This window comes from Ranitomeya variabilis, chromosome 4 (genome assembly GCF_051348905.1).
Source record: "Ranitomeya variabilis isolate aRanVar5 chromosome 4, aRanVar5.hap1, whole genome shotgun sequence".
Taxonomy (NCBI): Eukaryota; Metazoa; Chordata; class Amphibia; order Anura; family Dendrobatidae; genus Ranitomeya; species Ranitomeya variabilis.
Genome location: NC_135235.1, coordinates 527,876,374 through 528,443,724, shown reverse-complemented (window position 1 = coordinate 528,443,724; position 567,351 = coordinate 527,876,374). Strand labels below are relative to the sequence as shown.

Genomic DNA, 567,351 nt, shown 5'->3' with positions numbered 1-567,351 from the left:
AAGATCTCCTTCTCTACTCCCCTCTTATCTCCTCTTCACACAATCGCATACAAGATTTCTCTCGTGCATCCCCCCTACTCTGGAACTCTCTACCACAACATATCAGACTCTCGCCTACCATCGAAACCTTCAAAAAGAACCTGAAGACCCACCTCTTCCGACAAGCCTACAACCTGCAGTAACCACCAATCGACCAAACCGCTGCACGACCAGCTCTATCCTCACCTACTGTATCCTCACCCATCCCTTGTAGATTGTGAGCCCTTGCGGGCAGGGTCCTCTCTCCTCCTGTTCCAGTTGTGACTTGTATTGTTCAAGATTATTGTACTTGTTTTTATTATGTACACCCCTCACATGTAAAGCGCCATGGAAAAAATGGCGCTATAATAATAAATAATAATAATAATAATAAACCAACTATAGTCCACCATATAGTATAATGCAACCCCCATAGGCCTCCATATAGTATAATGCATCTCATAGTCCTCCATATATTATAATGCACCCACATAGTCCTCCATATAGCAGTATAATGCACCCATAGTCCTCCATTTAGTATAATACACCCCCCATAGTTCTCCATATAGTATTATGCATCCAACAGTCATCCATATAGTATAATGAACTTCATGGTCCTCAATATAGTATAATTCACCCCATAGTCTTCCATATAATATAAAGCACCCCATAGTCCTCAATATAATTTATGTACCCTCCATAGTCCACCATATATAATGCACAGCCCATAGTCCTCCATATGGTATAATGTACAGCCCATAGACCTCCATATAATATTATGCACCCCCATGGTCCTCTATACAGTATAATGTATCCCATAGTCCTCCATATTGTATAATGCACCCCATAGTCATCATATAATATAATGCACCCTCCATAGTCCTCCATATATAATGCCCCCCCATAGTCCTCCATATAGTATAATGCACAGCCCATAGTCCTTCATATAGTACAATGCTCCGCATAATCCTCCTTATAATATAATGCACCCCATAGTCCTTCATAAAGTATAATGCATAGTCCATATTCTGCCAAATAGTATAATGCACCTCCATATATAATGCACAGGCCATAGTTCTCCACATTAGTACAATACACAACTCATCGCCTTCATATGATATAATGCACAACCCATAGTCATCCATGTAGTATAATGCACAGCCCATAGTCATCCATGTAGTATAATGCACCACCCATAGTCCTCCATATCGTATAATGTAACCCCCATAGGCCTCCATATAGTATAATGCATACCATAGTCCTCCATATATTATAATGCATCCCATAGTCCTCCAGGCTCGGATGGCCCACAGGGTAACAGGGGAATCCCTCGGTGGGCCCCTGTGTAGATCTGGGCCCCCAACCCCACTGTATGGGCGCTACTTGGCATAAATCACTTGATTCACTCTGTACAGAAAAAAGCAGCATCTCATCATTCATTGACCACGCTACCCAGTTTATTATTATACTAGATGGTGGCCCGATTCTAACGCATAGGGTATTCTAGAATATGCATGTCCACGTAGTATATTGCCCAGTGACGTAGTATATTGCCCAGTGACGTAGTATATTGCCCAGTGACGTAGTATATTGCACAGCCACGTAGTATATTGCCCAGTGACGTAGTATATTGCACAGCCACGTAGTATATTGCCCAGTTACGTAGTATATTGCACAGCCACGTAGTATATTGCCCAGTTACGTAGTATACAGCACAGAGCCACGTAGTATATTGCCCAGTTACGTAGTATACAGCACAGAGCCACGTAGTATATTGCACAGCAACGTAGTATACAGCACAGAGCCACGTAGTATATTGCCCAGTGACGTAGTATATTGCCCAGCCACGTAGTATATTGGCCAGTTACGTAGTATATTGCCCAGTGACGTAGTATATTGGTCAGTGACATAGTATACAGCACAGAGCCACGTAGTATATTGCCCAGCCACGTGTCACAGGTTAAAAAATAAAAAATAAACATATACTCACCTTCCGAGGGGCCCCTTGTAGTTCTGTCGCCTGTGTTTGGTTCAGGCGGCAGCTTCCGGTCCGAGAGTGTGATGATGTCGCGGTCACATGACCGTGACGTCACGGCAGGTCCTTCTCGCGCAGGCGCGCAGGGCCTGCGATGACGTCGCGGTCACATGACTGTGACGTCATGGCAGGTCCTTCTCGCGCAGGACCAGTGATGACGTCGCGGTTACATGACCGTGACGTCATGGCAGGTCCTTGTCGCACACCAACCTTAGCACCGGAACCTGCCGCTTGCATGGACCGGTCACCGGAGCATCGGAAAGGTGGCGGAAGGTGAGTATATAATGATTTGTTATTTTTTTTAAATTATTTTTAACATTAGATGTTTTTACTATTGAGGCTGCATAGGCAGCCTCAATAGTAAAAACTTGGTCACACAGGGTTAATAGCGGCGGTAATGGTGTGAGTTACCCGCGGCATAACGCGGTCCATTACCGCTGGCATTAACCCTGTGTGAGCTGTGACTGCGGGGAGTATGGAGCGAACGCAGGGCACTGACTGCAGGGGAGTAGGGAGGGACTAATCGGACTGTGCCCGTCGCTGATTGGTCGCGGCAGCCATGACAGGCAGCTGGCGAGACCAATCAGCGAATGAATATCCGTGACGGAAGTTGCCGACAGAAAGACGGAAGTACTCCTTAGACAATTATATATATATATATATAGATAGAGATATAGGTAAATTTGTGAATGAAGGTAGTATAATATTTGCATGCAGGTGAAAAGTGGGCCCCGCCAAAGTCACTGTTGTTGGTGGGCCCTTGTCACCCCAGTCCGACCCTGTTAGGGGGGTATGAGTCACGTGGGTTCCACAATCCCCAGAAGTCTCCTCTTTAATTTCCATATGGTCACTTTGCTACTCAGTATTCTGACCATGGCCAAAACATACAGCATGGCCAAGATTATGCACCCACACAGGGTGAAGGACAATTTGGCCAACAAAGCCAGCAAGAGAGAGAGTCTGGACTGCCGCCATCACCTCCACCAAGTTATCAAAATCTTTAATTTTGTTTTTCTATTGGATTTTGCTGTTGCAAAATAAGATGTTTTTCTGCTTGTTATGTTTAAGTACATGTTAAAAATAGGTATGGCCGAATTTCTATGGCCACAAAAGCCATATGAGTTTAATATGGTTTGACTTTCTAAAAATTCTGTTTTGGCCTTATAAAAAATTTTAAAAAGCCAATTTTTGTCTCTTCTTACAACTTACCAAATTTAATAAAAAAAAAACATCTATTAAATAAATAAAATGAACACACACAACAACATAACTGAAAAAAGGATATTTATATACACAAAAAAAATTAATCTTACAACATAGAGACAGCATGCTCTTGCCAAGGAGTAGCACCCTGAGGTGTCACAAAATAATTAGTCAAGATATCACGTACTTTCAGTCCTGAAAGCAGACGACGCTGAGGGATGACATGTGGTCTAGGCCTACCCACATTGCCCAACACACCTTCAGCAACATCAGATGAGGGGTATTCATGAAGTCGGGTGAAGTTATGTAGGACCACACAAGCTTGGATGACCTCATTTATGTTGCCTTCACTCAGCTGAATGGTTGACTGGAGAACCCGCCATTTGGCACAAAGAATGCCAAAGGCGAACTCCACCAGTCGCCGTGCGTGTGATAGACGCAAGTTAAATATCCTACGCCGGTGGTCCAGGTTTTGACGGGGATATGTCCTCATTACATGCCTGGTTAACTGAAAGACCTCATCTGCAACAAGGACATGCGGCACAGATTCTTAATTGGAGCCTGGAAGCTGACGTGGTGGGTGTAGGTCAAACTGGCTACTGCGCAGCCGCCGACCCATAATGGAAGAATTGAAGACTCTAGAGTCTCCAGTTCTCCCATAGGCCCCAATGTCTACAATTATAAACCTGTAGTGACTGTCGACCACAGCCAATAACGCTACCGAAAAATATTGTTTATAATTATAGAATTGGGACCCTGAGTTCGGCGGCTTACGCACACGGATGTGTTTGCCATCAAGGGCTCCAATACAATTTGGAAATTGGCAATGCTCCTCAAATCCACAGGCAATCCTCAACCAGTGTTCCATCTTGGGCACAGGCATGACCAGTTGATGAAGTCTGGACCAGGTAGACCGGACTATGCCTGAGATTGTAGACCTCCTAATCAAAAATTCAAGATGTAGTGCAGCATACGAAAGTACAGTTGTCAGGAAGCTGAAAGCAGAAAAAAACAAAAATTAAAATTTTTGAATGATTTAGAACATTCCTATAGACCACAAGTACTGTGTGGAACTAACAAGCCAGGCTAGCAGTACCTTAAAAAATTAACACTGACTATGTGAATTTAACATTAATAACATATTCTTAGTACTAATTAGTAGAGTTTTGACATATATTAATAATAAATTAACATCAGCTGCTAAGCATAACTAAATAACACATTTATTAGAGACACATCATCAACATAGAGTATGTGAGGAGGAGGAATACATACCGTAAAGTAAGGAGAAGACGCTCCTCTGCAGATATACATTTACGCATCCTGGTGTCCTGAAAGGTTATCCCAGGGCGCACTGTCTCCAACAAAATATCAAAGGTGGCAAGGGTCATGCGACAATATTGGAAAAACTTGTCGGGATGTGTCTGCAGAGATGCATAGAGACGGTGAAAATGGCCTTTAGTGAGGTGTTGCCTCAAAAGCGGATGAACCCACATTCGTCTCCTCCTCCTCGGATCCACTATCACTGGGTATGGCTGGCCAAAGCGGCATGACAAAACCCAGTTGTATAAGACACGCTCAGTTGGGGTGAAATGAAGTAGGTCTGACATGTTGCCAACAAACCACCAATACACCAACACATGCACAGCAACAAAATGGCCAGATTGGAGGCTGCCACCTGTTGTAGAGGCAATAAATAGGGTTGCTGATGATGATTTAAATTAATTTCAGGCCTCAAAACCGTTAAATGTCAATTTTTTAAGGTTGTGAGAAAAAAACGCTATACGGATGCAATACGGATGACATACGGAGGAATACATGCGCTAAATACGCAGCCACTCCTTGCCAATGGATGACTTACGGATCACTGTTCAGGGAACATTTCTGTGTATTATACGAGATTTCACAAAGAAAGTTTTTAGAAAATAGCGGCACTCACCAGTTTGCTGATCCAAAGTGTTTAATCCATGTGCAGATTACCGTATATACTCGAGTATAAGCCGACCCGAGTATAAGCCGACCCCCCTAATTTTGCCACAAAAAACTGGAAAAACTTATTGACTCGAGTATAAGCCTAGGGTGGAAAATGCAGCAGCTACCGGTGAATTTCAAAAATAAAAATAGATGCTCCATACCATTCATTATTGCCCCATAGATGCTCCATATAAAGCTGTGCCATATATAATGCTCCATACCATTGATTATTGCCCCATATATTATCCATATATAGCTGTGCCATATAGAATGCTCTGCACCGTTCATTATGGCCCCATAGATGCTCCATATAAAGCTGTGCCACATATACAATGCTCTGCACCGTTCATTATGGCCCTATAGATGCTCCTTATAAAGCTGTGCCATATATGCTCTGCACCATTCATTATGTCCCCATAGATGCTCCTTATAAAGCTGTGCTATATATGCTCTGCACCTTTCAGTTTGGCCCCATAGATGCTCCTTATATAGCTGTGCCCTATATGCTCTGCACCGTTCAGTTTGGCCCCATAGATGCTCATTATAAATCTGTTCCCTATATGCTCTGCACCGTTCAGTTTGGCCCCATAGATGCTCCTTATATAGCTGTGCCATATATGCTCTGCACCGTTCAGTTTGGCCCCATAGATGCTCATTATAAAGCTGTGCCCTATATGCTCTGCACCGTTCAGTTTGGCCCCATAGATGCTCATTATAAATCTGTTCCCTATATGCTCTGCACCGTTCAGTTTGGCCCCATAGATGCTCCTTATATAGCTGTGCCCTATATGCTCTGCACCGTTCAGTTTGGCCCCATAGATGCTCCTTATATAGCTGTGCCCTATATGCTCTGCACCGTTCAGTTTGGCCCCATAGATGCTCCATATAAAGCTGTGCCCTATATGCTCTGCACCGTTCAGTTTGGCCCCATAGATGCTCCATATAAAGCTGTGCCCTATATGCTCTGCACTGTTCAGTTTGGCCCCATAGATGCTCCTTATATAGCTGTGCCCTATATGCTCTGCAGCGTTCAGTTTGGCCCCATAGATGCTCCTTATATAGCTGTGCCTATATGCTCTGCACCGTTCAGTTTGGCCCCATAGATGCTCATTATAAAGCTGTGCCCTATATGCTCTGCACTGTTCAGTTTGGCCCCATAGATGCTCCTTATATAGCTGTGCCCTATATGCTCTGCAGCGTTCAGTTTGGCCCCATAAATGCTCATTATAAAGCTGTGCCCTATATGCTCTGCATCGTTCAGTTTGGCCCCATAGATGCTCATTATAAAGCTGTGCCCTATATGCTCTGCACCGTTCAGTTTGGCCCCATAGATGCTCATTATAAAGCTGTGCCATATATAACGCTGGTGCTGCTGCTGCAATAAAAAAAAAAAAAAAAAAACACATACTCACCTCTGTTGCTTGCAGCTCCTCAGCGTCCCGTCCCGGCATCTCTCTGCACTGACTGATCAGGCAGAGGGCGGTGCGCACACTATATGTGTCATCGCGCCCTCTGACCTGCACAGTCAGTGCGGAGAGACGCCGGGAAGACAGAGCGGCGCCCGGCGTGTGGAACGTGGACAGGTAAATATGCGATACTTACCTGCTCCCGGCGTCCCGCTCCTTCCCCCGGACAGCTGGTCTCCGGGTGCCGCAGCCTCTTCCTCTATCAGCGGTCACCGGCACCGCTGATTAGAGAAATGACTATGCGGCTCCACCCCTATGGGAGTGGAGTCCATATTCATAAGTTTAATGAGCGGTCCCACGTGACCGCTGTACAGGGGAAGAGCTGCGGCACCCGAAGACAGTGTGATGGGCAGGGGGAGCGTCAGGATCGCCGGGACTAGGTAAGTATGCCTCAGCGCCCTCTCCCCCTCACCCGCCGACCCTGCCACAGACCGTGACTCGAGTATAAGCCGAGAGGGGCACTTTCAGCCCAAAAATTTGGGCTGAAAATCTCGGCTTATACTCGAGTATATACGGTAATACAAACACATACTGGAAAGTAAGGAGGGTGCGGGGAGTGCAGGAGGACGACGGCCAGTGGCGTAACTACAAAGTTATGGGCCCCGGTGCGAACTTCCAAATGGGGCCCCCCCCCCTACCTCCGTGACGCCCCCCCACCCCCTTCCCCTAGATACGCCTCGGACTGTTGCAGGAATCTCCTGCACTGCAACATGGTGTTGGGTGCCAGCACAGCCCGCACAGTGGTATATCCAGCACAGCCCGCACAGTGGTATATCCAGCACAGCCCGCACAGTGGTATATCCAGCACAGCCCGCACAGTGGTATATCCAGCACAGCCCGCACAGTGGTATATCCAGCACAGCCCGCACAGTGGTATATCCAGCACAGCCCGCACAGTGGTATGTACAGCACAGCCCGCACAGGGGTATATACAGCACAGCCCGCACAGGGGTATATACAGCACAGCCCGCACAGGGGTATATAGAGCACAGCCAGCACAGGGGTATATAGAGCACAGCCAGCACAGGGGTATATAGAGCACAGCCAGCACAGGGATATATACAGCACAGCCCGCACAGGGATATATACAGCAGAGCCCGCACAGGGATATATACAGCAGAGCCCGCACAGGGATATATACAGCAGAGCCCGCACAGGGGTATATGCAGCACAGCCAGCACAGGGCTATATAGAGCACAGCCCGCATCTCATCTCCCCCCCCCCCCCCCCCCCGATAATGGCCCCACAGTCCGGTGAAAAAGAAAAAAAAAAACTCTCCTCACCTTTCCTTTTGCCCGCGCTGCTCCTGGTGGCTGCAGTCTGCCCAGGACACTGCAGGTGCGCGATGATATGACGTCATCGCGCACCCGCAGTGTACTGTCAGAGGCAGAGCGGGGAATGATGGGAGAGGGAGCGTCAGGTGACGCTCTCCTCCATCATTGCATTGAACTATACCGGTGTCATAGACGCCGGTATAGTTAAATGCGGCGGCGGCGGCGGCGGCGGCGGGGGGGGAGGAACAGTGCAGCGGCCCACTACTGGCATCGGCTCTTCTGGCATTTGCCAGAAGTGCCCGATGTCCAGCCCGGCCCTGACCTGCCGGCCCGGGGCCCCTGACCTGCGGGGCCCGGTCGCAATGGCGACCGCTGCGACCGCGGTCGTTACGCCCCTGACGACGGCCGTTTCGTGCAATCAGCACTTCTACGGGTCCATGTGTGATAAAATGATGTAATTTCCTTTTATACAGGTTACATCAATGATAGCAAAACAACAAATTACTGACATTTTATGAAATCATATACACAATTCGTGTCAAGAGTATTTTTCACTTATATCAGTAAATATTTTATCATGTGCTTACTGAACAATAACGAAATTTATAAAAATACGGCCATATCCAACTTATCATTTAGGCCTAACGCACCCTGAGCATTGGCATTTATAATCCATTTCCCCTCCTCTCTCAACAGGAGCCTGTTATGGTTACCTCCTTGAGGCGGGAATTTAACTAATTCCAGGCCAGCAAATTGCATTAATTCAGGGTTACTATTATGCTGTTCTTGCATGTGCTTTATAAGTCGCATGCAACCCTTGCGTGTTGTTATTGAATTATAGTGCTCTCTAAATCTGGTGGCCAAAGAACGTATTGTCTTTCCGATATAAAAATAATTACAAGGACAAAAAATCACATAGATCACATATTTACTCTTACATGTAATAAAATCCTGTATTCTATGAGAAATTCCTCCGATTTTTAATGGATTGTCCAATTTGTGCAAGTGGCAGAATCTACAATTTTTACATTTGAAATTGCCTTTTGGTAAATCCTTTGTTAGCCAATTATTTTGTACTGCCAATAACCTATTGTGTACTAATAGATCACCAAGATTTTTAGTGCGTTTATACGCAAATTGTGGGTCAAGTGTTGTGATTTTTGCTAAATCTCTATCATTTTGCAGAATGTGCCAGTTTTTTCTCACTGCTATATGAACCGCTCTGTCCATTGGGCTATGATTGAATGTGAAATTAAACCTACGCAGAGTTTTATCATCCAGCATCCGACTTTTTACTGTTCGTTTTTTAAGTAATTCAGATTGTGACAATTTATCCGCCCGACTCTCTGCTCTATCTAAAATTTCTGCTGGATACCCCCTATTTTTGAACCGTTGTTTAAGTTCAACAATTTGCCCTTTATACCTTTTATCGCTATTATTTAGTTTCCTCAACCTCACCATTTGGCTGTAAGGGATTGCGTTTCTTGTATGGGCCGGGTGAGCACTTTCATAATGCAGCACATTATTTGTCGCAGTGGGCTTTCTAAATACACTAGTCTCAATATCCCCCTCTATCACATCAATTTTCACATCTAGGAATTCCCTTTGATTGAGGAATTCTTGTGTAGAGATTCACCACGTCTATGGAGGCAAGTGAAAAACTGCCGTCGTCCTCCTGCACTCCCCGCACCCTCCTTACTTTCCAGTATGTGTTTGTATTAATCTGCACATGGATTAAACACTTTGGATCAGCAAACTGGTGAGTGCCGCTATTTTCTAAAAACTTTCTTTGTGAAATCTCGTATTGTAACACTTGAGCAAAGCTGAGCACCATAAATCCAGTTGCTCCCTGCTGTCCGCACGTGAATGGAGAGATGTGATTGAAAGTTCTCTTGCTGTGACTCATGCTGAACTAGTGCCATTCCACTCTTGAAGATTAAAACGACGTATTTCTGTGTATTAGGCCCGTAAAAAACGACCATATTTTTATACGTTAGGTCTGACCCCGGCCTAACTATGTAACACGCACCCATTATAGTCTATGGAGCTATTCACCTGTTTGCGGGGGTGTGGTTTTTGTGGACAAAGAGGTCTGCAGCAAAACAGAGACATGTCCCATTTTGATCCGACTCCTGAATCGCCAATGCTAGTCTATGTGTCAGTGAAAAATATTGGACACCACTTAGTTGTCATCCTAAGTGCTACGTGATTTTCATGTTTGTTGACAGGAGAAGTTTGAGAACGTCTCACATGCAAAGAAAATTATGAAATTCTGCCGGTAAAAACTGAAAAGAAAAAATTACCAAAAGTTACCGTATTTTTCGGACTATAGGACGCACCGGACTATAAGGCGCACCCAGGTTTTAGAGGTGGAAAATAGGGAAAAAAATATTTGAAGCAAAAAAAATGTAAAATATTTAATAACATAAATAACATACTATTATATGTGGTGTTATTATATATAATAGTACGTTATTATGTTGGAAGCTGTGGGACCAGTGTGGTGTCTGTGAAGTACTATATGAAGACACTGGAGGGTGAGTATAAGAATGGGGGCACAGGGCTTATATTGAAAGCACCACTCCAGCACTGCAAAATAACACTGGAGTGCTGCTTTAAAATCCCATGGGAGAACTATAACTCCCAGCATGTCCTGCAGATCCTATGACATGCTGGGAGTTATAGTTCACCAAAGGAGTGGCAGAGTGCTTTATTGTGTTTTGTAAAGACTAACCTCTTAATTGTGGCAGCCAGCCTGTGGTGAGGTAAAAGCTGGAGCATCCCATGGCTGCACACACAGAGCCCTCTCTCTTGTTGCCTTTCCACAGCGCACGCGCAGGACATAAGAGGAAGCTGCAGATTCTAGGTGGGAGTCTGAAGGACCTGTGATGATGTCAGAAGAGGGAGGGCTCTGAGCTGCCATGTGATGCTCCAGCCCGCCCACTTCTGACATCACACAGGTCCTCCTTGTGCACCACAGACAGCTCACTGAGCTCAGTGTCCAGCACAGGCAGGTATGCAGCGATCTCCTGGCCCCTGCTGCTGCTGCCTCCTCCCCCGGACACACAGATTCTCCCCAGAATCAGTGCTGGGGAAACTGTGTGTCACTGCTTAAGTGCAGTATTCATTTGCTGCTCCCCGCTCACCTCTCAGCTGATCGGTGGGCGGGGAGCCGCTAATGAATATTCACTGCACTTAATCAGCGGGGCCATGTGGTTTCCCCAGCAGCTGATTCTGGCAGCGGGGACATCCTGAAGTGGGATATCATTGCGATCCCACTCACTGCTGCCCCCCTCCCCACATGCTATATCCGTACTATAAGACGCACCCACACTTTCCTCCCAAATTTGGAGGGAAAAAAGTGCGTCTTATAGTCAGAAAAATACGGTAATTAAAATCGTTCTGTATTTTGTGTCTGAGAAAATTCACGAGTGTCAGATTGAGCCCTAAGGCCAGGTTCATATTGCGTTGGTGCAGTCCGTTCAACGCATACCTTAAACGGACTGCACCAACGCTTGTGCATTTTAAAGATCGCGTTATGCGATCGTGATAGCGCACATGCTCCACCTACACTAGCGGTGACAGACCCGGAAACGCTGCAGACCACGTCCGAGAGTCCATCACAGAATGATGGCACATCACTAACGTATGCCGATTATGACATGCGTTAGCGATGCGCTACATAATGGCAGTCAATGGGTGAGCTAACGCATCCGTTACATAGCGTTAGTGCCGCTGTGTAACAGATGCCATCAGCACATTGCCTTTGACGCAATGTGAACCCTGCCTAACACTGAGAACCCATTGATTTGGATGGGTATAATGTAATTCCTAAATTTTTCCTGTGGTGGCGCTGCATTAGAATGGAACACATACTGCTAAGTTTCTCTTTTGATTATACACTGTGTTCCAAATTATTATTATGCAAATAATATTTCCTCATATTTTCTCTAAATTACCTATCTGAATTGCAGTCATTGTTATTTTCCAGTCATCTACTATTCTAGTATAATTGCAATGTTTTGGAACAAACTGCCTATGAAAACAGTATCTTTTTTAAAAAAAATAAACACTCAAAATGCATGTTCCAAATTATTATGCACAGCAGAGTTTTTTTTTTTATTTTGAACAAAAAAATGGTCAATTGTGAAGTTATAAGCATTATCAGCTTATTACAAAATGAAATCAAACAGTTTTCAAGTGAAAACTTTATTCTAGGTGATGTTACATTTGCACATAGGACCCCTTGTTCGAAAGAAGCTTCTGAACTCTCTCGTCCATTAAATTTGTCAGTTTTTGGATGGTTTCTGCTTCAATTGTTTTGCATGTGGACAGAATCCCCTCCCAGAGCTGTTGCTTAGATGTGAACTGCCTCCCGCCATCATAGACACTCCTTTTGATGATGCTCCAGAGGTTCTCAATGGGGTTGAGGTCAGGGGAAGATGGTGGCCATACCATAAGTTTGTCCTCTTTTATGCCCATAGCAGCCAGAGATGCAGATGTGTTTTTTGCAGCATGAGATGGTGCATTAACATGCATGAAAATGATCTTGCTGCGGAAAGCACGGTTCTTCCTCTTGAACCATGGCAGGAAGTGTTGTTTTAGAAACTCCACATAGATTATGGAGTTCATCTTTACCCCTTCAGGGATCAAAAAGGGGCCGACAATCTCTCTCCCCATGATTCCAGCCCAAAACATTACTCCACCTCCTCCTTGTTGGCGCCTTAGCCGTGTTTTCATGGGGTGTCCATCAACCAGCCATCCTCCACTCCATCCATCTGGACCATTGAGCGTTGCACGGCACTCATCGGTGAACAAAACAGTTTGGAAGTCAGTCTTCATGTATCGTTTGGCCCACTGGAGCCGTTTCTGCTTGTGTGCAGTGGATAGAGGTGGTCGACAGGATGGCTTACCCACAGCTGCAAACCTCTGAAGGACCCTGCATCTTGTTGTTCTGGGGACGTTGGAGGCACCAGCAGCATCAAAAACTTGTCTGCTGCTATGACAAGGCATTTTTGCAGCTGCTCTTTTAACCTTACGCAATTGCCTGTTGGAAAGAGTCCTCAATTTTTCCTTATCAGCACGCACATGTGTGTGCTGGGAATCAGCTACATACTTCTTGATTGTGCGATGATCACGATGAAGTGTCTTGGCAATGTTGATTGTAGTCATGCCTTGACCTAAATACTCCACAATTTGTTGCTTCTCAGACGCCGACACATCCTTTTTCTTTCCCATTTTGGCAAAAAATGTAGGCTGCTTAATAATGTGGAACAGCCTTCTTAGGTAGTCTTGCCTTTATTTGAACACACCTGCCAAACTAATTTGCACAGGTATCTGCAATTGCTTTCAGTGATATAAAGAGCCCTGACACACATCACTATCAATGAGCTTAAATGACAAACAAAAAAATTCTAACCTTATCACTCCTAAACTCTTTGTGCATAATAATTTGGAACACAGTGTATTTTAGTGCTGGAGGTTCCAGCGGGGAACATTACATGTACAGCTTATCCCGGCAGACCTTTCTAACAAATGGGGATTTCTAAAAATGGAAGATAAGAGACATTGGATCCTGTAGGAGATGTTTTGAAAGATTCATATCTTGTCCCTTACTTATAATGTGATGCTATGTCTATGGGTGGCTCATGATAACTGGCCAGGTGCCCGTTATTAGCAGCCTCATTTCGCATGGACAGTTCTGAGTGAATCCCTGGACTATTTTCCCTTGATAATCCTTGTGTAACATATCAGATTCTGAAAAGTCGGTTTTGTTGTTAGTTGCCTTTAAACCATGTTTAGTGTACAGAAATCCTATACAAAAAGCCAAGATGTTAAATCTGGTCTTTCGAGTCCTTGCTATTATAATAAACCTGGTAATTCCTCTAAACAGATGCTTGTCAATTCAGAATAACTTTAGTTGACCAGTTAAAACTGGCACAGGCAAGACGAATTTAGAAAATCCTTTGAGAATTTTTCATATGATCATGTCCTACTTCTGCTTAGCTGGCCTGAAATGGAAATGGGAAGCGCATTGTTGCTATAAAGTGGCAGACCAGGTCTGCTAGCCGAAATCGCATGGACCAGGGATCATCCCTTCCGAACGCCCGCTCTCCCTTTAACGTGGGCATAACGCTACTCAGACAACACAGGGTAAAGGTAAAACAGTGTGGCAATGCTTTGTTCAACCACAAAACAGGCAGCTAACACATAGAACAGTCCCAGCAAAATTCCCCAAGACGGTGCACATTACAGAGTCTCACCCTTCCGCCGACTCGCCGGGATAATAGCAGCTATGACTTCAGATCTTCCAGGGTCGCTACCCCACCTGTGGCACGCACACAAAGACGTAACGACAAGCATAGGAAGATGACAGTCCTTTGAGAGTCACAACCTGGCTTCTCTATATGTCTTCATGGAACGAGGCGACCAGCGGGTCCCAATCCTGGCTTTCTCCAAACATATCCATGGTCCAGCGATGGTCAATGGAGCAGATCTGTAGTCTTCCAACCGGAGCCGAAAACTAGGTTGCTTCCTGTAGATTGATAGATCCGTGTCCCTCATGATGGTGGCATGATGAATTGGCTGCTGTCCTGTCTCTGGTCCTTTGGATCTATATGTCTTGGCAAAATCTCTGGCTGTCTCACAATCTCTCTGTCTCTGAGTCTCTTTATACAGAGGCATGTAACCTATTTTTAGATTAAACCAGTGTCCTACTATTACGACGCACGGTGATACTCACCTAGCTTCCCGAGTCCCTCGCCGCTTTCCTCCTCCTCCTCTTCCGGGTCCTCGGCCGTGCTGGGGATCCCGTTCCAAGAACATGCGCGCTAGGTCGCGTAGGTCTCGGTCTCCCACACTCTCGGCTTCTTTATGATGCCGGGTTGTACTGACCCGGAAGTGCTGTCCTGCTTGGGCAATGGCCTCCGGGTATATCAGGTCGCTTCCTGCTAGAGGAAGCGCCTGATTATTATTGTGCCCTTCCGTGCTTCCAACAGGTCCACTTAGGTTTCAGTACGTCAGTTCCCTGTTCGCTTCCAGTGCGTGCTCTGCTCGGTCCCTGTATGCTTCCAGTGTGTGCGTGCTCTGCTCAGTCCCTGTACGCTTCCAGTGCGTGCTCTGCTCAGTCCCTGTACGCTTCCAGTGTGTGTGCTCTGCTCTGTCCCTGTACGCCTCCAGTGCATGCTCTGCTCCGTCCAGTATCCGATATCCTCTGTGTGAACCCTGCTTTTCTCTGTGGCTGCTCCACCTATCTGGTCCTTGGTGAGTACCCTGATTCTCCTCGTTGTCTTTTAACCACCGCTCTGGCACATGCTATCGCGGTGTGTCTCCCTCCTAAGATTGCCCTAACAGTCCTTGTATAGGGGTCAGTTCCACTTGGTCAGCTCGCCTGGGAACGGTCGTCACCGTGATCCAGTGGGTCCACTCCAGGAATTATAACATAATAATCAGGCCATGGACCCCGCTGGTGCCTCGGCTGCCGCTCAGAAGGGGTTGATGTACTTGCAGGAGAATAAGACTTGTATAATGTCGTTCATGAAGTCCATGGAATCTCGGTTGTCCGCTTTACAGGCCTCTGACCCTGGGAATGCTTCCCAGCTCACCAGTCTCCAACAGGAGCTAGTTCAGTAGCGTGACACCCAGACTCACATATTAAGCTATATGGTTTAAGTGGATGACCGTCTTCTCTTCCTTCAGTCTGCCACTGCAGCCTCTGCCCAAGCTCAGTCTTGTAACCCTGATCCCTCTCCGCCTCCTGCACCCCGTGTTGGTAAACCACTCCAGTATAATGGTGACCCCTAGCTGTGTTGAGGTTTTTTGAATCAATGCTGCCTACATTTTGAATTATTGCTGCACCAATACCCCACCAATCGGGCAAAAGTGGCATTTGTGGTGTCCCATTTGGAGGGCTAGGCTCTGGCCTGGGTAAATCCTTTGTGGGAACGTGATGATCCCATAACCTCTCAATTGTCTACCTTTTTAGAGACCTTTCGCAAAGTGTTCGACGAGCCTGGTCGTGTAGCCTCGGCCACTGAGGCTCTCTTTAATCTCCACCAAGGCTCCCTTACAGTTGGGCAATATGCTATTCGTTTTCATACTCTGTCCTCGGAGTTGGGGTGGAATAATGAGGCTCTGGTCGGAGCATACTGGCATGGGTTGTCGGGTCGAATTAAGGATGAATTGGGTTGGGATACTCCAACCTCCCTAGAGGATTTGATCTCTCTGGCCACACGTATTGATCTACGCTTCCAGGAGCGCTCCCAGGAGTCCGTTCGGGAGAGGAGGTACCATCGTCCGGTTTCCTTCATTAATAGATCTCTCAGCCCGCGATCTGTGGCGTCCTCTTCCGTTTCCGTGCCTGAACCTATGCAGGTGGATTAGGTCAAGATGGCAGATCAGCGTCAGAAAGAGAGAGTTGCACAAGGGCTTTGTTTTTATTCTAGTAGTGCTTCGCATTTACTCCGTTCCTGCCCCGTTCGGCCGGGACACTCCTCCACCTAGTTCAGATAGGAGAGGCCTCCCTTGGTGTGTGTGACTCCTCTCTATTTTTAACTATGTCTGTCCAGATAACTTCTGTGAATGGGCGCTACTCTGTGTTGGCGTATTCGGGTTCGGGCGCGGCAGGCAACTTCATTAGTCTGGAGATCAAGAAGCACCAGATTCCGGTCAGGATCCTAAAGGAGCCACGTCTAATTTCTTCTGTGGATGGAAGGCCTTTACAAGAGACCGTCACGAAGGTTATGGAAGAGGTGGAGTTGCAAGTGGGGGCTCTGCCTCACGAGAGAATCGCATTCTATGTCTTGCCCAATTTATCCCTTGCAATTCTTCTCGGGCTACCTTGGCTGAGGGTGCATGAACCTATCCTGGACTGGCTCTCGGGGAACGTTCTTCGTTGGGGTCCGCACTGCCATGATCAATGCCTGTTATCAGTTCGCCCTGCCTAAATTTCTCATCCCATCTTCACTCCGGCCGGATTACCAGTCGCTTATTGGTCCTTCGCAGATGTCTTTTGCAAGAGGGAGGCAGAGAGTCTTCCCCCGCATCGGCCATATGATTGCCCTATTGAACTCATTCCTGGCTCTATGCCTCCCAGGGGTAGAATCTATCTGCTCTCTCCAGTTGAATCGCAAGCAATGTCGGAGTGTATTAAGGAGAATCTGGCCAAAGGCTTTATCCGAAAGTCTTCTTCTCCCACTGGCGCTGGATTCTACTTTGTCAAGAAGAAAGACGGCTCACTTCGTCCTTGCATTAACTACAGAGGGCTCAATGAAATTACCATTAAGAACGAGTACCCACTGCCGCTTATCCCTGAGCTCTTTGCCTGCAAGGAGCAAGAATTTTTACTAAGCTTGACCTCCATGGGGCCTACAATTTGGTCCGCATCTCCCATGCTGGAGATGAGTGGAAGACCGCATTCAACACCCGGGATGGGCACTACGAATATTTGGTCATGCCCTTCGGTCTCTGCAATGCTTCTGCAGTGTTTCAGGAGTTTATAAATGACGTCTTCCGGGATCTCTTGTATTCCTGCGTTGTGGTGTACCAAGACGACATTCTCATTTTTTCTCCAGATCTGCCTACCCATAGACAGAATGTTAGTCAAGTGTTACTTCATTTGAGAGAGGACCGTCTCTACGCCAAGTACGAAAAGTGTATCTTCGAAAAGACATCCCTGCCTTTTTTGGGGTACATCATCTCTGACTCCGATTTAAAGATGGATCCCGAAAAGATGTTCGCCATCCTCAACTGGCCGTGAATCCTCGGGGTGAAGGCCATCCAAAAATTCCTCAGTTTCATGAACTATTACAGGCAGTTTGTGCCCCACTTCTCCTTGTTGACCATGCACCTCTCGTCACTTATTCACAAGGGAGCTGATCCCAGTGTTTGGTCTTCGGAGGCTGAGGATGCCTTTTTGACTCTGAAGCAAGCCTTCGCACAAGTGCCGGTACTTCATCACCCAGACACTAATAGACCATTCATTCTCGAGGTGGATGCCTCCTCCACAGGGGCCGGGGCTGTGCCCTCCCAGAGGTCTTCAGGTTAATTAAGATACAATGCGGTGTCTCAGTTCTGTTTCTGATGTCCATTTCGCTCATGTGAAGGGTCTATGTGCGAATCCCTACTGTAATGTCCATGTCCCCGATAAAGGCCTATAGAAAGGAGTGTTTAAAAAAAAAAGTCTCAGCATTGGGACAGAATGTGACTGTAGCATCCGCCGGCTCCTTCGCATGGTTCCTCTACTCCCACCATGTGGAGACGCTGGCTTACTCACCGCCGGTAGTGAGCGCACATGGTAAAATGCTCCCAGCTGACAGCTGTTGAGGCATTTAGTTAATATGAACATCTGCTGGATGTCTCCCACCCAATACATGGGAGGCATCTTGTATAAAAGGCACCCTCCCCAATTGAGAGGTAACTGAGCAACCACTATAGTTTAGTGCTAGATGTGTGCAACTTTATGTTGCCAGGTCCTTCATGGTGATATCTGTACTCCATGACCGCATTGGCGGTAGCTGAACTGTTACCGGTGACCTGTGAGTCTGAACCTATCCCAAGTGGCCATCTTGTCTGCAGAGTCTGAACCTGTCTCAAGTGGCCCTCCTGACCTGTTTAGGAATCTGATTTACGGCGTAGACCCTTGATGTCAGCTGCTCCTGCCAGAAGCCGCTCTGTAGTGGTACTTGGCAGCTACCTGTCGCACAAGCCTATCTTTACCACTAGAAGTTCCAGTGAACACCAAGGTAGCTGCTTAGTCACGCCCCTCCAAGGTAGGGTAGATCAGGTCTGCGGCACAGTGGGTCCATGAATCACATGCGTGCGCCACCTGCGTTCGTGACAGTGATCAGCTTTTTTCAACTAATCATTCAAATACTGGCTACCTACATCCACAATTCATAGGCCATGATGTGGCCTTGATGTCTGTACAGGCCATGGATCTTCTGACCCAAACTCAATGGCTTAATAGACATGTATGTGAGTGTTGAATTCGGGTTGGAAGACCCGTAGCTGGTCCGGACATCTTGGTCCATGCAAGGACCATGAGTTGTAGACATGTGATGCCTGGCTTATAAATCAAAATGGACAAACCCTTTAATCAGGATCTTCCATCTATAAAATGCCTAATCATCTTGCCTCTTGTGTGTCCTGAACTCAATGACAATTTAGCATTTAAGCCAAAGACTTTAGTAATTGGAGACAGATGTACTTCCTGAGAACCCCTTGTAATATTAAAGGGGTATTCCCATCTCCAAGATCCTATTCCAATATGTAGTAGGTGCAATAATAATAATAATATTAGCAAATACCTCCAATTAGAAATACAGTATAGTTTTTCTGATTCGCTATGTCTCTTTCCTAATGTGCAGGCATTGCAGGACCTTATGTTTCCATGGTTATGACCACTAACAACTAGTTAACTGTCACTATATTAGGATACTTAAGGTCCTGCTATGCCTGCACGAGGAAAGAGACATGGCAAATCAGAAAAACTATACTACATTTCTAATCAGAGGTATTTGCTAATATTATTATTATTATGTTTAATCTGGTTTTTATTGAAAAGAACTTCAAAACAAACAAGTAACAAAGGATTCAGCAACATAAAAAGTATTGAGTACAAAAAGAAATCTCATTTACAACTGGTGTATATCAAGACCTGTAACCAACAAGTACTGAAATAGTACAACTTTCAGGTCAAAAGTCATTTTCAATCAAGTCCAACAAAATCTGAAAAGAAAAAGAAAAAAAAAAAGAAGATCCATGGCGGATGTAGGTATCCCCTATCCAGGGAGACTGTATGACCTTTGGCGATACATATGAGGTATCCGCTGAAAGAGAGCGACCCAAACAAGAGGAGCTGGGTCACTCCAAGTAATAATGGTATAAACACGAAAGGAAAGAATGAGACTAAGGGCTTCTTTCCATTTGCGAGAAACACGTCCGTGTCTCGCATGTGGAAACCAAGCTGTGGCGCCGGCACTCCAGAGCGGAGCGTGCGGCCGCATAGGAACACATGGAGCTGCACAGCTCCGCTCCAAAGTGCCGGCGCCAGAGCTTGGTTTCCACATGCGAGACACAGACGTGTTTCTTGCAAGTGGAAACAAGCCCTAAGAAGAGGAATAGAGGGGAGGAGAGAGGAAGAAAAAAGGGGGGAGGGGGAGGAACCATGGAGTCTGATGTAGACGGGGGCAACTTGCACCCCTATAATGACGTCCGTCTAACCCGTATTGTTCAATCTATCTTCCTTATGGCTTAGAAAAGAGGGATTGAAAATCCTGAGAGTCCATATACAAAATCCAAGGACTCCAAACCTGCAGGTATTTCTCCATTGAACCATATTATTTTTATTGCATCTATTACATATTGACATAGGATCTTGGAGATGGGAATATCCCTTTAAGTATAGTCACTGGCAATATAATAAGCTTACGGGCTAATCATTACTTGGATCTGACAGCTTCACTAGTTACATGTAGAGGAAAATGTAGATGCTGGAAAAAATGTGTTAAGGGTTAAACCAAGACAAAGAACATAATGTAATAATAAAGAACAAGACAGCCCAAAACAAACACAGGGCAGTAACATTAATGAAAGTGCACAGGGCTTATTGATAGCAACACATGTCACACTTCTGCCCTGTGGCATATAATAGTGGCCAAATTGGATGAGTTCCTACTGTTAAACTCAAATTGCACATCTGGATCTCTTCCAACCTCACTAGGACTTGGTGTAGCCGAAAGTCATTCCCAGCACTCAGTTATGTACATGGGTGATATGTCACAGAATGACCAACGTACCAAAATTGGGGGTCATGAGTGATATCTTGAAATGTAATTTTGTAATAGTGCCGTACCACCATGATCTGCTCCAGGTATACCATCCTTTTCCAGATTAGGTTCACCAACATGGCAGGTATATGCAGCTGTTCCAAAATTGAAGGGTGATATTCACATGCCCTGGGTGTTATGACCCCAATGGCGAGGGTCTCAGAGGAACGTGGAAGTCTGCAGAATACAAAAATCCAGCTCATAGGGCAGTGGTAACTGGGTTGACCATATATCTACTCCTAACGCCAACACTAGAAGTAGCCGGGGATCATTCCTACGTTGATTCTAGATGACACGCGCCAGCCGGAGAATCTAGCTACCCCTAGTAGAGGAAAACAAAGACCTTTCTTGCCTCCAGAGAAGGGGACCCCAAAGCTGGATAGAAGCCCCCCACAAATAATGACGGTGAGGTAAGAGGAAATGACAAACACAGAAATGAACCAGGTTTAGCACAGAGAGGCCCGCTTACTGATAGCAGAATAAAGAAAGGTAACTTATATGGTCAACAAAAACCCTATCAAAATCCACACTGGAAATTCAAGAACCCCCGAACCGTCTAACGGTCCGGGGGGAGAACACCAGTCCCCTAGAGCTTCCAATAAAGGTCAGGATATAGATTTGGAACAAGCTGGACAAAAATACAAAACCAAAACAAATAGCAAAAAGCAAAAGGCAGACTTAGCTGATATAACTGGAACCAGGATCAGTAGACAAGAGCACAGCAGACTAGCTCTGATAACTACGTTGCCAGGCATTGAACTGAAGGTCCAGGGAGCTTATATAGCAACACCCCTAACTAACGACCCAGGTGCGGATAAAAGGAATGACAGAAAAACCAGAGTCAAAAAACTAGTAACCACTAGAGGGAGCAAAAAGCAAATTCACAACAGTACCCCCCCCTTAGTGAGGGGTCACCGAACCCTCACCACGACCACACGATGCTTAGCACCCTCGAGCCAATGACGCCACTCCTCAAATGCTCATTTCATGGCCAACAACTCCCGATTGCCCACATCATAATTTCGCTCGGCAGGCGAAAACTTCCTAGAGAAAAAGGCACAAGGTTTCATAACAGAGCAACCAGGGCCTCTCTGCGACAAAACGGCCCCTGCCCCAATCTCCGAAGCATCCACCTCAACCTGAAAGGGAAGTGAGACGTCAGGCTGGCACAAAACAGGCGCCGAAGTAAACCGGCGTTTCAACTCCTGGAAAGCCTCCACGGCAGCAGGAGCCCAGTTAGCTACATCGGAGCCCTTCTTGGTCATATCCGTCAAAGGTTTCACAATGCTAGAAAAATTAGCGATAAAACGACGGTAGAAGTTAGCGAAGCCCAAGAACTTCTGAAGACTCTTAACTGACGAGGGCTGAGTCCAATCAAGAATAGCTCGGACCTTGACTGGGTCCATCTCCACAGCAGAAGGGGAAAAAATGAACCCCAAAAAGGGAACCTTCTGTACACCAAAGAGACACTTTGAGCCCTTGACAAACAAAGAATTTTCACGCAAAATTTTAAAGACCAACCTGACCTGCTCCACATGCGAATCCCAATTATCAGAAAAAACCAAAATATCATCCAGATAAACAATCAAAAATTTATCCAGATACTTCCGGAAAATGTCATGCATAAAGGACTGAAAAACTGAAGGCGCATTGGAGAGCCCAAAAGGCATCACCAAGTACTCAAAATGACCTTCAGGCGTATTGAATGCGGTTTTCCATTCATCACCTTGCTTAATGCGCACAAGGTTGTACGCACCACGAAGGTCTATCTTGGTGAACCACTTGGCACCCTTAATCCGGCCAAACAAGTCAGACAACAGCGGTAAAGGATACTGAAATTTGACAGTGATCTTATTTAAAAGCCGATAATCAATACAAGGTCTCAAAGATCCGTCCTTTTTTGCCACAAAAAAGAATCCCGCACCAAGAGGGGAAGAAGACGGACGAATATGTCCTTTTTCCAGAGACTCCTTGATATATGAACGCATAGCGGTATGTTCAGGTACCGACAGATTAAACAGTCTTCCCTTAGGAAATTTTTCTGCCTGGGATCAAATCTATAGCACAGTCACAGTCCCTATGAGGAGGCAGTGCACTGGACTCAGACTCACTGAAGACATCCTGATAATCAGACAAATACTCCGGAACTTCCGAAGGCGTAGAAGAAGCAATAGACACAGGCAGGGAATCCTCATGAATACCACGACAGCCCCAACTTGAGACTGACATAGCCTTCCAGTCCAGGACTGGATTATGGGTCTGTAACCATGGCAGCCCCAAAACGACCAAATCATGCATTTTATGTAAAACCAGGAAACGTATCACCTCGCGGTGTTCAGGAGTCATGCACATGGTAACCTGAGTCCAATACTGCGGTTTATTTGCTGCCAATGGTGTAGCATCAATACCCCTAAGAGGAATAGGATTTTCTAATGGTTCAAGAGTAAATCCACAGCGCTTAGCAAATGAGAGATCCATGAGACTCAGGGCAGCACCTGAATCCACAAACGCCATGACAGGATAAGATGACAGTGAGCAAATCAAAGTTACAGACAGAATAAATTTAGGTTGCAAATTACCAACGGTGACAGGACTAACAACCTTAGCTATACGTTTAGAGCATGCTGAGATAACATGTGTAGAATCACCACAGTAGTAGCACAAGCCATTCCGGCGTCTATGAATTTTCCGCTCATTTCTAGTCAGGATTCTATCACATTGCATTAAATCAGGTGTCTGTTCAGACAACACCATGAGGGAATTTGCGGTTTTTCTATCACATTGCACCGAATTAGGTGTCTGTTCAGACAACACCATGAGGGAATTTGCGGTTTTGCGCTCCCGCAACCGCCGGTCAATTTGAATAGCCAGTGCCATAGTATCATTCAGACCTGCGGGAATGGGAAAACCCACCATAACATTCTTAATGGCTTCAGAAAGGCCATTTCTAAAATTAGCGGTCAGTGCACACTCGTTCCAATGTGTCAGCACGGACCATTTCCGAAATTTTTGGCAATACACTTCAGCCTCGTCCTGCCCCTGAGACATAGCCAGCAAGGCCTTTTCTGCCTGAATCTCAAGATTGGGTTCCTCATAAAGTAAACCGAGCGCCAGAAAAAACGCATCAAGATCAGCCAATGCCGGATCTCCTGGCGCCAGCGAAAAAGCCCAATCCTGAGGGTCGCCCCGTAAGAACGAAATAACAATTTTTACTTGCTGAGCAGAATCTCCTGATGAACAGGGTCTCAGGGACAAAAACAATTTACAATTATTCACGAAATTCCTAAACTTAAACCTGTCTCCGGAAAACAGTTCAGGAATCGGTATTTTAGGTTCTGACCTAGGATTTCTGATAACATAGTCTTGTATGCCCTGCACACGAGTAGCCAGCTGGTCCACACTTGTAATCAAGGTCTGGACATTCATGTCTGCAGCAAGCATAGCCACTCTGAGGTAAAGGGGAAGGAGAAAGAAAAAAAAAAAAAAAAAAACTCAGAATCTTCTTTCTTATAATCCCTCTTCTGCAATGCATTAAACATTTAATACTGGCCTGGCAAACTGTTATGACCCCAATGGCGAGGGTCTCAGAGGAACGTGGAAGTCTGCAGAATACAAAAATCCAGCTCATAGGGCAGTGGTAACTGGGTTGACCATATATCTACTCCTAACGCCAACACTAGAAGTAGCCGGGGATCATTCCTACGTTGATTCTAGATGACACGCGCCAGCCGGAGAATCTAGCTACCCCTAGTAGAGGAAAACAAAGACCTTTCTTGCCTCCAGAGAAGGGGACCCCAAAGCTGGATAGAAGCCCCCCACAAATAATGACGGTGAGGTAAGAGGAAATGACAAACACAGAAATGAACCAGGTTTAGCACAGAGAGGCCCGCTTACTGATAGCAGAATAAAGAAAGGTAACTTATATGGTCAACAAAAACCCTATCAAAATCCACACTGGAAATTCAAGAACCCCCGAACCGTCTAACGGTCCGGGGGGAGAACACCAGTCCCCTAGAGCTTCCAATAAAGGTCAGGATATAGATTTGGAACAAGCTGGACAAAAATACAAAACCAAAACAAATAGCAAAAAGCAAAAGGCAGACTTAGCTGATATAACTGGAACCAGGATCAGTAGACAAGAGCACAGCAGACTAGCTCTGATAACTACGTTGCCAGGCATTGAACTGAAGGTCCAGGGAGCTTATATAGCAACACCCCTAACTAACGACCCAGGTGCGGATAAAAGGAATGACAGAAAAACCAGAGTCAAAAAACTAGTAACCACTAGAGGGAGCAAAAAGCAAATTCACAACACTGGGGCAGCTGGTGCCTTCTGATCATTTTTAATATCTGATTCTTGACTATCATCAGATTTCAGTTAGGGGAGAGTTTCTGGAGCTTGTATTGTACAATACCTGGCCATTTATAAATATTCTACTGTGTGGCTAGTATAATTTGATATGTATAATATCTTGTATTCATATCTATAATAGAGCTAGTAGCCCCAGTTACAAAATTGGTCCTGGGCTCTAGTCAAAGGCATCCATAGAAATCATCGGGCCCCATAGCAGAAGTCCTAATTTGTGGCCCCCCCCCCCATAAAAAAAATATTTGACAGGGCCACAGAGGAACATATCTCACAACTTTGCAGCCCTTCCAAAGTAGTTGTCCTACTATTGGGGCCCACGCATTGTTACCCTATTCATGGCCCACATGAAGTGTGATGCTATCAAAAGTGCCCCACCACAGTGATTTCTTTCTCAGTATCCTCCACACGCATAGTATGATGACCCTACATTATCCCCCATCTTGCAAAGTATGATACCCTCACAGTGACCCCAACACAGTATGATGGCCCTGACACAGCCCCCCATACAGTATAATGGACCTTACACTCCTCCACACAGTATGATGGCCCCTCTACATTATATAATGGCCTGCACATAGCCCTGGAAACTGTATAATGGCCCCCACACAGCCCTCAAATTAGTATAATGGACCCTACTTAGCCTCCTCTTTTATGTTTAGTTCACTATACGGTAGATGGCAAGTTTTATGGGTCATCAGAAAAATAACATTTTTCAGCCATTTAACTTATCAGTGATTTTACTAGTGCAGGGCACATATTTTACAGTTTGCACAATGTTTTCTCTGTGGTGGGGTCTGTGAGTGCAATTCAGAGGGGGATGGTGGGGTTGGTGTGCCAAGTCTGTGAGGTGACTGTTTGTGGGTAAACACAAGAAGCTGGTCGGCGTATGTGCTAGTCTCTCCGGCACACGCCACGCCCGCTCCGGTGTGTATAGTGTATACAGCTACACACAGTCTCCATAGCTTACTGTAAACACCAAGGCTGAGAAGCTCATACTGCATAATATGGCTCTTAGGCTGAACGTGATAGAGACACAATCACAGAATTCTTCTCTTGAAGCATTCAAGTTTCCAGGAAAGGGGAAGATTAAGGGGTTATTTCCAACTTTAAAAGTTAACACCTAAATATAAGTGATAACTTGCTGATCAGTGGAGGTCTGACTTCAGGAACCCTGCTAATCCCAAAAATGGAAATGCTAACGCTCTAGTTAGTCAAGAGCAGCGATCTGTTCTCAGGATTGTTGGGGGGCTCTTGCAGTTGGCTCCACATTTGATCTGCAATTTATCACCTATCTAGCAGAATAACACTTTTTTTCAGAATGTTGACATAGTACATGCCTAAGTACTTTACTTGATAAGAACTATGGTAACTTTTTTTTATTTTTCATTTCATTCGCTGGTGTTTTAGGTATCAAATTAATCAATATGGCACGCACAGTTCATGAATTTCAGGCAAAATAAAAATCCTTTTTAACCATTTTTACGTTTTTTGTGCAAAAAAAAAAAATCACCTGTCTTTCTAAAATGTCACAAATTAGTCTTTAACTGCACCAAAATAAATAATTAGCTAGAAACTTTAAACCAGGTTTAGCCCGTAGTGAGATGTGCCAAAAAAAAATGCAACATTTGAAAAAGTCGCCTTTCATGAATTTCTCTAAATATCTGAACATGTATCCAGAAAACTGGAGAAATAGCCGTGATGAATCGGGTCCTATATCTTCATGGGTTCAATACAAGAACATTAAGGCTGGAGTCACACATGGCGTAAGACAATACGCCACGTATTATACGTCCGTACTACAGCCATAATACGGAGAAATGTTCCCAAAATAGTGATCCGTAGTCAGGGTGTGTCAGCGTATTTTGCGCATGGCATCCTCCGTATGTAATCCGTATGGCATCCGTACTGCGAGATTTTCGCGCAGGCTTGCAGAACCGACATCTAATGGATTTATGTGCTCAAATGTTAGGGAAAACATATATACAGTATATATATATATATATGTCATTGAGACACATATATATATGTTCTGTATTTAGATTTCATTCAGCGCGATATCTGTGAACAGCCGGTAATTCAATTGCCGGCTTTTCATTTCTCCTGCACAAACCCGACAGGATATGAGACATGGTTTACATACAGTAAACCATCTCATATCCCCCTTTTTTTTGCATATTCCACACTACTAATGTTAGTAGTGTGTATGTGCAAAATTTCAGCGCTGTAGCTGCTGAAATAAAGGGTTAAATGGCGGAAAAAATTGGCGTGGGCTCCCGCGCAATTTTCTACGCCAGAATGGTAAAGCCAGTGACTGAGGGCAGATATTAATAGCCAGGAGAGGGTCCATGGTTATTGGCCCCCCCATGGCTACAAACATCTGCCCCCAGCCACCCCAGAAAAGGCACATCTGGAAGATGCACCTATTCTGGCACTTGGCGACTCTCTTCCCACTCCCTGTAGCGGTGGGATATGGGGTAATGAAGGGTTAATGCCACCTTACTATTGGAAGGTGACATTAAGCCAGATTAATAATGGAGAGGCGTCAATTATGACACCTATCCATTATTAATCCAATTGTAGGAAAGGGTTAAAAAACACACACACACATGATTTAAAAGTAGTTTAATGAAATAAACACAGCGGTTGTTGTAATAATTTATTGTTCTCTCAATCCATCAGGAACACCCTCGCTTGGAAAAATAATAAACGCACAAGATACATACCCTCTGGTGAACCATCTCGTCCCACGAAGTAATCCATCTGAAGGGGTTAACTAATATTACAGGCACGAGCTGCGATAAACCACTCGCTCGTGCCTGTAATCCCCGGGTGCTGAAAGGAAAGCTGGATCTGTACTTACATTGAGTCGCGGTGAGGCGCCCTCTGGTGGATGTTCTCATGAACTGCAGCCTGGGAACTTTTTCCCACGCTCCAGGTCATATGAGGACATCCACCAGGGGGCGCATCACCGCGACTGAAGGAAATGTAGGTCAATGACCTACATTTCATTCATTCGCCGGGGGATTACAGACACGAGCACACAGCTGCATTAGCAGGGCTCGTGCCTGTAATATTAGTTAACCCCTTCAGATGGATTACATCGTGGGACGTGATCTGACATCAGAAGGTATAGATATTGTGCGTTTATTATTTTGCCAAGCGAGGGTTTGCAAATGGATTGCGAGAACAATAAATTATTACAACAACCGCTGTGTTTATTTCATTAAAATCCTTTTAAATCATGTGTGTGTGTGTTTTTTAACCCTTTCCGACAATTGGATTAATAATGGATATGTGTCATAATTGATGCCTCTCCATTATTAATCTGGCTTAATGTCACCTTCCAATAGCAAGGTGGCATTAACCCTTCATTACCCCATAGCCCACCGCTACAGGGAGTGGGAAGAGAGTGGCCAAGTGCCAGAATAGGCGCATCTTCCAGATGTGCCTTTTCTGGGGTGGCTGGGGGCAGATGTTTTTAGCCACGGGGGGGCCAATAACCATGGACCCTCTCCTGGCTATTAATATCTGCCCTCAGTCACTGGCTTTACCACTCTGGCGGAGAAAATTGCGCGGGAGCCCACGGCAATTTTTTCCGCCATTTAACCCTTTATTTTAGCAGCTACAGTGCACAAATTTTGCACATACACACTACTAACATTAGTAGTGTGGAATATGCAAAAAAAATGGGGATATGAGATGGTTTACTGTATGTAAACCATGTCTCATATCATGTCGGGTTTGTGCAGGAGAAGGAAAAAGCCGGCAATTGAATTACCGACTTTTCACTAACACCGCTGCGTATTTCTCGCAAGTCACACTGCAGGTCCGTGTGGAATCCGTAATTTTTCTCGCCCCCATAGACTTTCATTGGCGTATTTTTTGCGCGATACGCTGACAAACGCAGCATGCTGCGATTTTCTACGCCCGTACAACGCCGTATATTACGGATCCGTAATATACGCCTGATAGGACTAGACCCATTGAGAATCATTGTGCCGTATGTAATGCGTGTTTTACGGACGTAGTTTCTGCGCTCTTACGTCCGTAAAACACGCATGTGTGACCCCAGCCTCAGGCTGTCTCATATCCTGTCGGGTTTGTGCAGGAGAAATGAAAAGCCGGCAATTGAATTACCGGCTGTTCACAGATATCGCGCTGAATGAAATCTAAATACAGAACATATATATATGTGTCTCAATGACATATATATATATACTGTATATATGTTTTCCCTAACATTTGAGCACATAAATCCATTAGATGTCGGTTTTGCAAGCCTGCGCGAAAATCTCGCAGTAAGGATGCCATACGGATTACATACGGAGGATGCCATGCGCAAAATACGCTGACACACCCTGACTACGGATCACTATTTTGGGAACATTTCTCCGTATTACGGCCGTAGTACGGACGTATAATACGTGGCGTATTGTCTTACGCCATGTGTGACTCCAGCCTAAAACTGTATTCTCCAAGTGGACACTAAGTTTATGTGTCCACGGTCAGGAAACGCTGCGTGTTTGACGCTGCGTGGGGCCGCAGCGTCAAACATGCAGCGTCCAAATGTTCCAGCATAGTGGAGGGGATTTTTTGAAATCCCATGTCCACTATGCGTGGAAACACGCACGCGGCGGCCCTGCGACTCCGGACATGCTGCGCGTCTTTTCAGATCGCAGCATGTCTGTGTTCCTTGCGGCGACGCTGCGTCGCCGCAAGGAATAACACAGGGCCCTATGCGAGGGGTGCGATGATCCCGGATGTGTACAATGAACACATCCGGCATCATCGCGTCCCAGAAGGGGGCGGGGCTTAGCACCGAGCAGCTTTGCCGCTCCGACGATACCGCCGGCCATCCTGATCGTGGACACATACCCTTAGGCTTCTTTCACACTTCCGTCGGTACAGGGCCGTCACAAAGCGTCGGCGCGAGGTACCGACGGACGCTGTGAAAATTCGGCACAACGTGGGCAGCGGATGCAGTTTTTCAACGCATCTGCTACCCATTCTAAAGTCCCGGGGAGGAGAGGGCGGAGTTCCGGCCGCGCATGCGCGACGTATGAAAAAAGTTCTCTTGAATGTTTTTTCGTGACGACGGTCCGCCAAAACACGACGCATCCAGTGCACGACGGATGCGACGTATGGCCATACGTCGCGATCCGTCGGCAATACGAGTCTATGGGAAAAAAACGCATCCTGCGGGCACATTTGCATGATGCGTTTTTTCCCAAAACGACGCATTGCGACGGAGGCCAAACGACGCAAGTGTGAAAGTGGCCTAACCTGTTCTGGTTTTCCAGCTTTGAAAAACTAGTACACTGTTGCCGTTTTATAACAATTGGAGATTATTATATACAGTGGGTACAGAAAGTATTCAGACCCCTTTACATTTTTCACTCTTTGTTTCATTGCAGCCATTTGGCAAATTCAAAAAAGTTCATTTTTTTTTCTCATTAATAATGTACACTCGGCACCACATCTTGACTGAAAAAAAAAACAGAAATGTAAAAATGTTTGCATATTTATTAAAAAAGAAAAACTGAAATATCCCATGGTCATAAGTATTCAGACCCTTTGCTCAGACACTCATATTTAAGGCTACTTTCACACTAGCGTCGTACGACACACGTCGAATTACGTCGTTGCGACGTACCGACGCAAGCAGTGAAAGCGCCGCACAACTGGGGCAGCGGATGCTGTTTTTCAACGCATCCGCTGCCCCATTGTGAGGTGCGGGGAGGAGGGGGAGGAGTTTCGGCCGCGCATGCGCGGTCGGAAATGGCTGACATGACGCACCAAAAAATGTTACATGCAACGTTTTTTGGTGGCGACGGTCCGACGCAACACGACGCAACCGTCGTACGACGGTTGCGACGTGTGGCAATGCGTCGCACTGCGTCGCTAATGCAAGTCTATGGAGAAAAAACGCATCCTGCAAGCACTTTTGCAAGATTCGTTTTTTCTACAAAACGACGCATAGCGACGTGCAGTGCACGACGCTAATGTAAAAGTAGCCTACGTCACATGCTGTCCATTTCCTTGTGATCCTCCTTGAGATGGTTGTATTCCTTCATTGGAGTCCAGCTGTGTTTAATTAAACTGATAGGACTTGATATGGAAAGGCACACACCTGTCTATATAAGACCTCACAGCTCACAGAGCATGTCAGACCAAATGAGAATCATTAGGTCAAAGGAACTGTCGAAGGAGCTCAGAGACAGAATTGTGGCAAGGCACAGATATGGCCAAGGTTACAACATAATTTCTGCAGTACTCAAGGTTCCTAAGGGTACTGTCTCACAGTGGCACTTTTGTCGCTACGACGGTACGATCCGTGACGTTCCAGCGATATCCATACGATATCGCTGTGTCTGACACGCAGCAGCGATCAGGGACCCTGCTGAGAATCGTACGTCGTAGCAGATCGTTTGGAACTTTCTTTCGTCGCTGGATCTCCCGCTGTCATCGTTGGATCGGTGTGTGTGACACCGATCCAACGATGCGTTCGCTTGTAACCAGGGTAAACATCGGGTTACTAAGCGCAGGGCCGCGCTTAGTAACCCGATGTTTACCCTGATTACCATCGTAAAAGTTAAAAAAAAAAAAACAGTACATACTCACATTCCGGTGTCCGTCAGGTCCCTCGCAGTCTGCTTCCCGCTCTGACTGACTGCTGGCCGTAAAGTAAGAGCAGAGCACAGCGGTGACGTCACCGGGGCCTTTGGCATCGTTGGTCGCTGGAGAGCTGTCTGTGTGACAGCTCCCCAGCGACCACACAACGACTTTCCAACGATCACGGTCAGGTCGTATCGCTGGTCGTGATCGTTGGAAAGTTGCAGAGTGTGACAGTACCCTTAGAGCACAGTGGCCTCCATAATCCTTAAATGGAAAAAGTTTGGGACCACCAGAAGTCTTCCTAGACCTGGCTGTCCAGCCAAACTGAGCAATCGTGGTAGAGTAGCCTTGGTGAGAGAGGTGAGCTCCAGAGATGCAGTTGGGAGATGGAAAAAAGTTCCACAAAGTCAACTATCACTGCAGCCCTCCACTAGTCAGGTCATTATGGCAGAGTGGCCAGACGGAAGCCTCTACTCCGTTGCAGGATATATGAAAGCCCTTACAGAGTTTGCTAAAAAACACATGAAAGACTCCCAGACTGTGAGAGTCTCTGGTCTGATGCGACGAAGATAGACCTTTTTGGTGATAATTCTAAGCGGTATGTGTGGAGAAAACCAAGCACTGCTCATCACCTGCCCAATACAATTCCAACAGTGAAACATGGTGGTGGCAGCATCATGCTATGGGGGGTGTTTTTCAGCTGCAGGGACAGGACAACTGGTTGCCATTGAAGGAAACATGAATGCGGCCAAGTACAGAGATATCCTGGATGAAAACCTCTTCCAGAGTGCTCTGGACCTCAGACTTTGCCGAAGGTTCACCTTCCAACAAAACAATAATCCTAAGCACACAGTTAAAATAACAAAGGAGTTGCTTCAGAACAACTCTGTGACCATTCTTGACTGGCCCAGCCAGAGCCCTGACCTAAACCCAATTGAGCATCTCTGGAGAGACCTGAAAATGGCTGTCCACCAACATTCATCATCCAACCTGACGGAACTGGAGAGGATCTGCATGGAAGAATGGCAGATGATCCAAAAATCCAGGTGTGAAAAACTTGTTGCATCATTCCCAAGAAGACTCATGGCTGTACTAGCTCAAAAGGGTGCTTCTACTCAATACTGAGCAAAGGGTCTGAACACTTATGACCATGTGATATTTCAGCTTTTCTTTTTTAATAAATTTGCAAAAATTTCTACATTTCTGTTTTTTTCCAATCAAGATGGGGTATACAGTGTACATTAATGAGAAAAAAATAAACTTTTTTGAATTTACCAAATGGCTGCAATGAAACAAAGAGTCAAAAATTTAAAGGGGTCTGAATACTTTCCGTACCCACTGTATATACATGTGTTGTGAACTCTATTTTTGGGCTCCCTCTAGTGGTCACAAGCGGTACTGTGTAGTGTTGTCTTTCTGCAGGTTGGCTGCATCAGCTGGTTCGTTATCCTTGGTTGGTTTCCCATTTAGCTCACCTGGATACTCAGTTCCTTGCCTGCTATCAATGTATTCAGTGCTCTTCAGATTCCTTGTGACTACCTTGCTCCCAGTCTCTCCAAGAGAAGCTAAGTTTTTGTTTGTTCATTTTTTGATTATCAGCATTCATCATGTTTCTTGTCCAGTTTGCTAAAATGTGATTTCCTCGCTTGCTGGTTGCTCTAGGGGACTGAGTTTCTCCCCCCACACCGTTAGTTGGTGCGGGGGTTCTTGAAATCTCAGAGTGGATATTTTGTAAGGGTTTTTTACTGACCGCATAGATTCCCTTTTCTATTTTCTGCTATCTAGTATTAGTGGGCCTCATTTGCTTAATCTGCTTTCACCCCTGTGTATGTGCCTTCCTCTTACCTCACCGTTATTATTTGTTGGGGGCTTCTATATCTTTGGGGATTATTTCTCTGGAGGCAAGAGAGGTCTTTCTTTCTCTCTAGGGGTAGTTAGTTCCTCAGGCTGGCTTGAGACGTCTAGGATTTTTAGGCACGTTCACCGGCTACTTCTAGTGTGTTTGGATAGGTTCAGATTTGCGGTCAGTCCAGTTTGCCACCTCCCTAGAGCTTGTCCTATGTTTGTTACTTAGCTGGAGTAATTTGTGATCCTCAACCACTAAGGATCATAACATACATGTATATGTGTGCATATATACAGAATGTATATAAATAAATATACAAAACCATTAATAGTACCCTTATTCATGTATTGTACAGTATGTTTATTATGCTCCAGTGCCGGCCTGGGACAATAAAGTATTTCTGGCACAAAACCCCCACCAGCCCACTGAAAACCCTCTTTCAGTTACTTAAAAGCATAAACTACCAGAAACACTAGGAAATAATGAGACCTTAAGGCCCCCATACACATTATACTAAATTGTATGGGGGAGCTGGCCAGTTAATGGTAAGGGAAAATGGCGATTGTGCATGTCTGATTTCGGACTGTCGATCACATTGTTCTTTCGGATATAAGCCTCTGGACAACATGTCAACATTCGACTTTCTCATAGAGTATACAGGAGCGCTCGGCCGAACAAGTGATCCTATGTATGGGATAGTCGGGTGAAATTATGTCAGCCGAATAATCAGCCAAAGCATTGTTCAGCCGACAGCCATCTCATGTGTAAGGCCAGCTTTAGAAACACCTAAGCACACAGTCAGGATAAGTGTACGGGAATCACTATACAAACTCAAGAATACCATACACTATTGTTATGCTATTATTATGTTTACTAATGGGCAATAAATATCCATTGAATACAGAAACTATTATAAAGGGCCCAACCGCATTGTCTTACCACTCTACTACAAGGGCTGCAATAATACTTAAAGGAAATAATGCTGTTAAGCTGCAGATATGGGGTTAATCTGCAGGTTAACAGCATTTTGCTGCCTGGCGCCTGCATGCAGCCAAATTCAGCGTGGAGAAAATTGTCTTTATTCTCCCTGCCAACTGTAATAATTATAGGGGATAACTCAGGAGACTCTTTGCGTGGAACAAGACAACTACAGGACACAGTTTTATAGGTGGTAAAGTCTATATTATCACATGGTGATTCAAACAGGTGCAGAGAGAAACTCAAGTCCACAACACTCGGTGCAAATATCAAATGCAGCTCAGCAGTCTATAGGAAACTTCAGAGGAAAATGCAATCACGCAGAAAGTCTATGAAGCACAATTATTCTTGAGGATACTTGACACGAATAAGTCCTTGCTTAGTCCAAAACACAGATAGATATGCTTATAAGGCAGTTCAAATAATATCTTAGCTCAACCAGGGAGGCCTGGTTATTAGTCTCAGGTTTAAGCAGAGCAGCAACAGCTTACATGTCCAGCAAATGCAGATGGAAGTAAACACGAGCAGCAGATGAAGGAGGATTACTGGAACTGGTGTATGCAGCAGGAACTCAGAGCAGAGTAGCAGGATAAACCCACAAGTTCACAGGAGCAGGTATATAGCCAGGGAGTAATCAGAGGTCAGGAGCTGGATGCAAGGCAGAATACTCTAGCACAGACTGAAGGCTGGGGTGGAGTTTTATAGCAGGAAGACCCAGTGCACATGAGACCAAAGACGCCATCTTGGAAAAGGGCAGTAATGCACAAAAGGTAATAAAAAATGCTCAGAGTCCTGACACCAAAATTTGGTATTCAGTCATAGGGGCGGCGCCGGTTCAGTTACTGAATAGTTATATAGAGCAGTCACTGTAACCGCGCCCCCGACCCAGACTGAGAGCCCGCCACAATGTAAAGCCAGTGTCAGTCAGGGTCGGGGGTGCGGTTACAGCGGCTGCCCTGTATACTCAGAGCATGACTTAACCAGCCCCGGCACCGCCCCCCATGGCTGAATGAATAACTAATGTTGGCAGGGAGAATAAAGATCATTTTCTCCCTGCTGCTTTCCAGGATCCAAAAGTAGTCACTACAGGCGCAAGTCCTTTAGGCTGGGGGCACACACAGATGCCAAAATCCTTCAAGGAGAATGGCCTCAAGATCTGAAAGATTCATCATCCAACAGAAAGGAATTAGCAGCCATCAAGCTTGCTCTGCTAGAAATTCTACTATATATAAGAGGTCACCATGTGAAAGTTCTGTCTGACAACAGAACAGCAGTGGCATATGTAAACAAACAAGGAGGCACGAGGTCCAGAAAATTTAAGAGCTCTATCTGCAAGCTACTTAAAAGGGAAAGAAAACTAAGACTCAGATTATTTCAGCCTACACCTAATAGAACAGGACTAATGGTTTTTAAACCCGGGGATATTCCAAAAGATCACTTATTGTTGGGGGAAACTGCAAATAGACTTGTTTACAAACAGACCAAAGAAAAGAGCCCGCAGTTCTTTCTAAATCCAAGGGACCTTCCCTACCAAGTAGATGCCCTCTTCCACAGACTCCCTTCATGTTTGGGCAGAGAGGGCTAACGCCTCTCTAGAGCAAATTTGTAGGGCAGCCACATGCTCTTCACTTTCCAAATTTCGTAAGCACTATAGGTTAAACTTGAGTTCTGAGGATCTTACTTTCAGAGGGTAAGTTTTCCAAGCGATGGTCCCTCCCTAGGGGATTGCTCTGTAATATCTCCATGGTGCTGTTGTGAGGAAGGGAAAAATGATTCTTTACTGGAAATCAGAATTTCCAGAACCCACGACAGCATCCAAAACCACTCTCAAAAAAGCAAGTTAGGACCTTTCTGGGAATCGTCGGGTACTACAGGAGGTTCATTCCATACCCCTGGCCAACCTCCTTAAGGGGATAAAATCTGTCATGGCCAAATGGACGTCAGAGGCAGAGATGGCCTTTCAAGAACTGAAAGTAGCTCTGTGTAAGCAGCCCGTCCTTATTTCCCCCAACTTTTAGAAGGAATTTGTACTCCAAACGGATGCTTCAGAAGTCGGATTAGGAGCGGTCCTTTCTCAGGATTACACAGGGAGAAACATCCTGTTCTGTTCATGAGTCAGAAACTGTCTTCATGTGAGAAAAATTATTCCATTGTAGAAAAGGAATGCTTGGCCATGAAATGGACAGTGGACACATTGCGAATTGCGATACTATCTCTTAGGGCAGACATTTAGATTAGTGTCAGACCATGCTCCACTCAAGTGGATGAGGGCGCAAAAGGGAAAATAATGCCTGTGTTACTCCCTGGTCCCTAGCCCTGCAGGATTTCCATTTCCATGTGAAACATAGCTGGGAGTTACATGGTAAAGGCGATGCCCTCTCGAAAATCCCTTGTCTAGAGGAAGAAGGTGCCAAGCCAACAACTTTCTGCAGATTGGGGAGGTATGCAAGGTGGCTGTTAGACACCAGTGGTTGGGAGATAAACTTGTAGGAATATTTTAGTACATATAGAACTAATAGGGGTTAATCGGCCATGACAGATTGATTGTGAGCAGATGATGAGTTGGGAGAGACTGCTGCTCACCGTATTTGCACCCCTGGGTGTGGGTTACTTTGTAAATTGAAAGCTGCCTCACACATGACTGTGTGTATGGAGGTGTGCAGATCTGCTGGACTGAGTGACTTTGCTAAACAACTAAGAAGCTGGACTCTAAGCCAGATGGGCTAACCAGCACTATTGTTTGGACTTGTTGCTTTATGTTTTAATTTATGCCAAACAAAGGCTCTATTTGAGTTTCCTGTAATGTGGTTTATGAAGACTGGAAAAAAAAACAGCTATGTGCCCTCGTTGCAGAAATGCTGCGGAAATGTCCGCAGCATTTCCGCAACTCCCTGCTGAGGGTAAAATGCATGCGGAATTCGCATGCGTTTTCCCGAAAAACACAAGCGTTTTTGCAAGTGTTTTTAGCTTGCAGAATGCTGCATTTTCCAAACTAGTTGAAGGATCGCTTGGAAAAGTGATTGACAGGTTGGTCACACTTGTCAATTATAGTGACTATGCAGCATCAATAGTAAAAGATAGAATGTTAAAAAAAAATAAAAAATACAGGTATTCTCACCTTCCGACGGCCACCGAACTCCTCAGCGGCACTCCCGGTACGTTCCATTTCCAGGGATGCTTTGCGTGAAGGACCTTTGTGACGTCACGGTCGCATGACTGTGATGTCATCTCAGGTGATTCGCGCAATGCATCTGTAGCACCCCAGGGAACTGGTTGCTACAGTGATGTTGCCTTTCCTTCGGGGAGGGTAATATCATTCTTGGAGGCAATGGACTTCTCTTTCCCAGGTAAGGCACTCACACACCACACATTCCAAATCCAGGCCAGGAGGGGGAGATTAGGACCCAAATTCAGGGGAGCTTCCCTAAGCTATATGTTTCCTGACCTGGAGGAGGAGCTAGTTAGTCTCCAGGAGGGAGAGATAGAAGAAGGAAGTCTGTAACGGAGAGCAGACAGCGAGGCCTAGCAGCCACAAGGGAGCTGCAGCCTCTGGAAGGAGTAAGAGAACCCGAAGGGTTGTATGTGGTGGAGCTACAGAGGGAAGGAGCAAAGGAGAGAAAAAGGGCTCAGAGGGAAACTGCGATCGGACACCCTCAGATCCATAGCGCAGCAGCCAGGTACTGGGAGCCTGAGGCTTTTGTGGGACTCTAAGACACAGAGCAGAACTGGAGGGACAAGAACTGCATGTAATTGTCCCACACCACACCTGAGACGCAGCAACACCTGAAGAGCCCAGGGCATGATAGAATCCCTGTAAAATGGCTCAAGCTGCTCGTCATGCAGGTGCCTGTCCCAGGACAGGGGAAAAGAATGAGGACCTTGTTAGAAAGCTTCAGGCAGCAGGGACCTCATATAACAGCACAAGGAGGAAAGGCTCACGGACCTCAACTGGGAAGGAGATTCCCCCATTGCTTCTGAGCCGGCCGGACCATAAGACACCTGTGAATAGTACCCTGGACTGTGGACTACTACATCTTCAGTAAACCAGGTAAAGACTTTACAACGTGGGTCCTCCACTTATTCGTCGGCATTCACCACCTTGCCATACACCTTGGGAGCCCTGGGGACCCCGCTTCACCTGTGGGAAGCGTTACCATCATTGCTGCAACAACATCCCCCAGAGGACCCCTTTAAAGCAGCGTCGGTCCTCACTGACCGAACACCACAAGTGGCGTCACAACAGACTTATTCACAATTCCCCTTTAAAGACCATTCCCTTTAATTGGGCTCCCAAGAGCACGGACCGGGTCGCAGCCACCGTGACATCCCCTTTAATAGCTACCGGACCCAGTGCCGAGTACCCCACTGCCCTGGCGGGGCGCTCCACATCCCTTGGAACGGAAGCCACAGCGGGCACCGCTGAGAGGCGGGAGGACTCTGGGGGCCGTCAGAAGGTAAGTTTATCCCCATTTTTTATTTTAGTTCTTTTTTTACATGAATATGGATCCCAGGGCCTGAAGGAGAGTCTCCTCTCCTCCAGATCCTGGGTACCATCTGCACATGAAGCGCTCACTTTATGCATGGTGGGCATAGCCACATGCGTAAAGTGAGCATTTCAATGCAATCCTATGGCGGCGGAATCGCCACGATTCCGCAGAAATAATGAACATGCTGCAAATTTTACCGCTATGCGATTCCGCAGCGGGAACATCTACAGCATGGGCACAGCAACTGAGGAATTCCATAGGATTGCATGGGAATGCGCTCCACATCCCTGGGAACGGAAGCCGCCGCGTGCACCGCTGAGAGGCGGGAGGACTCTGGGGGCCGTCAGAAGGTAAGTTTATCCCCATTTTTTATTTTAGTTCTTTTTTTACATGAATATGGATCCCAGGGCCTGAAGGAGAGTCTCCTCTCCTCCAGATCCTGGGTACCATCCGCACATGAAGCGCTCACTTTATGCATGGTGGGCATAGCCACATGCGTAAAGTGAGCATTTCAATGCAATCCTATGGCGGCGGAATCGCCACGATTCCGCAGAAATAATGAACATGCTGCAAATTTTACCGCTATGCGATTCCGCAGCGGGAACATCTACAGCATGGGCACAGCAACTGAGGAATTCCATAGGATTGCATGGGAATGCATTTTTTTAAGAGTTTCCGCTGCAGCAAAAAACGCGGCAGAAACGCATAAAAAATGCAACGTGGGCACACAGCCTGACTTTAAACAGAAACGGTTCCTTTGATACCTGAGATTGCCCAAAGTGAGCAGCATTTCTACAGTATGTATTTGTGTATATGTACATGTCTACGTATCCGGAATTGTATCTATATTTGTAAGATGTGGGTGCAAGTAATAGTGTATTGTGGTGTACGTATGTAAAAACATTTGTAGCACATTTAACCTCTTACCAGCAACGTTCATAAATGACAATGATTTTTGTAGCACTGCTTTGTATAGCACAAGTAATGGGATGATCCCAGGTTCAAGTCTATAAGGGGACTAACAAATACAGTAAAAAGTAAAAAAAAAAGTTTAAAAAATATGAAACAAAATTTATAAATGTTCAAAACAATTTTTAAGAAATAAAAAAAGAGCAAAATACATATTTGATATTGCTGCATATGTAAAAGTCCAATCTATAAAAATACCATATAAAATAGGTTAATTTGAATGGTAAGTGGCATAATGAATAATGATAAAAAAAAATCTAAATGCCAGAATTGCCTTTTTTCAGATGTCTCAACAACTCAAAAAAAATATAATAAGAGGTGATCAATACATCATATATGCCCCCAAATGATATCAATAAAAACATTGTCTCTATCCTAAAAAACAAGCCCACACACAGCTCCATGTCCCGGAAATTGAAAATGTTAAAAATTTACGGCTCTTGGAAAATGACATCACAAGCAGGGCAGTGAAGTCGGTAAGTTAAACCTCCTACTCCAACTCCTCAATTTCCCTGACTCCCGACTCTGATTCCAAGTGCAGCAAAGATTCATCTCAACTGAAAGCCAAGATCCTTCGATCAGGAATAGAACAGACAATTATAGGATATTTCATAACTTTACCAAATAATTATGAGAAATGTTACAGCATATCCTGCACTGTACTACTGTACTGATTTATTGTATATTTTAGGTGTTGGAGTCGGTCCATTTTATACCGACTCCGACATCATCAAAATGGACTCTGACTCCACAGCCTTGCTCAAAGCAGAATTTTTTATTATTTTTGTTTACAAATTTATGAAATTTTTTCCACCACTTAACTAAAACAAAAACTATTCATGTTTAGTATCTCCACCATCATATTGACCTGAAGAATCACATATTGCCAGGTAAATTTTACCATTAAATGAACACTGTAAATAAAAACTCAAAAATCAATTGCGGAACTGCGCTTGTTTGCTATTTTTTCACACTTGGAATTTTTTTTGCCGCTTTCTAGTACATCACATGATAAAATGGTTGGTGTTATTCAAAAGTACAACTCCTCCCTCAGAAAATCAAGCCCTTACATGGTTATGTGGACAGAAATATAATTATGGCTCTTGAAATAAGGCAAGCAAAAATGAAAAGACAAAAAAGGAAAAATCGAGTGTCTAGGAAAATATTTATTTCACTATGTACTGCAATACTGCGGTATTACAGTATATACTAAAACCAGTAATACGATTACAGTTTATTTGTTTTTTTAAGGAAGAAAAGAATGGAATTCCTCAAGGCTGGTCCTCTATCTATGTAGTAAGCTCTGTTCTGTTTCCATATCTATGTAATAAGCTCAGTTCTGTTCCCTTATTGATGCAGCAAACTTGGTTCTGCTCCTGTATCTATGTAGTTTGCTATGTTCTGGTCCCATATTTATGTAGTAAACTCTGCTCCATTCCCTTATTAAGTAGCAAGCTCCATTCTGTTCCTGTATCTATGTATTAAGCTTGTTTCTGTTCTCGTATCTATGTAGTATGCTCTGTTCTGTTCCTATATCTATGTACCATTCCCCATTATTTTCAAACCTGCCATTCCTGCTGCTTTATTGCCGCAGCCAGAGATAAGCAGGCTAAAGATTCGCTGCCACAATGTAATGTCAGTAAATCCTTTTCAGCTGCTTTCATCACTAAATACTAATTAACCAAATGATCCAACAATAATAATGTGCTACCAACAATATATAATTCCATCTGTTACACCATGATAACCTATAGGAGGTGAACAGAAAAAAGCACAATATCCCCAATTAATACTAAAATCATTTTTTATTAGATAATTAAAGATATCAACTAAACTACAATACAAACTGAAAAACCAAAACCTCAGATGTGAGGGACTGTAAGGCTACTGATTTCATTAAACACACCAAATGTTCACAATAGATCCACAGATGGAAACTGATTTCCTTATATATTTGATAGTATCACTGAGACCCATAGATATAATAGTGTCAAGCCACATCAAAATGCAGATTTGACCAGCATATAGTAATTACTTAAATCTATTAGTATAGACTCATTATATAATAGTGCCTAAATCTATGGATATCAATATATCTACCTATTGACGGGAGACAAAAAGTCATAAGTAGCCATCCCAATAAAAGAATAAACAGAAACAATACTTACTATGTGTGAGATGAGTGCCGAGTCCCTCGACCCCGACGCGTGTTTCGTCTACACTTCTTCAAGGGGCATGTTGGGGAAGAGGGAAATCCGGTCTCTTAACCTACACTGTGGCCAATGAGCTGCCCGCGTTCAAAGTCACATGAGTGGAGATTGCCATGGAGACCCGGCGCATCGCATCAGCCCACCGCCACTCGGAAATGACTCGTCCACCACGGCCTGCGAGTCGCAAACAAGCGCGGAGCCATGGTAACGGCTTACGTGCATGTCAGCTGACTCTATTGGCCGGGGAATACAGAGTCGGTGGCTGGGTGGATCTGAATCGGCGCGCACTGCTTTCAGGCGTCTCAGGACTCAGGACCGCTGCTATAAATACGTGTCAATCTGTATAATGTGAATTTGATACATATTTTAACAAATAGATTGTGCTGCATAACAATATAAAAATATGCTATAAAAAATTATTTTGCTAATTACATATGCAGCGCCCCAGAGTCCTGGTCGTTGCAGTACTGACGCTCCGCCGCTAAGGGGAGTGATGGTACGTCTGATGGCACTTAAGGAGTTCACCTGACCAGGTATCACAGACACCAATACACTTCACAGTCTGGCCTCCAGGGGGAACAAAGGGTACTATGTATTAGGTCACTCCTCACAATCTGGTAAAACTGGGGGTTGGATAGGAAGTTAGTCAGAAGCTGACTGGGTTGGAACCAGGCAACATCCTGTGGCAGAGGGTGTTGCAGGGAAAGATTCAGGGGGGTCCCTGTCAGGGGTGGGATCCTGACAGAGGCCTAGCGAACAAGACAGAGCGTTAAGGAACCGCGCCTGCACTACATTGCGGCGGTATCTCAAGAAAGGACAAGAAGCGAAGTTTATTGTGGAGTAGTGAGAAACGAGATCACAGCAAAAAGGAGATAACACCAGTAGGAGTCGTGCCGTAAGATCAAGGCAACATCCTACTGAGGCGCGTAGCCGGTGGCCGGAACGCCGAGGAAGTATTAGGCTCCAAGCATTACTTCAAACCAACGGCAGGACAGTTAATTGTAGGTTGGCTGTCTCACATAAATCACCTAAGCAGACATAGGGGGCAATTGTGGGAGAGGGGCGACACTAGGGTCCCGGAAGAACTCCAGGCCTACCCGTCATACGGGTGCGTCCTAGCCATATCATCTGGGGGTCGGAGAAGAACATCAGAACAGATACAAGTTGTGAGAAAGAACATCAGAAACAGACACAACAGTTGTGAGGACTATCCCGTGGTGCTCAGCAGGGAAGGACTACAACACACAGGCGCTAGAAGGTAGGCACTGATTTCCACCTGCAAAGGGAACTCTGGATGTGCCTTCGGACCGTCCGGTCTCAGACAGCCCTGTTAGCAGTACTCTGGATTGAGGATCCTGAAGCCTTCAGTAAAGAGGTAAAGAGACTGCAACCCTGTGTCCTCGTTATTCATCGCGACCTGCACCACGCACCATCATCTCATCTTTCATTGGACGCCCTTAGCAGGGTCACGGACCGGGTCTAGCCACCGTGACAACCCCAGAACCGAGACAGAGAGGCCCGGTACCGAGTACCCCACGGCCCTGCGTCTGGGGGCGCTCCACATATAAACAATTAAAACCCTAATACTGTGATATAAGTAATCAATTAATATATCTAAAGTGCAAGAGCAGTAATATTAAAGTGATATCGTTATAATGTACCTACAGTTGTGGCCAAAAGTATTGACATCCCTGCAATTCTGTCAGATAATACTCAGTTTCTTCCTGAAAATGATTGCAAACACAAATTCTTTGGTATTATTACCTTCATTTAATTTGTCTTAAATGAAAAAACACAAAAGAGAATGAAGCAAAAAGCAAAACATTGGTCATTTCACACAAAACTTCAAAAATGGGCCAGACAAAAGTATTGGCACCCTCAGCCTAATACTTGGTTGCACAACCTTTAGCCAAAATAACTGCGACCAACCGCTTCCGGTAACCATCAATGAGTTTCTTACAATGCTCTGCTGGAATTTTAGACCATTCTTCTTTGGCAAACTGCTCCAGGTCCCTGATATTTGAAGGGTGCCTTCTCCAAACTGCCATTTTTAGATCTCTCCACAGGTGTTCTATTGGATTCAGGTCTGGACTCATTGCTGGCCACCTTAGAAGTCTCCAGTGCTTTCTCTCAATTCTCTCAAACCATTTTCTAGTGCTTTTTAAGTGTGTTGTGGGTCATTGTCCTGCTGGAAGACCCATGACCTCTGAGGGAGACCCAGCTTTCTCACACTGGGCCCTACATTATGCTGCAAAATTTGTTGGTAGTCTTCAGACTTCATAATGCCATGCACACGGTCAAGCAGTCCAGTGCCAGAGGCAGCAAAGCAACCCCAAAACATCAGGGAACCTCCGCCTTGTTTGACTGTAGGGACCATGTTCTTTTCTTTGAATGCCTCTTTTTTCTCCTGTAAACTCTATGTTGATGCCTTTGCCCAAAAAGCTCTACTTTTGTCTCATCTGACCAGAGAACATTCTTCCAAAACGTTTTAGGCTTTTTCAGGTAAGTTTTGGCAAACTCCAGCCTGGCTTTTTTATGTCTCGGGTAAGAAGTGGGGTCTTCCTGGGTCTCCTACCATACAGTCCCTTTTCATTCAGACGTCGACGGATAGTACGGGTTGACACTGTTGTACCCTCGGACTGCAGGGCAGCTTGAACTTGTTTGGATGTTAGTCGAGGTTCTTTATCCAACATCCGCACAATCTTGCGTTGAAATCTCTTGTCAATTTTTCTTTTCCGTCAACATCTAGGGAGGTTAGCCACAGTGCCATGGGCTTTAAACTTCTTGATGACACTGCGCACGGTAGACACAGGAACATTCAGGTCTTTGGAGATGGACTTGTAGCCTTGAGATTGCTCATGCTTCCTCACAATTTGGTTTCTCAAGTCCTCAGACAGTTCTTTGGTCTTCTTTCTTTCCTCCATGCTCAATGTGGTACACACAAGGACACAGGACAGAGGTTGAGTCAACTTTAATCCATGTCAACTGGCTGCAAGTGTGATTTAGTTATTGCCAACACCTGTTAGGTGCCACAGGTAAATTACAGGTGCTGTTAATTACACAAATTAGAGAAGCATCACATGATTTTTCGAACAGTGCCAATACTTTTGTCCACCCCCTTTTTTATGTTTGGTGTGGAATTATATCCAATTTGGCTTTAGGACAATCCTTTTTGTGTTTTTAAATTTAAGACAAATTAAATGAAGATAATAATACCAAAGAATTTGTGTTTGCAATCATTTTCAGGAAGAAACTGAGTATTATCTGACATAATTGGAGGGGTGTCAATACTTTTGTCCACAACTGTAATATAGTCACATATTAGATAAGAAATTAGTGAATTTACAAAGACATATGATACAATGGAGTCTTTAAAGACAATCACAGTGACGTGCTCTATCAAAGGTGCATAGTGTTGATAGCAGCTTCCGCTTATGCAGTTCAAGGATTTTCTAATAGCAACAGGCAGGGAACAAGGAACATCTATTAAACTACAAAAAACAATGAATTAAAACATCCACTGATGTACAAATATAAATATATTTTTATATTTGTACATCAGCGGATGTTTTAATTCATTGTTTTTTGTAGTTTAATCCCTTTCTGACATCGGACATACTATCCCGTCGAGGTGGGGTGGGCCCGTATGACCACCGACGGGATAGTACGTCCAGCGCGATCGGCCACGCTCACGGGGGGAGCGCGGCCGATCGCGGCCCGGTGTCAGCTGACTATCGCAGCTGACTTCCAGCACTATGTGCCAGGAGCGGTCACGGACCGCCCCCGGCACATTAACCCCCGGCACAATGCGATCAAACATGATTGCAGTGTTCCGGCGGTACAGGGAAGCATCGCGCAGGGAGGGGGCTCCCTGCGTGCTTCCCTGAGACCCTCGGAGCAACGCGATGTGATCGCGTTGCTCAGAGCGTCTCTTACCTCCTATCCCTGCAGGCCCCGTATCCAAAATGGCCACGGGGCTGCATCCGGGTCCTGCAGGGACTACTTCCGAGTCCAGAGCAGGCGCTGGTAAGCCTGCAGCGCTGTCAGCCAGATCGGTGATCTGACAGAGTGCTGTGCAAACTGTCAGATCAGCGATCTGTGATGTCCCCCCCTGGGACAAAGTAAAAAAGTAAAAAAAAAAACAATTCCACATGTGTAAAAAAATAAATAAAAAAAATTCCTAAATAAAAATATATATATATATTATTCCCATAAATACATTTCTTTATCTAAATAAAAAAACAAAAACAATAAAAGTACACATATTTAGTATCGTCGCGTCCGTAACGACCCAACCTATAAAAGTGGCCCACTAGTTAACTCCTTCAGTGAACACCGTAAGAAAAAAAAAACGAGGCAAAAAACAACGCTTTATTATCATACAGCCGAACAAAAAGTGGAATAACACGTGATCAAAAAGACGGATATAACTAACTATGGTACCGCTGAAAACGTCATCTTGTCCTGCAAAAAACGAGCCACCATACAGCATCATAAGCAAAAAAATAAAAAAGTTATAGTCCTCAGAATAAAGTGATGCCAAAATAATTATTTTTTCTATAAAATAGCTTTTATCGTATAAACGTAAACGTAAAAAAAGATATAAATGAGATATCGCTGTAATCGTACTGACCTGAAGAATAAAACTGCTTTATCAATTTTACCAAACGTGGAACGGTATAAACGCCTCCCCCAAAAGAAATTCATGAATAGCTGGTTTTTGGTCATTCTGCCTCACAAAAATCAGAATAAAAAGCGATCAAAAACTGTCACGTGTCCAAAAATGTTACCAATAAAAACGTCAACTCGTCCCACAAAAAACAAGACTTCACATGACTCTGTGGACCAAAATATGTAAAAATTATAGGTCTCAAAATGTGGAGACGCAAAAACTTTTTTGCTATAAAAAGCGTCTTTTAGTGTGACAGCAGCCAATCATAAAAATCCGCTATAAAAAACGCTATAAAAGTAAATCAAACCCCCCTTTATCACCTCCTTAGTTAGGGAAAAATAATAAAATTAAAAAAATGTATTTATTTCCATTTTCCCATTAGGGTTAGGGCTAGGGCTAGGGTTAGGGTTAGGGCTAGGGTTAGGGCAAGGGTTAGGGTTAAGGCTAGGGTTAGGGCTAGGGTTAGGGCTAGGGTTAGGGTTAGGGTTGGGGCTAGGGTTGGAGCTAAAGTTAGGGATAGGGTTGGGGCTAAAGTTAGGGTTAGGGTTGTGGCTAGGGTTGGAGCTAAAGTTAGGGATAGGGTTGGGGCTAAAGTTAGGGTAAGGGTTGGGGCTAAAGTTAGGGTTAGGGTTGGGGCTAAAGTTAGGGTTAGGGTTTGGATTACATTTACGGTTGGGATTAGGGTTGGGATTAGAGTTAGGGGTGTGTCAGGGTTAGGGGTGTGGTTAGGGTTACCGTTGGGATTAGGGTTAGGGGTGTTTTTGGATTAGTGTTTCAGGTAGAATTGGGGAGTTTCCACTGTTCAGGCACATCAAGGGCTCTCCAAACGCGACATGGAGTCCGATCTCAATTCCAGCCAATTCTGCGTTGAAAAAGTAAAACAGTGCTACTTCCCTTCCGAGCTCTCCCGTGCGACCAAACAGGGGTTTACCCCAACATATGGGGCATCAGCGTACTCGGGACAAATTTGACAACAACTTTTGGGGTCCAAGTTCTCTTGTTATCCTTGGGAAAATAAAAATTTGGGGGGCTAAAAATCATTTTTGTGGGAAAAAAAGGATTTTTTATTTTCACGGCTCTGCGTTGTAAACTGTAGTGAAACACTTGGGGGTTCAAAGTTCTCACAACACATCTAGATAAGTTCCTTGGGAGGTCTAGTTTCCAATATGGGGTCACTTGTGGGGGGTTTCTACTGTTTGGGTACATCAGGGGCTCTGCAAATGTAACGTGACGCCTGCAGACCAATCCATCTAAGTCTGCATTCCAAATGGCGCTCCTTCCCTTACGAGCTCTGCCATGCGCCCAAACAGTGGTTCCCCCCACATACGGGGTATCAGCATACTCAGGACAAATTGGACAACAACTTTTGGGGTCCAATTTCTCCTGTTACCCTTGGGAAAATACAAAACTGGGGGCTAAAAAATACATTTTTGTGAAAATAAAAAGAATTTTTATTTTCACGGCTCTGCATTATAAACTGTAGTGAAACACTTGGGGGTTCAAAGTTCTCACAACACATCTAGATACGTTCCTTGTGAGGTCTAGTTTCCCATATGGGGTCACTTGTGGGGGGTTTCTACTGTTTGGGTACATCAGGGGCTCTGCAAATGCAACGTGACACCTGCAGACCAATCCAAATGACGCTCCTTCCCTTCCGAGCTCTGCCATGCGCCTAAACAGTGGTTCCCCCCCACATATGGGGTATCAGCGTACTCAGGACAAATTGGACAACAACTATTGGGGTCCAATTTATCCTGTTACCCTTGTGAAAATACAAAACTGGGGGCTAAAAAAACAATTATGTGAAAAAAAAATTATTATTTTCACGGCTCTGCGTTATAAACTGTAGTGCAACACTTGGGGGTTCAAAGCTCTCAACACACATCTAGATAAGTTCCTTAGGGGGTCTACTTTCCAAATTGGTGTCACTTGTGGGGGGTTTCAATGTTTAGGCACATCAGGGGCTCTCCAAACGCAACATGGCGTCCCATCTTAATTCCAGTCAATTTTGCATTGAAAATTAAAATGGCGCTCCTTCCCTTCAGAGCTCTGCTATGCGCCCAAACAGTGGTTTACCCCCACATATGGGGTATCGTCGTACTCAGGACAAATTGCACAACAACTTTTGTGGTCTAATTTCTTCTCTTACCCTTGAGAAAATAAAAAATTGGGGGCGAAAAGATCATTTTTGTGAAAAAATATGATTTTTTATTTTTACGGCTCTGCATTATAAACTTCTGTGAAGCACTTGTTGGGTCAAAGTGCTCACCACACATCTAGATAAGTTCCTTAAGGGGTCTACTTTCCAAAATGGTGTCACTTGTGGGGGGTTTCAATGTTTACGCACATCAGGGGCTCTCCAAACGCAACATGGCGTCCCATCTCAATTCCAGTCAATTTTGCATTGAAAAGTCAAATGGCGCTCCTTCCCTTCCGAGCTCTGCCCAAACAGTGGTTTACCCCCACATATGGGGTATCAGTGTACTCAGGACAAATTGTACAACAACTTTTGGTGTCCATTTTCTCCTGTTACCCTTGGTAAAATAAAACAAATTGGAGCTGGAATAAAATTTGTGTAAAAAAAAGTTAAATGTTCCTTTTTATTTAAACATTCCAAAAATTCCTGTGAAACACCTGAAGGGTTAATAAACTTCTTGAATGTGGTTTTGAGCACCTTGAGGGGTGCAGTTTTTAGAATGGTGTCACACTTGGGTATTTTCTATCATATAGACCCCTCAAAATGACTTCAAATGAGATGTGGTCCCTAAAAAAAAATTGTGTTGTAAAAATGAGAAATTTCTGGTCAAATTTTAACCCTTATAACTCCCTAACAAAAAAAAATTTTGGTTCCAAAATTGTGCTGATGTAAAGTAGACATGTGGAAAATGTTACTTAAGTATTTTGCGTGACATATCTCTGTGATTTAAGGGCATAAAGATTCAAAGTTGGAAAATTGCGAAATTTTCAAAATTTTCGCCAAATTTCCATTTTTTTTCACAAATAAACGCAGGTAATATCAAATAAATTTTACCACTATCATGAAGTACAATATGTCACCGGGATCCGTTGAAGCGTTCCAGAGTTATAACCTCATAAAGGGACAGTGGTCAGAATTGTAAAAATTGGCCTGGTCATTAATGTGCAAACCACCCTTGCAGGTAAAGGGGTTAATAGAAGATGTTCCTTCTTCCCTGCCTGTTGCTGTTGGAAAATCCTTGAACTGCATAAGCGGAAGCTGCTATCAACACTATGCACCTTTGATGGAGCACGTCACTGTGATGGTCTTTAAAGACTCCATTGTATCATATGTCTTTGTAAATTTACTAATTTCTTATCTAATATGTGACTATATTAGGTACATTATAACGATGTCACTTTAATATTACAGCTCTTGCACTTTAGATATATTAATTGATTACTTATATCACAGTATTAGGGTTTTAATTGTTTATATGTAAATAGCATATCAATTTTTTTTATATCATATTTTTATATTGTTATGCAGCACAATCTATTTGTTAAAATATGTATCAAATTCACATTATACAGATTGACACATATTTATAGCAGCGGTCCTGAGTCCTGAGACGCCTGAAAGCAGTGCGCGCCGATTCAGATCCACCCAGCCACAGACTCTGTATTCCCCGGCCAATAGAGTCAGCTGACATGCACGTAAGCCGTTACCATGGCTCCGCGCTTGTTTGCGACTCGCAGGCTGAGGCGGACGAGTCATTTCCGAGTGGTGGTGGGCAGATGCAATGCACCGGGTCTCCATGGCAATCTCCACTCATGTGACTTTGAACGCGGCAGCTCATTGGCCACAGTGTAGGTTAAGAGACCGGATTTCCCTCTTCCGCGTGTCGGGGTCGAGGGACTCGGCACTCATCTCACACATAGTGAGTATTGTTTCTGTTTATTAATTTATCCGGATGGCCACTTAGGACTTTTTGTCTCCCGTCAATAGGTAGATATATTGATATCCATAGATTTAGGCACTATTATATAATGAGTCTATACTAATAGATTTAAGTGCTTACTATATGCTGTGCAAATCTGCATTTTGATGTGGCTTGACACTATTATATCTATGGGTCTCAGAGATACTATCAATTACAGCTAAGTCCATATATATTAAGACAGAGACAACATTTTTCTAATTCTGCTTATAGACATTACCACAATGAATTTTAAACAAAATAATTCAGATGCAGTTGAAGTTCAGACTTTCAGCTTTCATTTGAGGGTATCCACATTAAAATTGGATGAAGGGTTTAGGAGTTTCAGCTACTTAACATATGCCACCCTGATTTTAAAGGGACCAAAAGTAATTGGACAATTGACTCCAAGGCTATTTCATGGACAGGTATGGGCAATCCGTTTGTTATGTCATTCTCAATTAAGCAGATAAAAGGCCTGGAGTTGATTTGAGGTGTGGTGCTTGCATTTGGATGGTTTTGCTGTGAAGTAAACATGCGGTCAAAGGAGCTCTCCATGCAGGTGAAACAAGCCATCCTTAAGCTGCAAAAACAGAAAAAACCCATCTGAAAAATTGCTACAATATTAGGAGTGACAAAATCTACAGTTTCGTACATCCTGAGAAAGAAAGAAAGCACTGGTGAACTCATCAATGCAAAAAGACCTGGGCGCCCACGGAAGGCAACAGTGGTGGATGATCGCAGAATAATCTCCATGGTGAAGAGAAACCCCTTCATAACGGCCAACCAAGTGAACAACACTCTCCAGGAGGTAGGGGTATCAATATCCAAATCTACCATAAAGAGAAGACTGCATGAAAGTAAATACAGTGGGTTCACTGCATGGTGCAAGCTACTCATAAGCATCAAGAATAAAAAGGCTAGACTGGACTTTGCTAAAAAGCATCTAAAAAAGCCAGCACAGTTCTGGAAGAACATTCTTTGGACAGATGAAACCAAGATCAACCTCTACCAGAATGATGGAAAGAGAAAAGTATGGTGAAGGCGTGGTACAACTCATGGTCCAAAGCATACCACATCATCTGTAAAACCCGACGGAGGCAGTGTGATGGCTTGGGCATGCATGGCTGCCAGTGGCACTGGGTCACTGGTGTTTATTGATGATGTGACACAGGACAGAAGCAGCCGAATGAATTCTGAGGTATTCAGAGCCATACTGTGTGCTCAGATCCAGCCAAATGCAGCCAAACTGATTGGTCGTGGTTTCATACTATAGATGGACAATGACCCAAAACACAAAGCCAAAGCAACCCAGGAGTTTATTGAAGCAAAGAAGTGGAATATTCTTGAATGGCCAAGTCAGTCACCTGATCTCAACCCAACTGAGCATGCATTTCACTTGTTAAAGACTAAACTTCAAACAGAAAGGCTCACAAACAAGCAGCATCTGAAAACCACCGCAGTGAAGGCCTGGCAGAGCATCAAAAAGGAGGAAACACAGCGTCTGGTGATGTCCATGAGTTCAAGACTTCAGGCAGTCATTGCCAACAAAGGGTTTTCAACTAAGTACTAGAAATGAACATTTTATTTAAAATTATTGAATCTGTCCAATTACTTTTGGTCCCTTTAAAAACAGGGTGGCACATGATAAGGAGCTGAAACTCCTAAACCCTTCATCCAATTATAATGTGGATACCCTCAAATGAAAGCTGAAAATCTGAACTTCAACTGCATTTGAATTGTTTTGTTTAAAATTTATTGTGGTAATGTCTATAACAAAAATTAGAAAAATGTTGTCTCTGTCCAAATATATATGGACTTAAGTGTATATAAGGAAATCAGTTTCCATCTGTGGATCTATTGTGAACATTTGGTGTGTTTAATGAGATCAGTAGCCTTACAGTCCCTCACATCTGAGGCTTTGGTTTTTCAGTTTGTATTGTAGTTTAGTTGATATCTTTAATTATCTAATAAAAAATGATTCTATTATTAATTGGGGATATTGTGCTTTTTTCTGTTCACCTCCTATGGGTTATCATGGTGTAACGGACGGAATTATATATTTCATCACTAAAGGTGGGTTTACACTAAGTCAGTGGCTCCTTCGGGGCTTTATGTCCAAACTTCCACAAAACGAGATTCAGGAGCATGCACCGATGGAGCCATTGACTATATTGATGCAGATGGAGTCATTGTGCTCTCTCGTGCATCTTGTGGTTAATACTGTACATTGAACTTTCTGTAACAGATCGCTCAGTGCGCATAGGCTGCTGTTTTTGACAGCATGATTCCTGTCTACACAAGCTAATGTGCTGCCTGGAGCAATCATCCTTTTTTTGTAGCAGAACAATCATTTTATCCAATGAATAATCATTTTGCACGTACTGTACATCTGGTGATTTGCTAATTCACGATAATCTTTCAGTGGAAATGCACCTTTACGGTGCTGTCATATTTAATAGCACCCTCCGCTTGTACTAAGCCTAAATGTTATGTCTAAGTTCCATCCAAAGGAAGTGTGAGCAAAGCACAACATTAGCGGCCTCTGATTGGCAACAATGCTTAAAGGAAACCTGTCACCAGAAACAACGCCATTAACCTACAGATATGGGGTTAATCTGCAGGTTAATGCCGTTGTAATGCTGCCAGGCGCCTGCACTTAACCTAAAGCAACGGGAAGAAAATGAACTTTATTCTCCCGTTTCAGTCATGGGGCAGCGCCGATGCTGGTTCAGTCACGGCTCTGAGAATACAGAGCAATGGCTGTAACTGCGCCCCCCAATTCTGACTGACAACTGAGCCCCAGTGCAGAGGGAGTGTCAGCCAGGGCTTGGGGCGCGTTTACAGCCATTGCTCTATATTCTCAGAGTGGTGACTGAACCCGCGGCATCGCTGCCCCCGTGACTGAAGCCACATCCCCCGCCTTGACTGACACTCTCTTTTCACTGGGGCTCAGTCGTCATTCAGTAATGGGGGCGGCATTGATGTGGGTTCGGTCACCTCTCTGACTCACTCAATGACACTGGTGCGAGAGGTGAGTATAGTTTTTTTAATTTTATTTGGGGGACTACAGGGCTTGTCTGTATTGAAAATCTCTTTAACTTTTAGTGCATTTGCACACACAAATTGTCAAGGAGTTTTTGGAGCAATTTTTTTTTAATCTCAAAACTTCTCAAAATGTTGTTTCCTCTCAGTTTCTGTTCCAAAAACTCAGCAAAAAGACTCCATGTGCACATGGCCTTAGAATTTTTTGAAGTGAGTAATACAAACAAGCAATTATGTCAATGAAAGGAGCACACTTTTTATATGAAAAGAGAAGAAAGGACTAGAATTGGTGGTGCTGTCCGTAACAACACATCAAAATTTAACTTTTATTTTTTAACCTGTGATTTACAAAAAATAAAGGGTAATCTAGTTATTAAAATGAACCACCTATCCATCAGATAACTGACATTAGATCAGGGAGGGTCACTCCCCACTAGCATGTCCGCAGTGAGACATTCATATGATAGAATGGACGCCCCCCTGTCATGATCTCAATGGCAAGAGAACATAGCATAAGCATATATAGGAACTAGCTCTTGGAAGATGGGAACTAAGCTGACCATGAACTAAACCTAACGCACAACTAGCAGTGGCCGAGTAGCATGCCTACGTTGATTCTAGATGCCCAGCCCAGCCGGAGGACTAAATAAAGCTAGCAGAGGAAAATATTAGTCCTAGCTCACCTCTAGAGAAATACCCCGAAAGGAGACAGAGGCCCCCCACATGTATTGGCGGTGAGTAGAGATGAAATAACAAACGTAGTATGAAAATAGGTTTAGCAAATTTGAGGTCCACTTACTACATAGCAGAAGACAGAAAGGACACTTTCATGGTCAGCTGAAAACTCTATCAAAAACACCATCCAGAAATTACTTTAAAACTCTGGCATTAACTCATAACACCAGAGTGGCAATTCCCGTTCACAAGAGCTTTCCAGACACAGTAACGAAACTACAGCTGTGAACTGGAACAAAATGCAAAAACAAACATGGACAAGAGTCCAACTTATCTAGTAGTTGTCTAGGAGCAGGAACAAGCACAGAGAGGCTTCTGATAACATTGTTGACCGGCAAGCAACTAACAGAGCAGCAAGGTTATATAGCGACTCCCACATCTTGATGGGAACAGGTGAACAGAGAAGATGAAGACACCAGTTCAATTCCACCAGTAGCCACCGGGGGAGCCCAGAATCCAAATTCACAACAGTACCCCCCCCTCAAGGAGGGGGCACCGAACCCTCACCAGAACCACCAGGGCGATCAGGATGGGCCCTATAAAAGGCACGAACCAGATCGGAGGCATGAACATCAGATGCATTCACCCAAGAATTATCCTCCTGGCCGTATCCCTTCCACTTGACCAGATACTGGAGTCTCCGTCTGGAAACACGAGAGTCCAAGATTTTCTCCACAACGTACTCCAACTCACCCTCAACCAACACCGGAGCAGGAGGCTCAACGGAAGGCACAACCGGTACCTCATACCTGCGCAATAATGACCGATGAAAAACGTTATGAATAGAAAAGGATGCAGGGAGGTCCAAACGGAAGGAAACAGGGTTAAGAATCTCCAATATCTTATACGGGCCGATAAACCGAGGCTTAAACTTAGGAGAAGAGACCCTCATAGGGACAAAACGAGAAGACAACCACACCAAATCCCCAACAGAAAGCCGAGGACCAACACGACGGTGGCGGTTGGCAAAAAGCTGAGTCTTCTCCTGGGACAACCTCAAATTGTCCACCACCTGCCCCCAGATCTGATGCAATCTCTCCACCACAGCATCCACTCCAGGACAATCCGAAGATTCCACCTGACCAGAGGAAAATCGAGGATGAAACCCCGAATTACAGAAAAACGGGGACACCAAAGTGGCAGAGCTGGCCCGATTATTGAGAGCGAACTCCGCCAATGGCAAAAAAGCAACCCAATCATCCTGGTCAGCAGACACAAAACACCTCAGATATGTCTCCAGGGTCTGATTAATCCGCTCGGTCTGGCCATTCGTCTGAGGATGGAAAGCGGACGAAAAAGATAAATCTATGCCCATCCTAGCACAGAATGCCCGCCAAAATCTAGAGACGAATTGGGTCCCTCTGTCAGAAACGATATTCTCAGGAATACCATGCAAACGAACAACATTTTGAAAAAACAGAGGAACCAACTCGGAAGAAGAAGGTAACTTGGGCAGAGGAACCAAATGGACCATCTTAGAAAAACGGTCACACACCACCCAGATGACAGACATCTTCTGAGAAACAGGCAGATCTGAAATAAAATCCATCGAGATGTGCGTCCAAGGCCTCTTAGGAATAGGCAAGGGCAACAATAATCCACTAGCCCGAGAACAACAAGGCTTGGCCCGAGCACAAACGTCACAAGACTGCACAAAGCCTCGCACATCTCGTGACAGGGAAGGCCACCAGAAGGACCTTGCCACCAAATCCCTGGTACCAAAAATGCCAGGATGACCTGCCAACGCAGAAGAATGAACCTCAGAGATGACTCTACTGGTCCAATCATCAGGAACAAACAGTTTATCAGGTGGGCAACGATCAGGTCTCTCCGCCTGAAACTCCTGCAAGGCCCGCCGCAGGTCTGGAGAAACGGCTGACAATACCACTCCATCCTTAAGGATACCTGTGGGCTCAGAGTTACCAGGCGAGTCAGGCTCAAAACTCCTAGAAAGGGCATCCGCCTTAACATTCTTAGAACCCGGTAGGTATGACACCACAAAATTAAACCGAGAGAAAAATAATGACCAGCGCGCCTGTCTAGGATTCAGGCGCCTGGCGGTCTCAAGATAAATCAAATTTTTGTGGTCAGTCAATACCACCACCTGATGTCTGGCCCCCTCAAGCCAATGGCGCCACTCCTCAAAAGCCCACTTCATGGCCAAAAGCTCCCGATTCCCAACATCATAATTCCGCTCAGCGGGCGAAAATTTACGGGAAAAGAAGGCACAAGGCCTCATCACGGAGCAGTCAGAACTTTTCTGCGACAACACTGCCCCAGCTCCGATCTCAGAAGCGTCGACCTCAACCTGAAAAGGTAGAGCAACATCAGGCTGACGCAACACAGGGGCAGAGGAAAAACGGCGCTTAAGCTCCCGAAAGGCCTCCACAGCATCAGGGGACCAATCAGCAACATCAGCACCCTTCTTAGTCAAATCGGTCAATGGCTTAGCAATATCCGAAAAACCAGCAATAAATCGACGATAAAAGTTAGCAAAGCCCAAAAATTTCTGAAGACTCTTAAGAGAAGAGGGCTGCGTCCAATCACAAATAGCTTGAACCTTGACAGGATCCATTTCAATGGAAGAGGGGGAAAAAATATATCCCAAAAAGGAAATCCTCTGTACCCCAAAAACACACTTAGAACCCTTCACACACAAAGAATTAGACCGCAAAACCTGAAAAACCCTCCTGACTTGCTGGACATGAGAGTCCCAGTCATCCGAAAAAAATCAGAATATCATCCAGATACACAATCATAAATTTATCCAAATAATCGCGAAAAATATCATGCATAAAGGACTGGAAAACTGACGGAGCATTAGAAAGACCAAAAGGCATCACTAAATACTCAAAGTGGCCCTCGGGCGTATTAAATGCGGTTTTCCACTCATCCCCCTGCCTGATTCGCACCAAATTATACGCCCCACGAAGGTCAATCTTAGAGAACCACTTGGCCCCCTTTATGCGAGCAAACAAATCAGTCAGCAACGGCAATGGGTATTGATATTTAACAGTGATTTTATTCAAAAGCCGATAATCAATACATGGTCTCAAAGAGCCGTCTTTTTTTGACACAAAGAAAAAACCGGCTCCTAAGGGAGATGACGATGGACGAATATGTCCCTTTTCCAAGGACTCCTTTATATATTCTCGCATAGCAGCATGTTCAGGCACAGACAGATTAAATAAACGACCCTTTGGGTATTTACTACCCGGGATTAAATCTATGGCACAATCGCACTCTCGGTGCGGAGGTAACGAACCAAGCTTGGATTCTTCAAAGATGTCACGATAGTCAGACAGGAACTCAGGAATTTCAGAGGGAATGGATGATGAAATGGAAACCACAGGTACATCCCCATGAGCCCCCTTACATCCCCAGCTCAACACAGACATAGCTCTCCAGTCGAGGACTGGGTTGTGAGATTGCAGCCAAGGCAATCCTAGCACCAAATCATCATGTAGATTATACAGCACCAGAAAGCGAATAATCTCCTGGTGATCCGGATTAATACGCATAGTTACTTGTGTCCAGTATTGTGGTTTATTATTAGCCAATGGGGTGGAGTCAATCCCCTTCAGAGGAATAGAAGTCTCCAAAGGCTCTAAATCATACCCACAGCGTTTGGCAAAGGACCAATCCATAAGACTCAAAGCGGCGCCAGAGTCGACATAGGCGTCCGTGGTAATAGATGACAAAGAGCAAATCAGGGTCACAGATAGAATAAATTTAGACGGTAAGGTGCAAATGGAAACAGATTTACCAAGCTTTTTAGTGCGCTTAGAGCATGCTGATATAACATGAGTAGAATCACCACAATAGAAACACAACCCATTTTTCCGTCTAAAATTCTGCCGCTCGCTTCGGGACAGAATTCTATCACACTGCATACTCTCTGGCGACTTCTCAGTGGACACCGCCAGATGGTGCACTGGTTTGCGCTCCCGCAAACGCCTATCGATCTGAATAGCCATTGTCATGGACTCATTCAGACCCGCAGGCACAGGGAACCCCACCATAACATCCTTAATGGCATCAGAGAGACCCTCTCTGAAAGTCGCCGCCAGGGCGCACTCATTCCACTGAGTAAGCACAGACCATTTACGGAATCTTTGGCAGTAAATTTCCGCTTCATCTTGCCCCTGAGATAGGGACATCAAAGTTTTTTCTGCCTGAAGCTCCAAATGAGGTTCGTCATAAAGCAACCCCAAGGCCAGAAAAAACGCATCCACATTGAGCAACGCAGGATCCCCTGGTGTCAATGAAAAAGCCCAGTCTTGAGGGTCGCCCCGGAGCAAGGAAATCACAATCCTGACCTGCTGTGCAGGGTCTCCGGCAGAGCGAGATTTCAGAGACAAAAATAATTTGCAATTATTTCGAAAATTCTGAAACCCGGATCTATTCCCCGAGAAAAATTCCGGCAAAGGAATTCTCGGCTCAGATACAGGTGCATGACAAACAAAATCTTGCAAATTTTGTACCTTCGTGGCGAGATTATTCAAACCTGCAGCTACACTCTGAAGATCCATTACAAACAGGTGGACACAGAGCCATTCAAGGGTTAAGAGGAGGTAAGAAGCAGCTAGACAGCAATTAAGGGCTAGGCAGCAAAACTCTGAGGGGAAAAAAAAAAAAAAAAATTTCCCTTCAACACTTCTTTTTCTCCTGCTTCAGCCCAAACAATTAACACTTTGTTGGCCGGTCAAACTGTCATGATCTCAATGGCAAGAGAACATAGCATAAGCATATATAGGAACTAGCTCTTGGAAGATGGGAACTAAGCTGACCATGAACTAAACCTAACGCACAACTAGCAGTGGCCGAGTAGCATGCCTACGTTGATTCTAGATGCCCAGCCCAGCCGGAGGACTAAATAAAGCTAGCAGAGGAAAATATTAGTCCTAGCTCACCTCTAGAGAAATACCCCGAAAGGAGACAGAGGCCCCCCACATGTATTGGCGGTGAGTAGAGATGAAATAACAAACGTAGTATGAAAATAGGTTTAGCAAATTTGAGGTCCACTTACTACATAGCAGAAGACAGAAAGGACACTTTCATGGTCAGCTGAAAACTCTATCAAAAACACCATCCAGAAATTACTTTAAAACTCTGGCATTAACTCATAACACCAGAGTGGCAATTCCCGTTCACAAGAGCTTTCCAGACACAGTAACGAAACTACAGCTGTGAACTGGAACAAAATGCAAAAACAAACATGGACAAGAGTCCAACTTATCTAGTAGTTGTCTAGGAGCAGGAACAAGCACAGAGAGGCTTCTGATAACATTGTTGACCGGCAAGCAACTAACAGAGCAGCAAGGTTATATAGCGACTCCCACATCTTGATGGGAACAGGTGAACAGAGAAGATGAAGACACCAGTTCAATTCCACCAGTAGCCACCGGGGGAGCCCAGAATCCAAATTCACAACACCCCCCCCATTGAGAATACATGGGGGGTCGCATGATAACACGGCCCCTACAGTTATATCATTCCCCCCCCCCATTTTTATGGGGTTTTGATATAAGGTCTGGCATTAGGAACTCTCTGGAACTTATATGTGTTGTTTTTATGTGAAAGGGTTAAATTTCTAAGTAAGCTGTGCTATGCGTGAGCAGGTTCTAACCGGTTTCTTCTAGTTTCATTCCCGCACTTTTTATGAATTTTGATTGGCCTGTGGGAAAAGTGCGGGAAGAATATTTCCTATATAATCAGCTGTTCCATCAGCTGTCGTTCAGTCATCTGATGAAGACAAGAAGACAGCTGATGGATCCCCTCATACAGCAGCTGATCCTAAGAGCGGAGGCGGAGGGCGGAGCTGAATGGCTAAGGAGTTGCTTAGAGTCGAGCCCGGCTATAAAACCTACCTCTGTTATAGAGGTGCCGGCTTCTCCTGCGCCTAGGCTGCCACCCTCTCCTCGTCGGGAAGAAGATACTTCGACCCCGGCGCGGTCAAGCCGAAGCACCGGGAGGAGCCGCAGAGCAAGAGTGGCGTATTCTCCAACGCCACCACCATCTTCTTTGAGGCCGGAAGCCAGCATGTCGGCGCGCAATAGAAGAAGGAAGTCGCCGCGGCGGAAGTCTCGGAGCCCGCCGCGGGATATTCAAGAGAGCCGGATGTCGTCACATCTCCAAGCGCCGGATGCTACAGCGATGCCCGGCGCGTCAAGAGGATGTGAACCGGAAGACCCTGTGATGGCGGCAGATTCAATTGATCCCTCATCTAACCGCTTCGGCCGTACAAGCGCCGCAGCGGTCCAGGGATCTTGGCACAGCGCTGCGCCCTCTGGCAGCAGCGTCCTCCTCTCCAGCTCCTTGGTAGCCACTTCTTCAGCTGCCATATCTTCAGCGGCTACGTCCTGGACATCGCATGCAGAGCCCAGCAGAGAAAGAGTGCGTCCTCCGCGTCAAGCGCATTCGCCTGCAGGAGCGGGCTTGAGTGCTGATACCTTCTGCTCTCAAGATCGGAGGCTTCACGGAAGCGGTGAGAGCCTACATGTGCCCTTGTCTGTGAACCCACTTAATGTAAAGGATTTAGTGAGGGAAGCATTGGAGGAATATCTGGGCAGCAGCAGTAATTCTTTTGCCCCTAGATATTCTTTCAATGATTCTAATTCTATTAACAGTAACCCTGTCTTAAGGCCAGGTCTGCCAGAGATTCTTGTAAAAGAATCTCTTACCTGTGACATTTCACCGCTGGGGTTTCATTTAGCCCCTGCGGTGAAGGAGTTGATTTGGAGCAAGGCATTTGTGGATATATTTTCCCTTTTGCCGTCTGGTAGGGAACAGCAGGGTAGATTTGAGAAGAGGGATGAGTCTGATGAGAAACGAAAATCCATCCCAGTTAAATCCTTTAATAACTGGATTCAAGCCTTCTCAATCTATTCTGCTGTATTAGGTGAAAAATATCCAAACCTGTGCTCTGGGCTGTTCCAACATTTAGATTCTATCTTAGAAGCATACCGTAACTTTGGAGGTATGGCTTGGCTTCTTTATGACGAGGCCTTTAGGCAAAAACTCTCAATGTTCCCTAATTTATCTTGGGGTTCGAAAGACGTGGGGCTGTGGATTAATCTAATGATACCTCAGAGGTTCCCAGCCCATAAACAGAATCCTAACCCCACGGTAAAGAAGGGAGTCTGCTTTGCATTTAATGAATCGTCTTGTAAGTGGGCCCAGAATTGCAGGTTTCGGCATGAATGCTCCTTCTGTGGGGGCATTCATCCGATGTCCAAATGTTATAAAAAGCAGATGCAAGGTAGCCAACACACTGGCAATAGAGAAACCTTTTCTAAAGGCAACGACGCCAGTGAACCTGGAAAACATGGCTCCATGGCTAAAAATATACCCAGATCAGGAGAGTAGTTCTCTTCTTTTTAACGGATTTTTTAAAGGATTTTTTGTACCCCATTTCTCAGGCACAGGTTGCAGGAATGTGGCTAACCTTCCATCTGCGATTGAATTTCCTCATATAGTAGAAGAAAAAATCTTAGCAGAATTAAAAGCGGGTAGGGTGGCCGGTCCGTTTGATACCCCCCCTTTTGAAAATTTTAGGATATCACCGTTAGGCGTAGTCCCTAAAAAAGACAGCGGGTCCTTTAGACTCATTCATCATTTATCGTACCCTAAGGGCGAATCGCTAAATGATGAAGTGGGGGTTTATAACTGTTCAGTTCATTATACATCGTTTGATGTGGCATTAGACTTATTGCGGAGATTTGGTCGCGATGCCCTTATGGCAAAATCGGACATAAAATCTGCTTTTAGGATCCTACCAGTTAATCCGGATGGGTTTAACTCCTTGGGTTTCTGTTTTAAGAATGAATTCTTTTTCGATAAATGTCTCCCGATGGGATTCTCCCTCTCATGTTTCTATTTTGAATCTTTTTCTACGTTTATTCAATGGGTGGTGGAGTTCGATTTTTTAGGAGGAGGTATGTTACACTATCTTGATGATTTTTTGTTTGTTGGTCCGTCGGGGTCCGTTAAATGTCAAGCTATGTTGGATAGGTTTTTAGAGGTTTGTGAACGATTTGGTGTCCCCATCGCTAAGGAGAAAACAGTACATCCTTGTACGTCAATTGAGTTTTTAGGTATTTTAATTGATTCTCACAGTATGTGTTGCTCTTTACCCCCCGAAAAATTGTCTAAGTTACAATCGGCAATTTCCCGCTGTCTGATACTAGAGAAAGTGACGCTGAAAGAATTACAGTCTCTGTTAGGACTTTTAAATTTTGCTTTAAGAATCATCCCTATGGGCAGGGTATTTTCTAGGGGGCTTTATGATGCAACAGCTGGTCATGTTTCCCCTAAGTCCCACATACGCCTGGGGAGGGATTTGAAAGACGATCTTAAAATATGGTTGCAGTTTTTATCTAGTTTCAATGGTAGGACCATGTGGCAGAATTCTTTCGTATCAGCTGAGGATGTCGGTTTACATTTCTATGCTGACAGTGAGTCTGGATTTGTAATATCATTAGCCTCTCGTTGGGCATCGGAGTCATGGCCTTTAATTTGGCGTGAACTCCGGGTTTTGAATAACCAGACAGTCTTGGATTTATTCTCAATATTCCTTTGTTTGGAGCTTTGGGGAGTTTTTCTGAAGGACAATAGAATCTTGTTTTCTTCTAATAACCAAGGTGTAGTTTTTGCTTTAAATACTCTTTCATCTAAGAATAAATGGGCTGCTAGGATTATCAGACGTATTGTTTTTATTTGCTTGGAACTTAATATTTGGATTAAGGCTTCTTTTTCATGTAATGACGAAATTAGTAATAAGGCATCTGTTTGTCACCGCCAGCTGTTTCTTTTCAAGAAGGAATCCCTGAATTTGGAGAACAGAGCTTTCTGCCCGCAATGGATATGGGATGTGGTTCAGGATTAGTTTCTCACTTCATTGCCAAATCATTGGCTGACAGAACATGGGCCGATTATTCGGCAGCATGGAAGCTTTGGATGGTTTTCTGTTCAGCTAGAAATCACCCTCATGATAATTGTAGCGTAAAAATAGCACTTAGTTTTTTAGAACATCTAGCACAGAAAGGTTTATCTTTCTCGGCGTTATCAAAAAATGTCGCAGGAGTCTCGTTTTTTCTCAAAATGTTAGGTGTAAAGCCAATGTCTGACATATTTCATGTTCGGCAATTTTTGAAAGGGTTTAAAAGGACTCATTTTAAACCAGACGTTCGTCGCCCTATTTCCTTCCAATTACTAAGGGACCTTTGCTCATCTCTCCCCTCGGTCTGTATTAATGAATTTGAAGCATGTCTTTTCGCTACAGCATTCTCTCTGTCTTTTTTTTGCGGCCCTTAGGGTGAGTGAAGTGGTATCCCATAAGAAGTCTCTTCCTTCTGGTCTGTTATTTGATGACGTGAAAATATTTCAGTCACACGCCATGTTATTTATTAGAAGATCAAAGACAGACCAGATGGGTAGAGGCTCCTCTATTCGTTTAAATGCTATATCTGACAGGGTCATATGCCCTGTTTCCAACATTAAGAGATGGGTGTTATTACGCCCTAAAGTTAACGGACCATTTTTTATTCACTTCAATGGAGAACCAGCAACTATTTTTCAGTTTAATTTCATCCTCAAAAAATGTTTAAAAGCATTGAATTTATCAGATCAAAAGATTTCTTCTCACTCTTTTCGAATAGGGGCGGCGACGGAAGCCGCCAGGGCTGGTCTTCAGGATAGCAAAATACAGAGTATAGGCAGATGGGAGTCTAATAGGTTTAAGCTATATATTCGCCCTGATTTATATGTTTCTTAATGCTTGGTTCTTTTTCAGGTTTATTATCAGTCTGGATTATCGGACATTCGTATGTTTTTTGGGCGGAAAAGAGGGCGAGTGTAAGATCATATTCCAAAAATCTTTCTTTTAATACTTCTTTCCTTCAAGTGTTCTGGTTTAGCAGGCGTGGAATGCAATGGAGGGAGCTGTTGGTCGAGATGAGAAGATTGAAGAAGATTTGGCCTAATCCTGATTTGATAATTTTTCACTTAAGTGGTAATGATCTGGGTAAAATTAGCACACTGAATTTGATTGCTTCAATGAGGAGGGATATTTCCGTTTTAAAAACTGAATTTTTTAATGCTACACTAGTTTTTTCAGAAATAGTACCGAGATTTTTATGGTTCACTAATAACATGGTTTTTCTTGAGAAAATTCGTAAAAGACTCAATAGAAGCATGGAGAAATTTATGTTATTAACGGACGGTTTTTCTTTAAGGCATGTGGAGCTAGAAGAAGTAGTTCCAGGCATGTACAGAGGGGATATGGTTCATTTGTCAGAAGTGGGATTGGACATTTTAAACTTGGATTTTCAATCTGCGATTGAAAAATGGCTTTGGCGTTTTGGGGGGGCCTCACCTTTTCAAGGAGAGGCGTTTGGGAGAATCGCCCGTTAAATGCGGGTGGATTTGGTTAATAAACTGGAGTAATTTTAATTTATTTATTCAAATTGGTTGATTGTTGGTTATTGGATTAAATTATAATTTTATAAGTAACTCAAAATAAAACGCCACGGCCATTTTCTTCCAACAAATTTTTGGTGTCTTTGTATTTTTTGGGGTTTGAATGGGGTTTGTGTTACCATGGACGCCCCCCCCATTGAGAATACATGGGGGGTCGCATGATAACACGGCCCCTACAGTTATATCATTCCCCCCCCCCCATTTTTATGGGGTTTTGATATAAGGTCTGGCATTTGGAACTCTCTGGAACTTATATGTGTTGTTTTTATGTGAAAGGGTTAAATTTCTAAGTAAGCTGCGCTATGCGTGAGCAGGTTCTAACCGGTTTCTTCTAGTTTCATTCCCGCACTTTTTATGAATTTTGATTGGCCTGTGGGAAAAGTGCGGGAAGAATATTTCCTATATAATCAGCTGTTCCATCAGCTGTCGTTCAGTCATCTGATGAAGACAAGAAGACCCCACCCTCCCTCCCTTAATTTTTTGCTTTATACTATTTATAGACTGTCGTGGCGTTTGTTTGTGGGAGAATCGCCCGTTAAATGCGGGTGGATTTGGTTAATAAACTGGAGTAATTTTAATTTATTTATTCAAATTGGTTGATTGTTGGTTATTGGATTAAATTATAATTTTATAAGTAACTCAAAATAAAACGCCACGGCCATTTTCTTCCAACAAATTTTTGGTGTCTTTGTATTTTTTGGGGTTTGAATGGGGTTTGTGTTACCATGCCAGTGTTCATTTACTGACACTGACATTTTAAGCTTACTGACATGAAGTTTGACAGTGTTTGTTAAAGGGAACCTGTCACCTCCCTCAGGCGTTTATAACTAAAAGACCCACCTTGTGCGGCACTAATGCTGCATTCTGACAAGGTGGCTCTTTTAGTTATGCTCCCTGCACACGCTGAAATAAACGCTTATAAAATGTACCCCCTCATACCGTGAAATCGTCCCGGGGCGGGTCTTTCCCCCCTAATCAGACGCAGCACAGCCGTCACTCCGGGCCTATGCGCACCGGGCGCCGCCTCCTCTTGCCTTCATTAGTGTCCCTGGTGCCTGCACTGTAAGTTTGAAGGGCAGCGCAACTGCGCATGCCCGGAAAAAAATACAGCGCAGGCGCAGGAACGTTAATGAAGCAAAAGGAGGCGGAGCATAACTAAAAGAGCCACCTTGTCAGAATGCAGCATTAGTGCTGCACAAGGTGGCTCTTTTAGTTACAAACGCCTGAGGGGGGTGACAGGTTTCCTTTAACTGTAGTATGTCAGTAAGTTTTGACAGTGTCACTAAATGCAAAATGTCAGTCAGGGTTTGTACCAGTAAGTCACTATATCTTCTCAATGTGTCATAGGCCCCACTATAAACAATGACTGGGGGCCCATTGTTCAGCTTCATGCAAATTGACCAGTGTCGGACTGGAGTGCTAAGGGCCCACCAGTAATATTGACTTTCGGGGGCCCACTTTTCACCTGCATACAATATTACACTACCCTCATTCACCAATTTACCTATATCTCTATATAATAAACTCAGTGGTAGTAGTTTGGTTAATGAATGATGAGATGCTGCTTTTTTCTGTACAGAGTGAATCAAGTGAATTATGCCAAGCACTGCCCATTCCCCTGTTACCCTATGGGCCAGTCCAAGCCTGTGTATGTGTGTGTGTATATATATATAAAATGTCCTCCACCCTATTATATACAGTATATATCCCCCATCCTGGTATATGTCTCTGGGGCGCCCCATCAGGGCAGCGGGGTACTCGGTACCGGGTCCAAGCAAGGGAGTCCGGATCCTCTGGCAGCGGCAGGTCTGGGTCCTCCTCCGTTGGCCTGGGATAGTCCTGGATCCCTTCGTTATCCTTCGGTGTACCCGCTGGTCACCATCTCTTCTCCTGGGTCTGCGGCCGCACACGCACGCTGTTCCTCTGTCTCTTGGGGCGGGGCTTCTTCTCCTTGTTCCTGCCATAGCATATCAGGAGGCGGACCTCTTTGGCAGACGGGCAAGTCCTCGTCGCATAATAATGGCATTCATCACTGTTCGCGCTGCTCCGATAGTCTCCTCCCATGCTGGCACGCCCTTCTTCTCCAGCGCTCCTCCTGGCGCTGTAATGGTGGTGGTTTTGGCAGCAATTTTTGGCAGCAAATCACAGTAAACAGTCTCTTAATATAGCACGGTTCAGGCACAGTCTTTTAGGCACACATGGGTCAGTCTTTCCTGTTCTTGACGCCAAGATGGAGCGCCCCGTCAGAGCAGCGGGGTACTCGGTACCGGGTCCTGAGTTCACAGGGGAATGTCATGGCGGCGACCCGGCCTGTGGCCCTGGAGCGTCCATGTAAAAGGGAAAAATCTTTTACGGGAATAAAGTTTGTGGTCGTGACGCCACCTGTGGTATTTGGTCAGTGGGGACCGACGCTGCTTTAAGGGGTCCTCTGGGGTGATTTTATGGCAGCTAGATGGTATAACTTCCCACAGGTGAAGTGTATCCCCAGGGCTCCCGGTGTGTAGATGGAAGATGGTGAGGAGTGCAGTAAAGAATGAGGACACAAGGTTGCAGACTCTTTACCTTGGTTTACTGAAGACTTCAGCATCCAAAGTCCAGAGCACCAGATCACAAGGCAGGCAGGGTCTGGCCGGCTTGAAGGCAAGTTAGGAGTCCCCTTACCCAGGTGGAAATCAAAAGCCTTCCTCTGGCGCCGTGGTGTTGTAGTCCCTTACGGCTTAAAGCTCCACATAAGGTCCTCACAGATGTTATCTCTCTCTGTCCTCAGGGTAGGATAGGACATAACCCGTATGACTGGTGGCTTGAGGCTGTTTATAGGGACTCTAGCATGCCCTGGAGGGGTGCCACCGTGCCTCCTGGGTGTTAGGTCGGACAGGTAAGGTAAAGTTCAGCTGTCCTGCCGGTCTCTGATGTAAGTCATAGAGTGCCTTACGATTCTCGGTGTTCCGGCTACTGGTCCTGCGCCTCAGAAGGAGGCAGCCTGCTCGGGAATGGTCTCCCTCTGATATCCACTCCTGTGCTTTGTTCTCCTGCACGCTCTCTGCAATGTTTTCGGCTTTCTCAATGTCTCTTTCCAGGAGCTGCTGCACTGGGGCTACACAGCTCCGAAAAACCTTCATCTCCCTCAGATAGCTCCTGTCTGCTTCCTGGCAGGAACCCTCTGGAAAACTGACTCGCTTTCCCTACAGACTACCAGATATATATATATATATATATATATATATATATATATATATAGGCAGTCACCTAGTAAATAGGATCAAAAGCTCCCCCTGGTGGCCTGGAGCGTGAATCTGTTGCATGTTTGTGGTACCTGGTTGCAGTTATCCCTTCTTGCCTTCAAGCGTAACATCACTCTCCCCGTGAGGAAAGCAATGCTACTGTGACGACCAGGACCCTGGGGCGCCACATTCCCCTTATCCTTCCTGGGCCCCATCATGGTATATACCGTATGTCCCTTATCCTGAGCCTAATCTCGTATATATCGATCCTGGGCCCCATCCTGATATTTATCTCCCATCCAGGTATATATATCCCCCATCCTGGTATATGTCCGCCATTTTGCAGCTGTTCTTTTATGCATAGAAATAAATGAAAATATTATATTCGCTTCCCATCCACTCCCTGACTGTGCGGCGCCCTCTTCTGAAGCCAGCAGCTGAGTTCAGCATGCAAGCACATGATATCACTGCCATGTGACCCCATTCATGTGCATGCCGACGTCAACTGCTGGCTTCTGATTGACGAGGATGCACATCAAGTTGAAGTTTCTGCTGTCATCGGCAGACCCTCACCCACACGGTCCGGTCGTGTCCTCTGTGACCGTGGTCGTTACGCCCCTGCCTATGTTTCTGTATAATAGTGCACAGGAAGTTTATTAAATGAATGATGAGATGCTGCCCTTGTCTGTACTTTGTGAATAAAAATCAAGTGTATAGTTCCAACTACTACCTCATGTGTGATGAAGAGGGCCCACCAGGGGATTTACCTGTTCCCCAGAGGGCCAATCCAAGTGCAAACAGGTGCTTGGCATGCAACAGCGCAGAAGATGAGGACACAGCATTAACCTAACCAAAGATTATTTATTACTCTAACACCACAATTTGAATAACTTGGATACAAAATTAAACTGGGTTAGAAGGTAATTAGTGTGCAATAATGTGTTTTACAATTTGAACGCAAGTAACTACTTCGGACTGAAGCAGTGGTAACAGATATAACAATTTAATCCTATCATACAAGACACTAAGCATTTACAATCGATACAAGCATCTCTTTTCTATTACTCTGTCCTAAGGTGTGTCACAGTAATGTACCCGTCACCATCATTGTACTGATGAGGGGCAATACCCAGAAACACTGTGTCTGCAAATTAAGAGTCTGATTTGGCTTTTATCCTAAGTCATATTGCAAGGCTCGTTAAAGGGTGTTAGCACCACGCCGGAGTCCTGCTCTGACAGACCGTGTCTCCAGTGTGTCACTTCACTCACCTTTGCTGTGGTTAGTTATTCCCTTCCCCATGCTCTGCATGTTTCCAGCCGGTCCTCTAGCCATGTTCTTAGGGCACGAGCGCTTGCACTCCCGCCCTCTTTAAGGGTCAGCACATGCACTTGTTATTTCCTCCCCAGCCAATAGCTGTGGAACATTATTTATATATTGCTTCCTCCCCACTGGGGAGGTGTCTGAGCAACCTTCTTGTTTTGCAGTCTAAGTTGTGTAAGGTTGCATACCTGTCGCTGCTGCACTCCGGTGCAAATCCTGCTTGCTGCATTCTGATGCAAATCCTGCCTGCTGCATTCTGGTGCAAATCCTGCCTGCTGCACTCTGATGCAGATACTGCCTGCTTCACTCTGATGCAGATCCTGCCTGCTGCACTCTGATGCAGATCATGCCTGCTGCACTCTGATACAAACACTGCCTGTTGCATTCTGGTGCAAATCTTGCCTGCTGCACTCTGATTCAGATCCTGCCTGCTGCACGCTGATGCAGATCCTGCCTGCTGAACTCTGATACAAACACTGCCTGCTTCACTCTGGTGCAAATCCTGCCTGCTGCACTCTGATGCAGATCCTATTCATTTACAGTCATGCACTTTCATGTGTATACGATTTCCCTGATGCTTTATGGTCTGTATTTGCTTAAACTTTTAGCATGTTATTTAATAAGGTTAGCAGCCCTAATTTCTATTACTTTGCCCCTTATAGCTACAAGCTATTTTACCTGCTGTCTAATTTACCTCTGGGTAGCGCTATCTAGACTTACTGGTCTGATAGCTTGCTCTTGCGGTCAATGTTAACTATTTTCTTGTGCTGACATGCTATGTGACACACGTTTCTTTCTCCGGTGCATTATTGGTCATCTGTTATAATCTAGCACCTAGTAAATATAGAAAAACTGACTGAACAGCCATCTAGTCTGAACTGGTGCATAACCAAAAAGTCTTACATAGCAAATAGATAATGGCTGCACTCAAGTTTATTGTGCTAAAGCAAGGAAATGTGCAATACATGAAATGTGAACAGCATAATGGCTTGTGAAATTTATGAAAAAACACATGAGATTTTTAGCACAAAATTTGGCCAAATATTGTGAGCCCATTCACCAAACATCAAGGTAATCTCAGATCGAATGGGTAACTAACCTGTCTGCCTAGTGTGAACACTTACCTATGGCAGACAGGTTAGTTACCCATTCGATCTGAGATTACCTTGACGTTTGGTGAATGGGCTCACAATATTTGGCCAAATTTTGTGCTAAAAATCTCATGTGTTTTTTCATAAATTTCACAAGCCATTATGCTGTTCACATTTCATGTATTGCACATTTCCTTGCTTTAGCACAATAAACTTGAGTGCAGCCATTATCTATTTGCTATAATCTAGCACCTGGCTTCTTTAGCTGCCATGGTATCTTATCTAAATATCTTTACACTTTTGTCTGTTATTGAATGTGTTCAATAAAATTTATATTTATTTACAAAAAAGACCCCTTATTTTTTGGATCTTGTGAAATAATCCTTTCTATTTTTTAGCATGGTTTAAGGATTGAATTGGGAGTTTCTATATCAGGGATCCTTTTCTTTTTTGTTTTGACTCTGATACAGATCCTGCCTGCTGCACTCTGATACAAACACTGCCTGCTGCACTCTGATGTGAACTCTGTCTGCTGCACTCTGATGCAAACGCTGTCTGCTGCACTCTGATGCAAACTCTGCTGCTTTCTAAATCAAACTGCCAGCAGCCCCCTCCAGTCTGTCCCTTGGGTCCCGCTGCTGTGTGGTCGTTAGTCTGACCTGGAGTGGCACCTAGCGTTCATCGGGAGTCAAGTCTAACCTCACCATCAGAGGCTCTAGTGAACATTCAGGTGTTCGCTTAGTCACGCCCCTCCAGGCTCTCCACAGTCCGTGGCACAATGGTTCCACAAACCATGTCCGTGACAAAGGGTCAATATTGACTTGTAGGATTGCTACTTCCAATGTGTGGCACTAGAACTCAAGTCCTCTTCTTCTTTAAAGAGACAATTTGCACATTTAATTTCCTAGAGGAACATGCAAGGCGTTTAAGTCTCCTCACACTGGCATGTCACTCTCCATAAGGAGAAAACTTACCCATTAAATCCCAGTCTTAGCCTCACTAAGTGGGATGGGGCCAGGGATATTGCCCCCCTCCCAGGCTACCAACATCAGCCCTCAGCCGCTCCTGAAATGGCACATCCATAAGATGCTCCAAATCTGGCGCCTTGCCTCGCTCTTCCCATTTGCCCTGGTGCGGTGGCAAGTGAGGTAATAGGTTTGGGGTTGATGTCAGCTTTGTACTGTCAGCTGACATCAAGCCCACGGGTTAGTAATTGAGAGGCGTCTATAAGACGCGCCCATTACTAACCCCATAGTAAGTTTTCAAATAAACATACAGCAAGAGTAAAATCCTTTATTTAAAATAAATACTCCCTGACCCTCTTTTTTCCATTCGGTACTAAAAAAAATGAAAATAATATAAAACCATATTCCTCATCTCTCTGACGACAAGATAATCTATTTGTCCTACGCCGTAATCCATCTCTGCTACATCTGGATGTCTTGATGAACGGTGGCATGATACGACTGTTCACCCTGACTTCCAAGAGACACTGAGGTGAGCTTGGAGTGCTGCTTCAGTGATGAGCGGTAATGTCATAGAGGTTACCGCCTGTCACTGCCAGCTGTTCCCATGCTCAGTTCACTGTGAGCCGGCCGATGAACTTGGGTAACCTTCATGACGTCACCACTAGCAAATTTCTCACAGTGCTAGAGATGATCTCATTGAGGTCACCGCAGTTCATTTGGGCTGCTCACAGTGATATGCCCATGGGAACGGCAACTTCAGTGACCTGCGGTAACCTCAATGAAGTCACCGCAGGTTGCTGAAGGTCACTGAAGCTGCTCTCTCAGCAGCTCAGTGTCTCCTGGATTTCAGTCTGAATGGTCGCATCATGCCACCATTCAGCTTCAAATCCAGATTCAGAGTTAAACATAGCAGCAATAACACAGGCAGTGAATGTAGTTGCCAGGTAATCGAAAAGGCATTGTTGAATTATTAGAGCATGAATGCACTTTTCAGCCCCTACTGGGCCTTTCAGTAACCAAAAGAAGAAAATACATTTTGGTGCCTACAGTTCCCGTTCCGGTCTGTCTCCATGGTTACAGACTACAAACAAGTTATGAACAATAATTAAGAAAGCCTATAGGGTTATGGCTGCTACTGTGTGGCATTTTTTGCAGGTACTGTGTATGTCAGAAGCTTTTTCCATTGTATACATCAAACAGAGGTAATTAACATGATGTGACAAGGCCCAGATCGCATTGTGACTACTGTCTCTGCACTCGTTTGAAAAGCTGCAGTACAACATGTGACCCCTTGGTGATGATACTGAGCTACGACTTTTCTACCTTTGTTCTGCTGGAGAATTCTCGCTCTCAGACTTTTTATGGTGTGATGAAAATTGTTTAAGGGCAATTTAAACTTAAAATAAAACTGCCATGTATTTTTTTCTATCTGGTAATGTTTTATGTTTACTCTCTCTATCTGACCAGTATTGCGAGTCAGCGTACATTATAAACTTTATTGAATCAGGGCTTGTTTTATGTTATATTTGTATTTGGAAGCTCATACGTGATAGTGTTCCAAAACGGACAATGAAATTTGTCTACTTATTCCACTAGAGTATGTCAATTACCGTTACATATAGTGTATTACCCATGTATCTGTCCAATATTATGGTATAATCTGGCCACAGACATCACAATACATAACTAAGATCTCACTTGTTCCTGTTCTCTAATGTAAAATCTATAACCAGGCCTGCACTTACAATGACTTTTAGAATGCTGCTCTCTTCTTGTGTGGCAGAGAAGAATTTTGGAACACGCAGGCAACAGTGCCCAGGTGCCGCTTCCTCTATCCCAATACTTATAGCTTGTGTGTTATCTCCTATCAACAGAATAGGTGATAATTTGTTGATTGGTGGAAGTCCGATAGCTATGACCCACACTGATTAACAGAATAGGGAACATTTATAGCAGAAAATGGCAGCGGAACTGAAGGAATCTGTCCTCTGCTTCCTGCCTGGCGCTTTCTCTGTCACAGGCATGCTTGGCTTGATGACATCAGCATGCAAAGTGCATCTGTGTTAGGGTACTGTCACACAGTGCAATTTTGATCGCTACGACGGCACGATCCGTGACGTCGCAGCGTCGTATGATTATCGCTCCAGCGTCGTAGACTGCGGTCACACTTTGCAATCACGGCGCTGGAGCGATGCCGAAGTCCCCGGGTAACCAGGGTAAACATCGGGTTACTAAGCGCAGGGCCGCGCTTAGTAACCCGATGTTTACCCTGGTTACCAGCGTAAACGTAAAAAAAACAAACAGTACATACTTACATTCCGGTGTCTGTCCCCCGGCGTTCTGCTTCTCTCCACTGTGTAAGCACCATAGCCGGAAAGCACCACTGAGCACCGCTGTGCTCGCTTTCCGGCCGGCAGGCGCTCACAGTGCAGAGAAGCTGAGACGCCGGAGGACAGACACCGGAATGTGAGTATGTACTGTTTGTTTTTTTTACGTTTACGCTGGTAACCAGGGTAAACATCGGGTTACTAAGCGCGGCCCTGCGCTTAGTTACCCGATGTTTACCCTGGTTACAAGCGAACACATCGCTGGATCGGTGTCACACACAACGATCCAGCGATGTCAGCGGGTGATCAAGCGACGAAAGAAAGTTCCAAACGATCTGCTACGACGTACGATTCTCAGCAGGGTCCCTGATCGCTGCTGCGTGTCAGACACTGCGATATCGTAACGATATCGCTAGAACGTCACGAATCGTACCGTCGTAGCGATCAAAATTGCACTGTGTGACAGTACCCTTAGAGACGATTCTGCAGGGAAACGGATGGAGACATGAGTGTTGTGCTTTTTTTTTTTTTTTTTTTTTACCAATACACTGGGGAGAACAACGATGGGGTGCTGGAGAAGACAATGATGGGGGGTGAGGGAGAGGACAATGACGGAAGTGGGGAGAGGACAATGATGGGGTGGGAAGAGGACAATGATGGGAGTGGGGGAGAGGACAATGGAGTAGGGGAGAGGACAATGATGGGAGTGCGAGAAAAGAAAAATGAGGGATGTGGGGGAGAGGTCAATGATGGAGGTGGGGGAGAGGACAATGATGGAGGTGGAAGCGAGAATAATGATAGGGGTGAGGGAGAGGACAAAGAGGAGGTGTGGGATTGGGATCTGAGTAAATGGGACTAATGAATTTAGATATGGATACAAAATGAATTAGGTGGTGGAGAGGGTGTTAAGTCCCTGATAGCGTCATCCACATCCCACAATTCATTACGACACTATCATGGACTTGACATTTTTTTGGGTAGAGGTGGGGGTAAGGTGCATATGGAACGCCTGCCAGGGCAACGGGGTACTCGGTACTGGGTCCGGTCTTAAAGGGGATGTCACGGTGGCTGCGACCTGGTCCGTGGCCCTGGGCATCCAATTAAAGTGGAAGGTGTTTTAAGGGAATTTGTAATGTCTATCGTTCGTCACCTGTGGTATTCGGTCAGTAGGGACCGACGCTGCTTAAAGGGGTCCTCTGGCGTAATGTTGTTGCAGCAAGATGGTAACTCTTCCCACAGGTGAAGCGGGGTCCCCAGAGCTCCCAAGGTGTGTGTCAAGATGGTGTAAACTGATAAATGAGCTAAGAACGAGGACACAGGTTTGCAAAGTCTTTACCTGGTTTACTGATGGTAGTTGTAGTCCTCAGTACAGGGTACCAAGCGCAGGGCAGCTGTGGTCCGGCCGGCTTGGAGGCAATAGGAGATCCCTCTCCCAGGTGAGGTCCGTAAGCCTTTCCTACTTGCGCTGTTTGGTTGATTAGGTCCCTGCCGCTTGAAGTTCAGTGCAAGTCCCCTCTCTCCTGTCCTAAGACAGATGTCTGCAGGATAGGCAGTTCAAGCCTGTTTATAGGGACTCTATCATGCCTGGGCTCTAAAGTTACTGCTTCACCCCAGACTTGATGCAGGCAACCTCTTGAAGCTCATCAAGAGAATGCCAAGAGTGTGCAAAGCAGTCATCAAAGCAAAAGGTGGCTACTTTGAAGAACCTAGAATATAAGACATATTTTCAGTTGTTTCCACATGTGTTAATTCATAGTTTTGATGCCTTCAGTGTGAATGTACAATTTTCATACTCATGAAAATACAGAAAAATCTTTAACCCCTTCACCCCCGGAGCTTTTTTCGTTTTCGTTTTTCTCTCCCCTACTTCCCAGAGCCATAACTTTTTTATTTTTCCATCAATATGGCCATGTGAGGGCTTATTCTTTGCGGGACAAGATGTACTTTTGAACGATACCATTGGTTTTACCATGCCGTGTAACAGAAAACGGGAAAAAAATTCCAAGTGCGATGAAATTGCAAAAAAAAGTGCAATCTCACACTTGTTTTTTGTTTAACTTTTTTGCTAGGTTCACCAAATGCTAAAACTAACCTGCCACTATGATTTTCCAGGTCATTACGAGTTCATAGACACCAAACATGTCGAGGTTCTCTTTTATCTAAGTGGTAAAAAAAAATCCAAAGTTTGCAAAAAAAAAAAAAATTGCGCCATTTTCCGATACCCGTAGCGTCTCCAATTTTTGTGATCTCAGGTTGGGTGAGGGCTTATTTTTTGCATGCTGAGCCGGCGTTTTTAATTATACCATTTTGGTGCAGATACGTTCTTTTGACCGCCCGTTATTGGATTTTAATGCAATGTTGCGGCGACCAAAAAATTGTAATTTTGGCGTTTTGATTTTTTTTCTCGCTACGCCATTTAGCGATCAGGTTAATCCTTTGTTTTTATTGATAGATCGGGCGATTCTAAATATGTGTAGTGTACATAAAAAAGAGGAAAAAATTTGCAGCACTCACCCCAACTTATTCTTCAGTTCTTTTATTCATACACGAATATCCATAATGGGATGTGGCACGACAATGGCTAGGGCTTGTGAGAGGAGCAGGGGTGTGCAGGGACGAGACGGACATAGGAGGCTAGAAGCAGGCACAGCGCGATCGCCTCTGCTACATAGAGGTGAAGCACAGATCACCTCTATGTAGCAGAAATGCAGGTGTACTTTGAACGCCGACCACAGGGTGGCGCTCAAAGCAATCGGCCATCAACAACCATAGAGGTCTCAAGGAGACATCTGGTTGTTATGGCAATGCACCGATGACCCCCGATCATGTGACGGGGGTCAGCAGTGCGAGCACTTCCGGCCGCGCAGCCGGGAGCGCTAGTTAAATGCCGCTGTCAGCGTTTGACATGTCGCGGCTTTGAGGTGTAGTATAGTGTAGTATATCGTGGCACAGCTGTAGAGGTGCACAAAGAAGGTTCCCAAACCAGTGACCATATATAAAATAAACTTTGGCACTCAACTTATGATGAAAATGAAATTTTAATGGCAGCCACTCGTACAAACGTTTCGGTCAAACATATAGACCTTCTTCAGTGTACTGCAGTGATATTAAAAAGTAAGAAACAATGAATATGTACAATAATACAAGGTAAACAAAAGAAAAAGAATAAACATGAGGAGACTCATATATAATGTGCATCTATGGTGGTGGATGGGAGAGGGAATGGGACTAAGGAAAGGAAAAAAGGGAAAAAAAAGGGAAAAAAAAAGGAAAGAAAATAAAGAAACAAAAAGGAAACATAAAGAGGATGATTATACCTGGTCTCTTAGAGACACTGTTCATGTGTGGCCTGAGATGAGATTGTGGTCCTATATATGGATCCTAAGGCAAAAGTAAATTTTGTTTTAAAACAAGCATGGTCCCCATGAAGATGGCCTAATGTTGGGTACAATACTGACCTATGCATGAGCATAAATGGATGAGCGATGGTACGGACAGTCTGTAAGAATAACACCACTATTTGTCTGGATGGGTCTAATGTAGTGGATAAATAAGATAAATATTAGTGTATACTAGTACGAAATGAAAACTAATTTATCTGGCCTGGGTAATATCAGAAAATAGTAATACTGACCAACAGCATAAATTAGGGTGATCTCCAGGAGTATACTACCGAGGTACATGTGACCACAGGGCAAAGGCTAATGTAGTCTCCAGGAGTGTATGCTGTGGATAAATAAGGACCATATATAAGATAACTGACGGGGTATCCATACTGAGTCAGGTAAATGAAAGAACATACCCTGTATATGGGTCAGCAGCACGGATCCAAAAGAAAGGACTAGAATATGAAGTCCCTTGTCTAAGGAGAGAGGGTATACAGATTACCGTGGAGAAATAGGACAGTGCCCTCAAGAGTGGAGCGCTGGCACAAAAATGGTTTCTTACCAGGAAAGGCAGTGGTGTGCTCATGGAACGCGGTGTCCACCGCTCGTTCTGATATGTGCTGCCATGGTAGGAGACGCCGATATATGGCTGGTGGGCGGGATCGCTGGACAGCGTGAAACCGGAAGTGCGTCACCGGAAATGACGCACTGTATATGCCGGTAACGCTGTGCGTGTCAGCGCTTAGAAATAGCAATGGAGGTGCGTTCCACCTCCATATATGTCACACAGGAACAAGTAAATTGGGTTAATAGAGTATAGGAGGAGCTAAAGGGGCATGCGGAGTGTGAATGTCATAATGGCTCCATGTAATTATGTTCAGTCCTATGTCTAAGATTTGTAATAAGAATGGAGGCATGAAATAAAAGACAAGGGGGAAAGAAAAATAAATGTGATACAGAACAGAGACCATGGAATCGAGGAAGGGATCCAGAGGGAAGGAGGATCGGGATGTGAACATTTTCGTGCCGTCACACTCAATATTGATGACTCTGCAAGATAAAGCCGTATGTTAGTATAATATCTGAGGAAGCTATACATAAACATGTATACAGTAAATAATCCAGTTGAAGTCAACATAGTACATAGCATTCACAATTGATTTTATAAAAATGCCAGGAGATCATAGTCCCTGTTGAGGCCTCTCGGTGTCATAGTGTCCAGTTCGTGTATCCAGAAAGCCTCTCTTCTTTTGAGGGTCTGGATACGATTGCCCCCCCGTCGGGGTACTGGGACATGTTCTATTACCTGGAACTTAAGTTGAGGTATAGAATGTCCCGCGTTGATGAAATGATGGGGTACCGGCAATAATGTATTCTTGCACCTTATTGTGGATTTATGTTTACTAATTCGGTCTCGTATTGGTTGAGAGGTCTCACCAATGTATAAAAGGCCGCAAGGACACTTGATAGAATATACCACAAAGGAGGTATCACAGGTACTATAGTCTTTAATGTGGTATCGTTTGCCTGAATGTGGGTGATGGAAATGATCTCCCTTTAAAACATTTCCGCATTGGTTACAGTGAAGGCATGGATATGTGCCAGTCCTGGGTTGGGAGAGAAATCTCTGGGTGGAAGAGCGTGAGCCTGACCCAATGTCCGCCTTGACCAGTGTGTCCCGGATATTACGTGCTCGTTTGTAGCAGGGTAGAAAATGATTGCGGAACTCTGGTATATCTGGGTATGCCTCTTGTAATAATTTCCAATGTTTCCTGATGCTGTGATGGAGCCCACCTCAAAGCGGGGGTTCTGCCAGCTGACGTACTATTCCATCAGCTGGCAGAAAGGGGTTAAATGAGCAGGTGTGTCCAAACTTTTGCTCTGTACTGTATGTGTGTCGCTATATATCTATAGTTTTATCGCTATAAAAGGAGGGGGGCCCAGACACATTTCTTGCAATGAGGCCCCAAACTGTCAGTGTTCTTCCTGGTGCTCGTGGGCTATGATCATTTTCCTCTGACTGTTCCACTCTTGATTTTGGCCTACAAATACTGATGTAAAATGCCGAACAAATACTGAAAGATTGAACGTGGCCTAAGACTGAAAATTTTGAATGTTCCTGCCTCAGTCTGAAAAATGGCTGCACAATTTGATTTCTCATTTGTGCAGCGACTGGATAGCACAGTGGTGGCATTTTGGACACATACAGCAAAACACAGCATGTGCTATCACCCTGAATACAATTACTGAATTTTAAAGCCCCATTCACCATTCCACAGAAACAGCCAGAGGTGTACTTCACTACTCTAGGAGATCTGGGTGACAATCACTGTGGTTTCTCTACCAGCAGCAATGTTGGCTGTCATCAAGAGTCCCTGAACACAGACATACCAATTTTCTTTTAAAAAAATGGAAGAATCAATGACATTTAAAACGCTCCACTCGCATATATTATGGAACAACAAAAAATCACGTATTTCTCAACAGATCTTATTCAGGCACAAAGGCAATGGGGTGTTTCTTTGCTGAATTTTGCTCACTATTACAGGGCCGTCCAGATGGCCCAACTTGCTGCTGTAAATGCAGAAAACCCCGCACCCCTCTGGTCTCAAATAGAAAGCTCCTATTTAGCACCTTACTCCATAGAGAGTCTGATTTTGGCCACCGGACCTTTACCAAAAGACCTGACTACACACTCGCCATACACATCTCATTCAGTACGTCTATGGAGAGCTAACAGGTTTCAATTTTCCCTACAAGCCCAACCATCACCGCTTTTGGGACTGTTTGATAACCCCATGTTTCCCCCGGGTGTAGCATCCAGGAATCACACCTGGTGAAACAGAATAAGATAACTAGATTACAGAGTTTAACCATTCACATTCACTTTAAATGAATGCCGAAACAAACGTTCATCATGAAATGCCATGTACCAGTGTCCGAAAATTTCAGATTGGAACAAATGTTTCACTTTCAATTAACATACCAAATCCAAAACCAACTAATTACACTGGTCAACGCAATTTTTCTGGCAAAAGGTTTTAAAACATATTTTAAGTCAATTTTGGCTGCTGATTACGAATATGAACTCTGTTTTTGGCTGTCACATCAGGATTTTGAGATACTTTCAATTTTTGATGAAAATTACTCCTATCTATGTTTTATGATAAAAACACATGATTTTCAGTACTACATTTTGTATATTTTTAATCAAGGAATAACAAAGATTACAAAGTCTATGTACAGCAAATCAAATATACTTACAGAATTAAACTACAAAATATAAAAACACTTATATATGGCACACAGATGAATGACAAATGGCAGTTATTTGAACTTTCTTTTCTTGGCTGATCTGTGATGTACAGCTTCTTGGTTGTCTCTCATCAAGCTCCAGCAATAGTCAGCCATCATATGTGAGTCCCACCGGCCTTGATACCATTCTTCCATTGTTTTAATGTCCTGATGAAAACGCTCCCCTTGTTCCTCGCTCACATCCCCAAGGTTCTCTGGAAAAAAGTCCAAATGGCTGTGTAAATAGTGAATCTTGATACTCATTCTACATCCAAGATTTCGCAGACTCATTAGTAGCTCTTTCACAATCTCTTCATAGTTGTCTGCTTTCTTATTCCCTAGAAAATTCTGCACCACATTACAAAATGCATTCCAAGCTCTTTCTTCTGTCTCATTCATTGATGTGATAAAATTTGGGTCTCTCATAAGTGTTCTTATTTGAGGTCCATCAAATATTCCAGCCTTTTTCTTCTGTTCACTAAGACCAGGAAAAGTTGATCATATATAGTTAAAGCATTCTCCACTGTGATTGAGAGCTTTGACGAACTGCTTCATCAATCCAAGTTTTATGTGTAAGGGAGGAAAGACAATATTCTTCCTATCCACTAGAGGATCATGGGTGACATTCTTATCGCCAGATGCCAAACTCTGTCGCTGAGGCCATTCAGTTTTCACCCAATGCTCTGCTGTAGCTCTACTGTCCCAGTAGCACAGAAAACAAGGGTGTTTTGTGTACCCTCCTTGCAGATCCAAAAGAAAATTAACCATTTTCAAATCAACACAAATTAACCACCCATGAACATTATATTGTAACCTCTCTAGAATAATCTTGATGTTTTTATATTCTTCTTTAAGTTTTACAGAATGACCTATTGGTACAGAGCCATACTTATTTCCATTGTGTAACATAACATATTTTAAACTTCTTTTGGAACTATCAATAAAAAGCCTCCAATCCCTTGAATCATATGCTGGAAGTGCCATAAAGAGAAGTAGCCCTTCAACATCAGTACAATAGACAAGCTGGCCATCTGAATGGAAGTACTTACGCAGTTCTTCTTCCCTGTTACGATAAAATGAGACACTTGTACCGGGTTTCAACATTTGATTCTCTTGTAGTCTTGAAGCCAATAGTTCAGCAGACTCTTTTGGTAGATAAAGATCTCTAACCAGATCATTCAATGCAGACTGAGTAAACAGAATTGGTTTGTCACAATCTTCATAACATGGCTGAAAAATATCTGGACTGTCTTCTTCAACAGTATAACAATGTGAGGAGAGTTCTGTGTCAACGTTTTCTGGAAGCGCAGTAAATTTTGGAACAGGTATGTCTTCACTATGGGCAACTGGTCACATAGCTGAAGGGATACTCGGGTATTGCAAATATTGCTTGTTTTTCTTATTGAAACCTTTTGCATCGACAAGGCAGAAATAGCAGTCTTCTAAATGATTGCTTGGTTCTCTCCAAACCATAGGAACTCCAAACTGAAGTTTAGCATTCTTTCCTTGAGACCAAGATCTCAAGCTCTCAATACAGGTTTTGCACACTTTGTGAGGAGCCCAATGCTTGTCTTGGTCTCCAAGTTTTACTTTGAAGTACGCAAAATACACCCTCTTAAAGTCAGTAATGTTGCGCCTCTGAGTCTTCACAGTAAAGTTTCCACAGATGTAACAAAAAATACTTGGATCATTTGAGCACTGTATTCTGCGAGATGTAGAGGCCATTGTTAGATCAGGAAAACATCCTGCAGAGAAATACAAGATAAAAGTTGTTAGCTACCTGAGTTGTTCATTGAATTTCTATCCCCCCCCCCACACACACACACACACCTTAAGGTACCTTCACACGAAACGACTTTGTAACGATATCGCTAGCGATCCGTGACGTTGCAGCGTCCTGGCTAGCGATATCGTTTAGTTTGACACGCAGCAGCGATCAGGATCCTGCTGTGATGTCGCTGGTCGCTGAATAAAGTCCAGAACTTTATTTGGTCGTCCGATCACCGTGTATCGTTGTGTTTGAAAGCAAAAGCAACGATACCAGCGATGTTTTACACTGGTAACCAGGGTAAACATCGGGTTACCAAGCGCAGGGCCGCGCTTAGTAACCCGATGTTTACCCTGGTTACCAGCGTAAAAGTAAAAAAAACAAACAGTACATACTCACCTGCGCGTCCCCCAGCGTCTGCTTCCTGACACTGACTGAGCGCCGGCCCTAAAGTGAAAGTGAAAGCACAGCGGTGACATCACCGCTGTGCTGTTAGGGCCGGAGCTCAGTCAGTGTCAGGAAGCAGACGCTGGGGGACGCGCATGTAAGTATGTACTGTTTGTTTTTTTTACTTTTACGCTGGTAACCAGGGTAAACATCGGGTTACTAAGCGCGGCCCTGCGCTTAGCAACCCGATGTTTACCCTGGTTACCCGGGGACCTCGGCATCGTTGGTCGCTGGAGAGCGGTCTGTGTGACAGCTCCCCAGCGATCAAACAGCGACGCTGCAGCGATCGGCATCGTTGTCGCTATCGCTGCAGCGTCGTTTCGTGTGAAGGTACCTTTAGGTATTGATTCACAAACAAAAAAACAGAAAAACAGCAGGATAAAAACAATAAATATCAAAATTCATTGAAAATTTCAATAAATAAAACAGTACCTGCACACGACTGTTGTGTACGTTGAAAACTGTTTGTTTACTTTCTCATCATAACAAGTGGGAATTATGCATGTTCAAAGAAAACAAAGATATTCTCACATTTATTGGGAGACTAAATGAAAACTAAATTTACCTTAGTGAACCGTATAAACCGGCACTTTTCATACACTACTTATTTAGTTTATCATGGAATTCATGAAAATGAGCTATATACAGTACCTATAGCGCAAAAAGTGATGTGATAGAGAATTTATAAGATCAGATTTGAATTCAGCACCCTCAAACTAGTCTAAAACCGGTCTTAAAGTCCATGCCAGAAATTTGTTTTTTTTTTTGTAGACCAATGTTATGAACTGAAATGTTTATGCGACCCACTGGGTAAGGGCCTCATATCACAATTCTATACTACTCTTAAGCAACCTAAAGACGGCTCGAAATTAAAAATCATGGAGCAATGGGAAAAAAGATCTGCAAATCGTCCTTACACCTCAAAGATGGTACAAATGTTATGAAAACATTTTAAAAGGTAGTAAGCAGATCTCACTCACCGAAACATCCCTCAGGCTATTTCATAGAACTCATTAAGTTCCTAGTTACCTACACAATATCTATCATACAATTCCAGATAAATGTTTCAGGGGATGCGATGATGTGGGAGACACACTTGATGGACATGCCCCATAGTGAAGTCTCTATGGAAGGATCTAGTAAAATTAATTAACATTGTCTTGAAAAAGGAATTACGTTTATCACCGACAGTACTCCTTTTACGTGACAGACCAATCAATGCCAATAATAAAACTTGTAGTCTTATTGATTTTATTACCATGGCAACTAGAAACCACATAGCTGGACAATGGAAAATCAATATATTGTCGATATCTCAGGTAAAAAGATGGATACATTTAATAATGTTATATGAAAAAATTGAAGCCACCAGATCCGATTCTCTTGAAATCTTTTGGTATTTGGATTGTATTACTCCTATTTTGTCTGATATATTTCCCCCTGCGAGGGGATCCTTGTACTTCATGTTCTATGTTGTCTATGTTATTTTGATGCTATCTGCACTAAAAACTGTTGAAACAAAAAAAAATGGAAGAATACAGTTTAAAAAAAATAAAAAAATCAGAGCACTTATATTTATCACTGATTGTCTGATATTTGGAAAATGCTCTTCAGTCCGTATAGCCAGATGATGATAATGATGATTTTAAATATGTGCCATTTTCTCACCCAGGACTCATAAGCTAAGAGGTGCAAATCACAGCCGCTGCACCATCACCACCATCTGCAATGGCCCTTTTATATTCTGATGGCATCTAAATGAAGTGAAAGTCCAAATTGTAACTGATTGTCACCTGAGAGAAAGCCGCACAATCAATGTTCATGTTCCCTCTAGGAAAAGCCCTTGAAAAGCCAAAACTTTGAGGGGTCAGTAGTACAGTGCCATGTATATTAAAAAAAAATATTCTACCTCCAATTTGTGAATTTCAGACAATGAAAATCGAAGTGTGAAGTCATCCGTATGGCAACCCATGTGTAATGGAGTGCAAAATCTGTAAGAAGTTCACACCTACCATGTGTACCGATATGATGCCCGGGTCTTTGGGCCATCTCAGAGGCTAAATGAGACTACTAGCTCTCCCTCACGCATATCTGTGCCTCTGTTTCCTATATCTTTTTCTTTAACATTTCGCTGCAACTTAAAGGGGATCTGTCAGCAGGTTTTTTTTCTACCTCGTCTGAGAGCAGCATGATGTGGGTAACCCCGACTCCAACAACGTATCACTTAGCTTACTGGGTGCAGCAGTTATGACACAACAGAGTTTTATGATGCAGCATGAAGCAGACCTGAGAAAGCTGCCTCAGCCCCCATCAGGCTCTCTACATATGTACTGTACTTTATGGGTGACTCTTAGCTGTGTATTATACTTTATGGGTGACTATGAGGTGCATTATACTTTATGGATGACTATGGGAGGTGCATTATACTTGATGGATGACTATGGGATGTGTATTATACTTTATGGGTGACTATGAGGTGCATTATACTTTATGGATGACTATGGGATGTACATTCTACTTGATGGATGACTATGGGTGCATACTTTATGGATGACTATGCAACGCATTATACTTTATGGATGGCTAGGGGGGTGCATTATACTTTATGGATGACTATGGGATGTGCATTATACTTTATGGATGACTAAGGGTTGCATTTTGCTTTATGGATGACTAGGGGATGTGCATTATACTTTATGGATGACTGTGCGGTGCATTAAACTTTATGGATGACTGGGTGGTGCATTATACTTTATGGATCACTATGCGGTGCATTATACTTTATGGATGACTGGGGGTACATTATACATTATGAGTGACTATGGGGGTTCATTATACTTTATGGATGACTATAGGATGTGCATTATACCTTATGGATGACTATGGGCTGTGCATTATACTACAAGGAGAACTATGGGCTGTGCATTATATTATATGATAGATATGGGCTGTGCATTATACTTTATGGATGACTATGGGATGTTTTTATTATACTTTGTTGATGACTATGGGCTGTGTATTATACTATATGGAGAACTTTGGGCTGTGCATTGTATTATATGATGGATATGGGCTGTACATTAAACTTTATAGTGGACTATGAGCTGTGCATTATACTTCATGGATGACTATGGGCAGCCTGTGCATTATTCTATATGGAGAACTATGGGCTATGCATTATATTATTATGGATTTGGGCTGTGTATTATATTAATATGGATGACTATGGGCTGTGCATAATACTATATATATATATATATATATATATATATATATATATATATACAGTATATAATGTATTCAGGATGGGGGGGCCTGGTCCATATCTTGCACAAGGGCCCACCAGACTTTAGTTACATCGCTAGAATAAGGATCTCTGTCTCTACATTGAAGATGGGTCGTGGTTGTGTCTTCTAGCATGACAATGACCCAAAGCACACAGCCAGGGCAACTTAGTAGTGTCTTTGTAAGAAGCATTTCACGGTCCTGGAGTGGGAATTCAATAGAAAATCTTTGGAGGGAACTGAAACTCAATGTTGCCCAGCAGCAGCCTTGAAACCTGAAAGATCTGGAGATCTGTATGGAGGAGTGGGCCAAAATCCTTGCTGCAGTGTGTGCAAACTTGGTCAAGAACTACAGGAAACATCTGACCTCTGTAATTGCAAACAAAGGGTTATGCACCGAATATCAAGTTCTGTTTTTTTATTGTATCAAATACTTATTTCATGCAATAAAATGCAAATTAATAATGTAAAAATTATACAATGTGATTTTCCGGATTTTTTTAGATTCTGTCTCCAACAATTGTAGTGTAGCTACGATAAAAATTACAGACCTCTCAATTCTTTGTAGGTGAAAAAACTTGCAAAATTGGCACTGTATCAAATACTTATTTTCCTTAATGTATGTCTTCCACAAACAAAAAAATACAAAACAAATAAAAAAAAGTATGTAAAGAACACAGTTAGCAAATAATACCACTTTACAAATATATTGTCACTCACAATATGTGGGAAAGACGAAGTGCAACATGAAGGGATGAGGGGCAGGGAGCCCAACACTAGGGAAGAGGGGAGCGGAGACCCCTAGCAGATCTAAAGTCACCCTGTCTGCCCTAAATGTCCCTATATAGGTTCTGCACCTTTTGCCGAGCAGGAACCTAATCCCTACTTGACCCTGACAATAAGCCCCTACAGGATCCCCCTACAACTAAAGACAGATGGGATAGACAAACGAGGGGAACACTTATCTTCAGTTGACTTAGAGATAAAACACAGACTTCCTCCAACAGCACCAAAGAGGAAGATAGCCGAATGCTATAGCTCCAAGCCTCAAAAGGAGGAAATGGAAATACCACCAGTGATTCCCAGAAGCAGCTAGGAAGTCTATAAACACCCTGGTCCAGGTGTGTCAATTAGAGCTGGGGGATGTTGCCAGTGGGTCCAAGAGTCAGAAGGACTAGGAAGGCGTCTGCAAAGCCAACCGCAGTGACCTTCTGCAGCCAAGTGCTGTGTGACTGTTTGCCGCCTCTGACTTTGCATGACTTTGCAGTAAGAAATAAAAATGCCTGAAAACATTCTCCCTCATCATTCTGGCATTTGGTAAATATTAATAATTATGGTAATCCTAATTGACCTAAAACGGGAAAGGTTTATTCTGATTTCATGTCAGATATTGAGAAAAACATACATACAGTATGTGTCTTTTTATATAGTGTATGTAAACTTCTGGTTTCAATTGTATACTGTTTAGAAAGCAGAAACATTGCTTCCTCCTCTCATCCTAGTGATATAGTGTCATGATCGCTGCGTAAGAGGGATAGCTTATGTTCCCACCAAACAAAAGTGTCAGCTGATGAAATTCTAACATGTTGATTCTTCTCTCACAATGGTGTAACTTTAAGCTTATGGGCTCTAAAGTCTACAAGAGGGCCCCCAGGTATCACAGATCTTGAATAATATAGAACGTAGGCCAAAGGGACCTTCTGTTTTCCCTTAGGATCCAGGGCCCAAGTGTGACTGAAACCCCTCAACCTACTATAGTTACACCCCTGCTCCTGACATCATCTGTTGGGGCACAGTCACGAAGCCCTCTTACACCATTAGCGAATCTCCAATGGCTGCAGGCCGCGTGGCTACTATTGGGCCCGTGAGCCAAAGGGGTTTTGTTGTGAATTCCGTTCTCGGGCTCCCTCCTGTGGTCGTGAATGGTACTTTGGTGAGTTCTGTCCTTGGACACCCTCTGGTGGCTTTGAGTGGAACTGCTGATCTTTGAGGTTGGCTTTCTCAGCTGCCCTCGTTTATTGCTTCTGCTCGCTTCCCTATTTAACTCTGCCCAGGTCGTTAGTCCATGCCAGCTGTCAATGTCTCAGTACTGGTTCAGATCTCTCTTGGAATTCTCAGATGACCTGACTACTCCAGCAGAAGCTAAGTCCTTGCTAGTCATTTGCTGTTCATTGTTTTTTTGAATATATTTTTCAGTACATGCTATGTTTCAGTCCAGCCTGCTATTATGATATTTCCTTGCTAGCTGGAAGCTCTGGGGGTGCAGAGCTGCACCTCCACACCGTGAGTCGGTGTGGAGGTCTTTTTGCACACTCTGCGTGGTTTTTGTAGTTTTTAATACTGACCGCTTAGTTCCCTTTCCTATCCTCTGTCTTCCTAGAGAAGATTCGGCCTCCTTTGCTAAAATCTGTTTCATTCCTGTGTTTGTCACTTCCCTCTTAACTCACAGTTAATATTTGTGGGGGGCTACCTTTACTTTGGGGAATTTCTCTGAGGCAAGGTAGGCTACTATTTCTATCTTTAGGGGTAGTTAGCTCTTAGGCTGTGAAGAGGCGTCTAGGGAGAGTTAGGTACGCTCCACGGCTATTTCTAGTGTGTGTGATAGGATTAGGGATTGCGGTCAGTAGAGTTACCACTTCCTCAGAGCTTGTCCCAGGTTTTCTGTTTTAACCATCAGGTCTCTTCGGGTGCTCCTAACCACTAGGTCATAACAGTACAGCTGGCCCACAAAGTGTTAATGCATCTCAAAAGAGGGATAAGAGAAGTTCTGAGTCAATTTTTTTTTCTTTGCAGCTTGTTTTTTCTTTCTTTTCCCCTTAACCTCTGGGTGGTTCAGGACTCAGGTGTAGATATGGATATTCAAGGTTTGTCCTCTTGTGTGGATCAACTCACTGCTAGGGTACAGAGTATTCAAGATTATGTAGTTCAGAATCCGATGTTAGAGCCTAGAATTCCAATTCCTGATTTGTTTTCTGGGGATAGATCTAAATTTTTGAATTTCAAAAATAATTGCAGACTGTTTCTTGCTCTGAAACCCCGCTCCTCTGGTGATCCCATTCAGCAAGTAAAGATTATTATTTCTTTGTTGCGTGGTGACCCGCAAGACTGGGCATTCTCCCTTGAGCCAGGAAATCCTGCATTGCTTAATGTGGATGCATTTTTTCTAGCGCTTGGATTGCTTTATGACGAACCTAATTCTGTGGATCAGGCAGAAAAGATCTTGCTGACTCTATGTCAGGGTCAGGATGAGGCAGAAGTATATTGCCAGAAGTTTAGAAAGTGGTCTGTGCTTACTCAATGGAATGAGTGTGCCCTGGCAGCAATTTTCAGAAAGGGTCTTTCTGTAGCCCTTAAGGATGTTATGGTGGGGTTCCCCACGCCTGCTGGTCTGAATGAGTCAATGTCTTTGGCCATTCAGGTTGATCGGCGTTTGCGAGAGCGCAAAGTTGTGCACCATTTGGCGGTGTCCTCTGAGCGGAGGCCTGAGCCTATGCAATGTGATAGGACTTTGACCAGAGCTGAACGGCAAGAACACAGACATCAGAATGGGCTGTGTTTTTACTGTGGTGACTCCTCTCATGCTATCTCTGATTGTCCTAAGCGCACTAAGAGGTTCGCTAGGTCTGTCACCATTAGTACTTTGCAGCCTAAATTTCTCTTATCTGTTACCCTGATTTGCTCACTGTCGTCCTACTCTGTTATGGCATTTGTGGATTCAGGCGCTGCCCTGAACTTGATGGACTTGGAGTTTGCCAGGCGCTGTGGTTTTTCCTTGGAGCCTTTGCAGAGTCCTATTCCCTTAAGGGGGATTGATGCTACGCCATTGGCCAAGAATAAACCTCAGTACTGGACTCAGCTGACCATGTACATGGCTCCCGCACATCAGGAAAATATCCGCTTTTTGGTGTTGCATAATTTGCATGATGTTGTCCTGTTGGGTTTGCCATGGTTACAGGTTCATAATCCAGTACTGGATTGGAAATCAATGTCTGTGTCTAGTTGGGGTTGTCAAGGAATACATGGTGATGTTCCTTTGATGTCAATTTCTTCTTCCACTCCTTCTGAAGTCCCTGAGTTTTTGTCGGATTACCAGGATATATTTGATGAGCCCAAGTCCAGTGCCCTACCTCCTCATAGGGACTGTGATTGCGCTATTAATTTGATTCCTGGTAGTAAGTTCCCTAAGGGCCGACTGTTCAATTTATCTGTGCTAGAACATGCCGCTATGCGGAGATATGTAAAGGAGTGCTTGGAGAAAGGGCATATTTGCCCGTCTTCGTCGCCGTTGGGAGCAGGGTTCTTTTTTGTGGCCAAGAAGGATGGCTCTCTGAGACCCTGTATAGATTACCGCCTTCTCAATAAAATCACGGTCAAATTTCAGTACCCTTTGCCTCTGTTGTCTGATTTGTTTGCTCGGATTAAGGGGGCTAGTTGGTTTACCAAGATTGACCTTCGAGGGGCGTATAATCTTGTGCGTATTAAACAGGGCGATGAATGGAAAACAGCATTTAATACGCCCGAGGGCCATTTTGAGTACCTGGTGATGCCATTCGGGCTTTCTAATGCTCCATCTGTGTTTCAGTCCTTTATGCACGACATCTTCCGGAAGTATCTGGATAGGTTCATGATCATATATTTGGATGATATTTTGGTCTTTTCGGATGATTGGGAGTCTCATGTAAGGCAGGTCAGGATGGTGTTCCAGGTCCTTCGTGCTAATGCGTTGTTTGTGAAGGGCTCTAAATGCCTCTTTGGAGTTCAGAAGGTTTCCTTTTTGGGCTTCATTTTTTCCCCTTCTACTATCGAGATGGATCCTGTCAAAGTTCAGGCCATTTATGATTGGACTCAACCTACATCTGTGAAGAGTCTTCAGAAGTTCCTGGGCTTTGCTAATTTTTACCGTCGCTTCATCGCTAATTTTTCTAGTGTGGTTAAGCCTTTGACTGATTTGACGAAGAAAGGCGCTGATGTGGTGAATTGGTCCCCTGCGGCCGTTGAGGCCTTTCAGGAGCTTAAACGTCGTTTCACTTCGGCCCCTGTGTGGCATCAGCCAGATGTTTTGCTCCCTTTTCAGGTCGAGGTTGATGCTTCTGAGATTGGGGCAGGGGCTGTTTTGTCTCAGAGAAGTTCTGATGGCTCCTTGATGAAGCCGTGTGCTTTCTTTTCTAGAAAGTTTTCGCCTGCCGAGCGTAATTATGATGTCGGCAATCAGGAGTTGTTGGCTATGAAGTGGGCATTTGAGGAGTGGCGACATTGGCTTGAGGGAGCCAAACATCGCGTGGTGGTCCTGACTGATCACAAGAATCTGACTTACCTCGAGTCCGCCAAGCGGTTGAACCCTAGACAGGCTCGATGGTCACTGTTTTTCTCCCGTTTCGATTTTGTGGTCTCATACCTTCCGGGATCTAAGAATGTGAAGGCTGATGCCCTTTCTAGGAGTTTTTTGCCTGATTCTCCGGGAGTCCCTGAGCTGGCTGGTATTCTTAAAGAGGGGGTGATTCTGTCTGCCATCTCCCCTGATTTGCGGCGGGTGCTGCAGGAGTTTCAGGCTGATAGACCTGACCGCTGCCCAGTGGAGAAACTGTTTGTCCCTGATAGATGGACTAGTAGGGTTATTTCTGAGGTTCATTGTTCAGTGTTGGCTGGTCATCCTGGGATTTTTGGTACCAGAGATTTGGTTGCCAGGTCCTTTTGGTGGCCTTCCTTGTCACGGGATGTGCGTTCTTTTGTGCAGTCCTGTGGGACTTGTGCTCGGGCCAAACCTTGCTGTTCTCGTGCCAGTGGGTTGCTTTTGCCTTTGCCTGTCCCGAAGAGGCCCTGGACACATATTTCCATGGATTTTATTTCTGATCTTCCTGTCTCTCAAAGGATGTCTGTCATCTGGGTGGTTTGTGATCGGTTTTCTAAGATGGTCCATTTGGTACCCTTGCCTAAATTGCCTTCCTCCTCTGATTTGGTTCCATTATTTTTTCAGCATGTGGTTCGTTTGCATGGCATTCCGGAGAACATTGTGTCGGACAGAGGTTCCCAATTTGTTTCTAGGTTTTGGCGGTCCTTTTGTGCTAAGATGGGCATTGATTTGTCTTTTTCTTCAGCATTCCATCCTCAGACAAATGGCCAAACCGAACAAACCAATCAGACCTTGGAAACCTATCTGAGATGCTTTGTTTCTGCTGATCAGGATGATTGGGTGACCTTCTTGCCATTGGCCTAGTTCGCCCTTAATAATCGGGCTAGTTCTGCTACTTTGGTTTCGCCTTTTTTTTGTAATTCTGGTTTTCATCCTCGTTTTTCTTCAGGGCAGGTTGAGTCTTCTGACTGTCCTGGTGTGGATTCTGTGGTGGACAGGTTGCAACAAATTTGGACTCACGTGGTGGACAATTTGACGTTGTCTCAGGAGAAGGCGCAACGTTTTGCTAACCGCCGTCGCTGTGTTGGTCCCCGACTTCGTGTTGGGGATTTGGTTTGGTTGTCTTCTCGTTATGTTCCTATGAAGGTTTCTTCTCCTAAGTTCAAGCCTCGTTTCATTGGTCCTTATAAGATTTCTGAAATTATCAATCCTGTGTCGTTTCGTTTGGCCCTTCCAGCTTCTTTTGCCATCCATAATGTGTTCCATAGGTCGTTGTTGCGGAGATATGTGGCGCCTATGGTTCCTTCCGTTGATCCTCCTACTCCGGTGTTGGTTGAGGGGGAGTTGGAGTATGTGGTGGAGAAGATTTTGGATTCTCGTATTTCGAGACGGAAGCTGCAGTACCTGGTTAACTGGAAGGGCTATGGTCAGGAGGATAATTCCTGGGTTGTTGCCTCCGATGTCCATGCTGCCAATTTGGTTCGTGCCTTTCATTTGGCTCGTCCTGATCGGCCTGGGGGCTCTGGTGAGGGTTCGGTGACCCCTCCTCAAGGGGGAGGTACTGTTGTGAATTCCGTTCTCGGGCTCCCTCCTGTGGTCGTGAATGGTACTTTGATGAGTTCTGTCCTTGGACACCCTCTGGTGGCTTTGAGTGGAACTGCTGATCTTTGAGGTTGGCTTTCTCAGCTGCCCTCGTTTATTGCTTCTGCTCGCTTCCCTATTTAACTCTGCCCAGGTCGTTAGTCCATGCCAGCTGTCAATGTCTCAGTACTGGTTCAGATCTCTCTTGGAATTCTCAGATGACCTGACTACTCCAGCAGAAGCTAAGTCCTTGCTAGTCATTTGCTGTTCATTGTTTTTTTGAATATATTTTTCAGTACATGCTATGTTTCAGTCCAGCCTGCTATTATGATATTTCCTTGCTAGCTGGAAGCTCTGGGGGTGCAGAGCTGCACCTCCAAACCGTGAATCGGTGTGGAGGTCTTTTTGCACACTCTGCGTGGTTTTTGTCGTTTTTAATACTGACCGCATAGTTACTTTTCCTATCCTCTGTCTTCCTAGAGAAGATTCGGCCTCCTTTGCTAAAATCTGTTTCATTCCTGTGTTTGTCACTTCCCTCTTAACTCACAGTTAATATTTGTGGGGGGCTACCTTTACTTTGGGGAATTTCTCTGAGGCAAGGTAGGCTACTATATCTATCTTTAGGGGTAGTTAGCTCTTAGGCTGTGAAGAGGCGTCTAGGGAGAGTTAGGTACGCTCCACGGCTATTTCTAGTGTGTGTGATAGGATTAGGGATTGCGGTCAGTAGAGTTACCACTTCCTCAGAGCTTGTCCCAGGTTTTCTGTTTTAACCATCAGGTCTCTTCGGGTGCTCCTAACCACCAGGTCATAACAGGGTTTGGTGTCAGCACAGGTGCCGGGCCTTCCGCTACCCCCCATCATCGCACGTTCAACTGTATTAGCATTCTGGATGCCGATACAGTTGAAAATAAAGATAAAAGAGGGAGCGTCAGCTGACGCTTCCTCCTCCATCATTCTTCCTCAGCATCTGATGTCTCAGCACAGCAAGCACAATTACTTCCCTACATGACACCCGTTGTGCTGAGATGTTTCGGTGCTTCAGAGAACAAGCAGGAGAGGTGAGTATTGTACTTTTTTAAGTTTTGGAGGACATAATAGTGTATGGAGAACAATGGGGAGTGCATTATACTGTATGGAGGACTATGGGGAGTGCATTATCCTATATGGAGGACTATGGGGGTATATTATACTATATGAAGGACTATGGGATGCAATATATACTATATGGAGGACTATGGGGTACATTATACTATGTGGAGAACTATGGGGAGTGCAGTACTATAGGGAGGACTATGGATGGTGCATTATACTATATGGATTACTGTGAGAAGTGCATTATACTAAATGCAGGACTATGGGGAGTGCATTATACTATATGGAAAACTATAAAACTGCATTATACTATGTGGAGGATTATGGGAAGTGCATTATACTATATGGAGTATTATGGGGTGCAGTTTACTATATGGAGGACCATGGGGCTCAATATACTATATGGAGGGCTATGTGGGTCAATATTATAATACACTGCTCAAAAAAATAAAGGGAACACTTAAACAACACAATGCAACTCCAAGTCAATCATACTTCTGTGAAATCAACCTGTCCAGTTATGAAGCAACACATGATTGTGAATCAATTTCTCCTGCTGTTGTGCAAATGGGACAGACAACAGGTAGAAATTATAGGCAATTAGCAACACAACTACTATAAAGGAGTGGTTCTGCATGTAGTGACCACATACCATTTCTCTGTTGTCATCCTTTTTTGCTGTTGTTTTGGTCACTTTTGCTTTTTGTCATTGCTCTCACCGCTAGAGATACAGTGGCATGAGGCGATGTCTACAACCCACAGAAGTTGCTCAGGTAGTGCAGCTGATCCAGGATGGCACATCAATGTGAGCTGTGGCAAGAAGGGTAGCTGTGTCTTTCATCAGTGTCCAGAGCATGGATCAGATACCAGGAGACAGGCCAGAACACCAGGAGACGTGGAGGGGATTGTTGGAGAACAACAACCCAGCAGCAGGACTATAACCTCTTCCTTTGTGCATGGAGGAACAGGAGGCGCAGTGCCAGAGCCTTGAAAATGATCTGCAGCAGGCCACTAACATCCAAACTGTCAGAAACAGACTCCATGAGGGTGGTATGAGGGCCCGACATCCACAAGTGCTTACAGCTCAACACTGTGAAGGGTGATTGGCATTTGCCAGAGAACACCAAGATTGGCAGTATAGACACTGGCACTCTATGCTTTTCACAGATGAGAGCAGGTACACAATGAGCACATGTGACAGACGTGACTGAGTCTGGAGATGCTGTGGAGAACATTCTGCTGCCTGCAACATCCTTCAGCACGATCGGTTTGGCAGTGGGTCAGTAATGGTGTGGGGAGGGCTACACAGCCCTACATGTGCTAGCCAGAGGTACCTTGACTGCCATTAAGTACCAAGCTGACATCCTCAGACCCATTGTGAGACCATATGCAGGTGCACTGGGCCCTGGGTTTCTTCTGATGCATGACAATGCTAGGCCTCATGTGGCTGAAGTATGTCAGCAGTTCCAGCATGATGAAGGCATTGATGCAATGAACTGATCTGTCAGTTCTCCAGACCTGAATCCAATCGAGCACATCTGGGACATCATATCTTGTTTCAACCACCAACGCCACATTGCACCACAGACTGTCCAGGACTTGACTGATGCTTTAATCCAGGTCTGAGAGGAGATACCTCAGGAGAACATCTGCTGCCTCATTAGGAGCATGCTCAGGCATTGTAGGGAGGTCATACAGGCACGTGGAGGCCACAAACACTACTGAGCATCATTTCCTTGTTTTGAGGCATATCCACTGAAGTTGGATCAGCCTATAATTTGATTTTCCACTTTGATTTTGAGTATCGTTCCAAATCCAGGCCTCCGTGAGATATTAATTTTGATTTACATTGATCATTTTTAGGTTTCATTGTTCTCAGCGCATTCCACTATGTAATGAATAGAGATTTACAACTGGAATATTTCATTCAGTGATATCTAGGATTTGGTATTTTAGTGTTCGCTTTATTTTTTTGAGTAGTGTATATGTGGGGGCCATTGCAATATTTGAAAGGCTATGTGGAGGCCACTATAATATTTGGAGGGCTATGTGGGAGCTTTTATACTTTATGGAGGGCTAAGTGGGGGCAATTATACTGTAGTCTGCAAGCAATTATACAATGTGAAGGTTTATGTGGAGTCCATCGTACTGTGTGGAGGGCTGTGTGAGAGTCATTATACTGTTTGGAGGTCTAATGGGGGCCATTATACAGTGTGATGAGGGGCCATTATACTGTATGTAGGCCCATTATTGTGCATGGAGGACTGTGTAGTAGTGATGAGCAAATATACTCGTTACTTTTCGATTTCTCGAGCATGCTCGGGGGTCCTCCGAGTATTTTTTAGTGCTCGGAGATTTAGTTTTTCTTGCTGCAGCTGAATGATTTACATCTGTTAGCCAGCATAAGTACATGTGGGAGTTGCCTGGTTGCTAGGGAATCCCCACATGTACTTATGCTGGTTAACAGATGTACCCGTATTTTCCGGCATATAAGACGACCTTTTAACCCCTGAAAATCTTAAACGTCGGGGGTCATCTTATACTTCGGGTGTCGTCTTATAGGGTGGCTGCAGACCAATGTGCATATGGTGGGTTGGGGGGGAGTGGTCCCGATGACAAAGAGAGGGGGCGTCTCACAGGGAGGGAGTAAGTGGAGTATCCCCCTATTACCTCATTGTGGCAGCGATGCTCTCTATGCTGGGGGGCGGCGGCTTTTCTTTGTGCAGCGTGGGGGCTCTGTGCTGGGGGGCGGTGTATCTTTGTGGCAAAAACAGCGTTGGTGCTCCGCCGGCATTTACTCAAAGCCCGGAGGCCCCGGCAGCTCCATTGCTGCGATGCGGTGGCCTCCGGGAAAATGGCCACTGGGGTTGGCGCATGCTGATTCAGATTTCGTCCTGGTCCCGTCCCGGGAGACGAGATCTGAATCTGAGCATGCACCAGCCCCAGCTGCCGGGGCCTCCGGGCTTTGAGGAAATGCCGGCGGAGCACCAACGTTGCACAAAGATGTGCTGCCGGCCCCAGCACAGAGCCCCCACGCTGCACAAAGAGGAGCCGCCGCTGCCCCCAGCACAGAGACACCATGCTGCACAAAGAGGAGCTGCCGCCGCCGCCGCCCCCCAGCAAAGAGAGCATCGCTGCCACAATGAGGTAATAGGGGATACTCCACTTACACCTTCCCTGTGAGACACCCCGTCTCTTCGTCATTGGGACCACTCCACCCCACCATATGCACATTGGTCACCCGCTCTATAAGCCGACACACGGCGTATAAGAAGACCCCCGACTTTTAAGAAGATTATATATTTTAACTAGAAAAGTTGGGGGGTCGTCTTATACGCCTTGTCGTCTTATACGCTGGAAAATATGATAAATCATTCAGCTGCAGCAAGAAAAACTAAATCTCCAAGCACTAAAAAATACTCGGAGGACCCCAGAGCATGTTCGAGAAATCTTGAGTAACGAGTATATTCTCTCATCACTGCTGTGAATGGGTCACAGGTGGGGAGTCATACTGTGCTGGGTTCACCATACTTTGCCAGGGGAGTTGAGATGTGGTACAGTAGAGTCATCATACTGTGTGTGTGGATGATACCGTGGAGGAATTCACTGTGGTGGCATTATAGTGTTTGTGTGGCACTTTTCTTGGCATCATACTTTATGGACAATAAAAGGATTATCTCTAGGGCTTCAGTAGGAGAGAAAATACTTTGTAAAGGCTGCAAAGTTATGAGATATGCTCTTCATTGGCCCTGCCGAATATTCATTTCATTTTTTATTATTGAGGGGGCCTTATTAGAACTTCTGCTATGGAGCCCCATGATTTCTATGTACACATTAGATGGTTTGCGGATCCTGCCAAATATCAGTGGGTTTGTACAACCTGTTGAGACGTTTCTTTAATGTGTTGCATATATATTACATTTAATTGTAACCTATTATCAAACTGTAAAAATCAATGTGTAGTTCCTGTAATAATATGGCAAAGTATATATAGAGTATAAACTAATATAATTCATACTTATTCTATTTCATGGTAAATGGAAGCCATAAGCTCTTCCCATCTCCTAATGCTTTAATGTTTGGCCTATGTGTCAGTCTTCACTGCACTTCTGGTATTCTATTCAAGTTCTGTCTTACTATTTGACATCATATAAGGCAATCCTGCATTCATGCCAGTGACTGTGAGCCTCCTGGGTTAGATCTAGGAGTTGGTGCAATGATTTTGACATTCTGTGGTGGCCTATAGAATGGCTATAATGGGAATAACATTGGCGTTGTGCAGTGCATTTTCTGTAAGAGATGATTTCTCTCTGGAAGGCATCTGGGAGACACGAGCTGACCATGACACAGGTCTGGAGAAGAATAATCCAGTTTTTGGCAGAATGAGCCGGTCTGGCACTGTACCGCAGACTTGTATGTGTAAAACATTATGTATCCTTTACAGTGTGCATTAATGTGTTTACACTTTCACAACAAAGGGTTGTTTGTAGATCAAATAGTGGCAATGAACCCATAACACTTGTAGGTATGTGATGGAGGCAAAGTCTCCGCTCTGTGTGTAATGTCTGTTTATAGCCAGATCCACTAGTGATAAATGAGTCTTCTGCAGGCAGCCACACCTCGAACGTGGGGGAGAAAAAAGGGACCAAAGAAGATTGATGCCTAAAATGCGTATTACTTTGACATAGAAGGTAGTATTTACCCGTACAACAAGCAGATTGCTATTAAAGGGAAAGTTGGGGAAAAAAAAAGTCTTCCCCTGTAATTATTCTCACCCCACCCTTCAGAAGTATTTTTGCATAGACAGTACCTAAAAAAACCATGATAGCTGCCCGATATGAAAGTGTCATCCACTTGTGAGGTGCAATCATAGGGAACCTTCCCTGGCAGCGTAGACCAGTATAGGACCCTGCTCCCTATATCAACAAGAAAAGGAGGGATTCTAATGGGGGCACCAGTTAGGGGAATTAGTATGGTCTCATTATGTTTGATGTAATAGCTAGAAAATACACAAATGTCTAATGAGACCTCATCATTATCACTTTGTCCTTTAAGGACTCTTGCACACGTCCTGATATTTCCGGTACCAGAAAAAACAGTACTAGAGATATCAGTATCCGTGTGTACGTGTATTTCATACTTGTGCCATACATGTGGCAACCATGTGCCGCATCAGTACCACATGTTCCGTCACCTGGGAACCAGCGGTACTGTTCGTGCTGTTCCCCGGTGCCGGGTGCTGAAGACCGCTCTCATCATTCTCCCCTATTCGCTAGCAGGGAATAATTTTGAGAGTTATATTCAGCTGATAACAGTGAGAGCAGGTGGTGGCTGATGAGAGTATTCATCAGCCGCCGCCTGCGCTATAAATAAATAAACGGAGTGGGTTCCCATGTATTTTTGATAACCAGACAGGCAAAACAGACAGCTCTGGGCTCCAACCCTCAGCTGTCAGCTTCAGCAAGGCTGATTATCATGAATAGAGAGGTTAAGTCAGTATAATGCTCATTACATTGAGGCCATGGTCTCCTATAATAAAACAAAAAATACAACAATATCCCTCACCTGTCTGTTATTCTGTCAAACACTGTAATCCATGTCTGGTGGTAAACAGATTTCAATCTGGATGATGCCAAGATGCAACCGGCCAGGCTGAGAACTACTCAAAAAGAAGATGCTGAGAGCGCAGCATCAGTGAGCAGTGGTGACCTCATCGAGGTTACTGCCGGTCAGTGATGCTGCGTTCCCAGCCAGGCTGAAAAGCGGTTACCTCAGCACTGTGAGAAAAAGTTACTGAGTTCACCACAGTTCAGCTCAGTGAGTTCACCGCAGATAAAAGATCAAAGATCTGCGGTGAACTCACTGAGCTGAACTGTGGTGAACTTACTGACTTTTTCTCACAGTCCAGATAAAACAAGAGACATTTCGGTCAATACAAGACCTTTATCAGTCATTTGGATAGTAGGAAACTCTGTGCTGCAACACCGGGAGAGGGTCTGCCACAGCCAGCGCTCAGACTGGAACATCTTTGGACAAACGAACAAGCTGAATCTCTCAGACTCCCAAGATACAATCTTCTGCATTATGTCAGGAGTCAAACCCCATTTAGACACGTCAGTTGCTACCCTATTTTAAAAGAATGGGGCCCAAAGTTAAACTCATCCACCCCATATGCACCTCTTAAAAATCAGGACAAACTGGAAGCGAGACAGCGCCAACCTGTTCTAATGAATTAACAAAGATTCCATGTTGCTCACCCCGTCCTAACCATTAAATAATGCTTCATGGAAGATAACCGGCATTCTTCTAAACTCTCTACTGCTCGCAGCTCAATTATTCAACTATTTGAACTTTATCGCCACAATCCGTCTAAGATTTTCACAATAGTAAACCACACCCATCTTGCCGACCACATCCTTATATTGCAGACCACCGTGACTACATTCGCTATTACTTACACACTCGCCAAATCTGAAAGCCCTGACAAATATTAGGGTAAAAGCCAACTGAAGCAACAAAGTCTCATACCCAGTAAAACAAATCTGTTTCAATACTTGCAAAAGCCTACCTAATAATTCAAAAGAAACCATCAGTCTCCAATTGCCCACTGTCCGCCCTTTCCAATAACCCTTCATCACTTGCCTAACCGTGAAATCTCCTCGTCTGACTGACATACGCCCCCACCACCTTCAGCCGATGCCACAAATTCCATACCGCCGTATACGTTGTCCAGGTACCTAGAGCTGCCAATCCAATACCAGGTTCCATAGTTCATAACCAAAGATCCGCCAACTTGTCCGCTGGAGGGTGGCGCTTCATTAGCACAGTGTCCAACTCGACAGGACTGCAGTTTTTTCTAGGGCTAGTGGAATCCCAAAAATTTGGGTGACTTGTTCCGTTGTCCGTAGTAGAACAGTGCAAATGGGGGACCCAGCTGGTCCAATGCAAAGGAAGTCTTTCAAAATAATGTATAATATGTCTCATCCTGGACAACCAATTTAAGGAAAGAACTAAACTTCTCAAAATATGCACATTAGATTGAGCATGCCATGGGCAAACAAGAGTCCACATAAAAAATCTCTTCCCATTGGCATCCCAAAAGATAAAAGCTGTTCAAATGTACCGGTTGTGATGGTGTGATATGTTATGTGGGTATTATTTTGTGTATATTTATATTTTACTGATTATCATGGTGTAAAGGTACCGTCTCATTAAGTGACGCTGCAGCGATATAGACAACGATGCCGATCGCTGCAGCGTCGCTGTTTCGTCGTTGTGTGGTCGCTGGAGAGCTGGCACACAGACAGCTCTCCAGCGACCAACGATGCCGAAGTCCCCGGGTAACCAGGGTAAACATCGGGTTACTAAGCGCAGGGCCGCGCTTAGTAACCCGATGTTTACCCTGGTTACCAGTGTAAATGTAAAAAAAAACAAACACTACATACTTACATTGCCGTGTCTGTCGCGTCCCTCGCCTTCAGCTTCCCTGCACTGTGTAAGCGCCGGAAGCTCTGAGCAGCAGCGCGGATGCCGGGGGACGTGACAGACATCAGAGGGTGAGTATGTAGTGTTTTTTTTTTAACTTTTACAATGGTAACCAGGGTAAATATCGGGTTACTAAGCGCGGCCCTGCGCTTAGTAACCCGATATTTACCCTGGTTACCATTGTAAAACATTGGTGGCATCGTTGCTTTTGCTGTCAAACACGACGATACATGCCGATCTGACGACCAAATAAAGTTCTGGACTTTCAGTAACGACCAGCGATTTCACAGCGGGATCCAGATTGCTGCTGCGTGTCAAACACAATGATATAGCTATCCAGGACGCTGCAATGTCACGGATCGCTGTCGTTCTCGTTGCAGAGTCATTTAGTGTGAAGGTACCTTTACTGTATCTTGTAGGATGAGTTGTTATTTGCCATCTGATATTCTCACCAAAGTTCTGTATTAATATCTCTCCACAGGGTCAGTGAATAATGTTGTTTGCTAATATGCTAATGACATGTTGACCTAGCTTGTTGAAACAATGACCCCTGAGACCTTCCCCCTCCTGGCCTGTGAATGAGGGGGGAGACTTGTAAATATCAGGGAGGTGAGACACAGAGATCAGTCTGATGTGGAACCATGATGTGAAGAGCATATCAGAGAGAAAGAAGGGGATATGGACTGTTATCCTCTGTGCTGGATTGTTGGACTTTTATTCTGTAACTGAACTGTATTCGTGTTCTGGAATATTTAATCCTTTGTGTGATGGATCGTATTTATGGACCTTTCGTGTTTTGCCTAAATAAAGGTCTTGGAATTGTTCACTATTCTCTTGCTCTGTTGATTGTGTGATACCGGAGAAGGAACCCGTGACAACTGGTGGCAAGCAGTGGGATCAATAGAGCGTAACCTAATGGAGAACCACACACAGAGTGAGTACAGAAATTGGACTGTATCCAGTTTACAGGAGAGAGCCAGAGACCTGGGCCTGAACTACCAGGGACTGACTAAAGAGGCCTTAATCGATCTATTGGTGGGTGCTAGCCAGACCACCTACTCCCATATGTCTGAAGGACGAGCACTGGAGACGAGGACCCCCACCCCAAAAAGCCAGTGGGTAGTGTGGTACGAAGAAGAGATGGCGGTTCTGGGCCAAGGCATCTCTCAGGAGTACAAGGAGGAGGCTGCCCGCCAGGCACAGCGGAGACAAGAAGCAATGGAGCTTGAAAGAGGGAGTAACGCAATGTGGAATGTAAACCCAATGATTCGGGAGCGTGTACGGATCACCCAGACAGAGTTTAAGCCATTTGTTGACGCTTCTGGAGATGTGGAGGGGTTCTTCAAGGACTTTGAGCAGCAGTGTGCTGTAATGGAGGTGCCCCACTCTGGCTGGATGCGTTTGTTAGTGGGACTCCTGAACGGTAGCCTGGCGGAGGCTTACCGAACCATTGACTCACTGCGGAATCGGGATTATAACATAGTAAAGCAGACTATCCTGGATTACCATGCTATCACCCCAGACTCGTATAGGGCCAAGTTCCGAGACCTCCCATGCACTACGGGGGATTGTTTAGGATGTATGCACATAAGATGTCCCATGGATGTCGGAGATGGCTGGAAGCAGAAAATGCCTTTACTGTGGAAGATGTTATACAGCCGTTCCTTATAGAACAATTTCTTGCCAAGTGCCTCTCAGAGGTACGGGAATGGGTCCGGGAGCGCACACTGTGCACCGTGGATAGAGCTGCAGCCCTGGCCGATCAAGCCCTTACTATCCGACCGCAATGGAGGAGGCTTCTGGACAATGAACCACGGCCTTTGACCGCGCCCCGTCCCCCTCCTATTATATCTGCCCCTCCACCCAGCCGCAGGCCGATGACAATCACAGCTCACAATCCTGGGCCCCAACAGTTCCGACCACGACCTGGGGGTATCACAGAGAAGAGATGTTATGGGTGTGGGCAACCTGGACATTTGCAGTCTGGCTGTCCCTCAAGGATTCGAAGGGAGCCCCACACAGCCCCACCTCGCCTCGTCCAGTGCATCTTGTGCACTCCATCCCGCCTGAGGAAGAGCTACCACCACCCCCACCAGAGTGGACCACCGACCACGGCACCATAGATACCCCTCCTGGAGTGTACGGACTCCAGCGTTTGTCCATCAGAAATACACAGCAATGGCATTACCACCTGCAGGATGTCTTAATTGATGGATACAAAGTGTCGGGATTTAGAGACACGGGGGCATTCCTGACTATCGCTGACCCCCATGTGGTTTGACCCGAGGCAATTCACCAGGGTCCGGGAATTCCCATTGTCCTGGCAGGGGGTGTCCGCAAATATATACAGAGAGCTTTGGTACATTTGGATTTCGGTTTTGGAGAAAAACTGTGTTGGATTGGTGTTATGGGAGGACTTCCTGCAGATATTCTCCTTGGAAATGACATTGGGGAGTTGCAAAGTCATTTTGTGGGAGCAGAAGGTCCGTGGGCCTCTCCTTCTGAAAGAACATTCAGAGGTAGATATCGCAGATACCGTAACGCCCATCATTCCCTACGTTCTAGAGTTCAGAGACTGTCTCGCCCAGCTAGCTACCTTGGCTAATGAACATCAGCGAACGGCCCAGTCCAGTCAAATATCCTGGTATGACCATAAAGCCAGGACCCGGGAATTTATGGACAAGTGCTCATGATTATTGCAACCCCTGCCACTGTACAAGGAACTATAAACAGTGGAGCAAAGTGGACTAAAGTGATCAGGCTAGAGGCCTGAGTAGACCTAATGGAGTGCTCACTTATTATGAGGGGGAGAGGTTGTGATGGTGTGATATGTTATGTGGGTATCATTTTGTGCATATTTATATTTTACTGATTATCATGGTGTTACTTTATCTTGCAGGATGAGTTGTTATTTGCCATCTGATATTCTCCCCACAGTTCTGTATTGTTATCTCTCCACAGGGTCAGTGAATAATGTTGTTTGCTAATATGCTAATGACATGTTGACCTAGCTTGTTGAAACAATGAGCCCCTGAGACCTTCCCCCTCCTGGCCTGTGAATGAGGGGGGAGACTTGTAAATATCAGGGAGAGATCAGTCTGATGTGGAACCATGATGTGAAGAGCATATCAGAGAGAAAGAAGGGAATATGGACTGTTATCCTCTGTGCTGGATTGTTGGACTTTTATTCTGTAACTGAACTGTATTCGTGTTCTGGAATATTTAATCCTTTGTGTGATGGATCGTATTTATGGACCTTTCGTGTTTTGCCTAAATAAAGGTCTTGGAATTGTTCACTATTCTCTTGCTCTGTTGATTGTGTGATACCGGAGAAGGAACCCGTGACACCGGTAATAAACGCAAAGCTGCTTCAATGTACGTTTTTGCCAATAAGAACCAATTTCCAAACTACCCAATCCATTCAATCACACTGTCAAATGAAACATAAGACCCTGAAACCAACTCGGGATTGAACCCAACATTTATAGATGACCCTTCTGGGCAAGTGATGAATCAAATGGAACTTGCTAGGCTCCTTCTTGGGAGCTAAACCCAATGAAGAAATCCTTAAATGGATAGTTGGATAGTCCTTGAAAGAACCTGCCACCCTTTCCAACTCAATTTCCTTTGCTAATATTTAGGAAACAACTGTAGGATGAATTGCAGCAGATTTAAAATTCTGGACTAGGGTAGAAACTTGATCCACCACTTAAGGGATTTTGTATCCAAAATGGAATCCATCCCGCAAAAAAGCGTCCATTTCCTTGTCTGGGTATTCATTTAGGTGTGGTTTAATTCGGTCTACTCTCACTGGAGTCATCCCTCTTACTTCCTCAAGTTTACTCGTACAGCACTGTGGCTTTTTGGCGCAAATTTGGGACATTTTATACTTTACAGATTTGTGTCTTTTCTTATTTCCATGTATATTTGCACTCTTTGTCCTCCTGTGGTATCACGGATACCCTGCTTGCCTATGTGCATATGCACCTGCACTCTATTGCCACTTTATGCATTACTTATGTAGGTTACCTGTCCATCATGATTTTTTGAGGCACATGCCATGACTACATTTCATTATGAACATATTTGTTGTACTGACATACATTGATCTTTTCCAGTAATAAGTACTTATTGTTCATGATCTCTGTAGACTACATGTTTTTATCCATTATGGATTAATTACGATACATCTTCTAAGTACTATTGTCAGTCACATCTAGGCTATTTTTCTGGTCTGTTTTTTGCGGCAGATATACACTTCGTGTTGTCATTATCATGGTACTATCCTCTGTTTCCCTGTATCGTTTTAATCAATAAATTATGTTTTTTTGTACTACACACATGTATTGCTTTTCAATCTTGTAAGTATTGGACCTTATAGTTCAGCTTTTTCCTTTTATTGTCTCATTTGATTCTTGCCGAATGGTCTGCCATTCACGCCACTAGCAGGTTTTGGGTTATTTTTGTTGTGTATCACCACTGGACACCTACCATTCCCATACGTGCTGGTTTCTTGCTTAGTGTGTAATTTTTTCATTTTTTTTCTTACTATAATATAATATGTACTGTTTACAGTCGTGGCCAAACATATACATATACAAAATGCCAAATACAGTGGGTACGGAAAGTATTCAGACCCCTTTAAGTTTTTCACTCTTTGTTTCATTGCAGCCATTTGGTAAATTCAAAACAGTTAATTTTTTCTCATTAATGTACACTCTGCACCCCATCTTTACTGAAAAAAACAGAAATGTAGACATTTCTGCAATTTTCTTTTTAAAAAGAAGTACTGAAATATCACATGGTCATAAGAATTCAGACCCTTTGTTCAGTATTGAGTAGAAGCACCCTTTTGAGCTAGTACAGCCATGAGTCTTCTTGGGAATGATGCAACAAGTTTTTCACACCTGGATTTGGGAATCCTCTGCCATTCTTCCTTGCAGAACCTCTCCAGTTCTGTCGGGTTGGATGGTGGACAGCCATTTTCAGGTCTCTCCAGAGATGCCCAATTGGGTTTAGGTCAGGGCTCTGGCTGGGCCAGTCAAGAATGGTCACAGAGTTGTTCTGAAGCCACTCCTTTGTTATTTTAACTGTGTGCTTAGGGTCATTGTCTTGTTAGAAGGTGAACCTTCATACAAGTCTGAGGTCCAGAGCACTCTTGGGGCGGTTTTCATCCAGGATATCTCTGTACTTGGCGGCCACATTCTTGTTTACTTCAATGGCAACCAGTCGTCCTGTCCCTGCAGCTGAAAAACACCCCCATAGCATGATGCTGCCACCACCGTGTTTCACTGTTGGGATTGTATTAGGCAGGTGATGAGCAGTGCCTGGTTTTCTCCACACATACCACTTAGAATTATCACCAAAAAGGTCTATCTTCATCTCATCAGACCAGAGAAGCTTATTTCTCATAGTCTGGGAGTCCTTCATGTTTTTTTTAGCAAGCTCTATGCGGGCTTTCATATGTCTTGCACTGAGGAGAGGCTTCTGTCGGGCCACTCTGCCATAAAGGCCGGACTGGTGGAGGGCTGCAGTGATAGGCTGACTTTGTGGAACTTTCTCCCTTCTCCCACGATTACTCAGTTTGGCTGGATGACCAGATCTAGGAAGACTTCTGGTGGTCCCAAACATCTTCCATTTAAGGATTATGGAGGCCACTGTGCTCTTAGGAACCTTGAGTACTGCATAAATTCTTTTGTAACCTTGGCCAGGTCTCTGTCTTGCCACAATTCTGTCTCTGAGCTCCTTGGCCAGTTCCTTTGACCTTATGATTCTCATTTGGTCTGACATGCACTGTGAGCTGTGAGGTCTTATATAGACAGGTGTGTGCCTTTCCAAATCAAGTCATATCAGTTTAATTAAACACAGCTGGACTCAAATGAAGGAGTAGAACCATCTCAAGGAGGATCACAAGGAAATGGACAGCATGTGACATAAATATGAGTGTCTGAGCAAAGGGTCTGAATACTTATGACCATATAATATTTCAGTTTTTCTTTTTTAATAAATATGCAAAAATGTCTGTTTTTTTCAGTCAAAATGGGGAGCAGAGTGTACATTAATGAGAAAAAAATGAACCTTTTTGAATTGGCCAAATGGCTGCAATTTTAAGGGGTCTGAATACTTTCCGTACCCACCATATGTAACAGACACAATTCATTCAAACATCACATACACATATATGACTGAGCAAAAGGTAAAGTATTTAATGAGTATCTATATATATAAGAGGCATCGTGATTACTCGCTAATCCCGCCCCCTGCACAGTAGCTCCACCCCCCACACATCACCACACATAATCCTGCCCCCACCCCATTACCACACACAATCCCGCCCCCACCACATTACCACACACAATCCCGCCCCCACAACATCACCACACATAATCCCGCCCCCCCACCACATCACCACACATAATCCCGCCCCCACCACATTATTACACACAATCCTGCCCCGCCACCACATTACCACACACAATCCCGCCCCCCACCACATCACCACACATAATCCCGCCCCCCCACCACATCACCACACATAATCCCGCCCCCACATTACAACACAGTCTCGCCCCACCACATTACCACACACAATCCCGCCTCCCCACCACATTACCACACACAATCCCGCCCCCCCACCACATTACCACACACAGTCCCGCCCCCCACCACATCACCACACACAATCCCGCACCCCCACCACATTACCACACACAATCCCGCCCCCCACCACATTACCACACATAATCCCGCCCCCCACCCCATTACCACACACAATCCCGCCCCACCACCACATTACCACACACAATCCCGCCCCCCCACCACATTACCACACACAATCCCGCCCCCCACCACACTACCACACACACAATCTCGCCCCCCCACCCCATTACCACACATAATCCTGCCCCCCACCACATTACCACACATAATCCCCCCCACCACATTACCACACATAATCCTGCCCCCCAACACATCAACACACATAATCCCGCCCCCCACTACATTACCACACACGATCCCCCCCCCACCACATTACCACACACAATCCCGCCCCCCACCACATCACCACACACAATCCCGCCCCCCAGCACATTACCACACACAGTCCCACCCCCACCACATTACCACACACAGTCCCGCCCCCCCACATCACCACACATAATCCCGCCCCCCCACCCCATTACCACACATAATATCGCCCCCCCACCCCATTACCACACATAATCCCGCCCCCCCACCCCATTACCACACATAATCCCGCCACCCACCACACTACCACACATAATCCCGCCCCCCACCACACTACCACACACAATCTTGCCCCCGACCCCATTACCACACATAATCCTGCCCCCCACCACATTACCACACATAATCCCCCCCACCACATTACCACACATAATCCTGCCCCCCAACACATCAACACACATAATCCCGCCCCCCACTACATTACCACACACGATCCCACCCCCCCACCACATTACCACACACAATCCCACCACCCCACCACATTACCACACATAATCCCGCTCCCCAACACATCACCACACACAATCCCACCCCCCCACCACATTACCACACACAGTCCCGCCCCCACCACATTACCACACACAGTCCTGCCCCCCCACATCACCACACACAATCCCGCCCCCCACCACATTACCACACACAATCCCGCCCCCCACCACATTACCACACATAATCCCGCCCCCCCACCCCATTACCACACATAATCCCGCCCCCCCACCCCATTACCACACATAATCCCGCCCCCCAACCCCATTACCACACAAAATCCCGCTCCCCCACCCCATTACCACACATAATCCCACCCCACCACATTACCACACACAATCCTGCCCCCCCACCACATTACCACACACAATCCTGCCCCCCCACCACATTACCACACACAATCCTGCCCCCCCACCACATTACCACACACAATCCTGCCCCCCCACATTACCACACACGATCTCGCCCCCCACCACATTACCACACACAATATCGCCCCCCACCACATTACCACACATAATCCTGCCCCCCCACCACATTACCACACACAGTCCCGCCCCCCACCACATCACCACACACAATCCCGCACCCCACCACATTACCACACACAATCCCGCCCCCCACCACATTACCACACATAATCCCGCCCCCCACCCCATTACCACACACAATCCCGCCCCACCACATTACCACACATAATCCCGCCCCCCCCACCACATTACCACACACAAACCCGCCCCCCCACCACATTACCACACACAATCCCGCCCCCCCACCACATTACCACACACAATCCCGCCCCCCCACCACATTACCACACACAATCCCGCCCCCACCACACTACCACACACAATCTCGCCCCCCTACCCCATTACCACACATAATCCTGCCCCCCACCACATTACCACACATAATCCCCCCCACCACATTACCACACATAATCCTGCCCCCCAACACATCAACACACATAATCCCGCCCCCCATTACATTACCACACACAATCCCACCCCCACCACATTACCACACACAATCCCGCCCCCCACCACATCACCACACACAATCCCGCCCCCCACCACATTACCACACACAGTCCCGCCCCCACCACATTACCACACACAGTCCCGCCCCCCACATCACCACACATAATCCCGCCCCCCCACCCCATTACCACACATAATCCCGCCCCCCCACCCCATTACCACACATAATCCCGCCCCCCCACCCCATTACCACACATAATCCCGCCCCCCCATTACCACACATAATCCCGCCCCCCCACCCCATTACCACACATAATACGCCCCCCCACCCCATTACCACACATAATCCCGCCCCCACCACACTACCACACACAATCTCGCCCCCGACCCCATTACCACACATAATCCTGCCCCCCACCACATTACCACACATAATCCCCCCCACCACATTACCACACATAATCCTGCCCCCCAACACATCAACACACATAATCCCACCCCCCACTACATTACCACACACGATCCCACCCCCCACCACATTACCACACACAATCCCACCACCCCACCACATTACCACACATAATCCCGCTCCCCAACACATCACCACACACAATCCCACCCCCCCACCACATTACCACACACAGTCCTGCCCCCACCACATTACCACACACAGTCCTGCTCCCCCCACATCACCACACACAATCCCGCCCCCCACCACATTACCACACACAATCCCGCCCCCCACCACATTACCACACATAATCCCGCCCCCCACCCCATTACCACACATAATCCCGCCCCCCAGCCCATTACCACACATAATCCCGCCCCCCCACCCCATTACCACACACAATCCCGCCCCCAGACCACATTACCACACACAATCCTGCCCCCCCACCACATTACCACACACAATCCTGCCCCCCACATTACCACACACGATCTCGCCCCCCCACCACATTACCACACACAATACCGCCCCCCACCACATTACCACACATAATCCCGCCCCCCCACCACATTACCACACACAGTCCCGCCTCCACCACTTTACCACACACAATCCCACCCCCCCACACATCAACACACACAATCCCACCACCCCACCACATTACCACACACAATCCCGCCCCCCCACCACATTACCACACACAATCCCGCCCCCCACCACATTAGCACACACAATCCCACCCCCCACCACATTACCACACACAAATTCCACCCCCCCACCACATTACCACACACAATCCTGCCCTCCACCACATTACCACACACAATCCCGCCCTCCACCACATTACCACACACAATCCCGCCCCCCACCACATTACCACACACAATCCCGTCCCCCCACCACATTACCACACACAATCCCGCCCCCCACCACATTACCACACACAATCCTGCCCCCCACCACATTACCACACACAATCCTGCCCCCACCACATTACCACACACAATCCCGCCCCCCCACCACATTACCACACACAATACTGCCCCCCACCACATTTCCACACACAATCCCGCCCCCCCACCCCATACCACACATAATCCCGCCCACCACATTACCACACATTATCCCGCCCCCTCACCACATTACCACACACACAATCCCACCCCCCACCACATACAATCCCGCCCCCACCACATTACCACACACAATCCCGCCCCCCACCACGTTACCACACGCAATCCCCCCACCAGATTACCACACACAATCCCGCCCCCCACTACATTACCACACACAATCCCGCCCCCCACCACATTACCACACGAAGCTCCGTCCCCACACATTACCATACGAGGCTCCGTCCTCACACATTACCACACGAGGCTCCATCCCCACACATTACCACAAAAGGCTCCATCCCCACACATTACCACACGAGGCTGCGTCCCCACACATTACCACACGAGGCTCTGTCCCCACACATTACCACACGAGGCTCCGTCCTCACACATTACCACATGAGGTTGCATCCCCATACATTACCACACGAGGCTCTGTCCCCACACATTACCACACGAATCCAGTTTGCTTTTGATTTTACACTGTGAATAAAATGTATTAGTATTATTCTGATTTTTAATTATTATTATTATTAACTTCATTTTAAGTTAATTTACCACTTGCGTAAGCGCTATTGAATGTTGTCATTATTTACTTTAGTTTAATCACTAGCAGCGTTAATTAGATAGCAATGAGCATGCCGAGCGTTAGCTGGCTGGAAACAGCTAGTTATACATATTTACCCTAAGAATATACAGGAGCCCACCACACCCGATGCACATTTCGCCAAGAAATTTTTCGTCCAGGGGTGGCAGAGCACTGGAAAGGAGGTCGTTTCCTGGACTCACCTGTTTTTTTGTCACGGGTTTTAATTTGTGCTTTATATATATTTCATCTATAATCTAATCTTTCTTTACTATTTTTATACAGCGGGTCAGAAGACACTGAATAGACCGGAGCAGTGGAGACCGGAACAGTGGGGAACAGGAGATGTGAGTATTTGATTTTTATATTTTTATCTATGGAACATTATATGGGGCACATTATACTATATGGAACACTATATGGGGCCATTATACTGTGTGGAACATTATTTGGGGAACATTATATTGTATACTGTATGGAAAAATACATGAGGCCATTATATGCTGTATGGAGCAATATATTGGACCATCATACTGTATGGAGCATTATGAGGGGCCCATTATACTGTATGGAGAATTGTATGAGGCCATTATATACTGTATGGAGCATTATCTGGGGCCCAATATACTAACTTGAGCAATATATGGGGCCCATTATATTGTATGGAGCAATATATTGGACCATTATGTACTGTATGGAGAAATATATGGGGCCCAATATACTGTATGGACCACTATATGGAGCGATTATGTACTGTATGCTGCATTATATGGGGCCATTATACTGTATGGAGCAATATATGGGACCATTATACTGAATGGAGCAATATATGGAGCCCAGTGTACTGTGAGGAGCAATATATGGGGCCCATTATACTGTATGGAGCAACATATGGGACCATCATACTATATGGAGCATTATAAGGGGCCCATTATACTGTATAGAACATTGTATGGGGCCATTATATACTGTATGGAGCATTATAAGGGGCCCTATATAGTAAATCGAGTTATACTGTATATGGGGCCCATTATATTTTATGGAGTAATATATAGGACCATTATGTACTGTATGGAGAAATATATGGGGCCCAATATACTGTATGGAACACTATATGGAGCGATTATATACTGTATGCTGCATTACAGTGGGGAAATTTAGTCATTCAGCAATAGTGCAAGTTCCACCACTTAAAAAGATGAGAGGCGTCTGTAATTTACATCATAGTTAGACCTCAACTATGGGAGACAAACTGAGAAATAAAAATCCAGAAAATCACATTGTCTGTTTTTTTATCATTTTATTTGCATATTATGGTGGAAAATAAGTATTTGGTCAGAAACAAACAATCAAGATTTCTGGCTCTCACAGACCTGTAACTTCTTCTTTAAGAGTCTCCTCTTTCCTCCACTCATTACCTGTAGTAATGGCACCTGTTTAAACTTGTTATCAGTATAAAAAGACACCTGTGCACACCCTCAAACAGTCTGACTCCAAACTCCACTATGGTGAAGACCAAAGAGCTGTCAAAGGACACCAGAAACAAAATTGTAGCCCTGCACCAGGCTGGGAAGACTGAATCTGCAATAGCCAACCAGCTTGGAGTGAAGAAATCAACAGTGGGAGCAATAATTAGAAAATGGAAGACATACAAGACCACTGATAATCTCCCTCGATCTGGGGCTCCACGCAAAATCCCACCCCGTGGGGTCAGAATGATCACAAGAACGGTGAGCAAAAATCCCAGAACCACGCGGGGGGACCTAGTGAATGAACTGCAGAGAGCTGGGACCAATGTAACAAGGCCTACCATAAGTAAAACACTACGCCACCATGGACTCAGATCCTGCAGTGCCAGACGTGTCCCACTGCTTAAGCCAGTACATGTCCGGGCCCGTCTGAAGTTTGCTAGAGAGCATTTGGATGATCCAGAGGAGTTTTGGGAGAATGTCCTATGGTCTGATGAAACCAAACTGGAACTGTTTGGTAGAAACACAACTTGTCGTGTTTGGAGGAAAAAGAATACTGAGTTGCATCCATCAAACACCATACCTACTGTAAAGCATGGTGGTGGAAACATCATGCTTTGGGGCTGTTTCTCTGCAAAGGGGCCAGGACGACTGATCCGGGTACATGAAAGAATGAATGGGGCCATGTATCGTGAGATTTTGAGTGCAAACCTCCTTCCATCAGCAAGGGCATTGAAGATGAAACGTGGCTGGGTCTTTCAACATGACAATGATCCAAAGCACACCGCCAGGGCAACGAAGGAGTGGCTTCGTAAGAAGCATTTCAAGGTCCTGGAGTGGCCTAGCCAGTCTCCAGATCTCAACCCTATAGAAAACCTTTGGAGGGAGTTGAAAGTCCGTGTTGCCAAGCGAAAAGCCAAAAACATCACTGCTCTAGAGGAGATCTGCATGGAGGAATGGGCCAACATACCAACAACAGTGTGTGGCAACCTTGTGAAGACTTACAGAAAACGTTTGACCTCTGTCATTGCCAACAAAGGATATATTACAAAGTATTGAGATGAAATTTTGTTTCTGACCAAATACTTATTTTCCACCATAATATGCAAATAAAATGATAAAAAAACAGACAATGTGATTTTCTGGATTTTTTTTTCTCAGTTTGTCTCCCATAGTTGAGGTCTACCTATGATGTAAATTACAGACGCCTCTCATCTTTTTAAGTGGTGGAACTTGCACTATTGCTGAATGACTAAATACTTTTTTGCCCCACTGTATATGGGGCCATTGTACTGTATGGAGCAATATATGGGGTCATTATACTGAATGGAGCAATATATGGAGCCCAGTGTACTGTGCGGAGCAATATATGAGGCCCATTGTACTGTATGGAGCAATATATGGGACCATACTATATGGAGCATTATAAGGGGCCCATTATACTGTATAGAACATTGTATGAGGCCATTATTTACTGTATGGAGCATTATAAGGGGCCCTATATAGTAAATCGAGTTATATATGGGGCCCATTATATTGTATCGGGCAATATATAGGGCCATTATGTACTGTATGAAGAAATATTTGGGGCCCAATATACTGTATGGAACAACATATAGGGCCATTATATACTGTATGGAGCACTATTAGGAGCCATTATGTACTGTATGTTTAATCATATGGGGCCATTATACTGTATGGAGGAATATATGGGGCCATTGTACTGAATGGAGCAATATATGGAGCCCTTTGTACTGTATGGAGCAATATATGGGGCCCATAATAATGTATAGAGGAATATGCGGTGCCCATAATACTGTATAAAGGATTATACTGTCCTTTCTAAAATGAAAATTCTATAGTCACTCTGACTGCAGACCTTTAAATCCTCCAGCACACAAACTGTGCGTGGCGAGGATTCACCGGTTTCTGAGCTATTGTATAATTTACAATAGATATCACTAATGTAATGTAAGAAGTGAAATCTTTGTCATTATACTATACCTATATTTCTTATCTGTGCATCATAAATCGTGGTATGTGTTAAAGGGGCCACTGAGACTCTTTTGCCTGGAGCACACGAAAACCTGGAGCTGGCCCCGGCAGTGATGTAATGCGTTGCCCATGCCGTAACAACAAAGTCAGCTGTCGGCTCTTGCACTGGCCACAGAAGAAGACGTCGCATGGTGTGGGAACCGGGGAAGGTGAGTAAAGTCAGTTTTTCTTTTTAAAATGTGGTGGAGAAGAACGGAGGGGCCCAATATATATTATACCAGGATGGAAGATATTATGCCAGCATGGGGGCATTATACCAGAATGGAAGAAATTACACCAGAATGGGGTATTATAACAGAATGGGGACCTTATACGAGGATGGGGAACATTATAACTGAATGGGGACATTATACTAGTGAAAGCAGGTAGACGGATGCAGTAACGGTCGGAGGCAGAGCAAGGGTTAACAGCAGAATTTAATCTAACATCGTTACTCCACACAGGGAGGGAATAAATTAAATATGGGGCAGTGCGACTGTATACAATTAACTTAGGAGTAACCGGTATATGATTAGACAGAAAAGAGTTAAAAAGCATAAACTTATCAATCCGGCGTTGTTGAGGGGTAGTCTCTGAGATAGTTGTGGTGGAATTCTGGCATGAATGCTTGGAGAATCCGGTGTCGTCCTGGTTTGGAAAGGGCCTTGAATCCTGGTGTTGCCAATGGTCCTGAAATATGCGGTCGTGGGTTCTGGATCCAGGGGGAAAATTCACTGAAGGAGGAATAGTCCTTTCTCTTAGGTACCGACAGTACGGGAGCGTACAGGAGCGGGTATGTCAGATAGCCGCACACTGTCTGCAGCCTGGTGGTCTCGTCTGGGGGTGCGCCCTCTACGATATGGCTGAGGAGAAGACCCGCTCAAGGTCAGTAGCGCTGCGGGAGTCGGCATGGTCAGAAGTCTCTGGAAGCGTCTGCGCCTGTGATCTGCAGTAAGCTGGCATAGGCCCCTCTGGCTTAGGCCTACATCGTCCTGACTACACTGTGCAGAGACTCGCACTCTGTTCCCACACACTACAGTATAGCTTACCGCCCAATCTGACCTAGTTGCCACGTAATGTCGCCCTTTTATGTCCTCCATGCCCCCTGGTCTTAAGTTCGAAGGTCTGTCCGGGGAACTAAGCTCTCCCCCTGCAACATGGGTGACAGCACCGATGGTTCCGGACTCATTCCAGGAAAGGCACGCCACGGCCGTCTCTCCTCCTTACACTAGGGTGGGTGACATTATACCAGAATGGGGGAAATTATGCCAGGAAGGTGAGAATTATAATAGCATGAGCAACATTATATCAGGATAAGGAACATTATACAAGAATAGGTATAATATACCAGAATGGGGATATTATACTAGGATGGGGACATTATACCAGAATGGGGGACATTATAACAGAATGGGGACATTATACCAGAATGAAGACATTATACCAGAATGGGGACATTATACCAAGATGGATGACATTATAATAGAATGGAGAGTATTCTCAACAGGATGGGGGACATTATATCAGGATGGGTACAATATACCTTAAAAAGGGATTTTATATCAGGATGGGAACATTATTCCAGGATGGGTGAGATTATAACAGAAAGGGTGGAATTATAACAGCATGAGGGACTTTAGACCAGTAAGGGGAGAATTATAACAGCATAGGGGACATTATATCAGGATGAGGAACATTATACCAGAACAGGTACAATATACAAGAATGGGGAGATTATACAAGGATGTTAGACAATATATAAGAACGGGTACAATATACTAGACTGGGGGACATCATACCAGAATGTGGGCATTATGCCAGAATGTGGGACATCTAACATCTAACATCTAACACCTATGAACAGATATTCTAGCCCAAGCTGACTGGACTACATTCCACAGTTCTTTTGCATTCTTAGGTTTTTCATTTTTTTAATGTTGCTCCACAAATTCTCAATCGGATTGAGGTCTGGGGATTGGGCTGGCCACTTCATAATATCAATCTTGCTTGTCTAGAACCAGGATGTTGACCACTTGCTGTTGTGTTTGGGTTTGTTTTCCTGTTGAAACACCCATTTCTAGGTAATTTCTGATTCAGCATAAGACAACATGACCTCTTCCAGTACTTTGATATATTCAAATGGGCCCAACTCCATAGTATGAGAAACATCCCCAAACCATTAGGGTATGTGTCCACAATCAGGATTACATCCGGATTAGCTGAGGATGAATGGTGCGTACAGCCACAGCGTTCAACCCGGAGCATCCAGATGTTACAGCATAGTGGAGGGGATTTTATGAAATCCCTTCTCCATTATGCATGCGAACACGCATCCGGCGGCCCTGCGTTTACAGATATGCGGCGCGTCTTTTTAGTGCGCAGCTTTATGGGTTGTCTCACAAACTGTCTGCGGCCTTTAGACCTAATAAGAAGAATCTTGCTCTCATCTGGCCATAGAATGTTGCACCACTGAATGTTGCACCACATTTTGGCAAACTGTAACCTTCTCAACACATCTTTTTTTTCAGCAATGGCAATTTATGAGGGTTTCTTGCAAATGATGGTTGCAGGTCTGACAGGTACAGTGGGGAAAAAAGTATTTAGTCAGCTACCAATTGTGTAATTTCTCACACTTAAAAAGATGAGAGAGACCTGTAATACTGGTAACAAGTGCAAACAGGTGCCATTACTAGAGGCAATGAGTGGAGGACAGAGGAGCCTCTTAAAGAAGAAGTTACAGGTCTGTGAGAGTCAGAAATCTTGCATGTTTTTAGGTGACCAAATACTTATTTTCCACCATAATTTGCAAAATAAATCTTGCAACATCAGACAAGGTGATTTTCTTGATTTGCTTTCTCATTTTGACTCTCATAGTTGTGGTCTACCTATGATGTCAATTACAGGCCTGTCTCATCTTTTTAAGTGGGAGAACTTGCACAGTTGGTGGCTGACTAAATACTTTTTTCCCCACTGTAACTAATAATCTTCTTTAATCTCCTTGGAGCTAATCATTTTATGCTTCTTTGCCATTCTTGTGATTCAATGATCTATGTGGATAGTAGTATTTAATTTCCTACCATGTGTTTTGTGTTTTGTTTGCTATTTTAAAGCACTGGAAATATTTTTAGCTGAGCTGCCAATCAACTTCTTGATCAAAGGTCTTTCTCCTTCAATACAATGTCTGGAACGACCCATTTTAATCACTAAGCAAGGTCTAAAGCCAGCAGGTACATTTGCTGCCCTCCTTCTTTAAATAAGGGCCATAATTTCACAGAATGAATGACCGCGCTAACTCTGACTTGCTATTAATTAGAACATACTCCTTTCATTAAATGAGTCAATTACACCCAAGTGCCAGGGTGCAGATCATGGCTGTTGATTCTGTTGGTTGCCCATTACTCGCCTACATCTTGCCATGATTTTATTTCCCATGTTGTACGATCTTTTCTGCCCAAAACAGTAATAAAAAACATTAGTTATGTTAGACTATTATTTTGCACATAACTGTTGTGGTAGATCGGCTCACTCGACTGCACACATAGGCAGACACGGGTACACTGTGGCTTTAAGAACTTCCTTTGGTTTATTGTAGGCAGCATAAACCAAGGTGTGGTAAATAAAATACTGCCCTCTGGGCAAAACAGGAAAACAAAACAAAATGGTGGCAGAACAAACACAGTCCTTCTGTAAGCGGGGTTCCTCCCGCTCACGGCTGGCAGAACACACACTGTTCAGCTTCACAAGTCCATGTAACACTTTCCTGGAGTGCTCCTTCCCCAGGCCCATACTAAACACTGAAAGCTCTGACCTTCAGTGATTTAAGCCCAGACCTTGTGACTGCTCCATCGTGTGACTGATCACATGATCTTGATATCACACAGGTCCTGTCTGTACTCTGCATGTGGAGATACGGTGAACCCCCTCCCACCCACTCTATGGAGGTCCAAAAAAGCCAGCCCATAACATAACTCTCATTTCATCCTCTCAACACATGGTAAACTACTCTGGTTTTACGTCACTGACGCCATCATGCGCAGTGCCACGTATCTCCCCTCTATCACTTCACCAGTGACTCTGTCACATTGTATAATAAACACACTGATGTCAAAGTACAGAAATAAAAAAGTGATGTGGGCGATAATAAACACAGTGATGTCACAGCACAGGAATAATGAATGCAGTGATATCATCGTACAGGTGTAATAAAGGCAAATGTATTAATCCTGTCAAATATTTACATTTAAGTATAAACTTAGACTAGACAGTCTGAACATGCACTAAATTGATCACAGTGTTTCATGCTGAATGATAAAAAGGTGAATCAATATAGACTTGTCTCAATTTGCACCAACTCTGTGCACTATCACCTAGCACAGCACAGTACTGGAATTAAATGAGCATCCTGGTAGGAAGAAGTTATTACCTATCCACAAAAGTGCTAACTTCTGGAATGGTTCCCCGTTTGGATAGATTTAGCAAACGCACTGTCATCCTATTCATTCTCTATGGATCTGCCGGAGACAGCTGAGTACCGTGCTTGGCTATGTCTAGAATTCTTATACAGAATGAATAGAATGGCATTGCACATCTAGACGTTATAGATTACAACTTCTTACTACCAGTATATCCCTTCAAGCAATTATGATGGTGCTATAAAGCATAATGCATACATCAAGGGTAACCAAGGTGCTCTGTTCTGTATAGTGAAAGCACATAACAGGACATATGTAGTCTAACTAATGTCTGAGGCACAAGAAGTGACATTGTAGACAGCTGCCTCCTGACCATGTCATGTATCAGAGTCTGTTGTCCTGCTTAATAGAAATCATTGTCCTAAATTGCCTGATAAGTTTCCTGTCATTTCCAATTAAGAGGGAACAGAAGCTAATCAAACTAATAATAGATAAATGCATTGACTCTGTATTTCATGTATTATTCATTGAATGATGCGTTATTATTGTACTGAATGGACATTTTTCAGAAAGAAGATATTTTGAATTGTCGTCTTCTGGGTAATAGAAAGCTCATTGCAAAACCCAGGAGCAGCAGTATCTATGAAATTAAATTAAAAATGCTAATTTTCTTCAATCAGAAATGTAAATGGCTTCTACCATAACAGGAGATCATCAATGTAGTCACCGCAATGTCATCCATCACAAAAAGTCCCAAACTCTACTTAGCCATTAGGATCACATGTATATTAGACTAAAGTCCATTGAATCGACCAATATTGGGCAAATAATGTCAGGTAAGAGAAAGATTCAGTGGAATGGATTTTCTATGACAAATTCACTTGTTCTCTCAGAGAGGAGTCTCACATCAGCTCTCAAAAAGAATCCAGAAATGCTCGGCTGAGCTGATCATTCTTGTGTATGTGAGAGTCGGAAGAGAAAGCTGTTGGCCAAGCAAGTGTTCAGCCGATAGTTGCCTAATGCCTCTGGATCAACATGTTAGGGCATGTTAGGTTAGGCTATGGGATGAACTAGATGGACTTAAAGTCTTCCTTCAACCTTAATAACTATGTAACTATGTAATGTGTATAGGGGCTGTTAGATGTAACAGAAAAGAAGTAAATAGCCAGCTCACCAGTAACCACCGCAGGTGCACGGAACTCTGTTGCAGGAGAACGAGTTGATCATCAAAAGAAAAAAAAAGTTGAGTTCCAGCTCCTTAAAAATAGAAAATTTATTGATTTCCAAAATATTAAAAGCGATACATCCAGGTGGATTGTCTCCCTCCGGTGGGTGCCCCTGAGCATGAGGGACTAATTGCCTATCCTACAGTATATGAGGATAATCAACTATGTGATATATTAAAATCTGGTATCAATGTGGTGTCAAGAAGAGCGCCGACTATAGGTAACCAAATAGCCCCTAGTATGCTTCGATCAAATATAACCAAGAATAAAAAAACATGGTTAAATTATCCTGTTTTTTTTAAATGTGGTACAAATAATTGTAGCACCTGTAAGCTTTAGCAGCTAAAATGTTCCACAATGCGGAGGAAACAATTAAATTTGATATAAAACAATATATTAACTGTAATTCCACCAATATTGTGTACAAAATCAACTGCACAGATTGCAATTTGTCCTACGTGGGTTGTACAATGAGGAAACTTAAGACACGCATCCGGGAGCATTTATACGATATAAATAACCTACAGGGTGGTAACAGAAATATGTCGGCGGCTTCCAGACACTTTGTCACTCACCATGCCCGGAGAACTGTAGGCTTCCAAATCCAGGGAATAGAACAGGTTAATATGCCTCCTCGCGGTGGGGACGCCAGGAGGCGTCTCCTTACGCGAGAGGCATATTGGATATTTCACCTTAACACCTGATCCCCGATGGGACTTAATAAACGCAATGAAACTATTCTGCATTATTGTTGAACAAGAAGTGAATATTTTATTATGTATTGTATATTTTATTATGCATTTATATGTGTTAATGATTTTATACTAGGACCTGAAGAATTGTCATGTGACTTATTCTGGGAATCTGGTTGGGCAAATCTCTCTATTTAGAGCAACACAGCCCGACTAACTTATGGCTTTGACAAAGATCGTTTGATCGAAACGCGTTAAAAGCCAATTAGTCCCTCATGCTCAGTGGCACCCACCGGAGGGAGACAATCCACCTGTATGTATCGCTTTTAATATTTTGGAAATCAATACATTTTCTATTTTTAAGGAGCTGGAACTCAATTTTTTTTTTTTCTTTTGCTGTTAGATGTAACCTATATTGACAATGTATTTACACACATGTATTAATCACTGAATTTAGGTATGCAAATTGCCTCTTCAGAGAAAAAGAGGACTTGAACTCTATAGCGCCACCTATTGGAAGTAGCGATCCTACAAGTCACAATCAACCCTTTAACAAGTCTTGCAATATGACTTAGTATAAAAGTCAAATCAGTATCTCAATTCGGAGACAGTGTTTCGGTCTGTTGGCCCTTGTCAGAGCGAAGCATGAGAACTGATTTGGCTAGGTGAGAGACTCTGGACTGAGGTCTAAGGGGTAAGGTTTCTCCTTGTGGAGAGTGACATACCAGCTCTGGCTTGTCAAGGTATTTTATTCAGTCCGTTGGGCGCAATGTATACAATCCAGCCCCTTGTCTTGCAGTCTGATTTACTAACAGCTGTGAAATAATGGCTTCTTCTAAAGATCTCACTGATTCAGCCATGGTCCTGCAATAAGATGTTACCAGTGTAACAAGTCAGATTGTGAAACTTTTTCACTCTTTGTTCCATGTTTAGGAACCACAGCAACTCTAGCTCAAAATGGAGACCACATAAAGTTGCAGAGCAGGGTCACTGAGTAGCAGTGGAAACATGGTCTGTGGAGTAACAGATCAGGCTTCTCTATCGAGTAGATAGAAAAAGCCAGTAGATAGAAAAATATTTAGAATTGAGAGTCCTCAGTGGTTGATACCTTTTAATGGCTAACTGGAAAGATGATAACAAATTGCAAGCTTTTGAGACTACTCAGGCCTCTTCATCAGTCTGATGAAGAGGCCTGAGTAGTCTCGAAAGCTTGCAATTTGTTATCATCTTTTCAGTTAGCCATTAAAAGGTATCAACCACTGAGGACTCTCAATTCTAAATATTTTTCAGAACTTTTTTTAGACACTATATGGACTTCAGAAGATGATGAAACAATGGTTAAATCGAGCATATATAGGATTAGCATAACATCTGCTGTTGATTTTTCACATGGATTATAATTTGCACCCTCAGAAAATAAGAGTTAGCTGCTGCCAAGTACCTTTTGTCTATGGCAGTGCATACATACTTGGATAATCCAAGTGCGAGGGCTTAGAAATTGGTGTTTATGGATATGAAAGAGTTTTGACAGAACCTATTGACTTAAAGTTAAAGATTACACATTTTCTTTGTGTTTTCGGCACAAAGAGTAATCTTTTACATTTGAAAAATTACAAAAAGGAAAATGGGCCAATGCAAAAATGTGGGCACCCGTCATGGTTAGTACCTAGTAGCACCCCCTTTTGCAAGTATCAAAACTTGTAAATACTTTTTGTAGACTGCCAAGTCTTTGAATTCTTGTTTCAGGGATTTTAATCATTTTTTTCAGTTCTGTTAGACTCCAGGGTTGTCTTCCATGCACTGCTATTTTGAGGTGTAGCCACAGATTTTCAATGATGTTCACATTAGGGGACTGTGAGGGCCAGTGTATTTCAGCTTGTGCCTTTTGAGGTAGTCTATTGTAGATTTTGATGTGTTTAGGATCGTTATCCATTTGTAGAGGCAATCCTCTTTTCAACTTGAGCTTTTTTTTATACATGGTGCTATGTTTGTGTAAGAAGGTGGCGGGGACCCTCACGTGCCTCCTCTCCCCTGGTCACTGTTCACATATTACATGTGGCACCCCGTGGTGTATCAATAAGAAATGTAACATTTATACATGTTTACTGATTTTTGTGTACTGTAATGTGATGCATTTGTTATATACTGTGTGCAAGCCTAGGGACAGTATAGAACAGTAGGGGGATTAGAATAGAAGGGGGCATCATAGAGATAAGATAGTATAGACTAAATAGAAGTGTTAGTAAAGGCCCCGTCTCACATAGCAATTTACCAACGATCACGACCAGCGATACGACCTGGCCGTGATCGTTGGTAAGTCGTTGTGTGGTCGCTGGGGAGCTGTCACACAGACAGCTCTCTCCAGCGACCAACGATCAGGGGAACGACTTCGGCATCGTTGAAACTGTCTTCAACGATGCCGAAGTCCCCCTGCAGCACCCGGGTAACCAGGGTAAACATCGGGTTACTAAGCGCAGGGCCGCGCTTAGTAACCCGATGTTTACCCTGGTTACCAAAAAAAACAAACAGTACATACTCGCCTTTCGGTGTCCCTTGCCGTCTGCTTCCTGCTCTGACTGAGCCGCCGTACAGTGAGAGCAGAGCGCAGCGGTGACGTCACTGCTGTGATCTGCTCTCACTTTCCGGCCGGCAGTCAGTCAGAGCAGGAAGCAGACGGCAAGGGACCTGACGGACATCAGATGGTGAGTATGTACTGTTTTTTTTTTTTTTACATTTACGCTGGTAACCACGGTAAACATCGGGTTACTAAGCGTGGCCCTGCGCTTAGTAACCCGATGTTTACCCTGGTTACCAGTGAAGACATCGCTGGATCGGTGTCACACACACCGATTCAGCGATGTCAGCGGGACCTCAACGACCAAAAAAAGGTCCAGGCCATTCCGACACGACCAGCGATCTCGCAGCAGGGGCCTGATCGCTGGTACGTGTCACACATAGCGAGATCGCTACTGAGGTCGCTGTTGCGTCACAAAACTAGTGACTCAGCAGCGATCTCGCTAGCGATCTCGCTATGTGAGACGGGGCCTTAAGATACAGGCAGAATGGGAGTTGGTTAGTGGGGAGGAGTTAGAGCAGGGCAGAGCCACGGGGATATAGAAGCAGTACTTCCTGGTTAGGGAGAAGAAGCCATGGGCGAGATGTGAGGAATAGTGACAAAGACGTTAGACAGCCATGGGGGATAAAGTTGCGATGGCAGTAAGGGGCCCCCAGGCGGAGAATAGTGTAGTCGGGCACCAGCTTAAGAAGATCTAAGACTGGGGCAGGAGCAGCTGAGATGGCGTTCCTGGCACCTTTCCCTAATGGAACCAAAAGAGGGCTGACAGGCAGCTGGTGACGCTGAAGGTACTGATGGGATATGGACTGTCCAAAGATACGGCAGGGATTGCCAAGAAAAGGGAGACAGAGCTGAAGGAGAGGATAGGAGCTGCCCGGACGGCAGGGAAAGATAAGAAGATTCCTCTGTGTTTAACCTGTGCTGCCTATGTGATGAATGCACTGCTGTCCAGTAAAGTTAATCTGTTGGAAAAAGACCTCGACTCTGAAGTGATTTATGGGGCTCATGGAAGCGGAGCCAGCGTGACAGCAGCCAAAGGAAACCTGATAGTGACTGTGAGTGTTCTGTTGCGCATGCTGCATATGCAGCAAAATGGACACTGTATTTTATCTGTGAGGCACCAGGGTGTGGGAACAGAACAGCCCGTTGCCACGACTACCCCCCTGACCGCCTTACATTTGCATCAAGAATTTGTTGAAATTTAATATATCCATTCTTCCGTCTACCCGTGAAATGTTCACCGTGCTATCGCCTACAACACAACCCTAAAGCATGATTGATCCACCCCCATGGTCATTGGTTGGCATTATGTTCTTTTCCTGAAATTCTGTGCCTTTTTTCTTTGACACATACCTTTGATCATTGTGATCAAACAGTTCTATTTAAACTCATCGGTCCACAGGACTGGTTTCCAAAATGCATCATGCTTGTTTAGATGTTATTTTGCATACGTCTGACTCTGAATTTTATGATGAGGAAGCAGGAGAGGTTTTCTTCTGATGACTCTTCCATGAAGGCCATATTTGTGCAGGTGTCTCTAAACAGTAGAACAATGTGCCACAACTGCAGAGTCTACTAAATCTTTCTGAAGGTTTTTTGCAGACACGCGAGGGTTCTGATTTGCTGCCCTACGAGCAACTCTCACTGAAATTTTTTCTTGGTCTTTCAGACCTTATCTTGAACTCCACTGTTTCTGTTAACTGATATTTCTTAATTATATTTCGAACTGAGGAAAGGGCAGCTTGAAAACATTTTGCTATCTTCCTAGCCTTCTACTGCTTTATGGGCCTCCACCATTTTTTTTCAGAGTACTAGGTAGCTGCTTAGAAGAACCCATGGCTGCTGATTTTTGGAAGAAGGTTAGAGTTGACTTGGTTTTTATAAAGTTTGGAAATTTACATCACCTGGCCTTTCCTAACGATGATAGTGACCAAGCCATAACCCTAGAAGGCTAATTAAGGTCTGAAACCTTAATCATAGTTATCTGAGCACACAAATCTGCAAGAGTGCCCAAATATTTGCATCTGCCCATTTTCCTTTTTATAATTTTTAAAATGTAAAAATTGACAAAAGTGTCATCTTTAACTTTAGGCCTTTTAGAGATCATTTCATCTTCAACTTGCTTAACTGTTCACAATAACAGTAATTTTTAGCAGGGGTGCCCAAACGTTTACATTCCACTGTAGTGTCATCTACCAATTTTTTTCTTATGGTTATGCTATTTTTGACTGCAAAGAAATGTAGCCTGAAAATCTGGTCTTGCCATAACAAACACCAGAACATCACAGCTTCAGATTTAGAAACATTTCTTATTGTCTTTTTTAAGTGCCTTTTTCAAAATACCTGTACTATGAGAATTGAGGGCTTGCTCACGAGTAGCATTTTACAGTAGAATCAAAATGCCTATTCATGATAGTTTTTATTTTCCTTGAGGTACATACATAGTTTTTCTTAAAAACGTAGCATGCCAATTATTTTAGCGATTTTTAAAGATTTTTTTTTCCTATTTTGTCTGATGATTGTACTTTTCCTGTGGAAAAAATGCAGCATAAACATTGCATGTGAATACATCCTAAAATTATTATTATTAATTTATTCGATCCCCCATGACAGCACCATGAGATAGGGGATCCGCCCTTCAAGTACTGGAAAGTCTACAGACATAAAAAGCAGCACCTCTCCCATGCATAGTTGGTTTCTTGTCCTTGACGGGTGAACCTCTACAGACAAACCTGTCGAAGAAGAAGTCTTACCCAGGCCCAGCCAGTCGGTTCAGGCAGCGGGGCTTTCCTGCTTTGGCCAGTGGGGGGTCTCTGGAAGCATCACAGTGGATCCAAGGGGACTTCACGCTAGTGTGAGGAGCAGGAGAGTGGTATCTGGGTAGGATTACTAGCTCAGTCGCGGTCTGCAGCAGACGATGGTGCAGGTAAGTATAATCTGGAGCTCTGCTGGTGTGTCTCTGTGCTGTGGCCATGTGGAGCATGGCCTGGTTATGTGCCCGGGACGGGCCGGGGGCACCACAATGACACAACCAGGATGCACCCAGATGCGAAAAGAGGAAGCGCATCATATGAGCGCGCATTGTGGCTGAAGTGCTGGCCGGGAAACATCTAGGCCAGATCAAAACTTTGCATCATTCCCTGTGAAGGAGAGCACCTTGGCTCAAGGACTTCTTAACTCACTGGCTTCCTATATCCTGGTGGTCCTGTGGACTCAATTTCATGCTAGAGCAACAGCATGAACAATTGGATGTCCTCTTTAATGACTTTTCACTTAGCGGGCTGTTATGATCCCAGTGGCTGGGGATCACAGGAAATACTAGCTAAGTAACTAAACATAGACACGAGCTCTAGGGAGATGGTAACTGGACTGACCGCAAAACCTGATCCTATCCAAACACACTAAAAGTAGCCGGTGAACGTGCCTAAAATCCTGGACATCTCGACACAGCCTGAGAAACTGACTACCCCTAAAGAGAAAGCAAGACCTCACTTGCCTCAAGAGAAATAACCCCAAAGATATAGGAAGCCCCCAACAAATAATAACGGTGAGGTAAGGAGAAAAGACACACGTAGGAATGAAAACAGATTCAGCAAATGAGGCCCGCTAATACTAGATAGCAGAAGACAGATAGCGAACTGTGCGGTCAGCAAAAAACCCTACCAAAATATCCACGCTGAGAATTCAAGAACCCCCACACCAACTAACGGTGTGGGGGGAGAAACTCAGCCCCCTAGAGCTACCAGCAAGCTGGGAAATCACATATTAGCAAGCTGGACAAGAAACAAATAGAACACTGATGATCAAAAAATGAACAAAACGGAAACTTAGCTTCTCTTGAAGAGACTGGGAGCAAGGTAGTCAGAAGGAATCAGAATAGCACTGAATACATTGACAGCAGGCATAGACTGAGAGTCCAAGTGAGCTTAAATAGAAAACCAGCCCACAGATAACGAGACAGCTGATGCCAGTCACAAACCTGCAGAAAGACAGCACTCACACAATACCACTTGTGACCACAAGAGGGAGCCCAGAAATAGAGTTCACAACAGTACCCCCCCCTTGAGGAGGGGTCACCGAACCCTCATCAAGACCCCCAGGGCGATCAGGATGAGCCGCATGGAAGGCACGAACCAAATCGGCCGCATGGACATCAGAGGCGACAACCCAGGAATTATCCTCCTGACCATAGCCCTTCCACTTAACTAAATACTGAAGCCTCCGTCTGGAAATACGAGAATCCAAGATCTTCTCCACCACGTACTCCAATTCGCCCTCAACCAGCACCGGAGCAGGAGGCTCAACAGAAGGAACCACAGGCACCACATACCTCCGCAACAAAGACCTATGGAACACATTATGAATGGCAAACGATGCTGGGAGGTCCAAACGAAAAGACACCAGGTTAAGGATTTCCAAAATCTTATAAGGACCGATGAAGCGAGGCTTGAATTTAGGAGAGGAAACCTTCATAGGAACATACCGAGAAGACAGCCATACCAAATCCCCAACATGAAGTCGGGGACCAACACCGCGACGGCGGTTGGCAAAGCGCTGAGCCTTCTGCTGTGACAACTTCAAATTGTCCACCACATGGTTCCAAATCTGCTGCAACCTATCCACCACAGAATCCACCCCCGGACAGTCAGAAGGCTCAACCTGACCCGAGGAAAAACGAGGATGAAAACCAGAATTGCAGAAAAAAGGCGAAACCAAAGTAGCAGAACTAGCCCGATTATTAAGGGCAAACTCGGCCAATGGAAAAAAAGTCACCCAATCATCCTGATCAGCAGAAACAAAACAACTTAAATAAGTTTCCAACGTCTGATTAGTTCGCTCGGTTTGGCCATTCGTCTGAGGATGGAAGGCCGACGAAAAAGACAAATCAATGCCCATCTTAGCACAAAAAATCCGCCAAAATCTGGACACAAACTGGGATCCTCTGTCAGACACAATATTTTCAGGGATGCCGTGCAAGCGAACCACATTCTGAAAAAAATAAAGGAACCAAATCGGAGGAGGAAGGCAACTTAGGCAAGGGCACCAAATGGACCATTTTGGAAAAACGATCACACACCACCCAGATGACAGACATTCTCTGAGATACTGGAAGATCTGAAATAAAATCCATGGAAATGTGCGTCCAAGGCCTCTTCGGGACAGGCAAAGGCAAAAGCAAACCGCTGGCACGAGAACAGCAAGGCTTAGCCCGAGCACAAATCCCACAGGACTGCACAAAGGAACGCACATCCCGCGACAAGGAAGGCCACCAGAAGGACCTAGCCACCAAATCTCTGGTACCAAAAATCCCAGGATGACCTGCCAACACCGAAGAATGAACCTCGGAAATAACTCTGCTGGTCCATCTATCTGGGACAAACAGTCTCTCTGGTGGGCAACGGTCAGGTCTATCAGCCTGAAATTTCTGCAGCACTCGTCGCAAATCTGGGGAAATGGCAGACAAAATCACTCCCTCTCTGAGGATACCAGCCGGCTCTGAAACTCCCGGAGAGTCAGGCACAAAACTCCTAGAAAGGGCATCAGCCTTCACGTTCTTCGAACCAGGCAGGTACGAGACCACGAAATCGAAACGGGAGAAAAACAACGACCAACCAGCCTGTCTAGGATTCAGGCGCTTGGCAGACTCGAGATAAATCAGATTTTTGTGATCAGTCAAGACCACCACACGATGCCTAGCTCCCTCGAGCCAATGTCGCCACTCCTCAAATGCCCACTTCATAGCCAACAACTCTTGATTACCAACATCATAATTCCGCTCGGCAGGCGAAAACTTTCTTGAAAAGAAGGCACAAGGCTTCATCACAGAGCCATCAGAGCTTCTCTGCGACAAAACAGCCCCTGCTCCAATCTCAGAAGCATCCACCTCGACCTGGAAAGGAAGAGAGACATCAGGCTGACATAAGACTGGAGCTGAAGAAAACCGGCGCTTCAGCTCCCGAAAGGCTTCCACTGCCGCAGGAGACCAATTAGTCACATCAGAACCTTTCTTGGTCAAATCCGTCAAGGGCTTAACCACGCCAGAAAAATTAGCGATGAAGCGAAGGTAAAAATTAGCAAAACCCAAGAACTTCTGAAGACTCTTAACAGATGTAGGCTGAGTCCAGTCATGAATAGCCTGGACCTTGACTGGGTCCATCTCAATAGTAGAAGGAGAAAAAATAAAACCCAAAAAGGAAACCTTCTGTACTCCGAAGAGACATTTTGAGCCCTTCACAAATAAAGCATTGGCACACAGGACCTGAAACACCATCCTGACCTGCTTCACATGGGACTCCCAATCATTAGAAAAGACCAAAATGTCATCCAGATACACAATCATAAATTTATCCAGATATTCTCGGAAAATGTCATGCATAAAGGACTGAAACACAGAAGGAGCATTAGAGTCCAAAAGGCATCACCAAGTACTCAAAATGGCCTTCGGGCGTATTAAATGCTGTTTTCCATTCGTCCCCCTGCTTGATACGCACAAGGTTATACGCACCACGAAGATCTATCTTGGTGAACCAACTGGATCCCTGTTATGACCCCAATGGCAGAGGGTCTCAGAAATAATTACTAAGTCTGCAAACACAAAAAACCAGCTCATAGGGCAGTGGTAACTGAGCTGACCATATATCTAATCCTAGCACCACAAATAGCAGCAGCCGGGGAACGTGCCTACGTTGGTTCTAGACGTCTCGCGCCAGCCGGAGAACTAACTAACCCTAGAAGGGAAAAGAAAGACCTTTCTTGCCTCCAGAGAAAAGACCCCAAAAGTTGGATACAAGCCCCCAACAAATAATAACGGTGAGGTAAGAGGAAAAGTCAAACGTAAGAATGAGCTAGGTATTTAGCAAAGAGAGGCCCACTAGCTAATAGCAGAATAAGTAAGATGACTTATATGGTCAGCAAAAACCCTATCAAAATATCCACGCTGGATATTCAAGAACCCCCGAACCGTCTAACGGCCCGGGGGGAGAACACCAGCCCCCTAGAGCTTCCAGCAAAGTCAGGAATCACATTTAGTACAAGCTGGACAAAAATAAGAGCAAAGCAAATAACCAAAAAACAAAGAAGCAGGACTTAGCTTAATTTAGCACGAACCAAGACCAGCAGACAGGAGCAAACAGAAAGGATCTGATTACAACGATGCCAGGCACTGGACTAAGGATCCAGGAAGCTTATATAGCAACACCCCTGGACTAACGACCCAGGTGGGTGCCAAACTGAGGAAAGACAATCCCAGAGTCATATCACAAGTAACCACAAGAGGGAGCCAAAACGTCTAATTCACAACAGTACCCCCCCTTAAGGAGGGGTCACCGAACCCTCACCAAGACCACCAGGGCGATCAGGATGAGCAGCGTGAAAGGCACGAACTAAATCGGCCACATGCACATCAGAAGCAACCACCCAGGAATTATCCTCCTGACCATAGCCCTTCCACTTGACCAGATACTGAAGCCTCCGTCTGGAGAGACGAGAATCCAAGATCTTCTCCACCACGTACTCCAACTCGCCCTCAACCAACACCGGAGCAGGAGGCTCAACAGAAGGAACCACAGGTACAACGTACCGCCGCAACAAAGACCTATGGAACACGTTGTGAATGGCAAACGACACCGGAAGATCCAAGCGAAAGGACACAGGATTAAGGATTTCCAATATCTTGTAAGGACCAATGAAGCGAGGCTTAAATTTAGGAGAGGAGACCTTCATAGGAACAAATTGAGAAGACAGCCATACCAAATCCCCAACACGAAGTCGGGGACCCACACCGCGGCGGCGGTTGGCAAAACGCTGAGCCTTCTCCTGTGACAACTTTAAGTTGTCCACCACATGATTCCAGATCTGCTGCAACCTATCCACCACAGAATCTACCCCAGGACAGTCAGAAGGCTCCACATGTCCCGAGGAAAAACGAGGATGGAAACCAGAGTTGCAGAAAAATGGCGAAACCAAAGTAGCGGAACTAGCCCGATTATTAAGGGCAAACTCAGCCAACGGCAAGAAGGTCACCCAATCCTCCTGATCTGCCGAAACAAAACACCTCAAATAAGCCTCCAGAGTCTGATTAGTTCGCTCCGTTTGTCCATTAGCCTGAGGATGAAAGGCAGACGAAAACGACAAATCAATGCCCATCCTAGCACAAAAGGATCGCCAGAACCTGGAAACAAACTGGGATTCTCTGTCAGACACAATATTCTCAGGAATGCCGTGTAAACGAACCACATTCTGAAAGAACACAGGAACCAGATCGGAAGAGGAAGGCAGCTTAGGCAAAGGCACCAAATGGACCATTTTAGAAAAGCGATCACATACCACCCAGATGACAGACATGCCCTGAGACACCGGGAGATCTGAAATGAAATCCATGGAAATGTGTGTCCAAGGCCTCTTCGGGACAGGCAAGGGCAAGAGCAACCCACTGGCACGAGAACAGCAAGGCTTAGCTCGAGCACAAGTCCCACAGGACTGCACAAATGACCGCACATCCCGTGACAAGGAAGGCCACCAAAAGGACCTAGCCACCAGATCTCTGGTGCCAAAAATTCCCGGATGCCCTGCCAACACCGAGGAATGAACCTCGGAAATGACTCTGCTGGTCCATTTATCAGGAACAAACAGTCTGTCAGGTGGACAAGAGTCAGGTCTACCAGCCTGAAATCTCTGCAAAACACGTCGCAAATCAGGAGAAATGGCCGACAAGATAACTCCCTCTTTAAGAATACCAACTGGTTCTGCGACTCCAGGAGAGTCAGGCACAAAGCTCCTTGAAAGAGCATCAGCCTTCACATTCTTTGAACCTGGTAAATACGAGACCACAAAGTCAAAACGGGAGAAAAACAATGACCAGTGGGCCTGTCTAGGATTCAGGCGTTTAGCAGACTCGAGATACATCAAATTTTTGTGATCAGTCAAGACCACCACACGATGCTTAGCACCCTCGAGCCAATGACGCCACTCCTCAAATGCCCACTTCATGGCCAGCAACTCCCGATTGCCAACATCATAATTCCGCTCAGCAGGCGAAAACTTCCTAGAGAAGAAAGCACATGGTCTCATTACCGAGCAACCAGGGCGCCTCTGCGACAAAACGGCCCCTGCCCCAATCTCCGAAGCATCCACTTCGACCTGAAAGGGAAGTGAGACATCAGGCTGGCAGAAAACAGGCGCCGAAGTAAACCGGCGCTTCAACTCTTGGAACGCCTCCACGGCTGCAGGAGCCCAGTTAGCAACATCAGAACCTTTCTTGGTCATATCCATCAAAGGTTTAACAACGCTAGAAAAATTAGCGATAAAACGACGGTAGAAGTTAGCAAAACCCAAGAACTTCTGAAGACTCTTAACTGACGTGGGTTGAGTCCAATCATGAATAGCTCGGACCTTGACTGGGTCCATCTCCACAGCAGAAGGGGAAAAAATAAACCCCAAAAAGGGAACCTTCTGTACTCCAAAGAGACACTTTGAGCCCTTAACAAACAAAGCATTCTCACGCAAAACCTGAAACACCATCCTGACCTGCTCCACATGTGAGTCCCAATCTTCAGAGAAAACCAGAATATCATCCAGATAAACAATCATAAATTTATCCAGATACTTCCAGAAAATATCATGCATAAAGGACTGAAACACTGAGGGAGCATTAGAGAGCCCAAAAGGCATCACCAAGTACTCAAAATGACCTTCGGGCGTATTAAATGCTGTCTTCCATTCATCTCCTTGCTTAATGCGCACAAGGTTGTACGCACCACGAAGATCTATCTTGGTGAACCACTTGGCACCTTTAATCCGGGCAAACAAGTCCGACAACAGAGGCAAAGGATACTGAAATTTAACAGTGATTTTATTCAGAAGCCGATAGTCAATACAAGGTCTCAAAGATCCGTCCTTCTTGGCCACAAAAAAGAATCCCGCACCAAGAGGGGAAGAGGATGGACGGATATGCCCCTTCTCCAGAGACTCCTTGATATACGAACGCATTGCGGCATGCTCAGGTACAGACAGATTAAACAGTCTTCCCTTAGGAAATTTACTACCTGGAATCAAATCTATGGCGCAGTCACAGTCCCTATGAGGAGGCAGAGCACTGGACCTGGACTCGCTGAATACATCCTGATAATCAGACAAATACTCAGGAACTTCCGAAGGAGTAGAGGAAGCAATAGACACCGGCGGGGAATTAGCATGAATTCCCTGACAGCCCCAACTTGACACAGACATTGCCTTCCAATCCAAGACTGGATTGTGGGTCTGTAACCATGGCAGACCCAAAACGACCAAATCATGCATTTTATGCAGAACAAGAAAACGAATCACCTCCCGATGTTCAGGAGTCATGCACATGGTTACCTGCATCCAAAACTGCGGTTTATTTTCCGCCAATGGCGTAGCATCAATACCTCTAAGAGGAATAGGATTTACCAACGGTTCAAGAACAAAACCACAGCGCTTGGCAAATGACAGATCCATAAGACTCAGGGCAGCACCTGAATCCACAAACGCCATAACAGGGTAAGAAGACAATGAGCAAATTAAAGTCACAGACAAAATAAATTTAGGTTGCAAATTACCAATGGCGACAGGACTAACAACCCTTGTTAGGCGTTTAGAGCATGCTGATATGACATGTGTAGAATCACCACAGTAAAAACACAACCCATTCTGACGTCTATGATTTTTCCGCTCATTTCTAGTCTGAATTCTATCACATTGCATTAAATCAGGTGTTTGTTCAGACAACACCACCAGAGGATTAGCGGTTTTGCGCTCCCGCAAACGCCGGTCAATTTGAATAGCCAGCGCCATGGAATCATTCAGACTTGTAGGAATGGGGAAACCCACCATCACATTCTTAATGGCTTCCGAAAGGCCATTTCTGAAATTTGCGGCCAGAGCACACTCATTCCACTGAGTAAGCACGGACCATTTCCGAAATTTTTGGCAATACACTTCAGCTTCATCCTGGCCCTGAGAAATAGCCAGCAAGGCTTTTTCTGCCTGAACTTCAAGATTGGGTTCCTCGTAAAGCAATCCGAGCGCCAGAAAAAACGCATCAATATTTGCCAATGCCGGATCTCCTGGCGCTAGCGAGAAAGCCCAATCCTGAGGGTCGCCCCGTAAAAAAGAGATAACAATTTTAACTTGCTGAGCTGAATCTCCAGATGAACGGGGTCTCAGAGATAGAAACAATTTACAATTGTTCCTAAAATTCCTAAACTTAAATCGGTCTCCAGAAAACAGTTCAGGAATAGGTATTTTAGGTTCAGACATTGGACTACTGGTAACAAAATCTTGTATGCCCTGCACACGAGCAGCAAGCTGGTCTACACTTGTAATCAAGGTCTGGACATTCATGTCTGCAGCAAGCTCAAGCCACTCAGAGGTAAAGGGGAGGAAGAGAGGAAAAAAAACAAAAAAAAACCTCAGAATTTCCTTTCTTATTATCCCACTTCTGCAATGCATTAAACATTCAATGTTCGGCCTGGCATACTGTTATGACCCCAATGGCAGAGGGTCTCAGAAATAATTACTAAGTCTGCAAACACAAAAAACCAGCTCATAGGGCAGTGGTAACTGAGCTGACCATATATCTAATCCTAGCACCACAAATAGCAGCAGCCGGGGAACGTGCCTACGTTGGTTCTAGACGTCTCGCGCCAGCCGGAGAACTAACTAACCCTAGAAGGGAAAAGAAAGACCTTTCTTGCCTCCAGAGAAAAGACCCCAAAAGTTGGATACAAGCCCCCAACAAATAATAACGGTGAGGTAAGAGGAAAAGACAAACGTAAGAATGAGCTAGGTATTTAGCAAAGAGAGGCCCACTAGCTAATAGCAGAATAAGTAAGATGACTTATATGGTCAGCAAAAACCCTATCAAAATATCCACGCTGGATATTCAAGAACCCCCGAACCGTCTAACGGCCCGGGGGGAGAACACCAGCCCCCTAGAGCTTCCAGCAAAGTCAGGAATCACATTTAGTACAAGCTGGACAAAAATAAGAGCAAAGCAAATAACCAAAAAACAAAGAAGCAGGACTTAGCTTAATTTAGCACGTACCAAGACCAGCAGACAGGAGCAAACAGAAAGGATCTGATTACAACGATGCCAGGCACTGGACTAAGGATCCAGGAAGCTTATATAGCAACACCCCTGGACTAACGACCCAGGTGGGTGCCAAACTGAGGAAAGACAATCCCAGAGTCATATCACAAGTAACCACAAGAGGGAGCCAAAAAGTCTAATTCACAACAGATCCCTTAATCCGAGAAAACAGATCAGACAATAATGGCAAAGGATACTGAAATTTGACCGTGATTTTATTTAGAAGACGATAATCTATACAAGGTCTCAGAGAACCATCCTTCTTGGCCACAAAAAAGAATCCTGCACCAAGAGGGGAGGAGGATGGGCGAATATGTCCCTTCGCCAAAGACTCCTTTATATAACTCCGCATCGCGGCATGTTCTGGTATAGACAAATTAAAAAGTCGTCCCTTAGGGAACTTACTGCCAGGAATCAAATTTATAGCACAATCACAATCCCTATGAGGAGGCAGGGCACCGGATCTGGGCTCATCAAATACATCCTGGTAGTCCGACAAAAACTCAGGGACCTCAGAAGGAGTGGAAGAAGCAATTGACACCAAAGGGACATCGCCATGAATCCCCTGACAACCCCAACTTGACACAGACATAGCTTTCCAATCCAGAACTGGACTATGGGCCTGCAGCCATGGCAGACCCAAAACTACAACATCATGCAAATTATGCAGTACAAGAAAGCGAATCACCTCCTGATGTACAGGAGTCATGCACATGGTCATTTGCGTCCAATACTGAGGCTTATTCTCAGCCAATGGCGTAGCATCTATTCCCCTCAGTGGAATAGGAAATTCCAAAGGCTCCAGAACAAAACCACAGCGCTTGGCAAACGACAAATCCATAAGATTCAGGGCAGCACCTGAATCCACAAAAGCCATAACCGAGTAGGATGACAAAGAACAGATCAAAGTAACAGACAAAATGAACTTAGGCTGTATAGTACCAATGGTGACAGGTTTAGCGATTTTTTTTTAAGCGCTTAGAGCATGCTGAGATAACATGAGTAGAATCACCACAGTAAAAGCACAACCCATTTTGACGTCTATGACTTTGTCGCTCAATTCTAGTCAGAATTCTGTCACATTGCATTGACTCAGGTCTCTGTTCAGAGAACACCGCCAGAGGATGCGCAGATTTGCGCTCCCGCAAACGCCGATCAATCTGAATGGCCAAAGCCATTGAATCACTCAGACTTGCAGGTGTGGGGAACCCCACCATAACATTCTTAATGGCTTCAGAAAGACCCTCTCTGAAATTTGCAGCCAGGGCACACTCATTCCATTGAGTAAGCACTGACCATTTCCAAAATTTTTGACAGTACACCTCAGCTTCATCCTGACCTTGAGAGATAGCCAGCAAAGCCTTTTCTGCCTGGTTCTCAAGATTAGGTTCCTCATAAAGCAGTCCGAGCGCCAGAAAAAACGCATCCACATTCAGCAATGCAGGATCTCCTGGCGCCAGAGAGAAAGCCCAATCTTGAGGGTCGCCGCGTAACAAGGAGATAACAATTTTAACTTGCTGAGCGGAATCACCAGAGGAACGAGGTCTCAAAGATAGAAACAATTTACAATTATTCCTAAAATTCAGAAACCTAGATCTATCTCCAGAAAACAACTCAGGAATAGGTATCTTTGGCTCAGACATAGGGCTATGAACAACAAAATCCTGAATATTTTGCACCTTTGCAGCAAGATGATCCACACTAGAAGTCAGACTCAGAATATCCATGTCTGCAGCTGAGCTCAAAACCACCCAGAGATTAAGGGGATGAGAGAATCTAGACAGACTGCAGCAAAGGAGGGGAAAAAAAAAAAATTGTACTCAGGACTTCTTTTATCCCACTTCATGCGATGCATTAAACACTTTTGTGGCCTGCTGTACTGTTATGATCCCAGTGGCTGGGGATCACAGGAAATACTAGCTAAGTAACTAAACATAGACACGAGCTCTAGGGAGATGGTAACTGGACTGACCGCAAAACCTGATCCTATCCAAACACACTAAAAGTAGCCGGAGAACGTGCCTAAAATCCTGGACATCTTGACACAGCCTGAGAAACTGACTACCCCTAAAGAGAAAGCAAGACCTCACTTGCCTCAAGAGAAATAACCCCAAAGATATAGGAAGCCCCCAACAAATAATAACGGTGAGGTAAGGAGAAAAGACACACGTAGGAATGAAAACAGATTCAGCAAATGAGGCCCGCTAATACTAGATAGCAGAAGACAGATAGCGAACTGTGCGGTCAGCAAAAAACCCTACCAAAATATCCACGCTGAGAATTCAAGAACCCCCACACCAACTAACGGTGTGGGGGGAGAAACTCAGCCCCCTAGAGCTACCAGCAAGCTGGGAAATCACATATTAGCAAGCTGGACAAGAAACAAATAGAACACTGATGATCAAAAAATGAACAAAACGGAAACTTAGCTTCTCTTGAAGAGACTGGGAGCAAGGTAGTCAGAAGGAATCAGAATAGCACTGAATACATTGACAGCAGGCATAGACTGAGAGTCCAAGTGAGCTTAAATAGAAAACCAGCCCACAGATAACGAGACAGCTGATGCCAGTCACAAACCTGCAGAAAGACAGCACTCACACAATACCACTTGTGACCACAAGAGGGAGCCCAGAAATAGAGTTCACAACAGCGGGCACTTTTTCCCTGAAAACAGCTATTCTTGTAGCATTAACATCTGCCTGAAGGGTTAGTGATATTCAGGCCCTTTCCAGACTTCCACCATACACCCAGTTCCTGGAGGACAGGGTTATCTTGAAGCCAGATCCATCCTTCCTACCAAAGGTAGCTTCTAAATTTCATAGATTACAAAAGATAGTTTTTCCATCCTTCTGTGCTAACCCTAAAAATAGGAAGGAAGAGAAGCTCCATTTACTAGATGTCAGGAGATGCCTATTGGAATACATATCAGTTACGAATCCTTGGAAAAGGGATAATTCTTTATTTGTGTCTTAACAGGGTGGTAGGATGGGACTTACAGTTTCAAGATGCACTTTAGCTAGGTGGATCTTTTCATTAGCTTACACATAAAGTAAGGCAGTGCCAGAAGGTCTGAGGGCTCACTCCACATGGGACGTGGCAGTCTCCTGGGCAGAAAGATCAGAGGTTTCGATCGAGCAGATATGTAAGGCAGCTACATGGTCTTCTCCTTCCTACAGGATGTGGTCGCTCCCTGAATTCTTACCTCTCTGTAATTCTCTCGTGGTGCTGTCATGGGGGATCAAATAAAGTCTTTGTTACATACCGGTAATGGAATTTTTTGGAAGCCATGACAGCACCCCAATATTCCCTCCTTTCACATGTCGGTGAGCACTTCTTTCACTTGTATAAAATCATGTTTGAGAAATTATTTGTTGTTCGGATTAATGTATATTTTTGCAATTAACCATGGAAGGTCCTCTCGTGCTCTGTAATCCAACTGATGTGTGGGAGAGGTGCCGCCCTTTTATGTCTGTAGGTTTCCTGTGCTTAAAAGGTGGATCCCCTCTCTCGTGGTGCTGTCATCGACTCTGAAAAATCCTTTTACCAGTAAGTAACTAAGACTTTTTTCTAGAAACACCTCAAAAGTTTAAAAGGCTTCTGACTGACCAAGAGGTTGAGATCCCTTTTGGCATTTACCACTGACCTAGTGCCCAGTTGGGGAATAGATAGATGGGTGAGTAGACATTAGACACATAGCTTGGAACAAATAAATTAATGCACCGTTACTTGTGCTTCTTTTCCGTAATTAATTAGTTGTTTCCTATAATTAAGATACCACTACATTTTCTAGTTAACAGGCTCTAATTGCCTCATATCATTTTATAGCCTGAGGGATTAAATCGCTTTGTGGATGTATTATTAAAATTTTGCAGTCATGTAATGTGTACAAATCACCAGCAGAGGGAGCACATAGTTTACATACTGTATGTCGGGTAACACTGATTTGGCCCATATGAAAAGACTATTGCTATTAAAGACCTGCAACAGTTGGTGGCGATGCTGGAGATTTTGGGGCCCACAGGTTCAAGTTACACCGCTGTACAAGCATGCACACATGAGTGTACAATCTAGGCGGTGAGCTTCTGAACAGTCAACCACAAATGGGATAAATATATAGTTCTTTAATCCATTCATTTTAAAACATAAAATTAGAACTCCCTGGTTGAAGTGAATCTGTCATCAGATTTTGGCTACCCCATCTGAAAGCAGCATGAGGTAGGGACAGAGACCCTCATTCCAGCAATGTATCACTTAGGTTAGTGTGTCGCATACTTTACTGTGTGACCTGTTTTCTCTGCTGTATATCTAGCAGTGCCCTGAATACTGAGTTCTGTATAACCCCGCTCACCCCATTGAGTAGCAGCTTTCTATGTACACTGTGCATAGGCAGAAAGCTGCCAATCAGTGGTAAGGGCGGGTGTTATACAGAGATCATGACTATGGAAGACTACCTGGAAGCAGAGTTACTAGTCCTCTAGTGATAATCAGGGTCTCTGCCTCTACATTATGCTGCTCTTAGATTAGAGGGCAAAAATCTGGTGACAGATTCCCTTTAACCCCATCACACCATGGCCATTTTCCATTTTTTCCTTTTGTTCCCCCCCCCCCCCCCCTTCTTCTAACAGCCATAATGTTCTATGACTGTCAATATAGCTGTATTAGGGCTTGTTTTATGCAGGACAAGTTGTACTTTTGAACGGTACCATTGATTTTACTATATACAGTTGTGTGAAAAAGTGTTTGCCCCTTCCTGATTTCCTATTCTTTTGCATGATTGTCACACTCGGAAACCCTCCCAATGTGGCTGAATTACATTTCTGTAAAGATGAGTGGGCAAAAATTCCTCCAGAGCGTTGTGAAAGACTCATTGCCAGTTACCACAAACACTTGATTGCTGATGTTGCTAAGGTTGGTGTCACACTTGTGTGTGCAATGCGAGAAACTCGCTCATCAATACCCGGCACTGCTTCCCGGAGTTCGGACCGGAGCTTTCAGCTGCATAGAAATACATGCAGCCGCACGCTCGGGTCCCGAGGGCAGTGCCAGGTATTGATGCGCGAGACTCGTGACCTCCGCCTAAGAGTGGCCCAACCAGTTATTAGGGTTAGGGGGCAATCACTTTTTCACACAGGGTCCTGTAGGTTTGGATTTCTTTTTCTGCTCATAATAAAGACCTTCATTTATAAACTGCATGAGCTGGCATTCACAGGAGTATCATAATAACAGGCACAGGGATCTTCTGCAGACCCCCGACTGTCATGACAACCCATCGGTGCCCCCAATCATGTGACAGGGTGCCGATAGGTGGTATTTGTGAATCAGTTGACAGATGGATTTAACTGGTTAACATCTGTGGGTTGAGCTCCGATCCACCAGCGGTTCTTAAAGGCACATGACAGCTCATTACACCAGCTGTCATGTGCGGGGAACGAAACAGGCTCAGCGCCGGAGCCCGCATCAAAGTCAGAGACACGACATATGACATAGATATACGTGATATGTCATGAACGAGTTAATATTGTGCAGTTGCCCAGTTAGTTTCAAAACATCTCTGACCCCAAGAAGGTCTCCTCTGAATGTGTCCTGTGGTATTTGAAACCAAGATGTTAGGAGAAGATCCTTTAAAGTGTTTTTTCAGGTCTTGACAATCCCTTAATAATAATAATTATTATAATATTATTATAATTAATGGACCCAGATAGGCTAGTAAAAAATTATACTTCCCAGACTGGTACTTATTCTCTGTATTCAGTGCTGTGCTAACTGCTGGTCTGCTATCACCTTCTGATGGAGGTGCCATGGTAGCATTGCAGCCAGTCAATGATTGGCTGTGGTGTTCACTTCTTTTCATCAAAGAACACACTCGTGCGGAATGTGAACACTGCAGCCAATCAGCAACCGCAGAGTGGCTGCAGAGTTCACATGACATCCTCTCTGGATGTTGATGCCACGAGCATGGTTTACAGCTTACAAAAAAAAAGGTAACTTGTAAAACGATGCTAATTACAGTGAAAATAATCTATATAGGTTTCTTCAGCTTTAAAAAAAATCACGGATGACTTATATGTTTTTTTTTTTACAGAGAATGCAAAAAAAAGTCCCTTATTTTTACGGACTGTCCTGGAATTTCTGGACAGTTGGCAACCCTGGTCAGGAGACTGGCAGGGGAAACCAATCTATTTGCTTTTATTTTTCACTTTCAGGAATCCATTTTAAGTTACAGCCCTGTACATTGTGTGGTAGGACTTCCATTGAAGATCCATGGAAAAATTTTGATGGGGTCGGTGTAACATCCCAGGTAACCGATTGTTACAGTGGCATTGCTTACCTCTCGGGGAGGGTGATGTCATGCTTGGAAGCGAGGAAGAATCCCTTTAACAGGTAACCAGTACATGCAACACTGTTCTGACTCCAGGCCAGAAGGGGGAACTCGAGACCCAGATTCAGGGGAACTTCCCTATATATTCTAGCTGGAGGAGGAGTTAGATAGGTAGATTGTGAGAGGAGAGTGAGGAGAGAGGAAGCAGACAGAGAGAGTCTGAGAGAGGAAAGCTGGGGCCGTGCAGACGAGTGGTTCTGCAGCTCCTGGAAGGAGAGAGAAACAGAGCAGTCTGTAGGAGACTGAAAGGGGAAGAGAAGCACAGGAGAAGTAAAGAGCTGGAGGGAAGCTGCGACTGAGCTTCCTCCACACTGAAGCACAGAATACCAGTAGCCGGAAGACCGAGGTTGTGGGGGTAACTCTATGCCCCACAGCAGAAACTGGCGGACAGGAGATTGCAGGTTGCCTGCCCACCTTTAACACCCGAAGGCACTGCAGCACATAGAGCCTGGAGTCGTCCTGAGAGACCCCTGTAAAAAGGCTCGTGCTGCCTGCCATGCGGGTAGTGTCCTACCTTAAGGGACAGAGACAAAGTGAGGACCTTGTGTGAGTCCTAAGGCAGCAAGGGAATACAACACAGCACAGAGAGGAAGTCTTCCAACCCCACCTGGCTAGGGGGATTCCTGAATTGCTTCCAAGCCGGCCGGACCACACCAGCACCTGTGATCCATAACCTGGACTGTGGCTGCCTTACACCAGTAAAAAGGTAAAGAGACAGCAACCTTGTGTCCTCTAGTTCTTTCTGGCTCTACACCATCTTTATCCATACCATCCCTGCTGCCATAACATCACCTCAGTGGACCCCTTTAAGCTGCGTCGGTCTTCACTGACCGAATACCACAGTTGGCGTCACGAACAAACTTTATAAACTTTATTTCCCATTTACTTTAACCCCTTTTATTGGATGCCCAGGGCCACGGACTGGGTCACTGCCACCGTGACACCACATACCTTTAAGAACCAGCCCGGTTCTGAGTTCCCTAAGGCCCTAGTGGGGCGCTCCATTGGCTTTAAGATTTTAACCTGTCTACAGCCGAATACCAGAACTCAAGGTTTCCCAGCAGATCATTGCCCAGAGCATAACACACCATTGACTTGTCTTCTCTCCCTAGTGCCATGGTTCTGATGCCATTACTTCCGCTTTCAAGTGATGGACATGCACCTCGCATTTCATATGATGTAAAAGAAAAAATTTAATTAATCAGAACAGGCCACCTCATTACATTGATTGCTCTATGAAACAGATCTGATGTTCACATACCTATTTTGACGGTGGACTCTGATCCCTCTGTTGTTACTCAGTCGCCTTTTATACAGCAAGCTGCTATGCTGAGTGTCCAGTCTTCTTTCCAACCATAACTTTTTCAGCAATTTGTGCTATAGCAGCAGTTATGAGGGATCAGATAAGAAAGGCCATCCTTTCTCTCCCCCAACAGATCATTGAACCTTTGGTGCCCTTGATGTTGTTGTCACCAGTTTTCTACTTTCTGACCACTTTTGGTGCATACTAACTGCTGCATAGTGGGAACACAACACCTGTGATTTTGGAAACGCTCAGCCCAAATCATCTAGTCATCACAATTTGACTTTTGTCATAGTCACTCAGATCCTTAGCACTCATAAAGACGAGCATATTTTCGATCTGACAAAACATCAGATAGCGCTGAGACCAATGTTATGCTATGGGGCCACGCACACATCTGTTTTTTTTTCATTGGACAGAGTCGGTGCGGAGAAAAAATTGCAGCATGTCTGAGTTTGATCCAATATTCAGATCGTACTCAGCCATGCAAGTCAATAAGCCCGTGGAAATCATTAGACTGCACTCCAATGACTTCTGAGTGCAGTCCGATTTCCATGGACTCAGAGAATGGATAAAGTGGATAATTTTTTCCTCTGTCTTCTCCTAATCCAAGAGAATTGGATCACTCTATGGTCACACTCTGATAAAACTCTGATCAGAGTGTGATTTACATAATCGACCCAATTTTTCCGAATAGGGTCATCTGCACCTGCTCTTACGCTTGGCCCATTTTTCCTGCTTCCAAGACATCAATATAAACTGCCAGGAATTTGTTGCGAAATCTATCTCTTCAAATGTGTTTTCTCTGGATTTTGAAAATGCCAAAATATGTGGAATAACCTGAACGTCTGAACCTATAATGGTATGGCTGATCACTTTAGGTAAACTGATGTTGCACAGGGCGGTACTGTAGAATACACTGGCATTATACTATAAAGGAATAATCTGAAAAAAGATGAATATAATATAATCATGCTCAACAGCAAAGTTGATATTTAGCCAGTATATATGAAATTAAACACTATATGCACATGTCAGCACATATCCAACAAACCTCAATGTAACTGACACATGTGACTGCCTATATAATATAATATGCACCCTTAGGGCAATGGATGCACACAGCTAGCATATAGCAATTTTGTGCAATGACAAGTAGTAATTTCCACATGAGCAGAAAGCTGTAACTGCATAATAAATGTATGTATTTATGTACAGCTGATTGAAAACACCCTTAGGCCTCTTTCACACGTCAGTGTCTCCGGTACGTATAGTGACAGTTTTCTCACGTACCGGAGACACTGACACACGTAGACCCATTTAAATGAATGGGTCTATGCACATGTCTCCGTGTTTTCACGGACCGTATGTCCGTGCTGAAAACACGTAGACATGTCCATTTTTTACCGGCAGCACGGACCACAATACGGACAGCACACGTGCACACGGAGAACAGTGTGCACTCTCCTCCGTGTGCACGTACCGCCCGCAGGAGAGACAGCGCTACAGTAAGCGCTGTCCCCCCCGCATGTGGTGCTGAAGGCAGAATTTATCTCTTCTCCCCCAGCGTTCGTTGGAGAGAAGAGATGAAAGATCGTTTTTTGGGGGGTTTTTTGTGAAAAATAAATTTTGCATGTGCCCCCCGCCTCCCCCCTCAGTGCGCCGCCTGGCCCCTTGCCACAGAAATACTCACCTAGCTCCCGCGATGTCTCCTCTGTCCTCTCTGCGCTGGCAGCTTCTCCTGTGTGAGCGGTCACGTGGGACCGCTCATTACAGTGAGGAATATTCACTGACTGTAATAAGCGGTACCACGTGACCGCTCACACAGGAGAAGCTGCCAGCGCGGAGAGGACAGAGGAGACATTGCGGGAGCTAGGTGAGTATTTCTGTGGCAAGGGGCCAGGCGGCGCACTGAGGGGGGAGGCGGGGGGCACATGCAAAATTTATTTTTCACAAAAAAAAAACAAAAAACGATCTTTCATCTCTTCTCTCCAACGAACGCTGGGGGAGAAGAGATGAATTCTGCCTTCAGCACCACATGCGGGGGGACAGCGCTTAGTGTAGCGCTGTCTCTCCTGCACGTTCCGTGTGGTCCTCAGGCGGCACACGGGCGGCACACGGATGCCGCACGTGTGCCACACTGATGTGCCACTTGAGCACACGGACATACGGCCACGGATATCTCCGGTACCGGTTTTTCCGGTACCGGAAATATCAGGACGTGTGAAAGAGGCCTCATAGAAAGGAAATCAAGTGTTTTTTTTCCAAGGAAATACCCTCCGCATCCCTGAAATTTCCATAGTGGTATTAGTCCTATCGTCTCTGGACACTTGTCTGAATTACTTGGGAACTTACTGATAATAATGTCAAGAACAGGGTTATCAACATGCTTTTTTTTCTGGACTGCTTATCAAAACAAATCAATGACACACAATAATTTTTAAAGAAACATTGGCAAACCATAATAAACCTTTAAGATAATAAGTGATCCATGTCTACAGCCCATGATTGTGATATGAAGACATCAGCTGCATTCACTGTAAACTGTAAAAGGATGATAATTACAGTCATAACAATCTGTAGATGATTCTCCAGGCCCCCAAAATAACAGAAGTGTCACATTTATTTTAAAAGAAAAAAAGGGGTTTGGTACTGTGTTAGCCAGTTGAAAAAAACAATGCTCTCAATGTGAAAAACAAGATAATCTTGTAGTTATGATACCTTTTAATGGCTAACAAAAATAAAATAAATGATGTTACAAAGCAAGCTTTCGGGACTTCTTAGGTCTCTTCCTCAGGCATGGCATGGTTATACCATTAAAAAGGTATTAAAACTACAAGATGATCTTGTTTCCCAATGTCAGCATTCTTTTTTCAACTATCTAACATGGTACCACACTCTTTTTTCTTTTAACTAAATGGAGGATACCAGAATGTACTACACATTTATGGAACACAAATTTTTTTAATGGAACTAAAATATCTTTGTAGACACTACGGAATCACCTTCAGTGTCGTTGTTAGGAGTAGGCAGACTGACAGACAGACTGGCATCTGCCTAGGGCCCCTGCTCCCCGGGGACCCTCAGCCAGTGGCGTGCCGCTAATAGTGGCAATCCAAGCAGCTGCTATGAGGGTCAAAAGCCAAGGAGGCCCCCCCCACCCGCATTCAACTGTATTGGCATTTAACTGTATTGGCATCATAGAGTGTGTGATAATTCCATTTCTTCTCCTATTTTGTTTAACCACATCTCCACTCCCCTGTGTTTACTTCTGTTGTTTATAGGTGTATACTTGTATGATTGGTATTTTCCTTTTTCCCTGTTCGTATTACCTTGTAAGTCCGGTTGGTATATTACGGTACACTACTACTTCCCTCTTCCATGGGTGGTGGAAGGGTAAAGAATGAGGGCAGATTTAGGAGCTAAGGCAAAGTATGTGGCACCAGCGTCTTCACCATCAGAAGTAATCTGGGGAACAGGGAGAGCTAGTGCACCCCTAGCATTAGGGACAGGGAAGGAGCCCCTGGTCCTGGGACACCCAACAACAGAGTCGTGACACCATTCTTGAAGAAGGGACCTAAGAAGCTTTGAATGCTTGCTTTGTAACATCATATATCGTCATTTTGGTTAGCCATTAAAAAGGATCACTGAGAGCACATTTTTTTTTACAATCAATGAAAATGTTCCCAATTTTTACTGACTGTCCAGAAATTTCTGGACAACCCTGGCGTAGAATAGTGATGCACATCTTGAAGGAGTTTTTATATAACAGTCACAAATCTACAGCATACTTTTACAGCTCTCTATCTGGGAGTCTCCAGCGTGTGAAGTGCACTCTTTTTTTTACCTTTAATGGTGAATCCTTTATCAGGTCATACCTCCACCCATTTCCCATTCCCTGATTCATAGTTACCAACATTACTGGGGATGTTAAATCCTTGCTCCTCTTGGAAACACCCCTGATAATCCCAAAATGCTTCCATTTGGGTATGGCTTCCACCAGCCCTGCCTTGCTTCAGTCCTGTAGGATAGGTGGCAACTATGCTGATTGTGCAGTTGACTGCTTGATGTCAGAACTACAAGAAATGGCTTTGAAGAGGCTTCAGTGGCTCTCAGAAAAAAGTCTCCCCTTTTTCCACAAACCTCCTGAAAGAGATATCAAGCATTGTCTACAATTGAAAATTTTGAGAACCCTTAGATTGACTTTAGTGTTGTTCATATGGAAAAGGGTATTTATGAAAAAAGAAAAGGGGTAAAAACCTTTGAAACATTGTGGAAACCGTGGATGGAGAGGGGCTGATCTCAATAGAATGCTGTTTTAATGTATATGTAATGTATATTATTGTCCTGTTGCTGTTCATATATGCCTCGGGGTGATCCTTGACTCTGCCCTCTCTTTCAAGCCACATATCCAAGCCCTTGCCTCCTCCTGCCATCTCAAACTCAAAAATATCTCCCGGATCCGCGCATTCCTTGACCGCGACACCACAAAAACACTAGGTCATGCCCTTATCATCTCCCGCCTTTACTACTGCAACCTTCTACTCTCTGGCCTCCCCTCTAGCACTCTGGCACAACTCCAATACATCCAACACTCTGCTGCCCGACTAATCTACCTGTCTCCCCGCTATTCCCCAGCCTCTCCCCTATGCCAAGCCCTTCACTGGCTTCCTATCACCCAGAGACTCCAGTTCAAAACCCTTACAGTGACATATAAAGCCATCCACAACCTCTCCCCTCCATACATCTGTGACATGGTCTCCCGGTACTTACCTACACGCAACCTCCGATCCTCTCAAGACCTCATTCTCTACTCCTCTCTCATCTCTTCTTCCCACAACCTCATCCAAGACTTCTCCCATGCTTCCTCCATACTCTGGAACTCTCTACCCCAACACATCAGACTCTCGCCTACCATAGAAACCTTCAAAAAGAACCTGAAGACTCACCTCTTCGGACAAGCCTACAGCCTGCAGTGATCCTCAACCTACTGAACTGCAGCACAACCAGCCCTACCCTCTCCAAGTGTATCTTCACCCATCCCCTGCAAACTGTGAGCCCTCGCGGGCAGGGTCCTTCCTCCTTCTGTACCTGTTAGTACCTTGTTTTTTTGCTCATGTTTAGTTGTATTTGTCTATATTTGCCCCCTTTTCACATGTAAAGCACCATGGAATAAATGGCGCTATAAAAATGTACAATAATAATAATAAGTGGGAATGGTTTAGCGGAACCCTGGATCTTTTTGACCTAGGACACGGTGACATGAACCAGCACCAGCAGAAAACATTTTATTTTATATTATTGGGCATATTTCACTCCATTTACAGTGCTTTTTTTGTCAACTCTAGATTATACTTAACCCCTTCATGACCCAGCCTATTTTGGCCTTAATGACCTTGCCGTTTTTTGCAATTCTGACCAGTGTCCCTTTATGAGGTAATAACTCCGGAACGCTTCAACGGATCCTAGCAATTCTGAGACCGTTTTTTCGTGACATATTGGGCTTCATGTTAGTGGTAAATATAGGTCGATAATTTCTGAGTTTATTTGTGAAAAAAATGGAAATTTGGCGAAAATTTTGAAAATTTCACAATTTTCACATTTTTAATTTTTATTCTGTTAAACCAGAGAGTTATGTGACACAAAATAGTTAATAAATAACGTTTCCCACATGTCTACTTTACATCAGCACAATTTTGGAAACAAATTTTTTTTTTGCTAGGAAGTTATAAGGGTTAAAATTTGACCAGTGATTTCTCATTTTTACAACAAAATTTACAAAACCATTTTTTTAGGGACCACCTCACATTTGAAGTCATTTTGAGGGTTCTATATGGCTGAAAATACCCAAAAGTGACACCATTCTAAAAACTGCACCCCTCAAGGTGCTTAAAACCACATTCAAGAAGTTTATTAACCCTTCAGGTGTTTCACAGCAGCAGAAGCAACATGGAAGTAAAAAATGAACATTTAACTTTTTAGTCACAAAAATGATCTTTTAGCAACAATTTTTTTATTTTCCCAAGGGTAAAAGGAGAAACTGGACCACGGACGTTGTTGTCCAATTTGTCCTGAGTACGCTGATACCTCATATGTGGGAGTAAACCACTGTTTGGGCGCACGGCAGGGCTTGGAAGGGAAGGAGCGCCATTTGACTTTTTGAATGAAAAATTGGCTCCAATCTTTAGCGGACACCATGTCGCGTTTGGAGAGCCCCCGTGTGCCTAAACATTGGAGCTCCCCCACAAGTGACCCCATTTTGGAAACTAGACCCCCCAAGGAACTTATCTAGAAGCATAGTGAGCACTTTAAACCCCCAGGTGCTTCACAAATTGATCCGTAAAAATGAAAAAGTACTTTTTTTTCCCAAAAAAATTATTTTAGCCTCAATTTTTTCATTTTCACATGGGCAACAGGATAAAATGGATCCTAAATTTTGTTGGGCAATTTCTCCTGAGTACACCGATACCTCAAATGTGGGGGTAAACCACTGTTTGGGCACATGGTAAGGCTCGGAAGGGAAGGAGCGCCATTTGACTTTTTGAATGAAAAATTATCTCCATCGTTAGCGGACACCATGTCGCTTTTGGAATGCCCCTGTGTGCCTAAACATTGGAGCTCCTCCACAAGTGACCCCATTTTGGAAACTAGACCCCCCAAGGAACTTATCTAGAGGCATAGTGAGCACTTTAAACCCCCAGGTGCTTCACAAATTGATCCGCAAAAATGAAAAAGTACTTTTTTTTCACACAAAATTTCTTTTAGCCTCAATTCTTTCATTTTCACATGGGCAACAGGATAAAATGGATGCTAAAATTTGTTGGGCAATTTCTCCTGAGTACGCCGATACCTCATATGTGGGGGTAAACCACTGTTTGGGTGCACGGCAAGGCTCGGAAGGGGAGGCGTACCATTTGACTTTTTGAATGGAAAATTAGCTCCAATCGTTAGCGGACACCATGTCGCGTTTGGAGAGCCCCTGTGTGCCTAAACATTGGAGATCCCCTACAAGTGACCCCATTTTGGAAACTAGACCCCCCAAGGAACTTATCTAGATGCATAGTGAGCACTTATAACCCCCAGGTGCTTCACAGAAGTTTATAACGCAGAGCCGTGAAAATAAAAAATAATTTTTCTTTTCTCAAAAATGATTTTTAGCCCACAATTTTTTATTTTCCCAAGTGAAACAGGAGAAATTGGACCCCAAAAGTTGTTGTCCAGTTTCTCCTGAGTACGCTGATACCCCATATGTGGGGGTAAACCACTGTTTTGGCACACGTCGGGGTTCGGAAGGGAAGTAGTGACGTTTTGAAATGCAGACTTTGATGGAATGCTCTGCGGGCGTCAGGTTGCTTTTGCAGAGCCCCTGATGTGCCTAAACAGTAGGAACTCCCCACAAGTGACTCCATTTTGGAAACTAGACCCCCAAGGGAACTTATCTAGATGTGTGGTGAGCACTTTGAACCCCCAAGTGCTTCACAGAAGTTTATAACGCAGAGCCGTGAAAATAATAAATGTGTTTCCTTTCCTCAAAAATATTTTTTTAGCCCAGAATTTTTTATTTTTGCAAGAGTAACAGGAGAAATTGAACCCAAAAGTTGTTGTCCAGTTTCTCCTGAGTACACTGATATCCCATATATGGGGGTAAACCACTGTTTGGGCACATGCCGGGGCTCGGAAGGGAAGTAGTGACGTTTTGGAATGCAGACTTTGATGGAATGGTCTGCGGGCATCATGTTACGTTTGCAGAGCCCCTGATATGCCTAAACAGTAGAAACCCCCCACAAGTGACCCCATTTTGGAAACTAGACCCCCCAAGGAACTTATCTAGATGTGTGGTGAGCACGTTCAACCCCCAAGTGCTTCACAGAAGTTTACAACGCAGAGCCGTGAAAATAGAAAATCATTTTTCTTTCCTCAAAAAAGATGTTTTAGCAAGCAATTTTTTATTTTCACAACGGTAACAGGAGAAATTGGGCCCCAATATTTGTTGCCCAGTTTGTTGTGAGTGTGCTGGTACCCCATATGTGGGGGTAAACCACTGTTTGGGCACACGTCAGGGCTCGGAAGGGAAGTAGTGACATTTGAAATGCAGACTTTGATGGAATGGTCTGCGGGCGTCACATTGCATTTGCAGAGCCCCTGATGTGCCTAAACAGTAGAAACACCCCACAAGTGACCCCATTTTGGAAACTAGACCCCCCCAAGCAACTTATCTAGATGTGTGATGAGCACGTTCAACCCCCAAGTGCTTCACAGAAGTTTACAACGCAGAGCCGTGAAAATAAAAAATCATTTTTCTTTCCTCAAAAAAGATGTTTTAGCAAGCAATTTTTTATTTTCACAAGGGTAACAGGAGAAATTGGGCCCCAATATTTGTTGCCCAGTTTGTTGTGAGTGTGCTGATACCCCATATGTGGGGGTAAACCACTGTTTGGGCCCACGTCAGGGCTCGGAAGGAAAGTAGTGACATTTGAAATGCAGACTTTGATGGAATGGTCTGCGGGCATCACGTTGCATTTGCAGAGCCCCTGATGTGCCTAAACAGTAGAAACACCCCACAAGTGACCCCATTTTGGAAACTAGACCCCCGAAGGAACTTATCTAGATGTGTGGTGAGCACTTTCAACCCCCAAGTGCTTCACAGAAGTTTATAACGCAGAGCCGTGAAAATAAAAAATAATTGTTCTTTCCTCAAAAATTATGTTTTAGCAAGTAATTTTTTATTTTTGCAAGGGTAACAGGAGAAATTGGACCCCAACAGTTGTTGCGCAGTTTGTTCTGAGTACGCTGGTACCCCAAATGTGGGGGTAAACCACTGTTTGGGCGCACGTCGGGGCTTGGAAGGGAGGGAGCACCATTTGACTTTTTGAACGCAAGATTGACTGGAATCAATGGTGGCGCCATGTTGCGTTTGGAGACCCCTGATGTGCCTAAACAGTGGAAACCCCTCAATTCTAACTTCAACACTAACCCCAACACACCCCTAATCCTAATCCCAACTGTAGCCATAACCCTAATCACAACCCTAACCCCAACACACCCCTAACCACAACCCTAACCGCAACACACCCGTAACCCTAATTCCAACCCTAATCCTAACCCCAATCCCAACCCTAACCCTAATCCCAACCCTAACCACAACTGTAACCCCAACGCACCCCTAACCCTATCCGTAACCCTAACCACAAGCCTAATCTTAACCCTATTTCCAACCCTAGCCCTAATTCCAACCCTAACCCTAAGGCTATGTGCCCACGTTGCGGATTCGTGTTAGATTTTTCCGCACGATTTTTGAAAAATCTGCAGGTAAAAGGCACTGCGTTTTACCTGCGGATTTACAGCAGATTTCCAGTGTTTTTTTGTGCGGATTTCACCTGCAGATTCCTATTGAGGAACAGGTGTAAAACACTGCGGAATCCGCACAAAGAATTGACATTGTTGTGAATTTACTTTTTGCTCCCTCTAGTGGTTACTAGTTTTTTGACTCTGGTTTTTCTGTCATTCCTTTTATCCGCACCTGGGTCGTTAGTTAAGGGTGTTGCTATTTAAGCTCCCTGGACCTTCAGTTCAATGCCTGGCAACGTAGTTATCAGAGCTAGTCTGCTGTGCTCTTGTCTACTGATCCTGGTTCCAGTTATATCAGCTAAGTCCGCTTTTTGCTTTTTGCTATTTTGTTTTGGTTTTGTATTTTTGTCCAGCTTGTTCCAAATATATATCCTGACCTTTGCTGGAAGCTCTAGGGGGCTGGTGTTCTCCCCCCGGACCGTTAGACGGTTCGGGGGTTCTTGAATTTCCAGTGTGGATTTTGATAGGGTTTTTGTTGACCATATAAGTTACCTTTCTTTATTCTGCTATCAGTAAGCGGGCCTCTCTGTGCTAAACCTGGTTCATTTCTGTGTTTGTCATTTCCTCTTACCTCACTGTTATTATTTGTGGGGGGCTTCTATCCAGCTTTGGGGTCCCCTTCTCTGGAGGCAAGAAAGGTCTTTTGTTTTCCTCTACTAGGGGTAGCTAGATTCTCCGGCTGGAGCGTGTCATCTAGAATCAACGTAGGAATGATCCCCGGCTACTTCTAGTGTTGGCGTTAGGAGTAGATATATGGTCAACCCAGCTACCACTGCCCTATGAGCTGGATTTTTGTATTCTGCAGACTTCCACGTTCCTCTGAGACCCTCGCCATTGGGGTCATAACAGTTTGCCAGGCCAGTATTAAATGTTTAATGCATTGCAGAAGAGGGATTATAAGAAAGAAGATTCTGAGTTTTTTTTTTTTTTTCTTCTTCCCCTTTACCTCAGAGTGGCTATGCTTGCTGCAGACATGAATGTCCAGACCTTGATTACAAGTGTGGACCACCTGGCTACTCGTGTGCAGGGCATACAAGACTATGTTATCAGTAATCCTAGGTCAGAACCTAAAATACCGATTCCTGAACTGTTTTCCGGAGACAGGTTTAAGTTTAGGAATTTTGTGAATAATTGTAAATTGTTTTTGTCCCTGAGACCCTGTTCATCTGGAGACTCTGCTCAGCAAGTAAAAATTGTTATTTCGTTCTTACGGGGCGACCCTCAGGATTGGGCTTTTTCGCTGGCGCCAGGAGATCCGGCATTGGCTGATATTAATGCATTTTCTGGCGCTCGGTTTACTTTATGAGGAACCCAATCTTGAGATTCAGGCAGAAAAGGCCTTGCTGGCTATGTCTCAGGGGCAGGACGAGGCTGAAGTGTACTGCCAAAAATTTCGGAAATGGTCCGTGCTGACACATTGGAACGAGTGTGCACTGGCCGCTAATTTTAGAAATGGCCTTTCTGAAGCCATTAAGAATGTTATGGTGGGTTTTCCCATTCCCACAGGTCTGAATGATACTATGGCACTGGCTATTCAAATTGACCGGCGGTTGCGGGAGCGCAAAACCGCAAATTCCCTCATGGTGTTGTCTGAACAGACACCTAATTCGGTGCAATGTGATAGAAAAATCGCAAATTCCCTCATGGTGTTGTCTGAACAGACACCTGATTTAATGCAATGTGATAGAATCCTGACTAGAAATGAGCGGAAAATTCATAGACGCCGGAATGGCTTGTGCTACTACTGTGGTGATTCTACACATATTATCTCAGCATGCTCTAAACGTATAGCTAAGGTTGTTAGTCCTGTCACCGTTGGTAATTTGCAACCTAAATTTATTCTGTCTGTAACTTTGATTTGCTCACTGTCGTCTTTTCCTGTCATGGCGTTTGTAGATTCAGGTGCTGCCCTGAGTCTTATGGATCTGTCATTTGCTAAGCACTGTGGTTTTACTCTTGAACCATTAGAAAATCCTATTCCTCTTAGGGGTATTGATGCTACGCCATTGGCAGCAAATAAACCGCAGTATTGGACACAGGTTACCATGTGCATGACTCCTGATCACCGCGAGGTGATACGTTTCCTGGTTTTACATAAAATGCATGATTTGGTTGTTTTAGGGCTGCCATGGTTACAGACCCATAATCCAGTCCTGGACTGGAAGGCTATGTCAGTCTCAAGTTGGGGCTGTCGTGGTATTCATGGGGATTCCCTGCCTGTGTCTATTGCTTCTTCTACGCCTTCGGAAGTTCCGGAGTATTTGTCTGATTATCAGGATGTCTTCAGTGAGTCTGAGTCCAGTGCACTGCCTCCTCATAGGGACTGTGACTGTGCTATAGATTTGATCCCAGGCAGTAAATTTCCTAAGGGAAGACTGTTTAATCTGTCGGTACCTGAACATACCGCTATGCGTTCATATATCAAGGAGTCTCTAGAGAAAGGACATATTCGTCCGTCTTCTTCCCCTCTTGGTGCGGGATTCTTTTTTGTGGCAAAAAAGGACGGATCTTTGAGACCTTGTATTGATTATCGGCTTTTAAATAAGATCACTGTCAAATTTCAGTATCCTTTACCGCTGTTGTCTGACTTGTTTGCCCGGATTAAAGGTGCCAAGTGGTTCACCAAGATAGATCTTCGTGGTGCGTACAACCTTGTGCGCATTAAGCAAGGTGATGAATGGAAAACCGCATTCAATACGCCCGAAGGTCATTTTGAGTACTTGGTGATGCCTTTTGGGCTCTCCAATGCGCCTTCAGTTTTTCAGTCCTTTATGCATGACATTTTCCGGAAGTATCTGGATAAATTTTTGATTGTTTATCTGGATGATATTTTGGTTTTTTCTGATAATTGGGATTCGCATGTGGAGCAGGTCAGGTTGGTCTTTAAAATTTTGCGTGAAAATTCTTTGTTTGTCAAGGGCTCAAAGTGTCTCTTTGGTGTACAGAAGGTTCCCTTTTTGGGGTTCATTTTTTCCCCTTCTGCTGTGGAGATGGACCCAGTCAAGGTCCGAGCTATTCTTGATTGGACTCAGCCCTCGTCAGTTAAGAGTCTACAGAAGTTCTTGGGTTTCGCTAACTTCTACCGTCGTTTTATCGCTAATTTTTCTAGCATTGTGAAACCTTTGACGGATATGACCAAGAAGGGCTCCGATGTAGCTAACTGGGCTCCTGCTGCCGTGGAGGCTTTCCAGGAGTTGAAACGCCGGTTTACTTCGGCGCCTGTTTTGTGCCAGCCCGATGTCTCACTTCCCTTTCAGGTTGAGGTGGATGCTTCAGAGATTGGAGCAGGGGCCGTTTTGTCGCAGAGAGGCCCTGGTTGCTCTGTTATGAAACCTTGTGCCTTTTTCTCTAGGAAGTTTTCGCCTGCCGAGCGAAATTATGATGTGGGCAATCGGGAGTTGTTGGCCATGAAATGGGCATTTGAGGAGTGGCGTCATTGGCTCGAGGGTGCTAAGCATCGTGTGGTGGTCTTGACTGATCACAAAAATCTGATGTATCTCGAGTCTGCTAAACGCCTTAATCCGAGACAGGCCCGCTGGTCATTGTTTTTCTCCCGCTTTGATTTTGTTGTCTCGTATTTACCAGGTTCAAAGAATGTGAAGGCCGATGCTCTTTCTAGGAGCTTTGTGCCTGATGCTCCTGGAGTCACTGATCCTGTTGGTATTCTTAAAGATGGAGTTATCTTGTCAGCTATTTCTCCGGATCTGCGACGTGTGTTGCAGAGATTTCAGGCTGATAGGCCTGAGTCTTGTCCACCTGACAGACTGTTTGTCCCGGATAAGTGGACCAGCAGAGTCATTTCCGAGGTTCATTCCTCGGTGTTGGCAGGTCACCCGGGAATTTTTGGCACCAGAGATCTGGTGGCCAGGTCCTTTTGGTGGCCTTCCTTGTCAAGGGATGTGCGGTCATTTGTGCAGTCCTGTGGGACTTGTGCTCGAGCTAAGCCTTGCTGTTCTCGTGCCAGCGGTTTGCTCTTGCCCTTGCCTGTCCCGAAGAGACCTTGGACACATATCTCCATGGATTTCATTTCTGATCTTCCGCTATCCCAGGGCATGTCCGTTATCTGGGTGATATGTGATCGCTTCTCAAAGATGGTCCATTTGGTTCCTTTGCCTAAGCTGCCTTCCTCTTCCGATCTGGTTCCTGTGTTTTTCCAGAACGTGGTTCGTTTGCACGGCATCCCTGAGAATATTGTGTCAGACAGAGGATCCCAGTTCGTTTCCAGATTCTGGCGATCCTTTTGTAGTAGGATGGGCATTGATTTGTCGTTTTCGTCTGCTTTCCATCCTCAGACTAATGGACAGACGGAGCGAACCAATCAGACTTTGGAGGCTTATTTGAGGTGTTTTGTCTCTGCTGATCAGGACGATTGGGTGACATTCTTGCCGTTGGCTGAGTTTGCCCTTAATAATCGGGCTAGTTCCGCCACCTTGGTTTCGCCTTTTTTCTGCAACTCTGGTTTCCATCCTCGCTTTTCTTCGGGTCATGTGGAGCCTTCTGACTGTCCTGGGGTGGATTCTGTGGTGGATAGGTTGCAGCGGATCTGGAATCATGTGGTGGACAACTTGAAGTTGTCACAGGAGAGGGCTCAGCGCTTTGCCAACCGCCGCCGCGGTGTGGGTCCCCGACTACGCGTTGGGGATTTGGTATGGCTTTCTTCCCGCTTTGTTCCTATGAAGGTCTCCTCTCCCAAATTTAAACCTCGTTTTATTGGGCCTTACAAGATATTGGAAATCCTTAATCCTGTATCTTTTCGTCTGGATCTTCCTGTGTCGTTTGCTATTCACAATGTATTTCATAGGTCCTTGTTGCGGCGGTACATTGTGCCTATAGTTCCTTCTGCTGAGCCTCCTGCTCCGGTGTTGGTTGAGGGCGAGTTGGAGTACGTGGTGGAGAAGATCTTGGATTCTCGCCTCTCCAGGCGGAGGCTTCAGTACCTGGTCAAGTGGAAGGGCTATGGTCAGGAGGATAATTCCTGGGTGGTCGCCTCTGATGTTCATGCGGCCGATTTAGTTCGTGCCTTTCATGCCGCTCATCCTGATCGCCCTGGTGGTCGTGGTGAGGGTTCGGTGACCCCTCACTAAGGGGGGGGTACTGTTGTGAATTTACTTTTTGCTCCCTCTAGTGGTTACTAGTTTTTTGACTCTGGTTTTTCTGTCATTCCTTTTATCCGCACCTGGGTCGTTAGTTAAGGGTGTTGCTATTTAAGCTCCCTGGACCTTCAGTTCAATGCCTGGCAACGTAGTTATCAGAGCTAGTCTGCTGTGCTCTTGTCTACTGATCCTGGTTCCAGTTATATCAGCTAAGTCCGCTTTTTGCTTTTTGCTATTTTGTTTTGGTTTTGTATTTTTGTCCAGCTTGTTCCAAATCTATATCCTGACCTTTGCTGGAAGCTCTAGGGGGCTGGTGTTCTCCCCCCGGACCGTTAGACGGTTCGGGGGTTCTTGAATTTCCAGTGTGGATTTTGATAGGGTTTTTGTTGACCATATAAGTTACCTTTCTTTATTCTGCTATCAGTAAGCGGGCCTCTCTGTGCTAAACCTGGTTCATTTCTGTGTTTGTCATTTCCTCTTACCTCACTGTTATTATTTGTGGGGGGCTTCTATCCAGCTTTGGGGTCCCCTTCTATGGAGGCAAGAAAGGTCTTTTGTTTTCCTCTACTAGGGGTAGCTAGATTCTCCGGCTGGAGCGTGTCATCTAGAATCAACGTAGGAATGATCCCCGGCTACTTCTAGTGTTGGCGTTAGGAGTAGATATATGGTCAACCCAGCTACCACTGCCCTATGAGCTGGATTTTTGTATTCTGCAGACTTCCACGTTCCTCTGAGACCCTCGCCATTGGGGTCATAACAGACATGCTGCGGAAAATACAACGCAGCGTTTCTGCACGGAATTTTCCGCACCATGGGCACAGCGGATTTGGTTTTCCATAGGTGTACATGGTACTGTAAACCTGATGGAAAACTGCTACGAATTCGCAGCGGCCAATCCGCTGCGGATCCGCGGCCAATCCGCTGCGGATCCGCGGCCAATCCGCTGCAGATCCGCGGCCAATCCGCTGCAGATCCGCGGCCAATCCGCTGCGGATCCGCAGCCAAATCCGCACTGTGTGCACATGCCATAACCCTAACCCTACCCCTAACCCTACCCGTAACCCTAACCCTACCCCTAACCCTAACCCTACCCCTAGTTCTAACCCTAGTTCTAACCCTAACCCTAGTGGAAAAAGAAAAAAAAATATTTTCTTTATTTTATTATTGTCCCTACCTATGGGGGTGATAAAGGGGGGGGTTTATTTATTATTTTTTTTATTTTGATCGCTGTGATAGAACCCACCACAGCGAACAAAATGTACTTTGTAATGAATCTGCCGGCCGGCAGATTCGGCGGGTGCACTGAGCATGCGCCCGCCATTTTGGAAGATGGGGGCGCCCATGGAGGAGGCGGACGGGCACCGGGAGCCTCGGTAAGTATAAGGGGGGGGGGAGATCGGGGCACGGGGGGGCGTCGGAGCACGAGGGGGTGACATAGGAGCAGGGGGGGAGCGGGCAGGAGGACGGGGGAGCGGAGCACAGGACGGAGGGGACCGGACCCCATAACGGAGCACTGGGGGGGCGATCGGTGGGGTGGGGGGGTCACTTCAGGTTTTCCAGCCATGGCCGATGATATTGCAGCATCGGCCATGGCTGGATTGTAATATTTCACCAGTTTTTTAGGTGAAATATTACAAATTGCTCTGATTGGCAGTTTCACTTTCAACAGCCAATCAGAGCGATCGTAGCCACGGGGGGGTGAAGCCACCCCCCCTGGGCTGAAGTACCACTCCCCCTGTCCCTGCAGAACGGGTGAAATCGGAGTTAACCCTTTCACCCGATCTGCAGGGACGCGATCATTCCATGACGCCACATAGGCGTCATGGGTCGGATTGGCACGGGTTTTCATGACGCCTACGTGGCGTCATGGGTCGGGAAGGGGTTAAAGGGAACCTGTCACCCCTAAAATGGAAGTTGAGCTAAGCCCACTGTTATCAGGGGCTTATCTACAGCATTCTGGAATGCTGTAGATAAGCCCCCAATGTAACCCGAAAGATGAGAAAAAGGTTAGATTATACTCACCTAGGGGCGTTCCCGCTGCCGTCCGGTCCGATGGGCGTCGCGGTCCGGTCCCTCCCATCTTCATAGGATGACGTCCTCTTCTTGTCTTCATGCCGCGGCTCCGGTGCAGGCGTACTTTGTATGCCCTGTTGAGGGCAGAGCAAAGTACTGCAGTGCGCAGGCGCCGGGCCTCTCTGACTGCCGCAGCGTGAAGACAAGAAGAGTACGTCATCGTAAGAAGATGGGAGGCTCCGGACCGGACTGCGACACCCATTGGATCGGACCGCCCGCCCAGGTGAGTATAATCTTACCTCTTTTTCTCATCTTTCAAGTTACATCGGGGGCTTATCTACAGCATTCCAGAATGCTGTAGATAAGCCCCTGATGGCGGTGGGCTTAGCTCAACTTCCATTTTGGGAGTGACAGGTTCCCTTTAAGATACACGTAACTATGTTGGTAAGATTTAACGCTTGAGCTCCCATGTGACCTGATATGTCTCTGCAGTTGTTGTACATGGTGAGCACATGTCTTCCTGTGAAGCTATGCCCATGGTCTGGAAGCGTGCATTACTTAGTGAAGACATATTTCTTTGAACATGTGCCGGCTGACGCTCCATTGTAAGAAGTTGTTATTATTACTAGACCGCTCCTGCTTAATTTCTTTCACATTCTGTGATCGTTGTCTTGGAATAAATTCTCTAGTGGATTGTTCTCTTCTTTACACCTGCTCCAGTTTCTGGAAACAATCGTGAGTCTTGTTGGAGAGCTACCGACAAGTGACATCAGAAGTTGCATTGCCAAATGCAGAAATTATTGGATAAAGATTGGTATTTTCCACAACAAATAAAAGAGATTGTGTGATGAAGATGTTATGTGGAAAGGGAGGTGGTCCCCACTGCGAATGCCCTTCTATTAGATATTGTGGAGATTCATTATATTCTTAAGGCCAGTCTCACACGTCCAGATAATTCCGTTACCGGAAAAATCGGTAACGGAGTTATCCGTGTCCGTGTGTCCGTGAGCTACGTGGCACATCAGTGTGACACATGTGCGGCAGCCGTGTGCCGCCCGTGTGCCGACTGAATACCACACGGACCGTGCAGGAGACAGCACTACAGTAAGCGCTGTCCCCCCAACGTGTGGTGCTAAAACAGCCATGCATTCCTTCTCCACAGCAGCGTTCGCTGGAGAGAAGGAAAGAAAAATCAATGTTTTTTTATTATTTTTGTGTTTTAAATAAAGGTCCTTGTCACCTGCCGCCTCCCACCCCCTGTGCGCCCGCCCGCTAGCATTAAAATACTCACCCAGCTCCCTCGATGCTTCCTCTCAGCACCGCAGCTTGTCCTGTATGAGCGGTCACGTGGTGCCACTCATTACAGGGATGAATATGCGGGTCCACCCCTATGGGAGGTGGAGCCGCATATTCATCACTGTAAATGAGTGGCACCTCGTGACCGCTCATACAGGACAAGCTGCGACGCTGAGAGTAAGCATCGAGGGAGCTGGGTGAGTATTTTATTTCCAGCGGGCGGGCGCACAGGGGGTGGGAGGGGGGAGGTTACCGGGAACTTTATTTTAACCACAAAAAAATAAAAAAACAATGATTTTTCATTCCTTCTCTCCAGCGAACGCTGCTGGGAAGAAGGAATGAATTCCGGCTTCAGCACCACATGCAGGGGGGACAGCACTTAACTCTAGCGCGTGTGGTCCTCAGTCTGCACACGGACGGCACACGGACAGCATCCGTGTGCGGTACGTGTTTACACGGACCCATTGACTTTAATGGGTCCGTGTGATACGTGCGCTCCCACGAACACTGACATGTCTCCGTGTTTTTCAAAGGATACACGGTCCGTGAAAACACACTGACATGTGCAGAGACACATTTATTTTAATGTGTCTACGTGAGTCAGTGTCTCCAGCACGTGAGAAAACTGTCACCACACGTACCGGAGCCACTGACGTGTGAAACAGGCCTAAAGAGATTTTGTCAGCACAGAATGACTGTTAAAATCAAGTGCAATCATTCAGTACACCATGGTGCAGCTGGCACTATTTGCAAACTGTTTTTTTTTCATGAATTTATGGATATCGTCAAAGAAAATAATTAAATATACATTATAGATGCAATCATGCTGCAGCGCAGGTGCCGCCGCTGCCGCCTACCTGCAGAAAGGGATTTTTTTTTCAATATATATATAATATTCATTATGTAAAATAGGGGGGCAGGTTACTGAGGGATCATTGACCTGTGAGGTTATATGCACACGTTGCGGATTGGACTGAAATTTTCTATGCAGATTCTGCATTTCTTGGCAGAACACACAGGTCAGAATCTGCACTTTTTTTTGCAGTTTTTGTGCATTTTTTTCCGGATTTTTGTGTGGATTTCTTCCTTTTTTTACCCCTGCGGATTTCTATTATGGAATGGGTGCAGAAACGCAGCAGATCCGCAAAAAGAATTGACATGGTCCTTTATCGAATCTGCTGCGTTTTCTGTGAGGATTTTTCTGCACCATTAGCACAGCATTTTTTTTGCCATTGATTTACATTGTACTGTAAATCACTTGCGGATCTGCAGCGTTTTTGCGTGGAAAAAATGCCGCGTATTTGCAGGAAATCGGCAACTTGTGCACATACCCTCAGAAGCCTTACTGATGAATACCTAATCAGAGCACTACATGAAGACCCCCCACAGGCCGCACCGGGGCACGAGCATATCATTAAATCAAAACTGAAAATAAAGATTAAACAACAACCACAAGACGGATTTCATCACCAGGTATCATTGTAATCAGTATAACGGCGCCGACCTGACACTGTCTGTAGGTTACTGTGCACAATCCTGCTGAAAGGTTCCCCTTAAAATACAGCTTTTAATCATATAATAAAATTCACTGGACAATTCTCACATTTGGGCTAGTTCAGGCCTGTATAGGGATCATAAGATCCTCAGAGACAAATACAAAAGGTACAAAACACCCTGATCAAACAGGGACAAATAGTTGGCCCACAATTGGGTTACCTCAATTCTATGTACCAAACTTAGTAAGATAACAAACAATTATAAAGTGTCACTGTGCATAAACAAGTGCAAGAAGTGTAGATCTCACCCATTTGAGTTCTAAGGGTAAGTTCACACAGGGCTTTTTTGCTGCGTTTTTTGCTGCGTTTTTGCTGCTTTTTTATGCTCATTTTCAGCTGCTTTTTACAGTACCAGCAAAGCCTATGAAATTGCAGAAATCTCATGCACACACATTGGTTTTTTGTGTCATCAGGATTTTGTGCTTTGCTGCGTTTTTTTGGACATACGTAGAGCATTTTACTTCTTTCATGGTTTTTTCAGCATTTTTCACCCATTGACTTGAATGGATGGTGAAAAAACGCTGCAAATATGCAAGGTTGACTTTTCTTGCAGCGTATTTGCTGCAGAAAAGTCAAGGGCAGCCTGATGTGACCTCACACTCGGCTCTGCTACCTCTAGATGGCAGGCTGCATGATGCGTCCATGCAGCCTGTCATCCAGCAGAGAGGACCCGAACCCCATTCACTAGAATGGGGGGTCCGACATTACAGTGTTTAACCTGCTGTCATATGAAATCCTCCCCGCCAGTCAGAGAACCACTGTTCTCACACTGTCAGAAGACAGCGGGAGCGCTCAGCTGTGATCGGAGGTATAAACTTTACCTTCGGTCACTGCTGTCAGCTGATGGGACTACTGATCCCATCATCTGCCACCTGCCACCACTAATTACAGTGAGAGCAGGAGCGGCGGATGCGAGTTTTCATCTGCTGCTCCTGCGCGCTAAGTAAATAATTAAAAAAAAAATGGCATGGGTTCACCCCTATTTTTGATAACCAGCCAGACAAAACTCAGAGCTGTGGGCTGCAACCCCCAGCTGTCAGCTTCAGCAAGGCTAGTTATCAAGAATAGAGGGGTCCTCGTGCTTTTTTTTTAAATTATTTAAATAAATAATTTAAAAAAATGGCTTGGGGTCCCTTTCATTTTTGACAACTGCAGCGCCCCAGAGTCCTGGTCGTGCAGTATTGTCACTCTCCCACTAGGGGGAGTGATGGTACGTCTGATTGTACTAAAAGAGTTCACCTGACCAGGTATCACAGTCACACACTACACTTCACACTCCAGCCACCAGGGGGAGCAAAAGGTTCTATCTATTAGGCCACTCCTCACACATGGGTAAAACTGGGGGTTGGATAGGAAGTTAGAGAGAAAGCTGCTGGGTGAGACCCAGGAAAGACCTGTCAGGCAGACAGGGAGAGAAGGAGGAACATCGGAGCTGCAGACAGAGGTCCCTGTCAGGGGTGGGATCCTGGCAGAGACTTAGCAAGAGATAGAACGTTACGGAGCTGCGCCTGCACCTCATTGCGGCAGCATCCTAAGAAAGGACAAGAAGCAGAGTATATTGTGGAGAAGTGAGAAACGAGATCACAGCACAAGGAGATAACACCAGGAGGAGTCCTGCCTTAAGATCGGCAACATCCTTCTGAGGCGCGAAGCCGGTGGCCGGAACACCGAGGGAGTAATAGGCTCTACGCATTACTTCAGAGACTGGCAGGACAGTCGATTCCAAGTCGGCTGCCCGACCTTAATACCTATGAAGACACGGAGGCAAATCGTGGGAGAGGGGTGTCTCTAGGGTCCCTATAAAATAGCTCCAGGCCTACCCCGTCATACAAGTTGTCCTATCCATATCATCTGGGGGACAGAGAGAGAAAGAACATCAGAAAACATACACGACAGTTGTGAGGACTATCCCGTGGTGCTCAGCAGGGAGGTACTACAACACACAGGCGCTAGTAGGAAGGCTACTGATTTCCACCTGCGAAGGGAACTCTGGATGTGCCTTCGGACCGGCCGGACTCAGCCATCCCTGTTAGCAGTACTCTGGATTGTGGACGCTGAAGTCTACAGTAAAAGGTAGAGAGACTGCAACCTTGTGTTCTCATTATTCATCGCGCCTTGCGCCACCTACTTATCAAGGGAAGCCCTGGGGACATACTTCACCTGTGGGAAGGTATAACATCTAGCTGCCATTCCATCACCCCAGCGGACCCCTAGCAGCGTCGGTCACTCTGACTGAACACCACAGGTGGCATCACGAACACTTGACAAACAACATCCTTTAATTGGGCTCCCCTTAGCAGGGCCACGGACCGGGACGGGCCACCGTGACATCCCCAGAACCGAGACAGAAGGACCCGGTACCGAGTACCCCACTGCCCTGCACCTTGGGAGCGCTCCACAACCAGCCTTGCTAAAACTCACAGCTGGGAGTTGGTATTCTCAGGCTGGTAAGGGGCCAATGGTTAGGCCCCAGCCTAAAAATAACAGCCCACAGCTGCCCAGAAAAGGCGCATCTATTCGATGCGCCAATTCTGGCGCTTTGCACGGCTCTTCCCACTTGCCCTATAGCGGTGGCAAGCGGGGTAATATTTGTGGGGTTCATGTCACCACTGACATTAAGCCCACTGCTTAATAATGGAGAAGCATCTATAAGACACCTATCCAATACTAATCCTATAGTTGCTACATGTAAATAAATACACAGCCAGAATAAAGTCCTTTAATGAAATAAAACACCACACAGTTTTACCACTTTATTATTCAGGTAATCCAAGCGAAGCCATCGATCTCCTAAAATATAAATAATAAACCAACACAAATACTCCATGGTCTGACGCAGTCCAATATAACGAGTGTCCAACGCAGTATCTGGGGAGATACAGTTTACAACCGGGAGCGCTGCTAATGCGACTGCTCCCAGCTGTAAACTACTGGGGAATGAATGGTAAGCAGCGGGCGCAGGCTCAGTAACTAGTGGTGACGTCACTGAGCCTGCGCTCCCTCACAGCCTGACCTGAGGTAACCTCTGCACAGTGGGAAAATGCCACTGAAGAGGTTACCGCAGGTAATCTATCTATCTATCTATTCTATCAATCTATCTATTCTATCAATCTATTTATTCATTCTATCTATTCTATCAATTTATCGATTATATCAATCTATCCATTTTTCTATTATCTATCTATTCATTCTATCTATCTATCTATCTATCTATCTATCTATCTATCTATCTAGTCATTCTATCTATTCATTCTATCTATCTATCGGAAGTTTTTTTTTCTCTGGGGGCACTCAACTTTATTGGCATGCACAAAGAGAAAAAAAAGCATGACGAAAAAGCACCAAAACCGCACAAAAAAAGCACCTAAACCTGTGTTTTTGAAGCAGCTTCTTTCCTGCCAAGATTATCAGGTTTTGCTGCAGAAAAAAAAGCAGCAAAAAGACCCTGTGTGAACTTACCCTAAGGGACATCACATCCAAGGGACCTTCCTCGGTACTCTTGAGCAGTTGGTCCAATCTCTCTGTCCTGTCGTGCCCTCTGCATGTGCTCTCACCCTAAAAGGAACCCGAGTACCCAAATCCCTCCCAACACATTTCTTTTCTCAGTAGTGAGATGTCATCAGGGGAGTGTACTTGCTAAGGGGAAGATATAGCATAAAAAATCATGAGGTCCTCATTGCTTTTAACCCCTTAAGCCCCAAGGGTGGTTTGCACGTTAATGACCGGGCCGATTTTTACAATTCTGACCAGTGTCCCTTTATGAAGTTATAACTCTGGAACGCTTCAATGGATCCCGGTGATTCTGACACTGTTTTCTTGTGACATATTCGGCATCATGATAGTGGTAAAATTTCTTTGATATTACCTGCGTTTATTGGTGAAAAAAATGGAAATTTGGCAAAAAAATTTCAATTTTTCAATTTTCCAACTTTGAATTTTTATGTCCTTAAATCACAGAGATATGTCGCACAATATACATAATAAGTAACATTTCCCACATGTCTACTTTACATCAGCACAATTTTGGAACCAATTTTTTTTTTTCGTTAGGGAGTTATAAGGGTTAAAAGTTGACCAGCAATTTCTCATTTTTACAACACCATTTTTTTTAGGGACTACATCACATTTGAAGTCACTTTGAGGGGTCTATATGATAGAAAATACCCAAGTGTGACACCATTCTAAAAACTGCACCCCTCAAGGTGCTCAAAATCATATTCAAGAAGTTTATTAACCCTTCAGGTGTTTCACAGGAATTTTTGGAATGTTTAAAAAAAAAATGAACATTTAACTTTTTTTCACAAAAAATTAATTCAGCTCCAATTTGTTTTATTTTACCAAGGGTAACAGGAGAATATGGACCCCAAAAGTTGTTGTACAATTTGTCCTGAGTACGTCGATACCCCATATGTGGGGGTAAACCACTGTTTGGGCGCATGGCAGAGCTCGGAAGGGAAGGCGCGCCATTTGACTTTTCAATTCAAAATTGACTGGAATTGAGATGGGACGCCATGTTGCGTTTGGAGAACCCCTGATGTGCCTAAACATTGAAACCCCCCACAAGTGACACCATTTTGGAAAGTAGACCCTCTAAGGAATTTATCTAGATGTGTGGTGAGCACTTTGACCCACCAAGTGCTTCACAGAAGTTTATAATGTAGAGCCATAAAAATAAAAAATCATATTTTTTCACAAAAATGATTTTTCGCCCCCAATGTTTTATTTTCCCAAGGGTAATAGAAGAAAATGCGTTTAGAGAGCCCCTGATGTGCCTAAACATTGAAACCCCCCACAAGTGACACCAATTTGGAAAGTAGACCCCCTAAGGAACTTATCTAGATGTGTTGTGAGAGCTTTGAACCCCCAAGTGTTTTACTACAGTTTAAGGCCGGTTTCACACGTCAGTGTCTCCAGTACGTGAGGTGACAGTTTCCTCACGTACCGGAGACACTGACACACGTAGACCCATTAAAATCAATGCATCTGTGCAGATGTCATTGATTTTTTGCGGACCGTGTCTCCGTGTGCCAAACACGGAGACATGTCAGTGTTCGTGGGAGCGCGCGTATTACACGGACCCATTAAAGTCAATGGGTCCGTGTAAAACACGCACCTCACACGGACGGTCTCCGTGTGGCGTGCCGGATACAGCGCTACAGTAAGCGCTGTCCCCCCCCCACTGGTGCTGAATCCGCGATTCATATGTTCCCTGCAGCAGCGTTTGCTGCAGAGAAAATATGAATAATAGTGTTTAAAATAAAGATCTACCTGTCCCCCGCCCTCCCACCCCCTGTGCGCCCCCCCCCCCCGCTGTTCAGAAAATACTCACCCGCTCCCACGTTGGCTGTCACTCCTTCCTCTCTGCCCCGCGCCTTCTACTGTATGCGGTCACGTGGGGCCACTCATTTACAATCATGAATAGTCAGCTCCGCCCCTATGGGAGGTGGAGCCGCTTAGTCATGACTGTAAATGATCGGCCCCACGTGACCGCATACAGGAGAAGATGGGGCCAGTCCAGGAAGCCGTGACAGCCAACGAGGGAGCGGGTGAGTATTTTCTGAACAGCGGGGGGGCGCACAGGGGGTGGGAGGGCGGCAGACAGATAGATCTTTATTTTAAACACTATTATTCATATTTTCTCTGCAGCAAACGCTGCTGCAGGGAACATATGAATCGCGGCTTCAGCACGATGCAGGGTACCACACGCGTGGGTACCACACGCTCCGTGTGGTACCCACTCGCCATACGGGCAGGACACGTGTGCCGCACGTATGGCCTACGTGAGTTCACAGGCACACGGACACGGATAACTCCGGTACCGATTTATTCCGGTACCGGAATTATCTGGACGTGTGGGACAGCCCTAAAACGCAGAGCCGTGAAAATAAAAATTCCTTTTTTTTTCCACAAAAATTATATTTTAGCCCCCAGTTTTGTATTTTCCCAAGGGTAACAGGAGAAATTGGACCACAAAAGTTGTTGTCCAATTTGTCCTGAGTACGCTGATACCCTATATGTGGAGGGAAACTACCGTTTGGGCGCATGGCAAAGCTCGAAAGGAAAGAGCGCCATTTGGAATGCATTCTTAGATGGATTGGTCTGCAGGCGTCACGTTGCATTTGCAGAGCCCCTGATGTAACGAAAAGGTAGAAACCCCCACAAGTGACCCCATATTGTAAACTAGACCACGTAGTGAACTTATCTAGATGTGTTGTGAGAACTTTGAACCCCTAAGTGTTTCACTACAGTTTATAACGCTGAGCCGTGAAAATAAAAAATCATTTTTTTTCCACAAAAATTATTTTTTAGCCCCCCAGTTTTGTATTTTTCCAAGGGTAACAGGAGAAATTGGACCCTAAAAGTTGTTGTCCAATTTGTCCTGAGTATGGTGATACACCATATGTGGGGGGAACCACCGTTTGGGCGCATGGCAGAGCTCGAAAGGGAAGGAGCGCCATTTGGAATGCAGACTTAAATGGATTGGTCAGCAGGCATCACGTTGCATTTGCAGAGCCCCTGATGTACATAAACAGTAGAAACCCCCCACAAGTGACCCCATATTGGAAAGTAGACCCCCCAAGGAACTTATCTAGATGTGTTGTAAGAATTTTGAACCCCAAGTGTTTCACTAGTTTATAACACAGTGCTGTGAAAATAAAAAATCATTTTTTTCCCACAAAAATGTTTTTTTAGCCCCACAAATTTTTATTTTCCCAAGGGTAACAAGAGAAATTGGACCCCAAAAGTTGTTGTCCAATTTATCCTGAGTACGCTGATACCCCATATGTTGGGGTAAACCCCTGTTTGGGCGCATGGGAGAGCTCGGAAGGGAAGGAGCACTGTTTTACTTTTTCAACGCAGAATTGGCTGCAATTGATATCGGACGCCATGTCGCGTTTGGAGAGCCCCGATGTGCCTAAACAGTGGAAACCCCCAATTGTAAGGCTTCTTTCACACTTGCGTCGGTACGCGGCCGTCGCTAAGTGTCAGCGCTACGTACTGATGGACATTGTGAAAATTCGGCACAACGTGGGCAGCGGATGCAGTTTTTCAACGCATCCGCTGCCCATTCTAAAGTCCCGGGGAGGAGGGGGCAGAGTTCCGGCCACGCATGTGCGGTAGGAAATGCAGGATCTGACGTACGAAAAAACGTTCCCTTGAATGTTTTTTTGTGACGACGGTCCGCCAAAACACGACGCATCCAGTGCACGATGGATGCGACGCATGGCCATACGTCACGATCCGTCGGCAATACAAGTCTATGGGGAAAAAAACGCATCCTGCGGGCACTTTTGCAGGATGCGTTTTTTTCCCAAAGCGATGCATTGCGACGGAGGCCAAACGACGCAAGTGTGAAAGTAGCCTAACTGAAACCCTAACCCAAGCACACCCCTAACCCTAATCCCAACCACACCCCTAACCCCAACACACCCGTAACCCTAATCCCAACCCTAACCACACCCCTAACTCCAACACACCCCTAACCCTAATCCCAACCATAACTCTAACCACACCCCTAACCTTGACACACCCCTAACCCTAATCCCAACCGTAAATGTAATCCAAACCCTAACCCTAACTTTAGCCCCAACCCTAACTGTAGCCCTAACCCTAACTTTAGCCCCATCCCTAACCCTGACTTTAGCCCCAGCCCTAATCCTAACTTTAGCCCCAATGCTAACTGTAGCCCTAACCCTGGCCCCAACCCTAACCCTAGCCCAACCCTTACCCCATTCCTAACCCCAGCCCTAACCCTAGCCCTAACCCTAGCCCTAACCCTAGCCCTAACCCTAGCCCTAACTCTAGCCCTAACCCTAAACCTAGCCCTAACCCTAATGGGAAAATGGAAATAAATAAATTTTTTAATTTTATTATTTTCCCCTAACTAAGGGGGTCATGAAGGGGGGTTTGATTTACTTTTATAGCGGTTTTTTATGATTGGCAGCTGTCACACACTAACAGACGCTTTTTATTGCAAAAAATAGTTTTTGCGTCTCCACATTTTGAGAGCAATAATTTTTCCATATTTTGATCCACAGAGTCATGTGAGGTCTTGTTTTTTGCGGGACGAGTTGACGTTTTTATTGGTAATATTTTCGGGCACGTGACATTTTTTGATTGCTTTTTATTCCAATTTTTGTGAGGCAGAATGACCAAAAATCAGCTATTCATGAATTTCTTTTGTGGGGGGCGTTTATACCATTCCATGTTTGGTAAAATGGATAAAGCAGTTTTATTCTTCGGGTCAGTATGATTACAGCGATACCTTATTTATATAATTTTTTTATGTTTTGCCGCTTTTATACCATAAAAACTATTTTACAGAAAAAAAAAATATTTTTGCATCGCTTTATTCTGAGGACTGTAACTTTTTTATTTTTTCGCTGATGATGCTGTATGGCAGCTCGTTTTTTGCGGGACAAGATGACATTTTCAGCGGTACCATGTTTATTTATATCCGTCTTTTTGATCATGTGTTATTTCACTTTTTGTTCGGCGGTATGATAATAAAGCGTTTTTTACCTCGGTTTTTTTTTACGGTGTACACTGAAGGGGTTAACTAGTGGGACAGTTTTATAGGTCGGGTCGTTACGGACGCGGCGATACTAAATATGTGTACTTTTTTTATTTTTTATTTAGATAAATAAATGTATTTATGGGAACAATTATTTTTTTTCTTTATTTAGGAATTATTATTATTATTTTTTTTTTACACATCTAAATATTGTCTTTTTTTTACCTTACCACATTGTCCCAGGGGGGACATCACTATATAGTGACAGATCGCTGATCTGACACTTTGCAGAGCACTGTGTCAGATCACCGATCTGATGTGCACTGATCCAGGCTTACAGGCGCTTGTAAGCCACCTCCCTGCAGGACCTGGAAGTAGCCCCATGGCCATTTTGGATCCGGGGCCTTCAGGGAGGAGACGCTCGGTAAAAGGTGAGCATATTGCCTTGTACCGAGGGTCTCAGGGAAGCCCGCAGGGAGCCCCCTCCCTGCGCGATGATCATGTTTGATCACAGTGTTTCGTGGGTTAGTGTGCCAGGAGCGGTCCGTGACCGCTCCTGGCACATAGTGCCGGATGTCAGCTGCAATAGTCAGCTGACACCCGGCCGCGATCGGCCGCGCTCCCCCAGTGAGCGTGGCCGATTGCATATGATGTACTATCCCGTCACTGGGAATTAAATCCCAGGTCACCTCGACGGGATAGTACGTCATATGGGATTAAGGGGTTAAAGTGCCTAGTGTCCAAAGAAGAAGGAATCCCACAATTCAGGAGAAACAGAGTGCTGACAGTTCCTTATAGAAAAATGGGGAGATGCCCACACCTTTACCTTGCTGGTTTAAATAGACCATGACTCCCTCCTACTGAGGGCGTCCTTCTGATTTCCAGGGCTGGGATCCCAAGGCCTCACATATTGCATATACACCATCTTCTGTATTATCACCATGGCAACTCTGCGAATTATCTAATAATATCTAGCATTCTCAGCAAGAATTTTTTTCCCCCACATCATATCAGGTCTTCATTCATAATTCTCCTAGTGGGAGGTCGCATGTTAAACCCTAGCCATTATTATAAATTGTTACAGTTGCTTTGCCTGTATGTGGTTAGTGCGGCGCCCCAGGGTCCTGGTCGTCGCAGTGGTATTGCTTTCATCTCGGGGAGAGTGATGCTACGTTTGGAGGCAAGGAATGATAACTGCATCCAGGCATCACAAACATGCAACACATTCACACTCCAGGCCACCAGGGGGAGCTTCTGCTCCTGTTTATTAGGTCACTCCCCATATATATATATATAACTGGTAGTCTGTAGGGAAAGTTAGTTAGTTCCAGACAGGAGTCAGTTCCTGACAGAGCTCCAGGCAGGAGTTCTGTTAGTGAGTTCCAGACCAGAGTCTGAGGAGGACAGAAGGTCAACGGAGCTGTGCATGCCCTCAGAGCTGCAGCTCCAAGAAAGAGACATTGAAAGGAGAATTGTATTGCAGTGAGCATGAAGGAAAGCAAAGAAAAGGAGATGATACCAGAAGGGGACCAGCCCCACTCAGGCTGCCTCCTTCTCAGGCGCAAAATCCCGGTAGCCGGAACACCAAGGGAGTAAGGACCTCTACCCCTTATTTTAGAGACCGGCAGGACAGGTAATTACAGGTTACCTGTCCGCACCTACACCCAGGAGGCACGGTGACACCTACAGAGCCGGGTTATCTAAGAGACCCTATAAACAGGCTCAAGTCACCAGTCATACGGATTTTGTCCTATCCTATATGGGGGACAGAGAGAATGAAACACCACATCTGTGAGACCCTTAAGTGAAGCTATAGGAAGTAAGGGACTACACCACCACAGCGAAAGGGAAGGCTACTGATTTCCACCTGGACAAGGGGACTCTGGACTTGCCTCCAAACCGGCCGGACTCTGCCTGCCCTGTGATCTGGTGCCCTGGACTGTGGGCGTTGAAGTCTTCAGTAAAGGTAAAGAGACTGCAACCTTGTGTCTTCGTTCTTCTCCGCGCCTCTCAATATACCACCATCTACACACCGGGAAGCCCTGTGGACATACTTCACCTGTAGGAAGGTATACTATCTAGCTGCCATAACATCACTGCAGCGGACCCCTTAAAGCAGCGTCGTCACCCTGACCGAATACCACAGGTGGCGTCACGAACACAAACTATATCCCTTTAAAGACCTCTCCCTTTTATACGGACGTCCCAGGGCCACGGACCGGGTCAGCCACCGTGACATCCCCCTGTGAACTGCAGGACCTGGTACCGAGTACCCCACGGCCCCTGGGGGCGCTCCATTAGCAGTGCATGACATATAAATTGGTAACATCCAGGGACGACTAGGACTGAAATTCAGCCTTGGCATTTGAAATCACACAGGCCCATGGTGTCCCCACCCCCGAGCACCAGATGGGGATATGTTACTTATATTACCCTGTCAAGATTTACTACAAGACCAATATTTGTAATAATGGCAATAATATTGCTATATAAGATTACATAATTATAATATCAAAATTATTATCTACTATATAATTGTCTAAGGGTCACTTCCGTCTGTCTGTCCTTCTGTCACGGATATTCATTGGTCGCGGCCTCTGTCTGGCATGGAATCCAAGTCGCTGATTGGTCGTGGCAAAACGCCCACGACCATTGCCACGACCAATCAGCGACGCGCACAGTCCGGAAGAAAATAGCCGCTCCTTACTCCCCGCACTCACTGCCCGGCGCCCGCATACGCTGTCCGGTCACCGCTCACACAGGGTTAATGCCAGCGAGAACGGACCGCGTTATGCCACGGGTAACACACTCCGTAACCACTGCTATTAACCCTGTGTGTCCCCAATTTTTTACTATTGATGCAGCCTATGAGGCATCAATAGTAAAAAAATGTAATGTTAAAAATAATTTAAAAAAAAAAAACTGCTATACTCACCCTCCGTAGTTCGCCGAGCCGCTGGCGCCGGCCGCCATCTTCCGTTCCCGGCGATGTATTGCGAAATTACCCAGAAGATTTAGCGGTCTCGTGAGACCGCCAAGTCATCTGGGTAATTTCGCAATGCATCCTGCGAAAGGAAGATGGCGTCCGGCGCGAGCGGCTCGGCGGAGCTTCGGTGGATTCCAAGCGTCGGTAACCGCTTCCTGGATCCAGGCGCCAACGGAAGGTGAGTATATAACTATTTTTTATTTTAATTCTTTTTTTTGTAACAGGGATATCTTGCCCACATTGCTATATACGTGGGCTGCGCAATATATAATGTGGGCTGCGCAATATACTACGTGGCCTGCACAATATACTACGTGGGCTGCGTAATATACAACGTGGGCTGCGCAATATACTACGTGGGCTGCGCAATATACAATGTGGGCTGCGCAATATACAATGTGGGTTGCGCAATATACAACGTGGGTTGCGCAATATACAACGTGGGCTGCGCAATATACTACGTGGCCTGCGCAATATACTACGTGGCCTGCGCAATATACAATGTGGGCTGCGCAATATACTACGTGGGCTGCGCAATATACAACGTGGGCTGCGCAATGTACAATGTGGGCTGCGCAATGTACAACGTGGGCTGCGCAATATACTACGTGGGCTGCACATTATACAATGTGGGCTGCGCGATATACTATGTGGACTGCGCAATATACTACGTGGGCTGCGCAATATACAACGTGGGCTGCGCAATATACAACGTGAGCTGCGCAATATACAACGTGGGCTGCGCAATATACTACGTGGGCTGTGCAATGTACTACATGGGCTGCTCAATGTACTACGTGGGCTGCGCAATGTAGTACGTGGGCTGCGCAATGTAGTATGTGGGCTGCGCAATGTACAACGTTGGCTGCGTAATGTACTACGTGGGCTGCGCAATGTACTACGTGGGCTGCGCAATGTACTACGTGGGCTGTGCAATGTACTACGTGGGCTGCGCAATGTACTGCGTTGGCTGCGCAATGTACTGCGTTGGCAGCGCAATGTACTGCGTGGGCTGCGCAATTTACTGCGTGGGCTGCGCAATGTACTGCGTGGGCTGTGCAATGTACTGCGTGGGCTGCGCAATATACTACGTGAGCTGTGCTATACACTAAGCATACATATTCTAGAATACCCGATGCGTTAGAATCGGGCCACCATCTAGTTATTCAATAATATTGCAGTATTTCAGACAAATACCAACAAACCATAACAAATATTACCAGCATATACAGTATTGATAATACCACCATACTGATTATTAAAGGGGTTGAGGTTAAAATCTATGTAACTTCAGACTTCTGAATCCTCATAGTGCACACTATGAGGAGAAGGCCTCTATATGATGGCAAATAAGCGATTTTCACACCTCCGGCTACATTCCAACTGATTGTACTTGGCTTTGTTAATTTCACTTGTATTGAATGAGGCTGTGCGCATCTAGTTAGCATATGACCGCATGTATGCAAATCGCATATTGTTGATATGGTTGGCTACAGGAGTGTCTCTACAATTTATGGTGTCCCTATGGTGTTCCCCTACTCTTCTCCTCAGCTCTCTCGAAGTTTTACCAATGTACTCCATACCACATTCACACGTCATTTAAAAGGCTTTGCTGGTTCAATAATTTTTGCATTTATTTGTGAAAAAAAATGGAAATTTGCCGAAAATTTAGAAAATTTAGCAATTTTCAAATTTTTAATTTTTATTCTGTTAAACCAGAGAGTTATGTGATACAAAATAGTTAGTAAATTACATTTCCCTCTTGTCTACTTTACATCAGCACAATATTGGAAACAAATCTTTTTTTGCTAGGACATTATAAGGGTTAAAATTTGACCAGCGATTTCTCATTTTGACCTCGAAATTTACAAAACCATTTTTTTTAGGGACCACCTCACATTTGAAGTCAGTTTGAGGGGTCTATATGGCTGAAAATACCCAAAAGTGACACCATTCTAAAAACTGCACCCCTCAAGGTGCTCAAAACCACATTCAAGAAGTTTAACCCTCCAGGTTTCACAGCAGCAGAAGCAACATGGAAGGAAAAAATGACTTTTTAGTCACAAACATGATCTTTTAGCAACAATTTTTTAATTTTCCCAAGGGTAAAAGGAGAAACTGGACACCGAAAGTCATTGTACAATTTGTCCTGAGTACGCCGATACCCCATATGTGGGGGGGAACCACTGTTTGGGCGCACGACAGGGCTCGGAAGGGAAGGAGCGCTATTTGACTTTTTGAATTAAAAATTGGCTCCAATCTTTAGCGGAAACCATGTCGAGTTTGAAGAGCTCCTGTGTGCCTAAAGATTGGAGCTCCCCCACAAGTGACCCCATTTTGGAAACTAGACCCCCCAAGGAACTTATTTAGATGCATAGTGAGCACTTTAAACCTCCAGGTGCTTCACAGCTGATCCATAAAAATGAAAAAGTACTTTTTTTTTTCACAAAAAAATTCTTTTAGTCTCAATTTTTTTCATTTTCACATGGGCAACAGGATAAAATGGATCCTAAAATTTGTTGGGCAATTTCTTCTGAGTACACCGATACCTCACATGTGGGTGTAAACCACTGTTTGGGCACACGGCAAGGCTCGGAAGGGAAGGAGTGCCATTTGACTTTTTGAATGAAAAATTAGCTCCAATCGTTAGCGGACACCATGTCGCGTTTGGAGAGTCCCTGTGTGCCTAAACATGGGAGCTCCCCCACAAGTGACCCCATTTTGGAAACTAGACCCCCCAAGGAACTTATCTAGATGTGCGGTGAGTACTTTGAACCCCAAAGTGCTTCACAGAATTTTATAAAGCAGAGCCGTGAAGATAAAAAAAATATTTTTTTCCCACAAAAATAATTTTTATCCCCCATTTTTTATTTTCCCAAGGGTAACAGGAGAAATTAGACCCCCAAAGTTGTTGTGCAATTTTTCCTGAGTACGCTTATGCCCCATATGTTTGGGAAAACCACTGTTTGGGCGCACGTCGGGGCTCGGAAGGGAGGGAGCACCATTTGACTTTTTGAACGCAAGATTGGCTGGAATCAATGGTGGCGCCATGTCGCGTTTTGAGACCCCCTGATGTGCCTAAACAGTGCAAACCCCAACTAGCCCCAACACACCCTTAACCCTAATCACAACCCTAACCCCAACACACCCCTAACCCTAATCCCAACCGTAACCCTAACCACAACCCTAACCCCAACACACACCTAATCCTAATCCCAACCCTAACCATAACCCTAACCACAAGCCTAACCCAACCCTTACCCTAAGGCTATGTGCCCACGTTGCGGATTTGTGTGTGGATTTTTCCCCACCGTTTTTTTAAAATGCGCAGGTAAAATGCACTGCGTTTTACCTGCGGATTTACCACAGATTTCCAGTGTTTTTTGTGCGGATTTCACCTACAGATTCCTATTGAGGAACAGGTGTAAAATGCTACGGAGTCCGCACAAAGAATTGACATGCTGCGGAAAACACAACGCAGCGTTTCAGCACAGTATTTTCCGCACAATGGACACAGCAGATATGGTTTTCCATAGGTTTACATGGTACTGTAAACGTGATGGAAAACTGCGGCCAATCCACTGCGGATCCGCAGCCAAATCCGCACCGTGTGCACATAGACAATAATTAGGGAACTCAGTTGGAATTAACCCCTGAGCCCAAGGAAGAGAACCAACAGATACCAAAACATATCTTAATTTATTGACAAAAAATAACACTAACACTCACACTATAGTTATGCAAAAGCATTATGGAATATGCCAGGTATAGGAGATACGAATTAACTAATCAATAGGTGCCTTAGTCAGGCATACACAATAAGTCCTACTTATATACGGCATAAACCATAGATGGCATTACCTTAGAAATAAGAGTCCCTGGTGTGTTAGAATGATGAATGAAATGGCCCCGAGGGGCGAGAGGGGAGGACTAGGCCATCCTGCACCATTTCGTTCATCATTCTAACACACCAGGGACTCTTATTTCTAAGGTAATGCCATCTATGGCTTATGCCGTATATAAGTAGGACTTATTGTGTATGCCTGACTAAGGCACCTATTGATTAGTTAATTCGTATCTCCTATACCTGGCATATTCCATAATGCTTTTGCATAACTATAGTGTGAGTTAAATCCAACAAATATTTTGCTCTTATTTTTGTTACACTTAATTACCCTGGTATACAATTGTGTTACATGGTGGAGGGTTGTGCTTTGGTCTTCCCTTGGTATTTTTTTGCATTGTATGTACCAAGTTTTTTTCTGTATTATTTTTTGTCAATAAATTAAGATATGTTTTGGTATCCGTTGGTTCTCTTCCTTGGGCTCAGGGGTTAATTCCAACTGAGTTCCCTAATTATTGTCTGAAATGCTTTGAAGTGCCAAATCAGTATTGTGGGACATCATTGGTTAAGTAATTACCGTGTGCACATAGCCTAATTCTAACCCTAACCCTAATTCTAACTCTTATTCTAACCCTAACCCTAATTCTAACCCTAGCCCTAATTGCAACCGTAACCCTAACCCTAATTCTTACCCTAACCCTAATTGTAACCCTAACCTTAATTCTAAACTAACCCTAATTGCAACCCTAACCCTAATTCTAACCCTAACCCTAATTGCAACCCTAACCCTAATTGCAACCCTAACCCTAATTCTAACCCTAACCTGTTGTGAAATTGGATTTTGGGCTCCCCCGGTGGCCACTGGTGGAATTGAACTGGTGTGCATCATCCTCTCTGTTCACCTGTTTCCATCAGTATGTGGGAGTCGCTATTTAGCCTTGCTCCTCTGTCACTTCCATGCCGGTCAACATTGTAATCAGAAGCCTTTCTGTGCATGTTCCTGCTGCTAGACAACTCCCAGCTAAGTTGGACTTTAGTCCTTGTTTGTTTTTGCATTTTGTTCCAGTTCACAGCTGTAGTTTCGTTTCTGTGTCTGGAAAGCTCTTGTGATCTGAAATTGCCACTCTGATGTTATGAGTTAATACTAGAGTCTTAAAGTAATTTCAGGATGGTATTTTGATAGGGTTTTCAGCTGACCATGAAAGTGTCCTTTCTGTCTTCCTGCTATCTAGTAAGCGGACCTCAATTTTGCTAAACCTATTTTTCATACTACGTTTGTCATTTCATCTAAAATCACCGCCAATATTTGTGGGGGCCTCTGTCTGCCTTTCGGGGAAATTTCTCTAGAGGTGAGCCAGGACTATATTTTCCTCTGCCAGGATTAGTTAGTCCTCCGGCCGGCGCTGGGCGTCTAGGGATAAAACGCAGGCTACGCTACCCGGCTACTGTTAGTTGTGCGGCAGGTTTAGTTCATGGTCAGTTTAGTTTCCATCCTTCCAAGAGCTAGTTCTTATGTTTGCTGGGCTATGTTCTCTTGCCATTGAGAACCATAACAGTTTGACCGGCCAAAAAGGGTTAAATTAATTGACAGAGAAAGGAGAGAAAAGAGAAGTCTGCTGAAGATTTTTTTTTTTTTTCAGTTCTGAGTGTGCTTGTAATTGAATCTCTTGCAAGTCTGCCTATATTGCAGCCTTTCTCTCTCTCTCTCCTTCTAATCCTGGAATGGCTCTGTGTTCACCTGTTTAAAATGGATATTCAGAGTTTAGCTGCAGGTTTGAATAATCTCACCACGAAAGTTCAAAATTTACAAGATTTTGTTGTTCATGTTCCTATATCTGAACCAAGAATTCCTTTGCCTGAATTTTTCTCGGGGAATAGATCTTGCTTTCAAAATTTCAAAAATAATTGCAAGTTGTTTTTGTCCCTGAAATCTCGCTCTGCTGGAGATCCTGCTCAGCAGGTCAGGATTGTGATTTCCTTGCTCCGGGGCGACCCTCAGGATTGGGCTTTTGCATTGGCTCCAGGGGATCCTGCGTTGCTCAATGTGGATGCGTTTTTTCTGGCCTTGGGGTTGCTTTATGAGGAACCTCAGTTAGAGCTTCAGGCGGAAAAGGCCTTGATGTCCCTATCTCAGGGGCAAGACGAAGCTGAAATATACTGCCAGAAATTCCGTAAATCGGCTGTGCTTACTCAGTGGAATGAGTGCGCCCTGGCGGCGAATTTCAGAGAGGGTCTCTCTGATGCCATTAAGGATGTTATGGTGGGGTTCCCTGTGCCTGCGGGTCTGAATGAGTCCATGACAATGGCTATCCAGATCGATAGGCGTCTGCGGGAGCGCAAACCTGTGCACCATTTGGCGGTGTCTACTGAGAAGACGCCAGAGAATATGCAATGTGATAGAATTCTGTCCAGAAGTGAACGGCAGAATTTTAGACGAAAAAATGGGTTGTGCTTCTATTGCGGTGATTCAACTCATGTTATATCAGCATGCTCTAAGCGTACTAAGAAGCTTGATAAGTCTGTTTCAATTGGCACTTTACAGTCTAAGTTTATTCTATCTGTGACCCTGATTTGTTCTTTATCATCTATTACCGCGGATGCCTATGTCGACTCTGGCGCCGCTTTGAGTCTTATGGATTGGTCCTTTGCCAAACGCTGTGGGTATGATTTGGAGCCTCTTGAAACTCCTATACCCCTAAAGGGGATTGACTCCACCCCATTGGCTAGCAATAAACCACAATACTGGACACAAGTAACTATGCGGATTAATCCGGATCACCAGGAGATTATTCGCTTTCTTGTGCTGTATAACCTACATGATGTGTTGGTGCTTGGATTACCATGGCTGCAATCTCATAACCCAGTCCTTGACTGGAAAGCTATGTCTGTGTTAAGCTGGGGATGTAAGGGGACGCATGGGGACGTACCTGTGGTTTCCATTTCATCATCTATGCCCTCTGAGATTCCTGAATTCTTGACTGAATATCGTGACGTTTTTGAAGAACCTAAGCTTGGTTCATTACCTCCGCACCGGGAGTGCGATTATGCCATAGATTTGATTCCGGGTAGTAAGTACCCAAAGGGTCGTTTATTTAATTTGTCTGTACCTGAACATGCTGCTATGCGAGAATATATAAAGGAGTCCTTGGAAAAGGGACATATTCGTCCTTCGTCATCTCCCTTAGGCTAGTTTCACACTAGCGTTTACTGCATTACGTCGCAAATCCGTTTTTTTGCCGAAAAAACGGATGCGTCAAAAAATTGAAAAACGGTGACAAACGTATGCCACGCATCCAGCATTTCGACGGATCCGTCGCAAATCCGCTAAACGTTTCCGTCGAAAATACTGGATGCGTTGCATACGTTGTATCCGTTTTACCATCCGTTGTATCCGTTTTTCCGACGGATCCGTTTTTAAAAGGGGAGGCTCCCAAAATTTGATTGGCTACTGGAAAATTTGAAAAACTATATAGTACTGTATTTACAGCCCATCTTTGTGGGTTTTAGTTTTGTGGCAGCGATGGAAGGTGTTCTTGGGAGGATTGCTAGTTTGGTTACCGACGTTATCTTTGAGACAAATCGCCTGGATATCATAGTGCGGGAGAAGGAGGCGGCAGCGGAAAGGCGTAGGATGCTTCTGCAGCAACGGAGACGAAGACGAATGTGGATTCATCCGATTAATCAACTACGGATGACCCGGGGTGTCCAGTCCACTCTGTACCTGGAGTTGCGGCACAATCCACACAAATTCCACAACTACGTGCGGATGAGGATTGAACATTTTGATTTTTTGCTTGCAAAACTGGAGGATGTCATCCGAAGACAGGATACAAGGATGAGGCTTGCCATCACACCGGCGGAGCGGCTGATGGTGACCCTGCGGTAAGCCTCTTTTTTTTATTTCATTGCTGATATTGAATGTTATATTACATGCTGCAGAAAATACTGCGCTGGCATATTGCGCACTATTTTCTGCAGCATGTAGTTTTGGTTTTCTTGGCGGACATTCAACTGCTTTATTTAAATGTCATTGCTGATATTGAATGTTAACAGACTGCAGAAAATACTGTGCTGAAATATTGCGTTGCATTTTCTGCAGTTTTTTTTTTTTTGGGTTTTTTTGGGTTTGATGACATGCAACTGCTTTTTTCCTGTCATTGGTCATTTTGAATGTTATATTACATGCTGCAGACAATACTGCGCTGACATATTGCGCACTATTTTCTGCAGCATGTAGTTTGTGTTTTCTTGGCGGACATTCAACTGCTTTATTTAAATGTCATTGCTCATATTGAATGTTAGATAACAGACTGCAGAAAATACTGCGCTGAAATATTGCGTTGCATTTTCTGCAGTTTTTTTTTTTTTGGGTTTTTTGGGTTTGATGACATGCAACTGCTTTTTTCCTGTCATTGGTCATTTTGAATGTTATATTACATGCTGCAGACAATACTGCGCTGACATATTGCGCACTATTTTCTGCAGCATGTAATTTGGGTTTTCTTGGCGGACATTCCACTGTTTTTTTACACCGGATTCATGCTGGTTTTATTGGGTCTCCTGTCATTTTAAAAAAAATTAACAGTGCCATATTATAAAAAATTGCACAGACAAACAATTTTTAACATTTTTTTTTTTTTTTTTTTTATAAAGTTTCCTAGCTACGGGTGAATCTATGACTTCGCTCCATTATCAGTTCAGGCTGGGCATTTCAACTATCTCTGGAATAGTGAAGGACACATGTCGGGCTGTTTGGACCACTTTGCAACCAGAGTATATCCCCCAACCATCCACGGAAATCTGGTTGCGAAGTGCTGAAGAGTTTCAGCAAATTTGCAATTTCCCTAATTGTGTGGGTGCAGTTGACGGGAAACACATAAGGATTGCGAAACCGGCAGGAACAGGATCGGAGTATTATAATTATAAGAAGTATTTCTCCATCGTCCTTATGGCTATTGCAGACGCCAACTGCAGGTTCCTTGCCGTGGACATTGGAGCGTATGGACGGTCCAATGATTCGCAAGTGTTTAAAAACTCTCCGATGGGTCGTTGCCTTTATGGAGAGAGCTACGATTTCCCGCCAGCCAGACCACTGCCAGGAACAAATGACCCAGCCCTGGAATATGTCTTTGTAGGTGATGAAGCCTTTCAACTGTCGCTGCACCTACTGAAACCGTACAGTAGCCGGAACTTAAACCATACCAAGCGGGTCTTTAATTACCGGCTTACTAGAGCACGAAGAGTAGTGGAGTGTTCCTTTGGCATATTGACGGCGAAGTGGCGAGTTCTGCTGACGGCTATCAAGCTGAAAACAACAACTATAGACGAGGTAGTTAAAGCCTGTGTGGTGCTCCACAACTTTGTCCTGTCAAAGGAGCCCGTTTCTTTGGATGATGAAGAGTTGGAGACCACCTTGTGGGACTACCGCAGCAGCTCGGTTCGCTCTACAAGTTCAGTTACAAGGATGAGGGACCAGTTTGCCGATTATTTTGTCTCACCTGTCGGGCGGATCCCGTGGCAAGACATGATTGTGTAACCTGTTTCCCATGTGTAACCTGTTTCCCATGTGTTTTGGTTATGTAAAAAAAGTGTTTCTGCCCCCCCCCCCAAAAAAAAGGCCCAAAAGCGTGGTTTTCTTGCTAGTAAAACCATTATGTTATACCCTTTACATGTCTGGTGTTTGTTTTTATTAAACCTTTTTTTATTATATTACCTTAATAAATCCACACACACACAAAGAGTAGAATTGTAATCCGAATTTTATTTTAACTCTTTTTTTTTTTTTTTTTTTTTGTTTTGCAAAAAAAATATATATATATTTTCCAACATTTTTATAGAAAAATTAGAACATTTTTTAGAATCTTATTTACACACTTTACAAATTTTCAAAGTGTTGGGTGGAGATATGAGAGGAGGATGTGCCGGAAGGTTGGACCACGTCGATAGGTGGGGAAACCCTACTTGTTTGGGGTGCAGTGGAAGTGGGGGTTAAACCAAGAGGCTGACCAGAGGGGGGTGGTGTTGGGGTAGGTGGAAGAGAAAAGTTCAGTAAGGAAAACATTGGGGAAGTAATTTGGTCTAGGGGCCGGGATTGTTGTGGGGACTGGGTCGGGTATTGTGACTGGGTAGGGTAGTGGGAGTGGCGTGGGGTTTGGTAATGGTGCTGGTGTGGGGATTGGAGCTGGGTTTGGTAATGCTGCTGGTGTGGGTATTGGGGCTGGGTTTGGTAATGGGGGGTATGGTGTGGAAATGGGGCCTGGTGTGGAATTGGAGTGGAGGTGTGGTGAGGTGTGTGGGTCGATTCATTAATGGCCTGCAGTGCAGCATTATGGCAGGTATTCATTACCCGCATCTGTTGCTCAAAAGAAAGCTTCTCCATGCTCATGAGCATGGATTGGAAAAAAAGGTTGGCCGGATCGGGACTTACAGCTGAATGCAGCCTATCCAAGCGACTGCTGGTTTCCTGGCTTGTTTCACTGATGCGTGATTGCACCATGTTGAAACCAGCAGTCACTTGCTCTCCCAAAATTTTGAAAGAGCCTTGGAAGGATGCATTCAGGTGTAAGAACTCAGGAGCATAGCTCCTTTCCTGACCCCTCTGGCGCTGCCGCCACGAACCTAATGGTGGTGTCGAGGTGGCAGGATCAGAGGGGTGGGGTAAAGGGAACGCTAACTGTTCAGCATCAGATGCGAGCAATGAAGCCTGCAATAATGCTCCACTGCTTGGGGCGGATGAAGTGGAGGGGACAGAGGGGTCAGAGGAGAGGACAGAGGGGTCAGAGGAGGGGACAGAGGTGTGGGGCCTACCGACGTGGCCCTCAGTGGCGGACTCAGGAGGGATCGCTTCAGAGGGCGCAGAGGAAGATGCAGGCGCCCGGTGGCTGGAGAAGGTGCTGTGAAAGAAAAAACAAAAGAAATTAATACATTGGAATGAAAAAGCCCTGACTGAAAGCAAACTAAGTAGACAGGTTAACATGGTTATAATTGGGCTGTAGAATACTTACACTCTGCTTAGCATGGTTCGCCTCAGGAAGGAGAGGGCCTGGCCATATTTATATCTGCTCCTCTTCCTTCCTGCAGAGCCACTCGGGGCCTTCATCTCATCATTGAATTCCCTCTTAAAGCGATCCCTCAGTGACCGCCACCGCTTCCTAACCTTTCCAACTGTGAAGACAAGAATCAAAAGAAAAAACAAAAAATTGGTAAATGCAATACATTACAGTCAGCTCAAAACATCACTGGAAAGTGAATACTTACCTAGTTTGCTCTGCTGCTGAGGATGAAGGCTCTCCCGCCTTGGAAACAGGGTGCGACACACTTCGTCCCAGAGCCGACGGGTGACACCGGTATCTGCATGCCTGCGGTCAGCCATGTTCCACAGCGGCTCCCGCTCACGAACCTCCTCGATGAGACAGTCTACATCAATGTCATCATCATCATCATCCTCCTCTTCTGCGGGAGCACGCTGTGAAGCCTGTGTCAAAAAAAAAAAAAAAAAAAGGAAAACAAACAAATTAGTACACTGAAATACTAAAGTACCAATAGAATCCCCCTCCCCCCCAAAAAAAAAACTCACTGATGGCCGACCGTGGCGACGAGTCCGCCGACTCTGGGACTGTCTGGGAGAGCCTTCAGCGGCAGCAGCAGGAGCAGCAGCAGCAGCCTGAAATGAAGGAAACAAATTCTCAGTTAAGGTAGGCAGGTGTTTAGTAATCTGTTTTGTGTATGGTGCAGTGTGATGTGCGAAGCAACTGTTTCACCACTACTTACACTTGGTTCCTCCTCCACTTGCATCTCTCCACCCGTCTCGCCCCCTTCTGACAGCTCCTCATCTGATTCAGCTTCCTGTTGAAACATAATGTATGCATGTAGTTATCCATAAAAATTTAATTTAAAGAAATTTAAAAAAAAAAAAAAATTTTGTGTTAACTTACCGATACACGCTGTTGCTGTGGAGGAGGGCTGTCAGAAGAGGACATCGTTTTGTGGTCCTGGTGGGCAGCGGCTGTGTCCTGGTGGGCAGCGGCTGTGTCCTGGTGGGCAGCGGCTGTGTCCTGGTGGGCAGCGGCTGTGTCCTGGTGGTTCTGTAAGTTAAAGACACACTTGCAATCTGCTCGACACATTGAAGTAGCAGATTGGGGTCTTCAAAACTTACTTCTAGCTCTTTAGCTGTGGTCCTGGTGGGCAGCGGCTGTGTCCTGGTGGGCAGTGGCTGTGTCCTGGTGGGCAGCGGCTGTGTCCTGGTGGGCAGCGGCTGTGTCCTGGTGGTTCTGTAAGTTAAAGACACACTTGCAATCTGCTCGACACATTGAAGTAGCAGATTGGGGTCTTCAAAACTTACTTCTAGCTCTTTAGCTGTGGTCCTGGTGGGCAGCGGCTGTGTCCTGGTGGGCAGTGGCTGTGTCCTGGTGGGCAGCGGCTGTGTCCTGGTGGGCAGCGGCTGTGTCCTGGTGGTTCTGTAAGTTAAAGACACACTTGCAATCTGCTCGACACATTGAAGTAGCAGATTGGGGTCTTCAAAACTTACTTCTAGCTCTTTAGCTGTGGTCCTGGTGGGCAGCGGCTGTGTCCTGGTGGGCAGTGGCTGTGTCCTGGTGGGCAGCGGCTGTGTCCTGGTGGGCAGCGGCTGTGTCCTGGTGGTTCTGTAAGTTAAAGACACACTTGCAATCTGCTCGACACATTGAAGTAGCAGATTGGGGTCTTCAAAACTTACTTCTAGCTCTTTAGCTGTGGTCCTGGTGGGCAGCGGCTGTGTCCTGGTGGGCAGTGGCTGTGTCCTGGTGGGCAGCGGCTGTGTCCTGGTGGGCAGCGGCTGTGTCCTGGTGGTTCTGTAAGTTAAAGACACACTTGCAATCTGCTCGACACATTGAAGTAGCAGATTGGGGTCTTCAAAACTTACTTCTAGCTCTTTAGCTGTGGTCCTGGTGGGCAGCGGCTGTGTCCTGGTGGGCAGTGGCTGTGTCCTGGTGGGCAGCGGCTGTGTCCTGGTGGGCAGCGGCTGTGTCCTGGTGGTTCTGTAAGTTAAAGACACACTTGCAATCTGCTCGACACATTGAAGTAGCAGATTGGGGTCTTCAAAACTTACTTCTAGCTCTTTAGCTGTGGTCCTGGTGGGCAGCGGCTGTGTCCTGGTGGGCAGCGGCTGCGGTCCTGGTTTATCTGTTATATGTATAATGGATCTATAGTTAGACCACCCCCTGAACTAGGTAATGTTCAATGATAAACACCCTACTAAAATGATGTCAGAAATGTTCATACAGGTGAACACCAAAACCCCCCCAAAAAGTTGCACGTTATACCATTCATTTCCATGTCCCAAAAAACAAAATTTTTTAATGTTAACACCATGAAAAAATATATTTGACACATTTTATTTAAAATAAATAACCTCTCCCCCCCCCAAAAAAAAAAAAAAATACTTTACAGGTTAACCTTTATTAAAAAAAATGAGCCCTCAACCAACCCTGTATTGCATGTGTAACCATTGGTACATACACCAGTTTTAAATTTACCTTTATGAAATAATACTACGGACATTTTTTTAATAAACATTTTATTATAATTTTTTTTTTGCACTTTTTTTTTTAAAAATCACAAGGAGCTGACATGCTCTTTATTTTAAATACAAGTACTTCAACTGCAAATGGTTATAACTGTAATAAAAAAAAATTCAACACTTTTATTAAATAGAAAAACCCCACACTCACACATTCAAACCACAAGCTGCACACCGCTAGACTTTTTTAAAAAACACATCAGATTTAAAAAAAAAAAAAAAGAAAAAAAAAAAATTTAAACCACATGCTGCACAGACCACTATACAGTCAATACATCAGAAAAAGGCAAATAACCAATTATACAGCATGGACAAATGCACATGCCATCAACAAGACGTACCCAAAAAACATGCATGGTATGTGTCCACATTCAGGATCGCATCAGAATTTGGGCAGGATTTCCCATCAGTATTTGTAAGCCAAAACCAGGAGTGTAAAAATTAGGTAAAGTATAATACGAAAACAGGCACACTTTTGCTTTTATCACCCACTCCTGGTTTTGGCGTACAAATACTGATGGAAAATCCTGACCACATCCTGATGCAATCCTGCACATGGACACATACCCTCCCACATGAACAGGCATAAAATTGGCAAAGGCATAATATGGTGCAGGCACATGGTACAAAAGCACACAGCCGTCCAAAAATGCACACATACACATGCACGCACATAGCTTTATGCAAATACACATATGTACAACAAAGGCAGAAAGGTGAAACCAATCAGAAGACGCATACACACACACACATACAAAAGGCTGACAATCCTTTGGCTGAAGCAGCAGGTCTTCACAGTGGCTGGCATCATGGTGGATCTGGACTCTAGCATGGCACTGGCTGGTGCAGGACGATGGCAGGCCTCAGGTTCTCTTCAGGTTTTAAGCTCTTGTTGTAGTCAGTAGTACCTCATACACACAGAAATGCACAGGCACACAGATGCACACTAAAATTGCAATACTCACACTGGCTATGGTGGCTGGAGTCTTGTAGCAGGATGTCTGGAGTCTTGTGGCAGGATGGCTGGAGTCTTGTGGCAGGATGGCTGGAGTCTTGTGGCAGGCTGGCTGCAGTCTTGTGACAGGCTGGCTGGGGTCTTGTGCTTGGCTGGGGTCTTGTGGCAGGCTGGCTCTTGCTGGCAGGCTTCTTTGCTTCTCTGTGTCTTGCTGGCATATGTGGGGTTCAAGGCCCAGGCCAGGTTTATATAGATTTGGGGGTGTCTGACCAATTGGCAACAAAATACTTCTTCTGAGCATGCTCAGTGTAAAAAAAACGTATTGCAGCGCTGCATTGCGTCGTACGACGTGTCCCGACGCATCCGTCGCTCATAGGCTTCCATTGCAGCCAACGACGTATGCCGCAGGATGCGTCGCGACACGTTTTTTAGGCGGAGACAAAAAACGTTACAATCTACGTTTTTTTGAGACGACGTGTCGCCAAATTTCGACGCATCCGTCGTAAAACGTACACGACGTATGCCAATCCGTCGCCATACGTCGCCAATACAAGTCTATGGGAAAAAAACGCATCCAGCAAAAAGTTTTGCTGGATGCGTTTTTTCTGAAAAAAGACGTTTTGAAACGTAATGCAGTTAACGCTAGTGTGAAAGTAGCCTTAGGAGCCGGTTTTTTCTTTGTGGCTAAGAAAGATGGCTCTTTGAGGCCGTGCATTGATTATCGGCTTTTGAATAAAATCACGGTTAAATATCAATATCCGTTGCCACTGCTGACTGATTTGTTTGCTCGCATAAAGGGGGCCAAGTGGTTCTCTAAGATAGATCTCCGTGGGGCGTATAATTTGGTGCGAATTAAGCAGGGGGATGAGTGGAAAACCGCATTTAATACGCCCGAGGGCCACTTTGAGTATTTGGTGATGCCTTTTGGTCTTTCAAATGCCCCTTCAGTCTTTCAGTCCTTTATGCATGACATTTTCCGTGATTATCTGGATAAATTTATGATTGTGTATCTGGATGATATTTTGATTTTTTCGGATGACTGGGACTCTCATGTCCAGCAGGTCAGGAGGGTTTTTCAGGTTTTGCGGTCTAATTCCTTGTGTGTGAAGGGTTCTAAGTGCGTTTTTGGGGTTCAAAAGATTTCCTTTTTGGGATATATTTTTTCCCCCTCTTCCATCGAGATGGATCCTGTCAGGGTTCAGGCTATTTGTGATTGGACGCAACCCTCTTCTCTTAAGAGTCTTCAGAAATTTTTGGGCTTTGCTAACTTTTATCGTCGATTTATTGCTGGTTTTTCTGATGTTGTTAAACCATTGACTGATTTGACTAAGAAGGGTGCTGATGTTGCTGATTGGTCCCCTGCTGCTGTGGAGGCTGTTGTGAATTTACTTTTTGCTCCCTCTAGTGGTTACTAGTTTTTTGACTCTGGTTTTTCTGTCATTCCTTTTATCCGCACCTGGGTCGTTAGTTAAGGGTGTTGCTATTTAAGCTCCCTGGACCTTCAGTTCTATGCCTGGCAACGTAGTTATCAGAGCTAGTCTGCTGTGCTCTTGTCTACTGATCCTGGTTCCAGTTATATCAGCTAAGTCCGCTTTTTGCTTTTTGCTATTTTGTTTTGGTTTTGTATTTTTGTCCAGCTTGTTCCAAATATATATCCTGACCTTTGCTGGAAGCTCTAGGGGGCTGGTGTTCTCCCCCCGGACCGTTAGACGGTTCGGGGGTTCTTGAATTTCCAGTGTGGATTTTGATAGGGTTTTTGTTGACCATATAAGTTACCTTTCTTTATTCTGCTATCAGTGAGCGGGCCTCTCTGTGCTAAACCTGGTTCATTTCTGTGTTTGTCATTTCCTCTTACCTCACCGTTATTATTTGTGGGGGGCTTCTATCCAGCTTTGGGGTCCCCTTCTCTGGAGGCAAGAAAGGTCTTTTGTTTTCCTCTACTAGGGGTAGCTAGATTCTCCGGCTGGAGCGTGTCATCTAGAATCAACGTAGGAATGATCCCCGGCTACTTCTAGTGTTGGCGTTAGGAGTAGATATATGGTCAACCCAGCTACCACTGCCCTATGAGCCGGATTTTTGTATTCTGCAGACTTCCACGTTCCTCTGAGACCCTCGCCATTGGGGTCATAACAGTTTGCCAGGCCCGTATTAAATGTTTAATGCATTGCAGAAGAGGGATTATAAGAAAGAAGATTCTGAGTTTTTTTTTTTTTTCTTCTTCCCCTTTACCTCAGAGTGGCTATGCTTGCTGCAGACATGAATGTCCAGACCTTGATTACAAGTGTGGACCAGCTGGCTACTCGTGTGCAGGGCATACAAGACTATGTTATCAGTAATCCTAGGTCAGAACCTAAAATACCGATTCCTGAACTGTTTTCCGGAGACAGGTTTAAGTTTAGGAATTTTGTGAATAATTGTAAATTGTTTTTGTCCCTGAGACCCTGTTCATCTGGAGACTCTGCTCAGCAAGTAAAAATTGTTATTTCGTTCTTACGGGGCGACCCTCAGGATTGGGCTTTTTCGCTGGCGCCAGGAGATCCGGCATTGGCTGATATTAATGCGTTTTTTCTGGCGCTCGGTTTACTTTATGAGGAACCCAATCTTGAGATTCAGGCAGAAAAGGCCTTGCTGGCTATGTCTCAGGGGCAGGACGAGGCTGAAGTGTACTGCCAAAAATTTCGGAAATGGTCCGTGCTGACACATTGGAACGAGTGTGCACTGGCCGCTAATTTTAGAAATGGCCTTTCTGAAGCCATTAAGAATGTTATGGTGGGTTTTCCCATTCCCACGGGTCTGATTGATACTATGGCACTGGCTATTCAAATTGACCGGCGGTTGCGGGAGCGCAAAACCGCAAATTCCCTCATGGTGTTGTCTGAACAGACACCTAATTCGGTGCAATGTGATAGAAAAATCGCAAATTCCCTCATGGTGTTGTCTGAACAGACACCTGATTTAATGCAATGTGATAGAATCCTGACTAGAAATGAGCGGAAAATTCATAGACGCCGGAATGGCTTGTGCTACTACTGTGGTGATTCTACACATGTTATCTCAGCATGCTCTAAACGTATAGCTAAGGTTGTTAGTCCTGTCACCGTTGGTAATTTGCAACCTAAATTTATTCTGTCTGTAACTTTGATTTGCTCACTGTCGTCTTTTCCTGTCATGGCGTTTGTAGATTCAGGTGCTGCCCTGAGTCTTATGGATCTGTCATTTGCTAAGCACTGTGGTTTTACTCTTGAACCATTAGAAAATCCTATTCCTCTTAGGGGTATTGATGCTACGCCATTGGCAGCAAATAAACCGCAGTATTGGACACAGGTTACCATGTGCATGACTCCTGAACACCGCGAGGTGATACGTTTCCTGGTTTTACATAAAATGCATGATTTGGTTGTTTTAGGGCTGCCATGGTTACAGACCCATAATCCAGTCCTGGACTGGAAGGCTATGTCAGTCTCAAGTTGGGGCTGTCGTGGTATTCATGGGGATTCCCTGCCTGTGTCTATTGCTTCTTCTACGCCTTCGGAAGTTCCGGAGTATTTGTCTGATTATCAGGATGTCTTCAGTGAGTCTGAGTCCAGTGCACTGCCTCCTCATAGGGACTGTGACTGTGCTATAGATTTGATCCCAGGCAGTAAATTTCCTAAGGGAAGACTGTTTAATCTGTCGGTACCTGAACATACCGCTATGCGTTCATATATCAAGGAGTCTCTAGAGAAAGGACATATTCGTCCGTCTTCTTCCCCTCTTGGTGCGGGATTCTTTTTTGTGGCAAAAAAGGACGGATCTTTGAGACCTTGTATTGATTATCGGCTTTTAAATAAGATCACTGTCAAATTTCAGTATCCTTTACCGCTGTTGTCTGACTTGTTTTCCCGGATTAAAGGTGCCAAGTGGTTCACCAAGATAGATCTTCGTGGTGCGTACAACCTTGTGCGCATTAAGCAAGGTGATGAATGGAAAACCGCATTCAATACGCCCGAAGGTCATTTTGAGTACTTGGTGATGCCTTTTGGGCTCTCCAATGCGCCTTCAGTTTTTCAGTCCTTTATGCATGACATTTTCCGGAAGTATCTGGATAAATTTTTGATTGTTTATCTGGATGATATTTTGGTTTTTTCTGATAATTGGGATTCGCATGTGGAGCAGGTCAGGTTGGTCTTTAAAATTTTGCGTGAAAATTCTTTGTTTGTCAAGGGCTCAAAGTGTCTCTTTGGTGTACAGAAGGTTCCCTTTTTGGGGTTCATTTTTTCCCCTTCTGCTGTGGAGATGGACCCAGTCAAGGTCCGAGCTATTCTTGATTGGACTCAGCCCTCGTCGGTTAAGAGTCTACAGAAGTTCTTGGGTTTCGCTAACTTCTACCGTCGTTTTATCGCTAATTTTTCTAGCATTGTGAAACCTTTGACGGATATGACCAAGAAGGGCTCCGATGTAGCTAACTGGGCTCCTGCTGCCGTGGAGGCTTTCCAGGAGTTGAAACGCCGGTTTACTTCGGCGCCTGTTTTGTGCCAGCCCGATGTCTCACTTCCCTTTCAGGTTGAGGTGGATGCTTCAGAGATTGGAGCAGGGGCCGTTTTGTCGCAGAGAGGCCCTGGTTGCTCTGTTATGAAACCTTGTGCCTTTTTCTCTAGGAAGTTTTCGCCTGCCGAGCGAAATTATGATGTGGGCAATCGGGAGTTGTTGGCCATGAAATGAGCATTTGAGGAGTGGCGTCATTGGCTCGAGGGTGCTAAGCATCGTGTGGTGGTCTTGACTGATCACAAAAATCTGATGTATCTCGAGTCTGCTAAACGCCTTAATCCGAGACAGGCCCGCTGGTCATTGTTTTTCTCCCGCTTTGATTTTGTTGTCTCGTATTTACCAGGTTCAAAGAATGTGAAGGCCGATGCTCTTTCTAGGAGCTTTGTGCCTGATGCTCCTGGAGTCGCTGATCCTGTTGGTATTCTTAAAGATGGAGTTATCTTGTCAGCTATTTCTCCGGATCTGCGACGTGTGTTGCAGAGATTTCAGGCTGATAGGCCTGAGTCTTGTCCACCTGACAGACTGTTTGTCCCGGATAAGTGGACCAGCAGAGTCATTTCCGAGGTTCATTCCTCGGTGTTGGCAGGTCACCCGGGAATTTTTGGCACCAGAGATCTGGTGGCCAGGTCCTTTTGGTGGCCTTCCTTGTCAAGGGATGTGCGGTCATTTGTGCAGTCCTGTGGGACTTGTGCTCGAGCTAAGCCTTGCTGTTCTCGTGCCAGCGGTTTGCTCTTGCCCTTGCCTGTCCCGAAGAGACCTTGGACACATATCTCCATGGATTTCATTTCTGATCTTCCGCTATCCCAGGGCATGTCCGTTATCTGGGTGATATGTGATCGCTTCTCAAAGATGGTCCATTTGGTTCCTTTGCCTAAGCTGCCTTCCTCTTCCGATCTGGTTCCTGTGTTTTTCCAGAACGTGGTTCGTTTGCACGGCATCCCTGAGAATATTGTGTCAGACAGAGGATCCCAGTTCGTTTCCAGATTCTGGCGATCCTTTTGTAGTAGGATGGGCATTGATTTGTCGTTTTCGTCTGCTTTCCATCCTCAGACTAATGGACAGACGGAGCGAACCAATCAGACTTTGGAGGCTTATTTGAGGTGTTTTGTCTCTGCTGATCAGGACGATTGGGTGACATTCTTGCCGTTGGCTGAGTTTGCCCTTAATAATCGGGCTAGTTCCGCCACCTTGGTTTCGCCTTTTTTCTGCAACTCTGGTTTCCATCCTCGCTTTTCTTCGGGTCATGTGGAGCCTTCTGACTGTCCTGGGGTGGATTCTGTGGTGGATAGGTTGCAGCGGATCTGGAATCATGTGGTGGACAACTTGAAGTTGTCACAGGAGAGGGCTCAGCGCTTTGCCAACCGCCGCCGCGGTGTGGGTCCCCGACTACGCGTTGGGGATTTGGTATGGCTTTCTTCCCGCTTTGTTCCTATGAAGGTCTCCTCTCCCAAATTTAAACCTCGTTTTATTGGGCCTTACAAGATATTGGAAATCCTTAATCCTGTATCTTTTCGTCTGGATCTTCCTGTGTCGTTTGCTATTCACAATGTATTTCATAGGTCCTTGTTGCGGCGGTACATTGTGCCTATAGTTCCTTCTGCTGAGCCTCCTGCTCCGGTGTTGGTTGAGGGCGAGTTGGAGTACGTGGTGGAGAAGATCTTGGATTCTCGCCTCTCCAGGCGGAGGCTTCAGTACCTGGTCAAGTGGAAGGGCTATGGTCAGGAGGATAATTCCTGGGTGGTCGCCTCTGATGTTCATGCGGCTGATTTAGTTCGTGCCTTTCATGCCGCTCATCCTGATCGCCCTGGTGGTCGTGGTGAGGGTTCGGTGACCCCTCACTAAGGGGGGGGTACTGTTGTGAATTTACTTTTTGCTCCCTCTAGTGGTTACTAGTTTTTTGACTCTGGTTTTTCTGTCATTCCTTTTATCCGCACCTGGGTCGTTAGTTAAGGGTGTTGCTATTTAAGCTCCCTGGACCTTCAGTTCTATGCCTGGCAACGTAGTTATCAGAGCTAGTCTGCTGTGCTCTTGTCTACTGATCCTGGTTCCAGTTATATCAGCTAAGTCCGCTTTTTGCTTTTTGCTATTTTGTTTTGGTTTTGTATTTTTGTCCAGCTTGTTCCAAATATATATCCTGACCTTTGCTGGAAGCTCTAGGGGGCTGGTGTTCTCCCCCCGGACCGTTAGACGGTTCGGGGGTTCTTGAATTTCCAGTGTGGATTTTGATAGGGTTTTTGTTGACCATATAAGTTACCTTTCTTTATTCTGCTATCAGTGAGCGGGCCTCTCTGTGCTAAACCTGGTTCATTTCTGTGTTTGTCATTTCCTCTTACCTCACCGTTATTATTTGTGGGGGGCTTCTATCCAGCTTTGGGGTCCCCTTCTCTGGAGGCAAGAAAGGTCTTTTGTTTTCCTCTACTAGGGGTAGCTAGATTCTCCGGCTGGAGCGTGTCATCTAGAATCAACGTAGGAATGATCCCCGGCTACTTCTAGTGTTGGCGTTAGGAGTAGATATATGGTCAACCCAGCTACCACTGCCCTATGAGCCGGATTTTTGTATTCTGCAGACTTCCACGTTCCTCTGAGACCCTCGCCATTGGGGTCATAACAGGAGGCCTTTCGGGAGCTTAAGCGCCGCTTTTCTTCCGCCCCTGTGTTGCGTCAGCCTGATGTTGCTCTTCCTTTTCAGGTTGAGGTCGACGCTTCTGAAATCGGAGCTGGGGCGGTTTTGTCGCAGAGAAGTTCCGATTGCTCCGTGATGAGACCTTGTGCTTTTTTCTCGCGTAAATGTTCGCCCGCCGAGCGGAATTATGATGTTGGGAATCGGGAGCTTTTGGCCATGAAGTGGGCTTTTGAGGAGTGGCGTCATTGGCTTGAGGGGGCTAGACATCAGGTGGTGGTATTGACTGACCACAAAAATCTAATTTATCTTGAGTCCGCCAGACGCCTGAATCCTAGACAGGCGCGCTGGTCGTTGTTTTTCTCTCGGTTTAATTTTGTGGTGTCCTACCTGCCGGGTTCTAAGAATGTTAAGGCGGATGCCCTTTCTAGGAGTTTTGAGCCTGACTCCCCTGGTAATTCTGAACCTACAGGTATCCTTAAGGATGGAGTGATATTGTCTGCCGTTTCTCCAGACCTGCGGCGGGCCTTGCAGGAGTTTCAGGCGGATAGACCTGATCGTTGCCCACCTGGTAGACTGTTTGTTCCTGATGATTGGACCAGTAAAGTCATTTCTGAGGTTCATTCTTCTGCGTTGGCAGGTCATCCTGGAATCTTTGGTACCAGGGATTTGGTGGCAAGATCCTTCTGGTGGCCTTCCCTGTCTCGAGATGTGCGAGGCTTCGTGCAGTCTTGTGACGTTTGTGCTCGGGCCAAGCCTTGTTGTTCTCGGGCTAGTGGATTGTTGTTGCCCTTGCCTATTCCGAAGAGGCCCTGGACGCACATCTCGATGGATTTTATTTCGGATCTTCCTGTTTCTCAGAAGATGTCTGTCATCTGGGTGGTGTGTGATCGTTTCTCTAAGATGGTCCATTTGGTTCCCCTGCCTAAGTTGCCTTCTTCTTCCGAGTTGGTTCCTCTGTTTTTTCAAAATGTGGTCCGTTTGCATGGTATTCCGGAGAATATCGTTTCTGACAGAGGTACCCAATTCGTGTCTAGATTTTGGCGAGCATTCTGTGCTAGGATGGGCATAGATTTGTCTTTCTCGTCTGCTTTCCATCCTCAGACTAATGGCCAGACCGAGCGGACGAATCAGACCTTGGAGACATATTTGAGGTGTTTTGTGTCTGCAGATCAGGATGATTGGGTTGCTTTTTTGCCTTTAGCGGAGTTTGCCCTCAATAATCGGGCCAGCTCTGCCACCTTGGTGTCTCCCTTTTTCTGTAATTCGGGGTTTCATCCTCGATTTTCTTCTGGTCAGGTGGAGTCTTCGGATTGTCCTGGAGTGGATGCTGTGGTGGAGAGGTTGCATCAGATTTGGGGGCAGGTAGTGGACAATTTGAAGTTGTCCCAGGAGAAGACTCAGCTTTTTGCCAACCGCTGGCGTCGGGTTGGTCCTCGGCTTTGTGTTGGGGACTTGGTGTGGTTGTCTTCTCGTTTTGTCCCTATGAGGGTTTCTTCTCCCAAGTTTAAGCCTCGGTTCATCGGCCCGTACAAGATATTGGAGATTCTTAACCCTGTGTCCTTCCGTTTGGACCTCCCTGCATCTTTTTCTATTCATAATGTTTTTCATCGGTCATTATTGCGCAGGTATGAGGTACCGGTTGTGCCTTCCGTTGAGCCTCCTGCTCCGGTGTTGGTTGAGGGCGAGTTGGAGTACGTTGTGGAAAAAATCTTGGACTCCCGTGTTTCCAGACGGAAACTCCAGTATCTGGTCAAATGGAAGGGATACGGTCAGGAGGATAATTCTTGGGTGACTGCCTCTGATGTTCATGCCTCCGATTTGGTCCGTGCCTTTCATAGGGCTCATCCTGATCGCCCTGGTGGTTCTGGTGAGGGTTCGGTGCCCCCTCCTTGAGGGGGGGGTACTGTTGTGAAATTGGATTTTGGGCTCCCCCGGTGGCCACTGGTGGAATTGAACTGGTGTGCATCATCCTCTCTGTTCACCTGTTTCCATCAGTATGTGGGAGTCGCTATTTAGCCTTGCTCCTCTGTCACTTCCATGCCGGTCAACATTGTAATCAGAAGCCTTTCTGTGCATGTTCCTGCTGCTAGACAACTCCCAGCTAAGTTGGACTTTAGTCCTTGTTTGTTTTTGCATTTTGTTCCAGTTCACAGCTGTAGTTTCGTTTCTGTGTCTGGAAAGCTCTTGTGATCTGAAATTGCCACTCTGATGTTATGAGTTAATACTAGAGTCTTAAAGTAATTTCAGGATGGTATTTTGATAGGGTTTTCAGCTGACCATGAAAGTGTCCTTTCTGTCTTCCTGCTATCTAGTAAGCGGACCTCAATTTTGCTAAACCTATTTTTCATACTACGTTTGTCATTTCATCTAAAATCACCGCCAATATTTGTGGGGGCCTCTGTCTGCCTTTCGGGGAAATTTCTCTAGAGGTGAGCCAGGACTATATTTTCCTCTGCCAGGATTAGTTAGTCCTCCGGCCGGCGCTGGGCGTCTAGGGATAAAATGCAGGCTACGCTACCCGGCTACTGTTAGTTGTGCGGCAGGTTTAGTTCATGGTCAGTTTAGTTTCCATCCTTCCAAGAGCTAGTTCTTATGTTTGCTGGGCTATGTTCTCTTGCCATTGAGAACCATAACACTAACCCTTGTTGAAAAATAACAATAAATATATTTTCTTTATTTAATTATTTTCCCTACCTTTAGGGGTGATAAAGGGGGGTTTACTTACTATTTTTTTATTTTTATCACTGTGATAGGTTCTATCACAGTGATCAAAATGTACCTGGAATGATTCGTCGGGTGCACTGCATGCGCCCGCCATTTTGGAAGATGGCGGCACCCACGGTGAAGACGGACGGACACCGGGAGGGACACTAGGACTCGATAGTTGGGGGTGTGAGATCGGACCGTGGGGGGAGCGGAGGGGAGGACGGAGGGGAGAGGATAGTAGCGGAGGACAGGACGAAGGGGAGGAAAGACTGGCGGTGGTGGCAGATCGCCGTCATCAGTTGGTGGCGGGACCAGATCGGGGTCTCCAGCTGTGGTCGATGATATTGCAGCATCGGGACATGGCTGGATTGTAATATTTCACCAAGTTTCATTGGTGAAATATTACGATTGCTCTGATTGAAAGTGAAAGTGAAACATTCACTTTTAACAGCCAATCAGAGTGATCGTAGCCACGGGGGGGGGGCAAAGCCACCCCCCGGGCTCAAGTGCAACTCCTCCTGTTCCTGAAGGTCGGGTGAAATTTCAATTAACCGTTTCACCCAACCTGCAGGAGTGCGATCATTCTGTGACACAGCATATGCGTCACAGGTCGGATTGGCACCGAATTTCATGATGCATACTCTGTGTCACAGGTCGGGAAGGGGTTAAAGACTTGCAATAATTGGGAGCCCCATTAAAGCTTTTGCTGTTATGATCCTAGTGGCAAGGATCGCAAGTAGGACTAGCTAAGTAACTAAACCGACTACAAACTCTGGGGAAGTGGTAACTGAATTGACCGCAACCTGATCCTATCCGCAAACAACTATAGGCAGCCGTGGAACGTTACCTGAAAATCCTAGACGTCTCTTCACGGCCTGAGAAACTGACTATTCCTAGAGGGAACGAAAGTCCTCACTTGCCTCAGTGAAATGACCCCAAAGATATAGAATAGCCCCCCACAAATATTAACGGTGAGTTAAGGGGAAAGCACAAACGCAGAGATGAAATTAGATTTAGCAAATGAGGCCCGCTAACACTAGGAAGCAGAAAATAGAAAGGGAACTGTGCGGTCAATTAAAAACCCTATTCAAAATATCCACGCAGAGATCACTCGAGCCCCCGCACCAACTAACGGTGCGGGGGAAGCAACTCTGTACCCCAGAGCAAACCAGCAGAAGAAATCACATATTAGCAAGCTGGACTAAACTCATCATACACAGAAATCATATTGCAGACTGATGAGCAAAAAATAATTAAACAGAACTTAGCTTCTCCTGAAGAGACTGAAACCGAAGATAATCAGGAGTAATCAGAATAGCACTGAGTACATTGACAGCCGGCAACAAGTGGAAGTGAAACAGAGCTAAATAGGAAACTCCCAAGTGAATAACGAGGCAGCTGATCAGCCAAAGACCCGCAGGATAACAAACAAAGCCACCAGGGGGAGCCCAAAACAAAAGTCACACAATACCACCTGTGACCACAAGAGGGAGCCTGAAAACAGAGTTCACAACAGTACCCCCCCCCCCTTGAGGAGGGGTCACCGAACCCTCATCAAAACCCCCAGGGCGATCGGGGTGAGCCACATGGAAGGCACGAACCAAATCGGCCGCATGAACATCAGAGGTGACAACCCAGGAATTATCCTCCTGACCATAGCCCTTCCATTTAACCAAATACTGAAGCCTCCGTCTAGAAATACGAGAATCCAAGATCTTCTCCACCACGTATTCCAATTCTCCCTCAACCAGCACAGGGGCAGGAGGCTCAACCGGAGGACCCACAGGCACCACATACCTCCGCAACAACGACCGATGAAACACATTATGAATAGCAAACGATGCTGGGAGGTCCAAACGAAATGACACAGGGTTAAGGACTTCCAAAATCTTATAAGGACCGATAAACCGAGGCTTGAACTTAGGAGAGGAGACCTTCATAGGAACAAAGCGAGAAGACAACCACACCAAGTCCCCAACGCGAAGTCGGGGACCCACACAGCGACGGCGGTTGGCAAAGCGCTGAGCCTTCTCTTGTGACAGCTTCAAATTGTCCACAACATGATTCCAAATCTGATGCAACCTATCCACCACAACATCCACTCCAGGACAATCAGAAGGCTCCACCTGACCCGAGGAAAAACGAGGATGAAACCCCGAATTACAAAAAAAAGGAGAAACCAAAGTAGCAGAACTAGCCCGATTATTAAGGGCAAACTCGGCCAATGGCAAAAAAGTCACCCAGTCGTCCTGATCAGCAGAAACAAAACATCTCAAATAGGTTTCCAAGGTCTGATTAGTTCGTTCGGTTTGGCCATTCGTCTGAGGATGGAAGGCCGACGAAAAAGACAAATCAATGCCCATCTTAGCGCAAAAGGTCCGCCAAAATCTAGACACAAACTGGGATCCTCTGTCGGAAACAATATTTTCAGGGATCCCATGCAAACGAACCACATTTTGAAAATACAGCGGAACCAACTCGGAGGAGGAAGGCAACTTAGGCAAGGGCACCAAATGGACCATCTTAGAAAAACGATCACACACCACCCAGATGACAGACATTCTCTGAGAGACATGGAGATCCGAAATAAAATCCATGGAAATGTGCGTCCAAGGCCTCTTCGGGACAGGCAAAGGTAACAGCAAACCACTGGCACGAGAACAGCAAGGCTTAGCCCGAGCACAAATTCCACAAGACTGCACAAAGGAACGCACCTCCCGCGACAAGGAAGGCCACCAGAAGGACCTGGCCACCAAATCTCTGGTACCAAATATTCCAGGATGGCCCGCCAACACCGAAGAATGAACCTCGGAAATAACTCTGCTGGTCCATCTATCCGGGACAAACAGTCTCTCCGGTGGACAACGGTCAGGTCTATCCGCCTGAAACTCCTGCAGCACTCGTCGCAAATCTGGGGAGATGGCAGACAAAATCACCCCTTCTCTGAGAATACCAGCCGGCTCTGAATCTCCAGGAGAGTCAGGCACAAAACTCCTAGAAAGAGCATCAGCCTTTACATTCTTCGAACCAGGCAGGTATGAGACCACGAAATCAAAACGAGAGAAAAACAACGACCAACGAGCCTGTCTAGGATTCAGCCGCTTGGCCGACTCGAGATAAATCAGATTCTTGTGATCAGTCAAGACCACCACATGATGCTTAGCTCCCTCGAGCCAATGTCGCCACTCCTCAAATGCCCACTTCATAGCCAACAACTCCCGATTACCGACATCATAATTCCGTTGGGCAGGCGAAAACTTTCTTGAAAAGAAAGCACATGGCTTCATCACAGAGCCATCGGCGCTTCTCTGCGACAAAACAGCCCCTGCTCCAATCTCGGAAGCATCAACCTTGACCTGGAAAGGAAGAGAGACATCTGGCTGACATAAGACCGGAGCCGAAGAAAACCGGCGCTTCAGCTCCCGAAAGGCCTCCACAGCCGCAGGAGACCAGTTAGTAACATCAGAACCTTTCTTGGTCAAATCCGTCAAAGGCTTAACAACACCAGAAAAATTAGCGATGAAGCGACGGTAAAAATTAGCAAAACCCAAGAACTTCTGAAGACTCTTAACAGATGTAGGCTGCGTCCAGTCATGAATAGCCTGAACCTTGACTGGGTCCATCTCAATAGTAGAAGGAGAAAAAAATGAAACCCAAAAAAGAAACCTTCTGGACTCCAAAAAGACATTTTGAGCCCTTCACAAATAAAGCATTGGCACGCAGGACCTGAAACACCATCCTGACCTGCTTAACATGGGACTCCCAATCATCAGAAAAAAACAGAATATCATCCAGATACACAATCATAAATTTATCCAGATATTCGCGGAAGATATCGTGCATAAAAGACTGAAAGACAGAAGGAGCGTTAGAAAGTCCAAAAGGCATCACCAAGTACTCAAAATGGCCTTCGGGCGTATTAAATGCAGTTTTCCATTCATCACCCTGCTTAATACGCACAAGGTTATACGCACCACGAAGATCTATCTTGGTGAACCAACTAGACCCCTTAATGCGAGCAAACAGATCAGATAACAATGGCAAAGGATACTGAAATTTGACCGTGATTTTATTTAGAAGGCGATAATCAATACAAGGTCTCAGAGAACCATCCTTCTTAGCCACAAAAAAGAACCTCGCACCAAGAGGGGAGGAGGAGGGGCGAATAAGTCCTTTCTCCAAAGACTCCTTTATATAACTCCGCATGGCAGCATGCTCCGGCACTGACAAATTGAAAAGTCGTCCCTTAGGAAACTTACTACCAGGAATCAAATTTATAGCACAATCACAATCCCTATGAGGAGGTAGAGAACTGAGTTTGGGCTCATCAAATACATTCTGGTAGTCTGACAAAAACGCAGGGACTTCAGAAGGAGTGGATGAAGCAATTGACACCACAGGAGCGTCGCCATGAATTCCCTGACAACCCCAACTTGACACAGACATTGCTTTCCAATCCAGGACTGGATTATGAGTCTGCAACCATGGCAGACCCAACACGACAACATCATGCAAATTATGCAGCACAAGAAAGCGAATCACCTCCTGATGAACAGGAGTCATGCACATGGTCACTTGTGTCCAGTACTGAGGTTTATTCGTAGCCAATGGCGTAGCATCAATTCCCCTTAGTGGAATAGGGAATTTTAAAGGCTCCAAAACAAAACCACAGCGCCTGGCAAATGACAAGTCCATCAGACTCAGGGCAGCCCCTGAATCTACAAAAGCCATAACCGGGTAAGATGACAAGGAACAAATCAGGGTAACAGACAAAATGAACTTAGGCTGTAAAGTACCAATGGTGACAGATTTATCAACCTTTTTTTTGCGCTTAGAGCATGCTGAGATAACATGAGCTGAGTCACCACAGTAAAAGCACAACCCATTTTGCCGTCTATAATTTTGCCGTTCACTTCTGGTCAGAATTCTATCACATTGCATAGACTCAGGTGTCTGTTCAGAAGACACCGCCAAATAGTGCGCAGGTTTGCGCTCCCGCAAACGCCGATCAATCTGAATGGCCAGAGTCATTGACTCATTCAGACCTGCAGGCGTAGGGAACCCCACCATGACATTCTTAATGGCCTCAGAAAGACCTTTTCTGAAATTTGCAGCCAGGGCACACTCATTCCACTGAGTAAGCACCGACCATTTCCGAAATTTCTGGCAGTACACCTCTGCTTCATCTTGCCCCTGAGAGAGGGCCAACAACGCTTTTTCAGCCTGGTTCTCAAGATTAGGTTCCTCATAAAGCAATCCAAGGGCCAGAAAAAATGCATCAACACTGAGCAATGCCGGATCCCCTGGCGCCAATGCGAAGGCCCAATCTTGAGGGTCACCACGCAAGAAAGAAATTATAATTTTAACTTGCTGAACGGAATCACCAGAGGAACAAGGTTTCAAAGAAAGAAACAATTTACAATTGTTCTTAAAATTCAGGAACCTAGATCTATCTCCAGAAAACAACTCCGGAATAGGTATTCTAGGCTCTGACATAGGACTGTGAACAACAAAATCCTGAATACTTTGTACCCTTGCAGCAAGATGATCTACACTGGAGGCCAAACTCTGAATATCCATATCAGCAACTGAGTTCAGAGCCACACCAAGATTAAGAGGAGGAGAGAAGCTAGACACACAGCAGCTAGACACACGGCAAAAAAAATTCTCAAGGCTTCTTTTCTCCTGCTTCTGCCATGCAATTAACACTTTACCGGCCGGCTGTACTGTTATGATCCTAGTGGCAAGGATCGCAAGTAGGACTAGCTAAGTAACTAAACTGACTACAAACTCTGGGGAAGTGGTAACTGAATTGACCGCAACCTGATCTTATCCGCAAACAACTATAGGCAGCCGTGGAACGTTACCTGGAAATCCTAGACGTCTCTTCACGGCCTGAGAAACTGACTATTCCTAGAGGGAACGAAAGTCCTCACTTGCCTCAGTGAAATGACCCCAAAGATATAGAATAGCCCCCACAAATATTAACGGTGAGTTAAGGGGAAAGCACAAACGCAGAGATGAAATTAGATTTAGCAAATGAGGCCCGCTAACACTAGAAAGCAGAAAATAGAAAGGGAACTGTGCGGTCAATTAAAAACCCTATTCAAAATATCCACGCAGAGATCACTCGAGCCCCCGCACCAACTAACGGTGCTGGGGAAGCAACTCTGTACCCCAGAGCAAACCAGCAGAAGAAATCACATATTAGCAAGCTGGACTAAACTCATCATACACAGAAATCATATTGCAGACTGATGAGCAAAAAATAATTAAACAGAACTTAGCTTCTCCTGAAGAGACTGAAACCGAAGATAATCAGGAGTAATCAGAATAGCACTGAGTACATTGACAGCCGGCAACAAGTGGAAGTGAAACAGAGCTAAATAGGAAACTCCCAAGTGAATAATGAGGCAGCTGATCAGCCAAAGACCCGCAGGATAACAAACAAAGCCACCAGGGGGAGCCCAAAACAAAAGTCACACAATACCACCTGTGACCACAAGAGGGAGCCTGAAAACAGAGTTCACAACATTTTGCTTTGGGGCCCATGCTGTTCAAGTTACACCACTGCACATGATCACCAACTCCCAGCACCGACACCGGAGAATCCTCACAGCGTGCATTCTCTTAGAGAATTCAGATGTCTGCAGTCACATAGTCACTGCAGACTTTATCTTCAAGCTTGGACAACTACTTGAACCAAAACCACTGTACTAAGACTGATATTACCACCATAAAGTTATCATATAATGGTAATAACAGGTCTACACCAGTTCTCTGCAGACCCTATATGTATATATTGTGCAAGTTCTCACCAGTGACGTCTCGCTGATTGTCCCTACTGAAGCCACTAAGTGGTCTCACTCACTATGATACCTGTTGTGAAATTGGATTTTGGGCTCCCCCGGTGGCCACTGGTGGAATTGAACTGGTGTGCATCATCCTCTCTGTTCACCTGTTTCCATCAGGATGTGGGAGTCGCTATTTAGCCTTGCTCCTCTGTCACTTCCATGCCGGTCAACATTGTAATCAGAAGCCTTTCTGTGCATGTTCCTGCTGCTAGACAACTCCCAGCTAAGTTGGACTTTAGTCCTTGTTTGTTTTTGCATTTTGTTCCAGTTCACAGCTGTAGTTTCGTTTCTGTGTCTGGAAAGCTCTTGTGATCTGAAATTGCCACTCTGATGTTATGAGTTAATACTAGAGTCTTAAAGTAATTTCAGGATGGTGTTTTGATAGGGTTTTCAGCTGACCATGAAAGTGCCCTTTCTGTCTTCCTGCTATCTAGTAAGCGGACCTCAATTTTGCTAAACCTATTTTCATACTACGTTTGTCATTTCATCTAAAATCACCGCCAATATTTGTGGGGGCCTCTGTCTGCCTTTCGGGGAAATTTCTCTAGAGGTGAGCCAGGACTATATTTTCCTCTGCCAGGATTAGTTAGTCCTCCGGCCGGCGCTGGGCGTCTAGGGATAAAACGCAGGCTACGCTACCCGGCTACTGTTAGTTGTGCGGCAGGTTTAGTTCATGGTCAGTTTAGTTTCCATCCTTCCAAGAGCTAGTTCTTATGTTTGCTGGGCTATGTTCTCTTGCCATTGAGAACCATAACAGTTTGACCGGCCACAAAGGGTTAAATTAATTGACAGAGAAAGGAGAGAAAAGAGAAGTCTGCTGAAGATTTTTTTTTTTTTTTTTTCCCCTCAGTTCTGAGTGTGCTTGTAATTGAATCTCTTGCAAGTCTGCCTATATTGCAGCCTTTCTCTCTCTCTCTCTCCTTCTAATCCTGGAATGGCTCTGTGTTCACCTGTTTAAAATGGATATTCAGAGTTTAGCTGCAGGTTTGAATAATCTCACCACGAAAGTTCAAAATTTACAAGATTTTGTTGTTCATGTTCCTATATCTGAACCTAGAATTCCTTTGCCTGAATTTTTCTCGGGGAATAGATCTTGCTTTCAAAATTTCAAAAATAATTGCAAGTTGTTTTTGTCCCTGAAATCTCGCTCTGCTGGAGATCCTGCTCAGCAGGTCAGGATTGTGATTTCCTTGCTCCGGGGCGACCCTCAGGATTGGGCTTTTGCATTGGCTCCAGGGGATCCTGCGTTGCTCAATGTGGATGCGTTTTTTCTGGCCTTGGGGTTGCTTTATGAGGAACCTCAGTTAGAACTTCAGGCGGAAAAGGCCTTGATGTCCCTATCTCAGGGGCAAGACGAAGCTGAAATATACTGCCAGAAATTCCGTAAATGGGCTGTGCTTACTCAGTGGAATGAGTGCGCCCTGGCGGCGAATTTCAGAGAGGGTCTCTCTGATGCCATTAAGGATGTTATGGTGGGGTTCCCTGTGCCTGCGGGTCTGAATGAGTCCATGACAATGGCTATCCAGATCGATAGGCGTCTGCGGGAGCGCAAACCTGTGCACCATTTGGCGGTGTCTACTGAGAAGACGCCAGAGAATATGCAATGTGATAGAATTCTGTCCAGAAGTGAACGGCAGAATTTTAGACGAAAAAATGGGTTATGCTTCTATTGCGGTGATTCAACTCATGTTATTTCAGCATGCTCTAAGCGTACTAAGAAGCTTGATAAGTCTGTTTTAATTGGCACTTTACAGTCTAAGTTTATTCTATCTGTGACCCTGATTTGTTCTTTATCATCTATTACCGCGGATGCCTATGTCGACTCTGGCGCCGCTTTGAGTCTTATGGATTGGTCCTTTGCCAAACGCTGTGGGTATGATTTGGAGCCTCTTGAAACTCCTATACCCCTGAAGGGGACTGACTCCACCCCATTGGCTAGCAATAAACCACAATACTGGACACAAGTAACTATGCGGATTAATCCGGATCACCAGGAGATTATTCGCTTTCTTGTGCTGTATAACCTACATGATGTGTTGGTGCTTGGATTGCCATGGCTGCAATCTCATAACCCAGTCCTTGACTGGAAAGCTATGTCTGTGTTAAGCTGGGGATGTAAGGGGACGCATGGGGACGTACCTGTGGTTTCCATTTCATCATCTATTCCCTCTGAGATTCCTGAATTCTTGACTGAATATCGTGACGTTTTTGAAGAACCTAAGCTTGGTTCATTACCTCCGCACCGGGAGTGCGATTGTGCCATAGATTTGATTCCGGGTTGTAAATACCCTAAGGGTCGTTTATTTAATCTGTCTGTGCCTGAACATGCTGCTATGCGAGAATATATAAAGGAGTCCTTGGAAAAGGGACATATTCGTCCTTCGTCATCTCCCTTAGGAGCCGGTTTTTTCTTTGTGGCTAAGAAAGATGGCTCTTTGAGGCCGTGCATTGATTATCGGCTTTTGAATAAAATCACGGTTAAATATCAATATCCGTTGCCACTGCTGACTGATTTGTTTGCTCGCATAAAGGGGGCCAAGTGGTTCTCTAAGATAGATCTCTGTGGGGCGTATAATTTGGTGCGAATTAAGCAGGGGGATGAGTGGAAAACCGCATTTAATACGCCCGAGGGCCACTTTGAGTATTTGGTGATGCCTTTTGGTCTTTCAAATGCCCCTTCAGTCTTTCAGTCCTTTATGCATGACATTTTCCGTGATTATTTGGATAAATTTATGATTGTGTATCTGGATGATATTTTGATTTTTTCGGATGACTGGGACTCTCATGTCCAGCAGGTCAGGAGGGTTTTTCAGGTTTTGCGGTCTAATTCCTTGTGTGTGAAGGGTTCTAAGTGCGTTTTTGGGGTTCAAAAGATTTCCTTTTTGGGATATATTTTTTTCCCCTCTTCCATCGAGATGGATCCTGTCAAGGTTCAGGCTATTTGTGATTGGACGCAACCCTCTTCTCTTAAGAGTCTTCAGAAATTTTTGGGCTTTGCTAACTTTTATCGTCGATTTATTGCTGGTTTTTCTGATGTTGTTAAACCATTGACTGATTTGACTAAGAAGGGTGCTGATGTTGCTGATTGGTCCCCTGCTGCTGTGGAGGCCTTTCGGGAGCTTAAGCGCCGCTTTTCTTCCGCCCCTGTGTTGCGTCAGCCTGATGTTGCTCTTCCTTTTCAGGTTGAGGTCGACGCTTCTGAAATCGGAGCTGGGGCGGTTTTGTCGCAGAGAAGTTCCGATTGCTCCGTGATGAGACCTTGTGCTTTTTTCTCGCGTAAATTTTCGCCCGCCGAGCGGAATTATGATGTTGGGAATCGGGAGCTTTTGGCCATGAAGTGGGCTTTTGAGGAGTGGCGTCATTGGCTTGAGGGGGCTAGACATCAGGTGGTGGTATTGACTGACCACAAAAATCTAATTTATCTTGAGTCCGCCAGACGCCTGAATCCTAGACAGGCGCGCTGGTCGTTGTTTTTCTCTCGGTTTAATTTTGTGGTGTCCTACCTGCCGGGTTCTAAGAATGTTAAGGCGGATGCCCTTTCTAGGAGTTTTGAGCCTGACTCCCCTGGTAATTCTGAACCTACAGGTATCCTTAAGGATGGAGTGATATTGTCTGCCGTTTCTCCAGACCTGCGGCGGGCCTTGCAGGAGTTTCAGGCGGATAGACCTGATCGTTGCCCACCTGGTAGACTGTTTGTTCCTGATGATTGGACCAGTAAAGTCATTTCTGAGGTTCATTCTTCTGCGTTGGCAGGTCATCCTGGAATCTTTGGTACCAGGGATTTGGTGGCAAGGTCCTTCTGGTGGCCTTCCCTGTCTCGAGATGTGCGAGGCTTTGTGCAGTCTTGTGACGTTTGTGCTCGGGCCAAGCCTTGTTGTTCTCGGGCTAGTGGATTGTTGTTGCCCTTGCCTATCCCGAAGAGGCCCTGGACGCACATCTCGATGGATTTTATTTCGGATCTTCCTGTTTCTCAGAAGATGTCTGTCATCTGGGTGGTGTGTGATCGTTTCTCTAAGATGGTCCATTTGGTTCTCCTGCCTAAGTTGCCTTCTTCTTCCGAGTTGGTTCCTCTGTTTTTTCAAAATGTGGTCCGTTTGCATGGTATTCCGGAGAATATCGTTTCTGACAGAGGTACCCAATTCGTGTCTAGATTTTGGCGAGCATTCTGTGCTAGGATGGGCATAGATTTGTCTTTCTCGTCTGCTTTCCATCCTCAGACTAATGGCCAGACCGAGCGGACGAATCAGACCTTGGAGACATATTTGAGGTGTTTTGTGTCTGCAGATCAGGATGATTGGGTTGCTTTTTTGCCTTTAGCGGAGTTTGCCCTCAATAATCGGGCCAGCTCTGCCACCTTGGTGTCTCCCTTTTTCTGTAATTCGGGGTTTCATCCTCGATTTTCTTCTGGTCAGGTGGAATCTTCGGATTGTCCTGGAGTGGATGGTGTGGTGGAGAGGTTACATCAGATTTGGGGGCAGGTAGTGGACAATTTGAAGTTGTCCCAGGAGAAGACTCAGCTTTTTGCCAACCGCCGGCGTCGGGTTGGTCCTCGGCTTTGTGTTGGGGACTTGGTGTGGTTGTCTTCTCGTTTTGTCCCTATGAGGGTTTCTTCTCCCAAGTTTAAGCCTCGGTTCATCGGCCCGTACAAGATATTGGAGATTCTTAACCCTGTGTCCTTCCGTTTGGACCTCCCTGCATCTTTTTCTATTCATAATGTTTTTCATCGGTCATTATTGCGCAGGTATGAGGTACCGGTTGTGCCTTCCGTTGAGCCTCCTGCTCCGGTGTTGGTTGAGGGCGAGTTGGAGTACGTTGTGGAAAAAATCTTGGACTCCCGTGTTTCCAGACGGAAACTCCAGTATCTGGTCAAATGGAAGGGATACGGTCAGGAGGATAATTCTTGGGTGACTGCCTCTGATGTTCATGCCTCCGATTTGGTCCGTGCCTTTCATAGGGCTCATCCTGATCGCCCTGGTGGTTCTGGTGAGGGTTCGGTGCCCCCTCCTTGAGGGGGGGGGTACTGTTGTGAAATTGGATTTTGGGCTCCCCCGGTGGCCACTGGTGGAATTGAACTGGTGTGCATCATCCTCTCTGTTCACCTGTTTCCATCAGGATGTGGCAGTCGCTATTTAGCCTTGCTCCTCTGTCACTTCCATGCCGGTCAACATTGTAATCAGAAGCCTTTCTGTGCATGTTCCTGCTGCTAGACAACTCCCAGCTAAGTTGGACTTTAGTCCTTGTTTGTTTTTGCATTTTGTTCCAGTTCACAGCTGTAGTTTCGTTTCTGTGTCTGGAAAGCTCTTGTGATCTGAAATTGCCACTCTGATGTTATGAGTTAATACTAGAGTCTTAAAGTAATTTCAGGATGGTGTTTTGATAGGGTTTTCAGCTGACCATGAAAGTGCCCTTTCTGTCTTCCTGCTATCTAGTAAGCGGACCTCAATTTTGCTAAACCTATTTTCATACTACGTTTGTCATTTCATCTAAAATCACCGCCAATATTTGTGGGGGCCTCTGTCTGCCTTTCGGGGAAATTTCTCTAGAGGTGAGCCAGGACTATATTTTCCTCTGCCAGGATTAGTTAGTCCTCCGGCCGGCGCTGGGCGTCTAGGGATAAAACGCAGGCTACGCTACCCGGCTACTGTTAGTTGTGCGGCAGGTTTAGTTCATGGTCAGTTTAGTTTCCATCCTTCCAAGAGCTAGTTCTTATGTTTGCTGGGCTATGTTCTCTTGCCATTGAGAACCATAACAGATACCCCTTTCATGACCCCCATAGAGTATTATGCCCTCAAAAAGTAGGATGATCCCACACAGTATGATTGCCTTACACAGAGTATGATGCCCCACAGCACCTCACACAGTAAGATTGTCACCACAGCTTCCCATACAGTGTGGTATCCACCACAGCCCCCAATAAACAGTATGAGAGGCACCACAGACCCTCACACAGTATGAGAGGCACCACAGGTCCTATATAAAAGTTTGATGTCCACCAAAGCCCCCCCGTACAGTATGAGGATCCCACAGCCCCATACACTGATGTCCCCATAACTATTCCATACAGTATGATTATCACCACAGCCCGCAAAGTAGTAAAATGTACGCCATAGACCTCCAGACAGTATAATGTCCACCACAGCCACCCCACACAGTATGATGTCCACCACAACCTCCCTACACAGTAAGCTGGTCACCCCACACAGTATGATAGATCCACCATACACTATGAAGATTCCCCATAGCCCCAATACTGTATGACGGTCCTCCCACAGCTCCCTGTATAGTGATTGTCCACCTTACACCCTCTCATATAGTATGATGGTCCCTCCAACAGCCCCATATAGTATGATGATATACCTCAAAGCTCATTATATGTTACGATGGTACACTTCACAGCCCCTATATAGTATGATGGTACACCCAAAAATCCCCCATATATAATGATGTTTCATCTCATAGCTTCTTATATATTATGATGGTACACCTCACAGCTCCGAGTTAGTATGAAGGTACCCCCAACAGCCCCCCATATAGTATGATGGTTCATGTAATAGTCCCCTATATAGTATGACGGTCCACCTCACAGTTCCCTGTATAGTATGGGGGTCGACCCCACAGCTCCTTATATACTATGATGGTTCAACTCACAGTGCCCTATATAGTGTGATGGTACCCCACAACCCCCCCAAAAATGAAAAAATCCCTATACTCACCTCATTCAGACACCTCATCCTCCATAGCGTCTGACTACTCTTTTATCCGTTCTAGCAGTGGATACTGGCAGCGCGATGCAGTGACATCAGTGCACTGTCAACATCATCTGTTGGTGCTATCGTCTGGCAAGTTACAGCCAGAAAGGACAACTGCGGCCTGCTGAGGAAAGTGTTGGGGCCAGTGACTTTGTGCTCCATCACAACTGTTGTCAATATTGGTGCCTTGAGGATGCAGATTCTGCTAACAATGTAGCAGACAAGGCAGCCTACAACCAAACAGGCCCTTCTGGCATTTGCCAGAATTGCCAGATGGCCAGTCCAGCCCTGGTAACACCCCTCCTATACTTATCGCGATGTCTTATCCTGGATGAGAACACCACTTCTCATTGGAGATCCAGATCCCCGCGATGTCATATCTGGAGGCAGAGTCAAAACCTCACCTTATCGACACAGGTCACTCCGCATCCTGGGATACCATGGAGAACCATCTAATGTCGGCATCATGTCTGGAGGCAGCGCCAAGGCACCACCTCGTATCCATGCCCAATGTCCAGCTACCTCCATGGCAATCCGGTCCCTCTGTCTGTGAGAGGTGACTTCGTCACGTGTTATCCTATTGGAGCGCCCCCGTAGGACAGTGGGGTACTCGGTACCGGGCCCTTCAGTTCTCAAGAGGGATGTCACGGTGGCTGACCCGGTCCGTGGCCCTAGGGACGTCCGTTGAAATAAGGGGGAAAATTTAGCAATTTTCAAATTTTTAATTTTTATTCTGTTAAACCAGAGAGTTATGTGATACAAAATAGTTAGTAAATTACATTTCCCTCATGTCTACTTTACATCAGCACAATATTGGAAACAAATCTTTTTTTGCTAGGACATTATAAGGGTTAAAATTTGACCAGCGATTTCTCATTTTGACCTCGAAATTTACAAAACCATTTTTTTTAGGGACCACCTCACATTTGAAGTCAGTTTGAGGGGTCTATATGGCTGAAAATACCCAAAAGTTACACCATTCTAAAAACTGCACCCCTCAAGGTGCTCAAAACCACATTCAAGAAGTTTATTAACCCTCCAGGTTTCACAGCAGCAGAAGCAACATGGAAGGAAAAAATGACTTTTTAGTCACAAACATGATCTTTTAGCAACAATTTTTTAATTTTCCCAAGGGTAAAAGGAGAAACTGGACACCGAAAGTCATTGTACAATTTGTCCTGAGTACGCCGATACCCCATATGTGGGGGGGAACCACTGTTTGGGCGCACGACAGGGCTCGGAAGGGAAGGAGCGCTATTTGACTTTTTGAATTAAAAATTGGCTCCAATCTTTAGCGGAAACCATGTCGCGTTTGAAGAGCTCCTGTGTGCCTAAAGATTGGAGCTCCCCCACAAGTGACCCCATTTTGGAAACTAGACCCCCCAAGGAACTTATTTAGATGCATAGTGAGCACTTTAAACCTCCAGGTGCTTCACAGCTGATCCATAAAAATGAAAAAGTACTTTTTTTTTCACAAAAAAATTCTTTTAGTCTCAATTTTTTTCATTTTCACATGGGCAACAGGATAAAATGGATCCTAAAATTTGTTGGGCAATTTCTTCTGAGTACACCGATACCTCACATGTGGGTGTAAACCACTGTTTGGGCACACGGCAAGGCTCGGAAGGGAAGGAGTGCCATTTGACTTTTTGAATGAAAAATTAGCTCCAATCGTTAGCGGACACCATGTCGCGTTTGGAGAGTCCCTGTGTGCCTAAACATGGGAGCTCCCCCACAAGTGACCCCATTTTGGAAACTAGACCCCCCAAGGAACTTATCTAGATGTGCGGTGAGTACTTTGAACCCCAAAGTGCTTCACAGAATTTTATAAAGCAGAGCCGTGAAGATAAAAAAAATATTTTTTTCCCACAAAAATAATTTTTATCCCCCATTTTTTATTTTCCCAAGGGTAACAGGAGAAATTAGACCCCCAAAGTTGTTGTGCAATTTTTCCTGAGTACGCTTATGCCCCATATGTTTGGGAAAACCACTGTTTGGGCGCACGTCGGGGCTCGGAAGGGAGGGAGCACCATTTGACTTTTTGAACGCAAGATTGGCTGGAATCAATGGTGGCACCATGTCGCGTTTTGAGACCCCCTGATGTGCCTAAACAGTGCAAACCCCAACTAGCCCCAACACACCCTTAACCCTAATCACAACCCTAACCCCAACACACCCCTAACCCTAATCCCAACCGTAACCCTAACCACAACCCTAACCCCAACACACACCTAATCCTAATCCCAACCCTAACCATAACCCTAACCACAAGCCTAACCCAACCCTTACCCTAAGGCTATGTGCCCACGTTGCGGATTTGTGTGTGGATTTTTCCCCACCGTTTTTTTAAAATGCGCAGGTAAAATGCACTGCGTTTTACCTGCGGATTTACCACAGATTTCCAGTGTTTTTTGTGCGGATTTCACCTACAGATTCCTATTGAGGAACAGGTGTAAAATGCTACGGAGTCCGCACAAAGAATTGACATGCTGCGGAAAACACAACGCAGCGTTTCAGCACAGTATTTTCCGCACAATGGACACAGCAGATATGGTTTTCCATAGGTTTACATGGTACTGTAAACGTGATGGAAAACTGCGGCCAATCCACTGCGGATCCGCAGCCAAATCCGCACCGTGTGCACATAGACAATAATTAGGGAACTCAGTTGGAATTAACCCCTGAGCCCAAGGAAGAGAACCAACAGATACCAAAACATATCTTAATTTATTGACAAAAAATAACACTAACACTCACACTATAGTTATGCAAAAGCATTATGGAATATGCCAGGTATAGGAGATACGAATTAACTAATCAATAGGTGCCTTAGTCAGGCATACACAATAAGTCCTACTTATATACGGCATAAACCATAGATGGCATTACCTTAGAAATAAGAGTCCCTGGTGTGTTAGAATGATGAATGAAATGGCCCCGAGGGGCGAGAGGGGAGGACTAGGCCATCCTGCACCATTTCGTTCATCATTCTAACACACCAGGGACTCTTATTTCTAAGGTAATGCCATCTATGGCTTATGCTGTATATAAGTAGGACTTATTGTGTATGCCTGACTAAGGCACCTATTGATTAGTTAATTCGTATCTCCTATACCTGGCATATTCCATAATGCTTTTGCATAACTATAGTGTGAGTTAAATCCAACAAATATTTTGCTCTTATTTTTGTTACACTTAATTACCCTGGTATACAATTGTGTTACATGGTGGAGGGTTGTGCTTTGGTCTTCCCTTGGTATTTTTTTGCATTGTATGTACCAAGTTTTTTTCTGTATTATTTTTTGTCAATAAATTAAGATATGTTTTGGTATCCGTTGGTTCTCTTCCTTGGGCTCAGGGGTTAATTCCAACTGAGTTCCCTAATTATTGTCTGAAATGCTTTGAAGTGCCAAATCAGTATTGTGGGACATCATTGGTTAAGTAATTACCGTGTGCACATAGCCTAATTCTAACCCTAACCCTAATTCTAACTCTTATTCTAACCCTAACCCTAATTCTAACCCTAGCCCTAATTGCAACCGTAACCCTAATTCTTACCCTAACCCTAATTGTAACCCTAACCTTAATTCTAAACTAACCCTAATTGCAACCCTAACCCTAATTCTAACCCTAACCCTAATTGCAACCCTAACCCTAATTGCAACCCTAACCCTAATTCTAACCCTAACCCTTGTTGAAAAATAACAATAAATATATTTTCTTTATTTAATTATTTTCCCTACCTTTAGGGGTGATAAAGGGGGGTTTACTTACTATTTTTTTATTTTTATCACTGTGATAGGTTCTATCACAGTGATCAAAATGTACCTGGAATGATTCGTCGGGTGCACTGCATGCGCCCGCCATTTTGGAAGATGGCGGCACCCACGGTGAAGACGGACGGACACCGGGAGGGACACTAGGACTCGATAGTTGGGGGTGTGAGATCGGACCGTGGGGGGAGCGGAGGGGAGGACGGAGGGGAGAGGATAGTAGCGGAGGACAGGACGAAGGGGAGGAAAGACTGGCGGTGGTGGCAGATCGCCGTCATCAGTTGGTGGCGGGACCAGATCGGGGTCTCCAGCTGTGGTCGATGATATTGCAGCATCGGGACATGGCTGGATTGTAATATTTCACCAAGTTTCATTGGTGAAATATTACGATTGCTCTGATTGAAAGTGAAAGTGAAACATTCACTTTTAACAGCCAATCAGAGTGATCGTAGCCACGGGGGGGGGGCAAAGCCACCCCCCGGGCTCAAGTGCAACTCCTCCTGTTCCTGAAGGTCGGGTGAAATTTCAATTAACCGTTTCACCCAACCTGCAGGAGTGCGATCATTCTGTGACACAGCATATGCGTCACAGGTCGGATTGGCACCGAATTTCATGATGCATACTCTGTGTCACAGGTCGGGAAGGGGTTAAAGACTTGCAATAATTGGGAGCCCCATTAAAGCTTTTGCTGTTATGATCCTAGTGGCAAGGATCGCAAGTAGGACTAGCTAAGTAACTAAACCGACTACAAACTCTGGGGAAGTGGTAACTGAATTGACCGCAACCTGATCCTATCCGCAAACAACTATAGGCAGCCGTGGAACGTTACCTGAAAATCCTAGACGTCTCTTCACGGCCTGAGAAACTGACTATTCCTAGAGGGAACGAAAGTCCTCACTTGCCTCAGTGAAATGACCCCAAAGATATAGAATAGCCCCCCACAAATATTAACGGTGAGTTAAGGGGAAAGCACAAACGCAGAGATGAAATTAGATTTAGCAAATGAGGCCCGCTAACACTAGGAAGCAGAAAATAGAAAGGGAACTGTGCGGTCAATTAAAAACCCTATTCAAAATATCCACGCAGAGATCACTCGAGCCCCCGCACCAACTAACGGTGCGGGGGAAGCAACTCTGTACCCCAGAGCAAACCAGCAGAAGAAATCACATATTAGCAAGCTGGACTAAACTCATCATACACAGAAATCATATTGCAGACTGATGAGCAAAAAATAATTAAACAGAACTTAGCTTCTCCTGAAGAGACTGAAACCGAAGATAATCAGGAGTAATCAGAATAGCACTGAGTACATTGACAGCCGGCAACAAGTGGAAGTGAAACAGAGCTAAATAGGAAACTCCCAAGTGAATAACGAGGCAGCTGATCAGCCAAAGACCCGCAGGATAACAAACAAAGCCACCAGGGGGAGCCCAAAACAAAAGTCACACAATACCACCTGTGACCACAAGAGGGAGCCTGAAAACAGAGTTCACAACATTTTGCTTTGGGGCCCATGCTGTTCAAGTTACACCACTGCACATGATCACCAACTCCCAGCACCGACACCGGAGAATCCTCACAGCCTGCATTCTCTTAGAGAATTCAGATGTCTGCAGTCACATAGTCACTGCAGACTTTATCTTCAAGCTTGGACAACTACTTGAACCAAAACCACTGTACTAAGACTGATATTACCACCATAAAGTTATCATATAATGGTAATAACAGGTCTACACCAGTTCTCTGCAGACCCTATATGTATATATTGTGCAAGTTCTCACCAGTGACGTCTCGCTGATTGTCCCTACTGAAGCCACTAAGTGGTCTCACTCACTATGATACCCCTTTCATGACCCCCATAGAGTATTATGCCCTCAAAAAGTAGGATGATCCCACACAGTATGATTGCCTTACACAGAGTATGATGCCCCACAGCACCTCACACAGTAAGATTGTCACCACAGCTTCCCATACAGTGTGGTATCCACCACAGCCCCCAATAAACAGTATGAGAGGCACCACAGACCCTCACACAGTATGAGAGGCACCACAGGTCCTATATAAAAGTTTGATGTCCACCAAAGCCCCCCCGTACAGTATGAGGATCCCACAGCCCCATACACTGATGTCCCCATAACTATTCCATACAGTATGATTATCACCACAGCCCGCAAAGTAGTAAAATGTACGCCATAGACCTCCAGACAGTATAATGTCCACCACAGCCACCCCACACAGTATGATGTCCACCACAACCTCCCTACACAGTAAGCTGGTCACCCCACACAGTATGATAGATCCACCATACACTATGAAGATTCCCCATAGCCCCAATACTGTATGACGGTCCTCCCACAGCTCCCTGTATAGTGATTGTCCACCTTACACCCTCTCATATAGTATGATGGTCCCTCCAACAGCCCCATATAGTATGATGATATACCTCAAAGCTCATTATATGTTACGATGGTACACTTCACAGCCCCTATATAGTATGATGGTACACCCAAAAATCCCCCATATATAATGATGTTTCATCTCATAGCTTCTTATATATTATGATGGTACACCTCACAGCTCCGAGTTAGTATGAAGGTACCCCCAACAGCCCCCCATATAGTATGATGGTTCATGTAATAGTCCCCTATATAGTATGACGGTCCACCTCACAGTTCCCTGTATAGTATGGGGGTCGACCCCACAGCTCCTTATATACTATGATGGTTCAACTCACAGTGCCCTATATAGTGTGATGGTACCCCACAACCCCCCCAAAAATGAAAAAATCCCTATACTCACCTCATTCAGACACCTCATCCTCCATAGCGTCTGACTACTCTTTTATCCGTTCTAGCAGTGGATACTGGCAGCGCGATGCAGTGACATCAGTGCACTGTCAACATCATCTGTTGGTGCTATCGTCTGGCAAGTTACAGCCAGAAAGGACAACTGCGGCCTGCTGAGGAAAGTGTTGGGGCCAGTGACTTTGTGCTCCATCACAACTGTTGTCAATATTGGTGCCTTGAGGATGCAGATTCTGCTAACAATGTAGCAGACAAGGCAGCCTACAACCAAACAGGCCCTTCTGGCATTTGCCAGAATTGCCAGATGGCCAGTCCAGCCCTGGTAACACCCCTCCTATACTTATCGCGATGTCTTATCCTGGATGAGAACACCACTTCTCATTGGAGATCCAGATCCCCGCGATGTCATATCTGGAGGCAGAGTCAAAACCTCACCTTATCGACACAGGTCACTCCGCATCCTGGGATACCATGGAGAACCATCTAATGTCGGCATCATGTCTGGAGGCAGCGCCAAGGCACCACCTCGTATACATGCCCAATGTCCAGCTACCTCCATGGCAATCCGGTCCCTCTGTCTGTGAGAGGTGACTTCGTCACGTGTTATCCTATTGGAGCGCCCCCGTAGGACAGTGGGGTACTCGGTACCGGGCCCTTCAGTTCTCAAGAGGGATGTCACGGTGGCTGACCCGGTCCGTGGCCCTAGGGACGTCCGTTGAAATAAGGGGGAAAGGTCTTTAAAGGGATAATGTTCGTGACGCCACCTGTGGTATTCGGTCAGGGTGACCGACGCTGCTTAGGGGTCCACTGGGGTGATGTTATGGCAGCTAGATGGTATACCTTCCCACAGGTGAAGTATATCCCCAGGGTTTCCCAGTGTGTAGATGGTGGATGGTGTGAGGCGGAGTGAAGAACGAGGACACAAGGTTGCAATCTCTTTACCTTTTTACTGAAGGCTTCAGGATCCACAGTCCAGAGCACCAGATCACAGGGCAGGCAGAGTCCGGCCGGTCTGAAGGCAAATCCAGAGTCCCCTTATCCAGGTGGAAATCAGTAGCCTTCCTCTAGCGCCTGGATGTTGTAGTACCTTACTGCTGAGCCTCTCATAAGGTTTTCACAACTGTTGTAGATGTTCTAGATGTTATGTCATTCTCTCTGTCCCCCAGATGGATAGGAACAACCCGTATGACTGATGGCCTGAGGCTTTTTACAGGGACTCTAGCACGCCCCAGCCCCCACAAGTTGCCACCATGCCTCCTGGGTATAGGTCGGGCAGGTAACGTGGAATTATCTGTCCTGCCGGTCTCTGGAGCAAGGCTTGGAGACTGTTGCTCCCTCGGTGTTCCGGCTAACGGATCCTGCGCCTCAGAAGGAGGCAGCCTTTGCAGGGCAGAACTCCTTCTGGTTTTCTCTCCTTTTGCTATGACTTCGTTTCTCACCCTCTACAATACAATTCCCTGTTCGTGTCTCTTTCTTAGGATGCTGCCGCACGTCAGGCAGGCGCAGCTCCGTGGCCTTCTGTCTAGGCCTCTGACAAGATCCCACCCCTGTCAGGGACCCACTCTGTCAGCAGCTATTAGGTGTTCTTTCTCCCTCTCTGGCTGCCTGACAGGTGCTGCCTGGGTGAAGCCCAGTCAACTTCTGCCTAACTTCCTATCCAGACCACCAGTTTTACCTAATTGTGAAGAGTGCCCTAATAGTTAGGAGCATAGCTCCCCCTGGTGGACTGGAGTGTGAAGTGTGTTGTATGGTTTGTGATACCTGGTAAAGAGATCTCCTTTATTGCCTTCAGACGTAACATCACTCCCCCTGGTGGAAGAATGACATTACTGCAATGACCAGGACCCTGGGGTGCTGCACTGTCATCCCACAAATGGGGGTAGAAACTCCGCCTCGAGATGGAAGATGCATCACTTCTCCACTTCCATCCACCACAAAACAGACTCCAGTCTAATAGTCTATATATTTTACACTTCAAATTATTTTGAGGACTATGTGACAAAAATGACAAAGGTGACACAAATGCCTAATAGCCAATTTTGTAAGCATGGTTGATAGTTCTTTTACTATTATGTTTAGATATATGCATTTAGACAGAGGGCTCCACCCCCAATCTTTGTTTACTTGATCATTTATACCAGGGTAGTCCCATTACTAAATAAACATATATTACACCTCCCATGGCTATGTCCATTGGATAGATTGGTCACATGACCTAGTGTTTATAAAGATACCGCATTGTCAATAGCAACGCTTAAATCAAATGACACCATTAGGTGTTCAATAAAAAAGACCAGATTCATCCGCATTTTTTTTTCAGTCAGAGCTCACTCATGCAGAAATCATTCTTTTGGATGGGGCAAGATGATAAAATATAAGCAATATGTAAATAGAGGAAATTGGACTGTGAAAGGAATCGTCTAGTGGATGAGCACCTTGGCTCGTTCCTATGCAAATTAATCAATTAGAAGGAGCAAAAATGATAAAAAAGAATAATGAGATATGTAGGCTGAGGTAAAATGGACTGTGAGGGCAGTCCTTTGGTGAGTGATCTTTTCGGAGGACTCATTCAGTAAGGGGGTCAGCCAATTCAAATCACCAATGGATAAAATAAAGCAGCCAAAGTTGTTCTGCTCATTCAGTCCACTTGGGGCAGTAGTACGTAAGTGAAATATCCACCTCGCTTCTTTTTGCAGCAAAATTTGATTAGCATCTCCTCAACTACTTCTGGGTTTAATACAATCAATGCCAATAAAGGAGATAACTCTATCGTTCCCCTATGTTCAATATTCACATGTTTAGCTATTTGTATATCTATGTTGTTGGAGATGTCCCTCAAATGTTCCCCAAAGCTCCTCCTTAGTTCCCTCATAGGTTTCCTTCTTATTCCTTTCCACAGATACAGGTTGCCTTGTAGATTACATTCTTAGTTCTGCAGTTGATTAAGTTCCTGATTTTAAAGAATTCTGCTGTCACCCTGCCAGTAAAGGATCTTGTCGTTGTCATATTGGGGCATGCCACACATCCATCCATCCCATTATCATAAGTTGCCACCATTCTGATTACTTATTAGGTAATTGTTACTTATTACTAAGGCTAGGGTCACATTGCATTAGGGCAATCTGTTAAGCGCATAGCGCTAGCGGATTGTGCTAACGCAATACTTCTCTAGGGTCCGCGTTCGACGTCCCCGCTAGCGCAGATCCCCGATCTGCACTAGCGAGGAACGGACCTCGGGCGCGCCGCGGACGCTGCAAGCAGCGTCCGAGGTCCATCACTCAAATGACGGCACATCGCTAGCGCACGCCCAATGTGGGCGGGCGCTAGCGACGCGTTCACCATTACAGGCTATGGCGGCGTTAACGGACTACATTAACACCGCGTTATGCCGCGGTGTAACGTAGTCCGTTAAACGCGGTCACATAATGCAATGTGACCCTAGCCTAATTACTTCTCTTCCCTCTTCCTTTCCTTGTGGGCAAAGTAAGGTTTCCCTATCTTGTCTTAGGGCATATTGATATGCCCTTCGAAGTACCCAATCTGGATAACCTGTATTCCGGAATCTAGCTCATAGATCCATAGATTGCGGTACAAATTGGGCCATAGTCGAGAATGGTGGTAACTTATGATAATGGGGCTCCACAGGCCAAAGCAGTATTAGAACAATATATGGGGTATCCTAACTATGGATAAAGATCTGAGGGACCACATAGGAGAAAAACCCCAGTTCACTTTCCGAAAAAATTGATCTATTGGAGATAGACTAGTACGGAGCCACTTTACTTTACAGTGCCTAGGGAACATAACACGTGGTTGCCAGTAAGACCGTAAGGCTGTTTTAAATGCAGTGGATGAGCGGCATGCTCCAATATGACAACAACAAATTATTAGCAACAACAACAAATTTAGATTAGCTCAAAAAAGCATGCCGAGAAAGGGGACATTTAGGAGGGGGTGCATGTATAGATTCGCACATATATGTAAGCCGGGATGGTGATTTTCGGAACCTTCTTCATACACATTCTGTTTCATGCACAGCTGGTGAAGTCTTCTTATTATAGCTGCGGGTAGAGGGGGAGGGGAAATAAAAAGGTATTTATGCTATATATCATTAGTGACAGGTAAGATTTTAAGCTGACGGCCAGCGTTATCGCTTGGTAAAAAGGTCCCCGCTGATCACTTTGCTTCTGTACAGATGTTGTGACTGGGCAGCATGGCAGATACATAGATTACACACAATCCGCTTATGGATGCAGAGCCAGGAAATAAAGTGCTTACCTAGCGGGCTGAATTATCCATTGTAAAATTAGAGGGGGAAGGGGAATCTAATAAGAGGATGGGATACTAACTCCATGAGAATAGTGTGAAATAAGGACTGGAAAGCAATTGTAGACTTAACTAATAGACAGATTTCTGCTGGAGGAGCCTTTGCTTCATTTTTTTTAATAGATCGCTGAGTGCACATTGATCTCGGCAGCACAAGTTCATGCATAGGACAATGTGCTGCTGAGAACGATGATCTTTTGGGCTGCACGTTTATTGGGTGATTGGCAGCCTGATTGCACTACAAGATTATTGCGAAACATGTATTGATGATAACCTTTCAGTATAAAAGCAATTTCAGAGCAGTTTAATGGACTATTGCATCGGGGGATGGAAAGACCAGCTGTTATGTATTAAATGGAGTATTACATTGTTTATTGGAGTGATTGGCTGTACACATTATGCATAGACGTGCCAAAACCACATGAGCTGCTTGCTAATCTGACTAACGTGGGGGGGGGGGAGACGTTTTATGAGGTCCCTACCAGCCTAATAGGGACACATATTCATGGCTTGTCTTCTTGAGACAACCCTTTAAATATGATAGCCTTGAAATACCATAGGCTGGCTGCTAATTGTACGCTGTAGACATTTGGAAAGAGTACATTTGGGCATGGTTTGGACAAATGGGGCAGATGAGTTCTGGTTTGGCAAACCAAAAAGTCAGAAGAACGGTTGGCAAACATGGCATTATACTTCTCTAGGGAGCAAGTGAGCGGATTAGTGGTAGGATCTAAAGAGTGAAAACACTACTTAAATGTTAATGAGTTAATAAAAGACGCTGAAAAATTTTACTTTAAGTGATATAACCCAAATCTCTTTATGGCAATTGTTTTAAAAAAAGTCCCTTTAAGAAAGCGTAGGTTTATTCTTTTTATTACCTTTATAGCTATGAGAAATGGTAAAACAGGGGAGGGGGCTTCAGAGCTGCAGTTCACAGTGTGCAGATCAGACTTTTATCTAGTGCATTGACTTTGATATTTTAATGCTTGTGTGGTAGCTGTCACTTCTAATCCCCGGCTTCAATAGCGAGACAGTTTATCTCAGTCTAGATACGTCTTTTTCTGAAGCATCAATTCAGTTCATCACTGGTTGAGGCATTTTCAAGTTAGAAGATAGTATGTTACCTATTTATGAGTCAGAATTTTAAGGTGGTATAGACCCTTTACCTCTAGTTTATCATTAGATCAGCAATACAATACTGACAGGTGCGCTACAGCTGAGCGGAACTCCGCTAACATTCTCACCATGAGATGTGATGGCTGCCTCTTTATATACTTTGGCCCTACCTTGAATGGAGCCTTTGCATCCATGTGTGACCTGTGACTGCATCCATCCTGCGCATACATCACGCGCATAGACTTAAAGACTCACAATGTGACTTAATATATTTTACCTAAAATTAAATTGTGAAGCAGCACATATATCACTTACATGTAACATAATTGTAAGTTCACCATGGCCCATATAACATTTATTGCCCATATTACAGGCATAACTGTCACTGGCTGGTCTCTTAAAATGCTGGTGCAGAACTCAACTTTTTCCTGTATTGTTGCTGTAACGCAATCAAGTGACAACTAATAGCTAATGTTGACAGTTATTTCCCAGTCCCAGTATAGTTTAAAGGGAACCTATCACCCCGTTTTTTAAAGATTAGATAAAAATAGTGTGAAATAGGGGCAGAGCTGGGCTTTACATTAGTGCCTTTTTGGTGCCTTTACACCCCCGTTAGGCTGCCGAAATACCTTTGTGAAGTGGCCGTTTTGTCCTGTCACTCAAGTTGGTCAGATCGGATGGGCGTGGTCACAGCGCTGTTTCTCCCCCAGATCAGGCTCATCATTACGTTGGTGGCGTAGTGGTGTGCGCATGTCCAAAGAGAAGATCTACTGCCCAGGAGATTCAAAACAGCGCGGTCTACGCTATACGCCGTTTACCGGTGGGCGCGGCCATCTTTCCTGTGGCCGCGCATGCGCAGATGGAGCGCTCTGCTGCCCGGGGCTTCAGGAAAATGGCCGCGGGATTCCGCGCGTGCGCAGATGGAGATCGCGGGTGCGCAGATGGAGATAGGTTCCCTTTAAGGATACATATACTCTAAGGGGGTTGTAGTGGGGGTCAGTGTCCATGCCCCTGCTTGTGATTCATAGAGCTTTAAAGTTCTTATGCTCCTGTAAGGGTGTGAAAGAGACTGGTAGTGTACATGCACTGAAGGCAACAATTGTACAGTGTGTACTGTGACATGTGATTTCATTGCGGTTTATGGTGTAATGTAAAATGTGAAATGCATAGAATGTTTTAAGTACTGATGCTACTGTGTGGGTACAGTATTGGTAATACCTAAGGTAACTGTACACTCAGCTCAGGTTCAGGGAAAGAATAGGATATAAGTTAGTATTTAGGTAGTGATAGAAGCTTTAGGACCATTAGTTACAGATAGATTAAGATAGGTAGTGGTTGGCCTATTAGTGTGTTAGTATACATTTTGTTAGTATAGTGTTAATGTTGGAAAGTAATACAAGCTTTGTGCTGGAATGTAGGTGAAAAGTTAGATCGTCCAAGCAACAGATTGGAGGAACAGATACAGTTAAATGTTTGGGACCAGCCCAGCATGTGATGGGGTCAGGTCAAGAAAGAAAGGGATTAATTTCCTGGTTTAGTCAGTCTGATTAAGATTGATGTTTGTGTGAAGTTCAGGTTCAAGCTGCAGTGGGCAGGAGGCACATGGAGTACATATCATTTTGACAGAATGAGATCGTACCAAATTTCCCGTGGACCATCCTTTAATGTCCAGTGCCTAAGGCCCAAACTAGGCACTGAGGAGTGTGCCTTAATCACTTCCATACAGAGGAAGCCACACTGGGAACCACGTGAGGGAAACGTAGCGAATCTCGGAAGTGCTGTGCATCAGATTGGAAATCCCTGGGGCTGGCAGGGGGATCAAGTGTAGGGATTATCCGAGCTGAACATAAGCAGAGGCTTGTAATGTACTGTATGGTTGAAACTGGAACTGGATCATGCTGTGCCCGAAATTGTGTATTAAAGACTGTTGCATCTGAACTGTCTAGTAACGTTGAAATTGTTGTAACGAACCGGGTTTCCCCTGGTGTGTGTGTGGCTGATCCTAGACCAAAGAACGTGGATGCAGTGGAGGCCTTTGGCCTGAAAGTGAGTGCATTGCATTGCACACAGCACAACATTGATGGACTTGGACACTGTTTATTTGTGGGGTGCCTATTGCCCTGGGAACCTTACACTCCCATAAGCAAATGTAAAAGACAGGATGTAACAGAAGAGAAACACCTGCATCATAGAGCTACAAAGTGGGGGTGAGGAGCACCCTCCACAAAGGTGTCCGGAGCTTAATGAGAGTCAAAGAGGAACCTAAAAAGAGGCGCTCCCTAAGCTGCAGTTGGTGTAGTTTGTCCCAGTGAAGGAAACCTACTCCCCTGGATAAGAGAATTGACGATAAAAGAGGAAAGGATTGTCAGCAAAGAGGCTTATTCCTGACAATGAAGAGCATATTTACTAGACTGACAAGGAGTCTGCTGCCCAAGAATGGTGATAAGTTGCCACATCAGAGAAGTTTGAAAGCTGATGCCTGTCAAAAATGGAGTGCCATGCCAGATATAGCCACTAGACTGAGCATGAAAAAGAAGGCTTCAGAAAAGCACATTGCGTCAGACATGCTTCTGTAGGACATTGCTGCTAAGAGAGGTAATCAAGAGAGGGACTGAAAAAAGAACTGTGAATGTGTGCAGGATTGCATCAAGTGACACAAAGATTGCATGAGATTGGAGGAGGAGCTGCTGAATAATTAGACAGACAATTACAAGTTTAGATAAGGTGTTTTGTTTATACCAAATTGCCTACCTCCTGCTAACTTGAGTGACACAGTAACCATCAAGCTCATGGCCTCCTTGTGAGTAAAGTTGTTGAATTGCCATCTCTATAAGCCCGCATCCCTCACCAATCCCTGAGTGAGGAACCACTTTACCCCCAGGGGCAGGACCGGCGTCAGCACCCGGGCAAGTACCAGGGCCCTGGTGAGATGGGGGCCCACTCATGCTGTCTGGGATATATCTGGCTGCTTGCCTGTTTTTTCTGCTGCTGGCCCTTTAAATCTGCGGGCACAGCGGTTTTACAGATGCGGGCAGCGGGAGCTGGTACAAGCATCTTAGTCAGTGCAGGCAGGCACATAAGGGTTAAGAATGCAGTGTGACATTCTTTGTGGGGAAAGAGAGCACATTCTCCTGCTCTGCTCTCCTGCCCCTGGCTGCAGCGCTGAATGTATCAGGCAGATTCCGGAGGAGCTCCTACCCGTGCGCGCCTGAGTGAGTGCAATGATATCGCTGTATTCTGACGGTCTGGGTGAGCTGGGGCGACCCTGGGCTGGGCGGTTGCAGGAGAGCTGCTGAAGTATATTATATACTTCAGCAGCCGCCCAGCCCAGGTACCACTCCTTCTGTCCTGTATATATACACTGCACAGTACCACTTCTCCTGTCCTGTATATATACACTGCACAGTACCACTCATTCTGTCCTGTATATATACACTGCACATTACCACTCCTCCTGTATATATACACTGCACAGTACCACTCATTCTGCACTGTATATATACACTGCACAGTACCACTTCTCCTGTCCTGTATATATACACTGCACAGTACCACTTCTCCTGTACTGTATATATACACTGCACAGTACCACTCCTTCTGTCCTGTATATATACACTGCACAGTATCACTTCTCCTGTCCTGTATATATACACTGCACAGTACCACTCCTCCTGTCCTGTATATATACACTGCACAGTACCACTTCTCCTGTCCTGTATATATACACTGCACAGTACCACTCATTCTGCACTGTATATATACACTGCACAGTACCACTTCTCCTGTCCTGTATATATACACTGCACAGTACCACTCATTCTGTCCTGTATATATACACTGCACATTACCACTCCTCCTGTATATATACACTGCACAGTACCACTCATTCTGCACTATATATATACACTGCACAGTACCACTTCACCTGTCCTGTATATATACACTGCACAGTACCACTTCTTCTGTACTGTATATATACACTGCACAGTACCACTCCTTCTGTCCTGTATATATACACTGCACAGTATCACTTCTCCTGTCCTGTATATATACACTGCACAGTACCACTCCTCCTGTCCTGTATATATACACTGTACAGTACCACTCCTTCTGTCCTGTATATATACACTGTACAGTACGACTCCTTCTGTCCTGCATATATACACTGCACATTACCACTCCTCCTGTATATATACTGTACAGTACCACTTCTCCTGTCCTGTATATATACACTGCACAGTACCACTCCTCCTGTATATATACACTGCACAGTACCACTTCTCCTGTCCTGTATATATACACTGCACAGTACCACTTCTCCTGTCCTGTATATATACACTGCACAGTACCACTCCTCCTGTCCTGTATATATACACTGTACAGTACCACTCCTTCTGTCCTGCATATATACACTGCACATTACCACTCCTCCTGTATATATACTGTACAGTACCACTTCTCCTGTCCTGTATATATACACTGCACAGTACCACTCCTCCTGTATATATACACTGCACAGTACCACTTCTCCTGACCTGTATATATACACTGCACAGTACCACTCCTCCTGTATATATACACTGCACAGTACCACTCCTCCTGTCCTGTATATACACTGCAGAGTACCACTCCTTCTGTCCTGTATATATACACTGCACAGCATCACTTCTCCTGTCCTGTATATATACACTGCACAGTACCACTTCTCCTGTCCTGTATATATACACTGCACAGTACCACTCCTCCTGTCCTGTATATATACACTGCACATTACCACTCCTCCTGTATATATATACTGCACAGTACCACTTCTCCTGTATATGTATACTGCACAGTACCACTTCTCCTGTCCTGTATATATACACTGCACAGTACCACTCCTCCTGTCCTGTATATATACACTGCACAGTACCACTCCTCCTGTATATATACACTGCACAGTACCACTCCTCCTGTCCTGTATATATACACTGCACAGTACCACTCCTTCTGTCCTGTATATATACACTGCACAGTATCACTTCTCCTGTCCTGTATATATACACTGCACAGTACCACTCCTTCTGTCCTGTATATATACACTGCAGAGTACCACTCCTCCTGTATATATACACTGCACAGTATCACTTCTCCTGTCCTGTATATATATACTGCACAGTACTACTTCTCCTGTCCTGCATATATACACTGCACAGTACCACTCCTCCTGTCCTGTATATATACACTGCACAGTATCACTTCTCCTGTCCTGTAAATATACACTGCATAGTACCACTCCTTCTGTCCTGTATATATACACTGCAGAGTACCACTCCTCCTGTATATATACACTGCACAGTATCACTTCTCCTGTCCTGTATATATATACTGCACAGTACTACTTCTCCTGCCCTGTATATAAACACTGCACAGTACCACTCCTCCTGTCCTGTATATATACAATGCACAGTACCACTCCTCCTGTCCTGTATATATACACTGCACAGTACCACTCCTCCTGTCCTGTATATATATACACTGCACAGTACCACTCCTCCTGTCCTGTATATATACACTGCACAGTATCACTTCTCCTGTCCTGTAAATATACACTGCACAGTACCACTCCTCCTGTCCTGTATATACACTGCACAGTACCACTTCTCCTGTACTGTTTATATACACTGCACAGTACCACTCCTCCTGCCCTGTATATATACACTGCACAGTACCACTCCTCCTGTCCTGTATATATACACTGCACAGTACCACTCCTCCTGTCCTGTATATATACACTGCACAGTACCACCCTTTCTGTCCTGTATATATACACTGCACAGTACCACTCCTCCTGTCCTGTATATATGCAAATTGCCTCTGCTGATAAAAAGAGGACTTAGCTCTATAGCGCCACCTGTTGGAAGTAGCGATCCTACAAGTCACAATCAACCCTCTAACGAGTCGTGCAATATGACTTAGGATAAAAGCCAAATCAGTATCTCAATTCGCAGACACGGTGTTTCAGGCTGTTGGCCCTTGTCAGTGCGAAGCATGAGAACTGATTTGGCTAGGTGAGAGGCTCTGGACTGGGGTCTAAGGGGTAACGTTTCTCCTTATGGAGAGTGACATACCAGCTGGCTTGTCAAGGTAAGGAGGCTTATTCGCCGTGCAATGCTCCTCTGGGAATTTAAATATGCAAATTGCCTCTGCTGAAAAAAAGAGGACTTAACTTTATAGCGCCACCTATTGGAAGTAGCGATCGTACAAGTCACAATCAACCCTTTAACGAGTCGTGCAATATGACTTAGGATAAAAGCCAAATCAGTATCTCAATTCGCACACACGGTGTTTCGGGCTGTAGGCCCTCGTTGACCCGGGGTCCTCAAAAACCTGGAGCCGGCCCTGACCAGGGGCCTCTACATTTTCCAAAAAAAGACACACCACTCTACAACCTTAGATTTTTGCTACATAGTAAGAGGGGTACATTACTTTACAAACAAAACAATTAGTAAATGAAGCTGATTCAGCAGTCCATTGTCAGATTAGATTGAGTCTGAAGCATCTATTTTAAGAACTGCACTATGAGTTAAGCTCTTATCTGCAGCAATGTATTTTTTCTTTTTTTAGCAAGTTTTTTTTATTGAATTTATGCAGAATTACTTAATTACATCTCTTATTTTGAGTGCCAATGTCTGTAAAACAATGGGAGTGTTGTCCCCAGATGATTTTGAAGGTTGTCAATGCTAACCGCATAGAAGAAAAGCATTTCTATATTTCAATCTCAGAGCAGTAGACGCTTCTTCGCATCCATTATTCGATGATTATATAAGTCTTTCCTTTCTTGTACTCATTCCACATGGCATTTCTTGTCCCCTCCTGGACCATCACCAGTCAGACGCAGGCCGTGCAGCTTGGGACATTCTAGCTACAGACAAAGCTGTTATCGCAAGCTCAAGGGCCTGAGTGCCAATCTATACAGACAGTCCAGGAACACTTGGCGTGGCGTGAGAAGTCACATTTAGAGAATTATAATGGCAGCCATGTTTAATCCGGTACCAATCCTAAGCGATCTTCACGCTTGTTTTATTATTTAAATGATGAATATGCAGTGTACAAGTCATAGAGAATAGTATTCAGTTAGTGAATCATGAAGAAATCATACTTAGGTTCAGACTATAAATTACATAAAACGTGTAGAATCACAATGCAAATCCTGCCAATATCATTATTCATCATCCTTTTATATGAAAGAAATGAGAAAGATCCACCTCCACATTTAGATCACCATTCATACTCAACTGACATCTCATACCGGGTACGTACACTGCAGTAATATTAGATATTTCACCCTTATGCCCTAAAATCAGTGTGAAGGCGTAATACATTTAAATTGGAGATTGTGATCAGGATATGATTGAGAAAGTGTTATACAGGATTAGTAAACCATGGTTGTTTTCTTCCAAAAAATAGTGCCACACCTGCTTACAGGTTGTATGTGGTATAACAACTCAGTGTAATTCACTTTAAAGGAAACCTCTCATGTTGGATAACACTATTGACCTGCAGATATTGGGTTAATCTGCAGGTTAATAGCATTAGGCAGGTCTCAGGCCACCGTACTGAAAGTGTGGTGGAAAATTTACTTTATTCCTCCCTGGGGCCACCAGATTTCAGTCAAACAGGAGTGCCGGTGTGACTACAGTCACTATGATCAGTGGCTGTAAGCACGCCCTGGCACAATGACTGACAGCTGTACTGATGCACTGCAAAGCCAACTGTCAGTCAAAGTGCCAGGATGTGCTTACAGTCGCTGCTCATAGTGCTGTGAGTGCAGACTGTTGCCAATCCAGCATTCCTCTGTGACTGAAAGTCAGCGGCTCCTAAGAGAAATAACGTTTATTTTCTCCAGGGAGCAACACTTTCAATAAAACGTCCAGACACCTTTCTAACATTATTAACTTGCAGATTAACCCTAACTGTTCACGTACAGTGGCTTGAGAAAGTATTCACCCCCTTTGGCTTTTTGCCCTTTTTGTTACATTACAACCTGTGTTCAAATATTTGTGTAATCCAATTTGTGTGTCATGCATCAGAACTAACTTGTCTAAGTTGGTGAAGTGAAGTGAAAAAAATATAGGCAGAAATTAAATTTTTGGCATCAAATAACTAAAAATTTTCATGTGCATATGTATTCACCCCTTTTGCTTTGAAGCCCCTAAAAATTTCTGGTACAAGCAATTACCTACATAAGTGACCTGCTTACTGAAAGGAAGCCGACCTGTGTGCAATCTAAGTGTCACATGGTCTGTCAGTATATACACTTTACCTTTTCTGAAAGGCCACAGAGGCTGCAACACCATTAAGTAAAAGGCACCTCTAACCAAACACCACCATGAAGACCAAGGAGATCTCCAAACAAGTCAAGGAAAAAGATGCTAAGAAGTAAAAGTCAGGGTTTAGTTATAAAAAATATGCCAATCTCTGATGATCCCCCAGAGCCGATCAAATCCATTAGCATCAAATGGAAAGAACAAGGTACCACAACAAACCTGCCAAGTGAGGACCGCCTACCAAAACTCTCAGCCCAGGCAAGGAGAGCATTGATAGAGAGGCAGCACAAAGATCAAAGGTAACCCTGAAGAAGCTGCAGAGTTCCCAAGTAGAGACTGGAGTGTCTGTCCATATAACCACAATAAGCCATACACTATATAAAGGTGGGAAGAGTGGGCAGAAAAAGCCTTTACCTACACACAAAAATTGTAAGGCTCATTTTGAGCTTGCTAAAAGGCATGTGGGAGACTTCTTAACTGTATGGAGGAAGGTGCTGTGGTAAGATTAGACCAAACTTAAACTTTTTGTCCCCCAAGGTAAGCGCTATGTCTAGCGCCAAACCAAGACAACTCATCACCACAAGAACATCAGCTCCACAGTAAAACATGGTGGCAGCATCATGCTGTCAGAATGTTTTTCGGCAGCAGAGACATGGAAAATTGTTTGAGTCGAGGGTAAGCTGGATGGGGCAAAATACAGGGATATTCTTGAGTAAAACCTGTTTCAGTTTGTCAGTGATTTGAGGCTGGGAAGGAGGTTCACCTTCCAACAAGACAATGACTCAAAGCTTAGCGCTAAAGCAACACTCGCTTAGCTGCAAAACCAGATACAACCATTAGACAGGTATGGTGCTGTCTTAGGAAGAAACCAGTAATGTATTTCTGTTTCTGTAAGCCCTTCAACGACCTTTGAACATTCATCTTCTTTGTATCAGTCTAAAAAGGATTATGTTTAATGTGATCCCCTTTTTGAAGAAAACAAAATTCGATTTCAACATGGACCGAGCTGTCAATAAAGATCCCAATAGCCCATTAGGTTCCATTCTTATTATTTATTAAGTCATTTTACTCTTCAAAGTACTATTTACATAAAAAGACTATAGAAGGCCACCCCTCTCGAAGACTATTTTCAGTTAAATTTTGGGTGGCATTTTTAGTACTGGCCATTAGAAGCACTTGCCCTTTTGGCACCTGGGATTACCAGATTCGATTGTAATTGCGCCCTCCGCCTCCACGAGAAACAACTGAACTATTCCAAGTGAACAAAATGTGATCTGCAAGAACCACACTAAATGACAATTATTTGCAGTGAACGTTCACTAGAAAATGCTGCCGTCAGCCGTCCTCACTCTTTTCAATAGTGTCTGGAAATAAACCTTCTATCTTGGGCACTAGAGAAAGAGAAGCTGAGCCGAGCATGCATGTATGTATGTGCTGCGTGTGGGCATGCAGCTGTATGTTGGTAAAGAGCATTTACATGTCTACATGCTCGTGGATGCATATAAATATCCATGCAGCTGGGTGTAATGGGCTAAACACAAGCTATTTATAAATGTGTCAGACCCACACATGGATACATCTAGTCACGTAGGAAAAAATATGTCACTTGGTTTCAGTTGCCTGTTTCTGCGCTTACAGTGCTGCTGATGAGCCGTATATCCTATTAGCGAGAACCCACAGCAGATAGTGAAGTTGTTAGCTCACACCGTCTTGTAAATAGGTCTTCAACCATTAAGTATTTGGCCCCAGGGGGCTTGTTTGCAGCAGATTTTCTATCTGTATTTATGAATTGCATGTCTTATCATATTATTGTTATTCAGCTTGGCAGAAATGTATCTAGAAATTAATGGAAACCCCTAGAGGAGAGGTTTACCTTGTTAGGATGCATGTGGGCTACCATGTGGCTGTTCCAACCTCAGTTAAGGCCAGTGCTAGGGAACTCCTATTCCAGATTTATATTAATGAAGTATAGAGTAGAGGTGGGTAAAGCACATCTTGCCACCTCATCGCTCTTATAATCAAACTTTCCCCCTCGTCTCAGGTGCACGGTTCCATGAACATGGAGATGAAGTTCAAGAACTTAAATAAAACAGCAATCTCCAGTGATACAATCCAACGCGTTTTGATATTACGGTCTTAATCATGGCAGTCATATGTCACAATAACACGGTAAGATTTTAACGCTGGAAATTAATGTTTTAGTTACGTTTATGAAATCAACACAAGTCACTTCATCTCTCCTTACTATCTAATCTATATTCCGGCTATGTTTGTGGATTGATCAGAATAAAGGCATCTCCCATGCCTACTGTCAAAGTTACTACTGCTCTGCTTTGGGTACCCATATCCTTTTCCAACAATTGATAGTTGGAGAACACTGGAGTACCCATTGCTTTTCCTTGTTCACTAATACTGATATGTACAGAAAGCCCGGGTGTTAGGCTCACTAGTTGAGGAGGATCCACCAAGCCCAAGGTCCGGATGAGCACATGGGCCATGGTTGTCAGTGCAGCAGCTAGGTGGGACATGGACAGCCAATGAACAGGAGACTGCAGGCAGGTAACCAGAATGTAGGAAATTGCAAGCAGGTGGACTTGGGAAATTGCAGGCAGATGTCAGGAAACCGGAGGCAGGTGGAGAACATCAAGAAACTGCAGGCAGGCGGAGGATGTCAGGAAACTGCAGGCAGGGGGATGACATCAGGAAACCGCAGGCAGGAGGAGGACATCAGGAAACCACAGGCAGACATCAATAAACTGCAGACAAGCGGAGGACATCAGGAAACCGCAGGCAGGCGAACATCAGGAAACCGCAGGCAAGTGGAGTACATGAGAAGGTGTGCAGTAAACTAAGGTCCAGCAACAAAAAAAGTTTTAACCTTTTCACCCCCGATCGATTTGCTTATGCCATTTTCTGAGACCCATAGCATTTCCATTTTCTGGGATCTAAGGCTGAATGGAAGCTTGTTTTTTGCGCCCTGAGCTGATTTTTTTTCTTCATACCATTTGGGAGTGTATACAATATTTTGATCGCCTGTTATTGCATTTTATTGCAATGTTGTGGAGGCCAAAAAAAAAATGTAATTCTGGAGTTTGGATTTTTTTTCTCGTTACGCCATTTACCGATCAGATTACTTTACTTTATATTTTGATAGGTCGGCCATTTCTCAAGACAGCGATACCAAATATGTATTTTTTATTGTTTTATTTTGAATGGGGCAAAAGGAGGAGGATTTGAACTTTTGTGTTTTTTTATTTTTTTAATATTGTGAAAAACTTTTTTTTTCACTTTTAGCTTATTTCAATAGTTTTCATAGGAGACTTGAAGCTGCGATCATCCAGTCACCTGTGCTACACATAGCAGTGCTTCAGCCCTGGTATGTGTGGCAGAAATCATGATATCCACAGGTCAGCGTTCATAGGAGATTTACAATGACAGACAAAGGGGTCTTTTGCAGACCCTCAGCTGTCATGACAAACCATTGGCGCCCCGGGATCAAGCGGGGGGGGCTGTAGTAACGCAGTTAAACGAAAGCCCCCCATGACGGCGTTGCCAAAGGGACTGGGAGCATTATTTGAAATTAGTCAGGGAGCAGTGGGGATTGGTTCAAGGGGGTGGAGAAAAGGGGATGGTTTTAGGTTGTGGGGCGGGTTGAAGGGGAAAAGTGCGGGAAGGGTCATTACCGTTTTCGTCAGCGGTGAAAGAAGCCCACCCACCCTCTCTCCCTTGTTTTGCCTAGGCATGGGTGTTTGGTTTGGGCCTAGGAGGGGGGGGGAAATCGGGGTTTAATGAGGTCTTTTTCTTTTAGGGAGTTCGAGTTGTATTGTCGTCACAGTGGCTGGTGGGCGGGGTTCTTGGAGTTGGTGTTTATGGGGGCTGATCTGGCTTTGGTTTACGGGCTCTGGACGGGGAGTTTACCTCAGGAGCTTTGGGGTTTGTTTGCCCGAAATCGGGTTACATGGTGCCCTCGAGCTGGTGGTTACGGCTGAGGGTAAAGAAGGTTTTTGTTTAAAAAGTTGGTGTAGGCTTTCGCCTATTGGGTGCCAGATTTATTAGCTCCAAGAACCCTGCCCTCAAGTTTTTTATACAATTGTATAAATGGTGTTATTTATGTTCGTTTTGTTAATAAAAATGGCCGCTGTGGCCAATTTATCCAAAGAAATAATGGTCATGTCTTAATTCGACTGGTATTAAGAATACATTTTATTGGGAATTTGGTCTGGGGTAGGAATTTCATGGCATTACTAAGGACCAATCTTGGCATACGCAGTCATGTGACAGGAGCGCCAATGGGTGAGTCTTGTGACGCGCTTCCAGCCAGCGCATGGTAAATGCCGATGTCAGAGATTGATAGCAGCATCTTGTTAACAGCAGCTGGTGGATTGCGGATCCACCTATGGCTGTTAGAAGCACGACAGATGATCAGATCCGCTGTTATGTGCAGGGAAAGATGAGGGCTCAGTGCCGAAGCCTGCATCAAAGGCAGGGACACGACCAGTGATGTACTTATACGTCATCTGTTGTGAAAAGGTCAATGCAATACCAAGACACAAAGGTGTATCTCAGTGAACCTTATGTAGGGATGTGGGCTATCTAACCCTGTTCCTGCCCCTGAAGACAACAATCACGCTATGTGTATAGTTTCAGGCGGTTTTAAATGTGATGTGAATAGTGATGTGCCTATTATATAATGTGTTATGGTAATGTCCAGCATGTAAATAATGTATAATGTGAATTGTGCATAGTGCAGGGTAAGAAGAGGATTAGATTAGGGATAAGATAAGTACTGTTTATATAGTAAGTGGTTTAGCAATGATATTGAACATCGGATAATGACAATAAATTTAGTCTATATGATAAGACATAGTTAATAATAGAACTATCCCAATGGGGGGAACTAGTGATAGTGAGGGAGTTAGAGAAGTGCGGTGACAAGTCCAAGTTCAAGTCCAGAGGGCTGCTAGGGTCAGCATGTGTCTACCATTTGAGGCAGTGGGACGCCATACTGGATTCCCAAGCAAACTATCTTGTCACGCCTGAAGCTCAAGGTCTGACATAGGGGTTGCTGGCACATAGTGTCCTTTAGCGTGTAAGAGATTATGAATAGGGCCTGCCAAGACAGAAGGTAATGGATCCTGGATGCACTGCCAAATGGGAAGGGAAATCCCTGGGGCCAACAGGGCCAGTGGGTGAAGAGATGCTCAAGGAGGAACGAATGGTAGGGCTGAAGATGTGCTGTGCTAAGAAAATAATGACTATGAATTGCTGTGCCCTATCCCATGTGTTACCAGTTGATAAACTTGGACCGACTAATTAATGTTTGGTTGTTCTATACTTTCCCTATTCCTGAGCTGAGTGTACAAGGTTACATTAGGCATTACCAATACAGTACCCACACATCAGTATCAGTACGTATAACATTCTATGCATTTTACACATTTCACGTCATACAATAAAACACACCAAAACCCAAGTCAATATTCACTCTACGGCCTACAAGTGAGTGTGATGCACCTTACACCTGACAGTACGCTGGGACTGTAAAGAGCCAGGGTGTAACCGGACAGCAGCTCAGTCATGACTACTGCTCTCGTGCACTTTATATAGGCCTGGGCTGATGCTCACATGGAAGCACACCTTGCCATCTACAAAGCCAAACGTGGAGCCTCACAGAGTTTAGTGGATCAGGGTAAGGGAAGCAAAGCTCGGATCCAGGAAAGGTGCATGATTAGTACACTCCCTGACAGAAGTTATGTCGCTTATCCATGTTATGTAAACAAAAGCTTATAACCTGACATTAAATTCATCCATTGGTTGTATAAATTATTCTTTTGAAAGCTGAAACCCTCCGAAATGTGGTTTAGGTTAAGAAAATAAATTGGCATCAATGCAGAAATATTGATCACTTAATGGACACAGAATGGTCAGATTTTGGCAAGACAAAATTTTGTCGCCTGGTCATATAATGCACCCAATCCTAGTTTAATCCTCACCTGTGCTAAGTAAATGATTGGTTAATTAGTGTGTGTGTGTAAAAAGAAACCCAGCACCCCAGACCTTCACTTGAACTGCAACTTGAGCTCTGACAACATGCCAAAAATCCACCCTGCGACCAAAGCCTGGATTATCAAGAGGCTGAAGACCAGATCCACTGCAGAGGTGTCTGGCACCTTTAATGTGTCTCGCTGTCAAGAACAAAGAATTAAAAAAAGATTTGAAGAGACTGGAGATGTGTCTGACAAGCTCAGGTTCAGCAGACCCTGCAAGACTACTGCTCAGGAGGAACGTTTGTTGGTTAGAAAATCCAAAGCAAACCCCTCATCCACTGCAGCAGAGCTCCAACAGGCCTGGTCATCCCAAGTCCCTGTGTCAACTACAACAGTTTGTAGGATTCTGTGTCGAAATGGCCTCCATGGTCGAATCAGTGCCCAGAAGCCAGCACTAAACAAAAGGCAAATAAAAAACTATATGGCATTTGCAAAGTCCCACAGCCTGCTAAACAAATGGACACTGGAAAAGTGGCAGAAGGTGGATTTCTCTGATGACTTTTCAGTAGAATTACACCACAGCCGCTGCAAATGCTGCAGGAGACCTACTGGAGCCGTATGGATCCAAAATACACCCAGAAAACAGTTACATTTGGTGGTGGAAAGATCATGGTATGGGGTTACATTCAGTATGGGGTGTGCGAAACATTTGCAAAGTGAAAGGCAATATAAATAGCCTAAAATATCAAGAAGTATTAGGTACCTCTTATATTCCAACTCATAAAAGGGGTCAAATTCTGCAGCAGGATGGTGCTCCACCTCATACATCCATCTCTACAACAAAGTTCCTCCAGGCAAAAAATATCAAGGTGCTCAAGGACTGGCCAGCCCAGTCACCAGACATGAACATCATTGAGCATGTTTGGGGTAGGATGAAAGCGGAAGCTTGGAAGACAAAACCAAAGAATCTAGATGAACTCTGGGAGGCATGTAAGACTGCATTCTTTGCTATTTCTGATGACTTCATTAATAAATTGTATGAATCACTGTTGAACCGCATGGATGCAGTCCTCCAAGCTCATGGAAGTCACACAAAATATTAAATATGACTCTAATAGCACCACAACTTCATTCACCAATGTTATGCAACATATATTTGTATTTTAAGTTAATTATTTGTTTGAATATCACATTACTTTCTGTGGGCGACAAAACTTTTGTCTTGCCAAAATCTGACCATTCTTTGTCCATTAAGTGATCAGTATTTCTGCATTGATGCCAATTTATTTTCTTAACCTAAACCACATTTTGGAGGGTTTCAGCTTTCAAAAGAATAATTTATACAACTAATAGATGAATGTAACATCATGTTATAAGCTTTTATTTACATAGCATGGATAAGCGACAAAACTTCTGTCAGGGAGTGTTGTACACAAAACCTTGGGCTACAATTCATGTCAGAACTGTGTCTTCAGCTACTAGCTCCAATTCTGCTAATGATAGTCCCTCCAAAGCGCAAATTGTAAGGGGGGTCTCATGGTAAAAGACCCTAGCTTAATTTTATATGGGTATTGGGTTTCTGTTATGTTTTAGTTTTTAAGAGTGAATCCCTTCATATGAGGCAAGGTCAAAAGGTCAAGCAGTAATCTGAGGAGTCCACCAGCTGGTTATTTCCAGTTTTAGCTGGTGGTTTTTGGCACTCTTTTTCATGCTTTTGTTTGGCTGCTTTGAAAAAGACCAGGAAGAGAAAAGGTATAAAAATCTGAGGTGCAGCCAGTTATCTTATCATCCTGTCAGAAGAGCGAAGATCTCACCCTCCCTCCCCCTTTTTAATGTTATCTCCTGTAATGTTGTTTTATTTGAGGGAAAATTGCCCAGTTTTCTGGGTGGATTGGTTTAGTATTATGATTAATTTATTGGTCTATTAGTTATTAATTTGCAAGATGCCCAAGTGAGGTAGTCACGGGCGAGCTCTGGTCCCCACTCGCTCTGGCATCCTACAGACAAGGGGTGTCTCAGTCCTGGTGTGCTGCCGTGTGCGTTGTGCTTTCCACTTACTTGTGGCCAGCCGGCCTGTTCTGACCCCAGGAATCCTGCTTCTGGGACCAGGGCAGCACACAAACCAAGAGACATGTGGTTCATAAAAACCAAACTTTTACTGAGAGAATGACAGTCTGTACAATATTTACAAACAGGTTTAAAAGATTAGATCCAACAGGTTGTCAATAGTGATGAGCCAGTATACTCGTTGCTCGGGTGATCTCCGAGTATTTGTTAGTGCTCGGAGATTTCGTTTTCTTGGCCTCAGCTGCATGATTTACGGCTGATGGACAGCCTGAACACAAGTGGGAATTCCCTAACAAACAGGCATTCCTCACATGTATTCAGCCTGTCTAGCAGCCATAAATCATGCAGGTGCGGCAAGGAAAACTAAATCTCCGAGCACTAACAAATACTCGGAGACCACCCGAGCAACGAGTATACTCGCTCATCACTAGTTGTCATCTTTCCCACAGGTACCGGATACAACTTTAGCCCTGGTTCTCAGGATATGTGGCATATCCCCCTTTCTGGCTGTTTTAGCCCTTGGCGATCTTCCTCACCTCTATCAGCATTTCTGGATTGCGATACCTTCCGCCACATGTAGTCTGAGTCCATCTTTCTATTTAGCCTCACAAGCTGTGTGTGCCCCTGGCCCCAGATGCTGTCCCAAATATTAAGCTCACGTTTTCTCTTAGCAGCCTACTATCCTTGCTGCATATGCACTCCTGCCTTCCCATTAACTGACTGTAACTTCCTGCCACTACAGTTAACTCTTTCCTAGTCAACTGCAGCCAATGGGGATATTCCGGCTGTACCACAAACAAGTATTTAAACACATTTAAACCTTGGGGGTCTGGAAGTAATCCATGAGCTTCCAGCATCATTACAAATTTATTAAATGTTTTAATTGACTTTTCAGTTACCCTAAATAAACACTGCGGCCAGGGGCGTAACTACCGCGGTCGCAGGGGTCGCAATTGCGACGGGGCCCGCAGTGCTTAGGGGCCCACCCAGTCCAGCAGACTGGGCGGGCTCCTAAGAACTCTAAGCTACAAAATGGGCCGCCGGCCCTTTAAATAATTCTTCCTTACAGGCCCTGCTGCGCGTGCACTCGCGATCACGGGTGGGACTGCACTTGACCCGCAGCAGAGCCCCTCCACCGCAGAGAGCCGCACACCACTACTATAGCTGCCACTGCTCTGTGCGCACAGGACCTGTGATGAGGTCACAGGAGGGGAGGAGTTGGAGTCACATGATCAAGGGCTTCCGTGTAGTGCAGGACAGTAGTGCAGTGCTGTTTGTCATCATGCCGGAGGAGGGTAAGCTTTTGTGTGAGGTCCGGAGGGGTTTGGGTGGATGTAGCAGAGCAGTGTGTGTATGAGGTGTACAGAGCGGAGCCGTGTGTGTATGAGGTGTACGGAGCGGAGCCGGGTGTGTATGAGGTGTACGGAGCGGAGCTGGGTGTGCATGAGGTGTACGGAGCAGAGCCGGGTGTGTATGAGGTGTACGGAGCAGAGCTGGGTGTGCATGAGGTGTACGGAGCAGAGCCGGGTGTGTATGAGGTGTACGGAGCAGAGCCGGGTGTGTATGAGGTGTACGGAGCAGAGCCGGGTGTGTATGAGGTGTACGGAGCGGAGCCGGGTGTGTATGAGGTGTACGGAGCAGAGCCGGGTGTGTATGAGGTGTACGGAGCAGAGCCGGGTGTGTATGAGGTGTACGGAGCAGAGCCGGGTGTGTATGAGGTGTACGGAGCAGAGCCGGGTGTGTATGAGGTGTACGGAGCAGAGCCGGGTGTGTATGAGGTGTACGGAGCAGAGCCGGGTGTGCATGAGGTGTACGGAGCAGAGCCGGGTGTGCATGAGGTGTACGGAGCAGAGCCGGGTGTGCATGAGGTGTACGGAGCGGAGCCGGGTGTGCATGAGGTGTACGGAGCGGAGCCGGGTGTGCATGAGGTGTACGGAGCGGAGCCGGGTGTGCACGAGGTGTACGGAGCGGAGCCGGGTGTGCACGAGGTGTACGGAGCGGAGCCGGGTGTGCACGAGGTGTACGGAGCGGAGCCGGGTGTGCACGAGGTGTACGGAGCGGAGCCGGGTGTGCACGAGGTGTACGGAGCGGAGCCGGGTGTGCACGAGGTGTACGGAGCGGAGCCGGGTGTGTACGAGGTGTACGGAGCGGAGCCGGGTGTGTACGAGGTGTACGGAGCGGAGCCGGGTGTGTACGAGGTGTACGGAGCGGAGCCGGGTGTGTACGAGGTGTACGGAGCGGAGCCGGGTGTGTACGAGGTGTACGGAGCGGAGCCGGGTGTGTACGAGGTGTACGGAGCGGAGCCGGGTGTGTACGAGGTGTACGGAGCGGAGCCGGGTGTGTACGAGGTGTACGGAGCGGAGCCGGGTGTGTACGAGGTGTACGGAGCGGAGCCGGGTGTGTACGAGGTGTACGGAGCGGAGCCGTGTGTGTACGAGGTGTACGGAGCGGAGCCGTGTGTGTACGAGGTGTACGGAGCGGAGCCGTGTGTGTACGAGGTGTACGGAGCGGAGCCGTGTGTGTACGGAGCGGAGTCGGGTGTGTACGAGGTGTCGCATCTCTGCTTCAGGAAAATGGCCGCCGCGATCTCCATCTGGGCACGCGCGGCATCCTGCGGCCATTTTCCTGAAGCCGCGGCCAGCAGAGCGCCGCTTCTGCGCACGCGCGGCCAAAGGAAGATGGCCGCCCCCACCGATCACCAATGAAATGTCGCACATCACGCTATTTTCACTCCCCTGTGCAGTGGATTCGGGACCTTGGGCATGCGCACACCACTACGCCACCAACGGAAAACTAAGCAAGATCTGGGGGAAGACACCACGCCCATCTGACCAGACCAGCCTGATTGACAGGCGAAAACGACTACTTTGGTAACGTATTTCGGCAGCATAGGTGGGGAATCGGGGTCCACAAAATACACTATTGCAATGCACAGCTCAGGCCCTATTTAACAGTATTTTTATCTCATACGGAAAAAACGGGGTGACAGGTTCCCTTTAAGAGAAAGCCAAAATAACCCCGGGACAGAAGGCGAGAGCAGGGGGGAGGTGCGGGACAGAGCCGCTTTAGGCTAGTTTCACACTAGCGTTAACTGCAATACGTCGCAAATGCGTCGTTTTGCCGAAAATACGCATTCCAGCAAAAGTTCTTGCTGGATACGTTTTTTCGTCATAGACTAACATTAGCGACGCATTTGCGACGCATTGCCAAACGTCGCGTCCGTTTTGCGACGCTTGGGCGTGTGGTAGTGGACCGTCGGGAGAAAAAAACCTTACATGTAACGTTTTTTGCTCCCGACGGTCCACTTTTTCCGACCGCGCATGCGCGGCCGGAACTCCGCCCCCACCTCCCCGCACTTCCCCGCACCTCACAATGGGGCAGCGGATGCGTGGGAAAAATGCATCCGCTGCCCCCGTTGTGCGGCGGAGACCACACTAGCGTCGGGAACGTCGGCCCGACGCACAGCGACGGGTTGTTCCCGACGCTAGTGTGAAACTAGCCTTAGTCAGGAGAAGCTGAGGAGCTGCAGCCGGTTTACATCAGCCACCCCTGTACCAGAGAGGAGATTGTGAGTTGTGTATATGAGCTGGTATCTCTGGTGTGTGTGTGTGGTATCTGTAGTGTGTGTGTGATAACTGTAGTATGTGTGTGATATCTGTAGTATGATGTGTGTATGTGTGTGTGTGTGTGTGATATCTGTAGTGTGTGTGTGTGTGTGTGTGTGTGTGTGATATCTGTAGTGTGTGTGTGTGTGTGTTATCTGTAGTGTGTGTGTGTGTGTGTGTGTGTGATATCTGTAGTATGATGTGTGTGTGTGTGATATCTGTAGTATGTCTGTGTGTGTGATATCTGTAGTGTGTGTGTGTGATAACTGTAGTATGTGTGTGATATCTGTAATATGATGTGTGTGTGATATCTGTAGTGTGTGTAATAACTGATGTGTGTGTGTGTGATATCTGTAGTATGATGTGTGTGTGTGATATCTGTAGTGTGTGTGTGATATCTGTAGTATGTGTGTGTGTGAGGCAGCGGCGTAACTACTACGGTCGCAGCTGCAAGCGGCTCTGGCAGGTCAGGGGGCCGTGAGTCCCCTTGAGCCTGTCTCCCTTATGCTTGTGTCCCCATGTGCCAGTCTCCCTTGCCCATTAGTCCCTGTGTGTCCCCATGTGCCTGTCTCCCTTGTCCCCTTATGCTTGTGTCCCTTGTCCCCGTGTGCCAGTCTCCCTTGCCCATTAGTCCCTGTGTGTCCCCTTGAGCCTGTCTCCCTTATGCTTGTGTCCCCGTGTGCCAGTCTCCCTTGCCCATTAGTCCCTGTGTGTCCCCATGTGCCTGTCTCCTATGTCCCCTTGTGCTTCTGTCAGTCTCCTTTGTCCCCTTGTGCTTGTGTCAGTCTCCTTTGCCCACTAGTCCCTGTGTGTCAGTCTCCCTTTCCCACTTGTCCCTGTGTGTCCCCTTGTGCTTGTATCCCTTGTCCCCTTGTGTCAGTCTCTTGCTCACTAGTCCCTATGTGTCCCCTTGTGCCTGTCTCCCTTGTCCCCTTGTGCTTGTCCCTTGTCCCCTTGTATCAGTCTCCCTTGCCCACTATTCCCCGTGTGTCAGTCTCCCTTGCCCACTAGTCCGTGTCCCCGTGTGCCAGTCTCTCTTGTCCACTAGTCCCCGTGTGCCCTTTGTGTCAGTCTCCCTTGCCCACTTGTGTCAGTCTCCCTTGCCCACTAGACCCCTTGTATCCTTCTCCCCTGCCTCCTAGCCCCCATGTGTCCCCTAGTGCCTGTCTTCCTTGCCCCCTTGTTCCCTCTCCTCTGCCCCCTCGTCACCATTTGCTCGTGTCTTTGTCACTGCCCCTGTATGGAGGGGCTGCATTATACTATGAGGGGGGCTGCATTGTATTCTATGGGGCTTACATTGAATTTTATGGCGGGGGGGGCCCCATTTGGAAGTTCGCACCGGGGCCCATAACTTTGTAGTTACGCCACTGACTGCGGCCATTATTGTTCCACACTTTGGTGTCTTGTGTTTTTTATTATTTTATTTATTGGTTTTGTGTTACCATGTATATCCACACAGAGCTGCATTTCTTCTTTTGCTATGTGACCAATGCCGAATATGAAGGGGGATGAATACTCATTTCAAAAGCTAAGTCAGCCCCCTTGTCTACGTATGAATTGTCTGTGACAGGGTAGGGGCTTGGTTAGCTATTGAAATGAGCATTCAGCCCCCTTTACACACAACTCTGGCCCCGTGCTAACCCAGAAAACGTTGTTTTGTATCAGACATTAGTCAAAAGAGGAGTTTCCAGAACCATAACTTGTAGCTGAAGTTCAATACACCATCTATCTCATATCTATCTGTCCCAAATCTGTTATTATTTCAAGTATAGAACTTGTTATTTCTATTTGAAAAAATCTGATGTAAAATGTTATGAATTCATTAATCACATGAAGATTTTAAATGAAATAATTTTAATGAGATCCTCTACTATAATTGGAATCGGCTTTGATTGAGATCTGTGGTTAGAGAATTAGTCTCCTTAGTGTAATAAATTATATCCCAACTGTGTCACTATTGACATCATTAGTGAGTCTCGAGGGATTGACTTGCAAGATGCTGAAGGCTCCCGCTGCCAGTGTATACATGAAGATGAGCCGTGGCCTACAGCACATCACTTGGGACTATTGTCTTTGTTAAAATCACTACATAGATCAAATCTATTGTTTTGCTTGGATCACAGCATAAAAGCCCTTGTTTGACACACCTATACACAATGCAGAGGGCACAGCAAGCTACAGTCAGAGATCCTGGAAATACAGCTATTTTAGATTGCATTGAGGAACATAAACCATAATATTAAGCCTCTGGATTATTTACATCTCCCCAAACCATTACAACCCCAAAAATGGCCACCTTGACATAGATTTTTAGACCATCACCATTTACCAGCTGGAGCAGGAGCCCAGTATTGAGTCCTAGATATTCATGAGCTGCTCCCTGCCCTTTTGCTCTTTATTGATGACTCTCTCCCAGTAATGAGAATTGTTAAAAAGCTGTCAATCTGCATCAGGTGGGCAGGAAGACTGCAGCTCATGAACATCCAGGAAACGGGGAGGGAAGTGGGTGACCATAGATACTGGGGAAAATCATTAGGGGGGTGCCCACAGATAATGGGGAATATCATTGCTCATCTATCATTTCAACTGATTAAAGTGTGATTTTGTGACAACTGCAGCAAGAAATCCTTCATACTTCTTAACAACGAAGGTTAAGGGCATGTTCACACTTTGCAGATTTTGCTGCGGATTTTTCCGCAGCGGATTTTGAAAAACCGCATTGAAAAACTGCTGCGGTTTTCGCTGCGGATTTTCCTGCGGTTTCTTCTGCGGATTCCTCTGCGGGTTTTCAACAGCACTTTCCTATTGGTGCATGTTGAAAACCGCTGCGGAATCCGCAGAAAGAAGTGACATGCTCCTTCTTTTTTTCCGCAGCAATTCCGCGCGGTTTTTAAAGGGATTTTCCGCAAAGTGGGAACAGCGGTTTTTGTTTTCCATAGGGTAACATTGTACTGTACCCTGCATGGAAAACTGCTGCGGATCCGCAGCGTCAAATCCGCAGCGGATCCGCAGCAAAAACCGCAAAGTGTGAACATAGCCTAAACCTTCACTGATCAACTCCCTTCCCCACTGATCAAATATTATACTATACAACTGTAAGGGTGTTTCAGGGACAATCATGCTCTTTTTCCTCTGTAATAAAACGGGTGTGCTTTTGCGTATTAAAAATTTATTTTAAGTGCATAGAATATTACGGGCACTAATGTGAACAAATTTATGTGGGTAATGTGAATGGCATAATAAGAATAATTTCTAGATGTTTTAAATAACTAGTAATGTGAACTTGTAATGTGTTGATGTATTAGGGTAGGGTACATAGGTATAGGAATAGGATAAAGTGATAGATGTACATAAAGAATGGGAAAGTGCAGTGGACGGCACACTAGAATCAGGAAATAAAGATTTACAGTTTAGAAACAGTTAAAGTGTTTGGGAACACTCCAATATGGGAGCTGCAGTGTTAGTTAAAAAGGGAAATACTTCCTGCTTTAGATGAGCTGAGAAGATTAGAGTAGCCCAAGGCCAGAGGGCTCAAAAGCACAAGAGAGTACAAACTTTGGCAGCATGCAGACGGCCACCACTAGCTTTAGCAGACCTTCCCGGGACGTTCGGGGCCTATGGCCCAAATTAAGTACAGAGGGGCGTGCTTTTATCACTTTTTAGATGGAAAAGCTGGACGGGGAACCATGTCAGAAAGGCAGATCGGAATCCATGTGACCTGCAGAGGCAGACAAAGTATCTCAGGGGCCAGGGGTGCCAGACAAGAAAGGGATACATCAGGTTGAACGAAACATGAATGTAACATCGTGCTGTGCTATGACTAAGATGGAGTTTGAACTGTCAAGTAAAATCAAACTGTTTTAAAAGAATCAAGTGTCTCCTGTTCAATGTGTGGCTGTTCCTGGATCTGGGATCATGGAGACAGTGGAGGCTTCCGGACAAACTGTGAGTGTCATAACATACACGAACAGGACACTGCTTTACTGTAGGGTGCCAGGGTGTGACTACCGCCCTGTACACCTTACACACCTCATCACATTTTCATGCTTAGAGGAGGGGTGCATGCTGGTGGCCAGCGCTATTTTCAACTGGATGGTTTTCCTGGGACACCCATAAATTTAAACATTTTTGTGGAGCAGAAAGCCATTGGCTCCCTATGATGTAATTACCTAAACAAGGCAAAAGGCCTATTAGAGAGCAGCAGCAGCAGAGGACTTTGTCAGTCAGTTACAGGCAGCGCAAGTATGTCACCACTGTATTGCACCACCTGTGTCAGGAGATGAAGGTAAGAAATTGAGCTGCCGTCATGGGACAGGTGAGAAACAGTTTTTTTTAATTGCAGTGTAAAGAGGACTACTATGTGGGTACTATTATTAACATTATGGAGTGCTTTACTACTAGATGGGGACCACAAAAAGGGAAATTATCAATGTGTAAGAAGGTGTGACATAAGAAACAAGAATCACCTGTGCTATGCAGCATTTGTGCAAGAAGACTGCCATCTAAAGTCCAAATGAGACCCTGTGGAAACAACCAGAAGAGAGAGAGTTTCAGGGAGGAAGAGTTTGAATGTAGCACTGGGTCATGTGACCTTACTGACGCAGTTCCCCCATATAAAAGGCCAGCGCACCAAAATGGGAGGAGTTTTGGCACCAAGTGAAGGAACATGCAGGATGTGCATAAAGGAAGAAGCGGAGGATAAGGTGACAGGCCGCCACAGAAGGCCCAAGGCAGCGGGTTGTAGCGTGCCTGGAAGCAGAACACAGAAGCGAGTTTCGGAGGCCAGATGGAGATCCGGTCCCTGCCAGGCTAGTTCCGGAATTCAGATGATGTTGGTCAAGGCCCAAAGAAACAATTTGCGCAAGTCAAGACCTGCAGTCTAGACTTTGCCAGTCAAGAGCTGAAGCCTAGCCCTCATCCCACCGGGTAAAAGAGACATCCACCGGATTACAGAGACATCGCTCTTGGTCAAGCACCGAAGATTCCTGACAGAACTTAGTTCGGGGTGGATGCCTGCAGTGACAAACGGGAGGCGCTAGTGAGATGGGCCGTTGCTTCCAGCACCAATGTATGGTACAGGAGTTGGTCTGGGCTAGTACAACAGACAGGGCAGGGGTCTATTGAAGTGAAGGCAGCCCAGCCTTGTTAGACTTTGTTAGGAGGACTTGCGGCCTACAGAGAAAAACCAGAGACCACCACCAGGGCCTGTGTTGGAAGAAGCAATAATACAGTGACTTTGTCTAGTACCAATATCATCCCCTTTGTCAGAAGTTATAAGAGTGTTTAACAAGAGACTGTCATAGCAGTTAAAGTGAAACTGAGGATTCACTGTATATTTGTTATTGTATATTTCATGATGTAATTATTCTGTTTAGCATTAATTGCTGTTGCTATAATTATCACAACTCCGCAATATTAGGGAAATAAATAGTTTCAGTGGCTACTTCCGCCTTGTGCTTTATCTGTGTTTGCATCCGGTCACCTGCTTACAAGTGTATGATAATACAACGGGAGACATTATTAACCCCTTTCCGACATTGGGTGTAATTGTACGCTGATGTCGGACTTTCCCTGTTTGGTGCGGGCTCCAGTGCTGAGCCCACACCTTTCTGGGCACATGTCAGCTGATATATACAGCTGACATGAGCCTGCAACAGCCACGGGTGGATCTAGTTAAACTAGATAAATGGTGGTCCGATGGTCGGCGCTCATAGCAAGTGAGCATTTCTGCTACACACAATCTGATCAACGTCTGTGTGTAGCAGAGGCGATTGAAGCAATGCAGCTTCTCATCTTCCATGGAGACAATTGAAGCATGCAAAAAGTAAAAAAAAATTACAAATATATAAAAGTTCAAATCACTCCTCTTTTGCCCCATTCAAAATAAAACAATAAAAAATCAAATATACACATATTTGGTATCAGTGCATTCAGAATCACCCAATCTATCAATATAAAAAAGAATTAACCCGATCGCTAAGTGGCGTAATGAGAAAAAAATTAAAAACGGCAATAAGATGCAATAATGGGCGATCAAAAGATCATATCTACACCAAAATGGTATCAATAAAAATGTCAGCTCGGTGTACAAAAAAAATAAGCCCTTAAACAGCCCCAGATCACAAAAAATGGAGACGCTACAGGTCTTGAAAAATTGCACTTTTTTTTTTTTTTTAACCAAACTTTGGATTTTTTTCCACCACTTAATAAAAAAAAATCTAGACATGTTTGGTGTCTATGAGCTCGTATTCACTTGGAGAATAATAATGGCAGGTCAGTTTTAGAATTTAGTGAACATGGTAAAAAAAACTAAGAAAACAACTGTGGAATTGCACTTTTTTTGCAATTTCACTGCACTTGGAATTTTTTTTCCCGTTTTCCAGTACATGATATGTTAAAAACAATGGTGATTTTCTCAAGTACAACTTGTCCCGCAAAAAACAAGCCCTAACATGGACATATTGACGGAAAAATAAAAAAGTTATGGTTCTTGGAAGAACAGGAGCAAAAACAAAACGCAAAAACTAAAATACCTCTAGTCATGAAGGGGTTAATATATGTGCCCACAAAGGGTGACATTAGTGTATGGGCCAGAAAGGGGGGCATTATCAGTGAATTATTAATGCATGGGGTCACAAGTGAGGATATCACAACTATATAGGGGCCACAAAGATGCACGCTCCTACTGTATGGGGGCACAAATGAAGGGTGCATAAAATGTAGACAATAGCAGGGCCAACATTAGGGGCAGGCAGACTAGACAGCTGCCTAGGGCCCCCACTACCCCAGGGGCCCTCAGGACCCAGTAGCGTGCCGCTAATAGTGGCAGACCACACGCGTGCTCTGGGGCCTGTGAGTCAATGGGACCCGATGCCAGCACCCCCCTGCATTGCTATTTCAATTGTATCTGCATCATAGATACCGATACAGTTGAAAGCAGTCATGGAGGAGAGAGCTTCACGTGACGTTCCCTGTCCCATCATCCCCCTCTGCCTCTGATGCAGCAGGTGCGATGATGTCATCGAGCACGACAATGTGCTGGGCAGTGCAGCTGCTGAGGAAATGTACTACAGTGAGGAACGAGGAGTGGTGAGTATTGCATTTATTTATGGGGGCTGCATTACATTGTATGGGGGCTGCATTACATTCTATGGGGCTGCGTTACATTCTATGGGTACCGGCTGCATTGCATTCTATGGGGGCTGGCTAAATTTCATTCTATGGGGCTGCATTGTACACCTGTGAGGGGCTGCATTGTACTATATGGAGGACTATGGTGTGCATTCTACTGTATGGAGCACTATGGGGTGTGTATGATACTATATGGAGGACTATGGTGTGCATTCTACTGTATGAAGCACTATGGGGTGTGTATGATACTATATGGAGGACTATGATGTGTGTATTATACTGTATGGAGGACTATGGGGTGCATTATACTGTCTGGAGGACAATGGAGTGTGTACTATACTGTATAGAGGACAATGGGGTGTGTAGTATACTGTACTATACTGTATAGAGGACTAAGGGGAGTGTATTATACTATGTGGAGGGCTATAGGGTGTGTATTAGGGAGTGGTGGGTCTCCGAGCAGCCAAAAGCGCAGAGACCGGTTACCGGGAGCCCGAGGCTAGAGTGGAACTGTAGGAAACCTAGCAGAACCGGAGGGCACAGAACTACATGTGTACTGCCCAAATTAAGCCTGTGGTACAGCAGCACCCTGGAGCCTGGAGTCACCGTGCAGAGACCCCAGAAGGAACGGCTCAAGCTGCCTACCATACAGGTACCTGTCCCAGGACAGGGGAAAGAACCAGGACCTTGTTAGGACATTACAGACAGCAAGAGACTATAGCAAGCACGCAGTGGAAGGCTCCCAACCTGACTTGCCAAGGGGATTCCACTTGTTTCTGGGCTGCCTGGACTCCTGATGTACCTGTTGCCGGTACCCTGGACTGTGGCCTGCTAACTACAGTAAACCAGGTAAAGACTTTATAACTTGTGTCCTTTACTCATTGACCGGCAAACACCATCATCACTATACACTCTAGGACCCCTGGGGACCCCGCTTCACCTGTGGGAAGCGTTACCATCATTGCTGCAACAACATCCTTTAAAGCAGCATCGGTCCCCCTGTTGACCGAACACCACAGGTGGCGTCACGACAGAGTTATTCACAGTTCTCCTTTTAAGACCGTTCCCTTTTACAGTGAGTCCCAGGGCCACGGACTGGATCGCAGCCACTGTGACATCCCCTTTAATAGCCGACCGGACCGGTACCAAGTACCCTGCCCTGGTGGGCGACTCACATGCTGAAGTAGGCGGAGCATAGGCGGAGCTTAACGAAGGATGTACGTATCCATATGTAAACCAGCCAAACGCAAGTGTGAAACCAGCCTAACACTAAATTATCACTGTATGAGGGTAATATTGCTCTTACTACAGTGTTTTTTTTTAATGATTACTATGGTGGTATTATTCAATAATATGTGGTGTTGGTCTGGTGGTATTTGTCCTTTGTATGTAGTGTCCTTGTTACTATTGGTCTTCGTATAGTGAATTTTGTTCACTAACAGAATGGTGATAATATAAAGACACTATATGATCGTGATATATGGTCATAGTGTGGTGTCCTTATTTTACCCTTGTATAGTGGTATTATTAGTACTATTAGTCATGTTACAGAGGGTTTAGGTCATTAACAATATAGAGATAATATATGTCATTTTAGTGACTTAATGACTGCATTATATAGAAGTATTACTTAGAAAATAGATGTGATGTGCATGTTGAGTATATGCTTGGAGTTTTCACCAGCACATATACCAAACATTAGCGATGAATGTAATGTTAACAGAGCCTGAGTTGTGAAAAATCCCTTTAATCATTTTAACACCTGCACTGGGAACTGTCAGGGCAGCTACTGGTATACTGGGACTTACAGACACTAAGAAGAGCTTTGCAGCTGCTGTTAAACAGGGATCTACAGACATTAGCAGATTTTCCCCTGAGCTGCAGTGGACTACAATTCCCAGGGACCCTTGTTTCAGTCAGATGACACAGCCTGGATTGGATGAGGAGGGACTGGGCAGAAAGTGAAAGCAAGAGTGCAGAGAAATAAGTGAGCGTGGCAACTTGCTGTGAGAGGCTGAGCATGGCGGATTTGCATCCCTCTACGCTGCAGTGTTGTTGTCCCCTCGGATATACCTGCGCTGCCTGAGAGAGCGCGGCTTTCTTTTACCCTTTGAAGCAAGTTACATCAAGAACTTGGAGAGTTCTGCCGGCACTCCCACCGTATAAAGGACTGAATCCGGCCGCCCCCAGCTGGTGTCCAGAAAACCATCCGACCGTTAGAGACGCGCAGTGAGTGCCCTTCTGAGACTTGTGGTCCTACCAGCGCTATTTACAGTGAGTACACTACAGCCCAGACTATTGCCATTAATATTCATCTAGGTGCATCAACTGTTCTAATTTGCGCGCCAACAATCCGCGGCAACTGGGCCCCAACGTTTGGACTGAGTTAAACCAGAAGAAACAAAAAACCCTGCTACGTTATACTTGCAGGGTTGAAGTAGAATTAGAGTGTGATGTGTATATGACTTTGACAGAGCACCGTTATTTGTATTGCATGTTATTCTTTTAAATCCATCTCATTTATGCTGCATAGCAATAAACCTGTTAAACTGTTTTACTCCTGATCCCTGTGAGTGTGTACTGAGTGTGGCAGGGGCTTCCTGAGTCAGCCCCTGGCAGAAGATAATAGTCCTTCTGCAGTACCAGAGAGAGCTCCAATCAAGATTTGGGTGGAGGCACTGCGCCCTGGAGAGGTGAGACCCCCCATAACACCCAGTGTACCGTGGTAGCCCTAAAGAGGTGTTACATAATCAATTTGTTGACTTTAGAAGAAAATGCTCCAAAGGACTTATGCACATGCTAATCTACATATATGGACTCTGTTTAATAGCATATGGCATCCTTGCATATCTGTATTACAGACCCATAGGCGCTCAGTGTGTTGCCATGTGGTCCCTTTCTAAAGCACCATATGCTCTCCTAGAAGTAATGTTATAAAAGCTCCAGTGCCATCATAGTGTTTATAGAAAGTGATTTCACTTTCCAAGGATCTAGAAGTCCACGACTAGAACACTTTTATGGACAGGAATTACTGGTCTTACAATGAGCCACTGAAAAAATGCAGTAGCTCATGCTGGAATGCACATTAAACATCCAGAACGAAAGGGAAAATGCAGCCTTTAAAGCAGTGCTTTATTCAAGGAGGAAACACATATAAAGTAGGCCATAAACTGTGGATACTTGAAAAATATATATCGGAGCATATACTGTACATGTACAAATATGATATATTTAACTGACCAAGAAAATTGTCAGTATAATCAAGTACTCAAAAAATGCATATAAAAATTAGAACAATTAGGGTCACCCAATGATATAAATAATCCAAAAATAGTTTATTCACCAAAGTAACAAATGATTACAAGAATGAGTACTCATATAAAAAGTAAGCAAGTAAATATGGCAATAATAAATGCAGCAGAAGGACACAGGTAAAAAAAAACCCCAATAAGACCCACTGATGTTAAGGTCTGACCAAAAGGGTACAAATTCATTGAACAATCATGCCTCAAAGTGGATGTGTATCTCTCAGCGCCTAAAGTGCAGTAGATAGTATAGCCAGTAAAAGATTAGCTCTCACCCATCTTGGTCACAGTGAGGCAAGGGATAAGCAGCCCCTACGCGCGTTTTGCGTAGGCTTCTTCGGGGGGCCCCCATTTTTTCCCATTCTCCACTCCCTGATGTTTACCTCTGTTGTTTGTGTGAGTATATTTGTATGATTGGTATTTTCCTTTAAACTTGTTTGTATTGCCTTGTTAGTTTGGTTGGTGTATTACGGTACACTACTACTCCCCTCTTTCCTGGGTGGGGGAAGGGTTCAGACTGAGGAAGGTTTCAGGAGCTAAGCCAAGGTACAGGGCCTCGGCGTCTTCATTATCCGAAGTATTCCGGGGAACAGGGCAAGCTAGAGCCCCTGGTTCTGGGACACCCGACAAGAGTCATGACACTGTGTAGGCAATGCCTCTAAAAGGGGACACAAGAAACCCCTAGATATATTTAAATGCACAGACATAAATTGTATGATTCCTAGTATAGGTAATAGGGATGCTAGGATAATGATGAATCTAACATCCTGCAATTGTGAAGTAACATAACTACCCTTAAACCCAACTATTACTGCTTTATACCATGGATCCATCGCTGTTTTTTTTTTTTTTTCGGTTGACACTATAACCCGGAAAAGCTTATTATGTTGTTTAATGAAGTACCATATTTTGATATATGTACTTGAACATTATTGGTGAAGTTCTATACAATGTATATTGCAGCGTTTCACCCACTACGTGTCTTGGGGAACACTCGCTTGGCAGCAGAATAATCATAGACAGGCACGGTTTTTCACATTAACAGTCCATGTGGTTAATTATACTCTCTTTTCCAATATTTTTATTTGTTTTTAACAAGGGGAAAGAGGGAGGGAGGGCGGGTAATAATGGAGGGGAGGGGAAGGAAATGTGGAATAGGCCAAGAGGAAACTGGATAGGCGAGGAAAGCAAACATAGCAAAACAAAACATAAAATTGCAAACTGGCAATAATTTGGCCTGAATAAAGCAAGGGACACAGCCCTTGAAAAACAACATTATGTTCAACAACTATAGTATACAAATCAGAAACAAACAGTGCAATAATAAAACATATCTATGACCTTGATTAAAAGCAAACCGTTTATAGAAGGTTATAGAGGCAAGGGAATAGGTAATCAAAGCGTAGCCAAACTCAAATCTATCAGCTAATTATGTAAGTGGAGGAGTGAAAGATTGGTCCCATTTGTACCATTTCCGATAGAACTTATCCAATCCATTATTGGACAGAGCGAACTTAAAGGGCCACTGTCACCCCCCTCCAGCCGTTATAAACTAAAAGAGCCACCTTGTGCAGCAGTAATGCTGCATTCTAACAAGGTGGCTCTTTTAGTTTTAGGTTCAAGTATACCCCAAATAAAGCGTTTTTATACTTAGCCACAATTCCTGTCTCTAGCCAGGTAGGCGGGTCCTCACTCGCCAGCTTGGCCAGCTCTTCTGCCGTTACTCCAATCTTCCTGCGCTTTCGGCGCCGCCCCCTCAGCGCTGTTATCGTTTCAAAACCGGCGCCTGCGCTGTGTACTGGTGTCCTGCGCAGACGCAGTAAGCTCTGGCCATCTGACATCCCAGCCAGGCTTGCACACTGCGCCTGCGCGGGCATTGCGGCCAGCCACCTTTGTAATCCCCGGAAAACGTCTTCTTATCAGTATATATTTATGTTTCACCTATACAGAATATTCCGTGTAATGGCTGATACCAGAGAACAAAAGACATCCACAGAACACCAGGATGGATCTGCTGCACAGCAAATAGCTGTAGGACCTGCGGTGACGTCACTGCCATGTGATTGCCCTAATCACATGGCAGTGACGTCATCGCAGGTCCTACAGCTATTTGCTGTGCAGCAGATCCATCCTGGTGTTCTGTGGATGTCTTTTGTTCTCTGGTATCAGCCATTACACGGAATATTCTGTATAGCTGGAACCTTTGGAATCCCCGCCCCGCACTGTGCATAATGCATAACACAGTGCGGGGATTCCAAAGGTGGCTGGCCGCAATGCCCGCGCAGGCGCAGTGTGCAAGCCTGGCATTGACGTCAGATGGCCAGAGCTTACTGCATCTGCGCAGGACACCAGTACACAGCGCAGGTGCCGGTTTTGAAACGATAACAGCGCTGAGGGGGCGGCGCCGAAAGCGCAGGAAGATTGGAGTGACGGCAGAGGAGCTGGTCAAGCTGGGGAGTGAGGACCCGCCTACCTGGCTAGAGACAGGAATTGTGGCTAAGTATAAAAACGCTTTATTTGGGGTATACTTGAACCTAAAACTAAAAGAGCCACCTTGTTAGAATGCAGCATTACTGCTGCACAAGGTGGCTCTTTTAGTTTATAATGGCTGGAGGGGGGTGACAGTGGCCCTTTAAGCTCAAGTGCTCTGTTGTGTAATGATCTTGATAATGGTGCCAGAACTGGGTAGAGTATACGGCTTTTCCAATAGTAGGCGATGGAATTCTTGGCGACCATACATATGTGTAAAACAATACGTTGCAGAGAACTATCTAGGAGTTTATTATCTAAAGAAAGTAAAGCTAATTGTGGTGTGAGGGTGAACGTGGAACCCGAAAGTTTAGTGATTATTGAAGAGATTTCTGACCAAAAAGTAACAGCAGTGTGACAATTCCAGAAAATGTGTATTAAATCTCCCTTGTGGCCACATTCTCTCCAACAAAGTGGAGAGTTAGAAGTATCTATGTGTGCCAGTCTAGATGGCGTGCAGTACCATCTGGAGCACACCTTGAAATGCGACTCCAGAAGAGACATAGATATCGTGGAATGGTTAGACATCGAGAATGCCTCTTCCCAGTCGTCTATAGAAGCAGTGTGGTTAAGGGATTTCTCTCAAGCTAGCATGAAAGCGCTTTTGACAAAAGATATGTCTTTATTAAAACAATCATAGACAAACTTGTGGTTCCAGAAAATTCGGTGATTCGGATTGACCAATATTTTTAAAGATGCCTCTGAGAATCTCAGCTTGTTACCTAGAAACAACTTAACATGTTCCCTCAATGACATGTAATCATGGAAGAAAGATGATGGTACCTTAAATTTATTTTTTAGAGTGCTGAAATTCAGGTGATTGGGTCCATCTGAGATATCGCCCAGTGTGTGAATTTTAAAATCCGCCCAATGGGAGGGTATAGGTTGGCCCAAGAATGAGTAGACAAAGGTTAGAGGCAGTTTAAGTTTATGTAGCGTGGACAATTTCTGACTACGGCCATCTATTCTGGAGATCCTGGACCAAGCCAAGGATATTGCTTGGAATATTTGGTGTGTTGAAGTGTTTGATGTCAAACTAGATATAGCCTTAAGAACCAGGGATTTAGGATGTTTACCTTTATTAATTTCCATCTCCATGTCGTGCCATGCGGGAGCATTCTGGTCTGAAAACCAAGATACACTTTGTTTGAGTAATAACGTAAAATAGTGGGCATAGATATTTGGAAGACTTATTCCACCATGGGTTTTCATTTTGAACAATGATCTAGTGTCAGTTGAGACTGAATGGCCATCAGGTAAGCCGTGGAGATGGGAAGTTGGATACACCTAAAAAGTTTTTATTGATTATAACGCCTAGGTATGGTAATTCCTCTTTACACCAATTAAATGAAGCAGAAGCTTTTAGACAACAAATTTCTTCTGTGTTAACATGAATGGGCAAGATGTTAGATTTTGAATTATTAATTTTAAAGTTTGAAAGGGCTGCAAATTTCTCTAACTCGTTGAGGGTTTTCAGAGTAGACGATGCAGGGTTCGTGAGGGTCAGAATTATGTCATCTGCGAATAAGCTAAGCTTATGCTGGCGACTATTAGTGCGCAGACCAGTTATTTTGGGGTTTTGCCTTATGTGTTCCACTAAAGGTTCCAATGCTAAGTTAAAAAGTGGTGGTGAAAGGGGACATCCCTGTCTCGTACCGTTGTTAATGACAAATACATCTGAGACATGATTATTACAGGTAATTTTAGCTGTAGGGCCTTTGTATAATGTAATTAATGTGGTAATGAGGTTACTATTAAATCCAAATTTGATTAAAGTCTGTCTGAGAAAGCACCAATCAATACGATCCAATGCCTTCTCAGCATCTAGTGATATAAAAACTGTTGGGGTCCTGGTTGAATTGGTGAGTTTGATGGAGTCCAGTATTCTCCTTGTAGCATCAGCTGGTTGCCTGCCCTTAACGAATCCCATTTGGTCATTGGCTATTAAGTTGGGTAAAATGTAGCTCAGCCTATTGGCCAGCATTTTTGAAAATATTTTTATATCTGTGTTTAGAAGGGATATCGGTCTGTAGCTACTTGGAGACATGGGATCGCCTGATTGTTTTGGAATTAGTGTGATAGAGGCCTCCATCTCCATCTCTGGTGGGAAGGATCCTGTCGTTGAAGCATAGTTGAAAAGCTTCACAAGATGTGGAGATAAACTTTTACCAAAGGCTTTATAATAGGCATTATTGTAACCATCCGGCCCAGGTGACTTATGGAGGTCGAGGTGACTGATAGTGTCTTCAACTTCTTGGGTGGTAAAAGGCGCAGACAGAGAGTCCAGATCCTCATTAGTTAGGGATGGCAGCTCAATGTTTGCCAGATATGTCTTGATGTCAAGTTCGTTTGGGGGAGGTGAAGATGGGTCTAAGTTTAAGTTGTATAATTTAGTATAATATTTGGAGAATTCATTGGCTATGTCCTGAGGGTGGGATAACGTGGCATTGCCCTCCATAGAGGAGATTCTATTTATTTTGTTTTGGGTTCTTAGTTTTTTGATCCTGTTTGCCATATATCGGGTAGGCTTATTTAATGATGAATAGAACTTGTATTTTGAGGAATTAAGAGCTGCTTCATATGGTGAGTAAAGCAAGGATCTTAGTTCTTGCCTTAAACATGTTAAGTCAGATTGTTTCTTAGGGGAGGGAGAGGGAAGGCCTAGTAGAGTCTTTTCCAACTCACGTATAGACTTTTGCAATTTGCGTATTTTCTCCCTATTTTCTTTTTTGATTTTGGAAGAAATACTCATTATGATGCCCCTGATAACTGCCTTGTGGGCACACCAGTTAACGGATGGATTGGTGGATTCTGGGATGTTTTCGATAAAATAGTTGTCTATAGCTTTTTGAATCGTAGCCCTATGAATGGGGTCATGGGTAATAGTGGAGTTGCATTTCCACATCCTTGCGTTTTTTTAGTAACGGTCCAAAAATAATCTCACCAATGACTGGGGAATGATCGGATATCGTCCTATCTCCAATGTACACCTTTTTGAACTTCTCAAGAGAGAAAATATCTGTCAGGATCAAGTCTATCCTAGAAGCCGATTGGTGGACTGCAGAGAAATGGGTGAATTCCTTAGATGAGGAATTCAGACATCAAAAAGTGTCATAAAGTTCGTTTCTATCCAGCCACCAATTTAGGTTATCTGAGGCTGGTCTAGAGTCCGAGGAAGAGTCTAGAGTCCTGTCTGGCGTGATATTAAAGTCTCCCAAAAGTGTGAGAGTCCCTTTTTTACCTCATTAACCTTCTTCATCAATTTTGTCAGGAATCTAACCTGATTTCTATTTGGTGCATACACATTCACCAGGGTACATGTTTGACCATTGATGACACAGATCAAAATATGGTATCTGCCTTCAGCATCACCAAACTCCTCAAGGATCTCAAAGGGAACGGTATTTTTGACTAAGGTTATCACCCCAGCTCTTTTGCTGGAATTGCAAGCTTCAAAAATGTTAGGAAAGCTGCGATGTTTGAAGTGGGGTGGTTTCCTGCCAAAAACTTCGTCTCCTGATTACAGGCGATGTCTGCCTGAGATTTGAGTAACTCTCTCCATAGAGTATGCCTTTTTTGGGGGCTGTTCAGCCCTCTGATGTTGTAAGAAAGAATCTTAAAGGTCATTTTAACCAATTCGCTGTAATAGGGAGTAACACTTTAAACCTTAGGATTCCTGTAACCTGGAAAAAAAAAAATTACACTGAAAAGCAAAATATAATAACTTATGTACGGTAGTAAAACCTTCTTCTTACGATCCGCAGCCTAAGCGAATCCCTAGTTAGAAAGAGAAACAGTCTCGAACCTGAAAAACAAAACTGCACTGAACACAGAAAACTGACAGTAATAGGTATACCATCCACAAAGTCTGCACAAGTAGGTCCACAGAACTAATTGAAAAGAATGGGGTTATTAAAAGTGGGTGGGAATAAGGGAAAAATCTCAAATAGCGGTTGAGGCGGAGGCCCCTGCCATTAGGGGATAGCTGAGAAGATGCTTCCTTCCAACCATTGTCTGGTTAGTCTCTATCCAGCGATCTAACGAAGTTCAGTCCGTCTTCAATGGTGAAAATTGGTATGGTTCTTCCCCGGTATGAAATCAACAGTTTCAACGGAAAGCCCCATTTGTATCTGATTCCTTTATCGCGAAGGGCTGTAGTCACGGGCCTGAATTCCCTTCGGCCTTCCAAGGTTTCTTTTGAAAAGTCGGGGAAAACCTTTAGTTCCTTGTACGGCTCTGGAAAGGTTTTCTTGTCCTTTAGGTAGCCAAGTATCATCTCTTTGGTTCTGAAAAAGTGAAGTTTGAGGATAGTATCTCTTGGCAATTCTGCAGAAACCTTGGGAGGTTTAGGAAACCGGTGCGCTCTATCAATCGTCAGATCCAGATCTGAAAGGTCAGGCAAGGCCGATTTAAAAATAACCTTGAGGTGATTCGTCAGCTGTTCCTGGGTCACGTACTCTGAAATGCCCCTTATTTTTAGGTTGTTCTGTCAGCTCCTGTCTTCAAGATCTGCCATTTTGGAGCGTAGGTGTTTCATCTCCAGGGTGAGCCGGTCAAATTCGTCAAAAGAAATTGTCGATCTATGCTCAAGCTTATTTAACCTCTCCTCATGTTTTGACAATTGTTTGTCGATCTTGTCCACCTTATCACAGTATCTTTGGAAGTTGGAGTCCATTTCTGTTTTCATTCTCTTTGCAAGAGAATCTAGTCTTTCATCCATTTTGTTCATTATCCTGTTTACTAAATCGTCTTGGTCTGGTTGACTTAAATCTGCAGAGTGTGTAAGTGTATGTAAACTTGCTGAGCTTGTACCCTTGTGGGCCTCAGGGTCATCGTATTTGACTTTGCTTTTCAATGGTGTTTGGTTAGGGGACGTGTCGCTGGATTCAGTTTCGTTTTCGACTTCTGAATTATTCCCTGAAAAAGTATATTTCTCGCTCGTAGCTCCTGGGTTCATCCTCTTCAAACTAGTAGAAGAATCCATTTTAGTAGGAGAGGATTTACTGCCAAAGGATTTAGTATTGGACCCGTAGTCAAGTAAATGAGGCATATCTCTCAATGGAGATCTTGACCTACGCCTAGGAGAGGTAATGGAGTTAGCCCTGTTCCTTTCTTGCTCTCTGCGACCTATAGGTTTGTCCTGTTTTAGTCCATATTGTGTCTTAATTGGGGTAGTGGGGTTAGCCTTCCCCTTAAATCTCGAGTCGCTCATGATCTCGGTCAGAGGACACTGGCGGAGATAAATAAAATTGTCAGAAATGAGTCTTATTAGAAATGTTTGAAGGCGAGTAATTGCCCCTTTAAGCCTCTGTGAAGCCGCGACTTGTTGTTTTAGAAAAGGGAGCGGTGACTGACCAGGCGACCAGGTAGGTGATAATCTTGTGCACCTAAGTTAACAGTCCGGCCTGTGATGGAGGTAGTCTAAACAAAGCCGGGTCACAGTTGTGATCTCGGACCGACTTATAAAGAATGCAAAAAGGAAACTCCGCAAAATGATTAAATAAACTTATAAAAAATTAATAAAATCAAATTAAAGGTTTTTGCGGAAATTGAATCCTGTTTATTTGAGGAGGGCTTTTGTGTTATCGGCAAGCTTGAGTAAAAAGAAAAAAAATTATTTGTTCATAGAGCTGTTGCCCTTTAACCCTCGGGGTTCTCAGCTGGTTCCTGGTGCTTTGGGAAAACGGCCGGAACTACTTCCCATAGACGTGTATTATGTGTGACAGTAGTTTAATAAAAGTCACATTTGCACTCCACTCCTGGGGTTGTTTTTAGTAGGGCCGATGAGTGGAGGACTCTCCTATAATTATCTACCTCTTGTAGATCTTCTTGCAGTGTTTTAAGCTTATTTGCGAGGGACTATTTTTTTCCCCTTTCAGGCCTCCATAGACCTCCGGCTTAAAGCCGGGGCCTCAATTTATCGGCAAAGTGATACGTGAGTTAAATCGCGGCAAAAAACGCCGCAAAGAACGCCTTTGTGCCCCTTTTAAACGGCCTCAAAAGGCTGTACTGACCTTGCGGTTTGTCTCTAGGAGTCCCCAGGAGTAGATGAAGACTTGCATCAAATGGTAAGATGAATTTTTGGCGGCGCTCCAGCGGTTCTGGTGTCTGCTAGTCTCCTGGTGCAAGGGTTTGGAGCCTGTTGTTTTGGAGAATCTGAGGGGTCTTTTACTTGATCCTTATCTTTGGGGGGTCCCTGAATGATATCGGTGCCAGGGGAAATGTGGTGTTTCTTGCATCCGATGAGGAGCCGTTGCTCTGTTGTCCCCGCTCTCTGTTATCAGCCACTTAATCTCAGCGGCTCTTCAGCGGTGCTATCTGCCGTGGGTCTCCTGGAACCGAGGATTTGGGCTTGTTTCTGGACCCACAAGGTCCCCGGTGGCTCAAAGATTCTTGTAAATTCCAATTCAGGAGCGTTGCTGCGCCTGCTCTCTGGTATCAGCCAGATGTGAATTCTTCAAGCTTGTGATCTGCGGGGCTCCCTGAAGGGTCTTTATTGGGGTCTGAATTCGCAGGGAACGTAAGTGGGCATAAAAAAGCCCCCTGTCCGTGATGCTAGGCCTCTCAGGCTTGGAAGGTCTCACAGGCCCCGTCAGGCAGGTGCTGGGTTATGGCGTGAAACGCAGTTTTGTCGGCTGATTTTTAGCTGGGAATGCTGCCTATAGTATGAGGGCTTGATATTGAGGGGTTTTGGGGCCGGGTGCCTCCTTTAAAATGCATTAGTAGCCGCTTTGTGGGATTTTTCCCCAGAGCTCCCTCTTCAAGTGTGTCTCTCCATTGACACCGAAGCCACGCCCCCTCGTTAATTATACTCTCAGCATAAACCACTGTAGGCCATGTTACGTATCACAGACCTCACGTAGTTCTTTACTTCATCATATCTGTCTTTTACAAATCATTCATTATTCAAGCCTGTATCTCTCCAGGCACCGGGTGACTGCACAGTTCAGTAACTGTCCTATGTTAGCGCACACAGTTCTTTTCCCCATACCAGGGGTTACCTCTCAGGAGCGCCTGCTCCACAGGTAGAATCCACGTCAGTCCCAGGTCCTCAACACGAACTGTCCAGGTCGGCGGTCTCACAGTGCTTCCAGGATGACTCCGCTCCCAGGAGCCTCCAACACTGACCGTCCAGGTCCTACAGCACACAGGCCACTCCGTGCCAAAGCACAACCATGTGCTATTCAGGAATTCGCAGGATTTCCACACAGGCTTCCAGGGCCTTGCACTTGGACCATTCAGATCCAAAAACAGGAACCATGTGACCCACACCTTGGTCACATTACATACCTGAAACCACTCCCCTGGGTGGGAGTGTGGGTGTGTGAGGCTAGTTTGATCCTCCCAACTCATCACAACTATGCCTCCAAGTGCATCTTGAAGTGCACACGCAGCGCCCCCTGGCTGTAAGATTGGTCACTGCACCACAATATTTAAAAATTCAGATATATAAATACATATATTTTGCTTATACAGCCAATACTGCATCACACAACCTCTCAAGATGTGCTCTGGTATGTGACACCAATATATTAGCAAGGGATCCTTTACATTTTGTAAGAAGTGAGGTGTGTTCTTCAAGGATTGGACTTATTTCTGCAGTGCATCCCACGGATCAGATAGAGATATGCAGAATTTGGAAGCATTTGCCCAGGGCATCACACTGCCTCTGTAGGCTTGTCTTCTCTTCATAGTGCTATGATTTTGATGCCATCTTCTCACATGTAAGTGAAGCACATGCACCTGGGCATCCATATAATGTAAAAGAAAAAGTGATTCATCAGACCAGGTGTCATGAATATACACTTAGCTTGTGCATCTCTCTGCTAGTGTAACACACGCAGCAGCTGTGGTTTTCCCCCACAGACCCCCTCTTCACACTGCCTATAAAGCTCTCCTCACTTGCCTGCATGTAATTCTAAACCCCTCATCCCCATCCCGCCTGATACCAGCTATAACTGGTGCAGCAACTTTCAAACCACATGCTGCTCCTTTGTTCTTGAAAAGTTATGTATAATGGTACAGATCAGGGATAGAGATATAAAAGTTACATATTCCGAATGTCCACCGAGAAATCTATAACTCACTGAAATCGCTAGGATCTCAACCCAACGAAATGCAAGAAATTGATTTCTCAGTAAGCGGGTCATATATCTACTCCGTGTTTATACTTAAAGGAACCCCCATGACATGGTGAGCATCATGATCATTGTGACGTTCTTCTACAAGGTTCATACAGCGAGTTATGAATGGAAATGGCTTGTCATAACTCTAAGAAAAGGGAGTATTCAGCCTCTGAGTGAGATCACCACAGGGGTAGTGCCTTGGTTTTGGGCACGGAGATAAGTGAGTGAGACATCAGTCTTCACTAGTCTTTTGTCTAGGGTCTAGCTGCGAGATCCATCTGTAATGCACCTTGATGTGTCGCCCTTCCCCCGAGCCACATGGTCTGCCATGAGATGAAATGACATAAGGAACTGTAAGTGTTTTTTCAATATTAATCCCATTTTATTTGTAATTGTACTGTACATACAATACTTGTCTTTGTTTATAATATCCTTTTACCCTTCTGTAAACACTGCCTACCTTTTTGGAGTAAAATATATAAAATTACTAGCTTTGTTTCTCCTTGCTCTATAACGTACTGTCAAGTCCTCTGAAGTGAATTACGCTACTAATTTGGGTTGGCTCCGGACCCGTTATTAATTAAGAAATCTGAGCTGGTGGCTGCGGACTTGTCCTGTGCATTTGGGAGACTTTGTAGTGACGGATGGTGTTGACAATTATTGTTCTCGCCTGAGTGGGAGTAGTTATATCGCCCTTGCTGCAGCGTGCCCATTAGCCAGTACAAAGTAAGGCAGCCTTTCTGGGGGCTAATTATCCTTGGTGCAATGCCCTGTCTGACCTGAGGGTAAGGGGGCGCCAGAGAGATGCAAGTTCCAAACCAGAACTGGGAAGTGGGATATAGATAAATCCCCTTCAGAAAGAACTGGGCAACCAATCAACCCCGGTTCATGACATATTAGTGTGAGTGGCAGGGATAATAAAGATATCCTCCCTGAGATCCATAACACAAGGCAACCTCCTTACATTGCTCCATGGCCCAATATTCATGCTCGTTTGTTCATTGTAGATGCTTTTGGCAGTAGACAGAACAACATCGGCACTCTAACTGGTCTACAGCTACACTGCCCCAAATGCAGCAGGTGGTGATGAACTATGTATTCTGCCACCTTGCTATCATAGTCAGCTTTAACTTTTTTAACAATCTGTGCTACAGTAGCTCTTCTGTAGAATTGGAAAAGTTTCATTTTCCATGTCCGTTAATGATCCTTTGGCACTCATGATCCTGCCACCAGTTGTTCTTCCTTGCACCACTTTTGGGACCTCTGCATATCAGCGACATCTCACTAGACCGTCCATTGTGGAGATGCTCTGATCGTGCCATTTAACCTTCACTATCTGGTTATTGTCAGTCACTCAGATCCTTTAGGCTATGTGCCCATGTTGCAGAATATAAGCAGAATTTTCCTCATCAAAACCGGACTCCTTGGCAGGAAATCCGCTTGCGGTTTTCTAGCGTTTTTTTCGCGTTTTTTTCGCAATTACAATTATATAACGGCAAAATCAGCAAAATTCCGCAAGATTAATGAACATGCTGCGTTTTTTTCCGCAAAGTGTTTCCACTGCGGAAAAAAACGCAGCATGAGCACAACAATGCGGAATTCCATTAAAAATAATGTGATGCGTTTTGTAAAAGTTTTTAAGCATTTCCGCAGTAGAAAAAAACGCTTTAAAAACGCAACGTGGGCACATAGCCTTAAGGCCCCGTCTCACATAGCGAGATCGCTAGCGAGATCGCTGCTGAGTCACAAGTTTTGTGACGCAACAGCGACCTCCATAGCGATCTCGCTATGTGTGACACGTACCAGCGATCAGGCCCCTGCTGCGAGATCGCTGGTCGTGTCGGAATGGCCTGGACCTTTTTTTGGTCGTTGAGGCCCCGCTGACATTGCTGAATCGGTGTGTGTGACACCGATCCAGCGATGTCTTCACTGGTAACCAGGGTAAACATCGGGTTACTAAGCGCAGGGCCGCGCTTAGTAACCCGATGTTTACCCTGGTTACAAAAAAAAACAAACACTACATACTCGCCTTTCGGTGTCCAGGTCCCTTGCCGTCTGCTTCCTGCTCTCACTGACTGCCGGCCGTACAGTGAGAAGTGAGAGCACAGCAGTGACGTCACCGCTGCGCTCTCGCTGTACGGCCGGGAGTCAGTGAGAGCAGGAAGCAGACGGCAAGGGACCTGGACACCGAAAGGCGAGTATGTAGTGTTTGTTTTTTTTTGTAACCAGGGTAAACATCGGGTTACTAAGCGCGGCCCTGCGCTTAGTAACCCGATGTTTACCCTGGTTACCCGGGTGCTGCAGGGGGACTTCGGCATCGTTGAAGACAGTTTCAACGATGCCGAAGTCGTTCCCCTGATCGTTGGTCGCTGGGGAGAGCGGTCTGTGTGACAGCTCCCCAGCGACCACACAGCGACTTACCAACGATCACGGCCAGGTCGTATCGCTGGTCGTGATCGTTGGTAAATCGCTAAGTGAGACGGGGCCTTTACACTGTCTATTGTGCATTTTCTGCCTAATATATCCTTATCTATGAAAGGTGACATTGTCTGATATAGATATGTTGGATTATCTACCAAGAATACATGCTCAGTGATGTGCTACACACATTAGATTATTGGTAAATCCTGATGTCTGAAGCCTCATCTCTCCTACCTTTGTTAGGATAAACTCAAGTCAGAGATGTCTCATATTTTAAAACATGAATTCACAAGAAACAGCATATAATAGATTAGAGGAAAGTTGCTCTATATCTGTCTGGACATGACCATTATATTTCTGTGATGCTTTATTATATTAAAAATAAGTTTCCTCCTATAACCATTCACCCATTCTTTGTACTGGCACAATACCCTGCCCTCAATTTGGACCCAATCAGAATGAAGGGTGTGGTGAAGAATTATCATATGAAAAGCAGAGGAGGGTGCCATGGGTGGTGCTATAAGCCGACAAGCACTAGGGGCATGGGGAGTGGAAAGACAATGGGACTAGAAGAGGTAGAAATATAGGGACAGACAGCAATAGATAACCCTGAAATTGCAAAGAGACCAGGGATCTCTTGGGTATGTGAATGACTGAGGGGCCGAGTGGCAGCCAAAAAGGAGATACTGCAATAGAAAAGCACAAAAGAATTTCATCCTTGCAATAAAAGAGGCAGAGGATACCAAGAGAGGAGCTCTGCAGCAGAGCATGGGATAGACAGACTGCAGCACTGAGAGCAGAGGAGTGAGATAGAGTCTGCAGCAGAGAGGGGGGCAGAGCAGAGAAGGGAGGGAGAAAGAGAGATTGCAGTGGAGGAAGAAGAAAGAGTAGAAAGAGGAGACAGTGGCAGGGATTAGATAACAGAGGCTACAGCTTTCCCAAACAACTGTGTACTTGTGACACTGAGAAGATAAAAGACAAGACTGCATAGACATCTCCATACACTATTGGCACTCGAGTCCAAGTGACTGCTGTCCATCAAGTTGGTGCTACAATTAAGCGAGTGGTACTGCTCTATGGAACAAGGTACATCAGACTGAGAACAAGAGAGCCACCCTAGGAGGGTGGTGAGGATCTACTAACCTCAGAAGCCCCTGGGACCTGAGCCTCTGTGGGAGAAAGCATAAGAGAATTATCCACAAGGAAGCTGTGCTACTGGGCTCCGAGACAACTACAAGAACTATTCTAACCAATATGAGAAGGAGCCCATGAAAAGCCAAGACAGAAGGCATCTACATACTACATATCACAGCAGGTGACATCTACAACACCTCCTCTACAACCATCTACAGCACAGCATCAGCTCAACCTGAATCATATCATCACAAGGTACTGCAGGAACCCTGTTGGAGAACATGACGGAAATAACAGAAATCGACCCACAGAATTCAGAGCCAAGGCCACCAGTGACCAGCACCAGCGGAGGGTGTGGACTGCCAGAGAGCAAGGTATCCTTGAAAAGACACCTTCATTCACCAACCATCCAAAAGCACTCTCACATCTCATCTGCATCATACAACTTTCTTAGTGCTCACTCCAATGCACACCCATATTACTAAAAATGTATTGAGTGCTCATGTTTTCCATTGTGCAACAGAGGGACGAATTAAACCAGTATTTCAATCAATCAATTTAAGGATGTTATTCTGAAATGGGCTCTCAGGAAGGATTACCAGGGCATTCTCCATAAATCCCACTTACGCATTATTAGCACAAGTATTTCTATAATCTCTTTTTTCCAATATATCTGCCTTCTGGCTTGCTTGGGATTATCATGATCACACTCATAACCTCACATTAGAATATACCTGGATCACTTTTTTATTTCTGTACTGGTTACTTTACTGTCTCTCGAAAGCCACTTAGGCAGCTTCTTGACCTACTTTATCCATTTGCCAACTACATGCATTTTGCATCATCTCTGATATAGTGAATTACAGTCCGCACAGTAGCAGGTTCTCACATGAATATCTAATTATGTCTCCCGTCGTAATCCAGTTATGTATGTCTCCATTGTCTGTAAAGTTGCCTTGTCGGTAATTTTCATCGTTTACATTTGTATCAGCAGTATCCAGGCACATCACTTACCACCTCATTGGAATATAGCTTTTGTTATAGCCCCCTGCCCATTGATGTAATGTTGCCGATTTAACCTTATGCTTACCATAATCATAACATCCTTCTTCTTAACTGTTAGTGTATTATTTTCTGTCATTTTCTAAGCTATCCAAAGGTGGACACTCAACATGGAAATGTGTCTGATTCTGATTCAAGCATTGTGTATTGAATATATATCCTATTTCATTCATCTTTCTAGGTCTAATTTTAATTCTATAATTTATTCTTTCACCACAAATTCCAGTGTGCTCTATCATTAGATTGGCCATTTCCAGATCTCTTATAACCGAATTTATCCTGGTATCTCTTATCCGTAAGAAACACCAGTCTCCCCAGTCATTACTGATACCCAGAGTATGCTTCTTTTTGAGGAGTTTTTAGAGTTGGTTTGCTCAAAACAAAGTCTGAAAATCATCCTATTCATTTCCATTGTAAATCCATTCTGCTGTTGTAATGTTCAGTCTTTGGCCAAGTTCACATGTTCAGTATTTGGTTAGTATTTTACATCAGTATTTGTAAACCAAAACTTGAAAAACTGTTCAAAATCACATCAAAAAAGGAAAAACTCATCAAGGAAGAGGCATTTCCTAAAGCAGTTTACAATTGAAAGCTCATTGTTTTTGACCCCCTCCAAAAAACTCTGTATGCCCATACCCTCACAGTTACGTGCTCTTCTTCTACTTCCCACATCTTTATATCCCAACATTAAAATAATCAGACAGACAAGACACCATGATCTAGAATATGAGATTTTCTAGTTTATTGGATTTATACATTATATTGGGCTGTCAATGAAATTTAAAGTATCATGTGCATAATCCTAACAGATGTAATGTAAGTGCTTAAGAACAGGCACAATTTTTGACCTACTAATCTACTTTGTACTGGTCACTGAACTGCATTTTTATAAGCTTTTAAAAACGGCAGTAACCCTGTTATTCACTTGTTCGAAAATATTCGTTCTGCTGATACTAATTACTGTGGGAGCATATGTCATAGTCTAAGGCTATGTGCATGGAGTTTTTTTAGGTGGTCAACAACAAGTTTTTCAAGTGTAAATAATTTCAGGAAGTTATTCTTTTTTTTGTGGAGTTTTCTAGGCTTTTTTTGACCTTAAGAGTTTTTTGTTAGTGTTTTGATAATGTTTCGTGAAGCATTTTTCGTAAACGTTTTATCATTTTTGTGGGCAATCTTCTCATATTTTTTCATCTATAAGGGCATGTTCCCACTGAGGTTTATATTGTTGTTGTTGAGGCGGACAAGTTTTCTAGTGCAAACCATATCAATAAATGCTCCTTCTTGGGGTATGTGTACATGGCATTTTAAGACACCAGGGCACCTGTCAAGGTTATCCTAGGCAAAGTCATTTTAGGAAAAAAATCTGTGGTCTTCTCTCTGAAGTGTCTGCCATTGTTTTTGCTCCACCGCCATAGGTTTTTTTCTGTATTTTAAACTATAATTAGCAAGCGGTTTTCTAGTGGAAGCTATCAAGAAAATGAACAAGCAATTTCTTTTATCCACTTCCACTATCCACAATGTTTCTGAACCCTGAAGCAGTTAAAAGATGTTTCAGAAGACTGAACATGTGCACAGCAATGTCATTTTTACATTGTTGTGCATTATGTTCAGTGTCGGATTGGGGTGACAAGGGCCCACCAGTAACATTGACTTTCCGGGGCCCACTTTTCACCTTTATACAAATATTACACTACCCTTGTTCACAAATTTACCTATATCTCCTTATAATAATAAACTGGGTAGCTTGGTTCATGAATGACGAAATGCTGCTTTTTTCTGTACAGAGTGAATCAAGTGAATTATGCTAAGTACTGCTCATACATTGGGGTTGGGGGCCCAGATCTGTACAGGGGCCCACAGGGGGATTCCCCTGTTTCCCTATGGGCTAGTCCAAGCCTGATTATGTTACATTTTTGTGGCGGTTTTGCGGTGCTTTTTCAGTTGGGTTCCAGGCTGAATTTACCTGAAAAAGATCTTGTCTGCACATACCCAATATTCTCCTTAAAAGTTCAAAACTCTTACAAAATTTGGAGTTTCTGCTCTGTTTCTGCTACACAAACGCAGCAAAAGACTCAGGGCCTAATTACCGTAATTAACACTCACCAGTATTAATGGGTGTGCTGGAGTAAGATGCCCCAAATTCATTAAGAGGCCGAAGCCACTTAATGATTTAGCCGTATCTCATCACTGGTGTGTGCAACCACGTTACTCCAGTATGCGACAGGAGTACATGTTTAGTGTAAGTTGATGGCACAACAGTTGAAGAATTTGTTGAGTGGACTGCACCATATCCCATCCATGTACTGCCCATTTTGGTGGAGCTGGCCTTCACTGGCGTGAAACCCCTCCAAAAAAGTTCTACGTTTTTTGCACAACTGTGAAGTGAAAACAATTTGATGAATCCACAATCTATATATTCACACTTCACGTTTTTCCTGTTGTCAAAAACGCTGTTTTTCAGGCAGAAGACGCTTCAGGAAACAGTCCTTTTCTTGGTAGTTTTGTAAACCTGGAATGCCTTTGTTTAGTATTTTTGTGTAATTACCTAAGCGCTTGTTCATTGTTTTTTCCTGCAGGCAGTTTCCATAGTTTTATGGGACGTGTTTTGTACTAGAATTTTTCAGGTCATTTATTTTTTCTCCGTTCAACAATGATGAAACCAATAGCGGATTCTGAAGGAAAGATTCTGGGGAAAACGCTCAAAAAAGACGGTTGGCAACTTGCAGGCACATTTTAACCTTCTTATTAACTTCCATTATTAAGTATTGAAAAGTATTGAGCATCATCCTAGTGGAAAATGCCATAAGGCCGGGGTCTCACTACCGTAGAATACAGACGAGTGCTATGCGACAAAACATTGCATAGCACTCGGCCAGTGTTAATCTATGGGGAAGCTCACATCACTTTATTTTTTCTCAGGCGTATTCTACGTGCATATAAAATCGCAGCATGCTGCAATTTTACACATATATCGTCCGAGTCTCACCAATGCAAGCCTATGGGTGCAAGAAAAAAAACTGACACCACACGGACCCTCAGTGTGACTTGCGAGAAATACGCATACATTTTCCTCATTTCAGCCCATTGAGCCATTAAATTCAGTGGGGAAAATCAGTGAGAAATGTAAAGCCATACACATTACACACGAATGTGTGACCCCCCAGGGTCCTGGTTGTCACAGTGGCATTGCTTTCCTCATGGGGAGAGTGATGTCACGCTTGGAAGCGATGGAGGATTCCTTTTAACAGGTAATTAGCACATACAACACCATTCTGACTTCAGGCCAGAAGGGGGAGCTTTACACACAAAATAAGGGGAGCTGCTCTCTCTTTGGTTTGGAGGAGGAGTTAGTTGCTAGGCAGTTGGGAAGATTTAGACAGTTGGTACCAGACAGCAGACTGGTGCGGTCTGAGGCAGGATGGGTGAGGGGCCGTACAGCCTGAGGTGCTGTAGCTCCTAGATAGCGAGATACAGAAGGAAGAATAGCCTTTAGCTAACATGCCGGAGAGCGAAGCACAGGAGTGTGACAACAGGGGAGAATAGCTGGGACTGGGCTACATTCCTGATTGAGCGCAAACACCGGTAGCTGGAAGACCGAGGCTTTTGTGGGACTCTAAGACACATAGCAGAATCGGCAGGACAGTTGGATTATACATCACCTGTTCGCCCCAAGACCCAGGAGACACAGTTACACATAGAGCCCGGGTCGTGATAGAGACCCTGTAAAAAGGCTCAAGTCACCTGTCATATGGGATTGTGTCCCACTTACACAAAGGACAGAGATAATTGAGAGGACCTTGCTACAAAGCCATAGGCAGTAAGGGACTATAACAACACAGCGCTAGAAGGAAGGCTTTTAACTCCACCTGATAAAGCTGGACTCTGAACTCGCTTCCAAGCCGGCCGGACCCTGCCTGTACCTGATCTGGTGCCCTGGACTGTGGTTACCTGCTACCATCAGTAAACCAGGTAAAAAGACTGCACAACTGTGTCCTTTGTTCTTTACTGCACCACTCACCATCCTCCATCTATTCATCCGGAGCCCTGGGGACCTACTTCACCTGTGGGAAGTCATACCATCCGGCTGGCATAACATCACCCCAGAGGACCCCTTTAAGCAGCGTCGGTCCCCACTGACCGAATACCACAGGTGGCGTCATGAACTTTCCTAAAAAACCCTTTAAAGACCTTCCCTTTAATATGGGCGCCCAGGGCCATGGACCGGGTTGCTGCCACCATGACACATCCCTTTAAGTAACGGACCCGGTACCGAGTACCCCACTGCCCTGGCGGGCGACTCAGATGACCATACAAAGGACACTCTTACGACTCTCGGCAGGGAGACTCAGACCGATTTTCCATAAGTGTTTCCCCAGCCTAAGAGTGTACATGTCACTTCATTTATTGATCGCCGTCTTTGAAAGCCTAAAGAGTTTAATATTCAGTGGCTTGTGAAAGTATCATCTCCTTGACTTTTTACCTATTTTGGTACATTACAACCTGTGTATAAATATTTTTGTAATCCGATTTGTGTGTGATGCTCTAAATACTCTAAGTTGGTGATGTGAGAAAAATATAGTCATAAATTAAATTAATGGGATCAAATAACTAAAAATTGGCATGCACTTCCTGACTGTGGGTTTCAGCCACCATACCCCAGCGCAGTCATAGCTCTTGCCACCTTCAGTCTGTTTAAAGTGGCATCCCCGTGAGTATTGACTACTCATCACTAGCTGTTGATCCACGGACTGTAAATAAATTCACCTTTTTTTGCAATATACCCTTTTGAGTGCTGAGTTTCATTACTACTGCTAAAAATTGGCATGTGTATGTGTATTCACCCCTTTTGCTACAGCGCCCCTAAAAAATTCTGGTCCAAGCAATTACCTTTACAAGTCACATGCTTAGTTAAAAGAAGTCCCCCTGTGTGCAATCTAAGTGTCACATGGTCTGTCAGTATGTGCACACCTTTTCTGAAAGGCCATAGAGGCTGCAACACCATTAAGCAAGAGGCATGACTAACTAAATAACACCATGAAGACCAAGGAGACCTCTAAACAAGTCAAGGACAAAGTTGATGAGAAGTAAAAGTCAGGATTGGGTTATAAAAAAATATCCCAATCTCTGATGATCCCCTTGAGCACCATCAAATCCATTATCATCAAATGGAAAGAACATGGTACCACAACAAACCTGCCAAGAGATGGCCGCCCACCGAAACTCTCAGCCCGGGCAAGGAGAGCATTAATCAGAGAGAGACCAAACGTAACCCTGAAAGAGCTGCAGAATTCCCAAGCTGAAACTTGAGTATCTGTTCATACGACCACAATAAGCCAGAAACTCCATAGAGATGGCCTTTTTGGAAGAGTCGGCAGAAAAAAGCCTTTACTTACACACAAAAATTGTAGGCATAGTTTTGAGTTTACCGAAAGACATGTGGGAGACTCCCCACATGTATGGAGAAAGGTGCGATTTTCAGATAAGACCAAAATTGAACTTTTTGGCCACCAAGGTAAATGCTGTGTCTAGTGCCAAGCCAATACAGCTCATCGCTCCAATAACACCATCCCCACAGTGAAACAGGGTGGTGGCAGCATAATGATCCAAAACATACTGCTAAAGCTACACTTGAATGATTTAAAGGGAAACATGTAAATGTTTTGAAGTGGCCTTGTCAAACCCAGACATTCATCCAATTGAGAATCTGTAGTCAGACTTGAAGATTGTTGTTCACCAGAGGAAACCATCTAACTTGAACGAGCTGGAGCAGTTTTGCCTTGAGGAATGGGAAAAAATCTCAGTGGCAAGATGTGGAAAACTCATAGAGACTGACATGCAGGTGTAATTGCCGCAAAAGAAGGCTCTACAAACTACTGACTTTAGGCAGATGAATAGTTATGCACTCTAAAGTTTTCAGTTATTTTGTCCTATTTATTGTTTGCCTTACAATAAAAAGAAAACCAAATGTTCACAGTTGTAGGCATGTTCTTTACATGAACTGAGGCAAAACGTAAAAAAAAGTAAAATTCCAGGTTATGGGTTACCAAAACATGAAAAATGCCAAGGGGGTGCTTATTTCCAAAGCCACTGTTTGTTAAAAAAAAACCTTAACATATGAACAGCAAATCTTTTTCCCACATGAATAGGGCTATTCTTTTGATCTTTTTGTTAGCGCTTTTTCCTGCTATTTTTTTTGAGCGGACAGTGTGAACATAACTTATCATTAAAGAATGCGTTTTGTCACTGGAGATTCAGTCAGTTTACACTGAGCAGAAAAATGTAATTTTGTATGTTATATGGAGTTACAAGTGAAACAAGTGGTCAGAAAAGTTTTTGTATGGACTGGTGGTCAAGTGGTCATAATTCTCCTTAAAAGGGATGTCTCAACGTCACTTCTTTTGGAGCGCACCTCTCCCAGCTGCTGGCTTACTGCTTTGCCAGGAGCAGTGCATTCCTGTATATTGACAGTTTGGACCACCGGCATGGTATGCCTGAATAAACTCTCCAACCTTCTAGCAGAGGCATTTTTGCCTCTGCAGCATGCCAGAAGAAAAAGGCCACTCTAAAACATAGAGCCTGTTAGCAGCACTTGCTCCTTGTCTAGATAACTGATCACTCTGAGACCACAGGTTGGTTGGTCAGTTAGGCAAAAAGTGGTACACTACAAAAATGAAAAATCTCTAAATTTGTTAGATTAGTGAGGATGTTTAATAAGTAATTTGCAATGCTGCTTGTTTAAGCCACATGAGAACCTGAGAACCCCTTTAAGGGTTTGTGCACAAAACCGATTATATCAGACACGTGCTACCCATGATTTTTATGGATAGCATTCGTACCCATGATATTCTATGTGGCTGTGCACATGACCAATTTTTTTACTCGGGCCAAGTAGTCCAAGGAAAAAAATCAGAGACTTATCCTATTTTTTATCAGAGTGTCAGATCAAAGTCTGAAATGCAACCTATGAGAAAAACTGATGCTGCTCTGATCAAAGTCCAATTGGAATAATTGGACCGCTTTTTCTCGGATGGAAAGGAAATGGTCATGTGCACCTAACCTAACAGAGTTTTTGATTTTGGGCAATCCTTTCTACTTTACTGTTCATAAGAATAAGATGATCTCCCTTACTGAGATCCCTTATTATCAGCTATTTTTCATGGGAAACCACATAATCCAATGTCCCTCACAACTCCACTACAGGCGAAACTAATTATTTCCCAGCTGTCATTGAAATCATTGGATTGTTTGTGTAGTGCATGGACATGATGAGTCCTCCAGAATAAGAGAGGCTTTAAGATAGGTGCTCTACACTGTAGCTTGCTGGCAAATGAGGGTCATGAATGGAGGAACATCCTTTATTTCCTCAGAATTCCTTAACAGTGAAAATTAGGTTTTAGGAGGAGGCAACATCTTTAAAGACTTTTACACATAATTACTTTTAGAATTACAATATGGACAATTGCATCACCACTATTGATCAGCGAATGTGTTCGGATAACTTGGTATTCGAGCATGCTCGGGTGTTAACTGAGTATCTTGGGCGTGTTCGGATAATATGTTCGATTCCTTGCAGCTGCATGTTTTGCAGCTGTTAGACAGCCTCAACACATGCAGGGATTGCCTTTTTGTATTTATGATTATGTAGCCAATGGTTTGTGCAAAATTTTGGGGAAAGCTTTATTTGCAGAGGGGTAACCTAAAGATTCAAGGTCCCAATGAGAAATCTGAAATAAAGCCTAAAGGGACTTTATGCCCCATACAATGGCATGTAAAAGTTTGGGCACTCAGTTAAAGGGAATCTGTCATCTACTTTTTCATATATAAGCTTCGGCCACCGCCATCAGGGGCTTAGCTAGAGCATTCTGTAATGCTGTAGATAAGCCCCCCGATGTAACCTGAAAAAGAGGAAAAACAAGTTAGATTATACTCACCTGGGGGGGCGGTCCGGTCCGATGGGCGTCGCGGTCCGGGTCCAGCGCCTCCCATCTTCATGCGGTAGCCGAGTCCCCAATGTTGCAATCGCAATTATTCACCGAATAACGGTGACCGCAAAAAAAACTCAGATTTTCCATTTATTTCTCTCTCCTCTAATATGATCTAGCATTCCAGAGGAGAGAGAAATGGGGTCCCCCGAGTTCCCCCCCTGATACCTCCGGCTTTGTCCTCCGGCGTCTTCTTCGGGGAAGAAAATGGCGGGCGCAAGCGCAGTGCGCCTGCCAAGATCTGCCGGCCGGCACCTGGTAACAATAGGAGATTTTTCCTACTGGATCATTTTGATTACTGTGATAGACCCTATCACAGTGATCAAAATAAAAAAATAATAGTAAATCAAACCCCTTTTATCACCCCCTTAGTTAGGTAAAAATAATACAATAAAAGATGTATTTTTTTCCATTTTTCCATTAGGGTTAGGGTTGGGGCTAGGGTTAGAGCTAGGGTTAGGGTTGGGCTACGGTTATAGTTGGGGCTAGGGTTACAGCTAGGGTTAGGTTTGGGGTTAGGGTTGGGGCTAGGGTTGGGGCTGTGATGAGGTTAGGGTTGAGTTGGGGTTACGGTTGTGGTGTTGTGGTTACGGTTGTGGTGTTGGGGTTAGGGTTGGAGTTAGGTTTGTGTTGGGGTTAGGGTTGTGTTGGGGATACGGTTGTGTTAGGGATATGGTTGTGTTGGGGATACGGTTGGGGTGTTGGAGTTGGGGTTAGGGTTGTGGTTGGGATTATGGTCAGGGGTAGGTTGGAATTAGAACTGTGGGGTTTCCGCTGTTTAGGTACATCAGGTGTATCAAAACGCAACATGGTGCCTGCCTTTGATACCAGCCAATTATGCGTTCAAAAAGTCAAATGGTGCTTCCTCCCTTCTGAGCCCTGCCATGCACACAAACAGTGGCTTTCCACCACATATGGGGTATCAGCGCACTCAGGAGAAATTGCACAGCTAATTTTGTGGTCCATTTTCTCCTGATATCCTTGCGGAAAAAAAAAAGTTTGGTTCTAAAATAATTTTGTTGTGAAAAATTAAAATTTTCATTTTTTCCTTCCACATTGCTTTAGTTCTCGTGAAGCACCTAAAGGGTTAATAAACTTCTTGAATGTGGTTTTGAGCACCTTGAAAGGTATAGTTTTTAGAATGGTGTCACTTTGAGGTATTTTCTGTTATATTGACCCCTCAAACTCACTTCAAATGTGAGGTGGTTTTGTAAATTTTGTTGGAAAAATGAGAAATCGCAGGTCAACTTTTAACCCTTATAAACTTCATAGCAAAGATTATGTTTCCAAAATTGTGCTGATGTAAAGTATGTTATTTATTAACGATTTTGTGTGATATGACTTTCTGATTTAAGGGCACAAAAATGTTAAATTTGCTAAATTTTCACATTTTTTGCCAAATTTCCGTTTTTTTCAAAAACAAAACGCATTCATATCGAAGAAATTTTACCACTAGCATAAATGTCATGAAAAAACAATCTCAGAACCAGTGGGATACGTTGAAGCGTTCCAGAGCTATAATCTCATAAAGTGACAGTGGTCAGAATTGTAAAATTGGCCTGGTCATTAAGTACAAAATTGGCTCTGTCACTAAGGGGTTAAAGATGACACATTTTACTTTGTGTTTTATATATATATTCAAAAAAGAAGGCAGCACTCCATATCCTTGTCTTGCCTTCTTTTTTGAATTTTTATGCATTTGGTACAATCATTGGACAGGTTGCCTGGGGGCCTTGCACCTGAAGATAAGTAGTTGTGCTGTTCCTATTTTTTGCTAATATATATATATATAATATATATATATATATACAGAAAAAATGGAACAGCACCGTAAAGAAGAAATTTTGAGTGCAAGGCCCTCCTAACAAATGTCCGTTTGTAGAAGTAATATAAAGTAAAAGGCAGGCAGCACTGCAGAAAATAGTGAAAAAGAAGTGCACCTTATTATCCTATATGGTGTGGCAACATTTCGGCTGCGACCAGCCTTTCTCAAAAAGAGAAAGGCTGGTAACAGCCGACATGTTGCCACACCAAATGGGCTAATAGAGACCACTTTTTTTCACTATTTATTGGAGTGCTGCCTGTATATATATATGTATATACATTTTAAATATTACAAAAAGGAAAAGGAACAGATGCTAAATTTTGGCACCCTTGAATATTTGTGCTCTCAGATAACTTTGACCAAGGTTTCAGACCTTTTTGCTGGAAAGGCCAGGTGATACAACTTTCCCAGCAATATAAAAAAAATAGCCTCCTCTAACCTTGTTCAAAAAAAACGCAGCCATGGGTTCTTCTAAGCAGCTGCTTAGCACTCTGAAAATGAAAATGGTGGAGGCCCACAAAGCAGGTGAAGGCGATAAAAAGATAGCACAATGTTTTCAAGTTGCCCTTTCCTCAGTTTGAACTGTAATTAAGAAATGGCAGTTAACAGGAACAATGGAGGCCAAAATAAGGTCTGAAAGTTCAAGCAAAAGAGCTGTTAGAGCTGCTGGTAGGATTGCTAAAGAGGCAATTCAGAACCCCCTCTTGACTGCAAAAGACCTTCAGAAAGATTTAGTAGACTCTGGAGTTGAGGTACATTGTTGTACTGTTCAGAGACACATGCACAAATATGGCCTTCGTGGAAGAGTCATGAGAAGAAAACATCTCCTGCATCCTCACAATAAAATTCAGAGTCAGAAGTATGCAAAAGAATATCTAAACAAGTCTGATGCATTTTGGACCGATGAGGTAAAAATAGAACTCTGTGAACACAATGATTAAAGGTATTTGTAGAGAAAAAAGGGCACCGAATTTTAGGAAAATAACTTTTCGCCAACCATTAAGCATGGGTGTGGATCAATCATGCTTTGCGATTGTGTTGCAGCGAATGGCATGAGGAATATTTCACAGGTAGAGGGAAGAATGGATTCAATGAAATTTCAACAAATTCTTGATGCAAATGCAACGCCATCTGCAAAAAAGCTTAAGTTGAAAAGAGAATAGCTTTTACAAATGCATAATGATCTTATGTCAAAATCCACAACAGATTACCTCAAAAGGCGCAAGCTGAAGATTTTACAATGACCCTCACAGTTTTCTAATCTGAAAATCATTGAAAATCTGTGGCTAGACCTCAAAATAGCAGAACATAGACTACCTAGGAATCTCACAGAACTGGAAGGATTTTCGAAGGAAGAATGGATGAAAATCCCTCAAACAAATATTGAAAGACTCTTGGCTGGCTACAAAAAAAATGTTTATAAGATGTGATACTTGCAAAAGGGGGTGATATGAGGTACTAACCATGCAGGGTGCCCAAACTTTGGCATTGGCCCATTTTCCTTTTTGTAATTTTCAAAAGATGAAAATATATACAGTATATATTGGGGGGGAGGGTATTCATTTTATAGGAGGGGAAGATAGTGCAGATAGAGACCTGGGCAGAAATAAGGAAGTTGGGGGTGGCGGTGGCATGGGGGGTGGGGTTAGAACAGTTAGTAATTTAAGAAAGAATAGAGGTACAGAGAGTAACATCAAGTGCATGTATACTAATGCCAGAAGCCTCGCCAACAAAATGGATGAATTAGAACTAATGTTGTTGGAGCATAATTATGACATGGTGGGGATATCTGAGACGTGGCTGGATGAGAGCCATGACTGGGCTGTTAACTTGCAGGGCTATAGCCTTTTCAGAAATGACCGTACAGATAAGCGAGGGGGTGGGGTGTGTCTGTATGTAAAATCGACCTTAAAACCCATCCTGCGTGATAATATAGGTGAATCTAATGAAAATGTAGAGTCTCTGTGGGTGGAGATAAGGGGAGGGGGAAAAAATAATAAATTACTGATAGGGGTTTGTTATAAATCTCCAAAACTAATGGAAGCAATGGAGAATATCCTCGTAAAGCAAATAGATGAAGCTGCGACTCAAGGAGAAGTCATTATTATGGGGGACTTCAACTACCCTGAAATAGATTGGGGAACAGAAACCTGCAGTTCCAGCAAAGGTAATCGGTTTTTGACAACTATGAGAGACAATTACCTTTCACAACTGGTTCAGGACCCAACAAGGAGGGGGGCACTGCTAGACCTAATATTAACCAACAGGCCAGACCGCATATCAAATATAAGTGTTGGGGGTCACTTGGGGAATAGTGATCACAAAATAATAAGTTTTCATGTAACCTTTAATAAGATGGGTAGTAGGGGGGTGACAAGGACACTAAACTTCAGGAGGGCAAATTTCCAACGGATGAGAGAGGATCTTGGTGCAATTAACTGGGACGATATCCTGAGACATAAAAATACACAAAGAAAATGGGAGACGTTTATTAGCATCCTGGATAGGACCTGTGCACAGTATATACCGTATGGGAATAAACATACTAGAAATAGGAGGAAACCAATATGGCTAAATAGAGCTGTAAGGGGCGCAATAAGGGACAAAAAGAAAGCATTTAGAGAATTAAAGGAAGTAGGTAGTGAGGAGGCATTAAATAAATACAGAAAACTGAATAAATTCTGTAAAAAGCAAATCAAGGCAGCAAAGATTGAGACAGAGAGACTCATTGCCAGAGAGAGTAAAAATAATCCCAAAATATTCTTTAACTATATAAATAGTAAGAAACTAAAAAATGACAGTGTTGGCCCCCTTAAAAATAGTCTGGGTGAAATGGTGGATGAGGATGAGGAAAAAGCCAATATGCTAAATGACTTTTTTTCATCAGTATTTACAAAAGAAAATCCCATGGCAGACAAAATGACTAGTGATAAAAATTCCCCATTAAATGTCACCTGCTTAACCCAGCAGGAAGTACAGCGGCGTCTAAAAATAACTAAAATTGACAAATCTCCGGGCCCGGATGGGATACACCCCCGAGTACTGCAGGAACTAAGTACAGTCATTGATAGACCATTATTTTTAATCTTTAAAGACTCCATAATAACAGGGTCTGTACCACAGGACTGGCGTATAGCAAATGTGGTGCCAATATTCAAAAAAGGGGCAAAAACTGAACTCGGTAATTATAGGCCAGTAAGTTTAACCTCTACTGTGGGTAAAATCCTGGAGGGCATTCTAAGGGATGCTATGCTGGAGTATCTGAAGAGGAATAACCTCATGACCCAGTATCAGCACGGGTTTACTAGGGACCGTTCATGTCAGACTAATTTGATCAGCTTCTATGAAGAGGTAAGTTCAGGACTGGACCAAGGGAACCCAGTGGACGTAGTATATATGGACTTTTCCAAAGCTTTTGATACGGTGCCACACAAAAGGTTGTTACATAAAATGAGAGTAATGGGGATAGGGGAAAATATGTGTAAGTGGGTTGAGAGCTGGCTCAGGGATAGGAAACAAAGGGTGGTTATTAATGGAGCACACTCGGACTGGGTCGCGGTTAGCAGTGGGGTACCACAGGGGTCAGTATTGGGCCCTCTTCTTTTTAACATATTTATTAATGACCTTGTAGGGGGCATTCAGAGTAGAATTTCAATATTTGCAGATGACACTAAACTCTGCAGGGTAATCAATACAGGGGAGGACAATTTTATATTACAGGATGATTTATGTAAACTAGAAGCTTGGGCTGATAAATGGCAAATGAGCTTTAATGGGGATAAATGGGTAGAAGTAATAAGATGTATAACTATGTGCTTAATTCTAAAACTCTGGGCAAAACCGTCAATGAAAAAGACCTGGGAGTATGGGTGGATGACAAACTCATATTCAGTGGCCAGTGTCAGGCAGCTGCTACAAAGGCAAATAAAATAATGGGATGTATTAAAAGAGGCATAGATGCTCATGAGGAGAACATAATTTTACCTCTATACAAGTCACTAGTTCGACCACACTTAGAATACTGTGCACAGTTCTGGTCTCCGGTGTATAAGAAAGACATAGCTGAACTGGAGCGGGTGCAGAGAAGAGCGACCAAGGTTATTAGAGGACTGAGGGGTCTGCAATACCAAGATAGGTTATTACACTTGGGGCTATTTAGTTTGGAAAAACGAAGACTAAGGGGTGATCTTATGTTAATGTATAAATATATGAGGGGACAGTACAAAGACCTTTCTGATGATCTTTTTAATCATAGACCTGAGACAGGGACAAGGGGGCATCCTCTACGTCTGGAGGAAAGAAGGTTTAAGCATAATAATAGACGCGGATTCTTTACTGTAAGAGCAGTGAGACTATGGAACTCTCTGCCGTATGATGTTGTAATGAGTGATTCATTAATTAAATTTAAGAGGGGACTGGATGCCTTTCTGGAAAAGTATAATGTTACAGGGTATATACACTAGATTCCTTGATAAGGCGTTGATCCAGGGAACTAGTCTGATTGCCGTATGTGGAGTCGGGAAGGAATTTTTTTCCCCATGGTGGAGTTACTCTTTGCCACATGGGGTTTTTTTGCCTTCCCCTGGATCAACATGTTAGGGCATGTTAGGCTAGGCTATGGGTTGAACTAGATGGACTTACAGTCTTCTTTCAACCTTAATAACTATGTAACTATGTATATATATATTTATTTTTTTTGCCTAAAATACAAAGGAAAACTGTCATCTTTAACTTTAGGTCTTCTAGAGATCATTTCATCTTCAACTTACTTAATTCTTCACAATAACAGTAATTTTGACATGGGGTGCCCAAATTTTTCATGCAACTGTATAACTTATTGATAAATGGTTGAACTTGATGAATTTTTTTTTAGAACCCATTTCTCAAATTTACAATAAATTAACTCCACAGCTTTAACAAGATGAGGGACAACCACTTACCCATTACTGTTGGATAATATCACACAGACAAGAACAATTATTTCTATGTGTAAGCGATTCACTTTCCAGCTGAGGAACAGCCAATAATTTTATGACATTTTCTATAAAATATTATTGTTCCCTTCACTCAGTCCATTCTGTGTACTCTTCTTTTGTGACAGCTGACAATTAAGAATATCTACTTTAACCATTAGTTTCTTACAATGTGCTGTGAATTTGAGGAGATGACTTCTGCTAATAAATGAGCAAGATTAATGCTTTACTTTATTAAATCGATGTGTCTTTTAGAAAATGCATGACAATATTTTGGTAGCTCTAGATGTGGCAGCTTGGCATTACTATGATTCTTAAAGGCAATGCATATTCAGAAAATGATCAATGCTTTGAATCAGGATTTGTTGTGTTAAATGTATTGTTAAAAAATATTAACAATGGGTTTGTTTTCTCATACCACAATTTACAGTACTTGGGCACAAATTTTAAGCAGGTGCTGGTAAAATGCTGCAAAGTGAGAATGCTTTAAAAAATAGAAGTGTTAATAATTTGTTTTTTATTAACAAACAAAATTGAAAATGGAAGAACAAAAGAGAATTCTAAATAAAATCAATAGTTGGTGTGAGCACACTTTGCTTTCAAAACAGCATCAATTCTTCTATAGATACTTGCAAACAGTTTTGGAGGCGTTCAGCAGGAAGGTTGTTCCAAACATCTTGGAGAACTAACCAAAGATCTTCTGTGGATGTAGGCTTGTGCAAATCTGTCTGTCTCTTTATGTACTTCCACAAAGCCTTGATGTTATTGAGATCGAGGCTCTGTGGGGGTCATATAATCACTTCCAGAACTCCTTGTTCTTCCTTACTCTTAAGAACGTTCTTAATGAAATTGGCTGTATGTTTCTTGCTGCAGAATAAATTTGAAACCAATCAGATGCCTCTATGTTGAGAATGCATCAGAAATCTGCTTGTATTTCTCAGCATTGAGGACACCATAATGCATGACCAAATCCCCAACACGATTTCCTAAAATACAGCCCCAGACTTGCTAGGAATCTCCACCCTCCTTACAGGTTAGTCTTCGAAAAACCTTAAACTGCGCATCTTGAAATCCTAGTCTGCATTGAAATTTTTGCTTGGGAGAAACTTTGCTGATACAGTATAACTCCTGTTGTGAATTTGGATTCTGGGCTCCCCCGGTGGCTACTGGTGGAATTGAACTTGTGACATCATCTTCCCTGTTCACCTGTTCTGATTAGATCTGGGTGTCGCTATATAACCTGGCTTCTCTGTTAGATGCTTGCCGGTCAACAATGTTATCAGAAGCCTCTCTGTGCTTGTTCCTGCTCCCAGACATCTACTAGATAAGTTGGACATTCGTCCATGTTTTGTTTTTGTATTTTGGTTCCAGTTCACAGCTGCAGTTTCGTTACTGTGTCTGGAAAGCTCTTGTTGATCAGGAATTGCCACTCTGGTATTATGAGTTAATGCCAGAGTCCTAAAGTAATTTCTGGATGTGTTTTGTTAGGGTTTTCTACTGACCATGAAAGTATGCTTTCTGTCTTCTGCTATCTAGAAAGCGGACCTCAAATTTGCTAAAACTATTTTCCTGCTGCGTTTGTTGTTTCATCTCATATCACCGCCAATATATGTGGGGGGCCTCTGTCTCCTTTTTGGGCATTTCTCTAGAGGTGAGTCAGGTCTTATATTTACCTCTGCTAGCATTATTTAGTTCTCCGGCCGGCGCTGGGCATATAGGGATAAAAAGTAGGACATGCTACCTGGCTACTTCTAGATGATGCGGTAGGTTTAGTTCATGGTCAGTATAGTTACATCTTCCAAGAGCTTGTTCCTATTGAGGCTTATGCTAGTTCTCTGGCCATGGAGATCATGACAGTTTGACCGGCCCACTAAAGGGTTAAAATCCTTGGCTGAGAAAGGAGAGAAATAAGAAGTCTGCTGAAAATTTTTTTTTTTTTTTTTTTTTTTTTTTTTTCTCTAGTAGTTAGTGTGCTCTTAATTGGATCACTTGCCAGTCTGTCTATGCTGCAGTCTTTCTTTTTTTTCTCTCTCCTTCTAATCTTTGAATGGCTCTATGTTCACCTGTCTATAATGGATCTACAGAGTGTAACTGCAGGTTTGAATAATCTCGCCACGAAAGTACAAAGTTTGCAAGATTTTGTTGTTCATGCTCCGGTATCAGAGCCGAGAATTCCTTTGCCGGAATTCTTCTCAGGGAATAGATCTAGCTTTCAGAATTTTAGAAATAATTGTAAGTTATTTTTGTCCCTGAAATCTCGTTCTGCTGGAGACCCTGCACAGCAGGTTGGGATTGTGATTTCCTTGCTCCGCGGCGACCCTCAAGATTGGGCTTTTGCATTGGCACCAGGGGATCCTGCGTTGCGCAATGTGGATGCGTTTTTTCTGGCCTTGGGCTTGCTGTATGAGGAACCTCATTTGGAACTTCAGGCAGAAAAAACTTTGATGTCCCTATCGCAGGGGCAAGATGAAGCTGAAATTTACTGCCAAAAATTCCGTAAATGGTCTGTGCTTACTCAGTGGAATGAGTGTGCCTTGGCGGCTACTTTCAGAGAGGGTCTTTCTGATGCCATTAAGGATGTTATGGTGGGGTTCCCTGTGCCTGCAAGTCTGAATGAGTCCATGACAATGGCCATTCAGATCGATAGGCGTCTGCGGGAGCGCAAACCAGTGCACCATCTGGCGGTGTCCACTGAGAAGACGCCAGAAAACATGCAGTGTGATAGAATTCTGTCCAGAAGCGAGCGGCAGAATTTTAGACGGAAAAATGGGTTGTGTTTCTATTGTGGGGATTCTACTCATGTTATATCAGCATGCTTTAAGCGTACTAAAAAGCTTGATAAATCCGTTCCCATTGGCACTTTACAGTCTAAATTTATTTTGTCTGTGACCCTGATTTGCTCTTTGTCATCTATTACTACGGACGCCTATATCGACTCTGGCGCCGCTTTGAGTCTTATGGATTGGTCCTTTGCCAATCGTTGTGGGTATGATTTAGAGCCTTTGGAAACTCTTATTCCTCTGAAGGGGATTGACTCCACCCCATTGGCTAATAATAAACCACAATACTGGACACAAGTGACTATGTGTATTAATCCGGATCACCAGGAGACTATTCGTTTTCTGGTGCTGTATAATCTACATGATGATTTGGTGCTGGGATTGCCATGGCTGCAGTCTCACAACCCAGTCCTTGACTGGAGAGCTATGTCTGTGTTGAGCTGGGGATGTAAGGGGACTCATGGGGACGTACCTTTGGTGTCCATTTCATCATCTATTCCCTCTGAAATCCCTGAGTTCCTGTCTGATTATCGTGACGTCTTTGAAGAACCCAAGCTGGGTTCACTACCTCCGCACCGTGAGTGCGATTGTGCTATAGATTTAATTCCGGGTAGTAAATACCCAAAGGGTCGTTTATTTAATCTGTCTGTGCCTGAACATACTGCTATGCGAGAATATATAAAGGAGTCCTTGGAAAAGGGACATATTCGTCCATCGTCATCTCCCTTAGGAGCCGGTTTTTTCTTTGTGTCAAAAAAAGACGGCTCTTTGAGACCATGTATTGATTATCGGCTTTTGAATAAAATCACGGTTAAATATCAATACCCATTGCCGTTGCTGACTGATTTGTTTGCTCGCATAAAGGGGGCCAAGTGGTTCTCTAAGATTGATCTCCGTGGAGCGTATAATTTGGTGCGGATCAGGCAGGGGGATGAGTGGAAAACCGCATTTAATACGCCCGAGGGCCACTTTGAGTATTTGGTGATGCCTTTTGGTCTTTCTAATGCCCCTTCAGTCTTCCAGTCCTTTATGCATGATATTTTCCGCGATTTTTTGGATAAATTTATGATAGTGTATCTGGATGATATTCTGATTTTTTCGGATGATTGGGACTCTCATGTCCGGCAAGTTAAGAGGGTTTTTCAGGTTTTGCGGTCTAATTCTCTGTGTGTCAAGGGTTCTAAGTGCGTTTTTGGGGTTCAGAGAATTTCCTTTTTGGGATATATTTTTTCTCCCTCTTCCATTGAGATGGATCCTGTCAAGGTTCAAGCTATTTGTGATTGGACGCAGCCCTCTTCTCTTAAAAGTCTTCAGAAATTTTTGGGCTTTGCCAACTTTTATCGTCGATTTATTTCTGGTTTTTCGGATGTCGTTAAGCCATTGACCGATTTGACTAGACAGGGTGCTGATGTTGCTAATTGGTCCCCTGATGCTGTGGAGGCCTTTCAGGAGCTTAAGCGCCGTTTTTCTTCTGCCCCTGTGTTGCGTCAGCCTGATGTGACTCTTCCTTTTCAGGTTGAGGTCGACGCTTCTGAGATCGGGGCTGGGGCAGTGTTGTCGCAGAAAAGTTCTGACTGCGCCGTGATGAGGCCTTGTGCCTTCTTTTCCCGTAAATTTTCGCCCGCTGAGCGGAATTATGATGTTGGGAATCGGGAGCTTTTGGCCATGAAGTGGGCGTTTGAGGAATGGCGCCATTGGCTCGAGGGGGCCAGACATCAGGTGGTGGTATTGACTGACCACAAAAATTTGATCTATCTTGAGACCGCCAGGCGCCTGAATCCTAGACAGGCGCGCTGGTCATTATTTTTCTCTCGGTTTAATTTTGTGGTATCGTACCTACCGGGTTCTAAGAATGTTAAGGCGGATGCCCTTTCTAGGAGTTTTGAGCCTGATTCACCCGGCAACTCTGACCCCACAGGTATTCTTAAGGAGGGAGTTATCTTGTCAGCCGTTTCTCCAGACCTGCGGCGGGCCTTGCAGGAGTTTCAGGCGGATAGACCGGATCGTTGTCCGCCTGATAGGTTGTTTGTTCCTGATGATTGGACCAGTAGAGTCATCTCTGAGGTACATTCTTCTGCATTGGCAGGTCATCCTGGAATTTTTGGTACCAGGGATTTGGTGGCAAGATCCTTCTGGTGGCCTTCCCTGTCACGAGATGTGCGAGGCTTTGTGCAGTCTTGTGACGTTTGTGCTCGGGCCAAGCCTTGTTGTTCTCGGGCTAGTGGATTATTGTTGCCCTTGCCTATTCCTAAGAGGCCTTGGACACACATCTCGATGGATTTTATTTCAGATCTGCCTGTTTCTCAGAAGATGTCTGTCATCTGGGTGGTGTGTGACCGTTTTTCTAAGATGGTCCATTTGGTTCCCCTGCCCAAATTGCCTTCTTCTTCCGAGTTGGTGCCCCTGTTTTTTCAAAATGTTGTTCGTTTGCATGGTATTCCTGAGAATATCGTTTCTGACAGAGGAACCCAATTTGTGTCTAGATTTTGGCGGGCATTCTGTGCTAGGATGGGCATAGATTTGTCTTTTTCGTCTGCTTTTCACCCTCAGACTAATGGCCAGACCGAGCGGACTAATCAGACCCTGGAGACATATCTGAGGTGTTTTGTGTCTGCTGACCAGGATGATTGGGTTGCTTTTTTGCCATTGGCGGAGTTCGCCCTCAATAATCGGGCCAGCTCTGCCACTTTGGTGTCCCCGTTTTTCTGTAATTCGGGGTTCCACCCTCGATTTTCCTCCGGTCAGATGGAATCCTCGGATTGTCCTGGAGTGGATGCGGTGGTGGAGAGATTGCATCATATCTGGGGGCAGGTGATGGACAATTTAAAGTTGTCCCAGGAGAAGACTCAGCTTTTTGCCAACCGTCACCGTCGTGTTGGTCCTCGGCTTTGTGTTGGAGATTTGGTGTGGTTGTCTTCTCGTTTTGTCCCTATGAGGGTCTCATCTCCTAAGTTTAAGCCTCGGTTCATCGGTCCGTATAAAATATTGGAGATTCTTAACCCTGTTTCCTTCCGTTTGGACCTCCCTGCATCCTTTTCTATTCATAACGTTTTTCATCGGTCGTTATTGCGCAGGTATGAGGCACCGGTTGTGCCTTCCGTTGAGCCTCCTGCTCCGGTGTTGGTTGAGGGTGAGTTGGAGTACGTTGTGGAAAAAATCCTAGACTCCCGTGTTTCCAGACGGAGACTCCAGTATCTGGTCAAGTGGAAGGGATACGGCCAGGAGGATAATTCTTGGGTCACTGCATCTGATGTTCATGCCTCTGATCTGGTTCGTGCCTTTCATAGGGCCCATCCTGATCGCCCTGGTGGTTCTGGTGAGGGTTCGGTGCCCCCTCCTTGAGGGGGGGGTACTGTTGTGAATTTGGATTCTGGGCTCCCCCGGTGGCTACTGGTGGAATTGAACTTGTGACATCATCTTCCCTGTTCACCTGTTCTGATTAGATCTGGGTGTCGCTATATAACCTGGCTTCTCTGTTAGATGCTTGCCGGTCAACAATGTTATCAGAAGCCTCTCTGTGCTTGTTCCTGCTCCCAGACATCTACTAGATAAGTTGGACATTCGTCCATGTTTTGTTTTTGTATTTTGGTTCCAGTTCACAGCTGCAGTTTCGTTACTGTGTCTGGAAAGCTCTTGTTGATCAGGAATTGCCACTCTGGTATTATGAGTTAATGCCAGAGTCCTAAAGTAATTTCTGGATGTGTTTTGTTAGGGTTTTCTACTGACCATGAAAGTATGCTTTCTGTCTTCTGCTATCTAGAAAGCGGACCTCAAATTTGCTAAAACTATTTTCCTGCTGCGTTTGTTGTTTCATCTCATATCACCGCCAATATATGTGGGGGGCCTCTGTCTCCTTTTTGGGCATTTCTCTAGAGGTGAGTCAGGTCTTATATTTACCTCTGCTAGCATTATTTAGTTCTCCGGCCGGCGCTGGGCATATAGGGATAAAAAGTAGGACATGCTACCTGGCTACTTCTAGATGATGCGGTAGGTTTAGTTCATGGTCAGTATAGTTACATCTTCCAAGAGCTTGTTCCTATTGAGGCTTATGCTAGTTCTCTGGCCATGGAGATCATGACAAACTCCCTTGTGTCTTGTTGCAGTGCTCAGTCTTCCCATGGTGTATGACCTATAACATGAAACAGTCTTCCACAACCTCACCTTTGTAGCAGTTCCTCGCCCACTGTTAAGCCACATACTCAGCTGTTTAACCTACCTATGAAAATGATGATCATTATTACCAGATTGGTATAATTTGTTACGCATAAACCTTACTATAATCCAGTGTTCCCCAACTCCAGTCCTCAAGAGCCACCAACAGGTCATGTTTTCAGGATTTCCTTAGTATTTCACAGGTCACTGCTATAATCCTACAAAATCCCAGCTATGTGCAAGTGCACCTAGAAGATTTGCTGCTATTTTGAAGGCAAAAGGGTGGTCAAGTATTGATTTGATTTAGAAATCTCTTTTCTTAATTCACTCTGCATTTAAGTAATTGATAAAAATAAACTATTTTCACTTCTATTATTGAAAACATTGTTGCTTTGCAGCATTTTTTCCGCACCATCCTAAAACTTTTGCACAATACAGTTTATTAAAGGAAAAATTGTAATTTTGCATTTTTTCCAACAACTTCTGAGAGCTAATTAAGATTCACACTTCCTGTTAATAACAGAAGACTTTTAAGCAAGTTATAAACAGAGGCAGGATTCCTATGACTGGTAACACCTCTATCCACAGCTGATAACACTGGATCTGCCAATGAAAATAGGTGATATCACAACTGACGCTGCTTCCCCTTGTACATGCTCATTAGGTGCTTCAGTACAAGAGATAGGCTCTGAGTCAGTCTATCACTGATAATGTAAATGTGGATTTAATCAAACATGAGGTATAAGTATTGAACAGCCTGCGTGGCCAGTGTGAAAAATGCAAGATTTAAGAAGGCTGAGCCTATGACAGGGTGTCCTATTGCTATGGCCCCCAGCTTTCAGTTATTAACTGTGAGAAATATGCAGCAAATATTAAAATTTCTTGGAGCACTACCAAAGGTGAAATAAAGTTTTGCATGGTTTTCATTGAAATCAATGACCAATGCATATATTATATGGACTTATATTGACATGTAAGGTAATTTTGATCAAATCAGACTCTCTGCAGATGTTGTGGCTGATAGATCTAAATCCTGAATTTTATGTCCTTTTCTAAAAGGACCCAATGCTGTCTTCCAGGTGAGCAACCCAAGTTTACCCAATGAATAGAGAGGAGTAGATCACTCCAGACGACACTGGTCCATGCTCCAGATTAGTAGTCTCTCGGCATGGACAGGAGCATGCTCAAATATCCCTTTCCCCCAGGATTGGCTTGCGATTTGCAGGATATCTCACCAGCCTGGCAAATCATAAGCTGAGCCTGGAATCCCAGAAGGGATGGAATTCCCACAGCTTTTGCCCATGCCCAGACATACTGACTCTAACCACGGACTGCAGTCGTGCAAAGCGATCCGGTCATCTTTATAATTAACTTAATGTTTCTTTACTATAACTCCACTCAGTAATAACAATTAACAATGAAGTGAATAGTTGCAGTCTTGGTGAGCGCTGCCGAAACAGATGAGACCAAGGATGAGAAAGACTTTTAATTCAACTACGCATTTCGGGGCCAATCTGGCTCCTTCGTCAAGTACATAACCTGAAGATGGAGCCAGATCGGACCCGAAATGCATAGTCTGAGTTAAAAGCATTTTTCTTCCGTTCCGTCAGTGCTCACTGTTATGTTGAGCTGGTGGTTAGGAGCACTAGAAATGACCAAATGAGCAAACTAGTAATACAGGACGAGCTCTGGGAAGTTTGAGCTCTGCTGACCGCAACCCCTAATCCTAACATAACAACTAGAAATAGCCGTGGAGCGTTCCTGACTCTGCCTAGATGCCTCTTCACAGCCTAAGGGCTAACTACCCCTAAAAAAAGAAAATACAGCCTACCTTGCCTCAGAGAAATTCCCCAAAGAAATAGGCAGCCCCCACATATATTGACTGTGAGTTAAGATGGAAGTCACAAACGCAGGAATGAAATAGGTTTCAGCATAGGAGGCCAGACTTAACTAAACAGACTGAGGATAGAAAAGGTATCTTTGCGGTCAGCATAAAAAAACTAACAAAAAACCACGCAGAGTGTGCAAAAGAAACCACCGCACCGACTCACGGCGCGGTGGTGCCACTCTGCATCCCAGAGCTTCCAGCTAACAGGACAAAATCATAATAGCAAGCTGGACAAAAAAACAGTGGTAACAAATAAGCTAGCAGGGACTTAGCTTTTGCTGAAGTAGACAGGTCATCTGAAAGATCCAAGAGAACTAAACCAGTACTAGGACATTGACAGCTGGCATCAAGTAACGATCTGAGTGGAGTTAAATAGAGCAGCCAGCCAAGGCCTAAACGAGATCAGCTGGAGAAGGAATCTCAGAACCAGCAGCTCCACTCACAGCCACTAGAGGGAGTCCATGAACAGAACTCGCCGAAGTACCATTCATAACCACAGGAGGGAGCTCGAGAACAGAATTCACAACAGTACCCCCCCCTTGAGGAGGGGTCACCAAACCCTCACCAGAGCCTCCAGGCCGATCCGGACGAGCCAAATGAAAGGCACGAACAAGATCGGCAGCATGAACATCAGAGGCAACCACCCAGGAATTATCCTCCTGACCATAACCCTTCCACTTGACTAGGTACTGAAGTTTCCGTCTCGAAATACGAGAATCTTCTCCACCACATACTCCAACTCCCCCTCAACCAACACCGGGGCAGGAGGATCAACGGAGGGAACCATAGGAGCCACATATCTCCGCAATAACGACCTATGGAACACATTATGGATGGCGAAAGAAGCTGGAAGGTCCAAACGAAATGACACAGGATTAAGAATTTCAGAAATCTTATAAGGACCAATGAAACGAGGCTTAAACTTAGGAGACGAAACCTTCATAGGAACAAAACGAGACGACAACCAAACCAAATCCCCAACACGAAGTCGGGGACCAACACAGCGACGGCGGTTAGCGAAATGTTGAGCCTTCTCCTGAGACAATGTCAAATTGTCCACTACGTGAGTCCAAATTTGCTGCAACCTGTCCACCACAGAATCCACACCAGGACAGTCCGAAGGCTCAACCTGCCCTGAAGAAAAACGAGGGTGGAAACCAGAATTACAGAAAAAAGGCGAAACCAAAGTGGCCGAGCTGGCCCGATTATTAAGGGCGAACTCAGCCAAAGGCAAGAAGAACACCCAATCATCCTGATCAGCAGAAACAAAGCATCTCAGATATGTTTCCAAAGTCTGATTGGTTCGTTCGGTTTGGCCATTTGTCTGAGGATGGAAAGCTGAAGAAAAAGACAAATCAATGCCCATCTTAGCACAAAAGGACCGCCAAAATCTTGAAACAAACTGGGAACCTCTGTCCGACACAATGTTCTCCGGAATGCCATGTAAACGAACCACATGCTGGAAAAACAATGGAACCAAATCAGAGGAGGAAGGCAATTTAGGCAAAGGTACCAAATGGACCATCTTAGAGAAGCGATCACAAACCACCCAGATAACTGACATCCTCTGAGAGACAGGGAGATCTGAAATAAAATCCATGGAAATATGTGTCCAGGGCCTTTTCGGGACCGGCAAGGGCAAAAGCAACCCACTGGCACGAGAACAGCAGGGCTTAGCCCGAGCACAAGTCCCACAGGACTGCACAAAAGAACGCACATCTCGTGACAAGGAAGGCCACCAAAAGGATCTAGCCACCAAATCTCTGGTACCAAAGATTCCAGGATGACCAGCCAACACCGAACAATGAACCTCAGAGATAACTCTACTAGTCCATCTATCAGGGACAAACAGCTTCTCCGCTGAGCAACAGTCAGGTCTATCAGCCTGAAACTCCTGCAGCACCCGCCGCAAATCAGGGGAGATGGCAGACAAAATTACCCCCTCTTTGAGAATACCGGCCGGCTCAGGAACTCCCGGAGAATCAGGCACAAAACTCCTTGAAAGGGCATCAGCCTTCACATTCTTAGAACCCGGAAGGTATGAAACCACAAAATTGAAGCGGGAGAAAAACAGCGACCATCGAGCCTGTCTAGGATTCAACCGCTTGGCAGACTCGAGATAAGTCAGATTCTTGTGATCCGTCAAGACCACCACGCGATGTTTGGCTCCTTCAAGCCAATGTCGCCACTCCTCAAACGCCCACTTCATAGCCAACAATTCTCGATTACCCACATCATAATTGCGCTCAGCAGGCGAAAACTTTCTAGAAAAGAAAGCACATGGTTTCATCACAGAGCCATCAGAACCTCTTTGAGACAAAACAGCCCCTGCTCCAATCTCAGAAGCATCCACCTCGACCTGAAACGGGAGCGAAACATCTGGCTGACACAACACAGGGGCAGAAGAAAAACGACGCTTCAGCTCCTGAAAAGCCTCAACGGCCGCAGAGGACCAATTGACCACATCAGCACCTTTCTTGGTTAAATCAGTCAATGGTTTAACAACACTAGAAAAATTAGCGATGAAGTGACGGTAAAAGTTAGCAAAGCCCAGAAATTTCTGAAGGCTCTTCACATAAGTAGGCTGAGTCCAATCATAAATGGCCTGAACTTTAACAGGGTCCATCTCGATAGTAGAAGGGGAAAAAATGAAGCCCAAAAATGAAACCTTCTGAACTCCAAAGAGGCATTTAGACCCATTCACAAACAAGGAATGAGCACGAAGGACCTTGAACACCATTCTGACCTGCTTCACATGGGACTCCCAATCGTCCGAAAAGACCAAAATATCATCCAAAAATACAATCACGAATCTATCCAGGTACTTTCGGAAGATGTCATGCATAAAGGACTGAAACACAGATGGAGCATTAGAAAGCCCGAATGGCATCACCAAGTACTCAAAATGGCCCTCGGGCGTATTAAATGCTGTTTTCCATTCATCGCCCCGTTTAATACGCACAAGATTATACGCCCCTCGAAGATCTATCTTGGTGAACCAGCTAGCCCCCTTAATCCGAGCAAACAAATCAGACAGTAGCAGCAAAGGGTACTGAAATTTGATGGTGATTTTATTAAGAAGGCGGTAATCTATACAAGGTCTCAGAGAACCATCCTTCTTGGCCACAAAAAAGAACCCTGCTCCCAACGGTGATGACGATGGGCGAATATGCCCTTTCTCCAAGGACTCCTTTATATAACTCCGCATTGCAGCGTGTTCTGGCACAGATAAATTGAACAGTCGGCCCTTCGGAAACTTACTACCAGGAATCAAATTAATAGCACAATCGCAATCCCTATGAGGAGGTAGGGCACTGGATTTGGGCTCATCAAATACATCCCGGTAATCTGACAAGAACTCGGGGACTTCAGAAGGATGGGAAGATGAAATAGACAACAATGGAACATCCCCATGTACCCCTTGACAACCCCAACTGGATACAGACATTGATTTCCAATCCAATACTGGATTATGGACCTGTAGCCATGGCAAACCCAAAACGACCACATCATGCAGATTATGCAACACCAAAAAGCGAATATCCTCCTGATGTGCAGGAGCCATGCACATGGTGAATTGAGTCCAGTACTGAGGCTTATTCTTGGCTAAAGGTGTAGCATCAATTCCTCTCAATGGAATAGGATACTGTAAGGGCTCCAAGAAAAAACCACAGCGCCTGGCAAACTCCAAGTCCATCAAATTTAGGGCAGCGCCTGAATCCACAAATGCCATAACAGAATAGGAGGACAAAGAGCAAATCAGAGTAACGGACAAAAGAAATTTTGGCTGTACAGTACCAATGGTGGCAGACCTAGCGAACCGCTTAGTGCGCTTAGGACAATCAGAGATAGCATGAGTGAGTCACCACAGTAAAAACACAGCCCATTCTGACGTCTGTATTCTTGCCGTTCAGCTCTGGTCAAGGTCCTATCACATTGCATAGGCTCAGGCTTCTGCTCAGAAAACACCGCCAAATGGTGCACATTTTTGCACTCACGTAAGCGTCGATCGATCTGAATGGCCAAGGACATAGACTCATTCAGACCAGCAGGCATGGGGAATCCCACCATAACATCCTTAAGGGCTTCAGAAAGACCCTTTCTGAAAATTGCCGCCAGGGCACACTCATTCCACTGAGTAAGCACAGACCACTTTCTGAACTTCTGACAATATACCTCCGCTTCATCCTGACCCTGACACAAAGCCAGCAAAATTTTCTCTGCCTGATCCACTGAATCTGGTTAATCATAAAGCAATCCAAGCGCCAGAAAAAACGCATCTACATTACGCAGTGCAGGATCTCCTGGCGCAAGGGAAAATGCCCAGTCTTGAGGGTCGCCACGCAGCAAAGAAATAATGATTTTTACTTGCTGAATGGGGTCACCAGAGGAGCGGGGTTTCAAAGCAAAAAACAGTCTACAATTATTTTTGAAATTCAGGAACTTAGATCTATCCCCAGAAAACAAATCAGGAATTGGAATTCTGGGTTCTAACATCGGGTTCTGAACTACATAATCTTGAATGCTTTGTACCCTTGCAGTGAGTTGATCCACACAAGAGGACAGACCTTGAATGTCCATATCTACACCTGTGTCCTGAACCACCCAGAGGTTAAGGGGAAAAGAAAGACAAAACACACTGCAGAGAAAAAAAAATGGTCTCAGAACTTCTCTTATCCCTCTATTGAGATGCATTAACACTTTGTGGGCCAGCTGTACTGTTATGTTGAGCTGGTGGTTAGGAGCACTAGAAATGACCAAATGAGCAAACTAGTAATACAGGACGAGCTCTGGGAAGTGGGAGCTCTGCTAACCGCAACCCCTAATCCTAACACAACAACTAGAAATAGCCGTGGAGCGTTCCTGACTCTGCCTAGACGCCTCTTCACAGCCTAAGGGCTAACTACCTCTAAAGATAGAAAATACAGCCTACCTTGCCTCAGAGAAATTCCCCAGAGAAATAGGCAGCCCCCACATATATTGACTGTGAGTTAAGATGGAAGTCACAAACACAGGAATGATATAGGTTTCAGCATAGGAGGCCAGACTTAACTAAACAGACTGAGGATAGAAAAGGTATCTTTGCGGTCAGCATAAAAAACTAACAAAAAAACACGCAGAGTGTGCAAAAGAAACCACCGCACCGACTCACGGCGCGGTGGTGCCACTCTGCATCCCAGAGCTTCCAGCTAACAGGACAAAATCATAATAGCAAGCTGGACAAAAAAACAGTGGTAACAAATAAGCTAGCAGGGACTTAGCTTTTGCTGAAGTAGACAGGTCATCTGAAAGATCCAAGAGAACTAAACCAGTACTAGGACATTGACAGCTGGCATCAAGTAACGATCTGAGTGGAGTTAAATAGAGCAGCCAGCCAAGGCCTAAACGAGATCAGCTGGAGAAGGAATCTCAGAACCAGCAGCTCCACTCACAGCCACTAGAGGGAGTCCATGAACAGAACTCGCCGAAGTACCATTCATAACCACAGGAGGGAGCTCGAGAACAGAATTCACAACAGCTCACCAAGACAGCGACTGTTATCCTTATTTCTGTAAAATGTGAATGAGCACATGTCATACAACCCAGGTTCGCTTGGTGCAGCGGTTATATTGTAGCACAATGCAAGTGAATGGGTTCCTGAGGGTACTGCAACTGCAACAAGCAATTTGCAGAAAATCCGACAAGGTTGGGCTTTTTGGGACTTCCTGTCATTGTCATAGTTTCCGCACGGTCACAAGGACTTATAATGCACTGCGATGTAGCAGTGGCAAAAATGAACTTTAGTCGCCATGTAGCCCCACTCTTTGGCATTAAGATGGTTAAGGTTTGGCGTTAAGGTATGAGGAGAACAGATCTATCAATCATGTGTCATAGTGTGTGTGGGCATGTTACAGCTTTTGTAAAAAGGCCCAAGAGCTAAATTATGCCTCTGACTTTCACCCCTACAACATCCATCTTTGTTACCCTTCACTTCCAATAATGTTGCAATGCTCCTACACATCCTTTCTTTGTTGCACGCACTGCCACTGGCTGGAAAAAAAAGTAGGACAAGTAAATAACTGAAGGAATCCAATTTTGATGCCTTTAACAAATGTAGTAGATCATTTTAATTTGTGCTGACATTTTCTGCAGTGATAGGATACATGGCTTGTGCCACTTCTTTACCATCTTCAAGATAACGCAAAAGACCAAACTTAGATGACGTCAAAATGGTTATTTATAGACAACCATAAATAATTCAAAAGTGACTAATATCACCTAAATTATACATATCAAAGTGAGCATGGTGACACAATAAAATCAGTGTAATCAAAGCAGTCAGAACACATTTGACCATGACTCTGGTCCATGACTACAAGCTATTTTAAAGATGATGAATGTGAGCAATTTATTGTTTTCAGTGATTTTATAAACTATATTTTTGGACTACAAGATGTACTTTTTAACATGAAAAAATCTTACCAAGAAATGTGTATGCCTTATATTCTGAGACTGCTTCCTATGGTTGAGGATATGCCTTTTTTCCCGATCACTGAGAGAAGTATATAGCAGCAAAACACTGTGCATGACTCCTTTTGCACGACACTGATCAGCCTGCACACCACTAAAGCTACACAGATGCACAGAGAAGTATCTAGGGGCATGACACTATGTAGAGGCACGACTCCTCTTACCGACTCTGATCAGAGCTGCACAGATGCTGCAGATCCTTACAAACTGACGGACCTTTCAGCTCATACGGTCAGTCACCAGCTTGGAAGGAACATCAAAATGTGGTAGAGTATACTCTGTGGGCCTGATTTATCAAAGTTTTTATGCCAATATTCTGGTGTAAAAAGGTTTGAAAAAAGCTCAAAACTTTACTTAAATTTTGCAAATTTTGATGTTCTACATCAATTTCTTACAGCTCCGACAAAGTGAGTAGAGCTGTTGCGGGACGGGGCATGGTGACTGCCACATGGCAAGACGCATACAAAGGTGCACACCATTTGTCCAACACTCCAGAGTCATGAATAGGTGTGATGAATTGTCTTACTCCAGCACATCTCCTCCACATTGCCAGTCTTAATGAATCGAGTTGTGTGAGTGTATGTGTGTTGATGTAGCAGATCAGTGTGTATTAATCCAGCACTGCTGTGTGTAAATGTAGCATAGCTGTGAGTATGTAAGAGTTGTGTGTGCATGTAGAAAAGCTGTGTGTGTGTAACAGCATTATGTGCATAAAACAGAGCTGTGTGTTTAACAGTGTTGTGTGTGTGTAACATATACCATATTCCAAATTATTATGCAAATGACATTTTTCTCGGATTTTCCTAAATGGTCGGTGCAAATGACAGTCAGTGTAATACAAGTCATCACCTGTTAGAGTATACATCGAATTTTATTGAAGAAACCTCCCAATGATAACAGTATAATCTCCAAAATGAATAAAAACTCAAAATGCACTGTTCCAAATTATTAGGCACAGTAGAATTTCTAAGCATTTGATATGTTTTACAGAACTGAAAATGCTCATTTGTGGAATTTGCAGCATTAGGAGGTCACATTCACTGAACAAAAAAGCTATTTAAGTCCAAAACATCCTAACAGGCCAAGTTACATGTTAACATAGGACCCCTTCTTTGATATCACCTTCACAATTCTTGCACCCATTGAACTTGTGAGTTTTTGGAGAGTTTCTGCTTGTATTTCTTTGCATGAAGTCAGAATAGCCTCCCAGAGCTGTTGTTTTGATGTCAACTGCCTCCCACCCTCGTAGATCTTTTGCTTGAATCTCCAAAGGTTCTCTATAGGGTTGAGGTCAGGGAAGATGGTGGCCACACCATGAGTTTATCTCCTTTTATGCCTATAGCAGCCAATGACTCACAGGTATTCTTTGCAGCATGAGAAGGTGCATTGTCATGTATGAAGATGATTTTGCTCCTGAAGGCACGTTTCTGCTTTTTATACCATGAAAGAAAGTTGTCAGTCAGAAACTCTATATACCGTATATACTCGAGTATAAGCAGACCCCCCTAATTTTGCAACAAAAAACTGGGAAAACTTATTGACTCGAGTATAAGCCTAGGGTGGAAAATGCAGCAGCTACCGGTAAATGTCAAAAATAAAAATAGATACCAATAAAAGTAAAATTAATTGAGACATCAGTAGGTTAAGTGTTTTTGAATATCCATATTGAATCAGGAGCCCCATATAATGCTCCATACAGTTCATTATGGCCCCATAAGATGCTCCATACATACACTCACCGGCCACTTTATTAGGTACACCTGTCCAACTTCTTGTTCACACTTAATTTCTAATCAGCCAATCACATGGCGGCAACTCAGTGCATTTAGGCATGTAGACATGGTCAAGACAATCTCCTGCAGTTCAAACCGAGCATCAGTATGGGGAAGAAAGGTGATTTGAGTGCCTTTGAACGTGGCATGGTTGTTGGTGCCAGAAGGGCTGGTCTGAGTATTTCAGAAACTGCTGATCTACTGGGATTTTCACGCACAACCATCTCTAGGGTTTACAGAGAATGGTCCGAAAAAGAAAAAAAATCCAGTGAGCGGCAGTTCTGTGGGCGGAAATGCCTTGTTGATGCCAGAGGTCAGAGGAGAATGGGCAGACTGGTTCGAGCTGATAGAAAGGCAACAGTGACTCAAATCGCCACCCGTTACAACCAAGGTAGGCCTAAGAGCATCTCTGAACGCACAGTGCGTCGAACTTTGAGGCAGATGGGCTACAGCAGCAGAAGACCACACCGGGTACCACTCCTTTCAGCTAAGAACAGGAAACTGAGGCTACAATTTGTACAAGCTCATCGAAATTGGACAGTAGAAGATTGGAAAAACGTTGCTTGGTCTGATGAGTCTCGATTTCTGCTGCGACATTCGGATGGTAGGGTCAGAATTTGGCGTAAACAACATGAAAGCATGGATCCATCCTGCCTTGTATGGAGCATCTTTGGGATGTGCAGCCGACAAATCTGCGGCAACTGTGTGATGCCATCATGTCAATATGGACCAAAATCTCTGAGGAATGCTTCCAGCACCTTGTTGAATCTATGCCACGAAGAATTGAGGCAGTTCTGAAGGCAAAAGGGGGTCCAACCCGTTACTAGCATGGTGTACCTAATAAAGTGGCCGGTGAGTGTAAATATGCCCCATATAATGCTCCATGCAGTTCTTTATGGCCCCATAAGATGCCCCATATAATGCTCCATTCAGTTCTTTATGGCCCCATAGATGCCCCATATAATGCTCCATGCAGTTCTTTATGGCCCCATAAATGCCCCATATAATGCTCCATGCAGTTCTTTATGGCCCCATAGATGCTCCATATAAGGCTCCATGCAATTCTTTATGGCCCCATAGATGCCCCATATAATGCTCCATGCAGTTCTTTATGGCCCCATAAATGCCCCATATAATGCCACATACAGTTCTTTATGGCCCCATAAATGCCCCATATAATGCTCCATGCAGTTCTTTATGGCCCCATAGATGCCCCATATAATGCTCCATGCAGTTCTTTATGGCCCCATAAATGCCCCATATAATGATCCATGCAGTTCTTATGGCCCCATAAATGCCCCATATAATGCTCCATGCAGTTCTTTATGGCCCCTTAGATGCCCCATATAATGCTCCATGCAGTTCTTTATGGCCCCATAGATGCCCCACATAATGCTCCATGCAGTTCTTTATGGCCCCATAGATGCCCCATATAATGCTCCATGCAGTTCTTTATGGCCCCATAAATGCCCCATATAATGCTCCATGCAGTTCTTTATGGCCCCTTAGATGCCCCATATAATGCTCCATGCAGTTCTTTATGGCCCCATAGATGCCCCATATAATGCTCCATGCAGTTCTTTATGGCCCCATAGATGCCCCATATAATGCTCCATGCAGTTCTTTATGGCCCCATAGATGCTCCATATCATGCTCCATGCAGTTCTTTATGGCCCCATAGATGCCCCATATAATGCTCCATGCAGTTCTTTATGGCCCCATAGATGCTCCATATAATGCTCCATGCAGTTCTTTATGGCCCCATAGATGCTCCATATCATGCTCCATGCAGTTCTTTATGGCCCCATAGATGCCCCATATAATGCTCCATGCAGTTCTATATGGCCCCATAGATGCCCCATATAATGCTCCATGTAGTTCTTTATGGCCCCATAGATGCCCCATATAATGCTCCATGCAGTTATGGCCCCATAGATGCCCCATATAATGCTCCATGCAGTTCTTTATGGCCCCATAGATGCCCCATATAATGCTCCATACATTTATGGCCCCATAGATGCCCCATATAATGCTCCATGCAGTTATGGCCCCCATAGATTCCCCATATAATGCTCCATGCAGTTCTTTATAGCCCCATAGATGCCTCATATAATGCTCCATGCAGTTCTTTATGGCCCCATAGATGCTCCATATAATGCTCCATGCAGTTCTTTATGGCCCCATAGATGCTCCATGCAGTTCTTTATGGCCCCATAGATGCCCAATATAATGCTCTATGCAGTTCTTTATGGCCCCATAGATGCCCCATATAATGCTCCATGCAGTTCTTTATGGCCCCATAGAATGCTCCATGCAGTTATGGCCCCATAGATGCCCCATATAATGCTCCATGCAGTTGTTTATGGCCCCATAGATGCCCCATATAATGCTCCATGCAGTTCTTTATGGCCCCATAGATGCCCCATATAATGTTCCATGCAGTTCTTTATGGCCTGTAGGGGTTCAGTCGCTCAGGTGCAACGGCTGACACGCAGGAGACACGTTCCTTTAAAAGTTGACAGGTTTATTTGCTCCATAAACCAGCAAGGCAGCAACAAAAAGGATAACAGTCCGTACATCAGGCCAACATAACATAAAAGTCCATAGAAGATCTCTGCACTTCTCAGGCCTGACGGCACTCAGGCTCTGTCTGAAGCCACAGACACAGAAAGGCTTCTCCGTCTCTTTACACAGACTCCTGTCTGTAGTGTCCAGCCTAGACACACGGAAATCTGTCCACACTGACAGATTCCCATACACTCACTGCCATGTGCCAAACACACCTCCATTATGAAGCCTGAAACCACACCCAGGTACCTGTCACATGATTAGACATGTGGTTCTGACATCACCACAGGTCCTGAAACAAACATAGACAGGCATGGTTATGCCCCTTACCCAGGGGTGAGGTATATGGGTAGCCAGACCCTCCCATCTCTCATAGCTACCCGTAACCCGGACCCAAATATACCAAACAATGCCTTATTACTTTATGTGCATTAAAGAAAACACTCCGGGTTACATCACAGCGACAAGCCTTCTCTGTGATACATACCTCCCGTCGACTATCCAACCTTTAGCCACGTTACATACCTCCCCCCTCTGCCTAAAGCCGTGGGGCTTGGCACTTGTCCTAAACTGACTAGAGACCCCTCTCAGTCGTCCCTGACAGTCAAACCATCTGTCAAAGTCAGGGCCTGTTATTGAACCCTTTCCTCGGCATTCGTCATCCCTTTCCGTCACATCCTTTGATAATGATGACCCCTTGTCATCTCGTCTGCTACAGGATCTCCCGCTTAAGTCACTGAGCCCTGAGCTAACTGAGGAGTCACTATTTCTAGCTCTTCCATCTGACCACCTTCGGTTCGCTCTCGGTCGTTGATCTCTCCTATTGTCTTTCTTCGGTGAGCAGCTCTTCTCTTTACGTCTATATCCTCTGTTAACTTCAGCTTGAGGACTTCCAGGCTTTAGAACACCTCTTTGCCTCTCTGGCAGCTGTTTATTAACTTGCAGTCTCTCAAGTCTCAGCTGTGCCATGCGATATTCCAGGAGCATGCGAATATTCCTAAGACTCTCTCTGGATCCGACAACCAGGAACGGAACCATCCCATCTTCACCCATGACCTGGACCTCTTCATCAGCCGGTATCCTCAGTCTCTTCAGACCGGATTTATCCACCATCTCCTGCATCACTCTCCCAAGTTTCCCAATGACTTTCGCCACCAGACCTTTAGGTACTTGGACTGTGTCTTCCACTAAGCCCAGCCGACTAAGAGCTTTCCTTTCACGCTCCAAACGCCTATCGGCTTCATCATTCTTCAAAATGATCTTCTGCTTTGTACGGAGGCAGTGTAGGTGCATATCCCTCAGGACAGCCACCCGCTTCACTGTGACTTCCCTAGTCGACAGTATGACCAATTGCTGAGCCTCAGGCACCCAGTGCACACTACACGCTTCTACTGCCTTTCTAAAGGCCTCATGCACACCTTCACCGGTACAGGCCTCTTGCACCTCTTCGGGTACATCAATCACGGTCTTGAAGAGCGGGGTCTCATCTTCACGGACATCTGCCACAACCGGGTGACCGTCTTGTTCCGCTTTTAGCACTAACTCTTGCTCAGTCTTTTCTTCTGCTTGAGCCTTCGCCAAGATGGGCATTGGCAACTCCTCTGCCAGGCAGCGACGCTCCTCCTCTCTCTGGAAAAGCTCCTGCTGATGCTTTTCTTGAGCCACTCTGAGCACGTCCATATCTTTCAATATGGCCCTATTCATGGTTTGACACGCTGATAGGTGACCTCTGAGCTCAGAGACTTCCTTCTCCAGCTCATCCACACTGTGCTCAATCGCCAGTCTCAGGATCCTTTCTTGCTCGACTGTCTCTTTAAGCAGCTCTATCTCACGGTCCTGCTCTCTTTTGGCTAGCACATGTCGCACCACCAGGTCTTTCATCAAACTTTCAGACGGGGTCTCTTGCCCACCCACACTCTGCCTCTTCAGAGTTCCACCTGTTTCTGCATCCACCTCTATGGTCTCTCCTGGGCTCTTGGTAACTTCAGAGTTCTCCACCTCTTCAACATCAGGTACTCTGGAGCCTTTATACTGAGCCACTTCAGCCTTTCCGGGCATTGCAGATATGGGACTACCGCAGGTCTGTTTTAACTCCAGCCCTACCTCTGTGCTGGGATTTGTCAGAGGTAAAGTGACCTCCTCATCAAAGACAGTAACCTGATCTGCACCTGACCCTGTCTCTTCCTCATCATCTCTCTTCTCAGGGGGTGTAACCTGTCGCGCCTTTCTGCGTCCCCCGCGACGGGATGAAGATCTGCGATTTTTACTGGGCTCCTCCTTACTGCACCCTTTTCCCTTTGCGCTCGAGTCACAGTCGGGATGGGAGTCTCCCCCTCTCACCCTGTCATCCTGGAACAGCAAGTCCCCACTTAAACAGGTGTCAGACCCACACTTTCTTCCAGTCACCCGTAACTCTGGACTATTGACATTAGGTGGCGCTACTTTCTCTTTACACATCCCATTAACAGGAATCCCCATAACCTGCTGCTGTAGTGGGGCTTCAATATGACCATTCTGTCTCTCCTCTGAACAACCCCATACTGCGTCAACTTCCCATATGTCTTCAAAGATCACAAAGTCCCGGTCCCTCTCAAAAGGGTAGAACAAGTCTGGTGTTATACCGCCATCTTGGCACTTTACATTTTTGGACATATCAATGATCACTCTGTCCACAGTATAGTCAACAGTGACCCCCATGCATGCAGCGAACATTGACCTTTTTCTCGGTTAGACAGAGAACGAGAGGAGTTCCCGTCAGAGTCACCTGACTCTTTGAGTCCAGCAGTCCAGATACTCCTTCACGGTGTAACATAACAGTACACACCTGTGGGCTGTCATCAAATGGGAAGTCTATGCCGCACTCGGAATACAAAAAACACAAACATTGTTTTTCCCCTTTTGAAAGCTCCACCCCTTTTTGGGTCACCACCCCCTTGTGGGCTACCGCCCCCTTGTGGACCATTTTCTCCTTTAGGGCCACCACCCCTTTTGGGGACTCCACCCCCTTTTGGGCAACTACCCCCTTTTGAGACGCAGCCCCTTTTTGGCCAACCATAATTATTTGGGCACTGCTCCGTTTTTTTTGGGGGGGGGACTCCACCCCCTTTTAGGGACACCACCCCACTCTGGGGTACACCCTGTGGACTTCCCACAGCACTCTCAGGCCCCAGTTCGCCCAGCACACCAATGTGACTCTGGCCCTTTAAGAGTCTGCACACTAAACCAGCAATGTCTTTTTTTTTTTTTCCTCTCTTTGCTGCAACCGCGCTGCACAGCTCAACCGCAGACTTCGTGGACCCGCCGATCCACAGCAAGCCGCTTGTCACCTTCGTGGACCCACCAATCCACAGCAAGCCGCTTGTCACCTTCGTGACCCCACCGAGCCACAGCAAACTTCGTGACCTCACCGAGCCACAGCAAGCTGACTCTCAGGAAAAAAAACTCAGTCTCTCACTGACCCCGGTCAGAACAGCACACAGACTCCTGTCTGTTACACAGCCGGCTTCACAACCCAAACACAGTTTTTCACTGATTCCGGTTAGTACAATACACAGTTTTCAGACTGTTGTTATGGAAATATTAGGGTTGGATAAATTTATCCCTCTGTGTGTGCTGCGGCCGCTCCCAATTAGACTGAGTATTTTGAGCGCTCATCAAGAATGGACTGTACACAACTGTGACAGAACAACATTCCATCAATACTGAAACTTTATTGTACATACATAGTTTTATATTTTCACATAGAAAGGAGTGGTTAGGGGTTGTCAGGGGTGGTTAGTTAATTACCATATTGTCTAGCTCCTCTGTCATTGGTTATCTAAACATATATGGAATATTGTGATTAATGCTCATATGACAGAGGATTAAGCAACTAAACTTGAGTTCTGTATGTAGGACAGAGTGGAGACATTTGATCAGCAGTCACCAAACATCTGACTCTGTTCTGCTTTTAGGGATGGAAAACCCCATATGATCTGTCTGGGTTATATTAGTTCGTGTCAACCATTTTAAACCATTTATTATAATGTATATATTAGCTGTGAGTATAAGAGTATATATGATTATAGAGGAGTATACATGCAAGTGAGATCTACATGATATATATATTTCTATCACACCGCCACCCGTTGGCAACTTCACGGGTTCCTGGACACCCCTCAGCCTCAGAGATACCCAGACACACTGTCTCTCTTTTCTTCCACTCTGACCCCGATCAGTACACACGGACACCTGTCCGTTACCTGTTGGTGCCAGCCACACAGGTTCCCGGATCCCTCTTCTCCTCAGAGGTATCCACAAACTGCAGTTCTCACGTACCCCGGTCAGTATTTTACTCACGGTTGTCAAGACCGTCCAATCTTCTGGCTCAGACCAGCCATCGCTGCAACACGTGCTCATTGGATCTTTGCCCGCATCCAAAACACCAATTGTAGGGTTTCACTCGCTCAGGTGCAACGGCTTACATGCAGGAGACACGTTCCTTTAAAAGTTGACAGGTTTATTTGCTCCATAAACCAGCAAGGCAGCAACAAAAAGGATAACAGTCCGTACATCAGGCCAACATAACATAAAAGTCCATAGAAGATCTCTGCTCTTCTCAGGCCTGACAGCACTCAGGCTCTGTCTGAAGCCACAGACACAGAAAGGCTTCTCCGTCTCTTTACACAGACTCCTGTCTGTAGTGTCCAGCCTAGACACACGGAAATCTGTCCACACTGACAGGTTCCCATACACTCACTGCCATGTGCCAAACACACCTCCATTATGAAGCCTGAAACCACACCCAGGTACCTGTCACATGATTAGACATGTGGTTCTGACATCACCACAGGTCCTGAAACAAACATAGACAGGCATGGTTATGCCCCTTACCCAGGGGTGAGGTATATGGGTAGCCAGACCCTCCCATCTCTCATAGCTACCCGTAACCCGGACCCAAATATACCAAACAATGCCTTATTACTTTATGTGCATTAAAGAAAACACTCCGGGTTACATCACAGCGACAAGCCTTCTCTGTGATACATACCTCCCGTCGACTATCCAACCTTTAGCCACGTTACAGGCCCCATAGAATGCTCCATGCAGTTATGGCCCCATAGATGCCCCATATAATGCTCCATGCAGTTGTTTATGGCCCCATAGATGCTCCATATAATGCTCCATGCAGTTATGGCCCCATAGATGCCCCATATAATGCTCCATGCAGTTATGGCCCCATAGATGCCCCATATAATGCTCCATGCAGTTATGGCCACATAGATGCCCCATATAATGGTCCATGCAGTTCTTTATGGCCCCATAGATGCCCCATATAATGCTCCATGCAGTTATGGCCCCATAGATACTCCTTATAATGCTCCATGCAGTTATGGCCACATAGATGCCCCATATAATGCTCCATGCAGTTCTTTATGGCCCCATAGATGCCCCATATAATGCTCTATGCAGTTCTTTATGGCCCCATAAATGCCCCATATAATGCTCCATGCAGTTCTTTATGGCCCCAAATGTTAGGAGTCGAGTTCCCGCTGCTGCACGGGGGAATCTCGAACCATGTCTGCTGCGGTCTCTCATTCTGCATCAGCCGCAGTGGAGCCTGCTCAGCAGAGACGTCAGTCCCAGCGTCTTGCTCAGGCTCACTCTGTGCAAAGGGTTACTGCTGCTTTTCCAGCTTCTGCCATTGAAGCCAGTGCTGGGTAGCGACGAGCAGACGCTTTGGGACTAAGTCCTGCTTTTCCCATTCTGAGCATGCCCAGGGCAAGATCTCCATTTGGAGATCGAGGGTCACATGCGCAGATACTGCAGCAGATCCCATTGGTCCTCCAGGAAGGTCCTGAAGGTGCTCAACTTCTGTGGCAGCCTCCCATTGGTCCTTCTGGGAAGGTCCTGTACATGCTGCAGCTATAAAAGATTTGCATGGCCGCATGGCCATGCGCTAGTATACACTTGTTTATGTGTGTGTGTTGTGAGTGAAAGTCGCTCATTAATTATCCCCTCCCTTGTGTTTGAATGCTCGCGTAAGGAGGATGATTGTAATCTAGCGCCCGACTTGTAACCAACACTGGTACACAAACAGCGTCTATTGCTGTGACCGCCAGGGCGGCGCCGTGCGCTATCACCGCGCTTTCCAAACCCAATTCTGGGTGGTTAGTGGCGTCCGCCAGTGCGACATCGCATGCACTCTCTTGTTATTTAATAGTTTTGTTACGTGCGGTACTGCGGCCCTGTGATGCAACAGGGTTCACCTATTTCACACAGGTTGAAGCTAACTCGTGTGTATCCTCATTATACCGCCATATAGTCCGTCATTGCTTAGCAGCAGGTTCCATCTCTGCACGGTGGACCCCGGACTGCGAACGCACCTTATTCCTTTTCTCTAATTATTTGGTGCGTTCCGCTAGCCCTAACATTATACTAGCGCCAGGGTCTGGCTAAGTAATGACGGACGAACAGCGATTGCAGGGGTACATCCAGCTGCTGGAAGGCAGGTTGGCGGCTCTCGAGTGTGCAACCTCAGGGGTGGATGTTACCGCAATAGCTGTTCAGGCTGCTAGCGTGGCTGCGGCAGCTTTACCCACTGCCATCTCTGTTCTGACCTTATCTCACCTCCCGCTGCCAGAGAGATACTCTGGTGACAGTAAATCCTGTAGGGGTTTCGTGAGCCAGTGCGGTATACACCTTGAGCTCCTGGCTGCACGTTTTCCCACAGAGCGGGCAAAGGTGGGATTCATAATTTCTCTGCTGTCGGACAGGGCATTGGAGTGGGCTACGCCGCTGTGGGAGCGCGACGATCATGTGGTGCAGAGTGCAGAGCACTCTGAAACAGGTCTTTTTAGGACCCCAAGTCACCCATGATACGGCGCTCCAGCTGCTGGCATTGACTCAGGGTTTGTCCATGGTCAGCCATTTTGCCGTCCACTTCCGCACATTAGCGTCTGAGCTGGAATGGTCGGATAAGACCCTTATCCCGGTATTTTGGAGAGGGCTGGCTGACCATGTGAAGGACACTTTGGCCACTAGGGAGATTCTCGCCACACTGGAGGAGCTCATAGCTATATCAACCCGCATCGACCTTCGTTTTCACTAGCGAAGGTTGGAGCGAGCCCAGTGTAGGCAGAGGTTTCGGCTGGCTCCCATCTTCGCCAAACCTCAGGAATCTCCGGTCCAGGCGTCCGAGTCAGATGAGGGCATAGAGGCGTTGCGTGCGGGATCTAAGTCCCGGTCCGCTCGTGCACCTATGGTCTGTCATGTTTGCCGGCAGTCAGGACATCTTGCCTCCAAGTGTTCTCAGCAGTCGGGGGAACGTCCGCGTCTAGTGGTAGTTGGAGGAGGTACACTAGACACGGAGTGTCCTTCAAGGGGACAATAACCATAGGCCCATCCACTCTTACAGTAGAGCTTTGCCTGGACTCCGGGGCAGAAGGCAATTTAATGTCATCTGCTTTCGCCCAGCGTCACGCAATACCCCTGGTGATGCTCGCCAAACCTGTGACCGTTCGAGTGGTAAATGGGTCGACACTACCCTCACAGATTACACATCAGACCATTCCATTCACTCTTTCTATGTCTCCATCACGTCAGGAGATTATCTCCCTATTAGTCATTCCTGAGGGAATTGATGAGGTCCTGTTGGGGATACCATGGCTTCGCTATCATTCTCCTCATATAGAGTGGTCCTTGGAAAATTTTGGGATTGAGTAAATCATGTGAGGGTAGATGTCAGAGGGAGTGCGGTCAGGTTACTTCTACAGAGTTACCCGCATATCTTTCCTTTCTCCCCAAGCACTATTGATCCTATGCGGACGTGTTCTCCAAAAGGGCTGCGGAGACCCTTCCTCCTCACCGCCCCTATGACTGTCCTATTGACCTCTTGCCTGGTGCAGAGCCTCCCCGGGGTCGAGTCTATCCGTTATCTCTCCCGGAGATGGAGGCAATGTCCCAGTACATTCAAGAGAATCTGGCAAGAGGATTCATTAGGAAGTCAGTGTCACCTGCAGGGGCTGGGTTCTTCTTCGTGCAGAAGAAGAATAGAGAACTACGTCCATGCATAGACTACAGGGGTCTTAACAGCATCACCGTTAAGAATAAATACCCACTACCCCTGATATCTGAGCTTTTTGATAGGCTACGGGGAGCAAGGGTATTTACTAAGTTAGATCTGAGGGGTGCTTACAACCTGATTCGCATCCGTGAGGGGGATGAATGGAAGACGGCTTTTAACACCAGGGATGGGCACTATGAATATCTGATGATGCCCTTCAGGCTCTGTAATGCCCCAGCCATTTTCCAAGACTTTGTGAACGACATCTTCCGGGAGATGCTCACCACCTCGGTCGTAGTCTATCTGGATGATATTCTCATCTACTCTCCAGATATTGACTCCCATTGGAGAGATGTTCGCAAAGTTTTTGACCTCTTACGGGCAAACTCCCTCTACGCCAAGTTGGAGAAGTGTGTGTTTGAGCAGGAGTCCTTGCCTTTCCTTGGCTATATCATCTCTGCCCAGGGATTGGCTATGGATCCTGCCAAGCTACAGGCTGTGATGGACTGGCAAGAACCCCATTCTCTTAAAGCGGTGCAGCGCTTTATGGGGTTCATTAATTACTATCGCCAGTTCATCCCACACTTCTCAACTTTGGTAGCTCCCTTGGTTGCCCTCACCAAGAAGGGAGCAAATCCCAAGTTGTGGTCGGAGGAGGTCTCCAAGGCCTTCCTCTTGATTAAGTCACACTTCGCTAGCGCTCCCATCCTACATCGCCCCGATGTAGATAAGCCATTTATTATGGAGGTGGATGCCTCATCCGTTGGTGCTGGAGCAGTCCTCTTCCAAAAGGATGCTCAAGGTCGGAAGTATCCTTGCTTCTTCTTCTCCAAGACCTTTTCACCAGCGGAGAGGAATTATTCCATCGGGGACAGGGAGTTGCTAGCCATGAAGTTGGCTTTCTCAGAGTGGAGACAACTCTTGGAGGGAGCTCGCTTTCCCTTCCAAGTGTTCACAGACCACAAGAACTTGGTGTACTTACAGATGGCCCAGCGGCTGAATTCTCGCCAGGCTAGATGGTCCCTGTTCTTCTCCCGGTTCCATTTTACTCTCCATTTTCTCTCTGGGGAGAAGAACATTCGTACCGACACTCTCTCTCGCTCCGTAGTGTCCTCTGAGGAGGAGGAGCCTCAGCTTATTGTCCCTTCTGAGAGCCTGAGAACTGTGGCTCCGGTTTCGCTAGAGTCTATGCCCCCAGGCAAGACTTTCGTTCCATCTAATTTGCGACCAGAGGTTCTCTCTTGGGCTTAAGGTACCTTCACACGAAACGACTTTGTAACGATATCGCTAGCGATCCGTGACGTTGCAGCGTCCTGGCTAGCGATATCGTTTCGTTTGACACGCAGCAGCGATCAGGATCCTGCTGTGATGTCGCTGGTCGCTGAATAAAGTCCAGAACTTTATTTGGTCGTCCGATCGCCGTGTATCGTTGTGTTTGAAAGCAAAAGCAACGATACCAGCGATGTTTTACACTGGTAACCAGGGTAAACATCGGGTTACCAAGCGCAGGGCCGCGCTTAGTAACCCGATGTTTACCCTGGTTACCAGCGTAAAAGTAAAAAAAACAAACAGTACATACTCACCTGCGCGTCCCCCAGCGTCTGCTTCCTGACACTTACTGAGCGCCGGCCCTAAAGTGAAAGTGAAAGCACAGCGGTGACGTCACCGCTCTGCTGTTAGGGCCGGAGCTCAGTCAGTGTCAGGAAGCGGATGCCGGGGGACGCATGTAAGTATGTACTGTTTGTTTTTTTTACATTTTACGCTGGTAACCAGGGTAAACATCGGGTTACTAAGCGCGGCCCTGCGCTTAGCAACCCGATGTTTACCCTGGTTACCCGGGGATCTCGGCGTCGTTTGTCGCTGGAGAGCGGTCTGTGTGACAGCTCCCCAGCGATCAAACAGCGACGCTGCAGCGATCGGCATCGTTGTCGCTATCGCTGCAGCGTCGCTTCGTGTGAAGGTACCTTTACTCGTCCAGGGTGGGTGGACATTTTGGGACTAATCTAAACAATCTAAATTCCCTATCAGTATGTCTTTGGAATGTGGGAGGAAACCGGAGTGCCCGGAGGAAACCCACGCAAACACGGAGAGAGCATACAAACTCTTTGCAGATGTTGTCCAAAGTGGGATTAGAACCCAGGACTCCAGCGCTGCTGTGCTAACCACTAAGCCACCGTGCTGGCCCCATAGATGCCCCATATAATGCTCCATGCAGTTATGGCCCCATAGGTGCCCCATATAATGCTCCATGCAGTTATGGCCCCATAGATGCCCCATATAATGCTCCATGCAGTTATGGCCCCATAGATGCCCCATATAATGCTCCATGCAGTTATGGCCCCATAGATGCCCCATATAATGCTCCATACAGTTCTTTATGGCCCCATAGATGCCCCATATAATGCTCCATGCAGTTCTTTATGGCCCCATAGATGCCCCATATAATGCTCCATGCAGTTATGGCCCCATAGATGCCCAATATAATGCTCCATGCAGTTGTTTATGGCCCCATAGATGCTCCATATAATGCTCCATGCAGTTATGGCCCCAGAGATGCCCCATATAATGCTCCATACAGTTATGGCCCCATAGATGCTCCATATAATGCTCCATACAGTTATGGCCCCATAGATGTTCCATGTAATGCTCCACACAGTTATGGCCCCATAGATGCCCCATATAATGCTCCATGCAGTTATGGCCCCATAGATGCCCCATATAATGTTCCATGCTGTTCTTTATGTCCCCATAGATGCCCCATAATATGCTCCATGCAGTTATGGCCCCATAGATGCCCCATATAATGCTCCATGCAGTTCTTTATGGCCCCATAGATGCCCCATATAATGTTCCATGCAGTTATGGCCCCATAGATGTTCCATATAATGCTCCATGCAGTTATGGCCCCATAGATGCCCCATATAATGCTCCATGCAGTTCTTTATGGCCCCATAGATGCCCCATATAATGCTCCATGCAGTAATGGCCCCATAGATGTTCCATATAATGCTCCATGCAGTAATGGCCCCATAGATGCCCCATATAATGCTCCATGCAGTTATGGCCCCATAGATGCCCCATATAATGCTCCATGCAGTTCTTTATGGCCCCATAGATGCCCCATATAATGCTCCATGCAGTTCTTTATGGCCCCATAGATGCCCCATATAATGCTCCATGCAGTTATGGCCCCATAGATGCCCCATATAATGCTCCATGCAGTTATGGCCCCATAGATGCCCCATATAATGCTCCATGCAGTTCTTTATGGCCCCATAGATGCCCCATATAATGCTCCATGCAGTTCTTTAAGGCCCCATAGATGCCCCATAATATGCTCCATGCAGTTATGGCCCCATAGATGCCCCATATAATGCTCCATGCAGTTCTTTATGGCCCCATAGATGCCCCATATAATGTTCCATGCAGTTATGGCCCCATAGATGTTCCATATAATGCTCCATGCAGTTATGGCCCCATAGATGCCCCATATAATGCTCCATGCAGTTCTTTATGGCCCCATAGATGCCCCATATAATGCTCCATGCAGTAATGGCCCCATAGATGTTCCATATAATGCTCCATGCAGTAATGGCCCCATAGATGCCCCATATAATGCTCCATGCAGTTATGGCCCCATAGATGCCCCATATAATGCTCCATGCAGTTCTTTATGGCCCCATAGATGCCCCATATAATGCTCCATGCAGTTATGGCCCCATAGATGCCCCATATAATGCTCCATGCAGTTCTTTATGGCCCCATAGATGCCCCATATAATGCTCCATGCAGTTCTTTATGGCCCCATAGATGCCCCATATAATGCTCCATGCAGTTATGGCCCCATAGATGCCCCATATAATGCTCCATGCAGTTCTTTATGCCCCCATAGATGCCCCATATAATGCTCCATGCAGTAATGGCCCCATAGATGTTCCATATAATGCTCCATGCAGTAATGGCCCCATAGATGCCCCATATAATGCTCCATGCAGTTCTTTATGGCCCCATAGATGCCCCATATAATGCTCCATGCAGTTCTTTATGGCCCCATAGATGCCCCATATAATGCTCCATGCAGTTCGCTATGGCCCCATAGATGCCCCATATAATGCTCCATGCAGTTATGGCCCCATAGATGCCCCATATAATGCTCCATGCAGTTCTTTATGTCCCCATAGATGCCCCATATAATGCTCCATGCAGTTATGGCCCCAAAGATGCCCCATATAATGCTCCATGCAGTTATGGCCCCATAGATGTTCCATATAATGCTCCATGCAGTTATGGCCCCATTGATGCCCCATATAATGCTCCATGCAGGTATTGCCCCATAGATGTCCCATATAATGCTCCATGCAGTTATGGCCCCATAGATACCCCATATAATGTTCCATGCAGTTCTTTATGGCCCCATAGATGCTCCATATAGCATTGTGCCACATGTAATGCTGCTGCTTCTGCTGATGCACAAAAAAAAAATGACATGCTCACCTCCCGTCGCTGCCCGCTGCTCCTCAGCATCCCGTCTGTCCGCACTGACTGTTCAGGCAGAGGGTGGCGCGCACACTAATACGTCATCGCGCCCTCTGACCTGAACAGTCACTGGAGAGGACGCGGAAGACAGGGCGGCGCTGGAACGTGGAAAGGTGAATATGATATAGTTACCTGCTCCCGGCGCTCCTGGCGTGGTCCCTGCATGTCCCACGTCTCCGGGAGCAGCAGCTTCTTCCTGTAGTGAGCCGTCCCTATGGGAGTGGAGTCCATATTCCTTACTTTAATGAGCGGTACCAGTGACCGCTGAACAGGGGAATAAGCTGCCGCGCCCCAAGACCGTGGGACATGCAAGGACCACGTCAGGAGCGCCGGGAGCAGGTGAGTATTTGACAGTCGTCTCTCCCCCTCACCCGCCGACCATGACTCGAGTATAAGCCGAGAGGGGCACTTTCAGCCCATTTTTTGGGGCTGAAAATCTCGGCTTACACTCGAGTATATACGGTACTTTGCAGAGGTCATTTTCACACCTTCAGGAAGCATAAAAGGGCCCTGAGACACAATACCATCCACGAGTTTATTTAAAAAACAAAAAATTCTATGTTTATGACACTTAAATCCAATTTGCATAATAATTTGGAACATGGTGTAATTGTATCTGTGTAGTAGAGTAATGTTTATGTGTGTATACAACAGAGCTGAGTGTGCATGCAGCAGTATTATTTATACTTTTATTTATATTATTTATATTTGTGCGCTGCACTGTACGTAAAGTACGTAATGTGTATGTGTGTATAATTTACAAGTGAAGAAATACTGACATTAAATCTATTATCTACCTTAGTGCAGTAAAATTTATGATAATGTGTGCAAACTGTAAAGCGCTGCGGAATATGTTAGCGCTATATAAAAAAAAAGATTATTATTATTATTATTATTAAAATTAGTGATATTGACCCCTCCACTTCTTTCCACAACCATAAAAGTTTTAAATAGTAGGAAATGTTTTGTTTTTTTGTTGTCTAAATCTGGAATGCGTACTATGTTCCAAAAATAAGGGTAATTTTGTGAGGTAGATGCAAAAAGATCACGAGTGTAAGGTAAGTGCAGCGCCCCAGAGTCCTGGTCGTTGCAGTACTGTGGCTCCGCCACTATGGGGAGCTACGGTGCGTCCGATGGCACTGAAGGAGTTCATCTGATCAGGTATCACAGACACCAATAGATTTCACAGCTGGGCCTCCGGGGGGAGCTAAGGGTTCTATTCATTAGGCCACTCCCCACCATAGTGGGTAAACTGGGGGTCAGGCAGGAAGTTAGAGAAGAAAGCTGACTGGATTGAACGAAGCAACACCTGGTGGCAGAGGGTGTTGTGGAGGAAGAGACAGTAGGGTCTCTGTCAGGGGTGGGATCCTGACAGAGGCTTGGCATTGAAAAAGAACGTAACGGGTCCGCGCCAGCTCCGGGAAGCGGCGGGACCCAAGAAAGGACTAGAAGCGAGATAGATTGTGCTGAGTGAGAAACGAGATCAAGCAATAGGAGAATACCAGTAGGGGTCATGCTGTAAGACCGGAGCAACACCCTACTGAGGCGCATTACCGGTGGCCGGAACGCCGAGGGAGTATTTCATTAGAGAGCTTCAAGCAATACTCTAAACAGCGGCAGGACAGTCAGTCTCAGGCGGGCTGTCTCACCTAAATCACCTATGAAGTCTTGGGAGGCAATTGCGGGAGAGGGGCGTCTCTAGGGTCCCGGAAGAACTCCAGGCCTACCCGACAAACGGGTGCCGTTCTAACTGTAACATCAGGAAGGGACGGAAGATTAGCAGAAGATCAGTTAATCGAGTTGTGAGGGAACACGAGAAACAGACACAACGGTTGTGGGGTACTTTCCGTAAGCATAGCAGGGAAGGACTACAACACATAGCGCTAAGAAGGGAGGCACCGATTTCCACCTGTGAAGTGAACTCTGTAGGTGCCATTGGACCTGCCGGACTTGCGCAGCCTGGTGAACCATATTCTGGACTGAGGACTCAGAGATCTCCAGTAAAGAGGTAAAGAGACTGCAACCTGGTGTCCTCGTTATTTACCGCGACCTGCACCCCCACAACTGCACCACCAACATCCACACCTATCATTCACTGTGCGCCCCATGGCAGGGTCACGGACCGGGGCCTAGCTGCCGTGACAACCCCAGAAGCAGAGACTCAGAGGCCCGGTACCGGGTACCCCTCGGCCCTGCGGCAGTGGGGGCGCTACAACTTGGCGTCACGAACAGGATCTACTTAAGCCTGAAGAATCAGGTCATGTGTGCCTTAGAACTGTGACTTGTTGTGCTTGGACTGTACTTTATTGAAAAGACTGTGTGCTGTGCCATTTACCGCCAAAACCGCCGCCATTGCAGCGCTGAGGAGAGGCGCAGGAGAAGAAGAGGGGCTTGGAGTAGGCGTGGACAAGCTAGAGAGCGCGAAAGACAATGGCCGCCCATTCTAAATATCTCGGCCCCTTGAGGATGTGTCCGTCAGCAGCCGAGATCCGCCTCCTGATCCTCAATGTGGGCAGAGACAACGAAAACGAAACCGCCCACGAAGAAGAGAGCGGGAAAAGGACCAGGAAGAAGAAGCGAGCAACATGGAGGACGCCATGGCCAGCCGCCCGGAGCCGGAGCGTGGGGTCGGAGCCGAGGACTCCCCCAGCTACCCGGAGAGGCATCGCAGCCAGACCTCCACAGTTGACGCTGACCTCCTGCAGACCGGAGCCGACGAGCTGATCCACCAACCCCGGCGGATGCAGCTGAGCACTGAGGCCGGATGGAAGAAGACCATCATCGGGAGCCTCGCCAGACGTCTGTCGGCAGCCTCGTCTGGTCCGGAGCAAGAAAGAAGTTCCAGCGCTCCGAAGCCAGAAAGCAAGGCCCTGCCGGAAAGCGAGGTGCTGCAAGCAGAGATGACAACGTCGCAGCACAAGGCCCTGCAACCAGCGTTCCAGACCCCAGCGCAGACGGAGCAGACCGGCACCGGAGGGACCGCATCTGAAGCAGGTATGAAGGACGACCCTGCCCTGATGACTGACACCACTCCCGTGACTGCTGGTGCCACAGCTGCTGACTCCGTTCCAGTGACTGATCTTGCAGCATCCGCTGCCTCTGCTGCCGCAAATGCCCCTACTCAAGCTGCGCAGACCTCCATCGCTGTGCATGACCTAACCGTACATGAGAGACGGATTAACGGCGTTTGTCCAGCACTGGGTGCAACCCTGGACTTCACCCTTCCCGGGCCAAGAGGGGTAAAGTGCCAGGTGCAGCCCTGGAAGCCGTCCAACTAAGCCTCGGAAACCTGAAACTGTAAATAGTTAACTGTTTATTTCCTTGCTGTTTTGCTGCTAAAACCCGTCCTGGGTTAACTCTTAAAGGGATCCCTTTGTTTACCCGGGATCCCTATTGCTTTTTATTTTTGCTTTCACTTTCATTTTTGCTTTTTTGTTCCACAATGTTATAAAAACTGCTGAATCATGAGCAATGCATGATACAAACTTCTTGTAAATAGTTTGCACCTTCTTAAAGGTGCTATCTACTGGTTCTATATGAAGAAAGGACACTTTGCGAAGATATTGTTTTTTGAAAACATCACTGGAGTCCTTATTACAAACAGACTTGCAGCTTGAGGAGTTGCACTACCTCATAGAGACTTGGTCCCCTCTTAAAGGGGATGTTCACTGATGGTACTTAGAGAATGATGTTGCTCTAAAAAGAAAGTTAATGATGCTGCTGATATGTACAAGTTGTATGTAACTAAATTGTTGCAAGAACGAAGTGTTTAATAATGTGTTCTGAGATAAAGTAATTATTGGAAAGATGCAGTAGACCCGTAGGGGTAGACATAGTGTCCTGCATAGTTGTTAGCAAGAAAGTAAAGATAGAAGTTAATGCTCTAAGAAAATGTTTGGTAATGTTGATAGAAAATGGGGATAGAAGGTAAACCCTGAGTCCTCCGTAGAAAGCCAGTTCATTGTAAAGAAAGAGTTAAAAATGTGTTGCAGAGGACAGAAAGTGAACCCGTAGGGGTTAGGTAGTGAGTCCTCTTAGGAGCCATACGTAGATGGCTCAGTGCTTCTAAAACTGAAAGTAATGTTATGATCTATACTGTGTATAGTAGTTGAAAAGGCAGTAGGCCCTGGCTGAACGGGGCGGTCCTGTAATAGAAAGGAGAGGCAGTAGGTCTGGTGCCGATAGGACAGGCGGTCCTGCAGATCCAAAGTAGGAGAATGTAAAAGTTAAAATACCTTATAATGTGATTATAGGAAGGTCTTTAGTGGATAAAGAGTGTATGTCCTTAAAGGCAAAGTTAAATTATTGTTCAACAATTTTGCACTTAGTAGAATACCCGGTTGGGTAACAGGAGTTATTTATAACCTGTAATTTATAATGTTAACCATGTTTGTAACGTTTAAGTGTCCTCACCTCCCATAAAGGGAAGCTCTGTTTAAGTATACTTATTGTTATTGCACTCAACCAAAATTGTATGTCTTTTTGCTAACCTGTATTGTTGTTTTCTTCCCAGTCCCGGAGTACTGTGTTTAACCAGGGGGGAGTGCAGCGCCCCAGAGTCCTGGTCGTTGCAGTACTGTGGCTCCGCCACTATGGGGAGCTACGGTGCGTCCGATGGCACTGAAGGAGTTCATCTGATCAGGTATCACAGACACCAATAGATTTCACAGCTGGGCCTCCGGGGGGAGCTAAGGGTTCTATTCATTAGGCCACTCCCCACCATAGTGGGTAAACTGGGGGTCAGGCAGGAAGTTAGAGAAGAAAGCTGACTGGATTGAACGAAGCAACACCTGGTGGCAGAGGGTGTTGTGGAGGAAGAGACAGTAGGGTCTCTGTCAGGGGTGGGATCCTGACAGAGGCTTGGCATTGAAAAAGAACGTAACGGGTCCGCGCCAGCTCCGGGAAGCGGCGGGACCCAAGAAAGGACTAGAAGCGAGATAGATTGTGCTGAGTGAGAAACGAGATCAAGCAATAGGAGAATACCAGTAGGGGTCATGCTGTAAGACCGGAGCAACACCCTACTGAGGCGCATTACCGGTGGCCGGAACGCCGAGGGAGTATTTCATTAGAGAGCTTCAAGCAATACTCTAAACAGCGGCAGGACAGTCAGTCTCAGGCGGGCTGTCTCACCTAAATCACCTATGAAGTCTTGGGAGGCAATTGCGGGAGAGGGGCGTCTCTAGGGTCCCGGAAGAACTCCAGGACTACCCGACAAACGGGTGCCGTTCTAACTGTAACATCAGGAAGGGACGGAAGATTAGCAGAAGATCAGTTAATCGAGTTGTGAGGGAACACGAGAAACAGACACAACAGTTGTGGGGTACTTTCCGTAAGCATAGCAGGGAAGGACTACAACACATAGCGCTAAGAAGGGAGGCACCGATTTCCACCTGTGAAGTGAACTCTGTAGGTGCCATTGGACCGGCCGGACTTGCGCAGCCTGGTGAACCATATTCTGGACTGAGGACTCAGAGATCTCCAGTAAAGAGGTAAAGAGACTGCAACCTGGTGTCCTCGTTATTTACCGCGACCTGCACCCCCACAACTGCACCACCAACATCCACACCTATCATTCACTGTGCGCCCCACGGCAGGGTCACGGACCGGGGCCTAGCCGCCGTGACAACCCCAGAAGCAGAGACTCAGAGGCCCGGTACCGGGTACCCCTCGGCCCTGCGGCAGTGGGGGCGCTACATAATCAGGGACTGCAATTTACTTTCCATAATTAATAATAATCTTTATTTTTATATAGCGCTAACATATTCCGCAGCGCTTTACAGTTTGCACACATTATCACTCACAATCTAAATTCCCTATCAGTATGTCTTTGGAATGTGGGAGGAAACCCACGCAAACACGGGAGAACATACAAACTCCTTGCAGATGTTGTCCTTGGTGGGATTTTAAACCAGGACTCCAGCGCTGCAAGGCTGCAGTGCTAACCACTGAGCCACCGATAATTTATAGCATATGAATACATTAACAAACCAAAAACATTACCACACGTATCCACTGGTTGTGTTTGGTATTCTAGAAGATTCCCAATCACTTCAATGAATCTGTTCTATAGTACCTGACACAACTCATGTACAAGTCTTTCACTGTATATGGAAGCAGGTATGTTTTTCTAATTCTATGCAACCATGTAATTAGACAGTCTTTCTAAAGACTTTAGTTCTCTGCGTGCCATGGGGTGACTGGCAGCAGAATTGTGAATTTAGCTCTAGGCTATAACTATAATAAGGTAAATAATGGAGTGCATTGACAAAGGTCTTTAACTTTTTATCTAGATTAGATCTAATTATGATTATGGGCACAACTACCAGGCAGCAGACATAGCAGCTGCTTTAATGCCCAGCAGCTAAGGAGCCGCATCTCTGCTTGTATGTCAGGTGCAGGCAGTTAGTAACAAGTGAGACTGATCAAAGTCAGGCAATGGACTATGAATGCAGATCATGTGGAGAGCAATGGAAGGAGGAAAACACAAAGGGGCAGACTGACCAAGGAAAAATAAGACTAGGGCTTCACGGCAACATGTGCACTTCAGAAATTCCCAGAGAAACCCTGAAACAAAAACATCTATACAACTTGTCTGTGACTTGCTGCTATTTTAGGCAGAGTGCACACTTTGCGTTTTTGCTGCATTTTTCAGTGCAGATTTATCACAAAATCTGAAGGTTTTCCTGATGCCAGCAAAGTGGATGAAAATCCTGAAGTCTGATGTGAGTCGCCCTGCCAGGGCCGTGGGGTACTCGGTACCAGGTCCGGTGGTATTCACAGGGGGATGTCACGGTGGCTGTGACCCGGTCTGTGGCTCAGGGCGCCGATGTAAAAGGGAAAGGTCTTTAAAGGGAATAAAGTTTATGTTCGTGACGCCACCTGTGGTATTCGGTCAGGGTGACCGACGCTGCTTTAAGGGGTCCGCTGATGTTATGACAGCTAGATGGTATACCTTCCCACAGGTGAAGTACCGTATTTTCCGGCGTATAAGACGACTTTTTAACCCCCGAAAATCTTCTTAAAAGTCGGGGGTCGTCTTATACGCCGGGAATCGTCGTGTACGCCGGTGTATATGGTGGGTGGGGAGGGGGAGTGATCCTGATGACGAGGGGGCGTCTCACAGGAAAGTGAGTAATCCCCATTACCTTATCCTAGCGGTGCAGCGTGGGGGTGTCAGTGCTGGGAGCGGCGGCGGCTGCTGTGTTCTGGTGCGGCGGCTCCTCTTCTGTGTGGGGCCTCTGTGCTGTGAGGTGGCGGCGGCAGCGGCGTATCTTTATCCAGTTGGGGCTCCTCCGGCATCTCCTTAGCCCTGGAGGCCCCGCCGCAACTCCATCGGTGCAATGTGGTGGCCTCCGGGAAAATGGCCGCTGCTCAGATTCAGATCTCGTGTCCCGAGATTTCGGGACGAGATCTGAATCTGAGCAGCGGCCATTTTCCCGGAGGCCACCGCATCGCACCTATTGAGCTGCCTCCGGGAAAATGGCCGCTGCATTGCACCGATGGAGTTGCGGCGGGGCCTCCAGGGCTAAGGAGATGCCGGAGGAGCCCCAACTGGATAAAGATATGCCGCCGCCACCGCCACCGCACAGCACAGAGGCCCCACACAGAAGAGGAGCCGCCGCACCAGAGCACAGCAGCCGCCGCACCAGAGTACAGCAGCCGCCACTCCCAGCACTGAGACCCCCACGCTGCACCGCTACGATAAGGTAATGGGGGATACTCACTTTCCTGTGAGACGCCCCCTCGGCATCAGGATCACTCCCCCCCCCCCCCAAAAGGCACATATTCACCGGCCCTATAAGACGACATAGGGTGTATAAGAAGACCCCCGACTTTTAAGAAGATTTTATATTTTAACTGGTAAAGTTGGGGGGTCGTCTTATACGCCCAGTCGTCTTATACGCCGGAAAATACGGTATATCCCCAGGGCTTCCCAGTATGTAGATAGTAGAATGGTGAGAGGTGCAGTGAAGAACGAGGACACAGGATTGCAGTCTCCTTGTTTACTGTTTGTTTCAGCAGCCACAGTCCAGAGCACCAGATCACAGGGCAGGTAGGGTCCAGCCAGTTTGGAGGCAAGTCCAGAGTCCCCTTGTCCAGGTGGAAATCAATAGCCTTCCCTTGCGCTGTAGTGGTGAAGTCCCTTACTGCTAAGCCTCTCGTAAGGTCCTCACAGATGTGGTGTCTCTCTCTCTCTGTCCCCCATATAGGATAGGACAAAACCCGTATGACTGGTGACTTGAGCCTGTTTATAGGGTCTCTTAGATAATCTGTCTCTGTGGAGGGTCACCGTGCCTCCTGGGTGTAGGTGCGGACACGTAAAGGGCAATTAGCTGTCCTGCCAGTCTCTGAAGTAAGGCATAGAGGTTCTTATTACCTCGGTGTTCCGGCTACCTGCGCCTCAGAAGGAGGCAGCCTACTCGGGGCTGGTCCCCCTCTGGTCTCCTCTCCCATGCTTTGCTTTCCTGCACACTCACTGCAATGTATTCGGCTTCCTATTTGTCTCTTTCCTGGGAGCTGCAGCTCTGTGGGCATGCACAGCTCCGTAAATCCTCTGTCCTCCTCAGATGGATGTCTGGAACTTTCTGACTTTTCCTACAGACTACCAGTTATATATATATGGAGATTCACCTAGTAAATAGGATCAAAAGCTCCCCCTGGTGGCCTGGAGTGTGAATATGTTGCATGTTTGTGGTACTTGGCGACAGTTATCCTTTCTTGCCTCCAAACGTAACATCACTCTCCCTGTGAGGAAAGCGACATTACTTTGACGACCAGGTCCCTGGGGCGCCACACTCCCCCCGTTAAATCCAGTACTCCCGGACTGGGAAAAGAAGAACAATACATGTTAATGCAAAAAGACATACAATTTTTGGAATGCTGTAAACTTATCAAACTAATTAATATTAAGTAAACTGGAGCTTCCCTTTATGGGAGGTAAGGACACTTGAACGTTACAAAAACTTATTTACATTGTATGCGTACTTTTAGGGATAGAACAACTTAATTAACCAGTGCAACAATTAACTAACTATGAAATGTGATGACCCTTACGGGTATACTATCTTTTAAGTGCAAAGTCTTTGTTCAACCCCCGCGGGTTACTTTATTTTCTCCATTTTATCCAAAAGTGCATCATCTACTTCTTTCATATAATACTATCAAAATATCAGTTTATTTGAGTTCACAATATTAGCTAACTGCTATATAATATCAGCTATATAAAATACAATTTTATCTAAGTTCAAGTCTCAATTTTTATTCTTACTATATTAATTCTTTAATATATTAACTTTCTGACATATAGAATACAACTTTAACTTTGGATATTAGTTTCAGCAAAGTGCAAAAAATCAACATTCAAGTCTTTTCAATACTGAGGTAGTGCAATTAGTATGCAAGTCAATCAATACTTTGTGACAGCAGCAACGATGCGAGGGACCCGTCATTAACCATCAACGTTGGGCTTGGGCGAGCTACAAGGTGTGTATCCAGACCCGGAATCCTGCTGCGCCAGACGGGTTTTTCTTCAGGTCTCTGGAAAACAAAACAACTCTCAAAGCAATATTAGACGCAGTCTCTTTAAGAGGTTCTTTGTAAAACCAGTAGGAAGCACCTTTAAGAAGGTGCAAACTATTTACAAGTGAAAGTTTTTGAGCTATTCACTGTCCATGACTCCAGTGTCTTTAAATGAAAGGCAACTGTGCAAAACATAGGATCAATTTTAACATGAGACCCCTTTAAGTGGAAACCCTGGTGGGGTTCAATAAACCTCTAAACAGCAAAAAGAGTTAAATTAACTATTTACAGTCATTTTCAGAATTGGTTTATTCTATTATAGCAGTTGCCAGGGTACCAGTCAATATCGAACACTTCCTGGCCTGGAAAGATTTGTATCCAGATCCTCATCCGATGCCAGATCAACGTCATGGGTCTGCCTCTCATGTATGGTCAGGTCATGGGCTGCTATCAAAGTTTGCGTGGTTTGAGTAAGTATATCAGCTAGTGCGGTTGCCACAGCAGTTGTCTCAGTGGTGGTGATAATACACACAGTGGTAGTAGTGTTGGTTTGAGGAGTTGCAGGCTCTGTAACCGGAGGGAAAGAGGCGGTATCAACTTTGACACTAGGTGGCACTGTGGTGGCTATGCATTTCCTAACGTTCTGAGCACACCAGCCTTTTTCATCCCGGTGACGGGTGTAGGTCACATGATCCCCTCGGCACAGATCCCATTCAGGATGTCCCTCCCGGAGATGAGATTCCACATCACTGCAGGTGACATAGACCTTCGTCGGTAGACCGGATTCATGAATGAAACCCCAACTCCTTTTAGGGTAGAAGGCCACTACTATACCCCATCTTGCAGGGCTTTTGTCACCTTGCTGGATGTTATAGGTCTGCGCTTTGCGTTGGGCCTCACTTCCGTTTCCCTCTTCCCATTTTAGCACCATACGTTGATTATACTCCTCCCAGGTGAGGGCTTCAATATGGGACCCTTCTGGTTGGGCCTCCCCAGGGGACCCGATTGGTTCTGCTCTCGGATTGTCCCATTGTAAAACCATCCCCTCAGGGCTCAGCTCCAGCGGCGTGCCTATGGGTGTTGGGAGCGGGCCTGTCAGCATCTCGTCGGTGGTGGCAAGAGTCATCGGAGCAGGGCCTTCATTTGGAGCAGGAGCTGTCGCTGGAGTCAGGTCAGTAACTGGGGGAAGAGCGGTCGCTGGAGCGGAATCGGTCACCGGGGCAGGGTTGCTTTCTGTACCTGCATCTGATGTGATTCTATCAATGCCGGTCCGCTCCGCTGATGAGGCTGCTGGAGTCGGCTGCTGCACGGACCACGACTCCTCCAGTGCATTCTTTCTGCACAGGGCTGACTTCCATTTCTTCACCGCTGTCAGCTCTGTGTCTAGGAGCTGGCGGCTCAGCGCCTCCACCTGCGGTTCCAGGAAGTCCGGATCCTCCAGCAGCGGTGAGTTCGCGTCCTCCTCCAGTGGCTTGGGATGGTCCCGGGTCGCTTCGCCCGCTGGTCGCCATCTCTTGTCCCGGATCTGCGGTGACACATGCATGGTGCTCCTCCATCTCTTGGGGGCGGGGCTCCTTCTCCACCTTGTTCCCGCCATTGCATATCAGGAGGCAGACCTCTTTGGCAGACGGGCACATCATCGTCGAATAGTAGCATTCATAGGGGGCATTCATTACTGTTCGCGCCACTCTGGTAGTCTCCCATGCTAGCACGCCCTTCTTCTCCAGCACTCCTCGTGGTGCTGTAATGGCGGCGGTTTTGGTGGCAATTTTGTCGGTCTTTTGCGATTCACAGTCTCTGAGCACAAAAACAGTTAGGCACAATCCTTTAGGCGCACATGACCCGATTTGCTGGGTCAGTCCATCCTGTTTGTGACGCCAAGATGAGTCGCCCTGCCAGGGTCTTGGGGTACTCGGTAGCAGGTCCAGTGGTGTTCACAGGGGGATGTCACGGTGGCTGTGACCCGGTCCATGGCCCAGGGCGCCGATGTAAAAAGGAAAGGTCTTTAAAGGGAATAAAGTTTATGTTCGTGATGCCACCTGTGGTATTCGGTCAGGGTGACCGACGCTGCTTTAAGGGGTCCGCTGGGGTGATGTTATGGCAGCTAGATGGTATACCTTCCCACAGGGGAAGTATATCCTCAGGGCTTCCCAGTATGTAGATAGTAGAATGGTGATAGGTGCAGTGAAGAACGAGGACACAGGATTGCAGTCTCTTTACCTTGTTTACTGTTTGTTTCAGCAGCCACAGTCCAGAGCACCAGATCACAGGGCAGGTAGGGTCCAGCCGGTTTGGAGGCAAGTCCTGAGCCCTCTTGTCCAGGTGGAAATCAATAGCCTTCCCTTGCGCTGTAGTGGTGTAGTCCCTTACTGCTAAGCCTCTCGTAAGGTCCTCACAGATGTGGTGTCTCTCTCTCTCCCTCTGTCCCCCATATAGGATAGGACAAAACCCATATGACTGGTGACTTAAGCCTGTTTATAGGGTCTCTTAGATAACCCGGCTCTGTGGGGTGTCACTGTGCCTCCTGGGTGTAGGTGCGGACACGTAACGTGCAATTAGCTGTCCTGCCGGTCTCTGAAGTAAGGTGTAGAGGTCCTTACTACCTCGGTGTTCGGGCTACCGGTTATCTGCACCTCAGAAGGAGGCAGCCTACTCGGGGCTGATCCCCCTCTGGTCTCCTCTCCCATGCTTTGCTTTCCTGCACACTCACTGCAACGTATTCGGCTTCCTATTTGTCTCTTTCCTGGGAGCTGCCGCTCTGAGGGCATGCACAGCTCCGTAAACCCTCTGTCCTCCTCAGACGGATGTCTGGAACTTTCTGACTTTTCCTACAGACTACCAGTTATATATATATGGGGAGTCACCTAGTAAATAGGATCAAAAGCTCCCTCTGATGGCCTGGAGTGTGATTATGTTGCATGTTTGTGGTACCTGGCGACAGTTATCCTTTCTTGCCTCCAAACGTAACATCACTCTCCCCGGGAGGAAAGCGACATTACTGTGACGACCAGGACCCTGGGGCGCCACAGATGCACACGTTGCTTTTTTGTAACTTGCAGAATTAGTGCCGATTTACATCTGCAAAATGTCGATTATTTCAGCACTTCTGCAGATTTCACCCCTACTATTGCAAATCTGCAAAAAAAGCCGCAGCAAAAACTTGTTTTTGCCATTGCATTTTTCCTGCCAAGGGATGCAGAAATTTCTGCACCAATTACTAAAAGTGTGAACAAACTCTGGAGTTGTGATTTTGCTGTTAAAAAAAAATGTTATGCGATAAGTGACCAGCAACAGGAAATCCAATACATTTGGAAATATTTGCAACTCTGTGTGACAGTCTCATTGCAACACCATATGAAATAATTGGATTCAATGTTGCAATGCAACACTTTGATTTCATTGTGGTGCGATACGTGTCACTGTGTAGTCCTAGCTAGAGTGTTTCAAGTCCTGACAAAGGGGGGTCCCATGGCTACTTATTATGAATCAGTAATCTAAGTAATCTACAGGATGGGCCATTTATATGGATACACCTGGGTGGGCCATTTATAAAGTTGCATTAAAAAATGGCCGACTTCAAAATGGCTGCCATGATCACCACCCATCTTGAAAAGTTTTCCCTCTCCCATATTCTAATGTGCAACAAACAGGAAGATAATATCACCAACCATTCCCATTTTATTTAGGTATTTAGGTGTATCCATATATATGGCCCACCCAGGTGTATCCATATAAGTGGCCCACTCTGTATTTTATTTACAGTGCCTTGAAAAAGTATTCATACTCTGTTAGCTTCTCCATATTTTTTCACGTTACACCCTCAAACTTAAATTGCATTTTATTGGAATTTTATGTGACATACCAACACAAAATAGCAGTGCCGGTTATTGAGGCGAAAGACTCACGCGAGTTTCTCACATTGCAGTTGCAAGTGTGACCTCGGCCTTAGTCCTATACACCACAAATATTGCCTTTATGGAAGAGTGGCAACGAAAAATCATTTTTTGAAAGCAAGCCATCAGAAGTCTTGTGTGAAGTATGCAAACAGCCATGTAGAGGACACAGCTAGCACGGGAAAGAAGGTGCTCTGGTCAGATGAGACAAAAGTAGACCATTTTGAGCTAAATGGAAAACCCTATGTGTGGTGAAAAACTAACAGTGAACATCACCCTGAAAATACCATTCCCACCATCAAACATGGTGGTGACAGCATCATGCTTTGGGGATGCTTTTCTTTAGCAGGGACAGGGAAGCTGTTCAGAGTTGATAGGAAGATGGATGGAGCTAAATACAGGGCAATCCTGGAAGAAAACCTATTAGAAGCTGCAAAAGACTTGAGACTGGGATGTAGGTTGTCCTCCCAGCAGGACATCATCCCTAAACATACTACCAGAGCTTCAATGGAATGGTTTAGATCAAGGCATATTCATGTGTTTCAATGGATCAGTCAAAGTCCAGACCTACATCCTCCTTGGAAATCTTCAGCAAAACTTGAAAACTACTATTCACGGATGCCTCCATCAAATCTCACTGAGCTACAGATAGTTTGCAAAGATGAATGGGCAAAAATTTCAACCTCTAGATGTCAAAAGTTGGCAGAGATATAACCTATAAGACTTGTAGCAGTAATTGCAGCAAAAGGTGGTCCTACAAAGTATTGACTCAAGGAGACTGAATACAAATGCACCTCACAATTTTCAGATTTATAATTTTTTTTAAAAATATTTAGAAAACCATATATCATTTCCTTTTCACTTTACAAATACTTGCTACTTTGTGTGTATTTTATGTCACATAAAATTCAATTATAAAACATTTAATTTTGTGGTTGTAACTTGAAAAAATGTGAAAAAGTTCATGCAGTATGAATACTTTTTCAAGGCACTGTAAATCAGCCATTTGTTAAGCTGCCTAGAAGCATTAGATAATTATGTTTAGAGTGGAAGCCAATTCAGATTATAACATGGCGTCTCCTTTTTTAAACCTGGCAGGCAAACTCTTACCTTCATCTCCCTATGCCTTAAAATGCGTTCATGGCATATTGTACCTATAGGCATCGTATCTGTATGAATGGCTTATGGCCATGAAATTTAAATGAACCAAAGAGTGAGAGACAATGTCTTGATAAATAATCAATCTCTCAGGAATGGCTGGCCTGACAAAATGACTCCCATAAAAATGTCCAATGAACTTCATGAATTTCTAACCGGAGATAGGGTTGGTGTTCATAACTTCACTATAAAGAGATGATGCTCATCCTTGATGTTGTCCAAGCAACTAAGGGTAGTTTTCTTATAGATAGATGAGTCAAAAGTAGAACTGTATGGACAGCATAAGTCCCATCATTTCTGACGTAGAGTGCAGAAAGAATACCCCAATGGTGCAAAAATATTATTCTGTCTCATAACCTCTATAACTTATTATTATTGAAGTACCTGTGAATTTTGTACCAGAAAGCTTATAAAAAGACTCATGTGAAGCTGGAGCGTAATTGGGTTATGTGGAAACACAATGATCCAGCATCGAGATCTGAATAACTGAGGACAAACTAAATTTACATAAAGCGTTCACGTGAATGGAATAGAAATGCTGTGGGAAGACTTGAAGCAAGCATTTTCCGAACAAGAATCTACTAAGAAGTCTATGCGAAAAGACTTCTGCTGTAACAGTGTGAAGAAAGAATTATTAGAATTTTTTTTTTTTAATGAAACAGAACCTGTCAGCACGATGTGTAAAGCAAAGACCTTGCTGTGATGGCCCTGTAATGGACATTACATTGATACCTTTAACAAAGAACATCAAAGTTGATTTTTTCGCCAATCACCATTTGTAATTTTCTGCTAATGAGAATTTGGTGCACAGGGGCCGGATAGTGCACTGGGTCTTCTCTCTGTCTGTGATTCCCCGGCCCCTGCGCCTTCCTCCGGTCTGTGAATGCCAGAACACCGCTGAGATTTCAAACAGAAGAGGCAGATTATTCAAATACTGGAGGAATGTCACAGGGGCCAGGGAATCAGACATGGAGGAGAAGACCCAGTGCACAGTCCGGCCCCTGTGCACCGAAATCTAATCAGCAGAAAACTTCAAATAGTGATTAAAGAAGCAGAATAATGCAGATTTCTTCACCAAAGGTATCAATTTAAACAGTATTAAAAGTGCTATTACAGCTATGTCTTTACATTACAAAATCGTTAAATCTATAAAAGCTGTGTTAGATGTCCACTCTCTATGGGCTTAATTCATTAATCCTGGAGCTTCGTACTCCAATCTTGCATGCATTAAATGTGCCAAATTAATTAAGATGCATATGCCACTTAATGAATTTGGTGCATCTTATCAGTGGCATGCTCCTTCATGCGCACCATCGGCAGGAATACTCCAACCAAGGACTGGAATAACATTTCTGGTGTAAAAACCGCTGCCACACTATTGATATATTTGACAGATGGGCTTAGCTACACCTTGTCTCATCCCTGATCCACCCCAACTCCATTTTGGTCAAACTACCCTAGAGTAAGCACCAAAAGTTGCACATATTTTGCGCTGATCAACATTATGCAAATATTTTGTCTGGTATAAATATATTGATGAATTGGGGCCTATTGGCTTTCAGAGTCATTGATATCTATTTCACAAAATAAGACATTGGTTTAGTTTGAATTAGTTTGATTTTGTTTAAACCCCAACCTCCAGAAAACCCACTAGATATTGGTTCTTGTTACACCATGTAATATTACGCCAGAGAAAACACTCAAGGCAGGGTCAAATAAAGGATTTCCCCTATCCAATATCTCCAAATCATTGTGTATCTGCTGGGAAAGTCTTCTAAGTCCAAGTAAGTTAAGTGCAGTGAAACATAAGCAGACCTTAATGTCCAGACAGGACCATGAAATATGCCCATGAGAACCGAACCTTAGGCAAACTTGGGTACATATCAGAGCCTAGTGAAATTTTGATGTCCCAAACTTGGGTGACCATGCTTTTAGTTTGTCAAACCAAGGTTAAAGTGAACCTGTCAGCAAGATTTTGCTAAATTAACTACAGACATTGTCATGTTGCCGCTGTTATACTGATTTAAATGATACCTGGGGTGAAGAAATCCGTCTTGTAGTTCTTGTGTAATAATCAGTGTTAAAAGTTTTCAATTAATGATATTCCTGTGTTTCGGGGCAGGACTGTAGGCAGAGTCTTATCTTCCTGCTCTAAGTCAGAGAAACAAAGGAAAGACCAACCCACAAGCCTCCCCGAAGTACAAACATGTTCCTCATCATAGAGACAGACTGTTTGTGCTTTGGGGCGGCCTATTGGCAGGTTTCTGCTTGGTTTTTCTGGCCTACAGCAGGAAGATAAAGTTCTTCCTACAGTCTCGCGCCGGAGTATCGGCATCTCATTAACTGAAAACTTCTAACACTGTTTACACAAGAACCACAAGATGGATTTCTTCACCACATGTATCATTTTAATCAGTATATCAGCGGCAACATGACAATACCTATAGTTTACTTAGCAAAATCCTGCTGACAGGTTCACTTTAAGTTAAACATGGTGCCCACCATGACTTGTTTAGGATCCAAGATACACCGTGCTAACACCATGCCCATACTTAGTGACAGAGCCAAATTTTTGAAATATGACCAGTGTCACTTTACGTGGTAATAACTCAGGAATGCTTCAACATATCTATTGATTTTGAGATTTTTTTTCGTGACACATTTTACCCTTTCACGACATGCGCCGTACTATTACTGCGCATGCCGTGACACCCCCTTTGATGTGGGCTCCGGCGGCGAGCCCACATCAAAGTCGCGACATGTCAGCTGTTTTGTACAGCTGACGTGTGCGCGCAATAGCGGCGGGTGAAATCGCTACTCACCCGCCGCTATTAACCTGTTAAATGCCGCTGTCAAACGCAGACAGCGGCATTTAACTACCGCATCCGGCCGGGCGGCCGGAAATGATGGTATCGCCGACCCCCGTCACATGATCGGAGGTCGGCGATGCTTCAGTATTGTAACCATAGAGGTCCTTGAGACCTCTATGGTTACTGATCCCCGGCAGCTGTGAGCGCCACCCTGTGGTCGGCGCTCACAGCACACCTGATTTTCTGCTACATAGCAGCGAACAGCAGATCGCTGCTATGTAGCAGAGGCGATCGCGCTGTGCCTGCTTCTAGCCTCCCATGGAGGCTATTAAAGCATGGCAAAAGTAAAAAAAAAAGTTAAAAAAATGTGAAAAAAATAAAAAAAATATAAAAGTTTAAATCACCCCCCTTTCGCCCGAATCAAAATAAATCAATAAAAAAAAAATCAAACCTACACATATTTGGTATCGCCGCGTTCAGAATCGCCCAATCCATCAATAAAAAAAAGCATTAACCTGATCCCTAAACAGCGTAGCGAGAAAAAAATTTGAAACGCCAGAATTAGGTTTTTTTTGGTCGCCGCAACATTGCATTAAAATGAAATAACGGGCGATCAAAAGAACGTATCTGCACAAAAGTGATATTATTAAGAACATCAGCTTGGCACGCAAAAAATAAGCCCTCAACCGACACCAGATCACGAAAAATGGAGACGCTACGGGTATCGGAAAATGGCACTTTTTTTTTTTTTTTTTTTAAGCAAAGTTTTGAATTTTTTTTCACCACTTGGATAAAAAATAACCTAGACATGTTAGGTGTCTATGAACTCGTAATGACGTAGAGAATCACAATGGCAGGTTAGTTTTAGCATTTAGTGAACCTAGCAAAAAAGCCAAACAAAAAACAAGTGTGGAATTGCAAAACATTCCCGTTTTCTAGTAAAAGACATGGTAAAACCAATGGTGTTGTTCAAAAGTACAACTCATCCCGCAAAAAATAAGCCCTCACATGACCATATTGACGGAAAAATAAAAAAGTTATGGCTCTGAGAAGGAGGGTAGTGAAAAACGAAAACGCAAAAACGAAAAAGGGCCGCGACTTGAAGGGGTTAATGATAATGGTAAATTTATGTCTATATGTTTTGCGTTTATAAAAATATCAAAAAATGTGCAATTTTCAAACTTTGAATGATTAACCCAGATAGTCATACCACACAAAACAATTGATAAATAAAAATTTCCCTCACGTTTGCTTTATATCAGCATCATTTGTAAAATGTTGTTTTATTTTGTTCGCATTTTAGAAGGTTTAAAAATGTAGCAGTAATTTTTCATTTTATCAAGGAAATATACAAAACCTATTCTTTTTTGGGGACCAATTCAGTTTTGAAGTGACTTTGTGGGTCCTATATATTGGAAACCTCCAAAAATGATACCATTTAAAAAAGTTGCTTCCAGGTAGTTTATTAACCCTTCAGGTTCTTTTCAGGAATTGATGGAAAGTGGCATAACAGGAATTAAGACATTTGTTTTTACCTTCTAAATGCTGATAACTTCTGAACAGACCACTGTAGACTCTAAAGGTACCTTCACACTTAGCGACGCTGCAGCGATACAGACAACGATGCCGATCGCTGCAGCGTCGCTGTTTGGTCGCTGGAGAGCTGTCACACAGACCGCTCTCCAGCGACCAACGATGCCGAAGTCCCCGGGTAACCAGGGTAAACATCGGGTTGCTAAGCGCAGGGCCACGCTTAGTAACCCGATGTTTACCCTGGTTACCAGCGTAAAATGTAAAAAAAACAAACACTACATACTTACATTCGCGTCCCCCGGCGTCCGCTTCCCTGCACTGACTGAGTGCCGGCCCTAACAGCAGAGCGGTGACGTCACCGCTGTGCTGTACTTTCACTTTACGGCCGGCGCTCAGTCAGTGCAGGAAGCGGACGCCGGGGGACGCGAAGGTGAGTATGTACTGTTTGTTTTTTTTACATTTTATGCTGGTAACCAGGGTAAACATCGGGTTACTAAGCGCGGCCCTGCGCTTAGTAACCCGGTATTTACCCTGGTTACCATTGTAAAACATCGCTGGTATCTTTGCTTTTGCTGTCAAACACAACGATACACGGCGATCTGACGACCAAATAAAGTTCTGAACTTTAACCAACGACCAGCGATATCACAGCAGGATCCTGATCGCTGCTGCCTGTCACACTCAACGATATCGCTATCCAGGACGCTGCAACGTCACGGATCGCTAGCGATATCGTTTAGTGTGAAGGTACCTTTAGGCCGCTATTTGGCCATGGATTGACATGGCAAACATCAGCACAAAACGATCAAGATACCAGGGTGCCGATGGGGTAGATGAAGGAGCCCTCACAATCTGTTAACCATATAGATTTAGAGTGCCCCTAAGGGCCGCGGGGTACTCGGTACCGGGTCCTTCGGTTCACAGGGGGATGTCACAGTGGCTGACCCGGTCCATGGCCCTGGGACGTCCGTGTAAAAGGGAAAGGTCTTTAAAGGGGTAATGTTCGTGACGCCACCTGTGGTATTCAGTCAGAGTGACCGATGCTGCTTTAAGGGTTCCGCTGGGGTGATTGTCATGATCTCTGCAGGCAGAGATCATAGCAAGCCTATAGAGGGACAAGCTCTCGGAAGATGGAACTATACTGACCATGAACTAAGCCTGCCGCGCAACTAGAAATAGCCAGGTAGCATTTCCTATTTATCGCTAGATGCCCAGCTCTGGCCTAAGACCTAAATAGCTAGCAGAGGGAAATATAAGACCTGGCTCACCTCTAGAGAAATATTTCCAAAGAAGACAGTAGCCCCCCACATATAATGACGGTGAGTTCAGATGAAACAACAAACGCAGCAGGAAAATAGTCTTAGCAAATTTGAGGTCCGCTTACTAGATAGCAGAAGACAGATAGTATACTTTCATGGTCAGCAGAAAAACACTAACAAAACACCATCCAGAGATTACCTTAAACTCTGGCATTAACTCATAACGCCAGAGTAGCAATCCCTGATCAACGAGAGCTTTCCAGACACAGTAACAAAACTTCAGCTGTGAACTGGAACAAATAGGCAAAACAAAACAAGGACAAAAGTCCAACTTATCTAGTAGTAGTCTAGAAGCAGGAACAAGCACTGAGAGGCATCAGATAACATTGTTGACCGGCAAGAAACCACCAGAGAAATGAGCTTAAATAGCGACACCCACTACTGATGGAACCAGGTGAAACAGGAAAGAGGATGACAAGTCCAATTCCACAAGCGGCCACCGGGGGAGCCCAGAATCCAAATTCACAACAGTACCCCCCCCTCAAGGAGGGGGCACCGAACCCTCACCAGATCCACCAGGGCGACCAGGATGAGCCCTATGGAAGGCACGAACAAGATCAGAAGCATGAACATCAGATGCATTGACCCAAGAATTATCCTCCTGGCCGTAACCCTTCCAGTTAACCAGATACTGGAGTTTCCGTCTGGAAACACGAGAGTCCAAAATTTTCTCCACAACGTACTCCAACTCACCCTCAACCAACACCGGAGCAGGAGGCTCAACTGAAGGTACAACAGGTACCTCATACCTGCGCAATAACGACCGATGAAAAACGTTATGAATGGAAAAGGACGCAGGGAGGTCCAAACGGAAAGAAACAGGATTAAGAATCTCCAATATTCTATAAGGGCCGATGAACCGAGGTTTAAACTTAGGAGAAGAGACCCTCATAGGGACAAAACGAGAAGACAACCACACTAAATCTCCAACACAAAGCCGAGAACCAACACGACGATGACGGTTGGCAAAACGCTGAGTCTTCTCCTGGGACAACTTCAAATTGTCCATAACCTGCCCCCAGATGTGATGCAATCTCTCCACCACCGCATCCACTCCAGGACAATCCGAGGATTCCACCTGACCGGAGGAAAATCGAGGGTGAAACCCCGAATTACAGAAAAACGGGGACACCAAGGTGGAAGAACTGGCCCGATTATTGAGGGCGAACTCTGCCAATGGCAAAAAAGCAACCCAATCATCCTGGTCAGCAGAGACAAAACACCTCAGATATGTCTCAAGGGTCTGATTAGTCCGCTCGGTCTGGCCATTAGTCTGAGGGTGAAAAGCAGATGAAAAAGACAAATCTATGCCCATCCTAGCACAGAATGCCCGCCAAAATCTAGACACAAATTGGGTACCTCTGTCAGAAACAATATTCTCAGGAATACCGTGCAATCGGACAACATTCTGAAAAAACAGAGGAACCAACTCAGAAGAAGAAGGCAACTTGGGCAGAGGAACCAAATGGACCATTTTAGAGAAACGGTCACAGACCACCCAGATGACAGACATCTTCTGGGAAACAGGCAGATCTGAAATAAAATCCATCGAGATGTGTGTCCAAGGCCTCTTAGGAATAGGCAAGGGCAACAGCAGTCCGCTAGCCCGAGAACTACAAGACTTGGCCCGAGCACAAACGTCACATGACTGCACAAAGACTCGCACATCTCGTGACAGGGAAGGCCACCAGAAGGATCTTGCCACCAAATCCCTGGTACCAAAAATTCCGGGATGACCTGCCAATGCAGAAGAATGTACCTCAGAGATGACTCTGCTGGTCCAATCATCCGGAACAAACAGTCTATCAGGCGGACAACGATCCGGTCTATCCGCCTGAAACTCTTGCAAGGACCGCCGCAGATCAGGAGAAACGGCCGACAAAATTACTCCCTCCCTAAGGATACCTGTGGGTTCAGAATTACCAGGAGAGTCCGGGTCAAAACTCCTAGAAAGGGCATCTGCCTTAACATTCTTAGAACCCGGTAGGTATGACACCACAAAATTAAAGCGAGAAAAAAATAAAGACCAGCGCGCCTGTCTAGGATTCAGGCGTCTGGCAGTCTCAAGATAAATCAAATTTTTGTGGTCAGTCAATACCACCACCTGATGCCTAGCCCCCTCGAGCCAATGGCGCCACTCCTCAAACGCCCACTTCATGGCCAAAAGCTCCCGATTCCCAACATCATAATTCCGCTCTGCGGGCGAAAATTTGCGAGAAAAGAAGGCACAAGGCCTAATGACGGAGCAGTCGGAACCTTTCTGCGACAACACTGCCCCAGCTCCGATCTCCGAAGCGTCAACCTCAACCTGAAAAGGCAGATTCACATCAGGCTGACGCAACACAGGGGCAGAGGCAAAACGGCGCTTAAGCTCCTGAAAGGCCTCTACAGCATGAGGGGACCAATTAGCAACATCAGCGCCTTGTCTGGTCAAATCAGTCAGTGGTTTAACGACATCCGAAAAACCAGCAATAAATCGGCGGTAAAAGTTGGCAAAGCCCAAAAATCTCTGAAGACCCTTAAGAGAGGAGGGCTGAGTCCAGTCACAAATAGCTTGCACCTTGACGGGATCCATCTCAATGGAAGAGGGAGAAAAAATATACCCCAAAAAGGAAATTTTCTGGACCCCAAAAACGCACTTAGACCCCTTCACACATAAAGAATTAGACCGCAGAACCTGAAAAACTCTCCTGACCTGCTGGACATGAGAGTCCCAGTCATCAGAAAAAATCAGAATATCATCCAGATATATTATCATAAATTTATCCAGAAAATCGCGGAAGATATCATGCATAAAAGACTGGAAAACTGAAGGGGCATTAGAAAGACCAAAAGGCATGACCAAATACTCAAAGTGGCCCTCGGGCGTATTAAATGCGGTCTTCCACTCATCCCCCTGCCTGATCCGCACCAAATTATACGCCCCACGAAGATCAATTTTAGAGAACCACTTAGCACCCTCTATACGAGCAAACAAATCAGTAAGCAATGGCAATGGGTATTGATACTTAACAGTGATCTTATTCAGAAGCCGATAATCAATACATGGTCTCAAAGAGCCGTCTTTTTTTGAGACAAAGAAAAACCCAGCTCCCAAGGGAGAAGAAGATGGACGAATATGTCCCTTTTCCAAAGACTCCTTTATATATTCCCGCATAGCAGCATGTTCCGGCACAGACAAATTAAACAAACGACCCTTTGGATATTTACAACCCGGTATCAAATCTATGGCACAATCGCACTCACGGTGCGGAGGTAACGACCCAAGCTTGGGTTCGTCAAAGACGTCTTGATAATCAGAGAGGAACTCAGGGACTTCAGAGGGAATGGACGACGAAATAGAAACCAAAGGTACGTCCCCATGAATACCCTTACATCCCCAGCTCAACACAGACATTGCTCTCCAGTCCAAGACTGGGTTGTGAGACTGCAACCATGGCAATCCCAGTACCAAATCGTCATGTAAATTATACAGCACCAGGAAACGAATAATCTCCTGGTGATCCGGATTGATACGCATGGTTACTTGTGTCCAGTATTGTGGTTTATTATTAGCCAATGGGGTGGAGTCAATCCCCTTCAGAGGAATAAGAGTCTCCAAAGGCTCTAAATCAAAACCACAACGATTGGCAAAGGACCAATCCATAAGACTCAGAGCGGCGCCAGAGTCAACATAGGCGTCCGTGGCAATGGATGACAAAGAGCAAATCAGGGTTACAGACAAAATAAACTTAGACTGAATGGTGCCAATGGAAACAGACTTATCAAGCTTCTTTGTACGCCTAGAGCATGCCGATATAACATGAGTAGAATCCCCACAATAGAAACACAATCCATTCTTCCGTCTAAAATTCTGTCGCTCGCTCCTGGACAGAATTCTATCACACTGCACACTCTCTGCCTGCAGGCAATGAGAAGGCCCAATCTTGAGGGTCACCCCTGAGCAAGGAAATCACAATCCTAACCTGCTGAGCAGGGTCTCCAGCTGAACGAGACTTCAGGGACAAATAAAGCTTACAATTATTTCGGAAATTCTGGAAGCTAGCTCTATTCCCTGTGAAGAACTCCGGCAAAGGAATTCTCGGCTCAGATACCGGAGCATGTACCACAAAATCTTGTAAATTTTGTACTTTCGTGATGAGATTATTCAAACCCGCAGTTACACTCTGGAGATCCATTATTGTCAGGTGCACACAGAGCATACAGAGATTAGGAGGAGAGAGAGAAAAAAGACTGCAGCAAGGCAGACTGGAGGAAAAAAAAAAAAAAAAAAAAAAAATTCCAGCAGACTTCTTATAACTCTCCTTTCTAAACCTGGGTCTTTAACACTTTAGTGGCCGGTCAAACTGTCATGATCTCTGCAGGCAGAGATCATAGCAAGCCTATAGAGGGACAAGCTCTCGGAAGATGGAACTATACTGACCATGAACTAAGCCTGCCGCGCAACTAGAAATAGCCAGGTAGCATTTCCTATTTATCGCTAGATGCCCAGCTCTGGCCTAAGACCTAAATAGCTAGCAGAGGGAAATATAAGACCTGGCTCACCTCTAGAGAAATATTTCCAAAGAAGACAGTAGCCCCCCACATATAATGACGGTGAGTTCAGATGAAACAACAAACGCAGCAGGAAAATAGTCTTAGCAAATTTGAGGTCCGCTTACTAGATAGCAGAAGACAGATAGTATACTTTCATGGTCAGCAGAAAAACACTAACAAAACACCATCCAGAGATTACCTTAAACTCTGGCATTAACTCATAACGCCAGAGTAGCAATCCCTGATCAACGAGAGCTTTCCAGACACAGTAACAAAACTTCAGCTGTGAACTGGAACAAATAGGCAAAACAAAACAAGGACAAAAGTCCAACTTATCTAGTAGTAGTCTAGAAGCAGGAACAAGCACTGAGAGGCATCAGATAACATTGTTGACCGGCAAGAAACCACCAGAGAAATGAGCTTAAATAGCGACACCCACTACTGATGGAACCAGGTGAAACAGGAAAGAGGATGACAAGTCCAATTCCACAAGCGGCCACCGGGGGAGCCCAGAATCCAAATTCACAACAGGTGATGTTATGGCAGCTAGATGGTATACCTTCCCACAGGTGACAGAGTCCAGCCGGTTTGGAGGCAAGTCCAGAGTCCCCTTGTCCAGGTGGAAATCAGTAGCCTTCCTCTAGCGCTGCAGTGTTGTAGTCCCTTACTGCTAAGCTTCTCATAAGGTCCTCACAGATGTTATAGATGTTATGTCTCTCTGTCCCCCGGATAGGATAGGACAAACCGGTATGACCAGTGGCTTGGGGCGTTTTACAGGGACTCTATCATGCCCCAGCCTCTAAGGGGTGCCACCTTGCCTCCTGGGTATAGGGCGGGCAGGTAACGTGAAATTAGCTGTCCTGCCGGTCTCTGGAGCAAGGCATAAAGGATCGCTGCTCCCTCAGTGTTCCGGCTACCGGGATCCTGCGCCTCAGAAGGAGGCAGCCTGTGTAGGGCTGATCCCCTCCTGGAATCCACTCCTTTGCTACGACTTATTTCACCCTCTCTGCAATACAGTTCTCCTTCAGTGTCTCTTTCTAGAAGCTGCAGCTCTCAGGGCATGCAGAGCTCCGTGTCCTTCTTCCTCGATCTCTGACAGGATCCCACCCCTGCCAGGGACCAACTACCTGATCGAAGCTCAGCCAGCAAGTAACTAACTTTTCCTACAGGTCACCAGTTTTACCTAAGTGTGGGGAGTGACCTAATAAATAGGAGCAGAGCTCCCCCTGGTGGCCTGGAGTGTGAAATGTGTTGCATGTTTGTGATACCTGGATGCAGTTGTCCTTCTTTGCCTCCAAACGTAACACCACTCTCCCCTAGAGGAGAATGATATTACTGCAACGATCAGGACCCTGAGGCGCTGCAGATGCTGCAGTCATTATTGACAGCAGCATTTGAGGGGTTAAACGGCTATAGTTGGTACCAACACTGATCATGGGTGATGCAAGAAGTTGTCAGCTATAGAGTACAGCAGACATCTACAGGATTTTCACCTATTAGGGCATGCTAGTCTCTTACATCGCAGGTCTGTAAAAAGATGTGTTGGTGGTCACGGTTACTAAGGGGTTAAAGTCTGCTCCCCCTCATATCCCCTCCTATTTTATTTGTGCACTGGGGACATTTGTGCCATGAGTGTTATTCCGGGACTGTGGAAGGTTTACAATTGTTCTTGGCAATACACCAGTCAGCGAGAGGAGGGGGTCATTCAGTGCGTCAAGGCAAAGGAAAGGTTAAGGGCACTGCAGAGAAAAAACGGTTTATGAATAGCATCATGTCACCTGTGATAAATGACCGCCTGTGTTCAAAAACCTGTGTGTTTGCTGACATCGCAGTCAGCCACGGGGGAGGGAATGGTATTGATGAGGTTGGCATAATTTTAAAGCAATGAGGTATTATCCTTTAGTATGTACAGTGCTGAAAATATGGCTGTGTAGAGAAAACCTGGCAGCATTCCGAGGACTAAACAGAAGGGCAAAATTGGCAGAAGACTAGTAGACATCGGACGGATTGCTGCTAAAGGACGACTCTCAGGTGGACGACTATTGAAGGTCTTAAGCCTGATACTAATAATGCCCCTGCTGGACAGCAGAGAAGAACAAACCACATGACGGATTGTTCAGAAAGCTGGTAAAAATACTCAGAAAAATGGAAAATAAATAACCTTTGGTTGGGAGAGATGACTTACCTTAGCACCTGTGCAGCACTGAGTCAGAGCTGAGCAATGCTCTGCAGGGCTATGTCACAGTAATTGCACGTTGCACATGAAGACCACTGCAAACATGCTAATTAGCACACAGTGTGACATTTAATTACACAGACAGGGCCCACGCTCTGTCATACCCGCTACCCCCCTATAGAGATAGACACATTTACTCTGAATGTGAATAGTAAAACTTCACTTACATTGAAAAATATGTTTCCACACTTCACTAAAAACCTACCACAATTTCACTTTGTGTAAATGGACCATATTTGTAACCTGTATAACCTGCCGTAAAAAAAAAATGTGGAAAGCCAATGCATGGTACCAACCAATAGTGAGCCTGAAATTAAAGGGGGTTTCCTGCGAACAAAAGTTGATTTTAATCAATAGATCTTGGAATAATAGTTTCCACAATTGGATGTGTTTAACAAAAATGTCCCTGTGCTGAGATAATCTTATAAATGTGCCCCTGCTATGTACTGTGTAATGGCTGTGTCTGACCATACAGGAACATGGTCTGATCATACCACAGCTGCTGGGCAGGGAAGAACGCCAAAGAGAGGATACAGACAAGTCAGCATAATCTAACAGCTGATTCTTTTTGTGAGGTTAAACATTTCACTGCCTGTTTGTAAACAATGTTTTACTTCAAAGAAAGAATCAACTGTGATCCTGGCTGTAATGTCTGTATAGTCTTTTGTGTCCCCCCCACCCTGCCCAGGACATGTGGTATGATCAGACCATGTCCCTGTACGGTCAGACACAGACATTACACAGTACACAGCAGGGGCACATTTATAAGATTATCTCAGCACAGGAACATTTTATTACCTTACCTTGGTGTGAATGAAATGGAAACATTTTATGTGTTTGGGTTCCTTAATACATATTTCTTTATGGCACTTTTTTTTCAGATTTTTTTTCTCCAGAAAATAATTGCTGTAGCCAGATGTTTGCTGGCAGACAATAGGGAAATATTAAATGCAATAGATGCAAAGTGCTTTTTTCTCTGCCATTTTGTTTTCACGTCACTTGCTGTTTTTTGAGTTTGTGACTTTTTTTCAAAATCACAATATTCTCTAGGTATGACCTTTTTTCAGGCAGTTTGGCATTTCTTGCCCACAAACCTCAATTTTCTCTCCATGTGTCAATATGCTACATGGAAAAGAGTTGTGATTTTTGGTGATGTATTTAATTCCATCTTTGACAAATCATGTGATTATTAAAGGAATCTTGGAATCAAAAGATCATAAATTCACATGACTTGTAATGTTAATGGGAATCTGTCTCTAGGATCAACCCCGCTAAGCCATCTAGACGGGCACGTAGGTCGTAGGAAGCTGAACAAAATGATACCTTGATATTTGGAATCCGATGTCTTGTTCCAAAGAAATCTAGATGTTTCCTAATATGTAAATGAGTTGTTAAGATCTACGGACTGGACATAGGTCTCTGAGAATCTGCCTTCAGAGATTATTTTACATTTTTGGGGACGTTACCGTTGTGAGACATGTGGATCAGGAGAGCAGACTGTCAGTCATTACATGTCTCTGTGACGCCAGTCACTTCTCACAGCCAAGCCGTGAGTCAGAATGGTCAAAGAATCCAAGGTCAGAAGCCAGGAGGGTACGTCATAAACAGAAGGAAGAGACAAAAGCATGGTCGGGTAATGTTCTGAGGTCAGAGTACTGGGAGGATAACGGATCAGAGCTGAAGGGGTTAAACAGATGGATGGTCAGAACGAAGTCCAAGGTTAGGCAACAAAAGATGAAGCATACAGAATTCAATGCACAGGAGCACTAACCTCATAAGCTGAATGTTCGTCTGGCATAGGTTTGGTAGAAACAGCTCACTTAAGTGGCATGGTAATTACCTGGAATAATGAAGACTTGGAGACAGCTGACGCCTCCCAGTCTCAGACTGGATAATTGAGCTGTCAATCAACACAGAAAGCTCAGCATGCCCCTGTACCAGATTGGATGGCTGAGCTGTCAGTAACTGCAACCCCGACACTCTGAGGGGAGGAACCGTGACAGTCTCACACTGGAAATACCCCAATTTATGTAAAATACACTCTGGAGGCAAACTATCTGGAAGATCTGTGTCGGACCCATATGTATTAACAGCTCATTTACATATTAAGAAGAATGTAAATTTCTCTGGAATAAGATACCAGATCGCAGATATCAAGGTATCATTTTATTCAACTTCCTATGATCTACATGCTCATATAGACAGCTTTGTAGGCTTGATCCTATTTACAGATTCCCTTTAAAGATGTAACTAAGGAAATACATCCAAAAAAATGAAATTCCATTGAAAAGCATGTTAAATACCTTCATTTCCACAATGTACCTTGTTAATTTTTTATACAATTTTTTTCCACAACCACTCCATCGCCCTTCCTGTGTCTGCACAGTAGCACAGTCAACCTTACATAGTGAGATAAATGACTACTCAGCTTGAGGTCACACTTGGCATAAACCCAGTATCTGCAGAGTCACAACTATTGAAGGTGGGGGTGGGGAATGGTCCTGATAAAGGGCTGTTTTTTTTCAACATTCATTCCTGTAACAGAAGAGCTGCAACATTGTCAGACAGAAGGCCCCCCATATCAGCAGACCTGTCAAATCCTAATGAGCAAGCACTTGACCTTCTTATTCTGTCTCCTTCCTTTTCTTGTATCATGACATTAAGCTCCTTTAGTTAAAACGAAGTCAGAGACAGTTATTTACCAACCTAAAAGTTCTGAATTCCGAAGTGGTCGTAGCAGTCCTATGGATGATCTGCAATAGGAGAACAGAAATTATTTAAATCTACCTGTACAGCTAATATACGTGTGTGAATATATACCGTACGTATATAGTACTCAGCATAAATGACAATGTTTTTCTAAATTCATTTTTATACAGTAAATGCGTGGTGCCTACAGTGTAACAAGGCGGGGGCAATGTCCAGGGCTGGCTCCAGGATTACATGGGCCCCGGGCGAAAGAGTCTCAGTGGGACCCTTTAACACATACCATGATTCATGATGTACAGATAAGAAATGTAGTAATAGGACAATGCCAAAGATTTCACTTACTTCTTACAGTAAATGAGTGATATATATTGTCAATTTTACAATAGCTCAGAAACCGTTGAATCCTCACAGAGTGACTGCAGACTTCTCTTTTTATATAGTCCTTCATACAGTATTATGGGCACCGCATAGTCCTCCATACAGTATTATGGGTACCACATAGTCCTCCGCACAGTATTATGGACACCACATAGTCCTCCATGAAGTATGATTGGCACCACATAATCTTCCATACAGTATAATGGGCCCCATATATTGCTCCATAAGGTATAATAGGCACCATATTGTGCTCCTTACAGTATAACAGGCCCCATATATTGCTCCATAGAGTGTTATAGGCCCCATATATTGCTCCGTACAGTATTATGGGGCCCATATATTTATCCATACAGTATTATGGGGCTCATATATTGCTCCATACAGTATTATGGGATCCATACATTGCTCCATATAGTAGAATGCACCCCATACATTGCTCCATACAGTACAATGGGCCTCATATACTGCTCCATACAGTATTATGGGCCCCATATGTTGCTCTATGCAGTATTACGGGCCCCATATTTTTCTCCATACAATATTATGGCCCTCATATATTGCTCCATACATTATAATGGATCCCATATATTGTGCCATACTGTATTATGGGCCCCATATATTGCCCTATACAGTATTATGAGCACCATATTTTTCTCCATACAGTATTATTGGTCCTATATATTGCTCCATACAGTATAATGGGTCCCATATATTGCTCCACACAGTATTATGGGCCCCATATATTGCTCCATACAGAATAATGTGCCACATATATTGCTCCATACAGAATAATGGACTTCATATATTGCTCCATACAGTATAATTGGCCCCATATAATGCTTAATACAGTATAATGGCTGCATATATTGCGCCATACAGTATAATGGCCCCGTATATTGCTCCATACAGTATAATGGGCCCCAAATATTGTTGTATCCAGTATAATGGAAAGCATATATTGCTCCATACAGTATAATGGACACCACGTAGTGCTCCATACAGTATTACGGGCCCCGTATATTGCTCCATACAGTATTATAAGCCCCATATATTACTCCATACAGTGTTATGGACCCGATATATTGCTCCATACAGTATTTTGGGGCCCATATATTGCTCTATACAGTATAATGGGCCCCAAATACTGCTCAATACAGTATAATGGACCCCATATATTGCTCCATACAGCATTATGGACCCCATATATTGCTCTATACAGTATTATGGGCCCCATATTTTGCTCCATACAGTATAATAGCTGCATATATTGCATGATACAGTACAATGGGCCTGTATATTGGTCTATACAGTATAATGGGCCCCAAATATTGTTACGTACAGTATAATGGGACCCATCTATTGCTCCATACAGTATAATGAGTTCCATATATTGCTCCATACAGTATAATGGCCCCATATACTGCTCCATATAGAATAAAAGGCCCCATATAATGTTCCATACATTAAAAAACTGAAATTCTCACCTTCCTCGTTCCCTGCTGCTCCTGTCTCTTCAGCGTTTTCTGACTCTCTGCATTGCTCAGCAAAGAGGCCGTGCTGTAGTGACATAATCGAGCCCTCTACCATGAAGCGTCACAGAGAGTCAGAAGACACTGAAGAGACCGGAGCAGCGAGGAACGAGGAGAGGTGAGTATTTGAGGTGGGAGAAGGAGGGGGGCTGGTGCCAGCCCTGGCACTGGGCTCCTCTGCTCATGGGCCCCATGCTGGTGTCACCGATGGTGAGTGGGCCCCCTGTTCGTCCAGGGCTTGTTCAGCACTTGCCAAGTGGTGACGTTGGCCCTGGCAATGTCCGTATGTGGGGCTGAATGAGTGCTGCTGATGTTGAAGAGCTAAATTTAATTTTAAGTGCAACAGTTTAAAGTGCTTGGCAGTTAGACAATGGCAGTTGGACAGGGCAGGAGACAGGTAAAGTGCATAAGTTTTTCAAACATTCATGCTTCTTGGTCAGTCATACCACATTATGCATTGATCATATCAATCTGCTTCTTATTTGTTTTAACTTCTGCTTTCTCACAACTCACCCGCCCTTTAATACGTTCTGGGCACTCTCTCTATATCCACCCCTCCCTTCTCCCCCCTCTCTCATGTATAACTCTGAGGCTCTACTGACATTTCTTACCCACTCCAAACCAGCCACTACCACCATGCAGCACTCAAAACGTTCATACAAATCATCCCACCACCTGCTCTTTCTGTTTTTTCTCCTTCTACTAGTTGCAGGTGACATCTCCCCAAACCCTGGACCTCCCTCCACCAGCATACATTACTCTCCTCCAGCTACATATAGAAACCCTGCTAATCTTATTAACATTCAGTGCATGCCTTCTATCGCCTTCCACTGTGCTCTCTGGAATGCACGGTCTGTGTGTAACAAACTAACTTACATTCACGATCTTTTCCTCTCTAATTCCCTTAACCTTCTGGCTATTACAGAAACCTGGATCCAGCATTCAGACACCACCGCTGCTGCCGCACTCTCGTTTGGTGGGCTGAAACTTTCACATACCACCAGACCTGAGAACAGACAGGGTGGAGGTGTTGGTTTGTTCCTTTCATCAGAATGTGCTTTCCAGGTCATCCCCCCGGTTCCCTCACTCACATTTCCTTCCTTTGAAGTCTACGCCGTCATACTCTATAAGCCCTTCTCCTTGCGAGTGGCGGTTGTTTATCGCCCTCCAGGCTCTCCCCACCAGTTTCCAGACCACTTTGCCACCTGGCTTACTCATTTCTATCCTGTGACATCCCCTCTCCCAATCTGCCTCTCATCTTCTTTCTCTAACTTCTTAATTCGGCCTCTCACAGTTTACTAATTGTCCTACGCACGAGGACGGGAATACTCTGGACCTAGTTTTCTACCGTCCCGGCTCGCTGCACAACTTTACTAACTCCCCCTTCCCACTCTCGGACCACAACCTTCTTTCCTTCTCTGTCAAGAATTGTCTCCTCACCCGGGACACCCCCACTTACCACACTTATCGGAATACACGTACCATTAATACCCAGCAGCTTGTGGACAATCTCCACACATCTGTAGCCCCCATCTCCTCCCTCTCCTGTCCAGACTTAGCATTGTTACACTTCAATAATACACTGAAGAATGCCCTAGATGAAGCAGCACCTTCTACACACAGCCTTAAAAAGCTATCCCTGGACCAGAACTGCACTGCTAACTACAGACCTGTCTCTAACCTTTCCTTCATCTCTAAACTCCTGGAACGCTTGGTCCACTCCCGTCTAATCCGCTATCTCTCTGATTACTCTCTTCTTGACCCCTTACAATCTGGTTTCCGCTCTTTACACTCCACTGAAACTGCCCATACTAAAGTCTCTAATGATCTAATAACAGCTAAATCCAAAGGTCATTGCTCTCTGCTGATTCTCCTGGATCTCTCTGCCGCATTTGACACTGTGGATCACCAGCTCCTCTTCACCATGCTCCGCTCTATAGGCCTCAAGGACACAGCCCTCTCCTGGTTCTCCTCCTACCTCTCTGACCGCTCCTTCACTGTATCTTTTGCCGGCTTCCCTTCCTCTCCTCGTCCCCTTACTATCGGGGTTCCGCAAGGCTCAGTCCTAGGCCCCCTCCTCTTCTCTCTTTACACGGCCCCTATTGGACAAACAATCAGCAGATTTGGGTTCCAGTATCATCTCTATGCTGATGACACCCAATTATACACTTCTTCCCCCGACATCACCCCTACCCTAATTCAAAATACCAAGGATTGTCTGTCTGCTGTCTCAAACATCATGTCCTCCCTCTACCTGAAACTAAATCTCTCCAAAACGGAACTTCTTGTGTTTCTCCCTTCTACTAACCTCACTCTACCCAACATCGAAATTACCCTGGAGGGTTCAACCATAACTCCCAAGCAGCATGCCCACTGTCTTGGGGTCATATTCGACACCGAACTTTCCTTTACTCCCTATATCCAATCACTCACTCGCTTTTGTCACCTGCATCTTAAAAACATCTCCAGAATCCGACCTTTTCTCACCATTGAAACTGCTAAGACTCTTAAGGTACCTTCACACTAAGCGACTTTACAACGATAACGATAGCGATCCGTGACGTTGCAGCGTCCTGGATAGCGATATCGTTGTGTTTGACACGCAGCAGCGATCAGGATCCCGCTGTGAGATCACTGGTCGTTGCTGAAAGTCCAGAACTTTATTTCGTCGCTGGATCTCCCGCTGACATCGCTGAATCGGTGTGTGTGACACCGATCCAGCGATGTCTTCACTGGTAACCAGGGTAAACATCGGGTTACTAAGCGCAGGGCCGCGCTTAGTAACCCGATGTTTACCCTGGTTACCATTGTAAAAGTAAAAAAAAAAAAACACATACTCACATTCCGGTGCCCGGTGTCCGCTTCCCTGCACTCCTCCTGCATCCTGTGTAAGTGCCGGCCGTAAAGCAGAGCAGTGACGTCACCGCTCTGCTCTGTGGGAGATGCCAGAGATGTTCGGCGCTGACACAGGATGCAGGAGGAGTGCAGGGAAGCGGACGCCGGGCACCGGAATGTGAGTATGTGTTGTTTTTTTTTACTTTTATAATGGTAACCAGGGTAAACATCGGGTTACTAAGCGCGGCCCTGCAGCCAGAGTCATATTTCTGTCCAGCCGCTTCACCGATGCCTCCATCTTGTGCCAGTCATTACACTGGCTACCCATTCGCTACAGGGTCCAGTATAAACTCATCTCTCTCACCCACAAAGCTCTCCACAGTTCTGCACTGCCTTATATCTCCTCTCTCATCTCTGTCTATCGCCCTACACGTGCCCTCCGTTCTACAAACGACCTAAGACTAACATCCCCTGTAATCCGAACCTCACACCTCCGTCTCCAAGACTTTTCTCGTGCTGCGCCAGCTCTCTGGAATGCACTTCCCCAGACGATCAGACTGATACCTAGCCCTGACCTATTCAAGCGCGCTTTAAAAACCCATCTCTTCAAACAAGCCTACCACATCAACTACTCAGTAAACTAACTTTGCCCTGTTCCCTCCTTCCAAATATTACTCTGAATCTGCACCTTACTATTCATCTGTCTCCACACCCTCCATGCACATGATAACTGCACTTGATACTTGACTATTGCACTTAAACACACGGGCTGATGACCGGATCATAGAGCTTTGTATGAAAATCCCTATTTATTATAATTACCAGACCTGAAATAATCACTTTTGACTTATTGTGTCCCCCCATTTCCTATTAGATTGTAAGCTTGCGAGCAGGGACCTCACTCCTAATGTCACTGTTTAAATAGTCTTAACTCGTACCAAATTTATTGTTTGTACATGTCCCCACTTAATTGTAAAGTGCTGCGGAATATGTTGGCGCTGTATAAATACAAATTGTTATTATTATTTTATTGATGGTATCATGAATTCACAGATGTACTGCTCTATATTGAAAAAGAAGTTGATATCATCATTTTGTGTTCTTGGTAGACATGCACTTTTTCAACATGACAATAATCCAAAACACACATCTGTTGCATTTCTGAATAAAATCAAGGTGAAAGTGATTGAGTGGCCAAGTGTGACTCCTGATCTATACCCAACCAAAACAGCTATGAGAAATTTTGAAGAGACAAGTTGAGTATCACTCTCCATCCAGCACCAGGGCTCTAAAAGAGGTTGTTCTTAAAGATTGTGGATCGCCCCCAGGCACAGGGCAATGGGGTACTCCCTCGGTGTTCCGGCCACCGGCTACGCGCCTCGGAAGGAGGCTGCCGACCTCGGGGCAGGACTCCTCCCGGTATTATCTCCTTGTGCTGTGACTTCGGTTCTCACTCTCCACAATATACTTTGCTTCGTGTCCTTTCTTAGGATGCTGCCGCAATGATGTGCAGGCACAGCTCCGTAACGTTCTATCTCTTGCTAGACCTCTGTCAGGTTCCCACTCCTGACAGGACCTCTCTGGATCAAACCCAGGCTGCTTCTCCCTCGATGTCTGGTCGAAGCCCAGTCTGCTTCTCTTCCTAACTTCCTATCCAACCCACCAGTTTTACCCATGTGTGAGGAGTGCCCTAGTAGATAGAAGCTTTGCTCCCCCTGGTGGACTGGAGTGTAAAGAGTAGTGTGTGACTGTGATACCTGGCAAGGTGAACTCCTTTAGTACCATCAGACGTAACAACACCTTGTGGAAGAGCGACATTACTGCAACGACCAGGACTCTGGGGCGCTGCAATTGCAAAAAGATAGATGTTGTAATGTATCACCAACTTATTCATGCCTAGAAGACTTGGTGCTATCCTTAAAAATCAAGGCGGTCATACAAAATACTAGATATAGTAGTTTTTGATGTGTGATGTATTCATTTTTTGCAGTGAGTAAAACTGAAGATTTTGTAATGACAGTTATATTATTAATCCTACTTTTATTTTATGAGTAAAAAAATATTCTCTGAAACTCAGGCTTGTCAAGATTCTAGTAATTGTTCTTGTGTTCAGTGAAATATTGATTCAAGTCTTACTTTTCAAACCAAACCTAATCTAACTTTTTCACCCAACATGAAATGACAAAAATGTAATGCTATATCTGCAATTTTATTTTTAGCTCTTAAGTTTATGCAGACAGGGGTAACTATTGACGGTAGATAGGTAGCAGGTAAACCGTAGCTATTGCCTCAATATAAGTGGAATACCATTTGGTAGTTGGGGCTCTCTGTTAGAGACCTTGGTGCGCTAAAGTCTCTATAAGTGACCCTTACCTACCAAAGTTATTAACAAGGACCCCAACCTTCAAGATATACCTCCAATCTATATTTTATTCTAGTTACTGTATTTGGCTTAATTGGCTTAATTGCTTATTATAGTTTCTTGCCTTTTTCCCTCCATCCACTGTCATCTACTGGTAAAGCTCTTTATATTGTAATTCGTCCTATTTTAATTTTCTTTGCTTTGTACACTCTTTTCTCTTTTTGTTGCCTGATGTGATATGGCTGTCATTTCTGTACTCCTAGCAATGGTCATACACCCCTTACCCATTCTGTACCCTGCCACCAATCCGCAGGGCCTGTCACATTTCATCTCAACATTAGCTTGTCCTGAGTAATCTCTGACCCCACTGAGAGGCGAAAAAGCCAATGTCATATTGTCTCACAGCACCAAACGTATTCAAGAGGGAAATTGTATTTGCTTTTGCTAATAATCATACATCCTATCTCACAATAACTCTTCATTCCTTCTTCAGCTCCAGCGATTTCGCCGTTCAATCTCCTTAAAGACTATTCTTCGAAGCAAGAGCGTAGAGAATTTCTTTCCAAAACCAAACAATGAAATGAAGATACCTTCCGATGTTCTTCTCAGTCCACCCATGCCACCCCCACCTCCTTCTCCTCCACCTGTCCCAACGGAGCCACCTCCACAGGCTGACCAGTCCCCTCACCAACCTCACAAACCCCTATCCCTTCTTCAGCCGGTCCGTACCCACAGCTTTCATGACCATGTTTTCAAGAAGCAATGTCCCTGTCATCTGTGCCACCAGATAATTGTTGGTGAGTTACTCACTACTGAACACCTATTTGTCACTTGATATTGGTTGAAGGGTCTTAAAATCTGCTTTCAGAACAGGAAATGTGGTTCAAAGTCTAGATTTCTCTTCCCCATACCATTACTGGTGGTACTATTGTAGTTCTCTACTTTGATATCAGATTAATCGCATAATTATGAATATCGATAATAAATGTATAAAAGCAAAAGAAACTACAATTATTCCAACCATTGTGATAAAAAACAGCTTGAGAAGCATTAACTTCAAGAATCACGGTCTCCTTGATTGCACAACACTTCACAACTACTTGTCTTCAAGGAAGTTATTGAGGCTTCTTGGAAAGGAATGTGAACTACAGAAAAACAAAAGAAAAGAAAAAAAAACAATGCTGCAAAAGGACATGTATTAAGTATTTCACATCCCATAAATATATTAATCTTACAGGGCCATATTCCTGTGATTGAGACTTTTTTTTGAAGGAGATGTTTGAGTTTTTCTGATATTTGTCTAATAGCAGGCAATATGATAACACAGCTGATCTGAACAATTCCGCAAGTCCTGCAGCTGGTTAAATGCTGTACTTAAAGGGATTCTGTCAGCAGGCTTTTGCTATTTAATCTGATGACAGCATGATATAGGTTCTGAGACACTGATTTCAACTATGTGTTACTTATTAGGCTGTGCATTGTTGTTTCAATACAATAGTGTTTTATCACTGCCCAGACTACAGCTCATGTGCATCCTGGTCTAATTCCAACCCCGCCACTGATTAGCAGTTTACTGTCAATATTCAATGTCCACCAAAAGCTGTAGTGTGGCTGGGGTTAGCTGTCTCAGCTTTGGTACATGCTACATCTAAAAAGTCTGTATTACAACTTCTGCACCCAGTAAACTAAGTGATATAGGGTCTTGTTTCCTACATTATTCTTCTTTCAGATGAGGTAGCAAAGAATCTCTTTAATTTCCATGCCTGCCAATAGTCAATCACTTTCAGTGATTTTTGCATGTAAGATATATGACCACTACGGCCAGAGATTGGCTGCAGCGTTCACTTGAATAACGTACAGCACATCACCAGCTATTGGACCATCAGGAACCACCAACGTGGAGGTGCTAATATGGTGCCAACGATATGATTATTTTATCATGATAGTCTGTTATTATTATAATATAGTTACAAATGTAGTCAAATAGTGTAGATTATAGGAATATAAAAAATGCAAAAGAATGTTCATAGATGAAAATACCAGGGATTATACAATATATACTGCAGATACCAGTTCTGGGATGCAAAAGCAATGTCACATGAACACAGGTGGTCAATCTAAAGTCATTAATGCCCCCTTCCTGTTTGGCCCAATGTGCATATTGAGTCTAATGAAGATGGGAAGGGTGAGTCACAGCCAGATGAATTTTAGCAAGAGAGAAAACAGTAGAATCAAACCCGTCAGATTAAATTATCCCCAGCAAGCAAATGTCCTAACATCCCACCATCCAACCCTCCCCCTCTCCACACAAATGCACTCAAACATATGCGATTGCCAGTGGATCTGTCAGAAAATTTGGGGATCTATAAAATACGGGCGCTTTCTGAGACTGTCCTTATGGCATACAGAAGAACATATAGTAAAACTGTTGGGACTACACATACGTGAGATTTAGTCGGTTCCCCTAAATGGCACATGTGACAAGTTGATGATGAGTTGTCAGAAGGGATAGAACGCACATTTCAAATGTCGCCAGGCAGCGGGAAATGCCATGAGCAAGACGTGTAAGGTCAGAAGTAGAAAAGAAGAAAGAACAATCTTGGTTTAGATCATGTTTACTGAGGTGACAATGGCAGCCAGAAATAATTGGAGTTGTGTCTGGCCTCCAAAGGGGCATCCAGTTATCTGGGCAGTGAGGGGACACATTTGGGGACGTCACACTCATGTTGTGGCTGCCATAATTGAAGACGGCTTCCAAAGTTTCCAATTTACAAGATTCTCTTAGAACAAAGCCCATAGCAGCAACTTGTGAAATGTTTCATATCTCGCAGCCCTTGAACAATGCATTCTGCTCAGAGATCTGAAGCTGCCGAACTAGAGAGGCTTAACAGCCAATCTACCAAAATGGATTTCATGGCTCTTGTGTGACTCTAGTTGCTTTGCTCTCATACAGAGGGTTTCAGAGTTTACTTCATTTCTAAATTTAAAGAGCCGAGAGGGGCGTTGATTTTTGATTATGAGGAATAGGATGGGCATGACAGAACAGAAATGTGTGAAATGGTGAAACCAAACACTGTCATGCTGTACTACTATATGATATCTAAAAGATAAATGAACCTAATTTCTATTTCTCCATCTCAAGCATCTAGTATCTCTCTCATGTGCCTCAAATCATATGTAGAGCCAGCAACAATTTTATGTTGCTCCTTGGGTGAGCGAGTCATGACGGGTTCCCATGGCAGTGCCTAGCTGTCTATTTTCTTGATTTGTTGCCCCACCAACAATTTTAACTGGATCCACTAGTGAAAAGTAATGTTTTTGACTTCTATCATATCTATATTAATTTCCTTTCTTTGTTATTTAGATGATTTTAATCTATCTCCACCATGTGTAGGTAACTCCAAGCAGGGATTGCGCTGCAAGATGTGTAAGATTGGGGTCCATCTGTGGTGCTCAGAGGAAGTGTCACACCAGCAATGTCTTGGTAAGACGGTAAGTTGCCAGAACTTTTCCATGTCTTTATATGTTACACGTGACCATTCTATTCATCACATGTTTCCATCATGTATGAACTATTTTCTTTATCCCATGCCTACTATTACATATTGTTTTCACAGTCAACATCATTTCGACGGAATTTCAGTTCTCCTCTCCTAATCCATGAGCCTCTTTCCAGTCCCAAGGAGTCTCCTGTACCTGGTAAGCCATTAAGCGTTTCTTTAAAGGGAACCTGTCAGCAGTTTTGGCCGATATAAGATACGGCCATCACCTGTCAGGGCTGATATACAGCATTCTATAATGCTATATACCTGTCCCCAACCCAACCTGCAATAACTGAAAAATAACTTTTATTATACTCACCTGCAGGACAGTCCGGTCCGAGGGGCGTCGCTCCTCTTGGTCCGACGCCTCCCATCTTCTTATGATCGCCGCCCTCCTGCTTGCTTCATGTGGATGACGTGTTGCTGCATCATCCACACAGTCTCCTCGGCATCGCATTCCTGCGCAGGCGTACTTATCTGCCCTGCAGCGACGCGTCATCCATACGAAGCAAGCAGGAGGGCAGCATCGAAAGCAGACGGGAGGCGCCAGACCAAGAAGAATGACTCCCCTCGGACAGGGCTGCCCCACAGATGAGTATAATAAAAGTTATGTTTCTTCTCTTGCAGGTTGGGTTGGGGGCAGATATATAGCATTATGGAATGCTGTATATCAGCCCTGAAAGGTGATGGCCGTAACTCATATAGGCCAAAACTGCTGACAGGTTCCCTTTAACATTACTGTTCACCAACAATTCCACCTGAAAATCGAAAGCTGTGCTATAATATTTCATGTTGGCATGTTGAATTGCATGTGGGAAGTGACTGGTTATTTTGACTGGTGAAACTGATTGCCGAAGCATAAAATTGCTGCCTGCCCATGAAAGGTTACTTTGGTTGAAACTTTAAGACAACTTCTGAAAATTGCCAGAGGCTTTTCTTATCTAGTGACAACTGGTGAGAAAATAATTGTGCGGGTCGTTGAACATGTGTTTCTATTTTCTGTCTGTTTTTGCTACCAGTTATTGTATTCCTGAAATTGCAAACACAGAATGATATTTTAAGCTACAGTGGCATGTAAAAATTGGACATCTCTGGTCAAAATTACTGATATTGTGAACAGTTACGCAAGTTGAAGATGAAATAATCTCTAAAAGGCCTAAAGTTAAAGATGACACATTTTCTTTATATTTTAGGGGTTAAAAAATATTGTCATCTTTATCATTTTAAAAATTACAAAAAGGCAAATGAGCAGATGCCAAAGTTTCGGCAGCATTGGAGATTGTGTGATCAGACAACTTTGACCAAGGTTTCAGATCTTAATTGGCCTGTTAGGTATATGGCTTGTTCACTATCATTGTTAGTTCACAATCACAGTAATTTTGACCAGGGGTGCCTAAACTTTTACACACCGCTGTATATGTCTGGCAATATGAAAATGTATGTGCGTCTATTCAAGTCAGCTCTTCCAACACTTTTGCAGTGTCACGGATCTCCAAACAGCCAATGAATCCAGATCAGCACCAGCTAAATATTGCATCTTATAAATACTTCTGTAGGTAGACGGTTAGAACAGCGTGCAGACAGTCTATTTGACTGTGGAAGGCCAGGACAGGGTGCAATACATACACAGTCGGATCTCCTCTATAGTCATCAAGTGAGTGGGTGGTCTTGTGACCCCCATGTATGCGATTTGCATATTTGTGCTCAAGTTGCGACTAATCTCTCCTCCACTTATCGGATAAGACTAATTTGCACGTGACCTGCACATGCAAATCACATACATAAGGTCACAAGAACATCCACTCAGGGATTACAGGGGAATCTTGCTGACAGTGGCATATAGCACACAGAGTGACTGCAGACTTTTCTAATCAGTCGTGAAAACCTCTTTAAGGCTAAGGGTACTGTCACACAGTGGCACTTTTGTCGCTACGACGGTACGATCCGTAACGTTCCAGCGATATCCATACGATATCGCAGTGTCTGACACGCAGCAGCGATCAGGGACCGTGCTGAGAATCGTACGTCATAGCAGATCGTTTGGAACTTTCTTTTCTGGATCTCCCGCTGTCATCGCTGGATCGTTGTGTGACAGCGATCCAGCGATGCGTTCGCTTGTAACCAGGGTAAACATCGGGTTACTAAGCGCAGGGCCGCGCTTAGTAACCCGATGTTTACCGTGGTTACCAGCGTAAAAGTAAAAAAAACAAACAGTACATACTTACATTCCGGTGTCTGTCCCCCAGCGTTCTGCTTCTCTGCACTGTGAGCGCCGGCCGGCCGGAAAGCGAGCACAGCGGTGACGTCTGACGTCACCGCTGTGCTTTCCGGCTGGCGCACACACAGTGGAGAGAAGCAGAACGCCGGGGGACAGACACCGGAATGTAAGTATGTACTGTTTTTTTTTTTTTACTTTTACGCTGGTAACCACGGTAAACATCGGGTTACTAAGCGCGGCCCTGCGCTTAGTAACCCGATGTTTACCCTGGTTACCCGGGGCCTTCGGCATCGTTGGTCGCTGGAGAGCTGACTGTGTGACAGCTCCCCAGCGACCACACAACCACTTACCAACGATCACGGCCAGGTCGTATCGCTGGTCGTGATCGTTGGAAAATCGTATAGTGTGACAGTACCCTAAGTTCACACTGGGAATTTTTGCTGTATTTTTATTTTCTGCAGCAAAACTTGATTTCTTCTCAGGAAAGAAGCTGCGGCAAAAACGCATATTTTGGTGTATTTTTGTTGCGGTTTTGGTGCATTTTTTCATGCATTTTTGGGGCTAACTTTTGTCTCTTTGTGCATGCTAATAAACTTTAGTGCCCCAGAGAAGAAAGCAAACAACTTCCTGTAGAATCATACCTATAGATCATGATCGGACTGGAAAAAAATCACAACATAGATGACAGATAGATGTGAGGATAGATAATGTACATGTAAATAATTATTTAAAAAAAAAATGGAGTGGGCTCCCGCATAATTTTCTTAACCAGCAGAGGGAAAGCCGATGACTGAGGGCAAATGTTTATAGACTGGGAAGAGGAGCTTCCCAGGCTATTAATATCAGCTCGCAGCTGTAGCCTTTGCTGGCTATTAAAATGGGGGACCTCCCTGAAAAATGATGCAGGGCTCCCCTATAATTATTAAACAGCAAAGGCTAGGCAGACAGCTGTGGGCTGATATTAATAGCCTTGGAATGGTCCATGGATATTGACCCTCCAGGCTAAAAACATCAGCTCTCAGCCACCCCAGAAAAGGTGCATCTATAAGATGTGCCAATTCTGGCACTTAGCCTTGCTCTTCCCTCTTGCCCTGATGCGGTGGCAAGTGGGGTAATAGTTTGAGGGGCTGATGTCTATAAGACACCCTCACTACTAACCCCATAGTCATATTGTATAAAAACATATCCCCTTAAATATAAAGAATGACACAGACTATTTTAATAAATCTTAATTAAACCATACTTACTACATTGCCCATTCCAGTGACGCCATTGTCCCCTGCAAGAGAATTAAAATAACAAACAACAATATTCCTCACCTGTCCGCTGAGAAGATGATAATCCATTTGTCCCACGATGGGTCTAGCTCTGCTACATCTAGATGGCAGGCTGCATGGTTGCATGATGTGACCATAGAGCCTGACATCCAGCAGAGATACTGTGCAGCATGTGGTACTGCTGCTCAGTGTCTCGCGGTGAGCTCCTATAACCTTAAACTGACTTCTGCTCTAGAGCTGTTAGAAATTTTCCCACGGCTCTTGCGCTGATGTCAGTTATGTGAATATTCTCACCCTCGCAGTGACGTCAGACAGGTTGCAGAAATTCAGACGGAGACACTGATCACAGGCTGTTCAATGTCTCTGCTAGATGGCAGGATGTGTGGTCGCATCATGCAACCATGCAGTCTGCCATCATAGATGTAGCAGTAGCAGACTATGAGTTCACATCTGGCTTTCCTTGACTTTTCTGCAGCAAAAATGTTGCAAAAAATGATACGGTATGTGTGTTTTTTGGTGCATTTTTGCAGCGTTTCTCACCACCCATTCAAGTCAATGGATGGGACGCTGCAAAAACGCTGAAAGAAGTGACATGCTCTATGTAAAAAAAATACATCAAAGCACAAAATCCTGATGATAAAAAAACAATGTGTGTCCAGCTGAAAATTAGCATAAAAAAGCAGCAAAAAATGCTCAGTGTGAACATAGCCTAAGTATAACCTTAAATATAAAGTCCTTTTCAGCTGTCACCATTCAGTCCCAGCAGTTTTTCACTCCTTTTATATTCTTCCTCTCTTAAAACTATTGACTTATAATAGCACCATACATTGCCATGAGAAGGGGAGTAACCTGTCAAGTCCCAAAACACTATTAACCTGCAGATGTGGGGTTAATATTGTTCTAAAGCTGTGCGACTGCAGCCCCTCGCACTCACTGACTGCTGACTCTGTACTGATGCACTTCTGAGTTGGCTGTCAGTCAGTGCCAATGCATGGCTACAGTCACTATGTACTGAGTGTTAACTGAAGCCGCGTTGGCCACATACACTGTATCTATGACTGAAAGTCGGAGGCCGTCTTGTATTATTAAATAGATATTTAATAATTAACCTGATATGGTCCAAACTTTCTTTATTTGTCAAATTTTTTTAAAGTACGGTAGTACAATCATATGGCATGAAATGTGCGGAAATAGTAACAGGATATAAAAATCCATGAGAATACAAACTAAGTGAGGTATAATATCCATAAGAACAAACAAAAAGCTATCAGAAGAAGCACATGTGAAAGAAAAAGGCAGAGTGGGAGAAGAGGGGAAGAGGAAGAGTATTCAGGCATGGTATCCTGTAATTGTGGATTCAGCTTTCCCCAATAAGAGGCAGATAGTCAGAAGTCAGGATCTACATTCCATCCAATAAAACCAGGTTTTGTAAAAACGTCCAAAGGAATTATTGACAGTAGAGATGAGTTCCCCCATTAACATCACACAGAGGAGTAGCTAGGGTTTTGGTTTGGGAGGGGACTTTTGAGTGGGCCCCTAACTAGGTAACCTGATTACAACTGGGTGACGCACCATAATAGTGGAGGAGAACCTCAGCTGTTGCTGAAAATAATCTCTATATAACGACCAACATTGATATTGCCGCCTTAAGGGTACCGTCACACTCTGCAACTTTCCAACGATCAGGACCAGCGATACGACCTGGCCGTGATCGTTGGAAAGTCGTTGTGTGGTCGCTGGAGAGCTGTCTGTGTGACAGCTCTCCAGCGACCAACGATGCCGAGGTCCCCGGGTAACAGGGTAAACAGGTAACGCAGGGCCGCGCTTAGTAACCCGATGTTTACCCTGGTTACCATTGTAAATGTAAAAAAAAAAAAACACATACTCACATTCCGGTGCCTGTCATGTCCCCGGGCGTCCGCTTCCCTGCACTCCTCCTGCATCCTGTGTAAGCGCGGCCGTAAAGCAGAGCGGTGACGTCACCGCTGTGCTCTGATGTACGGCCGGCCGGCGCTGACACAGGATGCAGGAGGAGTGCAGGGAAGCGGACGCCCGGGGACGTGACAGGCACCGGAATGTGAGTATGTAGTTTTTTTTTTTTTACATTTACAATGGTAACCAGGGTAAACATCGGGTTACTAAGCGCGGCCCTGCGCTTAGTAACCCGATATTTACCCTGGTTACCAGTGAAGACATCGCTGCATCGGCATCACACATGCAGATGCAGCGATGTCAGCGGGTGATCCAGTGACGAAATAAAGTTTCAAACGATCTGCTACGACGTACGATTCTCAGCGGGGTCCCTGATCGCAGTAGCGTGTCAGACACAGCGAGATCGTAAGTATATCGCTGGAATGTCACGGATCGTGCCGTCGTAGCGACCAAAGTGCCACTGTGAGACGGTACCCTAAGGTCAGTGGTAGATACCAGTCCTACACAACATAAGAGATCACAGCACAGTTACAGATAATGTCTTACCGCTGACGTTCTTTGTGATGGAATCATTCACTTTTCCCATCTTTTCTATCTAGCCCATATCAATATGACAAATTTTTCCAGCCAGGACTCGGCTGCAGATTACAACAAAGACACATTTGACTTCTCACATTTCCTGCACCGTCCCATCTATCCCCAACCTGCACAAACTCCTCATCCTAGAAGCCAAAAAACAAAAAAAACACCACAAGAACCAAATAAAAATGAATAATTCTTTATTAAATAGTCAATATAAAAGAAACAATAATACCACAAAGGGAGAAAAAAACACAAGGTAAGACAAGGATCACCAAAGAACATGGCAGTGTAGGTCCAACAGGTAAAGTACATAATAAAGGATCATTTACACAAAAGTATATAGTGTGCGACTGAATCCGGCACACAAAGAGTATATAAGCCACTGACAGTGCCTGAATGTGTAAAGAATCAAAACGCAAAAGTGCAGGAGTACGAAACACCCAAACATGCACTACAGGGCCGATGAAAGGGAGGTCAATAAAGTGTAAATCATAATACCTGGAGGAGGAACTTCACTGCCACGAGCCCCAACGCGCGTTTCGGCGCGGTGCCTTCTTCCGGGGAATTCTTTACACATTCAGGCACTGTCAGTGGCTTATATACTCTTTGTGTGCCGGATTCAGTCGCACACTATATACTTTTGTGTAAATGATCCTTTATTATGTACTTTACCTGTTGGACCTACACTGCCATGTTCTTTGGTGATCATTGTCTTACCTTGTGTTTTTTTCTCCCTTTGTGGTATTATTGTTTCTTTTATATTGACTATTTAATAAAGAATTATTCATTTTTATTTGGTTCTTGTGGTGCTTTTTTGTTTTTTGGCTTCTATGTTTACTTTCTATTGCACTGAACCGCTTATATACATCTGTGCACTCCTGGTAATTGTGGTTGGTGGTGCATGTATGGTCTGGTTCCATATGTTTTACAAACTCCTCATCCTGCTGATACCCCAATGCTGAGCCGCTGCTGCCTTATGTGTCCATATGCATTCCCCATAGACAGACTTTATGTATAGTGGTATAATGCACCCCACAGGACTCCATATAATACAATGCATTCCCCATAGGCAGACTCTATATAGTATAATGCATCCCTCATAGGCAGACTGCAAACTGTGTAATGCACCCCTCATAGGCACAATCTATATAGTATAATGCACCCCCATAGGCAAATTCTATAGTCTAATGCACCCCCATAGGCAGACTCTATAGTATTATGCACCCTCATGAGCAGATTCTATACTGTATAAATCACCGCCATAGGAAGACTCTATACTGTGTAATACACCCCTATATGCAGACTCCATATAGTATAATGCACCCCCATAGGCAGACTCTATCCTGTATAATGCACACCCATAGGCAGACTCTATATTGTATATTGCACCCCCATAATCAGACTCTAGCGTATAATGCACCCCCCATATGCAGGCAGACTCTATACTGTGTAATGCACCCCCTATAAGCAGACTCTATAGTATAATGCACCCCCTTAGGCAGACTCTATACTGTGTAATGCACCCCCCATAGGCAGACTCTATATAGTATAATGCACCCCATAGGCAGCTTCTGTACTGTGTAATGCACCCCCATAGGCAGACTCTATATAGTACATGCACTGACCATAGGCCAACTATACTGTGTAATGTACACCCATAGGCAGACTCTATATAGTATAATTAGTATAATACACCCCCATAGGCAGACTCTATAGCATAATGCACCCACCATAGGCAGACTCTATAGTATAATGCACCCCTCAGATTCTATACTGTATAAAGCACCCCCATAGGCAGACTCTACAGTATACTGTGTAATACACCCTCCAGATGCAGTCTCTATATAGTATAATGCACCCCCCATTGGCAGACTCTAGCGTATAATGCACCCCCTATAGGCAGGCAGACTCTATACTGTGTAATGTACCCCCTATAGGCAGACTCTATATAGTATAATGCACCCGCCATAGGCAGACTCTACACTGTGTAATGCACCCCCATAGACAGACTCTATACTGTATAATGCACCCCCATAGGCAAATTCTATAGTCTAATGCACCCCCATAGGCAGACTCTATAGTATTATGCACCCTCATGAGCAGATTCTATACTGTATAAATCACCGCCATAGGAAGACTCTATACTGTGTAATACACCCCTATATGCAGACTCCATATAGTATAATGCACCCCCATAGGCAGACTCTATCCTGTATAATGCACCCCCATAGGCAGACTCTATATTGTATATTGCACCCCCATAATCAGACTCTAGCGTATAATGCACCCCCCATATGCAGGCAGACTCTATACTGTGTAATGCACCCCCTATAAGCAGACTCTATAGTATAATGCACCCCCCTTAGGCAGACTCTATACTGTGTAATGCACCCCCCATAGGCAGACTCTATATAGTATAATGCACCCCATAGGCAGCTTCTGTACTGTGTAATGCACCCCCATAGGCAGACTCTATATAGTACATGCACTGACCATAGGCCAACTATACTGTGTAATGTACACCCATAGGCAGACTCTATATAGTATAATTAGTATAATACACCCCCATAGGCAGACTCTATAGCATAATGCACCCACCATAGGCAGACTCTATAGTATAATGCACCCCTCAGATTCTATACTGTATAAAGCACCCCCATAGGCAGACTCTACAGTATACTGTGTAATACACCCTCCAGATGCAGTCTCTATATAGTATAATGCACCCCCCATTGGCAGACTCTAGCGTATAATGCACCCCCTATAGGCAGGCAGACTCTATACTGTGTAATGTACCCCCTATAGGCAGACTCTATATAGTATAATGCACCCGCCATAGGCAGACTCTATACTGTGTAATGCACCCCCATAGACAGACTCTATACTGTGTAATGCACCCCCATAGGCAAATTCTATAGTCTAATGCACCCCCATAGGCAGACTCTATAGTATTATGCACCCTCATGAGCAGATTCTATACTGTATAAATCACCGCCATAGGAAGACTCTATACTGTGTAATACACCCCTATATGCAGACTCCATATAGTATAATGCACCCCCATAGGCAGACTCTATCCTGTATAATGCACCCCCATAGGCAGACTCTATATTGTATATTGCACCCCCATAATCAGACTCTAGCGTATAATGCACCCCCCATATGCAGGCAGACTCTATACTGTGTAATGCACCCCCTATAAGCAGACTCTATAGTATAATGCACCCCCTTAGGCAGACTCTATACTGTGTAATGCACCCCCCATAGGCAGACTCTATATAGTATAATGCACCCCATAGGCAGCTTCTGTACTGTGTAATGCACCCCCATAGGCAGACTCTATATAGTACATGCACTGACCATAGGCCAACTATACTGTGTAATGTACACCCATAGGCAGACTCTATATAGTATAATTAGTATAATACACCCCCATAGGCAGACTCTATAGCATAATGCACCCACCATAGGCAGACTCTATAGTATAATGCACCCCTCAGATTCTATACTGTATAAAGCACCCCCATAGGCAGACTCTACAGTATACTGTGTAATACACCCTCCAGATGCAGTCTCTATATAGTATAATGCACCCCCCATTGGCAGACTCTAGCGTATAATGCACCCCCTATAGGCAGGCAGACTCTATACTGTGTAATGTACCCCCTATAGGCAGACTCTATATAGTATAATGCACCCGCCATAGGCAGACTCTACACTGTGTAATGCACCCCCATAGACAGACTCTATACTGTGTAATGCACCCCCATAGGCAAATTCTATAGTCTAATGCACCCCCATAGGCAGACTCTATAGTATTATGCACCCTCATGAGCAGATTCTATACTGTATAAATCACCGCCATAGGAAGACTCTATACTGTGTAATACACCCCTATATGCAGACTCCATATAGTATAATGCACCCCCATAGGCAGACTCTATCCTGTATAATGCACCCCCATAGGCAGACTCTATATTGTATATTGCACCCCCATAATCAGACTCTAGCGTATAATGCACCCCCCATATGCAGGCAGACTCTATACTGTGTAATGCACCCCCTATAAGCAGACTCTATAGTATAATGCACCCCCCTTAGGCAGACTCTATACTGTGTAATGCACCCCCCATAGGCAGACTCTATATAGTATAATGCACCCCATAGGCAGCTTCTGTACTGTGTAATGCACCCCCATAGGCAGACTCTATATAGTACATGCACTGACCATAGGCCAACTATACTGTGTAATGTACACCCATAGGCAGACTCTATATAGTATAATTAGTATAATACACCCCCATAGGCAGACTCTATAGCATAATGCACCCACCATAGGCAGACTCTATAGTATAATGCACCCCTCAGATTCTATACTGTATAAAGCACCCCCATAGGCAGACTCTACAGTATACTGTGTAATACACCCTCCAGATGCAGTCTCTATATAGTATAATGCACCCCCCATTGGCAGACTCTAGCGTATAATGCACCCCCTATAGGCAGGCAGACTCTATACTGTGTAATGTACCCCCTATAGGCAGACTATATAGTATAATGCACCCGCCATAGGCAGACTCTATACTGTGTAATGCACCCCCATAGACAGACTCTATACTGTGTAATGCACCCCCATAGGCAGATTCTATACTGTGTAATGCACCCCCATAAGCAGCCTCTGTAGTATAATTCACCCGCTATGGGCAGACTCTATACTGTGTAATGCACCTCATAGGCAGACTCTATATAGTATAATGCAGCCCCATAGGCATACTCTATAGTATAATGCACCCCTCATAAGCAGATTCTATACTGTGTAATGCACCCCATAGGACTCTATATAGTATAATTTAGCCCCCATAAGCAGACTCTATATAGTATAATGCAGCCCCATAGGCAGACTCTAATGTATAATGCACTCACCATAGGCAGACTCTATAGTATAATGCACTCCTTATAGATCGACTCTATAGTATAATGCACCCCACCCCTCATAGGCAGACTCTATAAAATAATGCACTCCCCATAGGCAGACTCTATACTGTGTAATGCACCCCCATAGGCAGAATCTGTAGTATAATGCACCCCTCATAGGCATACTCTATAGTATAATGCACCCCCCATAGGAATATTCTATACTATATAAAGCACCTCCATAGGCAGACTCTATACTGTGTAATGCATCCACCATAGGCAGACTATATAGTATAACGTACCCCCATAGGCATACTCTATAGTATAATGCACCACCATATGCAGACCCTATAGTATAATGCACCCCCCTATAGGCATATTCTATACTGTATAAAGCACCCCCATAGGCAGACTCTATACTGTGTAATGCATCCCCCATAGGCAGACTCTATATAGTATAATGCACCCCCATAGGCAGACTCTTTAGTATAATTCACCCCCAATAGGCAGACCTATATAGTACATTGCACCCCCATAGGCAGACTCTATATAATGTAAAGCATCCCCTTAAAAAATATAAAATACGCACTGTGTAACTATGGGTGTGCTTTGCACGCTGATATGGTTACAGTAGCGTAGCTCTGGGTGGACCCCTCAGAGCACAGGGCACAGGGTGGCCGCCCCCTCTGCCTCCAAAGGAGCTATGTCACTGACATCACTTCATTCATTTTAGAAAACCAGAGAGAGACTGTCGGAGTGGAGTTTTCTTTCCAAAGTAGAGGGATGCAAGTCTGCGATCTTACATATCATTAGTTGTAGTTTTTCCCAAAAAGAGTAAGAAACCTGCAGCACCAAAAAATATGTAGTTTATCACCTTCCTCATCTCCAAATGGCCAACACAATGGATTGGCCTCTTGGAAGATGAAGTGTAAGCAAGTTGCGACTCTATACGACCGAGATAGCAATTTACAACCAGTCTCAGGAAAGTGAGAGCAAATAGATGATTTGTGCGTCATAGAAAAGTTATACCTCCACTGTTTCTTCGACAGAGACCCTAGTTGCCTTCTCATTGGGCTTGAAAATAGGTGGCAGATGACCAAACATTGTTTTTACTAATATGCTAAATTCTGATTTTTTTTGTATTCTATTTTCTGTATATGATTATGGAAACCATCTTTCTTGTGTTGCTGCTAACAGCATTTATAGATATACAGAAGAAACAAGGACCACAAGAAATAATAGTCACAGGGTGTTTATTGACTTTTAATGGATATATTTGTAGACATTCTCTGTGATCTGTACATCGATGTCACTATGCAGAGGCTAGGTGAGCTGTGACTGTCACTTATTGTGAATGGTGAATCCTGTGGTACCTATACTGTATATAGATAGGTGTTACCTTTCATTGTAATTGAAAGGGGATCTTTACAGAACGGGCAGTGTCAGCATATTATGAGGCTCAGTGGTAAGAGTGAAAATTGCAACAGTTCTGGATATATATGTATATATATGTATATATATATATATATATATATATATATATATATATATATATATATATATATATCGATCTGGAACAATAAAAAATACCAGAAATTCTTCTGTCGGGACCACACTCAGTCGGAGCAGCCTTTGGAAGTGGGGAATCACCAGAAATAATACACAAGACACGTCTCGTATAGTATATCACTGGGAAGCCTCTGAAGCACGCCTGCCTTCAAGGTGCTATCCCCTCTTTATATAGTTGTACAGGTAGTTTCAGTGGTTATACAAGTTTTGCTTGTTTAAACAAAGAGAGAAAAGAGAAGACAAAAAAAACAGTTTCGGCTATGTGATAGTTTCACAACAAACAAAACAGTACAGTTTCGCCTAAGTGGCAGTTTCACAAACAAAAAATAGGATTTCACACTATAGCTAAAATGTCCTTGAATGGACAGGTCAATATTGATCACAAATTCTTTTTGGTTCATTGAGGTAACCATTTTTGTTCCGCTCTTCACAATCCCCCCTTTGACATATTCCATTCAAAACCTTGTCATATAGACGATTATTTTAGTCATTCTTTTTGTGATATTACAAAAAAAAAACTTTATATTCTCGCATCCATTACACAAAATTTATTTGTGCATACCGAGATACCCTTGAGTACAACCTTGAATAATACATATATAATTACAATAACTATAACTGTATGTATTAGGCTTTGCATAATCCCGGTAACCCACCCACCGATCCCCCTGAACCAATTGGCCGGGTTAAGAAAAGAAAAGGTATCTGACCACCAGCTATCCTTATTTTGGTCATTGTCTTTGTCATACTGATCCCTGAGTCGTTGTACGTCTTCTAATTTAAATCTCATACTCATAGTACTATTCGGGTCTATATAATGACAGCAGGTGGGTCCGATGATTTGACACATACCCCCTTGTGAGGCAGTTAGGTAATCCAATACCAGGGTATGTTGGTTAGTGACTATTATAAGCTGATTCTGTACAGCTATACTAGTATTTAATATGTCCAATATATCCCAAATCTGGTCATCTAGATAATCCGTGGCTCTAACTAATTTATCCCACATCTGGTATGGCGATTGTAGTATTCCATAGTCTAGTATTGCCAGGTTGGTTGTTGGCCAGGTTGTCTGAACAATTAGGCCAAGCGAATATTTCTTCAGCTGACACGGGAACTGCTAGAAAAGGTATACTTGTGGCTGATACTGGTGAATGGGTACAGATCCAACAATCTGCCAGGGGTTGCGTATTATTTAACAAATCATCCACTAATTTTCTATGATGTTGTACGAATCTATTGTTCAAAGGGGCTAGAGAATTCAATCTTTCCCATGCCTCCGTTGAGGTTAATATTATTAACATCAATATCATGAGTCTTATACTGCTTTTTTGCAATGGCTTGCATGTATCCATGATGCCTTTCCTTCAAGCTTGACTGCTGTTGGAGTTGTTAACAGGACTTGGAAAGGTCCGTCAAATCTCGGTTCCAGAGTCTTTCTGGTGTGTCTTTTCACGTAGATTTGATCACCAGGTTCCAACTTGTGGCCTCCTTCGAGATTTTCTGGATCTGGAAGGGAAGCAAAAACTTGCGAATGCACTTTAGTTAAACATTTTTGTAATTCTTGTACATAAGCAGTTAAAGTCTCAGTATTCAACATCAGTTGTTGTGGAAAATAACAACCCAAATTTGCTGCTCTACCAAAAAGAATCTCATGTGGTGACAGCTTAGCCTTCCCCCTTGGGGCGTTTCGGATGGAATACAGGGCAAGTGGTAGACACTCGGTCCAAGGCTTTCCTGTTTCTGCCATGGCCTTCTGGATTTTTAATTTTATTGTTCCATTTAGTCTTTCCACTTTACCTGAACTCTGTGGGTGATACGGAGTGTGAAACTGGTTTTCTACTCCCAACATTTTCATAACATTCTGGAATATTTCTCCAGTAAAATGGGTACCCCTATCTGACTCGATCACCTCAGGCATGCCGTAACGGGGTATCAGTTCATGTGCTATTTTAATGGCAGTAGTTTTTGCTGAGGCTTTACGAACTGGATAAGCCTCTGGCCACCCTGAGAACATGTCCACACACACAAGCACATATTCGTATCCATTGTACCTAGGAAGCTGGATGTAGTCGATCTGGAGTCTTTGAAAGGGATACAGTGGTCTTACATGATGCTTGGTTGGGGTTTTAATGGTCTGACCTGGATTGTGTGCCAGGCATATAGCGCATGCAGCACACATGTTCCGAGCGAAATTACCAAAGCCTGGAGCCAACCACCTTTCTTTTACCTTGAGCGTCATACCGTTTGCCGATACATGCGTAGGTAGGTGGAGGTCACTCGCCACTGCGGGGTACCAGGCTCTGGGTAAACACAACAAAGTTCCTTTTTTCCATAATCCTTGCTGATCTTCTGCCCCTTTTTTCTGCCACTGCCCTCGTTCTTCGTCGTCTACCTGTTTCTGAGCTTCCTTCAATCTCTCCTCATCATCTTCAGAGCTATCTAGTGTGTGGGCATGATGTAAGGGTTTACGTGCTGCCTGTTTTGCTGCTTTGTCGGCTTTATCGTTACCCCTGGCTTCCTCGGTGTCGAGTCTCACATGTGCAGCTACCTTTATCACCGCTATTTCTTTAGTTTCTTGTGCTGCCTCCAGAATCTGTCTAATGAGGGAGGCATGTTTAACAGGTTGGCCTGAAGCAGTCATATAACCTCTGGCTCTCCATATTACGCCAAAATCGAAAATAATGCCATGTGCATATCTAGAATCAGTGTATATGTTTGCTGTCTGATCTTTGGCTATTTTTAGAGCTTCAACTAATGCCGTAAGTTCTGCTTCTTGTGCAGACTGATTAGCAGGGAGAGGTTCTGCTTTCAGCACTTCATGCTGAGTTACTACCGCATAACCTGTATGAAATTGTCCATTCATATCTGCATATCTACTGCCATCTATGAAAAGTTCAAATGTAGCATTACAGAGTGGCTTGTCACGTACATTACGTAAGCCCTGAGTCTCTTGTTCCATTAATTGTACACAATCATGCATTGACTCTGATGGGTCAAAGGAGTTGGAGAGTACAGTTTCCTCAGGTATGGTACCCCCCTCAGACTCTAAAGGGAGCAAAGACGCGAGATTAAGAGTCTGAACCCTGGCAAAGGAAATGTTGGGCGGCAGTAGTAGGGAACATTGGAGACGGAGGTGTCTGGCTATTGAAATATGTTTAGGTTGGACCTGGTTAAGAATGCCATGTACATCATGAGTGGTCTGAACTAGAAGTGGGTGATCAAGAACAATCTCAGAAGCTTTATCTAATAACAGTGAAATTGCGGCTACTACTCTTACACAAGAAGGTGTGGCTCTAGCTACAGGGTCCAGATGAGCTGATATGTATGCCACAGGTCTCTGTTTGTTTCCATGTTTTTGTGTGAGCACCCCTGTAGCATGTGAGGATATCTCAGCTGCCATCAATTGAAAAGGTTTAGTGTAGTCTGGGAGTCCCAAAGCCGGAGCTGATACCAGTGCTGTTTTCAAAGAGGAAAATGACTGTTTAGCCTCTTCACTGAGTGAATATGGCGTGTTGGCAATACAGTCATATAAAGACTGCATGAGTTGACTTGCATGTATGATCCACTGTCTACAGTGTGAAACAATACCCAGGAAAGCACGCAGCTGTTTGTGATTCCTGGGTTCAAGCATGTTACGTATGGCTTCCGTACGTTGAGGTGTGAGGTGTCTGATGCCCTGTGATATGCAGTGACCTAAAAACACGACTGTTTGTTGACAAGCCTGGAGTTTCTGTCTATTTACTTTACAGCCTTCTTGCGCTAGGAAAATTAAGAAATTAACAGTTGAGGTAACTGCCGTCTGCTCATCAGGGCAACAAATAAGTAAGTCATCTACATACTGTAGAATGACTACTCCTGGTTCTGGGGTGAAATTTTTCAGCACGGTCTGCATTGCTTCAGAGTACAAAGTTGGTGAGTGTACCATACCTTGTGGCAATCTTGTCCATGCTAATTGTTTACCCTTGAATGTAAAGGCAAACAAATGCCAACAGTTCTTATGTAGTGGCACAGAAAAAAATGCGTTTGATAAGTCAATTACCGTAAAATATGCAGCAGTGCTGGGAATTTGAGACAGTAAGGTATGAGGATTCGGTACCACAGGGGTGACCGGTGCCAAAACCTTATTGATTTCCCGTAGGTCGTGCACCATGCGATATTTCACCATAGTTTCTTTGGAGGAAACTTTCTTTTTAACAGGATATAAGGGTGTATTGGCGGGTGACCTGATTTCTACCAAAACACCTTGTAACACATAATCCTGAATTTGTTGAGAAATCGCCTGTTCTTGCTGGGCGCTGATGGGGTATTGCCTGAGCTGAGGTAAAATGGTTCCCGGGGCAGTTTCTAACAGTATAGGAGCTACTGATAAGAATCCTACATCAGTGTCTCCTTTTGCCCATAGGCTGTCAGGAACCCGAGACAAGTCAATTTTTGCTTGTTGAGTGTAAATTTCGGGAAAATCCTCCATTGCCTGTATTCTAACATATTGTTCCAGAGTTTCTGCATCTTCAGGGATGGTCAGCATAACTGTGCCATTTTCTCTAAAATGGATGTTTGCGTGCATTTTACTTAAGACATCAGTACCCAGCAAGCAGGTAGGTGCACCTTTAGCAAATAAAAATTTGGATACAAAGGTTTTAGGGCCAAAGCTCACATTTAAAGGTTTTGTAAAGGGCAACGCCTGAATTTTACCATCATACCCTTCTGCATATGTTACCTTTGAGGATATATTGTCAGGATATGGTAAAAAGTCTTGATTTAAAATGGAGGATGTTGCTCCCGTATCTATCAGAAAAGGTACATTTTTACCCTCAACCTCAACTTGTATTATTGGTCTTCTAGAAGGAAGAGAGACCTGCATAACCTTCAGTCATTCTGAGCTGTCTGTTTGATCCGGCGCTGGGTTATTTATCCTATTTTTGGGTACAAAGGTTCCTGAATCTATATCTGCTTTTCTCTTCCTACATTCCCTTTGGAAATGTCCTGGCTTCTTACAGTAATGACAAGTAAACTTTTGATTAGCAGAGCCAGTATTAGCCTGTGCAATTCTTACTGGCTTAGAATTTTCTCTTAAGTCCATTTCTATCCCTACAGCTTTCTGTCTAGCCAGGTGTGGGTCTTCCAAGGTTCTCCAATCAGGGGTTGCGGCCTTAAGCTTTTCCTTCACTTTTGGAGACAATCCATCTATAAAGGTTTTTGTAACTAACCTCATCATTCCTGAAGCGGTTAGATCCATGCCTTCATCTCTGAAATTATTTTCTACACTTAGATAATATTCGTCTACTGATTGTCCAGATTTCTGAGCCACCACTCCCGTTGTTCCTCTCTGCCTCTGTTTTTCCCTCATGAAAACCATTAAGTGATCTACAAATTGCGTACCTGATTCTATCGTTTGTAAGGCACCATCTCCTGCCTGGGGCCTATGTACCTGTAGATTTGCTAATAGCTCCTGGAAGAGTCCAGGAGTCATTTTCATTCTACATAATTCTTCTCCATCTGCCCAAACTCCAGCGTGAGTCTGCATAATTTGCTGTATATATTGTGCAAATCTAACTGGACACTGGGTGGGATCTGGTGCGTTATGCAAGAGAGACATGCCTTCAGCGGGGGACCAAGGGAAATATTGTCGAGTTTGGTGATATCTAGTTCCCATTACTCCGTCAGCACCAGGTTCCCTAAAGGGTCTTGGTACTACCCTAACAGGGGCAAGTACAGCGCCATGTCTAGGTGTACCACAGGCTAGGCAATCATTTCTCCAGTCTGGATTTTGTTGTCCACAGTGCGGACATACCCATCCTCCTGGTCCGGCTAAACTTTGAGGTGGTGTTTGGAGAAAAGATGGGGCATGTGGGTTAAGGTATGGGGGTGGGGTGTTCTTATATTCCACATTTTGTTTTTCTCCATAGCCTGCGGGTCTAATACACCACTTTTTATTCTGTTGATTATATGTCCATCCCTCTTTTTCTGCTACCCTAGAGACATCAATCAACGCTTGGATCTGATCTATCCATTTCTTGTCTCTGATTATGCCTTTTTTTTTTTTTTTCCTGAATTCCTTCCCATTTTTTTCTACTAAAGGCTTCTGCCTTAGTAACTCCAAACTTACTAAAAATCTTTCTCAGCCCCTTAGTGGCATCTTCACCACTTCTCTCCTTTATGATAGTATAGATATCTAATTCTTCTGGTTCCGACTTTGTTTGCTTATTCCCCATTTTCTTATCCTGAGCTTTTTTCTTTTCTTGCCCTAGGTGGCGTTTGGGTATGAGAATACCTCGTTACCTTCTTCCTAAGGAGCTAGGATGTTTAACGGCTTCTGCGTACCGTGTTGATGTAAGAAAATCCTGATTCCTACACCTATAGCAAACAACACATATGCAACCAGACAGAGGATCAAAATACAACGTATCTTGTCCCAGGCTAATTTATCTGTCCTGGGCTCATACTATCATACACTTATCCGTCACCAGGTTTTCGTCAAAGACAGGATCAGAGATTGAACATAGGCGCGGAGGTCTCCCCGAAAGGACGCAACCACGTTGCCCAGTGGGACAGTCACTTCTTCTGTTTCAACACCCTGGGCGGCTTATAGGGCTATTCCCAACTTCCACACACCTTCTATTCACGTTCACTCTCATTCAATGCCGTACTCCGTGAGGTGGTCAATTCCTAAGTAGTTCAAGAACCCGAGCTATAGGTATCCTCCTCTACTAGAACTACCCGCTAAAGGACACGACACAGAAAATCTTACGGACAGTGCAGGACAGATATAAGAGATCTAACAGTGTCTCTTACCTGGCCAGGTTTTTATTCATCTGCCGTCCATTATCCCAGATTCTCTTTTCGTTCGTATTCTGCCGGTGTTCTTGAAGGAGTACACAGACCTCGGGTCCCTGTTCAGGCGCCAGGAAATGTCGGGACCACACTCAGTCGGAGCAGCCTTTGGAAGTGGGGAATCACCAGAAATAATACACAAGACACGTCTCGTATAGTATATCACTGGGAAGCCTCTGAAGCACGCCTGCCTTCAAGGTGCTATCCCCTCTTTATATAGTTGTACAGGTAGTTTCAGTGGTTATACAAGTTTTGCTTGTTTAAACAAAGAGAGAAAAGAGAAGACAAAAAAAACAGTTTCGGCTATGTGATAGTTTCACAACAAACAAAACAGTACAGTTTCGCCTAAGTGGCAGTTTCACAAACAAAAAATAGGATTTCACACTATAACTAAAATGTCCTTGAATGGACAGGTCAATATTGATCACAAATTCTTTTTGGTTCATTGAGGTAACCATTTTTGTTCCGCTCTTCACACTTCAAAAATATGTTTAACATAAAGACAAATTAAGCAATAGGAAATTGTTTGCTTCTCTTTAACTTCTTACTTTAGTTTCTTCTCTGTTTCTAACTTTTAACTTTGTATTATATAGCGCACACCAACCCTTAGTCTTTAATATTAATTTACTGCAAGGGAGTTAGAGATGCAAAGTGAAAATATTTCTATAGCTCTAACGAGATGGCGATGCAGTGACAGAATGTGCTTCTTAATTTTCCATGCTTCCAGTGAATACATATGTATGAGAATATTAACCTTTGTGTTTCTATTAGGACTGCGCTTATCTGTCCTCATAGCAGGATGGTATAAAGGATTCACTTACAGAAAGCATTGAAAAATATATTACAACTGCTCCTCCCTGGATAGGACACTCATATAAATCCTAGACTTACACTGAGTATATAGTCTTAGGCTTTCTGATCCTGGGCACTACATTGCTACCAAAATCATTTGGTAATCTTCAGATTTCATGATGCCTTACACACAGTCAAGGCACCCAGTGCCAGAGGCAGGGAAACATTCCCAAAACATTTGTGAATCAAGGCACCCAGTGCCAGAGGCAGGAAACCAATCCAAAAACATTTGTGAATCCTCCAACATATTTGACTGAAGGTTCTGTGTTTTTTTTCCTTGTAGATCTCATTCCATTTTCGGTAAACAGTAGAATGATGTGCTTTACCAAACAGCTCTACGTTGGTCTCATTTGTCCACAAGACACTTTCTCAAAAGGATTTTGGCTTACTCACATACATTTTGGCAAACTGCAGTCTAGCTTTTTTATGTCTCTGTGTCAGCAGTGGGGTCCTCCTGGGTCTTCTGCCATAGCGATTAATTTCATTCAAATGTCGATAGATAGGTTATGCTGACACTGATGCACCCTGAGCCTGCAGGACAGCTTGAATTTCTTTGGAACTTGATTGGGTCTGCTTATCTACCATCCGGACTATCCTGCACTGCAATATATATATTACCATTCTTAATTAAATATATATGCAGAAAAACTGGTTAAAAACACCAAAGTCACTAAATGGAAAAGGTGCCAGATCAAACAAGAGGAAGCAGAACAATTAAAGGGAACCTGTCACCTGAATTTGGCGGGATCAGTTTTGGGTCATATGGGCGGGGTTTTCGGGTGTTTAATTCACCCTTTCCTTACCTGCTGGCTGCATGCTGGCCGCAATATTGGATTGAAGTTCATTCTCTGTCCACCGGAGTACACGCCAGCGCAAGGCAATATTGAGTGAATGAGCTGCTGAGAGCGCAACATCATTGACCAACGGTGACATCATCACTGGCATTTTCCCACGGTCATGAGGTCACCGCAGTTCAATCCGGCCTCGATGTCACTGCTGGTCAATGATGCTGCGCTCGCAGCAGCTCATTCACCAGTGGTTCTCATTCTGAATGGTCACATCTTGGCACCGTCTAGGTTGAAAACTATTTAGCCCCCAGACATGGATTATGGCGTGGGACAGAATGACGGACAGGTATGGTATATTGTTGTTTTTTCATTTTACTTTTATTATAAGAGATTGAGGGCTTCGGTGGAATTAGACGAGGTCGTAAGTATGGTTTAATTGAGATTATTAAGGGAGTCTGTGTCTTTATTTAAAGGGACTCTGTCACCTGAATTTGGAGGGAACAATTTTCAGCCATAAGGCGGGGTTTTCGGGTGTTTGATTCACCCTTTCCTTACCCGCTGGCTGCATGCTGGCCGCAATATTGGATTGAAGTTCATTCTCTGTCCTCCAGAGTACACACAATATTGCCTTGCGCAGGCGTGTACTCCGGAGGACAGAGAATGAACTTCAATCCAATATTGCGGCCAGCATGCAGCCAGCGGGTAAGGAAAGGGTGAATCAAACACCCGAAAACCCCGCCCATATGACCCAAAACTGGTCCTGCCAAATTCAGGTGACAGGTTCCCTTTAAGAAATTATACTTAAACAGTATGTGGCTCATACACAGTAGTACACAAAAAGGAAGCTGCATATATCTGATCATCAAAGTCAGTACCTAAATATATTAGCATACAAATCAAAGAATACTGTGCAGAATCCTAAATAGGAGTACATACAGTATATCCAATGGATGGGGACGCATAATAAAAATATCAGGGCACAAAGATCTAAATATTGGACCTAAATTTAAAGGGAATGTGTCATAAGAAAAGAGTCTAATGTTTAACCCCTTAACCCCCTGAGCTTTTTTCGGTTATGCGTTTTCGTTTTTTCGCTCCCCTCCTTCCCAGAGCCATAACTTTTTTATTTTTCCATCAATATGGCCATGTGAGGGCTTATTTTTTGCGGGACGAGTTGTACTTTTGAACGACACCATTGGTTTTACCATGTCATGTACTAAATTCCAAGTGCGGTTAAATTGCAAAAAAAGTGCAATCCCACACTTGTTTTTTGTTTGGCGTTTTTACTAGGTTCACTAAATTCTAAAACTGACCTGCCATTATGATTCTCCAGGTGATGACGAGTTCATTGACACCAAACATGTCTAGGTTCTTTTTTCTCTAAGTGGTAAAAAAATTCCAAACTTTACAAAAAAAAATTGTGCAATTTTCCGATACCCGTAGCGTCTCCATTTTTCGTGATCTGGGGTCGGGTGAGGGCTTATTTTTTACGTGCCGAGCTGACATTTTCAATTATACCATTTCGGTGCAGATAAGTTCTTTTGATCACCCGTTATTGCATGTTAATGCAATGTCGTGGCGACCAAAAAAAGGTAATTATTTTTCTAACTGAGCCGTTTAGCGATCAGGTTAATCCTTTTTTTATTGATAGATCGGGCGATTCTGAATGCGGTGATACCAAATATGTGTAAGGTTTTTTTTTTATTGTTTCATTTTGAATGGGGTGAAAGGGGGGTGATTTAAACTTTTATATATATATATTTTTTTATATTTTTAAAAACATTTTTTTTACTTTTGCCATTCTTCAATAACCTCCATGGGAGACTAGAAGCTGGCATAGTCTGACCGGCTCTGCTACATAGGGGCGACGCTCAGATCACAGGGTGGCGCTCACAGCAATCTGGCATCAACAACCATAGAGGTCTGCAGGAGACCTCTGGTTGTTATGCCGATGCACCGATGACCCCGATCATGTGACGGGGTCACCGGTGCGCTCATTTCCAGTCAGATGGCCGGAAGCGCTTGTTAAATGCTGCTGTCAGAGTTTGACAGCGGCATTTAACTAGTTAACAGGTGCGGGCGGATCGCGATCCGCTGCGCCTATTGCGGGCACATGTCAGCTCTTCAAAACAGCTGACATGTCCCAGTTTTGATGCGGGCTCACCGTCGGAGCCCGCATCAAAGCGGGGGCTCTGCCATCGGACGTACTATTCCTTCCGATGGCAGAAAGGGGTTAAATTTGTTTTTTTTGTGTGTTAAAGATATTTTTTAAAACCTTTTTGTAATTTTTTTTTTCTATATCACAATTTGTATGAAAAAACAATTTGAAGTCTTGTCATTTTCAAACTGGCTACTGGGGCTATTTTTTATTTCAAAGCAAATCTGTCACCAGTTTCTGCTACCTCATCTGAGAGCAGCATAATATAGGAAAAGGAGCCCTGTTTGCAACGATGTATCACTTAGTTTACTGGGTGCAGCAGTTGTGATACAATCAATTCTTAGATGCAGAATGAAGCAAAGCTGAGAAAACTGCACTCACCCATACCAAGCTTTAGTGAACAAAGTCTATTAGCAGTAAGTTGCTTATCATAGGGGACGTGGTTGGACCAGGGCTCACTTGCATTGTGGTCCAAGCTGTGATAATCTCCTAGTGATAAAACCTTCACTGTAGGTAAACTACAGCACACAGCCTAATAAATGACACATCATTGAATTCAGTGTTTCAGCCCATAACTCATGCTATCCTCAGATTACATATCAAACTCCTGCTGACAGATCCCTTTTAACTCCTTGTTGGTTCAAGAAATCCATATTAAATTTGCAGCAATAGACTGACTCAGACTCTCAAACACAGACTTTGTATCAAAGCATCTAATGTTCAAGTGCAATGATCATTGTGAAGGGAGGAGGATCATGGTCAGCTGTTACATTACCTATTGTGAATGGTGGATTCGGCTTTATCAGCTGTATATAAAGGTGTTACCTGTCATTGTGATCCTGCCTCTGATGATAAGGAGCCTGCTGAAAACTATTCCTGAAAAAAATGAAAGTACGAGCTTTAAATACCCCCAGTAGGCAGCATGAAAATGGCAAGATTACTAATTTTGTTTTGTAATACAAATAGAGAAAAAAACATTGCCAACATTAAAAAAAATTAACACAAAAACCGGATTTGAACAAGAGGTCATTTTCTGATGGCACCTTCCCTTTACTATTTCTTAGCTTTTTCTGTATGCACAATTGGTACCTGGATGGGACACGTGTGCTGTTGTCTGAATGACGTCATCGGCATTGTCTGCGCACGGTGGCTCCATTTGTTATTCTCTATGTGTATAGATTTCTCACTTCTTAATAAGCCTTTTCTCTCGGTAAGAATCCTGTTCATTAGTTTTCTGTCTCTCCCTCCCTTCCTGAATAGCTGCTCCGAGAGGTAGGGTCGATCCTGTGTACGAGACGCTGCGCTATGGAACCTCTCTAGCACATGTAAATCGTTCGACGTGCAGCAGCGTGTCTGAGTCCCCCACCCGCAGCCTGGTAAGTGAACGGTAAACCTTCCTGGCAGAGATGATTGATGCCTGCAGAAGCTGCAATCCAAATAATAACAGGTGTATCTGAAGCCGGGTGCTGATCATACATTTTGTCACTGTCAGCTCACTATATATGGGTGGTTCTTGCAGAGTGAAAAAGAGGAGAGAACAGATGATCCAGAGGGCAGCATCCAGAGCAACGAGGAGAGTCCAAGTCACCCAGGTGAGACATGAGTGGAGCATAAATGAGGCATGAAGATTGAACCAGCACAATAGATAGTTGATCAGTTGCATTAATCATGCAACATTTGAAGTGATCGTTTCGGGTTGTTCACATCTGCGGACATTTTTTTAACTTAATTATAAGTATTTGGACTGGAGCTAATTTATAATTTGGTGTCATTAAAAGAAATGTTGCGCCGTTTGGCTTTTACAGGCGATTTATTTCCTTGCAAGTTCAATTTTGATGTGGTTTGTGGTTATAAATCAGCTAAAAACACAGAGATAACAGTTACTAGCTTCCCCTTGGACTATCAAAACGAACTCGCGGACAGATTCTCAGTTAATTCATTTTGCAGTCAACAATAGACAGTGCAACACCGAGGCTCCAGAAAGCATATGGAGCAACATTTTTCATGAAACCCAATTACAAAAATAATTTGTAGCCAAAAATACATGCATTTAAAGGAGTGTTCCCACAAACAAAGTATATTTTAATCAATAGATCTTAGAATAAAATTCATTTCCACGATTGGTTGTGTTAAACAAAAATGTTCCTGTGCTGAGATAATCTTATAAATGTGCCCCTGCTGTGTACTGTGTAATGGCTGTGTCTGACCAAGCAAGAACACGGTCTGCACATACCACATCTCCTGGGCAGGGGGAAAAGCAAAATGGAATACAGATATTACAGCATTGGATCACAGCTGATTCTTTTTGTGGGGTAAAACATTTCTCTGCCTGTTTTTAAGCAATGTTTACCTCAAAGAAAGAATCAGCCATGATCCCCTGCTGACTTGTCTGTATACTCTCTTTTGTGTCCTCCCCTGCCAGGAGCTGTGGTATGATCAGACCATGTTCCTGTACAGTCAGACACAGCCATTACACAGTACACAGCAGGGGCACATGTATAATATTATCTCAATCCCAACACGGGAACATTTTTTTTTAATCACATCCAATTGTGGAAATTATTATTATTCCACGATCTGTTGATTAAAATGCTGACTACAATTAATGACTACAATTAACTTTGTAAAAGGGAAAACCCCTTTAAGTAAGAAAAATTGTCCTTAAAGGTGGGCAACCTATAACAAGGGAGGTTAGTAGGGCATTTGCCCAAGGCACCAGAAAGAGTCAGGTGCATTGAATCTATACCCCAGATGTTAGATCACCTAGCTCTTTAGCTGATCCTACCACTATGTAATCTTCAAAGAATATCATCTCTCTCCCACTATTCTGATCTCCAGTATCTCTTCCTGTAATTTTAGTGTTCCCAGTAGATGAGGCCACTAATGAAGATGCCTGCAGTGTGACGGTAAGTGCTTGACAGGTGGGGAAGGGGCTGCGCAGAGAAATTGGAGTATCCACTAATATAAAGCTTTATATCTGTATGCTCAGAGTACAGCATCAAGTGGCAAGACCAGGAAGGAAATCTCTCCTATGTACTGCTATGTGGCTCTATATAAATTCCTGCCCCAAGAGATCAATGATCTACCACTGCAGTGAGTACCAGACATTGCTCTTTTCTGTTTATGATATCACTACACCATTACACATATCATATAATTACTATGCCATCATCCTTCTTGATAACCATGCTTAGTATTATGTCTATTTTTCCAGCAATGTACTGGGACACATTAGTTTAAAATGGATTTGTCATCAGATTTTATAATACAAGTTGTTTACAGATCTCCTACACCTGGGGAGGCTGGTGTACAAACGTTGAAAATCCACATTATAATGGCTGTGTATAGCTCCTCAGTAGACAACAGGTAGGCAAGGTATGCACCTGCCTAGGGCACTACCTCTTGTCTAGCTGAGGGGGGCACACTTTGAAAAAGCAACTGCTGAATGTTTGCGGCCACCCGACGCCATCATAAGGCCGTAGACATTCAGCACAGTGATGGCCGGGGCGCAGGCACACAGGGGAACAGTGTCAGTCACTGACACCTCTCACCCTTCTCTCTGCCTGTGCCCCATCTATCGCTCCCTCCCTGCACTCAATTGTAATTGCGTCTGTCAGACGGGAATACAATTGATGTTGGTGGAGTCTGGGACAGGAGGAGAAAAGCTGTATTCAGCCTCCTTCTGCAACAGGAACTCCAAAAATATGCAGGCTACTTCCGGTCTGTGCCATGTTGGAGAAGGCACACATAGGGGACGTCAGATGGTGCGGTGCAGTGACGTCAAGCGCCCTCTGCTGCACTTCATAGACGAGGAGACGATGGACGGGGAGCCTGGATTAAGTGAGTGGAAGCTTTTTTTTTTTATTCTTATACTACTTGGCCATGAAATTAGGGTCTATGCAGTGGAGGGCATGATTAGATCCCTCCCTAACAAGCCATAAAACTTAGCTGTTATTATTAGAGGGTTGTAGAGGGGAATAAAATGAGGGACTGTGCATGTGGGCATACAATGAGGGGCTGTGCAAGGGCCATGAAACAAGGGACTTTGCAGGGGGGCCATGAAATGAGGGGTTGCGCGTGGGGGTACATAAAATAAGGGGCTGTGTGGGGGGGACCATGAAATGAGTGACTGTATAGAGGGCATAAAATGAAATGCTGTGCAGGGGAACATAAAATGGGGGTCTGTGCAGGGGATAAAACAAGGGGCTGTGTAAGGGGCATAAAATGAGGAGCAGTGCAGGGAGGCATGAAATGGGGGGCAGTGCAGCGGGAACATTAAAAGAGGGGCTGTGCAGGGGGGCCATAAAATGAGGGACTGTGCAGGGGAGCATGAAATGAGGTGTTGTGCACGGGGACCATGAAATGAGGGGCTGTGCGGGGACAGCAAAGTATGTAAGGAGCTGAAGTGACCATACTGTATATGGGGCTGTGGAGGACAGTATACTGAGAGCTGTGGTGATCATACTTTACATGGGGCTGTGGTGAATATCATACTGTTTGGGGTGTTGTTTGTGGGTAATAACATTGTATTGGGTGCTGTGGGGGCCATAATAGTATACATGGGGGGCTGTTTTGGACATTGTACTATTTATGGGGGGCAACTCCAGAGAAGGTGTCATCTATAAGGTACCTGGATATAAAAATTTATTTGTGATCCTAACTGTGTCTACTGTGGTTCCTGTAAGGTCTGCACTCTCATGATGATTAATAACAACTCCCAGTATCTATTTACCATTGTTAAGGACGTAATGGGAGTTGTAGAGTTGTAGGTTCATGCAATAAAATGTTTATGCGGCTGACTTGACATTACAAATGATCGTTATACAAAGCTTGGTTCTTGCAATGAAATACTTTTGGTTCTGGTTATGTATTCATGGATTTATGATGGTTCTGGTGATGAATTAATGTACTGATGGTGGTTCTGTTGATGTATTAATTTACTGATGATGTTTCTGGTGCAATATTCATGTGCTATTGATTTTTCTGGTGCTCTAATTATGTACTGTTTATGATTTTAGTTTCTAATTCAAATACTGATGAATATATCACCAAAATCATCATCACCACATGAATACAGCACCAGAACAACCATGACTACATGAATATGTCACTAGAACCATCATTAGTACATGAATACATCACCAGAACCACCATCAGTTTTGTGCAAGCTGTATTTGTCATATGATGGATGCAAAAATCAATAGATGTATCCCTTTATCTATGATGGGGGGGTCTGTTTATTTTCCATTAGGGTATCTTCCAAATGCTGGACACCTTAATTGAAACCAAAAGGCCCATATACTAGTTTCCATGATTATTCTTGAGCTTGACATTAAAAATATAGGACATCAGGGATGAATATTATTATTTTTTCCCCTGTATTGAGTAAATGGTCTGCAAAAAATGATTGATTCTGTATCTAATTTCGAAATTACTTTCACACTTACTTTTTGCTGACTTTTTGGGGAAAAGGGTAATAATTGTAGTGGAAGTGGTTATCAGAGCTTGTTACCTAACCTATCGGAGAGGGATGCAGGAGATGCATTAGGGGTGCTGTTATCTTAGTCTCTGACCCATTCCTTTGCTTTGGGGTGGGGGGCACCATTGACTTCATCTGCCAAAATACTTTGTCCTGATGAAAGAAAAAAGATTGCGGGCACTCACCAACCATAATAATATTCAGTCTTTATTCCAACATAGAGTAAAACGTAGGACAGGCAGGGAAATGTTGATCCATTAGACGACGGACCGTTTCGCGCAAATGCGCTTCCACAGGTCTTGACGCTAACAGGTGGTGGGTGCAATCCTTATAACAACATCCGTTTGTTAGGTTACCACCCCATCTTAGCGTACAGCTGCCTACTTCGCTAATAAAATCATGATATAAAATTATTAAAATACATCAGTACAGCAAACAACATACAAGATAAATTGAAGACAATGATATATCAAAGAAGCAAAGGTAAACAGACACTTATTATCAGAAAAACCATTTACAAGAAGACCGACATGTCTAACTTCTCATTTAACCCTAGAGGGCCCGTAGCATTTAATCGCAAAATCCATTTACCTTCTCTTTTCAGAAGTTCTCTGTTGTGATCGCCCCCATTGGCTGGTAAATAGACTTTCTCTAATCCAATAAAGCGCAATAAAGACGCATTACCTTCATGGTGGATGTTCATATGAGAGATAAGGCGAGGAGCACCTTTTCCTGTGCTAATTGACCTGAAGTGTTCCCTAAACCTAATGAATAGGGGTCTGATCGTCTTCCCAATGTAGAAAAAGCCACAAGGGCAAAAAAGTGCATAGACTATGTGAGTAGTTCTGCAGGTTATCAAATCACGTACCTGATGCGTGAAGGCACCGATTCTGATTATTTTATCTGTGATATGATATCTGCAGAAATTACAACTTCCACATTTAAAATTGCCCTGCGGTTTACCTGCGTCCAACCAGTTTTTTTGTTTTACCGTCACATTATTCCGTACCAATATATCTTTCAAATTCCTACCTCGACGAGCAGCAAAAAGGGGGCCCCTATTGGCTTTCTCTATCAACACTGGATCTTTTTCCAAAATATGCCAGCTTTTTCTTATTGCTGTTCTTATGGCAGAATCCATTGATACCTGCGTTCTTTCCAAAGCTTTATCTAAAACGCTATTAGGATATCCTCTTGCTCTAAAACGGTTGTACAGTTCTCCTGTTTGTCTCTGATAACCCTCCTGACTACTATTCACTCGTTTGACTCTGAGGAACTGGCTATACGGGAGAGAGTTTTTGGTATAAAAAGGGTGTGCACTTCCATAGTGTAAAAGAGCATTAGACGCTGAAGGTTTCCGATGTATTTCAGTATGTATTGTGCCACTAGTTGCATTAAGTTTTATATCCAGAAATTCTAATTCTAGCCCACCAAACACCGAAGTGAATCTCATATTCATAGTGTTCTCTTTATTCAGAGATTCCACAAAAAGGTCAAAGCATCGCTCATCACCGTCCCAAATTATGAATATATCATCCACGAATCTTAAATAATGCTTTATGTGCTTTAGATAAGGGTTATTAGAATATATGTATCGTTCCTCAAAAACCGATAAAAATAAATTTGCTAAGGTACATGCAACGGGCGTACCCATTGCAGTACCTTCTATTTGAAGAAACCACTTTGAATCAAAACAAAAAGCATTATGGGAAAGAATAAATTGTAAACCATCACAAATGAACTTTATGGTCATCTCATTCGTATTTGTGTGGGAAAGAACTTCTTTTACCGCAACAACAGCCTCCTGTTGTGGAATTCGGGTGTACAAACTTTCCACGTCTATGGATACCAACGAGAAAGTCTCTTGCCAATCAAACCCCCTAATAATCTCTAAAAAGTGTTTTGTATCCCTTACAAAAGAGGGAATATCAGAAAGCAAAGGATGAAGAAGCCAATCCAAATAACGTGACAATGGTTCTGATAAAGAACCTACACCCGAATTGGTCGGCCTGGCGGTGCGGTTAACGATTTGTGAATTTTGGGGATGCAATACCAATATGGTTTTTTAGGGAATTCAGGAAATAATTTTTCTGCCTGTTTTTTTGATAAGACGCCTAACTCAACCTGAACCCGCAATAGAGATCTCAACTCATTTTTGTATTTTATAGTGGGATCGGATTTTAAGCTTAAATAAGTATTAGAACAAGATAATTGTTTATTACATTCTGCCATATACATATCTTTTGAAAGTAAAACTGTGTTGCCCCCTTTGTCTGCCCTCTGAATCACCACATCTGACCAACTTTTTATTTCAGAAAGAGCTTTTTGTTCTAATACAGTCGTCGAGGTAGGAATTTGAAAGATATATTGGTACGGAATAATGTGACGGTAAAACAAAAAAACTGGTTGGACGCAGGTAAACCGCAGGGCAATTTTAAATGTGGAAGTTGTAATTTCTGCAGATATCATATCACAGATAAAATAATCAGAATCGGTGCCTTCACGCATCAGGTACGTGATTTGATAACCTGCAGAACTACTCACATAGTCTATGCACTTTTTTGCCCTTGTGGCTTTTTCTACATTGGGAAGACGATCAGACCCCTATTCATTAGGTTTAGGGAACACTTCAGGTCAATTAGCACAGGAAAAGGTGCTCCTCGCCTTATCTCTCATATGAACATCCACCATGAAGGTAATGCGTCTTTATTGCGCTTTATTGGATTAGAGAAAGTCTATTTACCAGCCAATGGGGGCGATCACAACAGAGAACTTCTGAAAAGAGAAGGTAAATGGATTTTGCGATTAAATGCTACGGGCCCTCTAGGGTTAAATGAGAAGTTAGACATGTCGGTCTTCTTGTAAATGGTTTTTCTGATAATAAGTGTCTGTTTACCTTTGCTTCTTTGATATATCATTGTCTTCAATTTATCTTGTATGTTGTTTGCTGTACTGATGTATTTTAATAATTTTATATCATGATTTTATTAGCGAAGTAGGCAGCTGTACGCTAAGATGGGGTGGTAACCTAACAAACGGATGTTGTTATAAGGATTGCACCCACCACCTGTTAGCGTCAAGACCTGTGGAAGCGCATTTGCGCGAAACGGTCCGTCGTCTAATGGATCAACATTTCCCTGCCTGTCCTACGTTTTACTCTATGTTGGAATAAAGACTGAATATTATTATGGTTGGTGAGTGCCCGCAATCTTTTTTCTTTCATCCGCTACAGTGATTTGAACTTTATATCAGCGTGAGCACCCGAAACCTTATAGCTTCTTATATCCACCGGGTTCATTAGCTGTTATTGGTGATAGAACCAGCTGTAAGTGCGGTCTCCTTTTCTTTTTTGTTTGGACTTTGTCCTGATCCTGCTCCTCAGTGTCCCTCTTGCTGCTGAGATCTCACATTGCTTGATATAATTGGCAGCTGTCATTCAGGTTGGGTTTAAAGAGACTGAATACACATGGGCTACTTAAAGACGTTCTGACAGAGTTTGAGCCGAGTGTCATTAGCACCATTCGCCCAATTCTCTTGCATGAGAAAATCGAAGTCCAGTGACCTAGGCCTTAAGGGGACTCTGCTCCTGGATCCCCCTTGATGTTACTCACCGATAGGAGAAAATAGTAAAGACACAAAACGTTTTCTAAGAAGTTCACTTATTTTAAGAAGTGCTCTTTTTTGAGCAAATAATGATTATTTTTTGCATAAGAAAAATGAATGCAATTATTTTAAAGTTTTCTGCTTTCAGTAATGAAAAAAGGATCATCATTGTTTGCTTCCTAATCATTGCTGGCCAACTGATCTGTGAGATTTATCAAATGACCTAGACAGATGAACAATTAGGGATCCCATTCAATGACAACTAGCAGAGGTCCTAAAACCATACACAGTGCTTTATACACAGTATACATTAGGAAATTGTATTTTTGTTTATTAGAAATAACATTGAATTATTGGTAGTAAAGCCAATGAGTAGTATTTTTATTAAAAAAAAAATCTAGAGTAGTCAAATGTTTTATAGTGAGGAAGACTAGAACAATGCGTTTGTAGCAGGAGGCCTCAGTACCCTGAATAAAAGGGGATGATTTACAGCAAGCCTACTCAACTGGATTCAGGGCCTTCAAGTGACTCATGAGCTTCAGATCACATATTCTTCAGATGTTGGGGTGTAGATGGTTTCAGGACTTGCTTTGCTTTTATGACTGGTCTGTCAGATGAACACACCAGACTTCTGATAAGCCCAGGAGGGGCGCAAGATTGACAACTGATAGGACTAGTGTTCAGAACTAAATGAAGACAACTCTAGAATTGTGAAACTACAGCTCCCAACATGCCTTAACGGTCCCAAAACCATAGATTAGGGATCTACTGAACTGGGGTAAGAAAACAATTGGGTGACATGAGACATGAATCATTGGTTGTGATTCTCTTTGCCTATGGGCAGCATGAGACATGACTCGGGTTGAAATATTGGCTCATTTTAATCATACCCTTTCTTTTTTGCCAGTACATGCTTTTTTTCTAGACAAAGTAAATTGCAAAGTAAGTACACCAGCCTCAAGAAGTCTAAGAGATCAACTATGGACAGCATGAAGCATTACGTTGGTTGAAATTTTGGTTCTTTTTAAGTCACAACCCTTTTCTAATACATGCTTTTTTCTATACAAAGTAATTTTCAAAGTAAGTATACCAGCCTCAGCAAGTTTAGGGGAATAATTATGGGCAGCAAGATACATAACACTGTTTGAAATTTGGGTTTATTTTAAGCCAAGCCTTTTTTTTCTAGGCAAAGTAATTTCCAAATAAGTACACAAGCCTTATTAGGTATAAGGGATCAATATGGGCAGCATAAGACCCAGGCATGATGTATGTGAGGCGCAAGTACCCTGTACCTGTCCCATTCTAATGAGTAAGATAGGAGCATGATACCTGCTGATAGCTCACACAACCTGGCAGGTATCAGTCAATGTGATATCATAGCCCCCGATGCATGACATTGGTATTGTCGACTACCCCCCTTTATTAAGTACCTTCCCAAGGGATCACCGACCCCTTTTCCTTCCAACCTCCGAATAACGACATGAGTCTCAAGTTGGATATAATTGGCCACAGCGGCCTTTATTATTACAAACAAAACATATAACCATAAACAGCTGGGAAGGGGTCCTTAAAGCTGAAATCTGGTGTCACCCAAAGTATGAACAGGTGGACAAGAGATCAACCGTAGATTACTCTCAGCCGTTACCCCACAGGCTCGAGAGCACCAAAATACCCCGAAGGGTTCCCATTGTCCACCTCCAACTTAGGAATCTGGCCCACCATTACCAAGATTCCCCCAGATCACCAGACCCGCAACCAAAACTTAAACCAACTGGAGAGTCCGTATCCCGACGGACCCCCCAGGCCAATTTAGCACCAACTCCAAGGACCCCTCCCCCCGCCTACAGCCACTATGACCCGAAAATAAGGACAAAAACCCATGAACACAACAAAAAAGGGGAGGGCGGGCGGGACTGCTTCAGGTCCTGTAGAGCGGGAAGTGAACCGCTCCACCCCCGCTCCCATCATCCCCTTCACCACCGCTAACCCCTCCCCCTGGAACGTGCAACACGCCCCCCAACCCCTTGTCCCCTGCGCCAAAGCCCCTGTCATGGCGGCCTCCACGTACGCCGCCCGGGGGGGGGGGGCGGGCGGCTCGCTCCAGCCTGTCTTGACATTGGTATTGTCGACTACCCCCCTTTATTAAGTACCTTCCCAAGGGATCACCGACCCCTTTTCCTTCCAACCTCCGAATAACGACATGAGTCTCAAGTTGGATATAATTGGCCACAGCGGCCTTTATTATTACAAACAAAACATATAACCATAAACAGCTGGGAAGGGGTCCTTAAAGCTGAAATCTGGTGTCACCCAAAGTATGAACAGGTGGACAAGAGATCAACCGTAGATTACTCTCAGCCGTTACCCCACAGGCTCGAGAGCACCAAAATACCCCGAAGGGTTCCCATTGTCCACCTCCAACTTAGGAATCTGGCCCACCATTACCAAGATTCCCCCAGATCACCAGACCCGCAACCAAAACTTAAACCAACTGGAGAGTCCGTATCCCGACGGACCCCCCAGGCCAATTTAGCACCAACTCCAAGGACCCCTCCCCCCGCCACCATGAGGATACTTGACCCCCTCAAGTAGCCGAAACCCCACCAACCTTAACCGCTATGGCCCGTTCGATTCCTGACTGCAACCCCAGAGCCCACAAATCCATGCCTACCGCGTTTAGATGAACCCCATCTCCCAATAGAAATTGGTCACCACCACGCTCCAACTCAAAATGGCGCACGGCCATTCCTCCGTTTCGCACAATAAAACCCGACACGGCCCGGTTCACCTTAATACGGGCCCTATTTATCTTGTCTACCGACCTGGCATGCCTCCAAACTGTACGAGGAACAATCTCGGACCACACAATCGACATCTCCCGAAACGAAACCCATAACCGGAGCATGTCGTGTTTTATGTCGCGTATCAACTCTCGACAAGGACGAATTCCCAAGTCGTTTCCCCCAACGTGCAGAACCAAAATGTCCGGAGGCCTATCCAGCTGAATAGCTTTGTGTACCTCCTCCAGGACTCTGTTCCAACTTAAACCCCGAAACCCCAACCATCTGAGGACGGCCACGTCCCTGGAAAACCCAAGCTGTCTTCCATCCTGCCTGACGTCGGCCCGTCTCGCACCCCAGTACACATATGAATGGCCGACGATCCACACCAACAACGAGGATGGACCTGAAAAACAAAAACAACTTAGACAAAAGCCCACGCACACCAATTATCAACCATTCCCCGATACTCAAGGCCTCACATAACTCCGATAGCGGCCGGATTCCCACCGCCCAATCCTCTGTACCACGTCCGGAGCTAAACCATGTCGCGCCGCCTCGGTGGCAGCCCCAATCCGAAAAGAATGGGAAGCGAACCTGGCCGCATCTACCCCGATGGCCTTTAAACACTGCCGAAAAACCGCTACAAACTGATATTTGGACAGGAAAGACCCATCCTCGTGACACAACAAAGGCCCATCACCACGCGGATGCAACCTAACAAAAGCCTGCCAGCAACGAATAGGACACATCACAGAACCAGGAACTGTGCCCAACACAACTCTTTTACCCCGCCCCATCTGATCTGTCTTAGATTTCCGAATCCAAAACTGCATAGACCCCTCGGAAACAAAAACGTCCACCGCCCACAGGCCCCCTTGACGAACCGTAGTGGGAGACACCAATTCCCCAATCCTCAACGCTCCATAAAAAGCCAACGAAAAAGCTAAACGAAACAGCGCAACCTCAAAATTGGAAACGCATACATCACCCAAACGTGCCCCCAACCGCTCCAACATTTCAAAGGACACCGGGCGCCTACAATCTCCTCGGCTGCCTGATCTTCTCAGCCCCTTCACGGCCTGCTTTACCAGAAAGGACTTTGTCATGTCCTGAAAACCCCGAATCCTGAAACCGAAGGCTAAAGCCGCAATCGTCCTATCCACCTTCGCTGCCGACCATCCCTGATCCGCCCCATATCTCAACCACAGTAACAACGCCCCCACCTGATCCAAACCCGAACACCCGACACCACAAGCCGCCAACCAACTCTCCCAACTGTTCCATACCGCCTGATAAACCGACCACGTACTCGGGGCTAAGGACGCTTGGATTAAAGGCTCTGCAGCCCGGACACCACGTTCCAGAGTTCCGCCGGGCATTCCAGGCCCGTCTCCTCGGCATACGGCGCCAGCGACCGGAAACGCTCCCACTGGAAACGAGACAAAGAATCGGCAATGCAATTATTAACACCAGGCACATGCGAAGCTGTGAAATAAGCATTCAAGTGTAAACAAGACAAAACCAACTGCCGAAGCACTCTGATCACCGGGGGAGACGCCGTCGTCAAACTGTTAATGGCGCACACCACCGCCATATTATCACAGTGAAAGCGCACCCTTTTGTTCCGAAATTCGCCGCCCCAAATCTGCACCGCTACTAAGATCGGAAAAATTTCCAACAACGTGATGTTCCGCACCAAACCCGTTTCAACCCAGGCTTCTGGCCACCTGGCCGCACACCAACGGCCCCCAAAAAAGGCCCCAAAACCAATACCGCCTGAAGCGTCGGTAAACAAGTCCAAATCAGCATTGGCCACTGCCTCCTCGATCATCAATGAACGCCCGTTGTAACAAGACAAAAAACGGTCCCAAACCTCCAAGTCAGCCTTGTGCTCAGCTGACAAACGCACAAAATGATGCGGGGCGGTGACCCCAGCCGTAGCACTGGCCAATCTACGTGAAAAAATTCTCCCCATGGGAATAATTCGGCACGCAAAGTTCAATTTTCCCAAAAGCGACTGCACTTCACGCAGTGGCAATTTTTTCACACGCCGAGCTCGCGCTACTTCGTCTCTCAATCCCAGCACCTTGTCCACTGGCAACCTAAACTCCCACTTCTCAGAGTCGATGACAATGCCCAAAAAAGACAAGCTCGTACACGGGCCCTCAGTCTTGCCCGGTGCCAACGGGACCCCGAAGCGCTCCGCTACCCAAACAACCGTCCTTAACAGGATCTCACAACATTGAGACTGCTCCGGGCCTATACACAAGAAGTCATCCAAATAATGAATTATTGAGTCTAAACCGGACACATCCCGCACCGCCCACTCCAGAAAGGAACTGAAAGCCTCAAAATAAGCACACGACAGTGAACAGCCCATCGGCAAACAACGATCAACGTAGAACGCACCGTCCCAGTAACAGCCTAACAACCTCACGCTATCGGGATGAACGGGCAACAAACGAAAGGCCGACTCAATATCAGTCTTAGCCAACAACGCTCCCTTACCGCAAATGCGCACCCACCTGGCTGCTTCATCAAACGAAGTATAAGCTACCGAACAAAGCTCCGGATCAATCCCATCATTAACCGACCTCCCCTTCGGGTATGACAAATGCTGAATGAGCCGGAACTTATTCGGCTCCTTCTTGGGCACAACGCCCAGGGGGGACACAACCAAATCCTCCAAAGGGGGAGTAAAAAACGGACCAGACATCCTACCCAACGCCACCTCTTTTCCTAACTTTTCAGACACCACCGAAGCGTGCAACCCGGCCGATTTCAGGTTCTTCAGCGTAGGCGGTATCACGAAACCCGGAGCCGGTATAGAAAAACCCACATCAAACCCAGCCCGAAGCAACTCTGCCCCCTCCCTATCAGGATACCTACTTAGATAGGGGGCCATCGCATCCAACTTCACCGGAGTCGCCCCCTTTGGGATTACCCTCTGGCCTCCCTTTCTTCTTAAAGCATTTGGAGGCTCCGTGGGAGGCGCCATTACAGTGCGAGCACAGATGCTTGAACTTGCAAGTCGCCCCGAACTTACATTGGCCCTCGTTGAACTGCCAACAGACGCCATGCTTCTGGCTTCCGGATTGACCCGCCTGACCCCCGGCTCCCGCAGAGGAGCCCTGTCCAAAGCCTTGGCCGGAAGATCCGGCCCCCCCTTGAAAGGATTGACCAAACTTCGTCGGCGCCATTACACGTAACCACAAACCAATGTCCTTCTGATCCCATCTGATCACTGGACGAACCGCCTTCCGCTGCCGGAACTGCTCATCGTATCTTAACCACGCCTGACCACCATAGGCCCTATGCGCCTCCCCTATGGAATCCATGTAGCAAAACAAGGCTGAGCAATTCTCGGGAGCCTTTTCGCCAATAACACTTGCCAAAATCGCAAATGCCTGAAGCCAGTTCATAAACGTCTGAGGAATAAGTCGCCAACGCCGCTTCTCCTCATCCTCCTTCTTACTATCCTCTTTCTTATTCTTGTCCAAGTTAAATTTCTCCAATGGTAACAGTGAAAATATCTCCACGTACTCGTCTTTCCAGATCTTCTCACGCACTTCCTTCTTCAAGTGCGCCCCCAACGGCCCTTCAAAGCAAACATACACCTCACCACGTGCCTTATCATCTAACCGAACACCCCCTTCCTTCTCCTTTTCCGTTTGTACTGACACCGAGACCGGCTCGGCCGACCTACCCTGATCACCCAAACCGCTACCTGACAACGTTAAACCTGATTCGGCCGATCCAACCCAAGCTGACAAAGGGGACGGCCCCAACCTTCCGCTGCTCAACCGTGACAACAGCTCTCGTACCCCCGATAACAATTCGCCCACCCCTTCCCGCGTTGCATCCGCGCGTACCGTGACTCCCTCGCCGCGCTCCACACCCCCCCCCACCCGATCAACCGAAGTCAAAATCGGCGTTGACCACGCCGGGGACAAACAAAACATAGAGTGGTTCTCACCAGGCTGCAGGGGCGCAGCAGTCCCCCCAGCCGCCGACGTCGTCCCGCCGTCTCTTGCCTGCGAAGTCGTCTGAGCGTCCACCCGGACGTGGACCTCGCTCCTCACCGATCCAGCTGCTCCGCCACCAGCAGAGGGGACCGTGCCGGCTCCGTTATTCTGGAAGGCCGCCAGGAATCTGTCGTGCCCCGACCCGGACCCGCCGACCACAGCGCTACCTTCTGTCGCCGTCCCCTGGAGTGGTGCAGGCCCGGTCGCAGTTGCATGAGGGGAATGGGGTACCCCGGCTGAGCCTGGCAGCCCCGCCGAGTCTGGGGCGCCGCCTGCTGCTGGAATGCTCCCCCGCCGTCTCATGTTGCCGCCGGAACCAGGCCGCCCAGGACGGGCATAACCGCCGCGGCCCGCCGTGCTCACACCGCGCACAGCTGCTGTTCTGGCGCGCATGGGCCCACCCCCCCTGGCAGATGAGGGAGAGGGGCCAACTGCCGCCGCATGCCCCAGCGCGGCAGGTGGATTCCTCCCGGACCGCGGCCTGCTGGGGCGCCTGCAAGCAGGCACGCGGCCCGGAGGGTCCGGTGACGGGCTCCTGCGCCGCCGCTGGGGCGCCGGGGCAGCATCCGGTGACAGCCGCTGAGGGGGGCGCACTCGCCTAGAGCGCCGCTCACCAGGCCCAGCCGCCGATGGGTCAGGGGAAACCGCTCCGCTTCCACTTGGGCCTCCCAGGATGGACGCTAGCTGCCCTTCCAGCCAGCCGGGTGGCTGCGCTGCCGCCGCCGCCCGCAGCTGGGCCAGAATCCGGTCGATGTCGGACATAGTCACCGCAGGTACCAGCGTTCGTGACTGCTTCAGGTCCTGTAGAGCGGGAAGTGAACCGCTCCACCCCCGCTCCCATCATCCCCTTCACCACCGCTAACCCCTCCCCCTGGAACGTGCAACACGCCCCCCAACCCCTTGTCCCCTGCGCCAAAGCCCCTGTCATGGCGGCCTCCACGTACGCCGCCCGGGGGGGGGGGGGGCGGGCGGCTCGCTCCAGCCTGTCTGAAGAAGGGTGGACCCAGAACACCCCTTTACAAGTGAGAACGGGATTGAGATTTCATGAACCTGATACCTTGTCCCACCCGATTCCTCAATTTTACTGACTAGAAACCAACATCACCCACTCACATGTCAGAAATCAATATCACACATACTGCACATCATTCACGATCATTGGAAATGTAACCATAAAATGACCAAAACATACCAGAAATGAAATTCAGTCACACTGCAGTCACCTAAAACCTCAGTTATCTGTTCCTGTGCTAGCCAGTTACTTCTGGTATTTTTCAGCCATTTACACTGAACAATTCTCATGAAATATATTCATATTTAGCAATGGAATATTCCCATGGAAACAGACAAATATGTTTTTTTATCTGGTACAGAACTCGGATATTTATGCCGAATCTATAGGGTCTAGATGACCAATTTTCTGCAAATCTGCACAGCATTCTCTCTCTCTCTCTCTCTCTCTCTCTCTCTCTCTCTCTCTCTCTCTCTATACAATGGCATGTTTTAACATATGGAAGTACTGGTTTGGCTGCGTAATCCCCTGTGTCCTTAAAAAAAAAATAAAAAAAAAATTCTACCTTATTTTTTTGGAGATCAGATGTATCAGTCATGGGAAATATAGTGTAGATATGCAAATGAGGCTGTAAATACGCTGGGGGTGTGTCAGTGCACTCAAACCGCTTCTTTCAAGTGCATTGAGGCGGCCCCAGTGCATTTCCAGCCTGATAGGCATGTCTACACTAGATTTCTCGTGACTGGTACATTAGAAACAAACAATATGATAGGGGAACAAGCGACTATACAATGATATCACGGCCTCCATATGTTAAAACATGCTGACAGGTTCCTTTTAAATGGCGGGAACCATGCACATGCACTGCCAATTCTCTAATCAGTCAGGTGCAGGATGCAGGTACTACATGCAATCCTGCCTGTAGGAATGGGGGTCAGGGGGTCTATGTTCCCATCATCATAGGTGGCAGTCCAAAAGGAACATGTAAGTCCTAGTATTTCTTCTGTTCTAGCCATCCATTTTTATATATTTCACCCACCCGTAAATGCCACCTATCCTTTGTTCTGATCTCTGTCGTCAGTCATATTTTTTAATTTAAAGAAGTTGTCTAATTTTGATTTTTTTTTTACTTAAATGCACTGTATTTGGGGCTAAAAAAAATAATTTTTGCAATTGGACTTCATTACAATTTTTGCATCAGTTGCCTTTCATAGCGAGTGTATTATACTGTCTATTGCTGGCTGCAGAATGAGTTTACTGAGAATCCATCAGTGAGCTCGTTCTGACTGTCCTAAGGTATGTGCATGCAATGTCTTTTACACAGGGGCGAACCTGCCAAGTTTTCCAAGAGGAAATCGATTCAGGAAATGTCAGTATCTTTCCAAGTGTTTTTGGTTGTATCCCAAGTGCTTCTTTTGTCTTTTTTTTCACAGCAGTTTCCATCGTTTTTGGGTCATCCTTTGTACTGGTGTTTTTTGGTCAATTATTTTTCTACATTTAACAATGAAGAAACCACTAGCGGTTTCTGAAGTAAATACGCTGGTAAAATGCTCAAAAAGACATTGTGGTGTCTTTTTACCCTTCCCACTGAAGTCTGTTATAAAGTATAAAGTTTCTTCAGGGCAGAAAACGCCTGAAGAATGGTCGCTCACTTCTCTTAGCCTGTTGGCGTCTTGTGAAACCTGAAGTGACTAAAAGAATCTCAAAAGCCTGAACATATGAAAATCAAGTCCATTTTTACATAGAAATAAATATATGTTCATACTTTTGACCGTTTTCTTTGCTCTTATTCAAGCAGTTTTTTGGAGCGGACTCCCCTACAAAACCTGTCATGTGCACAGGGCTGCCACCAGGAATTTCAGGGCCCCATGCTGGCAACATTTTCAGGCCCCCTTGATACTCCACCCCTCGAACCTTCCACAGTTCCACCGCCCACTTTTGGAAAAACTCCAGTTCTGCACCACATCCTCACCAATCACACTTTGACAGTTCCCATCACCAGATCACAAACCTAGCCTTTATGCTAATAAATTTATATAATTTATACAATGTGATTTTCTGGATTTTATTTTTGATATTCTATCTCTCAATGTTAAAATTAACCTACCCTTAGAATTATAGACTGTTCATGCCTTTGTCAGTGGGCAAACTTACAAAATCAGCAAGGGATCACATACTAATTTACCCCACTGTAGTATATAGTGTATAGTGAAACTGTTCATCTTCATCCAGCCAGCACTTCTTCCAGCCAGGACTCGTCTCTGCAGTAAATAACACAGTAATCTAGAGCACATTACTTAATTTTTTCCTAACTTTTTAACCCCTTTCTGTCATCGGACATACTATTCCGTCCATGTGGGGTGGGCCCTAATTCCCAAGGATGGAATAGTACGTCCAGCGTGATCGGCCGCTCTCACAGGGGGAGCGCGGCCGATCGCGGCCGGGTGTCAGCTGACTATCGCAGCTGACATCCGGCACTATGTGCCAGGAGCGGTCACGGACCGCCCCCGGCACATTAACCCCCGACACACTGCGATCAAACATGATCGCAGTGTTCCGGCGGTACAGGGAAGCATCACGCAGGGAGGGGGCTCCCTGCGTGCTTCCCTGAGACGATCGGTACAAGGCGATGTGCTCACCTTGTACCGAGCGTCTCCTCCCTGCAGTCCCCGGATCCAAAATGGCCACGGGGCTGCATCCGGGTCCTGCAAGGAGGTGGCTTCACAGCGCCTACTCAGAGCAGGCGTCGGGAAGCCTCCCTGCTGTGCAGTGTGATCGCCGATCTGACACAGTGCACAGCAAAGTGTCAGATCGGCGATCTGTCACTTTACTGTGATGTCCCCCACTGGGGCAAAGTAAAAATGTAAACAAAAACAAAAAAAATTGCATGTGTAAAAAAAAAAAAAAAAAAAAATCCTAAATAAATAATAATAAAAAAAAAATATTGTTCCAATAAATACATTCCTTTAGCTAAATAAAAATAAAAACAATAAAAGTACACATATTTAGTATCGCCGTGTCCGTAACGACCCGACCTATAAAACTGTCCCACTAGTTAACCCCTTCAGTGATCACCGTAAAAAAAACCAAAAAAAACCGAGGCAAGAAACAACGCTTTATTATCATACCGCCGAACAAAAAGTAGAATAACACGCGATCAAAAAGACGGAAATAAATAACCATGGTACCGCTGAAAGCGTCATCTTGTCCCGCAAAAAATGAGCTGCCATACAGCATCATCAGCGAAAAAATAAAAAAGTTATAGTCCTCAGAATAAAGCGATGCAAATATAATTATTTTTTCTATAAAATAGTTTTTATCGTATAAAAGCGCCAAAACATAAAAGCATAAAAAAATGATATAAATGAGGTATCGCTGTAATCGTACTGACCCGAAGAATAAAACTGCTTTATCCATTTTACCAAATGCGGAACGGTATAAGAGCCCCCCCCAAAAGAAATTCATGAATAGCTGGTTTTTGGTCATTCTGCCTCACAAAAATCGGAATAAAAAGCGATCAAAAAATGTAACGTGTCCGAAAATGTTACCAATAAAAACGTCAACTCGTCCCACAAAAAACAAGACCTCACATGACTCTGTGGACCAAAATATGGAAAAATTATAGCACTCAAAATGTGGTAACGCAAAAAAAATTTTTTGCAATAAAAAGCGTCTTTTAGTGTGTGACGGCTGCCAATCATAAAAATCCGCTAGAAAACCCGCTATAAATAGTAAATCAAACCCCCCCTTCATCACCCCCTTAGTTGCGAAAAATTAAAAAAATTTATTTATTTCCATTTTCCCATTAGGGTTAGGGTTAGGGCTAGGGTTAGGGCTAGGGTTAGGGCTAGGGGTAGGGCTAGGGTTAAGGCTAGGGTTAGGGTTAGGGTTGGGGGCTAGGGTTAGGGCTACAGTTAGGGTTAGGGTTGGGGCTAAAGTTAGGGTTTGGATTGCATTTACAGTTGGGAATAGGGTTGGGATTAGGGTTAGGGGTGTTTCAGGGTTAGGGGTGTGGTTAGGGTTACAGTTGAGATTAGGGTTAGGGGTGTGTTTGGATTAGGGTTTCAGTTATAATTGGGGGGTTTCCACTGTTTAGGCACATCAGGGGCTCTCCAAATGCGACATTACGTCCGATCTCAATTCCAGTATCAGCGTACTCAGGACACATTGGAGAACAACTTTTGGGGTCCAATTTCTCCTGTTACTCTTGGGAAAATACAAAACTGAGGGCTAAATATAATTTTTGTGTAAAAAAAAAATATTTTTTATTTTCACGGCTCTGCGTTATAAACTGTAGTGAAACACTTGGGGGTTCAAAGTTCTCACAACACATCTAGATAAGTTCCTTGGGGGGTCTAGTTTCCAATATGGGGTCACTTATGGGGGGTTTCTACTGTTTAGTTACATCAGGGGCTCTGCAAATGCAACGTGACGCCTGCAGACAAATCCATCTAAGTCTGCATTCCAAATGGCGCTCCTTCCCTTCTGAGCTCTGCCATGCGCCCAAACAGTGGTTCTCCCCCACATATTGGGTATCAGCGTACTCAGGACAAATTGGACAACAAATTTTGGGGTTCAATTTACACTGTTTCCCTTGGAAAAATACAAAACTGGGGGCTAAAAAATAATTTTTGTGGAAAAAAAAAAGGATTTTTTATTTTCATGGCTCTGCGTTATAAACTGTAGTGAAACACTTGGGGGTTGAAAGTTCTCACAACACATCTAGATAAGTTCCTTGGGGGGTCTAGTCTCCAATATGGGGTCACTTGTGGGGGTTTCTACAGTTTAGGTACATTAGGGGCTCTGCAAATGCAACGTGACGCCTGCAGACCATTCCATCTAAGTCTGCATTCCAAATGGCGCTCCTTCCCTTCCGAGCTCTCCCATGCGCCCAAACGGTGGTTCCCCCCACATATGGGGTATCAGCGTACTCGGGACAAATTGGACAACAACTTTTGGGGTCCAATTTCTCCTGTTACTCTTGGGAAAATACAAAACTGGGGGCTAAAAATAATTTTTGTGGGGAAAATTTTTTTTTTTTCACGGCTCTGCGTTATAAACTGTAGTGAAACACTTGGGGGTTCAAAGCTCTCACAACACATCTAGATGAGTTCCTTAGAGGGTCTACTTTCCAAAATGGTGTCACTTGTGGGGGGTTTCAATGTTTAGGCACATCAGTGGCTCTCCAAACGCAACATGGCGTCCCATCTCAATTCCAGTCAATTTTGCATTGAAAAGTCAAATGGCACTCCTTCCCTTCCGAGCTCTGCCATGCGCCCAAACAGTGGTTTACCCCCACATATAAGGTATCAGCGTACTCAGGACAAAGTGGACAACAACTTTTGGGGTCCAATTTCTTCTCTTACTCTTGGGAAAATATAAAAATTGGGGGCGAAAAAATCATTTTTGTGAAAAAATATGATTTTTTATTTTTACGGCTCTGCATTATAAACTTCTGTGAAGCACTTGGTGGATCAAAGTGCTCACCACACATCTAGATAAGTTCCTTAGGGGGTCTACTTTCCAAAATGGTGTCACTTGTGGGGGGTTTCAATGTTTAGTCACATCAGGGGCTCTCCAAACGCAACATGGCGTCCCATCTGAATTCCAGTCAATTTTGCATTGAAAAGTCAAATGGCGTTCCTTCGCTTCCGAGCTCTGCCATGCGCCCAAACAGTGGTTTACCCCCACATATGGGGTATCGGCGTACTCAGGACAAATTGTACAACAACTTTTGGGGTCCATTTTCTCCTGTTGCCCTTTGTAAAATAGAACAAATTGGAGCTGAAGTAAATTTTTTGTGTAAAAAAGTTAAATGTTCATTTTTATTTAAACATTCCAAAAATTCCTGTGAAACACCTGAAGGGTTAATAAACTTCTTGAATGTGGTTTTGAGCACCTTGAGGGGTGCAGTTTTTAGAATGGTGTCACACTTGGGTATTTTCCATCATATAGACCCCTCAAAATGACTTCAAATGAGATGTGGTCCCTAAAAAAAAAATGGTGTTGTAAAAATGAGAAATTGCTGGTCAACTTTTAACCCTTATAACTCCCTAACAAAAAAAAAGTTTGGTTCCAAAATTGTGCTGATGTAAAGTAGACATGTGGGAAATGTTACTAATTAAGTATTTTGTGTGACATATCTCTGTGATTTAATGGTATAAAAATTAAAAGTTGGAAAATTGCGAAATTTACGCCAAACTTCCGTTTTTTTCACAAATAAACGCAGGTAATATCAAAGAAATGTTACCACTATAATGAATTAAAATATGTCATGAGAAAACAATGTCAGAATCATCGGGATCCGTTGAAGCGTTCCAGAGTTATAACCTCATAAAGGGACAGTGGTCAGAATTGTAAAAATTGGCCCGGTCATTAACGTGCAAACAACCCTTGGGGGTAAAGGGGTTAACTACACCAGATGAAGAAAAAAAGGTGACATAGTGTCACCCTGCACAGTACCAGCACCCCCCATTGAAAACAGTATCCTCATAAATAAAATAGATCACTGCAGTGATATCCCTTATCCCTTAATTAGCCCCTACAGTAATTAAATCCCCCATCCTGGCCTCCTTGTTTCTCATTCCTGGCTCCAGCCATTTGTTCTCCCATCCTGCCCTCATGTGTCTCCATATGATCTCCCCATCGTGCCCCCAAATTATCCCCCCTTCCTGCTTAATATGATCCCTCATCCTTCCCCATATGATCCCAACATCCAGCCCCATCTGTCCTATGATCCTACCCCATCTGTCTCCATTCTGCCCCATGATCCTGCACCTTGTGTCTCCATCCTGCCCCATGTTCCCATGATTCTGCACCATCTGTCTCCATCCTTCCACATGTTCCTGCCCCATCTGTCTCCATTCTGCCCCATGATCCTGCACTGTCATGATTCTCAATGGCGAGAGAACATAGCCCAGCATATATGAGAACTAGCTCTTGGAAGATGGAAACTATACTGACCATGAACTAAACCTGCCGCACAACTAGAAGTGGCCGGGTAGCATGCCTACGTTTTTTTACCCCTAGATGCCCAGCGCCAGCCGGAGAACTACCTAATCCTAGCAGAGGAAAAGACAGTCCTGGCTCACCTCTAGAGAAATTTTCCCAAAAGGCAGACAGAGGCCCCCACATATATTGGCGGTGATTTAAGATGAAATGACAAACGTAGTATGAAAATAGGTTTAGCAAAATCGAGGTCCGCTTACTAGATAGCATGAAGACAGAAAGGGCACTTTCATGGTCAGCAGAAAACCCTATCAAAACACCATCCAGAAATTACTTTAAGACTCTAGCATTAACTCATAACACCAGAGTGGCAATTTCCGCTCACAAGAGCTTTCCAGACACAGTAACGAAACAGCAGCTGTGAACAGGAACAAAATGCAAAAACACACAAGGACAAAAGTCCAACTTAGCTGGGAGTTGTCTAGTAGCAGGAACATGCACAGAAAGGCTACTGATTACATTGTTGACCGGCATGAAACTGACAGAGGAGCAAGGTTATATAGCGACTCCCACATCCTGATAGGAGCAGGTGAACAGAGGGGATGATGCACACAAGTTAAATTCCACAAGTGGCCACCGGGGGAGCCCAGAATCCAATTTCACAACAGTACCCCCCCCTCAAGGAGGGGGCACCGAACCCTCACCAGAACCACCAGGGCGATCAGGATGAGCCCTATGAAAGGCACGGACAAGATCGGAGGCATGAACATCAGAGGCAGTGACCCAAGAATTATCCTCCTGACCGTATCCCTTCCATTTGACCAGATACTGGAGTTTCCGTCTGGAAACACGAGAGTCCAAGATCTTTTCCACAACGTACTCCAACTCACCCTCAACCAACACCGGAGCAGGAGGCTCAACGGAAGGCACAGCTGGTACCTCATACCTGCGCAACAATGACCGATGAAAAACATTATGAATCGAAAAGGATGCAGGGAGGTCCAAACGGAAGGACACAGGGTTAAGAATCTCCAATATCTTGTACGGGCCGATGAACCGAGGCTTAAACTTAGGAGAAGAAACCCTCATAGGGACAAAACGAGAAGACAACCACACCAAGTCCCCAACACAAAGCCGAGGACCAACACGACGACGGCGGTTGGCAAAAAGCTGAGTCTTCTCCTGGGACAACTTCAAATTGTCCACCACCTGCCCCCAAATCTGATGCAACCTCTCCACCACAGCATCCACTCCAGGACAATCCGAAGATTCCACTTGACCGGAGGAAAATCGAGGATGAAACCCCGAATTACAGAAAAACGGGGACACCAAGGTGGCAGAGCTGGCCCGATTATTGAGGGCGAACTCCGCCAAAGGCAAAAAAGCAACCCAATCATCCTGATCCGCAGACACAAAACACCTCAAATATGTCTCCAAGGTCTGATTAGTCCGCTCGGTCTGGCCATTAGTCTGAGGATGGAAAGCAGACGAAAAAGACAAATCTATGCCCATCCTAGCACAGAATGCCCGCCAAAATCTAGACACGAATTGGGTCCCTCTGTCAGAAACGATATTCTCCGGAATACCATGCAAACGAACAACATTTTGAAAAAACAGAGGAACCAACTCGGAAGAAGAAGGCAACTTAGGCAAGGGAACCAGATGGACCATCTTAGAGAAACGGTCACACACCACCCAGATGACAGACATCTTCTGAGAAACAGGCAGATCCGAAATAAAATCCATCGAAATGTGCGTCCAAGGCCTCTTCGGGATAGGCAAGGGTAACAACAATCCACTAGCCCGAGAACAACAAGGCTTGGCCCGAGCACAAAGCCTCGCACATCTCGTGACAGGGAAGGCCACCAGAAGGACCTTGCCACCAAATCCCTGGTACCAAAGATTCCAGGATGACCTGCCAACGCAGAAGAATGAACCTCAGAGATGACTCTACTGGTCCAATCATCAGGAACAAACAGTCTACCAGGTGGGCAACGATCAGGTCTATCCGCCTGAAACTCCTGCAAGGCCCGCCGCAGGTCTGGAGAAACGGCAGACAATATCACTCCATCTTTAAGGATACCTGTGGGCTCAGAATTACCAGGGGAGTCAGGCTCAAAACTCCTAGAAAGGGCATCCGCCTTAACATTCTTAGAACCCGGTAGGTAAGACACCACAAAATTAAACCGAGAGAAAAACAACGACCAGCGCGCTTGTCTAGGATTCAGGCGCCTGGCAGACTCAAGGTAAATTAAATTTTTGTGGTCAGTCAATACCACCACCTGATGTCTGGCCCCCTCCAGCCAGTGACGCCACTCCTCAAAAGCCCACTTCATGGCCAAAAGCTCCCGATTCCCAATATCATAATTCCGCTCGGCGGGCGAAAATTTACGGGAAAAAAAAGCACAAGGTCTCATCACGGAGCAGTCGGAACTTCTCTGCGACAACACCGCCCCAGCTCCGATTTCAGAAGCGTCGACCTCAACCTGAAAAGGAAGAGCAACATCAGGCTGACGCAACACTGGGGCGGAAGAAAAGCGGCGCTTGAGCTCCCGAAAGGCCTCCACAGCATCAGGGGACCAATCAGCAACATCAGCACCCTTCTTAGTCAAATCAGTCAATGGTTTTACAACATCAGAAAAACCAGCAATAAATCGACGATAAAAGTTAGCAAAGCCCAAAAATTTCTGAAGACTCTTAAGAGAAGAGGGTTGCGTCCAATCACCAATAGCCTGAACCTTCACAGGATCCATCTCGATGGAAGAGGGGGAAAAAATGTATCCCAAGAAGGAAATCTTCTGAACCCCAAAAACACACTTAGAACCCTTCACACACAAGGAATTAGACCGCAAAACCTGAAAAACCCTCCTGACCTGCTGGACATGAGAGTCCCAGTCATCCGAAAAAATCAGAATATCATCCAGATACACAATCATAAATTTATCCAAATAATCGCGGAAAATGTCATGCATAAAGGACTGGAAGACTGAAGGGGCATTTGAAAGACCAAAAGGCATCACCAAATACTCAAAATGGCCCTCGGGCGTATTAAATGCGGTTTTCCACTCATCCCCCTGCTTGATTCGCACCAAATTATACGCCCCACGGAGATCAATCTTAGAGAACCACTTGGCCCCCTTTATACGAGCAAACAAATCAGTAAGCAGTGGTAACGGATATTGATATTTAACCGTGATTTTATTCAAAAGTCGATAATCAATACACGGCCTCAAAGAGCCGTCTTTCTTAGACACAAAGAAAAAACCGGCTCCTAAGGGAGATGACGAAGGACGAATATGTCCCTTTTCCAAGGACTCCTTTATATATTCTCGCATAGCAGCGTGTTCAGGCACAGACAGATTAAATAAACGACCCTTAGGGTATTTACTACCCGGGATCAAGTCTATGGCACAATCGCACTCCCGGTGCGGAGGTAGTGAACCAACCTTGGGTTCTTCAAAAACGTCACGAAAGTCAGACAAGAATTCAGGAATCTCAGAGGGAATAGATGATGAAATGGAAACCAAAGGTACGTCCCCATGAGTTCCTTTACATCCCCAGCTTAACACAGACATAGCTCTCCAGTCGAGGACTGGGTTATGAGATTGCAGCCATGGCAATCCCAGCACCAAAACATCATGTAGATTATACAGCACCAGAAAGCGAATAACCTCCTGGTGATCCGGATTAACACGCATAGTCACTTGTGTCCAGTATTGTGGTTTATTACTAGCCAATGGGGTGGAGTCAATCCCTTTCAGAGGTATCGGAGCCTCCAATGGCTCCAAATCATACCCACAGCGTTTGGCAAAGGACCAATCCATAAGACTCAAAGCAGCGCCAGAGTCGACATAGGCGTCCGCGGTAATAGATGACAAAGAACAAATCAGGGTCACAGATAGAATAAACTTAGACTGTAAAGTGCTAATTGAAACAGACTTGTCAGGCTTCTTAGTACGCTTAAAGCATGCTGATATAACATGAGTTGAATCACCACAATAGAAGCACAACCCATTTTTTCGTCTAAAATTCTGCCGCTCGCTTCTGGACAGAATTCTATCACATTGCATATTTTCTGGCGTTTTCTCAGTAGACACCGCCAAATGGTGCACAGGTTTGCGCTCCCGCAGACGCCTATCGATCTGAATAGCCATCGTCATGGACTCATTCAGACTCGCAGGCACAGGGAACCCCACCATAACATCCTTAATGGCATCAGAGAGACCTTCTCTGAAAATCGCCGCCAGGGCGCACTCATTCCACTGAGTAAGCACAGACCATTTGCGGAATTTTTGGCAGTATATTTCAGCTTCATCTTGCCCCTGAGACAAGGACATCAAGGCCTTTTCCGCCTGAAGCTCTAAATGAGGTTCCTCATAAAGCAACCCCAAGGCCAGAAAAAACGCATCCACATTGAGCAACGCAGGATCCCCTGGTGCCAATGCAAAAGCCCAGTCTTGAGGGTCGCCCCGGAGCAAGGAAATTATAATCCTGACCTGCTGTGCAGGGTCTCCGGCAGAGCGAGACTTCAGGGACAAAAACAATTTGCAATTATTTTTAAAATTTTGAAAGTGAGATCTATTCCCCGAGAAGAATTCAGGCAAAGGAATTCTAGGCTCAGACATAGGTGCATGAACAACAAAATCTTGCAAATTTTGTACCTTTGTGGCGAGATTATTCAAACCTGTAGCTACACTCTGAAGATCCATTAGAAACAGGTGAACACAGAGCCATTCAAGGATTAGAAGGAGAGGAAGAGAGGAAGGCTGCAGTATAGGCAGACTAGCAAGTGATTCAATTAAAGGCCCCGTCTCACATAGCGAGATCGCTAGCGAGATCGCTGCTGAGTCACAAGTTTTGTGACGCAACAGCGACCTCCATAGCGATCTCGCTATGTGTGACACGTACCAGCGATCAGGCCCCTGCTGCGAGATCGCTGGTCGTGTCGGAATGGCCTGGACCTTTTTTTGGTCGTTGAGGCCCCGCTGACATCGCTGAATCGGTGTGTGTGACACCGATCCAGCGATGTCTTCACTGGTAACCAGGGTAAACATCGGGTTACTAAGCGCAGGGCCGCGCTTAGTAACCCGATGTTTACCCTGGTTACCAAAAAAAACAAACAATACATACTCGCCTTCTGATGTCCGTCAGGTCCCTTGCCGTCTGCTTCCTGCTCTCACTGACTGCCGGCTGTACAGCGAGAGCGCAGCACAGCAGTGACGTCACCGCTGCGCTCTGCTCTCAGTGTTCGGCGGCTCAGTCAGAGCAGGAAGCAGACGGCAAGGGACCTGGACACCGAAAGGCGAGTATGTACTGTTTGTTTTTTTTGGTAACCAGGGTAAACATCGGGTTACTAAGCGCGGCCCTGCGCTTAGTGACCCGATGTTTACCCTGGTTACCGGGTGCTGCAGGGAGACTTCGGCATCGTTGATGACAGTTTCAACGATGCCGAAGTCGTTCCCCTGATCGTTGGTCGCTGGAGAGAGCTGTCTGTGTGACAGCTCCCCAGCGACCACACAGCGACAAAACAGCGACGCTGCAGCGATCAGCATCGTTGTCTGTATCGCTGCAGCGTCGCTGTGTGAGACGGGGCCTTAAGAGCACACTCAGAACTAGAGGGAAAAAAAAAAAATTGTAGCAGACTTCTTTTTTCTCTCCTTTCTCAGCCAGTAATTTAACCCTTTTTTGGGCCGGTCAAACTGTCATGATTCTCAATGGCGAGAGAACATAGCCCAGCATATATGAGAACTAGCTCTTGGAAGATGGAAACTATACTGACCATGAACTAAACCTGCCGCACAACTAGAAGTGGCCGGGTAGCATGCCTACGTTTTTTTACCCCTAGATGCCCAGCGCCAGCCGGAGAACTACCTAATCCTAGCAGAGGAAAAGACAGTCCTGGCTCACCTCTAGAGAAATTTTCCCAAAAGGCAGACAGAGGCCCCCACATATATTGGCGGTGATTTAAGATGAAATGACAAACGTAGTATGAAAATAGGTTTAGCAAAATCGAGGTCCGCTTACTAGATAGCATGAAGACAGAAAGGGCACTTTCATGGTCAGCAGAAAACCCTATCAAAACACCATCCAGAAATTACTTTAAGACTCTAGCATTAACTCATAACACCAGAGTGGCAATTTCCGCTCACAAGAGCTTTCCAGACACAGTAACGAAACAGCAGCTGTGAACAGGAACAAAATGCAAAAACACACAAGGACAAAAGTCCAACTTAGCTGGGAGTTGTCTAGTAGCAGGAACATGCACAGAAAGGCTACTGATTACATTGTTGACCGGCATGAAACTGACAGAGGAGCAAGGTTATATAGCGACTCCCACATCCTGATAGGAGCAGGTGAACAGAGGGGATGATGCACACAAGTTAAATTCCACAAGTGGCCACCGGGGGAGCCCAGAATCCAATTTCACAACACTGCACCATGTGTCTCCATCCTGCCCCATGTTCCCATGATTCTGCACCATCTGTCTCCATCCTTCCACATGTTCCTGCCCCATCTGTCTCCATCCTGCCCCATGATCCTATAGCATGTGTCTCCATCCGGCCCCATGTTCCTGCCCCGTGATCCTGCATCATGTGTCTCCATCTTGCCCCATGTTCCTGCCCCATGATCCTGCACCATGTGTCTCCATCCTGCTGCACCATATGTCTCCATCCTGTCCCATGATCCTGCACCAACTGTCTCCATCCTGCCCCATGTTCCATCCCCATCTGTCTCCTTCCTGCCCCATGATTTTGCACCGTGTCTCATTCTGCCCCATGTTCCTGCCCATCTGTCTCCATCCTGTGCCATGTGTCTTCATCCTGCACCATGATCCTTCACCATGTGTCTCCATCCTGACGCCCAAACGTATTGCCGCTTTCAATAAAACAAAACAAAACACTTTCTCCTTACCTGACCACAGTCAGTGACATCATACGCCTGTGACGTGTGTGCTGGTGTTAGCTGCCAGCCTGTATTTGTCTGGCAGCTTTTACCTATTGCCGTGCAATTGGGTTTGGGCCCCCTCTGCTCACCGGACCCCATACACCAGTAAGGGCAGCAATGCCCTGATGGCAGCCCTGCATGTGCACATGCATGGGAGAGTTTGTAAATCTTTTATTCCTTTTTCTGCGAGCTTATTCACTCAATTTTTCGACGTGAACTCCACTGTAAAAGATGTTGTGTTCATATGCCTTACCGGAAGAGTCTGTAAGTCTTTTATGTATTTTTCAGCAATTTATGAGCACAGACCACATCAAAGTTGCATGTGCAGGGAAACAAAGAGCCTATAAAAGTCAAATTTTGCAAAATGTTTAATGAAACTCAATTTCAATGTGAACAAACCCTTTAGAAAAATATTAAGATTTGAGAGTCCTCAGTGGTTGATCCCTTTGAGAGGCTAACTGAAGAGATGGAAACAAATTGCAAGCTCTCCAGACTACTCAAGTCTCTTCATCATTCTTTATACCCGATTCTATATATTTATTTGCCTAACATACAACAGAAATGTGTCATGTTTAACTTTACCCCTTTTAGAGATCATTTCATCATTTCATCTTCAACTTGCTTAACTGTTTACAATAATATCAATTTTGACCAGGGGTGCCTATACTTTTACATGCCACTGTATGGGGCCTAAAGTCCCTTTAGGCTTTATTGCAGATTTCTCATTGAGACCTAGAAGCTTTAGGTTACCCTTTTGCAAATAAAGATTTCCCAAAAATTTTGCACAAACCACACACATAAATATACCATATATCTTTGAGTTTTGTCTGTCCCCCCGCACATCATTAGCAATAATATCAATTATTTATTATCCAGTTCAGTACTATGTGTAATAATCTATAAAATATTCAAGAACTGACCATATGTGCTTCTATATATTTATTGTAGTTTTGGTCTTGGAATATTTTCTTTAAATCTTCCTCGCTATCTTGCTGTCATCCACTTATCTTTTCCTGTATCACCTCTTCCCCTCCTTCCCTCCCTCTTTCAATTTTTCTCCTGTTCTTCCCCCTCACAGGCCTGGTGACAGAGTTATGGTGATGGATGACTCAAACGAGGATTGGTGGAAGGTGAGAAATCTAGATTTTATGGTCTCAGCAGGTAGAACGAGGAGAGAGAGATGCAGTAAACAAGTGAAAATAGAGTGGAGAAAACCAGGTCTTCCATTGTCTCAGAACTGCAAGACGTGTCAGAGATAAGTGATAGAAAGGTGTAAAACAATAGGGATGGACAGAAATGTGTAAAAATGAGGAATATGTGGATAGAAGAGAGCAGAAATGGTTTTATGTACATCATCTTTACATTTATGAAAGCATGTAATTATTCATGAGGGACCCCTCCACCCACAATTTACCCGCACCGGCAGCCTTATTCTACATAAGTTATTGTCAGAGCATCCAGGCCCTCCTTGGTGTGTGGGCAGGCGATTGAGGTCACACTGTGATAAACACAGAGGGAGATCACAGACGCATGCACAAGGAAAAAATGGAGAATACAAAGGGGAAAACATTAGACGTGATAATACAAATGTACGGAGAGCTTTAGTCATCCTAAAACTGGATACACGAAAACATCTTTCTGACACAATCTTCAGCACATAATGCACCACCGGAAGCTGAGGGTTCTTACACCATTGTTCTCTGAGAGGCATTCGCATTATTTTCCAGCATTTAGCTCATCTGGACAACACAGGGGTTAGGGTATGTTGCTCCCCAGTCATCTTTTTCAATCAGAGGAACCAGCCAAGTTGTTTTGGAGGAAGACACTTCAGGCAACACAGTCGTTTTTGTACCAAAGCATCTTGATTTGCCATTTTTTTTTCGGTGGAGGCTCTCTCTCGGTGCTTTTTTATGGTTTTGACCTCCAGTGTTTTTTTTTTGTTTTTTTTTTAAGTGTTTTTCAGCATTTTTGTGATTTCTTCATTACTGGCCAAAACACTTGAAAAGACACTTGGGCGCTTCCGAGCATCTTTTGAGCCTTCCCATTTACTTCTATAATAAAGTATAGTGCTCACTTTTTTTAACCTCATCAAGTTTCCAAAGACGCCAAACTGTTAAAAGTTGCCCAAACGCCTGAACAAATGCACATTAAGTCTTTTTTAAATAGAGGTTCATTTTTTGTGCGTTTGGTTAGCGCTTTTTCAGACAGTTTTTAGAGAGGAATTCATCTGCAACGGTGTTGTTCCCCACATACCTTTAAGATCTTGGTGGTAAGACATGTAGGGAATATATTACATGATGAATATTAAGGTCTAAAATCAGTGGCATAAAATAGGTGTCAGCACCATGAGCAAGATAAATATATTAAATCATGGTCGCACTGGCCCACCAGAGAATCCACCGGCGGGCCTTGGCTTCTCCTTCAGGGACATCCATAGTAGCAGATGTTTGCAATTGTCAGGGGTCAGGTGCAATGACGTCACTCTGGGGTCATCAATCATACTATGCATGTGTAGGATAATTCAATTTAGGGGGTATCATGTTATGTGTGGAGGGGGTGGATTTTGTGTGAGCATTATACTTAAAGAGAGACGTGAAAGAGGGCTCATAGTATGTGAAAACACTAATGGCATCTCAGTGCAAATAATATTGATGTCTTATACCTCGGATAGGTAATGGGTATTGGATCGGTGGGGTCCAACACCCAGCACATCTGCCAATAATTTGTAATAGCCAAAAACCCCTTTTAATGATAATGCATTGGGTTTGTGTATATGAAAGATGAGACCTCTAAATCAAGTCCTCTCGTGGGCCAAATGTTTCCCAGTCCAACACTGTATTACGTCCTCTAACCCTTGGAGAGTTAGCGCACCCTTCTACCAGTCCAGCAGTAATGAACCTCTTATCACCAAGCACACTGATATAATTATAGATTGCACTCTGACGTTCTTTCTTTTTCCTCAAATCTGACACAAAAAAGTAAAAATAAAAAAATATACATTGTTATAATATATTTTTATGTACTTATTTTATTACCCTAGCCCTAAACCTAACTCTAGCCACCAAGAAGACTGCCAATGCTGCTTAGTGCACTGAATCATTTAACAGTGGAAAATGGGGAGGAGTGGTGGGGCGTGTTCAGGAAATTAGTACATCCATAAAATTTGGTGATCTGGAGCAACCGCATCTATGGCTCTCTCCATAGTACTACACCACTGCCAACAACTGTCTCTATGGGCTGTATTGTATCTGCATATGCCTGCGATATCATAAATACTCTGCCATGTACCTGCCTGAAATTTAGATCCTATGATGACCTGTACTTTCAGGGGAAATGTTGTGACAGGACTGGCTTTTTCCCAGCAAATTTTGTACAGCGGGTACGGCTGGGGGAAACCGTGTGGAGGAGCACAAAGACATTCCATGGCGTGAAAGAGCAGGGGCAACTGAGTGTGAAAGAAGGACAGGTACGTAATTTCCCCTTTTGTCATAGCAAACTGTGATGCTGTTAGTATGGGTCACTGGACCAGTGGTCAGCCTGGGAACTTTCAGGTTTTTATACAACTGCCAAAATAGGTCCCATGAAGACCATCCCCATAAGATCTATCACTGATTTTCAAAAGTCCTTCAGTCAAAAGTCGTAAAAGATGGGGCTATGACACATATTACTTATACAACTATGGATACCTCTCAAAAGTGTTAAAAAATTCTTTAAGATTGTGATCTCTTGACTTTGACTTTTTTTCACCTCAAAACATGTTTAAGTGTAGAATTGGTGTGAATTGATTCACACATCCCATTACATCAGTGGTCTGTTGCCGTGGTGCAGGAAAACTGCCTAATCCCTAGCTCTTCTTTTGATTAGCTAGCCTGGTGCAACATCATTGTTACATCACTCCAGTCCAACTAATCAAAACAAAAGCTGGAGATGACAGCAGGTGAGACAGACTATTGTTGTGGCCAGTGGAATAGGACGTGTGAATAGATTCGCTATAACTCTATTCATGTGTATTTTTTATTTTCTCAGATTTGCGTAGGCGTTGGAAAAGCAGAATCTGAAGGCCTCATTAAAGTGTCAAGTGGGAAAAAGAGAGGCCTGGTGCCTCAAGACTGTCTGGTTGAGGTTTGAGAGGCAACACCAGCTTTAGCACAGAGACGTACTGCGCCATGAGAGCAACTGAGCTACAAAAATAATTGTTATCTCAAAAGCAATAAGGCCTTCGGGGGGCTCTGATGCTACTGAGTGACATGGTAACATTCGGAAGACTCTACTTCTCTTAGGAACCCTGGCAGTGACATCTTATTGCAGAGCCTAAAAATGCTGCATTAAGCCTTTTCCTCTTTTTCACCCTCTCTCTTTATATCTATATATAACTTCAAGTATATAAATGCGTATTTTGCAATATTTCCACCAGGTATCTGTGACATGATCACTCAGGGCCATCTCTTCAGGGAAAGTCTCTTAGTGACCTCTTACTGGGACTGAGATGTCATCAACTTAAGCTCTAGGTTTACCCAATTTTGCAAGTCTGTGGCAGGAGGCTCTCCCTCCAAGCATAAAGCATTCGAGGAGTAGGGTAATTGTCGCAGTCAACTCCAGTCACATTTCTCCCTTCTTTAGAAGTAAGCAGGAGTAAATACATCAATATTTATATACCTCTTTAACAGAAGAGTGTCAGAAGAGTGTGCGAACGAGAGATCATGGAGCGCACGTTCTGCAGGAATGATGCAAGTCGCTCTTTTAATGACATGCTGTCTGCATTTTTAATAGAAGAGATATGAAATATTCATCTTACATATCTTTCGCTAAAACAGTAATCTAATACCGATAGAACAAGCAAAGTTCAAATATATGAGAGGAGGAAGGCGTTGTGTGCCAGGGTTGGCATCCAAATTATTTTTGGAGAAAGGGAGATAGCGGTGTGCGGCGGAGGTCTGGGTGCAGAATACAGAGACTATAACTTGTATGTATATTTATTAGGGGAGGGTGGGGGTATTGTTTTCGTAAACATCTTGTAAAGATTTATGCATAGAATGATGGAATTTTGGGGCAATTATCTACAAATAGACTTAGTGCAAAAAATGTGAGGTTTCTAAAGACTACAGTATCCTATCAATGGCTGTTAGATGTATAGCATGCATCCACAAGTTAGAAAATAGCTTTTATAGCTTTTTAGAGAGCAAACTATGCACATAAGTGCAGGCGATTTTATTGAATGGGTAAGCAGACCGTGACTCAAAACAATAGAACAGCGTGTGCCAAGAGCTTAGTGCCAGAGATAGAACTGTGCCCACCAGCACCTATTCTCCGTCTCCATTGCTCCTCCACTCATTATATCTGTGTATATATATATAAATGTATGTGTACGTCCGCCCCCACATCCAGCCTTCAGGCTATTCCCTGTCCTATGCTCTGCCTGTACCATATCTGTTCCACACAGAGCCCCAGATACCACGAGACCCTCTGGCAGCTCCAGCACTTCTGTCGTTACCCTTTCAGTGCTGATCAGGGGATCCAGTACCGGTGTAAATATATATAAGTGTTAATGTATCTGTTGTTATTAAGGTGTCAGAAGAATGAAATCTCTTCAGTGATGTACTAGCCCTTTGCAGTTTTTCCTTTATTTTGTGTTATTGCTGTGTCAGCTTTAAGATCCAATGAATAATTCATTTTCTTCCGTGGCTATATCAGTCACCTTCAAAGCTTCCTACCATTGCTATGCACCTTTAATTTCTACTTTATATCCAGTTGTGTCCTTCAGCCATTCTCTCCCTCTTATCTCTCACTTCTTTTTATTCTGTACATTTATTTGCATTTTTGAATAATTGTTTTTACTTTTTTTTTATTCTATCACTGGTCTGGTGTCATGATAGCATTACAACGCCATCTGCTCACTTTCCGAATCCTGCATGTCTTCCTATTCTGTCTTATCCGTCATTTCCTTTTCTTATATCTTAGTCTTTCCTTCTCAATCTCCTTCAGACACCATTCTTCAATAAATATCCTTTCTTGAAACTGATACATGAACTGATTGTCCTCGATCGAAGTCAGCGCCACATCCATAGGTTGTTTTTGGTATTGTCCCTCCATTGAGGTGAAAAGCAGTATCACACCAATCTATGGAATGGACATCTGTAGTTATGCTTTTGAAAGAAATAAGTCTTATTTTTCTCATTTGAAACATCTCTTCAAGACCATTCCCAAACCAGATGCATTCCCTCATTACTTCCAGTTATTACCATGCCTTGAGTCACAAATCTGACATTCTACCAATTTTTTAGATAACCATTCCCAGTTACAATATATTATAAGTATGAAATGTACCTACGCTCTTTTTTGCTGCTCTCCATAAGTTTGGGAACCGATTGTGTGATAGTGATGTAAACTCCCATTGCCCAGCTGTGCCAGTGTTGCCCCTAATCAATAGTGACAATTAATGCACTCTATACGATCTCACTCGTCACTTACCCATAAAGCCAGGTTTGTATTCAAGTATGATCTTCCATCATACCCAAAACTGAACTTTTCTTCATCTTGGGCAAATATTTAGTTTGCTGCCCCTAACGTAGTATCTGAAAACCCAACTCAAAGTGCCCAGGACGCCAAGCAAATACTCCACTAGCCTTCCTGGTTCCCATGTCACAGGGCCAGTAGGTGCCTCCAGAGCGTATTCTGGCCATGGCCTACCTTTAGTCTCCTAAATGTGAATTATTTTCTCCTTATGCTGCCAGATGTGTAAAAGGTCAATTTCCTCCAAGTTATCTGTGCATTAAAAGGAGTTATGCCTTTCTATACATGGCGCCAAAAGATCTGTAGGTAGTGCCATGGCCAGGCTCCATCTGACTCCACTTCATATTCCAATAGAAACATCTTAAAAGTGTCTTAGTCACTTCCCTTCCTAAATAAATCTCCTCTATTTCTTCTCTTATCAGTCTCAAAACAAAGCTCCATGCACACGCTGCAGCACTTCTATACTTATCGCCATCCTCTGATCCTTGTCCTTCCTGTTCCCAGTTCTTTATTTTAGACTTTTCTACTGCTCTTTTAAATCATAAGACAGATTCACTCCTCAAATCCAAACCTCTGTTCTTCTGCTTGTCACCTCCAACCTGCATTAACCCATTATTGCTTCCTTTTTGGTTCCTTGCTCTGCATCCTTAGTTCCCTCTCGTCCTGATTTCTAGCCTCCCTTTCCTTCCCATCTCCCTGAATTCTCTCCTCTCTCCATCCGCTCTGTTGCCCACATTCCTTCCGCTCCATTTCTTGGTCTTGTCCTTAGGGCTTGCACTGCTTTTTAATGCCATATTCCATCTTGCCCATGCTGCATTGTGTAGCAGTGCTAGGTACCTTTATTCTTGCCTTCTCCACAATTGCACTATCATCTTTAGCCATTAATGTAAAGACTGAGTGACCCGTCCCGCGAAGAAAAGGAGTCTACCACCATCGCAGTTTGCATGGTCTTAAACGGTTTCCTTCTATACACCTTGTTATCTTTGTATTTCATTAGCAGCAATAAAGGACCTGATAAGGCAATTGCCTACTACAACTCTGTAACAATAAAGTGGTATTAACTCTTTATTGAGACTTGTTCAGTTTTTTTGTGTTTTAAGTACTCATTTTCTATACTTTGATTAATGGCACTGTCTGCTTGTAAAATGTATTGAATCTCTACTGGATCCATGCTGGTATTTTCTTATGTGGCCAGGATAAAGAGTGGTACTACAAAACTTTTGAACCTTACCCATGCAGAATGAGACATACCTAATTGTCCCAAAATCAATAGCGCAAGGACAACTAATTAGACATTAAGAGCATTTCATATTTCTATGATTTTTCCTGACAGTGTAGAACTGCCTTACAGTAGTTACTCAAAGGATTGTTAAATGGGCTTATATCCCTCCAAATATCTATCTGGAGTTTTCGGCTTAGAGGGGGATCCCTCACACAAAGAACCAAGAAATAAGAAAAAGCTCCTACTATTATTCCTAGTTCATCCATGTAATAAGGTTGGCCACTCAATTTACTTGCAAGCATACACTCGATTCCTCTGAAGTAGTGGTTAAAATAGCTGATTTAGCAGGTACAAATCAACTTACTGAAGTATCCTGATTAAGACTTTATGCACACAGCTCAGACGATGGCAAGGAGCCTGTACGGTGACACAAGGAACGCCCACAGTTCTCGATGGGTTGTAAATAGAGATGAGCGGTGTTCGAGTCGAACTGTTCGCCAATTTCAAATTCGAGCTGTTTTGGGCGGTGTTCGAGTCGTTCGACGAACCCGAACAATTTGCTTAAAATTCGGCTGTTCGAGTTTCTGTTCGATAACTGTTCGTTCACCAAAAGCCTAGCTTGATTTGCACATTAAAACTGTTTATCATTGTTAATGGACTGTTTCAGTGTATAGTGGGCCGGGGATAGATCTGTGCTGAAATAACGCCGATCTCCATTTTTTTTTTCTTTCCCGCATTTACAGAGGGGCGGTGCAGTCTCTCAGCCTATCAGCAGTGCGCACACACACAGCAATGGGCATGTGATGCACACAAGCAAGGGCATGTGTCATTGGCTGTTTATGTCACGTCACTCCTTGCCCAATGAGAACCAGCCATTTGCCCCGTCGTCACCATTTCCTCACTGCTGCAGCTTAGTGTTAGATGGCACCGCTGCTGCTGTGGGTGCTATACAGTCAAAGAGTCTTTTTTTGCCAGCAAATTTTCTGAGAGATAGGTTTAGGGAGTCGGGACTAGTTGTAATATCAGCCCTTTTCAGGGTAGGTTACAGCAGTTCATAGCACTGTTTGCCAGGCAGGTCTGAGCCAGTGCTGTGCGAGTGTTAGTCACAGCATTTGGTGTAATCTAGCTCAGCCAATCCTTTTGGGCTAGTAGCATTGTCTGATAGTCATCTGAGTAGCCCGCCTGTGAAGCTAGCTACACCGCCTGTGTATCTCAATTTTTAAGGCATCTAACCCAGTAAATCGTTTTGGGGTTTTGGGCTTAGTAGCAGTGTCTGTACGTCAGCAGAGTAGCCCGCCTGTGAAACGAACTATACCGCCTATGTATCTCAATTTTTACTGCATCTAACCCAGTAAATCGTTTTGGGGTTTTGGGCTTAGTAGCAGTGTCTGCACGTCAGCAGAGTAGCCCGCCTGTGAAGCTAGCTACACCGCCTGTGTATCTCTATTTTCACTGCATCTAATCCAGTTGATAGTTTTGGGCCTAGTAGCATTGTCTGCACGTCAGCAGAGTAGCCCGCCTGTGAAACAAACTATACCGCCTGTGTATCTCTATTTTCACTGCATCTAATCCAGTTGATAGTTTTGGGCCTAGTAGCATTGTCTGCACGTCAGTAGAGTAGCCCGCCTGTGAAACAAACTATACCGCCTGTGTATCTCTATTTTCACTGCATCTAATCCAGTTGATAGTTTTCGGCCTAGTAGCATTGTCTGCACGTCAGCAGAGTAGCCCGCCTGTGAAGCTAGCTACACCGCCTGTGTATCTCAATTTTTACTGCATCTAACCCAGTAAATCGTTTGGGGTTTTGGGCTTAGTAGCAGTGTCTGCACGTCAGCAGAGTAGCCCGCCTGTGAAGCTAGCTACACCGCCTGTGTATCTCAATTTTTACTGCATCTAACCCAGTAAATCATTTTGGGTTTTGGGCTTAGTAGCAGTGTCTGCACGTCAGCAGAGTAGCCCGCCTGTGAAACAAACTATACCACCTGTGTATCTCTATTTTCACTGCATCTAACCCAGTAAATCGTTTTGGGGTTTTGGGCTTAGTAGCAGTGTCTGCACGTCAGCAGAGTAGCCCGCCTGTGAAGCTAGCTACACCGCCTGTGTATCTCAATTTTTACTGCATCTAACCCAGTAAATCATTTTGGGTTTTGGGCTTAGTAGCAGTGTCTGCACGTCAGCAGAGTAGCCCGCCTGTGAAACAAACTATACCACCTGTGTATCTCTATTTTCACTGCATCTAATCCAGTTGATAGATTTGGGCCTAGTAGCATTGTCTGCACGTCAGCAGAGTAGCCCGCCTGTGAAACAAACTATACCGCCTGTGTATCTCTATTTTCACTGCATCTAACCCAGTAAATCGTTTTGGGGTTTTGGGCTTAGTAGCAGTGTCTGCACGTCAGCAGAGTAGCCCGCCTGTGAAACAAACTATACCGCCTGTGTATCTCTATTTTCACTGCATCTAATCCAGTTGATAGTTTTGGGCCTAGTAGCATTGTCTGCACGTCAGCAGAGTTGCCCGCCTGTGAAGCTAGCTACACCGCCTGTGTATCTCAACTTTTACTGCATCTAACCCAGTAAATCGTTTGGGGTTTTGGGCTTAGTAGCAGTGTCTGCACGTCAGCAGAGTAGCCCGCCTGTGAAACAAACTATACCGCCTGTGTATCTCTATTTTCACTGCATCTAATCCAGTTGATAGTTTTGGGCCTAGTAGCATTGTCTGCACAACAGCAGAGTAGCCCGCCTGTGAAACAAACTATACCGTCTGTGTATCTCTATTTTCACTGCATCTAATCCAGTTGATAGTTTTGGGCCTAGTAGCATTGTCTGCACGTCAGCAGAGTAGCCCGCCTGTGAAACAAACTGTACCGCCTGTGTATCTCTATTTTCACTGCATCTAATCCAGTTGATAGTTTTGGGCCTAGTAGCATTGTCTGCACGTCAGCAGAGTAGCCCGCCTGTGAAGCTAGCTACACTGCCTGTGTATCTCAATTTTTACTGCATCTAACCCAGTAAATCATTTTGGGGTTTTGGGCTTAGTAGCAGTGTCTGCACGTCAGCAGAGTAGCCCGCCTGTGAAACAAACTATACCGCCTGTGTATCTCTATTTTCACTGCATCTAATCCAGTTGATAGTTTTGGGCCTAGTAGCATTGTCTGCACGTCAGCAGAGTAGCCCGCCTGTGAAGCTAGCTACACCGCCTGTGTATCTCAATTTTTACTGCATCTAACCCAGTAAATCATTTTGGGGTTTTGGGCTTAGTAGCAGTGTCTGCACGTCAGCAGAGTAGCCCGCCTGTGAAACAAACTATACCGCCTGTGTATCTCTATTTTCACTGCATCTAATCCAGTTGATAGTTTTGGGCCTAGTAGCATTGTCTGCACGTCAGCAGAGTAGCCCGCCTGTGAAACAAACTATACCGCCTGTGTATCTCTATTTTCACTGCATCTAATCCAGTTGATAGTTTTGGGCCTAGTAGCATTGTCTGCACGTCAGCAGAGTAGCCCGCCTGTGAAACAAACTATACCGCCTGTGTATCTCTATTTTCACTGCATCTAATCCAGTTGATAGTTTTGGGCCTAGTAGCAGTGTCTGCACGTCAGCAGAGTAGCCCGCCTGTGAAGCTAGCTACACCACCTGTGTATCTCAATTTTTACTGCATCTAACCCAGTAAATCGTTTTGGGCTTAGTAGCAGTGTCTGCACATCAGCAGAGTAGCCCGCCTGTGAAGCTAGCTACACCGCCTGTGTATCTCAATTTTTACTGCATCTAACCCAGTAAATCATTTGGGGTTTTGGGCTTAGTAGCAGTGTCTGCACATCAGCAGAGTAGCCCGCCTGTGAAACAAACTATACCGCCTGTGTATGTCTATTTTCACTGCATCTAATCCAGTTGATAGTTTTGGGCCTAGTAGCATTGTCTGCACGTCAGCAGAGTAGCCCGCCTGTGAAACAAACTATACCGCCTGTGTATCTCTATTTTCACTGCATCTAATCCAGTTGATAGTTTTGGGCCTAGTAGCAGTGTCTGCACGTCAGCAGAGTAGCCCGCCTGTGAAGCTAGCTACACCGCCTGTGTATCTCAATTTTTACTGCATCTAACCCAGTAAATCGTTTTGGGCTTAGTAGCAGTGTCTGCACATCAGCAGAGTAGCCCGCCTGTGAAGCTAGCTACACCGCCTGTGTATCTCAATTTTTACTGCATCTAACCCAGTAAATCGTTTTGGGGTTTTGGGCTTAGTAGCAGTGTCTGCACGTCAGCAGAGTAGCCCGCCTGTGAAACAAACTATACCGCCTGTGTATGTCTATTTTCACTGCATCTAATCCAGTTGATAGTTTTGGGCCTAGTAGCATTGTCTGCACGTCAGCAGAGTAGCCCGCCTGTGAAACAAACTATACCGCCTGTGTATCTCTATTTTCACTGCATCTAATCCAGTTGATAGTTTTGGGCCTAGTAGCATTGTCTGCACGTCAGCAGAGTAGTCCGCCTGTGAAGCTAGCTACACCGCCTGTGTATCTCAATTTTTATGGCATCTAACCCAGTAAATCGTTTTGGGGTTTTGGGCTTAGTAGCAGTGTCTGCACGTCAGCAGAGTAGCCCGCCTGTGAAACTAACTACACCGCCTGTGTATCTCTATTTTCACTGCTTCTAATCCAGTTAATAGTTTTGGCTTAGGAGCAGTGTCTGCACTGTCCGACGAGCCCTGGTGCAATACGTTATGACATATAGCCTGGGCCAACGAGATCAAGAGGTGGGGCAAATCACGCTGCAGGAGTGGTCTCAGATCAGGGACCTATGCATCCTTCTGCACAGTTTTGAAATAGCAACAAAGATGTTTAGTGCTGACGATGCCATTATCAGCATGACCATTCCGTTGATTTACATGCTGGAGCACACCTTCCACAGTGTTCGGAGTCAGGTGGTGGAACAAGAGGAGGAGGAGGAGGAACAGGAGGAGTCGTATGCAGAACGGATTATATCTTCAAGGTCAAGAAGGTTGGCAGCACCAAGGCGGCTGGCATTGGAGGCTGGGGGAGAGGGATTACCGAGGGTGCATGGTAGCAGCCAAACTGTTGAGGAAGGTGCAGGAGGCGAGGAAGAAGTGGAGGACGAACTGGCGCTGGGCATGGAAGTCTCATCAGATGAGGGAGACCTTGATCAAATTTCTGTTGTGCGAGGTTGGGGGGAGAGGGCAGACGATGGAAGCATGATTCTCACCTCGCCACCACCAAGACAACAAGGACTTGGTCCTCCTGGATGCGCAAGACACATGAGTGCCTTCTTGCTGCACTACCTGCAACATGACCCTCGGATTGTCAGAATCCGAAGTAATGCCGACTACTGGGTTGCCACGTAATCACTGCACTCATGTAGTTAAAGTTGCAAAAATCACAGGTTTTATTGAACTTGAATCAGTGAAAAAGGTGCTTGGCGAATATTTTTAACGTTTCGGCCAGCCCGTGGCCTTGCTCACAAATTCGCTGTAGCAAAGCAAGAAAAAAATAAACACAATATTACAAATAGATAGGTGTACATATACATATTTACATATTTACAAATAAATTCTCAAAAATCCATGTTAGAGATACTGACAGCCATGGTTGGACCCATATATCCAGAAATGCAGATCATAAATTATATCCAGTAAATGAATCGGAAATCACAGAGATGCAGAAGAGAGTATTTCAAAGAAAATGCATATACATGGTATAGAGCCATAGCAAGGTAAGAAGACATACCCCAATAAGAATCTGCTGTCTACAGTAAGGGTACCATATGTCTGATGAGTCAGATACAAGAGCACAGTTGTGTAACCTGGAAGGAATAATGTACAGTAAGGTAGTCATCAAACCTGTATATATCCACAGTTGTATAGTCGACAAGGGAAGAAGTATTATATTGGAATGCTGTAGTCAAGCTGCATTCATGTGGGGAAACCCCGTTTTTAACATGTTAGGGGGAGACGTGCACTGGATCTCACGTGGGGGTAGGCTTGGTGTCCAGGGTATATTGTACATGTACTAACCAAACAGGTATGGTATATTCGCTTGTCCGTGCACTACATTTGTGAATCCAGCCGGAGGGAAAAGAACTGCTGAAATATAAATTGGATATATATGAAGGTATGAGAGGGGGGAATCCTATGTTACCAAAGTGTGAAGACAAGGGGGGGGGGGGGCTTATGGCGTACCTGTCCTGTATATATAACCATCAATCTTGACCAGGTTATGTGATGTCTGTTGCTTCTGAATCCTCACAGGGGTAGCTGTGAAGGATAGTACTGTGGGTAAGAGAATAATATGTAACTAGGACCTGGAGCAAGAAATTGGGAAATGTATGTAAAATGTGGTACTGTATGGACTCTTCAAGTACCTGTCTCATATAAGGACTCAGGGGTACAGGTTGGTTTGTATAGTCCTTGTGTGGTGTGGTATATCACAGGGGCCCACCGGGTTAATACTGCTGTAGGCAAGAGAATAACAGAGAAATCAAGACCCTATGAGAGATTCATAGTTTACTTAACTGTCGGCTGTGCTGAGGTCTCACATCAGTTGTTCCTTGTTCTCGTCCAAGGCGAGGTGGTAACCATGTGAAATTACTCAAACAACGTGAGACATTTTGGATTTATACTCTCGATACTTTACATCCGCGTGGCTTGAACCGTGAGATTGACTGGCTAACCTAGATTCTGTCTCCCATGTAGATTCAATGACTTCCTATCCAAACAAACGTTGCAACTTGCACAGCCTAGCCGGTAAGATGCACACCCCATTAGTTCCATCATGTTTCATTTTTTAGGATCTAGATAACCTTTATTCCTTCCCCCGTCCTTTTCAGCTAAGAATTTTTGCCCCCAAAAAACTAGTCCGGTTTCATTTCTTTGTTTCCCTTTTTTGGATAATGTCGTTCATTTTTATTTTCTCCAGTTTAATTTTTTTTCCCATTTTTGGCCATTTTTTCCAGTTTCTTTTCTTTTCTTTTCATTTACTTTATTTCTCCCTTATTTCATTTATTTCTTTTGTTTATCAGTTTGGACTCCTACCACCAGCATATCTGTGTACCATAATATGTATATGCCATGACTATATTCATTGCTTGTATTCTTTATTTATATTGTATTCGCCCAGTGTCATCTTATGCACTATCCTGGCCTGATTACATATCACTCATTTACATTGTATCTGACCAGTGTCATCGTAATCACTTATTGCACATCACTGGCACACAGCGCTAGGTAGTGTCTACACCATACAAACAGTGGTCTCAGGATACAACATACAGACACATATGTCCCAGCAACCTGATGACACACACCAGCTCTGACAAGCATATTAGTACCCAGTTCAGCAAAGTGCAGCCACAGTAAGCACAGCACCTGGGCGCATTGCGCAAGCGTCGGCTATTCCCTGAAGTGCAGAGGAGCTTTGCCATATGCACAGTGCGCAGGTGCCGAGACCTCGGCACTTGATGGCACAAATAGTACCTACTGCGCATGCGCCGGCGTCCCCCTGCACATCCGGTCACATGACCGGCCGGACACTATATTAACTTTGTGGACAATACCAGGACTAGCCTACCTCACTGCCTTGACACAGGATTGTGTCGGCATTTCCCACTAGGCCACCAACGCTTGCTCCACGCGCATGAAACAAGGAACAACTGATGTGAGACCTCAGCACAGCCGACAGTTAAGTAAACTATGAATCTCTCATAGGGTCTTGATTTCTCTGTTATTCTCTTGCCTACAGCAGTATTAACCCGGTGGGCCCCTGTGATATACCACACCACACAAGGACTATACAAACCAACCTGTACCCCTGAGTCCTTATATGAGACAGGTACTTGAAGAGTCCATACAGTACCACATTTTACATACATTTCCCAATTTCTTGCTCCAGGTCCTAGTTACATATTATTCTCTTACCCACAGTACTATCCTTCACAGCTACCCCTGTGAGGATTCAGAAGCAACAGACATCACATAACCTGGTCAAGATTGATGGTTATATATACAGGACAGGTACGCCATAAGCCCCCCCCCCCCCTTGTCTTCACACTTTGGTAACATAGGATTCCCCCCTCTCATACCTTCATATATATCCAATTTATATTTCAGCAGTTCTTTTCCCTCCGGCTGGATTCACAAATGTAGTGCACGGACAAGCGAATATACCATACCTGTTTGGTTAGTACATGTACAATATACCCTGGACACCAAGCCTACCCCCACGTGAGATCCAGTGCACGTCTCCCCCTAACATGTTAAAAACGGGGTTTCCCCACATGAATGCAGCTTGACTACAGCATTCCAATATAATACTTCTTCCCTTGTCGACTATACAACTGTGGATATATACAGGTTTGATGACTACCTTACTGTACATTATTCCTTCCAGGTTACACAACTGTGCTCTTGTATCTGACTCATCAGACATATGGTACCCTTACTGTAGACAGCAGATTCTTATTGGGGTATGTCTTCTTACCTTGCTATGGCTCTATACCATGTATATGCATTTTCTTTGAAATACTCTCTTCTGCATCTCTGTGATTTCCGATTCATTTACTGGATATAATTTATGATCTGCATTTCTGGATATATGGGTCCAACCATGGCTGTCAGTATCTCTAACATGGATTTTTGAGAATTTTTTTGTAAATATGTAAATATGTATATGTACACCTATCTATTTGTAATATTGTGTTTATTTTTTTCTTGCTTTGCTACAGCGAATTTGTGAGCAAGGCCACGGGCTGGCCGAAACGTTAAAAATATTCGCCAAGCACCTTTTTCACTGATTCAAGTTCAATAAAACCTGTGATTTTTGCAACTTTAACTACATGAGTGCAGTGATTACTTGGAACTATATAATTTGTGGGACCCAGCGTCCCGTTCACTAGCACCGTGAACTATATTGATTGAGTGCTAGCTTATCGTATTTTCTACTGGGTTGCCACACTCTTAGATCCCCGGTACAAAAGCAAATTTGGCGAAATAATTCCTGCCATAGAAAGGGATTCACGCATGCAGGAGTATCAGCAGAGACTGTTACAGAATCTAACATCTGCTTTTCCACAAAACACCAGTGGTGCACGTAGTGAATCTCTGAGTTCTAACTTGCCAACCGTGGGACTATCGAGTCATCACTCAAACCGTAACAGTAACATCGTATCTGGTGGTAACAGCAATTTTTTCCAATCGTTTCAAGATTTTTTTTAGACCATCCTTTGCAAGGCCACAGGAGACAAGAAGTCTGATGCACAGCCAACGCCTAGAGAGGAGGGGACAAGAGTATCTCCAAGTTAACATCGATGCCATGACTGTGGAACTGGACCCTTGCTCATTTTGGGCTTCCAATCTTGAAAAATACCCTGAGCTCGCCACTCACGCCTTGGAGATCTTGTCGTGCCCCGCAGCCAGCGTTCTCTCTGAACGTGTGTTCAGCGCTGCTGGTGGTGTGCTGACAGATAAGCGCACGCGGCTGTCCAGTGACAATGTAGACAGACTAACTTTCATCAAGATGAACAAATCCTGGATCCGCAAGGACTTTTCTACCCCTGTGTCATCTTGGGGAGACTAAAAGCTTGATCATTTTTGAAAATCACCTCACCAACCATTTTAAAAAACTCTGGCGAAATTGATGCCACTTAAGTGGTGTCTGTGGCCGAATTTTTGGAAAAAATGGAGACTCTTTGATTTAGTTTCCTTGCTGAGTTTTACATGACGTTGCCATCGTCAATTCCAGGTGGGTGGGGTCGTCTGCAGAGTTGTTTACTCATACTATGGCCTGGGATTCAGAGGTCTGCTCCAAAGCTTCAGTGTCTGCTAGTCAGCAGAGTAGCCCAGCCACCCACCGCCTGTTTACCTAAGTACTATTTTTAACAGCATCTGGCCCAGGAAATCCTTTGGGGCCTAGTAGAATTTGGTGCTACTCAGCAGCGTATTTCACCCATGAAGCAAGCTACACCGCCTGTTTACCTAACTACTATTTTGTAACAGCATCTAGCCCAGGAAATCCTTTTGGGCCTAGTAGAATTTAGTGCTACTCAGCAGCGTACCCCACCCATGAAGCAAGCTACACCGCCTGTTTACCTAACTACTATTTTGTAACAGCATCTAGCCCAGGAAATCCTTTTGGGCCTAGTAGAATTTGGTGCAACTCAGCAGCGTACCCCACCCATGAAGCAAGCTACACCGCCTGTTTACCTAACTACTATTTTGTAACAGCATCTAGCCCAGGAAATCCTTTTGGGCCTAGTAGAATTTGGTGCAACTCAGCAGCGTACCCTACCCATGAAGCAAGCTACACCGCCTGTTTACCCAACTACTATTTTGTAACGGCATCTAGCCCAGGAAATCCTTTTGGGCCTAGTAGAATTTGGTGCAACTCAGCAGCGTACCGTACCCATGAAGCAAGCTACACCGCCTGTTTACCCAACTACTATTTTGTAACGGCATCTAGCCCAGGAAATCCTTTTGGGCCTAGTAGAATTTAGTGCTACTCAGCAGCATACCCCACCCATGAAGCAAGCTACATCGCCTGTTGATCTAATTACTAATTTTTAACTGATCTAGCCCAGGAAATCGTTTTGTACCTAATAGCATTTTGTGCTACTCAGCAGAGTACCCCACCTATGAAGCAAGCTACACCGCCGGTTTACCTAACTACTATTTTTTAATGGCATTTGGGCAAGGAAATCCTTTTGGGCCTAGTAGCAATTTCTGCTACTCAGCAGAGTACCCCACCCATGAAGCAAGCTACACCGCCTTCTTTCTTTCTCAATCTAACCCCTCGGCTCTGGAGTGTCCACTCTCCCTCCAGCTCTCTCCTTCTCACAGGTGGACTACCGCATGTTTTCACACTGTGGCAAATCTTTTGGGCCCAGGCATAAGTCGTCGAGGTAATGGATAATATGTGCCGCCTTACAAACGTCCATGACGACACATTCGAGGAAGCAACTAAACGCCTCAAATAGTGAGCAGGATATGGAGCACCCCATGGGAAAACAGCGATCTATGTAGTATGCTCCTTCACAGAAGCAGCCCAATGGGAGGACACTATTCGGAGGCACAGGTAGTAACCGGAACGCCCCCTCAATGCCTGTTTTGGCCATTAGGGTGCCCCTTCCCAACTTCTTGACCCACTTGATTGCCTCGTCAAAGGAGGTACAGTACATAGTACTGTACTTGGTTCCACGTCGATGTTGTCGTTTACTGACCTGCCCCTTGGATATGACAAATGGTGGATTAGTCTGAATGTATTGGGTTCATTTTTTGGCACAACTCCCAATGGGGGTACCACTACGTCTTCTAAGGAAAGTGTTCTGAATGGACCCGCCACCATTCTACCTAAAGATATTTCTTTTTTTTCTTTTTTTTGTCAAGACGTCTGGGTGTTGGTAGAGTGAGTTTAGATTTTTACTCCAGCCTTTCTTAACTTTAGAAGGGCATGACATGCAGGGGCGGGCTGGGCTGGGTGGCAGAAATGCATATGCCCCCCGGGCCGGTGTCTAAGCAGCTGCACAAGGCCGCTGGAGGACTGGCAGTGACTGTAATACATAGCGCACCTGTAGTGCGCGATGGTGTCATCCCGCCAGCAGCCCTGACATGCAGGCTGCAGGGGTATGTGATGAGCAAGCTCCTATGTGCCACTGCCACTCTGAGGGAGAGAGCCAGCAGCCAAGATGAAAGGTCAGCATACCGGCCTGTGTGTGCACGGAGCTCCGGCTTCTCCTGCTCTTATCTGCTATCCCGGCAGAGAAGGAGAGACGGGGGAGGTGCCGGGACAGTGCAGAGCTGTGAGCAGGAGAAACTGAAGAGCTGCACATGGACATCAGCCGCTGTGTGTTTGAGCTGTGTGTGTGTGAGATGTGTGTGTGTGTGTGAGCTCTGTGTGTGTGTGAGCTGTGTGTGTGAGAGCTGTGTGTGAGCTGCATGCTTGTGTGTGAGCTGCGTGTGTGTGTTAGCTGCGTGTGTGAGCTGCATGTGTTTGAGCTGTGTGTGAGCTGTGTGTGAGTGAGCTGCGTGTGTGTGTAAGCTGCATGCATGTGTGAGCTGCGTGTGTGTGTGAGCTGCGTGTGTGTGTGAGCTGCTTGTGTGTGTGAGCTGCATGTGTGTGTGTGTGTGTGTGTGAGCTGTGTGTGTGTGAGCTGCGTGTGTGTGAGCTGTGTGTGTGAGCTGCGTGTGTGTGAGCTGCGTGTGTGTGAGATGCGTGTGTGTGAGAGCTGCGTGTGTGTGTGAGCTGCGTGTGTGTGTGAGCTGCGTGTGTGTGAGCTGCGTGTGTGTGAGCTGCGTGTGTGTGTATAAGCTGTGTGCGTGTGTGTAAGCCAGAGGTGTATCTAGGGTTTATGGCACCCGGGGCAAGAATTCACAGATTCACATACACACACACACACACACACACATTCACACATACACACACACATACACACATTCACATACACACACATACACACACATTCACATACACACACACACACATACTGTACATTCACACACACACACACACATACACACACATTCACATACACACACATTCACACACACATTCACATACACACACATTCATACACACATTCACATATACACACACACACATTCACACACACACATTCACATACACACACACACACCTCTCACCTCTCCTCGCGCTGCATCTCATCGCCTTCCTCTGACACAGCCGGCCGCTGAATGATGACGTCATCCAGCGGTGCCTGTGTGAGAGGAAGCAAGAGGAAGCAGGAAGACAGATCGATGGGCAGCGGAGCTGCAGGGATTTCTCCCTGCCCCCCGCAGCCACTCTGCAGGGGCCCTCCTCCACCTCTGCACACGTTGGGAGCCGGTGCGCTGCAGCTTTTCTGTGCCAGCTGTCAGCTTGACAGTCGGCACAGAGAACAGCTGACTCCCAGACCGGGGGCGGCAGAATGCAGACACCGGGGGAGACACTGAGGACCGCCGAATTAGGTGGCCCGACTGCGCCCCCCTGCCGGCTGCGCCCGGGGCACATGCCCCGGCTGCCCCCCCTAGATACGCCACTGGTGTAAGCTGCGTGTGTGTTTGAGCCGTGTGTGTGAGCTGCATGTGTGTGTCATTATACAGTGGGGCCATGCGTGTGCCTGTCATTATACAGTGGGCTGTGCGTGTGTGTGTCATTATACAGTAGGGTTGTGCGTGTGCCTGTCATTATACAGTGGGGCTGTGCGTGTGCCTGTCATACAGTGGGGCTGTACATGTGCGTCATACAGTGGGGCTGTATGGGTATGTCAGTATACAGTGGGGCTGTCCATGTGTGTGTGAGCTGCGTGTGTTTGTCATTATACAGTGGGGCTGTGCATGTGCCTGTCATTATACAGTGGGGCTGTGTGTTTGGGTCATTATACAGTGGGGCTGTGCGTGTGTGTGTCATTATACAGTGGGGCTGTGCGTGTGTGTGTCATTATACAGTGGGGCTGTGTGTGTGTGTCATTATACAGTGGGGCTGTGTGTGTGTCATTATACAGTGGGGCTGTGCGTGTGTGTGTCATTATACAGTGGGGCTGTGCGTGTGTGTGTGTCATTATACAGTGGGGCTGTGCGTGTGTCTGTCATTATACAGTGGGGCTGTGCGTGTGTGTTTGTCAGGGCCGGACTGGCCATCGGGCACTTCTGGCAAATGCCAGAAGGGCCGGTGCCAGTAGTGGGCTGCTGCACTGTTCCTCCCCCTCCCCCCCCGCCAGTGCCGCCGCCGCCGCATTTAACTATACCGGCGTCTACGACGCCGGTATAGTTCAATGCAATGATGGAGGAGAAAGCGTCACCTGACGCCCCCTCTCCCATCATTCCCCGCTCTGCCTCTGACACTGCGGGTGCGTGATGACGTCATATCATCGCGCACCTGCTGTGTCCCGGGCAGACTGCAGCCGCCGAGACAGGAGACAGGAACCAGGAGCAGCGCGGGCAAAAGGAAAGGTGAGGAGAGTGTTTTGTTTTTTTTAACTGGACTGTGGGGCCATTATCGGGGGGGGGTGACGAGATGTGGACTCTGCTGTATATACCCCTGCGTGGGCTCTGCTATATACACCCCTGTGTGGGCTCTGCTGTATACACCCCTGTGTGGGCTCTGCTGTATACACCCCTGTGTGGGCTCTGCTGTATACACCCCTGTGTGGGCTCTGCTGTATATACCCCTGTGTGGGCTCTGCTGTATACTGTGTGGGCTCTGCTGTATATACCCCTGTGTGGGCTCTGCTGTATACTGTGTGGGCTCTGCTGTATACACCCCTGTGTGGGCTCTGCTGTATACACCCCTGTGTGGGCTCTGCTGTATACTGTGTGGGCTCTGCTGTTTATACCCCTGTGTGGGCTCTGCTGTATACTGTGTGGGCTCTGCTGTATACTGTGTGGGCTCTGCTGTATACTGTGTGGGCTCTGCTGTGTATACTGTGTGGGCTCTGCTGTGTATACTGTGTGGGCTCTGCTGTGTATACTGTGTGGGCTCTGCTGTATATACCCCTGTGTGGGCTCTGCTGTATACTGTGTGGGCTCTGCTGTATATACCCCTGTGTGGGCTCTGCTGTATACTGTGTGGGCTCTGCTGTATATACCCCTGTGTGGGCTCTGCTGTATATACCCCTGTGTGGGCTCTGCTGTATACTGTGTGGGCTCTGCTGTATATACCTGTTATGACTCCAATGGCAGAGGGTCTCAGAAATAATTACTAAGTCTGCAAACACAATAAACCAGCTCATAGGGCCGTGGTAACTGAGCTGACCATATATCTAATCCTAGCACCACAAATAGCAGCAGCCGGGGAACGTGCCTACGTTGGTTCTAGACGTCTCGCGCCAGCCGGAGAACTAACTAACCCTAGAAGGGAAAAGAAAGACCTTTCTTGCCTCCAGAGAAAAGACCCCAAAAGTTGGATACAAGCCCCCAACAAATAATAACGGTGAGGTAAGAGGAAAAGACAAACGTAAGAATGAGCTAGGTATTTAGCAAAGAAAGGCCCACTAGCTAATAGCAGAATATAGTAAGATGACTTATATGGTCAGCAAAAACCCTATCAAAATATCCACGCTGGATATTCAAGAACCCCCGAACCGTCTAACGCCCTGGGGGGAGAACACCAGCCCCCTAGAGCTTCCAGCAAAGTCAGGAATCACATTTAGTACAAGCTGGACAAAAATAAAAGCAAAGCAAAAAACCAAAAAACAAAGAAGCAGGACTTAGCTTAATTTTGCACGAACCGGGACCAGCAGACAGGAGCAAACAGAAAGGATCTGATTACAACGATGCCAGGCACTGGACTAAGGATCCAGGAAGTTTATATAGCAACACCCCTGGACTAACGACCCAGGTGGGTGCCAAACTGAGGAAAGACAATCCCAGAGTCATATCACTAGTAACCACAAGAGGGAGCCAAAAAGTCTAATTCACAACAGTACCCCCCCTTAAGGAGGGGTCACCGAACCCTCACCAAGACCACCAGGGCGATCAGGATGAGCAGCGTGAAAGGCACGAACTAAATCGGCCGCATGCACATCAGAAGCAACCACCCAGGAATTATCCTCCTGACCATAGCCCTTCCACTTGACCAGATACTGAAGCCTCCGTCTGGAGAGACGAGAATCCAAGATCTTCTCCACCACGTACTCCAACTCGCCCTCAACCAACACCGGAGCAAGAGGCTCAACAGAAGGAACCACAGGTACAACGTACAGCCGCAACAAAGACCTATGGAACACGTTGTGAATGGCAAACGACACCGGAAGATCCAAGCGAAAGGACACAGGATTAAGGATTTCCAATATCTTGTAAGGACCGATGAAGTGAGGCTTAAATTTAGGAGAGGAGACCTTCATAGGAACAAATCGAGAAGACAGCCATACCAAATCCCCAACACGAAGTCGGGGACCCACACCGCGGCGGCGGTTGGCAAAACGCTGAGCCTTCTCCTGTGACAACTTTAAGTTGTCCACCACATGATTCCAGATCTGCTGCAACCTATCCACCACAGAATCTACCCCAGGACAGTCAGAAGGCTCCACATGTCCCGAGGAAAAACGTGGATGGAAACCAGAGTTGTAGAAAAATGGCGAAACCAAAGTAGCAGAACTAGCCCGATTATTAAGGGCAAACTCAGCCAACGGCAAGAAGGTCAGCCAATCATCCTGATCTGCCGAAACAAAACACCTCAAATAAGCCTCCAGAGTCTGATTAGTTCGCTCCGTTTGTCCATTAGTCTGAGGATGAAAGGCAGACGAAAACGACAAATCAATGCCCATCCTAGCACAAAAGGATCGCCAGAACCTGGAAACAAACTGGGATCCTCTGTCAGACACAATATTCTCAGAAATGCCGTGTAAACGAACCACATTCTGAAAGAACACAGGAACCAGATCGGAAGAGGAAGGCAGCTTAGGCAAAGGCACCAAATGGACCATTTTAGAAAAGCGATCACATACCACCCAGATGACAGACATGCCCTGAGACACCGGGAGATCTGAAATGAAATCCATGGAAATGTGTGTCCAAGGCCTCTTCGGGACAGGCAAGGGCAAGAGCAACCCGCTGGCATGAGAACAGCAAGGCTTAGCTCGAGCACAAGTCCCACAGGACTGCACAAATGACCGCACATCCCGTGACAAGGAAGGCCACCAAAAGGACCTAGCCACCAGATCTCTGGTGCCAAAAATTCCCGGATGCCCTGCCAACACCGAGGAATGAACCTCGGAAATGACTCTGCTGGTCCACTTATCAGGAACAAACAGTCTGTCAGGTGGACAAGAGTCAGGTCTACCAGCCTGAAATCTCTGCAACACACGTCGCAAATCAGGAGAAATGGCCGACAAGATAACTCCCTCTTTAAGAATACCAACTGGTTCTGCGACTCCAGGAGAGTCAGGCACAAAGCTCCTTGAAAGAGCATCAGCCTTCACATTCTTTGAACCTGGTAAATACGAGACCACAAAGTCAAAACGGGAGAAAAACAATGACCAGCGGGCCTGTCTAGGATTCAGGCGTTTAGCAGACTCGAGATACATCAAATTTTTGTGATCAGTCAAGACCACCACACGATGCTTAGCACCCTCGAGCCAATGACGCCACTCCTCAAATGCCCACTTCATGGCCAGCAACTCCCGATTGCCAACATCATAATTCCGCTCAGCAGGTGAAAACTTCCTAGAGAAGAAAGCACATGGTCTCATTACCGAGCAACCAGGGCCTCTCTGCGACAAAACGGCCCCTGCCCCAATCTCAGAAGCATCCACTTCGACCTGAAAGGGAAGTGAGACATCAGGCTGGCACAAAACAGGCGCCGAAGTAAACCGGCGCTTCAACTCTTGGAACGCCTCCACGGCTGCAGGAGCCCAGTTAGCAACATCAGAACCTTTCTTGGTCATATCCGTCAAAGGTTTAACAACGCTAGAAAAATTAGCGATAAAATGACGGTAGAAGTTCGCAAAACCCAAGAACTTCTGAAGACTTTTAACTGACGTGGGTTGAGTCCAATCATGAATAGCTCGGACCTTGACTGGGTCCATCTCCACAGCAGAAGGGGAAAAAATAAACCCCAAAAAGGGAACCTTCTGTACTCCAAAGAGACACTTTGCGCCCTTAACAAACAAAGCATTCTCACGCAAAACCTGAAACACCATCCTGACCTGCTCCAAATGTGAGTCCCAATCTTCAGAGAAAACCAGAATATCATCCAGATAAACAATCATAAATTTATCCAGATACTTCCGGAAAATATCATGCATAAAGGACTGAAACACTGAGGGAGCATTAGAGAGCCCAAAAGGCATCACCAAGTACTCAAAATGACCTTCGGGCGTATTAAATGCTGTCTTCCATTCATCTCCTTGCTTAATGCGCACAAGGTTGTACGCACCACGAAGATCTATCTTGGTGAACCACTTGGCACCTTTAATCCGGGCAAACAAGTCCGACAACAAAAGCAAAGGATACTGAAATTTAACAGTGATTTTATTCAGAAGCCGATAGTCAATACAAGGTCTCAAAGATCCGTCCTTCTTGGCCACAAAAAAAAATCCCGCACCAAGAGGGGAAGAGGATGGACGGATATGCCCCTTCTCCAGAGACTCCTTGATATACGAACGCATTGCGGCATGCTCAGGTACAGACAGATTAAATAGTCTTCCCTTAGGAAATTTACTACCTGGAATCAAATCTATAGCGCAGTCACAGTCCCTATGAGGAGGCAGAGCACTGGACCTGGACTCGCTGAATACATCCTGATAATCAGACAAATACTCAGGAACTTCCGAAGGAGTAGAGGAAGCAATAGACACCGGCGGGGAATCAGCATGAATTCCCTGACAGCCCCAACTTGGATTCACACATAGTGTCTGTAGACATGTAGCATAAGATCCGACAACCCCTTTAAGGATGAGCCGCTACTCATGGGCCACTGCTGTGTGCTTGCCCCCCAGGCCAAAATTTGCCAGTCAGCCCCTGATGACATGCCTATATCTGTGTCTCCTCCTCCTTTTACACCTCCACCTCTTTTCTTTTCGCATGACTATGTGTAGTTGTGACTTTTCCATGTGTTTGTTGTGTCTTCTGAGCAGTTTGTCAGCTTTTGGACACCTTTTAAGTTGTTTTCTATGTGTTTTCCATGTGTTTGTATGTGTTTGTGTTTGCCTGCCATTGGTTTCAATTGGGTTCGACGGTGTTCGTCGAACAGTTCGGCGAACATCTCCCTGTCCAACGAACCGAACTCGAACACTAGGGAGGTGGCTCATCTCTAGTTGTAAACTCTCCATGTGCCACCATACCTAATTAATAATAGAGTGTGGAATGAAACATGCCAAATGAAGAATTCTATTGTGCCACATTAAGGCCATGTGCACACATTCAGGATTTCTTGCAGAAATTTCCTGAGCAAAACAGGACATTTTCTGCAAGAAATCCGCATGCGTTTTTCTCGCGTTTTTGCCGCGTTTTTGGTGTGTTTTTTTGCAGATTTTTCCGGAGGTTCCCAATGCAATAATATAGTGGGAAATCCGCAAAATTAATGAACATGCTGCGTTTTTTACCGCGATGTGTTTTTTTCGCGGAAAAAAAACGCTTCATGTGCACAAAAATTGCGGAATGCATTCTAAATGATGGGATGTATAATATATGCGTTTTTTCGTGTTTTTATAGCAAAAAAAACCGCGAAAAAAACGCGAAAAATCTGCAACGTGTGCACACAGCCTAAAGGAATCTTTAATATCTTTGTTTTTATTATGTATACCCCTCCTCACATGTAAAGCGCCATGGAATAAATGGCGCTATAACAATAAATAATAATAATAATATCGCTGTATGCATTAGTCAGTGGATTTTTATCAAATTTTTCATACTCAACTGGAAACATGAAGTAAGAGTGGCTGCAAAGCAAAAGAAATTGTTTGAATGTTTTTTTTTAATTTTGCTTCTCCTTTCCGGACTCCTGTGTGAACACAGCGCGCTGTGGCTGGAAGCGCTGCCACTAAGTGTCAAAGCAAGCGGGGATGTGGCAGAGCGTGACGTCACTGGCACTGCGTAACGGTCTCTCAGAATGGCCAAAAAAACAACGCGTTTCAAAGGAGACGCCATGAAGAAGGACCTCATCTCCTTTGAAACGCATCAGTTTTTTGTTCAATCCGAGAGCCCGTAACACAGTGCCAGTGACGTCACGCTCTGCCACGCTTCCGGCCGAAGAGCGCCATGTACGTACATCTCTTGCAAGCTCCAGGGAGGTACCGCTAATGGGAGGACGCTTGCAAAATACATCCCCTGCTCCACTAGGATGTAGTCAGTATCCAGTGCTAAGATGGAAGTGGCAACTCATTCATCCCAGTAAGTATCGCACTCTGAACAGCACTTTTGTCTATGTGGTATTATGTACAGATAATTCTAGTGGTTGACGGTTTTTAGTCATACAGGATTCACTCACTATTTAAATTGTGCAGTAGCGCAGTAATTTTTTGCATTGATATATATTTTCAGTAGTGTGCACAGGATGGCACACAGAGCAGCTTCAGTCACTAGCAGCCTGTGAGCGGCAGTGTGTTTTGTTTGTGTTTTTTGTAGTAATAATTATATTAGGAAATACCTCCAATTAGAAATGTAGTATAGTTCTTCAGATTCGACATGTCGCTTACCCCATGTGCAAGGTATTGCAGTAGTTTATGTATCCATGATTACGACCACTCATATAGTGACAGCTAGCTGTTAGTGGTCATAGCTAGGGTTGAGCAACTTTTACTTTTTCAGGATCGAGTCGGGTTTCGCGAAACCCGACTTTGTCAAAAGTCAGGTCGGGTGAAATCGGCCGATTATTGCGAAAAGTCGGGGATCCGACCGAAACACGAAACCCATTGCAAGTCAATGGAGAATCAAAGTCGGCAGTAAATGGAGGACAAGAAAACACCAACAGAGCCCATTTTAATGCCCAAAACATCAATTCTTGTTACTTAAGCTTGTCAATCTCAATTTACCTTATAATAATAGTTAGCCATTGAAAATTTGAGAGTCATTTGGCAACAGTTGTGAGGGGAGTAGGGCTGGCTCAAGTTTTTTGTGGGCCCAGGAAACGCGGACTACGTCACGGCGGTGGTGCAGGGAGAGGTAAGTATTTCAACTTTGCAAGTGCTGTGATCCTGAGCAAGCAGGGGGGACACACTCGTTCGCATTGCCACTGGCACAGGGCCCCTCAAAGTACGGCGTTGTGATTGACGGCGGGGGCGCCTCCCACCGGCAGAGACACTTTTGCATACTATGAGGGGTCCTGTGCCAGTGACGTCGCCAACGAGTATGCCCCCCCACCTGTTGAAGGAACCTGCACTTTAATCTGCACCCTCCTCTTTGTCCCCGTGTAAGGTGGTATAGTATGCGGGAAGGGGAACCAGACTTTCTGCAGGGTCAGATACTGGCTATGTAGAGTGCAAGGGGAATGTAGTGGTCTGGGTCAATGTACCGGCAGACTCATCTAGCAGTGGCTGGGCAATGGGCAGGATGAGGAGGAAACACAGATATAGGCCCAAAGAATAAAGTAGGCTAAATACAGTTCAAAATTGGTAACAGGAGTAAACAGGCAGCACTGCTTTGTTCAGTGGAGGAGAACAGCAAGGAGCGGCAGACACCGTTAGTAGGCCCAACCAAACCAGTAGGCCAAATGCAGTTTTAAAATTCCTATAGGCCGAAAGCCTGAAGATTGAAGCTCAGGAGAAAAACACAGGAGAATACCAAGGAGCGGCAGACACTGTTAGTAGGCCCAACCAAACTAGTAGGCCAAATGCACTTTAATATGTGATATCGGCTGCAAATTGAGGCTCTGCTTTGTGCAGTGAAGGACAGCTGTATTGAGTGGCGCAGACAGACACGTATTAGGCTTAAATTAAAAAAGTTGGCTCAATGCAGTTTAAAATTGGTTACAGGGGTACACAGGCGGCAGAGTGTTGTTAAGCGGAGGACGATTGTCAGGACTGGAGTGGCCCAGACAGACTTATTAGGCCTAAAATAAAAAAGTAGGCTCAATGCAGTTCAAAATGGGTAACAGGGGTACACAGGCAGCATTGTTTTGGTCAGCGGAGGACGATTAGTAGGAGTGGCGCAGACAGACTTACTAGGCCTAAAATAAAAAAGTTGGCTCAATGCAGTTCAAAATGGGTAACGGGTACACAGGCAGCATTGTTTTGGTCAGCGGAAGACGATTAGTAGGAGTGGCACAGACAGACTTACTAGGCCTAAAATAAAAAAGTTGGCTCAATGCAGTTTAAAATGGGTAACAGGGGTACACAGGCAGCACTGGTTTGGTCAGCAGAGGACGATTGCTAGGAGTGGCGCAGACAGACTTACTAGGCCTAAAATAAAAAAGTAGGCTCAATGCAGTTCAAAATGGGTAACGGGTACACAGGCAGCATTGTTTTGGCAGCGGAGGACGATTAGTAGGAGTGGCGCAGACAGACTTACTAGGCCTAAAATAACAAAGTAGGCTCAATGCAGTTCAAAATGGGTAACAGGGGTACACGGGCAGCATTGTTTTGGTCAGCGGAGGACGATTGCTAGGAGTGGCGCAGACAGACTTACTAGGCCTAAAATAAAAAAGTTGGCTCAATGCAGTTCAAAATGGGTAACGGGTACACAGGCAGCACTGGTTTGGTCAGCGGAGGACGATTGCTAGGAGTGGCGCAGACAGACTTACTAGGCCTAAAATAAAAAAGTAGGCTCAATGCAGTTCAAAATGGGTAACGGGTACACAGGCAGCATTATTTTGGTCAGCGGAGGACGATTAGTAGGAGTGGCGCAGACAGATTTACTAGGCCTAAAATAAAAAAGTTGGCTCAATGCAGTTTAAAATGGATAACAGGGGTACACAGGCAGCACTGGTTTGCTCAGCGGAGGACGATTGCTAGCAGTGGCGCAGACAGACTTACTAGGCCTAAAATAAAAAAGTAGGCTCAATGCAGTTCAAAATGGGTAACGGGTACACAGGCAGCATTGTTTTGGTCAGCGGAGGACGATTAGTAGGAGTGGCGCAGACAGACTTACTAGGCCTAAAATAAAAAAGTTGGCTCAATGCAGTTCAAAATGGGTAACGGGTACACAGGCAGCATTGTTTTGGTCAGCGGAGGACGATTAGTAGGAGTGGCGCAGACAGACTTACTTGGCCTAAAATAAAAAAGTTGGCTCAATGCAGTTCAAAATGGGTAACGGGTACACAGGCAGCATTGTTTTGGTCAGCGGAGGACGATTAGTAGGAGTGGCGCAGACAGACTTACTAGGCCTAAAATAAAAAAGTTGGCTCAATGCAGTTTAAAATGGGTAACAGGGGTACACAGGCAGCACTGGTTTGGTCAGCGGAGGACGATTAGTAGGAGTGGTGCAGACAGACTTACTAGGCCTAAAATAAAAAAGTTGGCTCAATGCAGTTCTAAACTGGTAACAGGAGTAAACTGGTGGCACTGCTTTGTTCAGTGGAGGACAACTGGAATAAGTGGCTGACACAGTACGTTGGCCTAAATAGTAAAGCGGGCTAAATGTCTGCAAAAAAAATGTTCGTAAATAAACAGGTGGCAAAGCAACGTACAGGGGTGGGTTCCTCTGCTGAGTACCAGATAGTGGTAGTTCGCGCACAGTATTCACAGGTCAAAATGGAGGGCATGGTCCCTGTATATATTTACTATCATCTCTCAATTTGAATTGGCAGTGCCATTGAAGGATTTAACAGCACCGACTAAACAGCGGTGGAGCACTGTTTGAGCTGGGGGGGAACACTCTCTGGTGGGCTGCGGTACTGGCCCAGGGCCCCTCATATTACGACGGTGTGTCTGACGTTGGGTGTGCACCCCCACCGCCAGAGACACTTAATTGTACGATGAGGGGCCCTGTGCCAGAGCCGTCGGCCAAAAGTGGGCACACCCACCTGTCCAGACAAACGGCACTCGCATGGGTGCTTGCGCCAAGTGGTGACCACGGGCCCGTGGGGGGAGTCAGCCCATTTAGGGAGGTGTTAAAAATGGCCTATGGTGGACTTTCAGCAGCAGCAAATGGAGGAATTGGAGCAGTCAGTAAGAGGAGTCCAAAAGCAAGACCTTTTTAAAGGAAAACTACATGTCAGCAGGGGAAGGTGGGGCAAAAGAATGTGAAATCCATGATTGGTTCATTTTAATGAAGGTTAGATCATCAACATTTTGGGTAGCCAGACGTGTCCTTTTTTCGGTCAGTATTGAACCAGCAGCACTGAAGACTCTTTCTGATAGCACACTGGCAGCAGGGCAAGCGAGCTCCTGTAATGCATATTCTGCCAATTCAGGCCAGGTGTCTAGTTTAGATGCCCAGTAATCAAAGGGGAATGACCTATGAGGGAGAACATCGATAAGGGAGGAAAAGTAGTTTGTAACCATACTGGACAAATGCTGTCTCCTGTCACTTTGAATCGATGCAGCAGTACCTGTCGTGTCAGCGGTCATTGAAAAATCACTCCACAACCTTGTCATAAAACCCCTCTTTCCAACGCCACTTCGGATTTCTGCACCGCTAGCACCTCTGCCATGTTGCCCCCTACGACTCGTGTGAGAACCATCACCGCCGCTGTGTGCTGGGAATGCCAGAACCAAACGGTCTACAAGAGTTGCTTGTTTGGTAGCCAATAATTGCTCTAGGTTCTCATGTGGCATGATATTTTGCAATTTCCCTTTGTAGCGTGGATCCATTAGGCAGGCCAACCAGTAATCGTCATCGGTCATCATTTTGACAATGCGGGGGTCCCTTTTTAGGATACGCAAGGCATACTCAGCCATGTGGGCCAATGTTCCAGGTGTCAATTCACTGCTTCTACTGGGTTGAGGAGCACTTTCTTGCAAATCTACATCACAAGTGTCCCGCAAGAAACCTGTACCAGATCTTGCAACGGCACCAGTTTCTATTGCCCCCTGAGAAGCTCCCTCCTCCCATACATATTCAGCCCCATCATCCTCCTCCTCATCCTCTTCGTCCGCCACCTCGTCCTGGACAGTTCCCTGACCAGACAATGGCTGACTGTCATCAAGGCTTCCCTCCTCCTCGGCTGCAGACGCCTGCTCCTTAATGTGCGTCAAACTTTGCATCAGCAGACGCATAAGTGGGATGCTCATGCTTATGATGGCGTCGTCTGCACTTACCAGCCGTGTGCATTCCTCAAAACACTGAAGGACTTGACAGAGGTCTTGTAGCTTGGACCACTGCACACCAGACAACTCCATGTCTGCCATCCAACTGCCTGCCCGTGTATGCGTATCCTCCCACAAATAAATGACAGCACGCCTCTGTTCACACAGCCTCTGAACCATGTGCAGTGTGGAGTTCCACCTTGTTGCAACATCTATAATTAGGCGTTGCTGTGGAAGATTTAGCGATCGCTGATGGTTCAGCTTACGGCTGGAGTGTACGGGCGACCGGCGGATGTGCGAACAAAGTTTTCGCACCTTCAGGAGCAGGGCTGGTAACTCCGGATAATTTTTCAGGAAGCACTGCACCACCAGGTTCAAAGTGTGAGCCAAGCAAGGTATGTGTTTAAGTTGTGAAAGGGCTATGGCAGCCATAAAATTCCTTCCGTTATCACTGACTACCTTGCCTGCCTCAAGATGTACACTGCCCAGCCATGACTCACTTTCTTGCTGCAAGAACTCGGCCAGTATTTCCGCGGTGTGTCTGTTGTCGCCCAAACACTTCATTTCCAACACAGCCTGCTGACGCTTACCACTAGGTGTCCCATAATGCGACAACTCGTGTGCAACACTGGCAGCTGCGGATGGAGTTGCCAGGCGACTGCACTCTGTGGACGAGCTGTCGCTTCTGGAGGAGGAGGAGGAGGAGGAGGAGGGGTGTCGAACACCTACTGCCAACTGTTTCCTAGACCGTGGGCTAGGCAGAACTGTCCCACTATGGCTGTCCCCTGTGGACCCTGCATCCACCACATTAACCCAGTGTGCCGTGATGGACACGTAACGTCCCTGGCCATGCCTACTGGTCCATGCATCTGTGGTGAGGTGCACCTTTCCACTGACAGACTGCCTCAGTGCATGGACAATGCGGTCTTTGACATGCTGGTGGAGGGCTGGGATGGCTTTTCTCGCAAAGAAGTGGCGACTGGGTAGGTCATAGCGTGGTACTGCGTAGGCCATCAGGTCTTTGAAAGCTTTGCTTTCGACCAACCGGTAGGGCATCATCTCTAACAAGATTAATCTGACAATGTGGGCGTTCAAACCCTGTGTACGCGGATGAGAGGATGAGTACTTTCTTTTCCTCACGAGAGTCTCTTCTAGGGTGAGCTGGACAGGAGACCTGCAGATGGTGGAACTAGCGGTGGTGGTGGTGGTGGTGGTGGACACGGCGGATTGAGAGACAGTTGGTGATGTTGGCCTACATACAGTACTTCCTACCAATAACCTTCTGATTCCCTGCCTGCTTTGGCCTTGCGACGATCCCTCCACATTTGCTGCTGGTGGTGTCCGAAGCGGTGGGCTTACAGTGAGGGAAGCAATGTGGTGTTGCTCACTACCTTCATTCTGACCAGGTGCACCAACGGTACAGGACGTTTGGTAATTAGTCCAGGCTTGCAAGTGCATGCTGGTTAAATGTCTACGCATGCACGTTGTATTTACATTTTGAAGAATCTTCCCTCTGCTAAAGGTCTTTGAGCATTTCTTACAGATCACTTTAGACTGATCATTGGGATCTTGGTCAAAAAAATGCCACACTGCACTCTTCCTACTATGGAATTCCTTTTCAGGCATTGCACGCTGTGCAACTTTCAGCGGTTGGCCACGCTGTCCTAAAACTGTTTTTGTCACACGTTTTGGGCCTGATACGGGCCTGGCTGATGACAGCTGTTGCGATGTAGATTGGTGTTGCTGCTGATAACCCTCCTCCGCTTGTGAGCTAGTGCCAGCAGCACCCTCTTCCCCCAATGGCTGCCAATCTGGGTCAAGAACTGGGTCATCTATCACCTCCTCCTCCACAATGTCATGTGCACCTTCCTCAGTGTCACCGTGTAAGCCGGTGCTATAGCATTCGGGACAGGGCACCATAGTCTCATCAGGGTCAGATTCTGGCTCAGGAAACTGCGAGGTCAATGTAGTGATCTGAGTCAATGGAACAGCATCATAATCTAGCTGTGGCTGTGCATCAGTGCACTCCATGTCCGATTCTTCTTGTAATGGGCAGTGTACAATTTCCCTTTCTAACCCTGGCACGGTATGGGTAAAGAGCTCCATGGAGTAACCTGTAGTGTCGCCTGATGCATCCTTCACTTTTGGTTTGGGAGAAGGACACAAGAAACGTCTTTTTCCGGACCGGAAGCATCCACTGACGACTGGCTGCTCTTAGATTTTGAACTTTGGGAAGAGGAGGCGAAAGAGCTAGAGGCTGAGTCAGCAAGGAAAGACAAAACTTTTTCCTGCTGCTCCGGCTTTAAAAGCTGTTTTCCTACTCCCAGGTAAGGGAGCCTTCGAGGCCTTGTGTAGCCAGACGATGACGCAGGCTCAACACCTCCAGCCTTAGGTGCTACTGTGCTTTTGCCACTACCACCAGATGCAGCACCACCACCACCATCAGTACTAGCTGGCAACCCCTGCCCATGGCCTCTTCCACCAGACTTCCTCATTTTTTTAGGGGGAGACACTGAACCACAACTCTGTCCCAGTGGTATAACACAACACTATGAACGTGGCAGAAAGTGGCTGCCTGATATACGACACACTAGCAGCACTGCAGAATATAAACTGTGTGAGAAATACTATCTCACTTTTGGGGGGAGACACTGAACCACAACTCTGGCCCAGTGGTATAACACAACACTATGAATGTGGCAGAAAGTGGCTGCCTGATATACGACACACTAGCAGTACAGCAGAATATAAACTGTGTGAGAAATACTATCTCACTTTTGGGGGGAGACACTGAACCACAACTCTGGCCCAGTGGTATAACACAACACTATGAACGTGGCAGAAAGTGGCTGCCTGATATATGACACACTAGCAGTACTGCAGAATATAAACTGTGTGAGAAATACTATCTCACTTTTGGGGGGAGACACTGAACCACAACTCTGGCCCAGTGGTATAACACAACACTATGAACGTGGCAGAAAGTGGCTGCCTGATATACGACACACTAGCAGTACTGCAGAATATAAACTGTGTGAGAAATACTATCTCACTTTTGGGGGGAGACACTGAACCACAACTCTGGCCCAGTGGTATAACACAACACTATGAATGTGGCAGAAAGTGGCTGCCTGATATACGACACACTAGCAGTACAGCAGAATATAAACTGTGTGAGAATTACTATCTCACTTTTGGGGGGAGACACTGAACCACAGCTCTGGCCCAGTGGTATAACACAACACTATGAACGTGGCAGAAAGTGGCTGTAATTATTATTAAAAAAAATAAAATCACTGCAATAACACGCTCCCTAGTCCCTACAATGATCTCAGGACAAGTATGGCAGCAATAACCATCAGTACTAGCTGGCAACCCCTGCCCATGGCCTCTTCCACCAGACTTCCTCATTTTTTTAGGGGGAGACACTGAACCACAACTCTGTCCCAATGGTATAACACAACACTATGAACGTGGCAGAAAGTGGCTGCCTGATATACGACACACTAGCAGTACTGCAGAATATAAACTGTGTGAGAAATACTATCTCACTTTTGGGGGGAGACACTGAACCACAACTCTGGCCCAGTGGTATAACACAACACTATGAACGTGGCAGAAAGTGGCTGCCTGATATACGACACACTAGCAGTACTGCAGAATATAAACTGTGTGAGAAATACTATCTCACTTTTGGGGGGAGACACTGAACCACAACTCTGTCCCAGTGGTATAACACAACACTATGAACGTGGCAGAAAGTGGCTGCCTGATATACGACACACTAGCAGTACTGCAGAATATAAACTGTGTGAGAAATACTATCTCACTTTTGGGGGGAGACACTGAACCACAACTCTGGCCCAGTGGTATAACACAACACTATGAATGTGGCAGAAAGTGGCTGCCTGATATACGACACACTAGCAGTACAGCAGAATATAAACTGTGTGAGAATTACTATCTCACTTTTGGGGGGAGACACTGAACCACAGCTCTGTCCCAGTGGTATAACACAACACTATGAACGTGGCAGAAAGTGGCTGCCTGATATACGACACACTAGCAGTACAGCAGAATATAAACTGTGTGAGAATTACTATCTCACTTTTGGGGGGAGAAACTGAACCACAATTCTGGCACAGTGGTATAACACAACACTATGAACGTGGCAGAAAGTGGCTGTAATTATTATTAAAAAAAAAAAATAAAAATCACTGCAATAACACGCTCCCTAGTCCCTACAATGATCTCAGGACAAGTATGGCAGCAATAAAAAGGACTTCAGAACAAAAAAGTGTGGACAAATAAACAAGACAGGTAACTGTGCAGAAAGGAGCAACAGGATTTTTGCTTTGAAAAAAGCAGTTGGTTTGCACAGCACCGTGCACACAGCTATGCAACTGCTGCCCTAAAATACGACCGCCACTGTCTCTGCACAAAAAGGTGGTGTGGGACAGTGAAAATCGCTCCAGCACAAGCGGTTTGGGGGTTTATATTTCCTCCCTAACTCTGTCCCTGCTTCTGACTAACTGCAGCAAACTCTCCCTATGCTCAGATCGGCAGAAGTAAGATGGCGGTCGGCGTGCACGCCCCTTTATAGCCCCTGTGACGCCGCAGACAGCAAGCCAATCACTGCCATGCCGTTGTCTAAGATGGTGGGGACAGAGACCTATGTCATCACGCTGCCCACACTCTGCGTCCTCCTTCACTGGATGAAAAACGGCGGTAACAGCGTCATACGAAACGCGACTTTGGCGCTCTGATCGTGTACCGCATGGCCGATCCCACACTAGGATCGGTTCGGGTTTCATGAAACCCGACTTTGCCTAAAAGTCGGCGATTTCTGAAAATGTAAGCCCCCCCGCTCAAGCCCTAAAGCAATACAGCGGGGGTCTCATGTCCTTACAATCCCTGCTCGAGTAGTTCTATTAGGGCTTTTATTTGGAGCCATTTTTATGTTAACACAAAGTCAGAATCTGTGGTGATTTGTGACAGTCTATTTTTAGCCAATTTTGAGCGGCAAACCTGCTGCATTTTGATTGGTTGTAAGAGCTTTTGGCGGTTTTTTCAAGTTATATAGCCTGATTGGCAGTTTGATTTACCTCAGTTGCTGGCGCAGAGCTAAGAAGAGACACCGCGCTAGTATGGAGAAACTTATGCAGGAATTTTTAGCCAGGGCCGGGGGTGAAGACGGCTTGGACTGGCTGAAAAGCTGTCTGGCCATGAAAGAGTTACCGGCAGCCCCCGAAGCCATTCCTTCCCCTCACGAACCGGAGTCCCTACCTCCGCAGCCAAGCTCAGTTCCTGCCGCCCAGACTGATGCAAGCTCCGGATCTCGCCTCAGGAAGCCGAGGTCCGCCCCACCTGCAGCAGCAAGTTCTCCAGCCCCTAGGCGCACAGTGAGTGAAGCAACTAAGAAGCGGCAGCGCCGTACCTCAGCGAAGTCCCGCAGCCCTGTGCGGGATGTCGGCCGTCGCCCTCAGGATGAACTGTCGACGTCACAGGAGACGGCCGGAAGATCAAGAGAGGGGCAGGGCCGTAAAAGCGCCGCGGTCCCCTCCTCTTCTCATTCCAGAGCGGCCATCTTTGCATCGGAACAGCAAAGAAGGCCGGCTCTATTAATGCCAGAGCAATCCTCCGAGGATGAAGAGGACCTTCAATCAAGTACTATCAGAGAGCTGTGCTCGCCTATTCCTGTAGGCTCGAGCGCAGACGGCTCTGGAGAGCGTCATCAGGAAACACAGCAATCCAGGGGTGAGATCTCTAACATTTCTTTTCCCCACGGTAATTTGAGGGATATTATTAAATCTGTCATTTGTGAAACATTGGGGGACGTGGTATCCCTTCCCACAGGGGTTTCTGGTATTAATGCTGCGCGTTCTGAAGTGCCTTCTCTTAGCTCCACTCCTCTGAATCCGTTTAAGGAGGCACTAACGTGCGAGCTGTCCCCATTAGGTTTCCACTTAAGCCCTTCTGTGAAGGAGCTTATTTGGAACAATAACTATATCGACCTGTTTTCTCTGCTTCCTCGCAGGGATCACCCCCCAAAGCCTGAGAAAAAAGAGGATAAGTCAGATTTTGATGATAGTAAGCGCAATATTAGATCCTTTAATAATTGGCTTCAGGCCTTCGCTATATATGCTGCAGTTTTGGGGGAGAAATCCCCTAATCTCTGCAGCAGCTTGTTTCAACACGTTGATATTATTCTAGAAGCGTATAGAAACTTTGGCGGGGCTTCACTACGATGAGGCATTTAGACACAAGTTATCAGTTCACCCAGAGGTCAAATGGGGTACGAAAGATATTGGCCTGTGGATTAATCTAATGCTCCCATCGAGGCACGTTGGCACCAGACAGGCATCCAATTCCTTTCCTAAAAAAGGCGTCTGCTTTGCCTTCAACGAGTCCTTTTGCAAGTGGAGTAATAACTGCAGGTTCAGACACGAGTGTTCGTTTTGCGGCAATCCCCACCCCATGTCCAAATGCTTCAAGAAGCAAGCGGCCCAGCAATCTTCAGGTAAAGACCCTAACTTTAAAGGCCCAGACACCAGTGAGACTGGAAAATATGGTCAATTGGCTAAACAGATTCCCAAACAAGGAGATTAGCCGACTCTTGTTTGAAGGGTTTTATTTTGGTTTTTTTTGTTCCTCACTTTGAAGGGAAAGGTTGCATTATAGTCAAAAATGTATCCTCCATTTCTGCTTTTCCGGAAGTTGCTAGGGAAAAAATCTTCAACGAATTAGAATTAGGCAGGGTGGCTGGCCCCTTTTTGTCTCCTCCATTTGAAAATTTTCGCATCTCACCCTTAGGGGTGGTTCCTAAAAAAGATTCCGGTTCATTTCGCTTAATCCACCATTTATCTTATCCTCCGGGTCAGTCGCTAAATGACGAAGTTGACAAAGATTTGTGTTCAGTGTCCTACTCTTCTTTCGACGGTGCTTTAGAGTTGTTAAGAAAATTTGGCTATTTATCTTTAATGGCCAAATCCGATATAAAGTCGGCTTTCAGACTCTTACCCGTTCACCCTATGGGTTTCAATTCGTTGGGTTTTCACTTCGATAACTGTTTCTTCTTCGACAAATGCCTTCCAATGGGCTTTTCATTGTCCTGCTTTTACTTTGAAAATTTTTCAAGCTTTCTTCATTGGGTATTACAAACCAGCGGTGTTCAAGCCGGAATTCTCCACTACCTTGACGATTTCCTTTTTGTTGGCCCTCCTCATTCCCTTGCATGTAAAGCTACTTTGGACAAATTTTTACAGTTGTGCGCACACTTTGGCGTACCAATCACCCAGGAGAAAACAGTCGGTCCATGTAATATAATCGAATTCTTAGGGATCACAATCGATTCCAAAAAAATGGTAACTATTCTTCCCGAGCTTAAGGTTAGGAAGTTACGCTTTGCCCTCTCTGAATTTTTGGCTAGTGAAAAAATTAGCCTGAAGGATCTACAGGCGCTACTAGGCCTCCTTAATTTTGCCCTTAGGGTAATCCCAATGGGTCGTGTATTTTCAAGAAGCCTCTATGAAGCCACAAAAGGCGTTTCTTCGCCTAAGCTTCATATCAGAGTTCGCTCGGAGCTCAAGGAGGATGCGAAAATTTGGTTATCATTTTTGTCCGACTTTAATGGCAGATCAATTTTACAATCTCCATTTGTCAACGCGGATTCCATCCCGCTGGTCTTTTCCGCGGATGCTTCTTTAGGAGTCAGTCTATTATTTTCATCCCATTGGGTTCGCCTGAACTTCCCTGAGGAACCTAACTTGTATAGGATTATTAATAATTCCCTGGTCATTGAGCTCTTCGCTATCTTTTCACTCATTTTTCTTTGGGGCAATAAGATACAAAATTCAAGAATTATTCTAAACTCTTCCAATCAAGCGGTCGTTTTTGCCATCAACACATTATCCTCCAAGAACCTTCGAGCCGCCAAAATTTTGAGACAATTAGTTTTATTGTGCTTAAAGAACAACTTATGGCTGAAGGCAATAGCAGGAGTTAGCAAATTTAATAACCTAACTGAGCTGTTATTGAATAGTCAGTGGATTAATTTTTTCCAACAGGTGCCTTTAGCGGACAAAGAAGCGACCTATTGTCCTCCATCAGTTTGGGACGTGATCTCAGCTTAGTCCCGTATTTTATAGAAAATTCCCTGTCCAAACGATCATGGGCTGACTACTCAGCCGCATGGAAGAGGTGGACTGAATTTTGTGATCTTCAGGGATTTGAAGTGTTGGCATCTGATCCTCTGTCGGCCTTGCAATTTGCTGAATCCTTACTCAAGAAGAACTTGTCTTACTCGGCGATAGCTAAATGCTTCGCAGGAATCTCCTTTTTCATGAAAGCGCATGGTAGATTAGCTCTAACTGAGCTCTTTCTTGTCAAACAATTTTTGAAGGGCCTAAAACGTGAAAAATTCTTACCTGATTCTAGACGTCCCATTTCTTTATCCTTATTAAAAAGCATTTGTTCATCATTGATTAGTGTTTGTTCAAATCCGGAAGAAGCCCTGCTTTTTAACGCCATTTTTCCCATCTGTTTTTTCGGAGCTCTCAGAGTGGGCGAAATAGTTTCCCTGAAAAAAGCTGAACCATCAGGGCTCAGGCTGGAAGATGTTAAAATATTTGATTCATTCCTTTTAGTGTTCATAAGGAAATCTAAAACTGATCAGTTAGGAAGAGGTAGCGAACTTCGTTTGAACGCCTTTCATGACCCAGTTATTTGTCCGGTCTTGAATTTATGTAAATGGATCGTTTCAAGGCCTGCTGTGCAGGGCCCGTTGTTTTTGCACAGGGATAAATCCCCTGTCACAGTATTCCAATTTAATTTCATTTTGAAAAAATGCCTATCCTTCTTGGGCAAGAGTCACCTTAGAATATCTTCCCACTCGTTTAGGATAGGTGCAGCGACAGAGGCCTCTAGAGCTGGTTTGTCTGATGCCAGAATTAAAAAAATGGGACGGTGGGAATCTAATCGTTTCAAGCTCTATGTTCGCCATAATTTATATGCTAACTAATTATTTAATTTTTTCCAGGACCAACCATCGTTTGGATAGTTGGCCACTCGTTTGTTTTTTGGGCCCAGAAGAGGGCTGGTCAACGCTGTTATACGGAGAATCTATCATTTAACCCTTCTATCACTCAGGTTTTTTGGCATAGTGTTCGAGGATTGAAGTGGGCTTCGTTGGTTTTTGAGCTAAAAAACTGTATGTTGAAATTTCCTCATCCGGACTTAATTATTATCCATTTAGCTGGTAACGATCTCGGGAAAATCAATACGCTAGTACTTTTAGCAACCATGAGGTCGGATCTCATATTTTTGAGGCAAAATTTCCCGTTTTCATGCTTGGTTTTCTCCGAGATCATCCCCAGACTTTTTTGGCAACAACAACAATTTTCCTTTTTGGATAGAATTCGTAAGAGGGTGAACCGTTCAATGATGAAATTTTTTCCTTTGCTGGGTGGTTTTTCCTTTAGGCATGAAGACCTGGAGGGGTTTTTACCCGGGATGTTCAGACAGGATTCGATCCATTTATCAAATATTGGTCTTTACGTTTTTAATTTAAATTTGGGGAACATAATCGAAAAATGTCTGTGTGGTTTGGGGGGGCCTCGACTTGGTTAGTCTCGGCCTTGTGGGGAAAAATCACCCATGTATGGGTGGATTTGGACATTTGGAATTTTGGAAAAGTGGAAATATATTATATGGAAGTTTATTTATTGGAAATATTTTAAGGAATTTTATGTAACCCTGAATAAAACCGCACGGCCATTTTATGCCAATTTTAAAACTTGTCTCCGGTGTATTATTTGCGCAGGGGTTTTGTAGGGACATGTAAGCCCCCCCGCTCAAGCCCTAAAGCAATACAGCGGGGGTCTCATGTCCTTACAATCCCTGCTCGAGTAGTTCTATTAGGGCTTTTATTTGGAGCCATTTTTATGTTAACACAAAGTCAGAATCTGTGGTGATTTGTGACAGTCTATTTTTAGCCAATTTTGAGCGGCAAACTTGCTGCATTTTGATTGGTTGTAAGAGCTTTTGGCGGTTTTTTCAAGTTATATAGCCTGATTGGCAGTTTGATTTACCTCAGTTGCTGGCGCAGAGCTAAGAAGAGCCCACCCTCCCTCCCTTTATACAGTCGTTCCTCCTGTCGTGTGGTTTTAATTGTGGGGAAAAATCACCCATGTATGGGTGGATTTGGACATTTGGAATTTTGGAAAAGTGGAAATATATTATATGGAAGTTTATTTATTGGAAATATTTTAAGGAATTTTATGTAACCCTGAATAAAACCGCATGGCCATTTTATGCCAATTTTAAAACTTGTCTCCGGTGTATTATTTGCGCAGGGGTTTTGTGGGGACATGACCGATCCGTTTCACTCAACCCTAGTCATAACCATGGACACCTAAGCTACTGCAATGCTCTGCACATAAGGGACATAGCAAATCTTAAAAAAACTGTACTACATTTCTAATTGGAGGTATTTGCTAATATTATTATTATTACACATTCTACATATTGAAATAGGATCTTGGAGATGGGAATACCCCTTTAACTAAAGTTAACTCATTAAGTGCCAAATACTTTGATTGCTAATATTTCCGCAACAGAGAGGCCAAATTAAAAACAATTAAAATAAGTTGTATTCCACTTTGCAGCCACTATTCCATCACGTGTCCAGTTCAGCACACATTTGCTGTAAGGTCCTTTCTTAAAGGGCACCTTTCAAAAGAGCAAAGTGCACCTCTCCCATGCAAACCTAAATGTGCACACTTTGTCTTGTGACAAAGACGCACAAAAGATATTATGGAAACGATGGTATAAGGAGCAAACAAGAGAGGAGAAAAGATGGGGGTCTTGTGAGGACCAGAGATTACAGAGTATCGGGAAATTAGCGTACGGCCATACGGGGGTGGCATTTGGGGGACACTCTTAGTATTTTAATGGGTAGAGGAGAGAAGGAAGAGATGGATTGTACCAAGTTACGAAATTATCCCTAAGGGATAACTTCACGGTCATTGGTGGCTCAACTGCTGAGACCCCAACAATTCTGAGAACAGGCCTGTCTGAATTGAGCAGTGGTCCAGGAAAGGCCGTACTGGGCCCCTGGTCCTCAAGGGACGCCAGCATGACGGGGTCACGGGGAGTGGCAGAGCCTCAGGGTAGGCAAGGGCAAGTCGGGGTTAAATAGTTTCCTTGGACTGTGTGTTTTTGAATTGGACACAGGGGGGGTGGGGTTTGGATGAGGCAGGAAGGAGCAAGCAAGAGGAGCTTTCTGAGGGGGTGATCTGGAGAAAAAACTGCCAATTTCACCTCAGCAACTGCCACGTTCACCTACTGGTCCGGCAGTTGCTGAAATCCCCACCCACCCTCCCTTCTCTTTTTCAATTTTGTTTAATCGCGTTTATTTTTAAGGTTATGTTTTTGTTTAAGGGGAAGGAGTAATTTTTGTCATAGCAGTTAGGCGGGGGAGGGAGGTCCTCGAAGTTGGTGGAAAGAGGGGAATGGCGGATTGTAGGGGGGGGGACCTCTAGTGGTCCTGGACTCCCCCGGAGTGGATTGTGAGTGGTTGTGGTAGATCAGCCCGTGGAGGGGCTGATTAAAGGATTTGGTAATCGGTTGGTTTGGCCGGGTTGGTCATTACCTGCCTCCGAGCTGGTGCTTAGCGGCTGGAGACAAGACTAAGCCTGGAGGCCAAGGTACACAATTTGAATTTATGCAAGGTTATTTTTTAGGCTTCGAGGACCACCACTCCCTGGGGGGGATATTGTTTACATGTTGTATTGTATGTTTAATAAAAGGCTGCTGTGGCCATTTAATCCAAATCTGGTGTAATGTCATTATTCAGGAGGGGACCTTATGATAAGGCAGTTTACGATAGATCGGATTCAGTAAGTAATTAAGGTTAGGCAATTTAAGTCAGTAAAGGCGGTCATGAGTCACGTGTACCCCTTACGTCAAGCATATGCACTTCTGCTCTATTCATGGTCTATACAGATGAACACAGCGAGCGTAATCAAAGGTTACCCCGAGGCAGGAGGCCTTGTGACACAGGGAATTATAGACCTATGATCTATGGGTTGTTACACAGAATTTCCTCAGCTCATAGAAGCAAAAATCACGGATATGGTCACTAGTTCTTCTAATAAATTAAAATGTCCTGCCAAAGTTAATTAATGAGAGTTTTATGGACAGTCATGGCCCGGATCATTCAGGGGAGATGTTAGCTTGCAGAGTTTTTTCTTATCACACGGAGTAGGATGCAGGCATAGATTTTGGACGGGCATCAGAACATATCCTGTCAGCTGTGATCCACCGCATACGCATTTTTCATCTTGGCTGAGGGAGAAAACATTCACCACAGTAATCCCCAATCACTGTTAGAAGCTTGCTTACCAGGTCCCAATCAGCTAAAAAGGTGCTTTTAGTAGGATGAAATAAAAAATAGGCCAGTACACCTCACTCCTCTAGGCTCGCCTCCCTTCACTAGCACCTCACTCCTCTCAGCTCCCCTCCCTCCACTGGACCGCTCATCTGGGCATCAGTGCACACTCACAATCTTTTACCAGCCAACAAGCAGATCAGCTATAAGTAATAAGTGGCTTCCAAGCTTTATGCACACCCAGTTAGCTCTGCGCATTACGCTCCATTAACCCCTCCCCCGCTGAGGAGAAAAATGATAGGCAGACATCAGCCGAGTAATTTTCAGACAACCTGAACCAAAAGAAATACGCATTTGGGTACATAGCAATGAGCTAAGAGGATCGAAAAGGTTTATGCATTTACCTATAAGCCTCAATTAGATAAAATCGACCAAATCTACATATTTCTCTATTATAAGATATTTAAAAGGAAGCCTGTAGGCTTTAGTCAATGTACGCAGAACAGACTATCAGGAGGGTTTCAAAGCCAAGAGACTTTCGAGTCTGATTCAGATTCTGTAGAAACAATGACTCTAAATAAGAATATTTTTTTGTTATTTTTTTTTTTAGAAACAGCTCCACTCTTGTTTAGGGCTGTGGCAGGTATTGCGGCTCAGTCCCAAGTACTGCAAAAGCTGACACAGCTCAAATGTATTTTTAGGGTCATCCATCGACCAAGGTTAGCTACGCTGCATCCCTCAGGCAGCTTTAACAGATGATACCCATTTACAAAGAACATAATTGGAGCCGCTGTCATTTTATAGTTTGCTGACAGGTAATTATAATATTTTTAATTATATAGAATCAACATATTCCGCAGCACTTTACAGATAAGCTGGGACTTGTACAGACAATAAAGATATGACAAAATAACACTGAGTTCAACAGTTACAGGAGGAGTGAGGGTCCTGCTTGCAAGCTTACAATCTATAAGGAAATAGGGGGGACACAACAGGTAAAAAGTGCATCATGTACGGCCCAGCCATCATTATATTAAATAGGGCATTTCAAATAAGTTGTATGATCCCGTCTTCAGCCAGTATCTGCCTAAGTACAGTCACCAAGTGTTATAGGGGGCATGGAGGAAGCGGAGATAGATGAATGGGAGGGTCCAGAGTCTGAGAACAAATTAGAAAGAGGGAACAGGGAAAAGTTAGATTAGTGAAGTGTGGTGAAAAGATGTGTTTTTAAAGAATGCTTAAAAATGTGGGGGCTATGTATTAGGCCATGTGCACTCATTGAGTATTTGTTGAGTTTTTTACCTCAGTATTTGTAAGCCAAAACAAGGGGTGGGAAAATATGCAGAAGTGGTGACGTGTTTCTATTATACTTTTCCTCTGAATGTTCCACTCCTGGTTTTGCTTACAAATACTGAGGTAAAAACTAACCACATACTGAATGCGTGTGCATGACCTTAGTCGTATCGTCCAGGGTAATGTGTTCCAGAGCACTGGTGCAGCACAAGAGAAGTCTTAGAGACGGAGGTGTGAGATTCAGATTATGGAGGATGTTAGTCTTAGATCAGTTGCAAAATGGAGAGCACGGGAAGAGTGATAGGTGATAGAGATGAGGAAGGAGACATAGGGTGCTGCAGAACTGTTGAGGGCCTTGTGGGTGAGCGATAACTTTGTATTGTATTCTGCAGCAGATGGGCAACCAGTGTAATGACTGGTGCTGCATGGGAGTTAAGGGAGTTGTGGTTGAACCACCAAAGACAATTGCAATGTCGGGTGTAGGTAGGTTAGTAGATGGAGGAAACAAGAGAAGTGCAGTTTTGCAGAGATTGAGTTTCAGATAGAGGGAGAACATGATGTTAGAGACAGCGGACAGACAAGCCCCAGTATTTTGTATTAAAGGTGATGTCAGGAGACGAGGTGTAAAATTGGAAAACCAATTTGCTAATGGTTTGTCCAATAGGGGCAGTATATAGAGAGAAGAGGAGGCGGTCTAGGACTGAACCCTGAGGAACCCCAAAAGTAAGGGGAAGAAAAGCCAGCAAAAGATACAATGAAGGAATGGTCAAAGAAGTAAGAGGAGAACCAAGAGAGAATGGTGTCCTTGAGACTGGTAGAGAGGAGCATATTGAGAAGATACTGATAATCCACAGTGTCACAGCTGCAGAGAGATCCAGGACAATCGGCAGGGAGTAGTGACCATTAGGCTATGTGCACACGCTCAGGTTTTTTTGCATTTTTTTTGCGATAAAAACGCTATAAAAACTCATTAAAAAACTCATCCTATCATTTAGAATGCATTCTGCATGTTTTGTGCACATGGTGCGCTCCGTTTTTTTTCCGCAAAAAAAACGCATTGCGGTAAAAAAAAGCAGCATGTTCATTAATTAATGCGTTTTTCCCGCAATTCTATGCATTTGGAAAAAACACACAAAAACGCATCAAAAATGCGAAAAAAACGCATGCGGTTTTCTGGCAGAAATGTCCGGTTTTTGTCAGGAAAATTTCTGCAAGAAATCCTGACGTGTGCACATAGCCTTAAGGTACCGTCACATTAAGTGACGCTGCAGCGATATAGACAACGAGCCGATCGCAGCAGCGTCGCTGTTTAGGTCGCTAGGAGACGTCAGACACCGGCAACAGCAGATGCAGATGCAGGAGCGATCCAGTGACGTACTTATCATTCTCGCTGGTTGTTTGCTCCAGTTCGCTCCATGAAAAAACATTGCAGGCATCGTTGCTTTTGCTGTCAAACACGACGATACACGCCGATCTGACGACCAAATAAAGTTCTGGCCTTCTAGCTCCGACCAGCGATATCACAGCAGGATCCAGATCGCTGCTGCGTGTCAAACACAACGAGATCGCTATCCAGGACGCTGCAACGTCATGGATTGTTGTCGTTCTCGTTGGAAAGTTGTTTAGTGTGAAGGTACCTTTAGATTTAGCTGTTTGTAGATTGTTAGAGACTTTAGTAAGGGTACCGTCTCACAGTGGCACTTTGGTCGCTACGACGGCACGATCCGTGACGTTCCAGCGATATCGTTACGATCTCGCTGTGTCTGACACGCTACTGCGATCAGGGACCCTGCTGAGAATCGTACGTCGTAGCAGATCGTTTGAAACTTTATTTCGTCGCTGGATCACCCGCTGTCATCGCTGCATCGGCGTGTGTGACGTCGATGCAGCGATGTCTTCACTGGTAACCAGGGTAAATATCGGGTTACTAAGTGCAAGGCCGCGCTTAGTAACCCGATGTTTACCCTGGTTACCATTGTAAATGTAAAAAAAAAAAAACCACTACATACTTACATTCCGGTGCCTGTCACGTCCCCGGGCGTCCGCTTCCCTGCACTCCTCCTGCATCCTGTGTCAGCGCCGGCCGGCCGTACATCAGAGCACAGCGGTGATGTCACCGCTCTGCTTTACGGCCGCGCTTACACAGGATGCAGGAGGAGTGCAGGGAAGCGGACGCCCGGGGACGTGACAGGCACCGGAATGTGAGTATGTGTTTTTTTTTTTACATTTACAATGGTAACTAGGGTAAACATCGGGTTACTAAGCGCGGCCCTGCGCTTAGTAACCCGATGTTTACCCTGGTTACCCGGGGACTTCGGCGTCTGTGTGACAGCTCTCCAGCGACCACACAAGGACTTTCCAACGATCACGGCCAGGTCGTATCGCTGGTCGTGATCGTTGGAAAGTTGCAGAGTGTGACGGTACCCTAAGGGTACCGTCTCACAAAACGATTTACCAACGATCACGACCAGCGATACGACCTGGCCGCGATCGTTGGTAAGTCGTTGTGTGGTCGCTGGAGAGCTGTCACACAGACAGCTCTCCAGCGACCAACGATGCCGAGGTCCCCGGGTACCCAGGGTAAACATCGGGTTACTAAGCGCAGGGCCGCGCTTAGTAACCCGATGTTTACCCTGGTTACCATCGTAAATGTAAAAAAAAAAAAACAGTACATACTCACATTCCGGTGTCCGTCAGGGTCCCTCGCAGTCTGCTTCCCGCTCTGACTGAGTGCCGCCGTAAAGTGAAAGCAGATCACAGCGGTGACGTCACCGCTGTGCTCTGCTTTCACTTTACGGCCGGGAGTCAGTCAGAGCGGGAAGCAGACTGCGAGGGACCCTGACGGACACCGGAATGTGAGTATGTACTGTTTGTTTTTTTTTACTTTTACGATGATAACCAGGGTAAACATCGGGTTACTAAGCGCGGCCCTGCGCTTAGTAACCCGATGTTTACCCTGGTTACAAGCGAACGCATCATTGGATCGGTGTCACACACACCGATCCAGCGATGACAGCGGGAGATCCAGCGACGAAAGAAAGTTCCAAACGATCTGCTACGACGTACGATTCTCAGCAGGGTCCCTGATCGCTGCTGCGTGTCAGACACAGCGATATCGTATGGATATCGCTGGAACGTCACAGATCGTACCGTCGTAGCGACAAAAGTGCCACTGTGAGACGGTACCCTTAGGCCATGTGCACACGTTAAGTATTTTTCGCGTTTTTTTCGCGTTTTTTCGCTATAAAAACGTGATAAAAACGCGAAAAAAACGCTTACATATGCCTCCCATTATTTTAAGTGTATTCCGCATTTTTTGTGCAAATGTAGCCTTTTTTTCCGCGAAAAAATCGCATCGCGGAAAAAAAAGCAACATGTTCATTAAAATGCGGAATTGCAGGGGATTCCGCACACCTAGGGGTCCATTGATCGGCTTACTTCCCGCACGGGGCTGTGCCCACCATGCGGGAAGTAAGCAGATTATGTGCGGTTGGTACCCAGGGTGGAGGAGAGGAGACTCTCCTCCACGCACTGGGCACCATATAAGTGGTCAAAAAATAAGAATTAAAATAAAAAATAGCGATATACTCACCCTCGATGTCTTCCCGCCTCCACTGCACGCTGTCGCTTCGGTTCCTGTAGCTGATGTGCGGCGAAGGACCTTGCCGATGACGTCACTGTCCTGTGATTGGTCGTGAGCGGTCATGTGACCGCTCACGTGACCGTGACGTCACGGAAGGTCCTGTGCGCACAGACCAGCTATAGGAAGACGAACGGACGCCGCTGATGAGATGTCTGGGTGAGTATAAGCATTTTTTTATTTTTTTTATTATTTTTAAACATTCTATCTTTTACTATAGATGCTGCATAAGCTGCATCTATAGTAAAAAGTTGGTCACACTTGTCAAACAGTATGTTTGACAAGTGTGACCAACTTGTCAGTCAGTTTTCCAAGCGATGCTACAGATCGCTTGGAAAACTTTAGCATTCTGCAAGCTAATTACGCTTGCAGAATGCTAAAAAAACGCGAAAAAAACGGAAAAAAACTGAAAAAAAAAAAATGCGGATTTCTTGCAGAAAATTTCCGGTTTTCTTCAGGAAATTTCTGCAAGAAATCCGCAACGTGTGCACATACCCTTAGGGAAGTTTCTGTATAATGTAAAGAAGAAGGAAACCAGATTGTAAAGGGTCAAGAAAAGAGTTATCTGTGTGCAGATTAGATTAGAGTGGACCAAGGAATTTAGAGATGAAGGGAAGATTAGAGACAGGTCTGTAGTTAGCAGTGGCATTTCTGGTCGAGGGATGGGGTTTTTTTGTAAAGGGGTTATGACAACGTGATTGAATGAAGAGGGAAAGATACTGAAAGAAAGAGAGTGGTAGTGGTCACAAACCTGCTTCAAGACTAGAACTGCTAGCCTGCTTTTACAGTTTGTATGCTGGAATTTTAGTTCTGCAAAAGATAAAGTCACAGATTGAAGACCACGGCTATAGAGATCTTACAGCTATTGTGGAGAATTCAGAGTATGCAAACTTGTCAGTTGGCCAGTACCCTCAGGAGGATGGAAGCACCAGGAGTAGATGGCATCCTATCAGGGACATAGACCATTCTAGTGAATAACCAGTTTACCCTTCATCACCTTATATAACTAGGAAAGCTACAAATTAAACACTGTGAACACCTTTGACACAGAACATATAATGTTTACAAATGTTAGAGAAAATGTAATGACGAAATGAAATCAATAAGTTCCAGTTCGCATTGTCAATTCCTTGTTTAATTGTTAGATATGCAGATTGCAGCTTGGTCTATTATTAGATTGTCTCTCCCAGTGTCTCTCCCAGTAATATAGGCTGGATGTAAGCTCTGTGTGTATCTGGGCTTTCGCTTTCTTTCATGTATCAGCCCTGCTCCAGTTCTATACTTTGTTCTTCATGTGCTTTCCTCCTTGTCTACAGCCAGTTTTCTGTGCCCTCCATATTTTCCATTCTTTCCACTGCAGATAGGTGTACAACCTCTTCCTCTCACTCCTGCTATCACCAAGGCCGGATTCAGATGGCTGTATTGAAAAGTGGGCTGCTATTTTTAGGCTGGGGGGGCCTATAACTATGGCCCTTTACAAGCCTGAAAATACCAGCCCCCAGCTGTGAGCTTTAGCAAGGCTGGTTGTAAAAAATGGGGGGGACCCCAAGCCGTTTTTTTTAAATTATTTATATAAATAATTAATAAAACAGTGTGGGGACCCCTCTATTCTGGATAACCAACCTTGTGATGCTGAGAGCTGGGGGTTGCAGCCCTTAGCTGTGAGTTTTGCCTGGCTGGTTATAGAAAATAGGGGGACCCCACGCCGGGTTTTTCATTAATTTATTTAGTAATAGTGTAGGTGGCGGGTGAGGAATACCCCCATCATCCGCTCCTGCTGTCACTGTTCTTAGCGGCAGCAGGTGTAGGTTGATGGGAGTAATAGTACCAAAAGCCCCCACCTGCTGTCATCGTTCTGACTTTAATATAACTATCATCTTTCTCCCTTGCAGAGCAGGGGAGAATGATGATGAGAGCATCTTCAGCACCTGCCGCCGGGGAACAGCGCTTACTGTAGCACTTCATCCCCGATGCCGATGCGTGTCACACGGATGACATCAATATGTGTTCTCCATGTACACATGTGCGGGATATTTTGCGACCCGTGCTGACGGTAAAACGGACTTGTCATGACATGCTTGTTTTGCCCACGGACACACAGTCCGTGGAAACACACTGACATGTGCACAGACGTGTGTCAGTGTCTCCGGTACGTGTGAAAGCTGTCACGGATGTGTGAAAGAGGCCTTAAAGTGATTGTGTTGGGAAACAGTGGACAGACCGTAGGGGCACTCGACTGTTGGGGTATTCAGCCACAGCGTGATTGCAGATTAAATATGCAACTAAATTATTAAATTTCATATGCAGCAAACTATAATCATAATCTGAACAGTCTATTATGGAAGCAGTGACCCCTGCAGGCACTAAAAAGGGTATTGTCATAAAACAATAAACGATCGAAATCTTGACAACTTTTTTTCTTTACTTACAGACTCCAAGTAGTAATCAGCTATGTAAGTTGTCCTACTGAAGTCTTATTGACATGTCCTTATCTATGATGGTATACTGGAACTATCCTTTTTTTTTTCGCTGACCCATGCGGGCAAGTTTGGTCTGCAAAAAAACAGACGTGAAACTATAGTGTGTTCATATAAAAATGGAAAGCATGTGTACAATAAAAACTGACATGTGAATAAGGCCTAATCTACTGCGTTCTTATGCAGTATCTGCAGTGCAGACCTCCTGCATTGATATCCACAGCGACATTTACTGATACAGAAATTGTAAAGAAGGAGCGAGGGAAGAGCACATTTCAGTCTTTGCATTGCAAAGAAGTTGGCACCTACATCCTTAGCATAAATTGACAATGTATGGATCTAAAACTTGCAGCTCCTGTCAATTTTCGGATATATTTTGCAGCATGAGATTTCTATGTCCCTAATTTTGCTGGCACTGCAAAACCCAGTGCAAGCAAATAAGTAGCAGAAATTTTGATGTGTTCTCGTAGTGACTTGGCCTAAGGATAAGCACATATGCAGCAGATACCCAGCAATCCTTTCCTTACTGGATTTCAGTTACTTACAGTTTCTAATCATTCTGTGCTTGCCATGAGGAAAATCAAGGAAATATGCAATGGTGAGCCTGTGTTTATTCCCAGTACCTAATAAGAGCTTGGCGAGCTGCAGTGTAAAGCATGAGGGAGGGATATAGCAGCATGCAGGGCTAATTATATTGGATATGTGTTTTGGCCTGCCCTAGACTTCATGGGCACAACAGCATTTTGACTTTTATCCATAATTGAGCAAAGACTAGTCAGATCCGTTTTCAGTGAATCCTGATAGCTACTTCTAAAGGATCTTTCATTCTTCTGTATTTTTGATGGTAGGATTAAACACTGCAAATTACTAAATTCTTGCTGTCGAAATTCTGAAAAAAACTGCAGTAACTGATCTAAGTAATGGATGGAAGTCAAAGCAGCCATAACCAATATATAATGGAGAATCTCCCCTGGGGTAGGTTGCTTTAACAGTTCTACACCTGTAACTGTGTTTCATTTGATGTTGCAGGTCACTCACTAGGCATCTATACTTTACCTTTACAACATAATTAACATGACGTGTGGTCCCCCTTATGAGTAATAACCAGCAAAGGCTAGGCAGACAGCTGCAGGTTGATCTTAATAGGCTAGGAATGGGCCATGGATATTGGCCCCCTCCAAGACTAAAAACATCAGCTCTCAGCCTGCCAGGAAAGGCGCATCCATAAGATTCGCCAAGTCTGGCACATAGCCTCTGCTCTTCCCACTTGCCATGGGGCATTGGCAAGTCAGGCAAAAGGGTTGGAGTTGATGTCAGCTTTGTATTGGCAGCTGACATCAAGCCCAGGGGTTAGTAATGGAGAGACGATTATAAGACATCCCCATTACTAACTCCATAGTCATATTGTAAATGAAAAGACACCCAGAATAAATTCCTTTCATTGAAACAGTGACACTGACACCTTTATCTACTATATAATTGTCTAAGAGTCACTTCCGTCTTTCTGTCCTTCTGTCTTTCTTTCTGTCACGGATATTCATTGGTCGCGGCCTCTGTCTGTCATGGAATCCAAGTCGCTGAAACGCCCACGACCATTGCCACGACCAATCTGCGACGCTCACAGTCCGGAAGAAAATGGCCGCTCCTTATTCCCCGCAATCAGTGCCCGGCGCCCGCATACTCCCCTCCGGTCACCGCTCACACAGGGTTAATGCCGGCGGTAACGGACCGCGTTATGCGCAATGTACAACGTGGGTTGCGCAATCTACAACGTGGGCTGCGCAATGTACAACGTGGGCTGCGTAATATACAATGTGGGCTGCGCAATATACTACGTGGGCTGCGCAATATACTACGTGGGCTGCGCAATATACTACGTGGGCTGCGCAATATACTACGTGGGCTGCGCAATATACTACGTGGGCTGGGCAATATACTACGTGGGCTGGGCAATATACTACGTGGGCTGCGCAATATACTACGTGGGCTGCGCAATATACTACGTGGGCTGCGCAATATACAACGTGGGCTGCGCAATATACAATGTGGGCTGCGCAATATACAACGTGGGCTGCGCAATATACTACGTGGGCTGCGCAATATACAATGTGGGCTGCGCAATATACTACGTGGGCTGCGCAATATACTACGTGGGCTGCGCAATATACAACGTGGGCTGCGCAATGTACTACGTGGGCTGCGCAATGTACTACGTGGGCTGCGCAATGTACTACGTGGGCTGCGCAATGTACTACGTGGGCTGCGCAATGTACAATGTGGGTTGCGCAATCTACAACGTGGGCTGCGCAATGTACTACATGGGCTGCACAATGTACTGTGTGGGCTGCGCAATGTACTGCGTTGGCTGCGCAATGTACTGTGTGGACTGCGCAATATACTACGTGGGCTGCGCAATATACTACGTGGGCTGCGCAATATACAACGTGGGCTGCGCAATATACAACGTAGCATGAAAATATTAAAGCCAGCATATTTAGAGAAGTATTACAATATCAGCACATTCTATAAATAAATATATGCTTTATATGGATAATGGGGACCAGCTGCCAATCAATATGTACAGACAAAAAACAGAAACACAAGCAGCCATATGGTCCCATAAAATACATGCTTTATTAAATACAAAAGATAAAAATCACCAGACAAGAACAGGTGTACAGAGGGGAAATACCAGTACGCACGAATGATAATGGCAAAAAACAGGCCTGAGAACGGTCCATGAACCACAATGCTGAACTAGCAATATGCTAGAAAGAGGCTTTCCAGTGTAGGAGATAGCAATGTATTTCATATATATAGGGCAAGTGCCCTCATGTAGGAAACACTAACATCCCGGCACAGTGCAGCGGTGTACTTACAGCAACCAAAGGTGGTCCAGGGAACGAACAGACAGGCCTGACCCCAACGCGCGTTTCGGAGCGCGCCGCTCCTTCGTCAGGGGGTACAGGTAATACATTAAATGCAAGTATTTAAACGTTGCCGACCGGAACCCGGAAGTATGTACTTAACGCCTACAGCCCTTGGAAAACTGCGGCCAGCGTACGCCACCTCCAACATGGCCGCCGGCACCGGAAATACGTGGGGCCCCACGTGACCAATGACGGACGGCAAGCCGCAGGTGGGACGCTCACCAGCAGCCAAAGCGCATGTGCATGAAGAAGCCCCCAGCACAGCGCCGCTACATAAATAAGTATGAAAAAAATGCGAACAAACAAGGCACAACTGAACAGTGGATGCTTATTATACGGGCACACCTATACACATATATATATATATATATACATATATATATATATATAAATGTCCACATATCTCACCATATAAATGAAAGGGTAATCAAAAAGAGACATCATATAAACATATATACATGTATAAACCCATAACATATAAATGAAATAATATAATAAAAAAGATATAGAAAAATAAACAGAACATAATTAAAGTGCAGACTTAAATACATAAATCATACAACCTAACAAATAACCGAACAAATAAAAACAAAAGACACTCCCGCACATATAACTAAATATATACATAGTGTACCCACATGCAACCCTCTCTATATAAACAAAAAAGGAAAAAAACAAAAAACAACACCACAACTACAGGAACATAGCAACATACATATAATGTTAGTATAGCAACAGGCTCCAATTGTTGACACGAAGCACTCAAACAGCAGCATCGTATAGACACATGATAGCAACAAATAGTGTTAGTGTAGCAACAGGTTCACAATATTGACACGGAGCACTCAGTCAGCAACATCGTATAGGCACACGATAACAGCAAATCGCCATATACGTAAGCTAAAAACAAATAAGACAAGTTAAAATACAACAAAAAATAAAAGAAACATCAACATAAGGAGCGCACCTAGTATGGTGATGCACAGACATGCGCAGATCACAAAAATGGGGCAAATGAGATGTTCTCATTTAAACCATCAGGGGAGACAGTACGTAATGTCCAAATCCACCTTGACTCAAGTTGAGCAAGGCGTTTGGACAAACCACCGCCACGAATATTAATGTTGAGCAGATCTATACCGCGCACCCTCAGCGACGCTGCGTCACAAGAGTGGAAGTCTCTAAAGTGTCTTGGCAGTGTTTTAAGGATGGTACCATCAGTACATGTAGCTGCCGCCTCAATGCCGAGGACATGTTCTCTAACCCTGACTTTTAGCTGTCTTGTGGTTAAACCAACATATATAAGGCCACAAGGACAAGTAGCATAATAAATAACGTATCTCGATGTACATGTTATACGTTTTCTTATACTAAAGTCCCTGCTACCGTCAGAGTTAGAGAACGATGAACAACGCTCGACATTGGGGCACGCAACACACTTGCCACAGGGAGTACAACCACCCCGTGCGGCAGCGCCGCTGAAGAACGTCGGCACAGTCTGCCCAACATAGTGGCTATGGGTAAGCCGATCTCTTAGATTTCTCGCACGCCGGAATGTCATAAGCGGATATTTAGGAAGAAATTTCTTAAGAATAGGGTCGGCCTGTAAAATAGGCCAGGCCCTCTTCATCGCCACACGCATATCGGTGTGCTGGGAACTAAAAGAGGTTATAAATCTAATTTGGTCACCCCTGCTAGATTTCACAGAATCACTCCTATAGAGGAGACTATCACGGTCAGCATGTTTGGCCCGATGGTAGGCCTTTTTCAGGACACGTCTGCTGTACCCCCTTGCCAGGAACCGCGACATAAGTTCACCTGCACGGATGTTAAAATCATGTTCACTAGAGCAAATACGCCTCAAACGCAAGAACTGACCTATGGGGATAGCTTTAATCATATGTGAAGGATGGCACGATGAGGCATGCAGGAGGGTATTAGTCGCCGTTGGTTTACGAAAGATGTCAGTTTGCAACCTCCCTCCCGCATCCTTCTTAATCGTGACATCCAGGAAGTCAATCCTCTCATTATCCCACACCGGGGTCAGACGGATATTGAGGTCATTGCTGTTCAGGTCAGAGACAAACTGCGTAAGGTCGACGGAGGTGCCCTGCCAGACAAAGAAGATATCGTCGATGTAGCGGGTCCACAAGAGGACCCGCTCAATCGACCCCTGTTTGTCTGACAGGAAGAGGTCCCTCTCCCACATACCCAGGAACAGGTAAAAACTTTTTTGTTTTTAAGGGGTCCTTCTATCTACAGACCCAGGGGACAGCTATGGGGGCGGCTTTTGCACCCTCGTATGCTAACCTGTTCCTGGGTATGTGGGAGAGGGACCTCTTCCTGTCAGACAAACAGGGGTCGATTGAGCGGGTCCTCTTGTGGACCCGCTACATCGACGATATCTTCTTTGTCTGGCAGGGCACCTCCGTCGACCTTACGCAGTTTGTCTCTGACCTGAACAGCAATGACCTCAATATCCGTCTGACCCCGGTGTGGGATAATGAGAGGATTGACTTCCTGGATGTCACGATTAAGAAGGATGCGGGAGGGAGGTTGCAAACTGACATCTTTCGTAAACCAACGGCGACTAATACCCTCCTGCATGCCTCATCGTGCCATCCTTCACATATGATTAAAGCTATCCCCATAGGTCAGTTCTTGCGTTTGAGGCGTATTTGCTCTAGTGAACATGATTTTAACATCCGTGCAGGTGAACTTATGTCGCGGTTCCTGGCAAGGGGGTACAGCAGACGTGTCCTGAAAAAGGCCTACCATCGGGCCAAACATGCTGACCGTGATAGTCTCCTCTATAGGAGTGATTCTGTGAAATCTAGCAGGGGTGACCAAATTAGATTTATAACCTCTTTTAGTTCCCAGCACACCGATATGCGTGTGGCGATGAAGAGGGCCTGGCCTATTTTACAGGCCGACCCTATTCTTAAGAAATTTCTTCCTAAATATCCGCTTATGACATTCCGGCGTGCGAGAAATCTAAGAGATCGGCTTACCCATAGCCACTATGTTGGGCAGACTGTGCCGACGTTCTTCAGCGGCGCTGCCGCACGGGGTGGTTGTACTCCCTGTGGCAAGTGTGTTGCGTGCCCCAATGTCGAGCGTTGTTCATCGTTCTCTAACTCTGACGGTAGCAGGGACTTTAGTATAAGAAAACGTATAACATGTACATCGAGATACGTTATTTATTATGCTACTTGTCCTTGTGGCCTTATATATGTTGGTTTAACCACAAGACAGCTAAAAGTCAGGGTTAGAGAACATGTCCTCGGCATTGAGGCGGCAGCTACATGTACTGATGGTACCATCCTTAAAACACTGCCAAGACACTTTAGAGACTTCCACTCTTGTGACGCAGCGTCGCTGAGGGTGCGCGGTATAGATCTGCTCAACATTAATATTCGTGGCGGTGGTTTGTCCAAACGCCTTGCTCAACTTGAGTCAAGGTGGATTTGGACATTACGTACTGTCTCCCCTGATGGTTTAAATGAGAACATCTCATTTGCCCCATTTTTGTGATCTGCGCATGTCTGTGCATCACCATACTAGGTGCGCTCCTTATGTTGATGTTTCTTTTATTTTTTGTTGTATTTTAACTTGTCTTATTTGTTTTTAGCTTACGTATATGGCGATTTGCTGTTATCGTGTGCCTATACGATGTTGCTGACTGAGTGCTCCGTGTCAATATTGTGAACCTGTTGCTACACTAACACTATTTGTTGCTATCATGTGTCTATACGATGCTGCTGTTTGAGTGCTTCGTGTCAACAATTGGAGCCTGTTGCTATACTAACATTATATGTATGTTGCTATGTTCCTGTAGTTGTGGTGTTGTTTTTTGTTTTTTTCCTTTTTTGTTTATATAGAGAGGGTTGCATGTGGGTACACTATGTATATATTTAGTTATATGTGCGGGAGTGTCTTTTGTTTTTATTTGTTCGGTTATTTGTTAGGTTGTATGATTTATGTATTTAAGTCTGCACTTTAATTATGTTCTGTTTATTTTTCTATATCTTTTTTATTATATTATTTCATTTATATGTTATGGGTTTATACATGTATATATGTTTATATGATGTCTCTTTTTGATTACCCTTTCATTTATATGGTGAGATATGTGGACATTTATATATATATATGTATATATATATATATATATATATGTGTATAGGTGTGCCCGTATAATAAGCATCCACTGTTCAGTTGTGCCTTGTTTGTTCGCATTTTTTTCATACTTATTTATGTAGCGGCGCTGTGCTGGGGGCTTCTTCATGCACATGCGCTTTGGCTGCTGGTGAGCGTCCCACCTGCGGCTTGCCGTCCGTCATTGGTCACGTGGGGCCCCACGTATTTCCGGTGCCGGCGGCCATGTTGGAGGTGGCGTACGCTGGCCGCAGTTTTCCAAGGGCTGTAGGCGTTAAGTACATACTTCCGGGTTCCGGTCGGCAACGTTTAAATACTTGCATTTAATGTATTACCTGTACCCCCTGACGAAGGAGCGGCGCGCTCCGAAACGCGCGTTGGGGTCAGGCCTGTCTGTTCGTTCCCTGGACCACCTTTGGTTGCTGTAAGTACACCGCTGCACTGTGCCGGGATGTTAGTGTTTCCTACATGAGGGCACTTGCCCTATATATATGAAATACATTGCTATCTCCTACACTGGAAAGCCTCTTTCTAGCATATTGCTAGTTCAGCATTGTGGTTCATGGACCGTTCTCAGGCCTGTTTTTTGCCATTATCATTCGTGCGTACTGGTATTTCCCCTCTGTACACCTGTTCTTGTCTGGTGATTTTTATCTTTTGTATTTAATAAAGCATGTATTTTATGGGACCATATGGCTGCTTGTGTTTCTGTTTTTTGTCTGTAAATATACAACGTAGGCTGCGCAATATACTACGTGGGCTGCGCAAGATACAACGTGGGCTGCGCAATATACTACGTGGGCTGCGCAATATACAACGTGGGCTGCGCAATATACAACGTGGGCTGCGCAATATACAACGTGGGCTGCGCAATATACTACGTGGGCTGCGCAATATACTACGTGGGCTGCGCAATATACTACGTGGGCTGCGCAATGTACTACGTGGGCTGCGCAATGTACTACGTGGGCTGCGCAATGTACTACGTGGGCTGCGCAATGTACTACGTGGGCTGCGCAATGTACTACGTGGGCTGCGCAATGTACAACGTGGGCTGCGCAATGTACTACGTGGGCTGCGCAATGTACTGTGTGGGCTGCGCAATGTACTGCGTTGGCTGCACAATGTACTGCGTTGGCTGCACAATGTACTGCGTGGGCTGCGCAATGTACTGCGTGGCTGTGCAATATACTACATGGGCTGTGCTATACACTACGCATACATATTCTAGAATACCCGATGCGTTAGAATCGGGCCACCATCTAGTTTTAGATATAAAAGCAAAGTTATACTCACCTTTACGCCTAATCCACTGAAGCCAATGTCCCCTGTAAAAGAATAAAAATGATAACCCAAATAATAACCCAACATAATCCTTACTTGTCCGACATGAAGATAATCCTTTGATGCTCATGTCCCCTGTAAAAGACAAAAATAATAAACAACCATATCCTTCATCTGTCCTTCTGCGCAGGCGAGTCACTATGACTTCGGCTCATCCCAGAGCCTAGAAGACATAATTAACATACAGAAAGAATATAACATTTCTCAACATCAAGACCACTAATATGAGGCATACAGGTAGGACTAGCTTAACATTTCTATTAGCTGTATGCGCATATTAATAGGTCACATACGTCCTGGGGGTGACAGATTCCCTTTAATCAATGAGAATTTATCCATAGAATGTGTTGGAGGGAAAGTTAGTCCCCTCTGTAAAACAGAGATCTCTGGGACGACAGAACATTCTCCGATGGGTTAATGTCAGTGAGGTGAATGGAGTTCATTGGCTATGAACTCTGCTTAACTTTCTCACGTCACCGTGAGGCACTGAGCTGTTGACTGCCAGGTTGAATGCTAGTATCATGCCAACCTTCAGCATGGCAACTAGATGTGGCAGATCTAGACTCGTCGCAGGACAAATGGATTATATTCTCGTAGGACAGGTAAGGGATATGGTTGTTTATTTTCTTTTTCTTTAACAGGGGCATGGGCTTTAGTGGATTAGGCTTAAAGGTAAGTATAACTGTGCTTTATTATTTTTATTTCAAATAAAGGTGTCAGTGTAATTCTTTAAATTAAAGGACTTTATTCTGGGTGTTTATTTACAGTATGACTATGGGGCTAGTAATGGGGCGTCTTAGTGAAGCCTCTCCATTGCTAACCAATGGACTTGATGTCAGCTGACATCAACCTCAACCCTGTTACCCTAATAGCTAACGCACCATGGCAAGTGGGAAGAGCGGAGGCTAAGCACCAGAATTGGAGCATCTTATGGCAGTGCCTTTTCTGGGGATGAGAGCTGATGATTTTAGTCTGGGGGTGGCCAAAATCCATGGCCCCTTCCTAGCATATTAATATCACCCTGCAGCTGTCTGCCTAGCCTTTTCTGGTTATAAATTATAGGTTATTCGTAGATGTGTACTTTACATGAGCACAATTTTTGAAACATCATTTTTTTTGTTAGGAAGTTATAAGGGTTGAAAGTTGACCAGCGATTTCTCAGTTTTCCAACAAAATTTACAAAACCATTTTTTTAGAGACCATATCACATTTGAAGTGACTTTGAGGGACCTATATGACAGAAAACACCCAAAAGTGACAATTCTAAAAACTTCACCCCTTAAGGTGCTCAAAACCACATTTCAAGAAGGTGCTTCACAGGAACTAAATCAATGTGGAAGGGGAAAAAAATGAACATTTCACTTCTTCTTTTTTCACAAAAAAATTAATTTTTATTTATTTTTATTTTCACAAGGAAAACAGGAGAAAATGGACACCAAAATTTGTTGTGCAATTTTTCCTGAGCATGCCAATACCCCATATGTGGGGGAAAACTACTGTTTGGGAGCACAGCTGGGCTTGGAAGGAAAAGAGCACCATTTGACTAATTGAACACAAAATTGTCTGAAATCAAGAGCGGATGTCGCGTTTGGAAAGCCCCTGATGTGCCTTATATTTCAGTAAAAAAATACTGTAGTAGATGCCGATTACTACAGTATATTTTTTACTGTATCTAATCTAGTCCTATCAATTAATCTTTTTTTCGTTTTTTTCACAAGAAAAAAAAAATGCAACAACCGAAGGCCGTTCAGTGATGTGATCAGCACTCAACGGCTGTAGGACACATGCACGGATGTGATTCTTTTTTTCTGTGCTGACACTAACCCTAACTAAATTCAGTAAAAAATACTATAGTAGACTGCAATTACTACGATATATTTTTACTGTTCCTAATCCAGTCCTATCAACTAATCTAAATTATTATTTTTTTTTTTTACCAGTTGACACTAACCCTGACTCAATACAGTAAAAAATACCGTAGTAGACGCTGATTACTACAGTATGTTTTTACTGTCCCTAATCTAGCCCTATCAACTAATCCAAATTATTTCTTTTGTTTTTTGGGGGGTTTTTTTACACACACAAAAAAAAACAACAACCAGAGGTCGATCAGTGAGTCAGTGATCTCCACTCATCACCTGTACGACGCACGCATGGATGTGGTACAAAAAGGTGATAAATAAGAGACAGGAAACAAAAAGTCCTTGCCAAAAGTGACCATGGGTGCTAATCAGTCGTACGTAACTGATGAGCAGCTGTAGGACACACAGACACACACACACAGAGTGGTGCAAAAGGGGGAGGGGGGAATAGGCAGGGACAAAAAAAAGTCTTGGAAAACACTTGGCAAGAGTGCGGTCAATGATTTGTGTCACCGATCAGCGTTCCGTGGCTGCAAGATGCACAAAAAAGAAAACAACTTGCCAAAAATCGAGCAATCAAGTGCTGATCAGCGCTCGGCAGCAGAAGGAAGGGTGGAAAGGGAGGGGGAGGGGGGGATTGGGTGGATTAGGAAAGATCAGAGATCAGGAACGGATCAGGGAGGAATAAGGACGCAGTTGTTGCTAGGCTCTAGCCTATGATCGATGCTCTTACAGCACTATTCGTAGGCTGGACATCAGTATTTCAATCTAATTTCATTCCAACTATATCAAAGGTGGCTGCTGCAGTGTTATTGGGAGCAGTGGTAAGTCCAAACCACACTTTCTTTGCCTTTCCTGTGCTGTAGTGGCATGGTTCAGACTTACTATCACTCCCCCAATGCCACTGAACTAGCCATCATGGATGTAGGATGACTAGAAAGTTAGTCTCAACAGAAGTCAAATGCCAGCCACTACGTATGGTAACTATACGTAGAAAATGCACAGTCACTTTTCACTGACAGAGTGAAGTCTGATGTCCTTAATATATACAACACCAATATTTCACAGATACATTAAAGAGGTAATCTCATATTATTAAATTGCTTTAGTTTGACAGAATTACAGATAGAAAAAGCAAGTTTGTTGCAAATTAGCTAATATTCGTGCTGTCTTTCAGCAGAATTAAGGGCTTTTATCTTACCTAGCATACACCTTGTTTCCAAGGAGCTTGGCCTGATTTGTATACAGCAGTTAGCTGCTCACTTCCCAACCCACCCTTTCAGCTCCTGACCAAACTGCTGTTTTCAGGCTTGCAAAATCCATTGCCCCCGGCTACTGCTATCAGCAGTTTTAAGAGCAGTTCCCTAATCACTGCTCTTACTTTCCTGAGCCTGTGCTTTTTCAATGGCCCTGTTATCTCTATAGGCAAAAAAAAGAAGAAAAACCTCGACCAATTACCGTATATTAAATTTATACTTTTCTGCTGAAGACCACCACCATCCTAAACAATATAATGATATAATGTAGGTCAGCTCATTCCAAAATCACCAGTATGAAGTCATTTATCTAGAAAGTTGACAAAGTCTTTATAATTGGGGGTAATTTACCGTTAGTTTTGGGCGCCAATCTACTTGCAGATTTTTTAAAAAAATCATGCATGTAATGATATTTGCCTTCTCTTATCCTTCACATCCCGTAGCACTAAATAACAGAAATGTAATAGTAGAGATTGCATGTCTGAGCCATCTAATACACCAGCACTGTCCGCTGGATAGATGCGCACATTATATATGTTTCTGCCATCAATATTAATCTCTATAAAGCGCCAGCTAGATTTTGCTGCATACAGCTCCAGGACATAAGCCCTGTGCTTTGTAAGTACAGCAAAGCCTATAAATCCAGGGGGAGGTCAAAATGACAACTAGAGAAAGGTTACATCACACCTAAGTGCAGAGCCGTGTTCTGTATCTAATAGATCCCTCAATATGAGACCAGAGTGAAAAAGAGGCACAATTAGAGACCTACCCCAATATAGAATGCACCCCAGAGAACACAGAGGAGACAAGCATGTATATGAAGTCGATGAGCAGACACAGAAGTCTTTAGACTAAGCGGAGCTCATGTTTCAGGTCGACCTTCAGCATTCTGTGAAAAAGACTCGCACATACTTGGAAGCTGGTATGAGACAGGCAAGAGTACCCTGTTGGCTCACTGTGACATCTTTAATATGACAGTAGTATAAGGATGAGCAGCTTTAAAAGCAGAGCTTTTGCATCTCGCCTTTCTTTGGTGCTCCTGACTACAGACAGTGGATATCGATTTTAGGAGCAAGCACAATGTTGAGAAGCGTACAAACGAGGCCTGATTGATGTGAAGAAGAGACTGGGCTGAGAGAAGAGCTACAGCCAGCATATCTCTCTGAATGCTACATCGAGCAGAGGCCACAATCTAATCAGGATTTGTCTTATGCAAAGTCAGTAGAACAGGGATAACCTAAAATGCCACAAAAAAAGAGTTTCTAGCAATATCCAAATGTGCAGGTGCGAGCACTAAACAGGTTGGCCCTTTATTCAACAAATGTGTTTGGGACATTACTGAGTGGAAGCTCATCGCGCAGCTCTCCGTTTCTTAACATGGCTAATATTAGAGAGACTGGATTTGTCCATCAGCTAATTGATGAACAACTTGTCTGAGAAAGCTGTGACCAAAATCTATAAGCGGCTAATGGTCAAATTGCCCCAGACCAGTGTAACGGTCTGGATCAGGGCTGTAATCATGGCCAAACACTCTGGTACATCAGTGCCCTGGTCTCCCAATACATGAAAACATTGTCCATTGCTTTGTGTACCTGTGGCTCCATTCTCTGTGCCGTCAGTGCCACCTCTACTTCGCTGCAGGTTACTATCAGTGGATGCAGCAAAGATTGAAACACAGTCTTTTTCAACTTTCAAATCAACAACTTTACTGCAAGCTTTACACAGCACATCCAGACTCTTCACAGCAATTACATCAGAATCAGCATTACAGATTTCCTCTTCTCTCTCTGCACCTTCCTTTCACATCACACATACCCGGGATGGAGCGTGCCGCATGGGTCCTCAGTGTCCTCCCAATTCAGCCCTGCCATGGTTAGGCCTTTCTCAGTCTGCTTCACCTCAGACAAGATGGTTTTCTTTTCCAAAACTAGTTGCCACCTGGCGAGTGGCCTGCCCTTCAGTATTGTGCTTTGTCATGTCCCAGCGCTGTCCTGCTCCCAGCTTCTGGGTTCTGTCCCAGCCACCGTTTCGCCCTGGTGCTGAGGACATCTGACCAAGCTATAAGCTGCCACATTCTAGGGCTACCTGTGCCCGCGTACTGTCTTGTGTTTCTCCTGTCCTGCTGCTTTACTGGCCTCCGCTTCTCTGGCCTGATGCTGTGAATGGCTGGGCTCTCTTCTCTTAACCCCTTAGTGACAGAGCCAATTTGGTACTTAATGACCAGGCCAATTTTTACAATTCTGACCACTGTCACTTTATGAGGTTATAACTCTGGAACGCTTCAACGGATCCTGCTGATTCTGAGATTGTTTATTCGTGACATATTGTACTTCATGTTAGTGGTAACATTTCTTCGATATTACTTGCGATTATTTATGAAAAAAAAACAGAAATATGGCAAAAAAATTTAAAATTTTGCAATTTTCAAACTTTGTATTTTTATGCCCTTAAATCAGAGAGATATATCACAAAAAATAGTTAATAAATAACATTTCCCACATGTCTACTTTACATCAGCACAATTTTGGAAACAAATTTTTTTTTGTTAGGGAGTTATAAGGGTTAAAAGTTGACCAGCAATTTCTCATTTTTACAACACCATTTTTTTTTTAGGGACCGCAACACATTTAAAGTCATTTTGAGGGGTCTATATGATAGAAAATAACCAAGTGTGACACCATTCTAAAAACTGCACCCCTCAAGGTGCTCAAAACCACATTCAAGAAGTTTATTAACCCTTTACGTGCTTCACAGGAACTGAAACAATGTGGAAGGCAAAAATGAACATTTAACTTTTTTTTGCAAACATTTTACTTCAGAACCATTTTTTTTTATTTTCACAAGTGTAAAAACAGAAATTTAACCATAAATGTTGTTGTGCAATTTCTCCTGAATACGCCGATACCCCATATGTGGGGGTAAACCACTGTTTGGGCGCACCGCAGGGCTTGGAAGAGAAGGAGCGCTGTTTGACTTTTTCAATGCAGAATTGGCTGGAATTGAGATCGGATGCCATGTCACGTTTAGAGAGCCCCTGATGTGCCTAAACAGTGGAAACCCCCCAAAAGTGACACCATTTTGGAAACTAGACCCCTTAAGGAACTTATCTAGATGTGTGGTGAGCACTTTGAGCCCCCAAGTGCTTCACAGAAGTTTATAAAGTAGAGCCGTGAAAATAAAAAATCGCATTTTTTCTACAAAAATGATCTTTTTGCCCCAAATTTTTATTTTCACAAGGGTAACAGGAGAAATTAGACCACAAAAGTTGTTGTGCAATTTCTCCTGAGTACGTCGATACCCCATATGTGGGGGTAAACCACTGTTTGGGCGCACCGCAGAGCTTGGAAGAGAAGGAGCGCCGTTTTACTTTTTCAATGTAGAATTGGCTGGAATTGAAATCGGACACCATGTCGCGTTTGGAGAGCCCCTGATGTGCCTAAACAGTAGAAACCCCCCACAAGTGACCCCATTTTGGAAACTAGACCACTTAAGGAACTTATCTAGATGTGTGGTGAGCACTTTAAACCCCCAAGTGCTTCACAGAAATTTATAAAGTAGAGCCGTGAAAATAAAAAATCATTTTTTTTTCCTCAAAAATGATTTTCTAGCCTGCAATTTTTTATGTTCTCAAGGGTAACAGGAGAAATTGGACCCCAAAATTCATTGTGCAATTTATGCTGAGTAGGCTGATACCCCATATGTTGGGGTAAACCACTAAAGTTGATTTATTTTTTGTTCAGTCACAGTAGCCACAATTCTCATCTTTATGGAGCTTCACTGTACAACATCTGGCTTTTTTGTGTCTGTAGGGCCATGTTCACACAATTTGTAAATACAGAGTTTGTTTCCTGCAGGTGTCCGCATCAAACTACACAACACTCCTCTTTGGATATTTCATTCTTGGTGCATTTTTAGGTGTTTCCCCCCTTATTTGATGCAGATGTGAATCTGAGTCTATGATACTTTAACTGCAGAGTTCTACATGTGTTTTTTAGGCTCCACAAAGAAACTGCCAGAAAAAAAACACCAAAACCACAGAGTTCAGCAGTGTCTTTAGAGGCACAATGGACAGCTATAATGGCGGCAAGTTTTGCATAGTTCAATAAAGTCTAGGACAGGACCCAATTTATCGGGTTGGTCCATCCTGTTCGAGAAGCCAAAATGGAGCGCCCGCCACAGCTATGGGGTACTCAGGCCGGGTCTGTCGGTTCTTAAAGGGGATGTGTCACAGCAGCAGTGACCCAGTCCATGGCCCTGGACGTCCAATAAAAGGGAATATAAAGTTAATGGGGGATAAGGGGAATTGTTTGTGACGCCTGTGGTATTCAGCAAATAGGAAATGTTCGTGGCGCTGCAGTTCAGATCCTCTGGGTCAGATGGTGATGCAGCAGTATTGTTACAGCTCTCCACAGGTAGAGCTACACCCCAGAGCAGTGATGGTGTTAAAGGTGATGATGGTGGTTGTAGTGCAGGGCAGGTGACGCAGTAATTATTCAAAGGACACAGCAGGGTGCAGTTTCCACACGTTTACTCACAGTTCTTAGATGTAGTCCCCAGCCGGGGTGCTGTGTCCTTCGGGTCTGTGGTCCAGCCAGCTCTCAAGTAAATTGGGTGCACCTTCCAGAACCCCTTTCTATGGTCCTTTCCTGGACGTCTAGCTGCGCTGGCTGTCACTCTCCTGCCCTGCGCCTTCACACACACACGGTCCCAATCCAGCAGCCTCAGATCTTGTCAGGCGACACTCTCTGTTGGGCCCCGGATCCTATGTAGCTGCCTTTTCAGCGAATGTGTTGGATGTGACTGAAGCATATGCAGATGCTGCAGCCTCCAGCTTGCTAGCCAAGTCTTGTAGTCCTCCACTGCAACCTGGTCCCTCCACCTGGCGATGGTCAGCGTGTATGCGGGCCCCAAGGGTAGATTACTCACTACCCATGCCCCTAGGACCCCTTCTCTTCTTTGTCAGGAGCTTCTCTCTCTTCTTTCTCTAGCTCCCTTCTGCATATCTCACTCCATCTCTTTCCTTTCACAGACTGACTAACTTTCTAGATCTTTCCTGACACATCCCACTGTTCCCATGACATCTCTACTCTCTCCACCCACACCCTCTACATAGTAACCCTCTCCAGACTGAGATGAGGCCATGCTCCCTTAGGGTACACCCAGATGCCCTGACTGTAGTGTTGTGGTGTTGGATGCTGGTGTGGAGTACCGGTTAGTGACCCCTCCTTACCCAAGAGTGGAGTCCTACACCTCTGGATGAGGTGCAGTACCTCTGTGGCGACCAGACCTCAGGGGCGCCACAAAGTCACATCCACTCCGTTTGGACAGTAAAGCCGAAGTCACACCAGCATATAGCATCTGGTGTGATATACTAATGAGACATTATCTCTTATGTGAGAGGATTGGAGCAAAGGAGACAGAAATTTGTCTATTGCCGGTGTCCCTGGGAATCGCAATGCACTCTGGCAACATCCAGTGCGATGTTTCACACATCTATATAGACTTGTATGGGAGCTGCGATCAGATTCTCAGATGTAAATCGCAGCATGCTACGACATTTTCTCATGGCAAGTCAGCATGAGAAAATAATTGCAGGTGTGCGCTGTCCCATAGACTATCACTGCAGGAAAATTAAAACCCCTGAAAAAAAAAAAAAAAAGAAGCAGTTAGAAGTAGCGAGTGGACCATTCAGGCATTTGCCCCACTAAATTTTTACAGTTGAAGTTAAAAAAAACCATTATAAGTGCTCAGGGTTCCCTGAAAAATAGCCACAGGAAAATTGCCCACACGGAAAATTACCAATTGCAGCATCACAAAGTTTCAGATCTATGACATTTGAGGTGCAAGGTGAGGATGTTCACATGATGTGTGAGCAACTTGTGATTTACAGTTGACCTAGTGCAAAACTGCAAAAATACTGAAGATCTGTGGTTTGTAGCAGTCTGTCATGTCCCCATAAAAGTAGTAAATAGATTAATCTGAAATCTCAAAGAATCAGTGAATCAAAAATTGATTTATTCAGAAAACAACCAGTCATACAGGATGCCAACGTTTCGGCCACAGGCCTTTATCAAGGCACTTATCTAGAAAATGATACAACATAATTTAATACAGATATTAATAAACATATCTCCACAACGACCGGTTGTATATGAAACAGAAGAAAATGTATAACCAAACAATTATGTACCACAAAGACTGTACAGGCAAGGGGTGAGAACGTGTCCTAAAAAAGGGAGGGGGGGGGGAAGAGAAAAACAAAAATTGGCAATAAAGATATACTGCACAGATGGGCACAGAGAACATCGTAAACATTCCATGTAGCATACTAGGGAAAAAAAATTTAGACTCTAAGTCCAAGGTCCAAAAGGAAAGAGAACAATCCAACACCAATAGTGACCAAGGTATTAGCTTATGGATATGGAATTACATAAACCTGTGAAAAGTGAAAAAGATAAATTACCTGTATGATGGTAACAAGAGAACTATGAAGGACACTATAAAGACAAAATTGCAATAAGTAACGAAAAAAAATGTTCTTTGTGCCCATCTGTGCAGTATATCTTTATTTCCAATTTTTGTTTTTCTCTTTCCCCCCCTCCCTTTTTTAGGACACGTTCTCACCCCTTGCTTGTACAGTCTTTGTGGTACATAATTGTTTGGTTATACATTTTCTTCTGTTTCATATACAACCGGTCGTTGTGGAGATATGTTTATTAATATCTGTATTAAATTATGTTGTATTATTTTCTAGATAAGTGCCTTGATAAAGGCCTGTGGCCGAAACGTTGGCATCCTGTATGACTGGTTGTTTTCTGAATAAATCAATTTTTGATTCACTGATTCTTTGAATTCTCAGATTAATCTATTTACTATTTTGTTTTTTTTTTCTGAGGACTCTTTCATGTTTGGACTGAGATTCCCTTGATCTTTCTGAATGTCCCCATAAAACCCATACCCAAATAAAAACACATACACAGTTTCAAAGCTGGAATAAAAAATGGCCGTGAGGCTTTATTTTCGGTTACATAAATACTTAAAAAGTTATCCAATAAATAAACTTCCATATAACGTTTCCAAAATCCAAAACTTCCAAATGACCAAATCCACCCATAAATGAGTGATTTTTCCCCACAAGTAAAACCACACGACAAATATAACAAATAAATAAAGGCATACCTCCCACCTTTTGAAGATGGGAAAGAGGGACAAAGTTTGCGTTACGCGCTGCGGCAAATTTTAGGCCACGCCTCTGACCACGCCCATTCATAATTAGTCACACCCATATCCACGTCCCAACCACACCCATTTAGCACTGCTGATCACACTGTTTCATATACAATAATTATAAACAAAAAAATATGGCCACACAGTGCTCCATACTGTATAATGGCCACACATGATGCTCCATACTGTATAATGACCGCACATGATGCTCCATACTGTATAATGACCCCACATGATGCTCCATACTGTATAATGACCGCACATGATGCTCCATACTGTATAATGGCCCCACATGATGCTCCATACTGTATAATGGCCGCACATGATGCTCCATACTGTATAATGACCATACATGATACTTCGTACCGTATAATGGCCACACATAGCTACTCCTACACACGCGGCTGCACGCCGTACACTTTGCACACAAGGCTCCGCTCCATACACCTCGCACACACGCGGCACCGCTCCATACACCTTGCACACACGTGGCCCCGCTCCATACACCTTGCACACACGCGGCCCTGCTCCAGACACCTCGCACACATGCGGCCGCGCTCCATACACATGTGCTCCGCTCCGTACACCTCGCACACACGCGGCTCCGCTCCGTACACATGCGCTCTGCTCTGTACACCTCGCACACACGTGCTCCGCTCCATACACCTCGCACACACGCGCCCCGCTCCATACACCTCGCACACACGTGGCCCCGCTCCATACACCTCGCACACACGTGGCCCCGCTCCATACACCTCGCACACACGCGGCCCCGCTCCATACACCTCGCACACACGCGGCCCCGCTCCATACACCTCGCACACACGCGGCCCCGCTCCATACACCTCGCACACACGCGGCCCCGCTCCATACACCTCGCACACACGCGGCCCCGCTCCATACACCTCGCACACATGCGGCCCCGCTCCATACACCTCGCACACATGCGGCCCCGCTCCATACACCTCGCACACACGCGGCCCCGCTCCATACACCTTGCACACACACGGCTCTGCTCCATGCACCTCGTACACACACAGCTCCGCTCCATACACCTCGTACACACATGGCGCTGCTACATCCGCACTGTAAACACCTCCTGACCCCACACAAGGCAGCTTACTTACCTCATCCAGCAGCACCATGTGTCAAGTTGGCAACCAGCACAGCCGAGTCCTGCAATCCACAGAGGTCCCGATCATGTGACCCCTGACTCCTCCCCTCCTGTGACCTCATCACAGGTCCTGTGCGCACAAAGCAGGCAGCCAATATGTGGTGTAAGGCTCTGTGGTGCAGGGATGACCGGCTGATATGTACTGCACTGCATACGGAAGGGTAAGGGGCATGGCTTAACACAAGGGGGCGTGTCGGCTGCTTCTCCTGCTGTTTGCGGGAAGCAGAGCGTCCCGTGCTGGACAGCGGGGCAAAGGCTCAAAACCGGGACAGTCCTACACAATGAGGGATGGTTGGGAGCTATGATAAAGGGAGGGTGGGCTCTTTCTTCTTGCGCCAGCAACTGAGGTATATTAAACAAACCAGGAGTTTATATAAAACGAAAAAAGACAGCCAAAACGTCAACAGCCAATAAAATCGCAGCAAAAAGAGGCGCGCAAAACAGGCCAGAACTGGTTTTGACTCAGATCTATTAAAAGATCTAGCCCTCACAGAGACATTAACATGACTCGTAAAAACACCTCAAAATAAAGGAAAACAATACTAAGGATCTATGTGGATATGAGACCCCCGCTATATTTCTTTTGTTATTTAAGCGGGGGGGGGGGGAGCTAACATTATCAACAATAGATAGATCTAGTCTGCTCTCATCGCTGATTCTGCCTTACTCCTCCCACCAGCCCAAAAGAGCAGCACATGCAGAGCCAGCAGCAGTATGATCCAGAGGAGCCATCACTCATCACTGCTATCAGTACCCACAAAAGAATCACTCTATTATCTGTGGAGTTACATGGACTGCAGGTCACATCTAATACATTATCTCAGTGGGAGCCCACCAAAAGCAGGGAGCTACTGGCAGAGATAGTTGGTCCTGGAAACCCAGAAGGCACCAAAGAAAATAGGTATTAGTCCTACCAGTAATTATGTTTCCAGGAGTCCATACTGACAGCACCCTGGAGGACGTCCTTCTCCTCCTTGCTGGGACAGGAAACACACGAGAGTTCAAATATCCGGTACCTCCCACCAATCCTCAGTGTTGTAACAAGAACCGACTCATGGAATCATGCAAATAAAAACATTTAATGTTGAAATCACATTACAAAGAATAGTATATAAACATAACTCTGAATATATCTGAAACTATGACAAATATGGGGGGGAACTACCGGTGCTGTCAGTATGGACTCCTGGAAACATAATTACCGGTAGGACTAATACCTATTTTCCAGGACATCCCTCCTGACAGCACCCTGGAGAGTACCAAAGCATCTCCTTAGGGTGGGACTACCGCTTGGAGGACCTTCCTCCCGAAAGCCGTGTGCTGTCCGGACATAACATCAAGCTTATAATGTTTGCAGAAAGTGTCAGATCTAGCCCATGTTGCGGCCTTACAAATCTGTTCTACAGAAACTCCTGCTCGCTCTGCCCAGGAGGCAGACATCCCATGTGTAGAATGGGCTTTTAAACCTGAGGGAGGAGACAAACCTTCAGACTGATAAGCATCTGAGATCACATTAGTGATACAACGAGCGATAGAGGCCTTCTTACCCATATTCTTTCCCCCAAAAAGAATACAAAGGTTTGGATCTATACGCCAAGAGTCTGTGGCTCGTAGATAGTCCAACACTCCTTGTCTAACATCTAGAGAGTGGAGGATCTTTTCTTTCTCATTAGACGGGTTATTACAAAAAGAAGGGAGTGTTATTTCTTGATCCCTATTTTTAGTAGAGGCTACCTTTGGTATAAAAGATGGATCTAATTTCAATATTAGACTATCTTCCCTAGTTTGTAGATAAGGATCCCTGATACATAGAGCCTGAATCTCTCCAACCCTCTTGGCTGTGGTGATTGCCACTAAAAAAGCAGTTTTCCAAGTGCGAATAGCTATAGGCATATCATCCCCCGAAGTGTAGATACCTTTACATAGTGCCCTAAGAACAAGGTTAAGGTCCCAGGATGGAGACAACTGTCTAATGGTGGGACGCATTCTCTGAGTGGCCCGAATAAATCATATTATCCATGGGTGAGATGCCAAAGGATAGTCTAGAAAAGAGCTTAGCGCTGACACCTGGACTTTTAATGTGCTAGGTCGAAGACCCATATTAAACCCTTTCTGCAGAAAGTCCAAGATACCGGGGATGTTCAGAGAGCCTGATACAACATCGGACCTGCCACTCTCCAGGCAAAAGCGCTTCCAAATCTTCTGATAAATAGCAGACGTAACGGGTTTTCTACTACATTGGATAGTAAATATGACCTGGTCTGACAGGCCTTTAGACTTCAGGATGACCCTTTCAGGATCCAGGCTGAAAGATGGAGTCTGCCTGGATCTGGATGAAACACTGGACCCTGGTGAATGACTCTCCCTCTGATAGGCAGTATGACTGGACTGTTGATTGCTAGAGTCCCCAGCACAGGAAACCAGCTTATTCTTGGCCAGTATGGGACGACTAGGATGACCGTTGCCTGATCCTCCTTGATCTTCCGAAGAACAGCTGGAATTAGTGCCAACGGTGGGAAGGCGTATGAGAGGGGTTGATTCCATTCCTGGCTCAGAGCGTCTACCCCTTTTGGAAGATCCGAGGGGTTCAGGGAGAAGAATCTTGATGTCTTCGAGTTTCTCCTGCTCGCGAATAGGTCGATGCTGGGAGCTCCCCATCGAAGACACAATCTCTGAAAAATGCTCTGCTCCAATTCCCACTCTGTCGGACACAGTTCCCATCAGCTTAAGTAATCTGCGATTACGTTCTGCGATCCTTCCAGGTGTATAGCTGTTATAGAAAGCACAGTGTCTTCTGCCCAGCTGAAGATTGTCTCTGCTAAATCCTGCAGAGTTTGACATCTTGGTCCTCCCTGATGGTTCAGGAATGAAACTGTCGTTATATTGTCGGAGAAAATTCTTACATGCCGGTTTAAGAGGATGGGCCGATTGTGTCTCAACGCTTGCCATACGGCGTAGAGCTCTTTGAAGTTGGATGATCTGTTTCTTGTGCTTTCTGGTCACTTGCCCTGCAAGATTCTGCCTTGTACATGAGCTCCCCAGCCCCATGCACTGGCGTCTGTAGTGATAACTACGTAGGGGGAGCTGATCCATAGAACACCCACCTTTAGGTTTTCTGTGCAAGTCCACCAAAGGAGAGATCTCTTCGTTGGACCTGATAGTCTCAAAGGAGCTTCTAGAGACAACTGGCGGCGGTCCCATACCGACAGAATCTGCCGTTGTAGACGTCTTGAGTGCGATTGTGCCCACCTGACGCATGGTATGCAGGCCGTCATTAGGCCGAGAACCTTCATAGCCATCCTTATGGTAACTCGATGCTCCAGTAGATACCTGACTCGAGTTTGAATTATCCTTCGCTTGACACCCGGTAAGCAGGATATTCTGTGACTGGAGTCCAGGTGCACCCCCAGGAAGATCTTCCTTTGTTTTGGTAGAACGTTGGATTTCTGCCGGTTTAGTACCCAACCGAGGTGTTCCATCACTGCGATTGTTTGATTTCTGTGATCTTCCAGGAGTTCCACCGAATCTGCCACCAGAAGGAAGTCGTCCAGGTACGGAATTATTATGACGCCTTGTTTTCTCAGAAAGGCCACCATCTCTGATACAAGCTTTGTAAAGATACGAGGAGCAGAAGCCAGCCCGAAGGGAAGGCCCTGAAATTGAGTAGTGGCAGGTCCGGGTTGGCAGAGCTACAGTGAACCTCAACAGGCTCTGAGACAAGGGGTGTATTGGAACCTGGTAGTAGGCCCTCTTTAGATCGATAGTACACATGACAGCGTTTTTAATTTATTAGCTGAATTGCTGAACGGATAGATTCCATGCGGAACCTTTTGTATCTCACCCAAGCGTTTAACGGCTTTAGATTTATGATTGTGCGAGTGTCGCCCGATGGCTGAGTGATAGTGAATAGGGAGGAATAGTGACCCTTTCCTATCTCTGAGTGAGCAACCGGAATTATTACCTCGGTCCTGAGCAGGTCTCGTAAATCCTTTAGTATCGCTGAATCTGCTGTAACGATAGTTGGTGTAATGTACCTTTCTGGGGGAGGAGCGAAGAATTCTATGCTGTATCCCTCGGAAACAGTGCTGAGAACCCACTGGCTCTGAGTAATCTGAGCCCAGTTCCGTGCGAACCTCCGAAGCCTCCCTCCGATGCCGGTGGCGTCATAGTGACTTATTTTTGTAGGAAGGGCTAAAGAAGGAGCCTCTGTTCCTGTTACCCTGTCCACGGGAGCCTCTGTAGGATCCTCTGCTGGACCGGCCCTGACCTTTAGGGTCGAACTGCTTTCTGGAGAAGAAATCTCTCCAAAAGGACTGGGAACGTTTAGGCCTATCCTCGGGAAATCCCTTCTTTTTATCACTGGCTGACTCAAGGATAGAGTCCAAAGTAGGTCCAAACACTCTCTGCCCCGAGAATGGAATAGAGCAGAGTTTGGATTTAGAGGTGTTGTCACCAGACCTCCCTCCTAGCTGCGTTAGATAGAGAATTATTACATGCTGAAAACCTGACAGATTCAGCAGTCATATCCGACAAGAAAGCCATTGCTGACTTCATTATAGGAAGGGAGTGTAGAATATCTGATCTAGGGGTCTTATTGGATAACTGCTCTTCCAACTGCCCCATCCATAAGTACGTAGACCTAGCCATTGACGTGGCTGCAATGTTTGTTCTGATCAGGGCTGCAGAAGTTTCCCAAGCCCTCTTAAGGAGGATGTCGGCCTTCCTATCCATAGGGTCACGAAGACTAGAGGAGTCTTCGAAAGGTATAGCCGTCTTTTTAGTGACTTTTGCCACAGGAACGTCAATCTTAGGGACCTCCTCCCATAACTTGACCTCCTCAGAGTCAAAGGGTAGGCGATTTTTAAAGTCACGGGATAGCACCAATCTGCCTTCGGCCTCCTTCCATTCCTCTAGGATCATAGCTTTGATGTGATCACTTATGGGAAACACGGTCAGGTTTCGTGCCACAAGTCCCCCGAACATCAAGTCCTGCCTGGACTGTGGTTTGGAAGTATCTTCGATCTGCATCGTATTTCTAACAGCCTGGACAAGTTAATTTGTCTCTTCGGACTGGAATAGATACTTCCTAGCTCGATCCTGATTCTCCACAGGTATTTCACCCTCTTCCTCTGAAAGCGAATCCCTGAGCTCAGAATCTTCCTCCGAAGAATAGTCAGGCTCCATAGTTTCCTCCCGCCTGGGACGCTTGCGGCCAGCCATGGGACTGGCAGACTGGGACTGCAAAAGGCTGGACATAGAAGCCTGCACCTCTTCCCGTATTAGGGATCTCATTTCAGAAATCAGGGTTGTCTGCTCGTCTTTCATGACTTTAGAAGTGCATGAAGCGCAGAGGGTCTTGCCATGAGCGTCTGGGAGCTTAGTATGGCATACAGGACATCTGGCGCTCTTCATCGTGGCCTTCCCAGATCTTTTAACCGTGACTGGGGGAGCAGCGGGTGTTCCCTTATCCTAAACAACATAAGATAGGGAGAATAGGCTAGGATGTGCGAGGTAGTTTACAGGGTTTAGGATGGACTGCCCCGGGTAGGCTTACCCCTTCCTCGTCGATTCTGTCTTCCATCGCCGATCCTGGCAGACAATGTGACCCACTGCAGGTGCAGGACGCTAAAGCTGTAGCGACCGCTCTGTTCAGCGTAATTCTAAGTGGAGCCTCTGCCTCCCCGCTCAAAGGAACGCCACCGGAAGTGACGTCTCGCCGGCTCCGACAATACCACGAAGAGTGGAATTATTGTTAGCACAGTGGAAGGACAACTCCTAAGAACAGAATCTGTACTCTGGGACTAAGGATGAGTAAACCGAACCTGGAGAAGTAAACTGGGCCCAGAGACCTTTGTTGAAATCCATTCTGCATTTTTTTTGCTGCCTGTGTTGTTCTGTATTGTATTTCAATGGAGCCCATGGAAGTCAAGGACAATCACCCGGCGGCTCATTATTTGCAGGTTTGCAATTATTTAATAAACTGAAGTTATTATACCTCCTTAAATAAACTGTCCTAAAAAAAAAAAAAAACAACCAACAAAAAAAAAAACAACTTGTGGGTAGTTTTCTGTGTGGGCCATTTTCGCTGACACTTTTCTGTGCTGCAGAGCATCTCACCTATAATTCTATATTGTCCTGCCCTGCATACTATCCCCGTCCTGCAGAGCATCTCACTTATAATTCTACATTATTCTTCTGCCCTGCAGAGCATCTCCCGTATACCCGCATACTAGACCCATCCTGCAGAGCATTTAACCTATAGATGTTTGCTATTCTGTCCGGCAGAGCATCTCATCTATATTATTCTGCCCTGCAGAGTATCTCCTGTATACCTGAAGAGCCCTGACGAAGGATAATTCCGAAACGCGCGTCGGGCACGCGCTGGTACAGGAGACCCCCCTGGCATAGGTAAACATTTCATTACGGCTGTGCTGTTGCATACTGAGGTATGCTTTATTGGGTGGATGGTATCACCATTTAACTTTGGCAGCTGTTTGCAAGCGTGCACACCACTTAATTCACTCTGCACTGTGTCACTTTGTTTGAGTGCACTTTTACTATGGTTTAATTGTGGTTGTGTGATTTTCATTATAGGGTTTTAATAACCCCTTCTCCATATTTTTATACACATTTTTGTGCAGCACATATATTTATTAATTAATTTATTTTCTTGCACTATATATTTTTATGTGAGCAGCGTGTGCATTTTCAAAAGTTTTTATATAAATATCTTTTAAATAATTTTTTATACAAAGAATTTTATATCTCCATCCTCTCCTTTGTTTGCACCTGAGTATATACTGTACAGCCTATATACAAAAAAATCCTGGTATGGTGGGTCATATTGCTGGTTAATACACACAGCCCTACAATCCTGTACTGCGTGGATGTGTTTGTTTTCATGTATATTTTTTATTAATTTAATTAAATTTTTTTTTTAAAATGATTTCTTCCTGATTATGTAAATCATTTGGCATTTCTTTGAATAAAGCCGTATTTTGAAATCCCTACGCTTGGTATATAATCTCTTTTTTCTTGTGATCCGTGCGGTATTGCCTTGTGTTGATACAAATTATTCTGCCCTGCAGAGTATCTCCTGTATACCTGAAGAGCATCTAACCTTCTATTTTTGCTATTCTCAGTCCTGCAGAGCATTTCACCTATAAATTCTATATTCTTCTGCCCTGCAGAGCATCTCAAGTATACATGCATATACTATCCCCCTGTCCTGCAGAGCATTTAACCTACTATTCATTCTGTGGGCATTTTTCACATATCATGTGAACATCCTCACCTTGCACCTCAAATATCATAGATCTGAAACTTTGTGATGCTGCAATTGGCAAATTTCCATGCGGGCAAGTTTCCGGTCACCAGTTTGGGTACATCTAGACTTACAACAAATTATATGCACATCGAAAGATTTGAGCAAGTTATTTGTGGCCTCACATTGAGAGTTATTTGTATTTATCACGTTGGGACGGTTAAATATCACAAGTCTTAATTCTACTTTTTTCCTGCTCGAGGAAGTTATGCAGCATTTAACTGTTCATGTAAGCTTCATATACGGACTTCATCCACAAGGTCACAACTACAATGGACAGGCTATTCAGGTGGATGAGGGAAAAAAAAAACCAAACAAAAAAAAAACTGCTGAACTTCTTGCGCCAGGAGCAGTGTGAAACACCGGATTACTCACCGGTAATGCTCTTTTATAGAGCCACGACAGCACCCACTTGAGAGAGGGGATCCGCCCCTAGGAACAGGAAACCCTATGGAGAGATAAAAGGGGCGGTCCCCCTCGCTCCCACAGTTGGGTTACAGAGATTGCAAGGAACCGCCCACCAGATTTAGTAGGCAATTTGATTTAATCATTTATCATTAGTTAACTTAAGTATGGCTAACTACAAGAACCAAAACACCCTTAATCGTGCTCCTATATAAAAATAACTTATTAGGGTGGGAAGTAAAGGGGTGCTGTCGTGGCTCTATAAAAGAGCATTACCGGTGAGTAATCCGGTGTTTTCTCTTCGCCACGACAGCACCCACTTGAGAGACTTTCAGAGATAGTCATTTGGGAGGGATCACAGTGTTAAGAACTGATCTACCAAAGGACAGGTCAGATGAAGTAGATAAATCCAATCTATAGTGATTATAGAAGGTAGTAGGAGAAGCCCAGGTTGCGGCCATATATTAGTTCTATTGGAACTTCCGCTCGATCGGCCCAGGATGATGCTATCGCCCGAGTGGAATCCAGTGAAGTTTGTTGTTACAATACCGGCTGATGAGGAGGAGACGGAGGCACAGATGGAGGGACCGACCGGCCTGATTTCTTATCTCTGGCGCTTTTAGAAGACGAAGATCTGCGGCTGCTGCTTGTCCGGCTACCAGGCGTAATAGCGGTGACTTCAGATGAAGCCATCGCCGGGTCCTGCGGAGATGCCATGATGGACGCCGGAGGATCAGTGCCGGCGTCCTTTTCTAATGGGGGCCACCATCTTCTTCCTGCCGCACCCGGAAGTGACCACTACATCCGGGTCGTGGCCATGCTGTATGCGCCTGTGCACCCACCAGCATCAGCGCAGGCGCCGTCCTCCTGAATCACCCCGGAAGTTGCGATACTGCTTCCGGGGGATAGTACACCGGACCCACGCTGCCTGCGCACCATCAGAGATGGCGCCGCAGGATCTCCTTACCCAGGCGATACGGTCCCCGCAGGTCCGCTGGGTGGATCTTCGTGAGCCAGGCGACTCCCCGGACCCGGCCTCACAGTACCTGCCAGCAGAGGGGGGCTAAGCTGCCATAGGACCCCCGACGCTGCTTCCAGCTTCTGGAGCCCTTGCCGTCCCATAAAGGTAAACTGCGCAAGCGGCATCCAGGCTGGGTATCCACTCTCCAAGCGTTTCCCGTAGGAACAGGAAACCAACTGTGGGAGCGAGGGGGACCGCCCCTTTTATCTCTCCATAGGGTTTCCTGTTCCTAGGGGCGGATCCCCTCTCTCAAGTGGGTGCTGTCGTGGCGAAGAGAAAAGTCTCTCTCATATTCTTTAAATATAACCCTTTAGGCAAGAGCACCAGGTTATTGTAGATAATCAATGTGATTCATTCTTTCCATATCAGTGGATCGATGGTAGATTTTTTAGAAAGATCAAGTGTAGCAATGGTAAGAACTCAGTCGCTCAGACATTTTGGCCTAAATGACAGATGTTCACACTGTGGCTTCAGCCAGTAGTCACTACAGAACCTTTCGCCTTCGCGTAGACAAGAGCACCACCTTGTGGTTAATCAAACAGTCACCAGCTGAAGACAAGCAATTTATTGTCTTTATACAGGACAGTGTAAATTATGCAAAATTAAAAGTAGCATTTTTTGCTAAAAATATGGAATAGAAATTTTGCTTAGAAACTTTAACTAATTAAGTACAGTTATCTGTATAAAAAAATCCAATATAAGATACTGTCCAACTTACTACCAAGGCTATATTTTCCTTTAAGTTATACACATAAGAAAGTATCTATAGCATTCATTCTTCTGATATGGTGACTTAGGTCATTCATTGAGACAATGCAGGATATTTCCCCCCGGCTCTGTGCTGTCAGGCAGCCTTTTCAGCCCTGGCTCGGGCAGGTAGAAGAGGCTGCTCAGGTTCGCCTCTGGCTCAGCAGGATCACGCAGCCGTCGCTCATTAAACAGACCAGAAAGGTCACTCTCCAGCCGGGTCTTGCTCCGGAACCCAAGTTTAAGGTTAAAGAGACGACTCAGGTTTTGCTCCACGGCTGGCAATGGACGATTGGCTCTTCTCAGGTGCCTTTTTGAGGGTTTTAAATTGAATTTAAGCTGAGGGAGATAATATATAGATTAGTATGAAAAGTGAATAAATAAATCCCCTCAACCTAATCAGTGGTTAACTCTACAGTAAATATATAAGGTAATTCAGTGATGGGCAATCTGGCTCTTTGGTGAATTGGGTCATTTGGCTCCAAAGAGAAATGACCCTTTAAAATCCCAAACAGATCACCAATTAAAGCAGGAGGATCAGTCGTGAACAACCCATTTAGTATTTCTAAAGTGACCAATGTACAGTTTGGTGGAGGAATGATCATTGCTGCACAGAATTTGGGGACTTTAACTTTCATTTTTTGTATTGCCTGGTAATTCCAAAAAGTTATATTTGCTTATGTATCCAGACAATTTTCAGACACTAGTGCCGTTTTGTTTTTTAGCAGAGCTGTACAGTCCCCTACCTTCAGCTTTTTCCGTTCAGGATCATGCACCACAAGATGACGAAGCAAGCTTTCCTGAAGAAATTAAATTAAGTTTTAATTACAGAATTTCATGACACCTCCCACCATGTAATCCATCAGTAACTACATACCCTCATTGTGAAAGTGCGGGTACAGCCAGCATGGTAGCAGTGGTATGGCTGCAGACAAAGATGGATCTTCCTTACATGATGAGTCAGGTTGAAGACTTTAGTAAATGTCTGCTTACAGTCCTCTCGGGGGCAAGTGTAGATCATACGTTTGATCACATGGGTCGATTTATGTCTCCTTAGGGAACCCTTGTTTTTGAAGGGTTTATTACACTTTGTACACTTCAAATCCACTATAAGAAAAACACAAAGTATATAAATAGGCAGTTTTGGTGGAGAAAAAAAAAAAAATCTATATAGCCACTTCCAAAGACAGCAATATCATAGTTCAGGTTTGATTTTCCATTAATTTCTATGGAGTCAAGATAATAGATGCAACCCAATTCCTGCCAGGGTTTCCACCAAGCCAATTCAATACAACTTTTTACATGCAATGCTATGAAGTATGCGTGCTGGTGGTCCAGGTCCTTGAATGGCAAAAACTGCAAGATGTTTTCTCCAGCTTTGGGTTAAGGGTTAGTTAAATACCAGTGCAATCATTGAAAACCATTTTGACTACATGTCTTTTCCAGCATTCAGAAGACAAGTTTGCACCCACATGTACCCCTTATACAACACTTACACGGATGAGTCTTGCGGTGCTTCTGCAGAGCAGACCAGGTTGACGAGGTGGTTTGACATCCTTGGAAAGGGCATCTGTATCCTGAGGATTTTCAGTTACATGTTACTCCCTTCCAAGACAAGACTATTGATATTGTATACCAATATTTGGTAGCTTACCTCTATGGCGCCTGATGTGGCCTGCTACTTTGGCTTTCGAGTTAGATTTCCATTCACATCCAGGTTGGTCACAACTAGAAACCAAAAATACAGAATCGATAAGATGTAGTGTGCCATTTCCTTATAGGTTCCTAGTTACTGAAAAGGGCATTGATCTAGGATTAGGTTAGACTAGGGCTAGACAAGAAAATTGACGCAAAACCATTGAGCAACTTGCATGACTGTTTTAGAGTTGCATATTGCAGTAAAACAAAAACAGCCAAGTTGCCACAAGTAACTTGTCACTTGCATTGAAGTCTATAGCAAGTGAATTGCTTGAACGCAACAAAGTTTAAATCACTTGGAAACATTTGCAACATCACAATGCAACGCTGCAACTTGCGTCAAGGTTGTTTAGTCCTGGCATTGAGGGGTGACCAAATCCAAAGTACATCATTTAATCACATTGGAACTGAATTAGAAAATTTCCAGTTTGCCTAAACTCAGCACAGGATCAGACCTGCTGCATATTTCGCAGAGCAGAAAGTGGCTTCATAAACCAGTTTAAAGCAGGCAGTGGTTGCCAAAATGCCACCAACTAATTAATTTAGGGGGTGGCATATCATGCAGAATCCTCCTCTGCTTAATATTTAGCAAGTTTTCCTCTCAGACATGCAAGGCAAAGTCATTATACCCAGTTTCAATAGGCCATCAGTAAGTACTCACCGAAACTTTGGTTCCATAGTATGTTCTGAGATGTGCCATTTTAAGGCTTTTTTCTTTCTGAAGGTCTTCAAACAGCCAGTCACTGAGCACTGGTAAGAAAAACCATAACAAAAGCATGGAAACAGTGGCAACCCAGGAGTTAGAGTACCACAATGGTGCTGCCTTCCTATCGGGGAGGCTAATGCCATGCCTGGAGACAGGAGGGATCCCTTGGCAGGTAATCTCACATTCAACACATTCTGACTCCAGGCCAGAGGGGGGGGGGGGGGGGGGAAGAGCTCAAAACCTGCTTTAGGGGAGCTTCCCACAATATACATGCTCAGGCTCGAACTGGCCCATAGGGTAACTGGAATCCCCCAGTGCAGATCTGGGCCCCCCAACCACACTATACCAGCATTTTTTTGGCATAATTCAATTGATTCACTGTTGGGGGGGGGGGGGGGGGAGGGGAGGCACAGCATCTCATTCATTAACCAAACTACCCAGTTTATCATCATCATATAGCGATATAGGTAAATTTGTGAATGAGGGTAGTGTAAAATTTGTATGCAGGTGAAAAGTGGGCCCCCCACAGTCAATGTTACTGGTGGGTCCTTGGCATCCCAGTATGACACTATACACCCTGGTCTGGAGGAGGAGTTAGTCTGGTGCAGACAAGAGACAGGGAAGGAGAAGAGGAGTGATGAGGAGCTAGAGGAGGGCTGCGACTGGGCCTCTCTAAGCAAAGCGCAGAAACTGGGCACCGGGAGCCCGAGGTTGTGGACAACTGCAAGTTCCACAGCAGAACCAGAGGGCAGAAAGTAACCTGCCCACATAAAACCTGAGGTACAGCAGCATTCCAGAGCCTGGAGTCACCGTATAAAGACACCCCAGAGAAATGGCTCAAGTTGCAAACCGTGCAGGTACTGTCACAGGACAGGAGAGAACGAGGACCTTGTCAGGACACTACAGGCAGAAAGGGACTAATAGCGCAAGAGGAAGTCTACTAAACTGGCCTGTCAAAGGGGTTTCCACCTGTCTTCAGGCTGCCTGGACTCCATCTACACCTGTTGCCGGTACCCTGGACTGAGGCCGACTACAGCAGTAAACCAGGTAAAGACTACAGCCTCGTGTCCTCCGTTTATTTACCAGCAACCCACTACAATGGGAGCCCTTGGGATCCCGCTTCACCTGTAGGAAGAGTCACTATGTTGCTGTAACATCACCCCAGAGGACATCACCCCAGAGGACCCCTTTAAGCAGCGTCGGTCCCCTCTGACCAAGAACCACAGTTGGCATCATGAACACAAACTTTATTACTACTCCCTTTAAAACGCCTTTCACTTGAGCACCCAGGGCCACAAACCAGGTCGCAGCCACCATGACATCCCCTTTAAGTGTGACCGGACCCGGTACCGAGTATCCCCACTGCCCTGGTGGGCGACTCAACAGCACCTCCTGTACTGATGATCAGTAACAATCTTGAAGTGAAGAACAGTAAAACCTGACTTGTGGTTGCTACAACTGATTTTCGGTGATCAAGCAACTCATCAGGAAGCTTTTCAGATCCTAGTGCAGCACCCCAGGTTGCCGCAGTGATGTTGTTTTTCCTTCGGAGAAGGTGATGTCATGCTCAGAGGCAAATGAGTTCTCTTCACTAGGTAAGGCACACACATGCAACATTCTGAATCCAGGCCAGGAGGGGGGGGAACTCAAGACTCACATTCAGGGAAGCTTCCCTGGATAAAGATCCTGACCTGAAGGAGGAGCTAGGTAGTTGTTCACTTTAGAGGCACAGAAGCAGAAGGAAGTCTGGAACTGAGAGCAAATGCATGTAGAAAAGCCGCGGAGACACCATCACGTGTTTCTCAACGCAAGCAATGAATAGCCAGGTCTTTCACCGGGAAAGAACAACCACGGTAAGGGCAGCATCCAATAAAGGAAAACCACCTATACCAAAACATGGTATCCATCCACAGACAGCTGTTTCGGGGTATTTGTCCCTCAGTGTGGAGTAGGAAACTGGCTATTAGGAGCAGTGCCTAGTGAAAAGACTATAAACATAAGGATGAATGACCGCGTTGAGAAACACGTGATGGTGTCTCCGCTGCTTTTCTACATGCATTTGCATATTTCCCATAAGGGATGGGGGCAGTGTTCTGGATCACTGCGTTGAGAAACACGTGATGTGTCTCTGCGGTGTTGGATGTTTTGATCTACCCGAGGTCATTCATCCTTATGTTCATGGAACTGAGAGCAGACAGAGGCCTGGCAGCCACGAGGGAGCTGCAGCCTTTATGAAGGAGTAACCTGTTGGGTTGCATGTGGAGCAGCTGGAAAGGAAGGAGCACAGGAGTTAGAGCTCAGAGGTGAACTGTGGCAGGGCAACCTCAGAGCTGAAGCACAATAATCCGGGTATAGGGAGCCCAAGGCTTTCGTGGACTCTAGGACACCGAGCAGAACACTACACGTCACCTGCCCGCATCACGCCTGAGACGCAGCAGCACTGAAGGAGCCTGGGGCATCTGAGAGTCCCTGTAAAAAGGCTCAAGCTGCCCATCATGCAGGTACCTGTCCCAGGACAGGGGGAAACTGGAGGACCTTGTAGGAAGCTTAAAGCAGCAGGGACCTCTACTGGGAAAAGAGAACTCTAATTTGCCTCTGAGTCGGCCGGACCACCATCATCCGTGCCTGGTACCCTGGACTGTTACCCACAAGTAAACCAGGTAAAGACTCACTTGTACCCTTCATTTATTCACCAGCTAAGCCACACACCATAGGACCCCTGGGGATCCCGCTTCACCTGTGGGAAGTTTAACATCTGGGCTGCCGCAACATCCCCCGGGGACCCCTCTAATGCAGCGTCGGTCCCAATACTGACCGAACTCCACAGGTGGAGTCACGGCAAACTTTGAACATTTAACCCCCTTAACGTTGATGCCCAGGGCCATGGACTGGGTCGCAGCCACCGTGACATCCCTTTTGCGACCAGACCCGGTACCGAGTATCCCACTGCCCTGTGGGCACGTCAATTGCAGATTCAATCAGCAGCCCTCATGATTTGACATCATGACCGGGTAAACAATAGAAATGTCTTTTCCCTGCAGGTGTTTTGGTAGTACATGCCAACCATCAAAATCTTTCCATGCAATAAACACATTACTTGAGCCATGCCATCAGAATTACTAAAATCTGGGCTCTTATGAAGTCAGTGAAATGAAACTTACTTGGAAACACCAGCACTACTGTTCAAATATCTAGAGTGATTTATCAAGTTGGAAGTTTAGATCACCAGCACCAAAAGCTTACACCGACTACTGCACCACTCACCTTCAGAGGGTCCGATGTTTCATGTTTATACTTCTGATGACGTTTCAAAGTCCCCTTTGTCACAAAAGCCGCCTGGCAGTTGGCACAGCTGGAAATAGCCAAAATGAATAGAGGTTTAGGTTTCATACAGAAGTCTACAATAGCTATGTTCTTCACAGATAGAAGATGTACCCATTACAAGCTATGGACAGGTTCACATATCCTTGTAGGCCAATTTAAAAAAATAAATAAATACGACCCAACACACACACACACACACGTAACTGCAATTAACCAATTCATGCTGCAGCATTTCAACATTAAGTACTCATGGGAGTTCAGCCCAAGACATGCACTGGGTGACTGGTCTTACATGTATTTCTTCAGTCCTAGGTGTTTCTGCCAGTGCCTTTTTAGCTGGGTTTTATGGAAAAATGCTTTCCCACACCCTGGTTTATCACAACGCCATAGCTTCTGGACAAGGAAGAAGGGATGAAAAGAAAATTGAGAGTCCAAACATGTCAAGCACTCAAATACAATAAATGCACCATGCAAGATACCCTGGTCTATATGTTCTCATAGCTAATGGTTCTTCACAGTGCTCCCAAGAGGGCAGGATCTCCCACAACACCTATTGCAGAACAGGTACAGTATGAAACCCAACATGTACAGGGCTATGACATAGCATATCTTAGAAAATACCCACATTTCAGCAACTCCATGTAATTCCAAGTTCAAGGTTGTAACAAGTGAGCAAGCATATCAGACATTACATGACGGAAGAGCTCATCCGGAACACCCTGATAGGGTTTTTTTTCCTACTGAGCAAGCAGCATCCAGACATTTTAAGGCATTTCCCCCTCAAATCACAACTTATATCCCTTAAGAGGATTATAAAAGTTACTAATTGCTGGGGTCTAACCAATGGGGCCCCAAGATTTGAATGGAGAAATAGTCAAGCATGTGTCCTGCTAATACATTTAAAGCCTAACAGGTTAAGTTGCCACAATGAGTAATACTGTGCATTGGCACCACACACAAAAAAAAAAAAAACACCCACTCAAATACTCATGGGAATTTAGCCTTATAGTTTGTTAGCTTGCATTACTTTAGTATTAAGGCCCCGTCTCACATAGCGAGATCACTAGCGAGATCGCTGCTGAGTCACAAGTTTTGTGACGCAACAGCGACCTCAGTAGCGATCTCGCTATGTGTGACACGTACCAGCGACCCGGCCCCTGCTGCGAGATCGCTGGTCGTGTCGGAATGGCCTGGACCTTTTTTTGGTCGTTGAGGTCCCGCTGACATCGCTGAATCGGTGTGTGTGACACCGATCCAGCGATGTCTTCACTGGTAACCAGGGTAAACATCGGGTTACTAAGCGCAAGGCCGCGCTTAGTAACCCGATGTTTACCCTGGTTACCAGCGTAAATGTAAAAAAAAAAAAACACTACATACTCACCATCTGTTGCCCGTCAGGTCCCCCGGCGTCTGCTTCCTGCTCTGACTGAGCCGCCGTAAAGTGAGAGCACAGCAGTGACGTCACCGCTGCGCTCAGCTCTCACTGTACGGGTGCACTGTCAGAGCAGGAAGCGGACGGCAAGGGACCTGACGGGCAACAGATGGTGAGTATGTAGTGTTTGGTTTTTTTACATTTACGCTGGTAGCCACGGTAAATATCGGGTTACTAAGCGCGGCCCTGCGCTTAGTAACCCGATGTTTACCCTGGTTACCCGGGTGCTGCAGGGGGACTTCGGCATCGTTGAAGACAGTTTCAACGATGCCGAAGTCGTTCCCCTGATCGTTGGTCGCTGGAGAGAGCGGTCTGTGTGACAGCTCCCCAGCGACCACACAGCGACGCTGCAGCGATCAGCATCGTTGTCTGTATCGCTGCAGCGTCGCTGTGTGAGACGGGGCCTTTAGTCTACTAGAGACCCCTGTTATCACAAAAGGCAGAGACCCCTACCCAGCTAGTAAATATCTCACAAGGATTTGCCACAGTGGCTATTCAGGCATCATGTGTTCACCCTAATTCGTGGACAGGCAAGGTTTACAACCCTCCACTTCAGCATCCATTTACACAAATACAGGAATAGGTTCTACAGATGCCACTTGTATACAAGTTAAAAGGTTAGACTTTTTGGGTATAGTGCATTGTGTGAGCACAGCAAACAAATAACATGTCACTAGTAATATCCAATGCCATTAGTGTGCTCTATGCACTTTGTACCTATAGACATCCCACTCTCCTGCCTTTCTCACCTGTCCGCTGTGCTTAGCCACATGCTCTCGCAACCTCAGCTGCTTTCTAAACGTCGCCTTACACCCCACAGATGGGCAAGTGAGGACAGGCTTCTTCCCCAGCTTAGCAGCCACTTGACTCTGCATTTCTGCTCCTGATGAACACCTTAAACAGCCCCCTAAAAACTGTGATCCTGGATATTATAAGCCCAGCTCCTGCCCAGGTGATCCAACTTATACAAGCTGAGGGCACTCATCCCCCTGATGAAGTAGGAGCTGCAGTGAAATCTGTCAGGTGCTACATAGCACAGGTTTATTAAGAATCATCCATGTTTTTCTTCCAAGGGTATGTTTCCACGTTCAGGAAATGCTGTGTGTTTGACGCTGCGTAGAGCCGCAGCGTCCAGATGTTACAGCATAGTGGAGGGGATTTCATGAAATCTCGTCTCCACTATCCACTATGCATTAGAAGACGCATGCGGCAGATCCGCGAAAACGGACATGCGGCGCGTCTTTTAAGAACGCAGCATGTCCTTACAATGAGCAAAACACGCAAGGACAACGCAGGTGACCTGCCAGTGACCTCAGGTGCAGATTTGGTCAGGATTTTACCTGCATAAATTCCTGACCAAATCCTGATGCAATCCTGAACGTGGACACATACCTTTAGGCTACTTTCACACTAGCATCGTTTTGCCTACGTCGCAATGCGTAGTTTTGGAGAAAAACGCATCCTGCAAAATTGCCCGCAGGATGCGTTTTTTCTCCATAGACTTGCATTAGCGACGCATTGTGATGGATGGCCACATGTCGCATCCGTCGTGCGACGGATGCGTCGTGATTTGGCGGACCGTCAGCACAAAAAAAGTTCCATGTAACTTTTTTGTGCGTCGTGTCCGCAATTTTCGACCGCGCATGCGCGGCCGAAACTCCGCCCCCTCCTCCCCAAGCATTACAATGGGGCAGCGGATGCGTTGTAAAACTGCATCCGCTGCCCACGTTGTGCTACATTAACACACTGTCCGTCGGTACGTCGGGCCGACGGTTTGCGACGGCCCGTACCGACGGACTAGTGTGAAAGTAGCCTTAGGGTATGTGCACACGTTGCGGATCTGCAGCTGTTTTCCATGAGTTTACAGTACCATGTAAACCTATGGAAAACAAAATCCCCAGTGCACATGCTGCAGAAAAAAACGCGCGGAAACGTAGCACAAAATCCGCACAAAATCCGGAAAAAAAATCGCTGTAAATCCACGGTAATTCCACCAAAATCAGTCCGGAAAAATCTGCACCACTTTCCGCAACGTGTGCACGTGGCCTAAGTGTTATTTTTCGGTCATTTCCTGAGTGTTTTTCTGACTGTTTTGGTCGACAGCGAGGTTTTTGGTGGGTTTCCCCATGGTTTTTATGAAGTCTTTTTTACTGTCACTTTCCAGTTGTCTTTTTTTTCACTCCACTGAGTTAGGGTGCGTGTCCACGATCAGGATGGCCGGCGGCATCGCCGGAGCGGCTAAGCCGCTCGGTGCTAAGCCCCGCCCCCTTTCTGGGACGCGATGATACCGGATGTGTACTGTACACATCCGGGATCATCGCACCCCTCGCCATAGGGTCCTGTGATATTACTTGCGGCGACGCAGCGTCGCCGCAGGTAGCACGGACATGCTGCGATCTGAAAAGACGCGCAGCATGTCCGGAGTCGCAGGGCCGCCGCGTGCGGGTTTCCACTCATAGTGGACATGGGATTTCAAAAAATCCCCTCCACTATGCTGGAACATCTGGACGTTGCGTGTTTGACGTTGCAGCGTCAAACACGCAGCGTCTACTGACCGTGGACACATACCCTAAGGGTATGTTTCCACTGTCAGGAAACGCTGCTTGTTTGACGCTGCGCAGAGCTGCAGCGTCAAACAAGCAGCGTCCAGATGTTCCAGCATAGTGGAGGGGATTTGATGAAATCCTGTCTCCAATATGCGTGGAAACCCGCACGCGGCGGCCCTGCGACTCCGGACATGCTGCGCGTCTTTTCAGATCGCAGCATGTCCGTACACCTTGCGGGGACGCAGCGTCCCCGCAAGGCATATCACAGGGCGCTATGGGAGAGAGCGATCATCCCGGATGTGAAGAGTTAACACATCCGGCATGATCGCGTCCCAGAAAGGGGGCGGAGCTTAGCGCCGAGCGGCTTCGCCGCTGTGGCGATACCGCCGGCCATCCTGAACGTGGAGACATAGCCTTATGCTTCATTGAGACAACCATGTTGGGGTATGTGTCCACGTTCAGTTTTGCTTTAGGCTTTGGTCAGGATTTTATGCAGGTAAAATCCTGACCAAAACTGCACCTGAGGTCACTGGCAGATCCCCTGCGGTGTTCCTGCGTGTTTTGCTCATAGTAGCAACATGCTGCGTTTTGAAAAAACGCACCGCGCATGCGTTTTCGCAGCAAAAACGCATGCGTTTTTTAACGCATAGTGGAGTCGGGATTTCATGAAATCCCCTCCACTATGCTGTAACATCTGGACGCTGCGTTTTTGACGCTGCAGGTAAAATCCTGACCAAAAATGCACCTGAGGTCACTGGCTGGTCACCTGCGGTGTTCCTGCGTGTTTTGCTCATTGTAGCAACATGCTGCGTTCTGAAAAAACGCAACGCATGTGCGTTTTTGCGGGAAAAACGCATGCGTTTTTTAATGCACAGTGGAGACGGGATTTCATTAAATCCCCTCCACTATGCTGTAACATCTGGACGCTGCGTTTTTGACGCGGCGGCTCAACGCTGCGTCAAAAACGCAGCGTTTCCTGAACGTGGACACATACCCTAAGGCTGGCCTCACACTAGTGAGTTTTACGGACGTATGAGCACATAAACTACATCCGTAAAATACGCATTACACACGTCCCAATGAATCTCTATGGCCCAGCTCCTATCTGCCCTATATTACGCATCCGTAATACACGGTCTTGTACGGCCGTAGAAAATCGCAGCATGCTACGTTTGTCACCGTATTGTGCAAAAAAATCGCCAATGAAAGTCTATGGGGGCGAGAAAAATACGGATTACACACGGACCAGCAGTGTGACTTGCGAGAAATACGCAGCGGTGTTGGTGAAAAGCCGGTAATTCAATTGCCGGCTTTTCATTTCTCCTTCCCAAACCCGACAGGATATGAGACATGGATTACATACAGTAAACCATCTCATATCCCTTTTTTTTTTGCATATTCCACACTACTAATGTTAGTAGTGTGTATGTGCAAAATTTGGGCGCTGTAGCTTGTAAAATAAAGGGTTAAATGGCGGAAAAAATTGGCGTGGGCTCCAGTGTCATAATTGACGCCTCTCCATTATTAATCTGGCTTAATGTCACCTTACAATAGCAAGGTGACATTAACCCTTCATTACCTCATATCCCACCGCTACACGGGAGTGGGAAGAGAGAGGCCAAGTGCCAGAATAGGCGCATCTTCCAGATGTGCCTTTTCTGGGGTGGCTGGGGGCAGATGTTTGTAGCCAGGGGGGGCCAATAACCATGGACCCTCTCCTGGCTATTAATATCTGCCCTCAGTCACTGGCTTTACCACTCTGGAGGAGAAAATTGCGCGGGAGCCCACGCCAATTTTTTCTGCCATTTAACCCTTTATTTTACAAGCTACAGCGCCCAAATTTTGCACATACACACTACTAACATTAGTAGTGTGGAATATGCAAAAAAAAAGGGGATATGAGATGGTTTACAGTATGTAAACCATGTCTCATATCCTGTCGGGTTTGGGAAGGAGAAATGAAAAGCCGGCAATTGAATTACCGGCTTTTCACATATATCGCGCTGAATTAAATATAAATACAGAATATATATATGTGTCTCAATGACATATATATATATATATATATATATACTGTATATATGTTTTAACGAACATTTGAGCACATAAATCCATTAGATGTCGGTTTTGCAAGCCTGTGAGAAAATATCGCAGTACGGATGCCATACGGATTACATATGGAGGATGCCATGCGCAAAATACGCTGACACACCCTGCCTACGGATGACATACGGATCACTATTTTGGGGACTTTTCTGCGTATTACGGCCGTAAAAACGGACCGTATTTACATACGCTGAGTGTGAGACCGGCCTAAGAGTCTGATGGCTGTTGTAACCTGTTCACTTTGCATTAATTCCTGAAATTCCCCTGAAGGGTTAATAAACAATCTGACTGCAGTTTTCAATATGTCAGGGGGTGATGTTTCTAAAATGGTATAACTTTTGGGGATTTCCCAATATATGGGACCCCTAAAGGCACTTCAAACCTGGATAGTCCCTTAAAAAATAAATTTTGTAAATTTCCTTGAAAAAAAAGAAAAATACAGCTACATTTTTAACCCTTTCATGACATGCGCCGTACATGTACTGCGCATGCCGTGAATCCCCCTTTGATGTGGGCTCCGGCGCTGAGCTCACATCAAAGTCGCGACATGTCAGCTGTTTTGTACAGCTGACATGTGCGCGCAATAGCGGCGGGTGAAATCGCTATTCACCCGCCGCTATTAACCTGTTAAATGCCGCTGTCAAACGCAGACAGCAGCATTTAACTAAAGCTTCCGGCTGGGCGGCCGGAAATGACGTCATCGCCGACCCCTGTCACATGATCGGGGGTCGGCGATGTGTCAGGACAGTAACCATAGAGGTCCTTGAGACCTCTATGGTTACTGATGCCGGCCTGCTGTGAGCGCCCCCCTGTGGTCGGTGCTCACAGGACACCTGCATTTCAGCTACATAGCAGCGATCTGATGATCGCTGCTATGTAGCTGAGCCAATCGAGTTGTGCCAGCTTCTAGCCTCCCATGGAGGCTATTGAAACATGGCACAGGTAAAAAAAAAAGTTTTTAAAAATATGAAAAAAATGTAAAAATTTAAATCACCCCCCTTTCGCCCCATCCTAAATAAAACAATTAAAAAAAAAATCAAACCTACACGTATTTGGTATCGCCGCGTTCAGAATCGCCCGATCTATCAATAAAAAAAAGCATTAACCTGATCGCTAAACAGCGTAGCGAGAAAAAATTAAAAACGCCAGAATTACGTTTTTTTGGTCGCCGCAACATTGCATTAAAATGCAATAACGGGCGATCAAAAGAACATATCTGCACAAAAGTGATATTATTAAAAACGTCAGCTCGGCACGCAAAAAATAAGCCCTCACCCGACCCCAGATCACGAAAAATGGAGACGCTTCGGGTATCGGAAAAAGGCACTTTTTTTTTTTTTTTTTAAAGCAAAGTTTTGAATTTTTTTTCACCACTTGGATAAAAAATAACCTAGACATGTTAGGTGTCTATGAACTCATAATGACCTAGAGAATCACAATAGCAGGTCAGTTTTAGCATTTAGTGAACCTAGCAAAAAAGCCAAACAAAAAACAAGTGTGGGATTGCACTTTTTTTGCAATTTCACCGCACTTGGAATTTATTTTTTTCCCGTTTTCTAGTAAAAGATATGGTAAAAACAATGGTGTCATTCAAAAGTACAACTCGTCCCACAAAAAATAAGCCCTCACATGGCCATATTGACGGAAAAATAAAAAAGTTATGGCTCTGGGAAGGAGGGGAGTGAAAAACGAAAACGCAAAAACGAAAAAGGGCCGCGACTTGAAGGGGTTAAACCTCCTAAAATGCAAAGAAAATACAATAACATTGTACAAATGGTGCTGATGTAAAGCAGGCATGTGGGAAATGTTATTTATTAATGTTTTGCTGTGGCATGACTATCTGGATAAGGCCGGAGACACACTGCTGCGAGATACGGCCGAGTCTCGCTGGTTAAAAGCAAGCTGTGGCACCTGCACTCCGGAGCGGAGCGTGCAGCTGCATAGCAATACATGGAACCACACGCTCCGCTCCGGAGTGCCGGTGCCACAGCTTGCTTTTAACCAGCGAGACTCGGCCGTATCTCGCAGCAGTGTGTCTCCGGCCTTAAAGGGATAATCATTCAATGTTTGAAAATTGCTAATTTTTTAACATTTTTCTCAAATTTCTGATAATTTTTATAAATAAACACAAAACATATTGACCTAAATGTACCATTATCATAAAGTATTGTCAAGGTGAAAATGTATTTTCTTATATACCTTTGTACTGCTATACTCTTATACTGTGAAACAATAAGTTTTTCCTATGCTTGCAGATATAACTGTATTTAAAGATGGCCGCCAGAGTTTAGTTTCGTTTCAGGTTTTAGTGTCCGAAGGGTTAAGTCATTTCTTCAGAATCGAAACTCAGGAATGTGAAGAAAAGGAGGATCCACCAGAAGATGTCAGAACAAATCAGAAAGACTGGATGCTAGTTTAAACCCCGCCTAATGCACGCCTTCCCCTAACACTCAATATAGTATTGTGTATTTTAGAATAAAGCCAGTTGGTTGGTGCCATCGCTGCAGACATGTGTGAATGCACGGGGCATTAACTAAGTTTGAACCAGCAACCTGTCTGATTTATTCTTATCCGGTACCAGATGCCCTGCACACATATTAATTTGGAATGACTGGTGAAGGAAGGGTATATTGTCGTTTTACGGCCCCGACAATTTTGGCGCGACCAACGGGGGGCGTGGCCAGCGATCCGAGACCCTCTGGACCCATGCCTGGATGTCTGTGGATGATACCCGTAGTGGCTGACCTCGAGGACTGATCACCCTCCGTACACGGTAAGTGGCGATCATGTACACTGTATATGTCACACTTGCTAGTGTCTCAGCCGTTATTGGTTTGTCTGTGGTCTCCTTGGGTCCGGGAGGTGAATGATTGAGTGGTGAGATCAAACGTGATCCTGTGCCACGCTCTGAACCAGCAACTGAGAGATCCTGTGCGATCTCTGTACACCACACCTTCTCCACCGGTCATTGTACTCCATTCAACCATCCTACCCGTGACTATTGTCTAGTAGTGAAGTGGACTGAAAAATTGAGCCAGTTGTAGATTGTGGGGCGGTTTAGAGGAAGGGATAGGAGACGCAGCCTCTGTGATATTGTACCAGCTAGGTAATTAAGACGTCCCGGAGGGGGACCACCTGTATTTTTGTGGAGGGGTCTCATTAGGAGGCTGCCTCCCGACTGTTTGGGATATCGTGGCAGGATAGCCTGTTAATCACTGTTGTTCTAGTTTAGGGACAGGAAATATTGAGCGCGAGGCTCTTTTCCTAGTACGTTGAGCGAGATGCTCCGTGTTTTTAGAACGCAGTGTTGGTATCGCTGCCAGTGGCCTACTGCAGGAGGACATAGTATCCTGGGAGCCAAGCTGCGTATCTTAAAGTAGAAGTCAGTGCCCCACAAGTTAGATGAGGATGCCGTGGAAGTCAAGACAATGGTCACGGGAGGGCAAGAGACAGTCAAGAAATTTATCTGCGAGTTGCGCGAAGCTTAAAGAACAAAGGATGAAATTAGGTTGATGGAGGGGAGGATCAGATAATGTAGAGCCCGTGTTTGGTTATAAAATGCCTGTGAACTGTGATTTTACAGATTGTAAAATGGCCGCCGTGCCACTGATGATGAAAATGTAGTCTCAGCCAGCGCCCTGTAATGGCGGCGGAAAGAGATCTCCAGAAGCGTAGGTGTGTCCTGTTTGTGTTGTGCAGAATCCAACCTGGGTGGAGACCTGCCTTGTGTGTGTGTACGGACCGTCCTTGGGGCTCCGCCCAGACCACGGAGGATTATAGGAAAGTTTTGTTGAAATTAAGTCTGAAAGCTGCTGCCGTTTGTGACTGTAGAAGATACGGAGCTTTGTATCAGTGCTGTGTACTGTAGGGGGCTGAGCAGACCGCTGCAAGATTTTTGTCAGTTCTCCTCTCTTCTCCTTATCTACGCTACGTGCTAGAGACAAGGGGGGCAAAGAGCTGGGCTCAATATTCTCCCTTGTACGATGAGGAATTCTGTGCTGTCTAGTAGGGAGGGGTCACACGGGTAGCTGCGCTAATTGCTTGTCTCTTTTCTCTGTGTAGAGGAATGCTGTGATCTCTTATCTCTGTGTCCTTGGAATGGAGAGAGCACATACTGTAACGGTGTTCTCTGTATTTTCTCTGGTGGATCTGTGTCTGGTTTAAAGCGACAACATTGTTTTGAAGTATGAAGAAATATTATAATCTGGAATTTGAAAGTGAAATATAGTGTCTGGTTTTATAAGGAAATTTGTATCAGTGTAATTGAAAGATTGGTAAAAGAGTTGAGTAAAGCAAGCAATTAAAAATTTGGGATAGGGGGGGGTCTCCCTGCTGGATAATATGGTCCCTCCCCAGGAAATTAAGCCTCTACTCCCGACTGTAAACCCTGTGCCCCTTACAGCAATATATATCCTGGACTGCCGAGAAGTTCTATGGGTGTTTTATGGTAGTATTTAAAGATCTGGGATTCCCATTGTAGTAAAAAGCCCATTCATACCTTTTTGTAGTAGACCCGATATTGGGATTTCCACTCCGGATGATGCATTGCAAATAGTAAAAGGTTTTCAAAAGAATTTAGTCCAGCAGAAAAGGAAGGGTTAAATCAGCAGCGCTTCTTGCTGTCTATGTAACAGACTTTAGTTTCTGCCTTCTCCCTTCGTACACGTGAGTCCAGCTTCACATTCCAATACGCCTTTTTAACCCTGTCTGGGAATCTCTCTCTCCAGCCCCGCCATGCAAATTCTCAGATCAAGAGCTTGTTTTAATTAGAGTAGATGACAGACCCAATGAATATACTCTTATAAAACCTATCCCTGTGGGACCTTTCCCTGAAGTTACTGCTCAGTTCGTAATCTCTTCTATATGTTCGGTAAATTTACTGGGGGCAGATTTATTATCACAGTTCCGCTCCAGAATACAATTCCAAGATGATGGTCAGATGGTCCTTACGTTATATAACTCCTATGCAGATGAATATAAAGAGATGTGTATCCTACTTGCCCTTCCTACGGCTATGATGGTCCTGATAGACCCAGATTCTCCCCCAATAATGCCTGTAGAACCAGTAAAAGTGTTTCTCAAACCTGGTGCCCCTTTTTCTAAAGTCCATCAATACCCTTTGAAATATGATCAGGAGCAGTGCCTCAAAGGGGCAAATACAAATGTTATTCGATAATGGTGCCCTGATACCCTGTGTTTCCCCATGTAACACGCCCTTGTTTCCCGTTAAGAAAAAGACCCCACCCAGCCAATCCCCTGTGTACCGGCTGGTACAAGATCTACAGGTATTTAATGCGGTTACTGTTCCAGAAACTCCGGTGGTGCCTAATCCACATACTCTTTTGTCCCAGATATCTCAGGATGCTGCTTGGTTCATGGTTATCGATCTTGCCAATGTCTTTTTCAGCATTCCATTACACCCAGATTGCCAGTTCTGTTTGCATTCATTTATCAGGGATGATAATTGACGTGGACAGTTATGCCAAAGGGGGGCCAGTTATAGCCCAAGAGTGTCAGGCCTACCTTGCCGCTCATGGCCCCTTGCATCCAGGAGATGCTATGACCACCCAAAGAGGGAATTTGCCCTGTGATACAGTGCTACACATTGCAGGCCCCGTATATGATTACAAGACACCCGAGCACTGCCGTACAGTATTGCAGACTGCCTTGCAGACAGAGCTCACCTATGCAGGACATGCTACAGGTGTGCTGATTCAGCTTCATGGAGACAAACAGAGACCTGTTGCTTATTATAGTGGCCGCCTGGATACGGTGGCAAGAGGAAGCCCCTTCTGTATTTGGACTGTGTTGTCTGTCCAGCTGTTGCTACACAAGTCTTCAGAGATTGTTTTGCATTACCCACTGATGGTCCACACCCCACACGATGTATATGGTATCCTTAACCAAGTACAATCTAGCCACATATGTCCATGGCTGGACAGCTGCGACTTCGGTGTGCTATTCTCATGCCTACTGATGTGACTTTGAAAAGGTGCACTGTCCTGAACCCTGCTACTTTTCTCCTAGTTCCCCTGGATCCAAAGGGGGGAGGAGTAGGTGACATGAAGGTGACATGAGCAAGGACACTCTTTTTCTTTCTAGAATGGATCCAGAGGAACAAGATTAGGTTTCCAAACCACATGATTGTCTAGAATTGATGTCTCAGGAAACGGCTGGTTTCTAGTGTGCCTATTCTAATGCTGATTTTGAGCTTTTTGTAGATGGATCCCGTCACCAAGATGACCGAGGATGCTACTGTACCAGATATGCTGTGGTCTCAGAACATGAGGTAATCAAGGCAGAGTTAATGCCAGCTCATATGTCTGCACAAGAAGCAGAGCAAACTAGCAGAAGGTAAGACTGTAAACATCTACACTGATTCCAGGTATGCTTTTGGCATTGCACACGGTTATGGGCCTATCTGGAGAGCCAGGGCTTTCCTGACAACAAATGGCCACCCCTTTAAACGTGCTGAGGCAGTCCAGCAACTTATGAATGCACTACAGCTTCCCACCCAAACAGGCATCATAAAGGTAAAGGCACATAGCAAAGGCACTGATGGATGGACAAAGGGTAAGCACTGGTAGACCAGGCTGCCAAGAAAGCAGCAAGCACGCCTGTGGCCTCTCAAGTACATCACCTAGACACCCCACCATCTCCATTTGTGTTGAAAGACATCTTAGCCCGGTTACAAGAACAGGCAAGTAAGGAGGAGAAAAATAGGTGGCAAAAGATAGGGGCTTGCTCTGATACCGTTACCGGACTATGGGGGAGGGGTGAAAAGGTCTGCCTACCACAGGTACTGTACCCAATGATGGCACAGGTTCTGCACGGGAATGTGCACCACTCAAAGACGGCCATGTGTGACACCCTACAGAAACAATGGATTGCCCCCGAGTTTTCCACCTGCGCAGAAAGGCAGGTACAGAGCTGCATGATATGTGCCACACATAATCAGGGTAGGACAGTGAAAACTCCATACAAACACACTCCCCGGCCCCTTTAACCAATTCCAGAGACTGCAGATTGATTATATTCAGTTGCCTAGGGTAGGGACGTATGAGTATGTGTTGGTCTGCATTGATTTATTTTCAGGTTGGCCAGAAGCCTACCCAGTTGCCAAAGCTACGGCTAAGACAACGGCGAAGAAACTGATGGCTGAGATCATATGCAGGTATGGAGTTCCTGAAGTCATTGAGAGCGATCGGAGTTCCCATTTTACTGGATAGATCATGTCAGAGGTAATGGCAGCACTGGGGGTAAGTCAAGCATTGCATAGTCCATACCATCCGCAGAGCAGTGGAAGAGTGGAGAGACTAAATGGAACTCTTAAGCTTAAAATCCAGAAGGCAATGACAGAGACTGGTAAACCATGGACAGAATGCCTTCCTCTGGCTTTGTTTTCAGTAAGATATACCCCAAACAGGAAGACAGGACAGTCACCGTATGAGATTCTGTTTGGCAGGAGCCCCAATTTTGAATGTTTCTTTCCACAACAGTTGCAACTCAAGTACCAGGGCTTGACTAGCTATGTGCAGGCCTTACATGGACACCTTGCCAAAGTGCATTTAACTGTCTTCAGTTCTCTTCCAGCCTCAGACAAGGTTCCTGGACACCATCCCTTTGTGCCAGGAGACCTGGTGTATGTGAAAAAGTTTGTGCGCAGAGATTGTCTCCAGCCAAGATTTGAAGGACTTCACACGGTGATCCCGGTGACCCCCACTGCAGTAAAACTCGAAGGAAAGAGCTCCTGGATCCACGCCTCACACTGTAAAAGAGACCGAACCAGTGTTTAGTCACAGAAGTGACTGAAGGGAAATGTTGCTGTTGTTTTTGATCCTGGAACTGAGGGCCATCCTCGCCCCTACCTCTTCGGCCCCTATTGTAAATAAGAATTCTGGCCCCACTATTCTCTGGGTAAACCTGACAGCCCCGGTGAATATCTGGCGATTTGATTTCTGTGATGTAGTCAAGTGTCCCGAGACTGAACGGGTGGTAGAGGGAATCATCCAGTTTTATATATGTGTTACCAGAAATGACAACAATAACTGTTATTATTAGACAGATGCTGCCTGGAATACGGGAGATGATTGGGGATATAAATCTAGTGAAGCCATGTTCTCTAAGGATAGGATGGGTAGGAGTCTTCGTGAGAGAATGCATCTAACAGCCTTTCCGCAACCACCTAGGGGCTGTAAATGGGGTAAAAGTTGTCACCCCCTCCTCCTGAATCTGGAGAACGCCCAATCTGCTGACCTGCAGACATTTGTACTGGGAAGATATTATAATTATGTATTTAGTAGTGGATACCATGGGAATTTAGGCCATATACAGCTCCAGGATATTAGTTTCAGACCAACCAAGGCCCCTGTTACCAGTACAGCTAAGACAGGCCCAGGTGAGCGTTTGCAAAATGTAGTTAATGAAGTGATCCCCATTCCAGCTCTCAGTTGGCAAGAGGTTTTCTCCATAGAAACACAAACAGCCCCAAGGAAAAACCTGTGGTTAGAATGGGTGAGATACAATGTAAGAGTCCAGAATATCTCTGTAGGATGTATTGCTTGTTCTGCTGCGAATACACACCTATACACACATGCATTGTTTTTTTTCTGATGACAACACCACCGCCTGTGTTATGAATCTGTTGAAAGGTTTGAAGTCCACTGATTGCCCAGATTACGTCCCACTAATTCATAAGGAACCCAGACTAAAGGTCCTAGGAGAAGTAACCGTATTAGCTGACAATTACACCTGCTATAATTCCCACGACACCACAGGTACACTAGTAGGGATCTTCAAGACAAGTTTCTGCAAAGAGAACAGTTCTCTAGATACTGATTTGCTAATTAAACATACACAATATATGTACACCAAAGATACCTGATGAACCTACCAGAAAGAGGAGAAGTTTTGATCAGCTGCACCTGAGTTGTGGAGAAGATCCACTAGTATATATTGATGCCATTGGAGTGCCAAGGGGGGTGCCTGACCAGTTTAAAGCCCAGAACCAGATTTATGCCGGCATTGCTTCTATAATCCCACAGATGCAGATTAATAAAAATGTTGAATGGATCAAATATATATATTACAGTGAACAAAGATTTGTCAATTATAGCTGTGATGCCTTTTAGGGTATAGTTGAGGACTTGGGCCCTAACACTTGTATGACCCGTGCTGCAACCCGACCTAAGAGAATTACACTGAATCCTGTCCAGACAAGATCACATGCAGTGATATAAGAAGCTGACACAGGATTGTGGTTGGTGGATAGTGGGGACATTCTGACAGTAATCCTTTTGGGAAGGAGCTGTAGACCAGCATGTCATGTCACTCCCCACCACCAGAGAACCAACCACATCAGGTTGGGTAAGACAGATACAGGAGTATTATCCCTGGAGGCCCTCTGACTAGCTAGCTATGCAAAAACAATTGGCTGACCCTGAGAACCAACCTTTCTCATTCTACAGACAAATAATGACTATATGATGGACATATAAGTGCACCTAGGCAGGCCTAGGTAGTTAGTGAGCACAAAAACAGGTGACGTGCTAGGACGCAAATTAAGATCTTTTTTGCAGATGTGACAAAAGGAGAGAGTGTAGAGCTATACTTTGGACGGTTACAGCTGAAATAGGAAGACATGGAGTACAGTCCCATAAACCCACTTGATGTTAGAGTATTGGTAAATACATTCATTGACGGTATGACCAAAGACTTACGAGACGAAATATAGACAGCCAGACCTGAACGGCGAAATGTAGATCCGAAAGACCTGAAGGTTTCTAAAGAAGTTGAACAAATTAGGACAATAAGATGACGTGTCATGTATGCTGGAGCAGACACATCTTTCTTCTCCAGTTGGTTAGGTGGGATCAAGGGATTCCTTCAATAAGTTTGTTTAGTACTGATTGCTCTTCTTATAATTGAATCGATAATCCTCTGTTGTGTTATTCCCTTGTATAAAAAGGTTATTGCCAAAGCAATCCTGACTGGCACCGTCCTCAATCAAGAAGAAGACCCACCAGAGTACAATGGTACTGATCCAGGGGAGATCCCTAAGTACATTCCCCTCGAGAGTAGACAAAACCCCCCATTCTCAGATGATGCCAAGAGATTTAGTTTAGGGACAGTGGGAGAACTCCATGTGAGGTTAGTGAAGGGTTCAGCTGCCTGGAGGCCTCTCGCTAGGGGAGAGTTTCTGAGGTGTCTGGATGAAGAAATCCACCTCCCCTTTTCCCATCACATGGACAGTCTCGAAGGATCTTCTTTAAGGGAAAAACTTAGTGTTTAGGGGGGATTGTCAAGGTGAAAATGTATTTTCTTATATACCTTTGTACTGCTATACTCTTATACTGTGAAACAATAAGTTTTTCCTATGCTTGCAGATATAACTGTATTTAAAGATGGCCGCCAGAGTTTAGTTTCGTTTCAGGTTTTAGTGTCCGAAGGGTTAAGTCATTTCTTCAGAATCGAAACTCAGGAATGTGAAGAAAAGGAGGATCCACCAGAAGATGTCAGAACAAATCAGAAAGACTGGATGCTAGTTTAAACCCCGCCTAATGCACGCCTTCCCCTAACACTCAATATAGTATTGTGTATTTTAGAATAAAGCCAGTTGGTTGGTGCCATCGCTGCAGACATGTGTGAATGCACGGGGCATTAACTAAGTTTGAACCAGCAACCTGTCTGATTTATTCTTATCCGGTACCAGATGCCCTGCACACATATTAATTTGGAATGACTGGTGAAGGAAGGGTATATTGTCGTTTTACGGCCCCGACAGTATATCTTGTCAAGAAAAAACAGTCTCAAAATCACTGGGATTTGTTGTAGCGTTCCAGAGTTATTACCACATAAAGTAACACTGGTCAGAAAAATTTGGCTCCGTCACTAAGGGGTTAAAAAAAAAGTAAACATAGGTATATGTCTGTTTTTTTCCGACAGCAGGGATGACAAGGACCAATACAAGTGTGGCATCACTGTGCTGTCCGTGTTAAATATTACAAAGGATAGGAGAAGCTTCGTAGCTTATTTTTTTTCTTTATCCACCCATGAAAAACACTGAGGACTCACTGATAGTAAAAATGGACAAACGGACCAAACATGGATGGCAAAAATGGACACAAGAACCAAACACTGATGACACCAGTATCATTTTTTCCACATACTGTACATGGCATAAAGCTCCAAAAACCGTTGGATCATCTTCCAGGTGTCTTCTGGGCATTCCCATTGTCTTGTATTGTGAGGCCTTGTTCACACCATCCTTTTTTGTCTGCGGATTTTTCAGGTCCTGATTTGAGAAAACCCGCAGTGCAAAACCGCGTCCTGCTTCCTGCCCGCGCTTCCTGTCTCACACAGCAGTCAGCAGCGCGGCTGGATGACATCATCATTCAGCGCGCGGCTGTGCCAAAGAGAGGAAGCTGCCGCAACAGTGATGCTGTGGCTGCGGAAGAGCGTGTGAGGTGCTGTGTGTGTATGCACGTGTGTGTACTTAAGTGTGTGTAGATATGAGTGATGGTGTGTGTGTGCGTGCGTGTAGAGCTGAGGGGGAACATGCAAAGTGGTGAATGGTGCTGTGTGTGTGTGTGTAGGTGGAGGAGGGGGCAATGATGGGGTGATGGAGAGAAGGCAATGATGGAGGTGATGGAGAGGGCAATGATGGGGGTGGTGGAGGTGAAAGCAATGATGGAGGTGGTGGAAAGGACAATGATGGGGGTGGTGGAAAGGGAAATAATGGGGGTGGTGGGGGAAGAGGAAATGATATAGATGGTGGAATGGGCAATGATTGTGGTGGTGGGGAGAAGGCAATGATGGGGGTAACGGAGAGGGCAATGATGGGGTGGTGGAGGTGAATGCAATGATGGAGGTGGTGGAAAGGACAATGATGGGGGTGGTGGAAAGGGCAATAATGGGGGTGGTGGGGGGAGAGGAAATGATATAGGTGGTGGAAAGGACAATGGTGGTGGTGGAAAGGGCAATAATGGGGGTGGTGGGGAGGAGGAAATGATGGAAGTGGTGGAATGAGCAATGATGGGGGAGAAGGCATTGATGGAGGTGGAGCAAAGGGCATTGATGGGTGGTGGGGAGAAGGCAATGATGGGAGTGATAGGGCAATGATGGGGTGTTGGAGGAGAAAGCAGTGATGGATGTGGTGGAAAGGACAATTATGGGGTGGTGGGAAAGAAAGCAATGATGGAGGTGGTGGAATGTGCAATAATGGGGTAGTGGGGAAAAGGCAATGATGGTGGTGGAGGAAAGGACAATGAAGGTGGTGGTGGAAAGGGCAATAATTGGGGTGGTGGGGAGGAGGAAGTGATAGAGGTGGTGGAAAGGGTAATGATGGTGGTAGTGGAAAGGACAATGATTGTGGTGGTGGGGGTGGAGGAAATGATGGAGGTAGAGGAATGTGCAATGATGGGGTGGTGGGGAAGGAGAAGCTTCGTAGCTTATTTTTTTTTCTTTATCCACCCATGAAAAACATTGAGGACTCACTGATAGTAAAAATGGACAAACGGACCAAACATGGATGGCAAAAATGGACACAAGAACCAAACACTGATGACACCAGTATCATTTTTTCCACATACTGTACATGGCATAAAGCTCCAAAAACCGTTGGATCATCTTCCAGGTGTCTTCTGGGCATTCCCATTGTCTTGTATTGTGAGGCCTTGTTCACACCATCCTTTTTTGTCTGCGGATTTTTCAGGTCCTGATTTGAGAAAACCCGCAGTGCAAAACTGCGGTGGATTTCCCTGCAGTTTTCTGTGCGGTTTCTCCTGCGGATTCCACTGCGGGTTTCCAACTGCACTTTCCTATTGGTGCAGGTGGAAAACAGTTGCGGAATCCGCAGAAAGAAGTGACATGCTACTTATTTTTTTCCGCAGAAAATCAGCGCGGATTTTCAGGCGGAAAAAAGGAAAGTGGGCACAGCGGATTTGGTTTTCCATAGGGTAACATTGTTCTGTACCCTGCATGGAAAACGTCTGCGGATCCGCAGCTGCAAATCCGCTGCGGATCCGCAGCAAAAACCGCAGCGTGTGAACATAGCCTAAAGTAGAGAACATCTTTCAAGCAGAAAACTCCAAAAGAAAGTCAGATTTTTATACAGAAAATACAAACCGTATTCCATCCATATCTATTTCAATCATTAACTATCTTAAATATAATAATAGCCAAATAGTTTATTTTGACAATAATTGTAATGGAACGGTAAAAAATGGATGCCATACGGATGATGACCTGTATGTGTAGTTGTTTTTTGCATACCCGTTAACTTGTAATAGTCATGTCTGATCCAAAGTACAGATAACAGGAGTGCACGCTGCAATTTTTTTACAAGTGGGTAATTGATCCGTGTGTGAAAACATTCATGTGAAATACCACATTGACTTGCATTGGTCCATGTGCTGCCCATTTCACATAGGTTAGGTTCAATTATCTGCTCATCTGAAAGAACCCTTAACCCATGTTCACACATTGCGTTTTTTCGCAGCATTTTTTCGCAGCATTTTTTCATGCAAATATCCAGCAGCATTTCGCAGTACCAGCAAAGTCTATGAGATTTCAGAAATTTCATGCACACAGTTTGTTTGTTTTTTTCTGACCGTTTTGTAAAAGAGAATTTTGCAGCATTTTTCACCCATTGGGTAGTGCAAAAAATGAAGCAAAAACACGCAGGTATCAAGTTTTGATGCGTTTTTGGTGCTAAAACCCGATTAAATTAAATCAGATTATTTTTCTTGGCAGGGAGTGGAGCTGCAGTGATCCGTCCTGCTTCCTGCCCGCGCTTCCTGTCTCACACAGCAGTCAGCAGCGCGGCTGGATGACATCATCATTCAGCGCGCGGCTGTGCCAAAGAGAGGAAGCTGCCGCAACAGTGATGCTGCGGCTGCGGAAGAGCGTGTGAGGTGCTGTGTGTGTATGCGCGTGTGTGTACTTAAGTGTGTGTAGATATGAGTGATGGTGTGTGTGTGCGTGCGTGTAGAGCTGAGGGGGAACATGCAAAGTGGTGAATGGTGCTGTGTGTGTGTGTAGGTGGAGGAGGGGGCAATGATGGGGTGATGGAGAGAAGGCAATGATGGAGGTGATGGAGAGGGCAATGATGGGGGTGGTGGAGGTGAAAGCAATGATGGAGGTGGTGGAAAGGACAATGATGGGGGTGGTGGAAAGGGAAATAATGGGGGTGGTGGGGGAAGAGGAAATGATATAGATGGTGGAATGGGCAATGATTGTGGTGGTGGGGAGAAGGCAATGATGGGGGTAATGGAGAGGGCAATGATGGGGTGGTGGAGGTGAATGCAATGATGGAGGTGGTGGAAAGGACAATGATGGGGGGGGTGGAAAGGGCAATAATGTGGGTGGTGGGGGGAGAGGAAATGATATAGGTGGTGGAAAGGACAATGGTGGTGGTGGAAAGGGCAATAATGGGGGTGGTGGGGAGGAGGAAATGATGGAAGTGGTGGAATGAGCAATGATGGGGGTGTTGGAGGAAAAGCAATGATGGAGGTGGTGGAATGGGCAATGATGGGGGAGAAGGCATTGATGGAGGTGGAGCAAAGGGCATTGATGGGTGGTGGGGAGAAGGCAATGATGGGGGTGATAGGGCAATGATGGGGTGTTGGAGGAGAAAGCAGTGATGGATGTGGTGGAAAGGACAATGATGGGGTGGTGGGAAAGAAAGCAATGATGGAGGTGGTGGAATGTGCAATAATGGGGTAGTGGGGAAAAAGGCAATGATGGTGGTGGAGGAAAGGACAATGAATGTGGTGGTGGAAAGGGCAATAATTGGGGTGGTGGGGAGGAGGAAGTGATAGAGGTGGTGGAAAGGGTAATGATGGTGGTAGTGGAAAGGACAATGATTGTGGTGGTGGGGGTGGAGGAAATGATGGAGGTAGAGGAATGGGCAATGATGGGGTGGTGGGGAAGGAGAAGCTTCGTAGCTTATTTTTTTTCTTTATCCACCCATGAAAAACATTGAGGACTCACTGATAGTAAAAATGGACAAACGGACCAAACATGGATGGCAAAAATGGACACAAGAACCAAACACTGATGACACCAGTATCATTTTTTCCACATACTGTACATGGCATAAAGCTCCAAAAACCATTGGATCATCTTCCAGGTGTCTTCTGGGCATTCCCATTGTCTTGTATTGTGAGGCCTTGTTCACACCATCCTTTTTTGTCTGCAGATTTTTCAGGTCCTGATTTGAGAAAACCCGCAGTGCAAAACTGCGGTGGATTTCCCTGCGGTTTCTCCTGCGGATTCCACTGCGGGTTTCCAACTGCACTTTCCTATTGGTGCAGGTGGAAAACAGTTGCGGAATCCGCAGAAAGAAGTGACATGCTACTTCTTTTTTTCCGCAGAAAATCAGCGCGGATTTTCAGGCGGAAAAAAGGAAAGTGGGCACAGCGGATTTGGTTTTCCATAGGGTAACATTGTTCTGTACCCTGCATGGAAAACGTCTGCGGATCCGCAGCTGCAAATCCGCTGCGGATCCGCAGCAAAAACCGCAGCGTGTGAACATAGCCTAAAGTAGAGAACATCTTTCAAGCAGAAAACTCCAAAAGAAAGTCAGATTTTTATACAGAAAATACAAACCGTATTCCATCCATATCTATTTCAATCATTAACTATCTTAAATATAATAGTAGCCAAATAGTTTATTTTGACAATAATTGTAATGGAACGGTAAAAAATGGATGCCATAGGGATGATGACCTGTATGTGTAGTTGTTTTTTGCATACCCGTTAACTTGTAATAGTCATGTCTGATCCAAAGTACAGATAACAGGAGTGCACGCTGCAATTTTTTTACAAGTGGGTAATTGATCCGTGTGTGAAAACATTCATGTGAAATACCACATTGACTTGCATTGGTCCATGTGCTGCCCATTTCACATAGGTTAGGTTCAATTATCTGCTCATCTGAAAGAACCCTTAACCCATGTTCACACATTGCGTTTTTTCGCAGCGTTTTTTCGCAGCGTTTTTTCATGCAAATATCCAGCAGCATTTCGCAGTACCAGCAAAGTCTATGAGATTTCAGAAATTTCATGAACACATTTTGTTTGTTTTTTTCTGACCGTTTTGTTAAAGAGAATTTTGCAGCATTTTTCACCCATTGGGTAGTGCAAAAAATGAAGCAAAAACACGCAGGTATCAAGTTTTGATGCGTTTTTGGTGCTAAAACCCGATTAAATTAAATCAGATTATTTTTCTTGGCAGGGAGTGGAGCTGCAGTGATCCGTCCTGCTTCCTGCCCGCGCTTCCTGTCTCACACAGCAGTCAGCAGCGCGGCTGGATGACATCATCATTCAGCGCGCGGCTGTGCCAAAGAGAGGAAGCTGCCGCAACAGTGATGCTGCGGCTGCGGAAGAGCGTGTGAGGTGCTGTGTGTGTATGCACGTGTGTGTACTTAAGTGTGTGTAGATATGAGTGATGGTGTGTGTGTGCGTGCGTGTAGAGCTGAGGGGGAACATGCAAAGTGGTGAATGGTGCTGTGTGTGTGTGTAGGTGGAGGAGGGGGCAATGATGGGGTGATGGAGAGAAGGCAATGATGGAGGTGATGGAGAGGGCAATGATGGGGGTGGTGGAGGTGAAAGCAATGATGGAGGTGGTGGAAAGGACAATGATGGGGGTGGTGGAAAGGGAAATAATGGGGGTGGTGGGGGAAGAGGAAATGATATAGATGGTGGAATGGGCAATGATTGTGGTGGTGGGGAGAAGGCAATGATGGGGGTAATGGAGAGGGCAATGATGGGGTGGTGGAGGTGAATGCAATGATGGAGGTGGTGGAAAGGACAATGATGGGGGGGGTGGAAAGGGCAATAATGGGGGTGGTGGGGGGAGAGGAAATGATATAGGTGGTGGAAAGGACAATGGTGGTGGTGGAAAGGGCAATAATGGGGGTGGTGGGGAGGAGGAAATGATGGAAGTGGTGGAATGAGCAATGATGGGGGTGTTGGAGGAAAAGCAATGATGGAGGTGGTGGAATGGGCAATGATGGGGGAGAAGGCATTGATGGAGGTGGAGCAAAGGGCATTGATGGGTGGTGGGGAGAAGGCAATGATGGGGGTGATAGGGCAATGATGGGGTGTTGGAGGAGAAAGCAGTGATGGATGTGGTGGAAAGGACAATGATGGGGTGGTGGGAAAGAAAGCAATGATGGAGGTGGTGGAATGTGCAATAATGGGGTAGTGGGGAAAAAGGCAATGATGGTGGTGGAGGAAAGGACAATGAAGGTGGTGGTGGAAAGGGCAATAATTGGGGTGGTGGGGAGGAGGAAGTGATAGAGGTGGTGGAAAGGGTAATGATGGTGGTAGTGGAAAGGACAATGATTGTGGTGGTGGGGGTGGAGGAAATGATGGAGGTAGAGGAATGGGCAATGATGGGGTGGTGGGGAAGGAGAAGCTTCGTAGCTTATTTTTTTTCTTTATCCACCCATGAAAAACATTGAGGACTCACTGATAGTAAAAATGGACAAACGGACCAAACATGGATGGCAAAAATGGACACAAGAACCAAACACTGATGACACCAGTATCATTTTTTCCACATACTGTACATGGCATAAAGCTCCAAAAACCGTTGGATCATCTTCCAGGTGTCTTCTGGGCATTCCCATTGTCTTGTATTGTGAGGCCTTGTTCACACCATCCTTTTTTGTCTGCGGATTTTTCAGGTCCTGATTTGAGAAAACCCGCAGTGCAAAACCGCGGTGGATTTCCCTGCGGTTTCTCCTGCGGATTCCACTGCGGGTTTCCAACTGCACTTTCCTATTGGTGCAGGTGGAAAACAGTTGCGGAATCCGCAGAAAGAAGTGACATGCTACTTCTTTTTTTCCGCAGAAAATCAGCGCGGATTTTCAGGCGGAAAAAAGGAAAGTGGGCACAGCGGATTTGGTTTTCCATAGGGTAACATTGTTCTGTACCCTGCATGGAAAACGTCTGCGGATCCGCAGCTGCAAATCCGCTGCGGATCCGCAGCAAAAACCGCAGCGTGTGAACATAGCCTAAAGTAGAGAACATCTTTCAAGCAGAAAACTCCAAAAGAAAGTCAGATTTTTATACAGAAAATACAAACCGTATTCCATCCATATCTATTTCAATCATAAACTATCTTAAATATAATAGTAGCCAAATAGTTTATTTTGACAATAATTGTAATGGAACGGTAAAAAATGGATGCCATAGGGATGATGACCTGTATGTGTAGTTGTTTTTTGCATACCCGTTAACTTGTAATAGTCATGTCTGATCCAAAGTACAGATAACAGGAGTGCACGCTGCAATTTTTTTACAAGTGGGTAATTGATCCGTGTGTGAAAACATTCATGTGAAATACCACATTGACTTGCATTGGTCCATGTGCTGCCCATTTCACATAGGTTAGGTTCAATTATCTGCTCATCTGAAAGAACCCTTAACCCATGTTCACACATTGCGTTTTTTCGCAGCGTTTTTTCATGCAAATATCCAGCAGCATTTCGCAGTACCAGCAAAGTCTATGAGATTTCAGAAATTTCATGCACACAGTTTGTTTGTTTTTTTCTGACCGTTTTGTAAAAGAGAATTTTGCAGCATTTTTCACCCATTGGGTAGTGCAAAAAATGAAGCAAAAACACGCAGGTATCAAGTTTTGATGCGTTTTTGGTGCTAAAACCCGATTAAATTAAATCAGATTATTTTTCTTGGCAGGGAGTGGAGCTGCAGTGATCCGTCCTGCTTCCTGCCCGCGCTTCCTGTCTCACACAGCAGTCAGCAGCGCGGCTGGATGACATCATCATTCAGCGCGCGGCTGTGCCAAAGAGAGGAAGCTGCCGCAACAGTGATGCTGCGGCTGCGGAAGAGCGTGTGAGGTGCTGTGTGTGTATGCACGTGTGTGTACTTAAGTGTGTGTAGATATGAGTGATGGTGTGTGTGTGCGTGCGTGTAGAGCTGAGGGGGAACATGCAAAGTGGTGAATGGTGCTGTGTGTGTGTGTAGGTGGAGGAGGGGGCAATGATGGGGTGATGGAGAGAAGGCAATGATGGAGGTGATGGAGAGGGCAATGATGGGGGTGGTGGAGGTGAAAGCAATGATGGAGGTGGTGGAAAGGACAATGATGGGGGTGGTGGAAAGGGAAATAATGGGGGTGGTGGGGGAAGAGGAAATGATATAGATGGTGGAATGGGCAATGATTGTGGTGGTGGGGAGAAGGCAATGATGGGGGTAACGGAGAGGGCAATGATGGGGTGGTGGAGGTGAATGCAATGATGGAGGTGGTGGAAAGGACAATGATGGGGGTGGTGGAAAGGGCAATAATGGGGGTGGTGGGGGGAGAGGAAATGATATAGGTGGTGGAAAGGACAATGGTGGTGGTGGAAAGGGCAATAATGGGGGTGGTGGGGAGGAGGAAATGATGGAAGTGGTGGAATGAGCAATGATGGGGGTATTGGAGGAAAAGCAATGATGGAGGTGGTGGAATGGGCAATGATGGGGGAGAAGGCATTGATGGAGGTGGAGCAAAGGGCATTGATGGGTGGTGGGGAGAAGGCAATGATGGGGGTGATAGGGCAATGATGGGGTGTCGGAGGAGAAAGCAGTGATGGATGTGGTGGAAAGGACAATGATGGGGTGGTGGGAAAGAAAGCAATGATGGAGGTGGTGGAATGTGCAATAATGGGGTAGTGGGGAAAAGGCAATGATGGTGGTGGATGAAAGGACAATGAAGGTGGTGGTGGAAAGGGCAATAATTGGGGTGGTGGGGAGGAGGAAGTGATAGAGGTGGTGGAAAGGGTAATGATGGTGGTAGTGGAAAGGACAATGATTGTGGTGGTGGGGGTGGAGGAAATGATGGAGGTAGAGGAATGGGCAATGATGGGGTGGTGGGGAAGGAGAAGCTTCGTAGCTTATTTTTTTTCTTTATCCACCCATGAAAAACATTGAGAACTCACTGATAGTAAAAATGGACAAACGGACCAAACATGGATGGCAAAAATGGACACAAGAACCAAACACTGATGACACCAGTATCATTTTTTCCACATACTGTACATGGCATAAAGCTCCAAAAACCATTGGATCATCTTCTAGGTTTCTTCTGGGCATTCCCATTGTCTTGTATTGTGAGGCCTTGTTCACACCATCCTTTTTTGTCTGCGGATTTTTCAGGTCCTGATTTGAGAAAACCCGCAGTGCAAAACCGCGGTGGATTTCCCTGCAGTTTTCTGTGCGGTTTCTCCTGCGGATTCCACTGCGGGTTTCCAACTGCACTTTCCTATTGGTGCAGGTGGAAAACAGTTGCGGAATCCGCAGAAAGAAGTGACATGCTACTTCTTTTTTTCCGCAGAAAATCAGCGCGGATTTTCAGGCGGAAAAAAGGAAAGTGGGCACAGCGGATTTGGTTTTCCATAGGGTAACATTGTTCTGTACCCTGCATGGAAAACGTCTGCGGATCTGCAGCTGCAAATCCTCTGCGGATCCGCAGCAAAAACCGCAGCGTGTGAACATAGCCTAAAGTAGAGAACATCTTTCAAGCAGAAAACTCCAAAAGAAAGTCAGATTTTTATACAGAAAATACAAACCGTATTCCATCCATATCTATTTCAATCATTAACTATCTTAAATATAATAATAGCCAAATAGTTTATTTTGACAATAATTGTAATGGAACGGTAAAAAATGGATGCCATACGGATGATGACCTGTATGTGTAGTTGTTTTTTGCATACCCGTTAACTTGTAATAGTCATGTCTGATCCAAAGTACAGATAACAGGAGTGCACGCTGCAATTTTTTTACAAGTGGGTAATTGATCTGTGTGTGAAAACATTCATGTGAAATACCACATTGACTTGCATTGGTCCATGTGCTGCCCATTTCACATAGGTTAGGTTCAATTAATTATCTGCTCATCTGAAAGAACCCTTAACCCATGTTCACACATTGCGTTTTTTCGCAGCGTTTTTTCGCAGCGTTTTTTCATGCAAATATCCAGCAGCATTTCGCAGTACCAGCAAAGTCTATGAGATTTCAGAAATTTCATGAACACATTTTGTTTGTTTTTTTCTGACCGTTTTGTTAAAGAGAATTTTGCAGCATTTTTCACCCATTGGGTAGTGCAAAAAATGAAGCAAAAACACGCAGGTATCAAGTTTTGATGCGTTTTTGGTGCTAAAACCCGATTAAATTAAATCAGATTATTTTTCTTGGCAGGGAGTGGAGCTGCAGTGATCCGTCCTGCTTCCTGCCCGCGCTTCCTGTCTCACACAGCAGTCAGCAGCGCGGCTGGATGACATCATCATTCAGCGCGCGGCTGTGCCAAAGAGAGGAAGCTGCCGCAACAGTGATGCTGCGGCTGCGGAAGAGCGTGTGAGGTGCTGTGTGTGTATGCACGTGTGTGTACTTAAGTGTGTGTAGATATGAGTGATGGTGTGTGTGTGCGTGCGTGTAGAGCTGAGGGGGAACATGCAAAGTGGTGAATGGTGCTGTGTGTGTGTGTAGGTGGAGGAGGGGGCAATGATGGGGTGATGGAGAGAAGGCAATGATGGAGGTGATGGAGAGGGCAATGATGGGGGTGGTGGAGGTGAAAGCAATGATGGAGGTGGTGGAAAGGACAATGATGGGGGTGGTGGAAAGGGAAATAATGGGGGTGGTGGGGGAAGAGGAAATGATATAGATGGTGGAATGGGCAATGATTGTGGTGGTGGGGAGAAGGCAATGATGGGGGTAATGGAGAGGGCAATGATGGGGTGGTGGAGGTGAATGCAATGATGGAGGTGGTGGAAAGGACAATGATGGGGGGGGTGGAAAGGGCAATAATGGGGGTGGTGGGGGGAGAGGAAATGATATAGGTGGTGGAAAGGACAATGGTGGTGGTGGAAAGGGCAATAATGGGGGTGGTGGGGAGGAGGAAATGATGGAAGTGGTGGAATGAGCAATGATGGGGGTGTTGGAGGAAAAGCAATGATGGAGGTGGTGGAATGGGCAATGATGGGGGAGAAGGCATTGATGGAGGTGGAGCAAAGGGCATTGATGGGTGGTGGGGAGAAGGCAATGATGGGGGTGATAGGGCAATGATGGGGTGTTGGAGGAGAAAGCAGTGATGGATGTGGTGGAAAGGACAATGATGGGGTGGTGGGAAAGAAAGCAATGATGGAGGTGGTGGAATGTGCAATAATGGGGTAGTGGGGAAAAAGGCAATGATGGTGGTGGAGGAAAGGACAATGAATGTGGTGGTGGAAAGGGCAATAATTGGGGTGGTGGGGAGGAGGAAGTGATAGAGGTGGTGGAAAGGGTAATGATGGTGGTAGTGGAAAGGACAATGATTGTGGTGGTGGGGGTGGAGGAAATGATGGAGGTAGAGGAATGGGCAATGATGGGGTGGTGGGGAAGGAGAAGCTTCGTAGCTTATTTTTTTTCTTTATCCACCCATGAAAAACATTGAGGACTCACTGATAGTAAAAATGGACAAACGGACCAAACATGGATGGCAAAAATGGACACAAGAACCAAACACTGATGACACCAGTATCATTTTTTCCACATACTGTACATGGCATAAAGCTCCAAAAACCGTTGGATCATCTTCCAGGTGTCTTCTGGGCATTCCCATTGTCTTGTATTGTGAGGCCTTGTTCACACCATCCTTTTTTGTCTGCAGATTTTTCAGGTCCTGATTTGAGAAAACCCGCAGTGCAAAACTGCGGTGGATTTCCCTGCGGTTTCTCCTGCGGATTCCACTGCGGGTTTCCAACTGCACTTTCCTATTGGTGCAGGTGGAAAACAGTTGCGGAATCCGCAGAAAGAAGTGACATGCTACTTCTTTTTTTCCGCAGAAAATCAGCGCGGATTTTCAGGCGGAAAAAAGGAAAGTGGGCACAGCGGATTTGGTTTTCCATAGGGTAACATTGTTCTGTACCCTGCATGGAAAACGTCTGCGGATCCGCAGCTGCAAATCCGCTGCGGATCCGCAGCAAAAACCGCAGCGTGTGAACATAGCCTAAAGTAGAGAACATCTTTCAAGCAGAAAACTCCAAAAGAAAGTCAGATTTTTATACAGAAAATACAAACCGTATTCCATCCATATCTATTTCAATCATTAACTATCTTAAATATAATAGTAGCCAAATAGTTTATTTTGACAATAATTGTAATGGAACGGTAAAAAATGGATGCCATAGGGATGATGACCTGTATGTGTAGTTGTTTTTTGCATACCCGTTAACTTGTAATAGTCATGTCTGATCCAAAGTACAGATAACAGGAGTGCACGCTGCAATTTTTTTACAAGTGGGTAATTGATCCGTGTGTGAAAACATTCATGTGAAATACCACATTGACTTGCATTGGTCCATGTGCTGCCCATTTCACATAGGTTAGGTTCAATTATCTGCTCATCTGAAAGAACCCTTAACCCATGTTCACACATTGCGTTTTTTCGCAGCGTTTTTTCGCAGCGTTTTTTCGCAGCGTTTTTTCATGCAAATATCCAGCAGCATTTCGCAGTACCAGCAAAGTCTATGAGATTTCAGAAATTTCATGCACACAGTTTGTTTGTTTTTTTCTGACCGTTTTGTAAAAGAGAATTTTGCAGCATTTTTCACCCATTGGGTAGTGCAAAAAATGAAGCAAAAACACGCAGGTATCAAGTTTTGATGCGTTTTTGGTGCTAAAACCCGATTAAATTAAATCAGATTATTTTTCTTGGCAGGGAGTGGAGCTGCAGTGATCCGTCCTGCTTCCTGCCCGCGCTTCCTGTCTCACACAGCAGTCAGCAGCGCGGCTGGATGACATCATCATTCAGCGCGCGGCTGTGCCAAAGAGAGGAAGCTGCCGCAACAGTGATGCTGCGGCTGCGGAAGAGCGTGTGAGGTGCTGTGTGTGTATGCACGTGTGTGTACTTAAGTGTGTGTAGATATGAGTGATGGTGTGTGTGTGCGTGCGTGTAGAGCTGAGGGGGAACATGCAAAGTGGTGAATGGTGCTGTGTGTGTGTGTAGGTGGAGGAGGGGGCAATGATGGGGTGGTGGAGAGAAGGCAATGATGGAGGTGATGGAGAGGGCAATGATGGGGGTGGTGGAGGTGAAAGCAATGATGGAGGTGGTGGAAAGGACAATGATGGGGGTGGTGGAAAGGGAAATAATGGGGGTGGTGGGGGAAGAGGAAATGATATAGATGGTGGAATGGGCAATGATTGTGGTGGTGGGGAGAAGGCAATGATGGGGGTAATGGAGAGGGCAATGATGGGGTGGTGGAGGTGAATGCAATGATGGAGGTGGTGGAAAGGACAATGATGGGGGGGGTGGAAAGGGCAATAATGGGGGTGGTGGGGGGAGAGGAAATGATATAGGTGGTGGAAAGGACAATGGTGGTGGTGGAAAGGGCAATAATGGGGGTGGTGGGGAGGAGGAAATGATGGAAGTGGTGGAATGAGCAATGATGGGGGTGTTGGAGGAAAAGCAATGATGGAGGTGGTGGAATGGGCAATGATGGGGGAGAAGGCATTGATGGAGGTGGAGCAAAGGGCATTGATGGGTGGTGGGGAGAAGGCAATGATGGGGGTGATAGGGCAATGATGGGGTGTTGGAGGAGAAAGCAGTGATGGATGTGGTGGAAAGGACAATGATGGGGTGGTGGGAAAGAAAGCAATGATGGAGGTGGTGGAATGTGCAATAATGGGGTAGTGGGGAAAAAGGCAATGATGGTGGTGGAGGAAAGGACAATGAAGGTGGTGGTGGAAAGGGCAATAATTGGGGTGGTGGGGAGGAGGAAGTGATAGAGGTGGTGGAAAGGGTAATGATGGTGGTAGTGGAAAGGACAATGATTGTGGTGGTGGGGGTGGAGGAAATGATGGAGGTAGAGGAATGGGCAATGATGGGGTGGTGGGGAAGGAGAAGCTTCGTAGCTTATTTTTTTTCTTTATCCACCCATGAAAAACATTGAGGACTCACTGATAGTAAAAATGGACAAACGGACCAAACATGGATGGCAAAAATGGACACAAGAACCAAACACTGATGACACCAGTATCATTTTTTCCACATACTGTACATGGCATAAAGCTCCAAAAACCGTTGGATCATCTTCCAGGTGTCTTCTGGGCATTCCCATTGTCTTGTATTGTGAGGCCTTGTTCACACCATCCTTTTTTGTCTGCGGATTTTTCAGGTCCTGATTTGAGAAAACCCGCAGTGCAAAACCGCGGTGGATTTCCCTGCAGTTTCTCCTGCGGATTCCACTGCGGGTTTCCAACTGCACTTTCCTATTGGTGCAGGTGGAAAACAGTTGCGGAATCCGCAGAAAGAAGTGACATGCTACTTCTTTTTTTCCGCAGAAAATCAGCGCGGATTTTCAGGCGGAAAAAAGGAAAGTGGGCACAGCGGATTTGGTTTTCCATAGGGTAACATTGTTCTGTACCCTGCATGGAAAACGTCTGCGGATCCGCAGCTGCAAATCCGCTGCGGATCCGCAGCAAAAACCGCAGCGTGTGAACATAGCCTAAAGTAGAGAACATCTTTCAAGCAGAAAACTCCAAAAGAAAGTCAGATTTTTATACAGAAAATACAAACCGTATTCCATCCATATCTATTTCAATCATAAACTATCTTAAATATAATAGTAGCCAAATAGTTTATTTTGACAATAATTGTAATGGAACGGTAAAAAATGGATGCCATAGGGATGATGACCTGTATGTGTAGTTGTTTTTTGCATACCCGTTAACTTGTAATAGTCATGTCTGATCCAAAGTACAGATAACAGGAGTGCACGCTGCAATTTTTTTACAAGTGGGTAATTGATCCGTGTGTGAAAACATTCATGTGAAATACCACATTGACTTGCATTGGTCCATGTGCTGCCCATTTCACATAGGTTAGGTTCAATTATCTGCTCATCTGAAAGAACCCTTAACCCATGTTCACACATTGCGTTTTTTCGCTGCGTTTTTTCGCTGCGTTTTTTCATGCAAATATCCAGCAGCATTTCGCAGTACCAGCAAAGTCTATGAGATTTCAGAAATTTCATGCACACAGTTTGTTTGTTTTTTCTGACCGTTTTGTAAAAGAGAATTTTGCAGCATTTTTCACCCATTGGGTAGTGCAAAAAATGAAGCAAAAACACGCAGGTATCAAGTTTTGATGCGTTTTTGGTGCTAAAACCCGATTAAATTAAATCAGATTATTTTTCTTGGCAGGGAGTGGAGCTGCAGTGATCCGTCCTGCTTCCTGCCCGCGCTTCCTGTCTCACACAGCAGTCAGCAGCGCGGCTGGATGACATCATCATTCAGCGCGCGGCTGTGCCAAAGAGAGGAAGCTGCCGCAACAGTGATGCTGCGGCTGCGGAAGAGCGTGTGAGGTGCTGTGTGTGTATGCACGTGTGTGTACTTAAGTGTGTGTAGATATGAGTGATGGTGTGTGTGTGCGTGCGTGTAGAGCTGAGGGGGAACATGCAAAGTGGTGAATGGTGCTGTGTGTGTGTGTAGGTGGAGGAGGGGGCAATGATGGGGTGATGGAGAGAAGGCAATGATGGAGGTGATGGAGAGGGCAATGATGGGGGTGGTGGAGGTGAAAGCAATGATGGAGGTGGTGGAAAGGACAATGATGGGGGTGGTGGAAAGGGAAATAATGGGGGTGGTGGGGGAAGAGGAAATGATATAGATGGTGGAATGGGCAATGATTGTGGTGGTGGGGAGAAGGCAATGATGGGGGTAACGGAGAGGGCAATGATGGGGTGGTGGAGGTGAATGCAATGATGGAGGTGGTGGAAAGGACAATGATGGGGGTGGTGGAAAGGGCAATAATGGGGGTGGTGGGGGGAGAGGAAATGATATAGGTGGTGGAAAGGACAATGGTGGTGGTGGAAAGGGCAATAATGGGGGTGGTGGGGAGGAGGAAATGATGGAAGTGGTGGAATGAGCAATGATGGGGGTATTGGAGGAAAAGCAATGATGGAGGTGGTGGAATGGGCAATGATGGGGGAGAAGGCATTGATGGAGGTGGAGCAAAGGGCATTGATGGGTGGTGGGGAGAAGGCAATGATGGGGGTGATAGGGCAATGATGGGGTGTCGGAGGAGAAAGCAGTGATGGATGTGGTGGAAAGGACAATGATGGGGTGGTGGGAAAGAAAGCAATGATGGAGGTGGTGGAATGTGCAATAATGGGGTAGTGGGGAAAAGGCAATGATGGTGGTGGATGAAAGGACAATGAAGGTGGTGGTGGAAAGGGCAATAATTGGGGTGGTGGGGAGGAGGAAGTGATAGAGGTGGTGGAAAGGGTAATGATGGTGGTAGTGGAAAGGACAATGATTGTGGTGGTGGGGGTGGAGGAAATGATGGAGGTAGAGGAATGGGCAATGATGGGGTGGTGGGGAAGGAGAAGCTTCGTAGCTTATTTTTTTTCTTTATCCACCCATGAAAAACATTGAGAACTCACTGATAGTAAAAATGGACAAACGGACCAAACATGGATGGCAAAAATGGACACAAGAACCAAACACTGATGACACCAGTATCATTTTTTCCACATACTGTACATGGCATAAAGCTCCAAAAACCGTTGGATCATCTTCCAGGTTTCTTCTGGGCATTCCCATTGTCTTGTATTGTGAGGCCTTGTTCACACCATCCTTTTTTGTCTGCGGATTTTTCAGGTCCTGATTTGAGAAAACCCGCAGTGCAAAACCGCGGTGGATTTCCCTGCAGTTTTCTGTGCGGTTTCTCCTGCGGATTCCACTGCGGGTTTCCAACTGCACTTTCCTATTGGTGCAGGTGGAAAACAGTTGCGGAATCCGCAGAAAGAAGTGACATGCTACTTCTTTTTTTCCGCAGAAAATCAGCGCGGATTTTCAGGCGGAAAAAAGGAAAGTGGGCACAGCGGATTTGGTTTTCCATAGGGTAACATTGTTCTGTACCCTGCATGGAAAACGTCTGCGGATCCGCAGCTGCAAATCCTCTGCGGATCCGCAGCAAAAACCGCAGCGTGTGAACATAGCCTAAAGTAGAGAACATCTTTCAAGCAGAAAACTCCAAAAGAAAGTCAGATTTTTATACAGAAAATACAAACCGTATTCCATCCATATCTATTTCAATCATTAACTATCTTAAATATAATAATAGCCAAATAGTTTATTTTGACAATAATTGTAATGGAACGGTAAAAAATGGATGCCATACGGATGATGACCTGTATGTGTAGTTGTTTTTTGCATACCCGTTAACTTGTAATAGTCATGTCTGATCCAAAGTACAGATAACAGGAGTGCACGCTGCAATTTTTTTACAAGTGGGTAATTGATCTGTGTGTGAAAACATTCATGTGAAATACCACATTGACTTGCATTGGTCCATGTGCTGCCCATTTCACATAGGTTAGGTTCAATTATCTGCTCATCTGAAAGAACCCTTAACCCATGTTCACACATTGCGTTTTTTCGCAGCGTTTTTTCGCAGCGTTTTTTCGCAGCGTTTTTTCATGCAAATATCCAGCAGCATTTCGCAGTACCAGCAAAGTCTATGAGATTTCAGAAATTTCATGCACACAGTTTGTTTGTTTTTTTCTGACCGTTTTGTAAAAGAGAATTTTGCAGCATTTTTCACCCATTGGGTAGTGCAAAAAATGAAGCAAAAACACGCAGGTATCAAGTTTTGATGCGTTTTTGGTGCTAAAACCCGATTAAATTAAATCAGATTATTTTTCTTGGCAGGGAGTGGAGCTGCAGTGATCCGTCCTGCTTCCTGCCCGCGCTTCCTGTCTCACACAGCAGTCAGCAGCGCGGCTGGATGACATCATCATTCAGCGCGCGGCTGTGCCAAAGAGAGGAAGCTGCCGCAACAGTGATGCTGCGGCTGCGGAAGAGCGTGTGAGGTGCTGTGTGTGTATGCACGTGTGTGTACTTAAGTGTGTGTAGATATGAGTGATGGTGTGTGTGTGCGTGCGTGTAGAGCTGAGGGGGAACATGCAAAGTGGTGAATGGTGCTGTGTGTGTGTGTAGGTGGAGGAGGGGGCAATGATGGGGTGGTGGAGAGAAGGCAATGATGGAGGTGATGGAGAGGGCAATGATGGGGGTGGTGGAGGTGAAAGCAATGATGGAGGTGGTGGAAAGGACAATGATGGGGGTGGTGGAAAGGGAAATAATGGGGGTGGTGGGGGAAGAGGAAATGATATAGATGGTGGAATGGGCAATGATTGTGGTGGTGGGGAGAAGGCAATGATGGGGGTAATGGAGAGGGCAATGATGGGGTGGTGGAGGTGAATGCAATGATGGAGGTGGTGGAAAAGACAATGATGGGGGGGTGGAAAGGGCAATATTGGGGGTGGTGGGGGGAGAGGAAATGATATAGGTGGTGGAAAGGACAATGGTGGTGGTGGAAAGGGCAATAATGGGGGTGGTGGGGAGGAGGAAATGATGGAAGTGGTGGAATGAGCAATGATGGGGGTGTTGGAGGAAAAGCAATGATGGAGGTGGTGGAATGGGCAATGATGGGGGAGAAGGCATTGATGGAGGTGGAGCAAAGGGCATTGATGGGTGGTGGGGAGAAGGCAATGATGGGGGTGATAGGGCAATGATGGGGTGTTGGAGGAGAAAGCAGTGATGGATGTGGTGGAAAGGACAATGATGGGGTGGTGGGAAAGAAAGCAATGATGGAGGTGGTGGAATGTGCAATAATGGGGTAGTGGGGAAAAAGGCAATGATGGTGGTGGAGGATAGGACAATGAAGGTGGTGGTGGAAAGGGCAATAATTGGGGTGGTGGGGAGGAGGAAGTGATAGAGGTGGTGGAAAGGGTAATGATGGTGGTAGTGGAAAGGACAATGATTGTGGTGGTGGGGGTGGAGGAAATGATGGAGGTAGAGGAATGGGCAATGATGGGGTGGTGGGGAAGGAGAAGCTTCGTAGCTTATTTTTTTTCTTTATCCACCCATGAAAAACATTGAGGACTCACTGATAGTAAAAATGCACAAACGGACCAAACATGGATGGCAAAAATGGACACAAGAACCAAACACTGATGACACCAGTATCATTTTTTCCACATACTGTACATGGCATAAAGCTCCAAAAACCGTTGGATCATCTTCCAGGTGTCTTCTGGGCATTCCCATTGTCTTGTATTGTGAGGCCTTGTTCACACCATCCTTTTTTGTCTGCGGATTTTTCAGGTCCTGATTTGAGAAAACCCGCAGTGCAAAACCGCGGTGGATTTCCCTGCAGTTTCTCCTGCGGATTCCACTGCGGGTTTCCAACTGCACTTTCCTATTGGTGCAGGTGGAAAACAGTTGCGGAATCCGCAGAAAGAAGTGACATGCTACTTCTTTTTTTCCGCAGAAAATCAGCGCGGATTTTCAGGCGGAAAAAAGGAAAGTGGGCACAGCGGATTTGGTTTTCCATAGGGTAACATTGTTCTGTACCCTGCATGGAAAACGTCTGCGGATCCGCAGCTGCAAATCCGCTGCGGATCCGCAGCAAAAACCGCAGCGTGTGAACATAGCCTAAAGTAGAGAACATCTTTCAAGCAGAAAACTCCAAAAGAAAGTCAGATTTTTATACAGAAAATACAAACCGTATTCCATCCATATCTATTTCAATCATAAACTATCTTAAATATAATAGTAGCCAAATAGTTTATTTTGACAATAATTGTAATGGAACGGTAAAAAATGGATGCCATAGGGATGATGACCTGTATGTGTAGTTGTTTTTTGCATACCCGTTAACTTGTAATAGTCATGTCTGATCCAAAGTACAGATAACAGGAGTGCACGCTGCAATTTTTTTACAAGTGGGTAATTGATCCGTGTGTGAAAACATTCATGTGAAATACCACATTGACTTGCATTGGTCCATGTGCTGCCCATTTCACATAGGTTAGGTTCAATTATCTGCTCATCTGAAAGAACCCTTAACCCATGTTCACACATTGCGTTTTTTCGCAGCGTTTTTTCATGCAAATATCCAGCAGCATTTCGCAGTACCAGCAAAGTCTATGAGATTTCAGAAATTTCATGCACACAGTTTGTTTGTTTTTTCTGACCGTTTTGTAAAAGAGAATTTTGCAGCATTTTTCACCCATTGGGTAGTGCAAAAAATGAAGCAAAAACACGCAGGTATCAAGTTTTGATGCGTTTTTGGTGCTAAAACCCGATTAAATTAAATCAGATTATTTTTCTTGGCAGGGAGTGGAGCTGCAGTGATCCGTCCTGCTTCCTGCCCGCGCTTCCTGTCTCACACAGCAGTCAGCAGCGCGGCTGGATGACATCATCATTCAGCGCGCGGCTGTGCCAAAGAGAGGAAGCTGCCGCAACAGTGATGCTGCGGCTGCGGAAGAGCGTGTGAGGTGCTGTGTGTGTATGCACGTGTGTGTACTTAAGTGTGTGTAGATATGAGTGATGGTGTGTGTGTGCGTGCGTGTAGAGCTGAGGGGGAACATGCAAAGTGGTGAATGGTGCTGTGTGTGTGTGTAGGTGGAGGAGGGGGCAATGATGGGGTGGTGGAGAGAAGGCAATGATGGAGGTGATGGAGAGGGCAATGATGGGGGTGGTGGAGGTGAAAGCAATGATGGAGGTGGTGGAAAGGACAATGATGGGGGTGGTGGAAAGGGAAATAATGGGGGTGGTGGGGGAAGAGGAAATGATATAGATGGTGGAATGGGCAATGATTGTGGTGGTGGGGAGAAGGCAATGATGGGGGTAATGGAGAGGGCAATGATGGGGTGGTGGAGGTGAATGCAATGATGGAGGTGGTGGAAAAGACAATGATGGGGGGGTGGAAAGGGCAATATTGGGGGTGGTGGGGGGAGAGGAAATGATATAGGTGGTGGAAAGGACAATGGTGGTGGTGGAAAGGGCAATAATGGGGGTGGTGGGGAGGAGGAAATGATGGAAGTGGTGGAATGAGCAATGATGGGGGTGTTGGAGGAAAAGCAATGATGGAGGTGGTGGAATGGGCAATGATGGGGGAGAAGGCATTGATGGAGGTGGAGCAAAGGGCATTGATGGGTGGTGGGGAGAAGGCAATGATGGGGGTGATAGGGCAATGATGGGGTGTTGGAGGAGAAAGCAGTGATGGATGTGGTGGAAAGGACAATGATGGGGTGGTGGGAAAGAAAGCAATGATGGAGGTGGTGGAATGTGCAATAATGGGGTAGTGGGGAAAAAGGCAATGATGGTGGTGGAGGAAAGGACAATGAAGGTGGTGGTGGAAAGGGCAATAATTGGGGTGGTGGGGAGGAGGAAGTGATAGAGGTGGTGGAAAGGGTAATGATGGTGGTAGTGGAAAGGACAATGATTGTGGTGGTGGGGGTGGAGGAAATGATGGAGGTAGAGGAATGGGCAATGATGGGGTGGTGGGGAAGGAGAAGCTTCGTAGCTTATTTTTTTTCTTTATCCACCCATGAAAAACATTGAGGACTCACTGATAGTAAAAATGCACAAACGGACCAAACATGGATGGCAAAAATGGACACAAGAACCAAACACTGATGACACCAGTTTCATTTTTTCCACATACTGTACATGGCATAAAGCTCCAAAAACCGTTGGATCATCTTCCAGGTGTCTTCTGGGCATTCCCATTGTCTTGTATTGTGAGGCCTTGTTCACACCATCCTTTTTTGTCTGCGGATTTTTCAGGTCCTGATTTGAGAAAACCCGCAGTGCAAAACCGCGGTGGATTTCCCTGCGGTTTCTCCTGCGGATTCCACTGCGGGTTTCCAACTGCACTTTCCTATTGGTGCAGGTGGAAAACAGTTGCGGAATCCGCAGAAAGAAGTGACATGCTACTTCTTTTTTTCCGCAGAAAATCAGCGCGGATTTTCAGGCGGAAAAAAGGAAAGTGGGCACAGCGGATTTGGTTTTCCATAGGGTAACATTGTTCTGTACCCTGCATGGAAAACGTCTGCGGATCCGCAGCTGCAAATCCGCTGCGGATCCGCAGCAAAAACCGCAGCGTGTGAACATAGCCTAAAGTAGAGAACATCTTTCAAGCAGAAAACTCCAAAAGGAAGTCAGATTTTTATACAGAAAATACAAACCGTATTCCATCCATATCTATTTCAATCATAAACTATCTTAAATATAATAGTAGCCAAATAGTTTATTTTGACAATAATTGTAATGGAACGGTAAAAAATGGATGCCATAGGGATGATGACCTGTATGTGTAGTTGTTTTTTGCATACCCGTTAACTTGTAATAGTCATGTCTGATCCAAAGTACAGATAACAGGAGTGCACGCTGCAATTTTTTTACAAGTGGGTAATTGATCCGTGTGTGAAAACATTCATGTGAAATACCACATTGACTTGCATTGGTCCATGTGCTGCCCATTTCACATAGGTTAGGTTCAATTATCTGCTCATCTGAAAGAACCCTTAACCCATGTTCACACATTGCGTTTTTTCGCAGCGTTTTTTCGCAGCGTTTTTTCATGCAAATATCCAGCAGCATTTCGCAGTACCAGCAAAGTCTATGAGATTTCAGAAATTTCATGCACACAGTTTGTTTGTTTTTTTCTGACCGTTTTGTAAAAGAGAATTTTGCAGCATTTTTCACCCATTGGGTAGTGCAAAAAATGAAGCAAAAACACGCAGGTATCAAGTTTTGATGCGTTTTTGGTGCTAAAACCCGATTAAATTAAATCAGATTATTTTTCTTGGCAGGGAGTGGAGCTGCAGTGATCCGTCCTGCTTCCTGCCCGCGCTTCCTGTCTCACACAGCAGTCAGCAGCGCGGCTGGATGACATCATCATTCAGCGCGCGGCTGTGCCAAAGAGAGGAAGCTGCCGCAACAGTGATGCTGCGGCTGCGGAAGAGCGTGTGAGGTGCTGTGTGTGTATGCACGTGTGTGTACTTAAGTGTGTGTAGATATGAGTGATGGTGTGTGTGTGCGTGCGTGTAGAGCTGAGGGGGAACATGCAAAGTGGTGAATGGTGCTGTGTGTGTGTGTAGGTGGAGGAGGGGGCAATGATGGGGTGATGGAGAGAAGGCAATGATGGAGGTGATGGAGAGGGCAATGATGGGGGTGGTGGAGGTGAAAGCAATGATGGAGGTGGTGGAAAGGACAATGATGGGGGTGGTGGAAAGGGAAATAATGGGGGTGGTGGGGGAAGAGGAAATGATATAGATGGTGGAATGGGCAATGATTGTGGTGGTGGGGAGAAGGCAATGATGGGGGTAACGGAGAGGGCAATGATGGGGTGGTGGAGGTGAATGCAATGATGGAGGTGGTGGAAAGGACAATGATGGGGGTGGTGGAAAGGGCAATAATGGGGGTGGTGGGGGGAGAGGAAATGATATAGGTGGTGGAAAGGACAATGGTGGTGGTGGAAAGGGCAATAATGGGGGTGGTGGGGAGGAGGAAATGATGGAAGTGGTGGAATGAGCAATGATGGGGGTATTGGAGGAAAAGCAATGATGGAGGTGGTGGAATGGGCAATGATGGGGGAGAAGGCATTGATGGAGGTGGAGCAAAGGGCATTGATGGGTGGTGGGGAGAAGGCAATGATGGGGGTGATAGGGCAATGATGGGGTGTCGGAGGAGAAAGCAGTGATGGATGTGGTGGAAAGGACAATGATGGGGTGGTGGGAAAGAAAGCAATGATGGAGGTGGTGGAATGTGCAATAATGGGGTAGTGGGGAAAAGGCAATGATGGTGGTGGATGAAAGGACAATGAAGGTGGTGGTGGAAAGGGCAATAATTGGGGTGGTGGGGAGGAGGAAGTGATAGAGGTGGTGGAAAGGGTAATGATGGTGGTAGTGGAAAGGACAATGATTGTGGTGGTGGGGGTGGAGGAAATGATGGAGGTAGAGGAATGGGCAATGATGGGGTGGTGGGGAAGGAGAAGCTTCGTAGCTTATTTTTTTTCTTTATCCACCCATGAAAAACATTGAGAACTCACTGATAGTAAAAATGGACAAACGGACCAAACATGGATGGCAAAAATGGACACAAGAACCAAACACTGATGACACCAGTATCATTTTTTCCACATACTGTACATGGCATAAAGCTCCAAAAACCATTGGATCATCTTCTAGGTTTCTTCTGGGCATTCCCATTGTCTTGTATTGTGAGGCCTTGTTCACACCATCCTTTTTTGTCTGCGGATTTTTCAGGTCCTGATTTGAGAAAACCCGCAGTGCAAAACCGCGGTGGATTTCCCTGCAGTTTTCTGTGCGGTTTCTCCTGCGGATTCCACTGCGGGTTTCCAACTGCACTTTCCTATTGGTGCAGGTGGAAAACAGTTGCGGAATCCGCAGAAAGAAGTGACATGCTACTTCTTTTTTTCCGCAGAAAATCAGCGCGGATTTTCAGGCGGAAAAAAGGAAAGTGGGCACAGCGGATTTGGTTTTCCATAGGGTAACATTGTTCTGTACCCTGCATGGAAAACGTCTGCGGATCCGCAGCTGCAAATCCTCTGCGGATCCGCAGCAAAAACCGCAGCGTGTGAACATAGCCTAAAGTAGAGAACATCTTTCAAGCAGAAAACTCCAAAAGAAAGTCAGATTTTTATACAGAAAATACAAACCGTATTCCATCCATATCTATTTCAATCATTAACTATCTTAAATATAATAATAGCCAAATAGTTTATTTTGACAATAATTGTAATGGAACGGTAAAAAATGGATGCCATACGGATGATGACCTGTATGTGTAGTTGTTTTTTGCATACCCGTTAACTTGTAATAGTCATGTCTGATCCAAAGTACAGATAACAGGAGTGCACACTGCAATTTTTTTACAAGTGGGTAATTGATCTGTGTGTGAAAACATTCATGTGAAATACCACATTGACTTGCATTGGTCCATGTGCTGCCCATTTCACATAGGTTAGGTTCAATTATCTGCTCATCTGAAAGAACCCTTAACCCATGTTCACACATTGCGTTTTTTCGCAGCGTTTTTTCATGCAAATATCCAGCAGCATTTCGCAGTACCAGCAAAGTCTATGAGATTTCAGAAATTTCATGAACACATTTTGTTTGTTTTTTTCTGACCGTTTTGTTAAAGAGAATTTTGCAGCATTTTTCACCCATTGGGTAGTGCAAAAAATGAAGCAAAAACACGCAGGTATCAAGTTTTGATGCGTTTTTGGTGCTAAAACCCGATTAAATTAAATCAGATTATTTTTCTTGGCAGGGAGTGGAGCTGCAGTGATCCGTCCTGCTTCCTGCCCGCGCTTCCTGTCTCACACAGCAGTCAGCAGCGCGGCTGGATGACATCATCATTCAGCGCGCGGCTGTGCCAAAGAGAGGAAGCTGCCGCAACAGTGATGCTGCGGCTGCGGAAGAGCGTGTGAGGTGCTGTGTGTGTATGCACGTGTGTGTACTTAAGTGTGTGTAGATATGAGTGATGGTGTGTGTGTGCGTGCGTGTAGAGCTGAGGGGGAACATGCAAAGTGGTGAATGGTGCTGTGTGTGTGTGTAGGTGGAGGAGGGGGCAATGATGGGGTGATGGAGAGAAGGCAATGATGGAGGTGATGGAGAGGGCAATGATGGGGGTGGTGGAGGTGAAAGCAATGATGGAGGTGGTGGAAAGGACAATGATGGGGGTGGTGGAAAGGGAAATAATGGGGGTGGTGGGGGAAGAGGAAATGATATAGATGGTGGAATGGGCAATGATTGTGGTGGTGGGGAGAAGGCAATGATGGGGGTAATGGAGAGGGCAATGATGGGGTGGTGGAGGTGAATGCAATGATGGAGGTGGTGGAAAGGACAATGATGGGGGGGGTGGAAAGGGCAATAATGGGGGTGGTGGGGGGAGAGGAAATGATATAGGTGGTGGAAAGGACAATGGTGGTGGTGGAAAGGGCAATAATGGGGGTGGTGGGGAGGAGGAAATGATGGAAGTGGTGGAATGAGCAATGATGGGGGTGTTGGAGGAAAAGCAATGATGGAGGTGGTGGAATGGGCAATGATGGGGGAGAAGGCATTGATGGAGGTGGAGCAAAGGGCATTGATGGGTGGTGGGGAGAAGGCAATGATGGGGGTGATAGGGCAATGATGGGGTGTTGGAGGAGAAAGCAGTGATGGATGTGGTGGAAAGGACAATGATGGGGTGGTGGGAAAGAAAGCAATGATGGAGGTGGTGGAATGTGCAATAATGGGGTAGTGGGGAAAAAGGCAATGATGGTGGTGGAGGAAAGGACAATGAATGTGGTGGTGGAAAGGGCAATAATTGGGGTGGTGGGGAGGAGGAAGTGATAGAGGTGGTGGAAAGGGTAATGATGGTGGTAGTGGAAAGGACAATGATTGTGGTGGTGGGGGTGGAGGAAATGATGGAGGTAGAGGAATGGGCAATGATGGGGTGGTGGGGAAGGAGAAGCTTCGTAGCTTATTTTTTTTCTTTATCCACCCATGAAAAACATTGAGGACTCACTGATAGTAAAAATGGACAAACGGACCAAACATGGATGGCAAAAATGGACACAAGAACCAAACACTGATGACACCAGTATCATTTTTTCCACATACTGTACATGGCATAAAGCTCCAAAAACCGTTGGATCATCTTCCAGGTGTCTTCTGGGCATTCCCATTGTCTTGTATTGTGAGGCCTTGTTCACACCATCCTTTTTTGTCTGCAGATTTTTCAGGTCCTGATTTGAGAAAACCCGCAGTGCAAAACTGCGGTGGATTTCCCTGCGGTTTCTCCTGCGGATTCCACTGCGGGTTTCCAACTGCACTTTCCTATTGGTGCAGGTGGAAAACAGTTGCGGAATCCGCAGAAAGAAGTGACATGCTACTTCTTTTTTTCCGCAGAAAATCAGCGCGGATTTTCAGGCGGAAAAAAGGAAAGTGGGCACAGCGGATTTGGTTTTCCATAGGGTAACATTGTTCTGTACCCTGCATGGAAAACGTCTGCGGATCCGCAGCTGCAAATCCGCTGCGGATCCGCAGCAAAAACCGCAGCGTGTGAACATAGCCTAAAGTAGAGAACATCTTTCAAGCAGAAAACTCCAAAAGAAAGTCAGATTTTTATACAGAAAATACAAACCGTATTCCATCCATATCTATTTCAATCATTAACTATCTTAAATATAATAGTAGCCAAATAGTTTATTTTGACAATAATTGTAATGGAACGGTAAAAAATGGATGCCATAGGGATGATGACCTGTATGTGTAGTTGTTTTTTGCATACCCGTTAACTTGTAATAGTCATGTCTGATCCAAAGTACAGATAACAGGAGTGCACGCTGCAATTTTTTTACAAGTGGGTAATTGATCCGTGTGTGAAAACATTCATGTGAAATACCACATTGACTTGCATTGGTCCATGTGCTGCCCATTTCACATAGGTTAGGTTCAATTATCTGCTCATCTGAAAGAACCCTTAACCCATGTTCACACATTGCGTTTTTTCGCAGCGTTTTTTCGCAGCGTTTTTTCGCAGCGTTTTTTCATGCAAATATCCAGCAGCATTTCGCAGTACCAGCAAAGTCTATGAGATTTCAGAAATTTCATGCACACAGTTTGTTTGTTTTTTTCTGACCGTTTTGTAAAAGAGAATTTTGCAGCATTTTTCACCCATTGGGTAGTGCAAAAAATGAAGCAAAAACACGCAGGTATCAAGTTTTGATGCGTTTTTGGTGCTAAAACCCGATTAAATTAAATCAGATTATTTTTCTTGGCAGGGAGTGGAGCTGCAGTGATCCGTCCTGCTTCCTGCCCGCGCTTCCTGTCTCACACAGCAGTCAGCAGCGCGGCTGGATGACATCATCATTCAGCGCGCGGCTGTGCCAAAGAGAGGAAGCTGCCGCAACAGTGATGCTGCGGCTGCGGAAGAGCGTGTGAGGTGCTGTGTGTGTATGCACGTGTGTGTACTTAAGTGTGTGTAGATATGAGTGATGGTGTGTGTGTGCGTGCGTGTAGAGCTGAGGGGGAACATGCAAAGTGGTGAATGGTGCTGTGTGTGTGTGTAGGTGGAGGAGGGGGCAATGATGGGGTGGTGGAGAGAAGGCAATGATGGAGGTGATGGAGAGGGCAATGATGGGGGTGGTGGAGGTGAAAGCAATGATGGAGGTGGTGGAAAGGACAATGATGGGGGTGGTGGAAAGGGAAATAATGGGGGTGGTGGGGGAAGAGGAAATGATATAGATGGTGGAATGGGCAATGATTGTGGTGGTGGGGAGAAGGCAATGATGGGGGTAATGGAGAGGGCAATGATGGGGTGGTGGAGGTGAATGCAATGATGGAGGTGGTGGAAAGGACAATGATGGGGGGGGTGGAAAGGGCAATAATGGGGGTGGTGGGGGGAGAGGAAATGATATAGGTGGTGGAAAGGACAATGGTGGTGGTGGAAAGGGCAATAATGGGGGTGGTGGGGAGGAGGAAATGATGGAAGTGGTGGAATGAGCAATGATGGGGGTGTTGGAGGAAAAGCAATGATGGAGGTGGTGGAATGGGCAATGATGGGGGAGAAGGCATTGATGGAGGTGGAGCAAAGGGCATTGATGGGTGGTGGGGAGAAGGCAATGATGGGGGTGATAGGGCAATGATGGGGTGTTGGAGGAGAAAGCAGTGATGGATGTGGTGGAAAGGACAATGATGGGGTGGTGGGAAAGAAAGCAATGATGGAGGTGGTGGAATGTGCAATAATGGGGTAGTGGGGAAAAAGGCAATGATGGTGGTGGAGGAAAGGACAATGAAGGTGGTGGTGGAAAGGGCAATAATTGGGGTGGTGGGGAGGAGGAAGTGATAGAGGTGGTGGAAAGGGTAATGATGGTGGTAGTGGAAAGGACAATGATTGTGGTGGTGGGGGTGGAGGAAATGATGGAGGTAGAGGAATGGGCAATGATGGGGTGGTGGGGAAGGAGAAGCTTCGTAGCTTATTTTTTTTCTTTATCCACCCATGAAAAACATTGAGGACTCACTGATAGTAAAAATGGACAAACGGACCAAACATGGATGGCAAAAATGGACACAAGAACCAAACACTGATGACACCAGTATCATTTTTTCCACATACTGTACATGGCATAAAGCTCCAAAAACCGTTGGATCATCTTCCAGGTGTCTTCTGGGCATTCCCATTGTCTTGTATTGTGAGGCCTTGTTCACACCATCCTTTTTTGTCTGCGGATTTTTCAGGTCCTGATTTGAGAAAACCCGCAGTGCAAAACCGCGGTGGATTTCCCTGCAGTTTCTCCTGCGGATTCCACTGCGGGTTTCCAACTGCACTTTCCTATTGGTGCAGGTGGAAAACAGTTGCGGAATCCGCAGAAAGAAGTGACATGCTACTTCTTTTTTTCCGCAGAAAATCAGCGCGGATTTTCAGGCGGAAAAAAGGAAAGTGGGCACAGCGGATTTGGTTTTCCATAGGGTAACATTGTTCTGTACCCTGCATGGAAAACGTCTGCGGATCCGCAGCTGCAAATCCGCTGCGGATCCGCAGCAAAAACCGCAGCGTGTGAACATAGCCTAAAGTAGAGAACATCTTTCAAGCAGAAAACTCCAAAAGAAAGTCAGATTTTTATACAGAAAATACAAACCGTATTCCATCCATATCTATTTCAATCATAAACTATCTTAAATATAATAGTAGCCAAATAGTTTATTTTGACAATAATTGTAATGGAACGGTAAAAAATGGATGCCATAGGGATGATGACCTGTATGTGTAGTTGTTTTTTGCATACCCGTTAACTTGTAATAGTCATGTCTGATCCAAAGTACAGATAACAGGAGTGCACGCTGCAATTTTTTTACAAGTGGGTAATTGATCCGTGTGTGAAAACATTCATGTGAAATACCACATTGACTTGCATTGGTCCATGTGCTGCCCATTTCACATAGGTTAGGTTCAATTATCTGCTCATCTGAAAGAACCCTTAACCCATGTTCACACATTGCGTTTTTTCGCTGCGTTTTTTCGCAGCGTTTTTTCATGCAAATATCCAGCAGCATTTCGCAGTACCAGCAAAGTCTATGAGATTTCAGAAATTTCATGCACACAGTTTGTTTGTTTTTTCTGACCGTTTTGTAAAAGAGAATTTTGCAGCATTTTTCACCCATTGGGTAGTGCAAAAAATGAAGCAAAAACACGCAGGTATCAAGTTTTGATGCGTTTTTGGTGCTAAAACCCGATTAAATTAAATCAGATTATTTTTCTTGGCAGGGAGTGGAGCTGCAGTGATCTGTCCTGCTTCCTGCCCGCGCTTCCTGTCTCACACAGCAGTCAGCAGCGCGGCTGGATGACATCATCATTCAGCGCGCGGCTGTGCCAAAGAGAGGAAGCTGCCGCAACAGTGATGCTGCGGCTGCGGAAGAGCGTGTGAGGTGCTGTGTGTGTATGCACGTGTGTGTACTTAAGTGTGTGTAGATATGAGTGATGGTGTGTGTGTGCGTGCGTGTAGAGCTGAGGGGGAACATGCAAAGTGGTGAATGGTGCTGTGTGTGTGTGTAGGTGGAGGAGGGGGCAATGATGGGGTGATGGAGAGAAGGCAATGATGGAGGTGATGGAGAGGGCAATGATGGGGGTGGTGGAGGTGAAAGCAATGATGGAGGTGGTGGAAAGGACAATGATGGGGGTGGTGGAAAGGGAAATAATGGGGGTGGTGGGGGAAGAGGAAATGATATAGATGGTGGAATGGGCAATGATTGTGGTGGTGGGGAGAAGGCAATGATGGGGGTAACGGAGAGGGCAATGATGGGGTGGTGGAGGTGAATGCAATGATGGAGGTGGTGGAAAGGACAATGATGGGGGTGGTGGAAAGGGCAATAATGGGGGTGGTGGGGGGAGAGGAAATGATATAGGTGGTGGAAAGGACAATGGTGGTGGTGGAAAGGGCAATAATGGGGGTGGTGGGGAGGAGGAAATGATGGAAGTGGTGGAATGAGCAATGATGGGGGTATTGGAGGAAAAGCAATGATGGAGGTGGTGGAATGGGCAATGATGGGGGAGAAGGCATTGATGGAGGTGGAGCAAAGGGCATTGATGGGTGGTGGGGAGAAGGCAATGATGGGGGTGATAGGGCAATGATGGGGTGTCGGAGGAGAAAGCAGTGATGGATGTGGTGGAAAGGACAATGATGGGGTGGTGGGAAAGAAAGCAATGATGGAGGTGGTGGAATGTGCAATAATGGGGTAGTGGGGAAAAGGCAATGATGGTGGTGGATGAAAGGACAATGAAGGTGGTGGTGGAAAGGGCAATAATTGGGGTGGTGGGGAGGAGGAAGTGATAGAGGTGGTGGAAAGGGTAATGATGGTGGTAGTGGAAAGGACAATGATTGTGGTGGTGGGGGTGGAGGAAATGATGGAGGTAGAGGAATGGGCAATGATGGGGTGGTGGGGAAGGAGAAGCTTCGTAGCTTATTTTTTTTCTTTATCCACCCATGAAAAACATTGAGAACTCACTGATAGTAAAAATGGACAAACGGACCAAACATGGATGGCAAAAATGGACACAAGAACCAAACACTGATGACACCAGTATCATTTTTTCCACATACTGTACATGGCATAAAGCTCCAAAAACCGTTGGATCATCTTCCAGGTTTCTTCTGGGCATTCCCATTGTCTTGTATTGTGAGGCCTTGTTCACACCATCCTTTTTTGTCTGCGGATTTTTCAGGTCCTGATTTGAGAAAACCCGCAGTGCAAAACCGCGGTGGATTTCCCTGCAGTTTTCTGTGCGGTTTCTCCTGCGGATTCCACTGCGGGTTTCCAACTGCACTTTCCTATTGGTGCAGGTGGAAAACAGTTGCGGAATCCGCAGAAAGAAGTGACATGCTACTTCTTTTTTTCCGCAGAAAATCAGCGCGGATTTTCAGGCGGAAAAAAGGAAAGTGGGCACAGCGGATTTGGTTTTCCATAGGGTAACATTGTTCTGTACCCTGCATGGAAAACGTCTGCGGATCCGCAGCTGCAAATCCTCTGCGGATCCGCAGCAAAAACCGCAGCGTGTGAACATAGCCTAAAGTAGAGAACATCTTTCAAGCAGAAAACTCCAAAAGAAAGTCAGATTTTTATACAGAAAATACAAACCGTATTCCATCCATATCTATTTCAATCATTAACTATCTTAAATATAATAATAGCCAAATAGTTTATTTTGACAATAATTGTAATGGAACGGTAAAAAATGGATGCCATACGGATGATGACCTGTATGTGTAGTTGTTTTTTGCATACCCGTTAACTTGTAATAGTCATGTCTGATCCAAAGTACAGATAACAGGAGTGCACGCTGCAATTTTTTTACAAGTGGGTAATTGATCTGTGTGTGAAAACATTCATGTGAAATACCACATTGACTTGCATTGGTCCATGTGCTGCCCATTTCACATAGGTTAGGTTCAATTATCTGCTCATCTGAAAGAACCCTTAACCCATGTTCACACATTGCGTTTTTTCGCAGCGTTTTTTCGCAGCGTTTTTTCGCAGCGTTTTTTCATGCAAATATCCAGCAGCATTTCGCAGTACCAGCAAAGTCTATGAGATTTCAGAAATTTCATGCACACAGTTTGTTTGTTTTTTTCTGACCGTTTTGTAAAAGAGAATTTTGCAGCATTTTTCACCCATTGGGTAGTGCAAAAAATGAAGCAAAAACACGCAGGTATCAAGTTTTGATGCGTTTTTGGTGCTAAAACCCGATTAAATTAAATCAGATTATTTTTCTTGGCAGGGAGTGGAGCTGCAGTGATCCGTCCTGCTTCCTGCCCGCGCTTCCTGTCTCACACAGCAGTCAGCAGCGCGGCTGGATGACATCATCATTCAGCGCGCGGCTGTGCCAAAGAGAGGAAGCTGCCGCAACAGTGATGCTGCGGCTGCGGAAGAGCGTGTGAGGTGCTGTGTGTGTATGCACGTGTGTGTACTTAAGTGTGTGTAGATATGAGTGATGGTGTGTGTGTGCGTGCGTGTAGAGCTGAGGGGGAACATGCAAAGTGGTGAATGGTGCTGTGTGTGTGTGTAGGTGGAGGAGGGGGCAATGATGGGGTGGTGGAGAGAAGGCAATGATGGAGGTGATGGAGAGGGCAATGATGGGGGTGGTGGAGGTGAAAGCAATGATGGAGGTGGTGGAAAGGACAATGATGGGGGTGGTGGAAAGGGAAATAATGGGGGTGGTGGGGGAAGAGGAAATGATATAGATGGTGGAATGGGCAATGATTGTGGTGGTGGGGAGAAGGCAATGATGGGGGTAATGGAGAGGGCAATGATGGGGTGGTGGAGGTGAATGCAATGATGGAGGTGGTGGAAAAGACAATGATGGGGGGGTGGAAAGGGCAATATTGGGGGTGGTGGGGGGAGAGGAAATGATATAGGTGGTGGAAAGGACAATGGTGGTGGTGGAAAGGGCAATAATGGGGGTGGTGGGGAGGAGGAAATGATGGAAGTGGTGGAATGAGCAATGATGGGGGTGTTGGAGGAAAAGCAATGATGGAGGTGGTGGAATGGGCAATGATGGGGGAGAAGGCATTGATGGAGGTGGAGCAAAGGGCATTGATGGGTGGTGGGGAGAAGGCAATGATGGGGGTGATAGGGCAATGATGGGGTGTTGGAGGAGAAAGCAGTGATGGATGTGGTGGAAAGGACAATGATGGGGTGGTGGGAAAGAAAGCAATGATGGAGGTGGTGGAATGTGCAATAATGGGGTAGTGGGGAAAAAGGCAATGATGGTGGTGGAGGAAAGGACAATGAAGGTGGTGGTGGAAAGGGCAATAATTGGGGTGGTGGGGAGGAGGAAGTGATAGAGGTGGTGGAAAGGGTAATGATGGTGGTAGTGGAAAGGACAATGATTGTGGTGGTGGGGGTGGAGGAAATGATGGAGGTAGAGGAATGGGCAATGATGGGGTGGTGGGGAAGGAGAAGCTTCGTAGCTTATTTTTTTTCTTTATCCACCCATGAAAAACATTGAGGACTCACTGATAGTAAAAATGCACAAACGGACCAAACATGGATGGCAAAAATGGACACAAGAACCAAACACTGATGACACCAGTATCATTTTTTCCACATACTGTACATGGCATAAAGCTCCAAAAACCGTTGGATCATCTTCCAGGTGTCTTCTGGGCATTCCCATTGTCTTGTATTGTGAGGCCTTGTTCACACCATCCTTTTTTGTCTGCGGATTTTTCAGGTCCTGATTTGAGAAAACCCGCAGTGCAAAACCGCGGTGGATTTCCCTGCAGTTTCTCCTGCGGATTCCACTGCGGGTTTCCAACTGCACTTTCCTATTGGTGCAGGTGGAAAACAGTTGCGGAATCCGCAGAAAGAAGTGACATGCTACTTCTTTTTTTCCGCAGAAAATCAGCGCGGATTTTCAGGCGGAAAAAAGGAAAGTGGGCACAGCGGATTTGGTTTTCCATAGGGTAACATTGTTCTGTACCCTGCATGGAAAACGTCTGCGGATCCGCAGCTGCAAATCCGCTGCGGATCCGCAGCAAAAACCGCAGCGTGTGAACATAGCCTAAAGTAGAGAACATCTTTCAAGCAGAAAACTCCAAAAGAAAGTCAGATTTTTATACAGAAAATACAAACCGTATTCCATCCATATCTATTTCAATCATAAACTATCTTAAATATAATAGTAGCCAAATAGTTTATTTTGACAATAATTGTAATGGAACGGTAAAAAATGGATGCCATAGGGATGATGACCTGTATGTGTAGTTGTTTTTTGCATACCCGTTAACTTGTAATAGTCATGTCTGATCCAAAGTACAGATAACAGGAGTGCACGCTGCAATTTTTTTACAAGTGGGTAATTGATCCGTGTGTGAAAACATTCATGTGAAATACCACATTGACTTGCATTGGTCCATGTGCTGCCCATTTCACATAGGTTAGGTTCAATTATCTGCTCATCTGAAAGAACCCTTAACCCATGTTCACACATTGCGTTTTTTCGCAGCGTTTTTTCATGCAAATATCCAGCAGCATTTCGCAGTACCAGCAAAGTCTATGAGATTTCAGAAATTTCATGCACACAGTTTGTTTGTTTTTTCTGACCGTTTTGTAAAAGAGAATTTTGCAGCATTTTTCACCCATTGGGTAGTGCAAAAAATGAAGCAAAAACACGCAGGTATCAAGTTTTGATGCGTTTTTGGTGCTAAAACCCGATTAAATTAAATCAGATTATTTTTCTTGGCAGGGAGTGGAGCTGCAGTGATCCGTCCTGCTTCCTGCCCGCGCTTCCTGTCTCACACAGCAGTCAGCAGCGCGGCTGGATGACATCATCATTCAGCGCGCGGCTGTGCCAAAGAGAGGAAGCTGCCGCAACAGTGATGCTGCGGCTGCGGAAGAGCGTGTGAGGTGCTGTGTGTGTATGCACGTGTGTGTACTTAAGTGTGTGTAGATATGAGTGATGGTGTGTGTGTGCGTGCGTGTAGAGCTGAGGGGGAACATGCAAAGTGGTGAATGGTGCTGTGTGTGTGTGTAGGTGGAGGAGGGGGCAATGATGGGGTGGTGGAGAGAAGGCAATGATGGAGGTGATGGAGAGGGCAATGATGGGGGTGGTGGAGGTGAAAGCAATGATGGAGGTGGTGGAAAGGACAATGATGGGGGTGGTGGAAAGGGAAATAATGGGGGTGGTGGGGGAAGAGGAAATGATATAGATGGTGGAATGGGCAATGATTGTGGTGGTGGGGAGAAGGCAATGATGGGGGTAATGGAGAGGGCAATGATGGGGTGGTGGAGGTGAATGCAATGATGGAGGTGGTGGAAAAGACAATGATGGGGGGGTGGAAAGGGCAATATTGGGGGTGGTGGGGGGAGAGGAAATGATATAGGTGGTGGAAAGGACAATGGTGGTGGTGGAAAGGGCAATAATGGGGGTGGTGGGGAGGAGGAAATGATGGAAGTGGTGGAATGAGCAATGATGGGGGTGTTGGAGGAAAAGCAATGATGGAGGTGGTGGAATGGGCAATGATGGGGGAGAAGGCATTGATGGAGGTGGAGCAAAGGGCATTGATGGGTGGTGGGGAGAAGGCAATGATGGGGGTGATAGGGCAATGATGGGGTGTTGGAGGAGAAAGCAGTGATGGATGTGGTGGAAAGGACAATGATGGGGTGGTGGGAAAGAAAGCAATGATGGAGGTGGTGGAATGTGCAATAATGGGGTAGTGGGGAAAAAGGCAATGATGGTGGTGGAGGAAAGGACAATGAAGGTGGTGGTGGAAAGGGCAATAATTGGGGTGGTGGGGAGGAGGAAGTGATAGAGGTGGTGGAAAGGGTAATGATGGTGGTAGTGGAAAGGACAATGATTGTGGTGGTGGGGGTGGAGGAAATGATGGAGGTAGAGGAATGGGCAATGATGGGGTGGTGGGGAAGGAGAAGCTTCGTAGCTTATTTTTTTTCTTTATCCACCCATGAAAAACATTGAGGACTCACTGATAGTAAAAATGCACAAACGGACCAAACATGGATGGCAAAAATGGACACAAGAACCAAACACTGATGACACCAGTTTCATTTTTTCCACATACTGTACATGGCATAAAGCTCCAAAAACCGTTGGATCATCTTCCAGGTGTCTTCTGGGCATTCCCATTGTCTTGTATTGTGAGGCCTTGTTCACACCATCCTTTTTTGTCTGCGGATTTTTCAGGTCCTGATTTGAGAAAACCCGCAGTGCAAAACCGCGGTGGATTTCCCTGCGGTTTCTCCTGCGGATTCCACTGCGGGTTTCCAACTGCACTTTCCTATTGGTGCAGGTGGAAAACAGTTGCGGAATCCGCAGAAAGAAGTGACATGCTACTTCTTTTTTTCCGCAGAAAATCAGCGCGGATTTTCAGGCGGAAAAAAGGAAAGTGGGCACAGCGGATTTGGTTTTCCATAGGGTAACATTGTTCTGTACCCTGCATGGAAAACGTCTGCGGATCCGCAGCTGCAAATCCGCTGCGGATCCGCAGCAAAAACCGCAGCGTGTGAACATAGCCTAAAGTAGAGAACATCTTTCAAGCAGAAAACTCCAAAAGGAAGTCAGATTTTTATACAGAAAATACAAACCGTATTCCATCCATATCTATTTCAATCATAAACTATCTTAAATATAATAGTAGCCAAATAGTTTATTTTGACAATAATTGTAATGGAACGGTAAAAAATGGATGCCATAGGGATGATGACCTGTATGTGTAGTTGTTTTTTGCATACCCGTTAACTTGTAATAGTCATGTCTGATCCAAAGTACAGATAACAGGAGTGCACGCTGCAATTTTTTTACAAGTGGGTAATTGATCCGTGTGTGAAAACATTCATGTGAAATACCACATTGACTTGCATTGGTCCATGTGCTGCCCATTTCACATAGGTTAGGTTCAATTATCTGCTCATCTGAAAGAACCCTTAACCCATGTTCACACATTGCGTTTTTTCGCAGCGTTTTTTCGCAGCGTTTTTTCATGCAAATATCCAGCAGCATTTCGCAGTACCAGCAAAGTCTATGAGATTTCAGAAATTTCATGCACACAGTTTGTTTGTTTTTTTCTGACCGTTTTGTAAAAGAGAATTTTGCAGCATTTTTCACCCATTGGGTAGTGCAAAAAATGAAGCAAAAACACGCAGGTATCAAGTTTTGATGCGTTTTTGGTGCTAAAACCCGATTAAATTAAATCAGATTATTTTTCTTGGCAGGGAGTGGAGCTGCAGTGATCCGTCCTGCTTCCTGCCCGCGCTTCCTGTCTCACACAGCAGTCAGCAGCGCGGCTGGATGACATCATCATTCAGCGCGCGGCTGTGCCAAAGAGAGGAAGCTGCCGCAACAGTGATGCTGCGGCTGCGGAAGAGCGTGTGAGGTGCTGTGTGTGTATGCACGTGTGTGTACTTAAGTGTGTGTAGATATGAGTGATGGTGTGTGTGTGCGTGCGTGTAGAGCTGAGGGGGAACATGCAAAGTGGTGAATGGTGCTGTGTGTGTGTGTAGGTGGAGGAGGGGGCAATGATGGGGTGATGGAGAGAAGGCAATGATGGAGGTGATGGAGAGGGCAATGATGGGGGTGGTGGAGGTGAAAGCAATGATGGAGGTGGTGGAAAGGACAATGATGGGGGTGGTGGAAAGGGAAATAATGGGGGTGGTGGGGGAAGAGGAAATGATATAGATGGTGGAATGGGCAATGATTGTGGTGGTGGGGAGAAGGCAATGATGGGGGTAACGGAGAGGGCAATGATGGGGTGGTGGAGGTGAATGCAATGATGGAGGTGGTGGAAAGGACAATGATGGGGGTGGTGGAAAGGGCAATAATGGGGGTGGTGGGGGGAGAGGAAATGATATAGGTGGTGGAAAGGACAATGGTGGTGGTGGAAAGGGCAATAATGGGGGTGGTGGGGAGGAGGAAATGATGGAAGTGGTGGAATGAGCAATGATGGGGGTATTGGAGGAAAAGCAATGATGGAGGTGGTGGAATGGGCAATGATGGGGGAGAAGGCATTGATGGAGGTGGAGCAAAGGGCATTGATGGGTGGTGGGGAGAAGGCAATGATGGGGGTGATAGGGCAATGATGGGGTGTTGGAGGAGAAAGCAGTGATGGATGTGGTGGAAAGGACAATGATGGGGTGGTGGGAAAGAAAGCAATGATGGAGGTGGTGGAATGTGCAATAATGGGGTAGTGGGGAAAAGGCAATGATGGTGGTGGATGAAAGGACAATGAAGGTGGTGGTGGAAAGGGCAATAATTGGGGTGGTGGGGAGGAGGAAGTGATAGAGGTGGTGGAAAGGGTAATGATGGTGGTAGTGGAAAGGACAATGATTGTGGTGGTGGGGGTGGAGGAAATGATGGAGGTAGAGGAATGGGCAATGATGGGGTGGTGGGGAAGGAGAAGCTTCGTAGCTTATTTTTTTTCTTTATCCACCCATGAAAAACATTGAGAACTCACTGACAGTAAAAATGGACAAACGGACCAAACATGGATGGCAAAAATGGACACAAGAACCAAACACTGATGACACCAGTATCATTTTTTCCACATACTGTACATGGCATAAAGCTCCAAAAACCGTTGGATCATCATCCAGGTTTCTTCTGGGCATTCCCATTGTCTTGTATTGTGAGGCCTTGTTCACACCATCCTTTTTTGTCTGCGGATTTTTCAGGTCCTGATTTGAGAAAACCCGCAGTGCAAAACCGCGGTGGATTTCCCTGCAGTTTTCTGTGCGGTTTCTCCTGCGGATTCCACTGCGGGTTTCCAACTGCACTTTCCTATTGGTGCAGGTGGAAAACAGTTGCGGAATCCGCAGAAAGAAGTGACATGCTACTTCTTTTTTTCCGCAGAAAATCAGCGCGGATTTTCAGGCGGAAAAAAGGAAAGTGGGCACAGCGGATTTGGTTTTCCATAGGGTAACATTGTTCTGTACCCTGCATGGAAAACGTCTGCGGATCCGCAGCTGCAAATCCTCTGCGGATCCGCAGCAAAAACCGCAGCGTGTGAACATAGCCTAAAGTAGAGAACATCTTTCAAGCAGAAAACTCCAAAAGAAAGTCAGATTTTTATACAGAAAATACAAACCGTATTCCATCCATATCTATTTCAATCATTAACTATCTTAAATATAATAATAGCCAAATAGTTTATTTTGACAATAATTGTAATGGAACGGTAAAAAATGGATGCCATACGGATGATGACCTGTATGTGTAGTTGTTTTTTGCATACCCGTTAACTTGTAATAGTCATGTCTGATCCAAAGTACAGATAACAGGAGTGCACGCTGCAATTTTTTTACAAGTGGGTAATTGATCTGTGTGTGAAAACATTCATGTGAAATACCACATTGACTTGCATTGGTCCATGTGCTGCCCATTTCACATAGGTTAGGTTCAATTATCTGCTCATCTGAAAGAACCCTTAACCCATGTTCACACATTGCGTTTTTTCGCAGCGTTTTTTCATGCAAATATCCAGCAGCATTTCGCAGTACCAGCAAAGTCTATGAGATTTCAGAAATTTCATGCACACAGTTTGTTTGTTTTTTTCTGACCGTTTTGTAAAAGAGAATTTTGCAGCATTTTTCACCCATTGGGTAGTGCAAAAAATGAAGCAAAAACACGCAGGTATCAAGTTTTGATGCGTTTTTGGTGCTAAAACCCGATTAAATTAAATCAGATTATTTTTCTTGGCAGGGAGTGGAGCTGCAGTGATCCGTCCTGCTTCTTGCCCGCGCTTCCTGTCTCACACAGCAGTCAGCAGCGTGGCTGGATGACATCATCATTCAGCGCGCGGCTGTGCCAAAGAGAGGAAGCTGCCGCAACAGTGATGCTGCGGCTGCGGAAGAGCGTGTGAGGTGCTGTGTGTGTATGCACGTGTGTGTACTTAAGTGTGTGTAGATATGAGTGATGGTGTGTGTGTGCGTGCGTGTAGAGCTGAGGGGGAACATGCAAAGTGGTGAATGGTGCTGCGTGTGTGTGTAGGTGGAGGAGGGGGCAATGATGGGGTGATGGAGAGAAGGCAATGATGGAGGTGATGGAGAGGGCAATGATGGGGGTGGTGGAGGTGAAAGCAATGATGGAGGTGGTGGAAAGGACAATGATGGGGGTGGTGGAACGGGAAATAATGGGGGTGGTGGGGGAAGAGGAAATGATATAGATGGTGGAATGGGCAATGATTGTGGTGGTGGGGAGAAGGCAATGATGGGGGTAACGGAGAGGGCAATGATGGGGTGGTGGAGGTGAATGCAATGATGGAGGTGGTGGAAAGGACAATGATGGGGGTGGTGGAAAGGGCAATAATGGGGGTGGTGGGGGGAGAGGAAATGATATAGGTGGTGGAAAGGACAATGGTGGTGGTGGAAAGGGCAATAATGGGGGTGGTGGGGAGGAGGAAATGATGGAAGTGGTGGAATGAGCAATGATGGGGGAGAAGGCATTGATGGAGGTGGAGCAAAGGGCATTGATGGGTGGTGGGGAGAAGGCAATGATGGGGGTGATAGGGCAATGATGGGGTGTTGGAGGAGAAAGCAGTGATGGATGTGGTGGAAAGGACAATGATGGGGTGGTGGGAAAGAAAGCAATGATGGAGGTGGTGGAATGTGCAATAATGGGGTAGTGGGGAAAAAGGCAATGATGGTGGTGGAGGAAAGGACAATGAAGGTGGTGGTGGAAAGGGCAATAATTGGGGTGGTGGGGAGGAGGAAGTGATAGAGGTGGTGGAAAGGGTAATGATGGTGGTAGTGGAAAGGACAATGATTGTGGTGGTGGGAGTGGAGGAAATGATGGAGGTAGAGGAATGGGCAATGATGGGGTGGTGGGGAAGGAGAAGCTTCGTAGCTTATTTTTTTTCTTTATCCACCCATGAAAAACATTGAGGACTCACTGATAGTAAAAATGGACAAACGGACCAAACATGGATGGCAAAAATGGACACAAGAACCAAACACTGATGACACCAGTATCATTTTTTCCACATACTGTACATGGCAAAAAGCTCCAAAAACCATTGGATCATCTTCCAGGTGTCTTCTGGACATTCCCATTGTTTTGTATTGTAAAGTAGAGAACATCTTTCAACCAGAAAACTCCAAAAGAAAGTCAGATTTTTATACAGAAAATACAAACCGTATTCCATCCATATCTATTTCAATCATTAACTATTTTAAATATAATAATAGCCAAATAGTTTATTTTGACAATAATTGTAATGGAACGGTAAAAAATGGATGCCATACGGATGATGACCTGTATGTGTAGTTGTTTTTTGCATACCCGTTAACTTGTAATAGTCATGTCTGATCCAAAATACAGATAACAGGAGTGCAAGCTGCAATTTTTTTACAAGTGGGTAATTGATCCGTGTGTGAAAACATTCATGTGAAATACCACATTGACTTGCATTGGTCCATGTGCTGCCCGTTTAACATGGGTTCAATTATGTGCTCATCTGAAAGAACCATTAACCTATGTTCACACATTGCGTTTTTTTGCAGCGTTTTTTCGCAGCGTTTTTTCATGCAAATATCCAGCAGCATTTCACAGTACCAGCAAAGTCTATGAGATTTCAGAAATTTCATGCACACAGTTTGTTTGTTTTTTTTCTGACCGTTTTGTAAAAGGGAATTTTGCAGCATTTTTCACCCATTGGGTAGTGCAAAAAATGAAGCAAAAACACGCAGGTATCAAGTTTCGATGCGTTTTTGGTGCTAAAACCCGATTAAATTAAATCAGATTATTTTTCTTGGCAGGGAGTGGAGCTGCAGTGATCCGTCCTGCTTCCTGCCCACGCTTCCTGTCTCACACAGCAGTCAGCAGCGCGGCTGGATGACATCATCATTCAGCGCGCGGCTGTGCCAAAGAGAGGAAGCTCCCGCAACAGTGATGCTGCGGCTGCAGAAGAGCGTGTGAGGTGCTGTGTGTGTATGTACGTGTGTGTACTTAAGTGTGTGTAGATATGAGTGATGGTGTGTGTGCGTGCGTGTAGATCTGAGGGGGGGGAACATGCAGAGTGGTGAATGGTGCTGTGTGTGTGTGTAGGTGGAGGAGGGGGCAATGATGGGGTGATGGAGAGAAGGCAATGATGGAGGTGATGGAGAGGGCAATGATGGGGGTGGTGGAGGTGAAAGCAATGATGGAGGTGGTGGAAAGGACAATGATGGGGGTGGTGGAAAGGGAAATAATGGGGGTGGTGGGGGAAGAGGAAATTATATAGATGGTGGAATGGGCAATGATTGTGGTGGTGGGGAGAAGGCAATGATGGGGGTAACGGAGAGGGCAATGATGGGGTGGTGGAGGTGAATGCAATGATGGAGGTGGTGGAAAGGACAATGACGGGGGTGGTGGAAAGGGCAATAATGGGGGTGGTGGGGGAAGAGGAAATGATATAGGTGGTGGAAAGGACAATGGTGGTGGTGGAAAGGGCAATAATGGGGGTGGTGGGGAGGAGGAAATGATGGAAGTGGTAGAATGAGCAATGATGGGGGTGTTGGAGGAAAAGCAATGATGGTGGTGGTGGAAAGGGCAATAATAGGGATGGTAGGGAGGAAGAAATGATGGAGGTGGTGGAATGGGCAATGATGGGGTGGTGGGGGAGAAGGCATTGATGGAGGTGGAGGAAAAGGCATTGATGGGTGGTGGGGAGAAGGCAATGATGGGGTGATAGGGCAATGATGGGGTGTTGGAGGAGAAAGCAGTGATGGATGTGGTGGAAAGGACAATGATGAGGTGGTGGGGAAGAAAGCAATGATGGAGGTGGTGGAATGTGCAATGATGGGGTAGTGGGGAAAAGGCAATGATGGTGGTGGAGGAAAGGACAATGAAGGTGGTGGTGGAAAGGGCAATAATTGGGGTGGTGGGGAGGAGGAAGTGATGGAGGTGGTGGAAAGGGTAATGATGGTGGTAGTGGAAAGGACAATGATTGTGGTGGTGGGGGTGTAGGAAATGATGGAGGTAGAGGAATGGGCAATGATGGGGTGGTGGGGAGAAGGCAATGATGGAGGTGGTGGAATGGGCAATGATGGGGGTGGGGGGGAGAAGGCAATGACGGAGGTGTTGGAGAGGACAATGATGGAGGTGGTGAAGAGGGCAATGATGGGGTGGGGGAGAGGACAATAATGGGATGCAGGGCAGGAGGACAATGAGGGGTGTGGGGGATTGGGATGGGAGGAAGGGGGATTTATAATGGATTTAGGAACAGGGGGAGGTGTAGGAAGATGTTATTATCGCTTATTATGTCTAACACAGTCCCGTAGTATATAGTGTACTCACTTATTATACAGTGGGGAAAAAAAGTATTTAGACTGCCATTAATTGTGCAAGTTCTCCCACTTAAAAAGATGAGACAGGCCTGTAATTGACATTATAGGTAGACCACAACTATGAGAGTCAAAATGAGAAAACAAATCCAGAAAATCACCTTGTCTGTTTTGGCAAGATTTATTTTGCAAATTATGGTGGAAAATAAGTGTTTGGTCATTAACAAAAGTTCATCTCAATATTTTGCTATATATCCTTTGTTGGCAATGACAGTGGTCAAATGTTTTCACAAGCTTGGCACACACTATGTGAGTGATAACAGTTATGTCCATAAATATTGGGACAGTTCATAGATAAGGATTGTGAATGTTTTATTGTCCTCTGATTGGGGTCTGGTTCTGTTATGATGACCCCACATGGTCTGAGGAGCAAATTCCTTAGTTGATGTAAAAAGACATAAATCCATGCGACACATTCATTCCTGCACTGGGAGATTCAAAGGTCATCATCAGCTTATACTCCCAAACTCTTCTGTCTCTCTGAGATTTGAAGTTACCTTTTAATACAAGTAATTTCATGTCCATAATGCTATGATCGGGGAGACAAAAATATATTGCCACAGGTAGATCCATTCTTTTTTCTCTTATTTATCTATCCACTGGCTAACAAGGTACCAAGATATATATCTTTCATAGATCATTTTCACTCATCCAATATTCTCATAATGTTCTATCCATTATAAACAAGTACTCATTATAGTCTATGGGCATGCTCACATGTCCAGCTTTTTTATAGATAAATTGACGCTATCCGTGTGACATCATAATGCTGTCCACTTTTCACTGTCGAATAGGTAGAAGTTGGAAAATGTTGATCTTTTTCAATCCTTTCAAACAAAAACCACACTTATGGAAAAAATGTACATTATGACAAAAAAAATGACAAAAATCGTTTAAAAATCATTGAACAAAATGTATCCATATAAGGGGATTAAGAAAGGATTGTTTTATCCAAAACATTGCCACACCACAGGGCATTAAAGTCCTTTTTTTACATCTTTTTGTGCTGTTTACCTTTTGGTTTACTTACCATATAAGGGGATAGATATGATTTCTCATTGCAGTTCTTGAAGAGAAACACCACTTATGAGCCCAGTTTCCTACATGAACCAGACACCTAAATAAACTCTAGAAGAAAAGCTATAATATCTGACGGCATCACAAAATGTGTCAACTGAAGAAACTTTATAAAACGCACTCCTCTTAATATAGTGCAAACATCATATTATATGGCACTGTGTACTTACAATTGCTCATTTTCCCTTCTGCCCTTTATTTTTCCCTTCTTCCCAGTTAATTTTTTTCTTTTCTATTAGGTCTATGACATCACGTGAGTAAAAACAGACTAGCTGAATCCTTTTAAGCTCTATGTAGAAACAGGAAGCCTCTCTTCCCTGCATGAGTCAACATTAGAACTACAATTCTACATCATGTGATATAGAGCTAATGGAAAAGAGAATAATTAGCTAGGTAGAAAAGCAAAATGAGCAATTGTAAGTACACAGTGATATACAATATAATGATTGCAATATACTGTATTAAGAGGAAAAAACTTTCAATAAAGTTTCCTGAATAAATGAGATTCCATGCTGTCAATGCGACACCCGCTAGAGGCGTGAGGTACTCGGAACCGGGTCGGATGGTTCTTAAAGGGGTGGTCACAGCAGCAGTGACCTGGTCCATTGCCCTGGGCATGGGGAATTGTTTGTGACGCCAACTGTGGTATTTGTCCAGGGATTGCCGACGCTGCTTAAAGAGACTGCTGGGGCTGATTGTGATGCAGCTGAGATGGTTCTTCTCTCCACAGGTAGAGCTAAGTCACAGGGCACTTATGATGTGAAAGATGGTGATAATAGATGTAGTGCAAGGTGAATGAAGCAATAAAGGGAGAGGACACAGCAAGGTGCAGTTTTTACGTTTTACTCACAGTTCAGATGTTATTCCCCAGCTGGAGTGCTGTGTTCTCCAGGTCAGTGGTCCAGCCAACTCTCCAGTAACTTGGGGCACTTGTCCAGAGCCCCCTTAGTATGCCTTTTTCTGGTCCACTCTCTGCGCTGGTTCTCTCCTCTCCTGCCCTGCGCTTCACACCCAGTGTCCCAAGCCGGTAGTCGTGGGTCCTGTCGGGTGACGTCCTCAGTCCACTGGGCCCTCTGTGTCTACCTTTTCGGTGAAATAGATGTGCATGTGGCCGTTGCACTTGCAGTCACAACAGTCTTCGGGTTCCTAGCTGGGACCTGTAGTTCCTCCACTAGATCAGGGGCCGGTTCCCCCACTGCTACCTGGTTCCTCCACCTGGCAATGGTCAACGTGGATGTGGGCCCCAAGGGTGGTTTCCACACTTCCCGTGCCCCTAGGACCCCTTTGTTCGCTCTGGGAGCTTCTCTCCTTTCTTTCTTCTGTTCTCTCTAACACACGTCCTGGGACGAGCTCCTCACAGCTCCAGTCCCCTGCTCCAACTTCCAACTTCTCACTCAGACTTTCAGGAGCTTCAGACCCACACGTCTGCTCTGCTCCACTTCTCCCGAGTCCTCACAAACTCTCTAACTCCTCCCTCCTGTCTCTCATGGCAACTCCTCACTCTCCACCCACACTTCTACCTAATCCCTCCCTGGCCTGGGGAGGTCTGGTGTTGGGTGCTAGCGTTAGGGTTCTGAATAGTGTCCCTTCCTTACCAGAGAGTTGGGGCACCACACCTCTGGATGAGGTGCAGTACCTCTGTGGTGACTGGACCCTCAGGTGCGCCACATCAACATAGCATTTTTCAGTGCCATCAGGACACTATGTAGGTCTATTACTGTTTTACAAATTGCATTTCTTGCATCATTGAAGTAACTACGGATAGGTGCTTTATGTACCTGATTTAAAGGCATGGAGTAATTCAATTCCCGTGTTACACCCTTCCCAATTTGCTGTCCAGGAAGGAGGCACTGATGCCTCTTGCCCACAACCTGCAGTTGTACAGACACAACAGTCACCAACCACATCCAGTCCTGCGTTCAGTTGTCCCTTGCCAGCATGTATGTCTGTTCACAAATTGTTAGTTAGATAGGGCATATACACTCACCGGCCACTTTATTAGGTACACCTGTCCAACTTCTTGTTAACACTTAATTTCTAATCAGCCAATCACATGGCGGCAACTCAGTGCATTTAGGTATGTAGACATGGTCAAGACAATCTCCTGCAGTTCAAACCGAGCATCAGTATGGGGAAGAAAGGTGATTTGAGTGCCTTTGAACGTGGCATGGTTGTTGGTGCCAGAAGGGCTGGTCTGAGTATTTCAGAAACTGCTGATCTACTGGGATTTTCACGCACAACCATCTCTAGGGTTTACAGAGAATGGTCCGAAAAAGAAAAAAAATCCAGTGAGCGGCAGTTCTGTGGGCGGAAATGCCTTGTTGATGCCAGAGGTCAGAGGAGAATGGGCAGACTGGTTCGAGCTGATAGAAAGGCAACAGTGACTCAAATCGCCACCCGTTACAACCAAGGTAGGCCTAAGAGCATCTCTGAACGCACAGTGCGTCGAACTTTGAGGCAGATGGGCTACAGCAGCAGAAGACCACACCGGGTACCACTCCTTTCAGCTAAGAACAGGAAACTGAGGCTACAATTTGTACAAGCTCATCGAAATTGGACAGTAGAAGATTGGAAAAACGTTGCTTGGTCTGATGAGCCTCGATTTCTGCTGCGACATTCGGATGGTAGGGTCAGAATTTGGCGTAAACAACATGAAAGCATGGATCCATCCTGCCTTGTATGGAGCATCTTTGGGATGTACAGCCGACAAATCTGCGGCAACTGTGTGATGCCATCATGTCAATATGGACCAAAATCTCTGAGGAATGCTTCCAGCACCTTGTTGAATCTATGCCACGAAGAATTGAGGCAGTTCTGAAGGCAAAAGGGGGTCCAACCCGTTACTAGCATGGTGTACCTAATAAAGTGGCCGGTGAGTGTATATCACACAGGATGAGGCACAAGTGTTGAAAGGGTTCTTTCCTTTCCTTTCGGTTGTTGTAACGGTTCTATGAAATATCTTGGGGTCCAATTGCCCTCAGACTGGTCCCAGCTCTTCCATCAGAATCATGAGCTTTTACTCAGTCGTGTCAAGGCAGAGCTCAAGGCTTGTAGATTGTAAGCTCTCACGAGCAGGGTCGTCTTATTTTGCTTTATTGCTGTATTGTTAACATTGTTACCTATGATTGTTGTTTGAAACTGTTAAACTGTAAAGCGCTGCGGAATATGTTGGCGCTATATAAATAAAGATTATTATTATTATTATTAATATGGACCAAAATCTCTGAGGAATGCTTCCAGCACCTTGTTGAATCTATGCCATGAAGAATTGAGGCAGTTCTGAAGGCAAAAGGGGGTCCAACCCGTTACTAGCATGGTGTACCTAATAAAGTGGCCGGTGAGTGTATATTCTTTAGCACATTACATTGTCCGGTGCTGGACAAAGACCATTGCTGGCTTTTAGAGGCTTCTAAAGGAGACTTGTGTCTCTTTATTGAACTGTCGCTTCACTTAAATTTTCTAAATTTTGGTCGAAAAAAATGGTAATGGGGTATTGGCCAGTTTCTGTACATTTTAAGCAGCTCTAAGAGTCTGGGTTAGCCACTAGAGGGTCAATGTAGAAAACGGTCAAAGGAGCGCAAAGAACAGTAGGACAAGGTAGTAATTTCTTAAGCCCACAACGCGTTTCGTGGGCTTAAGAAATGACTACCTTGTCCTTGTGTTCTTTGCGCTTTGACCATTTTCTACATTGTCTCAGACACTATCTTCCATTGGAGGTTCACGGCTGGAGCTGCATTGGACCGCTTATTAATTTAATTTACCTCATTCACCGCTTTCCTGGCGCTCCCCAGTGACCGCTACTTTCACTGATTTTTAGCCACTAGAGGGTGGCATTATAGCACACTGAGATTAGACATAGGAACTCAGGAACAGTAGCAGTGAACTTAGGAGCGGACAACTGTGGGTAAGACAGGAGGATTTCCTGGTTTTGGGTCAGTCAGGCTAGCAAGCCCAGGCAGGTCAGCTGGGCCTGGGGGCCCCACCTAAGCACTGGGCCACATAACATTAACTGTGAAGCCCAGTCATCCAGGACAGCAGAAGTGAGAGCAGCAGGACAGCAGAAGTGAGAGCAGCAGGACAGCAGAAGTGAGAGCAGCAGAAACAGCAGAAGTGAGAGCAGAGGTGATAGCAGAAGTCACCGCAGAACAGAAAAGCAGGTCGCTCCAAAATGTGGCAGCTTTCTACTTGGGCAGATGCCGTTATGTCTGATGTAAAACAGACAAGGGAACTCCTGAACGTTGTGAAGCTAAACAGGGAGGATGCTGCAGTACCGAAATGGAACAAACTGGGTACAACCTAAAGGACATAGGGAAGAGCACAGGGAAAGCGAAGGATGTGAACTGTGTAGAATTCTGTGTTGATGCCGTAACTGATGTGGACGTGCTGCAATTGGAAACAAACAAAGTTCTACATTTGAAGTGGAATTGGACTCTGTCTCTTTATGTGAAGAACTGTCCCTGCATGTATGGAAGGCCTCTGAGAACCAGGCAAGTGAGACTCTGGGACTGTATATATGTGATGCGGGTGGTCAGGGCACGCTAAAGCAGACACTTATGTGGGCCATGACTACGGCCCTAGCTGCTGCTCACAATACAGCGCTTATTCATATCCGTGGATTGTCACTTACTGCAGGGTATAACAGCCGTCCGGAGGCAAGAGCAAGACATGTTCTCTGTAACGACACTGACCACGAGGATCACAGACAAAGGACACCCCTATATTCCTTAGTATTCTTCAAGATACAATATAAAAATGTTTTGTTTTGGGGGGTTTTGTGCACTTTTTTCTTAGCTGGACAATCTCATAATTTAGATCACAAATTCTCTCCCATTGGCAGTAGACTTGTCTCTCATCTCCCTTCTCACAATCAGTGAAATTACCCTCTAAGGCTATGTTTCTACCATGAGTATTTGGTGAGATTTTGACGCTGTAGATTTCCTGCAGAATTTCATTCTTCAACTTGCCAGATTAGGTTATTTGTGTTTCTTTGTTGCCTTTTGAGTGTTTTTTTACATGTTTTTATTGTATTTTTTTCAGTTTCGCTCTTGCTTCTTTTTGAATATAATTTTTTAATTAAAATTACTTTGTTTTGTAAACTTCCTGTTTGCTGTGAGCTTTGATAATGCTTTATTGATAATGTTATGTGTGCATGTGGATTACATACTTTTTTTGCTGCTGAAATGTAATAAAAACCCATATGAATTTGTTATATGCGAATATTTGGCATCTCACTAAAGTGTATGGGGAAATCCCGCAAATAAAACACATATAATTCACAAGATTTCAAAAGTTCAACACACCTCAATTCTTGTAGTATTAAAAAAAGTAAACAAGTCCAAGAACGGTAAAGGATCCAGCTTCCAGAATATAATTTTTTAATTTAATCCATTAAAAAAGTGAAAAAATTTAAAAACATTGCAAAAGGTTGAAGTGAACACTTTCTATAAGAACCAATGCATTTCAAATGTTACAACGTTCTTAGTCCTGGTTCGAAATGCGTCGGTTTTTATGAAGGGTATTCAGAAAGTGAAATCTCTGTTCTCCTGTACTTTACACACTCTCCCCTGCTCCAGGGCTGAATCTCTGGTGCCACCCATGGTATCTGTTATTGTCTGCAGCACTTCACATCGACAGCGCTGCAGACAATTAGTGAGCTCAGCAGCTTATGATGTCAACTCAAGCAGAGTCACTGAGCTAAGTTACTGACTGCAGCGCTGTTATCGATGTAATGATGAAGTCAGTAAGGATTTACAGCACTTTTTCATGGCGATATTTTGCATTAGTATTTGTTAACAGATTCCAGGAGTGGATCCAAAACACAGAAGAGGTGAAAGTCATTCAGTTATTATTTTTCTCAGTGTTTGCTCCAGTCTGTTTTTTTTAGCTGACAAATATTGATGTAAAATACTGGCCAAAATACTCACTGTGTGAATGAGGCGAGGAAGCTGCTTGTAATCCTGCTGTAATATAAGTC

At 45.1% G+C, this 567,351-nt stretch overlaps 4 protein-coding genes across 6 annotated transcripts; 1 reads left to right on the top strand and 3 right to left on the bottom strand.

Moving 5' to 3' along the window:
* Window positions 1-112,726: 112,726 nt before the first annotated feature.
* On the top strand, window positions 112,727-419,798 carry STAC2 (SH3 and cysteine rich domain 2). 3 transcript variants are annotated; one of them, XM_077252334.1, is made up of 11 exons: window positions 112,727-112,746; window positions 355,255-355,558; window positions 358,156-358,253; window positions 358,379-358,460; window positions 382,688-382,803; window positions 382,947-383,019; window positions 384,287-384,333; window positions 384,417-384,520; window positions 413,301-413,352; window positions 415,551-415,688; window positions 416,249-419,798. In XM_077252334.1, the coding sequence occupies exons 2-11, from the start codon at window positions 355,342-355,344 to the stop codon at window positions 416,348-416,350; spliced, it is 1,029 nt and encodes a 342-aa protein (XP_077108449.1). In that variant the 5' UTR covers window positions 112,727-112,746; window positions 355,255-355,341; the 3' UTR covers window positions 416,351-419,798. The 3 variants fall into 3 exon arrangements, with proteins under 3 accessions (XP_077108449.1, XP_077108447.1, XP_077108448.1); XM_077252332.1 differs by lacking the exon at window positions 112,727-112,746 and adding an exon at window positions 189,563-189,683; XM_077252333.1 differs by lacking the exon at window positions 112,727-112,746 and adding an exon at window positions 269,245-270,226.
* On the bottom strand, window positions 182,956-188,978 carry LOC143765543 (uncharacterized). Its single transcript, XM_077252331.1, has 6 exons — window positions 187,184-188,978; window positions 187,020-187,094; window positions 186,826-186,912; window positions 186,507-186,723; window positions 186,254-186,413; window positions 182,956-186,142 (listed from the first exon to the last, which is right to left on the bottom strand). Exons 1-6 carry the CDS (start codon window positions 187,370-187,372, stop codon window positions 185,125-185,127), a joined length of 1,746 nt encoding a protein of 581 aa, XP_077108446.1. The 5' UTR covers window positions 187,373-188,978; the 3' UTR covers window positions 182,956-185,124.
* On the bottom strand, window positions 418,157-448,768 carry LOC143767015 (zinc finger BED domain-containing protein 4-like). The gene is made up of 3 exons (XM_077255033.1): window positions 448,419-448,768; window positions 444,294-447,084; window positions 418,157-418,339 (listed from the first exon to the last, which is right to left on the bottom strand). The coding sequence occupies exons 2-3, from the start codon at window positions 446,676-446,678 to the stop codon at window positions 418,157-418,159; spliced, it is 2,568 nt and encodes an 855-aa protein (XP_077111148.1). The 5' UTR covers window positions 446,679-447,084; window positions 448,419-448,768.
* A 44,853-nt stretch (window positions 448,769-493,621) lies between these two features.
* LOC143769111 (P43 5S RNA-binding protein-like) lies at window positions 493,622-501,935 on the bottom strand. The gene is made up of 9 exons (XM_077257689.1): window positions 501,728-501,935; window positions 499,839-499,939; window positions 499,487-499,574; window positions 496,178-496,266; window positions 495,473-495,546; window positions 495,315-495,395; window positions 494,696-494,925; window positions 494,565-494,618; window positions 493,622-494,157 (listed from the first exon to the last, which is right to left on the bottom strand). The coding sequence occupies exons 1-9, from the start codon at window positions 501,851-501,853 to the stop codon at window positions 493,870-493,872; spliced, it is 1,131 nt and encodes a 376-aa protein (XP_077113804.1). The 5' UTR covers window positions 501,854-501,935; the 3' UTR covers window positions 493,622-493,869.
* Window positions 501,936-567,351: the final 65,416 nt, after the last annotated feature.

What these genes read in the sequence shown, in the direction of transcription:
- LOC143765543 (XM_077252331.1), bottom strand. Translation starts at nt 187,372, where the DNA reads ATGTGTCGAGCAGATTGCAAGTGTGTCTTTAACTTACAGAACCACCAG. An exon ending in AAGTGGAGGAGGAACCAAGT is followed by an intron (nt 186,913 to 187,019) that starts GTAAGTAGTGGT and finishes CCTTCATTTCAG; the next exon opens with GCTGCTGCTGCTGCTCCTGC. An exon ending in TCAGCAGCAGAGCAAACTAG is followed by an intron (nt 186,414 to 186,506) that starts GTAAGTATTCAC and finishes TTGTCTTCACAG; the next exon opens with TTGGAAAGGTTAGGAAGCGG.
- STAC2 (XM_077252333.1), top strand. Translation starts at nt 270,134, where the DNA reads ATGACGGAAATAACAGAAATCGACCCACAGAATTCAGAGCCAAGGCCA. An exon ending in CAAGGAGTCTCCTGTACCTG is followed by an intron (nt 358,461 to 382,687) that starts GTAAGCCATTAA and finishes CTTCCTGAATAG; the next exon opens with CTGCTCCGAGAGGTAGGGTC. An exon ending in AAGATGCCTGCAGTGTGACG is followed by an intron (nt 384,334 to 384,416) that starts GTAAGTGCTTGA and finishes CTGTATGCTCAG; the next exon opens with AGTACAGCATCAAGTGGCAA.
- LOC143767015 (XM_077255033.1), bottom strand. Translation starts at nt 446,678, where the DNA reads ATGGAGCTCTTTACCCATACCGTGCCAGGGTTAGAAAGGGAAATTGTA. An exon ending in TCTTGCGGGACACTTGTGAT is followed by an intron (nt 418,340 to 444,293) that starts GTAGATTTGCAA and finishes TCCATTCCATAG; the next exon opens with ATTGGTGTGATACTGCTTTT.
- LOC143769111 (XM_077257689.1), bottom strand. Translation starts at nt 501,853, where the DNA reads ATGCAGAGTCAAGTGGCTGCTAAGCTGGGGAAGAAGCCTGTCCTCACT. An exon ending in ACTATGGAACCAAAGTTTCG is followed by an intron (nt 495,547 to 496,177) that starts GTGAGTACTTAC and finishes TTTGGTTTCTAG; the next exon opens with TTGTGACCAACCTGGATGTG. An exon ending in CCACATCAGGCGCCATAGAG is followed by an intron (nt 495,396 to 495,472) that starts GTAAGCTACCAA and finishes GAAAATCCTCAG; the next exon opens with GATACAGATGCCCTTTCCAA.